Source organism: Prinia subflava, chromosome 14 (assembly GCF_021018805.1).
Source record: "Prinia subflava isolate CZ2003 ecotype Zambia chromosome 14, Cam_Psub_1.2, whole genome shotgun sequence".
Lineage (NCBI taxonomy): Eukaryota > Metazoa > Chordata > Aves > Passeriformes > Cisticolidae > Prinia > Prinia subflava.
In genome coordinates, this window is record NC_086260.1 from 14,576,311 (window position 1) to 15,153,026 (window position 576,716).

Sequence of the window (576,716 nt, forward strand, 5' to 3'; positions counted from 1 at the left end):
GAAAAACCCCACACCTGGTGGCCTTATGGGAGATACCTGTATCTAGGACAAAAGAGATATCTTCCAATATTCCTTGTGGAATAATCTGATCTGATCCCATCTTTGAAGGTGGAAAACATGGAAATCAAGAGCTGCAGCCTTAAAAAAGATTTTGGAAATTAGGATTCATCAGGGAAACACAAAAGTTTGTGAGTTTGAAAATTAGGATTCATCAGGGAAACACAAAAGTTTGTGGGAGGGCACATTCACTATGAGAAGTGAATTATTGCTTACTCTTGGTACACATGACTGCAGAAATATGCAATCTCAGTGAATTAATTAAGCTTTGTTACTTCTCCATAATTAAGAAATGTGTGTGGAAACTTGTATTACCTCACTGAATCCAAAGACTGTGTGTGCAAAACACACACAAAATTATTCAGTGTTCTAAAAAAAATATTAACATTGTTCATAACTTTCAGAATTTTTTGTTCCCAGTCTGGTCAACAGTTTGTTTTACAGACATGAGACACATGAAGTAATCTACATTACAGGTACTCATTTAATTAAAAACTAATTGATTCAATGAGTTCAAAAATACCTGTTAGAAACAGAAATGCTTTGAATGAAATGGCCTGAGGTTAAAAAAAAAATTCATTGTCAAGAAGTCAGAGCTATGCTCATCTTTATATTTTTTCTTTCCCATAACATTCTCCTTTCTCAAAAGGAGAAACGGAGTAGCTTCACAGTGATCCAGTGCATCTTGAGTTAGGTCTTGCAAAAGGACTGCTACCTGCTGGAGTTATTTTTAGGATCTGACTACACCACCAAAGTCTGTTGTGCATTCCCAGAGCCAGCCCAGGTGTCACACGGAGCCTGGATGCGCTCCTGACGCCCGTGGGCAGGGATCCAACGGTGACGCTGCAGATCAGCACTGACACGGAGCAGTGCACGCTGAGAAACTGCTCCAGGCAGCCAGAAATACACGCTGGAGAAAGGAAAATGTTGGAATGGCTTCTCTGTGTTCATCCCTGCGCTTCTTACGGAGAATGGGAACACACTGCTAGGAGTTTAATCTCTGGGATAAAATAGAAGCTTAATGGGGTGATTAGAGGAACAGAAGCTCACCACACTTTGTCCTCTGAGCAGGAAGAGTACTGCTCATCCAGAGGGCAGCCAGCATCACTGAAAGGCATTGAAATAATAATAAAAAAAAAATAAATTAACTTGTGAGGCCTTGTACCATGTTACAGTTCAGACATTTGAAGTGGTGCCCAAAGAACAAGTGTCGACCCCTGAGAATAAAATCAAGTACAACAGAAACACCTTTGAGTGCTGGCACCATGACACCAGCTGTGCCACAGAGGGTCCTGAGTGGGAAGGGACACACAAGAATCATCCAGTGCAACCCCTGGCCCTGCACAGACACCCCAACAATCCCACCCAAGCGTTGTCCAAATGTTCTGGGAGCCTCAGGGCAGTGCCCAGCACCCTCTGGGGTACAACCTTTCCCTGATACCCAACCTAACCCTCCCCTGACACAACTTCAGCTCATTCCAAATCCCTGGTTGATGCCTTGGGAAGGCTGACCTGGAACAGAGACTGGGCAGAGCCAGAGAATAAAGCAGGGATTTATTGAAAGGCCTTTAGGGAACACCTTGGGCAGAGCAGGAGCTTGACTAGGGCTACACCCAAGGTGGACCCAAGGTGGACCCAAAAGGGTCATGAAATGGCTGAAAAGTCATGAGGTCTCACACTTTGATCAGTTTTGGTCCACATTGGGGTTTAATTGTCCAATTCCAGCTCCAGGCTGGGAGGTTCCATCCTTCTTGTTCCTCCCTCCAGCCACCCCTGTTTGTGCTTTGGGGCTGAAAGTTGTCCTTGGTGTGCAGCAGGAGAAGGATTTGTTTTGTGTCCCTGCTGTGTGCAGAGCTGAGTGAGCCTGAGTGTGAGCTCAGAGCTGCACCCTGGGCAGCACAGGGGCTGAAACACAGGGAAGAGAAAACTTAAAGCATCATGGTCACCACAGAATGATCAGTGTCTGCTCCTCCTCTTCCCCTCATGAGGAAGCTGCAGTTCCCTGAGGCCTCCCCTCGGTCTCCTCCAGGTGAACTGGGCCTCTCCTCACACGGCGTCCCCTCACGGCCCTCCAGCATCGTTGTGTCCCTCCTTCAGACACTCTCTAATAGTTTAATATTCTTTTTCGTATTTTGGCAGCCAAAACTTCACACAGTGCTTCAAGGTGAGGCTGCCCCAGCCCCGAGCAGAGCAGGACAATCCCCTCCCTGGCCTGGCGCCCTCAGGACATTGATGTCCCACCAGCTTCCAGGACACACTGCCAGAACCTCAAGAGAAACACTTGTACCTCAAAACCCATCGAATGCACTGATTTCTACTCCTAATTCTCCTCTGGGACCTTTGCTAAGTTAACTTTCTCTCTCATCCTTGATTTTTGGTTCAGATGTCAGTCCTGTTACAAGCAAGGCCTTTTCCTTCCATTGGAAGATCCTAGGGTGAAAGTTTTGCTCCACACCACACTGGGTTTTGGGGAGGAATCTTCTCTCTCCCAGCACAAGGTCAGCCTGTCCTAGAGGGTGGAAGACCCTATGAGCATCCATCCAGTGCCACTCTCTTCAAAAGGTAAACTGGCAACATATCAAAGCCACATCATTTGCGGCAAGACAAAAGGAAGTCTAACTTAGTAGAAAATGTTGATATTTGACAAGAGTTGATCTCAGCACTAACAAATGTGAAGATAAATTGGTTGATTGTCTGTTCTGTCCACAATACTGGCAGTGCTAGACAAGATGCTCTGGAATTGCCTCTTTATGGAAATGATCCTGGTAGGACTGGTGGTGTGAATTTGTGAAGAAATGATTCATACCGAACATTACATTAATTCTGTAACCATACTCAAATGATTAGTAAAGGGGTAGAGGCACAGTACCATTCCAGACCACTCCCAACCATTCTTGAGCCTTGAAATGCAAGATACTCAGTACAAATATGTGAATGAAGAACAAGAGTATAGGTTACATCTGTATCCTCCACTCCACAAAACCACAGTGACAATTTTTGGCCATATGATCACAATAAATAAGAATTAAAGTTTTGTTAATATAGTGAATTTCACTGTGGATGATATATGCTAAATTCTTCAGTCAACTGGTACTAAAAACTGCATTTCCTATTAATGAACTGCACAATAGAGACTTCCAAACTCAAAAAGGCTGTAGCTCTATTATGTTCCAGCATTTGCTCTTCCATTTGTTTTCAAGGAATTTATAAAACATACTAGTTTAGCTTTTATACCTCAGAGTTTGTTTGAATGCAATAAATTGTTTTAAAACCACTGGGGCAGTGATTGACTCCTGCCAATCACACGAGCACAGGCGGTGCTGCAGGATGAGAGAGGAGCAAGTCTCCAGAGGGCATGAGCCAAGATTGTGAGAATTATCAGACTGAAGGGTTTTCTGTCGTTTCCCCGATTTTAGCACTGCAATCCCCATGAAACAGATGAAATATTTGCCGAGAAAGCAAAGTGGAGTAATTAATGAGGTGTTAACGAGGTAGGAAGAGCAGGAAGGTAAACTGCAGACTCATTTAAGAAGCCAAGCTACACAGAAGGGCAATGCTATCCCACTCGAGAGCTACCAAAGAGTAACAGGCAAAATGTTAAACAAAAATTCCTTTTCTGACTGCCCTCCCAATTAAGAGTTGTCCACTCTGTGTGCTACAGAAATACTTCATCTGCTCACCTCTGGCTCTGAGTCATTTACTTACCCAGAACAGTGTTAAAAACAAACCAAACTTAAAGTGAGCAATCAAACCACTACATTTCCAAATCCCTGTGGTTTTTGTTAAGTGGCTATGATATTTAAATCTCAATTAAGGACATATTGATTATGAATCCTTGCTGGACAGGGTTATCTCCCAATTTACAGCTAAGAAACAAAGGCCAGACCACTCTGCATAACTGAGTGATTCAGTGATCTCAGATTCTAAAAATGTTGTGGAGAACAAAAGATCTCTGCTCTCAAAAGACAGGCAGCCCTTGGCAGTTCTCACCATCATTTATGGCAGCAGTAGAATCCCAGCAACCATGCTTAGAAAACCACGTGCTGAATTCAGTGAGAAGTTCCAGCATTATCGAAAACTACTACGAAAATAGGAGGATTCATCAGCCTTATATGCAGTGAAACCTCAGTGGGTCTTCCTGGAAAATGCTGATTTTACCTGAACTTCAGAAACATTAAACACCCAAGATAACGCCCATCCTTCCTTTGATATTTGTCATGGGGTACCAGCCTAGGAGATTCTGCATTTTCAGTTCTGGGGCTGGAGATGGAGGCCCATTGTTTATCTAGGCAGACCAGGATCCCTGTTTGGTTTGGATGAATTACATAATGACTATAATCAGAACTTGGGGATGGTTCATAGATAAGAAAACACAGGCAAAAGCTTTTGTGCAGCAGTAAGTGCTGGCAATTAAGTATCACCCATTCTTCCCTTTGTTTGATGAAGACACACACAGAATATCAATTAAAATTCCCCAAGCTACCACCATGGAATTCAGCTCTCCCACTTCAACCAAGGTGACCTAATTTGACTCATCTCAGTTTTACTTTAATCTCCACAGTGTAACCAAACCTATCCACAAATGGGGCAGGACATCTGCTCACACAGGGACACGTATCAAATCCAAACTCATGCCAGGCATTCACATTTGTCTTTTCGTAGCAGGATTAGGGAGGAGTTTCCTTATATAACCCATAAAAGTTGTTTGCTGGTGAATATAAAGGTGCCTGAAGAGCTGCTTGAAAAATGTGAGCTGAGAGGGGGTTTTGGAAAACATTGTTCAGGTATTTGGTGCAAAAAGCAGAAAGGGAAAGTTGGATTACGCTGAAAGTTTGCCAGGAAAATCCTCACCTCAGGTCTCTGGGAGTGGCAGGAGACTCCTCCTATTGATGCAATGCTTCCCCAGTCCCAAATCCCTGCCCCATTTCCTGGCAGTGGGTTGGGAAGCAGAAGTTTTCCTTGCCCCTCTTGGGCAGGTACAGGTATTTATTTGTGGTAAAGGTTTCTCTTGCTTCAGTCCTCACCTCGGAGGGGCCTTGGCAACATTTCCCGGACACAGCTGGGTGGGAGCTGCTCCCTCGGGCTGTGTGAGCCTGAAAAGAGAGAGACACAACCCCAGGCTCGGCTTTTATCTCCTCCTCACCTCGGTTTTTAAGCACAAATGTTGAGGATTAAGGGTAACAAGGAGCTGTCCCTGTGCTCCCATCCCATGGTCCCCTCTGGTGCTCCATTATCAGATGTCTGATTGCAATTACACCAATTAACCTCGGGAAAAGATGAAGGCTTGATGGGGCTGGGGGATCATTTTTCTGAAGCCACAATGTAAAGGTGTGACTTTGATAGTGTCTTACATTTGATGTTTCCTTTTAAGTCCTTAGGATTTATCAGCTTTGCAGCAAAGGAGTTTTGAGCTCTAGGACAGGAGAACGACGGATCACAGATGGAACAAGACCTTCAAAAGCCTTCTCAGTGCAACCTTTCTTTGCTGTAGTCTTTATTAAATATAACCTGTGTATTAAAACTATAAATGTATTAATGTATTAATCTATAAATGTATTAAATCTATAAATGTAACCTATGTCCTGGCTGTATCGAGGCATTCCAGCAACACTCTCCTTTTTATCCAAAAAGATGCCTTGAAAAACGCGTGGAGGGGAGGATTCCCAAATCCCTTCTGGCACGGGCTGTTGTTCCTAGCTGGTTTTCCATGCCCCTTCCAAGCTGCTGGTGAAGGAGCAGACCAGGAACAGCCCTGTGCAGGAAAGCAGAAAGTCCAGAGCAACCAGGAGACCCCAGAGATGTGGAGAGGAGCAGGGGAGTGGGGCTCACTCCTGAGGGTGCCACTTGTTTTACCCACTGAGCAAGGCAAGAAGTCCAAACTGGGAACAGACAAGGCACAGATATCCAAATTTTACCACCAAAACATAAACCTGGCTGCTGCTGAAGTTGTCAGTTTGTAGCAGGGGTGTGCAGTCAGCATGGGAAGCATATTTAACAAAAATCCATTGAGCAGAGAGCTAAGCTGGCTTGGGTTTTTTGTGGGGGTTTTTGAGTTGGTTTTTTGTTTGTTTGTTTGTTTGTTGTGGGGTTTTTTAGGGGTTTTTTTTGGGGGGGGAGGTTGGGGGTGTTTGTTTGTTTGATTGATTTGGAGGGGTTTTTTTGGTTTATTTGGTGTTTTTTTGGTTCCTTTGGGTTTGAAGTTCCTAGAGGAGCTCATCTGTACCAGCACAGGTACAGGCTCCCTCTGGTGGCTCATTTCCATAAATGTCAGGTTTTTCCCAAAAAATACCATTCCGTGCAGTCCAGCCAATTGGAATTGGCCGGATGAGGTGGAACCTGTTTGGGAACACGAAGGTTTAGGAAGCTCTAAGGTTTTTTGTAAAGCTCTGAACAATTAATTCTTTTATTATGAGTAAAGACCTGGGGGTTGTACAGACTCTTTGTTGTTGCCATGCAGGCTGTGAAAGCAGAGAGAAATCTTCATTTTTCAAAAATAAAAAAAAATAAAAACCTTTTAAAACAAGTATATTAACTGTGAAACAGTGTAATTTTATTTAATAATGCTTAAAATCTCTGATTATTAATTCCACCCTCACTTCATTTGAAAAATCACCATCCTTGTGATTACTTCAGAGTTGATATTTGCTACTTTTTGGAGATACAGGAATAGAATGAGGCTTAGAATAGAAGATTGAAGGACTTTAAACAAACCAAAAGCATAAACAGTTAGGAGAGCTGATATTGGACATGTCTTTTAGCTCAAGAAGATGTCATAATAAAAAAAAAAATACAAAACCACATCCTGCCTTCAGAATAAAACCCCAAAGGCCTGTGATTGTATAATCAACATCACTGCACAGCTCTCAGCACTTGCACTTGGCTATTCAGCCCTGATCCCATGTGGTCCTACCCAAGACCTGCCAGATTTTGACTGGAGTCGTTAAAATTTCATTTGTGGCTAAATATATCCCGCCAGTCAGGCAATGCGGCATGGATGGAACCTTCCAGAGGGTCAGGAGCAGGGTGGAGCTGGGACAGGTAACCCAAGCACACCCAGAACATTTTACACCCCACTGGAGTTAACTCTGGTGATGTCTGGTGGCTCCTGGGGCTGCACTCATGGGGAGGAGGAAATTATTCTGTCCACACCATCTCAATGTTGTGTTATTGGTATAAATCTCATCAGAGCTTCTGCAAAATCCAGGAGAACTTTGATACCTCCTAATGCTGGCTGTAAATATTTTGGCTGCAGCAGAACAAACTCTGGGTCTAAATAGGCTTCAACAATTTTTTGTTGCTTCAAGTTTTCACCTTATTAAATATTACTCTAAATGATTTGTCCCTGAGTCTCCATAGGGAATGATCCCTAATTCTCAGATAGCCCTTTGTGATGCAAAAATCCTTCTCCAGTTCAATATTTCATGGAGTTACAAACTGTTGGAAGTTAGTCCAAGATTGTCCCTCTGCTTCTTGTCCCCTTTCCCTTAAAATCTGTCGGAATTGTCAGAATGGTACTAAAGAAAATTGTGCCTTTAAGAAATGTTCTTCTGTCAGTTTGTTTTATATTTTAGGCCAATCTCTCCAGAATCCTTACCTAACCTTTACAGTGCTGGAGAAAGGGGAGGGAAAAAAAAGGTTGCTAGGATACTTGCAAAAAGGCAAATTAGCTGCAGTAGAAATAAAACAAAAGGATTAAAAATCTCTAACCTTTTGAGTTAAACACCCAGTTCCAGCAACTGCCAAAATTTCATGGTCCTTCTTTTTTAAACAAAGGAATGTAGAATGTCATAGGGCCCCAATTTCACAGGCATATGGAATTTTAAAGCTTTGCCTCACAGCATTAAGTTTAAGATATGACAAACTCTATGGTAAGTTTCACCTGCTCTTTGCAGAAAATTTGATAATTATTTATAAATGTACATATTTCTATTTCTATCCATATTTGGCAGTGGAACTTTGGAGTTTTAGATATTCCATAACTCACTGAGCTCAGCCGAGCAAAGCTGAATCCCTAAACCCAGGTAGAATCTAAGGCTTCAGTGAAAGATTTGCTTCTGGACAGAGCTGTGGAGTTCTCATTTTATATCACTTTAGTTCTACTGAACTTTTCTCCATTTATAGATTTGGCAGCAAAAAATCACCAAGAAATTAAAGCTGGAGATGGAGATTCTTTCCCTTCACTAAAATATGCGCCACTGATTGAAACACTGACAAGAAATCAACCCTTGCATTTTTTGCTTCATCTTAAATGTAGTAAAATTTCTGCTTATTTCCAGGAAATCTCGTTTTACATATTCAAATCCACTGCAGCTGAGAGCTCCAATTGCCTCTCCCTGCATTAGCTCTGAGGCAGAGCCAGCACTCATGGAAAGCTGTTGGGATTATCAAAGCACTTATCATTTTCAGGGCTCTACTCCACTGAGCTGAGCAGGTTTTGATCAGATCCAGGCAAAGGATGAAGCCATCATCGCTCTGAATGTGGATGCAGTTGTGATTTTTAGGCCAGCAAGCACATGTGCACTGATGGCTCTTTTTTCTTCCCTTTTTGCCTGAAGAGCTCCTGAAGCATAAACCCCTGTGTCCGTGGGAATCTTCAGGAACACTGCACAGCAGAGGGAGGTTTGGTGTTTAGTCCACAGAAATTCTGCTCGATATTTACCCCGAGATATCGAGAGGAAAGGCAAGGCAGCATACAGCATACCTAATGAATTGTTCCCAAGGGCTTTTGCAAATCATTGAGGGTGGACCCTCAAGGCATCAGTTGCAGTTGCAAAGGCTGAATAGTTTGATTTTAAATTTTCTGCCCTAAATATTTCCAAAGAGTATCTCCTAATACCTTTTTGTTTGCTACTTTCAAACTCTTTCATTCTACTGCCTCAGAAACCAACTGTTTTACCCTTGTTGCTTCACCAAGAGTGCTAGCAGCAATCAAAATATCATCCATATAATGATAAAGTAAAACATTAGGGGCTTTCAAGCATACTGGAGCTAGCACTTGAGCAACAAAAAGCTGGAAAATGATGGCCCTGAGGTAAATATTTCCAATGGTATCTTTGTTAGGGCTTGGCAGCATTAATGGAAGGCACAGAAAATGCAAATTGGGGGCCATTTGGGGGCCAAAGGCAAGGCAGAGGAGTGTTAGGCTTTACCAGCCCAACATTTGTGATGAGAATGGAGCAGGATTTGCTCCTTGCTCCGTCCCAGGTGGGAGAACAGGCTGGACTCGGTGCAGGCTCGAGGGAGGGCAGTCCTGGCAGCTCTCTGCTCTGCAGACACTCAGCAACAAAAGGCACCTCTGCCTCTTCACCTCATCACAAGCTGTCAGAATTCCCTCTCCCTGGACAGCAGTGAGAACTTTATAAACTTTATAAAGGGAGGTAGAACGCTGCCAGTTCCATAATCGATTCCCATGGCTCTGCCATTCCCGTGTCTGATGCCAGCGAGGATTTGTCCTGCACCCCTTCTGATGCCACGTAAGTCACAGATGGAAGGGGATTCCTTACTTACAGAAGGAATTGGAGATCATTATATTGCTCTGCCTTGACTATTTCCTTTCTCCAGCTGAGGCAATACACATTTCAAACAAGAAAAATGTATCCCAGGAGCCTTCCCTTGAGGTATTTTCTCATTTATCCCTTTGGCCCTTTTAAACCAGGGATTTTTCTTCCTCTTCTTCCTCTCACCCTGATGTGAGTCACAAGAATGAATTTGCAGGTTTATCTTTTTAGTTATTTTGTTGTTTTTTTTTAAATTAAAACCAAAAAAGTATAATTTTTGCATGCATAAATGGAACTGGAGTATCGACAATCTGAGATGGCAAACTGGGAAGAATGCAAATGCAGCTGCATAAAGAGAGAAAACAGCAAATTGGAATGGAAACACATTTGGATAATTACAAACTTGCCAAATCAGGAAATGTAAATCTCCCTTTTTTAAAAAAAAAAAAAAAAAAGACAAAAAATTGTAATACTTTTGTGTCTCTGCAGTGCTTACTGAATTAAAGATGCAGAGGCTATAACAGTACAAAACTCAAGATTCACAAAGGAAAATGAGTTGTAGAAATGAAGAATTACTGAGGTCTAACAGGTCATTTTAAAGGAAGTCCAGAAGAGCAGAGCCAGGGCATTCCATGGGCTCACTGCTCCCTAAGGAAAGGGAAGCAAAACCCCAAGGAAAGAGCCCCAGCTGCCCAGAGCAGCCACGGGAGGCAAGAACAGCCCCAGAGATGGTCCCGGGCTCAGCCAGAAGCCAGGACTGAGGACAAGCCATGGAATCATCCTGGACTCAGAGGATTCCAAAATGAGCCATGGAATCATCCCAGACTCAGAGGATCCCAAAATGAGCCATGGAATCATCCCAGACTCAGAGGATCCCAGAATAAGTCATGGAATCATCCTAGACTCAGAGGATCCCAAAATGAGTCATGGAATCATCCCAGACTCAAAGGATCCCAGAATGAGCCATGGAATCATCCCAGACTCAGAGGATCCCAAAATGAGCCATGGAATCATCCCAGACTCAGAGGATCCCAGAATAAGTCATGGAATCATCCTAGACTCAGAGGATCCCAAAATGAGTCATGGAATCATCCCAGACTCAGAGGATCCCAGAATGAGCCATGGAATCATCTTAGACTCAAAGGATTCCAAAATGAGCCATGGAATCATCCCAGACTCAGAGGATCCCAGAATGAGCCATGGAATCATCCCAGACTCAGAGGATCCCAAAATGAGTCATGGAATCATCCTAGACTCAGAGGATCCCAGAATGAGCCATGGAATCATCCCAGACTCAGAGGATCCCAAAATGAGTCATGGAATCATCCTAGACTCAGAGGATCCCAGAATGAGCCATGGAATCATCCCAGACTCAGAGGATCCCAAAATGAGCCATGGAATCATCTTAGACTCAGAGGATCCCAAAATGAGCCATGGAATCATCCTGGACTTGAAGGATCCCAAAATGAGCCATGGAATCATCCTGGACTCAGAGGATCCCAAAATGAGCCATGGAATCATCCTGGACTCAAAGGGTTCCAAAATGAGCCATGGAATCATCCTGGACTCAGAGGATCCCAAAATGAGCCATGGAATCATCCTAGACTCAAAGGATCCCAGAAAAAGCCATGGAATCCTGGACTCAAAGGATCCCGGATCACTGAGGTTGGAAAAGAGCTCCAAGGCCATGGAGTCCCAGCTGTGCCTGATGCCCACCTTGTCCCCAGCCCAGAGCTCCGAGTGTCACCTCCAGGAATTCCTGGGACACCCCCAGGGATGGGCACTCCAAACCTCCCTGGGCAGTTCCAAGGCCTGAGCTCCCTTTCCATGGAGAAATTCCTGCTGCTGGCCAATCTCAGCCTCCCCTGGCCCAGCCTGAGGCCGTTCCCTCTCCTCCTGTTCCTGTTCCTGGGATTAGATCCCAAATCCCCCCCGGCTGCCCCCTCCTCTCAGGAGTTGTGCAGAGCCAGGAATTCCCCCTGGAATTAAGGAATTAACTCTCCTTCTCTCCAGGCTGAGCCCCTTCCCAGCTCCCTCAGCCCCTCACAGGACTGACTCCTGCCCCTTCCCCAGGGTCACCTTTCTCAGGACTCAACAATCTTAGGAAAAATATTAAGGCAATTCAGAAACCATTAGGTATAAAGCAAAACTTAATTCATTTTTCTATTCTAAAATCCATAAAATGCTCTTCTCTTTATGTTTTTGGGTTTTTTGTTTTCATTTTAAAGGGGTCATATATGGTGCAAGATGCTGGTTCCTGTAACCCTTTGTTTAATATTTTTGTGTGGTGAGCCTCATTTCATTGACCATGCTTTTGAGAGGACTTTAAATACAGTATATATTCTTTACAGGATAAGTAAACTTTTAATATGCCAGACTTTTTATTTAGGGGGGAGGGTGTTAATATTAATAATTCAAGCCATCATAGTGCTTGATTAAGCCACTAGGAATTTCAAATAATTTGTTAGGTAGCTGGAGTACTCCTTCAGAATATCTATTTCTGTTTAAGAATCTTAAGATTCAAATGACTGGTGTCTCTCTTGTTCTCTCCAAAAGATTGAAAGATGAACTTCAATTAATTTGCTTTTATTCCAGCACACAGGAACCTGCTGGAGAAAAGAAAAAAATGTGAAAATATAGTAGGCATGGCCATAGATAAACTTTTAGTAATAATTTGAGTTTGGTAGAAAAAATTTCAAAATTAGGGATGTCTTGGGGTTAAAGAAAAAAGCATTTCTAGTGTGAATCTCTTCTCCAGAACTGAATTCCTGATATTACAGCTTTATGATGATTACAGTGAAATGGAACAAAGAGTGGGTTTTTTGTGTATAAAAGTGAAATAAGGGTCTGGGAGGATCCAGCACTTTGGATTTCAGTGTAAATGGGAAAATTAGAAACCTAACAGGAAACATGACTTCAGAATATGCTTGCTGGTTTTTGGGGGGATTTTTTTTTTCTGTTGTAATTCCTCCAGGTTTTAATCACCCTCTAAATCTTGTCCAAGCAGGGTAATTAGTGAGGGCACTGAGCCCTGGGGGAGGCAGGCTGCAGTCACACATATCCCGAGGGATAATCCTTCCCATCGATTGTTTTCTGTGCTATCCTGGATCTCCAGGCTGCACCACTCTCCTAATTCACACTTAAGTTTAATAGGAAATGACAAAATGAACTCATTTGCACCTAAATAACTTTTTGGAATCGCTTTTTATTTCCCAAAAATGTGCAGCACAGGTATTAAGTCTCAGTTAACTTTCAGAGCATAACCCAAGAGCTGTAAACACCTTCCTGAGCAAACCCTGACAGGTGAATAATGAGAGTGCATCCTCCCACAGCAAAGGCATTTGCAGGGTGTGGAAAGTCTGGTTGTTCACACTTCAGTTTAAAAAGCAAAACTCGGGTTTCTCTGAGGAGCTGGTATTTTGTACAACCTGTGCAGAAATAATGCACGAAACCACTTCAAAATCTGGGGCAGTGATCCCACAACTCTGCACTGTAAAGAGATTTTCTGCTGTAACCAGAATGGGATGCAAAACAACTCCGTGGTGATATTTTTAAAGGTTTCAGTGGCTGAAGTTCAAGTTTTATTGGCTGAAATATTTTCTGAGATGCTATGAAAACATTTTTGCCTCTTCCAGTCATGTGCTGCACAGTCAGGAATGACAGGGGAAGGGGGAATGCCTGCTGGGATTTTAGAATTCATAGCATTATTTAAAAATATATAGAATTCTCTGACAGGGACAACTCTGGTAGTCCTACTAAGCTGATGCCTTCCCATTCCCCACAGCACAGCTACATTATTAAATATAGTTTAAATATAAAAATAAATATATTTCTATGGCATCTGTAGAAATAGGGGATGTATTAATACTAATCTGGCCTCAGTGTTCCATGTTTCCAGCAGGAATTAATTCCATTTTTGTTCTCTTTATGAGCTGGTATAAGAACTTTGCGAGTCCCGTAACACCGAAGTTTTTTCAGGGGTTTCTCCTTCTGGGATGGAAAGTTTCTTTTTTCCCTCTGTGGCCAAACAGGAGGTTTCTGTATTTTTTTTTTCTGTATTTTTTCTGAAACAGGAGGGCTGTAAATGCAAATGCCACCAAGCTGTCCCCAAGCTGTCCCCTCCGTGCCTGCTCGGTGTGGAGCACATCCTGTGCACTGCCAGCAGGGATCTGCACACTGAGGATTCTGTTCAGCCCTCCCTGTGACCCCCAGCACCTGCCAAGGGCTGGTTTCCCCTGCTCCCAACCCTCTCCTGAATTCAGGTTCAGCACAGGACAAGCTGCTCAATTGCTCCTTGCTCCAATGTCTCACCCGTGGGATGTTCTCTCCTTATAACCACACAACAGAGCCAGAATAAATGCAAATAAATGCATTAATACCACGAATGGCTCTCGTTTAGGAGATGGAGCTATGCAAGGAAAAGATAAAATGAATATTTCAGAGGGGCAGTTAAGAGGCAGAGTGAGTAAGACATGAAACTTCCGTTGAGCTCCTTCCAGAGACTTTTAAAAACACCCTTCTTCCTCTAACAACATATTTAACTTGTTCCTCCCCTCTGTGTTTGTTGGGGATTTTGCATAATGCAATGTCACTAGAAACTTTCTGTCTAGCTGAATTAAGAACCACCAAAAGTCTCTCTAGAATGGAGTTCCTGAGTGAAACTGAAAGGACTAAGTGGCTGAATAAGTTTTTTTTAATTAAAAAAAAAAAAAAAAGAGGATATGGCCAGTTGCTTTGGAAAAAAAGTCCATTCACTTGCCAGAGGACTTGGAGATCTTCAGACCACCCAGAAGGCAAAGACCCTGCCAAATCAAACCCCAAGGACATCATGCAGAAAGGGCTGCACTTGGCTCCCAGGACTATTTGGATTTTACTTTTTATACCTCAGTGTTTAGAGCCATAAAGGAGATCTTGCAGCTGCAGCTTTGTAATTTAACATTAATAAATCCCACCTATCTGAAAAAATGGGTAAGAGCCGAAGCAGAGATGAGGTGACCACTGGGAAAATCAGTTTTGCAGCTGAATGGGATTGGGAATGCCAAGAATCCAAATTTTCCTGCTCCAGGATGCCCTTGCCCTGCACAGCACCCAGGGGAAGCTGCAGCAGGAGGAAGAGGAGGCCACAGGAACAGAAACTTTTGTACCAAACGGGCACCAAATGGTGCCACTCGGTGAATTTTGGGAGCTGACACACAAAGTCACCCAGAGCTGAGGCTTCTGCTTGAGGTTTTGCACTTTTCAGCCCCGAATTTCCAGCTGTGCCATTGCTCTAATTCCCTTAAACTCAAATAAAGCAAAGAAAATGATGACTATTTGTCAGACTTTAGAGATTCGTGTTAATAAAGGGGGGAGCAGCACTGTCAGGAAAATTGCAGGGTAAATAAGAGTGGCAGTGGTTGTTCTGGAAATGTCTCAGAGCTCCCATTCCACTAAAATCAACATTAAATGGAGGAATATTAGAGTGATGTCTTGTTGGGGCTACCTAAATCAGAGGCCAGACAGAATTAAGGGAATAAAAAGCAGTTCTATTTATTGAAAGGACTTCAGGTACATTTTGGGCAGACAAAGCCCCCCAGGGCTACACCCAAAATGGCCAACAGGTCCCAGGTTTGCACCCTTTGATCAGTTGGGTCCATTTGCAGATTGGGGTTCATCTCCAATTGCAGCTTCAGGGAATGAAGTCATTCAGCCCAAGTTTGCTGCCCCAGCTCCCTTTTGTTGCCATCTCTCAGGCCTGAGGCAGTGAGGTGTCCTTGACTGCCAGGCCTGGAGAGGAATTGCTGCGTGTGCCCAAACTGGGGGAGCAGCAGCTCCCACTGTGTGTGGAGTTTGGAGTTCTGCACTCAAGAACTGCAGGAGTACAAATAAATAAATATAAAACATAAATCCTGAGGCACCGAGAGCACAGCACACACTTGCACTTTGTGATAATCAGATATAAAGCTCTATAACATTTATAATGAGCATTCCATGCCCATGAGCTCATTTCCAAAGGCACTGGCAGGGTGTGCTGGGTTTGCACGGGTGAATTTTTCACGGGTGGGTGAAATTCAGGCTGCTCTGAGCCCAGGGGGGCAGAGCCTGGCACGCCCAGCTGGGGCTGTGGAGCAGCACCTGCTCAGCACCACCAACCTGCCAAAAACCACAGAAAATTCACAGCACAATCTTCATTATTTCCATTCCTGTTGGACTGAGAGCAGCAGCTAGGGACGAGAATACCACAAAAAACAAAAAAACAAAAAAACAAAACAACAACAACAACAACAAAAAACCAAACCCAAAAAACCAAAAAGCAAAAAACAAACAAAAACAAAAACAAAAACAAAAAACCCAAAAAACCCCAAAAAAGCCAAAAAAACCCAACCAACCAAACAAAAAACAAAACAAACAAAAAAAACACCCCAAAAAAACCAAACCAAACCAAACCAAACCAAACCAAACCAAACCAAAAAAAAAACAAAAAAAAAAAAAAAAAAAAAAAACAAAAAAAAAAAAACCAAAAAACACAAACAAACAAACAAAACCAAAAAAAAATACACTAAAAAAAACCCCCAAAAAACCCAATTTGAGCAATTTGTAGGCACTGGTGGTAACTCAGATTTACCAATCCTTTTGCTGTACTTAGAAATGAAACTGCACATTGACTCGAGGCACAATAAGGTGGTGGCAGGGAAATTCAGTGCTCTGGGGGGTGACTGTGGCCTTCACCATCTGCACAGCCCCTCAGTCAGTCACGAGCAAGCCACAGAGACAAAATTCTAATTGCTCCCAAAGATATTCCTGGAAGTTTTCCAAGAGTGAAAACATTCCTCCCTCAAGTCTGTTATTTGAATGCTCTATTTTTATAGTGAAGTGTTAAAATAATTAATTTTTTTGGCCAGACTATGATAATCTCTTTTGACAACCCAAGTGGGTAGCACAGCCATGCATTTTTTTTTCCTGGTAATTATTTGAGTTCTAGGCCAGCTTTCAGAAAAAAAAATCCTATTCCAGTTAAGAAATGCAAGTGTGAGAGAGGTAAAACTTCAGGAATTTGCCACAGGTGGGATAATATGTCACTGGCACATTGTGCTTTTATTTGACTGCAGGGTTTTTGCAGCCTCAAATTTAAATTTCCATTTAAAAGTGAATTTCTTTTCTTCAGGAGCAAGTTTCAGTATAATGTCTCTGAATGCAGAGAAAACCTGACCACTCCCCAAAGACCAGGGAGGAGGGGAAGATTAAATCTCTATGTGAAGTAGATAGGAAATAACTTTAAAAATATCTTTAAAACTGTATTTTGGGGGAGGAGTAATATTTTTTCAACTACATACATAATTTATACATAATTTTTTTACAATACTTGATGACTTGTCAAGCCTATTTTTTGCTAGTCCTGGTCCTAAGCTATTAATTTTCTACTAGCTATTAATGTTCTACTGAGCATTCAGTAGAATAATCATTGAGTAAAATAGAGAAATGCTTTCCCAATTTTTTTTTAAGATATATGAGGAGCAAAAGGAAAGTTTTGTGGACCAAAGATATTCATAAATTGAGGCAGATTTGTACCATTTCAGAGAAGGTCCTACGTGTGGGTCCTGTATTCACACAGAGGTGCTCTGCAGGACTTTGGGGTGACTGAGCAGTCCAATAAATGAAAAAATTGTAAATTATTGCAAAATAATTGGTTTTCCTGAGGGGGACACACAGAGGTGTTAAAGGGTTCCAAGAGTTTCTACACCATAGAAGGACTTGTGGTTTTTGGTTGGGAAAATGCTTCCAGAAAATAAAATTTCATCCTTAAGGAAATCTGTTATCCCACTGTGCACATGATGCTTCAGCTGGATAATACAAATATTGGGGGCTATTACAGCCACAAAGTTAATTTTTGCCAGAACAACATTGATTCTGTCTCTTGTGTCTGTTTTTTCCCAGGATCACAGAATAATCAGTTTTTTTCTTATTTTTTCTAACTCTATTCCAAGATGATCTGCAAGGAAAAGCTGCTCTCTCCTCCTCAAAAAAAGGCAATAAAGCTGATTTGGGTGGTCACTGTGCACAGCTGTAAAACCCCACCAGAAATCATGAAAGGTTTTCTTCACAGCACCAGGAGGTTGGAATAATTTAGAGAAAAAATTATATTGCAAAAATGACTTGCAGAAAGCATACTTTACTTTAAAATATATTCAATTACCTTTATAAATGCAAGCCCCAATTCCAGTGTTATTCAATGCAAAATCAGGTACTTTGGACAGGACTAGGAAAAACCAAATCACTCTAATTGCTGGATATTCTCCTTGAACACTCGATTTAAAAAGCCCAGAAGACCAAACTGTTATTTGAAAACTGAAAACATTTGATTATTCAACTGGCTGAATTATCTTAGGCTGAGACAGGCCTGGAATTAACTGCAGATTTTACTGAAACTCCCCGAGAGCAGGCTGTGACCACTCCATTAACAGAATTATTGTGCTGCTTATTCTCAACAACCCATTTCATTTCCCTTTGATGCAGGGGAGATCACAGCCCTCCAACAAGTGCAATTTAAGTTTTCAGTGCTGATGACAAGTTGGAATTGAAAGTAGCTCTGTAAAATTGCGAGTGTCACCGCAGACAGAGGAGAAAAATGTAATTAACTGCAGAGCAAGTCATTAAAGAGAGAGGAGAAATGGAACTGCAAATCAGCTGCAAAGGCAGGCTCTGAACTTTTGGCATCCCAGTTTGCTAATTCATTATCAGCAATGTTGTTATCAGCCCTCTGAAAGGTTTGGCGACCTTTAAGTTTAGAAATGGAGCTCTGGGAGTCTGAGAAACTCAGAAAAAAAACCCTAAAAATTTACCTTTTCTTTTTGCCTAATTGAAACAGGGTTATATAGATCAGGTTTGCTATTTAAACACAGCAGCTGTGCCCTTCAGAGAATCAGTTTTGTGGGATCACTGCATAAATTCCCAAATTCACATGCAAACTGCATGGAGCAAGTCCATAAATATGGTGGGGAAGTGTTTTGAGCCATCTCAGTCAAAAAATTTTTAACCAGAATCTGTAATTGCTTCTAAAGTTATGGGTTTGGAATGCTAGAGCAGTGATTTTTAATTTCTGGATATGAACAGAAAACAAAACAAAACAAAATCATTTGGTTCTTCAACGGAAAAAAGAAAAAAAATGGGTTTGACCATAGTTCATGTCTATAAAATGCTGTTGAAGGATGGGAAATAAGGGCATTTAATAATAATTTATAGCATAAATAATTTATTATTAATAAATAATAATAAATAATTTATATAATTATTTAATAAGGGAATTATGGACTCATTTCTCAGTATTTACAGAATTTATCAAGGATAGATGCAAACCCCTCCATAGGGAGATGAAATCATGAAGAGGTAATTAATTCACAGAACTGCACTTTGTACAAACAGAGGATTTCAGGGCCTGGCATTTAGGACCAGAAATCAGAGAGATTTCACCTCCCAGGAGAAAATCCAGCCAGAAATGCTGCGAGGATTTCCTGCATTTTCTGTGTCCAAGACAGTGCTAAAGGTTAATTCAGAGTGATACCACTCCGAGTTTAGAGCCCTCTCCATGAGCAGAAATGTTGGGAATTCCAAACGCTTGCAAGAGGAGCATCCACATTTATGACTATTGTCCTTACTCCTCCCTCAGTCAGGAATTCTAGGATTTTGTTTTGGGGTGGATTTGTACAGCCTGCTGATTTAGCTGAAATTTATTGAAGGAATATTAGGAATAAATCTTATTTTCTTACAAGTATTCCCCTTGTCTCTATCAGTTACTGGGGACAGGAAGAAAAACACTCAATCTCCCTCAATTACTTTAATTCTGGTGTCTATTTTATCTATGAAACTCCTCCCTTTGCATCCAGCTGGAGATTTAAAATTAAATATTTTAATGCCCAAGGAAGAGCTGAACAAGAAAAATCAAGAAAATGGGGAATTATCTGTCAAGTAAAACAAAGCCTTTTCAGGAGTTCCTTCTTCATTTCTTTATTATGATCCAAGCAGATGAAATGGCAATTTTAAGAGTTAGGAAAAAGTAACAACAACAGCAACACCCCCATGAGCCAGGGGCAAAGAAAACCTGACCTCAGTCTTAAGGAGTTGTTTGTTTTTTGGGTTTTTTTAGTGGTTTTGTTGTTGTTGTTTTGGGTTTTTTTCTTTTGTTTTGTTTGGGGGTTTTGGGGTGTATTTTTGTTTTTGCTTTCTTACAGTATTTTTTTAACCTGTGCGTTGTTTACATAAAAACATACCTTTATTTTTATATTATTTATAGCCCCTCTTTGGGCTATTTTTAAAAGCCCATCTACCTCTGTTGAGCACTGAAAAACAAGTGTGGCTCAGGAGAGCTCCAACAGAGGTCTTATTCTTCAGGGGACTCAGATTGAGCGTGGACCTGAATAAATTCAGGTTGCAGCTCCGGCAGCCTGTGGGTGTCTGTGAATGGCTCATTTTGAATTCCAGACACACGGGGAGCTACAAATGCCAACCACCAGAGCTGCACCACACAGAGCAGCTCTTGCTCCATCTTAAAGCAACGATTCCCTTTCTGAAAAAACACTAAAAACCCCTCTGAGGACTGAGTGCTTTATTTGGGGAATTTTCCCCCGTTAATGTCGGGTGGTTTTTTCTGATTTCAACTCAAATATGTCTGGATGCGAGGTTGTAAACAAGGAAAAGCAGCAGCTCACGAGCAGAACTGAAATGGGAGAGAAAAATTGGAGTTTATCTGTGTTGGCAGATAAGAGCTTGCTGCTGTGAGCTCTCATTTGGGTGATTTTCCCCCTCAGAGTGGGAACTGGAATTGGTTTTGCTGAGATTCCTTTGAAGCCCTGCGTGCAGGGAGCTGTGTTTGCCCACAGGACAAAACCTCGGTTATTTCACCCCACCAGGACCTGCCACATCACCTGGGCTCACTCACATAAAAAAAGAACAAAAGGAATCAAATCCCTGATTTATTTCTGCCCTGAGCATGCTCCTGCAGCTCTGGGCATCATGTGCTTCCCTGTTTCCAAGGGAACTACCGTGAGCACATCCTCTCCTATCATCAGCTGCAGGAGGGCTTCAGGAATTCTTTTATTCCCCCCTCTCTGAGAATTTTTTGAAGACATCAATCCGAAATAATTTGCTGCACTTGACTGGCGTTGATTTCTATTTAAAAATTGGATTTCTGTTTCTATTTACAAATATGGAATTCTTCCCACGAGCAGAGGAGATTGTCTGAATCTACTGCAGGAAGGACGTGGCACGGGCAAATTAATTTAATTATATTTGGGGTGGGATTGCTGCAGTTTACCAAGGAATGAAGATGTTACACAGTTGTGATCCCTAGGTGGTGCTTTTGATTCTTTGGAGGCAAAATTGGCATTATGGCTGATTTTTCATTTAAAAAATAATAAAAAATCAGAGATTGACAGAGAGCTGCTTCCAGTCATGTCCAGACCACTGAGGAAAACAAGGGGAGAATGGAGAAAAAATGGGAATAAATCTGAAAGTGTGGCACACCTGAGGGAAATGGGGCTTCTGCCTATCCATGGATTGCTAAAATAAAGAAAAAAGGATTTACAGATTTGCAGCAGCTACAGGAAACCCTTCAGTACAATGATCAGGGATTCCTGGAGGATGCTCTTTCCCCTCTTGTCAGAGGCCTGGACTTTTACACCCAGGATTGTTTTTACGGCATCTGAACTTGGTAAATATGACTGGAGAGTTGCAGTAATTAAATTTCCAACCTGAATCCACATTCCAAGTTGTGGACTGCAAGTTTTCATTTCTTTGTTTCTTTGTGTGAGCAACACCAGTACAATAAATGACATTATTAAATCCCCCGCAGAGCATCAAATGAAATTCTAATTAAAGTGAAGAAATCCACTGGAACAGAAATAGGAAGGGCAAATAACCCTTATTAAATCTATAAATCGGAAATGATACAAATGTAGGTAATTTCTGATGTCTATTATTAGGAGCTGTTTGTAAGAGGGCTCTGAGGTATGCAGACATTAATTGTTTTAATTCAAACAAACATTCAGGAGATCACCAAAGCACCAAGAAAGGAGCCCAGCAGCCAGGAATTTTTCCATGCCAAGGAAAACAGAAACTCCAGGGATTTTCAGAGGCTGAGCTGGTTCTGTTGGGACACTTAATAAACAGAAATAATTTCCTCTGCAGTGTTAAAAATCAACACTGCAGAGTTCCCAGGCCCCTGTTAATATCTGCCAGGCCTCCAAGAGGATTTCCAGGTTCTTGGAGGTCACACTGGGCTGCAGGTTCTGCCTTATCTCCAGTGGGAAAGCCAACATTGACTGTCCCCTATCAACAGCCAGGGAAAAAGGGAATTTTAGAAAAGAATTCACTTTTGGCCTTCCTTACAATATTTTCCTCTTTGTAAACATTTTGAACTTTTTTGAAATGTGTTTTCTATACTACTTGTGCTTTTCAAAGCTCAAAAAGCCAAACCTCTGATGTTCCAGACTTAAAAATGATCACCCTTTCAAGACTTTTGTATCATCCAGATCTAAATCTGGACATGACCAGCTTCATTTTAAATGAAAGCTCTGCGAGGAAAGACCAAGAATATAAATTAATTTGTATTCCAAATGATTTCAGAAACCAAGGAGAAGGGAGTCCAATAGGAGATTTTGCTTTGGGATCACTTTTGAAGCATCACTGGAGTAATTTATTGAAGCAAAGCTGAAGAGTTGTCCTTTTTCTGAACCTATGGATGCCTTCAAACCCTAAATTTGAATTTTTGAAATTTGGAAAACTCTGCTTTAGGCAGGAAACCCCCAGGAATCATAAAGAACAGACTTAGAATGTTCTCTTGAAATGTGAAGGGTGCAGAGGCCAGAGGTTCTCTCAGGCAGAGAGGAACCTGCCCAGAGCCCTTTGCTGAGGGCAATCAGCACAAACCACCGAGGTGGCTCCTGCCCAAAATTCCAGCAACACCCGGGCAGCCAGGCTGGCTCCAGAGGGGTTATCCAGGATGGAACAGGTTCCCCTGGGAAGCTGTGGGAACAGGGTGAAAATCTAGCTCCAGAAAATCTAGAAATATCATTTCTTCTAAGTACAGCTAACATCCAATCTCTAAGTTCCCACGTGAAGCTCTTTTGAGAATAAGTTCCTTTAACACTACAGTCTATTCTGAGGGTGAAAAATAAGTGTAGCTGTAATAAAAAAAGGGATTTGTCCCATGAGAATCAGTCAAAAAAAATGTAAACAACCTGAGAATAGATAGATTTGATGGACAAGTAAAATACCTTTTACTAACCAACAAAATAATTAACAAAAAGACTATTAACCAATTAAAAGTTACCCTCAAAGTTTGCAAAAACTGTATAAAAGACAGCATGCAGCCACAATAAAAACCTTCTAAACTTTTATCGTGTCCCTCTGTGCCATGAGCACCCTAACACAGGAAGCCTGTTCATTTATTCAGGAGCAGAAAGGTTTTTCCAGCCTGTCTGCAGAGCTGGCACTGGGCTGAGTGCCTCTCATTAGCTTTGTCACGGTCTAGGGTGACACTGTGTGGCTAATCCGAGCACTGAAACACCAATTGCGAGTCAGCTCCGGGGATAATTTGGGGAGAAAGTGATCTCAGCTCCCGATTGAAATCCTGAGAGGGCAGCTCTGGAGCTGCTCAGGTTTTTGGTGGGTGTCAGAGGGAGAGGAGGGAATGTCTGAACTGAACTGCACAGAGAATTCCTGACAGAAACACCAGGAACAAGGCAGTGATCACACTGGTAGTGCCTTTGCTCTGCCTGAAAATGATTTAAAAAGGAGTTTGGCTATGGGATGGAAAGGGAAAAGTGATTTATGGAGTTTCTTTGTCAGAGTCCTCTCTCTCTAACACCAGCTGTGTTTCCCTAAGGATGGAAAGAGCAGGGAATGCTCCCAGTCCATCACCCTGAGCTCTCTCCTGTTAGCTTGGAGTTAATTTTCATTTCCTTTTGTTGCTGCCCACCCCTCACAGATCCCCCTCTTCCTTCCCCATCCCTGCTTCTGCCTCACCCACCCACGGGGAGGTGCAGATATTGTGCAAATACACCAGAGCTCCTCATTTCCATGGATTCTCCTTTATCCCCTCTGCTCCTGCCTGGCCTCACACAGGTTTGGGGGCAGTTCATTTCTGCTCATGCATTTTGAAGGAAATGCAGCTCAGAATTCCAGATTCCAACACATCTCCACCAGCTCCACCCCTTAACAATCCAAAATCATCAGCTTGGGAACTTACCCAAGGAAAAATCCCTTTACAGGAGTCAGTGGTGGAGGCAGCCACAACCTCTAATTCTGTAAAAACACCAGATCCTGTTTAAAATTTCCATGCATGCACCCAGCTGGAAAAAGCAGTCCCAGTGTGACCCTCCAGGTGAGGGGCTCAGCCCAGCACAAACCAGCACTCAGGACTGCATTACCATGCTCTGGGAGCACTGGGAATTCCACACTGGAACTGCTGGATCTGGAAAAGCCTCCTCTTCCAGCTCAGTGGAAAAAAAAATTACTGGATGAACGTTTTTTCATATTTTCTATCCTCAACCTGAATGATTTAATTAATCTTTGTGAGAAAAGTTTTAAGCATTTTTGCTTAAAGATTTAAAATTATATTGCTCGGTCATTAGACCATCATCAACCTTTCCTGCAGCCACAGTGAAGCCAAGTGGAAAAGAAGAACCCAAAAAACCAAAATCCACGTGAATTGCTATTGACCATGGTATGGGTTTTTTTAAAAAAATACTCTTGAATCAGACCATAATCTACTGATAGGATTTTTGGTTGTCCTACTTTGATAAACAGAAATCAAAATTCCACCTGCAGCAGATAAAAAAAAAATTGAAACAAAACCCACCCCAACAAAAAGAAGTAAAAGGAACAGAAAAGAGGGAAAACTGACCAGAAAGCAAAAGCAAGTTTTAGAAACATCTCTTCCTTTTGATCAGAATAACTTCACTTGGAAGAGGCTGCTCCAAAGCTCAGCAGCTGTCTGGGAATTATTGGAGTTTGAGGAGAGGGTTTCAGGTGCTACCTGCTCTTTTGGTGCTGCGGACTGCACAAAGTGGCCCTGATGAGATTCAGCTCTAATGTCACAGGTCTCTCACAGCTGCAGTTTAATCTCTGCTGAGGGCACCCAGGATGGGGGAATGAGCAGCATTTCCATTCCAGAGAAATAAAAATTCCGTTTGAAGAGGAGCTGGAGATAATTTGTGCGTTTCTTCTCCACACAGAGGTGCTGCTGTGGGGGAAGGAGCAGGAAGGGGATGTCAGGGAATGCTCAGTAACCCCTCAGAGGGACACACAGTGGTGGCACTTTGGTGACAGAGCTGTGCAGTGTGGGCTGGGGTGGTGGGGAATTAAATAATGCCTTAGGATTTCAGCTTTTATATTTTTATTTATTTGTACTCCTGCAGTCCTTTAGTGCAGAACTCCAAGCTCCACACACAGTGGGAGCTGCTGCTCCCCCAGTTTGGGCACACACAGCAATTCCTCTCCAGGCCTGGCAGTCAAGGACACCTCACTGCCTCAGGCCTGAGAGATGGCAACAAAAGGGAGCTGGGGCAGCAAACTTGGGCTGAATGACTTCATTCCCTGAAGCTGCAATTGGAGATGAACCCCAATCTGCAAATGGACCCAACTGATCAAAGGGTGCAAACCTGGGACCTCTGAGGCTCTGTCAGAGGCTGACGGGACAAGAGTAGATCCCCATCGTTTCTGAAATCTGACAATGCTGTTTATTTTTGTTCATCTTTCCACATCGAACAGCACATCTGTGTGCCCTGGCTGCAAATCAGATCTTTTTCATTCAGAAACCTGCTCCTGGCATTTCCCTGGCTCTGAATCCAACACATACAAACCTCGTGCCAACAATTTGTTGCATTTCCATGGCATCACCTCAATTCTTAATGCCACAAAAAGCACATAAAAATGACTTGCATTCTTCCTTTCTTTCAGTGTCGTAATCTGAGGAACACATTGAAAAACCTAACACACAAATTCCTCCAAGATATAATAAGAGAAGAAACTGGAATTAAACAGTATGACTGCAATAAGAAATCCACTATGAGGAGGTTCTAAAAAACCCCCCAAACTTCCCTTAAATCTAAACCAGCACATTAATGTCCTTCCTCTGCATGAACAGATTTGAAAATATTTAACACCAACCCCAAAAAACCCCTACTGCTCGCATTGTCAGTGACAGATTAAGCACAAGAATGAGCGATCAGGTTTTTTCAGTGGATTTCGAGATGTATCAGAAGAACTTTTGAAATCTGATATTGATTTCCACTTGTAGGTAATTCCTATCCGAATTCTGCCTCCCTGTTTAGACAGCAATAAAATATTAACATTAATTTTATGCCTTGCTTATATTCCAGGATTGTTTTTAATCACTGACCATGGCTTCCTATCAGTGGAGAGATCCTAAAAAGATCAGCTACAAAATTAAAGTGCAAGTCCACAGTTCCTGTGCACCCTTTCCTGCCTTGTTTTCTATTACACAACAGCCATGGACACTGATGGGAAATTAGGGATGATAAAGAGGAAAACCTGGGGGAACTCACAGCAGGGAAGAGGCAACTCCTGAAACCAAAGAGATCTGTGCTCTGTCAGCTGAAATGTGAGGCAAAGATCAGCTGAGATATCAAAAGCTCCAGAACAGTGCAGTAACTTTGGGATTTTTCATGGTTTATGGGAATGATTTCAATTCTAGGTCTCTAGTGCAATTTCAAACCAGCAGATTAGAAGCAAAAACCAACATCAATAATGGGAATAACATTCCAGAGATCTGGGATAATGTTTGAGGATCCAGGCTGCAAACACCTCTCATTGCAATCAAAGGCAATCCAAATTTTGGGTTGAGAGAAGAAAATCAGGATTTCCTCACAGGGGCTTTGCTGTACTGTTCTGCCCCATAAAAGCCAAAATTTTACCAGGGAGTTTTTCAAAGTCTCTAATGGCAAACAGCAGAGTAGAGGCAGAAAAAAATAGAAAAGGAGGAGAGGGAGAGGGAAGGGGAGAGGAGGAAAAGCAATGACGTGCCAGATTATAAATCCCAGCAGGGTGGGTGGGAGATGCAGCAGACAACCCTCATTATTCCCCCCCCAAACTCCATTAGCAGCACCCTGCAGGACACAAGACCTGGACAGGAGGGAATCACTCCCCTGAGCTCCCCAAGAAATAAAATATTCCCTCTTTTCTCCTCCCTTTGCCTTCTCAGCAGTCCAGGCTGAGCTTCCCTGCCCTGCAGCTCCAGGAGCTCTCAGCCCTCACCTGCAGCAGCCCCAGCCTGACCTTCCATCCCCTGTGCTCGATGCTCCTCAGGGCTGCAAATGAGATAAATCTGCCACAGCAGCAGACACAGTGCAGCCCCCAGGTTTGGCTTCAATTGCTCACACACATTAAAATTTCCACCTTTAAAAGATTCCCTTCTGGCACCTGCTGTTCCCTTGGTCTGCCCAGCACAAGATTTCAAACACTCGTTGTGGTTTTTGGCTTGGCCTGGAATTGAGCTTCAGCCACAGAAGCCTTGAGAACATTTTAAAATTGTATCACCTACAGTTTTCTTTCAGGAATGGGCTTTTTTCCTGTGTTGAAATTACATGATAAGTGTTTCAGTATTTGGGCTTTTCTGCCATTCTGCCACCATTTACTTGCAGTCTCAGGAGAAAAAACAGTATTTTTTAAAGGTGCTGCCATTGCAAAAGGCAGCATTCTCTTCTCCTTTCCTTTCCCTCATTGCCTGCAAAATCTCAACATCAAAAGCAGTGTTTTCTGAGCCCAGGATAGTTCAATGACCAGTGGTTATTCTCTAAGGCCAGCCGGATTTTATTTCTACTTTATCATTTATGAAATTATATTCTGTGGAACTGATTTACCAGGAGAGATCATTCAGGATGTTTAAGTGCCTGCCTGTTTTCCCTGCTAAATCTCAGATTGCTGGGGAACCTTCAGAAAGTTGTTTGGATTTGTTTTTTTTTTAATATATCCATGATGTGTAAAATGTAACCTGTGCATGAACTATTGAGGAAAGGAAACCCAAACTGTGACCACAGCTTTGTCACATTTCAGGATTCTGTGATACAACCAAACACTTCAGTGTGGTGAGGCTGCAGAGGTTCTGCACTGATAAAGAAATTAAATTAATTGACTACAGGTAAGCTTTCCTCAGATGTGAGGTGATTCAGGGCTCTCCCAGCCATTATTTTCAGTGTCTGCTGTTTGGAGGGATGGCAAATTTCCCCTGGGCTCCCCACTGGTATGAAGGATGCTCTGCCAGTGGCAGTCATAGATCAGCCTCCAAATTTCAGGAACAAACTGTCCTGGCAGGAACACTGAGGAGATAAAATGCTTTGGCATTACTGGGGACTGCTTCTGTGCTGATACATGAAAATGAAAAGAAAGGCAATTGAATCATCCCTGCAGCGCGCTCAGCCAAAGTGGGTTTTGTCTGTGTTTTCTCACCCAGGGAAAATACAATTTATACCCAGGAGTGGTGGGGTACAGAGGCTGTGGAGTTTAATACAAGCAAAGAAGTCAGAAGGAATATTTCACTACGGCCACTTTTATCACCTCAGGCTTACAGAAAATAGCACAGAAAATGCAGTAGAGAAACACTGAAACTGTCCAAATCCCTCACAAGCACAGACAGCAGGACAATAAAACCAGCTGGAAGGGACTTTATTTCTTGATAGTGGAATAAAACCTCCAAAAAGCTCCTGATGGCACCAGAGGAACAGGCAGAGCTGGGTGTGGCCAGCCTTGCTGGTTCTCCCTCCCCAGGCGGGGATGAAGGTTTGTCCAGGTGAGTCCCTGGAGGAATTCTCTCCTTTCCTGCAGGAATTCCCTCCTTTCCTGCAGGAATTCCCTCCTTTCCTGCAGGAATTCCCTCCTTTCCTGCAGGAATCCCTCCTTTCCTGCAGGAATTCCCTCCTTTCCTGCAGGAATTCCCTCCTTTCCTGCAGGAATTCCCTCCTTTCCTGCAGGAATCCCTCCTTTCCTGCAGGAATTCCCTCCTTTCCTGCAGGAATTCCCTCCTTTCCTGCAGGAATCCCTCTTTCCTGCAGGAATTCCCTCCTTTCCTGCAGGAATCCCTCCTGCCCTGCAGGAATTCCCTCCTTTCCTGCAGGAATCCCTCCTGCCCTGCAGGAATTCCCTCTTTCCTGCAGGAATTCCCTCCTGCCCTGCAGGAATTCCCTCCTTTCCTGCAGGAATCCCTCCTTTCCTGCAGGAATCCCTCCTGCCCTGCAGGAATTCCCTCCTTTCCTGCAGGAATTCCCTCCTGCCCTGCAGGAATTCCCTCCTTTCCTGCAGGAATCCCTCCCGCCCTGCAGGAATTCCCTCCTTTCCTGCAGGAATCCCTCCTTTCCTGCAGGAATTCCCTCCTTTCCTGCAGGAATCCCTCCCGCCCTGCAGGAATCCCTCCCGCCCTGCAGGAATCCCTCCTGCCCTGCAGATGCTGGGGACTCTGCAGCTTTGCCTCTGAAGCCACAATCCTCTCTGTCAGGTGGCAAGACACAAAGACAGTCAGGAGCACTGAATGCTCTTCTGGGGAGCTCTGGAGGCATCTGCTCAATTCCCTTTTTTTTTTTAGAACAGATATTTTAGCCTGAATTAATTATGGCTTCATTCCCTGCTCAGGCACCACTCCCTTCCAAACCATACGGTGAGACCAGGCCTGGAAGTGGAGAGAAAGGCACTGAAACCCCCAGAAACATCCCAGACAAACAAAAAGTGGAAAACCAGGCTGTCCCAGGCCAGGAGCTGCAGGGCCACTCCCAGCCACGATGAATTTTGGTGGAACAGCAGGGTCTGCAGAGTGCTGGGCATTCAGCAGGTTCATTTGGGACAGGAAGGTTCTGTTTGATTCCCTCCCTTCCCACAGTGCACAGTGACATCTCCTACAGCTCCTGGAATCTTTGTCTTCCAGAAAGTAATTCCAGACATGTATCAAATTAAAAGTTGTAATTAACTCTCCATATGCAAAGAAGCATGAGACAGCTTTCCCATCTGACATGCTGTGGTGAGAAAGTGTTTGTAACTCATCCCAGTGACTCATCATCCCATAATTCTTATTAAATTTTCTTTAATAATTTTAGATAATTATTTTAAACGCCTCTTCTGGAGCTCAAAGCTGGAATAATTTTAAATAACTCACTGATGAAAGCACTAGGAGGCTCTATAAATGCACGTGTCACCCTCTCTGGAGACATCCCAGGCCCTCCTGGATGTGTCCTGTGTCACCTGCCTTGGTGGGGGCTGCTCTGGGGGATCTCCAGAGGTCCCTTCCAGCCTGGCTGCTCTGGGATTCTGGGATAAATGGCCATCTTTAGCAGGAGCCATAAATGCTCTGTGAAACTTCCCAAGAAAGCTGCAGAACTCGTTTTTCTAATTTTCATAACCAGCTAAAAGCTGTTTGCTGTGCACCAACAATGCTGATTTTATACCAGCTCAACTCCTAGAGATTCATAAATGTCCAAACACAAGGGGTAGAGGGAGGGGCTTTGTAACTTGCTGGAAAATCAGGTAAATCCATCAGAGAGGGAAATGAAGTACATTCCCTTACTCGGAATTTAACACTTCACTTATTACCAGGCAAATGTGGGCTCCCAGGTAGAAAATCTGTTTGTTTGAGCTTGTGGGAGAAAATGTTGTTGTAAATATTCCCTTGGGTCTGTGTTTTCCAACAGCCTGCCCTGTTCAATAACAGAGTTGTTTGATCATACTTCTCCTCAGTTCCCACCAGGTTAGATCATGATGTGCCTGTTAAAACCTGCCTGTAAAAAGGAAAACAGGATCAGACTCTTCCCTATTTTTCCCAGTACCTCCTACAGCAGCGTGCTGGTGATCAAACCCCAGCATTCCCTACATGGATTGCATAAAATGAGAAATATGGAATTGTGGTTCATAGCCCAGGGCGATGCACACGTGGAACCTTGTCAGGATCTGAGCCACGAAAACATTAATTACTATTACTATTGCTATTGCTATTACTATTACTATTACTATTACTATTACTATTACTATTACTATTACTATTACTATTACTATTACTATCACTATCACTATCACTATCACTATCACTATTACTATCACTATTACTATCACTATTACTATCACTATTACTATTACCAGTACCAGTACCAGTACCAGCACTAGTACTAGTACTATTAGTATTTATTATTGTTACTGTGACTATTGCTATTGCTATTACTTACTGTTACTATTACTGTTACTATTACTATTACTAGTACTAGTACTAGTAATAGTAATAGTAACAGTAATTGTAACAGTAATAGTACTAGTAATAGTAATAGTACTATTTATTACTGTTACTGTTACTGTGATTATTGCTATTGCTATTGTTATTACTTACTATTACTATTACTATTACTATTACTATTACTATTACTATTACTATTACTATCACTATTACTATCACTATCACTATTACCAGTACCAGTACCAGCACTAGTACTATTAGTATTTATTATTGTTACTGTGACTATTGCTATTGCTATTACTTACTATTACTATTACTATTACTATTACTATTACTATTACTATTACTATTACTATTACTATTACTATTACCAGTACCAGCACCAGCACCAGCACCAGCACTAGTACTAGTACTAGTACTATTTATTACTGTTACTGTGACTGTGACTGTGACTGTGACTGTGACTGTGACTGTGACTGTGACTATTACTATTACTATTTATTACTATTACTATTTATTACTACTACTATTAATATGATTATTATTCTGCTCCATTCTGCCGGTGTCGCACACATCTGCAGGAACACAAACACAAATGGCAAATACCCAGTGCTTACCTTTTGTGGCTCCTCAAAAGCCCCTCTAAAAATGCTGGAGCACCAAGGGGAGGTGGGCAGAGCTGAGCCCTGGTGCTCCCCTGTGCCCACGCTCACTGCCATGGGGAGGAAGCAGCCCCACAGGAGGTGTCACCAGCCCTGCTGGTGGCAGGAGGTGGCAGCAGATGCCCAGGGACACGGGGATGCTGGAGGTCACCTCCTCCCAGCTGCTCTGGGAATCTCATGGACCTCATTGGAAAAGGCCTTTCAGACTCTTGGACTGGAACTCAGTGCCAGATCAAGCCAGTACCAAGCAGCTATGACTCCATTTCATTTCAGTAAATACCAAATTATTTGGTATTTTCTTCCTCTTTCTCCCTCATTTCCCTTTTGGCCTCTCCCCTATCTGCTATTTATGCACCATTTCCCCCTTCTTTATCAGTACAGCACCTCAGCAAACACCACCTGGTTTCCTTGCAGAGGTCACAGTGTTCCCCCTCATGGAACAGCTGAAACCTTCCAGCATCCCTGCTTTGAGTCAGGGTGTCAGCCCTGGCTGTCCCTCATGGATCAACAGCTTCAAACACGAACCTTTCTGAAGCCCCAGCTGGATGCACAAACAGGAATTTAGTGTTGGGAATTCCATTCCTGCTGCTCTTCCCAATCTGCACCTGTGACTCACATCCACCCCGTGCTCAGAAGTATTTCACAAACTCTCCTGGAAAGGTGAAGCTCCCAAAGTGCATCTCTGAGGCTCCAGCATTCCCAGAGTGCTGAAAACACACACGGAGCAATGCCAGAGCTTTTCCACACCAACACCTCCTCACAGAGAGCACTTGGACCAACGCTGCAAGTGAACTTGTGTGTGGAGGAGGAGGCAAAGGAGTGACAGAGAATGAGAGTAAAAATCTTTTCTGATTATTACCTCCACAAAATCAAAGCAGAAAACAGTTTCATTTCCAAAGCAGCTGTAAAGCTCCATTAGCCCAAGAAATCTGCTGTCTCAATAATTGTTTTCTGTAGGGTTTTGTTGAATTCCCTGTGTGGAGTACATTTTGATTTGTTGGTAATTTTCCTGACAGTGTAGCACTATTTAATTTTGGCCTCTATCAACTATAACTTCTGATGGAGAATTGGTGATTAAAAGTTTGAAATCTAGCTGAGGAGACAGGAAAATCTGTAATTTGAAGCATTTTCCCTTTACAAATGAGATTATTTGACAGCCACTCACCTCATACCTGGCCTGCTTGGCTAACTCCTAACACAACAATCCTGTGTGAGCCCAGCTGCATTGCAGTTTGTGAACAACTGCATCCATCTAAGATGGAAAAAAAGGGAAGGAATTTCTGGGCTCAGGGTCTCAACACTGGAGTGAAAATTCCCTCCTGTTCCCTAGGTCTTGAGTGGCAGGATGGGTCCTGGACTGAACTGCCCAATTTTAGGGAGGTTCAAAGTTCTGCCCGTGACAGAGGGAGAGAGAGCTGAAAAAAATCAGTGTAAGAGCAGAACTGTCATCAATGACAGGACAAGCCTTAGAGAGCTGCTGGTCCTAGGATGGTGATTAAGCTCAGTTTAATGAGGATTAAACTTGGCTGTTTCCTCAGCAAATTCACGTCATCATTTGACTTTTCTGCGCTCTCACTGCAGCGATTTCCCTGCGGCATTCCCAGGAGCATTCCCACCTCCACTCCTGGCCACCCAGGCAGGAATTGCAGCCCTGGGGGCTGCTCAGCCCCCGGGGCGAGGAAAGCAAACTCTGCCTGGTCCTCACTGCCAGTCCAGAAGATTTAAATCCACCTGCACATCAAAGTGTCCCAGAGGGAATCCAGAGCTGCAGCTAGGGACTTCAGGTGAGAATAAAGAAAGCTGTTACATTCAGACCATTATTGTTCATGCTGCTTTGTGAATTTATTTCTTTAAATTTTCCACTTGTGCTCCTGCCAAGAGAGATCTATTAGACAGAAAGCAGCAAGAGTAAAACTTTATCATTTTGTTTCAAACTATAAAATAATTTACATCACATATTTTACTTACTTTTGTCTTTTTTGTTTGTTTTTTTTTTGAAACCACAAACATTCCAGCATCACACTGTAGGAATAAGAATAACAATAGAAAGCATAACCTTTTGCATAGTATTAAATGAACAGACAGAGTAAGTTCTTTATTTACAATTATTGTCTAGATAAAAAAATTCATAAAAACAGATGAATGAACATATATTAATAACCCCTAGTGGGATGGATTGCCAATGTACCACTGTATTGTTGTCCACAAATCTCATGCTGCTAAGTACAGTACGTAGAGAGCGAGCATTTATATATTGCAGGGAATTTTAACAAACTGATCATTTTGGTTTTTGATCCATTGTTCCCATCACAGAGAGGTCAAGCAATAAAAGAAAGGAATTGTGATGCACGACTCGTAGTTGAAAGGTCATAGCTATTCTGCTTAAAAAAAAAAAAAAAAAAGTCTATCATTTATCATATACATAAAGCACAGTCTCTGCTCACAAAAGCCCAAGGTTTCTATGCATCTCAGTTTATATATGTTTTACTATATGTACACAGAATGCAGTGTTCGTTTTCTTAACAGTTTTCAAGTCTGCGAATGGTACCTTAGGGAGGGGTACTCCTACAGGAAAACATTCAAAAACAAACAAACAAAAGAAACGGAACCGAGAAAAAATATGAGGAGTGTTTGAAAACAACAACAAAAAAAAAAGGCAAACAGTCAGTGTGTTAAGATGCTGAAAAGAAACTGTTCCAGTATTAATAGCTTCTGTAGATGTTCGAGTCCAAAGCTAGAGGCTTCCCTGTAAATAGAGACCACGTTTGTCTTCTGGCCAGAGATCCCAGGCAGCCCCAGGGAGCCGATCCGTGGTGCACAGGGGGATCTCAGAGCACCATCCTGAGCAGTGCCCATCCCTGGACGGGCCCCTCCACTGGGGGCTGGGGGCTCTGCAGGGCCCCCGCTCCCGGCACCCCCAGAGCCAGCGGAGAGCCCCGCTCAGAGCTTTACCTGCCTGGGGGTCCCGACGCACCTGGAAACGTCTGGGCCCAGTCTGCAGTTTGGCCATGAGTCTGAGCTTGGTTTGGAGAGTTCTGGCTTGGTTAAGCTGCTGTGACTGCAGAGATGCGCCGGCTTGAGGACAACCAGAAAAAACACCTTAAACGACCCGGCTGGCCCAGGGGGTTGGAGGGTGTTCTGTTCCAACACGCCTGGCGGCAGCGAGCGTGTCGTTCCAAATGTCTTTTTGCGCTGTACAGTTATGGAAAAAAAATCAAATGCTGGAAAGTCTTCGAGCGAACTTTATATTAAATACAAAAATTATTTATGAAAAATCTGTGATCCACAAAGTGCTTAGCATTCAAGTGGTTGACATAGCAATTGTAGAAGCTCGTAATTGTTTCACGTTTTTAGGGCTGTTACCATCTTGAAAAGTGTTTTTCACCTTCCGTACTGCAGGTTTTCAAAGCGGCTTTCGTGGTAGAAAGCTCAAGGTAAAATAATGTATTACTGTGTTACTACAGGAACACGAGCTTGGTTAAAAAAAAAATCACACAAAGCACATCTCAATACACAATTAGTAAAGATTCGTTCAGTCCTAATAGTGCAGAAATTATGTTTTCCTTCAAAAAAAATCAAAGTAACAACCTACAGTGATTTTCATCCAAAATGCCAACAGCCCGTACTTTGCAAATAATAAGGAATTAAATGCCTAAAGTACTAATTGAAAAGGATTAACACAGTATATCACAAGATTTTAACATTTGTTTTATCTCCATATAGACAAACCAAATATAACTTATTTTAAATTAAAAACTCATTTAATGTCTCTCTAAAAATAGTCTTCGAAGCCATTGCTGTGTGTCTAAAGAATGAAATCGCCTCCATTATTGAATGTTGCACCAAAACGAGTTCAAGCAGATTATCAGAGGGAAGGAAGGAAAAAAAAAAGGAGAGAACCTGATCATTTTGATTTTTATTTGAAACAAAGGAAGCCTGGTTTACTTCCCTGTATATAGGATCACAATGCTACATCCAATGTGTTATATTTTGGCTTCTTTTGTTATTTACTAGCAGTATCTACATTATTAACCAAAAAAAAAAAAACAAAGAAAAGAAAAGAAAAGAAATCAGGCAGAAATCAGAGCACAGTTGTAATAAAATATCCAGGGTGCGAGAGTACAGACATTTTCAATGAGCTGAGCTGAGCCATTTTTATACTACTTCGGCAGGAAGTGCTTTCTTAACCCTACAAATAGTTAAGGATATTATCTACAGGTTTGTAAACAAATTACATTCTTTTTTAGGACATAAATAAGTTAAAATAGTCAGAGCAATTTGAGCAGAAACAAGGCAACATGCCAACAAAGAAACTTTATATATATATAACTATATATATATAGATAGATATATACATATATATAATTAATTATCTATATACTTATATGTATATATCTCTATATATAGTCTCATAAATGTTTAAGTTCCTCTGTCCAACTGGTGCAAATCTACTGTGCAAGTTAAGCTTTGCAACTTCAAAAAAGTTATTTAAATTAATCTATACAATTGAGTCCATGCCACACAAGCATTTCAAAAAACTCACAGACCAGTGAATTGGATAAATAGCCTCAGAAAGAAGTCCTCTGCAGTTCCTGCTTAAGGAGGAGAAAACAAAACAAAACAAAAACCCAAAAAGGAAATAAAAATCAACGAAAAGAGAGAAAGAAGGGCCAGCAGTGTACAGTACATTCATGCAGGAGGGGTTTTTTTGTTGTTTTTGTTTTTCTGAAAGGGAACGGGGTGGGGGGGGGGTATGTAAATCAGCCATTCATTCTTTCCCCAAAACCATTGTGATCAACAATTCATTCACTTGTCTCAGAGTGAATAAGAGTTCAAACAGCTTTTCAGCCAGCAATGTTTTTAATATATATATTTATATATCTCGGTTGCTGTGGGGTTTCTTATTTAATTTTACTTTAACTCTTTATATTTCTTTTTTCTTTTTTTTTTTTTTTTTGCAGTGACCTTTTCAGCTAAAGTGATGTCTCCAGGCTATGTATTGGGCTTCCTGGACTAGAAGAGGTAGCTGATTTACTGGTGTCAGTTGTAAGATTGATTCCACTGTCGATAGCACTGTTGTTCTTGTTCAGCGAGGACGGTGGACTCGAGTTTTTCTTGAGAGCGGGGTCTTCTTCTAGGTCTGTGTCATCAATGAGTGGGATGTGGGGCTGGGAATCTTCTATCCTAAATTCAGGATGAGTCATAAAGTTGTGAATAGAGGTTCTAGATTCTGGTTTTTCTAAACCTTCATAGAGAGAGCTACGGAATGCCTTCACGACGCGGATCTGGGGGGAGAAAAGGAAAGGGCTGTCAGAGGGCACCTCCCCAGGGCAGCACCCGGGCAGAGAACACTCGGTGAAAAATGTAGCACATGGTTAGGGCAGTGCAGGCAGCTGGAGTCCAAAGTCTCTGGATGTTATATGCATAAACGAGTGGCTCAGTTATGTGCATTTTGAATGTCTGTACCAACTGCAATATTAAAATAAACCGAGGTTTAAAGCCATCAAAGAACTGATGGGGAGGAGTGGTTAAAGAAAGCCAAGGTCCACTCGTGTGGTACATCCCTAGTAAAAGACAAGCCATGTTAATTGTAATGCAAATGTCAAACCATGCATGTGGATAGGTTTTTTTGCAGTGAGTAAGTAGAAAGGCTTTTTTTTTGTTTTTTTTTTTTAAATTAAAAAGTCTCTTTTGTGTCGTTGTTAAAAAAAACCATTACACATAACATATCACACTTCACAAACAGAAAAGCACGGAACACGGACACGGTTGGATGGGTACGTATGAGACACACACAGGAGCCAAGTGTAAAAACTAGAATATCAATGTTTTAAAGCAAAATCTAAATGGATGCAGCCAAGAGCACAAAAAGCCAAGCAGACAAAGTACTAAGCGTAATCATGCTACCACAGGGGGAAAAAAAAATCACAGCTACCACATGAACAGAGAGAACTTGCACACAACAACTATACTTGGAAGCCTGGATAATGTGAACATAGTATTGTTGAACCAACTTTTATTTGTCCTTCATGCAGATGTGAGGTAAACACTCGAGTATAGACCCACTGTTCTAGCCATTCAGCTTGTTAATAAATAGAAGAACAAGTAATAAAATCATGGATTGGTTGTTGGGTTGAATTGAGTCCCATTGTTAACAGCGAGCTGTTTGGATTTGGTGTCTCGGTGGTGCAGTTAAATGCTGAAAGCCACACGATTTTTATGCCGTATATGCAGTCTTTAAAGCAGGTCAGTGACCTGTGCCAGGGGCCACCTCATGCCAGAAACCACCTGGCAGTAAGAAGAGAGGTGAAAATCAACTCAAGACTCAGCCCAGCGATTCTCAGGGGTGGTGCCCACCGTTCTCCCAGTGGGAAATGGGAGGAGCAGAGTGAGGAGGGGGGACTCTACGTCCTCTGTGGGCGGGCAAAGGGAGGGATGCTCTCTGTGTCCCAGGGCCCTACCAGTTCTCAAAAGAAGTGAAGGGTTGTGCTGGGTTACTGCTGAAAAAAACAGAACTTTTTGGAAGAGGGTGGAGGGGCAGAGAGGAAAAAACAGAATGGCAAAACGTGATCTGTTGGCAAATGTTTCATGACTAAGTATGAGTTCTATCCCTCTACTTCCATGTAGTCCATGAGAGAACCTTGAGCATTTCTCAGGGGGGAGACTAAAACACAGGCAGAGGCAGAAAAGGTGCAAGCAGGTACTGTGAAAGCTTCTCCACACACGTTTGAAATGGTTTGGTGGTTGGCATGTGGATCTTTTTACATGTAAATATGCTGCACGTTGTTGGTTGGCCTGATACACCCCTGCTTTGGAAAGCTTTAATTCCTCTTTTCCTTGGCAGGCCGCACTTCAGTCATGGCACGGGGCCACGGTTCCAGCTGTGGGGTCCAGCTGAGCCCGTGCTTGGGGCTGGCCAAGTTGTACAGAATTTCAGCACGTTTCAGGAACAAGCTCACTTGATGGTTTGGGTTTTTTTCCTCTCTGAACTCGATCCTTGTTCATGCTCTCTAAATTTGGATATTCATCGTTTTTTAAAAACCTTAAGAGCTGCAGTCCTGCCAGGTTCAGATGGTTGGGGCAGCCCAAATACTCTCCCTTCCCTTCACAGATACGTTTGGTAACAGCAGGGCACAGTACAAAAAGGAGTTCATGTGACTGCTGTGCCCCAGGTAAGGGGACTGGAGAGGTGCAGAACGGCTCAGCCAGACCTCGGGGTGCCAGAACATTTCAGGTGCAAGAGGGAAGATTGCCTTGCACAATAAAACCGATCAATAAATTTCGAATCAGTTTTACCCACTTCAATCACAGTGTCCCTAAGAGAGCTCCTGGAATGAAAAACCAGGGCTTTGTGAGAGCTGAATTTGAGTTGTGTGAGGGCTCTGTAGAGCCAACAGAGGGAGGTGAGAGATTCATCTGCATTGCTAGAGACAGAAACGGTGACAAGTTCCTTCACTATCTGTGCCCTCCTAGCTCGTCTTTTAAAATGCACAGTAATTAGTCTAAATGATGAAAAAAATTGTGTGGTTGTCGAGGCAGCCTTAAAACCCATATTGCCCAATTTTAGATCAGGAAACTTTCTGTACCGTGGGTACTTTATAGTTTGGGCTGATGAGGTGACATTTCTGCAAACCTCCCCACTATTTCTGCTTCCTAAACACAAATACCAGTCACCTCTTCTGCTGCAGCTGGGTGCTACAGCTCATCAGTTAACAAGATAAATCTGTTATCTGGGAAACAGCCACTTCTTATGGCACAGGCTTAGGTTCTATCTGCCGGCTGGATTCTTTGTAGCGAAGGTAAATTTTTACGTAAATAAAAGGGTTTGATATTCTCCTGAACAGATCCAGCAGAACCCAAAGAAAGGAAAGCTTTTCTCCATCACACAAACGGTATTAAAGTCTCCAGGACTTAGCAAGGGAGGAACTGATCTCAATTTGTGAGCTCCACATCCCACAGAGGGAAAGCATCTGTATTGCTTTAATACCAACGTTTGGCATCTTGTTTGGATTAAATTCCAAGCCTCTGGTCAAGCCAGGGAAAACTCTGCAGATTCCACTGTGTTTGACTGGCAGCTCTGCAAACGTGCCTGCCTTGACCTGGGCTTAGGGCTCTGCAGAGGCTCTTGAATTAATTTATTAATGAGCAGCCCTGCAATAATGACTTCTAGCTTCATGTGTGAAGACAGAGCTGCTGCCTCTCACTTTGGGTGAAGGTGTGAGGTGAAGTTTTTGGCCTGGACTGCCTGGGTCTTGCAAGAACATTGAGATGTTTCTAGAACGGCTTCCACTTGTTCACATTGGTTTGTACTGGAAATGAGAGCTTAGAACTGCTTCAGCTCTGCTGGTACCTAAGGGGGCTCATCCTCTGAAGGCAATGGTAATGGGAGGGCCAAACTGGCAAGTCCCTAAAGGTGACAAGAAATCAAATTAATTTTCTAAAGCGTTTTCTCCACAAGGGAGATGTAGAAACCCATATCTTTACTTAAAATTTCTCTACAGAGATGTATATTAGTTTTCCATTAATTTTTCACTTTAGAGGAAACTCCCTCCTCAACTTAAAATGTTGCATGTTTAGCTTGGCATCCAGGAAAAAACTTTTTTTTAATGTTACACATCATTCAGTGACAGAATTTTTGCATTACAATAAAATTCAAAATCTCCTTCAAATCCTGTCCCCCAGTGGATCAAATTATTGCTTGCAGGGACAAAATTTAGAAGAAGCAAAGGCAGAGGGTTTGTTGCATATAAAGGTGGCATTTTAATTTCTCTACCAATACAATATTCTCTACAATATTTAATTTACTTGTTATAGCTGATGCAACTCTCATATTTAAAAATATTATTTACCCGGAGTTGCATGGCCCAACAGCAAGGAATTCTTTTAATACATGCTTAAATTCGAGATCTGAGGTAACAGCTGGTGTAAAAATGTTTCAGGGCTGTGCTGAAACAAAGCCCAGCCAGGTTTATTTTGGAAGATAAAATAAAGCAGATGAACTTGGGATGTTGTAATGGCTGTAAAAGCGTGGAAAAGCAGGGACATCCATGATGGATAGAACCTGGGAAGTGTTGGTTTGGTATGAACCGTGTAGAGTTCATGTAATGGTGTTTCTTTATGAGACTGACAATGCCAAGGGAAGACAAACAGTGAATTACAGCTCCCTTTTCTCACAGTAATGGAGACAACAGAAAAAAATGAACTGCTTTTAACAAAAGACTGCGGGGACAACACTTCAGGACATTTTTGACATTGCTATAAGTTTCCACTTCTTTCTTCTCTGGAGCTGTAACAGAAAAAAACTCTTCAGCTTCATCCCACCTTGAAAGTCAGATTTATTATACTGCATCAGGCAAGAAAAAAAAAAAAACAAAACCAAAACCAAAGAAAAACCAAAAAAAAAGAAGAAAAAAAAAAAGAAATAGAATTTTAGATGCTACAAATTTCTTTTTTTTTTTTCCCATCAGAAGAAAAAGGTGATATTCAGAATATTCAGTCCTAAGTACAACCATCTAGGCAAAATCTCCAAAGCCTGGTGAGCACCAAGAGCTGTGTTCTGGTTGTGTGTGGGCTTATACTCGAATGTTTACCTGGCTTCATCTAAGCCAAGTATCTGGAGTTTGGTTCACATTCATGTCAGGCTCAAGGTTAAAGACTCACAACCTCTTTTTATTTCACTCTCTCCTGCTGAACCCTTTTGTCCAATGTTCTCTAGCCCTCTGGGAAAACAAACACATTTAATATTCAGACAGTAGAGAGTAGGGCACTGCAACAGCAAATAAATTCAATACTGAAAGGTCAGTAAGGTGATTAGTATAAAATTGTAAACAAGAGGTCAATTTTGCAAAGAGATGCCAACTCTTAGGTGTAACTGAGACTATTCTAGGTCAAGACTAAACTGGACAAAGGTAAAGGAGTTTGGTCAAGGACTACTGCATAGAGAAAGCTTTGAAATAGTAAATATCTTCACTATGTTGGTGTTTCTGTTTGAATCCTCCCAGTTTTAGGTGAGTAAAATCAGATTATGTCTCCACAGGAGGTGCTGCATGAATTGGGGTCACCTGTAAATGCTGTGCCTGGTATGTTCTGGGGAGTAGGATGCAGAAGTTGAGCAAAAACAAATATAAAGTTAGAAAAATTGTATAAAAAATTAGAATTTCTATTTTCTGCTTTAATGAGTGCAACAGATGCATAACGTTATCTGTGCTACTCTCTTCCCACATAAAGATGCAGCAAATTCTGCAAGTGCTGCTCGAAATTCAAACCACGGGCAGCAAGGAAAGCAGAGCACCCACACAGGCCTGACCCTCATTCCACAAAAGGTTCACAGGGCTGAATTCCTCTGCATTTTAGAGCAAAAGAGCAGAGCCCTGTGCAGGGCCTCCACTTTCCACAGCAGGATCACTGCAAAATTATGGACTTTGACATTTTTGTGTCAGATTTAAATAAGTCACACAAGCCTTTAAAGGAAGCTGTTTGTGCTTTAGGATCTAACCCTTCCTGCCATGGCACATCTCCTCTTCAGGGCTTGGGTTTATATTTAGACTTTAAATCTGCTTAATTATCCTTCAGGGAGGAGATCCAGGAGCTGGTTTTGATTTTTTTGCACATCCCAGGAGGGTTTTGTCAAGCCTTGTTTAGTGGGAAGTCCTGGGCTTTAGGATGGAGCCCCAGCCCCTGCTTCAATGGTGCAACTTTTATAAACATAATTTTAGCAGTGGGTTTGGTTTAAGTTCTGCTTGTTCCATTTCCTCCTGTGATGGTTATACCTTCCTGCACAGAAAATGCCCACTGGGTTTGGTCTGTGATCTGAATGCAGATCAATATTGAGCAGCAATCTTTGCCTCAATGTTTATTAAAATAGATGATTTCTTTAAAAGCAATTTGTTCCCATTTTTCTCCATGAAGAAAGATTCCATCTGAACAAGACTTGACCTCAAGTTTTAGCTCTGTATTCTAAATTATTTCCTTTATAGAAGATTAAATATGTAAGAAATATAAAAGCACTTCATACACAACAGATTGCAAACAGTTAAATAAAATCTTTAGGATGATCTCTTGGGAAATGGGCAGGGAGAGCCCCTGGAACTGAGCCTGCTGAGTGCCTCACGTTGGTGTGACACAATTTTCCAGTCCCCAGCAGAGCCCCGGGTGACACTGAGCCTGGAAGTGACAGCTCCTGCCCTCTGCCACCCCCAAAAACGCTGAGTGCTCAGCACCGCTCCCTGCACGCTTTGGCACAGCTCAGGAGCTGCAAGGATTCTTTAATTGAAGAAATATTTAGAATTTATTTAGAAATAAAAGAATCAAAGATTCTTTAATTAAAAGGGAATGGGAAAGGTGGTCTGGGCAAACGAAGCCCCAATTCTGAGGGCTCCAACAAGAGAGGCAGAGCACAAATGCAGCCTGAAGGGTGCTGTGCTCTGCTCCTGCATGGAGACACTTCTCAAAACCCAACCAACCAATCAACCACACACAAAAACAACCAAAAAAACCCCTTCTGAGGTCTGTCTGATGGATAAATGCCTCTGAGACCATTTTGTGGTTGATTGGTGAGGTTTTAATTGCTGCTGTGAAAATTGGAGTTGTGACTCTCTATTTTCTCCTGTCTCACCATACACGAGGGTCATTTGAGGCCACTGCTGCTGGGGTTCAGGTAGTAAAAAGTTTCAAGTGATTCCATTAAATATTAACTTCTAAAATCCCCTGACAGGACAATTCTCATCAGAACCAAGAGGAAGGAACCCTGGGAGGTCTCCTTTTGCTGGGGTTTGGTTTGTTTGTTGTTTCCCCAGTGCTCCCTAAACTTAAAAATTAGAATATTCTCTGAAAGAGAGATTTTTTTAAGGGACCTGCAGTTCCTGACTGCTTCCACTTGGGAAGAGTATGAGCTCCACATGAGAATGAGAGGAAGAGCGAGTACAAAGGAATATTAAATGTGTGTCTTTCTTGGAAAATCTGAAACTGCTCTTTTGCAGGGGTTTTCTGTTGCTAACACAAACATCTGAGAACCAGGAATACAGAGAGTAGGATAAGGACTTGTTTACTTTGTGTACAGTTAGATATTCTCACCCTCTACCTAACTAAAAAAAAATCTAGTGGTAAAAGCCTTAATCACATATTCAATTTTAAGCACAAGATAATTTTTGGTGTAACTAATTCTGAGTTTTAAAAAGAAAAAAAATGCTCCACTGCTCCAAGTTTCTGGATTTTTCCCCCCACAAATAAAACATAGAAAAAAATACATATACAACATAAATCCACCAAAAGTTGTACCTGAACCCACCCTTAACTCTGAAATGGCAGAGATTTCAAATGATAGAAGTTTGTGTGTGTAAATCTGTGCCTGAGCAGATCTGAGACCACCTTGCTTAACTTCCCCCTGTTTTCATTTTCTGCAGCTTAAGGGTTTGCATATTGGACAGCTGAGTATATTTAGTGTGCATTTAAATGAATTTCCTAATTTTGCCAGAATATACAAAATGCCAGGTTTTAATTTGCAGGACTTTTTCTCTGTTTATTTACAGCTGCAACATCTTTCAAAAAGAGGTAAGAGACTCACAGACCTCACTGCTATCCATTAATGCTGACATCCAGAAATTTGTGATTTGTTATTGACAAAAACACCCCGATGGCTCACTGGGCAAACTTCAGTGTTGTATTAAATATTCCCTTGTACAAACTGCTTTTAATTAAGGGATTCCACAACTCTGAACGGGCCATATTTGTAAATAGCTGCAAATTATTTGCTAACCTCTTTCACAAACCATTGCAGGGGTGGATGCATTCCACAGGCAGATTTCTCTTTAAGCAAGCACTAGGCTTTGGATCAAACAAGAATTTGCCTCAAAAATACTAGAAAAACATTCCATTGAAAAAAAAAATCCTAACTATTACTATCAACCTGCAGGAGACATCTCACAGTTTGGCAAGGTGTCATAATGAACTTTATATTAAAAAGCAACAGGATTAGTAAAGAGCTTCATAAATGCTCTGCCAGATTAGACTGACATGTCAATAGAGCATCATGTGATTCCTAGTTTTTTAATTAAGTATTTATTGATATCAGGCCCTCTCCATTTTGGGCACCCAAAATGACACCTGAAATATCCCAATTGTTGAAACATCCTGAGCAAGTTCCAAGAACTGGACCCTGTTCTCCTTCCTATACTCTCAAGGTTTTCCTTTGATACTCTCCATAATATATTTACATATGTTTTAAACAATCCTGAAGACTGGGAAAGGCTTCAAAATCAGAAGCACAATGATCCCATTTTTCCCTTCCACCCCACAGGAAGAAGAAAACGGGGTTGGAGCCACTCTGAGCAGCTCAGAGGACAGCAGCCAGCCCTCTGTGCCTGCACACATTTTAAACACAGAGCTGAAATGCAGCCCTAGGTGAGCATTTTGCAACTGGGATTGCCTCCAAAAATGACATTTCACAAAAACATCCCCCATTTCTATGAAATTTGGATCAGGAGAGGTCTTACAGGTTCTTGAGTATGAGCACTGTAAATACCCCCTTTAAAATTAAAATTAAAAACCATGAAGCTTTTACTTGATGGGCTTTTTTTCACTGCCATTCATAAATCTGCCTCTTTGTATGAATAAATCAAAACTTTCCCTAAGTGTTATAATTTCTAAATACCAGCAGACACTCTGCTGTGGTAATAAAACACCAACAGCCCACAATAACCACTTTAAAATCCCAATCTCTAATTGCCCTCTGCCACGGAGATCTCTATCTCTGGGAAGTTCCACAAATCAATCACCTGGCTTTTATTTTACTGAGGAAACGTGGCTATAACCACGAGCAGCTCTGGACAGATGTTTTATTTCTCCAAATGAAAGGTGACAAAGGCTGGAGCAGATTCTGCTTTCTCTTATTAATTAACTTCAGCCCATAAACGAGTGAGGCCCTTGTCAAGACACAAGCACATCCAATTCTTGTTGCTTTGCTGCAGTGGAGAGTAGAGAGGGAAGATAAATTGTCTATTTAAATTTGATTAGATCTTTCCTCCCAGAGTGCTGGCTACAGCATGTTCAGGAAACATTTAGCACAGCACAAGGAGCTGCTCCCAGCTTCCTGCTCAAATGGAGAAATTCCATCCCAGGAAATCCCTCCCTGGATGAAAGGCTGCTTTGGGATTTTGGGGGTTTGTGCCCTGCTCGGTGTGGAAATGAGGGAGCCTGGGCTCAGGAACCTCCATGACTTCACTTCCCCTGATCCTGCTGCTGCCCTGGAACACTCAGAGCTGTTGGGGTGAAAGTTCTCAGGCCAAACTTCCCAAGACAAAACTAGGAAAATATAGAGAAATCTCCAAGAAGAAATTGCCAAAGTTGGAAACCAAAATAGTCTCAGCAAAAATGAAGTTTCTCCTTTAAATCCAACAAAACTTCTGCTGCTGTGTTCTGCTGTTGCATGAAAACACTTTAAAAACCAATCAGCCAATCAACCAGACATGAAAAAAGCAAAAAGCCTTCAGAGATCTGTCTGATGGACAAATACTTCTGAGACTATTTTGTGATGGTTTGACAAGATTTTAATTGCTGCTATAAAATTCCTGTCTGAATGTTTGGCGTGCAGATACTGAGGGAGTTTGCACTCAGACAGAATGGAAAGGTTGAGCTTCCTTATTTCTGCAGGAGTTCTGAATTTTATGCCCATCTCTGTTTGCCCTCCCTGTCTCTGTTGGCCACACAGATCAGAGCAGTTTCCTCTGTTTGCCCAACTTCCCACTCAAACTTGTGTGAGGAACATGTCCCATTATCTCCTGAGGTGTGTGACAAGCTTTTAAAATGAGTTCTACACATTTAAATATCCTTTTAATGCTGTAATAATAAATAGCTACTCACAGTCCTGAATACATAAAGGCCTAGAAACAGAGTCAGATCTTTCTGAGCAACTGGAATTTCGCTGTTACTGAAGCAGCTCTTCCTTATCAGCTGCCTCACAGATTTTTCATTCCCTTCAGAACTTCTTCAGTGGATATTTTGCATCTAAAACCAAGCTGTGTCAGGATTTTAGGGTTCAGAAATCTGTTTCTTCTAAGAAATCTGTTACCACGCCAATTTTGTTATTTCAACACTGTCCTTTAACTTGTCTAGGTCCCTCCTGCTTCAATGCTTACCTGCCAGTGAATCCAGAGATAATAAATCTACATCTAAATAAGACAGAGATAATAAATCTAAATAAGATAAAAAGAATAAATCTAAATCTAAATGAGACAGAGATAATAGATTTAAAACTAAATAAGACAAATAGAATAAACCTTACTAAGTCTTTCAACTTTCATGTAAAGTTTAAGCCTGGCATCCTAAACTGGATTCCCTGTTTCTTGTTCCTTTCTTTCTGTGTCTTTCCTGGACACATTACAGAGAACCTTCCTGGTGGAATGATCTGATATCTGAAAAGCTCTAGAATCATTAAAAGTCAGTATTTTATAAGCAGTAAAAAACATACCCAATGAGACTGAGGAAACCTGACTGAGAGCCCTCAAATAAAATTATAATTTCCTCACAGTGGGTAAAAAAATGACCATAAATTCCTGTCCTTGATGCCTTAATGAAGGGGTGGGACCACTGGCAGGTTAAAAATGATTTATTACTCAGATAAACCTCGGCCTCAGGGGCCGTGAGATTTTAGAGCAGCAAGAAGTCGACCATAGCTCAAAAGCAGTCACAAGTTTCTCTGTTACAAGGCAATAAATAACATTCTGATCCAATGGAAAGCTTCCGCAGGGTTTATTTTGTTTTTCTAACCTATCACCTTTGCTTAATTCTGCCCCACTGCTTCTACTTTTACCCAAGAGCCTACTACTCCTTGTAGACACATGTCCCTCTATTATAACATCTAAACTCTTAACTTTGTAAAATCCCATTACTACACTTTGAAACCCTTCACTACCTTGCCTAATACACTTTCTTACTTATTTAAAACACACTCTTATTTGTAACTACAGGAACATAAATTAATGATTTCTCTGCCCGATGTTTGTGTACCTTTTTTATTCCATTAACCCAAGGCTGCAAACCAAACCCTTCAGTGGAATTTCTACCTTTCCATTTCCCACGCCCGCTGCGAGTCAGCAAAGAGAGCGCGACTCCCGGGGAGCATCTCCCGTACACAAAGTAATCAAGTTCTGAGCTAATTAAGGTGGGGGCAGAGCCCGGGGAGGGGCAGAGCGTGAAGGGACTCTGGCTAAGTTGGCATCTCTGAGGGTCGGGTGCAGTAAGAATTCACACTCACGCCCAGCCGCAGCAGCAGAGGTGCTGGTAGGAGAGGAAAGAGCATTGGATAACGATACGTGACTAGGGCTAGAAATATTGGTTACATCCTGGGTCTGGCTTGTGACGGAGGACTGTCTCCTGAGAGCCCCCTGAAAGGAAGTGCCACTCTTGAAAGTATTGACTACTTCGATCTGTAACGGAGGAAAGAACGAGACAAGTTGCTTAAAGTATGGATACAGTTGCATAAGTGACAGGAATAATCATGAAAAACAACAAATCGACCGTGCGCGCGCTTCTGCTTCCCTTGGAACCGAGGGGTTCCTTTCAGTGCTTTTAGAGAGGATTGGGATTTTCTGTCTGGATTAAAATGAGGCAGCTCCGTGGGAGGCGGCGGAGCTGCGTCACTTTAAACGAGCGGAAGAGTTGAAATAACAGTTTTTTAAAGTTTAAACCATTTTATTTAGCGGTAAACAAAATCAGCTGGAGTACTTGGTATAACTAATCTCCACTCTTTTTTTTTCCTGCTGAGATTAAAATTGTGTTGTTGTGTCTCTCCAGGGGGAGAAAAATTTGGAAATCTGGGGGAGAGGGACTGAGATGAAACTCAACCATAACATAAAAACTTTAAAATTCAATATATGACTCCATTTTGTCTACAAACCCAGGGTTGTCAGTACACTAGTTTGATAAAATAATTCTTCCAGTGTTTTAGCTGACTGTTTCTGTAATGGAAGATTGTATAAATTTAGCAGAGTGATAAAGAATGTTGGGCTTTTATAACTGGAGATTTTAAAATATTAACATTTTATCTTTATACAGAGCACTTAAAACCACCCAGAAAATGATGTGGCACTGGATTGACTATTGCAGCAAATAACATGACAATTTTCTACTCATTTTCATGTGCCTGCTGTATTCCCCGTTTGACAGATCCATCCTGAGCACCTTTTACTCCCCACAAACAGAGGATGAGTTAGGAACAGAGCTGAGTATTTCACTTTGGCACCAGTATAAACTCATAAAAAGTAGGCTCTGGGTACAGAGGGAAAGCCAGGGATGGGCAGGAGTAAATCCCACAAATCCCTACAGCCCAAAACGTCCCCTCTGTTGCATCAGTGCAACCACAACAAAGACAAAGCAGCAGAATTTCCACAGGAGGAGTTCACCCAACTACTTGTGTGGAGCAACCCACTGTTACCAGATCATGTAATCCACATTTCTGGAGAGTCCCAGCCTAGAAAGAGGTAAACTGGTGGCATTTTTATCATTTAAACAGCACAAATCTTGGTGCAAACCCTCCTAAATTCTCCAAGTCAGAAGCACCAGAATGAATTTATGATTTTCTGCTGTGGCCACACTTAGGAATAAACCAATTTGTAGGGCTGCATTTTTAATAATATGGATGTTCCCTTAATCTTATCTTTGGCCATTATTGTTTCTTTTCCTGTGGTTTTTTATGGTAATAATCAACCCCAGCCAGCTGGAAAAGGGATCCCAGGTTACTGCTGTGCAATTATCACAGTGAATTTTCCTCCACAGAGCCCAAGCAGCTGATTTGTTCTGTCTGGGCCCTGCTGCCATTTCCCTGTGCACACCCAGGGCTGGGCAGTGCTCAGCAGCCCCCACAGCACTGGAGAGGTTTGGTTTTGGCAGCAGAATTACACGTCCAGTGCAAATCTCACAGCAATTCAGGGGCAGTGTGAGGTGAGTTTGCACATGGGACAGGGGATGAGGGGATCCTCAGCTCAGGCTCATGGAAAACAACATAGCTCAAACCTCTGGCACATTAAATACTCACCTGAAAGATGCTACAAAAGCAGAATTAAATACAGATCTTGGGTTCTTGGGGTCTAACCCAGCTGACAGAGCACTCTTCAAAAGAGACCATTCAAAAAAGGCTTTAAAGATTCTCACTGAGGGCATGAAATGTGTATTTCTGTGATAAACCCTGAGCCAAAGGGGGTTTCTAGATGGGAAAAAGTCTTCCTAACAAACTGAAAGCCTTTGGTACAAGAGTGAAAAGATGAGGGAAGATCTGTATTTAATGGTTTCTTCAGAGAAGAAGAATTACAGCCATGTAATTTGCTTTTCTCCTGGAGAAAGGAACTCCAGCTCTTCATGGATATAACTCCTGGTGGGAGGATGACAATCTCCCCAGAATCCTAAAAGCTGAACATGCAGGGCTGTGCTCTGCCTGAAGCCAAGAAAGAAGAGAAGAACTTGGCCCAAGAGTCTGTCTTCTCCAAGGAGACAATAACAAAGAAGAAAAGAGCTCATGGAAATAAATACTGCATTTTGAATTAAGATGGAACCTTTCCATGACAAAGGAATGCATTTATTTAGAACAATTCAAGCTGCTGAAGAGGAGAAAGGAAACAAAAACTCATAAGTATAAAAAATTTCCAACACGATATAGGATGCAGTCATGTTTTCGTTATAGGCCTTCAGGTAGAGGAAAAAAAACCTGTCCTACATTTGAAGCTTATCCATAAGGTTGACATTTTTCATGCCTGCCTCATTTTTCTCTAGGTTCTATACTCTAGAAGATCAAATTTTTTAGGTGTCCACAGCAAATAAAAATATCAGTGCTTAGCAATTTTAAAAAAAACCCTGATAGTAACAGAATAGTCCTGGCAGAAGAGAGATTTTTTTCCTTGTTTTTAACACAGAACAGATTTTCAGAAGCATTTCTGTTGTCATTAATGTGACGAAGACCCAGGTATCAATCCCCTAATCTCCAAGCAGGATATGAATCTAAAATTAACAAAAAAAACCCTTTAAATAAAGGCCACCTTTCTGTATGAAATAAAAAAGTTTCCATTCCACTTGCACAAGGCTACCACGATGGTTTCTACATTAAAAGCTACATGGAAACCATAAAATGAGGCGCTGGCTCTTTACCCAACTTCAGAACCTCTTGCCAGGAGTGACTTCCACTGCTGGAAGGTTTGAATTGGTTCAAAAGAAAAGTTTTTATGTTTTCTACATGAAAAATGAAGGGTGAAAAATGCAGTCCAGCCCCTCTGTGTGGCTTTTTCGCATCTGAAGAGGAACAATCTTTAAGTAACATTTACCCTGTGAACTGTAATTTTTTTCAGCTTTGCCTTCTATTCTCAAAACACTTCAGGCAGTTGTTTCCCACCTGAGGCAGTCAAAGCAAACTGAATTTCAGGATGAATGAAGCAGAGGAGGAAAGAATCGGGCTGGGGGTGTAAAATTCTGACAAACTTGAGATGTTTTTGAATCCCCTCACTTCAGGAGTTTCCATTCTCAAGTGTGAGGGAATTGGAGAACCTTTCAGTACACAATTAAAAGAGGTGAGATGTGGTTTTCTGCTTTTTGCTCAGATTATACAGTTTAGCCTCAAGGTGAACTTGGTGAACTTCCCAAAGGCTGTTAGACCTGGCAAGAGGGTGTGGTCAGTCTTGTCTTCCTTCAGAATGAAGAATTTGTGAGAATGGCAACAAAAACCTGGACAAAATTGCAGAAAACTGTTGGAAAGTCCTCCCTCTATGCAATTTCAGACCCCTTTTTGATCCTCCTCAACATTTCATATTTAAGATAAACCATTTGTGAAGCTCCATCCCTCAGGGGTCACCTGAGAGCTTCCCAGGAAGGAAACACTTCCATTCCAAGAAGGAGAACACACATCCACCCTGAGATTCCCTATCGTGTATTTATCAGACAAAAAAAATCTAAATGAACAAAAGGAGGCCAGAAAGAGCACCAGGAGTCGATAGCCAGTCTCTGCCTTAGATATGTGCATTTTTCATACACTTCTCTTTCAAGTAAATTTATGCATGTCTTCACAGAAAGAGAAAAATCCCAGTGGAAATCCTTTATCTGGTGTCTGGGGTTGAACTCTCTGTTTGAGAGAGGATGCAGATAAAAAAATCTCTTTAACACTGCAAAATTTTTCAGTTTGGGTGGGTTTAAATGGGAGCACTCCAAGGAAGATGTGTTGGATATCTGGAAACAACACCCAGCCTGTTGCTGGTTCTTTGTTTCAGCAGTGAAGGCTTTGCTGGGGGCTGGGGCCATCTGTCCAAGAGTGACTGAAGAGAAAATAAGGGCAAATAATTCAATTTACAGCACAAGCGTGGAAACTGGTGTTGTTAGGATTGAATGACCAGTCTGGTCCTGAGCACAGAGCATCATCCTGCTCTGCCATCCTCAGAGATATAAAATGAGGGGATGCTCCAGCTCCTGCTTCCACATCTCCAGGAGTGCATTAGACAGCAGAGCATTCCTGAAAATCCTCCCAGGGGTGCTAAAGACATCCCAATCTTCTTCCAGGAGCTCTTCTTTTGCAGGCCTCCTGAGAAATGTGTTATAAGGGGATGGATCCACCTGGGTGGGCCCCACACCCAGCTCAGGGGGCCTCCAGCAGGGATTAAATTTGACCCAAGTCCATCATTATCCTCTGGGCACTGCTTTGGAATCTGTTGGCCCATTTTCGTTTTGGGGTTTGTTTTTTTTTTTCATTATCATTCCACAGATGTGAAATGGATGCAAAAAAAATCAAAGACATTGAGTAAATAAAATGAGAAGAAAAATCACGGAGGTCTCTTGGCAGAGAGGAAGGAGACTTCCTACTAGAGGAGCTTCTACAACTAAGAGCAGAAAGGAAACCAAGATGGATGTTAGCAAAGAGGTATCATTAATGTTCATTTGGGTTTAAGTAGTGCAAAGGAATCATTTCTCTGTGAATTAAGTGGACAAGGAGATGCAGAACTAAAAGCTACCTCTCAGACTAGACAGAGAACTGAAGGGATGTCATTTGCTTTGTGTTGCTCGAAGCTGTTTGCACTCACCCCAACCAGAAAGACATCCTGACAGAAGTGCCAACAGGCAACACTCCTCCTACAGCCACCAGGGAGAGAAGAAGGCACATTTAGAGGTCATCTTTCCCTGAAGATCACCACTGCCTGGGCACCTGCTTGGCACAGCTGAAATTTGAATTTTCTCTGGTGATGAGTGCTCCTGACTCAATGGAGTCAAGACACGCAGGCTCCAAGCTGAAGATCCGTATTTAATCACTTACCACAGAGCCCTGGGAATCCCCCAGCTCTTAATCTCTCTACCAGTAGCTTCCACCCTCCTTATTTTATGCTCTGCACATGCAGCCAAGAGACCTCACTGCCCCAATTTGGCTTCTTTCCATCATTTTTTTCTAAATTCAAGGCTGCATCTTCCCCCTCCCACCAAAAAATGTAACAATTTGTAGGTGTGCAAAAGCAGAATGTGCCGTTTATCTGGGATGAAGACAAAACCCCCAAATCTTCTGAGACAAAAACGTTCTTTAGAAGATTCTTTCAAGAAAAAAAGACCTTTTTTCTTAATTATTCACCTCTTTTTCTTGTCAGGCTGGTGTAAAACACGCACATCTGATGTGCTGGTATCTGCTCTCTGCTGCAAGCTGGCAGAAATACTTGATCTTAGAAAGATCAAGCAGAGCACACCTGAGTGCAGTGAAACACTTCACTGCGATGGAAAAGGCAAAACACTTCACACGATTTTCTTCAGCACTCCAGGACAAATTTCACAGCTCCTTAACCTGCACTATTTTTAGCACCATGATTCAGTGCAGTGGTTTGCTATATTAAAAAATGCCGTGGATTTTTGTGTTTGGCAAAAGCTGGGGAGAGATGTTTCTCAGGAATCACTCCTGATAGCCAACTCTTACACCTCAGTATTCAATGGGTGCTTAATTCCTACTAAAATCCAGAACCACATTTTTCATTACCTAATAGGAAAGAAAATCAATCCCTTTTAATCATGATCGATGTGTGGCAGTGCCAGAACTGCACCGATTTATTTTTTTAATCAAATTGTACCTCATACTTCAGACTCAATTTCAATTATTCTGTTAGTGCAGCAATGGCAGCAACAATGTATTTTTTGTTGTTGTTGTTGAGCAAATCAAGCAATACATTTTAGAAAGCTTTCATAACATTCTGTGAGCTGACGTTGGCCAAGCAGCACAATTTTATGAGCTGTCATCACTCTGGGAGAAAAAGAACATCCAGTCACAGTATTCTTAAATCACAGGTTCCTGGTTTTGATAAAATGTTATCATTTTTTATCCTTTCAGTTTATCTCTTCTGCTGCACACAGTTTGCTCAGTTCCCCCGTTTTGTTTTTCATGTTTTTCCTTCCACAACAATTAACCAGTGCCATCCTCCACACACACAAACACTCCGTGGCTTTCCTGTTAACGTTATCGTGCCTTGATCTCACATTAATCATTTCTTTGGGTGTCTTTAGACCTTGGGGACATTTATTTTTAGCATACCTGGGTTTGGATTCTGTTGAGCCCTCGGAACCAGAGGATTTGTCCACGTCGGAGCTCTCTCTCTGCATGATCTATTTCTTCAACGTCTTCGTTGAGCTCTTCCTCAGGGACCTCCTCCTTCTCAGTGAGCCTCCCTGCCTCCTTTAAAAACTTTAGCCTACTTGTTGGGATGGTTGCAATGACCTAAAATTATAAAAAAGTACTGAAAACATAAGCCTCATTCAAGAGCAACACTATAACAATCTGCTAATCACAAAAGAGCAATTGTATTTTAGTCAGATCTATAAAGGTGAGCTAAGCCTGCTCCTAACAGCACTTTGGACAACTCCATTTCAGTCCCAAAAATATTTAAATTACTGTGTAAACAATGGGCATGACTTGCACCACTAAACCACAGCGTGGAGGGGGTCCAAGGCTGGGAAAAGTCTTATCAATAAAGCAAATAGAAGATAAAACAAGATGGAAATATTTCACTGTGATTATGTAAAGAAAACCTAATCAGACTGATAGCTCTGCAATTAGAGTTTGGGTATTTGGAATGACTTATGGCAATGGGAGGAGAAAATTCATTGTATCTCATGCTGATAAAAGTTCTCACACTCCTTTGGTGCATGGATTCAGCTTCCCTTTGTTCCTGCAGCTGGAATGCTTTCCTGGCATTGATCAAAATTGAGTTTTCTGAAAGGTGTGGATCTGGTTGTTGGATCTCTCTCAGGGCTCTCTCTCACTCCGTGTCCTTACTGCCAATAAATTCCGATTAACTTAACCCCTCTTCTTATTCTTTTTGCCCACCCAAGTGGTCCTTGGAAATAACTAATACAGGAGAATAATCTTTAAAAATTGCAGATACTGTAGCTGGATGATTATTTTAAATCCATTTCAGTGATTCCCTGTTGGGCAGTCATTTTCTCTTTGTTCTGATTCCTTGCATGAAACCAGGAGCAAATCATGGCAATTTAAACGAGACACTACCTGGAACACACTGAATGCTTAAAGTCAATCTCCTACAAAGCAAATTATTAGACCCACTTAGCAAAAAAACTGCTGCAATTTTCTTTTTTGTCTTCATTTCAGCAGCAAGCAACCCCAGCTGTGAAGCTCAGATGTACGAAAAATGAAGAGAGAACCAAGACAGCTGCAGGAAAATTGGTGAGGAGAGCTTTGGAAAATTGGAATGGATTCAGTGAAGACACATGGAAAGGTTCTGGATATTTCCAGGGTGAAAGCAAACCTTAGAGTTTGCTTAGCGTCTCCTTGAGCTTCACAATGCACAGTTTTATTACCATGTTTATAAAGACAGATTGAAAATAAAACCAAAAATAAACAAACCAAACCCAGTTTCTATACTACTATAAAACCTTTCAAAAGGAGGGGTGAAAAACAAGATGCAAACCTGAAAAATTAATGGTGTGACACAAGCAAAGACAGAGCAGGAGAGAAAAAAAGGGTAAATGCTCATCAATTAAATACTTACTGAAAGTCCTTCAGCCTCCCAGCTTTCAAACTACAATGCCAGCACTCTACAGAGAGAAACTACTGGGATCTGATGAAAGTGATGATGATAAAGGATTTTTAATATTCATAAAAATAACTGTATTGGGTCAGGACTGTGTGTGACAGTGTTCCTCCCTTGCAGCACCTCAGCCAAGCTGACGAGACTCTGCTCTAATTATTTTCTTAAGGTGTTTACATGGCCTTTTTTTATTATTCATTTATTTTCTGTATCTGCCAACACCCGCCCAGTTCAGGACACAGACTCAATAGATGTAGAATAAAGAACTAAATATTATTCCCAGAAAAATGAGCACAGTTTTAATAAGTGATCAGTAATTCTGGGAACGGGATATGAACTACTTGAGAAAGTCTTGGTTTTCAGAAGAGAGGGGAGCTGTTGGAAAACTGTCCCTCAAAGCATCTCAAATTGACTTCCTGGAACTTCTTCTAAATTCCTTTCAGAGGTGCCTGCTTTGACACTGAAACTTGGAAATCTTGATTGCTTTTCATGGTTCACAAGAACAGCGGGTTCAGGACGTGGATTAAAAAATAAAAAAAGAGCAAATTTGTTTTGTGCTGAATTAGAATGAGTCACAGCAGCAGAGAAAAGGCTGAGACAGAAAAGGGAAGCATCACTGCCAAAGGAACAGAATTCTCTCTCACTGAAGAGCTCCATGAAGAAAGGCCTTGCCACAGACTGTAAATCGTGTAAATATGGACAAAATTGATCAGTTTTAGCTTCCTTTTTTTCTTTTCTGGTCACTAAATATTGACCACAAGGGGATTTTTTCCCCCATATTTGCTTTCTTCTTAGTGATAAAACTGTGGAGGTGTTCCAGTATCAGTTTTAATTTAATGTCTAAGGTCTCACAACAAACCTGGGGCAAGTAAAGTGGAAAAAAATGCTGATATTAGTATTAGTTCTTGATGGTTGTGTAATAGCCACGGATAACAACATTTAGAAGCCAAAAAATTGATCAAAGGCTGTGGGAAATTTTCACAGCTGAACGAAGCAGTTTGGATTCTTCTCCCTCTCCCTGAGTGACTTCCCCTTTGTCCAAAAGCTGGTATATTTTCCAAACTGTTGGAAAAAAAAATCAAAACCAAAAAATCCTTCCTTTCTGAGATTATCAAACTGATTTCAGTTCTTCCTCCTGCAAGGCCTGAAGTCAAATCCCAACCTCAAGTAATTATTACAGCAGAATCGTGTAATAGTGGTGGTTTTCAGCCATAATTCAGATATGCATTAAAAGCTGTTCTGTTTCTGAGATTATTTCTAAGGAAAAATGAGGCCAAACTGTCAAAAAAAGTTAATTTTTTTTCTAGAAGAGAACAGATAATCAGATTGGAAAGCAAATATTTATTCACTACAGTTCCAGCAGAACCACAGCAGAGTTCAATTGCAATGGGCAATTTCTTGACTCTTCATGGAGGCAAACTCTGCATCTACAAATCTCTTTGCATCTGAGAGAAAAAATGTAACTTCACACTTTTCTTTACTGCACCAGCTGGCAACAATTTAAATACCCTGTTAATGCATTCAGAGGTGAATTATTATTATTTTTTTTATTATTATTATTTATTTTTTTATTTTTTTATTATTATTATTATTAACTTTGCAACCTGTGTTTGCACATAAAAGAATATTGTAGAATGTTAACAATACTGATGGTGTCTGTATATCACTTCCAGAGTTAATCCCAATTTATTTCATATCATCTCATTGACATTTCTTTCTCCATCAATATGTAATTATATATTAGCCAATGATGACAGAGGATATAGCAGAAATTGAAAAGGACATGTTAATTTAACTGCCATTTTCTACAACTATGAAAGGCAAAAAAATCTATTTTCTTTTTTTTTTTTTTGCACTCCCTCTTCCATCCTTCACACACAGAATTAGGTGGATGGAGAATCACTGCAGGAATATTTTAAAGACATTGGATTTTTTTTCCTATGACAGAAGCCAAAACGACAACTTCAGACAGAGAATGAGTTGGTTGACCTAGAACTGGAATTTAATTTCAGCTCCAAAATTTTGCCACGTCCTACAGGAGGAATCCTGTTCCAGGGAAGGTCACAGTGCATTTGCTTTTGCTGCATTTTTTGTGGCTAAAAGGCTTCAGTTGTGACTCAACATCTTTCACAAAAAAGCCTAACTGAAGATGGCCCTGGTGACAGCACACCCTGCTAGAAAGGAAAGATATGAGAACTAACAAAAATCCCCAAAGGAGCAGAGAGATAAATTATCCTCTCTAATAAATCTCTCCTTGGAGCTCTCAGAGAGCACCTTGGGTTTCAGTGAGGGCTGCACTGAGCACTGAGAGAGAGCACGGAAATGACAGGAACACCAAGAACATCACACCTCTGAATGTGCAGCTTCCTGAATGCTTACCTGACCCCACACCAGCTCTCCTAATCCAATAAATACACACCACATCCACTGGTCCAGCTGCAGGGGAGAACAGCTGAAGGGTTTTCCTCCAAACTGGACAATTACTATCTACAAAGAGAAGCACGGGGGAATAGGGGTCAATTTTTTCAGGGCGAAAAGGCAACGAAAAAAAAAATCCAAACACAACCAGACAAAAACAACAGCAACAAAAAAAACCTGCAGAATTTTGGTCCCAAAAAAATCTCATCAAACCCCACAAACCTCTGCATCCCCAATTAAAAGTGACAAAAAGCCATCCCAGTTCAGACTAAAGTTCCTCAGATTCCTATTTACCAGTGGTCAGATATGAAGGGTCAGGAAGAGAGAGAACAGGGCAGTCCCCACGTGCTCTCCCAGCTCCTGAGTATTCCACACTGGGGATTGATTGACCCTGACCCAGTTTATTTTGCAATGTCCATTGCAAGAGAGACTTTTCCCCCTGAGTAACATTTTCTTGTGCATTTACAGGTGTGCTCCAAAGAGAGACAGAGGGTACAGAAAACTCTAGATCTGCTGGAGGAAGGGGGTGGGAGAACCCCACACCTTCAGCAGGACAGCAACACACAGAGTCTGAGCAGACTGAGAAGGGTTTGCTAACTGAAAACCAGATATTATTGATATTCTTAATATTTCTGCTGCAAAATCAGGGACCTGAAATCTCACCCAGAGATTTAAATTGTCCAAGATTTAAACTCATGATTTTCAATAAGCCGTTAAAAACCATCACTGTGAAGTTCTGCTCCTATCACTGTTGCCCTTTGCCCAATATTCAGTTTATTGAGCAGTTCCCCCTTTCAAATCACTGCAGCCCAAGGTCAAACTGCTCTTTCCCCCTCCTTCCTCCTCCCAGCAGAGAGGTGCCAAAACTGAGCTGCCACTGCAGAGCAATAATGACAGGATAAAAATAGATTTCTAAATGATAATATCAAATTGTATCAAGTACAGGATGGATGCCAGCAAAAGAATGGATGCAGGAGCAGAAGGAGGAATTCTTAAAGAAGAAAACTTTGGGGAAAATGTGATTATGTTCACTTGTGATGGGACAGCAAATTCAGGAGAGGAACATGAGGAATCACAATCCAGGGGCATTATTGCTGGGAATACTGAGCAGCATTGGGCAGTGGCACTGAACAGAAGAACTGCTCAGCATCAGCTATCTGAAGGCAAATTTGTCTTTTCAAGGAGTAATAAATAATTGTAAAATGCTTTGTTGGTATGCTAATTAACAATTTCTTCTTTAAAAACCATTTACAATATCAATGATGACTGTTATCACTGCACATGCTAAGATTAATTAAAGAATTAACCCTGTTGTAAGGATCAAAATTTCTGTTTTATTAGTATGGCTACATATCATTTCCCATTATTAACACTTGCATTGATTGAGAAAATGCATGAAACCAGGCGGTTCAGCATTAAATGGGCCTCCTGCAGCACTCGGATTTAAATTTTTTTAAAAAAAGAAAACACAAAGAACAGCCCCCACCAACTGGGGGTGGATTTGTGATGAGCAGTGACTGATTCCTGCCCAGAGCATTACCTGAATGGCGAAGGTACCCAGGACAATAGTGCAAAAAATGGGATTTCTGAAGATGCCGTCGAAGACGTTCCTCTCGCCGTGGATCTTGCGGGCGTTGATCTCGTTGAAGAGCTGCATCATGACAAAGGTGTTGAAGATGATGGTGTAGTGCTCGGAGGGAGGGGAGTGAAGAGGGGCGTTCCTCCCACTGTCAATCTTAAACATTTTCTCACCTGGGTGTAAGAGAAAAAGAAAAGTGCCCTCGAGAATGAATCAAAGCAATTTCTACTCCCCTGGCTTTCTTTAGCCTTCTCTGCTCTGCTTTAACACCTTTGCAGGTAAAACTTTTCTTGCACCAATGAGAAAAGCACATCTCAACTGAACAAGAAGCTTTTCAACTCTTTACCTACACAACGTTGTCAGTTCTACTCTTACCTACCCAAGCAGGAAAAGCACTCAAATCTTTCAGGTGTAACAAAATCTTAAGGTCATTGCCAATCTATTTGAATTTTCTGCAGTGGTTAGAAGCCACCCCTGTTCATCAGGTTTTACTCATTTACTAATCCAGTAGCTTCTGCCAAGAATTGAAGGATATCGATGACAAAAACCACAGGCATTCCTGGGTTTAAATTTGATTTATAAATAGATTTGGGGTTGATCAGCAGCAGGCACTGCCATTTAAACTGATAATTCAGCCTTTACTCACAGATCTGACCAATAAAAAAGCAAGATATAACCATGATGAGTAACTGTAAAAATGTGGTGAGTTTTGAAAATATAAAGTTAAGATTTTTTTTATATACCACAGTCTGACAGGACCAGACAGTGAATTCTGGGTTTCTGATGCCTCAAAGACATTTACTGTATGTTGTAACACAATGAATTTCTAAATAAAAAATAAAATTAAATAAAATTAAAAAAAGAGAAAACTTGAGGTACTGGTCTCTGAAGAAACCTCTAACAAAAGAAAGGAAGTATTATTTGATTAAAATAGAAATAATTCTCATTAATTTGAAATTTAATTATGGAAGCACTGAGTTTTGCACATGATGTCACTGCAAAGTTGAGCCTTATGGAGTTCAGAAAGGAAAATACTATTTCCAAGGCTCATCAGAAAATTGTCTGGGGTGTGTCCTTCAAAATATGCAGGAGTTTTCCAAAGACACACAGGAGCAGGGAGGAGAAGCCTGGTTTGTTTTTCACCTGGCTCACTAGAAGTATTTCAAACCATAAAACTCATCAAAAAGCCATTCTAACTCCCCATAAAGTTAACAAAAGTTCTTGTTCCAAGATTCATATCACATGAATTACCAAGATTTTCTTCACCTGTTTTAGAGAACTTGAAATCCCAATTTCCTAAAGCAGATATTCTCAAAACTCCCTGTAAATCTAACAATGTTAGAGACCACCTCTCTTGAGAAACCTGGCAATTCTTTTGGTTTAATTCCACTGTGAACAGATCATCACCTCCTCTGTGCCTCCCAAATAACCTGCCAGATGGCCACAAAGTGGACCAGGCTTTCACAGTGGAGCTCAAAAACCTCCTAAAAATCAGAAATTTACATTTCCAGTACATCTGGAAGACTGTATGTAAGGAAAAAAAAATCTGAAAGACGAGACGTGATTTAACAGCGACTACAAAGTGACAAGAAGACAATACCCAACTGAAAAAAATCATCTGTCCTTTGAGAGGGTTCAGTTATTATTGTAGAGCAACAGAATCTATTATTAGCTCCTACTATTCCCTGCAGCAAGAAACATTTCTCCTCCTTCCCTCCCCTCTCCAAAATACAACCTATAAAAAGCATCCGTTGCCAGCAAGGCCTGAAGAAGAATCCACTAATCCAATAAATTAGACTTTTTGCCCCCTTTTAATATCCATTCCAGAAATTAAATGTCAAAGCAGAGTGTTATTTGTATCACTTAATGCTGATTGCTTACTTTCCATACCACTTAAGATCAACATTACTTCTGGACTGTGGACAACATTTTGCTCTTGGTAAAATGGATCTTAGTTTTTATTGTGGTTTGTTTCGTGGGGTTTGTAAAATTTGTTTTTACGTCCCTGCTCACCGTGGCCAGTCTCACAATGGAATTTCAGTGTGGAAGCAGCAGGGTGGATACTCCTATTAACCTGTTTGACTCCTGTTTAACCCTGTGTGTTCACAGAAATATATCACCTCTCCAATGCTATATTAGCTGTCAATTTTCATGCCTAGAGACTGATTGGTTTTACTAGAACTTTCTCGAAAAAACCATTTCATTCCCAAACTACCACACAACACAACCTTCTACGCTGTGTTTTGACACAAACTTTTGCCAAATCCCAAACCTGTATTTTGTGAGGGGTAAAAAAGCTCAATGAGGCCATTCCCAAGGTAACAACACATGGAAAGTGGCCACAATGTGCCTCCCATCCCACCAACCAGGATGACGAGGGCAGACGTAATAAATGCGTGTTAACTCTTTACGTTTAAACGATCCTGACACATCAGCCACACAACCCAGCTGCTGGTGAGCCCAGCTCCGAGCCGGGGTGAGCTCCTCACCGACAAAGAGCAGCGTGAAGATGAGGGTGAGCTGGTACACGGCGTGGCCCAGGATGTTTTTCATCATGGTGCGCGAGATGAGCGGCTTGTTCCGCCCGTAGGGTTTGCGCAGCAGCAGCGCCTCGGTCGGCGGCTCCGTGGCCAGCGCCAGCGAGGCGAACGTGTCCATGATCAGGTTCACCCACAGCATCTGCACGGCCTTCAGGGGAGAGTCCTGCAGGGGGAAAATCAGGGAGTTTGGCATTTCCAAGGAAAAACTTTTCTAGAAAACTCAAAAATCCCCGCACTGAGCTGCTGGCTCCATGGTCAGCGCCAGTGAGGTGAGCGTGTCCATGATCAGGTTCACCCACAGCATCTGCACGGCCTTCAGGGGAGAGTCCTGCAGGGGGAAAATCAGGGATTTTGGCATTTCCAAGGAAAAGCCTCACTGGAAGATCATTTTTCCCATAGGACTCAAAAATCCCCACACTGAGCTGCTGGCTCCATGGCCAGCGCCAGTGAGGTGAGCGTGTCCATGATCAGGTTCACCCACAGCATCAGCACGGCCTTCAGGGGAGAGTCCTGCAGGGGAGAAACCAGGGAGTTTGGTATTTCCAAGGAAAAACTTTTCTGGTACACTCAAAAATCCCCACACTGAGCTGCTGGCTCCATGACCAGAGCCAATGAGGTGAACGTGTCCATGATCAGGTTCACCCACAGCATCTGCACGGCCTTCAAGGGGGAGTCCTGCAGGGGGAAGATCAGGGAGTTTGGCATTTCCAAGGAAAAGCCTCACTGGAAGATCATTTTTCCCATAGGACTCAAAAATCCCCACACTGAGCTACTGGCTCCATGGTCAGCGCCAGTGAGGTGAGCGTGTCCATGATCAAGTTCACCCACAGCATCTGCACCGCCTTCAGGGGGGAGTCCTGCAGGGGGAAAATCAGGGAGTTTGGCATTTCCAAGGAAAAGCCTTGCTGGAAGACTCAAAAATCCCCGCACTGAGCTGCCGGTTCAGTGGCTGGCACCAGCAAGGAGAACGTGTCCATGATCAGGTTCACCCACAGCATCTGCACTGCCTTCAGGGGAGAGTCCTGCAGGGGGAAAATCAGGGAGTTTGGCATTTCCAAGGAAAAACTTTTCTGGAAAACTCAAAAATCCCCGCACTGAGCTGCTGGCTCCATGGCCAGACCCAGCGAGGTGAGCGTGTCCATGATCAGGACATCTGCTCTTCAGGGGACAGTCCTGAGGGGAAAAACCAGGAGGGTTTGTATTTGCCAGAAAAGCCTCATTTTCCTGTATTTCCCAGGAAAAGCCTTCATTTTTTTTCCCCATAGGACTCAGAAATTCCCACACTGAGCTACTGGGAGCCTTCTTCCATTCCTTCTGCAGGACCAGGAGCACAATGGTCTGAGCAGAGAGAAATTTTCTCCCTGCAGGCATTTAATCAGCACCATTTGCAACCACAAAACTCATGCCAAGCATGACAGTAACTCTTTATAACACTTATTGCAATGCTCTCCCTTCCTCCATGCATGTGCTTGAATTTTCAGCTGAATTTTGGTATAACTAGAGAATCCAAGTTTCTCTCCTGGAAGAAAAATTATATTGAAACAGATGAAAAAGTAACATTTCCTTTATACTAAAACCTACCTGTCTTTCTTTTTTTTTTCCTTTTTTTTCAGAAACAGCTTGAAAATATCAAAAATTTATGGAGCAATTACAGTGACATCTTGATACATTACACTTCAATAAGATCTTTAACAGCAGTGACAGAATGAAAAAAAAAGGCCTGATATTTCGATAAAAAAATAATCTGAAACTTATTAAATTGTATCAAATCTGCAAAAGCAGGACTACCTGTTATTTTACTAGTAAAATAAAAGCATATTTGGAGCTATGGAAATGGAATGAAAAACCCCAGATATTGGTGTTTGAGGTAGGCTGTGGTTTTTGAAGCAGCTCTCCAGTCACTAGAAGGAGCTCTTTCCTCACACAATCCCCTAAAGTCTGTGGTCATAACACAGAGGACTTTAGGTCATGTTTAAAAACCCCCAAATTAACTAAATAAAGCAAAGTACACAGATCTCAGGAGAATGCTGGACAGCTTTTACCAGGTTTTGATGTGTAACTCATTGGGGCAGCTGTGAGGAGAGAGATGTTTCAAGGAGCCAGGGGAGAAAAAACAAAACAAAACAAAACCCAACCTCCTCTGCCTTTAGACTCTGTATAAAACAGGCAGCATTAGCAAGGTCTGCTTCCTGTTGCAAACAGACCATTTTTATCAGGGAGAAAAGAATCACCAAAGTAATAAGGCATCAACATGACAAATTTCATTGTGAAATTGAGTTACTCTGCTGTGTGAAAGCTGGAAGAGGGAGCACTATTTTTATGTATTTCATTACCATGGTGCTGCAGCAGCAAAGCAAAAAAAAAAACAAAAAACAAACGTAGAGGACAGGATGCAAAACAAAGCCAACAAAACTCCCTGAGGATTCTGCCCCTTTCTTCAAAGGGTTAAATGTTCATTTTTAATGAAATACCATAAAAGAACAAGGGCCAACAGGCATTCAGTATCCCAAGGACTGATAGAAAACAAGGGTAAGTGCTTTGGTCTCTTGAGCATCTGGTTTAGATTCCAACTCTCCCTTGAGATAAAATATTATTTCCTCTTAAAAACATATTTTAACACATTTACACAGATTTTGATACATTTCATTTATTAAAAAAAAACCCCAAACAAACCAAACTTTTTGCTTATGCAAAGGGATGGAGAAAAGCAACCTCCTGTTTCTAAGTCTTACAGGTTGGTTCATCGTGGGAGGACAACTAGCATTAACAGATTCTTGACCTCTTGGTTATGAGTTGCATTAACTGGGCTTATCTGGAGAGCTCAGCTCACTCATTTGAAATGCAGCTGCAGAAACAGGAAATGTCTTTGTCTTTAGAGGTGGATGAAGAACTAAAAGTGATCAGCACAAATTTCATCCCAAAGCAAGATTTAATTCATTTTTATTAATGCTAATGGCTCCAACAAAGAGAGTAACTGCAGTAAAAAGTAGTTTGTGGCTGGGGCACACAGACCCTCGATGGGACACAGGTAAAAAGGAAAACATCTTTTCTTCTGCAGAATTATCCTTGTCATGTTTTTGCCTGTCTCATTAATAAGTTTGAGCAACATTCTGTGCTTTGATCTGTTACAATAACTCAATTTCCACTTCACGCGCTAAATTCCCTGTCAATAACCCTAAATTTCCCTGTTGTGTTTAACAGATAGAGCCAGAGATTCGGGTGTCTATCAGGGCCTGCCATGCTCCCAGCAGAAGGGAAAAGGCAGGTTATTTCAGTCTCTAAACCACACAACTGTCATTGGCACTCATCAGTTTTGGCAACAACACGTTGTCACCATTTCACACTGCCAATCACCTTGGGTGCCTGTGGTGCCCCTAATAATTATCTATTATTGGCAGTGCTACGCTGCTCAGTGGAGTGTGAGAGCTCATTCCAGGCTGAAGCCAAAACATTAAATACACATTAGTCTGGGCAGGCAGTGGAATGAAATTGCCACTGCAACTCTATCTGATTTCTGATTAGTTGGTGGAAATTAAGGAAAATTCATATCAGCTAAGGGGCTTAGGCTTCCACTGCAGATTTTAGTCCCTTATGCAAGTGGGATGCAAGTCAACCTTCATTTCTCTGTGTTTTAGCCACTAAATGACCAGCCAATAATTCTTAATTCCCTCTCTGAAAACTTTGGGGATGTGAACCACCCAAAATCACCACTTATTCATCAAATTCCTTTCACTCGACCTTGGAATAGGTTAGCCTTGGCCTAGAGGTAAAAGGAAAATGTCCCTTAAATCAAGTGATGTTACACTTCATCCTGGAAACACTTAGAAGTACAAATGGCCAAAGGCTGGAAACAAACTACAAATCTTTTGTGACATGCAGAGCCTCACAAATTTTAGAGCTTGTTACTTTTGATTTAGATGACAAGCTGCAAGGGAACAAAAAGGTATTTTCACCCTCACCTCCTTACTCCTGTTTGCTGCAGAACACATGCAGGGATTCACAAAAATGAGCATTTCTGGGAGTTACCTTTCTATACCTTAATACAAAAACAGTCACTGTGCTGCTAGATCACACTGTCTGCTAATTGTATGGAAGTGGCAACCTCAATTCCATTTCCACGCCTTGCCAAAACAAAGTTAAACAGTACAGACTTTGATTTTATATTACAGCTTTTCCAAGTTTGCCAGTGCTATTATTTTAGAATTTGCCAAGTACAGTTCTGCAGTAAAACATTATAACCATGTAAATTACTGCCTTATACGTGTAAGTATAGATCATCCTCATTTTTTTGAACAAGATCTGTAAAAACAATCAGTGATTCATGCAGCAGTTCATTACTACAGTGCCTTCTAATTAACATTTAATTTTCCAAACATAATGTCCTATGGAGTCACTGTTTTCAGCTCCTAATGTCTGCTAAAACATTAAGTCTCTCTCAAAGTGCAAGAATAATAATTTGAATGTAAAATGCTAAAACACAGCCTTTCTCTTCCCTTTCTTCTTTTTGAAGAGTTACAATTGCCTCAGCTCTTGGAGCCACAGACCGAATCTGGCACGGAGAGAAACCTGCTTGTTTCACGGCTCCAGCAAAAAGCGATTTCCATTTGAGTGAGCTGCATTTTAAAACCTTCATTTTGTTCATAGCCAGCTCCCTTTGAACAGCTCCAAAGGTAATGAGCCCATCTCCTCTGGGTGCTGTGGGGGACAGGGAGCGCGCGGAGCCCTCCAGAGCTCCGTGGGACACCCAGGGACGTGGAGCAGTGACTCACTGCCAGCACAGAACTCACAGGGACCGTGGGCTGAGCTCCAAAGAACCACCCTCACCAAAGCAGTCAGGGGCTCTGCAAAACTGTTATTCAGAGAATGAAGTCAGAATATAAAAGTTCGTAGCTCATGAATCCACTGGAAAAACAAACGATGGGTTTAGGCTGAGGCAGTGGCTGCAGAAGGGGAAGGACAATTCTGCACAAACTGGGCAAAACCACCACACCCTGATCACACTGAAAGTGTGCAATGGGCACCACAGGGAAGGCAGAGAGAGGGAACTGAATGAGATTAATTAAAAATGAGGTGAATGAGCCCAGCTCAGCTGCACTGAGCCATACAAACCTCTCTGGGAGAAACCAGAGGTGTGAACTCCTCCAGGGTTTGTGCACACACAGAGCTAAAACTGATGCCTCAAGTTTTATCTTCCCTGTATTCCAGCCCCTGTGCTGCCCAGGGTGCAGCTCTGAACTCACACTCAGGGTCACTGCACACAGCAGGGACACAAAACAAATCCTTCTCCTGCTGCACACCAAGGACAACTTTCAGCCCCAAAGCACAAACAGGGGTGGCTGGAGGGAGGAACAAGAAGGATGGGACCTCCCAGCCTGGAGCTGGAATTGGACAATTAAACCCCAATATGCAAATGAACCAAAACTGATCAAAGTGTGAGACCTTGTGACCATTTGTCCATTTTTGTGACCATTTTGGGTCCATTTTGGGTCCATTTTGTGTCCATTTTGGGTTCATTTTGTGACTATTTCGGGTCTACTTTGAGTGTAGCCCTGGCCAGGCTCTTGTCCTGCCCAAGGTGTGCCCTAAAGGCCTTTCAATAAATCCCTGCTTTATTCTCTGGCTCTGCCCAGTCTCTGTTCCAGGTCAGCCTGCCCAAGGCATCAAAACCACCCCTGCACCCCAGGCTGAGGGCTCCTGAGTCAGCTTCCCACCAGAGACTTCTCCAAGCTGTGTTTTCCTGGATGACCCAGATCTCAGAGCTCCTTACGTAATTACAGGCTCACGACACAGAAGTTCCTTATTAGCTGCAAATTCAGCTCTTGTGGCTTACAGGCTGAGCTGCTGTAAACTGAAACAGGGCCCCGTGTAAGTGAGATCCCTTGGAGGGGTGGCTGTGGCAGCAGCTGTGCTAAGCTTGTCAGCAGGTGACACTGGATCTGTAATTCTTATGCTGCTTAGAATATGGTTGCTGTCACCTTAACATGACTTCGTGCTGGGAGCCAGGGGAGACAAGAGAAACAACCCTTTGCATTAGTGCTGTGGATAATAAGTTCTTTGACAGCCCACTGTGAGTCCTGCATGAGCTTTCTGTGGCACTGGAGCGGCGCAGAGGGTCACAGACACTCTGTACACATCTCTATCTGCTGAAATGGCAAACCAGGACAAAGCAGAAGCTGTAACTATGGTAGAGATTCTCTACCAGCAGCATCTTCCTGAAGCAGGCATTGGGCAGATGAAAAATAAAGTGCTATTTGCTTAAAATTAACAGAATTATACTAAGCAGCAGTTCCCTGAAGTGGAACTGGCAAGGACCCTCACTTCATTAATCCATTCGAGGAAAAAAAGCAGCAGATTATTAAAATGGCCACTAATGGTCCCAGGTTCTGCCTAATGTTTTTCTTAAGCCTCTCCATGGCCTCCCAAGGTGCTCTGGACCAAACAAATCATCTCCTGCGTGGGCAATGCACTCTCTGGGTGCCCCTTGGAGGGCTGGCTTCACTCCCACCACGCTCACACAGTCATTAATTAATTCATTAATACAGAATTGCTGCGGTTTCACTTGGAGTCCTGCAGGGAGATGACCACATCCTCATATTTACATGTGCACCAGAGCAATTGCAGGATCAAGACTGAATAAAATTAAGCCCATTAAGTTGCAAAGCACAGGCCAAGTGTTAATAAAAGATTAGTCCAAGCAAAGATTTTATTATCTTTGCACTTCCTTTAAGCACAATACAAAAAGAGTAGGTGAGAGTAAAGGATGTTTCTCCCTGAAGCATCGCAGTGTGCTGGTTCCAAACTGCAGCACAGATTATTTGAGAGGTGGCATGAGGAGGAACAGAACAAATGTTATTACCTATAGAGAATATTTTCTCATTCTAGGTATGAAATGTCACCAAAAGGACAGCCTGTGTAATGCTCATTAACCTGAATATTAATGATGGACTGAAATTATATTCTGCATGTCAGAGAAAGCCAAACAGACCACCTAAATCAAAGGAAAACTCAGTCCAGTGTGGATTTTCTTTATGTTCCTTTTGAAGGTCACAGGAAGGTGTGCTGCTTTTGGAAGCTCTAGATTTAAGCTCAGTTTGTTTGCTAAGGACTAAAACATTTTAGTCAAAACCTTTCAGTCAGAGCTGTGCACAGTGCTGCAGATTTGGATGTACATGTGTGCACCTAGAATGTTGGAGGCAAGATTTTTTGGTGGAGTCCCCCACTTTGTGCTGGAGCTATTTTCATGGCAACCAGAGGGTACAGCATGTTCCCAAGTGCAATTTTTAGCAAAGCTTTCAAGCCAGACAGAATGTCCTTTGGCTGGCTGGAGTCAAAGCCCAACACAATAATGTGCATTTGTGAGGCAAAACCCTTCTTGAATGGGACAGAACCGGGAGCAGCTCGAGGTTTTTCACTCTGAGTGTAAACAGTGGCAAAGGACAGAACTGCTGCCTTTTCTACTTCCATTTCCACTTCAGCTTCTCCCACAGCTTTTCTTAGGGTTGCCTCTTTAGTGCCAAATTAGGGAATTGCACAAGAATCTGCTTGCAGAGCAACCCAGGAGTGCCAGGAGGTGTCCACCAAAACCTGTGAGCAGGGATAACAAACCCACAGATGGTTTCACACAGCTCTGGGGCAAGAGAAATGCACTGGCCTGACCCAAATCCTTCTAGAAACCAAAGGAATGATTCAAAGGGTGAAAAAAGCTCCAAAATCAAAAAGGGGAACATGCTTGCACTGATAATGCACTTCACATCCACTTAGATTCGATTCAACATAATCCTTGCACTGATCCAGCAATGTTTAACCTCTTCAGGGATAAAAAAGGATTATTTGGTTAACAATTATTTGGTTAACTAAAAGGTTTATTTGGTTAACGACTAGAATGAGTTTCCCTTCATGTTTTCACAAAACAACTGAAGACATGCTGGGCATTGACCAAGAAATTTCACCTTAAAGAAGTATTTATAGTCAGACACTGACAGTCAATAAAATCAGCTCCAGTGATGGTGCTGTCACCACCCTGCTGTCAGCACCTCGTTCTGGCTTGTTTTGTACCACTTGTAAAATCCTCCCAGAGTTTTAGTCCTTATTCCTTACCAGCAGCAACCATTTCACAGCTGGACATTTTCTTAATAAGCTGGAAAACATTTCCAAAGGGAAATCCATCCAACTTTGCTGCAACACCACGAATTTTGTCCCTCAGCACAGGCCCAGTGGTGACAGCAAGGGACCTCTGAATGTCAGCCAGGGCGCAGGAGAAGTTTGACCTCGTGGGCTTGTTCAGGTGCCTGGGTTTCTGGTTGCAAGGATCAGTTCCATGATCCCAATGTAAGTCTAGCCTGGAGCAGAGCTGATGACTTATTCATTGTTTTCTCAGGTGTGCCTGGGCTGAAATGTACCTGCTGGAACAGGTATGGGCATCTGGGTGATGCTCCACGAGGGAAGCATCAGCTTTCCCACAGTGCATCCCAGCCCAGGGAGGCATTTTGTGACAGCGCCTGCCTGCAGCATCTAAAATATACATTATTTTAGGGACTGACAGCACTAAACCCCACATTCTGTGATTTTCTCTTTAAAACAAATACCTTACACTGTACTGCATATATCCTGTTTACTCTCTAGAGGAAAAAATTATAATTTGAGAAAAAAACATGTTTGCTTTGAGATACAATTCTTGCAAATGACCTGGACATGTTGCATGTTCACCAGGACTGCACTGAGGGATTAATGGAGTGGAAGAAAGAGAGGTCTAAGTCCAACCCTGTGTCTCATTTAATTGGTTTGTCATCTGCATATGGAATTAAAATTAACTGCCTGAAAGCAACAAAATAATTTTATCGGTCAAAAAGATTGGGGTTACTTCTGTGTGTCAGCACTGCTGTCTTGAAAATATCCTCATTCCATAATGCATTTTAAAAAATGTATTTATTTATTTATTTATTAGTGAAGTATTCTGAGAGGAAAAGGCAAATTCACATAACCTGCTCCTTTCTCAATTCATGGTGTTTTCTGTTTGACCAGAAAACAGGCTCAGGGATGACAACACTAAGGGAAGCAAAAAAGCTCCTAAAAGCAAGTTCTTTTTGGAAAAAAAGATGGATTAATCCAGTCTGACGTCAGCAGCTCTTTAACCCTCAGCAGCCTGATCCTTGGAATGCTCAGGAGATTTTCCAAAGGTTTTGATGCCATGACAATTTTTTGCCTTTTCTTTTATATACCTTTTATGTATTCTCAGTGTCCTTAGCATGCATATTTGTAATTCCTTAAGTCTGATAACTTAACATAGCCCTGATATTCTGTTAAGCCAGAAAACCAAACATCCTAAAGGCCCTGCAGTTAAGAGGCACAAAGACCTGTGTGATCTTGAGAAACCAAGGTCCCCTCTGAAAGACAACCTGTAAACCAACATTAAGCCCATCCAGGAAAAAATATTCAAGATAAAAAGAACTCATGCTATTCATTCAAGCAACTCATTGGGGCATGTTTGTTGCATATGCTAATTTGTAAGGTCTATAAAATTGTATACACGACCTGTCGTGTGCACACATTTCAGCGTGCTCCACCTTGGTGAAGTGCAAAAACAAATCCTTCTTAAATACCATAAAAATCCTTATTAAATACTGTGGGAAATGGATTTGTAGGGAATTCTCAAAGCCTGACAGAAGGCTCACACAGTCTTGTGCATCTGTATGCAAACTCTGGGATAAGAAATGCTGATTTAGAAATGCCATGGAATAGGGCAGACATTGTTGAGAGAGAAATGGAACTGGAAACAAGTTTCAAAGGATGGCCTTGGAAATAAGACCGGATACTTTGGAGAAATAGAACTATGAAATGTTCTATTTGAACATTTGAAATGTGAACTGCAGTGAAATGTGCACTGCAGTAGGGCCCATGAGGGGTAATTTTAGATGATTGGCTTTAAGGCATCAACAGCATTGTGTGGCAAAAGCCGATAGGCCAAGAAATGCTTATAATGTATTGTAATTAGGAAATAGTTTGGTTTCTGATTGTGATGATGTGAATTGTAACATCTGCACTGTCTCACCCTTCACATGAGACTGAAAATGGAATAAAAGTCTTTCAAATGCCTCTCAGCTGCCCCATCTCTGGGTCAGAAAAATGCATAGTCTGACAAAAAAATACCAAGGTAAAAACCCTTCATCCCTTACCCGTGTCTAACTTTTCATTTTGAGACCCAGCAAAAGGCATCAGCTCACTTGCTGCGTGCAGAGAGGGAATAAAACGCAGGGCCCCAAATGCTGGGAGAGAGGGGATCCCTGGAGGACCCGGCAGATCCCGGCAGGATCCCGGCAGGATCCCGGCAGGATCCTGGCAGGAAGGGCTCACCTGGGTGATGCAGGCGCCCGTGAAGGCCACGATGACGGCCACGATGTTGACGGTGAGCTGGAACTGCAGGAACTTGGAGATGCTGTCGTAGACGTTGCGGCCCCACATGACGGCCTTGACGATGCTGCTGAAGTTGTCGTCGGTCAGGATGATGTCCGACGCCTCCTTGGCCACGTCCGTGCCCGCGATGCCCTGGGGAAAGGGGTTGGGAATGAGATTTCCTGCAGGACAGCAAAAAACCCTCGTAGTCAAAGCCCACAGCTTTTTATATTTCCTGGAACTTTGCTAATTCGGCCTGGTTCTGAAGTGAATTAGGCCGCAGAAAAGGGAATTGAGAGAGAGCAGAGGAATTCATGTGGTGATGGCTCTGAGTATTTTATCAGCTTAAAGACTGCTGATCATCTGAGTTATTTCTGTCATTCATGACTGATTTATTATCCGTAAATAAAAGTGAGAATTATGTGTCTTCATATATGGTCAGAGGAAGACACCTTTCCAATTAGCGGTGGATTTTACCACAGCGAAAAAGAGGTCTAGTGTTGTGAAGAAAAAGTTCATTTTTCTGCCTGGGCACAGGATTCTGCATAAAGCAAATAATTAACTAGACAAACTCCTGAAGAAGTATCAAAACAAGCAATGCCAGTGAATGCAAGTGAATTAAAGGATTCTGAGTGAATGTAACTTCTTCCCACCAATATATTTCTTCACTGACAAGTAATAACTAAGAAACTTCACATTTAATGAATTGAAGAGCCCTTACAGCAAATTCATAACAGCACAAATATCAAGATTATACCATTGCAAAGCCAACATCAGCTTTTTTAAGTGCTGGTCCATCGTTGGTTCCATCCCCAGTCACAGCTACCACCTGCCTCTGTTCCACCTGTGTGCTGTCAATAATACCTGCAAAAAATGTAAATATGGGCGTGTGTTTACAGACAGTTATGGGCAATAATTAGCAAGATAAAACATCCCTGTTAAAAGCAGTGTCTGTATAATACAGACTGGATAGCACCACACAGTTTTACAGAGATTAAAAAGGGAGATCTTTAAGGAAAATAACGATGAAAGCTGTGGCATCACCACCATCCACTACTAAACATCACCATAGGAATTTACACGGAAAGTTCTGATCCTGCATCATCAACACATCAACAAAACCTGCACAGGCCTCAAAGGGAACGAGAGCAGCTCATTATGTGCTTCTGGCAGATTCCTGCTATTTAAAGTTTTGTGTCACAGCCCAGCACTGATCAAACATCGATGGGAAGGATTTGCCAAAGACTTAAGTTCATGTTTAGGGCTCTCCTAAACTGGGACCAGCTGTAATAGCAGCTGTACTAAGAGGCCTTTGTAACCTAAAGATAACAAAAGTCATTGATGAATTTTATTTAGCTGGAAAATTTTAGCAGCCGTGTTCAATTCTGCCAAACAATGATTAAGGAGATATAAACTAATTATTTAAATTCTGGAACCGAGCATTTTAATAAATAGATATAATAAAATAATTTCTACTTTCATTTTGAGATCATTTGAGATAAAAGAAAACACTTTTCACTTGGTGAATCAAGTTTTTCACACAACAAGGCTGCAGGGAATTATTTTCCACTTATGCAAATAGGGAAAGTCAGGAAAATAATGAAGAATTTTTCAGAGGCTACAGAAGCAGCTCAGGTTTTTTACAGGGTGAAGATAATTCACTACTCATGTTTCTATTTCCATGTCAGGGTCCATTTGAATACAAGTCCAGAGCACAGGATTGTTGTGTAGGATACAAGAACATTTTTCCATATAGATAACTTTGGGGAGGAAAATGACAAAATTCCTTTTGCTAACACATTTTGCACAAAGTCGTTACTTCCAAAAACAATTATCCAAACCTACCCAGTGTGAAAAGCTTTCACTCTGCTCGGAAAAAAAAATATCTCCCATATCAGATAACCAAGGAGAAATAGGAAATTGCAGATTACAGAGCAATAGCTGCCTCTTGGCAAGGTTCAGGCTTATCAGGCACCAGAAGATTGCAGTGCCCTGTGCAAGCAGCTAGTGCCCTGTATTTTTCAGACTTATGAAAAATGAGAAAAAAAGCCCTATTCACTTTCCACTGGTAGTATGATCTCAGAAAAATGGCAATTACTCTGATAAGATCTTATAATTAGAGCTTTCAGTTTGTTGGGGTGATTTGCCTTTGGTGTTACTAAATAAACAGGAACATCATCTGTCACTACTGTTAAAAGCATTTACTTGGTCTGGTTATTAACACATCCTTTGATCTTAAATTAATAGTTTAAGGTTCTGAAAAAAAAAAAAAAAGTCATTAAAATCTCTGTCTCATTAAGGTATTAACTGCTCCAAGGAGGTCGACAGTATCTGCTCACAACCGGGTTCCAAGTGGGAGCACAACCCAAATCAAGCTGAAGAGGCTGGAACAAGTGATCTCCTAATGGAGATAAATTAATATAAATAATGACTGTTGATGACTGTGCCACCAGCTGCCCTCCATCAGCCAATCCCTGCGTGCTGCCAAGTCATTCACAAGGTTTAGCAGTCATTCACAAGGGTTAGGAGACACTTTTATCCCAAAAAACCCACAAACTTTGCAGCCAGGAGGAGCCCAGCACCGCCCAGAGCACAGACCTGAGTGCAGCCATGGAAAACCAGACATAGAAAGGTCTCAGGTTTCATCAGCACCTGAGCCCAGAGCTTCCCTGCAGTGCCCACTGGGAGTGCCACAGGAAATGTGGAATTCTGGGGATGGAAGAGAGAAGCTCTTTGCAAAACTCCCATCTGTATGCCAGACAATTCTCTAAAATGGAGCAGCAGTGATTATTTGGGATTCAGAGGATTTACCACAGCTCTGCTGACACTCCCTGACTTGTGCCTGCTCTTTTTAATCTGTTCCTCCTCCCTGCCTCCTCCTCCCTGCTGAATGTTTGCCTTCTTTCCAGCACGTGCCTCCTTCCAAACACATTAAGGTTTGTTTTTAATATTCTGTCAATGGCTGTGATAAGGTTTCACTTCAAGAACTTTCTTCAGCACTGAGAAGAAATGTGCACAGATAAAATTCAGAGTGTGAAGACACCAAAGAGAAGAAGGATGCCCAGGAAGGGCTCTCCCTCTGCAGTCCTGAGCTGTGGGGATCAATCTCTGGTGTGATCACAGAAAAATGTGACTGGGGGCATGAGCTGACAGGCTGCAAGTAAAGACAACATTCCCTGGCCTTTGCACTCAGTCCAAGGGGCTGGAAAGAAGCTCCAGTATTAATTAATCATGTCTAACAACCAGGAAATTTCTTCCAACTCTAGAGCTTTACTCCAATTGAATGCTTACATATAGAATTTTAATAAAAACAGGTTTTCACGGGGAATTCTTCTACTCTCAGCAAAGCCTCCTGCCAGAACAGCCTTTGCTCTTTCATTGGCCTCCTCCCTCATGTTGAGCTGTTTGGCCATGACTTTCTTCTGTCAGAGAGAATTTCACTCAACAGCCCCAGGAGCACACCTAGGGCAGAACACGACAGCGTTCCACGCAGGGATCCCGCTGATGTGGCAGGAATTTGGGCAGGAAATGTGGGCAGGAATTTGTCCTGCAGCTTGCATAAGACACGAGTTTCTCAGAGCAAGCAGCTTGTGTCAGACGAGGGCAAAGATCAGATTTAAAACAACCGTGCAGAGCCGTCAAGAAGGGCTCTAAATGCATAAGCCTGCTATAAAAAGTACAAAATACAAAATGCAAAACTGAAATATATCCTCCATCTCCCACCTTCCTCCCATTTAACACTAAGTAAGCATTTAATCAAATCCCCTCAGGATAATAACTTAGGGAATGTTAACCAGCAGTGTCTTCTGCACCCATGGCTCAGCTCAAACCCGTCACAGCCAGCCCCAGGTTCTCCCTTTGTCACAGGACAAATGCAGCTCCATTTAAACAATCCTTGCTTCTCACCCTTAGAGCTGCACCAGTAAGAAACTCCTGGGAGTAAAAAAATATCCTGGTTTGGAGATTTCTTTCTGTCTCAACTGCTTAAAACAGGCAGGAAAATTCAGCTCCAGCTGAGGATTTCAGAGCTGCAGCCCAGTTCAGGGTTAGAGAGGCAGGAAAAGCTGATCCTCCCACAGGCTCACCCAGATTTGTGTTTCTCTGACAAGCTAAACACAGGTACAGCCATGAATTTTCATAAACACGTCTTCTTCAGGATAGTTTTTAATGTTTCCAAACTTCTGGAAGCTCCCTGCTAATGTAACAAGAATTTGCAAAGTCTGTCTGAAGGGGAAAGCTCAAATTTATTTCATTAACATGCTTGGGTATCTTCCTGAAGAGAGGTTTAAATGTTAAAATAAAAATGTTCTGTATTACATCACAGACAGCATTGGGAATTAGGTGAAAACTCCTCTCCAAAGTTGAGGATAGCAATTAACACAATTTTCTGTAGTTTTATTATTCTACCCATTTCATGGCTTTCCACGTTAATGAGGTTATGAACATACTACAATGCCATACAATAATAGTTGAAATATTTTAGTAGTTAAGGGTAATTATTAAAAATCTTTTCTTCCTAAAGTTCCCTTTCTGTTTGATAACAAATTAGCCCTCTATGAGAATAGTTGTTTTTAATACCACCACCAAAAAAAATCCAGTCTAATTTAAATATATTGGAAGGCACTGGTTCTTTAACTGGTAAACTGAGTATTTCTTTGATCTTTTCTATACGTTCTAATGATATTTCCCATCAGTGTTAAACAGTTGTTTCCCATAGTGTTTTTAAAAGACAAACTGACAATTTTGAATTATTTCACCAATAGCACTGTAACCTCACATCAGTAGAAATGATCCGTGGTTTTACTTGTTATATTTTGAAAAAGAGTTAAAAATATGAAATTCAAAACCCATCCCAGATTGTCCTTCAGTGGGACTGAGATTTTGGGTTCTGTGAAGCAGTTTGTGGTGATAAACCCCTCTGATGGGTGTTTTTCCAATCTACCTCTGTTTCAATGCCATAAGTGTTTGACTTCAGCTGAAATGCTGAACCGTGCCTTTCTCTGGTCCCTCAGCAGTAGTGAAAACAAAAGTGAAAAATAAAAATGATCCTTTTGCTGGGTGGGATTGTGCTATGTTAAGGAGAAAAAAAGATTCCCTCCAGCAGCTGTATGTCATTAAAAATTAAATATTAAAAAAAAAGGTTTATTTTCTGATGTGCGTTTTTAGCCTAGAGCAGATAAAATACATCAAAGGGAGAAAATCCTCCCAATCCCTCAAGTGTCTGAGAAAAACATAACATTTTAACAAGAGGCCCAAAAGTAGTGAACATTTAAATAGTTTCTTGTAACTTTTAATGGCCCTTGGAGTATTACCAGCCAAAAAATTCCACCATGATTTCCACAGACCCATTCTTGAACTTTGTTAAGACACTTAATTGCTCTCTCGACCTTGTCACATCATCAAAACATTAATTGTGGTACTTGCATGTGGCATTCAGAAGGAGTAAATATCTTTTGGGCTGTCAAAGTGCGTATGCTACAAACCATCAACTATTTGCTGTTCCCTTTTTCTCCAGCTCTTTATTGATTTCAATTACCCTGGCAGGCAAAGGTTTCCTTCTCCTCTTGAGGGAAAATCCTGAATGATTCAGACAAGCGCTCCTGAGGGACTTGGTTAATCCACTTAATGAAACACAAATTGTTGTGTTTCTGAAACAAATCAGCTGCTGGGCTGAGCAAGGGCTGCTCTCAGGAGCAGGATTTGGGATGCACGGCTGAGGAGACTTCAGCTGACCTTGTGCAGGTCTAACGCTGACCCACAGAGGCAAAAATGTTCTCCAAACTTTTCCAGTCCTGAGCAAAGCTCTTCCGGAAAACTATTTTGGAGCACACCTCCCCCAGAAATACATATTATTTATTAATTACACATAGGTACTGCCAGACTGATAAATTGTCTACATTATAAGATATTCATATAAAAGGTTGGGATGGAGATGACACATTCTGTCTCCAGCTGCTCCATCCAGCACCATGCCACAGTTCCCTGGAATGATCCATATTTCCACCTGGCCTCAAGCCCAAAGGACCCAACTGATCCAACCTTCAAATTCACAATGGAACTTCTGCTCTAAAGTCATTCAGGCATTTTTCAAGATTGCATGATGCTCAAAAGCCTTTGTAATCAGTCATGTATGGAATTGTAGAAACGAAACCTAAAGGATTCCTGACCTAAATGTGGATTATTATTGGAGTAGTCAACCAGCTGAAAACAGGTAAGTGATCAGCTGGATCTTAGCCTGAACTTTAGCTGCTCCTAGAATTGCTAAAAGGGGCTCTCCAGATTTCCCAGGGTCTTAGCAAAATATTCCAGCTCTTTCTTCATCAGGAAGCCAGGAAACAGCAATCTGCTGATGGGGCTTCCACCTGAGCTTGGCCAAAAATGAGTTATTCCTGCTCAGAAACTGCCTGATTTCATCAGCCGTGAAGTGTGAGCCTCAAAGTCAACTGAATAAATCATCAAAAGAAAAGAGAAAACTGCAAACCAATCCCTCTTTATGGGGTGCATTCCATCTGCAGGCAGTGTGGGGGGAGAATGGAGTTTGTATGGTGCAGGTCCTATAGGAAAGATTCTAAAAATACAAGAATTTAGGGGAAGCCAATGCAAATTCACAATTAGATGAGCCTATAGGAAAAATGGAATTGGCTGAAAATCTCCATCTCCACTGGGCAGCTCCCAGTTCCACCATCCCAATTACTGCTGTTGTGACAGGAAAAGGGTTTTTTTTCTCTTTGAATACTCTATAAGATAATTGTGGGCAAAGAGGTGGACTGGAGTGACTGGATTCACTCCAAATGAGAAAGAATTTTGTTTCCCTCATAAAGCTGTGCAGGCAAAGACAAAATATCCATGTCCCCTCTTGTTTATATCTCATTTCCCAGCAATATTTCCTTTGTGCCCACCAAAAGCACATTTCCCTTCCCAGCTCAAGCCTCATTCCAATTAAAAGTCACAAGGCAAATATGAGATTTCCCAAATCCACTTGCCAGACATCCTATTGGTATTTCTCTTATCCCTGCCAAGCAGTTTCCAATCATTTTCCATATCAAGGCTGAGGTAGGACACAAATGCAAGAGTGCAAAAAAACTTCCTTATGCGGTATTGGGATGTGCAGGTAAAGGTGACAACTCAGGTGGATTGTAACAGTGAAATGAAAGAGGATGAAGAGCTTCAAGACATTTATCATTGATTTCCACCCCCACAAAAGCAGTTTGCACCCACCTTTCACCAAAGTGTGTTTGTCCGTGGGGGAAGAGCGAGCCAGCACCCGGAGCTTTGGCCAGATTTTGTCAATCCGCTCCTGCTCGATCTGCAGGGGGGACACAAAAAAAGAACTCTGAGAGTAAAACCTGTGATAAGCAGAATTTATGTTATTGTGTCTGGAAATTTATCTCATTGCTCAAAGTTGCAGCTTTTCTCCAAAAGCACAGACAAGTTCTAGCAGCCATCAATGCTTCAAGTGAGTGAAGACAAGGCCAGCACCAACAGGGCTAACACAGGTAAATTTTCCCACAATACATATCCAGCCTTTCTTATCATCTTTATGGATAATTCCACCCACAATCATCACTCCAGATAAAGGATGGTGCAGTTCCTCAAAGCTGATCAAACCTGAGTTGGTTGTTCTATTCCACATGAGAACCCAAATCCTTCATTTAGCACCAATAATGGCAAGATTTTCTTGTGTAGCAACAGGAGCAAAGCCAAACCTGTTGCATTTATTAACATTCCCAGTATTCCATCCATCAGTGCAGAGAGAAGATGACTCCACTCATTTTTGATGGACTCAAGAGCCACCATAGATTTTTCTTTTTCAGAACTGTGTTTGAGCTCCATTTTTGACAAGGAGTTAAAAATCTTCCAAAGAAGAGATTTTTTTTTTCAATGCAAATCATTGCTGTGAGTACATTAAAGAAAGTGGAATAAATTAAAGAAATGAGAGGAGCTGGTTTTCAGTTCAGATTGCATTTTTAGGAGCAAAATTGCTGTTGAGTTCCTTCTCCTCCTTGCCATAAACCTGCTTTAACGGGCTTATCTTTCATTTCTTGTGGCGTAGTGCAGTGGTTCTAAAAACTGCAGAATGAGGCCAGCACTGAACTGCTCCTGGAAGAGTAAAGACTGAAATTTCACCGCTGTTTTGAATTGCAAAAATTTAGTGGGAGAACAACCCAGGGATTTTTCCAAGCAGTCTTTACTCTTTATGAGGCACACGCATACACGTGCGCACAGGAGAACATTCCGGTGTTTTCCGTGGGTTTTGTTTACCTCTCCCTTCTCGTTCCGGATCCTCCTGTTGAACTCCTTCCCCTCGAGGCACAGGAAGTCCTCTCCGGGGTGGATGATGCCACATTTGATGGCGATGGCACGCGCAGTGTTGATGTTGTCCCCGGTGACCATGCGCACGGTGATCCCGGCTCGCTGGCACTTCCGGATGGCTTCTGGCACCTGCAGGTGAGGCCTCAGGGTTACAGATTTTATACTTTTCAAATCCTGTGCTGCATTAGTGCATTGCTCTAAACCCCGTATAAAGTGTTAGTTAATTGTCTTCACATTCACAGACAAAACAATCCCTCTGAGTCTGGAACTCAAGGACACCTCACTGGTTCACACCTCGAAAAGTACAAACAAAAATGAACAGGGAGGAGCAAACTGGGGGTAAATTACTTCATTACCTGAAGCTGTAATTAACCTGAAGTTGGAGCATTAACCACTGATATGTAAATGGCCCAAACTGATAATTATCTGAAAAACCCGTGACCATTGTCCATGCTGGGTGCAGCCCCTGGGAGGCTCTGACTGCCCAAGGTGTGCTACTGAAGGCCTTTAATAAATACCCATTAATACCTTTAATAAATATTAAATTCATAATTATTACTAATAAATAACAAATATCTTTAATAAATAAGAGAAAAAAAATACTTAATTCTCTGAACCTTGCCCAGGCTCTGCTCTAGGGAGCTGCCCCAAGGCATCACAGAAGCAAGGCAAGGGCAAAGAGAGCTCTTGGATTGGAGATAAAACACAAGGCAGGTGTTCCCATCCAGAAAAAATTCAGGCTAAGAAACGCCTGAAGCAGCAAGAGGAATCAGACGTGTTTTATTGTTACCTGACTGTTGTGAGTTGGGGTTACTCCACAGGCAAGGAAAATCTTGTGTTAAGAAGCACTAAAAATATCTTTTACATCAGTTCCTTAAATTTTCTCCTGGCTTGAATAAAAATGAGTGCTCTGCAGCTTTTTTGACCTTTAGCAAGCTGAACATAACTACTCAACACGTGTAAATGTGAATGGAGAATACAAAGATTTTGTACAGAAAATGATTTTACTCCTGATCCAAACCTTCCTTTCAACAAGATTTTTAAAGTTACTGTGATTAGCACTGCTTAATTCATGCTTATCAACAGGTGGAATTCCTAAATACAGGAGTTTAAAATTAGTATTTTATATATTTCAAAATCATGAAAATGAAGCCTGGCTTTACTGATGCCTTTTTCTGCATGAGATAAATTTCTGCTGCACAGGAAATGTATCAGGGAGAGAGAATTCAGGGTGTAGCAGGGGCTGTGAGATTAAAGTAGAGGCTCCATTCTGACTTGGCATCATATACATGTTATTTAAGAAAAAAAAAGAAAGATTTCAGGAATTAGAAGAAAAGATTGATTCCTAATAATTAAATAAAGCTGTTTCAAAACAGTTACTTTGGTAAATGAAGGCTAGAGAAAAGTTCCATGTCTATGGCTCAGTTTCAGATGGGGAAAAAATTCTGTTCCCTTAAACTACATCCTAATTAATGATAATTTCTAAGTAAATCTCACTAATTAATCCACTCTCGTCACATTTTTGCATTATTGGTATGAAAGCACTATTTCTTCAAGAGAAAAACAGCAATATTATTTAAATTGGGAGAATAAGCAAAGTGTTTAACATGTCCAGAACAGCCTGGATGTCGTTCTTCAGCCGAGCACCACTTCTCTAAATTTCATTTTTACCTACAAGGATTTTACCCCAGGATTCCCCATGACCTTCACAGACCTCCATGGAAGTGAACTGCCCCTCTCAGAAGACGGCAACGCACAATTATTAAAAATACTTTAAAAACCCACAACCACTTAAGAAAAGGTATCAAAATGGATATGACTGTCTGTATTCTGTGCACCCTGCTGATCACAGCCTCCAGAACAGATATAAATGTGTTGTGGAACTCAATTAATGGATTCATCTCATCCATTGGTGCAGAAAATGTTGAGACAAGGAGGCACCATCTCCAGCATTACACTGCTAATTTTATGCATTTCCAGATTTTTTTGTTTCCTCTGTAGCCACAAGTAGGGGACACCACTGAGGGCATTCATGACAAGCCTTGCTCTGAGCCAGTGTGGCAAACCTTGGGCTTTGAGGGATTTCCTGGGGCCAGCAAGGCTCTGGGTCTGCGCTGAAAACCCTAAACCCCTACACCACACCACAGATAATGGTCCTCCCAATCTGGGAATCATTTCACATCATCTTTGTGAATATTTCTTAAAGGGAGTTTGTGGAGTTCCTGTTTTCCAAAAGGCAGATAATGGTTCTCCCAGTCTGGGAATAATTCCACACCGTGTTTGTGAATATTTATTAAAGGCAGTTCGTGGATTTTTCCAAAATACCTCCCTAAAACAATGCCTTAATTTCCCAGGAAAATCCTCCACCCTCAGAGTGTGCCCACAGGACCTGCTGTTTGCAGGACTCTGCCAACACACATCACAAAATCAAGGGCAGAGTCCAGGGACAGAGCTCCATCTTCCCATTTCCTCACCTCTAACTGGGAATATTTTCCCCACAAATTGTACACCCTGGAAAAATTATTTAGCCCTGAAGCCTTTTAGTGATGTGAAATAGGTTTCTGTAGGGGAATGTATGATCAGGTTAAACCTGCTCCTTAAGGAAATGACCCCTGATCTCCCCAGTTTCCACATTAAAAATCCTGCCTAAATCCCATTTGCCAATTGGAAATGCTTTTGGTGCCCACTGCATAGGACAGGACAGATTTAGATGGAAATCTGGAAAACCATCCCAGGGGATGGACCATGAAGGAGAAAAACAAATTACAGTGCAAGCAGCAAAAAAGAGTTATTCCCATGAAGTGTCAGTCCTGTTAAACAAGGTCAGGGGAGGACAGCCCCAGTTGCAAACACATCTCTAACTGGAGAAATGATTCTGTTTTCCTCTCCTGTCATTTTCTGGACAGCTGGTGGGTGGTATCTGATTTAATAGTGTGTACAGTAATTACAGTTAAAATGTTGTCCATATTTTTTTTATTGCTGTAAGGGAGAAAGAGTGTTGGCAGACTGAGTGGGCAGAGGAAGCAGATATTTCCCATCAGTTTTGCAGAGCCTAAGTATACATTTCACAATTTTCTGGTTTATTTTCCCTCTGCAAAGCAAAACTTCCAATGCAGGCACTCATGCACAAAGTACCCAATGCAGGAATCTCTTCCCCAATCAGGTGACAAACAAATAGGAGATATTTGGAAGGGATTTACGTTCATCTCCCAGAAATAACAGACGGGAGGCGTTTTTTGGCAAATCAGTGTGAGCCAGTTCAGGCTCATTAAAATCAAGCCAGAAAGAGTGTCAGGATCAACAGAGAATCTCTGCAGGAGAAGGGCATCACTCTGTTTGTTCTCTTCCTGCGGATTTATCAAAGGAAAATAAAAAACACACCCACAAAATATAAATATCAAGCAAGGAGCTCAGTGCTTGCTAAATCCAGCAGCTGCTGATGACTAAGCTGGTGTCTGAATTAACCTGGGAATATGGAAAAGCCACGGGTGTCCGTGCTGGGCATTCCAGAGAAAACTGAGCAGTTGTTGGACATCAGTGGTAAATAACTCATTCAAACTGTGGTTTTTAGTGTATGGGGGAGATGTGAGTGCCAGAAAGCTCCCTGAGTGTCCCAAGGATATCCCTGGAAGCAGGAGGGAGGCAGGACTCCTCCAAAAGAGCTGGAATTCCTACATGGAATCACTCCATGGATGCAGAGGAGTGTGTCCCACAGGAGCTCCCTGCCCAGCATCCAGCCCAACACCACCCCAGGGAAAAGGAAAATCCTGAGCCTTACCCAGGAAACACAGGAAACATTTTATCACCTCCATCCAAATAAATCCTGACACCCAGGAATACTGAGAATATTGATAAAACAGCACTTTTACCAAGAATTCTAAATTTTGTATTCTTTTTTTTTTCCCTACAGAAAGCACTTTGAAAATGCATAAGCTCCAGTGGGGAGTCAATTTAATGAGAAGATTTCATTTTGGCAAAATCTTCCCCAAAACTGCTCAACATCTTAATATTTGCATCAGCAATGGGGATTTCACATATGCACATTATGATATTCCAGCCAAGTCAGATACTCCAAACCTAGAGAGTTTTCTGAACTTTAAGTTTTTCTCCTGGCTCAGGGTTTACTGCCTCATTTCTTTCCCCTAAGGTACTGGTTCTTATAATGTGCAGAGCAGTAATAATTTAAATATTCATTTAAATATTTTCATGCTGTTATTGCCACTTTCAAGCAGTCAAAAGGGACAAGGTGGAAAAAAACCAAAAACCCAAGTCCCAAATCCCAAATGTCCAAAGTTTGCTAAAATTCTGAAATTACAGTATTTTATCATGTGTCTTGCACTAAAGTAGAAATGTTCCTTCATGTTCTGGTGTTAGCCTACAAGAAATTGAATGCAATATTCAAATGTTTATTTAGAAATAAGATGTTTTCCTGCCTTCATCTCTTTGATTCTTTACACAGAAATCAGATTTGCCCTCTATTTTTAGCAGAATTATTCACTTTTACCTCAAGCTCCCAAGAAATTATTCCCTGCAAGATAAGAGCAGTTTCCTTACAAAACTCCTAACAATCACATGAAAGGAGAGTTTGCAGCTATTTTCCATAATAACTGCAAATCCCACTGCTCCCCAACCCCTCAGTCTGTCACACCACACAGAACCTGACTTAAAGCTGTTTTCTAACTGGATCTTGATTTCATTTAGGAGGGGGAGAGGATTGATTTACAACCCCAGTGGCCACTGACGAAATATTTCTGAAAATGTTTATGTTTTCTGCAAATATTTTCGCGAAAATATTTAAATGAATATTTAAATTACTACTGCTCTGCACATTATAAGAATCAGTACCTTAGGGGAAAGAAATGAGGCAATAAACCCTGAGCCAGGAGAAAAACTTAAAGTTCAGAAAACTCTCTAGGTTTGGAGTATCTGACTCGGCTGGAATATCATAATGTGCATATGTGAAATCCCCATTGCTGATGCAAATATTAAGATGTTGAGCAGTTTTGGGGAAGGTTTTACCAATATCCATTTTGTGAGCTGGAGCATTAAAGGAACACTGCAGACAGAACTTCTAAAGGACATTTTCCAACATTCTGAAAGCCTTGCAATGTCAGACGTGGGGACAGATGGATTAGCAGCAAGAGCCCAGCTGATGGCAGATAAAGTGGATGCTGTTTATCTGCTCTTTGTGGAGATAAGGAGTTTATCATCCAGTTGTCACCTAAGCAAGATTTACTTTATATTTTAACCTTCATATTGAGAAAAAAAAAAAATAAAAACAATAAAATCTATTCAGAGGCAAGGCACAGTTGTGCAGGTGGTACCTGGGGTTGTGTCATGTTCCAAAGTTACTCTCACCATTTCCAAACCTTAACACAAAATGAATAACCCTCCATTCATCATCAAGCACCAAATAAAGAGATCAGAATTCTCTAACTCGACCCTTTATATTTCTGTAGGAATATCATTCCCAAGTGTAGAAGCAGGGATGTGCTTCCCATGTGCACCTACTACTGATTTACTCAGGTGAGCTGAGCTGAAATTTTAAATATATTTGTACAAGCCATGTAATTGTGATATCCATGACAACAGCACTCTTTCCTTGTTCAAATACAACATTAAGTTTTTCTGAGTAGTTACCAGGTACAATCTTAAGTAAAGTGACAATTTACAATAAATGGCAAGACTCCAGTTTCTCTGGAAACTGCCATTATAATCATGGCAATTTTAATCACTTCACTTGTCTTCCCCACATTCAGAGTTGCACATCACTGCACTGATTAAAGGAAAATTCTTTAACATGTGGGAGCATTACAAAACCTCTGCTGATCATCTCAGTCCTGCAGTGCAATAAGCCGTGTATTCCTTTATTTAAATATCAGCTGACTGACAGTTGAATTTTATCACCTTAATTATTTGGCTTTTTATCAAGTAAAGTAAAATCATTTCTAAAGCTGATTTTCAGCTCCTTTGACGGAGCTAATTAAATAAAAAGAGATAAAACCTGTAAGAAACCTGCCGTTCAGGTGATGTCCTGTTTTATATTAGATAAATTTGGATGTACCTCTGGCCTCACGGGGTCCTCAATGCCAACGACGCAGATGCAGGTCAGGTCAGATAAGATGTCGTTCTCGTTGTCCCAGTCGGGCTCGGGGCTGCTGGGGAAGTCTCTGAAGGCCACACAGATGGTTCTGAGCCCATCACAGGCCATGGGCTCGATCACCTTCTTCACCATCTCGTCCCTGTCGCGGGGCCGGAAGATCCGCGGCTCCCCAGCCGCGTTGAGGATCCTGGAACACCTGAATTGGGCAAGGAGAAGAGAATAAAGACTGAGTGGTGATGCCTTAGGATTTCAGCTTTTGTATCTTTTATACATTTTAAATCCTGCAGTTCTTTAGTGCAGAACTCCAAACTCCACACACAGTGGGAGCTGCTGCTCCCCCAGTTTGGGCACACACAGCAATTCCTCTCCAGGCCTGGCAGTCAAGGACACCTCACTGCCTCAGGCCTGAGAGATGGCAACAAAAGGGAGCTGGGGCAGCAAACTTGGGCTGAATGACTTCATTCCCTGAAGCTGCAATTGGAGATGAACCCCAATCTGCAAATGGACCCAACTGATCAAAGGGTGCAAACCTGGGACCTGTTGGCCATTTTGGGTGCAGCCCTGGGGGGCTTTGTCTGCCCTAAATGTACCTGAAGTCCCTTCAATAAATAGAACTGCTTTTTATTCCCTTAATTCTGTCTGGCCTCTGTTTTTAGGTAGTCCCAAAAAAGGCATCAAGTGTGTATCTGCATGCCTGCCGAAGTATTTCCTGTATAAGTTCATTTCAGCCAATGCTTTCCTGTTCTGATGTCAGGTTTAAATTTCTGCTGTCAATTTCAAGAAGATTCACTACCAAAATATCAGAGAGAATTTGTAATTTATTGCACAGACACCAAGAGCCCTTCACGTGTTATTTTCTCAATAATCAATGAGCTGTCAACTTACAGTGAAATTGAAAAGCGTTTCTTTTCCAAATAGATTGAATGTAAAGAATCCATTTGTAAATTACCAAAAGCAGACTCAATTCTTTGGCAAGAAAAACAATCCAATTTCCCAGAAGCACTTCAAAAACTAAAAAAAAACCAATAATATGCTGCTAAAGTGTGTCACACACTTCTGGTGCAGACAGCAAATTCCAAACACCAGAATTCCCACGTAATAGTGGATGCTCTGCATTTTGGAAAAATGAGGCCACGTGTCAAATTTTTGGGGTGTCTTCGTTGAAGATCTATAGCGATGGGAAGTTGTAAAAGCAAAATCCTTTATTGCATCGTTAAATCAGCCTCATGAAGGCAGAGTTGAGTTACTCAGAGTTACTGAGCAGTACGAAGGAAGCCTCTGACACGGTCCCTAAGTCCCAGGCAGGAGTGGCAGCACCTTATCAGCAGCAGCAGAGGCAGCAGCAGCCGTGGTTTGCATCCCTGTGAGCATCTTTATCAGCAGCAGTCACAGCAGCAGCAACAACAGCACCATTTGTGATGTTTTGTGAGCCTCCTCTGCGTGCTCTAACATTCTCAGTGCATTTTAGTCTATTTTTAGCCAATCAGGCTTAAATATGAAGTTTTCTTACAATAATTTTGGACCTATCCTATGCCAAAATTGCTGTATGAAGGCAAATTCTTACACAAATTCCACATATAGGATTCTATCTGTTCCATCTAGGAATGTTTAGCAAGGTTACATTATTTTTGTTATGACTAGAATTTAACTAACCTTGCAAAAAGCAATGTTACTGAACTACAAACTAGTTATTAGGTCTTTTTCTTACTTACTGACACAGGCTCTTTTTGTTTGAAGCACTTAAAAATCCTCTACTTATTTAAAACTAAGCTTGCATTTCTACTCCACGTCTGTGCGCGTTTACGTGTTTCAGTTCCCCTGGTGGTTCTAATTCCACCCCCACATTTTTGGGTGCTCCTGGGGCTGTGTGGATTTGCCCCAGGGGTTTCCATGCCCCAGCAGGGCACTTACTCTTAGGGCACTTACTAAGCAGGGCACTTACTTCTTGAGGACGATCTCGGAGGCGCCTTTGCTGTACATGCGGAAGCTGCCGTCGGGCATTTTGATCACCGTGCTCATGGATTTCCTCACCGAGTTGAAGGTGTAGACTTTGTAGAGCTTCTCCTCGGGGATGAGGCTCCGGACGGGCTCGTAATCCTGCTTCAGATCCAGGACAAACCCCAGCAGCCCACACTCGGTCTTATTGCCCACCTGGCGAGGCAGCCCGCCCTCTTTTTCTGGTGGCTGGAGAGAGGGGGAAAAACAATAAAATTGGAGATTAATTTCTCTAATTTCTCTAATTTCTCTAACTTTCACAATTCCTAAGTTACAAGGTCCAGTTTAATATCTGAGCTGTGCATCCATGTGCATCCTTCCAGTTTTTAAAAGCTGGGTAAAAATTCCATGGAGCTCCAACAGACCCAAAGCATCTCCTCAGAATGAGGAATATTTCTCTGGACAATATTTGCCCCATTTGGTCTCTTGCATTTCTTTTTTCTTAAATTAGTCATTGGCAGAGTGTGACAGTTGGGCAATCCATTAAAAAGGAAGTAACTTTCCTTAGACTGAAAACCAAACAATTCTCATTTGTCACAGACAGAGGATTTCCTTTTCTCTCTTGTTAGAATTCCATTGGTTTGCTCATTTGCACACCTCTAGAAGTGAGTTAAAGACAGTGTTATCATTTTTTTCTTCCTACCAGGCATTTTTTAATGTAAAAATAAATCTCCATCCAACCAGGCCCACAAATCTCAGTGAGAAAAAAGCTATAAAATAATAGTTGTGCGTCTAAATGTACCCGTTTCTAGAATTACTTTAGTCTGCTGCTTCAGACAAATAAATTCCACAAATGTTAGAGAAAATGGAGGAGGCTGAACACTGTGCAACTTCTACCAATTCTCAGCCCTTCTGAAGGAGAGAGGAAGGACAAGGAACATTTTAAATTCCCTTTAAAAATGGAAATAAACACTTAATTTACAAACTTGCTTGGAAGTGTTGTACACCCCAAACAAAATATTCCTGTGCCAAGACCCCAGACTTCAAGTGGCCAATGTGTGAACAATAAACTATTGATAACTTACGTTTTCATATGCTCAAGAGAATTAGGAAAGTGTTCCTTAAGCCAGGTCTAAACTCCCCTTATGGGCATAAAACCAGGAAACCATCTCACAGCTTTAATTTGCACTCAAAACAGGTTCTGATTTGGCTCAAGCCAAGACTCTAAGTCATCATTTTCAGTGGGAGTTAAACATTTACCTCACATTTTACAGAATTAGGACTGCAGGACTGCATTCAGAATCTGTGTTTAATTTCACTTTAAAATCCAGTTTACTTCAGAAATGGGATTCCTAATGGATGGAATCCCCTACATTGTCCCTCACTGGGGTGAGAGCTCATACAGGGAATGATTAAAGTTTCAAATCAGCCATCCTACTGGATTTCAATTCTTGCAACAAGTACGGCCACAAAAAGGGAAAAGGAGACCTTTTAAATAAGCATTAATAATTAATTATCCCAGAAAACCACCGACTGCAGCTGGTTTAAAAAGTGAAGGTCAGATAGATGATAACAGACTGGTCTAGAACTGAAGTAAACAAATAAATATTAATTGTTCCAAAATAATCACCTATCAGCAGGAAGATTGATACCTGGTGACAGGTAGATTAATAACTTTTGGGGTTTTTTTTCAGAAAGAAGCAGCTATGATGAACAACACAGACTAACCAAAGATTTCTGTCTGAAAGAGATTTATCCTTCCAAAAAGGATGGTAACATCTTTCTTTTATGTGAACCATCATTTTTACTGACTAATATGGGTCACTCTGGTGTTGCTGTGACATTTTAACATCACTCCAGGGTCACTGTAAAACACTGACATTCAGCAAAAATGCCAGTGTGATACATTAATTTTATTACCTGCTATAACAACTTGTCCTGCTATAACCTCATTATACTGTGATGTAACTTCCCTCCGGATTCTCAAATTCACTTAAGAATCCCTAATTCAAAATGCAAGTGCTGATAGTGAGGTGTAGCTGGAATTCAGTGGACATGAATATCTCAAGAGTCAAAAAACACCTTTTAAAAACCAGTTTTGTTTACATAAATAAGCTTTGTTTTCCTGGCATTGCAGGCACAGGGTTCCTGAAATCTGCCAGGAATTTCAGGTTTCTCAAAGCAGCAGAGGAACCAGCTTCAGGGCCTGGGTAGTGATAGGTGCCAGGGAAGATCCATTCCTCTGGGCATATTAAATCCAACTCTTCTCATTTTAGATCTAAATACTCATTTACGCTTCTCTTTGCCACTGAACTCAGGGAAAATTGTCACTGAATTAAATGTGAATGTGATCAGGCCACTGGAACACTCCTAGAATCCAAAGAAAGTCAAAGTTTTCCAACAGAGTCAGACAATCCTAGCCAATAATTAATTTATAGATAGGATTTCATCATGCCTTGATGCCAACGGATATCAAGAAAATAAAAACCAGCCCACATCTCCCAACACAAAAAACTAAATATCAGAGTCCTTCCAAAATTCCCTTTATTTCAACAAAAAGTAGATCACACTCCCCTGTTCTTACTGCGGCCTAAAAATAGATTCCTTTCAGGGAACATCTTTTGAATGCAAATACGTAAGCAAGGGGGGAAAAAAAAAATACCCGTGAAAAGAAAAGGAACAGACACTTCGGAAAGGTTTCAAAATCTAACAAGTGGCCACCTCCCTGCAGAGCAGCTGCTGTCTCCATATTCTTTGTGCATTACATTAGGGGCAAGCATATGGTGCTGAGAGCTGGCACGGAGCACTTCCTTCCCTGCACTGTTCCAGCTCAAAATCGATATGCCAGGAGCAGCCTCCTTGCAGATTGTTCTTGACAATCCCTTGCAGAAGCTGCTGCCTCTGAAACTTCCTGCTGGGCTGCAGCTAAATTTATTTCTCACTGAATTCTGTGGTTCATGGCACCTGGAAAACAAGGACAGACCGATGGGAAAGGATTCGCTGGGAACAGCTTCAGTGACCCCCTCAGAGGGTGGAACCTTGGGATTTCAGCTTTTGTATTCTTCATTTATTTGTACTCCTGCAGTTCTTTAGTGCAGAACTCCAAACTCCACACACAGTGGGAGCTGCTGCTCCCCCAGTTTGGGCACACACAGCAATTCCTCTCCAGGCCTGGCAGTCAAGGACACCTCACTGCCTCAGGCCTGAGAGATGGCAACAAAAGGGAGCTGGGGCAGCAAACTTGGGCTGAATGACTTCATTCCCTGAAGCTGCAATTGGAGATGAACCCCAATCTGCAAATGGACCCAACTGATCAAAGGGTGCAAACCTGGGACCTGTTGGCCATTTTGGGTGTAGCCCTGGGGGGCTTTGTCTGCCCTAAATGTACCTGAAGTCCCTTCAATAAATAGAACTGCTTTTTATTCCCTTAATTCTGTCTGGCCTCTGTTTTTATGTAGCCAAAAAGGCATCAGAACCCTTGGAAGAGGGAGGAGGAAAAGGCTTTGAGCTGAGATTTACCACGGGGAGCTCCAGCAAGGGCCTTCTGCTCCCCACAAGTCTCCTGCAATCTGTTCCATCACCTGCTTGGGAGGGACTGAGCCAGGACCTTCCCCCGGCCGTGACCCTGGCAAAATTTTGCTCAAACATTCCTCCCAAGCCTTTGGATTATTTACCGACAACATTTCAATCACTCACATGTAAAAGAACCCCCAGACAGATGTTTAAAATGTTGTGGTTACACCCAGCAGATCAAAATAGGTTTCTAGGTCAAAGTACAGCTGCATTACCAAGGCTTAAAAATGCCAATCCAAAGCCAGTACTGACCTGGTATTGAGTTTGGATTACAAAGGGAATTTTCAGAATTGTTTCACTGGGAAATAATTGACCAATAAAAGCTTTGATGAAAAATTATAAAATTCTGGGCATAACTTACAGAGGTGCTCTGACTTCTAAAATTAGGTTAGGAAATAATCCCCATTTTTTGCCATTACTCTTTACTAAACTTCCCTTTTCTCACTGCCCCTCTCTGATGTGAGAGGACTCTGCCAGAGGACCCAAGCTGTCCTTCTACATTAAATTGTCAGGATTTTCCATATCCTCTGCAGTCTTAATTTCTTGTATATATCTCTCCTGTGTCCTACAGGTCAAACCACTCCTTCAGAATAACAGTGACATTAAATATTCTAATTTATTGACATGAAAAATGAGCTTAACTAGAATACTATATCACTATTGAGTGCTCTATCTCAACCCAGCATCACAGCAGGAAAACAGAGGAAAACAAAAACTTCTTAAAATAAATTGCAAAAGATTTCTACTTCATACTCTAACTACTCACACAAGAGACAAAATGGACCAGGACGTACAGGAATTTTCTCAGTATAATTAAACATGTTATATGTAAAATTTAAAATAACCAAGAAGGATGAATGCTGTTCAAACCACATGACATTTTTATTTTTTAATTCCTAATACTGCAAAAAGAGCTACTAAAGAACTGTGGTCCTATCAGAGATCTTCCTTTGCTACATAATTTGAATCAATATTTTAAGGTAAGACATCTAAAGCAAGATTAAAACATCCTAATTTATAACCAAATGTTTCAGCTTTTTGCAGATACAGCTTCCTTTGACTGACTTCAAGCTAAAAGAGCAGAGATTTAGAAATGCCTGATTATCTTAGAGAAAAGCTGCAAAATGAAAGGGGTGAGTCTTTTTTTAGCCAAGGATTAAGAACTGAAAACTTTGCTCAACTAAATAAAGTTTCCCACTGCAAAATGGGGAAGGGTTCCAGAAGCTCTGTTGGCAATGGGAGGGCAGTGGAATACCAGCCCTCAGCTGGTTTAGTTTGTGTTCAGAATTTCTCTGGGATCTGGAGCCTGAGCAATGGTTTAACCCCAGCTGGAGACCACAAATGGAGCCTCTTGCTCACCACCCCTTCCCCTGGGATGAGATGGGAAGAAAAATCAGAATTATATCAACCCCTGGACTGAGATAAGAACAGATTCCTTACAAACACCTGGCAGCTGCTGTGCACCCTTAAAATGCTGTGAAATTATTTCCACAAGGTCTCCACATAGCAATAAAAATCAACTTTTCTATCTGTGCAGGCTCTGACCTTTGCAACCTCGAGGGCAGACCTGGAATAACATCATTGATCACAATTTGTCCAATATTATTGATCACAGTCTGGAAGGGTCAGTGGTGTTTCAGGCTAGTGGTGAGCAGGTTGTTTCACACAGGAGGATTTGTGCTGCCACACAGCTGTCTGCCAGCTCAGAACCAGCACTGCGAGGTACAGGGCTGCTGAAATTCAGCTGAAATAAAGTCAAAATCAGCTTGAATTGGGGTCAGCAGAAGGGATTGGAGAAGAACAGTTATGGACTTGGGGTTGGTTGTGTAACCTCTCTGGCACCAGGAGACCCAGGACTTTCCTGCTGTCCTGAGCTCCCTCACTGCATTTAAAGCCCAACAATTCAAACTTTAAAGCTTTGATGGTTTTATCCTACTCTTGCACAGGGCTGAGTAGATTAAATCAGTGTTCCCATTCACTTCTATTTACTTGTTCATCAAAAAGAAAATTTATCTCCTTTTAACCTTCAAAAGATTAAAAATATTTCTACACTGAGCTGATACAGATCTCTCCCTTCATTTCAATTCCCAAGATCTAGAGGTCCACAACCCTTGAGGAGAGCGAGCTTCTGAATCCTTGACTTTAATCAGTTTACAACATTTTTGGGGTCCAATGATTGCACATCCATCATTTCAAAGCCCCATGGCTCATACATTTGGAGAGTAGCTCCAAACCAGACAACAAAAAATGTTTGGGCCCCCTTTGGCAGATGCTTTTCATGCCCTGGTACCTGAGATTGGATATATTTTCTTAATATGATTGGATTTGTTACATGTGGTATATCATGGTGTTACAAAGTGCTTGCACAGAAGCCAGAAAAATATTGAATAGTTCTAGAAGTAATAATACAGCTTTTCTAAAATAAAATCATTGTAGGCTAAACAAGAAGTTTGTGAAGAGCTTCTGACAGAGAAGAGGAAAAAAAAAAAGAGACAACATTCACCTCTGAGAGCATCATGTGTGTTCAGAGAGAAAGAATCAAAGAGAAGGTGATGGGAGAAGCAAAAGCAGGTTTTTTTAATTCTACCTGTATTGCCAGTTCCCTCCCTTTCCCCCTTATATATTTCCTGCATGATTTAGACATTTAAACGTCTCTGTAGGAGGCAGGAGGAACACGGAGCTGTTGTAACATCAGAAAGTTTGGGTTTCAGATTGGAGCGAGGAACAGGATCAAGAGAAAAAATTGGGTTTTACTGATTGTATCAGCACATCATCAGCATTCCCAGGCATCCAACAGGATTCATCCAAAGGAGAATGCAGAGAGGTAAATGTTAAATAATCACATAAATAAATAAATAGCTAAAATTTCACCAGAGCTCCCCTTTATTGATGCATCCCCCATTTTTCTAGTCTGAAAACACAAGAAAATGGGATATGGAAGCTGATTCCTTCTGCTTCCCATAACCCACAAAATCCCAAGACCCACAGCAGTTCCACCTCTTTGGAAAATGGCACCAAATAAATCACCTCAAGTTCTCACTGTTTAATTTAAACTCCAGCTGCCACCACCAAAAGCCTCTCAAAACCAAGGCAATGTATTCCAAATCCTGGCTGGCAGGTAAGGAATTGCCAGCTCATTCCACATCTAGACAACCTCAAATGAAAGCACAATGAAACCCTCCCAAGGGATGTAAAATCTGAAGACTGGAGTCAAAAATGTAAACAAGATTATTTCAGAATAACAAGGTTATACATTAAGAGGTTGCTATAGGGGCTGGTGAGGCTCCTGAATTACCCCACATCGAATAATCCTCGTGGTTATTAAACCTGTTTAAATACCAGATCTGCCCAAACTTCCTGGGAAAAGAGCAAGGAATTTTCATCTCGTTCCTGTATCAGTTTAAGAAGCGGTTCCTGTGTGCAGCAGCCAGCAGGACGGAGTTATCCAGGTACAACTGGCACAAACAGCTCTCCCACGGCAGCTGCAGGATATTCAAATGTTGCTCGGAACGCAATAATCAGCTACACAGAGGCAGAGGTTTTCAGTGAAAGCTGCTCCCCACCGAGAAAAAAAAGAGCCAGCCTGTTTATTTCTTTCTTTTTATAATTTTGTGGGTCTGGAAGCACATTGGCTCCTGGGGTTACTACCCCTTCACCCCACTGGCCATGCCAGCTGTCAACCAGCATTGTTTTCAGGCTGGAAATATGTAAGCAAAGGACAGTGAACAAAAACAAGAAAGGTTGTTTATGTTCCAAAGTGTGAGAAAGTGAAAAACTGACCTTTGATATTGTACAGTAACTAAAGAACTGACTCCATCTTACAAGCAAGTAGAAGGCTTTAAAAAATCTCAGAAAAACCAGGGCAACATTCAAAGCCTTCCTGCCTCAGATCAGCTGGGCTGCAGGGTAATTATTTCATAATTATTTAATGGTTTCCCCTATTACCTGAAAGCGACGCCCAAACCAAGGCAGTGCTGTGGCACCGCACCGATCTCCTGCCGGTGCTCGGGGTGGGGACAAGTTTGGTCAGCTAAAAATTGCTATAAAAATGGTGCATTTCAGCATCTTTCCTGCAACTCCAGCAAGGCAAGGCTGCCCTGAGAGGGGGCCAGCAGGAATTCTGCAATGGGTCAGGGTGAGGCTCAGTGGATGTTGGGCTCCTTTCAGCTCACAGAGCAGGGAGAGGCAAAAAAAGGATGCAGGCCCTGAATTCCCCTCTGAAAGGAGGGGAAATCAGGCATGAAGAACAGACTGAGAGGCTGCTGTGACAGTCTCCCTCTCTCTTTGAATCTCACCTATTTTTACATGCACAGAGAGGTTTTTTAATAAAAACCTCTTAATTTTAACAGCAAATAATTTAATTGTCCTTTTAATTTGAAAGATGTATCTGCCTTTGATTCACTAAAAAAAAAAAAGGCAAAAAAATGCTGCCACAAACATTAAAATTGTTGATTCTTCTCACTGGTTTAAGATGGATATGCCAGGTTTGTACACAATTTCTGCAAGATTAGAGAGTTGCTCAGGGCTGTGTCTAGTGGGATTTTAAATATCTGCAGAGAAGGAGACTCCACAGCTTCTATAAGCAACCTGTGCCAATGTTTGGCCACCCTCACCACTAATTCAAACAAAAATTAGAATTTCTTTCAGCTTCACAACCAGGTAAAAAGAGGGACAGTTCTAGCAGAAGTAGTTAACAAAACTAGATTTAACCACATTTATCTATGTAATTAATTTAATATGGGCCAGAGCAAGGTTTTCTGATTTCAAACTATAAATAACTGATAATTTTAAAAAATTAAGAATATCTATTCATAAGGTCCTGGACATGTAATTTAACAATACTTATTCTAAGGAACCAAACACTGACAGAGATGTTACAATTTACACATCACAGTTCAGCAGTGACTCCACAACCTAAAGATGTGAATTATTCCTCCCCATCTCCTAACCCTGTCTGGTTCTCTGATTTGAACCTTTTCCTTTTGTAATAAATAGTCTACGTTTCAAGGCAAAAATAATTAAAACAAAAGGGTGGAAGTCTTTTAATTTAAAAAATAAAACTCATTTTGAAAAATCTCTCCATTCCAAATGGCAATAATTCATGGTTGGATTTAAACAGAGGTACATTAATGCACCACACCATAGTGCACGGAATGAGCTCTGCCTTGTTATGACACTACTGATTAATTCTTAGTTATGATTAGGATCCTCCAGCCTTGGTGTTTCCAGATGAGATTAAACTGAATTTTACTGGAACAGATTTTTCTCCACATTTCCCTTAGAGGAGTCTTGGCATATTTATTGCAGTCTAAGATATTATTAATCCATATTTAAGGACCTTCTTATTGTTATTGATCAAACCCATTCCCCCACTCCCTTAAAACGTGCCAGTTCATTACAGTTTATCTCTAAATTTGGAATTTTCCCCATTCCCATTCCAGATATGGCCACTAAAAACCTGCACTCGTGTCCTTTTGCACAGCCCCAGGGAACAGGCAATTGTTGGATTTATTTTGGGGCCATTCCAGCTTTAAGTGCAACAAGAACTGTTCACAAGTAACCTATATAATCAAAGTAATTAGACACAGCAATTGTTATAAACTTACTTTACTCAACAACTAATTTACTTTAAATATAGTCTAAGGATTCTGTTTGAGTTTGCTACAAGGAAAGCCTCAGCATTTCCCCTCTTACCAATATCAGCAGAACCCAGACCAGAGTGACAAAGCGACAATTTCTAAACTAAACCAGCAAAAATTAAGAGCAGATTAAGAGATTTTATAAATTCCTAATGAATTCTTCAATATATCTGGCCAACACTTCCCAAATTGTCACCAGCAATCACCAAGCTGAGCATTTTTCATGAAATGCAGCAGAGAAACTGCACCTAATGCAGGGCTGTAATTGGAGCCTCTTTAACAGCACCCAAGAGCTGCTGCCTTGGGTTGGATCAGTTAAACCCAGCTTTGGCTGCCTGTTGGTCCTAGACTGGCTCTGTGAGAGCTGCAGACAGAGAAAACAGGGCAGAAACTGCCTGGGGTGGAGCCCATCAGGCAGGAAAAACCCAGTTCCAAGGCAAAGTCCCCAGCTCCAAAAGCGTTATTTCCAAATTAGACCCAACACTGGGATTTACATGAGGTTGGCCAACATTAAAAGCCTTAAAGCCTCTGCCTTAGGGTTCAAACTTCACATTTTAGGTTTAAGGAAGCAGAGATACATTTTCTTCAGTCTAAGCAGCAGCTGTACATTAGGAAAATGTCCTTGGAGCCACTCTACCACACACTTTAGTAATTTATCAACAGATCTTTCCCTCACGTCTCAATCCTTTCTCCCACCAAGCCAATAGTAATATTCAATGATTCTGACTTCACAATCCTCAAAACTCCTGAGCTTTTATTAACTCCTTAACTCTTTTAATCAAAATTAATCACATTTTTTGAAAATGCCTCCACTGGTAGCCTGAAGTGCCTCTGTGCCTGTTTTTTGCCTGGCCCTCGTGCATGAATTTCAAGCACAAAGTGTGAAACTCATCACCTATTCCATGGTATCTACATAAACCCACTCCCATTTCTATTTGTATCGCCTCCTTTATGCTTTTTTTAACTAATTACAAGCGGAAAAACCAATCAACCGAACATCCCCTTGCACAAAAATCCACCAAACCCCAGTCCCACCATCTGAAAAATACAAACTGTGATAATAATCATAATGTACAAGGATTTAATCACCCGTTAAATACCAGAAAATGGGTGACCTTTACAGATGTGCATCAAAAACCTGAATTTCCAAAAAAGAAAGAGAATTTACAGGTGCCTGATCTGTCCACTGAGTTTTCACATGCAGAAAACTTATCAATGCTCTGGGGATTGTCTGGTTTTCTATTAAATGGGGCCAGGTAGGAAAACTAAATTTCTAGAAAGACCAAACCAAAGCAAAGATCAATCTTAATCCTTGCTGCCTTTCTGGTGGCACCACAGCTACAAACGATTTGTACAGTCAAAGGAGCTAAATTTAGTGAGTGCACAGCAAATCTAGCCACATGAAAAAGGAAGTTCTTTCACTTGATTGGAGCTCCTGATTATAGCCCATCATAATTACAGATTTTCTCTGTTAATAGTACTCATTTCCAGAGTAAGGAGAAGCGTTCTTCAAGCACCCATCTCCAAAGGAGTCTAAAAACACCAAGAGCAGATATCTCACTGCTGATACAAAATGTGCTCCTCTTCACCAGCACGTATCAGCTGGGACTATTTTTAAATTGGTGTTGGTTTGTTCCATTTGGGGTTTGGGAGGCAAATGGATGAGCTCAAGTGGATATAATCTGTCAGAGCCGTGCTTAGCTAATATATTTTCTCAGAGGGATTTTTTTTTTGCATGATTGGTGGGATAATGTTTGGGATGCATTCTGAATTCAGTCCTCTGGCCAGGCCCTCTCCTTGTCAGGACACCAGGAATGATGCCTTGGCTGGGCAGAGCAGCAGACGGAGGCTGCAGCCAATTTGTGCCTGATTATTCATTCAGGAGGAAACGGGACAGCAGTGATGGAGAGCTGGAACATCCTGTCCTTCTTCAGAGAAAAAAATCCTCCCAGAAAAATCTTGTTTCTCACCTCTTCCAAATGCACAGCGCCCATCACTCCAGCACTGAGCACTGCCAGCCTTTGGAGCGAGGGGAAATGGAAGGGGAAGGAATAAATGGAAATTACAGAAAAATAATGTGTAAAAAATCTGCAGTGGAGCTGTTTAACGTGCTCAAGGCTTTCCTTTGGTGCTGTGGCCAATGAGCCGCATCTCCTGCCCAGCTCTCATCCAGAATTTCCCAAGGATAAAATGTCCCAATGTTCCCACAAGGACTCACCAGGAGTCAGCCACATTCTACTGCTCTGTGTGTTTGCACCTGCATAGGTAAGGCAGGCCCACAGATTTATCCCATTTATTCCATTTATTCCATTTATCCCATTCCATTTCTTCTGTTTATTGAGGCAGGCTCACAGATTTATCCCATTTATCCCATTGTGTTTATTCCATTTGTTAAGGCAGGCTCACAGTACTTTTTCCATTTGTCTTGAATTTTTATAATTTCTAGAAGGTTCTTTTTCCATGCAAGGTTTCTGCACAGCAGCTCTGTCATTTTTTCAGTGATCCTAAGGGACTGGGCAGCTTTGACTGAGTTAAAATAACCCAACAGCCTTTCCTTTGAAAAATTCCTGTTTCCTCTGCCAGACTCCAGCTGGGAACAGGATTTTGTGGGACACCTCTCCTGCCTGCTCCCTGTCAATCCCACGCCCCTCAGGGTCTGGATCCATCACAGCCACGTGCCTGTGGGAAGCCAGAGCCCCTCGTGGATCCCTGGTGACAAATATCCAGGATTTCACCCATCCTAGAGGTTTTACTGGGTACCACCTCTAAAAGCAGAAAGGCCCAGGAGTTCTGGACACCTTCCCACACTCCCAAATAAACTGATTGTATCCCAAAGGAGCCACGAGCTTCATGTACAAGAAGAGAAAACTGGAAGCTTGGCAGAAAAATGGGCTCTACCTGCAGGAAAAAGCAGGAACTGGAAATTGAAGTATAGATTTCACTTATCATATATTTAATACCGATTTTCTAAGTTATCTGTGACTCAAAAAGAATACAATATTTTGCTTTCATTGAAAGCAAATTAATAGATCTTGTGAAGTGCAAGGTCAGTCACAAAGAACAGCAATGAAAGTCAATTTAAAGTCTTGTTCAAGTCTGCAAATAACTCCTGCCATTTATTGCTCTGAAATCAACACATTTCTGTCACAGGCTTTATTCCTGATCCCCTGTACTTCAGATCTTGTACCATTTGCAGGTTTTTGGTGATTGTTGATTGTTTTTTCCCCCAGAGGAATAAACCACATTGGAGGTCTGAGAGTGGAAAAAAAAAACATGCTAAAACTGCATTGTATATAAAGTATGTATTTACACACTATAAATCTGAAAGGAAATCATTTCCTATTTCATTATGAGGTGATTCACGCACCACATTGATTTCTAATCAGCCTGTTTGTGTACCTTATAAAAGCACCACTATTTTCTGTGAAATTGGTATTAAATCATCACACTGGAAGGCATTATCTTCCTGTTCCTGTGACTGAGAGCACAAAGAAAACCCACATTAAAACAAAATGTGCCCGAAGTAATTGGTTTATACCAACTGATGTAAAAACAAAAGCTCCTGTCAGGAAAACACGCTCCCGGAGAATATTCCCTGGAAAGTGTCAACACCACATCCCCAGCAGAACATCAGCTCCAAGGTGTGAGGGCTCCTCCTCTGCAGGGTGTCAGGGGCAGGAAAAGGAGCCCAAGCACTCCAATCATTCATTGTGCCAGCTTAAAGAAGAAAAAAAAGTCCTGAAACGCTCAGACAACAAGAAGCAACATTTATAAACCCTGATGGAAACACTTGGACCACCTTGCAGGAAACACTGATTATTAAAGCCTGCACTTTTGGGAAGAGCTGGAGGTTATCCCCACAAGAGAATCTTCTCATGCCAGGACATTTGTGCAGAATAAGAACATGAACATAAGATAAATAACATAAAAGAGGATTCTGTGCAAGGCAACAGGAAAAACATCTGTTGCATCATAGCAAGTTCAAAATCTAATTTATTCATTTTTATACCAGCAAGAAGAAAAAAAACCCTCTAATGTATAAAATTATATTATAATAACAAAAAGCTTCCAAGTGATTTTAGACTGACTAAAACCTTGCAGTGAATTTTGATTCCAACAGGAATCAGTGGGATCTGCAATTACCAAAGTGAGGGCAGGGAAGGCCAGGATGAGGGAAGTGTTTATTGCCATGGATTCTGTCACTTGAGGAAATGGGACAAAACAATGACGAAATGCACTGAAAATGAAGAAATAGAATTTAAGCTCTTAGCTAGTCTGGGAATAACTTGTCAAGCAGGATTATTTATTTCTCCATCTCCCCTTCCTCTGTCCATTCCTTGCTAGGGCAGCACAGTCACCCCTTTCCTTGGCAGAAAATCAGGAATAAGGCAGGGAGCTGCTGGTGCCCAGCTCATCACAGTTCTGGGGAGGGGATGAGCTCTGCCCCAGCACTTTTATCCCAAATTTTCTCCCTCTAATATCTGTGTCCCTCCGCAGGGAATCCCCCCTTTCCTCTGGCAACCAGGGCACCAAATCCCACAGCCTTGGGCACATGGCAGGGGAAGAAGATGGCCCTGCTCCCAAATTCTCCTCTTCTGCTCTCAAATTCTCCTCTTCTCCTAAATTCCCCTATTCTGCCCCCAAATTCCCCTCTTCTCCCAAATTCCCCTCTTCCTTCACAGCTGACTCCATTCCACACCCCACAACTCACAAAAAAAAGAGATTTCATTAAAACCCAGCTTTTTTTTTTGGCAAGACAAACCCCTGATGCCAATGGCAGGAAGAGCAGGATGGGCTAAGGGCCTGTCCCGGGCTCTGCACACCCCAGCCTTCCCTAATTATTTCAATTATTTCAATTATTAAATCAGCTGCTAATTTAGGGAGAAAAGCTGGGTTTGTACCTCTCCTTCCACACAACTCCGATGGCAAGTCATGTGTGAAGATCATTACTTTCTGCTAATTACCACTCCTAGAAGCACAGACAATTAACTACATCATCTATTATCCCTAATAATTATTATTTACACAGTAAATAAGATGGACACTAGAGGTTGGGTTTTTTCCCTGCCTAATTTATCCTGAGAAAATGCTTACCAAGGGCTTTAGAAAAAGTTTTAAATATGTTGGGTGAGATTTTTTGGGTGATGATTGTCTTGCTTATATTTAGAAAGATTCTCTGGCCTGCATTGTCTGTTCCCATACATAATTTACTGTTCACACAGTTGTGTAACGCTGGGAACAAAATACAAAATAATCAGATTAAGGCATGAATTTACCTAAAATGGGAATCATTTTGCGTAGGAAATAAACTCCCTTACAAAATACAGATTTTTTGAGATCAGTTCAATCAATTTTCAATTGAATCAACCAAATGTTTCATTTTAAGTTGCTCAAATGCACCATTTAGCCAGAAATACAGAAGATATTTCAATGCTGTCATCTGAGCTGTTCAAAAAGAAGAGCACATGCAATTTTCACAAATTTCCAGTGCCAAACTAATGTGCTGAAAGCAGCCAGGGACTTGCAGCACTATCCAGAAGTTGTTTAATTCCTGGGATGCCTTTCCTGATCTAAATCCACCCTTCTGGTGCCACCCTAGAAACCACAGAGGGTACCATGGGCAGAAAAAGAAGCTCAACACGTTCAAATCATTCATTGCGCCAATATATTTTGGTGAAAAAAAGAAGAAAAAAAAGAAAAAAATAAGAAAAAAGAAAAGAAAAAAAGGGAGAAAAAAGAAAAAAAAGAAAAAAGAAAAAGAAAAAATTGGAAGAAGGGAAAAAAAAGGTCCTAAAAATGCTCAGAGAACAAGAAGCAATATTTATCAGTCCAGATGAAAGCACTGTGGAGCATCTCACAGGAAACAGTGATTTTTAAAGGCTGCACTTTGGGAAGAGCTGGAGGTTATCCCCATAAGTGAACCAAGCAGATTTTCCTCTGTGCTTCTCCTGGTATCCCATATTTAGTAACTTGTTGTACCCCTGAAGCTGCAGGACCCAAACTGTAAAACCTGGAGCAGAGTCATGAGCTCCCCCAAATTCCCTTGGTGTTTTTCAGACAAGGAACAAAATGAGGATCCTTGAATTTCTCTCCCAGTTCCTCCCAGGATGCTTTTCTGAGCCATTTTCTGGATGGCTTTAATTACACAGAGAGAAGATTTGAGGACTCCAAGTGCATTCCACAGTGCAGGAAGGAGATTCCAGCCTGTTGCTCCTCCCCTATCCAAAACCAAAATGAGCTGCTCCAGTGCCATTGCATGGGCTAAGGTGAAAAAATTAATATTTCTTACTGTTTACTGATTTCCTGTATGATTATATGAGGATAAAACCTTCGACAGACCTATCCTTCCACACAATGTTAAACAGCACTTCTGCTCCTCACCAGCCTTAAAACACAAATTATGAAATCGTGACAGAGTGTCTGAAGGGAGAATTTACTGTTGAGCACTGCCTGAGGAAAGAGAGCAGAGATAAACAAACATCCTGAAGGATGGTCACTGCTGAATTGTCACCAAAATTCCCCCAAGCCCTCCTGTACCAACACTAGCATTGCAAAGCTCCGTGTGGACAGAGCTTGGATTTGTGCAGCACACATGGTGCAGAAAAACAAGGAAAATCACATTGTAAATAGAGGAGCACAATGTGGGGAACTCAGGCAAACTCTTCTGCTGCCAGTTCAGAATGAGCCTTTCCTTTCCTTTCCTTTCCTTTCCTTTCCTTTCCTTTCCTTTCCTTTCCTTTCCTTTCCTTTCCTTTCCTTTCCTTTCCTTTCCTTTCCTTTCCTTTCCTTTCCTTTCCTTTCCTTTCCTTTCCTTTCCTTTCCTTTCCTTTCCTTTCCTTTCCTTTCCTTTCCTTTCCTTTCCTTTCCTTTCCTTTCCTTCCCTTCCCTTCCCTTCCCTTCCCTTCCCTTCCCTTCCCTTCCCTTCCCTTCCCTTCCCTTCCCTTCCCTTCCCTTCCCTTCCCTTCCCTTCCCTTCCCTTCCCTTCCCTTCCCTTCCCTTCCCTTCCCTTCCCTTCCCTTCCCTTCCCTTCCCTTCCCTTCCCTTCCCTTCCCTTCCCTTCCCTTCCCTTCCCTTCCCTTCCCTTCCCTTCCCTTTTCCCTTTTTCCCTTTTCCCTTTTTTCCCTTTTTCCCTTTTCCCTTTTTCCTTCTTTTCCCTTTTTCCCTTTTCCCTTTTTCCCTTTTTCCCATTTCCCTTTTTCCCTTTTTCCCTTTTCCCTTTTCCCTTTTTCCCTTTTTCCCTTTTTCCCTTTTCCCTTTTTTCCCTTTTCCCCTTTTCCCCTTTCCCTTTTTCCCTTTTTCCCTTTTCCCTTTTCCCTTTTTCCCTTTTCCCTCTCACTTTCTCCTCCCTACACCTCTGTTTTTGGGGTTCTCTCTCCTTTCCCCATCATCTCTCTGCTCCCACAGCTCTGGCACAGCCAGGTCAGCCTGAACTGGTCACTTGACCACCTGATAAATGACAGATTTTTTATTTTTTTGTCCAAAGAATTCAAATGAACAGCTGGAGCTGCCACTTGTGCTTTGATGTCAGTGGCAGAAGGAAAGACAGGATTTAAGCCATGCCACTTACTCTGTTGTCATTTAAATTATCATAAAGAAAAACTTTCCTCAATCTATCTTTTTTCTTTTTTTTCTTTTTTTTTTTTTTTTTACCATTTCTGTGCCCATTTCTGCCCTCCTTTTTTTTTTTGTCTGGAGGGTTTTTTTTAAAGTGTTTATTTTGACTCATTTTTAGCAGCAATGGGGGAAATAAGCTGGAGGAAATAAGAGATGGCTTGAACCTTCATGTGCAGCAAAAATAAATGGGAAAATCATCTGTGCTTTAACCCAAGAAACAAAAGGGAAAATCATCTCTAACACAAGAAACAAAGGGCTTGAGAATGGGCTTTAAGCAAACCATACCCGAGAGTAAAAAAAATCTTTGCAATTCCAAGTGCCAAAATAACTCAAAAAGGCAGTTTGGAGGTCAAAAGTTCTTTTCTTATGTTTCTCCTTGGAATAAAAAGGGAATTTCTAGTGGCACATAACAGCAGTTTCATTTAGCAGAGAGCCCTTGGCAGAGATCTGCTGCTGCAGCCTCAGGCCACAGAAATTCCCTGATTTTCTGTTGTAGGTGTGGCCTAATCTGATCTGTTGAGCTTTTGTAAAAATGAAATTAAAAAACCCTTTCCTAAACAGGCAGGGTCTCCTTCTTCCCTTCCATTTGCAGAGGAAAACTTGAAATAAATACAGAGACACATTAAATATATATTTTATATTATTACATATTATTTATACACTATTATTATCTTTATATTATTATAGTTATTTTCATATTTATATTTATATTGTTATTTATATTGTTATTTATATTGTTATTTATATTTATATTGTTATTTATTTATATATATTATTATATATTATTTATATTATTATATATATTTATATTATATACACACACACACATATATATAAATATATGTCTATTCTCTGTCAGATGAGAATTAGGGAGCCACAAGCAAACCCCTGTTAAAAAAGTGACATTTCAATCCTTCTTCCCATCTCTAATAACTTTACACATTAATGTCAGAAATGTATGGAAAAATCCATAAACATACCTACTACAATTCAAGTTACAAAATTATTTGGGAGGTGACTTCCAAATATTCATATTCCACAAAAAATTAAATTATTTTTTTAGAAAGGCCTTACTATATTGACATTGTTGGAATTATGAATGGTAAAAGGAAATTCCAGGATTTTTCTGTTGCCTAAATAATATTTATATGTAATTATTGAGACAATTTTTTTTAACCTGATTAAACAAATATTTAAAAGTCAAGATTAATTCAAATATTTGACAAATAAAATCCAGGCTTTGAATAAAAAATACACAAACCTCAAAGAAAGAAGCACACTTTGCACTTTGCTCACCTTCTCAAAGGCTGCTCCTGACAGGAACATTGTGTCTCCAGCACTCAGAGAGCTCTTCTTGCTTGGGATGCAAATATATTTTCCCAAATAAAAAGAAATTTCACCTGGCTCCCACATCCATGTTCCCAATAGATTTGCATCAATCCTTCCAAAGCAGCTGTTGTGCTAAAATCTTATTTTCTGTCCTTTCACTGTTTCAGTTTTGTAGAATGTCATTGTCTCTTATGGCTTCTATAGATTATGAAGATATTATTCTTCTAATAATTCTTCTGATATATTATTATCTACCTGCTCTGCCTTTCAGCTGCAACAAAATTGTCTGTAATTGTGTTTTATTTCATTTTCTCCTTTAGGTTTTATCCAATAATGGCCTTTTTGTCCCCAAAGCTTTCCTAGGTCACTTTCATAACTTGATGGATATTTGCTAACATATAGACCAACATATTTTTATTTGATTTGATTTCCTCTGGGAAAAGGGAGTGAATGTTTTGTGCTTTTCTATGACATCTCTGCCACTGGTTCAAGGTTTGCCACCAAATCCTGCCACTCTCTGTGCAAATGCACCAAATCACCACCAGAACAGCACCAAAAATTCCAGATATTCACCCAGCCCAGGCAAAAGGAGCCTTTCACCCCTCAGCACCCATCAAGCAGCAAATAAAAATCCTGTGGGACTTTTCCACTGTGCTTAAAATCCCTCAGATGAACCCTAACTGTGGTGTCCTCTTAACCAGGCACATCCCACCCAGCCAGGAAATTAAAAGAAGAAATACCTTTCTAATTAAAACTGAAATTATGAGAGCTGCACAGAGAAGTTCCAATCAGTGGTTTTGGTGTTTGGAGTCTCTGCTCCATCACTGCTCCCTGACATCCAAGATCAACGTGCTCCTGCTCCAAGTGCAACCAAAGTATCCCCAAAAATGCATTTTTTTCTCTCAGAGTGAGAGCCTCTGCAGTGCCCAGCACAGCTCACAGGCAAAACCCCACCAAGCCTGATTTTATTTCCACGTGGAAAGGAAATACTGAACAGAGAGGTTTGCTGGGGAACAGCCTCCCACAAACAGCAGGAAAGTTGCTCTGAAGCTAAAAGGATGCAAAATCAGCTCACCCAGCAACTTCATCTTGGAAAGCAGCAACAAGAGCTGTATTTAATGATGCTGTTGTTCAGTTGGAATAATTTGTGTTTAATTTCTCAGGGAAATTCAAATCTTTTATGCCAGGCACTGATATTATTCCCTTTTTATATTTTTATCAATGGTTCAATTGCCCCTTAATCAAAAGACAATGCAAGAGGGAATATTTCTCATTCAGCAGAGCATCTTGACTAATTTTATGGCCCCATATGTGATCCCTCTGAACAGAAGTTCACACAAAGAGCAATTTACAGCACACACATAGCTGGAGAGCTAAAAATAGAATATGCAAATCTCAGTCTTGGCGACAGAACCCTTCCAATGCCCTTTGGGTTTCAGCTGATATTCACAATTTGATTAAACATGCTCCAAGAACGAGCGCACGAGCGTGCACTCTGTATTAGCAGGAAGGAAAAGAATTCTGGATATTTATCCTGGAAACAACTCCCTCAGGTGTTTTTTACTGTGTTTATTTGGGATGCAAAATGGGCTAGGGAGAAATATCTTGTAAAGTTCAGCTTCAGCTTGTTATAAACTGTGAACAAAATGAAATCCCCTGAGACTGGAGCTGTGTCTTTGTGGAGTCCATGCTGCAAAGCTTTAGCTCATAACATCCAGAAATCTCCATTAATTAAACTCAAGCAGTCACTGACCTGCATCCAGAGGATTTCACCCCCTTATCAGTTTAGAATCAGTCTCTGTGCAGAACTTAATAAGCACTGAAATGGTGAAATATTGACTCTTTTTAATAGGCACATAGAAGTAATTCCATAAGGAGCAATGAAGCCAAGTCAGAGTTAAAAAAAAAATCAAAATTATGTTGAGACCATTTTAGAACTAGTGTTGACCGGAAACATTTTGGTAAACCACAAGAAAAAAAACCCCAGATTATTAAACTTAATATTGCAGATGTGGAAAGTCTGATGATTTCCCATTTACTCTGAGATTCAGAGGGGGTGAACTGGTGTGGAAGCTGAGCAGAAACACTTTGGTACTGGCTTTGATCTCAGAATGAACAGCAAAATATGAAACTCTGTATGAGCCTCTGCCTGTCACACCTGACTGAAAAACCAACCCCGTGCCTGCCCTGCTGCTCCCTGGGAATGAGGAAAGATCTGCTGACACTGGGAACGTTCTCCCAGAGCCTCCCCAAAGTCAAACTCTGTGCCTTGTCCTAATCCTGCCTGTTCAGGGTGTTTTGTTCTCTTTCTTTAGGAGGATGCACCTAAGCTGGCTGAGGCTGTAACATTTAAATAACCAAGGTGTGTTTTCCTCTTCCCAGCAATCAAAAGTTACACCAATTTGTGGGAGCAGGAATTACCCAGCACAGCAACCTGTCCTTGCTGGTTTAGAAATGCACAAATGGAATGCAAGGAGCTGCTGCCATAAAATATCCACTCTCAGTTATCACACTGTATTTGTTTTCTCTGATTGTATTTTAAAAGACCACTTTTAAAACAAACATGAAGTACATGCCTGGCTTTGTTCTGCAGCTCAGCACAGACCTATAAAAAGGACAATACTTATATTCATAAACTAAAAAGAAAAAAAATCTATTTGTTCAGCAGCGTTAACATTCAGCCTGACCTTTCACAGAACAAATCTATTGGAATTGCAAAAATTTTCAGTCTCTTAATTAGCTCTGAACAGAAGAATCCAATGCCACAAGCAAACAGGATATTTCCATTCTGTCCTTCTGTACAGAATGAATAAAACACTTCAGGATGTAACTCACTCAACACCAGAATGAATAAAGGTCATTAACCTCGCTGATTTAACCAATCCAATTTGTGCTCTTTGAGCATTAATTGAAATTTCTTAGACACACAAAAATCATTTTGCACATAGGAAGGCTCAGTGAAATCCAGATGTGTTACCACACGTTTGTGTTCCCAAAGTTCTCTGCACCAAAACTGGGCCACCCCCATCTAATGACAGCAGGAGTTTTTTAAAAATTCTAAAATAAATCCCTGTCCTTGGAAAGAACCAATAAAATGTACAGGTTTTAGAGCACCTGTTCTCATTTTGAGGACCTCAACAGTATTTAATGCTTTGTAATCAGTAAGAAGATGTTAAGGAATTAACACTTCTCAAAAACAAAACAAAACAAAACAAAACAAATTGACACCTTTTTGTCGCACTGCAACCCCCATGACCATGGTGTTTTTTAAATGTCTTGTGGTGTTGCACTCCTAAATAAATCCCTGTCCTTGAAAAAAACAATAAAATATACAGGGTTTAGAGCACCTGTTCTAATTTTGAGGACCTCAACAGTATTTAATGCTTTGTAATCAGTAAGAAGATGTTAAGGAATTAACACTTCTCAAAAAAAACCCAAAAAACAAAAACCAAACATTTACACCTTCCTGTTGCACTGCAACCCCCCATGACCAGGGAGATATTTCCTACGTAAGGAAAAGGTTTCCAGTTTCACCTCAGGACTTTTAAGATAAAAACACTAGAAGTTTCTGTGCTGTCCTGACCATAATGAGCTTGGTGCCAAGACAAAAACACCAATCAGTTTCTTTAGCTGTTTCTCAGAAATGTAGCTATTTTCTGTTGGGCTGTTTGCCAGAAAAAAACCACCTAAATCATCCAATACTTAATGAAGAGCACGAGACTGCTCAGCACATTTTCAGGGTGTTGTAGCAGGTGTGTGGCACCCATCCTTACACTTTGCATGGCTTTTGCTATTCTGTTTTGCATTATTTTCTTCTTTAATTAAAACCTTTTCTGTTTTTCACGGCACACTCAATCACGCCATCTGGCTAATTATTTTCAGCCATTTTCTGTGAGGAGCTGGACACCCTCAGAGCCTGTTGGAGCTAAAAACACCCGGCCCGGAGAGAATTCCAACACCTCCTTCTAGCTGGAATTCTCCTCCTCCTCCTTCCTTCCAGGTGTTGGAATTCTAGGCCTCACTCCATTCCCCCCCCAAAAAAAGGGACACACCTACTCACCAGAATTTTGGTGGTGTAAGCGCTGTTGATGGCGATGGCGTTGACCAGCAGCTCCATGGTTTTGGCAGGGATGGAGTCGGGGTCGGGGATCTCCTTGTAGTGCACGTCGCCCACGTAGGCCTGCACCACGGTCATGCGGTTGGTGGTCAGCGTGCCCGTCTTGTCCGAGCAGATGGCCGTGGCGTTGCCCATGGTCTCGCACGCGTCCAGGTGCCGCACCAGGTTGTTGTCCCTCATCATTTTCTGAGGGGGGAAACCCAGCAGAGCACAAATGAGAAACCCTTCGAGGTTGTTTTTTGGTGATGAAAAGCAAAGCAGCCCAGGGTTAGTCTCGTGGTGAGAACGTGGCGTTCTCCAAACCAGAGCTGTGGTTATTGGGAGCCAATAACCCCAAACCAGTTACAGACAGCCCAGCTCTGCCTATCCCTGAGGTAATTTTGCCTTTGATAAATGAAGAGTTGCATCAATCTCCTGCAGGAGGGTTGCATTTTAAGGAATAGCTCAGAGATGAGCTAAAGGAGCCAGAGATAACAGCGTTTTTTCAAATATTATCATTACGGCAAACATTTGGGGGTTCTTCTTAACACTGCTCGGAATGCCAGGATATTATCTGGCACCACGTATTTTGGGGGAAAAGCAAAAGGGAAGGAGAAAGGGGAAAGAAAAAGGGCGTCAGAGGAAGGGCATCAGGAGAATGAGAAAACATTTTCAAAGCAGCTACATTCTTTATTAGCAAAACCCCATCTTTGAGACTTGCTCCTTTTTCCTAATAATTGGGATATTTGGCTACATAGAAGCCAAGAGATTCCTCCCTAAACTTCCTAAATTAATTTGTTTACATGCTAAATGGAAATAAACTTTACACCATCTTCATCTAAGATTCCCAGAATGTTTAAATCATCTGATTAAATTGCTCAAGTAATCCCCGAGTCCAGGCTGTTAATCCTCTTTAATTTCCTAATAGAGCCATTTACATTGACTTCAAAGAACTGCAACTGCATTTAAGAAAAGTACATGAAAGCTTCAGTGAAACTCTTAATTTCTTTCAGAAACTCCAATTTCTCTGAGAAGTGTTCCTGAAGACTTCAAATCCTTGTCAAAACTTTGTGCAATTGCACAGGAAAATTTGAATACAAAATTATTCTATATCAAAAGACTGGACCATTTTCAGAGTACATTCTGCTCAATAAATTCCTGGTTCCTTGCAAATTAAGTAAGTATTTCTACTGCTTGATATTCCTGCAACGTGCCGCTTTAACGAGACGTGTTGGATGATGTATTTGCATTTTTGTTAGAAATACTTTCAGTATAAGTTTTCTTTAAAGCAGTTTCACAAACATTTTGAGCACATAATTTTCAGGCCATTTTTCATCACATCTGATAAAACCTGAGGACCAACTCAGTAGTGAACTGCAGCAAACAGCACTTTTGTCCCCAAATTTTGCTGAGTGTCTCTTACCTTTACAGAATAAGCCAGAGAAATAGTGACAGCAAGTGGGAGTCCCTCAGGAACAGCAACCACGAGCACAGTAACACCAATAATGAAGAATTTAACAAAATACTGAACGTAGACAGGAGTGCACTCAGGCAACCACTGCTTCTTGTTGACCACAAAGGTGTCAATGGCAAAATACAGTACCAAGATGATGACAGTGATGGCAGACATCACCAGACCTGGGAGGAGAAATCACCAGTTACACAAACCCAAACACCGCTGAGAACACCAGCAATCAGAAATGGGCATTTGATAGGAAATTATTTATTTCTATGTGACCTTTGTCACCGGTACCAATAACAGTGATAAGCTGTACAATGAAGAAAGGACATTGCCATAATATATTTACAGCAATCATACATTCCAGTGCACAAGAAATTCCAGGGAATTCATTTTTATGCAATTGCTGCTGCCTTTAAAACTTCCCAGGCAGTGCAGGAGTTCTGCTGTCACTTTAGCTAAGTTTATTCAATTTAGCACATTACTTTGTCTGATACAACATTTATCTATCCTTTTAACCCCCACCTTTTACAAATTACTTGTCTGTCCATATTTAAACACCTTTCTTCTAAATAAATACATCTTTAGGGGCTTGAGCAAAGGAGTTTCCCACAGTTTATGCTGCTGTGTAAAATATTGTAGAAAAGCCCTACAGATGTGCCTGGGTGAACAGAAAGAGGCAAAAATGCAGAATGATCCACAGGACAGGTTTTCACTGGGTTTCTTTAAAATGTGGCAAACACTGGTGTTTCCAAGGTGTCCCTTCTCAAGGGAACAGCTGCAGAGTGTGTCTTTTCATGAGCAGAGGTTCCAAAGAGACAGAGACACCAGTAAATATTTCACAGGATTGACAAAATATCCCAAGCATTCCATCCACTCTCCCAATGGCACAGAGTGCTGGGATAACCCTCCTGCTCCACAGTTTTGTCCCTGGGTTAGAGAATACAAATAAAATTCCCATTACAGCCCCAGCTTTGCCTTGCTCTGACCAGCCCTGTTTGGCAGATTTGTGTGAACCTGTTAAGCCTGTGTTTTGGAATAAATTAATTTCTCCCTAATGAGATCATAGAGTAGAAGGAGAGTGCTGTGAATCTCATGTCTTGACTACAGTTCTAAAAAAATTGGTAAAGCTGAAGGATGCTAAGGTTGACAGGAAACAGATGATTCAGGGAAATCACTCTGTGCCAGAGGACAAAGGAAAATCCATTAAAATATTGTACAGGCAAATACTCCTGACAAGGCAAGACATCCCCATAGATTGCTCAACGCCAAAGAAAAGCCAAATGAGGCAAAGATTAATTAGTTTAATTCCTGTTCCTTGCCACATTCTGGTCAGAAATCCCGACACAATTACTTTAGGAGTGATGTTTACGTGCCTGCCAAAATACCAAAGCGAGCAGAAGCCAAGGCAGCACAGAAAGGAATTTAATCCAAGGAATTCTCATCAGGGGAACAAAGGAGAGAGGCTGGGGCAATCTGAGTTGGGGCAAGGCATTCAATTGGATATCAGGGATGACAATCCCAGACTGAGTCACACTTCAGGCAAAGGGAGTTGGCATTACAGGGTTTTGTGATCAGCTTCTGTGATGGACTCAAAAAGGGATGGGAAGGGGAGAACCTGGGCTGGGGAAGAAGGCTGAGGGAGATAGGACAGAATTAAAGGGATCTTGTAGGGCTTCAGTCAAGGAGCTGAGATTGCCATCTCTTTAATACCACCAGAAAAACAAACCTAGGGAGCTTTAGGCCCTTGTGGATGGAAGATTTCCACTCTCTACGTGTTGGAGAAGTGCTGCTTCCAACACCAGGGGCCACATGGTGCTGGGTGCAGGAGTCAACAGAGGTGTCGTGCTTGGGGAGAATGTGGGTATTTGGGGAGGACAGAGACTTTTGGAATCCATGGGAGGGAAATATTGTGTGAGTGATATTTTGAGATGGTATTAGAGATTCTGGAAGTGTGTACTCCCAAGTTCTGAGGGGAGAGGAAATTAAATACGTAATTACTGCACCTGGGAATATTAACTCTGAGAAAAGCTGCATTTCATTTCGATTCAAATATTCATTACAATCCAAGTTGCCCAAAGCTCCCTGACAGTCAAAGCTGATTTTTAGGAGAATAAAAGATCCTCAGCACCACCTCCCCTCCTCAGAACAGCTTTGTGCTGACCCATTTCCAAACCCTGCAGTGAAAAAGGGCCTGGCCCTTTCCAGAACCATTTTCTTGCCAGCTCTGTGCCTCCCGTGACCCAGAGGGGTTGGGTGCCACCCAGCCATACCTGCTTTGCCAATCTGCACTGCCAGCTTGGTCAGCTTTCCCTGAAGGACGGATTTCTCTTTCTTGTGCATGTTGGATTTCTTCTTGTCCTTGTCGTCTCCCTCTCCCCCTTCCGCGCTCTTCAGCGGCTGCATCTCCATGGCAGCAGCCCCGTCCTGCTGCTTGGCTGATAATGCAGAACAAAACTGTTACTCCAGAGCTTCATCCCTTCCTTTCCTCCGTGCTCATCCTCTCTGAAAACAGCCAGCGTCACCGGGGCTGGCTGGGACAATCTGCCAGGGACACCCTTGGCTCCCGTGCCAGGCCCTGGAGAGCCAGGGGGGTCTGCAGGGCACGGCTGTGCCAGCACACCCCTCAGGACACGTGGGAATTTGGGCTGGAAAACCCAAACAAACTGGGTTTACCCCTCGTTTTTACCCCATCCATCACCCCTGGGCCATGCACATATATGTCACTGGATGTCTTGCACGTGGCTTGGCAGGTGACAGCAGCAGCACCGCAGGATTCCCCGGAGCAGCAGAGCTCAGGTGCTCTGACAGATCCACATTTCTCTGAATTTTGGGATGCAATGCCCCCTCAATAATCCTATTTCCAATGCAAATGTTTTGAAGGCAGCGTGGCTGCACAGAGGGCCCACATGTCACCTCCCTGGGCTGCAGGGGCACCTCGGTGACCAGGGGACCCCACTCTGGCATCCACCACTCCAGAAAATCCCTGGGCTATGAAGTTTCCTCAGCATTCCGTGATCCAGTAACTCAGCCCTTGGGTCTGGTGGTGGTGGCATCACCATTCCCCCACAAACCCCACACACGGTCTCAGGGCTGATCCCTCCTTTCCTGACTGAATGCCAGCAGAAGGAAACTTCATTTTTACGAGTTTCTGAAAGGCAATGACATTGCAGTGGATATATGTGCATGTGTCTGGTTTGTGCTGAGCACAATAAATAAAATAGGATGAGATGAAACAGCTTTGCTTTCCTGAAGAGATTGTACAAGACTGTGCTTGTTTGACCTGGAAATCTAATTTATCTACCTAGCCTGAATGCTTATTATTTAATAGCATTTTATTTGGTACTTTTGTACCATGAACCACTGAGTTTCTCTATCCAGCTTCTGAGCCATCACCTTTGTAATATTTGATATTATCTGAGAAGAGAAAATTATCATTTAATTTGGTATAACCCAAAGAACTCTTGATAGCTGCGTCTTACAATAAAAAGGGAACCATGACTTTGCTTCAGAGAAAGCAAAATATTGATTCCAATTTCTTCCTGACATTGTATATTAAATAAGAAACTCCTCAGACTCTCAATCTTCCTAATCCTAATAAAAGGCTTTTACACCGCTAGACAAAACCTTGGCTTTAAGGTTTCCTTTTCTTATTGCTTTGCCTTTTCCCTGCAAATGAAGAGATGTCCAGACAATGCCATCAGACACCAGAGATGATGAGACATAAAAAAACTGGGCTGGAAAACCACTAACAACACATAGGATACACAACTTGCACAGGAAAAATTAACTCAAATGAGCTTTGTGAGATGAAAGCAACATCTACAAACGGTTTATTTAAAACACTCCTCTCCTAAACCTCTGCAGCTTGTGAAGTTACAATCTCTTGGGTGGGTTTTTGGTTGGGGTTGGCTGTTTGGGGTTGGCTGTTTGGGGTTTTTTGGACACTCTGCACGAGCACCAAGGGCCAGTTTCACACACAGGCACAGGTCACAGGTTCTCACTGCACTTGGGGACAGGATTGAACTCCATGCTAACAACACGACCCACGACTTCCTGAAGAGGAAAGAAGATTACCTTTGTTCTGGTTGTTCTCCATATTCCCATCCTGCATCTTGCCTAAATGATGAAAAATTCCAACAGACAACAGACAGTAAACAACCTTCAGCCGAGACAGAACAGGAAAATGGGGATTTCTATCAATGGGAGACAAAAAGCCATGAGCACATCACGGGCACCATCCCCTGCCCTCACACCTGCTGGGCACATCCAGGGAAATCCAGCCCAACTCGGGGCTGGAACAAGGTAAATCCTAAATATCAGCATGAATTTTTGAGGAATCTGCATAAATTCAGAGGGGGAAACTGATAATAAAGTGGATCTGGTGGAAAGATGAACAGGAATAATATTCCTGAGCTGATGTTTCAGAGGGCTGGGACTCAAAAACTCTGGCACACAGCAGTATAGGGTATGACTTTCTTAATGTGTTCCAGAATTAAATTAATCATGTAACTGAACTGAGAAAAAAATAGAAACAATAGTGTTCATAAATCTAAATAAGTAAATAAAAATGTAAATCAGATAGGATTTTTAAATTACATTTTCCTCACTTGGTTGTACTAATTAGCAAATTTCTTCTGCGAATACAAGTGCCAGGTGACTTAAATTCAGATTTATCCTGAATATAGATTTACCAAGTGCCTCTTTAATTTCCAGCTTGACATTTTATCCACAAACAGCTTTACCACAGCAAAGTCCTTATTCATTTGTGCCCTTTTTTTAAGTGGAAATGTCATTAGAAAGTGTGTATGAGATAAAAATGACAAAATGTACAAATCACATACAAAACTTTGCTATTCAGAATAACAACTAAATATTTTCAAATGTATCCAAAATTTCTTGGTGGGATCCCTTACGAAATTTTCACAGTAATTATCTGAATTTATGGAAAAGACTACAACAAATATTATTTCAGAATGGATGACAGTGTCTTCTGGTAGTTATGTAAAATGCACAATAAAAAATGACGCTAAGGAAAATGAAGTTAAAACACAATTACAGGACTGTTGACACATTCTAATAAGAAATGTATCATCAGAATTTAGTAAAAAATGTGGAACAGCTACATCTGGTTCTTCTGACTGTTACGTGGATTAATATTTTCTCTCTGCTGGGAATAAATAATAATAAAATGGAAAATCTCAGATGCATCTCTTGCATGTTGGTCTTTGCACTAAGTGGGAGAGCAGAAGTGACTGAATCAGTCTTGTATTTGTCAAAAACAGGGCCCAGTGTCACACTGGGAAATTCCAAAAGCCCAGAAGCAGAGGCAGGGAAAATCTAAACCTAAAATCATCTCAGAGCTCAGGTGAATTACTGCAATAAACCTCGGACCATCAGCTGCTTGTCTGTATTTCCAATTCTACTCCCACCCTGGCAATGATAGGACATTTAAAGATTCAGAATCCACCTTCCACAGCTTTACACATTGCACAAGAGATAAATCCATGAACCTGAGCAAAACCAAGCTCATTTTCATGGAGAAATTCCCTCTGAAACCTTTGCCTTGGGGCACAGTTGGACTCAGTGCCTGCCTGGTGGATGTTTTTTCTTAGAAGGGCTTTTAATAAAGTTACTGGAAGACATAAAATATCTCTGGAGATTTGAATTTCTGGCTGGAGTTCTTTCCTAGGAACTGGAAGGCATTAATTTAGAGCAGGCAGTCTGCTCAATTTCCTGCTCTACACATCCTTTTGCAAAGTGCAATTCCAAACCCTGGAGTGGCAAAAAATTGAAGAATATTCAACTTCCAAAAAGATAAAAATCACCAACAAAACCCAAACGTGACTGACCCAACTGGCAAACACATCACAGAGATTATTTTCCTTTGTAAATTAAAATATGTACTTTTAGGACACATATTTGCTATTTAATAGCATACTTATCATAATAAATTGCACTAACAATTGACTGGCTACCTGAAAATAGCACACACAAAATAAACAATCATTAACAACAGTTTAAACTCAGGTATTTAAAAAATACATTTGGAATATTCTTATTCTATTGCATTCAGGTTATTGAGTGGGGGAAGTCATCACAAGTAGTTACAGCTCAGTTATTTAGACAGAATAACAAAGAAAAGTTGATTTGGGTAGTCAAGAGAAAGAAAGGGAAGATGTAAACTATTCATATCCCCCTGTGCCAAATAATTTTAAGGCTGCCCTTTGCTATAAAATATGAACAAGGCATATTAAGACAGAAATATTAATATTAAGAAATATAATATTAAGGCAGAAAGAAAGGTGATAGAATCACCACTGCTGAGAGATCCTTCCTCCTTCCAGGTAAAAACCTCCCCCATCCTTCTGTCCTCAGTGCATTGCTAAAAATCATCAAAAGGAGGAGTATTTATTAATATTTTGATAGCAAAATGTGAAATAATCCTTTAATTTCTTTACATAATTTTGAAATTTTTTTCTGTTTGAAATATTAAGTAAAATAAATGTTTATTGGCTGGAGAAATCCATCTGAGTTTTTTATCACTTTTCTAAGCAAGGATGAAAAATCAGAAAGCTTAGAACAGCATTTCTAACAACACCTGCAGCTGATCCTGAAAGTTCTGAATTTAACAATAAATATTTTTCATGCCTTTGCCTCGCTACAATTCCTGTATTTTGGAAAAGTCTTGTGGCACTTTTACTGACTAAATGCTTATTCCAAAAGTCATGGACTTCACCAAATAAAACTCCCAAGAAAAGCCTCCCCTTTAGCTGCTGCAGCCCTTGAGGAAGAGCCAAAGACACAGAATAACAAAGTCCTATCACTATTTGGGAAATTATTTCCCTCATTTGGAAATTATTTCTAAATTGGAAGAACTTCTTGGAATCAAAGAAAATAATGGAATTGTGTTCCAAGTGCTGAGAGGGAACCACTGTATTGAAAAGGACATTTTAGATAATTCTTCTATGCATTCAATAAATAACTTCATCTACAATTCAGAAATATATTAAAATATAAATTAAAAATGTATTAAAATAGAAAAATAAAACCTAAATAAAAGTTCAAACTGCAGATTGCTTTGCAGGAGCTGAAGTCGTTTAGTACCTACGCTGGGATTAACTGTAGATGTAAAATATTCCTGCAGAGATTTCTCTCACTCTGGTCAGGTATTTTTATACCTTTTCTATATTTGCTGAATACACATTTAAGTAGCAGATTCTCTGGGTTAAAAATGCCAAAAAAACCCCAACAACGCACCATGGAAATCCTGATTTAGGAAGGTGGCAGTGCTCTACTGGAAGGAAATCAAATTTGGGGTAATTACTCCACTAGAAGGAAATCAAATTTGGGGTAAACAAGCTGTAAATAGTGATTGCTGCTTCCCTGATTTTCATTTCTTTAGAATTACCTTTACTAAATATAATACTTTGGAATGTGATGAATTTTTCTGAATTATTGCCTTCCTGCAAAATTTTCTGCTCTGTTTATGGCCTTAACTTGCAACCTTTCAAAAACTGAACATATTGTCCATAGTTGTGACAATGAGATCAGCAACAATTCTCTATTTTGATCTCCTAAAACTCCACAGAATTTACAAGAGTTCCTTTGGTACAGCACATAAGACACAGGCTGGGCCACAAAGTAAATTAATTTATCACTACAGGTTCACTGGCTGAAAATAAACTCCTTTTTTTGTGTATCAATTATGTACTGACAATTAAGAATAAAGATATTTTATCTGAAATGTAATTGGTTGATTTTCAAGCAACAACATTTCCTGAGCTTGCTACTTATTCAAGTATATAATTTTTTTTTATTTTAAGATATTTTCTACACAAAGGTATTTGACTTTAGGTAAAATTCTTGTTCCCAGTCACACCTCAGGAATAATTTTCAGACTTTAAAAAAAATATTTCTTTCATCCAGACCAAAGGAATATGTAGATTAATTTGGGCTCCTTGTTCTGTAACTTATCCTTTCCTTCCCTTCCCTTCCCTCCTCCAGACCATATCTACATTTTAAGTATTTAACTCATCAGCAGTGCTAACTGAGAAAATACCAGAAATCTGGCATTGGCCATTCCTAGATAATTCCAAAGCACTCAGACCTGAGTCTGAATTTTCTGAGCAGTTGAATTGTGGAAAGCCTCTCCTGTCCACACTGATCAAGGACCAGCAGAATTATTGAACTGTCTCATCTCAGAGGAGCTAAAATTAAAAAAAAAAATCTTAACTGCACAAAAAAAAATAACTCCATACAAAGCAAAGCCCTGAGTTTGTGTCTCAGCTCCAGGATAAACAGGGACAGTAACTGCTGCTCCTGGCTGGAGAGAGGCTGATGGAAAATCGCATCCCTAATTCCGACACTGATCTAATATCCCCTGCAACTCAATTTCCTCATTAGGCTCAGCATGAAGCCCAAAGGCAGCAGGGATTTACCAGGCAGCCCCAGGTCTGAGCAGAGCCCCGGGCTGGGGCAGCACAGGGCTGGGAACCAGCAAAGAGGGACTGGGAACCAGCAAAGAGGGACTGGGAACCAGCAGAGAGGGAATGGGAACCAGCAGAGAGGGAATGGGAACCAGCAAAGAGGGACTGGGAACCAGCAGAGAGGGACTGGGAACCAGCAGAGAGGGACTGGGAACCAGCAGAGAGGGGCTGGGAACCAGCAAAGAGAGACTGGGAACCAGCAGAGAGGGGCTGGGAACCAGCAGAGAGGGGCTGGGAACCAGCAGAGAGGGACTGGGAACCAGCAGAGAGGGACTGGGAACCAGCAGAGAGGGACTGGGAACCAGCAGAGAGGGGCTGGGAACCAGCAGAGAGGGACTGGGAACCAGCAGAGAGGGGCTGGGAACCAGCAAAGAGAGACTGGGAACAGAGAGGGACTGGGAACCAGCAAAGAGGGACTGGGAACAGAGAGGGGCTGGGAACCAGCAAAGAGGGACTGGGAACCAGCAGAGAGGGGCTGGGAACCAGCAAAGAGGGACTGGGAACCAGCAAAGAGGGACTGGGAACCAGCAAAGAGGGACTGGGAACAGAGAGGGGCTGGGAACCAGCAAAGAGGGGCTGGGAACCAGCAAAGAGGGACTGGGAACCAGCAAAGAGGGACTGGGAACCAGCAGAGAGGGACTGGGAACCAGCAAAGAGGGGCTGGGAACCAGCAAAGAGGGACTGGGAACCAGCAGAGAGGGACTGGGAACCAGCAAAGAGGGACTGGGAACCAGCAGAGAGGGACTGGGAACCAGCAAAGAGGGACTGGGAACCAGCAAAGAGGGACTGGGAACCAGCAAAGAGGGGCTGGGAACCAGCAAAGAGGGGCTGGGAACCAGCAGAGAGGGACTGGGAACCAGCAGAGAGGGGCTGGGAACCAGCAGAGAGGGGCTGGGAACAGAGAGGGACTGGGAACCAGCAAAGAGGGGCTGGGGACCAGCAGAGAGGGGCTGGGAACAGAGAGGGACTGGGAACCAGCAAAGAGGGGCTGGGGACCAGCAGAGAGGGGCTGGGAACAGAGAGGGACTGGGAACCAGCAAAGAGGGGCTGGGGACCAGCAGAGAGGGGCTGGGAACAGAGAGGGACTGGGAACCAGCAAAGAGGGGCTGGGGACCAGCAGAGAGGGGCTGAGCTCTGCCCCCATCCCTCCTGAGGCTGGCAGGGATGATCAGGAGCACTGAGGATCCCCTGGGACTGGAGGGGAGGCTGAGTTACACTCACCCAAGTGGAATCATCACAGAATGAGTTGGAACAAAGCCTAAAGCCCATCCAGTGCCACCCCTGCCATGGCAGGGACACCTTCCACTGTCCCAGGCTGCTCCAGCCCCATCCAGCCTGGCCTTGGGCACTGCCAGGGATCCAGGGACAGCCACAGCTGCTCTGTGCCAGGACCTCAGCACCCTCACAATAATGGAGAATAAACCCCTCAGAATTCATTCCCTGCTTCCTGGTCTCTAAGGAATCTCAGCCAGTATGATGGAGGTCCCTGCCATGTTAGGAGATGTAGGGATTGATTGTAAATCCCAGTTTTCCAGAACGGGTTTTAGATCTGGTTGTATGTTTCTTTAAAATGACTTGAAAATAGGCTCAAAGATTTCCTGTGTCACTGTTTTAAATAAGCTCCTACAGCAGTAAATCCTGGTCCTTGTATCCAGCACTGGGTATTGCTGTCAGAAACTCTCATTTCACATGTGAAATGCAACCTGCATGGAAAACAAACTTCTTTCACCAACGTGATGAAAAGCAGGGTGACTTTCCTCGGTATTTTTGGCTCTGCACAAGACTGAAAGGTTGCTTGGCAAATAAAGGCTGATGCATCTGATTAGCAGCAAAATACAGCTGATGCCTACACTAATATTGACCCATTCAATCCAATTTAGCACTGGAATCTGGCTGCTAGGAGGGACACTGAAATATCCGTGTGCTGACAAGCGGGGTCAGGAATCTGTGCTGGGACACAAAAGTCAGAACTGGCTGCGGGAATGGTTGGGTTTGGGTTTAGTTAACACAGGGAGAGCATCACTGATATCCACAAATATCCACAAAACTTCTCAGCCTCCCCTGAAATAGAGGTTGGAAACAGCAAAAGTTGTTCCTAACACAGAGTTGGTTGAAATGGAGGCAGATCGCTGATCCCTGATCCCTCAGAACTGCGTGAGGAATTATAAAAGTGAAAAAGAGGAGAAGCAGAGAGAATCCCTTCCTCATGATGCTCCTCTCCAGATCGATGCTGAATAATGAAGCTTCATCATAACAACTTCAGGTGAATCTACCCAAAAGTTTTGAAACAGGCCTGACCTAACTGCTTCTTTAGACTGCAGTTTTAATGGCAAACAGACCAAAATCCCAGCTCTGCCTCTGCCAGGCTGAACGGCGTGGGAATGAGGCTGCAGCACCCCCGTGGCCCCTCTCCCAGGCTCCTGTGGAGCAGGATCTCTCAGAGGGCAGTCACACACACACACACACACAACATCTGTGCAGGTCAACGAGGGCAGAGGGAGTTTGACACAGTCGGGAGAGAAATCCGTCAAATCACGGAGCCGGCGGTTGTGACGTACCATTGACTAAGCTGGCATTTGCATTATCGGTGGCATTTGCACCTGCTGCACCATCTGTGGCTGGAGGAGGGTGGGAGGAGGGATGGGAAGAATCTACTGAGCAATAACGGGTGAAAAAAACAACAAAACAGAACAACAAAGAAACACAGAAACAAAACAAAAAGAAAATAATGAATAAATGATAACGACAGCGCGAACGGACACACGTGACGGAGCGAAAAGCCACGGTGGCTTTGTTTGCTCCCCAAAATCAAAGTTTGAAATTAATTAACACAAATTTCCGAAGCAATGGGGCATTGGGGAGGTGTCACAAAGAAAGCAGAAAACTCAAATAATAATAATAATAATAATAATAATAATAATGAAAACAACAACAATAATAATAATAGCTAAATAAATATGAAACACATTTAGCAAAGTTAAAGGAGTTGGTGAGAACTGACTGAACACAGTCCTGTGCACATTGCTTTAGTCCTTTTATGTCTTACTTTTTGTTCTTTAATGTAATTTATGCATTTTTAAAGTGGTTGAAATATTTCCTTTGGAGTTAATTTACACAGTGCATGGGTAGCTTTTAAATTTGCATTTAAAAATGTGTCTTATAGCTATAGCTGTACATAGTTCTACATAGTAAAATAGTACATATTTTATATTTTAAATAATTTTGCACATTATGATTTATCATCACTGATGCATCCCAGTCTAACAGGGCTCAATGTCCTGCCATCACCCAGCTAAAATGCACATTGGTCTGACTAGAAACATGGAATTTTCCTGTATTTTATGTGGAAAAGGCAAATATGGTCTTGAGGAGAATAATGGGGTATTTTAAATCCAGATAACGGGCATTGCACATTTCCTGGTTTGTGGTGACATGAAGGAAGAATCAGAAAAAAAAACCTTCTTTTCAGCAATTATCCACATATTAGAGAAAATTGGGCAAAAAATCTTTCCTAAGAGGAAGGTGAAAAGCTTGAAGAAGGTTTTATCAATTTACTATGGGTTTTTATAGTAAAGTTCAACAAAATTAAGTCTCTGCTAATAATAGATAAAATTCATTTTGCTTTGTTTCTGGTGGTTAATTGCTCACAACAGAACCAAGTCCTCCCATGAATCCTGACAGAGACTCTCAAACTGCTCCAGTCCCTGCCCCACAGGGATTATTTCAGGCTCTACTGGGTTGGTACTGCAGAAGAATGGGCTGATTTTATTTACAAATGGCAAATTGGGAGAAGAAAATAAACAGCTCCCAGGATTTAAAAACACACCCTGTGCAACTGCATTCAGGAGAATTTCAATTGCAAATTTGATTACTGTGGTGGCAACGGCTTAAACTGTTTTGGTGACTCGTGCTTGTTCTTTATTCACTTTGGATCCCCACCCCAACCAGCACAGCGTGAGCTGCTCACTGCAAATCAACTATTCCACATGAAACCCTCTGCAATTTACTTCTGGAGAACAGCTGATTATTCAAGCTGAACCTCGAGATTTGCAACACCAACACCACACCAAAAGCTTTGGCACCAGCAACCTCGTTGATTTGAGATCAATCTTTAATTTCAGCTTGGCTGATTCAAAGGTGATTATTTCAATCAGCAGTTCCCCCCTGATTCGCACCATTGGATGGGTACAATTCTTACTCTACCTGGAAGCTGCTGCTGCTCCTCCTGTTTCACACCTGCATGATGATTTTAGAGTGTTAATGAACAATAAAAGCACACACCCACAGGGACTGAAAGGAGCAGGATTTCTGAGAACTGCGGGTTTATGTACCAGAGGATTTAATTTGAGTTGGTGCCACCAGCTCTGCCCAGGCAGGAGCACAAAGCTGCCAGCAGCACCAGAAAAAGTGGAGGAATTCTCTATATTATGGATTTTCGGTATTATAGCTATTTCTACAGAGCCATGTTCAATTAAATTCTGTGTCTGCATCCAAGTTCTACCACATCTGCAGGAATCTCTGTCTCTGGTGAGTTACAGCCACGATGTGGGGAGAATTCCCTGATTTCCCTTTTCCTGCCCTTCCAGGCTCTTCCAGGTGAAACCTGAGAGAACCAGCAGAGTCCTGAGCCCAGCCTAGGGAGGCCAGCCCAGTTAAACCCAGCACAAGAGCCCTCACATCTCACAGGGGTGAAGCTGCTCCTCCTCTCCTCCCGATCCCACCGAGGCTCTGAACGACAGCAGGAGCAAACTCCAAGGTGCTGCTCAAAACTAGTCTGGCACAAAAGGGTTTTGCTTTGGGAAGTTTCATTCTCTGTCCTTTTCATTCTCCCCGTGCCTGGCAGCTACTGTGCATTTGTGTGCAGAAATGAAATGATCAACATTTCATTAGGTGAAAAGGGATTTCCTCAAAGCAGCGGGGAGTCAAAGGCAGCCTCTTGTTGAACATACTCAGAAATGGAAATTGTGGGTCCTGAAAACCATTTGAATTTGGCCTTCCTATCTGTAGCTGCAAATAAAAGGATGGGGGGGAAAAAAAGGTGGAATCATATTGTCTGACAGATAGTAAATAAAATGTTCAGTAAAGCTTTACCTGATTTTTTTATTAATAGTAGTGGAAACCACGGAAAAGAGCAGAAATGTCTGAAAAACCTGTATTAATTGGCCCTTAATTATGCCTGAAAGACAAATATTCTTAGGACAGGCTTGGAATGAAATCGTGGAAGCAGAACAACTTACAAGACTGTGTGAAGAACAACTGGAAAGGACAGACATTAAATCATGTTTCTGCTTAGTGTGCAGCCCATAAATTAGCAAATGCTTATGACATCACACTGTAATAAGGTGAAAAGCCTCAAGAGGCTTCTTGATTTCATTAACTGATACAGGACATGAAAGTAAAACTGTCTGCTAACATTTACTGCTGCATTCTTGGCTTTGACTATTCTTAGCTCGACCTTTACACCTGAAGAAATTAAAATGCCTCTCAAGTCAGCCACTGACATTAAACAAGCAGGCTAGCAAAGAGCCACAGCTTATCTTCATTTTAGTCCTCAAGCTATTTGCATGGCCAAGGGGTTTTTTTCCTGGGGGAAAAAAAGTTAAATTGATAGAAAAGCACAAAATCTTGGCCAGCTGTAGGTGAGCATGGATTCATGTAGAGAAGCCACAGCAACTGGAGCGTGCCCAGGAATTCCTTTGCGTTTCATATGGACTGGGAGCCTGCCATTTCACACTGGAAAAACACCTTGTTACCCAATGGATTTATTGGTTAACAGCTTCTGCTGTTTTTCTGTGTGGCGTGCGATGATGGAAATGTATCACAAAATAAAAAAGGCAGTTTGAAAAACCACGTGCATTTGTCAGGAGCGCAGGAGAGCTCTGGCTGCACAAAGCCCAAGAGCTTTCTCTGGAGCGTCCTGGGGTTGGGAGATTTACCTTTCTTGTCTTTCTTCTCCTCCTCTTCTCCCCCAGCTCCCAGCAGAGTGAAGATGATGCCAGTCTGGGAATTCACCCCCACGGCAGTCACCAGCATCCTCCCCGAGCCTTCCATGACATGGGTGCCTGAAAAGAGGCAAGAAAGGTCACACAGAGCCAAAATAAATGTTAAAAATGGTGCAAGGCTTTTCTGACAGCACTTTTTCTGACAGCACAAATGACAGACATTTGTAATACAAGCCTGTTTTGAGGGGGATGTTACCACACAGCCAAAATAAACCCTGTTGTGTGTTATTCTCAACCAAGAATTAATGCTCAAGCACAAACCTCAGGCTGCACATCCATCACCATCAGATTCTCTTTCTAAAAGAAGTCTTGTCACCAACCAAGTTTGTCTTTTGCAAGAAAACAATTTCAGCAAAACATCACAAATATACACATTAGGTCAGCAACCCCCCCAAAAAAAACCCCAAAAATAAATTCCATTCAAACCTAAAGGTCAGAAACAATCTTTAAAAGCCAGCAGAGCCACTTGGTTGGTTTAGTCAGAACAGAAAAGCTCTGAAACCTTCCTGAGAAATTTGTCAGAGCCTCCTTTAAGATGTGTCACTACTTCCAAACACATTTTAATTAAGAACCTGCTATTTCTATCCCTGTGGTTTGTTCTGAGGGAATCTTCTCCTGAACTGAAGGTGGATAAAAATATCCTCCAAAAAGTGGCATTTTCTCTTTTCCCAGAGCAGCTTTCCCAGGAGAACAGGCCCCAGAGTGAGCTGTGCACACCTGGGGAGGGCAGAGAGGGGCTGGGGCAGGTTTTACCTGACAGCAGCATCGGGTCCTTGTCCACGGACTTGCGGACCTGGTCGGACTCTCCAGTCAAGGAGCTCTCATCGATTTTGAGATCATTTCCCTGGATGAAGATCCCATCAGCAGGGAGGAGGTCACCTGGGGGCAGAGCGTGGCAATGGAAAACCGCCGTGAGATGGCTTTTATTATCACAGGGGGAGTTTTGTTATAAAATCACAAATAGGTGCATTAAGAGGTGAAATGAAAGCAGAAGGGAAGGAATTGCTCCTGATTCTGTCCACATGAGCAGTCCTGCAAGGAAATGCCTTTTATTGCAAACCTTTTCTGCTTGATGCTATCCCAGAATCCAAACGTGTCACATTTAACACACAATGGACATCCCCATCGTGGGGGTTTGGCAGGGAAGCACCCTTCACGTCACCTGAAGGTTTCTCCATCAGACTTCATGGGAATTAACAGCAGCTAATTAACAGCTGAGCTGCCCTTTGCCCTTCCTCACTCAGGGAGGCCACAGGTAAGTCCAGGAGGAATGTGGTGGATGGTGGAAGAGGGATATTGCTGGAATTAACAACTCACTCCAGAGAGGACAGAGTTTCTGTAGGAGTCTTTCACTCCATTGGAGCACATGGAATTGGAATTGGCAGGCACCTGATGTGGGAGATCAATCTGGATCTGATGCAACTTGTGAGGTGACCACAGAGGCCCAATTCCCTTCTACACAACACTTAAAAATATTTCCTCTTATCCCTAACTGCACAGAAGCAAAAGAAATAAATCTGAATATTGTAATCCTCCACGATAGAGAATTACCCTTGTATGAACAGTCCTTATCCTGGCCAGTGAAGGAAGTTTACACCAATTAAATTGATTTCCCAGTGCAGTTTCATAGCAGGTGTCCTGGGTCGAGAAATGTAACCAAAAATGTGTATTCTGTTTTCATCTGTTGGAGCCGTTTCGGAGATATTGATCTTTATCTCTTGTAACTCTAGGGGTGGAAAGAGGGCAGATGCCTTCTGTTAATGGACACCTGATAACACCAGATAAGGCAGGGCCTCCTTATCTCTTCCTCCACCCATCCTCCTCCGAGGGACATCCCCTGTGAATGGGCCATTGAAGGCTCTCACAGGACTGAGAACATCACCTCATCCCATTGGGAGATGCTCCACCCAGCGGGAGCAGCCAAAGCCTTTCCATGGGATAAAACAGCAATCCCAAACACCAGGGGAGCCTGTTCCCACTGGATTCCCAGAGGATGACTGGACCCTTTCTTGAGGATCATCTCTACTCCATCTGTCACTCTGGCAGGACTTACTTCAGGCTGCTTCCAACAGGGTGTCAGGTTTGCATTCTGACTCTGTCAGTGCTCCTTTGTACTACTGCATTTGTCTTATTTTATTTTTATTTTACTTTTATCTTTCTCGTTGTTTGTTCTCTCTCTATTAAATCGTATTTCTGGCTTGGAGTCTCACTGGTTTTGCTTTCAAACCAGCACAGCAGGTTCTTAGGTTCTCCTTTTGCCCCCACAGCTCAGGTGCCACCTCACCCTGGCCAACACCGACTCTCCTGTCACACAAATCCGACCTCACCCTGCCAGGGACGCGCGTCCATCCCGCTGGGAAGGGCCAGGGAGCAAACAAAGGTTCTGGAGGCCGTGCACTCACCGTATTTCACCTGTGCAATGTCCCCCACCACGATCTCAGCCACGGGGATCTGGATGACCTGTCCCCCCCGCACCACGGTGAACTTCTGCTCCTGCTCGATGCGGCTCTGCAGCCCCCGGAACTGCTTCTCCTTGCTCCAGTCGTTGAAGGCGGTGACCAGGACCACGCAGATGACAGACAGCAGGATGGCAGCACCCTCGATCCAGCCGGCTTCGGCCTCCCCCTCATCCTCAGCCCCTCCTGTGGCGGTGCCACACCCTGCAGAGAGGTTCAGGAGAGGTTTAGGGCAAGGCGGGTGCATCACAAGAAATAAAATCTGTGACAGCCTGGACGGGAGATGTGGGACTGCAGGCAGCTCGTAACAAAGCTGCTGTTTATTGCAGAGGTGGAATTGCAGCAATCTTGGGCCGTGGGGGAAAAGAGCCAGCCTAAAGTTGCCAGTCCCAGCTGAAAGCCTGAGCTTGAGAGACCCCTGAGTTCTGGGTACAATGCATTATCTCTTTTTCTGTGCTGAATGTGCTAATTTACAGCATCCAACCAGTAACAGACACAAATCCTATAGAATCTACACACAGCCTATTAGAAATCCCACATTCCCATCCTGTGTTACATTTAAACCCTAAAGCTGCTCTCTAGACCCCTTTTTTCTCACAGGGTCTCCCCTGACCTTTGGCATCCCGTTATTTTCCAAGGGTAGTGTTCAATCCAGAGGGATTCTCCTTCAGCTGGCCGAACCATTGTTTCCTGGTTGTTCATAACTAACAGCTTGGCATCCTACATCTCAAACCTCGCCTTCATTTCTACTTCACTTATGGGTTTCATATTCTGAAAATCTTTTGCCAAGCAATCCTATTTATCAGGCTTTCCTGTTTCATCTTTCCCAACAAAGATCTGCCGTGACATGGCAAGGTGAGGGAATGGAGCTGCTTTGCCAAGCACTGCCTGCTAATGAAATGTGGCAGAGTGGAGGAAAAGGACAAATTAAGAGGTCTGTGGAGAAGAGAAAGGAAATTAATCCACAGAAATCTCAGTCCTTGTAATTTTTCTGCTGAGCAGCCCATCCTTGGTGAACCCTGATGAAACAAATGGAAAGGGAAAGCATCAATTGTGTGATGTGATAGAGGACTCAGAGCCTCACCTGAGCCACCAAAACCTGCAGGATAAGAACAGGAATAATACTGAAAGTGACAAAAAGGACTAAAACAACGAATGGCATTCATCAGTGCAAAGTAAGGGCATTAAATTAACATTAACGCCCTTCCAGATTAAATTAAACTATTTTAACACAATTTTTTAAAACCATTTTTAACACAATTTCTAAATGTTCTCAACTAAACACACTTATAGGGAACCGTCATTAAAAAATACAAGAGTAAACTGAGTTTATCAGCATTTCAATTTGATATTGAATGTATGAAGGAGCACCAAGTAAAAACCATTTCCTGATATTAATTCATCAGTCTTCCCTCCAGAGAAATACAGTGGGATGCTTCTAGAACTGCAGGTACATTATTCCTGCCACAAGCAAAACAGTATTAAGAGAATCACTCTATTCTGAACTGTTAATTCTGAATTATTTTATATACATCTGCTAATTAATTATTTCAAAGTTGAAGGAAATGAAAATTTAAATAGATAATATTCACCAAAGGAAAGTGACGTAGTTCTCTTCTTACAGAAAGAGCACCTGGGAGAAATACTGGACAGCCAAGGACACATTGCAGAGTGGAGGAAAGGGACAAATAAAGAGATTTGTGGAGCTTTCTCTCACAATCCAGAGAAATCCCAGCTGATGGGAGAGGAGAACTCAACCAGATCAGCAGAACTTTCTCACCTGAGGGACCTGGGAAGAATTTTTCCTATTTTTTCCTTCATTTGCCATGAAGAATGGGACCAGGAATTTGACATCACTTCTCCACCTCACCCAGGTGCCAGAGGGTTCAGCAACTCCAGCTCCACCTCTGACTGAAGTTTAAATTGGTTTATTCCCCACCTCTCACTAGAGAGAATTAACAACCAGCTTGATTTCTATATTTAAATTACAAACAGGAGCATCATCACTCATTAACCAGCTGAGTAATTACTCTTGCATGACAACAATAACAAAACTACCAGAAGTCAAAGGAAGAAAGATGAGTCTGAACAGCCACTAGGAGAGGAAGAAAATGAAAATAAATGGAATTTTTAGCCCAGTCCTCTGTAGTTTTCACTGAGATTTCTGAGGGGCAGGGGCTGCCCTGGCAGGGATCTCCTTCCACTGAACCTCACTGAAACCACTCCAACAGCACCCCAGGAGGAAATCAAGAAACTTTTTCAAATTCAGCACCTTCAGCTGCTCATCTCCAGCCACAAACCCAACTCAGAACCCAACCCTGCAACTCCTCCTGCAGCAGAGCAGATCTGGGGAAGGACTGATGAATTTTGCTCTCTTTGACCTTGCTCATCCTGATTGGGCTGTGTTACATTTTTAGATTCCTTCTCCAAATCAGCAGATTCACTTCTGTCTTGATTGTTTTAAATGGTTTCCTAGTGCAAGTTGCTCTGTTTCAGCAGATATAACACTGGAATGCACTCTCATTAATTATGACTTGGAATTAAATATGATGAATATTCTGCTTTTTTTACAGCAAGTCTCCTCTTCTATTTCTCACAAAAGAAACCTGGCCTGGTCTAGCCACAGTCAAACACTGTGGCTAGTGTTTATTCCTATAATATTTTATTTATATGAATAATTTCCTATAAATTTCCTTTTATTTCCTTTTCAGGAAATAAATTTATTTATTTCCTGAATTTATTTCCTTTTCAGATGGTTGAAATTCAATCCAGCTTGCACAAAATTACAAAGAGCTGCCACAGAGTAATATTATCAAGACCTTTCAGTTAAAAAAATAAATAAATAAAATAAATCTTGATTAAGCAAAATCAGGTAAAAAAAATAAATATATTTCTTCATTTGAGCAGTGAGGGTAATTTTGTGTTTGTGTTGTTAGAACTGATCTCCATGCTCACATACACGGTACCACAGAGCTTGCAAATAATACAAGATATTATCATTAACATAAAAGGAATTACCTGTAGATACCTCACAGATTAAGCACAATCAAGTAAAATAATTCACTTTTCGGCTGAAAAATCTGTTTTATTCCAGCCAAAAAAATCGTTTGTAAGAATGAAGGAAAATATGAAGAAAACAGATTGAACTTAGATCAAGCTCTTGGAAAGTGTCCCTAAATCTGACAAGCTTCCACACTGAATAAAAAATCATGTTTACGACTTAAAACCCTGAGACAATCCTCCACAACCCAACGAAAACAACAAAATTTTAAATGTTTTTTTTTTTTTCTGTTCATTTCATCTGACAATGATAAGTTCAGATGGGCCAGAGGAGTTTGAAGGGAGGAAGGAACTTAGAGAGTAGAGAAAATAATTGCTAGACCTCATCAAAATGTGAAGTTTTGATGGAAGAAAATCTGAGTCGATTCTTGGATTTTTGAGTCATTAATGGTTGAGATTCTCTAAAACCCCAGGGGACCCCTGCTCCAGGTTATGGGACACGCTGAGAAGTCAATCAGACCATCACAATTTCCCAAAATTTCGCCTTTGCTTTATACCCTCCACAGAAAGGAGATGGGATAAAAGCACTACATAAATCAATGCAAAATATTCTTCTTACTGGAATAAACTCTAGCAAAAACCCTATCTGCTTCTTACTAAGCAAGATTTCAGAGCAGATTCTTTTCAAATATGAAAAGTAGGATTTTAAAATGCAACCTCTGCCCTTTACAAGGTGACCCATCTGTCAGGAGACTTTGTTGGAATTCCCAACTGTTTCAGAGGTGTTCCTTTTAATAGGAAAAAAAAAAAAAGAAAACCTACATCTCCATTGGTTTGAGTCTGAGTAAGGTTTTCTTATATACTTAAGGAAAAACAATTGGGTTTCTAATTTTTTTCTGCTGTTGTGGTTTTCTAGAAATTATAGAAAGATTTATATGGATTTACAGGAAGAAACTTTATGTGTTTATAGGGGGAAAGACACAAACTTCTTAACTTTATATTTAGATAATCTGTTCTTATTGAAGTAGGTATTGACCTCACAGATAAGGAGAAAATAAGAAATATCAATAAAAGACATAAAATGTATCATATTAATACACCTAACTAGAAAAACTGAGTTTAAAGCACCTGATATTTATTAAAAATGTTCATATAACCTTGAAAAATTCGTGGTGTAGGATTGCTGTTGTGCTTTCCCGTGGCTCCCAATGCTACCCAAAACTCTGCCCGAGCTTTTATTGAAATGCACAGAGAGAAAAGCACCACAAAAAGAGCTGTTAACACACAGATGTGATTTGTGGCAGGGTTTCACTGCAAGACAGCCAATTGTGATGTTCTCATCTTAAATTACATTTAACAGAGGCCCTGTCTGTCAGAAAATCCAAACCCAGAGAGGGAAATGAGTTTAAATGATGGAGCTCAGCTCTGAGCAGGTGTCGTGGTCAAAGGTTCACCCTCACAGGACAGAAAACTGAGCTGCTGATGGTCTGCAAGGCAAGGCTGGGGCTCCTTTGGCACAGGAAAAGCCCTAAAATGGATCAATTTATCCCAAAAGAAACACCCAGGTGAGCTGGAGCTCCCCGGGAGAGGGAGAACCTGGCAGCACAGCCTCAAAGAGCTCTCAGAAACACAAAAGGGAGCCAGGGTGCCTTTTGTGCCCATAAAATATCTGACAGGACCTTACCAGAACCTGGTGGAAGGAGAACAGAACTTTAAAAGTGCAAAACTGGGCCAGAAATAGATCAGCAAAGCTGTTGGAAAAGTTTTCTGCAGAGGGGAAGTGGAAGGAAGGAAAAATGCAAAGGAAAGGAGGGTTGAGGAAGGGAAGAACAGGAAAGTTCTGCCACCATCACCCCAGCTGAAGCTGGATTTCCATCTCTGGAGGGCTCCAAACCTGCCCAGGAACCTGCAGGGCTGAGCAAACCCCCAGGCACTCACCTGGGCTGCACTTCATGCCAAGAAAATTCAAAACTGGCCTGAGAAAACGTCCTGGGGTGGCTTTTTGATGCTTGTACCCCCAATTGTTCTGTTTATGCTGTGTATGAAATTCTACACCTTTAAGACTGGTTCTGAGAGCAAAGAGGGGGAAAGAAGAAGCAGGAAAGAAGAAAGAAACCAGGACAGAAACTGCTCTGCACAAACAGAATTTAATTATGTGGAAGGGTTTGGAAGAAGAAAAAAAAAGGGAAAAAGGCATAGGTTATTAAAGGAAAAGTTAGAAAAAGCTGGAATGTGTTTGTGGTGGAAAGGGGAAGGGGAAAAAGGAGAGGAGGAGACAAGAGAACAGCTTAAAGCACTTCAGGAACAGCGAGCAAGAAGCACCACGAGGTGATAATCTGGTGGCTGTTATTAATCATCTCAACCCAGTGAAAGCTGGAAAGCAAGAAAGGGAATAAGAAAAGTCCACAAAAAGCCAGACAGCATCACCTGACAGCTTGCCAGGCTCATGTCCTGTTGGATCTGGAATATTTTTACACCATTTCAATGTACATTTCTCGTGACATCAACCAAATCCGGGCAGATACAGGAGGAAGCACACGGGCTCAGTGCAGCTAAAAAGAATATCTGCTTAAAATTTCAGTTATCAGGAGATTCTTAAAGCTGCTTTGAATAACATGATGATCATAATTACAAACCATGCGGTCCTGAGCTGCAGCATGGTAATTTTTAAATCAGAAAAAGTACATTTTTAAAAATCTGGGAACATCTGTATTCCTAAATCCCAACCTACAGCACATACCTCTCAGCTACTCATTTCAACCTACACACTGCTATTTTTAAGCTGAGAATACCTCGTGGCATTTAAATTCCCTAGGAAAATTTCCTCACACCCCCAGAGGTAATTTTTTTTTTTTTTTAGTCAGTCAAACTGGTTTTGTCATCCGAAAGACAACAGTTCCCCTGATAAAAACTTTTTATTGAATCCCTTTCTCTAAAGACGTTTTTTCCCTCGCTGCAGCTCCAGCACTGATGTTATTAAAGCAAATTGAGCAGCTCCAAGTCACAGCTTTTCCATCAGCAGAGCTGGGCTCTGCTTCCCAGCACCACCACTGACGATTCTTACTTTACAAATGTATTTAGCTGTGTAAGGGAAGCAACAATAACCACAAAAATGCCATAAAAACGATAAATTCCCGTCCTTAACAAGGCTTTAAAGCTGTAACAGGCACTGCAGCACTCATTCCTGCAGGTTCCTCCCTGTGTGGTGCCTTTGCTCCACAGTGAAGTCCCAGGAGGGATTGGCACCAGCGCTCCTGCCCCAAATCCTGCATCAGCAGATGCTGAGTCACTTCCCACGAGGGCTGGCAGGGCTCGGTGTCACCTCAGAGTGACACGGCTCAGGAAAAGGGGCAGGAATGGCTGGGACTTCCATGATTTCTGCCTTTCCCTCACTCTCTCCAAGGGTTTGGTCAGCCCTGCCAAACATTTCCAAGTTACCTGCGGGAATAGGTGCTCTCCACACCCACACTCCTCCCTGCCCCACAGAGGGGTTTGTGAGTGTGACAAAATGACACTACAAACACTGAGATTCAGGGGTTTGTACACTCACTCAAAGTGACTTTTGGACATGTATCTGAACCCCAAAATCAGAATTCCTTGCTTTGTGATCCATCAGTTTGTTATGTAAGGGTTTGTAAGCGTGACAAAATGACACTACAAACACTGACGTACATTCCCTCAAAGTGACTTTTGGACACGTATTTGAACCCCAAAACCAGAATTCCTTGCTCTGTGATCCATCAGTTTGTTATGTAAGGGTTTGTGAGTGTGACAAAATGACACTACAAACACTGAGGCTCAGGGGTTGGTATATTCATTAAAAATGACTTTTGGACACGTATCTGAACCCCAAAATCAGAATTCCTTGCTTTGTGATCCATCCATTTGTTATGTAAGGGTTTGTGAGTGTGACAAAATGACACTACAAACACTGAGGTTCAGGGGTTTGTACACTCACTCAAAGTGACTTTTGGACACGTATCTGAACCCCAAAATCAGAATTCCTTGCTTTGTGATCCATCAGTTTGTTATGTAAGGGCTCCAGGGGGGCGGGGAGGAGGAAGCAGAGAGCTGCTCTCCCTGTGGGTTCATTATGTAACTCTCAGCTCCAGAGCTTGCTATTAAATATTTACACTTTTTTGGCATCTTATATGCAAGGAAACAAATCTGGGGGCCCTGCAAGCAGAGGGATATATATATATATATATTCACACGTTCCTCAGCCTGATCACAAACATTCACGAGCACAGGAATGGTAATTGAAATATTCCCTCCACTTCAGGAGATGGGATGTGCCCAGCAAGATTCTCCTGCCTGGCATCTCCAAGGAAATGCACTTTGGAGAGACCAGGAAAAGGGATGGGTCCTCACTAAAGGACCAAGAAACTACTTCTACAGTGTTTACATTCAATTTTGTTTCCTTTTGTTGCCACAGGAAAAAAAAAAAAAAGGCAAAAAAAAAAAGGGAATTTTAATCACAAGTCCCGTTCTTAGGGATTGCAAGAGAAAAACCTCGGCACTGGGTTGTTGTAGCTTCACTTACATTGCTCCGAGCTAGAGATGCCTGGTAAATATAACCTCATATTCCAGAGGTAAAACACGGCTCCAAATGAGGGGATCAGACCTTGAGAAGTCGTTCTGTGTTCATTAACAAGGATTCAAGAGCAGTCACTCAACCACTTCACTTGCAAGGTCACGTCCTAGGCGAGCCCTACTGGCAGAATTAATTTTTCTGGAGGATCTCTTCCTGGAAAATGTGTGAGAAGATTTTTTTTATGCCGTCCCAAAGTTTTAAATCTCATTTCCTACCGTGCCCAGCTGAGAGCTGAGTGGTGCCTGGCACCCTGGCAGTGTGTGATGAGCAATGCCCAAAGGTTTTCTCAGAGACCTGCACACCTCTCGTGAAGGGAAGGATGCTCAGACTTTGCAGCCCAACACAGATTTGAAGAAATGAAAACCAATATAAAATAAACAAAAATAAAAAACTCCACATCGCAATAAAAATAACAATTGACTCAAAAAACCCCAAGCAGTGCTGGATGAGCAGGACCTCGTTTGCTCTCTCATTCTAAAGGTTCAAAATAGGAGAAATAAAAAGTCATAAAGACAGACAGACTGACTGGATATGCAGCCAGGAAAGCAGGAAATTAAGAATCAAGGGTTCTACAATGGGAGCCTTCAAAAAAGACAATTTCTACTAATAAATTTTCATGCAATCTCAATCTAGAGCAGGTCTTGGTAAGCATTTTAGAATACGGTAAAAATCAAGATGGGCATTATGGTAAAAAACGAGACTGGCATATTCTAAAATGACCAGTGGAATGTATCTTCATCAAAACACCTAGAAAAGAGCAATTTCATTCTCTTAAATTTCTGCAGCTCAGCAGGAATTGGCAGAACAAGTGTTTTTACACAAGAATGCTTACCCCCGTAATAATAAACAACCATAAACAGCTTCACAGGGATTACTAAACAAAAAATTATATAAAAAAACCCAAAATAATTAAATTAAATGATCATTCCTCCTTAAAATTCTGTAAGTAATAATTATTTGAGGGATTAATTGAGAGCCAAAATTACAGGACCATATATTCCATAGTGCAAGGAAGGCTGTGCTGGAATAATTGTAACAATGACCTTGTCTCTAAAAGAAAGAGCTCTAAGTATGACCTACAACTATTCCATGAAGAAATATATTTAATATTATTTAAGTGTCTCTGTAGAAACGGCGAAAAAACAATAAATCAAATATAAAAAATACATTTGTCAGTATTGAGGGATTCTGACATTGCTCTTCATTTCAGTACAAATATCAATGTCCACAAGGAAAATTCTGGTGAAGGCTGAAGCTTTGTTTGTATTCATGCCTGATATATAAAAAAACTGAGCTACAAAATTCTCCAAATTTAAGTCACCATTCCAAGAATGCAGAACAGGTGCACATGGCCTTAACCTTAAATTTTGTTTCTCAGTTTAGGCTCTTTTTCTCAGGGTTTTTCAGGGAAAAAAGCTGGATGAGCTCAGTTCCAGTGCACAATAAAAAACTGAGAAATCTGATTTAGCAGCCAGCCTTGATACCCCCAGACACTCTATGTGGAGATAACTCAGTCACTTTGACTCTACCAGCTGATTCCTAAGTTCAGACTTCATCAAAAACCAATTTACAGCAATGAAGAGCACAAATAAGGGATCCCCTTCAGATTGTATTGTTTAAATGTCATAACTATGAAAAAAAAAAATCAATGCAAAACACAAACTGAGTTTGAAAGATGTATGGACTAAACTGAATTAGCCACGGAGGGAACCGTGATCCCAGAGCTCTGGATGGAACATCAATAAATGGCACTGGTTAATCCAGGGTAAAAGAATGAGGGAAATAAATCCCTTTTTTTTTTCATGATCACAAGTTACAAGACCACATTTAGAACAGGTTATTGTGCCAATGCAAACAAATCATTAGGAATAAAACCAATTAGAAATTAGAATTTCTGTTAGCTTGGTATTAGCAGGGAAGTGGCTGTCCATATGTTGACATTTACTCACTTGGAAAAGTTTAATTAGGTTTGATTTAGAATTCTAACCTTGCTATTAGGAAAAAAAATGCAGAGGGAACACTGCAGTTCCTGGGATAAAGTTGTCTTGTTAAAATTGTATGGATGAAGGAAAAAAAAATATAATATGGGGAAAATCTGCTAAGTGTGGAGCTGCAGTTAAGCAGCCATGTCAGAGATAAAGTTGTAGCTGGGTTCTAAAAAGAGGAAAAGTGCTCCCATTTCTCATGGAGCAATCCCTGATGATTTCCGATACCTTAGGATTTTAGCTTGTATAACTTTTTATTTATTTGTACTCCTGCAGTGCTTTAGTGCAGAACTCCAAACTCCACACACAGTGGGAGCTGCTGCTCCCCCAGTTTGGGCACACACAGCAATTCCTCTCCAGGCCTGGCAGTCAAGGACACCTCACTGCCTCAGGCCTGAGAGATGGCAACAAAAGGGAGCTGGGGCAGCAAACTTGGGCTGAATGACTTCATTCCCTGAAGCTGGAATTGGAGATGAACCCCAATCTGCAAATGGACCCAACTGATCAAAGGGTGCAAACCTGGGACCTGTTGGCCATTTTGGGTGTAGCCCTGGGGGGCTTTGTCTGCCCAAAATGTACCTGAAGGCCCTTCAATAAATAGAACTGCTTTTCCTTTTATTAATTCTGTCTGACCTCTGTTTTCAGGTAGCCCCAAAAAGTCCTCCCTTCCAGCACTTCTGAAATGCAGCTGCAAGGAGAGGAGGCTCTGAGCCCTCCCTCAGCTCCACTCGGATCACTGAGAGCCCCCAGGAAACACAAAAACCCGGGCAAATAAAGAAATGTTTCCCAAAAATCAGCTCTCATGGGGCACTCAGCTTTGAATAGAGCCCCGAAAAACCTTCCACACTGACAGAGAGCAACAAATAGCTCAGAGACACACGCTCAGATGAGAGCTGTCTGTGAGGTGCTTTTCTACAGCCTCTTCCCTTTCTGTCTGAAGCACGGGGATGAAAAGAGCAAATCACCCAGGAAGGGCTTTGGGGTGGATCTGCCTCAGTGATGCCTGTGCTGTTCCATCCTCTTTGACTGTGTTCTGAGAGAAATTAAATGTGCCTGCCTCCAAAAATATTCTGCTTTTTTGTTGTTGTTGTTTTTTGATGCTTTAAAACAAGACGTCCTGACGGAGAGGATTTAACAGAAATACTACCAAAAATTCATGAAAACAGAATTGAAAAAAAGGCTGACTTTGCATGGAAATCTTGACAGGTGTTTCATAAAATTGAAATAAAGGCTGACTTCGTGTGGAAATCTTGACAGATGTTTCACTGGAGCTTCTAGAGCCACAAGCTGAGCAGGGGATGGTGGTGCCTGACCACACTCACACAAACATTTCTCTCAAAGCTTCCCAGATGATTGTAGTGACTTTGGTTGTGTTCTATGCCAGCAGAAGCCTTTTCCAAGGTCTGACACACTTCACACCCCCGGACCATTTAGAGAGGAATTGCCAACTTTTCCCACCCTGCAGGCCCTGCAGAGAGAGGTTACTGACAAAAGGGGACTGATTTAAAGGGTCCCTAAAGAGAAATTCAGAGTTTTCAGAGGTCCACGGCTGGAAAGGCGCTGATAAAGAAAATTGGCAATTGAGGACCTTCAACAACAACAAAAAACCCAGCCCTGCAATCCCAGAAAATTCAATGAGTGCCCTTGGAATAAGTCCTGGAGCACCTGATGCTGTCCCTGCCCAGCTCAAACGTGGCCAAAGGAGATAGGGAAGGTTTGTTGGTCTCAGTCACAAAACCCCCTCATAAACTGCAGAGTTTATTGCTTTCATTCCATTCCTCACCTCCATTCCTTTGTGCTGGAGAGCTTCAAGGGGTGAGGAATCAGCTCAGTGAGAGATTAAAATTCAGTCAAAATGTCTTACAGCAGAAGGCATCAAAAATTCTCCCAATATTGGCGTGGCCCTATAAAAGCAGTTTGGCAGTGCAGATCTCTGTGCCAAGGAAACGTGTCCTGGACTGTGCTTTTCAATTTATTTCACCCCAAAGGATGGGATGAAATCCCCCCTGAATGCACATCCAAAAACACCTTCAATATGAACCCCACTGGAGACAGAGAGGAGATGGGATTTCTGAGGCAAATTCTTAACCAAAATGTCCACGTGGATCTATCCAAAGCTGCAGGAAATTAGGATAATCTTCACTTAGAATGTACATTCTGTATTTTCTGCATATTAATTATCCACACTAAACCGAAACAAGAGGAGCAGCATCTCCTGGAGAGGAAAGGCAGAACTTGTGCAGAACAGAAATAAATTGAAATTACTTGTTTAAATGCTGCTTTTCTAATAGCAGAGATATATGTGGGTGTTTATATATATATACATGAAAATATGCATTTATGCAAAGTGCCTTCCTGTTCAAAAAGGTATTTCTGGGTTGTCTCTGTGCTTAAACATTTTTTTCCAGGTAATAATTTTTTATTCCAATTCAAGCCCACCAACAGTGAGGAACTGGGAGCACAGGCAGACTTTGGGATGTTGCACAGTTTGTCTCAGCTCCAACTGTAAAATAACTCTGATCCAGAAATACTTCATATTAAAAAAGTCACATCATAAAGATTCTGCAAATTTGAACGATAATTGGTACCTTAAAGCTGCCAAATTAAAAATTATTTTTAAAACACATTGAGATTAAAAAAATTTCAATATTCCTGTATTTTATATTATTTTATTTTATTTCATAAGCTATTAACTTTTGACAGTAAAGATGCTTTCAGAGCTTTTGGGTTCCCATTGATTGGAGGGAATTTTGATTTTTTTTTTAATCAGGTATTTTTAAGATAATATCTTGGCTCCCTTTGTCAGCTTCAGTGCAATATTTGCATTTTCTGTATTACTGCCACGCCGCTCAAATTTCAAACTCCCATTGAAAGGAATTCCTATTTGTGAGTAAGTCTCCAAAACAGCTATTCCCTGGTATTTATAATCAGGCTGTCTTCAAGAAGACAAAATCAGGCTGGAAATAAAAGACCACAAACGGGTCTTTACATCCTTGTCAAACACAGAACACAGAATTGTGTTCAAATCCTTACAAGAGACACCCTGGTCACACCCCAGGAATTGATGTCTCAGTGCAGGGACACTCAGATTATCCAGGGAATTCAAAGAATTTCCACCACTGGAACCTTTTAAAGGTAAATCTGATAAATGTCTGTCGTTTATCAGGGGAGGTGAAGTACTGATGGTGCTTTTGAGTGTGGGAAGGACCAAATCCCCTCCACCACCCCCTCAGGTGGGTTTGCTCATCATCTGCCTCCTCTGCTTTAGGCTGGGATTAGCCAGGCCAGGCTGGAGTGCTCTCTGGTTTATGCACCCAGCACTCCTCCTGGCATCATTCCTGATTTAGGGAATGCTGGGGAGCTCTGGCAAGCCCAGCCTGGCTGCCCTGCAGGACTGTCCTGCCCTCCTGCTGGCCCTGGGGCCAGCACCGTGCCCAGGTGAGCCCTGCACCCCCTTCCCCACCATCCCTGCCTCCCAGCTGCTGAACTCTTTCGAGGTATTTCCATACTAGGAAAGAGTTTTAGCTTTATCCCTGAACTTTTGAGGAGGAAGAACCAGGAACTCCTCTGCTCCTCTCACTGTAACTGGCCCAGTGCCAGGACAAAGGCTCCTCTTGGGTCCTTGAGCTGTTCCTCAAGGAATGTCTCTATTTTCTATTGGGCAGCTGCCAAAAACCCCTCCTGGATCGTTCAACACTTCAGAGAGAGCACAGAAATTCTCAGGGCTTTTTGGGGTGTCTTAGCAGGTGCAAGGGACCTCCCTGCACCATGCACAGCTTTTATTCTTTTTTTTCTGTACAGTTTGTTGTTTTCTCTTTAATTAAAACCTTTTTGCTTTCTCAAAGCATGACCCATCAGCCTCTCGCTGATTTTTCACAAGCCATTTCTGAGAGGCTGCTGCAGCCCTCAGAGCTGGATACGCCTTTGTGGGGCTCACAAAATGCAGGAATGTGTCACTCAGCACCCCTGAACCACCCCACAGGGGCTGGGACCTGCCAGGTCCTGAACGTCCCCTTCACCCCTCTCCCAGCACGCCCAGCTGAGAGGCACTGCCTGAGCTGGGGCTCTGCAGGAGCATCGTCCCAAGCACGGGGTGCAAAGCCCAGGAAAGGCTCTGCAGGCTCACTCTGAGCCTGACTGGTTCCATTCCCCAGCCCTACAGGGATGCCTTAAGTTTTATCTTCCCTTTATTTCAGCCCCTGCGCTGCCCAGGGTGCAGCTCTGAGCTCACACTCAGGCTCACTCAGCTCTGCACACAGCAGGGACACAAAACAAATCCTTCTCCTGCTGCACACCAAGGACAACTTTCAGCCCCAAAGCACAAACAAGGGGGGCTGGAGGGAGGAACAAGAAGGATGGGACCTCACAGCCTGGAGCTGGAATTGGACAATTAAACCCCAATGTGCAAATGGAGCAAAACTGATCAAAGTGTGAGACCTCGTGACCGTTTGGTCATTTTGTGACCATTTTGTGCCCATTTTGGGTCCATTTTGGGTCCATTTTGTGACCACTTTGGGTCCACTTTGGGTGCAGCCCTGGCCAGGCTCTTGTCCTGCCCAAGGTGTGCCTAAAGGCCTTTCAATAAATCCCTGCTTTATTCTCTGGCTCTGCCCAGGCTCTGTTCCAGCTCAGCCTGCCCAAGGCATCAACAGGATGCTCCCCATGACCCCACATCACACAGGGCTCCCATCCCTTCATCCCTGGAGGAGCCCCCAACCCAAATTTGTCCCTTCTTTTGAAGAAAAATAACACAGATGAAAAAGTGTTTCAGAAATTCAGCAGTGTCTCCAGGGAATGATGAGCCAAAGGGGCACAACCTTCTCCCCACGAGCTCAGCCTTGTACAAGTACTGGTGACAGTGAGAGTTGGGACACAGAGCACACACACCCCAACTGTCCTGCTCTCTGCTCCTGGATACCTAGACCTTGCATTAAAATAATATTTAGAGCAGAAAAAAAGCAAATTCTTACAAGAACTGGATTTCTTCAGCTGAACAGATTGGGGTAATGTTTTTAGAAGCCATATGCTGCCTCACCTCATCCACGCCTTGGGAGGAAGGAGGTTAAATGGGGGGTTCTGGCAGAACAAGCTGGTTTTTTAAGAGGGCAAATATTTCCATTTCTCCTGTTTTCCAGGCTGCCAACTGCTTTGTCCCCTTTGTTCTGACAGACTGTTCAGACTGTTTCAAAAACTCCTTGGGGAATCTCATGGTTTACTTTTTGTGATGAATGAGAAAAGAATTGAGTGTGCGCAGCAACACTCCTTAAAAGCTGAGTTTTGCTAATTCTGACAATCTACGCTTTTGAGATTAATCTATTTTTTATGAAAAAAATGCAATTTTCTAATAGCTCCGCTTCTCCTGAGAATGCTTCTCCCTGGGCAGCACAGTAAAACCCTCTGGTGCAGCGACAGCTGGATCAGTGTGATTTGTTTAGCAGCAATGATGATGGAGGATTCCTGATAGGACACATCAGCTTTTAAGGCTGTGTGGCCTTTTTACCCCCTGATATCCAAGATTTTCCATTGATTTCCTATTGCTCAGTGCCTGGAGAGCATTATGTAACACCCTCCGTGCAGACTTACAGGATGAGACAAACACATCAGAAGCTGGAAGATGCTCACCACTTGTTGTTTTCAGCATCTGCAGCTGAAAATCTGAAATACGCTGAATATCTGCAAATATTTTCAGTTCTTGTTGGGGATGGTTTGTGTGAAAAAGGCTTGTTGTGTGTGTGGCTCTATGCAGATATTTACTATATACAATAATGCTAGGTAGAAAAGTTATGCTGTATTGACATTTGAATAATATAGTAAATGTAATTTTTAGCATTAAGTTTTAGTAATAAAAGAATTGTGTGTAAGATATTTTCTTTAGCTCAAGAAGGAAAAAAAAAAAAAAGGGGGAGAGGCCCGGAGGTGTTTCTCAACAGAGATAACAGTTACAACAAGAAGAAGAGAACCCCCCCTTAGAATTTTCAGAAGAAAAGATGCGTATCTCCCTGAATCCACAGGAGCCACCTGGTCAACCCAGACTGAATCCACACGAGCCACCTGGTCAAGCCAAACTCCTGGACGCCAAGGATTAGAAGGGGGACTCTGGGCAAACGGGTCTGTCTTAAGATAAAGATTGCATAATTTTGAAATTTTGGTCTTCAAAAAGGGGACATTCCTCCCGAAGAGTGCCCTTCTCTTTCACAGCCTTTGTCTGAGAGGGAGGGGGGACGGTAGACCCGGGCTACCTTCTTTGCTCTTATTGCCTCATTATTTGTCCTGTCTCTGAAAACTTTTTAAACTTTTATTATTGTATTAATTTTTTTGTAACCAATTTTTATTCTTTATTAAATTTTCATAAATTTCAAAAAGCGAGTGATTGGTGTTTATCACAGTTTGCTTTGTCCTGACACAGGCCGTGAAATGGGGTTAAAATAAGGCTTCAAAACACTGCAACATTAAACCGAATGAATTTTGGCTCACTTTCTTTTGAAAAGGCTTCATATTTTCCCCAATACATTTTGTTTAATAGAGAGGACTTGAAGAGACGACAGATTTTCAGTGTCCCAAAAACTTTTACTGGGAGACATGGGTTGAAGTGCACACACACAAATTGTGGAGTCCGTTTTTCATCTTGATCTTGCCTTCATAGCTGGGAGGGCTGGCAAAAGATTTTTAGTTGTTTATTTCTGTGTGCTGCTATGATTTTAGGAGGGTTGCAAAACAGCATTAACATTGGCCTTACAAATTAGATTTTTGTGCTGCCTACATTTGTGCATTTTGAATGTAATCTACGTTATCACATGTAAAACGTTTAAAAAAAAAAATGAAGATGTAAAGCTGCCACAAAAGACTAGAGAATTAACTTTGTTCAGCTGACTCATTTCTGACATTTCTAAGTTTTTCACTCATTAATCAAATTGATTAACTGCATATTAATGAAACGAGGGTGACGGATTTTCAGACAGGGAGATGCATGCAAGGTTTTCCTGTGGAAAATGTCCTGGGATCTTGAATGGGCCCTGCAAGACCCTCAGGATGGGCAAGTCTGGCAAAGGATTAAAAAAATGAATGTGCTCCATTATGCATTCAACAGCCCTCCTGAACTAAAACGCTAAGGGAAATGTAGGCTGGTCTGAAAAGGTGAAGACAAGGTAAAAAACTGATAATTGCTGCATTAAAACATTGAGTTTCTACTCAGTTGTGCCTCACAAGGAAGTGAATGAACTTAATTCCTCAGAGGATGGCACCAGACCCTCACGTGGCTATTTATCTCAGGTTACTTTTAATTCAGTTTAATTAAATTTGGTTCAAGTTCCTCAGCAAACAGAGCTTTCCCTTTTCCAAACCCACTGGGCCATTTAAGCCAAAGGGGCACAGGAGAATTCCCTGTTCCAAAGAGCTCCTGAGCCGCTGCTCATTTCCGCGCCTGAAACAACACAAACACTCGGCAGCGGCAGAGCCAAACCCAATCACCCCGACGTGCCCGCGCCTGGCACGAGCCGAGCGCTCTCCCCAGAGGATTTCACAGCTCCCAGGGCCACTTCCCAGAGCAGATGAGGTGGCAGAGCTCCTGCAGGGCCACCCCTGCCATGCCAGGGTGGCCTCCCGCCCCGGTGACACCTGCGCCGCTCGCCAGCCAAGGCGCCGCGCCGCACGCGGGGTTCTATTTCCAGGCTTCCCCACCAGGCATCTGCTGTGTTTACACAATCTAAGAGCAAGATGACTTCACCATCCAGAGATGGAAGGATTCTAGAGTCCCCAGGAAAAAAAAAATAAAAAATAAAAAAAAAAAAAAGCAGCAGGCCCGTTTCATGAGACACGACGCTTCTTGGAAGGGGAATAGGAGAAGTTTTTTGATCTGGGCAAGGAGTGTGAGGAAGAAAAATGTTGCTGGGAGAGTGGGAAGAAAACTGTTGAGAATTGGATGTGGAATGAGTGAGAAATTCCAAATATCACCTGCCTGAAATTACTGAAATGAGTGCAGTTCTGCCACAATTACTGGCAAAGAAAGTGAAGGGAAGAAAATCACAGTTTAAAAACTGTAGGGGGGAAAAAAAAGAAGAATAATTTAATCCAATCTATGGTGAAGCAGTCCTGATATATATGGCCACATGGAAAGGGGTTTCTCCTGCCTGTTTCACCTTCCCTGAAACCCTGAAATTCCATTTAGCAGCCTAAAGCACAAAAACCCCAAACTGACCTAGGGAGAGGTGGAAGCTGGAACCACAAAATGACCCAGCCACAATAACAACATTTTGAAGAGTTTTGAGGGAGCAATGGCTCAATTCCATGTTATTCCAATGGGTTTTAATTTTTTTTTACGAATACCCACACTGAGTGCTGGGGGATTGGGACAGACATCACTTCTTGGAACAGGACATTGTACTTGTGCCTAGCACAGCACTGCTGCAGCTGTTCTGCTCCAGCAGAATTCCAAGCTAGGGAATTTGCATGGAGGAGAATTAGACTGTCCAAATTGATGGGTTTTGGGGGGGTTTTTAATATATACATCAGTACAAACTGCGCAGAAATTCAACTAGCTGGTGTCACATTTTCACTCCTAACTAAGAAAAAGAAGCTTGTTGCCAGTTGCTCTATATTTTTTGAAATCTAGATATTCTTTTTTATACGTATTCTTTCTAGTAACAAATTTTTTACTTTTTTTCACCTTTTTCCAGAGATACCCAAACCAACAGCTGGTCAAATCCTCCTCACTGTGACTTATTTCCAGACCTGCTCAAAGAAATGAAATGCCAAAAGACACATTTTGAGCTGTACTCCCCAGGCAGGAACCTGGGAGAAGATGAGAACAGCACAGCACAGCCAACCCCACACAAGAGATCTGGACAAGGGGAGATGGGGAAGTTGTTTGGTTGATTTCAGGGGTTTTTTCTGACTGATTTTTACAGAGTTTTTTAATCTAAACACCCCTTGGCTGCCTTGGCTGCTGCAGGGAGGACGTTTCCTGCTGCCTGGTGACTCTGGCTCTGCTGCCAGGTTGGCTCCTGCCTTTCCCGGGCTGTTTGTGCCCTGCTGTCCATCCCATCCGTGCAGGGATTTGACATTCCCACAACAGTTGTGGGGGAGGCTCAGCACAGGAACAGGGCAAGGCAGCATCCCCACAGGAGCTGTGTGTGGAGCACCTGCACCTCCTCTCCAGTTTCTGCATGTCCTTTCTGCTTTAAATCTCCAGATTGAGTCCCCACTGAGCAACGTGGCACTTCATAAAAGTGATAAGAAAACACCCGAGTGGTGAACCCCGTGAAATAAAGTCTCTTTTGGGTCATGAGAGGCCAGCAGGAGCATAAAGCCACCAACAGCTCAAGGCAAGTGTCTTGGGAGGCCCAAATTTCAGGGAGCCATGTCCTGTTCCTGTATTCTTCAACTTATTTCATGAGTAAATGGAAGGATAACCCAGCCAAAGCCCTGCTGAGCAGCACTGAGCAATGTAACTGATCATTTAACTTTGTTTTCAACCCAGACTTTTGCCTTGGGAATTTTAACAGAAGCTGCCCGAACCAAAAAGGCTTTTCCTTTTTATTCCACCTTTAAGCTGCAAAAAGCTGTACACTGGAAAAGAGAGATCCTGCCTGGGGCCTCCTGGCAAACACTGGGATGTTAAGACATCTTACCTCAGGGTGCCTTTTCCCCTCTGCAATCCACAGAAGGAAAGAGAATTCAAGGAAGAGCAGTTTAAAGGTTTGTTACACTCCTGTAAACAGCAGATGATTGTCAAGGCTTGACATCAGCAGTTTTTGCAAGGGGATAATAAGATCCACATGTGATGCAGGGGCTGAAGATAGAAACAAGGAGGAGGACTCAAGAGGGCGCAGAAATTGCTGCTGGAGGTGTTTGCAGAAGGCTCTGGGAATTTTTGACCAGGAAAAGGGGGAAATGATGCCTTAAGTTTTATCTTCCCTTTATTTCAGCCCCTGTGCTGCCCAGGGTGCAGCTCTGAGCTCACACTCAGGCTCACTCAGCTCTGCACACAGCAGGGACACAAAACAAATCCTTCTCCTGCTGCACACCAAGGACAACTTTCAGCCCCAAAGCACAAACAGGGGTGGCTGGAGGGAGGAACAAGAAGGATGGGACCTCCCAGCCTGGAGCTGGGATTGGACAATTCAACCCCAATGTGCAAATGGACCAGAACTGATAAAAGTGTGAGACCTTGTGACCGTTTGTCCATTTTGTGGCTATTTTTGGTCCATTTTGTGCCCATTTTGTGCCCATTTTGTGACCATTTTGGGTCCACCCTGGGTGTAGCCCTGGCCAGGCTCTCGTCCTGCCCAAGGTGTATCCCAAAGGCCTTTCAATAAATCCCTGCTTTATTCTCTGGCTCTGTCCAGTCTCTGTTCCAGCTCAGCCTGCCCAAGGCATCAGGTTCACGTGGATGGAGATGGGGGAGGCACCAAAGCAGCAGAATCCTGCTGGGGGCCTGGGGGAAAACAACTCCAGAAAGAGAAAGAGCTGCAAATCATTGGGGCATTTCTGCAAGAAGTGACTGCTCTGAGGGAAACGAGTGAGGAAAATACCAAAGCAAACCAGCCAAACAAACAAAAAACCTAAAAAACCCACAAAAATCCCAACAAAACAACAAAAACCCAACAAACAACCAGGTGGAGGAGGAGATTCTTGCATTTTTACAGCCACAATACGACAGATATCCGGATTTGGCCAAGAGAAGTCCTGCCATTCCCCATTCCCTTGCTGGATTTCTGAGTCCAAGCACTCTTTCCTAAAGGGAGTCCTGTCTCCTGAGGCAGTGTAATGGTTTGAGTTAATATTTGAAGGAGCTGTTTCTACTCACACTGTCTTTAAAACAGGACAGGGCACTTCTTTACAAACTGGACATAAAAATCATTTCACCGTATATTGATATACCAACACAAACATTTCAATTTTAGTCTCGGACTAGCTCTAATCCACATTACAAAAAAAAAAAAAAAACCTTAAAATGAAGCCAGGATCTCACATGTTCATCGAATGCTGTGATATATCACAGACCCCCTACTCTGCATGGCCAGGGAACTCCCTGGAATCCACAAACCCTGGCACAGAAGGGTTTTTCCTGAGGAACAAAATAATTTTACCTTGCCCCAGCCACACCCCTGTGTGATCCTCGCTTTGGTAAAGGCTTCACCTGCACCGGGAATTTTTTCTCAAGGTGCATTTGCTAAAATCCAGCCTCGGTTTTGCACTTTTTTGAAAGGGTAGAGAACTGATTCCGTGTGGTTTGGTAATGAGAGCAGTAATTGCCACGGGGCTGACGATAATTTATGCAGAAGTTCTCAATTGCTTCTAATGGCCTGTCAGATGGTGAAAGGGAATGCAGAGCAGACCGTCAAAACAGCTCCTGAGAACGACACCCTCCAAACCTCCACTCGTGCCAAGGAATATGGAGAGAAAGAACTGGAGTGGCTTCTGGAGAAGCAATAAAACTGCATTATCCAGGGATTCCTCCAGATCACATTCCCTGGTTGCACCAGAAATGGAAATAATGTTCTCCAAGGCTCCCCCAGACCTGAAATGAAGGTGAACACTCACATCCCTTCCACAAGGCTCCTGAGCAGGTCCTGTGCTCTAATACTTGTTGGAAGTGTGGATTTTATCCCTCATTTCTCCTTCAAAAGCCTCAGGAGAAATATATTTTGTACTTCAACTGCAGAAAGCATTTAAATGCTAATTCTGTTACAGCATCAAAAGTTACGGGTGGGTTTCAAGAGTCAAGAAAAGAGTTATGGTAAATTTTAAAAATAAAAATTAGTTCAATTCATTGTATTAACCAGTAATGCCATTGGTAGATAAAAGTTCAGGATATGTGAGACCAGATATAAATATATTAAATAAAGGCAGATAAATGCTTGATTAGATACTCAAGTGGCATTTCCCTGACATTGTGTCCTAAAGTCTCTTGTTTCCATTTTATCCTTTAATCCTCCAAAGCAGGACTGTCACTCCCAGGGGGGTGACAACTTTTCGTGTTACTCCAAGCCAGAAGTTGATGGGTTCAGGATATTGGCAGTGATGACTGAACAAATGAGTCTGGAAAGAACAGTCCTGTTAAGTCATTTTCAAAATGAAAATGCATTTCATTTGGAAAAACAAAAGAAAAAAATAGATTTTAAAAGAGGAGGCGAGATCAAGAATAGAGAACAGCACATGCCATCTCCTTTCTAACACCTGCCTGTACTTTTAGAAGTAAATATATTATTTTCACAGGAAAAAAAACCAACATAAAAGTTGCAAACAAGTGTATATTTCAATGCAATTTTCATTCCGGGGAGAGTCAGGAAAGGAAAATACTCAAGACAGACCCATTAAAATCAATTTCAAGTGTGATTACTCCCCACTTCAACGAGGTAAAATCAAGCTTAATATGTCAATTTTCCAGTGTTTGGGACTCTTTCAAAAGGTCATCTACCAATAAAGTAAAGGTATCCTCAGCAGCAATTTATGATAGACTAATTTTAAAATTAAAAGGAATTATTTATACAACTTCTCAAAGAAAGACTTCCAAAAAATGTAGAAGACCTTTACAATGAGTTCCAAAAATCGATTACAAGATATTCGCTAATTTGATTTTTCTTTTTGTGTAAACCAGGGTGAAACCTTTCAGGAAAACAATTCTTAAAGCAGAGAAAACAGTGACTATTGAATAAAATGCAGCTCTGTGGGAAAACACAAACACATTTTCCCAGGCTGTGCTGCTGAGCTTTCCAGACTCCCTCACAATCTCAGCTGGCTCCTATCCTCCCATGGGAAAAGAAACATTTTAAATGCAGAATCAAAATAATAAGAATAACAATTTGAAAAAGAAAGAAACAAGCCTCCACATCTCCCCTCTTCCTGAAATCTGGAGAAATGAACGCTTTCAAAAAGCCTTTTTCCCCTGAATAAAATAAAAGAGGGCACTCTGCACATTTAGTCTAAGCTAAACCCTGATTTTGTAAAGAATCTCTCATGATTTATAATGTCCCCAAGGTATCCCACCAGTTATATGAGGTAACTCCAATAAATAACATTTTCTTCAGTTAAAAAAAAAAGAGAAATTACTCCTTTATCTTTTCATGCTCAAATGGAGCACCTGCCAAATCAACAGCCACGTATTCAAAATTCAGAGAGAAAGCAATGAAAAATGAAAAATTCCCAATTATTGATAAAGGAATTAAAGAACCCCAGAGCTGTGCTACGTGCTGATTGTGCTGCTGAATGGGAAGGGAAGGAGGAAGGGGCTGCAAGGAAAGCAGCCAAAGGAAGCTGCAGCAAATGTAAAAAGCATTTCAGGGCTATATTTAGAGGAAGACATTCTTCCTGCATTTGCCAAGCTGCTCACGTCATTTCACACAGCATGTTTGATCCAGCTTTAGAAGTCTGGGAGGGAGCGGGAGAGGGGGGGAGGAAAAAATCTGGATCAGCTGCCAGAAATGGAAATCTTGCATTTATGGAGAGGAACAAATATTTTAAGCATGTGAATTCAAGAGTGCTTTCCAAAGAGGGTTTGGAGGGGGAGAAAGGGGGAAAAGGAGGGGGGCAGGCAGGGTGGTAAAACTTCCTGCAGAATAGGAGAATATTTATCAGGAACAGGACTCTGCTCCAACGCTCCCTTCGGAGCCAGGCTCACGAGCATGAGCTGCACCACTAAAAATACTGAAATGTGTGAATCTCTCTGAGTTCAAGCCTTCATCTGGTGTAAACTGGAGACCTGTCCCTGTTCCTGCAACGGGACCCAGCAGTTACATAAGCAATTACATATTTCTCATCCATAATATGTGATAAACAACCACAAGGGATGAATCAAACACGCCCCAAACGCAGGCTCAAAGGTGAGAACTGTATCACAACCACTCCAGTTTCACAAGAATGTTCTGATTTTCCTTTAACTCACTCATGAGGTTCGGGATTTGCATAAAGAAACGTCAAGATGAAAAGAAAAATATGTCAGGACCAGATGTAATGGGATCGGGAAGAAACCACGTGGAAATTTCCTGTTAGTGACCTTCTGGAGGGTGGTGATGGAATTAGTTTGATATGTAGGACATGCTTAAACTGAGATGACTTCTGTGAAAAGTTTTTACCTTCATTCCCTTCTCCAGGTGGCTGATAAAACGAAAGCCCCAAAGATATGATGGCTGCAATTTCCAAGATTATAAGAGTCACGTCCTGCAACGCTTCCCAAACTAGCTGTATGAATGTTTTTGGCTTCTTTGGAGGTATAAAATTTTTTCCAAAAATAAGCTTTCTTTTTTCTAGGTCTGCAGCAGTGCCGGCTAATCCTGTAAAGAAAATAAAATGAAATAAAATCAGGTCAAATTGCCATGAAATAGAAAAGGCATTCCAATAATTTACTTCTCCAAGAAAAATTCCAAGCTGTAGCACCTATGGCATAGTAATAAACATAAATATTACACTTAAATGGTGCTTTCACATGAGGATTTGTCCTGATATCCTGAACAGAATTCTCACGAGCTCCATTCAGTACTAATACCTGCCAAGTTTAATCATTTAAGTCTTTGAATTCAGAGGTTTATATTAATAAGACCTATGCATATACATATATACAAGCATTGACTTCTGAAAATAGATCCTAAAGCACAAAGAAATTATATTTGAGATGAAGCTGGAACAGGTGATGGAAGCTTTTGGTAATACCTGTAGCAGTTCACACAAATCTTTGTTCTGAATGCAAAGGATAAATCAATAAAGCCTCTCTTGTGCTACTTCAAAGCAACCTCTGGCTGCAAATGGACTTCAGCACATCCCTGCAATGAGCTGCATCACATTTTTGTCACGGGAAAAAGGCAAAGTGACAAGTTAAACATGCACAGGAAGGCAAAAGGAAGCAATGTGGCTCCATGTATTTCACATGACGCTTCAATTTAAGAGCATTCCAATTTAAGGACACAGGATAACCAAGGGTGGTTGTGCTAACAATCCACTGGGGTGCTTTTTGCCCTCCTTTTTAGTATTAAAGGATGCACGTCTGGTGCCTTTCCAGAAAAACTAAACAAAACCAAAAGGTCTTGCAAGCTTCATGGGAAAATAACTGAGCCCAAATATCCCTCTGAGCAGTATAAAAACCTGCCATAAGCATTCCACCTTTCTGCCAAACAATGCCTGATATCACAGAGCTGGTCAGACTGGAAAAGGCCTTTGGGATCATCAGGTCCAAATGTTCCCCCAGCACTCCCAATCCCACCACAAAACCCCATCCCCAAGAGCCACATCCACACATCTCTGAAATCCCTCCAGGGGTGGGGACTCCACCACTTCCCTGCACACCCTGTCCTAACCCTGGTCAGCCCTTCCCATGGAGAAATGTTCCCTAATATTCAATTTACACCTCCCCTGGTGCACCTGGAGGCCGTTTCCTCATCTTATTTAGGGAAGAGACCAACCCAGCTGGAACATTTGCCATTTATTTACGATTATTTATGATTATTTGTAGCTGTTTATGGCTACCCATCCTTACATGACACCAGGAAAGCACCGGAGCTGACCTTGGAGAAACAGAAAGGTGAGGGAGGAAACCATCAACCCCACACCGAGAGGATTCCTGGGCTCAGGGCAAATCCCTGCCTCCCCCAAAGCATTTGGGATACTGTGCATTTTATCTTCTTTTCTGCCAGGGTTGGGATTAAATGTGCAACACAGTGTTTTGTGTTTGGACTCAGATATTTATTAATTCTTATCTACATTACAGTCTAACAAACCTCTACAGCATTTCTGGCTAACAAGGTAAAAATGGCCCCTCTCTATCTCTCTACAAGGCCTTTTAAGCACAAACTGTGCAGTTAAGAAATGACACCTAAATTAGTTTTACTTTTAACCCAATAACAACCACCCCTGACCCGAAATGAGGACTTTTCTCCCCAATTACCAAACACCACCCAGGCCCATGGAGGAGAAGGTGAAAAAGCAGGACTGGCCTCTGCCCTGAAACCTCCACCTTGCTTTATAGAGATATTCCTGTATTCTAAACCCTGAAACTCTGAGTTTTGCACCCTGTGCTGTCACACACTTCTATCCAAACCCCACACCCACAATCCCAGAGCTGTCACTCAATTTTGGAGCCTTCTCCACGGCCTCAGGTCAATGCAGGGTTTGCCTGGGGGTCAGTGCCTGGCAGCACAGAAATTCTGGAATTCTCAGTGCCCAGGGCTCCAGCAGGATACCTCAGGAATGGGAAGCCCTGCACACATCCCCTTCCAGCAGGGAGGGAGTGCCAGCAGTCCCCACTCCGTGCCTGGGTCCCCCAGCAGCCCCTCAAGTCCCTTTCAGGATGAAGTTGATGCTTCCCTGCCCGGATCAGCCCTGCCCCTCTGCAGGCAGCTCCCGACTCACCTTTCCCTTCAGGTGTCTCCTTACAGCTGCTGGCTCTTGGTTAACTCATCAAACTTTCATTTCCCCTCCAGCTGCTGAGAAACACGAGCAGTGTTATTATTACCTCACCTCGTTTCATTTGCAGGCCTCGTGCTCGGTGACACTGGGACAGACAGGTTCCAGCCAGCAGGAAGTGTCTGCATCATCCTCCAGCATTCAAGCTCCTCTGAGAGCTCCCAGGAAGGGGAAAAATCTTTTCCCCTGTGCCACAGGAATTGCTGCCTTGTGGTGACCCTGCAGAGGTTTGGGCAGCACGGGTGAGGGGTCAGGCACTGCTCACAGGGAGCAGCCTTCAGCACAGAGCCAGCCAGGGCACCCTGAGCAGCACCAGAGAGCTGCCAAAAGGAGGGATTTACACCAAAAACGTGATCACAGGATCATTAGGGTTGGGAAAGATCTCTAAGGTCATTGAATCCAGCTTTTAACCTGATGTTGCTGAGTCCAACACATCCCTGGACACTACATCTCCATGGGTTTGGATGTTCCAGGGATGGACACTCCACAGTCCTCTGAGGAGCCTTTTCCAGTGCTTGGCAACCCTTCCATGGAGAAATGTTTCATAATATTCAATCTAAACCTCCCCTGGAACACCCCGAGGCCATTTCCTCTTGTGGACCATGTTCCCAGAGTCCCCCGGCTGTCCCCTCCTGTCAGGAGTTGTGCAGAGCCAGAAATTCCCCCTGAGCCTCCTCTGCTCCTGAGCCCCTTCCCAGCTCCTCCTGGACAAAAGGCACCCACAGTTTGCATCAGGCCCCCAGAACCCAACCTCACCCACGAAGGGGAAATTCCATGGGCACCCTTGACAGGGGTTTGGGGAGGAAATCTTTATTTTCAAGCAGCAACACAAAATTGTCGAAGGAAAAACTCCCAGAAGGAAGGGACACCTGAACAATTCCTGTCTTCCAAGGCAGACCAGTTGTGCTCCGTGCTGGGCCAGCTCCAGCAGCTCAGCACGTGCCTGGGGCTCTCCAGCACGGCAGGGACAGCACAGGGAAAAGCTGCAGGGATTTTCAATAATCCCAGTCACATTTGAATTCCCCAGTTTGAAACGATGCCCTGTGCCTGCCCTGTGTCCATGGTGTGTGCAAAGCACACCTGAGGAGCCTCCAGAGCCAAGGAGGGACTGGAACTCCAAGAGATGCTTTTGTTCTAAGATAAAATTTGTCCATTTAGAGATGCTTTTGTTCTAAGATAAAATTTGTCCATTTAGAGATGCTTTTGTTCTAAGATAAAATTTGTCCATTTAGAGATGCTTTTGTTCTAAGATAAAATTTGTCCATTTAGACAGCATAAGGCTGAGGAACAGACTGTCTGATGCAGCCTTGGTCATCTTTATTTTCCTGACTATATTTCCACATAATCCTGGAATTCAGACATCAGTCATTCGGTCTCTTCCATTTTTGTTAATGTTATTTTCCTTAAGAACCACAAACAAGGGTATGATTATGCAGATGATTTCATTCTTTTCTCTAAGTCTTGGTGAAATTACTCACCCATTCAGTCTCATCTAAAAATCAGGGTATATTCATCTTTAATAATGAAATTTATTTCCTTGCAAATCATTTAGAAATCCTGGAAAATGACATGCAGTGTTCAGTTCAGAGCAAAAGGTTTCCTTTCTCCTGTGACCCAGGCATCACTCAGAATCCTGTCCAGCAAAAATCTGGGGATGGTTTTTATTTAACTCCCTCTGAATGCCAGAAATGAACAAACTCTTCAAATGAGGGAAGAGGGAAGAGGGAAGAGGGAAGAGGGAAGAGGGAAGAGGGAAGAGGGAAGAGGGGAGAGGGGAGAGGGGAGAGGGAAGAGGGAGAGGGAGAGGAGGAGGAGGAGGAGAAGGAGAAGGAGAAGGAGAAGGAGAAGGAGAAGGAGAAGGAGAAGGAGAAGGAGAAGGAGAAGGAGAAGGAGAAGGAGAAGGAGAAGGAGAAGGAGAAGGAGAAGGAGGAGGAGAAGGAGGAGGAGAAGGAGAAGGAGAAGGAGAAGGAGAAGGAGAAGGAGAAGGAGAAGGAGAAGGAGAAGGAGAAGGAGAAGGAGAAGGAGAAGGAGAAGGAGAAGGAGAAGGAGAAGGAGAAGGAGAAGGAGAAGGAGAAGGAGAAGGAGAAGGAGAAGGAGAAGGAGAAGGAGAAGGAGAAGGAGAAGGAGAAGGAGAAGGAGAAGGAGAAGGAGAAGGAGAAGGAGAAGGAAGAAAAGAGGAAAAGAGGGGAAGAGGGGAAGAGGGGAAGAGGGGAAGAGGAAGAGGAAGAGGAAGAGGAAGAGGAAGAGGAAGAGGAAGAGGAAGAGGAAGAGGAAGAGGAAGAGGAAGAGGAGGAGGAGGAGGAGGAGGAAGAGGAAGAGGAAGAGGAAGAGGAAGAGGAAGAGGAAGAGGAAGAGGAAGAGGAAGAGGAAGAGGGAGAGGGAGAGGGAGAGGGAGAGGGAGAGGGAGAGGGAGAGGGAGAGGAAGAGGAAGAGGAAGAGGAGGAGGAAGAGGAGGAGGAGGAGGAGGAGGAGGAGGAGGAAGAGGAGAAGGAAGAGGAAGAGGAAGAGGAAGAGGAAGGAGACACTGGAGAAATATTATGAAATCGGATTTTTAGAGTTCTGTGGAGGTGAGGTCAGAAGGGGCCAGCAAAGTCCACGGAAATGACAAAGGTGTGGGGAAATGGGGCTGAGCCCCTGAGGCAAGGCAAGAGGTTTGCCCTGCAAGACTCCCAGAAATCCTCAGAACGCATCAGAAGGTACAAGAGGGGCCCTCCTTAACTTCCCCAAGCCAGCTGCCCTACTCAGAAACGTTATTTGAATTATTCCTGGGGGCTCTGAGCTGGGCTTGGCGGGGCTGGGGGTGCCTGGTGGTGCCCAGAGGGCACAGCCAGGGCAGCACAGGGCATCTGCACCTGAGCCTGGAGGTGCCTTTCCTGCTGCTCCACGTTGCCTGTTGGGTTTTTATCATGTTAAACGCCCTGACTTCATCTCCTGAATATTATTGTTTTATTCCTCCCTCGAGCCCTGTGACAACAGCGAAAGAGCACTGCAGATGAAGGCAATTTAAAACATTATTTCTGTGTGAGGATATAAAACATCCAAGGACGTGGAGAAAGAACCAATGGGGACTAAAAAACATGAATGGAAATAGAGGCTCAGGAGGACTTCAGATTTCACATATTCCCAGCACAGGCAGCAGCCTCCCATCTTCTGTTCTGTGTGGCAATAAAAGTCACAGACTGGCTGGGTTTAGGTTCATTTCTCCACACAAGCATGAATATTTTATTTAAGTGCTTTTCTAGGTCAGAGCTGTGCAGTACAACTTTGCTTGACCCGAGTGTTTGGAACAGATGTGCAGATTTGGGTTAAATTTACATACAAATATTGCACACAGGTTCAGGAAATACTGTGAAAATTATTGATGCTTCCAGCACTTGAGTAATTCCTTAAGGTTTCATTTTCCAAAAGTTTTCACCAACGTTTATGGGAGAATGAAAGTGATTGCATAGAAAACACTTTCTACTGTGTCGTGCAGTATATTAAATTCATTTATGATTAAATCTGGCATTGTTGCCTTTTTGGAGGGAGAAAAAGAATGCAAAACTGGAGAAATGCCTGTTAATGAATTTTCCCTCTTCCTTATCTACATCTGCCAGTTCCTGCACACTGAATATAAAGCCATTTTTTCAAATAATGCCTGGAAAATTGTATTTGTCTGACAGTCATCTCCACTGCGACCAAATGGAGCATGAGAAACACAGAATGATTCTGATGCTGCAAAAATAGCAAAAGCACAGCACTACTAACACAACAATGAAAAAAACCCTCCACCATAAAACTTTCAAGAGAATGTTTGAAATTGGCTCAAATTAGGAGCTGAAGAATGAAGAATTTACATTTGCATTAATTGAACAAATAAAGCAGTCATTGCCTATTAAATTCCCTTTTTTTTTTTCTGATGCAGCCAGAAAAGGAGATAAAAATTTCAAACAGCAAAACCTGTAAATGATGGTACTTTAAAAATCAAATGTGAGATTTGTTCACCACAGAAGGGAAAAGCTTCCAGGGATGCTGTGGAAATGAAGGGAGAGAGGAAAGGCAACTATTTTGGTTAGAGATCATTAAAAATTAGGTATGACACACCTGAGTTCTTCCAGTGAGAACCCAGACCTGGGTTTTATCTCTGAAGCCAAAATCCCCCTGGCCTCAAAAGCTCCTCTCCCACGATGAGCACTCCCACCATCACAGAAATATAAAAATATAACGCCCCAAAGAATCACCTGCACAGTTACTTCATTTTCTTTTCCTGGTTTCTCCAGTCCCGTGTATTTCCAGTGAGCTCCCTGCCATTCCTGCTGCTCCAGAACAGTTCAGGAGCCCCTGCCCAGGCCCCTGGCTCATGGAGCTGCTGCAGGCTCTCACATCTTCCTGATAAACAGGAATTAGAAATATCAGCCCAGCTGCTGCTGGGGCAACAGGACAATTCAAGTCCCATACCATATTTTTAGTGGGATTTTGTTGCATTTTATCTTCTTTTCCTTCCAGAGTTGGGATTAAATGCACAAGTGGATATTTTGTGTTTGGACTCAGATGTTTATTAATTCTTCCCTATATTACAGTCTAACAAACCATGAGTTCTACTGCATTTCTTGCTAACAAGGTAAAAATGGCTCTGTCTCTAACTCTCTACAAGGCTTTTTAAGCACAAACTGTCCAATTAAGAAATGACACCTAAATTAGTTTTACTTTTAACCCAATAACAACCACCCCTGACCCGAAATGAGGACTTTTCTACCCAATTACAAAACACCACCCAGAGCCGTGAAGGAGAAGGTGAAAAAGCAGGACTGGCCTCTGCCCTGAAACCTCCACCTTGCTTTATAGAGATATTCCTGTATTCTAAACCCTGAAACTCTGAGTTTTGCACCCTGTGCTGTCACACACTTCTATCCAAACCCCACACCCACAATCCCAGAGCTGTCACTCAATTTTGGAGCCTTCTCCACGGCCTCAGGTCAGTGCAGGGTTTGCCTGGGGGTCAGTGCCTGGCAGCACAGAAATTCTGGAATTCTCAGTGCCCGGGGTTCCAGCAGGATTTGACTCTCTGCCTCTGCAAACAGAGTTTTGCTCTGCTTTTCCCTCTCCAACAAACAAGAAATAGCTCTGCTGTTTTTCCTTCCATTTCCTCAGCAGCATCATCTGTGGAACAGTGACTGGAAGAGCTGGAAATGGCACATTTCCAGTTCAAACAAGAGCGTGCAACCAGCAGATTCAGTTCCTGAGGTCTGATTTAGGAAACTGCCCCTGCCTGACTGGGGAAGGCAAGGGGACCCTCCCAGTAAACTGTGAGCTCTGTTATGGTTTGGTTTTCAAAGGCTAAGGAAGGTCTGGTTTGTCCCCAAGGTTTGTTGATGTCATCACTGTGATGTAACCCAGCATCAGCCTCCCTCAGGTCAGGAATTCCTCATGACCCTCGTTTATCTAAGGAAAACAAACACCTGGAATACCACAAAAACACAGCTGGCTTTAAACTGACACGGGAGGATTGGACTGCAAGTAAAACATACCCCAAAATGGGAAACACATAATGGGAATATTCAGCCGGGGAGTGGATGTCTCTGTGATCCCCCAGTTTTACCCAGGTTTTCCATGCAGTACATTGAAATTCTGTTCAGGTCACATTAAAATAAAGTCAGTGGAGAGAATGCTGTCCATCAATAAGAGAGAGTTTAATGAGAGCATCTTCTAATTCCAGCAATGTGAATTGGAATTTCACTACTGAATGAACCTCAACAAATAATAATTTCCTCCTAATCTCAGGACTACAAAGCTGTCTCTAAGTGTAATGAATCTCATTACCCTTTTTCATTAATACCACTTGAATACTTTTTGTATATAAAGGTTAAGAAATACATCCAAAAATTAAAAGCCTTTGGCATTACAGTCATCCAAGCACGTGTCCTGTAAGCTTTGTGCTGCTGCTGGGACTTCTCCTGTGAGCAGAACCTTGCAGGGCCCAGGTCCTCCTGGACTCAAACACTTCACAGCCACGTCCAGACAGCCAACATAAAGAAAAGAGGGCACAGAATCAGGAAATTTATTGCCTCCCTCTGTGCTTCCTCATTAATCATCCTCCCTCCTCACATCTGACAGCAACAAGGGGCCCAGCCACCCTGTCCTGGCCCTGAGCCCTGCCACCCCTCAGCATCCCAAATCCAACGGCTTGACCACAAAAACCCTCCTGGAAACCTCCCCTGAGCCCTGCCACCCCTCAGCATCCCAAATCCAACGGCTTGACCACAAAAACCCTCCTGGAAACCTTCCCTCTGGCAGGGTGCAACCAAAGCTGCCACTTCAGTCACACAAAGTATGCAAAAACCTCATTAATTCCGTGACCTTTCAAAAAATAAAGGGACTGAAGAGCTCAACAATTGTTCTTAGAGACTGATTGTCTAATGCAAATGTTAGGAACAGGCAGAGAACAACTCGCACTTGTGCCGTGAATTCCCATCTCTCAATCTGCAGAAATTCTGGAAAACTTTATCTCCCTTTGATGGGGCAGGGAAGGACTGAGGGGTTCCTGCCTCCAGAGGGGCTGGGGCAGCTCAGGGGAGTGAATCCACAGCATCTGGGATTGCTGATTTACATTTACACCAGGCAGGCTTTGCTACTGCCCAGAGGCACCGAATGCTCCGTGACATCTCCATCCCCTTCCCCATCCAGCCACTCGGGGTTTTATTTCTTCCATCATCTTTTAATTCCCTTTTCAAGTAGAATTGCCCTGAAATGAAGCCATTGAGCAGGAACAAACAGTTTACATAAGACGAGCAACAGCAGCAGCACCAGAAATGGTTCTTGATAGTGGCTGAAAACAGCCCCAAAGAAGCCACTCATGTGAAAGACGTGCCATGATTTCATAATAATCTAATGACTGGGCTTATGTGCAGCACATGAACACGGGCAGGACCGGGGCAGCAGATGAGACATCAAATGTTAAAGGCAAGGCAGGCACAGCAGCAGATGACTAATGGTTTTCTGACCTCAGCAGGGAGCAAGAAGCTTTCTGCAAAGGCTGATAAAGCATTCAGTGAGAGCTCCAGGTCCAGGATGAAGAAAGAGGAATCAGGATTTTTTTTTTTTTTTTTTATATACAAATGTTCTGCTGTCCGTGGGAGTGTGGCTGCTGAGAGGGAAGGGAATTATCCCACCAGAAATTATTCCTTGAGCTCTTACTCCATCTTATAATCATGAAACCTTCCACATAGGTCTCACCTTGGTAGCCCAGGCTCCTGGAAACACTTTTTTTTTTTGCCCTATCGTGATATAATACCAAGTACAATAAAGCCATTAGATTCAGGGCAAGGATTGGAATAAATACTAATAATCTAGAATAAATACTAATAATCTAGAATAAACACCCGCCATCCCAGCCATCATCAACTGGATAAACACCAATTAAAATCCCTTTTTTGTATTAGATATGTAAATACCAGAGCAGTACCAGCACAGATCTCCACCCAGCACTAAGAGACAATAAACTAAAGGTTATGGAAGGGGTTGGCAGCCAAGCCAAACAACCCCAGGCCAGGGGGATGCCCCACAGACACAGGGTACTCCAGGTTTGCTCAGCATCACAGACCCTGAATGGTGCTGGGGCTTTCAGGAAGGGGTAGAGAGAAGATGAGGGAATGGAAGGTTTACTTTCCCCCACTCCCATTTTCCAGGTACTCAAAGCCTTGGGAATGATTCTTCAAACATATTATTTGGTTATTAAAACCAAGCCAGGATTTCCCTCCCACAGAAGGTAACATTAGGATTTAAAGTGGGCCATACAAATGCACATTTTGTATTACCCACAAAACCTTGATTTCCCACTGAAATACAGATGTGTAATGTGGGACCAGCTCAAGGATGCTGACTGAGAGTATGAAGGAAATAGTATCAAAAATGTGGGGCTACAGTGCAGAATTATAACAATACAATTGTTCCAGATAATGTGAAATCTTTTTTTTTTTTTTTTCTCTTAATATTTCAATTACATCAACATCCCTGGGTCCCTCTTAAGAGACAGTTAAGAGACATTAAGTGGTTGTTCTTAGGTCAGGGTTGGAAAGCTCTAAAACCTCAATCAGGTCATGGCAGGAGCAGCCAAGGAGCAGAGGAGAGCCAAGGTGATTGTCAAGAGAACAGTCACAGAATTAACGACATTCACCGATAATGTCAAAGTGGAAAGCCTTCCTTAATTAACATCTTCATAACCTCTTATCACCATTCTCACTGGACACTACAAAAAAAAATCTCCCCTTCCCAAAAATTACCAGTGGCAATTTCAGGAGAAAAACACCCTAAAACCCATCTGTGAGTGCCTGTTCCCACAGCACAGGTGAGCAGTGCTGCTGGCAGAGGATCCAGCACAGCCTGGGGAATGAGAGCTCCCAGTGGAATCATTTCCATCCTCCACGGTCCCAGGGAGCTCTGGGGACGTGGCACCACTGCCTGCACGGGGACACTGCCAGCTGGGAGCTCCCCGGGCCCCTCTGAGCCCTGGAGAGTTCAGGTGCCAGCACCACCAACCCACCCACAGGGCAGGGGGCAGTGGGAGCAGGGAATGGCACAGGGGCTGTGCACGGATCCCTGCAGGAGAGAGAGAGGGACAGGGATGCCTTGGGCAGGGGGATCTGGACAGAGACTGGGCAGAGGTAGAGAATAAAGCAGGGATTTATTGAAAGGCCTTTAGGGCACACCTTGGGCAGGACAAGAGCCTGGCCAGGGCTACACCCAGGGTGGGCCCAAAATGGGCACAAAATGGACCCAAAATGGGCACAAAATGGACCCAAAATGGTCACAAAATGGACCAAAAATGGGCACAAAATGGACCCAAAATGGGAACAAAATGGACAAACACTCACGAGGTCTCACACTTTGATCAGTTTTGGTCCATTTGCACATTGGGGTTTAATTGTCCAATCCCAGCTCCAGGCTGGGAGGTCCCATCCTTCTTGTTCCTCCCTCCAGCCACCCCTGTTTGTGCTTTGGGGCTGAAATTTGTCCTTGGTGTGCAGCAGGAGAAGGATTTGTTTTGTGTCCCTGCTGTGTGCAGAGCTGAGTGAGCCTGAGTGTGAGCTCAGAGCTGCACCCTGGGCAGCACAGGGGCTGGAATAAAGGGAAGATAAAACTTAAGGCATCAGTGGGATGGAGCCCTGTGTCCCCTGGGTGACCAGGACACTCAGCTTGGGGACTCCAGCTGCTGGATGACCCCACACAAACCCACAGTCACAGAGCTGCCACACTGGCAGCTCTCCACAGGTCACACAATGCTCCACCTCTGGTTTTCCTCCTTTCTTGTCACAGTTTTTGGAGCTGCTCCCTGTCACTCAGAGTTTTGCATGTACAGCATTGTGTTCAAAGGCTGAGGGTGCCACTGGAATGTCCCAGGATCTGTGGCCAGGGGATGAATTCAGCAGAGCTGAGGGGCACCGTGGAGAGCCTCAGCTGCCCTCTCACAACAGAAGGTGCTTCCAGGGGGATGTGGCCTCAATCACTAAAGAGCTCCAACGATTTTGTCTGCCCACTCAGGGTGACACTTCAGGCAGTCAGAAAAAATCCAAAGGAATAAAGGAATAAAAGCCATGAGCCTGGGAAAGCATAGCCTGAGTGAAGGAGACATTCTACAGGACATCAGACAGATTTTTAAATCCAGCATGAAGCTCTTATTCTGAAAGAATCTTTTTCAGGGAGGTGAAAGGATTCCTCCTCTTCTTTGAAGAACCTTTCCTATTATTATTTGTCACTGCAATCACCACAGTTTCTGTGGCATCAGCAGTGCCGAGGGTCTGGAGCTCGTATTTATTTGATGAAGCCTATTGAAAAGGTTAAAAGTAACAACAGATGCTCTGACAAAAACAACAGCACGGAAAAGAGGGGGCTCCTGATGATGCCAGGCACGTGTAGGTTAAGTAGTTAATTCCTCACAGGAATCTTTGACATAAAAGCACAAAACAGAAGAATAAATTTATATTCCAATGGGACTCATCTTTGTGAGGTCTGTAAGGGGGTTGAAATGAAGCACCAAAATCCACTTTGCCCAGGCTGCTTCCTTGGCACGATTCTTTCCCAATTCGCTCAGAAAAAAAACCAACAAACAAACCAAAGTGCATTTTCCGGAGGTGTTACCTCCAAATGCTGCTACTTGGCAGCTCGTAATGTCTCTGTCAGTGTCACCCTGTGAGCAGTGTCACCCTGTGAGCAGTGTCACCCTGTGTGAGCAGTGTCACCCTGCGAGCAGTGTCACCCTGTGTGAGCAGTGTCACCGTGTGAGCAGTGTCACCGTGTGAGCAGTGTCACCCTGCGAGCAGCGTCACCCTGTGTGAGCAGTGTCACCGTGTGAGCAGTGTCACCCTGTGAGCAGTGTCACCCTGTGAGCAGCGTCACCCTGCGAGCAGCGTCACCCTGTGAGCAGTGTCACCCTGTGAGCAGTGTCACCCTGTGAGCAGCGTCACCCTGTGTGAGCAGTGTCACCCTGTGAGCAGTGTCACCCTGTGAGCAGTGTCACCCTGTGAGCAGCGTCACCCTGTGTGAGCAGCGTCACCCTGTGAGCAGTGTCACCCTGTGAGCAGTGTCACCCTGTGAGCAGCGTCACCCTGTGTGAGCAGCGTCACCCTGTGAGCAGTGTCACCCTGTGAGCAGCGTCACCCTGTGTGAGCAGTGTCACCGTGTGAGCAGTGTCACCCTGCGAGCAGTGTCACCGTGTGTGAACAGTGTCACCCTGTGAGCAGAGTCACCGTGTGAGCAGTGTCACCGTGTGTGAGCAGTGTCACCCTGTGTGAGCAGTGTCACCCTGTGAGCAGTGTCACCCTGTGAGCAGTGTCACCCTGTGTGAGCAGCGTCACCGTGTGAGCAGTGTCACCGTGTGTGAGCAGTGTCACCCTGTGAGCAGTGTCACCCTGTGAGCAGTGTCACCGTGTGTGAGCAGTGTCACCCTGTGAGCAGTGTCACCCTGTGAGCAGCATCACCCTGTGAGCAGCGTCACCCTGTGAGCAGTGTCACCCTGCGAGCAGCGTCACCGTGTGAGCAGCGTCACCCTGTGTGCAGTGTCACCCTGTGTGCGCAGTGTCACCCTGTGAGCAGTGTCACCCTGTGAGCAGTGTCACCGTGTGAGCAGTGTCACCCTGTGTGAGCAGTGTCACCCTGTGAGCAGTGTCACCCTGCGAGCAGTGTCACCCTGTGAGCAGTGTCACCGTGTGAGCAGCGTCACCCTGTGTGCAGTGTCACCCTGTGTGAGCAGTGTCACCCTGTGAGCAGTGTCACCCTGTGAGCAGTGTCACCCTGTGTGAGCAGCGTCACCCTGTGAGCAGTGTCACCGTGTGAGCAGTGTCACCCTGTGAGCAGCGTCACCGTGTGAGCAGTGTCACCCTGTGTGAGCAGTGTCACCCTGTGAGCAGTGTCACCCTGTGTGAGCAGTGTCACCCTGTGAGCAGCGTCACCCTGTGAGCAGTGTCACCCTGTGTGAGCAGTGTCACCCTGTGAGCAGTGTCACCCTGTGAGCAGTGTCACCGTGTGAGCAGTGTCACCGTGTGTGAGCAGTGTCACCGTGTGTGAGCAGTGTCACCGTGTGTGAACAGTGTCACCCTGTGAGCAGCGTCACCGTGTGAGCAGTGTCACCCTGTGTGAGCAGTGTCACCCTGTGAGCAGCGTCACCGTGTGAGCAGTGTCACCCTGTGTGAGCAGTGTCACCCTGTGAGCAGTGTCACCCTGTGAGCAGTGTCACCGTGTGAGCAGTGTCACCGTGTGTGAGCAGTGTCACCGTGTGTGAGCAGTGTCACCGTGTGTGAACAGTGTCACCCTGTGAGCAGCGTCACCGTGTGAGCAGTGTCACCCTGTGTGAGCAGTGTCACCCTGTGAGCAGCGTCACCGTGTGAGCAGTGTCACCCTGTGTGAGCAGTGTCACCCTGTGAGCAGTGTCACCCTGCGAGCAGCGTCACCCTGTGAGCAGCGTCACCCTGTGTGAGCAGTGTCACCGTGTGTGAGCAGTGTCACCCTGTGAGCAGTGTCACCCTGTGAGCAGTGTCACCGTGTGTGAGCAGCGTCACCCTGTGAGCAGCGTCACCCTGTGAGCAGTGTCACCCTGTGTGAGCAGCGTCACCGTGTGAGCAGTGTCACCGTGTGTGAGCAGTGTCACCCTGTGAGCAGTGTCACCCTGTGAGCAGTGTCACCGTGTGTGAGCAGTGTCACCCTGTGAGCAGCGTCACCCTGTGAGCAGCGTCACCCTGTGAGCAGTGTCACCCTGTGTGAGCAGTGTCACCCTGTGAGCAGCGTCACCCTGTGAGCAGTGTCACCCTGTGTGAGCAGTGTCACCCTGTGAGCAGTGTCACCCTGTGTGAGCAGTGTCACCGTGTGTGAGCAGCGTCACCCTGTGTGAGCAGCGTCACCCTGTGAGCAGAGTCACCCTGTGAGCAGTGTCACCCTGTGAGCAGTGTCACCCTGTGAGCAGCGTCACCCTGTGAGCAGCGTCACCGTGTGAGCAGTGTCACCCTGTGTGAGCAGTGTCACCCTGTGAGCAGTGTCACCCTGTGTGAGCAGTGTCACCCTGTGAGCAGTGTCACCCTGTGTGAGCAGTGTCACCGTGTGAGCAGTGTCACCATGTGAGCAGTGTCACCCTGTGAGCAGCGTCACCGTGTGAGCAGTGTCACCCTGTGTGAGCAGTGTCACCCTGTGAGCAGTGTCACCCTGTGAGCAGTGTCACCCTGTGTGAGCAGTGTCACCGTGTGAGCAGTGTCACCCTGTGAGCAGTGTCACCCTGTGAGCAGTGTCACCCTGTGTGAGCAGTGTCACCGTGTGAGCAGTGTCACCCTGTGAGCAGTGTCACCGTGTCACCTCCGCAGCCTCTCGGAGGCTGAGCATTCCCTGCTGTGCACCCGGGCAGGGGCAGCCCACAAACACCGAGGAGGCTGCAGAGAACAGAGCTGTGATCACGGTGCCATCTGCGAGCAAGGCTCAGCGCTGCTCTCACCCCTGCAGTGACACTGGTGTCCCTCTGAGCGCCCTGCCCGGCCTGGCAGGAGCTCCTGGGGCATGCCAGGGATGGACCAGGAGCATCACAGCAGCGAGGTGAGAGCTCTGGCAGCCCTGAGAGCGCTCCCAGTGCTCCCCCAGTGACCTGCACCCATCCTTCCCCACTCAGCCTCTTCTCTCCTGGCATCTTGTGTGGATCAGCTCCCAGTTCCATCCTGGGGCATGAGCAGGGCCTGGCTCCAGCAGCAGCACCTTGCTCAGGTGAGAGTGGGCTCAGCAAACTCAGACTCAGGGATTCACCTGTTCCCAGCTCTGCATTTATTCTGGAATATCTATTGCTTACAACCACTGTGGATTATCTCCTTCTGTGGAGTTCTTACTCTGGATTCAGAGGCCTCTTCCCAGGGTAAAGAAAAGCAATGAATGAATGGGCTGGAAGTCAGAGGAAATGGCACAACATGAACAGAGGGAATTGCTGTGTGAGGAAAAGGTTTCAAGAATGGATTAAATCAGTTCGCATTGGAGACCTTTTCACTAAATTTCCCAATGTACAATGAAGGTTAATTAATTAATAACTAACTGTTGGGGTTGTTTGGTGGGCATTAAGACAATGCAATATTTGTTTTTTCAGTGAAGCTGTCCTGTTAAGGATATCTCTGAACAGGAATTTGGTGCTTCTACTATGATAAAATACAATATTTTGATTCCTGCTGATGTGCCAATCACAAATTCATAAATAGTTGCAATGTGAGCACACTTCTGCCAGGGCTTTGACCAGAACTGCATCCTCAAATCCTCAATGTGCACTGGCCAAAGGACACACAGAATTTTCACCTTCCCAAACCACAGAGCAGAAAATTTAAATGCAGGAAAAAGTCATTCTTAATGTAAAGAACACAAACACATGGATATTGTGACCAAGAAATGAAGAGAGTTGAACAGGGACACTTTCCCACTTTTGTCACTTCAAACGGCCTCCTCCCAGGATAAAGCAAAGCACTGAGTGAATGGGCTGGACGTCAGAGGAAATGGCACAACATGAACAGAGGGAATTGCTGTGTGAGGAAAAGGTTTCAAGACAAAAATGGATTAAATGAGTTCTCACTGGAGAACTTTTCACTAAAAACCCAAACTTCTCAACGTGCAATGAAGGTTAATTAATTAATTAATAAGTAACTGTTGTGGTTGTTTGGTGGGTATTAAGACAATGCAATATTTGTTTATTCACCTAAACTTCCCAATGTACAATGAAGGTTAATTAACAAGTGTTGGGGTTAATTGAGGGGCATTAAGACACTGCAATATTTGTTTACTCAGTGAAGCTGCCAAAGGTTGGTTGTTAATGAGAACTTGGTGCTTCTCCCACGATACCAAAGAATACTTTGTTTTCTGCTGATGTGTCTAACACAAACTTGTAAATATTTGTGCACCCTTCAGATCCTCGTCTGCCTTTCCTGCAGACTTAAATACAGACTTAGAGGAGGAAGAGAAGAGGCTGTAAAATTCCATCCCAAGATGGAATCCAACATGAGCTGTGCTGCAGTGACCAGCCCAAACCTGAGCACAGATGCACACTCAGAGCTGGGAGTCACTGGGCACTGATAATTCAGCAAAGCAAACGAGCTCCCTCTTGTCCCATTTTCCAGATTAGGTGGAGAAAAGATGCAAGCAGAGCCTCAGGACTTTCCTGTCTTGTGCTAATGAGCTCGTTCAGTCCACAAGAGGTGTCCCAGAGCAGGGGATTCACCACGAGCAGCCGTGTTTTAGCTGGGATGATGGCCCCACTGGAACCAGCAGAATGTTATTATTCCAAAGAGCTCTCAGCCTTCCTTAAAGCTAATAAAAATACCAGGAAAAGTGCAACATTTTCTCGACTCTTGCTTTTTTTTTTTGAGTGAGGAGAAAACACAAGCTGTGACCAAAGCAATCCCAAGATGTACTGAGGGATAGAACATTATTTTACTCCTGTGCCCCCATGCAGCAGAACTCCACCAGGAGCACAGCACCCACAGATATCTCCCAATTTAGCACAAAAAAACCCCAAAGGAATAGATTGTCTCTTCCATGAAGCACAAATTGTCAATCCCCTTGATTAACTCTCCACCCAATTAACAGAATCTGAGTGCACTGACCACTACTGAACTTCTCCAGGTTGTTTTCCAGGGCAAATCAAAGATTAGATTTAATTATAAAGTCAGCCAAGGGCTCCACGGATTTTCTTATGGCCACCAAACTGGGCCCACTTCAAGTCCTGCCAGTTCACAATCATCACAAAAGCAAAAGTGGGAAACATTTTGGGGTACAAAAGGTGGAATCCAAAAAGCCCCTGAGAATCATTCAGCTACAAAGGAATTCCATTCGAGGTGACAAAAGTGGGAAAGTGTCCCTGTTCAACTCTCTTCATTTTTTGGTCACAATATCCATGTGTTTGTGTTCTTTACATTAAGAATGACTTTTTCCTCCATTTAAATTTTCTGCTCTGTGGTTTGGGAAGGTGAAAATTCTGTGTGTCCCAGTGCACATTGAGGATCTGAGGATGCAGTTCTGGTCAAAGCCCTGGCAGAAGTGTGCTCACATTGCAACTATTTATGAATTTGTGATTGACACATCAGCAGGAATCAAAATATTGTATTTTATCATAGTAGAAGCACCAAATTCTTGTTCAGAGATATCCTTAACAAGACAGCTTCACTGAATAAACAAATATTGCATTGTCTTAATGCCCACCAAACAACCCCAACAGTTACTTATTAATTAACCTTCATTGTACATCAGGAAGTTTGGGTTTTTAGTGAAAACAATGAGTGAATTAAATGAGTGAGAACTCATTTAATCCATTCTTGAAACCTTTTCCTCACACAGCAATTCCCTCTGTTCATGTTGTGCCATTTCCTCTGACTTCCAGCCCATTCACTCATTGCTTTGCATCATCCTGGGAAGAGTCGTCTGAATCCAGAGTAAGAACTCAACAGAGGAGATAATCCATAACTTAAGGTTCTTAAGGTGATCAAGGAATATTCCAGAATAAAAGCAGAGCTGGGAACAGGTGAATCCCTGAGTCTGAGTTTGCTGAGCCCACTCTCACAAGGTGCTGCTGCTGGAGCCAGGCCCTGCTCATGCCCCAGGATGGCAACTGGGAGCTGATCCACACAATATTTTATGTTTTAACACAATATAATTTATTGTGTTGAGATAACACAATAATTTACTTTGTTAAATAAGAAAAAAAATCTTGCGAAAAAGAAACAAAAAGAAGCAAAAAATGATTTTTTAAAAAAATGCAACTATAACCAACATTCTTATTATACCAAAAGGGAGCAGAATTTTAAGCACTTAAGTACTTTTATCATGTAACACAGAGGCACAGATTTAGATAACGACCACTTAAGGAATTAATTACATTCTTTACACCAAAAGAGATGGAAAAACGAAGTTATCCCCGTTCTGCTCACCCCAAGGAAAGGAACACTTAAAACATTTTCCAAACTTAACATGGAATTGTTCACTTGTCTCATTAGTAACTTAATTGGAAATTCTATTTTGATTTTCAGTGGGAGAGCAGGTTTTGTTCTGCTCTGTTCCTTGACTTGTCAGGTTATTTTTTCTTATGTGGTTCCTGCCTCTCACGAAATGTTTTGGGGAAAGTCAGTCCAAATTCACAGTCCAAAATCTTATGCAAATTACTACGAGCCAACTGCTGTCCAAATATGAAACAGAAGTCTCCCTGAGTCCTTTTCAATGGCTGCTGAACACAGCAGGATCAGACACTTTCTATTTTTATTGAAGCTCAGGTTTCCAAGTTGGTAGGATAGAAGGCATTGGAATAAGGCTTTTTGAAACAGAAAAAAAAAAAAAAAATCCATGCCCAAGAAAAAAGTGCTTTGGGAAACTGGCAATCTTCCCAAAACCCAAAATGTTCCAGAAACACAGCCTATGATTCAAAGGCACTTTGTCATCTGTACAGTTTTGCTTATAGCTGCATTGCAGCATTCTCCTCAGGACTGCTCACTGCTCTTGGAGGATAAAATGACCCAAGTGCCTCCTGTGTTCCATCATTACTCATTAATGAAGAGCCTGGGCCTGCAGGATTGTCATTGCAGGAGTGGGAGCTTCATTAACACGTCCCCTCAGCACCACACACGAGGCCAGAAATTCAGCCACAATTCCAGTGGATGCCCTAGCAGAGCTCAGGGCCTGTTATCAGTTTAAACAGCTCTGGTAAAGCCCCTCTGTTATTGATTCAGAAATCCTCTGAAGAATGCAGGAAGGGCAGGGACCTCGAACCAGCAGGGCTGAGGATGAAGTCATTGCTTTCAGCCAGACATCTTGAACATGCATCTGTTTTCCCCAGGTTATGTAAATGATGAGCAGAGAGGAGCTGAATGCTGAAATAAATACTCAGGGTGCTCAAAGGCAGACTCTGTGTGTGTGTGTTGCCTAATTCTAATATCACTTTTGTTAAACAATTTTCTTTTCTGCCTCCCCATGCACCATGTCAACTGCTCTCCCCAAAGCCACCTGAAGAGATCTTCTCCTCTTCCTTTCTCATGTTCCTCAACTTCCCCTTCATTTTATCTCGAAGAAACTGATAAATACCAGACAGCTCCTCCTCCTTCCCTCTGAGCTCCCACTGCTCACCCTCTCCTTAAGCCCTGAGCTCTGAGGCCACAGCTCTGATTTAACCTCCCACCCCTCTTTGGGAAGGTTTTTTAGCTTGTTTGCCCCTTTTGATCCAGAAGCAGGAGCACAAAGTAAGCAAAGTTTAGGGAGATCAGCATGGAGCAATATCCATATCCTGCCAGGAGTGTCTTCAAAGGCAACGACGAGTACCACACACTCTGCAGGCTCATTTCTTCTTCAATGAAGAAAAGCCCTCTCAAGGAAACAAAATATTCCTCACATTGCAAGACTCTGAGAATCTTAACAAAACCCCTCTGTTCATTTAACGATTACGAAAACCAGCAGACAACAGAAAAATTCAGCAGTAATTACGTGAGCCTATTAATAGCAAGTGCCAATAAGTTTCCATTTCTGTGCCCCTCATTAGAAAAATGAACAATTTCTGGTATTGTGGAAACAGGCTTGCAGAACATAAAAAGACTCTAACACCATTAATCTTTTAGCTTCCTGAGCTTTGTTTGTACCACAGCCTTTATTTGCAATTAAGCTTAGTGCATATGGAGTTCACTGCCTGATCCAGCCCAGGGTGGGTAATTCAAGCTCCTTTTCCCTGACCTACCAAACTCTGACCTGCTGGACCTGGCTGCTAAAAGTGAGAAGGGATTACAATTTCATTCAGATCGTGATATCTGAGCAATTCATTCAACAAGGGGACCAATTATGTCTGATCCCCTCACCTTTCCCCCTGCCTCTGCACTGGACTGATTTGCCAGGAGAAGGTAATCCTGAGGCAGGGTGAATTTGATCACAGTGACCCGAGATGAAAAGTGCTGGATCTTGAAAATGATCTCGAATTTATCCAGTTTGTTCAGCTGGTGCAGACTGATGCCATGAAAACAGAGGTTCTTTGCCTGGAGATAAATACCCACCACACTCTGATTTATTTACAGCAGCTGGGATGATGCACACACGACCATCCTGTGCCCTGACAAAAACAGGGGATGTCTCACAGTGCTGCCCTGGTGCTCTTCTGTGTCAAAACATTAAACCTACAGTCATGGCATCCTCTGGCACTGGCTGAAGGCAACAGGAGATCCATTATTAACTGGTGCAAAGCCATCAGTCCAGTCCACCTAACACACTGCTCTCACCACAGAATTAATTAATAACGATGTTCTATAACCAAACACAGCCACTAATGCAGTCAGCATCCAGCCAGAACCAACACAGAGCAAATTCCTCCACAAATGATGCTTGGTAAGTTGTTGGATTCCTTGATTTTCTCCCCAGAAAGGGCTTTGCTCTGCCTGTTGCAGCATTGGGTGCTGGTTGCCTCTGACTCCACCGTGCACACAGCTCACCAAAGCCCCTCAATCCCACCATGGGAGGGAGGATGACAAAGCCACGGGACCCTGGGGTGCAGCCCCAGCCCCCCAAGCCCCAGCAGGGCCCTGCCCAGGCCCCACAGGCGGGACCCAGGGCTGGCTTCCAGCTCCACCCATGCAGCAAAGCCAGCTGCACAGCTGCTGCCAGCAGCGATTTCCAGCTGCAGGGAGGACACAGATCCCTCCAGGACTAGAATACTTTATCAACACCTCATGTAGAGCTTGATCTCACCCCGAGGGCAGCAGCAGTTTCACTGGAGGGAAAGCAGAGGGTGCAGAGCCCAGGGATGCTGCCCAGCTCTGGCTCCAGAGGTGACCCTTTCCCAGCAGAGCTGCCCTTCCTCCCCAGACCAGCCACACCTCTCAGGGCTGACACATCACAGAAACCAGATGCAACTGCCCAGTTGTAAATCCTATTGAAATCTCCTTACACATTAAAAAGAAGCAATGCCAGGCTGAGGCAGTTATTAAGCTCCCCCCTTGGAAATTCCTTATAATATCCCTTTAAAACATCTCTCTGGGCTCTGGCACTCTGCTTTGGCCTGGCCACACGCTGTCCCCTGCCCCTGGATGCAGCCTGCAGCTGCTGTGCTTTATGTAACCCTGCTTGCTGCAACGTCACAGCACCCAAACACAACATTTCCACTCGGAACCGCACCGAGAGATTCGGCTGTTGTTGATTTTGAGTGGGTAGCTCCCCTCCCGAGGCCTCAGCTCCTTCCAGCCGTATCCCTCGAGGCTGGAAAGCGCTGAACTAGTCCTGAATCCTGGCTTCATCAGGCTGCTGCCTCCAACACCCTTGGCTTGCCCTTGAGAAGGCTTTCTGCAGCCATGACTCACTGCTACGGCACAAAAGCCAGCCCAGCGCCAGGGAGTTCATCAAGGAGGGACATTTCCATGAGACAGGGACAACAGGGACCTTCCTGGGCCAGGGGGGAACACCCAGCACCCAGAGCAGGGTTCTTGCTGTTTAAAAAAAACAAAAAATTGAATTACTATTCTTTTATTTTTATTTTCCTGGCTCCAAAGGCGCGTGCTGGATTTGCAGTTTCGTTCAGCTGCAGGAAATAAAATGGTACAGCCAAGCTTTGGCCTTGCAAGCAACCACTTAAAGGGGGAAAACTGCCCAGCAGGAAGGATTTGAGTCATGTAAGTATTGGGAGAAAATAAGAAATGGAAGCGGGCAGGTAATGAAGCTGTTTGCAGCCAACTCTGATTTTCAAAGCCCACATCACTGGGTATTTGCCCTTCAGAACAAAACCCCTTTAGTACTAGATGTATTTCTGGAAACTTCGAGGTATAATTTTCCTAATGGCATAAAATAGAGCCCCAAGTGTTCTGGTGCTGCAACAGACCATGAGGATTTTAGTTAATAGTACAATTCTGTCTGGAAATTGCCTTTGGATAGATGAAACAAGCTGTCCAAAAGCTGCAATTCCAGGAAGAATAACACAGGACGCTTTCTGGAACACATTTATTTACCTGAAAACCACGTGTGATCATTAGGCTGCTTGTTTCCCAATAAATGGGAATAATCTGTGGGATCTCATCTGAGCTTCCCATCTTCTCCCCCTCTCCTATGCCCACTCAGTGCTTGCAAATTGTGATGAGACATTCCTGCACTCCCTGGCACAGTGGGGATTTGAATTCTGATTGAAGACCAGCAAAACACAAACATATGGGAAAATAAAGCCATTTACATCTCCATTTGGCATATCCCATGCTGTATACAACTAATTATGGATCTCTGAGCTCCTTAATTCTCCCTGGAATGCCCACGCAGTGGAGCCAAGTGTGGAATACCCTACGGCCAGTCCCAAGGCAGGCAGGCAAGGTTCCAGATGTGTCTCCCAGCACAGTCACACAAAGAGCTGTGCTGACACTGGGAACTGCAGAGGGTGACAGCAGCCCCAACCTGGAGCACCCACAGTGCAGAAAATCCATTTAATGCCACCAGTGCTTCCCCAAAGAGCGCAGGAGCACAGGCACCCACCTCATGAAGGAGCAGGGCTGTGGCAATTCCTGAAACCCAAAGGATTCCTGTGCAGCAGTGCAGTGGCAAGCAGAGGCTGCCATGTTAATGGTCTGTACAAAAGCCAGAGATGGTCAAAAGGTTGTGTTTATCCTCGTAGCAAGGATTGTTTATCCTCACAGCAAATGCAGCCGCACACTCCGGGCTTTTACAGCTCCGATGTTTGCATAACATAATGCTCAAGCCATTAACAGCAGAATCCTCCTTGACCCTTGCGTGCCCAGGTGTTGCCAGTGTTTGGCTTTTCCTGAATCCCAGGAAGTTTTATTCCTGGAGAAATGAGAAGCAGCTAATCCGGCATGGGCTGCACGTAGCTGGTGCAGGAAATGTCACGCCACGGATCAGAAGGGTTTGCTCTTGCTCAGCTCACACCTATCTGTCACATAATTGTGACTTTATGTAAACGGGGACCGAGAGAACGGACACAAATGACATCCACAAATGTAGGAACCATGTCAGGAATTCCACAGGGATGATGCAAGGGAAGGGGCAAGCTGGGAATGTGAACATTGACGAGGAACACGAAACACAAAGCTCCACTGCAGGCTCAAAAGGTAAAACCCACAGAAGTGCATTTAACTTCTTTTTTACCCTTATTTTCTTTTCAATTATACTTGCACCAGAAAAATACCATCTCTTTGCAACAAAGGAGCAAACTGATGCAAACCCATCTCCAGAGAATCGAGCTGCCCTGTGTGCCTCACAGTGGTTTAAATCAGCTTTTCCTGAGCCCAGAGATTCCGTGGTCAGCACAGGAATTTCACGGAGAAATCCAAAGCAGGCTGTTCTGAATTAACAGGCATGCACGAGGAGGGCACAGCAGTGGGGCTTTGAAAACCCTCATTTCTAACACACAACACAAAATTAAGGATGAGTAAAGGCACTGATTTCATGGCCACGCTGGATCCAGTTTGTCATTTCTGTTGTGGATGGGAAGGATTTCAGAAAATTAAAGTTATTCCAACTTCCAGTCACTTCTAAAATTACCCACAGTTGAAAGATCACATTAAAGGGCCTTTATTTTAGATCTCCCTATGCCATAAATCTCCAGATCTGGAAAAAACATCAGACCTCCAGGAATAAGTACAAAAGCATTATCTGCAAATACCGTCAGAAAATAAATAACCACTGACTCGTGGATCTGAAGCTGAGAAAACAACAGACACGCAGACAGGGATTTAAGCAATTGTGGGAGGATTTTAAATGTTGTAGGGGGGTTGTATTCATTTCAGTCTTGTTGTAAATCTTATTGCAGTGATAATGAAGATTGCTAATGACTCCAATGTTTTGCTGGTTGCTCCTGCCCACAGCTCACACTCACTTTTATGGCAAGAAACAAAACGTTGCAAAAGCAAGTGAAAGTATTTTCTTTTTCTTGGATAAACTACAACTAACCTGGTCTGACAACAATTTTCTTTTATTATCAGCAAACTAACAAAATGCATTAATTAATTAATTGATTAATTAATTAATTGCAGCTTGCAATATAGAAAAAAAACACCAGAAAACACCGTGGGGATGCTTAAATTTAGATTTCATACTCACACACAGAAAGGCACAATCGGATCTCAACCACAGGAAAGCAAACAGGCTCCTCTTATTGATGCTCCCCAAATGTTCATTTTTTTCACCCCCTTGGCTATTTTCAGATGTTCTGTGTCCTGCCTAAAGGGAGCCCACAGGAAAGATGGAGAGGGACTTTTTGCAACAGCCTGGAGTGACAGGACAAAGAGGAATAGATCCCATTGAGAATGGGTTAGATGGGAAATTGGGAAGGAATTCCTCCCTGGGAGGATGGGCAGGCCCTGGCACAGGGTGCCCAGAGCAGCTGTGGCTGCCCCTGGATCCCTGGCAGTGCCCAAGGCCAGGCTGGACAGGGCTTGGAGCAGCCTGGGATGGTGGGAGCTGTCCCTGCAGGGGTGGGACTGGGTGAGTTTGAGGTCCCTTCCAACCCAAACCATTCTGGGATTCCATAATTATCTTTCTTTTTAGTTAACTATTATACCCTGGTGCTTTAATTCCCAATTTCTAGCAGAGCAATTTAACTTCAAGTATGATCTTGAAGTTAACTTCAACTGAGCTTCAAGCAGGATCTGCTCTGTAGCCAGGATTTTTCAGTGCTACTTCAATTATAACCTTACAGATCCAAATAAAAACAACTTTGGAAAACACAAGTTGCACTTGCAAGTTACCAAACTGTCCTGCATGAGCAAGCTGATTTCTAAATAATGACCATTCTTTTTTTTTTTTTAATAAAAGTAATTATAGGGTTGTATAAAAATGTTTATATAGGCAAGGCAAAAAGCTGCAACAGACAAGTAAATTATTCATCTATTCTAATTCCACTACTTACAAAAATTGGCTCAAAAATTAAAATAAAAAACAATGGTTTCTAACAAAAACCCCTGAGAAGCACTCAAAAGGTAAAAGAGTTGTGGTTTAAAGTTCACTTCTAATCTTTCTTACCCCTCAGTTTCGGTTCCAATGCCTGGGAAGATTTCTGTGAGGTGTTGTAACTTCTCTTGCATGGGGTTGTAAAAGTTGTAGTGCCAGGGAAAAAAAAAATGTCATCTCCTAAGATGTTACAAGTTGAACATAACAGCGAAATCTTGTAGAGCCTAGAAAGGAGGATGCTGAGTTCTGCAGCTCTGAAACAACCAACACACAAACTCTGCAATCCTGGAGAATGGAGAACTTGCTCCTGGCACTGAAATCCACGCACAAGGGGCCTTAAGAACACAACAAATCAAAAATGACAACGAGAACCACCTAATGTTTCTCCTTAGCTCATTTGTTCCAGCCAGTGAAAAGGATGTGAAACATTTTTGTCAGAACTCCAACTGATACTGGCTTTTCTTTGCCTTCCCAGCACTAAATGTGGGAATCAAACCTAGAGGAAAGGAAGGCCAAATTCTCTAGTGCCTGAACACTGATAAAAGCCAGAGCAGTCTGGAAACCACGGGGCAGATTTCTCAGAATATGTTACACCAGGTGCCCCAAAATCTCCCAGAAATCCAGGATGTAGCAAAACAGCAAAAATGAAAGACTCCTGCACAGAATCATTTGGGTTCCCTGGAGCTGACAGGTGTGGAAAAAGAAAGGAAATACAAATGAAGGAATAAACCCATGTTATTTATCAGGGAAAAGAATACCCTCTAACAAGTTTAAGTCCACATACAGATGTTATTTGTAGATGGTGCTTCATCAGCCAATTCGAGTTCAACTTTTCCATTAAAAACACAGGATATTAAAAACACAGCTGATTTACACAGTTTGATTTCCAAGCTAAGGATGAACACCTGACCGTGGCAGGAAGAAGTGCACGTGAAGAGGAGCCAGAGGGGATGCAAAGCCAGAAATTCCCCCCAAGGGCGCTCGAGGCACACAGGGAAGAGGGGACTGTGTTGGAGCAGAGGCAGGTACCCTTCACAGCACCTAAAAAAGGGGAAGGAAACCCTGGTAGATCTCCAGGTGTTGAAGCAGCATCCCTGGAGGTGCCTGAGCTCCTTCCTCGTTTCCAGAACACCCTCCAGCACTTGCACTTGAAAGGCTTTTATCGTTATTAAGGATATTCCTGGATATTCAACCCCCAGCAGCTGATGGAAGGGTGGAAGATGATCCTTGAATACAGAAGCAGGTAAGGTACACCTGCTTCCCAGAGTGACAGGAATACTCTCCAGAGCTGCTCCAGCCCCAGCAGAGCAGGCAGGGGCTGTTATTGACACATTGTCTTGGCTCATGCAAGTTCCCTTTGATGTTTCATAATCCCAAGAGTGCTGAAAACTCTGTGAAAAACACATTCCTCCTCCTACAGATCTGTCTCATCCACCAGGCACCTCCTCTGCACAGAAAATTGATCCCCAAGAGCAGGGAATGATGGATGGCTCAAAAAGGGTGGCAGGAGGAATGGCCAGAGCCAAGGACACCAGCGTGCCCATCCTCTGGGTCACTGTGGTCACCTCTCTGGGATTGCTCAGCATTGATCTGGGTACATTCCCAACCAATCATGTCAACTGCACTGGTTCTAATTAGTGACAAATAACTCACAAATAACGAGAGAGAGCTCGTCACCAGCACTCCCTGCTCTCAGGACTGCCAGGAGAGGCAAATCACACAGCACATATGCACATCTACACAGATTTCCAAACCCAAAGCCCTCCCAAAACCAGGCAGAAGTTCTCCAGTGATGCAAATGTGACCTTTCTGCACACATCTGTTTATATTCCTACCAGCAAAAACTGGGGAGAAAACCCCAAACCTTTGGTGTGTGTCACAGACAGCGCTGACCAGGCTGTGTTAGCTCAACTGAAAATAACAGACATTTATATACGTGTATAAAATGCTTTTGTACTGAAAGCCAGACTGGATTTCCAGGTTAGAGGTGCAGCTGATGGGAAATGGGAAGAATGCCAAAACGTGGGGAAGTCTGAGAGTTTCAACCTGTTTGACTCCACACCTTGAGCTGAGATGGGGAGGCAGGGAATTGGCTCCAGCTGGGAGCCAAACACCAACCCCGTTCAAACACCCCCACATCCCTTTGGAAAGGATGCAAAAGGATAGGAATGACTTAAGGTGAAAGCAGTTCCTCAGCTGAACCTGATGCCTTGGATTTTCCACCCTCTGGAGACAGGAGCCCAGGCCTAAGCACAGCCTGTGGGAGTGAAAGCAGGTCACTGCTGGAGGGGAACATTACCAACCCCTATAACCAACACCCCGAGGATTAATCTCATGGGAACCAGCCATTTCCAAGACTTTTCCTGCAGGGAAAGTGGCCAGCAGGTGACAAACTGTAAATTCTGGTGACGGGAGGCAGCGGACAGGGGCAGTGTCTCCGTGAGCCCGCGGGGCTGGATAATTTTACCCTGCACCGCGGGGATGGTAAACGGAGACACGGCTGCAACCTGAGCTGCTGGAAATTCGTCCTGGTGCTTTGAACTGGCCAAGTTTTCTACAGAAGACAACTTTGGCACGGCCATCTCCTGGGCCACCATCTCGTAGGTGCCTGATGCATCTGTTTAAATTCCAGCAAAATTTGAGGAAACCGCGTGCGAGTATTCAAAGCCCCAGGTGGTTTTGAACTTTAAGGAATTTATGGAAGGTGTAAGGATAGAGAGGATTGCTCTGCCAGCAGCACTCCCAGAGAAGGACTCACAGTTTGCAGAGGAGATCTTGAGGAGAATTCGTGCAGTTTCAATTCCTTCCAGAGGAGGACAGTGGTTTACAACAGAAGGAATTGACTGGCCGCGTTCCGTCTGGAATTACGCTTCCCATGGTGGCAGTGCAGGGAATTCACCTTGCCCAGGTTTTACATGAGCTAAGGATGGAAAGCCCCAGCCTAGCCTCTGCCTCCATTGCTCCAAACACCAAATTTTGCTTTAAAATTCTCCTGGAGCTTCCAAAAGATCCCTGCAAGGATGAGCTGATGTCAAAACCACAACTTATCATCGCATTCCTAAACAGGGACAGCTGGAACCAGTATTCAGAATGCTGAAATATTTTAAGAACTTTTTTAGAACTATTTGTAGGATTCAGGATGTGTCAATTTAACTGTACAGTACAGTCATTTTCTGGCTGAGACTGCGCCTCTTTAAAGGCTTCATTTCCACCGGGAAAAAATCTCTTATGTAATATTTAATATTTGAAATAAAATGCTGAGAAGGCACGTATCTTAATTATTTAGCTTCTGACACATACCCTGCCTTTAAAAATTCAGCGTCTGACTGCAGATCTGAAAGACTTTCCTATAAATAAGTTATCTTCTCTGAAGCTGTAACAAATTTCAAAAAGTATTGCAATGGTTCTTAGCTGATCAGAGGAAGCACAGGACTATTAAAATGTAAAAAACCCCGTGTATCTGAATATTATTTGAAGGCAGAAAGCCACTCCAGGTTGCTGGAATTCTACAAAAAAGGCTCAGGGAGAGCAGCTTGAATGAAAGGAAATTAATTTCCCTGCTCCCAAGTACTTTCTGTCCAACAAGTCAAGCACAAGACTGGGGGAGTAGTTATAGTTTCTCTTATCTACAACAGACCCGTTTCTGCAGCAAGTATGTTCTAAATGGAAAGCATTCTATATTAATTAAACAAACCTCAAGAGACAGTAAACTAATTATTCTGGGCATACATAAGATGCTGCTCAGTTAATCTCTATGAACACAAGTGAGTTAAGTTTGTATTGACATATTGGGCCAAATTTATTGTCAGAGAAATTAACTTCAGGGGAGTTAAGCCAAGAGTGAATTTTTCCTCATTAAGAGAAATAGGTCTATTGTGTGAAGTGTGAGGATTTAGAGCCTCTTGGGAAAAATCATATTGCACTTCAGTTTTGTAAGTGATGAACTCTTGTGTGGAGTTGAGCTTCAATATGCACAGAATTCTGTTTAACCACCTCAGAGCTGGGCTGTCACATGGGACCCCTTCCATGTGAGCCCTGACCTGAGCACTGAGGATGCAAAGTGTTCTGCTAAGCTGTGGAAATAATTATTCCTGAAGCTTCCCTGCAGCATTCAAAGCGCTTGTACAAGCAGGGGACACAGCTCTCATACCTAAATTTAACACAAAGTTCGTTTCGTTACCACAAAATGTCATTGCTGTCTACACTTAACTTAAGCAAGATATTTTTGAATTAACAACTCAGAGAAATTTTCATCTACTGAAACTTTTCCTATTTAAAAAAATAACCAGTCACCTAAATTTTATAATGACTGTGCTCTACACAGGGGCTATAGAATGGCATACATTTATATTTAAATTATAAGTAGAGGAGTAGAACTCAGGGAAGTAATTGCTAACACTAATTAAGAAGTAGATATAGTAAGGACCCAAATTGGCACAAAGTTCACATCTCAAGATGAGCAGTGCAAGCCCCACCTGCTCTGGAGATGGTCCCCAAACTCCTTCAGCTCTCAGTGTTCACCCGAGGTGACCCCAGAGTCCTTCCCTGTGTTAATGGGACAAATCCCATCACAGGAGGCAGGACAGCACTCCCAGCATCCGGGGGGACTCTGCACCACCCTTAGTGCTCCTTAGCATCCCCCTTCCTCCCAGACCTCTCCTCCAATTAATGGCTTTTTTGGAGCTTTCCATCTCCGCAATTCAGGGATATGATTCAGCACTGCATACTGAAGGTACAACACGATTCTGGTTTAATTCATCCTCTTCTCTTTCCGCCAACCCCTGGTTCACACGAGCATCCCAAAGAGAAATCTATTTTCAGCATGGCCAAGAGAAACTCGAGAAGTGCCCGAGGGTGGAGCGGAGCAGGCTTTGGATCAGGCTGGAACTGTTGGGAAAGCTTTGTGAGAACTGGCACAGCTCCACGGAACCAAGGGAGCTCCCTCGGCACAAGGCAGAGGCCTCCAAGTACCCTGAATATTTTCTGAAGTGTTAATAGTTCACCTCCTCTCCTTGTGGGAGTCGTTCTGGAGACATCTGTACTAAGTGCTATTAGTGCTGTCACCTCGACTTGGTTTTCAAGAGTCCTTCCCTCAACGTGAGACAGGAAAATTAATCAGAACTCAGCCTGCCCTGGGCCACGAGGGCACACAGCAATTACCACCCCTGCATCTCTCAGAACAAGGAGAAGAGAGGAGAGCTCGGGCAGGGAGGTTAATCCCACTGCCCTTGGGATCACAGCCTGGCACCTGCACCTCCTCTGGCCCCACACTTCGTGAGCTCCACTTAACAGCAGTGCAAACATCAAGTTTCAGTCTTATTCAGACTTTCTCACTGCTATCTTGGCAAAGGCAGCCTGAGCGTGGCTTTAAATACCTCTGAAAAAACCCTCGTTAAATCACATTAGGGAAACATCCAAAATTACTGGGTTTAAAATCAAAACCCCCAGTGCAGAGTATTACGGTGATGACTGAGAAAATTGCTGTAAAAGCCAGGAGGTTGTTTTCTTAGCAATACCAAGAGGATCTTTCCCATTGTTCTGCCAAGACTCGCAGCAGTGCCAGAGATGTTCATTCTTCCTGAGGTTCATCACTGCACCACAGCTGCTGCTCCAGCCACAGAAGAGTGGCAGCCTCCTGGAGAGTCTTAATTAAATAAAAGGCAACTTTAGAGGGTGGGGGGAGCATCACTGCTATTTGGATGTCAATTGACACAAAGCTGTATTTGCTCTTTGATTATGTTTGTAAATGGCATTCAAATCAAAAGCTAAATTATCACTGAATGACTCCACTTAAATTATTTATCACCAGAGTTTAGGCTGAGGTGGTCACTAATTTAGGTTATTTTTCAGCACATTTCCTCCAGGAAAGAGTACAAACTTCAAGCATGGGATCCTTTTTTATGAGTATCTGATGTTTCCCCACTCTCTAGTGCTGCTGCCAACCAGGATGAAGCACAGTGCCCATTTTCCAGGAAAGGCACGGAGGAGAAACTGGAAGATGGTGCCCATTTTCCAAGGATACCATGGAGGAGAAACTGGAAGATGATGTCCATTTTCCAGGGATGGCACAGAGGAGGAACTGGATGATGGTGCTCATTTTCCAAGGATAACACAGAGGAGGAACTGGAAGATGATGTCCATTTTCCAGGGATGGCACAGAGGAGGAACTGGAAGATGATGTCCATTTTCCAGGAATGACATGAAGGAGGAACTGGAAGATGCTGCCCATTTTCCAAAGATACCATAGAGGAGGAACTGGAAGATGCTGCCCATTTTCCAGGAATGACATGAAGGAGAAACTGGAAGATGCTGCCCATTTTCCAAGGATACCATGGAGGAGGAACTGGAAGATGATGCCCACTTTCCAAGGATACCATGGAGGAGGAACTGGAAGATGATGCCCACTTTCCAAGGATACCATGGAGGAGGAACTGGAAGATGATGTCCATTTTCCAGGGATGACACAGAGGAGGAACTGGAAGATGGTGCCCATTTTCCAAAGATGCCATGGAGGAGGAATTGGAAGACAGTGCCCATTTTCCAAAGATACCATGGAGGAGGAACTGGAAGATGGTGCCCATTTTCCAAAGATACCATGGAGGAGGAACTGGAAGTTGGTGCCCATTTTCCAAAGATACCATGGAGGAGGAACTGAATGATGGTGCCCATTTTCCAAAGATACCATGGAGGAGGACCTGGAAGCTCCTGCTGCTCAGGAAGGAACTGAGGCCCAAGGGAAGGGCAACTCTCACCCCAAGAAGCAGCAGTGCCCCCATTAGAGCTTATTGAGGGAAATGTTCCCAATTAAAGGTGGTTGTGAGCACCAGGACCGAAACCTTTCCCCATCTCTGATCTGTCAGAGCTCCAAGTGCCAGTTGACTGTACAAAATGACAACTATCCAGGCTCATCCCTTGCAACAACTGGCATCTGCTCTGGAGCCGTCTGAGTTGGTTTGAATGGCACTAATTAGGAGTAGTTACACATAAATGACATCCCAAAGACTTGACACAATAAACGTTGCTGTCTAGTGCCATTCATTTGCTCTCCCCATTCAAGCACACACAGTATTTACGATAATTTCCATGCTGGCTGCCACCTTTATCCCACAAATAAGGTCAGGAGACAGACAAACAACAAATATGGGAAGCACCACATGGAAGTTGAATACATAATAAGTTATCAACTACTCCTTAAAGCTTGTGGAGCAGGGTTTGGATTGCTTCTGGAAGGCAGGTGAGAAGGCTGCCTCCTTGTTTGACCTTGCAGAGAAGCCCTTAGGACTCCTCAAAGCCACCAGGCAGCTTTATAAACACTACCAGAATTCTCTCTCTTCCTCTGCTCTGCAGGCAGAGAACCGTGCTAGTGAAAAATAAAGATATTTTTATTGTCTGGTGGCTACAGACTGCTAGGAAAGATGATAGAGGTCTGAGCTAGCAACAAGAAACTTCTCAATTTTCCTTTTGATGACTAAAAGTGTCTGTTTCTGCCTCAAGAAAAGGCAGCAACCACCAAGTGATTTTTCTTTGATTTCCACCATCCTATGATTTTAGCATCCCACTGCCTGCTTTAGGCTTATACAGCTTTTCTTTATCCCCATTTTATTGCACCTGTCTTCAACACCTCATACAAACTCTCTCAAAGCCGTAGTGGAGCAATGTTATTTTCAAGCACCTTTAAATAGTGCTGCTGATTAAATAACTCGTCACTAATGTGATTTCAGGAATCCAGAGCATCTCCTCAGGTGTAACCTTTACCACTAATTGCAAATATAGAACAGAAAATTAAGTCAGGCTGACAGGATTAAATCAGGAGGTTTCAATGCAACGTCAAATTTCTGACAAACTGCATATTACCAAAGAACAAACTATTTACCAAGCAATTACAAATTTAAATTTTCTTAATGATGTTTTTGGGCATCACATTTTGTGTACAGCTTTGTAGAAGATGGAAGGAGAATAATCCCAGTGGATTAAGAACAGAATGCTCATCAAAGACTACTGGGACCTGTCAAATTCTGAATCCCTTCTACCACCTTTGAAAAACTGAAATGCGCAGCTTCATTTGCATTGTTTCAGATCTCAGGCAATAAATGCAGACTTTTTTTTTCTTACCTACTCCCATTCCCAGCTTTACATGTGCACACACAGCCTGACAGGGAGGCTTTGGAGTCTTCATTTGTTGGAGTCACAGCATAAAAACCAAACTCCCTGTGCCCCGAGCAGCTCCAGCACAGAACAAGGGAGGATGAACAGAGACTTGACTTTGTGTCCCTGCTCGTGTCACAGAGCACGCGAGGCTCAAGCAAAACCTCCACAGATGAACCCTTGCTCAGGCACTAATTAATTCTTTTCCAGAACAGAGCCAGTTAACACACAAGCTTCTTTTTTCTTAACAGCCCATTTAACCCTCCCTGTGGATGATCCAACCCCAGTTGAGCTATTTGAGCACACGCAGATTTCCTGGAAGTGCTCTAAGGGACAAAAATGCTCCAAACCCTTCTGAGGGTCTCCCAAGGTGTGTCTGAGGTGAAGCACACCCAGTGAGTGTGCAAGGCACTGCAGAGGGATGGGTTCACCTGAGAGATTCCAGAGGTCTGGGGAACATTCCCAAGGACAACCTCATGGTTCTGAAAACCTGTCATGGTTCACAAATGCTGCCCCCAGCACAGAGACATGTGGGAGTGTTTGACAAAACCCAGTGTCCCCTGCCTTTCACCAGGGCACAAAATGGTGCTCTCAACTACGTTTTGCTTATGTCAACTCTTTAAAAAGGAATTTTTTAATCCATTTTCACCAAAACTGTGGAACCTCCAGAGCATCAAACTCATGAAACCTCAGGAGAAAAGATTTTCAGTGTAAAGACTGTCCTGTCATGCACTAGGAGATGGAGCCCACTTTTATGAACTCAGCACTACAAGTACCTATCAGACCACAATGACATTTCCAAACCCAGACAGGTACCTGGGCTCCTGCCTCAGCCCAGAACTTCAGCATGCTTTACAAAAGCAGAAGTCAAAGCAGGCTAAAAATTATGCAACATTCTTTTTCATTCAACTTGATGATTATATAATCAGATGCTTTTCAATATCCCAGCAGTATCTCTGTGTATGGCTCCCTGAAAAAGACATTCTGAGTCCATCCCTGCCCACAGCAGCTGCCTATTCTTTCCTTCCATTAAAAGATCAGTCTGAGAAAATGGATCTGTCTTTTCCCCTCAAGGTTCTCTGTTCTGACAAAGCAGTGCCATTCCCCAGGCACAGCTCCCCAAGACTATTAAAATCATTATTTCGTTAAAGCAGCTGCCGGGATGAGAACTAATAACTAGGTTATTTCCTTTTTTAACTTGTTACTTTAAAAGTTCTCTCATCTATCCAACCAGAAAGTTATTTATCACAAATGCACAAATTATGTCGGAGATATGTAAGAATATTCTTAGTAGCAGCATTATATTTTAGGAAATAGTGGGTCAACTCAGAGTTTTATGTCTGTATTCACCAACCTGTTCCAAACATAGAATTTTATTTAAGAAAGTCTCTTATTCACTGCATCAGTTTTCACAGCCTAACTCTTAGGAATGATATTAAGATACATTAATTTCAAAATCCTTTGCTTTCCTTTGAGATGGCCAAAGGAGCAAGTGAATCAAGAAGCAGTGGCAGTACATGACAGGATGAAAAGGTTAAGGGAATAGAGCAAAGTCAACCAACAGGGTAAAAGAGTTATTCACTTCTTTTTATCGCTAGAAAATGTGTAGAAGCTCCAGAAAAATCTTTGGAACTGTGAAATAGGAACTATCCAGAGGATTCATTTGCACAGCAACTCCCTCATACCTCCAGGTTATCCCAAAAAATCTGCTCCATACCTGCTCTGTGGTGCAATCAGCACTCCATCCCCTGACTGAAGGCTGTGAATTAGTTAAGAGCCAGAGCTTTCTGTTCCACATTGATTATTCACCCACACAAATACAACAAATGCTGAAGAATATCCAAATGCAAGTGTGAATGACCACATTTCACTCTAGCATGAGTGTTTTAATTGCACTTCAAATTGTGAAGCTGCTATTCTAAAAAGCAGAATAAAAGCCCCAGGCTTGAGGTTAAGTTGCAGACAACACCCCAAACTCTCCAGAGCAATTTCCATATGGATACACAAGGTCCAGCACTGCTTTTCAGACCAGTCCATCCTTAACACACACACTCACCTACAAAGTGGTTCTTTTCCAGCAATTGCCAGTTACTCTGATTAACACCTAACACATTGTTTTTCTTTGTGCCTGGAAGAATCAAATTCTGGGGTAAAATTAATCTGAAACTCGGAGCAAAGCACGCCTGTGATCAGCCCCAACACTTCCAGGCTCAAGCATCCTTCTTCAGCTGTTTCCAGCAGCACTTTTTTAGGTTTGGCTTTCATGGTTGGTTTTTGGGGAGGTTTCTTTTGGGTTTTTTTCAAGCAGGATCTCTGGAGTTAGACTGGTTACCACCACAACACAAGTGTTTCCCTAGAGACCTTGGAGATAACTCCTGACTCCTGCACACAGCACCTCCTTCCTATTCCTAAAAGCAGCTGGACCTTCCCTCACTGGCCAACCTTCCCACCTCTGCTCTGGAGCCCCCTGGATGTGCTCAGCTGTGAATTGGGGTTGGAACACCCTCGTCCTTCTGATGCCTCAAGTTTTCCCTTCCCTGTATTCCAGCCCCTGTGCTGCCCAGGGTGCAGCTCTGAGCTCACACTCAGGCTCACTCAGCTCTGCACACAGCAGGGACACAAAACAAATCCTTCTCCTGCTGCACACCAAGGACAACTTTCAGCCCCAAAGCACAAACAAGGGGGGCTGGAGGGAGGAACAAGAAGGATGGGACCTCCCAGCCTGGAGCTGGAATTGGACAATTAAACCCTAGAATGCAAATAAACCAAAACTGATCAAAGTGTGAGACCTCGTGACCAGTCAGCCATTCTGTGACCATTCTTAGTCCGCTCTGGGTGTAGCCCTGGCCAGGCTCTTGTCCTGCCCAAGGTGTACCATAAAGGCCTTTCAATAAATCCCTACTTTACTCTCCATCTCTGCCCAGTCTCTGTTTCAGGTCAGCCTTCCAAGGCACCACTTCTGCATCCTGCACTCGCAACAGGGAACGCAGCACTGACCTTGCCCTTGCGCTGAATAAACTAAATATAGCTTGATTTCTAAGTATTCCAATGTTCTCTCACCAGTTAACTGTTAACTCATGACAACAGGCAAGTTTTGTCCCGAGGCATGCATTTTTCCTTTGTTGTCCTCTAGTTCCAGGTTAGGATAAATCTGGGAAAGAGTTTAGATGACATTCAGGTCGTTTCTCGAGGCAGCTGCTTGATGACTTTCGGGGGGAAAAGCAAAATGCACCCAGGACAAGCAATGCACCACCAGCTCTGATTTTGTGAGTCAGGTCTTATTTATCACTCCCTGGGCCTGTGCTTTGGTTTTTTAACTCGCCACAGAGGTGGTGTTGGGCCATCTGAACTCAAATGTGGGGATGTTCCTGTGGAAAGACCTGCAGAATGGGTTGGGTCTCCTGCCCAAAAAATCCTGATGGAGAGCGACGGAGGGAGGGAGGAGCTGAGGAATTCTCCTTGGCAGAGCCCTGCAGAGAAGTGTCCAGGAGAGCTTTGCACACATTCAATCCCATATTTCAGCACTGTATTTACCTGTGTCACCATACAGGAACAGCTGCTGCTGAAAGGAGACAAACACAACATCATTCCCCCCTCCCTCAGCCTCTCAGTAGATTTAGAAGAACCTCAGCTCTGCTTTGAGAAATTTCTAATATTTCCTCCTCTGTTGGAAAGGTTCAGAGACTTTGAAGTAAAATTTTTCTCTTCTCTTCGCCCTTCAGCTGTTGCAGAACACACCTGGAATGCTGTGAACTGGAGGAGTCCAGTTTTAAATAGTGGCCAGGAGTCCAGTTTAAATAGTTAACTGCTCTTTCCCTGTGTAATGTGAACTCTGTGGGGAAAAAAAATCCATCTCCTTCACAACATTTGCAACATTTTGCAACATTTAATTGTCCTCAACAAACAGCTCTTCTTTGAGGCCCAGTTCTGGCCCATTTTTCCTCACCAGTATCCATGAAAGCCCTGTTAGGAAACACCTCCTCAAGCAATGCCCAGCAGTGCTGGAGCCTCTCCCACTGCTGTTTTCTGCCATGGGCAGGACTTTTCCATGCTCACCTGCATTTCAGCCTCCTTTGGGGAGCTCTGCTTTTGTTTTGTTTGTTCAGCACTCAAAGCTAAACTCTCTTGCTACACTTAGGTGTGGATTTAAAGCTGGTTTGGATCAAGACTTCAGTAGCAACAGATAATTCCCTGCTGGCTTCACGGTTGGAGCCCTCCCTTCCCCCTGTCAAATGCCTTGGAGCACATCAATATTTATCCAGGAGTGCTCCAGCACAGGACACCTGAGCTGCCTTCCCTGGCCTAGTTCAGGTATTTATAGCACGGCTGGGCGAGGTGAATGTCCAGACATTTCAGCTTCCTTGAGGATTCTCCCAGCCTGGGAAGGAGACGCAGGCTTGTGCTGGATCAGACACAGACCCCTCACAGTGCCCAAAAATATCCTGTCAATACTCACTGTTTGTCCTGAAATATGTCCTTTAACACCTGAGCAAAAGTGCTGAAAGGAACAAAAATTACCCTGTCCTAGAATATTAAAATTCCACACAAAAGAATCCCCTCAGGAAATGCTGTGCTGCCTGCTCAGAACTGATCTCTCTGAATTTCCAGTTCCCATGATTCAGGATTACAACTGGAATTCTCTATTATTTTAGCCCACATTTTAGTATCAGCATGGGGGCACTAAAAGTACCAGATCAGAGTTTGCTTTAAAATGAGGATTTATGGAGGGCTATAAATCAAAAGGTATAACAAGGAAATTTAATAAAGATAACAATGTTATGTCAAATGCAACATGGATTCTAATACACAAAGAGCAATTGTTTTTCCACCTAAAAGGCTCTCAGCAAGAATTTTGCACACAGTGTGAAGCTAAGAATTACTGGAATAATAGTAAGTTGTTCTTGGAAATTAATTGAACAAATAATCTTTTTTATTATGAAGCCTACAAAAGATAACTGAAACAGGGTCTTTAACTTTATTTACCTTTGTACCACATTTGTTGGTAACTATGATGATGCTGAATATGTGATAGAAAAAGATTCACTTTTCCTGTAGATACCATGGCTAATAATAATAATAATTAATCATAATACACAAGGCTTCTATTCCCTACTCGTTTCCAATACCACCAAGGAGGCTTCTTCAAAGTAATTCCGTATTTTGTAGTAAAATGTAAACCTATGGTTCTCTTTTTTACTGAGTTACAGAGATGTTTGTGTGAAAGAAGGCAACATTTATGTCTCACATCCTGACAGATAAATGGCTTCATTAGTTCAAGGGAAAATGTGGCATTTCTGCTTTCCCTCCAAAACCAGCCATGATCTGAGTTTAAGACATGAACATAAAATTTTTCACATAAATTACTGCAAATGCTGATGTCCCCAAATCAAATATTTAAGCAGGGATATAACCTGACTGAAAAACAGCAAAATGCTCAAACAAAGCAGCTGTGGACAACCTTGAGAGGCACAAAAACACTTTGCTGTTCCCACCTGAGATCCCAGGTTCCAGAGCAATCCCCGTGGTACCACACACAGGACACGACGTCTTCCCACTTTCAACAAGTAACAAACTGCAATCAGTGGATATTCTGAAAAGACTTCACAAATAAATCAAATTTTTGCCCTCCAGAAGAGTCCTGCAGCTTCCTCAGTGGATTCAGGGGGAAGTTGTCCTGGACATGCCCTGCCATCCAGCAATAACATTGATGTTCTGCATGCCAAGGACACCTCATGCACAACCCAGCCTCCTAAATTATTAAAGGCACAATTTTCTTCAGGCAACTTTTCCATCAGAAAATTCTGGGAACAGACACCTCAGCCCTCTCAGGTGTTCTTATCTATAATTCACCATCCCAGGTTCCAGCTCACAGAACATTTACAGGGAAAAGCACAACTTGGGACAGTTTTTATCTGTGCAAGACAGCTGACAGAAGCTGAGGGCACCACGTCAAGGGCAATTTTGGCTGAGCAGAGGCAGCTGGGGGAGAGAAAAGCAGGACGTTTAAACATGAAGATCTAAAACTCAGCTCACCTCTCTTCATAAAAATGTAATTCACAATTCCAGCAACTAATCAGTTACTTGGAACAGAGAAGGAAGCAAAGCTGCTTGCAGTTTTGAAACCACAGATGAAAAACATCATTTCCAATATGATCTAAACAAAACAGTCAAAATACAAGATTCTTCTTCCAGGAAGGTCTCTTGGGAGTAATTCTCAATCACCACATTGCTGATTTTGTCCCTTGTAACAACTAGCATCTATGAAAGCTGGAAAACTTTAATGTTTTCCAGCACTTTTCTTATTCCCTACAAAACCACAAAGTAAAAATGACAACATCTTGGAAAGCGATGCCATACAGATCATCTGGTCATGCACATGTGTAATTTGACCATTTTTTCTTTGAAGTCTGTTCAGATACAAAGCATCAGACCAGTCCTACACAGCTGGTGTCACTCTAAAACCCTGTTCCCAAAGGCCTGGACTTGGGGTGGATTTTTCCAGACCTCAGCACCACAACTGCCCCATCCCTGTTGATCCCATGTGAGGAAAATCTCATCTCTAAGTGGCACCAAGGTCTCCCTTCTGTCTGTGACAAGCAAAAATAGCCAGAAATGTTCCTCCCCAGCCAGACCAGAGCTGCCTGAGCTGGGCTCACACCAGTTTGAGAACTGGGACCATTCCAAAGATCCGTGGTGCTCTGCAGATGAAAGCAGCTCACTCACGTGTGGGCTGCTGTGGATTCTGTAAATGAGTCTGGCTTCCATTTACAGCTCAACAAATTGCACATGGAAACCAAAGAGGCCCAGAGAGCCAGAATTTGGTCATTCAGTGAGGCAGGGCAGCTCCCCCTCACAGGTATTCAGACACTACCTGTGCTTGATCCTCCTCAAAAGTGGAGATTTCTGAGTTATTGCCATGCACTGCACTAGCCAGGGCTTGAAATTCAGCTGGAGAAACTCATGGCTCAGAAGCCCAAAGGCCACTCAGATGTGATCTGATTCACAGCCCACACTCAGAGCTCTTCCTTACCATGGAAATCCCTGTTTTCACCTGGTGCTTGATGCAGGTTCACATATTTTAAACCCCAGATATCAGTTTAACTCTCTTACAGTTTACAGCTGGTCCAGGATTTGTTTTGTGGTCTGTTATAAAATCTCTAACTCTTGTTCTAAGTCCCTTTTTTTTTTTTTTTTTTTTTTTGAATTGCAGGAGCATCTCCAGTATTTCCATGAGAGAAAAGCTCATTCAGAATCTTGCTCAAAGAAGCTGCTGTGTGTCAGTGAAAAACACAACAGCCACAGTAAAATATGTTCCCTTCTGTGCAGAGCAGCTCGAGCTTATGAAGTACAAGCACTTAAATTAGGAGCAAGTGCTGCTTTATAAAATCAGGGCAATATTTCCAGCATTTGAAATGCACATTGCTGTCTCTGTCTTGGCAGAGACAATTTCTGCACTGTTCAAAACTAAATTCCTTATTAGAACATAATAAGATTTAAAATTAAATCCCCTTCTGCCTTTCTCTGCACACCTGAATTTTTGTAGACAATTCCTTCAAACATGGTATACCCCAAATGAGGTTAATTTTGTTAACACAGTCTTATAAATAGCCCCTTTAGAAAAGCTGTGGCTCATTATTTCTGTTGAAGAAAACAAGAAAATAGTTTGAGAATCCACCGTGTCCCATGAACTATGTCCTGCCTTCCTTCTCTGTCTCCAAGCTTTGAAAAAAAAAAATAAAAATATCCTCCAGGTTTTTAGTCAGTCGGAAATGGTAACATGGTCCACTGATTGATCACCCCATTTGTTTACATATCTTTTTAAAAAAATTCTTTTCGATTTTGGTTCCCAGAAGTTCTTAAGTACTTCAATAATTTCATTTTTCAAAAGTGTTATTGTTATTACAGATTCAGGGAGTTTTTTGCCAGAAAATGGGTGGAAAGAGATGAGTAACTGCAATCAAATACACTTCAAAATGTTCCTTTTCAGAGTTAGATACTACAAAAAACATCATATATACAACATTAGCGCACTGTAAGTGTTTACAGAAGATATTCTGAGAGAAAGATTAGATTTTCACTCCATAAAAACCTGGATTGATTTTGGGACATCAGAAGTCAGACTGGAAGCAAGAGAGAATTTTTGAGGCTGCTTGGCAGCACATTAAACTGCAGTCAGTAGAACATGCAAAATTAAGTCAAGGTGACACTGAGGAAGGCTTTTTACCCCTGCCAGACATCATTTTTGATACAATTAACCCACACCTACAAATTTTCCTCTAAGCCTGCTGCTTTACTGCTCCCATTTAGGCTTTATTCAGGCAAATAAATATTTGTTTAGCATTGTTTTATAGGAATAAGTGAAATAAAGTTGTCAGCTCTTCAAGTGATGCCAAGGTGTTCTTTATCCATTGCTGCTCCAGATTTAGGGAAAGGTCAAATCTGTGAGTTTTTCTGTAGATTTATATTATTTCAAAAGGATAGAGGAGAAACTCCAAGCACACCTCCCAAAAGGAGGAGTATGAGCAGCAGACTCCAGCTGGAAATTGCAACAGATTTCCAGCTGAAAAGTAGATTCAAGTTAATGAATTCTTTCATAACTTCAGGCAATATAAACAAAGTTGTTCATAAAGGACCAGGCCTCCTTGGTTCTTTCAATTAACAATTAACCCTCCTGGAGAAGGAAACTCTCTCATCCCAAGGGAGCCACTGGCACCTTGGGCCCAGCCCAGTTGTACAAAAGAGTTAATTTGAATAAAAACTGGACAATGCTGCTGCCAGTTTAAAGCAGGGGTGATTACTGGGTTGAAGCCTGCACATTCTTCAGGACCCTGCTGTCCTAACACTGGCCATGGTTACAAACCACAGGCAGACCTGGATGTGTAACTGGCTGTACCTGGAAACGCAATTTTGCCTTATATGTTACACAAAAAACAAACAAAAAAAATTAATAAACACAAAAACCCCCAAACCAACCCAAACCCAAATAATTTTTCCTCTATGAATTCCACCTACAGCAGAGAAGACCATGAAATGGGGGCTCTTTCTGCAGAACCTGGGGTGTTTTACCACATAAACCACAGCCAAACGGGAACCCAAAGTGGCGCCAGGTGAATTTTCCTTTCCATTTCCTGCTAAAATCTCCCAGTGCAGCACGAGCTGCAGAACAGCGCCGTGCCCTTTGCTAACGGGGCTGAATGCATTAATTAATTTTGCCTGCCAGCTCACCTTCCTCTCCCACCCTGGCTCAATATTGAGCACTGTGTCAGGTGCTCACCTCTGAAGAGACACGGCCTTGCTCGTTAATTAGCGCTGCTTGCCAGCTCCCCTTAATGAGTTGCTGGTTACTGCATAAACCAGTGCTTATAAACACTGAACAAACTGGCTCTGCAGTGAGGAAACTCTGTCCTGAGCCTTCATTGCCACGCTATTATCTGGTCCTGGCTCCTGCCAGCACCGCTACAAACGCTCACTGCTGATTTGAAATGTGCCTCAATCCTTGGATCACCCACCCATTTCACTTTCACCTCCCAACACTTCCTCTCCTGCTTCCCCAGCCTCTCTAACTCTCCCAGGGTACTACAGGCTGTGGTGTTTTTAAACACTTCTGGCTACTTTTAAATTTTTTTTTCCTTTTACTTTATTTTTGAGGATTAGGTACAATTGGTCTTTTGTGATGTGGGAAGAGCAGGAGCATTGCTGTAAACTTGGATTTGTAAAGAATCCAAGAAAAAAATTTAAAGAATTTGTAAATTCCTGGGAGAATGTCCCTGTTCTCCAGCAGAAAAGGTTTCCTTGGCTTTACACACTCAACTCGGCACAATTAATTAAGGTTCTATAAATTGCCATTCCAGAGTTCCTCCCAGTTCTCAAACCAAAATTACCTTGAGCGCTTTTCAAGAAGTCTTAAGTAAGGAACAGCTAACAGCTGACTTTAAATAAAGATAATTTAAACAGAAGAGTATCTGCTAATATTATACCTTATCACTTTCAATCTTTTCCTATGAAAACCAATTATCATGATATGAAAGTATTTTAACAACTAATTTTTTTTTTAATAATTACATCCTGATTTCTTAGACTGGATAAATTATTGCAGCTGACCAAAAAGTCAAAGCACCAAAATCCATTAATTTCAACAATATTATGAAAGTTTATCACTTTAAAAGGCTTTGTCATAAACCCTAAATGCCAAATTAATAACATTTTTTTCTAGAAACTATTGAAAACTCTTGTGATATGCCCAAAAGTAAAAAATTTAAATTATCTTGCTTAAGGAAGAAATAGAAATTATGTCTTTGATGTGAATAAAATAAAGATTAAGCCAGGGGAGAGAATGAAACAAAACCCAGTTCTTGCATGTCTGGAAACACGAACACAAGTAGCCAATCTTCCCTGTCTTTTAAGATACTGAGTTTCAGCCTGTAACTTTTACATTTAATTATCTCACCCGGTGAAAACAGGCAGAAGTTTTCAAAATTAATTTCTTATATAAATACTTCTCCTGACAGCCTTTCCAGCAAAGAGCAACCTAAATTTTTTTCAAAGATTCAGAAATAAAATCTGATCTAATTTTAAACGGTATGAGAGTCACTCTTTAATTTGGGTTTGGGGTAAGGTTTTTTCTTTCTTCTTTTTAAAGCCACAAGCCCAGTTTGAAGCCCACTGCTGGCCTTAAAATAGTTTCAACTGGAAACTGGTACATCCATTTACAGAAGATCATCCAGTTCCTCATTCAATGCACCTAGCTTGTAATTATCAACTGTATTTAATATCTCAGGCAGATTTATTTAAAGTCATCCTGAACTATTTGTCTTTAACAGTCAACACTGAATCTGCTGCCAAGAGTTAATGCAGCCATGATCACCCAGTTGTACACGGGATTTTTGACTGATCCCCTCATCCTGCAGAGCCACCTCAGCAGATAAGGGAGAGACAGCCCTGCCAAAAGAGCCAAGTTCAAACAGGAAAAATGGGGCAGAGCAGATAAAGGAGATAAATCCTGCCAAAAGGACCAAGTTCAAACAGGACAAATGCTCAGCATGACCTGATCGATGCTTCAAAGCACAGGGTCACCCCCAAGGACTTTGGGTTGTTAGAGAAAGTGGAGTTACCTGAGGCCACAGGGTGATTTCACAGCCATTTCAAAATCAGAGATATTCAAGACCATCCAGAAGCAGAAAAATGAAAAAAAAAATTACACACACACACAAAAAAATAAAACACCAAACCACAAACAGATCTAGACCAAAAAGCAAATGAGCAATAAAGGAAATATGTATCTGCAAAGAAATTGTAATCAAAGGACAATGGAAGAAAGCAAAGAAAACAAAACCAAGAATGGTTTGGTCTGAAATCATGACAGAAGAGAATTTGATATTTGTTTTTTCAGGTTGTCTACAAGCACAAATTCAGGCATGGAAGAGTCCACAAGAAGGAACATGATACTGAATGTTAAAGGTGGAAAATGCAGATATTCATAATAGGGCAGCTAGATTACTCAAATTCAGCAGGGAAACATTTCTATCACTGCTGACCACTCACACCAACACCTGCAATTGTTCAATATCACAAGAAATGTGGATAATTTGCAAGATGAATAAATACCCCCTAGGCATCACATAGCTTAACATTTTTCTGTTGTTCCTGTCAGCCACCACCAGTCCTTGCAATCCACCAAGGTTACAACATTCCCAGGCAGTCCCGGGCAGATAAGATGTGCTATCAATTTTTATTAATAGAATGAACTTTCGCAAAATATTTCAAAATTAAAACAGGCTTAAGCCTATTCCTCTCCTTCTACCTCCCAAATTTAAATGAAACTGGCAAAAAATTTCTCCTAAAGATGCCATGGCAGCCTCCTGCAACTGAATCTTTTAAGGAAGATTTAAGCAAGGGAAGCCTTCCTAAATAAAATTCAGGTCTTTCAAACAACAGTGCAAGTTAAGAGACACAAAATAAAGGTAAGAGGAGGAAAGTCTCCTTAATGAAAGCCTCTTCACTAATGAAATAGTGATAAAGTAACGAGAAATCCAGGGCACTGCAAGCTGGGCCCCAGATCTGGGCCATTAATTCCAAATCCCTCATTTAAAACAGGGTTTTGTGCCAACACGAACACGAGTGCATGGAGGGGATGCCCCAGGCTTGCAGAAGCTCCCGGTGGATTCTGCAGGGAAGGATGCCAGCAGTGCCCCCTGCACCAGGAACAGCAGCTGGAAGTGACCCCAGAGCAGGGCTGGCTGTCCCCACAGGGACATCTCCCACCCACAGACAAGGTGAGGTGTCCCTTGCAGCAGCTGCTGAGCGTGGGGACAGTGACAGGAGAGAGCAGAGGAGCAGACACAAAGCTGTCCCCATCCAGGGAATGGCGTGGATTGGCGAGTCCCAGCCGATTTTTCTCTGTAATTTTAAGCTGTGAGCTGCGGAGACGTTCGTGTCAGCATCAATACTTTGGGAAAAGTGGGGCAGCAAAAAGAACTGCCAGCATCTCATGGCAAAACATGCCACACTGATAGCCTTGTTAAACTGGATTAACATCAGGAATTAAAAATAACATCTAGGTTTCGTGAAGGAAAAAAAAATCACTACTGATTTTACCTTAAGAGTCCCCATCTATTGCAAATGCTAAAAGAGTTATTTTTAAATCTTTTTAAACTCTGCAGATCTTTTACCATTCCCACTCTTCAGGGCTGAAGGCACAAAATTTGTTTCTTCAAAGCCATTTATTTAACATCCAACCCAACCATGAATCCAGCTCACTCTCAGCTGGCACGTGGTATTTCGGAGCAGAGGAGCACACACACGTTAACGAGCTGGGTGTATTTGTCCTCTGCTGAGGGGTCACTTCAAAACAGTGAATAAGACAATTTGAGCTTAATGACTTCTGCCATCTGATATTTCCTATTGAAGCAAATGAACTCAGCTGTGCTGTGGCATTAAACACAACCAAGCCAGCAGGGCCAGCTCATTGAAGGAAACATGACTGACCCGTGGCACGTCCTCAGCTGAAAGGGTTCCATTCCTCTGCCAGCACAACAAATTGTGCTCACCCCTCAGCGTGCACCATGGGTTTGGGGGGAAAAGAGGGAGAAGAGAAAACGCCAGGGGCTCAGAAAAGAATCATCCCTTTAAATCATTCCTTTAAATCTCATTTCTGAGGGTTCAGGTTCTGGGTTTTACCTCGGGGGTTGCAGCACATGAGGTTTCATGTTTAGAAGCAAGTAAAGCAGCAGAAGGTGTAACACGACCTCTGAGACTTCCTTGGGAATAAACCCAGCAGCACATTCATAGAATTTCCTTAGCCACCTGTAAATTTTAAAAATTCCTCTGCAGAGCCCTTCAACGCCCAGAGCTTGGAATCATCAGATGGACAAGGCACCAAAAATAAGGAGATTTATCATCCTTGGGCCAACTACAGCTCCCATGTAAAAGCCTCACTTAGCACTGAATTGTAGGAAATCATACAACTCTGACTAATTTTTAATTAGTTATTTTAATTAATTGCAAGTAGTGCCCTACCCCAACTTTTAGCCAGCATTAGTTTAGCTTCTTCACAGACTCTTGTTGGAGTAACCAAAGATACAGGGGAGATTAAGGCCTGGAAAGCTGGAGAAAAAGGTGATAAAAGGACTAAAGAATGGAGACCAAATTAACATGAAGAGGAAAATACCAATAACCAATAGAGGGCAGACTATTAATTAATGAAGAGAATCCTGTCACTTAGAACCAATGAATATCAATTTCTTTGCTAAAAATGCATAAATAAATGAAAAGGTTTTGTGTCAGTGCTGGTGTGGAGGCTGGAACTTTTTGAGCCACTCACCTCTGGGCCAAGATTGAAGTAATGCCTAACACTAAACACACAGTGTTAGGGAGGGTTGTTTTTCTCCATTTTGGGAGGATTTTGGTACCACTGATAACCACCTACAATTTACCACCTTGGTCCTCTGAGATGACTGTGACTGAAGTCTGGAAAAGCAAATTGTTCTGAACACTTCAATGGGCCCCAGGGAGGCAGGGTGAGCTCTGTCACACTGTCCCTGCAGTGCCCCACACACCCAAAAACTCACTGGCTTGAGAAAACAATGGAACAAAGGAGCAGCCCAGGCACTCAGCACCCCCTCGGGAGAGCTGCACAAACCCAGCACACCTGAGTGCTCCCAGAATTTGCCACGTTTACACCATATTTCTGTAGGAAATGGCAGGGGGGTTTCAAGTATTTGGAGGTTTTTCTCTTGGTAAAAACTCGACAATTTTGAGTAGTGAAAATCACAGGTTCTGACCTGGCCAGCCTCTTCTACTCTTTGGATTCATTAGCACAAGCAAGGAGGGATTTTTCTCCAGGGTTTCTGTAGAGTAAAAGTCACCTGTAACACCGCAGTTCAAGGACAGGCAGAGATTTTGGCTGCAGATGTCAAGCAGGATGACCTCTTCTATCCATGGAAAACCATGCAACAGCCATGGCCCCACTGGCAAACAAGAATGGTGATGTAATGCAGCAATTCCTACTCCTATGGGACTTTTTAATGAAGGTAAAACAACTTCAGGGTGTAATTAAAAAGCAAGCAAAAGCAAACTAGAGAAGAGAAAACGGAAAGGCTCAGAAAAGAATGATCATTCCTTTAAAACTGAGCTCTTGGAGCAGGGAAAGGGAGGGAACCAACACATGACTCAAGTGAGGCAAATCCCAAGGAAACCCACAGTGTCCCCAAATGTCACCCAGGCTTTTAAAACTGAGGCAAACACTGGAGAGTGCCAGCAAAATGGTACAAAAATCCAAGTGGATCTGCTGTATTGTTTAAGGAAAAAATTAACTGAGGTGCCCAGACTAATGCTAAGATTACAACTGCACAGCTGCCCTGCAATTCCACAGCATTCCCATACATTTTTCTTCCACATTAATGCTGCCACAGTCCTGAACAAACAGCATTCAGTCTGCAGAATGCAAGGAGCTGTGACCTCACTTAGAGAGGCAAAGTGAACTCCTGCTGCAGCTCCTGGGCTACTTACTGGATGCTGCAAGAAAATCTTCCTCTCTTCTTCTGTACCTCCTTCAAGGGCAAGCTCACCTTTTGAAGCACACCTGTAAAGGAGGGCTATTCCCTTTTTTCCCTCATCTCCAATGCTAATCAGAGGAAAAGAACCATGACAGCTTTTGAACTACTCCATAAATTTGGTCGGTTTTCCTTCCCAATACTCATTTTTTCAGACTTTTTTGTACCTGTGGGGATTGTACCTACCTAGGCTGCCCTCACATTGAAATAGACTGTTCCTCTGTGGAAAGTGCTGGGGAGGAGAGGTTGACACAAAATGCAAAAGGAATTATCAAAAGAGCAGCACAGCCTGTGGAAGCTCAGGTTTGCAAGTCTTGGCAGAACTGACTCCACGCAGGAAAAGAATATCTGCAGTCCCTGAAGAACTTCATTTGAAAGCAGAGAGGAAACAAGGGCTAGTAAATGCTATTGTTACAGAAATAGCAGCTACATACACCCAGCTATTTCTATTATACAACTGCAATCCTCTGCATTTAATAGAATCCGTGGCTGCTCTGCCAAGTTCTGGACTGGCAATTAAGAGGGGACATTGAAATGCATTGTTTTACCAGCTCCAAGGCAAGGACAAGGAATGGGATTTGTAATGAGCATTCAGAAAGGGTTTCTTCCTTCTTTAAAAGCGAAAAAGGAAGTTACTATACCCTGCTGAAAGCTGTGCCAGAGAATGTCACCTATTATCTGTGAAAACAGGTTCTTTATGTCTGAGGTAATCATCGGCTTCTCAGGATGTTGGGGAGGCTGCTTTGTCCTTACACCTCTCAGGAGCTCAAACATTTTCCAGAACACCTACACAGATGTGAAAATAAAACTCCTGAAGATAGAGGAGAAATAATTTCCAGAGATACTTCGAAGGCAAATCAGAAACTATGAGCATACCACATTAAAGGAAGTCAGCGCTGAGGGAATGCAGATATGTTTGTCTTGGAAGCACATGAGCTGGCTGCCAAAAATACATATTTGGCTTTATTTTCCCTTCACCTTTATAAATAACAGGCTTGTCAAACACCAACCTCTGACTTCTTGGAAAACAAATGGAAACAGTAAATTTGAACAGGCTAGATTTGAAGGGTGAGTGGTAATTGCAAAAGGGACGGGAGGCAGGAAATCATTACTGCACCTAACACTGCTCTTATCCCAGGCCTGTTGATATAAGTTATCTTCAAGAGAAAAATGACCCTTTAATCATGCTAATTCCTCTTGCGGCATTGCTGAGCTTAGACTTGTATAGTGAAGCCACTGTCTCATTTTATAAAAAAAAAAAAATACCACAATCCCCTGTCATGAAAACACAGAAACGCAATGCTGAATAAAAGAAAAACAAAATTCAACATCTCATTATTGTGAGGAATGGTGTTGTCATCACCTGTCCAATCCACAGATGATCCTTACAAACACTTTAGCAGCAAAAATTTCCCAATTTCCATGGTTCTGCTGGAAGCAGCATCACTGCCAGCAGTGACACGTGGCAAAATGTCTGGGAACACCTAACAGAGATTCAAGTAATTGTTTTATCTTTACATTTTAATGTGACACTTTAAAGGGAGCACGTTTTTGCACCCCTCTAAGTGTCAGCTGAGACAATGAATTAAGAGCTGTGCATCAGGGCCAGTCCCACCAGGACAAAACCACTGCACAGCAACTTTTCACTTTCACAAGGCACCAACAAAATCAGGCAAGAACCCTTCTCTGTCTCTGATACACTGCAAAGGCAAAGCTTAATTCCATCAAGGGCACCCTGGCTCCATCGATTGGATTATTCATTTGGTGTAATGGACTTTGCTTTCTTCCTGCAGCCTTCTCAAAACAAGAACAAAATGAAGATAAATCAGCTCTCACTCAAGGCTGGCAGTCTATAGATATTTATGGATCTCTGAGCCCTGCAGTACAACAGAAGGGAGGCATTCCCCACGGATGTTTTCCTCTGCAGTCCTGTTACCCTCCCAGCAGCTCCCCAGCACAGGGACACACCAAGGAAAGGCTGCAGCCGCCCCTCCCTTCAGGTCTTTCTTTGCCACCACTGACCCAACCTCCAGCTTTGCCTTACCCAGCACAGGAGCCACTATGACTCCAGAGCGCAGAACGATCCCTGTTTGATCCTCCAACAAAGGCCCAATCCCATTTTCCGAGGGAGCACCACCCAGGTAATCCCAGTTTGCCACTGGGACAGCTGGCATAGCGTTCATGGAATACCAGGATCACTGCCCCTCTCATCACACGGTGCCCATTATGTTGCAGGCCATCTTTTTCTCACACCATGAATGAGCTGGTTGTGCCAACAAACTCAAACCACTACTCCCAGGAGTGAGATCACAGGTTTATCAACTGCCCCATATAATGGCAACACTTTCCACCACTTATTAGCTCAGCAGAAAGGGGCTGACTCACTCCATTGCATCACTGCATTCAGATCAAGGAGAAACCTGGGCCACGACACGTTATGGAGAATGTTGAACTGTGATAATCTCTTTACAAAGAGGGAAAGCATAATAGAAAGTTGCTGGGACAGGTTTTCCTCTGATTGTACAAAACACTGTCGTTGTAATTGAGTTAACTACAATGAACAAACACCAATCCTGTGCAGAATAGGTACAAAAAAATTCATTTTTTATCAGATTTAAATGAAATCCCTGTGCATTTAAAGCTGAGGTACAAGAGCAGAATGTATGTCTGGCCAGTACAGCCTGCCTACCATTATTTAATGTCTTACAGGGAAAAGGAGATTTCAGCCTGCATGAAAATAGCCTCCTTTCTAAGTGTTGCTGAGGTAAGATAATCATTGAGAGGAAGATGATGTCCTGGGTAATCACATAAATAAATCAGCACTGACCCCAGAAAATCTCTGATGCTGCCTAATAGAAAAAGCAGCAGACATTCACTCGCTTTCTGCCTTTCCTGGCCTTACTTTAAAGCACTGCCTGTAACCCAGACAGAACCTTTTTGCAGGCTATTTAGGAATCTCAAAGGAGCAGGTATCTTTTTTTATTTTTTTTTTTAAAGCTTTATGGGGAAAATGCATCATGCAATATCTCTCTAGTTCTCCACAAGTAACTGAACAAAGCCAAAGTAAATCAGTGAGTGGCACGACATGCAAGGACCCAGAAACAAAATGAGCAATGGAATTGGATTTATCACAGAGAAAAATCGGAGCCATTCATTTGAGATGCTTGTGTTTCGGTAACCTTTGGAAGAATGTTTGCTGTTCCATTATACAAACAATGGAAATATTAGATAAGGAAAAGCAGCGCCACTGCCAAGAAAGCTCCGTGCACCCCTTCCAAATCGTGAAACATGGGGATTTTATGGCAGTACAACATGCTGCCTGCAGGAGTGTCAAACACCCAGAGCCATTCCTGCCAGCCCCAGAGGGTCCCAGGAGTGCAGTCCAGGAGCCCCTGGAGCAGCACATCTGCCTGGCACTGGCCCAGGGTCACATCAGGACACAGGAGCCGAATTCCAGCTTGCCAGCCCTACACCCTGTGCAGGACTGAGGCAGCCCCGTGTGCCAAAGCAATCCTGCCACGAGTTATTCACACACAACCAGCTCGCCTCCAGCCTTCCCAGCTGTTCCCACCCCTGCAAGGCCCTGTGACAATGGGCCTCCGTGTGTTATAAATACTATAAAGTTGGCTTTTTGCAAATATTAAGATGAATGCTATATGTATAATGATAAAATAATTTGCTTTTCATTCTGCTATTAACAAAAACTTAAACTTAGTAATGGTAGTAACTAATATAATTATGTGTAAACTGTCTATTTAGTCAAAATAACCTCCAGTAAACATATAATAAGGACTCTACTATTAATAGACCAACAATCAGCATCTACTGTCTAAAGAAAGTATAGACCAAGGCCCAAACTAGAAGTAATAATAAAACATAGCCAAACATACATGCTGTAAAAAGGCAGGCCCAAAGAGTAGCCACACTAAACAGTTCTTCAAAAAATATGAATATGCATAATAATCTATAAATATGCAACAAACTAATGTAATAAAAAAGTATTTAAAGAATTTCTCCAAGGCAGTAGAGGTGCTCTTGGCTAAATGCCAAGCACCCAGCTGTTTTAACCCTTTGCTTTATTTCTGTCTCCTATTATCTTTTTATGAAACTTTTTAAATTTTACCAACAAAGCAAACCCTGTTTTTCACACATGTGACTCAGGACAGGCCCTCCCCACAGAGCAGAGCTGCAAAGAGCCCCAGATGAGGGATCCAGGGCTTTTCCTGGGCAGAGAAGGGGAAGGAGGAGTCCCTGGGTGCCTCAGTGGGAGGGTGCAGAATGGAATTCCCTGTGTTGCCCACTCTTCCCACAGACTCTCAGACCCCTCTGGCTCCCCCAGATATAAAGGCAGAGAATCATGGAATTATTTGGGTGAGAAAGGACCTTTAAACTTTGTCCAGTCCAGACAACAGGAACATCTTCAACTAGGTTGTTCAGAGCCCCATCCAACCTGGTGTTAAATAATTCAAGGGTTGGCACAGCCCCCACATCTGTGGGCAGCCTGATCCAGTGTTTCACCACCCTCCTTGTATGAAACTCCCTCCTTAGATCTAATCTATATCAACCCTCCTTCAGTTTAAATCCATTACCACTTCTTCTATCACAATAGCTCCTGCCAAAACACTTTTTGCCCTAACTTGCTTACACGCCTCCTGCAAGTACTGCAGAGAGACTGCAATGGGTTTTCTCTTCCACAGGGAGGAAAAGCCCGGCTGGGATACACGTGAGGGGTTCTGCAGCTGCAATTTCCAAAGGAAGGAGCACGCAGGACCCCCATCCTTCCTAGGCAGCCCCTCACGGAAAGAACCAGGCCCTCATGGATTGAGAGAGCCAGCCCCTCATGGAAAGAGAGAGCCAGCCCCTCATGGAAAGAGAGAGCCAGCCCCTCATGGAAAGAGAGAGCCAGGTCCTTCATGGAAAGAGAGAGCCAGCCCCTCATGGAAAGAGAGAGCCAGCCCCTCATGGAAAGAGAGAGCCAGGTCCTTCATTGATATAAAACTTATTTCTCTCAAAGGGTCTCAGCTAGCTCAGCTCTTCTCAGGCTTAGTAGGATTATATCAAGAAAGACAGGAAAAGGATTCAAAAGAGGTTCTCTTACTTTTTTAGCTGCAAGTCTTTTATTCTAAGTTAATGTCTCAGGAGAGAGAGAGAGAGAGCTCCTGGGGGACAGGGGTCCCTTTTTCTCAGGGTCTCTGAGGGAAGGGCTAGCTAACACACAGCCAATGGGGTCAGAAGGGGAAAGAAAGGTCAAACTACATGACAAGAGTTCCAGGGGTCCCTGAGGGAGAAGAAACCATTTCCCCAGGGAGATGTAACACTTCATGGAAAGAGAGAGCCAGTCCTTCATGGAAAGAGAGGGCCAGCCCCTCATGGATTGAGAGGGCCAGCCCCTCATGGAAATGGAGAGCCAGCCCCTCATGGAAAGGGAGAGCCAGCCCCTCATGGAAAGAGAGAGCCAGCCCCTCATGGAAAGAGAGAGCCAGGTCCTTCATGGAAAGAGAGAGCCAGCCCCTCATGGAAAGAGAGAGCCAGCCCCTCATGGAAAGAGAGAGCCAGTCCTTCATGGAAAGAGAGAGCCAGCCCCTCATGGAAAGAGAGAGCCAGGTCCTTCATGGAAAGAGAGAGCCAGTCCCTCATGGAAAGGGAGGGCCAGCCCCTCATGGAAAGAGAGCCAGCCCCTCATGGAAAGAGAGAGCCAGTCCCTCATGGAAAGGGAGGGCCAGTCCCTCATGGAAAGAGAGAGCCAGTCCCTCATGGAAAGGGAGGGCCAGCCCCTCATGGAAAGAGAGAGACAGTCCTTCATGGATAGAACCAGCCCCTCATGGAAAGAGAGCCAGTCCCTTTGCCAAGCACAGCTCCCTGGGAGCCTGCTGGGAACAGCCAGTGCCCACCAGTGGAACCAGAGGAAAATGCCAGCTTATCCAAGCTCTCACCAGCTTGGCCACACCTGGCACTGCATGAACAACCAGGTGAAATATGAGTTTAAAGTTCATCCATGGGGTTTTTCCCATGCGAGGTCGGAAAAAACCCTGCGAGGCCTTGGCGCTGACAATGCTGAGGAGTTTTTTCGTGGCCAGGGCTGCTTTCATTGTTCAGACTAAACCTTCCGTGTGGGGAGAACATGTACAAATAAGGGCTGGATGTGTACCGGGAGCTTGGCTGCTGGCCTGGGGGGTTGACAAATGGGCCTGAACTACAAGAGATGTTTTGACACCACAAATAAGGACGAGGAATTAGGCGGTGTGGTGATCCAGAGAGAGGATGAGCGGGTCTGCTCTTACACGGCTTTTAAGATGCTGCTTTGAAGGTTTCCAAGGTACTTCAGCTCAACATCACAAAGAAACTCTTAAAATCGACTTTCACAGAGGTGGCAATGTTCCTTTTAAGGAAATTATAAAATCAATCAAATATTATCCATTCTAAGCTTAAACGTAAAATAATAGAAGATCTTGAACTTATGGATAATATTTAATGGTTTATACATGATTAAGTATATTCTTTTAACAATGAAAATGATGCTATCCCCAGTTTCTTTACATTCATGGACATTCATTTTGACAGTGTTTTAAAAGAAAGGTCAGTCTCCAACAAGCACAGAATCAATTCTTTTGTATTTCAAACTTCTATTTGTCTGAATCAAGTATTTTTAATTCCTTTCCAAATTCTTCACGTCTCTGTAGCTGATTGAACACAGCGGTGCACCTGACTGCAATTCAGTGTGAACCAGCAAGAGCAGCTTCCAAACAGACTATTAAGTTATTAAAGTGCATTTTTTATAGAAGCAAGTGTGAGGAACCAAAACTAATGAGTATTAAAAGCAGCCAGGTAATTTTGTGGCATTCAATCTTTCTTCATCTCTTACCTCATCGTTAAAATTGTGAAAGGCTTTGGAGATCGCAATAATGAAAAATAAACATACCTCCACAGCTGGCCTAATTGATTCTCTGTATCTCCCACACAACAAACATGCATTTGAAAAGAGAGAGAACTTCTCTGGTAGCTAAACTACGAGCAGTTGTGATTATTAAAAAGTCAAATTCTACAGCAGAAATATTATCAGTTAGCTGTTAACTGAGATTGTGTCTTTCTATAAAATGTTTTAATGGTACAGCCAGGGAAAAAAACCCACAAAACAAAGCTGTTCTCCCCCAGTGAACTCCACCAGCCCATTTCTAGGACCTTAACCAGTTCTGTATCCACGAAATACCAACAGAAAAACCTCTTCTGCAGTGCTGTAACATCATCACCAACGTGTAACACCTTCTGGAGCGCCTGTTTGGGGTGTGGTTGCACAGATATCACCCTGGAAAAGTTCTTCCTTCATATAGAAATTTAAAAACTTCCCTATACTGTGGTGGGGCATGGCCCCAAGGCTGCCAGAGCTCCAGGAACCTTTGGACAACACTCCCAGGGATGCACAGGGTAGGATTGTCAGGGTGTCTGTGCTGGGCCAGGGGCTGGACTCAAGGATCCTCGTGGATCCCTTCCCACTCAGGGCATTCCACCATTCCACAGGCAGGGAATTCTTCACTTTGTACATGCACTGGAAATTACAGTGCCCAAGTATTTTAAGCAAGAAATCAGGGAAGTTAATTCACTGACATGCTCCCATAAGAAATAAACATTTTTATAAGGGAAGGTAGATGAAAAAGTTCATGTAAATTGGTGGGTACTATATAAAATTGTGGGTAAATACAGTGAAGTATGGGAGAGAGTGGATTCCAGTCTCATTTGGTATTCATCCAACTAACTCATCCCATTTTACCAGCTGTCCTTTATAAGGTATCACTGATGCTCCAGTGGGCCTCGGAGACTCCGATTGCATGGAAAATTATACAACTGTCAGCACAGCTCTGCACAAGGGGGATTCAGCATTGTTTTGCAAAGTGGCAGGACTAGACCCTGCCTATATGTGGTATTTCTGGGATAATGAAAGTGAAACTAATCCGAACATAAATATTTTTAAAGCCAATTCAAGTCGACACACATGCGTATTTTGTCGTATAAATTATTTCCATAGATTTTGGGAGATTCTTTTTAAGAGCACTTAAATGGGAGATTTTCATTATAATATAATCACTTTAAGGCAGGAAATCCCTCAGGCATAACAGAGCTGGGATCTCCACTGCATCTATAGCTAAAGGAGCAATCAAAGAAAATTTAAAGGAGAGACTAAAGTCCCATAACCCATAATAATATTATTAGTTCATTCAGCATGCAAATATTTGTCTGTTCAACATTCAGCAAATTCCCCCAGCTCCACGCTGAGTTGAGACATGAGTTCACTGGGAAAGGAACCTCACAGCAGTGTCAATGACATCTGAGCTACAAATATGACATCTTGAGAACTTCAAGGCCTTTGAAAGCAGTTTCAAAAATCACTTCTAAGTGTGATTGATCCGAACAATCCATAGGTGGGACATCAAATATCAACATGGAAAATTAATTGAGTCAGCTCTGAGCTCATGACTACTTCTTAGTTTCTAAATAAACCAGTAAATTCAGGTTAGGCCACATTTTACCAAATTATCATGTCCCTGCTGCCAGGAAACATTTTTTTTCCTCTGCTCTGGTAACTGTTTCAGCACTTATCCCACAAAATTCCAAGGACTTTATGAAGATAAATTCTGGAAGAGGTTACAAGGCAGGCAAGAACCAAGTTATACAGTCAGGACCTTTTCACTGTTTCACAGCCACTCAGGACTCCTGCTCAGCCATTTGGTTTCATCAAAGAAGTGCCCTGCAGTCATTCTTATTTCATGTTCCCCATAAAACCATGTGAGATGTGCAACACACCAAAGTAAGAAAAACAAAGGAAGTTCGGTGAATTGTCCTTCACCAAAAATGACGCCTGCTTGGAAAAGTGATTTTCAGGCACTGTAGCAAATTGTGGTTTTTCATAAAGGTATTCAATGAGGAATCCACAGTTTGCTGCAGGCACCAAAAGATAAAACTAAGTGTGTCAATAATTAATTTTCAAATCATGTCATTTGGTGTTAGAATTCCATTTCCATGTAAGGAATGAATGTTTCTTTCCTCTAAGAACAGTCATGTCTTCAAGAATATCCTCTTCACTGAGCTTGGAATCAAGAAAAACAATGGCTTGGGACTTAGAACTAAACATAAGCTTATATTTGTCATAAGCCTCTAAAGTTTCCTGCTATGGATATTTTCTCTCCTGTGAAAATTTCCAGAGTTTGACAAGACATATTTCAGAGAATTTTTCCAAGCAAAACAATTAAAAGTAAGACGCAAGCTTTGTGTGAATGGGAATTCCTATTATGTGAGCTACCTGAAAATTAAAACCCAGCGGAGCCTTCGCGATTCCAAGGCTATGCTGATTGCCATTTGAAGCTGGAAAGGTTTTTCCCTAATGCACAAGTGATGAAGTGCACGTAATGCTTGGAGGAAAGTTACCTTATCTGCAGTATCAGATATAGATTACTGCTGGAGTCAGCGTGCCACGCTGCTGCATCCATACACTCTGTTCCGATATGAGGAGTTGAGTTTCCCTGATGTCATAAATTGGACACATAATGCAATTAACATCTCCTTTGAAGTTCACATTGACCAGGTAACCACTAGAATGAGCTGGCAAAACTTGACTGAAGTCACCGCCGTGAACTCAGCTGAGGCAGAGACTTCAGCTCTGGCTTTCTGCAGACGTGGAATTCTGGAAGCTGAGACACTGATAGCTGCTCCTCTGGGACCCCTCAGCTGGGGTAATTTATGGTATCACACTACAACTGACATGTTTATGATCACACCAATAATTCCAGACTTTGAGGCATTTAAACACTGGAGGTAACTAAATGATTAATTTTAGAAAGAAGAGAATGGAACAAAGCCAAGACTTCTATCTTCTTGAAAAAGAAAAGAACTTGAAATGAACATCTTGGCTACTTTACAAGACTGCAGAAATATTATAGACTGAAAGGCTGTGTAATTTCCAAAAGTGTTAATACTCCTTGGAGATGAAAATAGAGTGACAAAAATAGAATTCTTAGAATGAAATAGAATTTTACTTGCACTTAAAGAGAAAGAAAATTGTATGAGGAGAGGGAGACATTGCACCGATGCCAATGCTTTATGGGGAGATATTTGGTTTGAGCATTGAAAACCAGACTAATAAATGATCAGATAGATGTCTCTAAAAACACTTAGGAAAATAGATACTGGAAAGTTATGATTGGTATTATTAAACATAAGAAAGCAAGGAGCTTAATTTTCCACACAACAGAAGTGCAACCAATAAAAACATCGATACAATCAGAGATTGATGATTTAAGCAAAATCACCTATGGTAATATAATAAGTGAAGATTAGTAACCTATACATAAATATATAAATATATATTGATCTACACAGTAACATCATGTGCATCTCAAAAGGTCATTTCATACTCTCAAGATGTCCAAATACCCAGAAGCTGTTTTGAAGCAATTATTCTGCACATTCTTACCCCCAGGAGCAGAGAGATTCAAGTCTCTTTGCAATGCCTAAAACATGTGCTGATTTTTGGTGTCATTTTAAGGAAGAATTAATGGATTTAGCTGTAAAAACAAGAAGCACTCGTTTCACTCTCACACCAGCTTTAGCTGTAGCTGGGCTGGTTTACCCTCTTTCTTATAAGACTCTTGTTTTATTATTGTTGGGAATAATGGCAGCACCATGAGAATTCTGTTCAGGTTGGAATCAAAGCCTCTTTTTTCACTGTCTGGAGGGCATTTACACAAAGTCCCCTAATTCAAGTGAAGTGAGAGGTGCTTACCTTCTGTTGGTGATGTCTTCAGATGTCTGCAGAGCCCCTCTGTTTCCCCATATGTCTCTTTAATTTTTACTACTGCTTCTGTCCCTCGGAGTTCCATGAGGGAGCGCAGTTCCTGCAGTGTGCACCCAAACTCTCCTGCATGGTTGGCCTCATTTCTTTGGTTCTTGGAATAAAAATCGCTATTTGTCATGTCACCCATCGTGGCTGGTTATATTGCTCCACTCGTTGTAGTTGATACAATCTTAAAACTGTTTAAAAACAGGAGGAGAGGAATCTTGAGTTCCAATCCGAGAAATTAAAAAGAATCCCGCGTGTGTCCGGCGAGCGACGTGGAGGATGCCCCTGGCGTGGAGGGTGTCCCTGACTGGCTGGAGGTCACAGAACGGCTGCTCTCAAGGCTGCAGACCAGCTCCACTCCATTCACCATTTCCCATTATGCTGCACCCAAGCTGTGGAATCTACATGGTCATTTCTTCCTCTGGACCTTTGGGAACAAGCAGAAAGGACTCGTTAGAACGCGGAGATGTCAGGCGGGTTGTGGCATCCCAGGGAAGCTGCCCAGCACCGCGGTGGGGAGTCCTGGAGGTGCTGCAGCATCCAGCCCAGGAGAGCACCAGCTCTGCCTTAGATAAAGCTCTCCATGGCTCGAGCACCAATAGCAGCGCGGCTCGAGCACCAAGAGCAGCCGCCAAATGAGATGAGTCATGAATATTAATTAGTGAGTGATTAGCCCGGCGTGCAGGATGCAGCCCCGGTACTGCTGTGCTCCATACAGCCACGCCGGGCTGTCCTCTGACCACAACAGAAGCTCCCTGATAAGGCTCCCAGGTTAAAAACGCTACCAGCTCTCATAAAGGGTTGAAGCTAAACTGTTTTTTAGCCACGAACGTGGTGAAACTACGGGAAAAACTACAGAGCCACCACCACCAATGCAGAATAGATTTAAATGCATTACATCTTGCAGCCTTGCCTCTGTGCAAGTGAGCACAGCAGGAATGCAACGGGATGCCTGGGTTGGAAGAGGCGCTCTGCGAGGAGTCCTTCCCCTGAGCCCATTCACACACAGGATGCTGCTGAGCTCTCTTTCTCTTTTTCCCTTTTTTTAATTCCTTTTTTAAGTGCAGTGTCCAACGAGTCCCATTTGGACCATCTGGGAGACAGCTGATTACTCGCTAAAGCCAGCCTTTAAAACCTGTTCCCCCTTCCCATATTCTAATGAAGTTGGTTTAAATACTGCTGAAACCAGCTATTATATTTGGCACGCAGAGTTTTAACAGAGATTAAAGGTTTCTTTTTTGCCTCAGGCGGGTTGGTGAGAGTGCACTGTCTAATCTAGAGGTCTCAGGATCGTTTTCATAATAAAAAAGATCTTCCAAAGGGCACCCCAGCAGCCTAATGACTGACCAACCTGTCACAGGCAAAGGGCACATGTTGAACTTTCTAGGCACAGCAATCCCCAGTGGAAATGATCTATAAATGCCCAGATAAAGCACATCAAGAGCAGCCCGATGTGTTTCAAGTCCCGGGTTTATATTTGTGCAGTAACTCTAATCTCTTTTAAGCTCACCCAGCTACAGTTGACATAACACGTAGGGTTTGCTATTCCCACTCTCGAAGGACATTGCTCTGCACTGACAAAGATCAGGCCTGTGGGGGCACTCATTTGGAGTTACCTTGCTCAATTAACAAAACTGAACCTCTGCCAGCCCTCTCCCTTACAGCTTCAAACCTCAACATTCCTTTGATTTCTGTGGACGAAAAAAATTTTAAAAAAGGAAGTTGAAGTTTCACTATGATATTACAAACCAAAACTAAAATACCAGCCAACTGCTACACATTTCTTCCACCCATCCTATTTACTGATGTATCTTCTACTGCTAAGAGCTTCTGCCACCCTCAATTTCACATACTGCTTTCCACATTCACGAGAAGAGAATTTCAACACAAAATGTTTTTACAGGAAACAACAAGGACAAACTAGAAATTTTAAAAGGTCTTTATTTGCCAAGCAATAGCCAAGCAGGGGATGGTGAACCACGCTCAGCTCTCCATGCCTGCACCCTGGGCACTGCTCAGCCCCAATCCATCCTCCCTGTACACAGCAGGAAGAAAAGGCCTTACTCATACACCACTGTTTTGTCTGTTTGTAAACAGGATTGATCAGTATTCCAAACAGAAATAGCATCAGCCTGCAGCATTTTTTGGGAAAAAAAAAAAAATTGCAGGCTAGAAATGTCACAGATGCCCAGTCAAACAGGCTTCATCCCAGGAGGCAGCAAATCGCCAGGGCTCCTCCTTCCTACCAGCAGGCTGTGCCTGCTGTCAGCCACAGCAAAATGCAGATTGAGAGCTGATTGTCAGAAAGGCTCTGGGGCTACAGCAGTAACAAATGGCTGAAATAACAGGCTGCTCTTTACTTCCAGTGGTTAAAAAAAAATATAAAGGCTGTTCCTAAGTGCAGCTCAGGGTTTTGAAAGCTGGGCGTCTCAAACAGTCGTGATTTTAAGAAAAAAGAACACAGAAAAAACATTGCTCTAATAAAAGAAATCTTTTTAAACATTGCTCCAAAATAATAAAATTGTTCTTAAATTGCTCCATAACATCACAGAGAGAAGACAATTTTGATATTTTCTGAAGAGAAATCTTCCAATTCACCTCCATCTACCAATTTAATTTCTGATGCAAAGAGTACTAAACACAGCATCAAAGACATTTTCTCCATGATCTTTCTGTGGGATGTGTCCACTCCTCTCAATCAAAGCATCTCTTTAGGCTCCCCGTGCTATCACTATAAATTAATGTATTTTCTTCTATTCTTAGAAATTTATTGTCATTTGTCAGCCACAGCAAGACAGTGCTGTTGCTTTTCAGCATGAGTCATTTGCCTGCTTAATTTTTAATTTCACCTCTGATTAAATATTAACCAATAAACAACAAATATGAAGTTTACACTTCCTTCAGAGCTTCAAAACCAAATCAGTGGCAGTCTGTGCTGCTGATGACTCACCTAATGCTGCACCACCAGGGAAACACCACCTCACGTTTGTGAGAGGCAGATGGAGAGACACAGCAGGCACAGAGCGTGACTGACATTATTCCCTGCTAATGCAGCTCCCTAATCCTGGGGAACAGGATGCTCAGGCTCCATTCCAGCCCAGAATCTCTCCTAGCAAAGCCCAGGCCCCTTGCCAGGCTGGCAGGGCTGACATGCCACCACTCCTAAGTGGTGAATGTTGAGTATTTCTTCACCAAAAGCTGAGGAATAGAAAAAATTGTTATAGTCCCATCATGGGGCTTTGCATCTGCAAAATACATCAATTACTACAGGAGGGGAAATGAGGAGTCCCATCCACAAGAAACCCCATTATTACACTGGGTTTGGGTGGGGATTTTTTGTTTTCTGGTTTTTTGGATGGAGGTGAGGGAAGGGACTGTTTTACAGAAACCTCACAATATCGATATTTTCAAGATGTAAATATGTTCTACGTGAACTACCAAGAAACCCCAATCAAAGGAGGTGATACTGGCACATTTTTCAACCAAAATTATCTAACATCCTAATGACCCAGTAAATAAAGTGAAGTGGATTTCATGCTCTGGGTGCTGCTTTCACTGCTCTCTCCATAGGGGGTTTCAGTGGATTTAATTCATAACCATAAAGAGGCACCCCCTGAGAGCACAGCTTTCCACATCACCCTGGAACAGGGTCACCTCCTCCTCCACCAGGCAGATTTGGTGATCCCTGAGAACAACTTATAGCAAAAACATCCCTCCCCAAACACGTTCAACAAAAGAGAAACAGAAACTCCAGTAAATTAATTCACACACAACATCAGTTGTTTTCCCACATAAAAGGAGTCATTTTTAACAAAGGTTATTTGGTTTTACTTGCTCTTCCCAATGCTTCTGAAACTAGAAAACGGAGTAAAAGAAGGCCCAAAGTGCAGTTTGAAAATAACAGACTGCTGTGGAGCAGAGATAAAATCACAGCCCACTTACATACAACCCAGTTAACAAAAGACTTCACACACAGAGCACCTGAGTAAAACAGCATCCTTATTTTCCTCGTTAAATAGTCAGAATATCAGTCTGTACCTTGGCCTGGCATCTTGTGAAAGATGGATTTTTGTCATACAAATGCAGTATAAACTCGAGCTGGCTGTTTGGTTGGGTTTTTTTTTCCTGGGTTGCTATGTCTGGGGGAAGAGGCTTCCAGTCCTGTAGAGCCCAAGTCAAATATTTTTCATCTCCTAGCTGCTTAGAGGAAATGCGTGCCAATTAAAACAGAAGCAATTTGGATGAGCTAACTGCAGGCCTGCTGGGAAAACTATTCTTTGATTTCCCTAATCAGGAAAAGTCTCATCTTGGAAGCTTGTAAATATTTTCACAGTGTGTTAGAATGTAGATATCATCCCCAAGTATTCTGACATCTGATTTCGTTTGGGCTTCTACTGGCAGGAAAGTTAACAGCAATGTCATGAAGCAGATTTCACCAGAGCAGAATCCCAGGATTCTGCATTTCAGAGTCCTTAAAGTCTGGGCAAATAATGGATTCACAAGGAGTCCAAAAATAATTAAAAGAGGATATAGTCTTAATTTGACTCTAAATTTAATTCCTAATTTTCTCTAAGCTGTCACCTGAGGTTATGGCAGCTCTGATTTCAGGGTTTGCTGGTGGAGGAGCTGTTTGAATTCCAGGTTAAAGGGTGAGCTGCTTCTCCAGGAGTCAAATTCGGGGAATTGGCACTTCCCACCACTCCATAGGGAACTTTACTGCCCCACTTGGACTTGACCTGGCTGTAGATAAAATTCCAGCTGAGCCTTGTAGGGAACCCCCAAATAAGCAGGGAAAAAGCAGTGAAATGTCACATTTTAGTGAGTACAAGGTGCATAACCAGCTTCACCTGTACTCACTGACACCATTCCTTAATCAAACAGGACTGGAAGCAGATTTAAGGGAGCTTTCCCTTGAGCCTGAGCAAAATCATCGGAGGTGTTTTGAGACCACAGCTCCTTGACCTCTGAGCTGGGAGCAGCAGGGCAGCAAGTGACTGCAGAGGATGAAACCTCACAGCAGACCTGTGCAAGGGCAAAAGATTGGGAAGGAAAACCATAACCTGCCCTGGAGAGGCCTCCAGATACATGAAATAAATCAAGTGTGGCCCAGCTGTGGCATCTTTTCATGGCAAAGCCAAGATGTCTATGAATTTGTGAACACAATCTTCATGGAGCAGGAGGAGGAAGGGATTCTCTATCTGCAACCAACAATGCCTAAACTCACACTCTCAAAAATAAAAAAAACCAAGCCCACACTGACTTTGAAGCTCAATTATCAGGAATGCACAAGATGCAGGAGGAACTAAGGAAAAACACCATCTGAATAAAAGCCTGTTGGCACCTTACAAAGTGTGAAATTTTTGTTCAACACCAGGATTTCAAGAGTAGATAAAGAAAGAGAAACTGAACTTTGTCGCTAAAGTGTTCTCTGAAAATATTCCTGACTTCATCTCTCCCTTTCTGCATTAATTTCAAGTTGCCTTAAGTTAATCTGTTCATCTATAAAGAAGCTGTGGCTGCCCCTGGATCCCTGGAAGGGCCCAAGGCCAGCTTGGATGGGGTTTGGAGCACCAGGGATAGTGGAAGATGGCCCTGCCTTGCTGGAACTGGAATAAAATGATCATTAGGGTCATTTCCAACCCAAACCAGCCTGTGATTCTGTGGTAATTCATTCATGATGAGCACACACAGATGAGACATTCATTCAGTTGTTTTCAGTCAGAAACACATCTCCCCTGATAATGAGATGACAATTAAATTAAACTATTATTTTAAAAATATTACAAAACAAAAACATTTTCAAAAATCACAGTGAACTACCTGTTATAATCCCTTAATAACTGTTTCAGTCCTTCAGCATGAACCTGAGCCTCCAGTCAGAACCAGTTTTGTTATCAGGCTGGATAAATAAAAAGGATTCCATGCCTCCTGTAGACACTGCTGAATATTTGCAGGCAACAAAGGCCTTGTCACAAAAGAAATTTTTATTAAAGAAACACAAAATATCATTAATTTCAGTGCTACAATAAATGTATTTACTTTGCACTTCTACCAAACAGAATCTTGCACAAATTGGCTGATTTTTCTTTTTTCCATGTTGTACTAGTGTAATGGGGGGAATTGAAATGACGGTTGTGAATTAAAGTCCTCACTGCAGTGCACACTTATTCAGTCTGCATTTGATCCCAAGCCTTTCCTCTGCTCCTCGTGGAAATGGCTCCAGCAAAGCCAAATGAACTCCTGACAGCAACAAAACTGCTTTAGAGGAATCAATTCAGGCCCATTAAATAATGAAATGACTCCATCAGTGACTTCTGGGGGACTGCAGCAGTTCCTGCAGACAAAACCCTTCCTCCCCTGATGCCAGAGCCTCTGCACCAGCCTCACTCTCTGCCTGCAGAGATGGGATCTGCCCTGAAAAAGAGATTTTTCCAGGAAAGTCTGTCCCAGCCACCAATTTTTGGAACTCTCTCTCACACCCTGCTGGTGCTAACATGAATTTATTTTGTTTTGCTTCTAGTGCTCAAATGAAAGGTTATTTTTCATCAGCCATTTATGCTCCAATTGCTTGAGGCTCCAATTCCCCACTGCAAAGCAGGTTTGGGGTTTCTTTTATTCCCTGCCTTCCTACACACCACACATTCCCACTCTTTGGGGATGTACTTCTGGCACGGAAAAGGCCCATTCTACACCTCTACAAGCTTTAAAAAATTCATGTTTTGATGAAGAATTGATTTTATACAGCGCAGTTGTTGCAAGGAGTGCCAACTTCCAAACAGTGTTATCAATTTAATGAAAAACAAGCTGGGGAAAAAACCTAGGGATATTCAGACTTGAGACAGCATTAAATAAAGCAGATGTGGGGAAAAAATATCTAAATTAAATGCTCTAAAAGCAGCAGGTGATCAGATAAGGAAAATATCCCAGCACAGATTCCTGCATCACTTCCAGAGTGGGGGGAAGCCTTTTCTATAGCAGAAAACTCCCAAAAGAGGCACTACAGTGATGCTACATCACAGAGGGGCATTAGAGAGCAGCTCCTCACCATCAACTCCAGGAAAAAATATTCAAAATTTCTTCCTTGGGCTGAGGTGCCTCTCTTTTTTCCCCCAAAATTATAGTTCTGTCCAATCATTACAGTTTCGACCCAGGGGACAAGGATGAAAAATCCTCTAAAAGAAAAGAGCCCAAACTCACCGGGCTGTAATTCAGATATTTTCTTTACTTTGCTTCACTAAAAGCAAATTATTGGCACATAAACACTAAAAAGATGAGGCATTCTACATCTGTCCTTCATCTGTGTGTTTTACAGAGCCCCAGGTTTCTTAAATCTAGAATTTGAGTTACCATGTGACCCTTAGCTGATTATCAGCTTGGTGCACCCAGTCTCAGGGAGTTCCAGGAAATTTTAGTGTGCCTAAAATACCTGATTAGATCTCATTTTATCAGCAAATTCTCCAGAACATCCTAAAAGAAATAGATTTTCCAGCTCCTTCCAACAAATAGGATCTGAGGCTCGACAGAGGCTGACAGTCCTGCTTCACCCCACCTAAAATATTTGGGCTTTTGTTCAGTCTCTGTTAAGAATGATCACTGAGTTTGGTTCCTAATTATTAATTTTTGTAGTCCATTAGTAATCACTTCATTATAAAAATATTAAATGGTCTCTCTAATCTTCATACCTTGAGACTAACCCAAATATTTCATGCTTTGGTAGAAATTGCCATTTCTCTGATTGGTCACATCCATCTTGACCTCTTTTCACATTCCTTTCTCAGACTTTTTTAGCAATATTTTACAGGTGCTTTCAATCCTAAAAATTGAGATTAATGAAGAAAATCTTACCTATATGTGAACCACCTATCAGGCTTTTAATCCGTAAACTGCAATTTAATTTCCTGATTCCTCTGTCACAGCCCCTTGTGCTCCCAGCTCCACCTTGAGGGCTGCATCAACCCAGAAATGGTTTGAGAATTGTGAGAGATGAAGAATTTCCAGTCCTGGGTAGGATTTTGTCAGAAGAGCAATCTCAAAGACTTGAAAGAGGCCTGGAATTTATTACTTTTTAAATAAACTGGAGATAAATCGAAGACTTTCCTGGCTTCCTAGGAGCGTGAGGATGAGGAAGTGCAGCAGAAGTGCACTCATTAATGTCAAATATCATTTTGATGGATTGCTTTTACTAAAAACTTGACAGGTATCATGTTTTCCATAAATATGGGATAACAGAGAGAATAAAAACCTGAGGAAATCCATAACTGGCCAGCTGTGGAGAAATTCATTTTGTTGTGTCATGATCTGAGCTCTGGAGGTTAAAGTACCCTTCCAATTTTAACATCCAAGCTGTTGTAGCATGATCAGTGTTGACACTCACATCCCTGAGAAAGTAGCTCAAATTTCTACATAACAACCCAAGGGAGACCATTAAAGGAGAAGAAAAAGCAAAACAAAACAAAAAAAAAACCCAAACCCTGGCCTTGTTCTGCTGTTTTCTGTGTCCTTCTGTCAGCATCTATCACATAAATCACCCAGCCATTAGCAGGGAAAAGCACTGACTGGCTATTGTTGTCTATAAAAGTCAAGAAAATCAAAGCAGATTTAAAGGAGCTTCAGCCAAACGACAGGAGACCACAGCACAGCCACACAGAAACGGAATCAGACTGCTGTGTTCAGCCAAAAATGCCAGAATTTCAGTGTTATCCAGGCAAAGTCTTCTATCTATGAGAGGCTTCAAGACTGACTGCAGAAAAATCCAATTTTCCAGGAGTTACTCTTATTTTTCAGGTGGGCGATTGCTCAGCAGGTGAAATGCTGAGCATCAAACGGATCATGGGAAACAGCAGGTCCAGGAGGGAAAAAAGGGGGGAAGGGAAAAGGGGAAGGGGGGAAAAGGGAAGGGGGAAAAGGGAAAGGGGGAAAAGGGAAGGGGGGAAAAAGGGAAAGGGGGAAAGGGGGAAAAAGGGGAAGGGGGAAAAGGGGAAGGGGGAAAAGGGAAAGGGGGAAAAGGGAAAGGGGGAAAAGGGAAAGGGGGAAAAGGGAAAGGGGGAAAAGGGAAAGGGGGAAAAGGGAAAGGGGGAAAAGGGAAAGGGGGAAAAGGGGGAAGGGGGGAAAGGGAAGGGGGAAAAGGGAAGGGGGAAAAAGGGGAAGGGGGAAAAGGGAAAGGGGGAAAAGGGAAAGGGGGAAAAGGGGAAGGGGGGAAAGGGGAAGGGGGGAAAGGGGAAGGGGGAAAGGGGGAAAAGGGAAAGGGGGAAAAGGGAAAGGGGGAAAGGGGGAAAAGGGGAAAAGGGAAAGAGGGGAAAAGGGAAAGAGGGGAAAGGGAAGGGGGAAAAAGGGGAAGGGGGAAAAGGGAAAGGGGGAAAAGGGAAAGGGGGAAAGGGTGGAAAAGGGAAGGGGGAAAAGGGGAAGGGGGAAAAGGGAAAGGGGGAAAAGGGAAAGGGGGAAAGGGTGGAAAAGGGAAGGGGGAAAAAGGGGAAGGGGAAAGGGGGAAAAGGGGAAGGGGGAAAAGGGAAAGGGGGAAAAGGGAAAGGGGGAAAAGGGAAAGGGGGAAAAGGGGGAAGGGGGAAAAGGGGGAAGGGGGAAAAAGGGGAAAGACATCCCTCTCCCCCAAACAAGCTAAACCAACTTCCACTCCAGTCTAAATTTGCAGACCTCTCTTCTGCCACCTTGGTTTTGCTGTCAGAGGCGTTGTATTATATATTAATTAAAAATATGAAGTCAATACTGAAGCTTTTAGTGCAGCACCAATGGTTGTTAATGAGATCTAGAAAATAGAGCTTCCATGCAAAATAAGCGCAAGCAGAAAAATAGAAGAACACAAAATATAAAAGTAAAGCATTTGGTTGTTAAAAAAACCCCAAACAATGTATAGTTATTAAATGGCTGAATAGAAATATATACAAGTGGAACTGGAAGAGGCACATTTTTCACTTGCACCATTCCCATAAAGGCTAAAAAAGCAAACTGCCGGCTGTAATCTGCTTTTCTGAACATATATCTACATTTTCTTTTTGTTAACAGTGAACAGAACATTTGCATCTTTTTCTTAAAAAAATAATTTTAAAAATTCCTACATCAGGCAGGGTTATTTTGGTCTTAGAATGGGATAAAGTTCTCTAAAATGGGAATAGATAGACTAAATTATCATTAAATTATAACCAAATTATAACTATATTAATGACAGGGACCATCTCAGAGAGATTTGTGTTGCCACACGGACGTTTGATGGCAGGAGATCATTTTAGATAACTGAGGGCATAAACTCAAGCCTGTCCTGCTGTGTGCCTGCACATTACAGAGCATTCCCACCCCATCCCACCTATTTATCAGGATTAAAAAGCAGCAGGTGAAAGTAAAACAAATTTAAAATCAAGCTTTAACAGGTTATAAACTGCTAAAAATAAACTACCAGTAGTTACCACCGCCAGCACACAGAGCAGAGCTCAGCTCCTACAAAACTTGTAATTTCTTCAAATCTCCTTTATGCCACTGAACTCTCAGACCATCATTATGCAAGGACCAGAGCTAAAGAAAAATAACTTTTTAGCTTTGCTTCATCTTATGGAAAATAAGTTATGTAGCAGCAGAAAAAAGCTTTTTCCCTTCAAAAGATAAAATTGCTTCAAGCACATTATGTTATTTTTTGCTACAAAAAAATCCATCTAAATATTTTTTACTGTTACAGCTTAATAAATTTTTTTATGCACCAACCATCTTCATAAACCACCCCATTTTTGCTACTAAAAGAGAGCTCCAAACCTGGCCAGCTTTGAACTGCAGCTCCACGTGCAAACATCCTCAGCCATGAGCTTGCAGGTAAGAGAAAGTGAGGACAACAAATCGCGACCGAAGCGACGATTTGGGTGGAATTTCTTTGCGGTTTTGCAGAGAGTGGAAAAGAGAGAGAGCATCCACCTCGTGTGTCCCAGCTGAAATGAAAGCCCAGAGCCCCAGCCCTCCCCAGCTGACTTCTCTCACCTGCCAGGAAAACCAAATTATTCTGATTCCCTTTCATCAGGGAAGCACTCGGATAGGATGGAACCCAAGAGCCCCCATCGCCAAGAAAATCAAATCTAGACGGATTTTCTCTCTCACGGTGATTTAGAAGATGTGCCCTGTGAGGAAGAGCAGCAGAGCTGCTGGAGAGGTGAGTCTGCACCACGAAAATCCGTGTGAAAGGAGGAGAGGGAAAAATCCATCCCCACAGGACTCGGGTGTACAATGGGAACTGGCAGCCAAGGTCACTCCTAAGAAAGAGAGCAGCCAAAAAGGAGGTTTTAAATCTCAGTGGGCACTAGCTGAAAGACACACAGCCATGTTCTGCAGAGGTTTTAAATAGGACATGCACAAAGGATTCCAAGGAGATGGCTATCAGGCAGCCCTATCAAAATACCAATTTTTTTTGTCTTTTTTTTTTGCCCAGGTTATTGTCATCCACGGAGAATCACGAAATCATTTCGGAACAGGAACGACGAGCTGCGACTTGACAGAAATCACAGGTGGGCCCTGCATAAATCCCTCACCAAAATGGCCTTGCCAACACCCTCTGAGGGGCACGAGGAGCGTTTGAGAGCCCTCAAGCAGAAGGAAGGAGGGAGAGGAGGTGCCAGGGCCGCTTGCAGAGGGCACTGGGCACTGTGGGACGCCAGCTCCTCTCCCTGGCACCAGCACACACCACCTGGCCCACGGGAAGGCACTCTGGGGACAGGCATGAGCAGGCAGGACTGGCACGTCAGTGCTGAAAACCAGCTCGTTAAACCAAGCACCTAACTGGGAGAATAAAAAAAAAAATTAAATTAAAAAAAAATTAAAAAAAATAAATAAAATCAAATTTAATTTAATTTAAAAAAAGAAAGAAAAGAAGAAGAAAGGAGTTGGGAAGAAAAATTTCCAAAGCCAAGCGTTCTCTACATTCAGCTTGAGGGAAAGCATCAATTTTAGCAGAGGGAAAATAATATAAAGAAATCCATTCTTCCCCCAAAAACGTATCTGAGTGCAGACATTACTCTCTTTCTGCTTCAGAGAAGCAACATTTGGAAAACTACTTAACCTTTCTATTTTTATCTGGGTGCATTCAAATTACCAATAATGTACAACATGCTGTAACAAAACCACTGATGTAGGGTATAATTTTCCCTCAAGCACATTATCCTAGCTGGTGGCTCAGAAAAATAAGCTGATAAAACAGCAGCAGACATCAATTGATGGATAAAAAGCAATCACAGCTATGTAGAATGTTGCTGCCCAACCTTAAAATCATACAATTAGCCCAAAAATACGAGCTGTAGGACAGGACATACCAACAGCCATGCATTAGCTACAGGGTCATCCCAAAAATCCTCCTACAAACACATTTTTAAGCAGACCAGCAGATTATTGCCTCATAATTTAGCTATTAACACACAGATTTATTTTAAAGCCATCATCATGCCTGGTACTTCTATTAAATATCTTCTTCCCTGTCAAGTTCAATCGGGATCTCATCCTAACCATGATGAGCTTTTAATTTTCTGTGCTATTAATAGCAACTTAAAAATAAAATGTTCTCTTTTGAAGCTGTAAAGCTGTAACTTTCTTTAGGAGCTGCAAGGGGGAAGAGAGATTAATCTTCCTACTCTGCATCTCTTAAGCTACATTAGTTATCTGCATATATGGGAAAAAACCCAGGAGAGCAAGGAAGAAGCAGGAATTTTCTCCAAGAATCCCTCAATGTAACTCCCTATAAGGATTTCTGCAGCACAGAAATGAAGAATTACCAATACACAAGGAAGAAATTCTTTAATTGCCAGGTAGGTTCTGAATCCTTCTCAGTGACTCTTTTTCCCCATCATCAAGAGATAACAGATTAATGAATGACACAATTAGCTGCAGGATGCACTGACTCCTGTCCAGCAAAGCCCTTCAGCAGGTACTCAAATTTCAGCACAACTGGGGTCCTCATTAATTGCCCAGCAAATGAAGAAAGATGGGAAGCTGGAGCTGAGTCCCGTGGCCCTCTGTGACCCTCTGACACACGGATCAGATGCTCCCAGCTGCTCCTCCTCAGCTGCCTCCTCCCAGCAAGGGCAGCAGGGAAGGCACAAAGTTGTTCCAAGCCCTCTCTGGGCCTGCAGGAGGAAAATTCATGCCAAGTGCTGCACCCTCCCTTGCAGCATCTGCTGCAGTGCTGCTTGCACTTGCAGGGATTGACACGAGCAAGATCAACTCCAAGGCTGCCATCAGAACCACAGAGCCCCAGCAGCTGCACAAAAACCCAGAGAAGACTCTGGGGGGACTCAGAGCCCCCTCCCGTGCCTAAAGGAGCTCCAGGAGAGCTGGAGAGGGACTGAGGACAAGGGACGGAGTGACAGGACAAGGGGAAATGGCCTTAAGCTGGAGGAGGGTAGATTTTGATTGGATTTTAGGAAGAAATTCCTCCCAGTGAGGGTGGGCAGGCCCTGGCACAGGTGCCCAGAGCAGCTGTGGCTGCCCCTGGATCCCTGGCAGTGCCCAAGGCCAGGCTGGACAGGGCTTGGAGCACCCTGGGATGGTGGAAGGTGTCCCTGCCATGGCAATTAGATGGTCTCTAATGTCCCAAATCATCCTGGATTCAATGATTCCATGACCTTGGGACACAACCAAGGCACTGGGCTGCTTTGAGATGTATTTTCTGTAACTGCCTCGATGCTTGTGACCTTTCTTTTAGGATATGGGCCTTGCCACAGCTATTGAAGCCTATCTTTATCTAAAGATTGGAACACTGAAGTGAGTTTTAATGAGGGATAAACTGAGACCATCTGGATGTCTCAGCTGCTACAGAGCATGATTGTTTGCTGATTTTAACCATGGCTCTTGCAGAGAACATAGACCTGTGTTGCACAAAGTGCACGAGCTCAGCTTGATTTCTCCTTGTAATCAAATGTGTTGATCTAAAATCTATTTCCAGCAAATTACTTGTCTGTTTTGGGAACAGCTCCCTCCCCGTCTCTTCAGCACGGTGATGGGGATAAGCAGAGACAATTGAGTTGAAAAGGTATTTTTGTGAGGGTCTGACAGTGAGAGTTCCCAGTGAAATCTTCCATTTTGGAACAGGACTGCCATCTGCTCACAAACTACATGCCACGTGCCAACTCAAATTAAAATCCAGAAATTTGATTTCTTTTTTTTTTTTTCCAAGGGTCTTATGCACTTTGTTGTTGTTGAGTTTGGTAATTTGGTTTTGGGTTGGTTTTTTTTTGTTTGTTTGTTGGGGTTTTTTGTTGTTTTTGTTGCTGCTGGGGGGGTTTTGGGGTTTTGTGGTTTTTTTTGGTGTGGGTTTTTTTGGTTTGGTTTGTGTTTTTTTTGGTGTTTTTTGTTTTGTTGTTGTTGTTTTTTAATAGAGATTTGTTACAAAAAATTGGTAATTAATGGTCCCATTTGAATGGTGGTGGCATGGAGACAATCTGCATTTCTTCATGCACGTATTTCAATGGTTAAGTGTTCTGACTACTGGATAACCATAGTGAATTAAGCTTCAACAGATCAATTGTTGACCCTGTATATATCCTGCAAGATAAATAATGAGTTTGTTTGGGAAGGTAAAGTAAGAAACTACTCAAACCCATCACAAAATTAACAGTCAGCAAAAGAAACTGTGAAAATAATTCTGCAGATTAATTATTGGAATAGTGTCTAGACAGCTGAGATTCGTGCTCAGTTCTCAAATTAAACAAAACCAACAGGAGAATGAACCCAGATTTCCCATGTTCCCACAGATTTTTTCCGTGTCAGAATTCCACAGGCACTGGAAACTCCCCAAATTCTAAAACCTTCAGCAAACTTCAGAACTGCTTTTGGAGAGACCAGGCCTGGGTTTGGAGGTGGGGTGGAGCGAGGGTGTGATGATTCCACCCAAACACCTCAGCCAACAGGCACCATTAACAATTAGAGAACAGAACATTCTGTTTAATTTCGTTTAAGTGCTGTTAATTGTGCATTCACCAGGCATGACACCTGTCATGGACCTTAAATTCCAAGCAGATCTCAAAGTTAAAAGAGTAAAAGCAACAAGTGTTCTTGTAAGAGCTGCTCCAGGGATAGTGAGACCATAAGTAATTTAGCATATTTTAGCATGGTTTTTCCACCCTTTATAAATCTAAATAAAGCTTCTGAAAAAGAAATTATCTGTTGCTTTTTACCTCTCAAAAAGTGATCCAACACAGAATGTTCTGGCTTTTGACTAGATAAGGTGATTATTTGAAAATTAAATCCTAGCCTGTGCTCTTTTCCTATCAGAGTACCAATAAATGCCTAAAAGGGAATTTCTGGAAGAGGTATCTTGAGATGCTTGGGATAAATACCCCTCAAAACACCAAGAGGAGCTGACTGCTCCCATTTATTGGGCTCCATCTGGTACCAGGGGACATTCCTTTATTGATTTGTTGAGCTCAAAACCTTTCAGGGGCAACACATAAATACCTACAAAAATTTCAGTTGGTTACAACTTTGATTCCCACTTCTAAACCCAAATACTTTTGATAATTGGAATTCTTTGTGTCAGCCGTCACCAATGGTCATCCCAGATGTGCTGGAAAGCCACGTCCCTCCCTCTGACACCAGGACCACAAATATTTCCCAATAAGGGATTCCCAAAGAAATCTATTCTGGCATTAGAGGTATGGAGGAATCCAATGGACCAATAAAATTAAATCTCTCCCTCTACAGGCAGAAGCAGTAATGAGGAATTACCAAATTCTCCAAAGATCCAGTGCTGAACATGCCTAAAATAACCAAAGTAATTAGCCATAATATCATTAACCTGTAATATTATTGGTCATATCTGTGACTTGGTGTGTCCAAGGTGCACCAAGTTTTAAAATAAGTCTTAAACACTGGGATATCCATGATTAATCTGCTTGAATCAAACTCCCTGCACTGACATAATACCCAAAGTGTGCAACAAAACAAAAGACAAATCCAGTTGTTTCCAAGGTTTTCACACCCATCAACTCCTACATATTTCCTAGAGAAGCAAACTCACACCTCCTGCAACAGCTTTAGTTTTCTTTGTTGTGTTTTGTGGACCCATCTGAAATAATTCAGACATCAGAAAAGTGAAATTACCATACTTTGAGTAACTTTAAGCCATCTCCCAATCTGTATTTTTTCAAATCAGAAATCTTACAGAGAGAGCACCCCCACAACAATGTCCAGAATAAAAGGGAATTGTCAATTCTTTGCATGTTTAACTACAACCCCCCAAAAATAAAAATACAAGCTTATCTCAGAAAATTAAGCAAACCTGATGAAAGCAGAGCCCACGTCTCTGATTTGCATGCACCTAGCCCACATGCTCTCACCAAATGCAGATCCAGCCCACTCCTGATGGCAGTGAGCAGCTCTGCCAGGTTGGGCATTAAAACACAAGATCCATCCCTTCCTTCAGCCTGTCTCAATCTGGTGCTCCCCATGTAAATCAGCGCAGGTTTTTTAGCATTTTAAATCAAGACTACTTTTGTTCACATATGTTCCTGTGATTTATTGTTTTGCCTTCTTTGCAAATGAACAGAAAACACTTCCTCAGATGTGTTCCTTAATAACCTTATGTTTCTCTTGCTTTTTGTCGCTTCTTGCAAGAACAAAACTTCCCAAGTTCTAACACGGCCATTTTAAAAAGGACTTACATTCCCACTGTCAAAATTGATTTGTGGAAACAGTGAGTGGAACAGACCCTTCCCATCCCTGAAACAGCAACTCCAGTGACCTTGAGGACAACAGACAATTGGGAAAAACACACAGCTGTCATCCAAACCTCTGTAACTCTTTCTGGAAGCTGCAGTTGCCCAGTGTCACCCTGAGACCACCAAGAGCACGCACACCTCATTTGGAGAGGCTGATGCCCTTTTGGGGCTACCTAAATCAGAGGGCAGACAGAATTAAGGGAATAAAAAGCAGTTATATTTATTGAAGGGCCTTCAGGTACATTTTGGGCAGACAAAGCCCCCCAGGGCTACACCCAAAATGGCCAACAGGTCCCAGGTTTGCACCCTTTGATCAGCTGGGTCCATTTGCAGATTGGGGTTCATCTCCAATTCCAGCTGCAGGGAATGAAGTCATTCAGCCCAAGTTTGCTGCCCCAGCTCCCTTTTGTTGCCATCTCTCAGGCCTGAGGCAGTGAGGTGTCCTTGACTGCCAGGCCTGGAGAGGAATTGCTGTGTGTGCCCAAACTGGGGGAGCAGCAGCTCCCACTGTGTGTGGAGTTTGGAGTTCTGCACTCAAGAACTGCAGGAGTACAAATAAATGAAAAACCTAAAAGCTGAAATCCTGAGGCATCATGGAACCATTCCTGTGGCAGTGTCTGTGCTCAGGCTGTGCATTTCCATCCCAGTGAGAGGCAGTGACACAGGCAGAGCTCTGTGTGTGTGTGTTTGCTCCTGCTGCTGCTCTGCTTGACCTGATCTGCCACTGGCGAGGCTCAGGGAGCACGGTTTGTTTGCTGGATCTGTTTACCCCACTGTCAGTCAAGATGTAGGACGATGCTTAAACAGGCAACAGTCAGATTAATATAATTGAGGCTGCAGCTCGCAGCAGCCAGGGAGCCGTGCTGGAATCACAAAGCGCTTATTCTCTCATGATTAAAACCTCCCCAGGGTTATATCAGTGTAAAGACACACCGAATCAGGGATGCACAGGAGCCAGGGGACCAAGAGATGGGAGCCTTTCCTTTTGGGAGCAGCTCACCAGCTCGAGAGGAGGGAACGTGAATCACGCCGGGATAAGTTGCCATTTTAATTGCATAAGGAGCACTGGTGGATTTGTCATTCCTTGTGACAGAGTTTTCTCCCCAGAGTCACATTCCGAGCACAGCTCTGTTGCTATTGTGTAAGACATTTCATGCACCAGGGTGACAGCCCAGCACACAGATCCAGAGAGCCTCACAAACAGCCTGTTTTCATTGACTCCAGGGACAGATGCCTCTGCTCTTCCACAGCAGAGCAGGAAGGCCCAGTCCAAACACAAAATAAAGGAGCAAACTGATGACTGGAAAAGGAGCTCAAGTCCTCAGCACCATCAGGCTGACTGAAAACCTCACATTTCTTTGTGCTGGCATTGCTATTTCCAGCACAGGGGAGGACAGACAGGCAGCTTGCAGGTGGCATCCTCCTGCAGGGACCAACGCTGCTGGCACAGATGGCACAGGAAAAAGGGAGTGATGGTGGTGGCAAATCCATTGCTGAAGTCTTTAGGACCCTATGCACTGAAACTCTTTAGTACCTCGGCACTACAAATCCCAAAGCTGCAAGGACGTGTCCTGACACACAGCCCAAAGCTGCAAGGACCTGTCCTGACACACATCCCAAAGCTGCAAGGACCTGTCCTGACACACAGCCCAAAGCTGCAAGGACCTGTCCTGACACACAGCCCAAAGCTGCAAGGACCTGTCCTGACACACACAGTGAGGTCCTCGTGGTGGCAGAGGGCTCCTCAAGCCTGACACCACAGCTCTGGCTGTGCCTGGGAGCAGGATGTCCCCAGGGAGAAGTGCTGTGCTCACCAGCACCCCACAGGTGGGACAGTGCCTTGGTGTCACCGTGATTTCAGTGACATTTGCCCTAGAAATGAGCCCTCCAACTCCGGCTGAAGCATACAGGGGCCACCAGTGGCACAGCACACAGGAACTATTTCTGTATCTGTGCAGAGCTGATCTTTGCCTTTTCTCTAGCCTAGATTTTGATTTCCCCTAAGTGATCAGTGCTGGCCTAATTCTACTCCCATTTACATCAGTTGAAGCTTTACCATCGACTTCAAAGAAAATGGATTTAACCCAATACAGTTCATTTTGATGAATTCTCCTTTAAGAGAGAAGGACCTCTGCCTCTCCAGCAGAGGATAAGATGATGTATTTTTACACCAGGCTTCAGAGCCAGATGACTTTGCTGTGCCCTACATTCACGTTTTGGGTCTGAGCAGCGCTGCAGCTGGGCAGCAGCTCCGCCAGCCGTGCCTGTGCTGTGCCTCAGCTCTGTTTGCAGAGCAGCTCTGGAGCCCAGGCAGGAGGTTTCTCTGGGAGAATCACAGAATTATTAGGTTGGAAGAGACCTCCATGATCATCAAACCCAACCCTAACCTCAACTAAACGTGGCACTGAGTGCCACATCCAGTCTTAAACACATCCAGATGGTGACTCCACCACCTCCCCAGGTAGACCATTCCAAGACTTTATTACCCTTTCTGTGAAAAACCTTTTCCCTAATTCATCAGATAATTTGTTACAGTGCCTTGTTCACAAGAGAAGTTTTCTCTTTATGAAGTTGCTGGTTAATGCAATGTTAAACAAATGATCTAAATGGTCTAAAGTGTCCTGGAAGTTCATTCTGGGAGAGGATTTTTAACTGAAGTCAGGTCCCTGTAAGAGGAGACAGCTCCAGGGCTATAAGCCAAAGGAGAGGGAGCAGAAGCCCTGCTGCAGGCTCACACAGCTCACACAGGTCGGGAACAATCGCAGGGCTCTGGAAAGCTTCCAGTCCTGGCAGGAGCCCTCTGAGGCCCAAGGCTCAGACTAAATCCAGTCAGACACGAGCCCTGCAGAGCCCCAGCACTGCCTGCTCCCCGCTATTGATCTGCCTCTAATGCACCAAATGCCTCGCTGATGGACATGCATTGCAAACTCCACTCCTACCTCTTATCTCTGACATCTTCTTTTATTTCCCGTGCCTTCCTAAATAATTCACTCAGCATCACTGGCCTTCACAACCTTCTGTGTCTTATCCCCAGATTCTTATATCAATTGCATAAATTTGGATTTAGCCTTTTTGGATTATAGCCTTGGAGGTATGCCTCCCCCTTACAGGGACCTGACTTCAATTGTTAAAAATTCCTTCCCAGAATGAACTTCCAGGACACTTTAGACATGGGATCATTTGTTTAACACTGCATTAACCAGCAACTTCATAGCGAGAAAACTTCCCTTGTAAACAAGGTTCTGTAACAAATTATCTGATGCATTAGGCATAAGAACTTTAGCCCAAATTAGGTACCAGCAAATCCACTATCAGAATGAAATATTGAAAAGGAACACTGCAAAAACAACCCTTCAAATAAGGCTCAAAATTCACTTGTCTAGCAGGAACAGCAGTGGTTGAGGCTTTCAGCTCTTACAGAAGGAAGGGCTGTTGCAAAAGGTACCTCTGCAAACACTACAGCAGCAGGGAAAGGAGCTGTGCTGAAGGACTTTGGAGGGAATTTCCTCACAGGAAGGGTGATTGGATACTGGAGGGGCTGCCCAGGGAGGTGGTGGAGTCACCATCCCTGGAGATGTTTAAGGAAAGGCTGGATGTGGCACTGGGTGCCGTGGCCTGGTTGATAAAGTGGTGGTCAGGGATAGCTTGGACTTGATGGTCTCAGAGGACTTTCCCAACCTAAAGAATTCTGTGATTCTGTGCCTTATTAGAAAACATTTTATCAGAGGAAGAGTGACCCCAACACAGACACTTAGCAGGGAGGGAAGACAGATACTGCTGTAAATGCAGTTCAAATATTTCAGCCTATATCCAGCTAGAATCCCCTTTAACAATTATATCCTAAAATTGCTGGAAATGCTCTGCCTGCAGGAGGATCTCGCTCTGTTTTGTACACAATGATTTATTTCCATTCTTTCCCCCCCCGACACCCCAAGATGGGGACAGAACCCTCCTGACTGTCAGATCACCAAAACCAAGGTGCACCCTGACCTGGGCTGGCTCATCTGCCTCTCTGCCTGATCTACCTCTGATCTCCCTGATCATCTTCTGATCTCCCTGATCATCTTCTCCCCTCCCTGATAATCTTCAGCTCTCCTTGATCTGTTTCTGCTCTCCCTGATCTTCTTCTGCCCTCCTTGATCTGCCTCTCTCTCCCTGATCTACCTCTGATCTTCCTGATCATCTTCTGCCCTCCCTGATCTGCCTCTGCCCTCCCTGCCCATCCTGATCCCCAAGGCCTCTCAGGGATAAAGTGACATTTCTAAGGCCAGAGAAATGGTGGTGACACTTCCCCCAGCCATTTTCCTTTTAACTAGAGAGGGGGCAGTAGTTTCCAGCCAGGTTTTATCCTTGTAACCCCAATGAGCCCACCCTACATTTCAGGAGTGACACATTATGTCAGCTCAGCACGTTTTATCACAACTCATTCTCCTCTTTACTCACACTTCCCCCTCAGACACAGGCCTTTATCAAGATGATTATCAGATGTATTATTTACTATTTCATGGTGCAGGAAGAACTCACCCAAAGCAAAGTGACACTTGCAGGAAGGGTGCTTTAATAAGAGACATTAATTAGCAACCACTGTAATAACACCACAGCAACAAGTGTCAAACCTCCCTACATGGACCCAAGCAGTCAAGATTAAGTGAACATTTTTTCCTTATTACCCTGACTTTTATATAATTTCACACAGTAAATGGAAAAGTCATCTAGAAATTTGGGGCAGGTCATTTATCACTGTTGAAAGCAACTCCACAAAAATGGCTGAAGTGGAAGAATTTCAGTACCATTCTCTGAATTCCCTACACAGGACAAGACTGTGCTGCCTTCACTCCTCCTGTTTCTGCACTTTGGTCTTACCTGTGTGAATTCTACTTGCTGGAACCAATTAAAGCAACAGAAAATCACAAATCTATCATGGAAAGATATAAAAGTCTCATAAGGAATGGCCAGCAAGAACCCAAAATAACAGCCAAGCATGAGCTGCCATTGCAAATGAGTGCTCCAGGACTGCCAGTGACTCCACAGCACAACACTCACAACAGGTCCCATCAGATTAAAAGTTGCCCATGACTCACAAAAACACAGGCTCAGTCTTCCCTGCATTTCTACTTGGAAAACTGACTTCAAATCAAACAGCTTTCTTTTGCTTTGGGGGTTGGTTTTTTTCCCAGTGTTCCTAAGAAAACCATGGGATGATTTAGGTTGGAAAGGATCTTTGAAGGTCATCTAGACCAACTCAGTGCCAGCTTCAAATGTGGAACAGCTTGCTCAGGGTCATGCCCAGCTGAGCTTTGAAAGTCCCCAAGGATGGAGATTCCCACCCCTGTCTGGGCCACTGTTCCCATGTTGGAACATCCTCCTGGTGAGGAAGCTATTTATACTTGACCAGAATTCCCCTCACTGCAATTAAAGCTTTTACCTCAAACCCCTTTGCTGTGCACCTCAGAGACGAGCCTGGATTTTCCTTCTTTTATGACCTCCACTGGTGAAGTGAAGAAAGGAATAAAACCTTAATAAAACCACTTCCACCTCTTCTCCTGAGGAGAGCTGGCACTCCCAAACCTCTCCCTGAGTGCCGTGTGCTCCCACCCCGTGGACTTCTCTGGACTCCCTGCAGGCACCAGGATCCCTCCTGTACTGGGCAGACTGGAGAAAACCCTCCAGAAGCAATTTCACAAGTTTGAAACAGAGCAAGAAGGTTCCAAAGAGTGGAAAGGACAATTATTGAAGGGTTTAATGCCCACATCTTGGCTCAGGTATCTCTGATAAAGCTGTTGAGCTGCACCTGCCATTCCAACGTGCTTTCCTTGAGCTCACAATGTTTACCCAGAGCTGCTGAGAGCAAAGGAGGAGTTGGGATGAACTTTCCCAAACTCCCTGGGAAAGGAATTTTATCATCAAGAATAAGTCTTCATAACTGGCACTGGAGGAAGAAGAAAAGTTTCCATACGATGAAGGCCATCCATTTAATCAAAACACTAATCCTAGAGTGAATTTTCTGAACACATTTGAACCTCAAGGTCAAAAGTTGCAAATACAGATTAAATACATTTCGTATATATAGGATTAGCCACACAAAAGAGATTGTTTTAAAACTTCTTTTCCTTCAGTCCACAAACTATTGGAATTAAGGGACTTGAAAAATCAGCAAAGGAGTTTGATGCATTTACAAATCTCCCTTCAATGCTATCAAGATAGCCTTGCTAAACAGAATTAATTCTGATTATCAGAGGAAAAAATTGTTTTCTTGCTTTAGCAGGTTGCATAACACCCAAAAAATACTTAGAGCAATATTAAATTCTGCTATATTGGAAGTTATACATTGTACAAGATAATGCAATACCTAAAAGTGAACACGACCATTTAGGATAAAAGTACGGCAGTGGCAGATTATTCATCACCTCCAGCTTTGTTTCATAAACACAATTTAAAAAATGAGGCTTTGGTAAAGGTATATACCGAGAAACAAAAGCAAATAGAGCAGAATTCAGATTAACAACTCAACCAGCATCCTAAAGGCCAAAATTTATCTAGAGGAGCTCTGCGGGGGGAAAGGTGCACTGAGAGGTGGGCAGGGATCGTGTACAGGGGTGGAAAAACAAAGGATTAAAACAAACATTTCAGTGGGGCCACAATGCCAATAAAGAGAGAACTCGTGCATGAAGCCTGTGGATGTGGTGTTTAACCAAAATAAAATCAGCACACATCTAGAAAAAGCAACAGGGAGTCAGGGGGGCAGCACAGGGACACAAAACAAATCCTTCTCCTGCTGCACACCAAGGACAACTTTCAGCCCAAAAGCACAAACAGGGGTGGCTGGAGGGAGGAACAAGAAGGATGGGACCTCCCAGCCTGGAGCTGGAATTGGACAATTCAACCCCAATGTGCAAATGGACCAAAACTGATCAAAGTGTGAGACCTCGTGACCGTTTGGCCATTTTGGGTCCATTTTGTGACAATTTCAGGTCAATTTTGTGCCCATTTTGGGTCCACCTTGGGTGCAGCCCTGGCCAGGCTCTTGTCCTGCCCAAGGTGTGCCCTAAAGGCCTTTCAATAAATCCCTGCTTTATTCTCTGGCTCTGCTCAGTCTCTGTTCCAGCTCAGCCTCCCAAGGCATCAGAGGCACTGCAGTCACACCACAGGCACGCAGGAAAACTGGAGAAAGGAGGAGTCAGGAAAGTGGTTAAAGAGCAAGGGATGCCTTTAAGCCCTTTCCAAATATCTGCAGCCCGAGGGAGAAGACAGGGAAGGAGAGGGATGGACACAGGCCTTGAGCCTGGAGTTCAGGTGAAAGGAAAGCTGCCAACACCTCTCTGCACCAGACATTTCTCAGATCCTCCTGGGTTAGAAACAAACACCCTCGTTTCTGCTTCCCAGGTATTTTATATTCACCAGGCTCAGCAGAACAGAGCACTCTGGCTGTGCTGTCCACATTTCCACCCTGCTGGCCAAACACAGCCTGGGTGCTCACACGGAACGAGGGCAGGGAAGCTCAGAGCAGCTCTTCTAAAGGCAAGGCCAATGAAAACTGGATTTGGGCAACCTAAAGCCACCCCAAGTTTCAGAAATAAAGGCTGAACAGCTTCCTAAAGCACTCTGAATTGCATTTTCTGTTAGATGAATGTGGATTTTGCAACACTTGCAAATCCCATTAGCAGCAAGGAGAGCTGCGGGGCTCGGTCCACACAATGCATTAGCACTGAAGTGATCCCTATTTAATTACCAAAGAAACCCCAAACACTTTTCAGTTGATTTTTACAGTGTTAAATAGCTTACAAATTGCTGCACAGATGCTTTTCCTGGCACGCATCAGGTCCAACACTTCTGCAAAGTCATTCCTTCACCTGAGCTGAAACCTGGGCCCTCAGAGAGCAGCAACTGATAAAAAGTGACATTTCCCTAGATCCCCACAAAAACTGTGGTCACTCTTTGGGGATTTCACATCTTCACTAAAGAAAACCAAGCAATCACATCTCCTTCATGTTCTGTTTTACGGCTCTGGCAATTTTCTCAACCTGGAGAAAAATTGGCACCGTTATTCTAATTATGAGAAGTGGGAGTACACGAAATCTCTCCAGCAAAAGAGAAACTGAGCTGGCAGATGCATGAAATTCTATCCTGCAAAATGACAGAAGGGGAAGTAATGGGACACTGGACCTGTCACTTACCCAGGCAGGAGTCAGCTGCTGTAAATAAAAAACTACATTCTTTGAAGCTCATTCAGATCTTGAGAAATCGACACCAAGTATGGATATTGTTACAAAATACAGCTGCGGTAACTGGAATTGTTTATTTACAAAACCTGTTGTCACTATGGCACAAAGACTGGCTCTGTGTGTGTGAGATACATTTAAAGCCCCAAACCCCAGAAAGGAACGTCTCCCATGTTTCCTGACACAGCATCATACATGAAAAATGCATGCACTTTCCTACCGAGCTCACACATTGGGTTACATGGGGGATTTAAACACCCCACTGGGCTTTTCCACCTCCAGGACAACTGCCCTGGAACCCAACAGGCACAAATCCAAGATGCCACCAAAGCTGTGGAGACATCACTGCCTGAAATTTGGAGAAAAGTGAAGGAGTTTGTGTTTTAACGATTTCCTGTCCAAGTTTATTAAGGAATCTGTGCTAAAAATATTAGAAAGCTTTCATTCCACTACAAGACACCCTTCCACAAAGTCTCCTCAAGCACAGGAACGCTCAGTGCAATCAGGAAGGGCCTCCCAGGCATTCCTATTTCAGCGGGGCAGAACTGAGCCACCAGTGACCCCTTCCACAGCAGAGACCTTTGGAGATCCGTGCAACCACAGATGTCCTGGCCCACACTTAAAATCAGACTTCAATCCCTCCTGCATCTTCCTCTGTGTTGCACTTGGTTCACCCCTTACATAATTCCAGGACTTCCTTATTTTAAGGCACATATGAAACAGTCTGGGTTCAAGCACGGAGATAACAAAGTCGTCAAACAAATCTGAACGCTTCCGAAACCTACTTTTCTCTTTTGACAACCGTCTGAGAACAGAGAGTGCAGGGAGCTGTTCCTCCTTTAAATTTAGCTTCAGCCCCTGTGAAAATTCCTCCCAATGCTCCATTCGAGTGGAAAGGGGCAATGAACCCGATTTTGCTGACCCACTCCCACGGCTGGGGGGTTACAGAAGGGGAAGAGCGAGCACACGTCAGCAGAGAAAACCCAATTTTTAATTTTTTTTTATTTCTAAGGTGGTTGTACATGTGCAGCAGTGGGGCAGCTGCTGGTGCCCCTCTGCCTGCCCCAGCTTTGTGTGCCAGGACAGGAGCTGGGGCTGGCCGTGCCCTCGGAGCCGCGTGAGCGCTGGCGCTGCTCAGATGCCTGCCTGACATGGGATTGCTCCGAAATTAGAACATTGCCCCATTTTCCACAGAGCCTCCAAGATCCCAGGGTTGTCCCTGTTAGCAAGGGGTGTCCTTGAAAACGAGGACAGCTGATAACCTTAAAGAAGGAGGGTAATTAGTCACAGCCCTGCAACCTTTTCTCCCCAAGTAACGGCGATAAAAGTAAACTCCTATTAGAATATCATTAAATGCATTATTATGCAATGCTGGTTACATAACCACGCTTTACCAACTCGGGGTATTTTCAGGCAGAATTCAGTTTCACAGAGACTTGCCCACACAGAAAGGTTTTTTAAAAGTCTGAATTGTCTCTCTCTCTCGGGGGTGAAAAAAGCTCAGGTAAATTGATGAATGGCAGATTGGCTGCCAATACTTCACATCCAACTTGAACCCTTAAAAAAAAAGTTTTTTTAAGAATCCCTTTTCAGCTAATTCCTTCCAGAGAAGTGATAAAATTCATAGAAGCATTGGCAAATCCAAATATATCACCCTATCCAGACGTTCAGTACCGTTTGAATTTCAGCTAAAAATTCACTGTGAATCCATGCAAAAATCAAGGATAAGCAAAATTAGACTACATTAAGCATGACAGCTTGAAAAATGTTGCTGCATTTTATCAAAATTAATATTGTCATCTATTTTCCTCTATCCCTGCTTCCAATAACAAGCAGGAATAGGGATATGTTCTATGTTTTACTAAAATGTTCCATCTAATTTTTCTCATTTAACAGCTTTAGCTAGCTCAGAAATGTTCTAACCTCCAAAATAAATACCTGAATATTGTTCTTACTGGTGCCTAAGCTCCAGTTAAATAAAATTCACAGCTATTATAAAGTCTAAAAGCAAGAAAAAAATGAATAGGAGCGTGTGTGAAATTCTGACAAGGCAAAAGCTGGTGCTGAATAGAATTTTAAAGCATCAGGTTTAAAAAGAAAGGATTTACATTTTCAACACAGAAATCTACATGAAATATAAGCATTATTATTATTATTTAAAGTTCATTAGTAAGCTGCTTATTTTCTTTCCAAACATTTCCTTGCAACGTCAGCCATTTAATTCTATCTATGAAATTCACCCCAAAACGCTGCATTAGTGATGGGCTACAGCAACAATTGTTAAAGAGGAAATAAATAGAATAATACAAAGAATAAATAAAGAGGAAATAAATTTCAGGTACAACCTCATCTCCAGGTAATAAATCCCACCCTCATGGTTACATTTTTCTTTCACATGCATGGCTCCATGCTCATGAATCATTTCTACTCCCATAACCTCCCGAAAGTCAAAATGCAGGGGACACTTTCAAAGCAGCCATCATTTGCCCCCGGGCTGTGCAAACCAATAATGGACATTCTCCCTCTCCCACATTTTCTGCCTCATGGCTCCGGCTCCCCGCTCAGCCTGTGCCCCCTCCCTGGAGCTCAGAGCTGGGACAGCCCAGAGCGACCCTGCAGGATGGGCAAGCACAGAGAGCTCCGTGCACAGCATCCCTCTGCCCTACCTGGAGGCTGCAGCCGCGGGATGGGAATGCTGAGGCAGCAGGGGAGAGCTGCAGGTGAGCTGAGCAGCTGAGATGAGCAGCTGAGATGAGCAGGTGAATTGAGCCGGTGAGATGTGCAGGTGAGCTGAGCCGGTGAGATGTGCAGGTGAATTGAGCCGGTGAGATGTGCAGGTGAGCTGAGCAGGTGAGCTGTGCAGGTGAGCTGTGCAGGTGAGATGTGCAGGTGAGCTGTGCAGGTGAGATGTGCAGGTGAGCTGTGCAGGTGAGCTGTGCAGGTGAGATGTGCAGGTGAGCTGTGCAGGTGAGCTGTGCAGGTGGGTTGTTCAGGTGAGCTGTGCAGGTGAGATGTGCAGGTGAGCTGAGCAGGTGATTTATGCAGGTGGGTTGTTCAGGTGAGTTATGCAGGTGAGATGTTCAGGTGAGATGTTCAGGTGAGCTGTTCAGGTGAGTTATGCAGGTGAGATGTTCAGGTGAGCTGTTCAGGTGAGCCCCGGCTCCAGCGCTGCCGTGGGGTGAGTGAGGCGCTCCCCGGCGCTCCCCCGGGCTGTGCAGCAGGGCCACACCTTTCCTTTCCTGCTCTCTCCACCCCTCAATCCCCGGATCCCCGTTCCCGGCTGGCTGCTCGGGAAGGGAAAGGGAAGGGAGGCGGCAGCAGCAGCTCTGCGCTCCGGGAGGAGGCACCGCGGGCAGGGCGATGCTTTCCCCCGCTGACAAACCCTCAGCAGCAAAGTGACATCTCTGCGGGGTGATTCCAGCTGGCCCTGCCGGAATTCACCAGTTTGCAAGAGAAGGAAGGTGGATTCCTGTGTTCCTAATTCCTCAACTCCGTGCCCACCCCAGAAAATCCCGCCCGGGCTCGGTGCGCGCCTCGGGCTGTGCCAGGGACGAGGCGGCTCCTCAAGCACAGAACAAATGGGAACAGCCCGGCTGTTTTATCCAAATTTACAGAGAAAAGGGAAAAAGAAACACTTTGATTGGAGTGTGAGTGTTTAAAAATTACAGAAACCAAAGGAGATGAGTTTGGTTCAGAGTAGGAAAAGGACAATGTGCACAGCACAGCAAAGCCTCTGGAGCCAGGAGCACTCCAAGCTGAAATTAGGATTTCTCACAACTGCTCTCAGGAAATGCTGCTGGAAAGGCAGGGAGACATCAGAGTCCCAAGCACCACATTTGACCTTTTTAGTTATTTACTGGAGTGCTGAAACACAAACCCAAAGTGGCAAAGAGAACCCTCGCACCAAACCCAGAGCACCCGGCTCGTTCTGGGGATGGGAATATTTGGGGAAATGAGAGGGAGCGGATGAAATGGGATCAGGCAGGGGATGGAACTGGATCCCAGCCTCCCTCGCTGAGCCCTGAACCACTGAACCCTCCCAAAGGAGGGAGGCAGCACAGCCAGTGCTCCAATTTTCACTTTCTCTGCCCAGCTTTGGACGCCAGGTGTAAGCCTCACCTTCTCTTTCTGTACAGCTTGCCCAAATTTTTTCTGTAACAAGTTTTTTTCTGTAATCAACACAAATATATTGAATTACTAGTCTCAGTTTTAGAGGAAATAAAGGAATAGAGGAAAGGAAAAGAGAGCTCCCACTAGCTCCAATTTTTTTAAATGTCCACCCAAAAATAAGTGGGACAAGTGGGACAATCCACGTTAAAAAACAAACCAATATTTTTTATGGCAGAGATATATACACACACAATAAGTTCCTATTATTATTATTTTTATCATTATCATTATTATTAACTTCAGGCACTTTCTCACAGGTAAACATTTTCTCCCATCAATAAAAGAATTGTCGTTAGAACAAGAAATTAATGATAAAACATCCAAAAGTAAGAAAGTTTAGTGCTGCTTTTTAAACGATTGGCTCATTTTCTCAGGAAACATGATTACATTTTAATGGTGCAAATGATGCTTATCACTGTCACAGTATGGAAATTAACTTCTGATTCCTTTAAATGACAGATCTCTGTATCTGCAAAGAGTAACATTTTCTCCTATAAAAGTATAAGCACTTTTAATAGGCTCTAGAAGAATTATACTGTGATATTTAAAGATAAACACTGTCAGACTTACCCAAGAAAAATCAAATTCTGTGAGTTAATGCATGTTTGACAGGACAGAATGTGAAAAGAGTATTTCACATGCACAGACCCTGCAGGTAAAGAAACCAATCATCCCAGATCTTTAAATTTTGGGACTTTAAAAAGACACCCCCAAAATATTTCAGATGCTTTCACCCAACTATTAAAATAAGTGGTTAAAACCTAGGTAATTAAGAAATTTAAAAATATTGCAGGGATAAAATATGGCACTAAGCTGTTAAAAAAGTGCATTTGTGGCATGCAAATGTCTCAAGATTAAACCAAATTATACCTTAGTAGGAAAGCAGTGTGTGCAACCTCCACAAAAAGTTTTTCTTAAGAAGTGAGAGGCAATTGCTGTTGGTGAAAGGACACATCTCTGAAGTGGAAGTGATGAAGATGATAAAGATCTATTGGTTATGTGTTTTTAAATAGTTTTTATTCATGTTCCAGGTCCAAACAAGAGTCTGAGAAGGCAAGCACTGAGACTGTGCTGGGTTTCAGATCACTGCAAACCCAATGCTGCAGCCACTCTGCCTTTGCTGTGGCAGAATTAAAGACCCTCAGCTCATCTTTTCCTGGTATTATTTAATTATATTATATTTTATTATATTTATTATATAAAATACCTGGTCCTGCAGGTATTTTACACCTGTCTGTCCTGAAATAAACTCCCAGTTCTGTTTGAGGGCTCCCTGCAGTGCAGCCCAGGCTCTGACACCTCCCAGGAGCACCCAGGGGAGCTTCCAGAATTAAAGACCCTCATCTTTTCCTGGTATTATTTATTATTTTATTATATTATTAAAATACCTAGTCCTGCAGATATTCTGCACCCACCTGTCCTGAAATAAACTCCCAGTTCTGTCTGAGGGCTCCCTGCAGTGCAGTTCAGGCTCTGACTCCCCCAGGAACACACAGGGGAGCTTTCAGAATTAAAGACCCTCAGCTCATCTTTTCCTGGTATTATTTATTATTTATTATTATTATTTTATTATATTATTAAAATACATGGTCCTGCAGGTATTTTACACCCGTCTGCCCTGAAATAAACCCCCAGTTCTGTCTGAGGGTTCCCTGCAGTGCAGCCCAGGCTCTGACACCCCCAGCAGCACCCAGGGGAGCTCCCAGAATTAAAGACCCTCAGCTCATCTTTTCCTGGTATTATTTATTATTTATTATTTATTATTTATTATTTATTATTTATTATTTATTATATTATTAAAATACATGGTCCTGCAGGTATTTTACACCCACCTGTCCTGAAATAAACTCCCAGTTCTGTCTGAGGGTTCCCTGCAGTGCAGCCCAGGCTCTGACACCCCCCAGGACACCCAGGGGAGGTTCCAGAATTAAAGACCCTCAGCTCATCTTTTCCTGGTATTATTTATTATTTATTATTATTATTTTATTATATTATTAAAATACCTGGTCCTGCAGGTATTTTACACCCGTCTGCTCTGAAATAAACCCCCAGTTCTGTCTGAGGGCTCCCTGCAGTGCAGCCCAGGCTCTGACACCCCTCAGGGGCACCCAGGGGAGGTTCCAGAATTAAAGACCCTCAGCTCATCTTTTCCTGGTATTATTTATTATTTATTATTATTATTTTATTATATTATTAAAATACATGGTCCTGCAGGTATTTTACACCCGTCTGCCCTGAAATAAACCCCCAGTTCTGTCTGAGGGCTCCCTGCAGTGCAGCCCAGGCTCTGACACCCCCCAGGACACCCAGGGGAGCTTCCAGAATTAAAGACCCTCAGCCCATCTTTTCCTGGTATTATTTATTATTTATTATTATAATATTATAATATTATAATATTATAATATTATAATATTATTAAAATACCTGGTCCTGCAGGTATTCTGCACCCACCTGTCCTGAAATAAACCCCCAGTTCTGTCTGAGGGCTCCCTGCCCTGCAGCCCAGGCTCTGACACCCCCAGCAGCACCCAGGGGTGCCCACCAGCACCCTGACTGGTGCAGCTCTGGTTCCTGAGGCTCTGCACACCTCGTGCAGGAGGAATTCCTGGCACGATTCCGGTGGCACCGTGACCTGTAGAGCGCCTGGCACTGCCCAAAATTCACCCTGGGCACGGCTGCATAATGAGAGCCTGCAGCTGGCAGGGAAGGGGCTGCTCCCACACCAGCAGAGGGAAAAATCCCTTTAGAGCAAAATCCCTATATCTGCTGCCCCCCCAACATCAGCACAAATAAACAACTTTTTGTGTCATTCCCATTTTCCGTAAAATTCGTGAGCAGCCTGAGCGGAGCAGGGTGAATTTAAGAATTCAAGGAATTCCTTTCCCTTACCTTGGTGATACTTTCCATTCTGAATAAGTCTGAAGTTGTTTTATCTAAATTTACAAGAAAAAAAAAATTGATTGGGGAGGGGAGTGTTCCAAAATTACAGAAACCAAACGAGAGAAGGTTGGCTGGCAGCATAGCAAATGACATTCAAGACCAGTCCAAGACATTACTTTGGGAAAGTCCCTTTTGCCACTGCTCTAAAATTTGCATGAAGCTCAGGGTAACTGAATGTTGTCTTCATATTATATTATATAATTGTCTTTTTTAGGCAGAAACATACACAGTTTCCTGTATATAATATACACATTTTCCTGTACATAAATGTAACTTTCTGGCCTGGATTACTCTGCAACCAGATAATTTTTTTGTTCTAAATTATTCCTTCTTTTATTTTTAAATTCTTAACCAGGTAGTTTTCAGGAAATCTCTGGTAAAACCAGATTTAAGTTTTTTTAAAAGTTATATGTAAGATGAGAGACGAGAAATCTGTATCACATCATTTTAGCAAGGCATAGGCACAAAGCTAAAGGAGAGAGTGGAATTTCAAGGAATGAATAAAGAGGACTGGAGATGATGGGATTTATGTGTGGAATTTATAAATTCATATACTATGAATTTATGCAGAACAAATTAAGTAACAATACTGGGAAACAATGAAGTGGAAAAGGGTGATAGGAAAACCAGGCCAATCTTCACCTGTTTTTGCATTAATTTAGTAATGTCATTTCAAATTCAAGAATACAAGGGCTCATTTAAAAGAAACTACTATTTTTAAATAAAAATTGTCTACCAAAAGTCTGAAATTAAAGAAAATAAAAGTGGGCTTGATGCAATCAATGCAATTGTATCCATTCCAGTTCCAGGGGTGACCTTTACATCAGAAATTCTGACTGCACCAGTTCTGTGTGAGCAGAGCTGGAAGAGGTGGAGGAGATACAAATTCAGACAAAAGGTGTAAAAACTACAAATTCTGACAGGTGGAGTGAGAACTCTGAATTCTGGCCAAAGCTGTGAGATATGGGGACCCCATTTGCTGCCCTCAACTCTCATCCCCCAACATCTGTTGGAGCCCAGTGCTCCTCCAGCTCCCCTAAACACGAGCTCCAAAATCTGTGTGTGCACAGAAATCCAGCCTCACTCCCAGAGAGGTAAAAACTGCCCCGAGTGCAGAGATTTCTGTGCTGGTGCAGAGATTTCTGTGCTGGTGCAGAGATTTCTGTGCTGGTGCAGAGATTTCTGTGCTGGTGCAGAGATTTTTGTGTTCTGCCCACACTGCACATTTCTCACACTCACAGGGTGATGAGCACTGATATTTCATGTGGGTGCCACGTTTCTCCCCCCAGAGGGAAGTGAGGAGTGCAGGGCAGCCCTGGTGGCTCCAGATTTTGGAGATAACTGCAGGACCTGTCCCAGAGGGCTGCCTGCCACTGTGGTACAGACTCGTGCACAAATACAGATTAAAACCCCACGTTTGAGTGCAGGTTGGATGTATTTCACCTCACCAGCCATGGATCCATGTCCCCAGGGCAGGGGTGGCACTGAGGGGCTTTAAGGTCCCCTCCAACCTAAACCATTCTGGGATGTGATGCAGGAGCTCAGGGCAAGGGGAGAAGGGTTTTGTTTTGCCAGAACCTGATGAAACAATTTTGCTCCCCTGATTTCTAAAGATGAACCAACCCAAAATTTGACCCAACACTCTCCTGTTGCATTTTATCACTCTACACACATTTCTTTTATCTGTACCTCATCCAATGTCCATAGCACAGTTTGGTTTGTGCCCCATCAAACATTTCCTCAACGTTATTAATCTAAATTCATTCAAATGCATCTGCCACAACAAACCTTTCTGCAATGTAAGAACAGAATTCTTGATTGAGAAGAAAGTTTTAAAACTAAGAGTCTTCTACTTTCTAAGGCTCTGGAAAAATTACTGGGTTTTTTTCAGAAGAACCAGTCCTTTAAAGGAATCCATCTGCTTTTTAAGGCAGGTAGAACAGAAGCCCAAGCTGCAAAACCCCTTTTAACCTCAGTAAAATTATCATTTAATCCCGTATCATTTACATCTCCTACAGCAAGAGAACAGGATTTAAAGACTGCATCTGTGCACTTTTGGGACTGTTCCCACAGTCCCAATCCCTCCCCCACCACGCTTTTTCCATAATTATGACAATGAAAATATACAAACTATAATAAGCATGTCCCAAATGTTGGACCAAAACATAAACATCCCTTTAAAAATATCCTGGTCCCATTTCAGAAGGACGACTGATCCCAGATAACAAACCTTTCCCAGATAGAATTAAATAGGAATTTCCCACCATTTTCATCCTAAAGTTGCCATGCTCTGATCCCAGCACCACCTGGACACGTTGGAAACGCTCTGAGGCAACGGGGTGGGATTTTTGGGATATCAGGGATCCCTGTGGGTCCCTTCCAGCTCAGGATATTCCATATATCCATGAGAATATACCCCATTTGGAAAAGATCCTACATCCTTTGACATCTGCTTTGCTTTGGGGATGAACGGCCAGTTCCATTATAAGACAGAAATCCTGCTCTTTTTAATAATAAAAAACCACACACACAGAGAATAAAAAAAAAACTAAGGCAAATTTTTAGTGAATCATCCAACAAAAGAGAATTTTCAGCTGGGTCTAGAGCTGGTAATCACAGCCCTCAACACGTGTCCTTTCTAGGAAAGTGCGTTTCCAGTTATCTGAGTAAATATATAAATGTGAATTATTTATATAATTATATATGAAAATACAAATATAAATTATTTTCATTTAATTGTTTAGGGAGCCTAAGGCCATTCAGCCTTTAGCAAGGCTGAGCTCTCACCACTCCCTGCATGGAAGTTTTGCCCTCAGTTTTTTACCAAATTTACCAAATCAGGTAAAACCAACACCTGAGTGTCCCTATTATGGACCTTTACGTTTTACAGATTGAGGGTGACTGCTGGTGAATAAATCATTGTGCTTCTCTGAAAGCCACTAAAATCATTAAATAAAAACCATCACAATAAAAATGTTTCTTTTTTTTTTGTCCCTCAGAGCACCAAGAGCTGCAGAGAGCTCTCTGACTTTCACAGACTGCTTCCTGAATTCCTGGAGAAGGAATAAAACCTCTTTTATTTAATAACCCCCACCAGGGCAAGGCACTTCCTAAAATGAGATGGAACCTGCAGAACCCTCCTTTCAGACCACTAAAACACAAAGATTTTTCAGAGGAGGATGCAGGAACACAAAGGAACAGACAATTTGCCCTCACCCCAGTGACCAAACCTCTCAGGTTATAAAAGCACATGTAAAATATACATATACACATAAAAGCACATATATATATATATATGTATAAAAAATACAGGCACTGCTCCACCCCTGTGCCACCAACGCTGCCATCCCAGAATATCTCTGCAGAGCCCCTTTGCAAACCATTCCTGGTACACGAGGAGTGAGCTGAGAACCAGGGGAGGGTCTGGGGGATGAAATTCTGCCCCAGTGACACATTAATGCAAAGCAGGGGGAGGAGGTGGAGTCTGCATTCCCTGTCTTGTATCCAAGCATTCAGCTGGAAGATGGGAGCCACTCAGCAGCCTGAAAATTGGGATTTTATTGGTGCAGAAGAACGGAGAGTGTAAATATAAATAGATGTAAACAGAGAATTAAAGCATTAGCTCTCGTAAGGATGGAGCAGCGCAAAGAAAAGTCACTGCCCATTTCAGACTGACTCTGCCTGAAGATGGAAAACCACTGGAAAAACCCCCAAATCCCTTCTGGCAGCAATTCCCACCCAGCTGGGGCTCAGGAACAAGCAGGGTGTGTAATAAGCTTTCAGTAGCTGCATTCTGAACAAATGAGTTCATTTTCACTTCGTCAGGTGGAATTCAGAAACCCTCAAGACAGCCATTTGTTGTTGAGATTTGAGATTAATATGAAACCAATCATTGCATATTAAAAATTCAATATGTTAATAATAATAATGCTGTTTGTTTTGCTTCTGTTTATCCCCCCAGATTAAATTTAATCCGTGTTTGTATTGGTTGCCTGAGCATCTCAGCAAAAAAAAATATCTAGAATTAGGAAATAAAATGCTGACAACTGTGATTTTAAAATAATCTTGAAAGTCCCAAAATAATCTGCTTCCAGTAGAAAGAGAAAAATGTTGATACTTAAAAAGCATTAAAACATTACAAAAATACAAGCTAGCAATCACCAAAAATTGCCTTCACTTTTCATCCAGCATTTTATACTTTTGTGAAAATGATTTTTAGAATGGCTTAAGATGAAACAAAATTGAAGTGCTGCATTTAGCTTGGACAGAGGAAAGTCACACTCAAAAGTAGAAGCTTCAACATTACCAAGAATGCTTAAACATAAAACATCTGTAAATATTTTAAACTTTATACAGTATTATGGGTGACTTTGGTAATAAAAACTCCTCCATGCATCAGTGAGCTGTATTCATGGTTTTTTTCTATTAATCTTATGCACAGAAAAGGACAAAAATAAGGAGAGGTGCTACAGAACAAGAAAATCTATTTCTAAATACATTTTTCTGTTTGAATCCCAATCTCAACATGAGAAACCCTTCAGAGCCATTCATCCAGGTCTGGATCAGAGACAAAATGACCAAAATTCTCTGAGGGTTTCCCCAAAGAACCCTCTGCACAATCCCAAGGATCAGGGTGGATTTTGCTTCATCGAAAGAACATTTTAGAACAGAGAAACAGATTTAAAATGGGCTCAGATCTCCTGTGGTTACCCCAGGACAGAAAAACTTAACTTTTCAAACTCTTGAGTTTGTGAGGGCAAAAATAATCATCACTAAAACAATAAATAAATAAATAAATAAATCTCAACACATGCCTTGCGATTTGGGTACATTGGTCATGGGACAAATTTCTGGGTTTGATCAGAGGATTCTCAGGCTTCTGGGGATGGGGATGCTGCAGTCCCTCCTCCTCCTCCTGCTCCCGGTGAGGAGCAGCTCCTGCCTGAGTCAGGATGAGCTGTCACATCTCCAGGAGCCCGCTGTCACCTGGGGCCGTGTCCCTGCCCCTGGGCTGACCCCGGGGGCTCCGAGGAGCCGGGATCAGCTATTTCAAGCTCATTACAATATCAATGGCAAGCTCAAAGGAGCTGCCAAGGCCACTTAATCCCGGAGCTCCAAACATACCTCCCAAACCCGGCGGATCTATCTCCATCCTACCTAAGCCAAGCTGGCTGGGGTTTCTCCTCCTCAGAGGAATCTCTGCAGGTATTGCTGGGTTAACTCGAAATCTGTTCACCACCACAGCCCCTCTTCATTTTCCCCTCTCCACACACCGAGAGCGGCCCCTTCACTCCCCACACCAGCAGGAATTCCCAATAAACTCTGCTGTAATCTGTTTATACGCCCTGCTGATCCAGTTTAGGCTGTACTAAGCATCCCCAGCAGCTTAGACCCGCTTTATGTAACCGGGCTGGGACCCAGAGCTGCTCCTCCACAAGCCACAGCCCTTCCCAGCTTCCCTTCAAGGACCTGATATAAAAATTCCTACATGGAGGGACTCACCTTCCAGGTGTCTGCCACTGAGAGAGTCCTTGCAGGAAGAAATATAAAACACAGATTTTATATCTATTTCTGTAACTGAAGCATGGCACTGAGCTTTGATCCTCCTTTGAAAGGGCCCTGCTAATTTGAAAATGAAGGCACAATAGCAGATCTTGTGTCTGGCTGGAAAAGCCATTCAGGCACCGTTGTTTGTTATTCCAGGGGAATTGTAGGCACAGACACTTCAAGGAATTGTAGCCACTGCTCAGAAAGGTGAATTTACTGAAAGAAGAAGTGAGTGGATTTACTACACCTCTCTCACACAGTGTTTGGGTACTTTGGAACACCCTCATGGGGCTCACTGGTGGGTGAAGAACCACACTGGCCTCTGCACTCCCCTGCACTGCAGTGTGGCTTGAATCTCCTCAATTCGAGGTGTTTGGGGTTTTTTCCTGTAAATAATCAAAGCAGCAGCTTGCTCAGAGTCCAGGAAGGCCCGGCTGGGGCCTTGCAATATAAAAACACGGTTTGAAGGAGAGGGATTTTCTACCAAGTCCTGTAGCAACAGCACAAGGGGCAATGGTTTTAAACTGAAAGTGGGAGGTTTTTATTTGATTTAAGGAAGGAATTGTTCCCTGTGAGGGTGGGGAGGCACAGGGAGCCCACAGGAGCTGCCCTGGATCCCTGGAATGTCCAAGGCCAGGCTGGACACTGGGGCTGGGAGAGCCTGGGACACTGGGAGGTGTCCCTGCCATGGCAGGGGGTAGAACAGGATGAGCTTTAAGGTCCTCCCAATCCAAATCTCTCTGTGATTCCATCTCCTGTATGAACTCTGTGATGACATCTTCATACAGAAAAAAGGAAAAAAAAGAAAAAAAAGAAAAAAAAGAAAAGGCCAAACAAACCAACCAAATAAAATTAAAATATATTTTGGAAAAATCAAAGCTGGAATCATGGCTAAAGCCAGGTTGTTACACTTAGAAGCCAAAGGAAGTAAAGCACAAATGTTAAATCACCTATTAAACCTGGCATTATACATCCACAGGTGCAGAAAAGTAAGCACAGAACAAAGTTACACCATGGCTGCTCCTCCACCAGGAAATCCTCACTCCAGCAATCTTGAGAATCATTTAAGAAGAGAACAGAAATCCCTCAGGAGAAAACAGATCTGAACACTGAAACCTGTACCAGCCCTCATAAAATACAGCAGTCTTTGCAAGAACATTCCACCACTAAGCCTGCAAAGGCAGCACAGAGAGTTTAGGAGGGAAAGGTCAGTAATTCCAAATCCAATCACGGTGATCTGGCAAACAATTTGTTGCTGAATGCTTTAAAAACATTGGTCTCTGAACAGCTGCAATCCAGCAGCTCTGCATGGGCAGACAGGTCACAGCTTTGGCTTTTTTCACTACCTCTCCTGCTGCCACTTTGACCTTTGCAATCAGAAAAGGACAGAATTTAAACCCAGCCTGGTGGCAGCCCAATAAAATCTGATCTTTTTAGCCCCTTCTCTACATAAAATCTGCATGAAGTTCATTGTGTATTTTTAATAAAAAATAGTCTCTTTAATAAAATATTGGACAACAGATCCTAAAGGTTTTTAAATGTTATTATTAATTCCATTGCCACCAGGCAATCTGGACTGAAATTTGGAACTAGCAATGTCTGACTGGAGGGAGAAGCTCAGAAAAGAAGTTGGGAAGGGAATTTAGAGAGCCAGACAGAAAAATAATACATCATCTTGTCAGGATGTAGCCAAAACCTTTCAAACACGCACCGCAGAATGGAACCGTGGAGAAAGGGGACAAATGGAAGAACATTCCCAAGGAAATCAACAGGCAGGAGCAGGACATCCATTCCCAGCCTGTGCTGACTCCAGCACAGTTTTGCACAAGGCTTCAGAAGGAGCCTGTTTGCCCCCAGCCAGGTTTCTCACACAAAGCTGGGAAGTTTTCAAGGACTCCTTCCCTGTCTTTCCCCTTCTGCTGCACAAAGACCTGACCACAAAAATCCGGGATCAATCCAGGCCAAAAGCAAACCTCAGGAGTCAGGGACAGGAGCTGACCAACAGGAATGGGTTTTGTTCTTGGGACAAGGTCCTAAGGAGAAATGTTTGGTAAGCCCTGAAGCAAAATGGGATTAATTTGATGTCTTCACCACAGGTGCTGTGAGGCAGGAACCAAGGGATGAGCCAGCAAGGAGGGGAGGGAGCAGCTGTGTCTGCAGTGCTGATCTCCACAGGAATCCCTCCGTTCCCTGTGCTGAGGGGTGGAATTCAGCTCCATCCATCTTCTGCACTCCTCACGCTGCTGTACAGCACCCATTTCTGCCCTGAATGACCTGGAGCAGTTTTCTGTCCCTGCCCAGAAGGGGCTGCAGGGGCTGGGCTGGCGGGGTTTGCCCTGTCCCTCGGGGTGTCCCTTTTCCCTGGAATTGCTGCACCTGCAGGTGGGACATGGAGCAGACAGCAAGTTCCAGGAGGGAGGGACGTGCTGGCACAAGGACGGGGCATTTTCCTGCCAGGCAGAGCTGCAGCCTCCCATTCACAGGGTCAGGGAAGATGCTAAATGCACAGAAAATCAGAGAAATTCAGCTCGAATCACGCTGCCCGTGGCTGCCCTTCCCCTGAGCCTACAGTGGGCACAGCAGCACCAGGCTGGTCCAAAGGCAGGTACCCATGGCAGCTTTTTCCACCAGCAGTGAGTTATCAGCAGTTTTGTGAGTTAATCACACAGTTACCAGCCCCTAAAGGCCTGTTTTCAGTGCTGCAGGTCCATTTATTCAGCAAAAGTATTTGGAAAGGCAAATACCCCACAGCAGAAAGGTGTGTGAAGAGCATTACTGTTCTATACCAATCCAGATGCTCCTGCAGGTCATTTACCCCTCAAAACACTCCCCCTCCAAACTACCACTGTTAACAAGATTAATTACCAACCTTATTATTCTAAAGGCTTGTCTCTCCCACTTGCAGACAGGGTATTTTTCACCATGTGACTTAAAATGGAGAGTTTATGCCTACAGGACTGGGCTTCCAGTTGGACCAATACTGAAGTTATAATTTATCAATCAAATCTGAGAAAAACATTTCAAGCCTTTAGGTCAGGCAGAGGAGAAGAGGACTACACCTCACCCACAGTTTATTGCTGGCGTATTTGCTATTTTAGACAAAGAAAAGTGAGAACATTTTTCTGTACTAATTCAGCAGTGAACTCTCCACAGGTGCACAGGAAAAGGATGAAATACTCCTGGGACTACACTGAGACAATTCAAACATTTTACGAAGGCAGCTGCACCCTGATTTCAGAGCTCAACTTCCACTGAGGGAGAGATCCCTACAGGCAAAACCTTAAAAAGGATACTGCTGGCAGAAAACATCATATAAGGATTGTATTAAATATTAAGTAAGGCTCTCTAAACACAAAATCTTCTGATTTTCCATGCTAATGTTTTACAAGCTCACTCTTCACTTCCTGTGAGCACAGGTCTGAGCAGAACTGCAATTCTTTAAGCAAGTCCATTCATTGAAGTGACTCCCAGTTAGATCTCCCCTGTGTGTCAATAAACACAGGGAGTAAATTCAGTGCAAACTAGGAGGTGCAGGCAAATGCTGCAGTCAGTTATTTCTCTGAATGCTCAAGGTTAATGAAATCAAGCAGACATTTACAGAAATCATATCGTTCAGGGGCTTTAGGAACTCATTACTCACAGTTGTAATCCATTTTCCTAATCCAGTGATTGGTATTGAGCAGTAAAACATTTCGGTCATCTGCTGCAAAAATGTTTCGTAAGTGATTATTTTATTTGCTGATACTATAACAACTGAAGTAATGCACAGCTAAATTAAATTATTTGGGGGCCTAGCATAAGGAGCATCATTTGGGATTTTTAATCATTTTTAACCAGTGAACTCTGCTATCCATGGTATGAAGATGGATCTGAAAGCACTGCACTGTCTGCATTTCACACTGCCAGGCACAGACTGTCTGTGAGAATTCCAGGGATTTTCTGCCACACAGTGCTGACATTTCACTGCAGAAGATGCTTGGGGTTTATTATGGATACACTGGCAAAATCAGAGCCTCTGCTCACAAAGCAAATTTCCTTCTCTGCCACTTGTTCTGTCCTTCCCTTGCAGTCCAACCTGCCCTCCCCAGGACAGGATTTTCTGCCTGTCCCCACTTCCCCTGACAGATCTCAAATTCATTTTCAACCTCAAATTCATTTTCAATCTCAAATTCATGGAGGGGAGGGAACTCACAAGTTTCTAGGTCTGACAGCTGTCCTGAATATTTGAACCCCTCCTGGGCCTGATGAGAAGGAGCACAAGCCATTAGCAAGATACTGATGGAAAAGTATCTCAGAGGTTCTCCCAAGCAATTTCAGGAGCTGCTTTGCTCGTAAAACTTCTTCAGCCACATGTTTATGTGGAATAACAGCTCTGTCAAACCAGCACACTGAGAATAAACCACAGATAAGAATACAAAAGGAACAGAACTACTCTTGAAGTGTTCTGAGTGCTTCTCTCATGAGTTGAAAGGCAGGGATGTGATTGGTAACAGGCACACTCTGGATGGGGCTGCAGAAAGTCAACTGAAGCCAGACAGCTCCTTCAGCTTTGGTTTTAATGGACAAGGCTCAGCTGCCATTTGGAGCACTCTGTTTGGATTTTCCAGACTGGTTTACCCATCCCTAATGAGTATTTGCCTAATTAGCCTTTAACCCTTCACTGAGAATAGCCCTGATACCAAGTAGTGAAAAATCTACAATACCAGAACCCCAACCAAAGCCTCTGCATCCCCTGCTCCTTCCCCCAGCAACCTTCATGGCATCCAGAAGCACCAACTCTTTTCAGCTCATGCTGAAAAGGAATAAATAAATTTTTAAAAAGAAAAAACCAACAAAACAGCCCAAAAATCCCCATCACTGCTCATCAAGACTAAACAAAGGAAGAAAATTTCTGAGCAGCAGCTGTCACCAAAGTGGGAACTGAGAGAAGAAACCACCAAGACCTTTTAAAGTCTCCTTCTTTAAGTAAATCCCTCTCTTCTCCCAAAGATGTTTTTTCAGCCTTTTAAACTCCAAATAACTGCACGACAATTTATCACTGTATTTTCACCTCCAAGCCCTTCCCTGGGGAGTCTGTCCAAGGTTTGCATCACAGAAATCTTTGCAAGCTGCCTTGAAAGCCCCTCCTGCCCAAGCACAGCCTCGCTGCACTCAAACGGAGACACGGAACCGCTGCAGGTGTGAACACACTTGGGCCCAAAGCTCTCCTCCCCAGCCCCAAAATAAGGTCAGGTGGCAGCACTGAAGCCAATTTGGGACAAATTCTGCTGTTTTCAACCTCATTCCTGTCTATTAAAAAAAAATGGCACAACAATAGTGGTTGGTGGAGTGACACCACTTTGCTAAAGAAGCTTTTGCTTAGTAATTCTTTCTATTTTAGCTGGTTAATGTTTAAATCAACTTCTAATAACACACTCACACCTCAAGGCTGGTCAGGTAATTCAGAAAGCATTCCTTAAAACACCCCAAAGCTTTTAGACATATTTATGAATATAAAGACACACAGAGTCAAGAAATGTTTTGGGAATGTTGAGAGTGGAAAACTCAGCGCTCAAAGTTGGCCATGCACAGTTATTCAATATTTTCTTATGAATTACCTGTGCTCAAACCATCATAAGGTATTGCCTATCCTTGTCCATGCTTCTCATTTTTAAAAATATCTGTTAACATAAATAATAGTTCTTTCAAAAAATATTAAAAGTAGCTTTGTAGAATTCCCAGTTCTGTCTCCAGCACACATTCTGGGTTTTCCCTTTTCTCTGTCATCTACTGGCCATACAAAACTTGGATTAAATTGGATTTTGACAATTGTCCCATATTTTCAAATTCAATTTCTAGTTAAATCTTCACAAGCATGAGAAAGAGACTTTTTTTGAAAGGAAAATAAAGAGAACAGTAAAACATGGGATGAAATGTGACACTGGTAGAATGTGTATTACCATTTGCTTGAGCTCCTAAAACTGTCTGAGTTAACTGAAGCAGAACATAAATACAACCAAGGTCAAAGACAAGAAAAAAGATTCATCTGCTCCCTCTGTAATAAACTGTATTCTCAAAGGCTGTAGCCTGAATTTGCATGAAATTAAATGTCTCATCTGGAGAAGGCTCCAAAAGTCCATTATTATTTGCCTGGTTGGTTTTCCACAGGTTTTTTCCATAGCTGAAATGCAGGTGGTAGTGATATTTTTTTTGTCCAGAAAATACTGTTGAAAAGAAATAACTTTGAAAAGGTATCTGATAGCCAGCTCATGTATGTTTTAACAGTAATTGGAATTTTTTTGTCTTTACTAGGAATATATTATATATATGCAAACATTCAGAAAAGGGTAAAAGCCAAGAGCAAACACATGAAAAGGCTTGGGTGGATTTCAAACTCTGTGTGGAGCTTTGGAAGATCTTCACATGCAGAGAAGTGACACCTCTACGAACACATCCAAATTATTTCTCACAAAACAAAATAATCAAGTTTCAATCAACTGCTTTAAAGGGAAAAGGAGTCCTTCATCACGTGAAAAAAGTGTTCAATAGAACAGAAATTCCTAGGAATTCCCAGTGCATCTCAGGATGGAGGCTCTGTTCATTTCCTGGGCAGCAAACACTTCATTCCCAAAGTCTTTACACTGTATAAATATAAATAAATATACAATATAATAGCAAATAGCCAGTGCCTCTGTGTTTGATCCCATCTTTGCTGGGTTCTTCACCCCACAAGATCCAGCCCCTTTCCTATTTCCTGATCTCTATTTCCAGGCAGGATTTATTTAATATACAGACTGCATGTGTCACACACACAAACTTCCCAAAGCCAGCAGGGTGTGGCTGGTGACAATATTCAAACAGGCCCAGCCCCTCAAAACCAAATTACTGCCCAAAATTTAATCATTATCATGGAAAAGCTGCAATGAAAGTCCATGGACAGCGAAAGACATGACAAGAGCTTTTTAGGAAGCACATAAATTATCTCCATCTGTGCTTGTTCTCTTTAATTTAGAGATAAACCTGAATTACAGAGTTATTTTCCCCTCTCTCCATCATCCAGTTTCTTTAACAGAGATTTTTGTTGCTGTTGTTGTTGTTATGGATAACCTGCAAATGACTCAGAATTATTTTGGCTATTTTTGTCACTGAACACATCTATGCCCAATGCCTCATCCAGTGTAGCTGCACTGCAAAGATAATTGAGGTTAAATAAAAATAATTTGGGTTAAAACTCTGGAAAACAGATATGATTGAAAAAAACACGGCATAACAAACATCTAGTAAATGATACATGAAAATAAAGGGTGAAATGCTTTAGACAGACCTAATTAAAAATTCATATAAAAATAAGCAATTCTAATAAATTCAGGTTTGGGAGATTTTTCTTTAACCTCTGATTAATTTACTGGTCATGATCCTAATTATTATGCAGGACACTGCCAAGTGCTGTCCATGATATCTCTTCCTTTGTAGCACACATTACTGCTCAAAATCTGAGATAAGGCATCTCAGAATGAATGAAGGTTTGGAGAGGCCACAGGGTTAATGGGAGAGCTCAAAAAAAATATTCTGGCTCAGCTGATCATTAGGATTTCCACTTTCCCTCAGCTCTGGGGACTTTCTCTCCAGAACGGGGTGGAACTGTTTAGGTTGGGAAAGCCCTTGGAGAGCACCAGATCCAGGAGTTATCCCCACCTCACCACGTCCCCAAGTGCCACATCCAGCTGTGCTCTGAGAATGACCAGGAATGGTGACTCCACCATTTCCCTGGGCAGCTCTCCCAGTGCTTGACTACTCTTTTAGGGATTTTTCTTTTTTAAAATTCCCCACCCTGAGCCTCCCCTGGCCCAGCCTGAGGCTGTTCCCTCTCCTCCTGTCCCTGTTCCCTGGGATTACATCCCAAATCCCCCCCCCGGCTGTCCCCTCCTGTCAGGAGCTGTGCAGAGCCAGGAATTCCCCCTGAGCCTCCTTTTCTGCAGGCTGAGCCCCTTCCCAGCTCCACTCCTGGGGCTCCCTTCCCTTCCCCAGCTCTGTTCCCATCCCTGGACACGCTCCAGCCCCTCCAGGCCCTTCCTGTGAGGGGCCCAGAGCTGCCCCAGGATTTGGGGAGGTGCCTCCCCAGTGCCAGGGAGTGCTGGACCAACTTGGACAGTATAAATAAAGAAATATAATATAATATAATATAATATAATATAATATAATATAATATAACATAATATAATATAATATAATATAATATAATATAATATAATATAATATAATATAATATAACAAAATAAAAAATAAAATAAAAATTTTAAAAAGATAGATAAGTAAATAAATAAATATTATAACTCTACCATATAACTATAACTATACCATATAACTGTAACTGTAACTATACCATATACCATATACCATATACCATATACCATATACCATATAACTATAAATTAAATATAAATATAAATATAAATATAAATATAAATATATAAAATATAAAATATAGAATATAAAATATAGAATATAGAATATAAAATATAGAATATAAAATATATAATATATAATATAAAATATAGAATATAAATATCTTTTCTTACTGCCTGCTGCTCTTGCTAGCCCAGGATCCAGATTAACTCCCTGTTTCATTTATTTTATGTGATCACGCAGGTCTGTGCACACTTCTAGCTGGGTGGCAGAACCCTGCTGCACCCAGGCAACATTTTTGGAAACAAATTTTGCATTGATGTGGACATCAATGGCCACAGGGGGCCATTCCTGTGGGATGGGGACAGTCCCTGCCCTGGTCCTGTGGCCTCTCCATTCCTGACCCAGGGGCCACTGGCCTCTTGCACACCTGGGCACACCTGGGCACACCTGGGCACACCTGGGCACACCTGGGCACACCTGGGCTGCTGTCCCAGCACCCCCAGGGCCTTTCCCACCCTTCCAGCTGCTCCTCCCCAGCCTGGAGCTGCAGGGGTTGGGGTGACTCCAGGGCAGGACATTTGTCCCTCACGCTGTCCTCAGCCCAGGACCCAGGGCTGTCCCCACCCTCTGCACAGCTCCCTGCTCTCCAGCAGATCTGCATCCCCTGGACAGCAAGCAGGGAAAATATTTAATATAAACACAGTGTCGGGGTCTATATCCAATATTTCCCTCCAGGGCAATCTGCCGATGGCATCTCTCAGTCACAGCACCGGGAGTCACAGGCACACAGCTCCCAGCACAGTCCCAGTCTGACACTCACCCTGACATCCCCTCTGCTGGGATTGACCCACAGGAGCCCAGTAAAGGCACCGGGCAACCCCACCCAGCACCACGCTCAGCAGTGGCTTTGTCAGAACTCCTCACCAAGCCCCAAAAACACCGTCAGAAATATTCCTTGCACAACTCTGGCAAACCAAACAGCATCATCATACCAGGCCACTTCCCCTTGATTAGAAACATTTGCTCAGATGAGGTTATTTTGAGTTGTGAGTACATTACCTTGTGTCAGGGAATGATTCATGCGTACAGATTTTAATACAATAATTAACATTTTGTGCATAAGTTAGTATTTCATGTTCTAGACCAAGATGTCAGTCTGAATCCCAGGCAGCACCACACTTTCCATGCCTTGATTATTCAAATATCAAATCCTTGTCATGCTGTAAAAAACAGCTGTTTGAGAAGAATCATTTTTAAATGATAAATATATTGATTATGTGTTACGGTGACTAAACCACTAAAGGTCAGATTATATTTTGTCTGTTAAAAAATATGGGGATTTATCAGCCCTTTTTTATTTGTAAGCAATGTTTAGAAGGTCTGAATATGCAAAAATCTGTTCTTGCAGCTAACAGACAGTTGATGGATAGGATCTAATAACAACAGGTATTTGATAAAGACTGGAATGCATCCAGGAGTTGGGTGGCAAGGAAATGATTACAGTCCACGGGAGCAGAGTCAAAATATTGTTTTGACAACTGACATTAAATTATGCTCTCACATGTCTTTCTCTGCAGGTAGAGACACTACCAAAAAATACCAAACTTATTATGCCAAATTTTTGCTTTGCAAGAATTATCAAAATCAAGTGCCTGCTATGTACAGAAAATACTCTTCATTAATTTATTTATTTAATGTTCTTTACACATTTCCCATTGCAGCTGACTGAGGAGCACATCCCTGTCACCAGTACATAATTTGGGGACAAGTTCTTGATTATTCATGATATTTCCAGTGTGGGAAATGGATTTGTAGAGAATTTTTAAAGTTTGATAGAAGGTTTATAGGGTATGCAAACTTTGGGATAAGAAATGTTGATTTAGACATGCTGTAGAATAGGAAGGACATTGTTGAGAAAGAAATAGAATTAGAAATAAGTTTTAAAGGATGGCTTTATAAATAAGATAGATATTTTAGAGAAATATGAATGCAGGACTGTTAGACTACTGCACTTGCAAAATGTCTTTGTGCAGCTCTTGAATCACTCCTTGCTGCATTCTCCCAATCCTCTAATCTCACCATCCCTGCAAACTGACTGCAGGAGCTGCTGAAAACGGGGAGCAGCACCAATGCAGCCGAGCTCACAGCATCCTCAGGAGCCCTCCTTCACCAGGGCTGCACACTCCATCAGGGAAGTGGCAATTCACTTGGATTTCAGCTGGGCCTGCCTGCTTTTAGAACCAACAGGAGCATTTTTTGTCGTTTGCCACGTGACAAAATTCCCAGCCAGGAGCTCTCGTTTGTGACAGGAGATGGAACAAACAGCAGCAGCCTGTGTGTCCTCACCTTCTCCCCAGCTGCTCTGCAGTCTGAAGAGCACATCCAGCCATGCCGTCTCCCATTCCTGCTCCCAGGGCCTTGGGAGCTGCCCACCAGCCCTGCCCTGCCCCTGCTCCTGCAGAGAACACCCGGGGAGCAGCAGAGCTGCCAGCCAGCCCTGCCCAGGGCCAGCCTGGTGGGTCAAGGTGCCCAAGGGTGTCCTTGCCCTGCTCTTGCTGGCACAGCTTGGCACAAGAGCCCTGAGCCACAGCAGGAACGTCCTGGCACGGCCACGGGCAGCGCCAGCAGGGGCTGTCAAACTCAGCCCTGCAGGGCCACGGCAAAGCCACCTGTCACTGAGGCCTCGAGATTTATATTTCATATTTCCAGCCCCTGTGCTGCCCAGGGTGCAGCTCTGAGCTCACACTCAGGCTCACTCAGCTCTGCACACAGCAGGGACACAAAACAAATCCTTCTCCTGCTGCACACCAAGGACAACTTTCAGCCCCAAAGCACAAACAGGGGTGGCTGGAGGGAGGAACAAGAAGGATGGGACCTCCCAGCCTGAAGCTGGGATTGGACAATTAAACCCCAATGTGCAAATGGACCAAAACTGATCAAAGTGTGAGACCTGGTGACCGTTTGTCCATTTTGTGCCCATTTTGTGCCCATTTTGGGTCCATTTTGTTCCCATTTTGGGTCCATTTTGTGCCCATTTTGGGTCCATTTTGTGCCCATTTTGGGCCCACCTTGGGTGTAGCCCTGGCCAGGCTCTTGTCCTGCCCAAGGTGTGCCCTAAAGGCCTTTCAATAAATCCCTGCTTTATTCTCCAGCTCTGCCCAGTCTCTGTTCCAGGTCAGCCTGCCCAAGGCTTCATCACCAAAAACCCCTCTGGGCATCACCTTCTTGCCCCTGCACCTTCCCCAAATACTCCTTAATCTACAATCCCAAAGCTCTGCTCAACTGTTGCTACACACAGCAAATGCTCACTTCAGCCACTGGGAAAAGCTGGTTCAACTATTCCCAGAAAAATCTAGGTGTGGTAGGAAAAGCAGAATTTTTACTCAAACCATCCATTTCAGTGATTTTAGGATGAAAATGAATCTTACCTGTAAGATTATTTTTTTTCTTGGCCGTTATATAAAAACTTCCTCAATATTAAAACCAGGAATAAAAGATGCAGATTTATTTCAGTTCTGTTTTGTCCTATCTTCAAAATATTAGACGAAAACCAAGTTCTTGGTAATTTTACATCTGATTTACTTAGAAATGAAGTACTTTTGAAAAGCATTAACATAAAAATAAAAATGTTAACCATTTTCAGCCCCTGAGGTCGACAGGTCAGTTCTGCCAACTGCACGTAGAGATTGACTGGACATGCAGGAAGAACTGCATTTAAGCCTATTTCTGGAAAATGACTTTTGATTGTGGATTTTAGGCTGAATGCAGGGTGGACTGAAATTATATTTCAGCTTTGTGAACATCATATGAAACGTTTAACAAGAATTCTCCAACCTCATTACCACTTCTTGTTTTTCTCAGAAAAGGCTCTTCTTGTCTAATAAGACGATTGATAAAGCGCATTTCCAATCACACAGTGACATGTTTGGGGGGGTTGAAATGCTCCCAGTTCTAAGAATTAATTCTGCAGTGAAACAGCCCTTCCATCTAGGAGCAGGAATTTGCTCACCATCCAGACCATCTGCTTGTAGCACCACAGCTCCTACATCAATTATCCCTGGGGAAATATATCGATTTCTAATCACCTATTGCTTCCTTCTGAACGATACATAAGGGATTTATGAAAGGATTTTTCAGGCACGCCGTCAGTCAGAGAGCTTTGGAGACAAATATGAGGTTCTGCAAAAGCATTTTTACACTACTTGGACGCTCACAAACGCAATCACTCCCTCCTGCCAGCTCTCAGATTATTACGTAATATACCCAAGCTTTTACATTTATTCAGTGTACACAACTGTGGTTCAATTTGGCACATTTTTGGTTTTTAAATATGAATAAGAATGCTTCAAAGAATAAAATGGAGTTGGGAAATATTTATACAAGAAGCTGAGTATGGATTAAAATTGCTTGGCTTCAAAAGTAAAATTAGATGATGTTTAATTTAGTTTATTTATGAAGTTTTATTTGTTCAATTTAAATACGCAATCTCCTCTGAGAGAGTTCAGCTTTGCAAAATGATAAACTGTTCCTATATTTCTATTAGTTGTGATTTATTCTGATTCATTCCTTTGTTCAAAAATGCTAATGAAAGCAGATGACGCCGAAGAAGATCCACAAGCAACAACCAATGCATCCATCAGTCTGAAAAAACAGGGAGAGACTGCTCCACACAGTCAGGCAAGAAATCCCAGACAAAAGATTTCTAGGGAAATTTCTGTGGAGAAACCCAAGCCCAGGCTGAACCAGCACAACCTTAATTCTCAAAACTCACCTCAAAAAGTCCTGTGAAGACACACAGCAGGTTCCCTCCCTCCCCTGGGTGTTCGTGGAAGAGAGATGAATGTTAAAAATCAACTTTGCTGGGCTGTGCTGGGAGGCCCCAGGGAGGAAAAGCTGCCCAAAGCCCTGGGGATTGCAAGGGGGGATGAGGGACAGACTGCCAGCAGCTCTGCCACTCTGGATGTTCTGAGAAGGCACCAAAGAGATTTTCCCATCACACATCCAGGTCTGGAGTGGTTTATTTTATCGCCCGTTGTTGATGTGTTTATTCCTCTCCTTGGGTGAGAGCCTGGTGGTGCTGGGGTGTCTGCAGGGTGGGACAGAGAGCTGGGCCATAAAACCCTTCTGCCCTCACTGGCTCCTCCAGAAACTCCCACAGGAACACCCCTGGGGCTCCCCGGGGTCAAGACCTGTTTGCACACAAAAGAATTTGCCACTGATAACGAAGATCCTCAGAAATACCTTAATTACAAGGAGATTTTTTCCATCCCCCTCCACGTGGATTAAAGAACCTCCAAACTGCTGATCCTGGTCTAGGTATTTTTTCCTTACAAGGCTATTTCTTATTTCACACATGGAATATCCCCCTTCTGCCTTTCCCATGGAAGCTTCAGTTTAAATCATATAATAATCATATAATCATCAGTTTAAGTCATATAATAATATGGTTTGAGGGGATAATAAATAATATTATTAATAATATGGTTTGAGGGGATTCCCTATTTCTGTACTCGTATTTGCTTTGCACTCCTCACAAAGAGGTCAAAAAGAATAGGATCTACTCCGTGTTCCTGAACTGAACTAAAAACAGCTTCATGGAGCCCTTATGGCCATCACCACAAATGTTTGGTGCTCTGTGATTTCATGGACATGGTTCATTCCTTGGTCTGTTCAATCTTTTGCAGGAATGAACTCCACAGCTCCCAGGAACAAATTTTTATTTCAAGTAATCACAAGCATTCCTATATTTGTTCTCTTACTGCTGTAGTGGAACTTGGGTGCTGCAAAAAAGCAGAGTCATGGGAGGGAGAAAGTCAAATCCATACAAAATTTTGAACTGAGTAAGGCCTCGAGCTTGGAGACTCTGTGTTCACTACAGAGCAAACACAAAAGCCAGACCAACATGGAAATGTGCTGCTGCTCCTGAGGGTAACTCCTGAACAGAAATATCTGGCAGCTGGGAGGAAAGTTTCTGGAGAACCAGCTGTGAGGTCAAACAAGAATTACTGAGGAAGGGAGTGGATCTGGTGTGTGGGAGGCAGTACAAAATTGGTATTGTTTTCAAGCGAACCGCTGCGAGATTAACTTTGAATGGAATTAAACTGCACAGTATACCAAAGAGCAAGAAGGATTTTAGAGCAACTAAAATCTAAATCTAACTAAAACTAAAAACTAAACAGCTCTCTGGTTGGGTGCTTTTAGGGATGCACGCGTGCACATGTGTGTACACACACGCAGATATGGATTTTCTCCTCTGTGTGCAAGGATTTATCCCTTCCCTAAGCCAGCAATGGGCAGAACCTTCCCAAGCTTCCCTGTGAACTCTGCTCTCCTTCAGGAACCTCTGCACTTCCCAGGGTCGGAGTGAGCCCCTCCAGCCCTGCCACCCCCCTGTGATCTGCTGCCACTGCCACTGCCACTGCCAGGGTCACGCCGTGCCTGCAGGCAGCAGGGTCAGCTCACTGCATGGGATAAACCCAGCACAGATTTCCAGAGGATCCAGCCCTAATCCTCCCTGATTCCCAGAGCCCAGCACTGAGCTCACCACCACTGCCTCCCACTATAAAGTGCTTTCTTTAAGAGGAATGGATGTTTCTAGTTACTTAAACTTTGTCCTTTCATGGCATTCTAATTCAGGTTTACTTGAAATATTGCAATTATTCTCCTCTTAGAGTCTGGCAATTAAAGCTCAGAAAGTACTGTTACTTACTTACCTGATTGTTACCAAAAAATTAAACATGTCCTGTATCTGCATCTGTTCCAGATAAGATAAAGGAGGGGAACAAGATTTCCTTAGGAGGAAGCTGGACCCAATTAAGAAATTGTATGTTAATTTTCTCTAACAAGTGGAAAAAAAATCCCCAAAAATACTTCCCTAACAATATTTTTCAAGATCCCCTCCTAATCCAAAAGCAGATATGTAAATGAGCCTTGTATGTAAAGACCTCATGCACTCAATTTTAAGTCTTAAAAAGGTTCAAGAAAAAGAACCACTTCAGATGTCTTCCATTTCCCCTTTCATTCCTTTCCATCCTCAGCTCTGGTACCAGAATCATGTTTTCAGATTAAAACTTTCAAGTGTATTTCTAAACTAGAAAAAGGAGGACAAGGGCAGGGAAGAGGACACTTAATTTATTATCTTTTCACATTAGAGTTACAGGGAACCTTAATGATATACCAAGCTATAAACCCTGTAGCTGGTACTGTATTAATCATCTGTCTACATGAGAACTCAGATAAATATATAATCCTATTTCTGCATTGCAGATTTGAGATGTGCCTTCCTCCGATTGCCGCTTCTTTTTTCGTTATTTTGTAAACATTGCTGGAGGGGAGGATCCATCCCAAGGCAGGGATGGCATCCCAACTGCACTTACTTCTACTGAACAGCCACATTAAGATTTATAAGAAGATAACCAAAGCAATAGGCAGCAATTCAAGATTTGCAGCACAGAGTCCCATTTTTTTTAGCAGTCTGAGCACAGTTTGTCTCTCTCAACACATTCTCCCTTCTCCAAGGTCAAGTCTGTTGCCAGCCACAGGCAGCAGCTGGCCCACCCAGGCTTCCCCCAGCTTGGGGACGAGCCAGGTCCCACCTGCACATCCAAAACACTTCATTTTAGACAGGCTCCAGTGGTCCCTATCCAAGTCACCTCTTGTTGTGTCACATATTCCTGGAAAAATACATATTCCCCTTATTGCCTTCCCACTTCACCCAAGCCAGTAAATGAACCCAACCCCTCCACATTCTGTACCTATCTCTGATACTTAGGCATCACACAGGACAGACAGAGATACCCAGTCCTATTTTAGATGAACTGAAACGAGGTTTAAAATCAAATAAACCAAAGATTCTGCCAACAGGAGTGCAAACTCACCAACACAGTGCACACAACAGCTCCCCACAAACACTCAGCATAAAACAACACCTCCAGACCTCAGTGCCCTGAAGGGGAGTTCCTGATGCTGCCATGGAAATCCCAGGGCAGTGCTCCCACGTTGTCCCAGGTCACCCCAAGACACTCAGGGCACCCCCTCAGCCTTTCCCCTCCGTGTCCTGCCCGATGCAGAGCGGGCACGAGAGAGGCACCAAGTGCTCAGTGAGAGCCACGAAAATCACCTGCAGAACCAAGAGCTCGTCCCCAAGAAAGCTGAGAGAGGTCTCGCATGGGAGTTGGGTGTTTCACTCCTCCTGCAATCCTCCCGCTCCAACAGTTTGTTTTCCTGGCATTTTCAGCCATCTTATTCAGCACTGCTGATTTAGCACTACCATTTTATCCTGCAGTTCTCTGCATAACAATCACCACGACAGCATTACAGAGACAACCAGTCCTACCATAATGCAAATGTCCTCCATGGGTACTGCAACAATTTGCATTGCATCTCAGGAACTGTCTGCAATTCTGCTTGGAATTTCCCAGGTTAGCTCAACTACTCATAAATAGGTATTGCTTCGAGCACCAGGGGAGGGAGGATGACAATCTCGTGTCATTGTGAAAAACACCACGAAATCATCATTTCATTGTAATTGCATTTTGCTGGTCCCTTAATATCAAACATTATTTGGAGGTATTTTTAGAACAAGCCACGAAACGTTCATTACAATGCAAGCAGAGGAAAGGGACACGGGGAAGCCTGCAGTGCAAATTGAGCAGCTGTCCTCAGCCAGGACAGCAGCTTCTTCTCAAACTGACTTCCAGAGGACACAGATCAATGCTGCCTCCTGACATTTGGGCTTGCACATTTCCCAAGGAGACTGGGAGGCTTTGTTAGGGACGCTGTTCCCTTCTAATTACCTGTGTGACACAAGGTGTACCACTGTGAAAGACAAGTCAGGCTGGTGGCAGAGCATTTTATTGTGCTTCATCAGCACCCAGGAGGTGCCAAGGTTAGGGAGATGCTGAGCACGACCATTGCAGCGAATCCATCCAGCCCCAAGGTAAACAGTGCCACCACTGCCCTGAGAGGTGTCACTGTCCCCCAAGGCCCACTGAGGCACAGAAAGCTGAACAGAGAGCCTGGCTGGCAGGATCTGTGCTTTGAGGGCTGAGGCAGCCAGAGGAATGGGGATGGAGATCCCCCACTGCAGTCACAGGTGACAGATGGCTCCAGTGCACAGTGCAGCAATTCCCAGGAGGTGTGTGAGGCTGTAGAGGTGTCCCAGACTGTCCCACTCCCCTGCTCCTTGCTGGTGCCAGCCTCACTGGGTTGGCTGCAGGTTTTGAGAATACCTGGACTAAAAACAGTGCAGCATGGAATTAGTGCAGAGGGATGAGACAGCACCACCAAAGGGACTGATCAGGGCAGGGGTTCTGCCCACACCACTGAGATTTGGGAAAATGAGGCCCCTTGAGCTCCAGAGGGAAGACAAGGCTGAACAAAGAAGTGATCTCTGAGAAAACAAGGGTACGCAGGGTAAAAAAAGTGGAGACTGGAGAGAAGAGCAAGGGGAGTTTGGAAAGACAAGTAAGGGAAGACCCTGGAATTCTGAGATGCATGGAGACAAAAGCCGGGGGGATGCCCAGGACAGCCTGTGTGAGATCAAGTAGGGTAAAAGCCCAAAACTTGTTGGATCTCGGGTGAACTCCATCACCCAATGCCAGCGTGGGCTGTCATTCCCTGCCTCACCTGTGACAGCTGGTGGGAATTGTCACGTGAGACTTCAGCTGGGGGATACAGGAGAAGGAATCCCAAATCCCCTTTAAAATGCTGCATCTCATCCCAAACTGCAGTTCAAAGCCTACACTTTGGATTTATACCATAGAACACAATCCAGACCAAAGCACAGAAGAGAACTTATCAGACTAAGACAGCACTTGTCTAAGTAAAAATCTCCTCAGATGGAGCGTGTACATGAGGAGTGTCATTTTCTCCAAATGCCCAACCAATTTCCAGAGGTCAGGAGCTGGGAAGGTCAGTGAACTGGACAGGCGAGGGCTACAGAAATAGCTCTTTGCCCAACATCTCACAGATAAGCATCTTCCCTATCCTGTTTCCTCATTCTGTGCGACAGATTTTTCAGCAAGATCCAAATCAGATTGGACTAAATCTCATTTTATTTTTAATTCATTTCATATGGTTTTATTTTTAACTCACTTTAATTGAAATGCAGCGAATGAAATTATCAATTGAAATTACTTCATCAGCTGTGAGTCTTCATTCTTTAATATATAAAATAAGCTCTTAGTAAATGTGAATCACTGATTTTCCTGTTTCATCCTCAAACCCTGGGATGCTGATGCAATGCATTGGGCATTCAATATAGCAAATTCCACACTCTCAACCATGAACGTATTCAGGATATTGACCAATTTTTGGCATTTTTTAATCAGCACTTCAATTCTGGGCTGAATCTTGAAACTGCAGTTCCAGCTCTGATCATCTCCTTCCAAGGGATTTCTTTCGGTGCAACAGCCAAGTGTGGTATTGATGGCAAGGATGGAGGAACAGAGCAGCCTGTGCAAGGGACAGGCTGGGCAGAGGGGAGCTGTGGCTGTGCTGCCTCTCGGAGGGAGCCAGGGCCAGGAGGAATCCCGGGATGGCAAAGGGAGAGGCAAACTCGTGCCCCTGAGGCAGGACAGGCTGGGGGCCAGCTGGCTGGGAAGCAGCTCTGCAGAACAGGCCCTGGGGTTCCTGCTGGACCCAAGGCTGGGCAGGAGCCAGCAGTGTGTCCTCACAGCACAGGGCTGCCTCCTCCCCACCAGCACTGCGGGGACACCCCAGTGCTCCCTCCCGGGACAAGGGGGGCCTGGAGTTCCTGGAGAGAGCCCTCCAAAGGCACGCAGAGGTGAGGAAGGGACTGGAGCACCTGACACGCAGGTGGGAGGTTCAGAAAACAGGGACTGCTCAGCCTGGAGAGCAGAAGGCTCAGGGGGACCTCACCAAGAAAGAGCTGATGGGAGAAAGTGAGGAAGATGGAGCCAGGCTCTTCTCGGCAGTGTCCAATGAAAGGCAAAAAGGCAAGGAGAGCAAAGAAAATTCCATTTAAAGGTCAAAAGCTGTGAGGGTGGCCAGACACTGGCACAGGTGCCCCAGAGAGCTTGTGAAGTCTCCATCCTTGGGGATGCTGAAAACCTGGCTGGACATTGCCCTGCTCTAGGTGACTCCACTTGGGGCAGGAGGGCTTGGGCTGGACCATCTCCAGGGGCACTTGCCAACCTCAACTATTCTGTGCCTCTGAAATCAGCTGCTTTCTCCAGCCATTTCACCTTCACCGTGTGGGCAAAGGAGACAAAAGGAAAAAAAATAATGCTCAAACTCTTCCACAGAAATTCCAGTTTTACTGCTGCTCCTCTTCTAGCTTTTCCCATTAACTGTTTCTGGGCTCCTCTGAGAGCCTGGTGCACAATCCTCAGATGCTTTAGCTGGGCCATGAATGTTTTAAAAACAAGGAAAAACATGTTACCAGCAGGATGAACTTGTTCATACACGGTGTGGTAGAAGGGAAGTATTTTGTAACTTGGTTACCATTTCCCAACTCTGCCAACTCTGGTACCTAGGCAGGAATTACACATCCCCTCCGTGGCTCCATGTTTCACTCATCTGCAGTGGTCGGAGGGAACACGTCCTGCCTTTTACAGAGCTGACAGCCTCTTAAATGTATTAAAATATGCCTCATTCCCAACTCTTCTCTTGCACATTGGTTCTTTTTCTTCAACTGCAAATCTCCAGGTTTAACACAAAAACCAAGGCTACTTACCAAAAATACAACAGTAAACCCATGCTTTTTAACCTAAATATGGGCAAAACCACTAAAATTTGAACCAAAAACTCTACAGTTCTCAAAATGCTTACATTTGCATGCTTACATTTCCCACAAAAGGGCACCAAACTTTCAAGCACAGACGACAATAAAATGCTGTTGATTTACAGATGAAATTAAAGCCTATATATTTACATAACCTCCACGGCGCCCTTTATTTATCTCCACTGGCACACACAGAAACCCATCCAGCACGCAGAGCATAACCTACCTAGAGAGGAGAGGCTGTTCTCTTACGCAACTGCTCCACTAAGGGTCCATCATCCCCCCGGAGCACGGCTCGGGAGCCGGGCAGGGATGGAGCCGGCGGAGCAGCATCCCTGCCGGGCACGGAGCGGGGCCAGCCCGGCCCGCAGGGATGCGGAGGCTCCGGAGCTATCCCGGCACAACCAGGGAGCTCTGTGGCTCCACCGGCTCCATCCAGAGCGGAGTCATCGCTCCCTGCCTGCCTCAGCACGACAAGGATCCCACAGAGGGGCTGGCTGAAGCTTTAGCATCGCGTTTGAATACCTAAATCGAACAAAAACACCTCTGGAATCCTTATCTGGGTTGGTTGTTTTAAGCCCTTTTTCAACTGGCATGATAAAATTAATCAGAAATGTCTGATTTTAATCATGGGGGGAGGCTGGGGGGAGGTTGACATTTGATCAGATAATGTATAATCTGACCGTAATTAATCACTTGCTAAATTCCAGGGAACTGTTCATCCTTCATTATGTCTCCTTGAAAACAGAATGAAAAAACCTGGCAAAAAGCAGCTTATCCTCTACAAGGTTTTCCAGTCAGGTTAATCAAATGAACCACTTTCTTCCCTTCAGAACACGATTTTTAGGTGCAGGCTGTAAAAGTATTTCCATTTCTTAGAGGAGGTGGGGTCCGTTTAGAGAACCCCCACTGCCGGAGTCCTACTGCAGTGCAATGGGCTCTCGGTGAGTGGGAGAGGGAGATGCAAGGTCAAGACTTCTACATTTATTCCAAAATGTAGCAAGGAATCCCTACATGCACAACTGGCATTTGACAATGTGGACTGCAGGATGAAAATGGGAAAAAAAAAAAATCAAACCCACTTTTAACATTTTCACATGTTAGCAGGATGTATGCTCGCAGTTGCTGCATTCAGACAGGAAGATATATAAATATATGTTTAGTAGGATTCAAAAAATGTTGCATCCCTAATCCAACAGCACTGGGAAAGATAAGCTGTACGTTTTAAATGCTGGGCGAAGGCAAAAGGGGAAAAGAAAATATTTCCAAGCTGTTTCCTAGATACATGGTATGAAATTTAAAAGGAAAAAAAACACTCACAAAAGTGATTTCATGGCAGCTCTCAGAAGAACAGTGTGATACCTGGTTCATCATTACCACGTCTTCTGCAACCTGGAATCCTGCTGGGAAGCATGAAACTCTTCCAAGCTGTTCCAATATACATGCATGCAACCTTTTTATATATGCAGAAAGCATGAGGAATGTCATGCAGTTTTGATTTGCAGCAGAGAAGAAAATTGACCTTTTCCGTGGAAATGAATGTATATTTAGCATTGATGCAGGCCAAAATCAATTCTCTATAGGAATGAAGACAGATACACAAAACGGATGAAAAGGGGGCACACAGAGAAAAAAGAAATAAATAAAAGGGGAAAACCTTCATGCTGCATTGCTCTACACAACTTATCTACGAGCCTTATTTTATTGCCTTATTCACAAACTTACTCATTTTACCAGCACTACAGGGAGAATATGAACCACCTCTTCACAGGTAGCAATTTGGATTAAAATGAGAGGAGCACGAACAAAGTAAAAGCTGTCTGTGATCAAAGACCTGCTGGATACCTGAGTCAAACGGTTATTCCAGAGCAAGGTACAAGAGCCAGTCATGCATATGGATGACCTCTCACAAATTAAATGCTAATCAGGAATGCATCTCAGCAGTAAAAAAAACATGTGGACTATGAAGTCGATCTGTAATCCCTTTTCTAAGCAAACCCTAACAAGAAAGCCTCGTTACCGATTTCATACCACAAATATCCAACACCAACCTCAAACCCCAGCAGCAAAAGTGCAATTTCCCCATGCTAAAGGCGCCGGCTCTCCTCCAGACATCCCAACTTGTGTAATATCCCTGCAATCCCTTCCCAGCCCCACAACAGAAAGCCATCAGGGGGGTCAGAGCACCAGAACGCCCGAGGAGCCCGCAGCCTTGGGGATGTAAAGCGAACCGGTTCATCCTGCAGGCAGAGCCGATGCTCCGACACTCACCTTGCGGGAGGAATGGGCAGCACCGGGCTAAGCATCCCCTCGTGGCAGCCCCAGAGCCCCGGGACTGCCCACAGCCATGGCCTCGGCAGCCCCGGGAGCGCCGTGCGGGGCCCGGGGAAGTGCCCCGGCTCGGAGAGGACGAGCTGGAGTCAGGCTGGGGAGGCTGGGGCAGAGCCCGGCTGCTGCCCGGAGCGCTGGAGCTGCCAGCGCCGCAGGCGCGGATCGAACGCACTGAGATCTCCCTTTACATAACCGGGAATGACTCCCGTAATCCTGGGCTTTCTCTTAAGGCGTCCGATGCCTCCTGAGCAGCCTAAATGCAGATTTAGGGCTGATTCTTCTCTTGATAAAATAAATAAATAAATGAAAATCAAAGCCTATCTGTCAGAATTCCTGATTGTTATATCATACACCTCAGGAAAGCCTTTCCCTAGCTTGCCACAGGAAACATCATGCATGGTTAAAAGGAGTTACAGAAAATTCCCGGTTTCTTCCACATTATTTTCTAGTCCATCTCGATACAAAGGCAATGTTTGGGGTTTTTAACCTGCGTGCCCTTTACTTTCAAACAAACGCACTGAAAAACTATAAACAGCTCTATAAAGGACCCCAGCCGAGGATTACAGATTTTCCTAACAAGAAATAGCTTTGCCTATCGTAAGAGAAGATTAAAGTTAGAAAAATACAACAGTCAAAGTGTGCTGCTCACATTTTAGTGAAATGTGAGCTTCTGAAAGGAAAAAAAAAGGCACATCTGAGTCTTACCAGCAATGATAAAAGCAAAATCCCATCCACGTGTTTTCCTCATCACTAAAGAACTGATTTAACCAAAATCAAGCCCATACGTTTCAAAAACAACCAGATCATGCCGAATTCTCAACCTACCGAAGCCCAGCAAACGCCTTCTGATGCAAGAGAGCCTTTTAGCTATGCAGTTCCTCTTTGACCTTACAGAACAATCTCCACGAGTCGCAGCATTACCTTTGCAGAGATTCCCAGGGCACGAACCAAAACCTAACGCAGCGCTCAGCCCCGGTGCCCACACCATCTTCCCATCAGCTCGCGCCTTCCCCGGCAGCAAAACGCCAAATAAACGAGCTCAGAACCGAAAGGGGGAAAGATGTTGGAGGGGGGGTTTTTTATTATTATCATCATCATCACCATCATCACCGCCACCATTATTGCTGTCATGCTGTGGATGTCGCTACTTACTTGGCTAAGACATCCTCCCCAGCGCAGCCTGCTCGCGGCTAGCGGGCGGAGGGCTGGGGGCTCGGCATGGGCGCGGGCAGGCGCGCAGGGGCGCGGAGCCGCTCTGCAGACCGTACCACCGCGGCTGGCGGCGCCGGGGAGGCAGCGCCCGCAGCATCCCCGCACCGCCGCCGCGGGGACAACGCCGCCGCACCGCGGGGACGCGGCCGCCACACCGCCGCAGCGGGCACGGGGGGGAGAGGAGACCGAAAAAAAAAAAAAAAATTAAAGGGAAAAAAAAAAAAAAAAAGGATTGAACCACCATGTTTGTTGTTTGCGATTTTTTTTTTTTTTTTAAACGCTTCCCCCTGGGATAATGACAAAAACGGAAGATGGCAAGCGACCAGGAATATGCCACTTACTCGGAAACGGGAGAAACCTTCAAGGACAAGGGCTGTCAAGTCCTAGCAGTGTCGCTGGAGGAGGAAAGGGGAGGGGGATGAGAGGCTGTGGAGGAAAGGGGGCGCGGGGAGCGGCGCATCCCCGGCACCCCCGAGCAGGCGCAGGATGCGGCGGGGCCGGAGCCCGCAGTGCCCGGCGATGCTCGGGCTGTGCCCGCTGCTCACAGCCCGGCACGGCGGCGTGTCCGTGCTGCAAATTACTTCATAATCACCCTCTGCAAAGATCCGGCTCGCTCGCCCTCCCCTGCTCTTTGTGTTTATGTAAGAACAATGGGGATTCTAAGGAAAATAGAAAAAAAAAAAAAAATTAAAAAAGCAGCCCTGCAGCGCTGTGGGGTTTGTGTTGTGTTTGTGTCCCTGCCATGCCTGCCAGAAATCCAAAACCGTACAGGAGGAACAGCGAAATATCCCCGTTTAATCTGATCTGGTCACATCAGTGTGTGCTGTAAAACCACACACACATGCCAGAGCAGCTCTGCGCCCTTCTCCTCCTCTTCCTCACAGCCCTGCACTTTGGGGAATCGCTGCATTTTATCTGCAGCTTCTCACCATCCATCCGGAGTTCTCATGTATCTGCTATTTTGAATTATTACCACAAAGAGTTCAGAAAGGCTTTTCCAGTGTAACACCTTGTTATGGCAGTGCAAAGCAAACCCAAATACCAGCCACAAGACAGAGACATCAGTCCTTTGAAAAGCAGAATATTTTCTGTGTAATAGTTCATTTTTTCAAAGGAAGCTGTGATCAGTACATGTACTATGTCCAAACTACAACCTCAGATTTCCTACCTCAAACCATTCAATCCTGAGAGTGACTGAACACAAGAAAATACCTCTCATTTTTTTGGTGAAGAAGGTGTAAAAGAGTACAGATAAAAGTTGGGATGTGCTCTGTAGCATCCTAGGACAGCAGCGGCTCATGGCTTGCTGTGCCTTGGCCAGGATGGGCAGGAGCACACCTCCCTGAGCAATAATAGGAGTAGCTGTGCTGATGCTCTGTCATCCTGCCTTACTCGCTGCTCAGAATATCAATTCAGCCAGTTAAACCAAAAGTCTGCACTGCACCAAAATGGAAGCTATTTAAAAAAAAAAAAAAAAAAAAAAAAAAAAAGTGCTGGGATCATTGATCAGGAGTTTTATCTATGCTGATCAATTTTTTCTTAACGAAGTAAAATGTAAATCAGGACTAGGATCAATGCAGAATTTTCTCATGTGAGACTGCCTTTATCATTAGGAAGCTACAGGCAATTACATGCATGCCAGGACACCAGATGCAGTGACTTTGGGTTATATTAAGCAGAGAGACGTGTCCCCTTTTCAGAACAAGTTTTCAGTACAAACTGCAGCTGTTGGGAGTTTGCAGTGCAGCTCAAACTGAATCCCAGCACTGAACAAAGCAGTGCTTTAAATGTTAAATGTCTTGTGCTGAGGTCCAGACCCATAAATGTTGGTGACCTCTACTGCTCTGTCAGAAAAGCAGGAAGATGCTGAGACATCTGCAATTATCTGGCACTGACATTCATTTTTTGGGGAGAATTTTTAAAGATAATTTGAAAAGCAATGGAAAGTTGATTGACACAGCACCAAAATACATTAAAGAAGACTTTTTTCTTACACTGTCTTTCCTGAAAGAAGAGAGGGACAGCTTAAAGAAATTCAACACGGCATAAAAATCTTGTTCCACACATTTGGCTGTTGCCAGTTTGACGAGTGCTGCTCTCAAAGACTTTCTGTCATACTACAGAAACTTCAGGCCAGAGACAGAATCATGAGGTCTATATCAGAAAAAACTCTAATTCTTATTTTTAATTGACAGAATAGGCAAGGGAATAAGAGGAGAAAAATAACAAAAAAAGATGTTCAAAAGGGAAAGAAAACCCAGTTTGAACATTTCATTATATACCACATCCAACCAACTTTGCACATGAATATTCCCAGTGCTCACTCACTGCAGGCCTCCCAGGCACCAGAGCACGTGGGGAGATGGGCAAGCCAGGAGGATTTTTGGAGGTTTGTCTGGAGCCTGCTCACAGGGTTGTGTTGGTTCTACCTCCACCACAACGCTGCCATCCTGCAGCCAAGGCCCAGCATTCATGCTGATCTCCATCCTTGAGGATGCAAATTCTGGAGTGGGAGCTGAACTCCCAAGCCTCAGACTCGTGCACCTCGATGGAGCCTGCCCTGGGTGTGCATCAAGGAGCTCGGAATAAAGGGGCAACCTTGTGCTTGCCCTCATTTAAACCCCCAAGTGAAAACTCCCCAGAAATGGCCCAAACCTGAGCCCCAGCACTGCTGAGACAGGGCCAGGAGCTCTCTGGTTCAAGGCTGACACCAGCTCACTGCCCCCAAAGCTGCAGGACCGCAGTCCCAGGGAATACCTGCTACCCACAGCAGGTACCCTCCAACCACAGCTAAAAATAGCAATTCCACCCTCAGAAATGGGCCAGCCAGCAAACAGCACCTCTAGGAACACTCTGAGCTCAGAATTTAAAGGGTTGGGGGCTTAGTATTATTACTTTTTGGACAAAACTGTGAAAATACTAACATTTTCCAACCCAGCTTCCAGCACGTGCAGCTCAAAATGGCTGCAACATCGATTGGTGCTTTCTTGAGATATTTCATCATCAAATTTAATAGCAAAGCCCTGCAAAGCAAGACACCATCTGAAATGAGGGTTTGTCAGCACATCTTCATGCCTATTAAAGCATCCAGCAGCACGTTATTTAGCTCTGACAGAAAAACAATTTAACACCTTAACTTGGGGGCAAGGAGCGGAAATGGAGCAGAAAAATGGAATGGAAAATAGAAAGATGCTCTTTGGAACCAAGTTTGAAAAACAAGGCAACGTTTACAGGATATAGAAGGAAGGAGACTTTAGCTGTTGAGCTTGAACTGCAACTTGAAAAAATTGTTTCCCCAGTAAAACTTCAAGTGAGAGTTTCTATTTGGAGGCAAAAGAGCCTACCTAATTTCTTTGGAGAAAATTTTAATTCCATGTGTGCTGGTGATAGACATCACAAGCACATTTCAAGGTCCTTATGAGATAATTAATGACAGGAAACACAGGAACATAATTTTAATTCCTCTTTCAGGATCTTGGGGACCAAGACCTCCTTTCCAGTGAAGTTCTCCAATCAGAGGAACAGCACTGGGAAGCAGCAGCAGGTTTCTAATATTTTCCTAATCACAACCCAGATACCTAAACTAGAGCAGCAGACTGGCAGCCTCTCATATTTTTAAGCCTCATTTGCCACATTTTTAAGAAGAATTAAATCTGTTTTCGGAGTCGGTGTCTCTCCAGTTTGGGAACACAGAGCAGTAATGTTTCTGCAAGGAAACAGCTTGCGCTCCCAAACTGCACAAACATGTTGTTATCCTGGGAAGCAACACGACCTAATAAAGGAGCAGTGGAGGAGAGGGACCTCAGAACAGGCACAGTCAAGGACTTGCCCTGCTGTTTCCTGACTGGGAGATGTTAGTAGGTCACTTGATCCCACTGTGCTTCAGTTTCCCTAACTGTAAAATCAGAGTATTCCCGAGTTTAAATTGCAGCGCTTCGGAGCTGGTGGCTTGGTTAACCCTTCCCCGCCCTTGGGGGAAGGTGTTGGGCACACCTGGCTGTGCTGGGGGAACTTCTGGAGCTGATCCAGGCACAGGGCTTGGACTGGGAGAGCCCCAGAGCTCCCATCCAAGCCCAGCCATTCGCTGAGTGATTTAAGCCTCAGAAGCTCACGGTTGCCTTGAACTCTTTCTTTTATCTGCCACATTTATTTTCCTGTACAAATTACCACTTGCTCTGCCTGATAAATTATTGCAGCTCCAATCAGCTTACTTCCTTGACCGGCATCCCAACTTTCTCAACAACTGAAAGGAAAACTACCAGCCAGCCAGAACTGCAGTTCCCCCCTCTCCTTCAATCTCCACCACCTGATATTGCCAAATATCCCAATTTTTTTTCTTTCACCATCTAAAAGCCATGCCCACAAAGAGAAGATGCCTGCAAGGCCGGGCTGCCATTGCTGTCCCCTCCTTTCCTTAGGTTTAAAGCTCAGAAAACAAAACTAGGCTCCCAGGATCAGCCAAGCAGGAGGAAAAGTCATTAGGCTCTTCCAACAACAGCAACAACAAAAAAAACAAGAGGAAGAAGCATTAATTAGCCTGAGCTTCCCAGTAAAGCTTAGGTAAACCTGGCTGGCTGCCACAGCCTAAGCAGAGCTTTGAGAGAAGCATCTTAGCAGCCTCCTCCAAAGGGATCAGCCCTGGCCAGGGTGAGGACCTGCAACATCTGACACAGCTGAACCCGAACCCACTGCTGAAATCAGCTTCTCAACAGGCCAAGACAGGCCTGAGAATACAAAACCTGTGTCATACCAGCATTCAGGCCTCTTTTTGGCTTAAAGACAGAATCTGCCATCTCACATGTAGAGGAGAGGAAATATTTGTTGGCACTCAGAACAAAGCTTGGACCAACCAATAGAGTGGCCTGACAGGAGCTTTGAAGAGCAGCCTTGTGAGGGTGCCACCATTTCTGGGAACTGTGGATAGGCAGCAAAGGAACCCCCCTTCATTCTGTGGGCATTTAAACCCCATAAACTGCCAGTTCTCAAAACAGAATTTGTGCCAACTGCCCTCCAGCATTAATTGTTTACTTAACATAATACAGTGATCTGGGGAGGGAGATTCAAGTCCTTTGGGTTTCCCCCACAGGAATTCCGTTCCCTGTGCTCTGGAAGGGAATGTTTCTCTCCCCCTGTAGTCTCATAGCACTGGTCCTGATGGAGAAATTTAATCCAAAGTCATTTAAACTCAAATTATAGGATTGTACAGTTTAAAGGGGTCACATCAGCTTCTTCTGGTATCACTGCTCTATAGATGCTACATAGTACCACAGTGTTCTAGGAGTTGTTTTTCCTTCTTATTTGCTAAACTTCTGTACAGGAAACCACTCATCTTCCATTTGAAAAGAATATCCCGAGCAGGATGCCTCTGAAGGAGCAGCCTTTGCCATGAAACTGTGTGTGACTGTGACATGGATGTGAACCTCAAGCAGCCCCTTTACACAGCCAGGTCACACCATGACCTTGGACTGCACCTTAAAAAAGAAACTCCCTGTTCTCTTTAAACTGCTCAACCGTTCCAGTCATATTTCAGATCAGACAGTAAGAAATAATAGCAGAGAATTCAATTACAAATGTGGACTGGTATTAATATTATTAAGGAAATGCATGCTCCTTTGAGAACTTAAAGCTTTCATCCTTCAATATATGGACTTTTCCTACATACCTGGATCTCCTGACTGTCCATCTCATTGGTCTGACACAGTAGCTCCCATTGCAGCCTTTTTGTCAAATGGCTCTGAATGGAAGCCTGCCTTATTTATTACTCTAATAAAGGCAAATTATTAACATAAAGGGAAACAACGGTGGGACAAGGTTCACTCACTCTCAACAATTCCAACAGGAGAACAGAATTTTAACAAACTACGAAAAAACACTTTGATATCTCAGCAAATAATCCAACTCCGATACACATTTCCTAGTAATTAATCACCTGCAGCGATTGCCTCCTGTTGAAGAGAGGGTTTTCCCAATATAATGAGATAAAAGGCTATGTTTAGCTTAGTGGGCACAGCAATCTGCCCTGTTAAGCTTTGCTAAGCCGTGGGTATCTGCGCCCTGCTGATCATCCTGCCTGAGGAACGTGCACACACGGGCGGCCCCCAGGGCGGCCTGGAGCCCATCCCGGGAATCCCAGGGCCACCCCAGAGCCACCTCCTCCAGAGGGTGTCCCCACAGCCCAGAGACCCATCCCGGGAATCTTGGGGTCACCTCAGAGCCACCTCCTCCAGAGGGTGTCCCCACAGCCCGGAGCTCCATCCCAGGAATCCCAGGGCCACCCCAGAGCCACCTCCTCCAGAGGGTGTCCCCACAGCCCTGAGCGCCATCTCGGGAATCCTGGGGTCACCCCAGAGCCACCTCCTCCAGAGGGTGTCCCCACAGCCCAGAGACCCATCCCGGGAATCTCAGGGTCATCCCACAGCCACCTCCTCCAGAGGGTGACCCCACAGCCCAGAGCTCCATCCCAGGAATCCTAGGGTCACCTCAGAGCCACCTCCTCCAGAGGGTGACCCCACAGCCCGGAGCTCCATCCCGGGAATCTTGGGGTCACCCCAGAGCCACCTCCTCCAGAGGATGTCCCCACAGCCTAGAGCCCCATCCTGGGAATCTCAGGGTCATCCCAGAGCCACCTCCTCCAGAGGGTGACCCCAAGAGCCCAGAGCCTCATCTTTGGAATTTTGGGGCCACCCTAGAGCCAACTCCTCCAGAGGGTGTCCCCAAAGCCTCATCTTTGGAATCTTGGGATCACCCTGAAGCCACCTCCTCAGGAGATTGTCCCCACAGCCCAGAGCCCCATCCTGGGAATCTTAAGATCACCCTGAAGCCACCTCCTCCAGAGGGTGTCCTCACAGCCTCATCATTGGAATTTCGGGGCTATCCTGGAGCCACTTCCTCCAGAGAGTGTCCCCAAGAGCCCAGAGCCTCATCCTTGGAATTTCGGGGCCACACTGGAGCTACCTCTTCAGAAGATTGTCCCTACAGCCCAGACCCCTATCCCACGAAACTCAGGGTCACCCCAGAGCCTCTCCTCAGGAGATTGTCCCCCAGCCCAGAGCCCCATCCTGGGATGTCAGAGCCTCTCCTGAGGAGATTGTCCCCCAGCCCAGAGCCCCATCCTGGAATGTCAGAGCCTCTCCTCAGGAGATTGTCCCCCAGCCCAGAGCCCCATCCTGGAATGTCAGAGCCTCTCCTGAGGAGATTGTCCCCACAGCCCAGAGCCCTATCCTGGGAATGTCAGAGCACTCCTCAGGAGATTGTCCCCACAGCCCAGAGCCCCATCCTGGAATGTCAGGGCCATTCCTCAGGAGATTGTCCCCACAGCCCAGAGCCCCATCCTGGAATGTCAGAGCCACTCCTGAGGAGATTGTCCCCCAGCCCAGAGCCCCATCCTGGAATGTCAGAGCCTCTCCTCAGGAGATTGTCCCCACAGCCCAGAGCCCCATCCTGGAATGTCAGAGCCACTCCTGAGGAGATTGTCCCCCAGCCCAGAGCCCCATCCTGGGATTTCAGAGCCATTCCTCAGGAGATTGTCCCCCAGCCCAGCACCAGGGCTCTCCTGGCTGCAGGCCCACCGGGCCCCGCCGCCCTGGCTGCTCCTGTGGGTGGAGGGAGGAGCTGGAGCAGGGCTGTCACACAAATCCCTGGAACCTCGGGTGTCCTTCCCTGTGCCACAGCCCCCAGCTCAACCAAACGTGTCCCTCTGTGCTGCTGGTGCCACCCGGGCTGGCAGTGCCACCCCGCTGGCTGTGGGAACCCAGACCAGCCCAGAGCCTCGGGAGGGTTCTGGCTGGAATGTTCTGGAACTGCCCAAAATGTTCCACACCGGTCCTGACCTTCCCTGAACGGCGGCACTTGACAGAATGGCTCCACCTCAGCCAAAACAAACAAGAAAAATGTGTGAGCTTCAATAAATCAGTCCTTTCAATCCCACTGGAACACCTGGGAGCAACCTTCACAAAAGCCAAGCCGAGGGTTCAAGCAGCTACAGAGTCAAACCTGATCTGAAATTATCACAATGCGGCTTTTAGATATAAATACTCTCCTATAACAACTCAGAATTTGTATTCACAATTCTATCTAGATTTGAAATAAACGTTCAAAATATTCAGCAAAGAATGAGCTTTACAATAAGCAAGCCTCAAGAATTATTGCTATAGAAAATTTACTTAGAGATGCAACATGTAATTTGCACAAAAAATACTTATTCACATTATTAAATATTAAACTGAATACAGGACCCGAATGGTATTGTAATAAATATAGTCAGTATAGGAAATAAAAATACACTCAAAATGAAAATTAGGTGGGTGTCAGGCTTGGCTTCCAGTCTGAGCCATGTCCTGAAGATCCATGAGCTGTTTCTTAGCCCCAGATGCAACACTGTGAAACAATAGTTATGAAAATTTTGCCAAAATATCAGAACTTTTTGAAGCAACTGAGCTTAGGTCTTGCCAAAACGTTATTGTAGATTTAAAGAGTCTGTCCAGTGCAGAAGAGTGAAAATGTGAACAAAAATGTTATTGGAGAAAAAACCCACCAACATCTAGTCTAGAATAACCTCACATCCAAACAAAACTGACACATTTTATGGTATTTCCCTTAGCTAAATAACCCTTCAAGCTGTCCATTATTTTAAAATTGTCCTTCACCAACAACGCTGATGTGCTGCAGATTCTTCACTAAGAGGAAAAGTTCCATTCCTTCACTAAGAGGAAGAAAGAAAAAAGAAAAAAAAAAACGAAAAAAGAAAAAAATAGAAAAAAGGAAAAACAACACACAAAAAACCCCTCCTTTTGTTTGGTCAGAAATGTGTCAAGAAAGGACTTAGGGGCAAACAATGCATGGTGGTAGCTCTCCTATCCCCCATAAAGGAGCCAGGAAACACAAGAACCAAAAGGCCAAGAAGAAGGAACCCAAAGCAGTCATTTCTTCACAGAATCACAGAATATCCTGGGAGCGACCCACAAGGAGCACTGAGCCCAACTCCTGGCCGTGGCTGGGTCACGGCCAGGTTTAACCTAGCAGAGAGCACAGCCTGGGAGGTTTGAACGATGTCCTGATTACATTTGGAGTGATTTATTGACTGCATTTTTACCTCCCTTTCTCCAGAGCCAGAATTGTTCTTTTCTGCACCAGCAACAATTTGTTTCAGGCGCTCAGAACAGGACGCGGCATTGTGCGGGGGAAATAAAAGTCTGGTTATTTATTTCACTGCGGGTCATTTGTCAGCTCACAAATCCCAAACCCGGCCAAATTCCCCTCCACAGGGTTACAGGGAAGTGCTCCAGGACCAGCAGGCAAATTCCAGAGCCCACAACTCAAGGCCTCATCCAGAACTTCTCCATCTGGACGACCAACACCATCACTCCCCCCTTTTCCAGGGCTAACTCACAGATGTGATCTCTTAGCAAGGTTTTTGCTCCAAATAAATCTTTTGGATGTCTTAATGACCAGTAATAAACCAGCAGATTACAATGATAAAATCCCAACAGCCTCCTCCTGTCTGAGGCTGGCAGAAACCAGCCCTTCTCCTTGCCTGATCAACCACATGCATCCTGATCTCCAGAAACAGAAATAGTGGGTGAAAATCATTTAAAATAACAACAACAAAAAAGTAATTTACTAGTAAATAAATACAAAAACCTCCTGGGAGGCTGAGAAAATAGATCTGCGAAGTTGGCTTAAATCACTCCAAAAAAGGGAAGATAAGAGGGAGAGTTTGAAGCGCTTGTAAACCAGTAAAAGCCAGGAGAGCATCGTTTTTTACTCCTCTTCAAAGTGTTACAAGGTGGTTTATGTATGGGCTGATAATTTAAGGCCATTAGGAATTCATCTGCCATTTCAGCTCAGTAATTTTGAAAGTGTCCAGCACCATCAGATAAGCACAAATTCTACTTTAATCCACATTTCTTCTTAGAATGCCCATATTTAGAAGGATTTCCTGATTTCTTTATACAAATACCCTTTTTTCTTTAACTCAGCCTACAAAGATCAACTTCATACCTCCGTTACATATCTTGGAGTTTTGCTCTCTAAGTCACACATTCCAGTCTCTAAAAATATACAGCTTTTATTTTCAAAAGTCCAGGGAAAAAGATGATCAGCAATGCATACGCTTGTGTACATATATAATATATACAGGGAAATTCCTAACCTTGAAGGGAATTGTGTAGTAAGACCCATATTTCTTGAACACTGATGTCAGTGCTCAAAGATGTTACTTGACCTTGAGGATAAAAATAAATTGTGCAGTCCTGCATCGTGTCCCTGGCTTAGTTCACTAAAGACATTTAAATGTTCTGTGCTTACATACCATAAAACAGTTAAACACAGATATTCCATATTAATTATATTTAATACTCCTAACTTCGATTTGTGGAGAGGAAAATTGGGTTTCCCAGGAGCTGCTGCAGCTTCCAAACATCCTCTAATTCACAAGCACCAGAGATGCTCACGGTGTTATATTTAGATAAAGTAGTGATGAGAACCCTCAGCACATTATTCGCAAAATTAAATCCCACTGAGGTTTTTTTTTCCTCTTGCCATTTCATTAATTCCAGCTCAGGAGCAACAGTGGAAGATCATAATATGTGCAACAGATAAAATAATAAAACAAATCACGAAACATCATTCGGAATTCTATGTTTTCTACTTTTAAAATCATGGAATTTTTGGTAACTCCTGTGCCTGAGGGAGAAGAATGGTCCCAAGAGAAAAAAGTGTCCCTTGGTTGTCACAAAGACCTTGTTATAGCTAAACAGGTGTCGTGTTCATGCACAAAAAAAACCCAAAACACGGATCCCACAGCACATCTGCAGCCAACCCCTCACTAAAGTCACCTGAAGTCGTGCCACTGACACAGCAGAGCCCTCCCAAGAGCACAGAAGAGTTTCATACCAACAAAAAAAAAAAAAAGGTCATTTCTCAGCAGGGGAATTTAAAAGAACCATTTCCTTTGTCCATCCTCTGAAATAATTGGGAAAGCATCTTTGGGATGCCTCTTCTTCCTCCTTACAAGATTACAAAAACAAAAATCTGACAAAACAGAACTTTATCTTACATCATTTGCTTTCTCTCAGTCTAAACTAAGTTAAATATAAGTAGGCAGAAATTAAGTTGATCACATTATTAAGAATGTAAGTTAATTTCTCTTAGAGGAGATCATTTTGATGGCTATAAAATGAGGTACTTCTAAACCAGCTGAGGAAAGAAACTCATTGAATGCCCTGGAAGGAAGGATGGCCAGGGTTTGCAAAAAACCATCTAAAATCCTTCAAAATATGGTATTTAAGGAACCCACTGGACAAGCATGAATTATAAAAATCAGAGATATAACAGCATTAAAGAGTCCACATCAGGACATTTAATTTATACAAGTTTTGGATCCTGTGTTTCCTGGAAGGCAAAAATAATAAATGCTGAAATCACTGTCTGTAAAGAACAAGATTATGTCACTTGTAAGAGAATCTGTCTCCTTTTCTCCTTGTTTATGAGAAAACCTAAACACATGGTTTATTTGGGCACCATGAATAGGGAAAGTGATTGCACTGGTGTTCCATCAGTGAAACACTCCGGGTGTGTTTGCAGAATCAGCATGAGAGCAGCAAGGCAGGGATTTCAGTCTCTAGGAAGGGAATGTTTAACCAGCACAAGGCACTGAACATTATCCTGGCACATTTTTCTATCCCTTACAGAACCAATCCGAGTAGTTCTTTTAAAACACCATTTCTGACTTGTGCATCCAGCAAGGGGAACCAAAAAAATTTGCTGTTGGACACAGCAAAACCATCATCCAGTTAAGTTAAAGTAATACAGTTTTACAAAGATTTAAAGAGCTCTGGATTTTTTTGTTGGGTTTTTTTGTTTGCTTTTGGTTTTTTGGGGTTTTTTTTTTGCTTTTCTGGTAAGGGCTTGAAACCTCAAGATTTGAGGTGAACTGAGAAATTTAATTTTCAAACCATCTTTTACGAACATGGCACCTAATGGAATCAGGCATCAGTTTTAGTTTATACTGAACAAACAGTGCGATATTGAGCACTTCTCTGGAGATAAGGGAGCAGTGGGATTCAGATCCTGAATCCCTTTCTCTCTCTCTCTAGTTCAGCTGTAAATAACTGATCCCACGTTTACAGGCTCTGATGTGAGCCCTGCCGAGATCTCGCTCCCATCTCCTACACACGCCTTACATAAAGCGCTGCCTCTCCAGCACCACACAATCAGCTCAAGCTCCACGAGGCTCCAGAGATGTATATTTAGCTGGAAAAGAATGAGAGCTAGCACAGCTTATGTTCGGTTATATCATCCTGGAAAATCCTGGAGCGAAGAGCTGAGCAATTATTCTGTGCTGAGCTGCCCCAGTTCTGTGATCAGTTCTCAAGCCAGACACTCAAAAACCAAGGCTGAGACCTCTGCAGGCTTCTCCTCACCTCTGCACTGACCCCTCTGGTGGCACTGCCTGGCACCGAGGTGGGGCCAGCACCTTCAATTCCCAGCCCAGCTCCCCTCCTCCCACTTCAGGATACTTTCTGGGAATGCCACTGCAGTAAAGTGCTTCCTCTCCATCCTACTGAACAATTAACCGAGGCTCTTCTGAGCCCTAAACTGGCAGAACTGGGAATTCTTCCAGGAGGAGGGGTTCACTCTGCCCAGCTGGGGTGGGGGCAGAGGGGCTGCTTGTTCTGCCAGGGTCCCCACTGGGGTACCACGGCCGCTTTGTGGCTGCAGCAAACTCAGCCAAAGCCACAAACAAGCCCATGATGACAGAAGAGATTTCAAATAGAGGGTGACCATGCTGCAACAGGATTAGCTCAGGGCTAGGAAGATCCAGGCTTAATTTCAACATCCATCTCAAATTCTCCCTGTAACCTTGACCAAGTGATTTAATTTCACCGTGTCCGCTTCCTAAATATATCCACGATAGATCATCTCCCAAATGTGCAGCGAGGACAAACAGGGGATTGCTAAATACTCAGATAAACTCTCAGAATGGGAGGCTTTCCATAGGCAGATACAATCTACTGGGTAAATACAAAATAAATATTAAGTAGCCAAATCGCTGGGGAATTGATTGCACTCTATTACATTGCAGCAAAAATTCAGAGGAGTAAATTCAATATTCCATGTTTTACTGAACGTAATACAGAGCTGAGGAGGACTACAGGCTTTTTCCAGTGAGTTCTTAAAAATATTGAATGCTTTCTTATATTTTCATGGATTAGAAAATCCTCAAAACTGTTCAGGGCACATTTCCCCCAGTTTTTAACCTACATAAATTCTGGTCAAATCTCAGAACATTGACTTGTCAAGCATAAAAGTCAACACAAAACTGAGGTCTGAATGAATCCCAGCCCCAGCTCCTCTGGCTGATCCCAGGAAGCAGCTCCTCTTTTTCTGGCTTACCTTCCACATCCCATATTCTTTGCTCCTTGTGTTAAAATTACCCTTATTGATTTAATTGTATTTCCAGATCTCTTCAGATATAAAACTGAATTACAAAAAATCCAACAGTCTTCAGAACACACCCCCCTTGTTGTGTAACATGGATGTAAAGCTTCTGTATGCACTGAGCAACACCTGGAGCTCCTCCAAGCCCCACAGACAGAATGACTTAGGCTGGAAAAGACCTTTATGAGCAGTGAATGCCATAAAATCCTCCAGAATTAGGGTTTTTTGTTGCTAATAGTGCCTTTTTCTGTCTTCCGTGAGCTCCTAGTAACAAGCACTCTCTGAAGAGTTTGTTTTATCCATCTGGTTAAACCTGGAAATCAGCAGCAATGCTGCCAGCCCTGCTTTCTGCAGGGAGGAACTTCCAAACTTCCTTTGCTTATCCACAAACCCTGGCAGGGAGACCTCTCCCTCTGCCCCTCCAGAACCATTCCCTGTTTGCTCCACAAATCCCAAATCAATGCCTGCATCTCTGCCCTGGTGGCCTCCCTAGCAGCAAGGTCCAGCAGGATGAAGGGGGAAAACAGGGATGCTGCTGCAGGGACAGCACCAAGAGCCTGAGCCACCAGCACAGCCTGCACACAGGCACCAACTTACACCAGCAGGGCCACAGCTGAAAACCTCAGCTCCAAAAGCATGAGATCCTCCAGAAAAAGTGAGTGGGACAAATCTATTAAACATTCTGGCATGGAAACTCCATGGGAAAGGCTGAAATGGCATTGCCCAGGCTGCTGGTGTCACTGTATTCCTCCACAGAGTCTGAACTCTCAGTCGAAGGAACACAGATTTTTGTTTATTAGGATGAATGATCCATAACATCTCACAATCCTGGCTGCAGGAGCATGCTGAAAGCAGAAATAGAAGCAGAGACTCTTCATGCCACTCATTTGCTGCAAAGGAATGCTAAAGTGTTCAAGAGACAACTGGACGAGGTACTCAGAGCCATGGTCTGGCTGACAAGGGGGTGTTCAAAGTCTGGACAACTTCAAAGTTTGGACTCCATGGTCTTGGAGGTCTTTTCCAACCTTAATGATCCTGTGACTTTAGACAGGAAGCAAAAACAGTGGAAAAGCTCTCAGAACTATTTCGGGGGAAATAGTTGGGGAAGATGGGGAAGAAATTGCTCCTCCTCCTGCTGCTCCCTGCACTTTCCCAATGTGGCAGTGTGTCCTATTTCCCAAAAGCTCATTCTGTTGTCTCTCTTTCAGCTCTGTAAAACACAGTTGAAATCAAAGAACACTGCTACTCTTCCTGTTCTACAAAAGCAGGCATTACCCTTACAGGTGTGTTTTACTTGGAATGTTTTTATTCACTTTTTTCCATTGTGATCCATCCTTTCTCGTTCTGGGTATCCTCACTGCATGCACAGGTAGTCTCCAAGGGAATATCAACTGAGTGGAATCAGTAAATGGAATTTTTTCCTTTTTTTTTTTTTTTTTTTTTTTTTTTTTTTTTCCTGCTTAATCTGCACTTGTCTGGTTTTGTCAGTCCTGCCTGGTAAAGGGCACCAAATTCCTGACCTTATAAGAGAGATGTGAGTGTTTCTTGCCAGGAGCCTGGCAAAAAAAAAAAATTATAAGGGTACAATTAGCCAAACCTGCTCACAGGTGCAGGAGTATTACAGGTGCATTACAAAGAAAAACAGAAAGAAAAAAATTGTTTAGTGGTTCAAGGTCCCCTTTGATTAGGATTTGGTTTCACTGTTACTTTGATTGCAGTTTTGCTTCCTTTCCCTACCCCACAGAGACAAAATACCTGGGGTTTCTTGCCTGCTTTTCTTCCAGCACCTAATGAAGCACTCCGGGTGTGCAGAGAGGGTTTGGAAGCCTCAAAGCCCCTCTCTGCTAAGCCCTACCCAAAGCTCAGCCCTACCCAAAGCTCAGCCCTACCCAAAGCTCAGCCCTACCGTGCCAAAGCTCCTGACGTCAGGTGAAATTAGGTCAGCACAAAAGCACTGCTGAGGAGGAATCACATCCTGGATCTCGTTTCTCTCCTTGAAGCAACAACCAAATCAGGGCATTATTTTCCATCTCCCATCCTGGATGGCTGCGGTAATTTGGATTTTCTTCTCCTTAGCTGAGCAAGCGTGAGGGAGGAGGAGGAGGAGGAGGAGGAGAAGGTACTAATCTCTTTAGAAAGCAGCACTTGACACCCAGTGTGTAGGTGATAATGAGCATTTCTAGGGAGCTGACATAATACCGAGCATTTACAGGAGGGAAACTTTGCTGTGAGAGGAGCCGAGGTCCACTGGAGAGATTAATTCATGATTTCTCTCACACCGTAAAAAAAAAAGAGCCCCAACACGATTAACTCTAAAGCCATTCTATAGTTGTTCAAACATTCACAACGAGCAATGACAGAGGTATCTCAGCCCACTCCAGTGCCTGGAAAAGAAGCTACAGTTCACCTTAATTAATTCTCCAGAAAGAATGAAACTGTCACCTACTAGATTAAAACCAGAGGGGAAGAATGCACCTTTTTTCCATGCAAAAAAACACCAAAACAACCACCAAACCAAACCAAAAAAACACCCACAATAACTCGATTAAGTGTGGCAAGTAGCAAATAAACCGGAAGCAAATTCAAAATGAATCACAAGATGAACATTCCCCAGCTCCCCACACATCTCTCCCCGAAGTAATTAAGTTAAAACTGTCCTTACAGAGGGAAAGAAAGATGCAATAGCTTTATTCACATATATAACCAATTATTCAGCCGTAAACAGAACTCACACACACAGGAGTTCATGGAGAAATCATCACCACAGCTATGGACTAGACTTAGATCTCCTCTTCAGGTGTCAGGTAGCAATTACAGACTCCCTCACCTTGGGAATTCTTAAATATTCCCCCCTTTATCTGCACTAAGCTGTGCCACTCCTATTTCAAATACACTAAAGACTGTCTCAGGTTTGGAGTTTGGGGATTTTCGCCTCTATCAAAGCATATTTGCACAAAGCGTGTCTGAGCCTCAGTACAAAACTAAAAATTAACCACGCACATGTAACTTTATAGAGCCTACCATAAACTGCCACCAAAGGCACGGAGATAGTGCCTGAACCATGGCCTCTTTGGAAATCCACAAATGTTTGCTGGAGAATGGGACACGTCTCGCCACAGCAAATCTCAGTTGAGCACTAAAAATCCCGATGCAAGGCTTGTTTTGAGGCAAAATTTCCACCGACCCCTGCAGATTTTGCTGTCCAAATACTGCTTTTTCCCCAGACACTGGCCTCCATTCCCTACTCCCAACCTGAGCACCCAAGTTCTTATTGTACAGCTGTGTTATTTGGCACATGAAGAATGAGGTTAAGAGGTAAATTATTGCCTTATCTTTGCGAGATGAATTAGGCCTAGACACAAAGGTGCCGAAGGTAATTATCACGTTAGATGAGGCCCAGCCAGAATCACGGAGTTAACCTCTGCACAACTCTGCCGTGTGGAGCTGAGGGATTGCTCCTTCTCTGGAGTCTCTGTACACACTGATTCCTCACTCAGAGGTGACAAATAAACCCCGTGATCCAAATTAATGTCTCTGTGGCAGCCACACTGCTCCCTTATCCAAGAACAACCACAGGATAGAAAAACTGTTAATTTTTGTTTCATTTCATCTTTCTGCTTTGGTACAGATTCTACAGGTTCTTTTCAGCTCTCTTAGACAATGGGAACAGAATCACAGAATCATTAGATTGGAAGAGACCTCCAGGATCATCAAGTCCAACCCAGCCCTAACCTCAACTAAACCCTGGCACCAGTGCCACATCCAGTCTTTGTTTAAACACATCCAGGGATGGTGACTCCACCACCTCCCTGGGCAGACCATTTCAATACTTTATCACTCTTTCTGTGAAAAACTTTTTCCTGATATCCAACCTGTATTTCCCTTGGCACAGCTTGAGGCTGTGTCCTCTCGTTCTGCCTGGGGAAAGAGCCCGACCCCACCTGAGCACAGCCACCCTCCAGGGAGTTGTGAGAGTGATGAGGTCACCCCTGAGTCTCCTTTTCTCCAGGATAAACACCCCCAGCTCCCTCAGCCCTTCCTCACAGGGTTTGTGCTCCCAGCCCCTCTCCAGCCTCGCTGCCCCCTCTGGACACAGCCCTCAATGTCCTTCCTAAACTGAGGGGACAAACTGGACACAGCACTCAGTGTCCTTCCCAAACTGAGGGGACACAGCTGGACACAGCACTCAATGTCCTTCCTAAACTGAGGGGACACAGCTGGACACAGCACTCAATGTCCTTCCTAAACTGAGGGGACACAGCTGGACACAGCACTCAGTGTCCTTCCTAAACTGAGGGGACAAACTGGACACAGCACAGGAGGTGTGGCCTCAGCAGTGCTGAGTACAAGGGAGGAATGACCAAACCATGGAATATTTCAGTTTGGAAGTTGAGCATCTCTTAGAGGCAGAATGGAGCACACCCAAGCAGATCCAGGAGCTGCCTCCTGCCACAGTCCTGTGCCACCTCCTCCTTCCCAGTGCAGCCTCTCCCTGCTCCCCGTTGGGACTGGAGCTTGTCTTCACCTCACAGACACTCGTTTCAGAGACCTGGATTCACAGAACTTTCATTTCTGTCTTCCTGAAGCTCAGTTTTTGCTTTGTTTCTGCCTTTTTCCTTCCCCAGCCAGCTCACTGCAGGGTGAACTGCAGCAAAGTGATGCTCAAGGAGAAGGGAATGGGATTCTTTTTCTGCTTTTGTCAACAAATGTTCCTTCATGGATCTCAATTTCAACTACTGCTCTGTTGGGCCATTATCACTGCCCAAGCAAAGCATGCTGGTTTTCCATCAGCTCCAGGAAAAAGAAAATCCCAACTGGAAGCCAACTGGTGCAACAGCTCAAATGCAAATTGAAGTTCACAAAGACACACAAGTTTTGATTTTGCTTTCGGCAATAATGATTCCTCTTAAAAAAAAAATAAAACGGGATGAGATAAATTATGAAGAGCTAAAGATTTCCTTTTAATGCAAATGTAGCTGAAAGTGCATTAACCACAGAACATTCATTGGGTATTAATCCCAATGCTAAAATTACTTGTGATCTAACAGAATGTCTGCTGTCCCTGGGAAGGATGGAGCACAACTGCTGCACTAAGGAGTTTTAACAGAATCACTCCATCCTAGTTTTTAAAGAATGAAACTCTTCTCTAAGTGCTTTTCCTTCAGCTGCAGAGCTGTAGGTGTTGCATAGGCTGTTCCCACCAGGGGCTCCTGGAAGATCCAGCAGGGCTTGGATCAGCTCAAAGCGAGTGCAGGAGCCAGAGTGGGGCAGGACTGGGCCCATGGAGCTCAAACCAAAAAAGGGCCAAACCCAAATTTTCCATCAGCTGAAGCTGGGATGCAACAACCCCGTGTCTCAACCCCACCCAGCCTCACAAAGGTCACTAATCCCTTTCCACAGGAAGGTAATTATGCCGTGGGTGATGATTCCTCACTGACCACAAAGTGTCTCTGATTTCAAGCTACTGAACTCAATCCAAGTGTCCCAGTGGAGAACATCCATACGTAGTGTGCATATTCCCTGTGCAAAATCAAACATAAATTACTTCTTCTCAGGAAACTCCACAGTGTGCACAAAAAGAGAATTTTCTGTATCCCTCAGCCTCTTTTTGCAGTTACTTCTCATGGCTTTTCGCTAATATTCCCCACAATGGCAAACAGAATATGCATGGGCATAGTCACAACTGCAAGGTTAATCTTTGATGAAGTTATGTGCTCCCAGTTATTAATATGTTCCTCTCAGCATCCTCTGTACCATGTATCCATAAGGACCATATGGATCAGTTAAAAACAAACAAACAAACCCAAACCAAAACAGGTTGGCTGGAAACTCCCAAGTGGATTTCATTAGGGCTATGAAAATGGTTGAAAATTTCCCTAAATTCCATTCTAAAAATTCCATTCTAAAAATCCCATTTTAAAATCGTTGCATCAACCAGTGACAGTGAAGCACCTTCCCAAAAGCCATTTTGATTAAAATCAAAGCAGTTAAACTGTCACAGAGATTTTGGGAAGAGTCAGGAGGACTGGAGGAGTTGGGGCTGCTTTTCTGAGAGCAGCTACTGAAGGTGCTCTCAGAGCTACCTGAGAGCCCAATTCCACTGCCCTGGAATGAGGCTCTGGACAGCTCCTCCCGACAGGTGACATCAAGAATTTGACATTTGGACCCCACTGATTTGCTCATTGTGAGATTTGTGACACATTTTGGGTGGATCTTACATCCAGGCACTGCAAGAGCTCCTTGAATGCTGCTTCGTTCTGCCACTGAACAGACTGAAGGCAAAGGATTTGCAGGTGGCAGGAGCAACTTAAGAGCAGAAAATAAAAAAAAAGGATGAGTTTTTAAAGCTTCTCCTGCATTTGAGTTTGGCTTGGTCAAAGTTAAATTGCTTTAATGCATTGAAGGATATTATATTTTGTGTACACATATTGTAAAAGAGCAGACTGAGTAACAGCCTGCACAAATTCCCAGACACTGGAACTGATCTGTCATCTTGGGAGGTCACCATCACCAGGGAGCAGCTCTGGCAAAATGATGGGCGATGGCAAGGCAGAGTGAGTAACTAAATCAATGACTCAATATTGCTCTCGAGGAAATGATATTTTGGGTTGGATGATACTCTGCTGTGAGATCTCTTCAGTAGGGAACAAGGTCAGGAATAATATTGCACTAACCAGGAGCAAACAAACACGGAGATCTGGCATTGTAGATGGAAAAAATTCACTAAAAATGTTTTTCCTACATCACTCACTAATTATTACTCATAATTAAAATTTATAAATATTTCCTCGTACCACATCCCTCTGAGTCCCCATCTTCCCCAGTATGCATCTTCCATTCTAAAAATATTTTCTGTTTTACCACTCAGCCGCCAGCTGAATCCTTCCCCTAATCCTTTCCAGGTATAAAATTAAAATCAAGAGGGAAAATGCAATTTCTACAAAGCCCCGAGAGCCCTCCTGAAATGTGCTGTGCTGACACGTGGATTTCCAAACCACATTAGGACATTTTTGACCTTTTGCCCTTTTAGATCAGATGCAGTAAAGATATTGTGCATTTTGCAAGAGGAGCTCTCCCCACAAGAGAGTTTGCACAAAGAATTTCTTCTAGGAAAAATTCCCTCTATTTCAGACTATGAGTGAAAGGACTACTTTAGAAAAAGGTAAAAATCACAAAAGTTAAATTTTAGCGATCGATTAGAAGGAGTTGTTAAATCCTGGATGGCAGAATTACTCCAGATATATAAATGATATTATGGCAAATAATGTCTTGTCTACCAAAATTCACACAACCAGACAACTCCAGCACCAAACAATTTCCAGTCTAATGTACAACACCACTTTATAAGTTCATTTACCAAACAATTAGAGGTAGAAAATTAGCAGAATAATCCCAGGGAATGTATTTAAGACATGGGAAGAATCATTAAGGTCTCATGGCAGAGTCATTTTTCTTCATTTTAAGTTGCTTTGGTTCCCTGTCCTCAATTTGAAGGGGAATTAACAAGTGTGATGTTTAATGAGGTTCTATAAATACTGTGGACTGCATTGCCTTAGAACTCCGTGGGACTGGCATTGTAAAATTACTGGCAAGAATTCCTTGGGTTTATTAAAGCTTTATCAGGAGAAAACCTTTTTTTTACGGCAGTCCAGGACTTATGTGGGAATAACTCATTTATTGGTGGTCAAGCTGAGCACAAAGTTGCTCCTCAATGAGGAGCAGTCCCTGCTTTCCACACAGCAAATCTTAATCCCTGCCCACCCAAATTCTGCAGAGCTCAAACTTCCTTTTATCCAGGTAGAAATCACCACCCAGAGCACACCAAGAATGTGTCAGGCGTTCCCACAGGGTGGAAAAACAAACTCACTCCACTCCCTCTTTGTTCACCTTTCAATATTTTGTCAGGACACAGATTTCCCCAAACACGTCCCAAATGGAAGGAGAGCTGTGAAAAGAACTGGAACACAACAAGTACAAAAGGAAATGCTTCTGACAGGATTTGTGCACAGGTTTGGAATCCCAGCTGCTCACGGAACAAGTGAATATTCATCACTGACTGGTCAAACTGGGCAAGTGTAACATGGCAGGGCTTTTGCCTGGGTTAACTTACAGCTGCAGCCTATAAACAAAGAAAAAAAAACCACTGCCAGCCTATAAACAAAAAACAAACAAACAAAAAACAAAGAAAATGGAAAAAAAAAAAAGCACACACACAAAAAAAAAAAAAAAAAAAAAGAAAAAAAAAAGAAAAAGAAAAGAAAAACACACACACATACAAAGAAAAAAAACCACTGCAGATCAACGAAGCAAACTCCTGAAACCATATTATTCACAGCTTGCAGGAAAAAGATGATTAAGATTGTATTTCTATACATGATTTCTTCCTGCATTGAGAAATATGGATTATTTCTCATTAATCAACAAGGGACCAAGCCCAGATTCAATGCTCATTCAAAGCTGCAATAAACATTTTTCAATACACTACATTTTGATTGTATATGAGCAAAAGTGCCTTTTGTTTCTGTGCTTCAGAAATACTCATATAAATATTGTCACAGTACTTCATTTGCTCATAACACTCAATTTTACACACTGCAGAACAGGCTGGCAGCAACTTCAAGCCAGTAGCCACAGCCATGAAAATAACACAACTGTTACCCAGTGCAAAAATTTTAAATATTTTATTTCTAAATCCCATTTTATAAAACATCTGACTCCCCTCTTTGGAAAGTGACTTTCTCTGTTAATCTTTCAGAGCTCTAACGACAGACCTGAGTTCTCCCTTCCTTCTCCATCCTTCCCAACCAGTGACAAACAACCCCAAACCCCTTCTGGGAGCTGCTCTCCTGCCTTGCTGCACTTTTAATTTCATTTGAGCTGGTTTGGCTGATTTTCTCTTCAGGCTCTGCAAACATCTGTGACTTAAAGCCAAGTGTGACTTTGGATGCTGCCCACAGGATTTCCTCCAATTCCCACCAGTCCTCATCCCTGGGATCCTGCCTTGTTTTTTTCCCTGCAGTATTTTTAAAGCGTGTTCTTCCCAAAGAGATCCCAGTGACAGTCTCCTGCTCAAGTGTTATGGGTTCTTGTTTAAATTGCTGGGTGGAGGAGGGATATAAACTCCCATTTTCCCATCCATTTCATGAGAAGCTGCATCCAAGATGATGTGAGTGCCCCCAAAATAGCTGCTCAAAATGAATCACTCAAACCAGTTCCCAGCTCCTCCTAACTGAGCCACCATCACAAGAACTTAAAATGTCGTATAATGAGAGAGTGTTTTGTGAGCACAACAAGGCTTTGGCAAGCAAAGTGAAAAATAAAAATCTAAATTACGTGCTTTTTAAATTTGCAGTATGGAAATTGTCTGTTTTACTCAAATTTGACCACAGAAATAACAAAAGTCTCGTCACATACAAAATGTATGGAAAAATAAATAGCACCATCACAAGGGTCAAGGTTTCTGCAGCAAAATCAAAGGATTCAAATGAGCCTCCAGATGGGAAACAACTGAAGCTTTTCACAGGTTTAAATCTTGCTGTACCTCGGGGCTGCTGCTGAACTCCAGCAGTGCATGTATGAACAGGCACACCAACCCCCCTGAGTATTCACACACACAACTGCAGAAAAATCCAGCGATTTAAAACCCTTTTTATATGTAATGATGATTTAGATGGGTTTCTGTGTCTGCCATTTCTCTTTCAGGAACAGAACGTAATGAAATTATTTTTTCAGGTTCTTCCTTTTTTAAGTTTTACTCTTTACCCATCCACACCTCACCAAAATTAATTTAAACCCCATGAAGACAAGACAGAAAACTCTCTGATCCTCAGGAATCTCGTGTTTGAACACCTGCAGTCTCCTCCTTTAGCCTTGGCAATCCCAGTTTGTTATCTTTAGTCTAAAACACTTGGGCTGGGCCTGTAACTGGATTGCCTCAGGTTTCTTTTCTTTTCTTTCTTTCTTTCTTTCTTTCTTTCTTTCTTTCTTTCTTTCTTTCTTTCTTTCTTTCTTTCTTTCTTTCTTTCTTTCTTTCTTTCTTTCTTTCTTTCTGTCTTTCTGTCTTTCTGTCTTTCTGTCTTTCTGTCTTTCTTTCTTTCTGTCTTTCTGTCTTTCTGTCTTTCTGTCTTTCTGTCTTTCTTTCTGTCTTTCTTTCTGTCTTTCTGTCTTTCTGTCTTTCCATCAGAGGACTCTGCCATGGGCTGTTGAGCTGGAGCACTCCCCCTTTGCTCTGACAACACCTCACTGGCTGCCCATTCCAGATTTCCCAAAAATCACGACCTGCTCTGCTCTGTTCACACAAAACAATCCCCACTTCCCTCCAAAATCCCCCAACCAACCTCTCTCCACAACTCCCTGAATCATCCCTACACAGGACTCACTCCTGGTGGCTCCAAGCTCTGCTTCAGATGTCACTTCTGATCCAGAAAATTGGATATGGAAAAACAAGTTTCCTGGTTAAACTCTCACCGTAAAGAAAGAACCTGCTGCTGGTTCTCCTCAGAAACTGTGCACTATTAATTTTTGAGAATGCTGCTTGATGGGATTTAGGAAAAATTAAAAGGAGTTTATGAGAAAATGAGGATTCAGCTGCTCCACGGCCATGTCATTCCCCCGGGAATCACACTGAGGGGAGAAATGCCTGCACACCAAAAAGAAAACAGCTTAGCTGGGATGGGCACTGGTTTCATTTCCATTTGGGTGCTGTTTCTCCAGCACCACTGACAGGAACATTCACAGGGGAGAACCACCTGCCCCAGCAGGACTGGGCACTCTGGGGACCTGTGGGGAAAGGAGGGATCCCTCAGCAGTGGGGTTTGGGAAAAAAAAAACCCAAACCAACCAAGAACAACAGAAACCTGCCTGAAACAAAACCCCAAAGGAAACAACCAAACAAAACAAAGCCAGAGCAGCCCAGGAGTGACAGAAGTACCTGGAAAAGTGGTACAGGGACCCCCACTGGGGTCATCTTTACAGCTTTTCCAGCAGTGCCAGGGATCACTTCACGACCAGGATTTTAGGGTTCTCCTGTCTAACCGAAATTCCTAAAAACAAACGTGGACTCATCTCCCTCCAAGCTGGAATTTGTATCCAGGGGTTTGGCAAGGTTAGAAAGGGTAAAGACATAAATGCCAATAAAGACTGTAGGAAATTATTCTTCTCTTTTTTGCCAGCAGAATCAGCTGCATCCCTGCATCCCAGACAGGGGCAGCAGCTTCACCTACAGCACTCCAGCTCTGCAGAGCTCTCCCCAGCTGCTCCAGCAGAGCTCAGCACAAAGAAACAAAACCCTTCCTTCCCTCTCCTCCTACAGCGTTTAAACCACACATCTGCAGTTGCCAAGTCCTCTTTTTGATGCTGGAAATTTACATTTGCCTTCATATACACACATGCTCCTTTCATCACACTCTGCTAAAGTCAGTTTTTATCCTCATCCCAGATGATGCTGGTGGAGAGAAGAAACTACCTGCTACAGAGGAGAAGCTGGGCAGCTGTTCCTGCAATAAAAAGTGTGGGTTTTTCAAACTGAGTCCATAAAAACACATTTAATGGACAGAAATAAGATCCATGTTTGTATTGATAAAGCCAGGAGCTCGTGTAATTTATGCTCCCTTCTTTTTGGGTCTGGGCAGAAGCACATCATTCCCAGATTTTATAGGGAGTGGCAAAACTCTGCTAAACATTGTCATTTATAAAGAGATATTTAAAATTTAAGTATTTACCGATTCTAAAGCAGAGGTGCAAAGTTGGTGCAAATAAGATCAAGAAAATGTTCACCAAATTCAGACTACAAAGTTATGATCTCTGCTATGTTCCAGCCAGTTCAGGGAAGCCACTGATCCCAGCCTTGGCATTTCCAGTGCTCTTGCACTTGAAGGAAAAGGGGGGAAATAAACATGACCACAAATCCCAAATAAACCCCATAAAACCCAGCCTTCCACCACATTCTCTCACACTGGATTTAGCATCAGCTCAGGTCAGTGCTGGTACCAGAACTGGAACCAAATGATCTGGGCCAACTGAAGCTGGGAGCAGAATTTTCATATCTATCAGATAATCAAGTTTTGCAGGACAAGCAATGATGATGTGTAAAAATTCCATAGCAGCTAATCAAAGACAAAACTTGAGGAAGCAGCAAAAAGCTCATAATGAAGAAATATATTCCACCACAGGTGGCAGGAAATTGTAGCTACTGATAACAAGTGTTATGGGGCTCTGGCAAAGAAAGAAAATCAGCATAAGCATGAAGGCAAAGTAGTGATAGCACCAATTAAAAAAAAGCCTCAGAGCACTCTCCAGAAATCTATCGTGAGAATCAAGTGAGAAGTAATAAATTTGCATTTTCTGTAAGACCTTGCATTTAAACATATTCTTAACTACTGTGTGAGTTCCAGGAGCTGGCTGCAGACCGTGTGTTGCTTGAGTGCATAAAAAGCAAAGCATCACTTCACTGAGCACTGAAGCACCAACATCTGCAGGGAGATGATGGGGAAATCTAAAACGAGATTCAGGGACAAGTTGCTCAATCCATCTGAACGATGGAGAAGCCAAAGAATTCAAAACCTGTGCCTTGGAATAAAGCAGGAGCCTGAAGTCAGGGCCAAGCCTGAAGCTGGCCAAGGGGGTGGTGGAGGTCCCACCCTGCAGCAGTAGGACATGATTGAAAGATGTTATTTTTTAAATCACATTTCAATACTCTATCATAAGCACTGTTGTCATTATTTTTTCTTTCTTTCCAGTCACAAACTCCTCTCCAGCTGCACCTGAAGGAATTTCCAGCTCAGGGAAAGCCACGCAGGAAGGGCAGGGAGTGGCAGAACCCTGCAAAAGCTGGGCAGGATCAAACACCCATCCAGGAGAGGTGTTAACATCCCTGGCTTAGATGGATCCTCCAGGGGAAAAAATGGATTTCAGGGGAAAATGATGGGCTCAGGAATCTGCAAGCGAACAGAGAATTCACCCACTGTGCTGCTGTAAGTGCACAATTCCTGAAGCCAAGGGAATTCCATGAGCAGACAAAGCACAGACCTCATTGGCTGCCCATTCCAGATTTCCCAAAAATAGACACCTACTAGAACATTTTGGTATCAGCTGGGTTAGTTTTAGCTAAAAGAGGCATTTCCATGGAGGTGAGAACTACAGGTACGCTCATCACCTGAGTGGAAATCCATCTGGAAATCACCAGTGGAAAACAAGACACAAAACAAAACTCAAAGCAAACCTTTGAGTAATTTCTCTCCACATTTACCCCCACAGCTGCTGAACAGGTCTGCGAGCTCAGGGTAGATTCTAATAAAGAGTGAAAAGGGAACCTGTGTTTTGTGAAAAAGGAGCTCGGGCTGAGCTCAGCAAGGAGCTGCACTTGCAGGGTAAACTGGAAAAGAGAGGAAAGAACACCAAAGTCAAGGAGAGACATCCAGGAAAGCAATAAAATCAACTGGAGAGGGAAAAAAATCCCCTATCCAGACTCTGCAGTTCAGTTTCTTCCTTAAAAAGGGAAATTTAACACGGAAATGCTGGAGAAAGTGGAAGAATAGGCAAAGCAGGCTCAGGTGGGGTCACTTAAGGAAAAATTCACTTTTCCATGGGATCAAAAGACTTAAACAAGGCAAAAAGGAAATGCTGCTCTCTGCCTTTGAGGGGTGAATTTGTGCAGTGTAGAATGCTCTGAGTGTCAAGCAAGGCTTGGCACACATCCTTTGAAATAGAGTGTGAATAAAGACAAATGTTAACACACTCCTTTGTGAGATTTGGTTTCTATGTATTAGCATTTGAATTGTACTCAGCGCTCTGCGTGTCACATTAAGAAAATTCCCATTTCTATGCTCTGCATTAGGAGAAACCAGCAGAAATCTGCTCCAAAAAGAGCCAGAAGCCAGAAAAAATCCAGGAACACACCTACAAACCCTGTACCATCACAGAGCCTGCCAAGGAAAACCCTCAAGCAGCAGCACACAAATCTCCCCTCTTCATTGATCACACGCAATTTATTGATGTTCCCAAGGACTGCTCCAAAGTCAGGAAGGATTTCTCACTTGCAGCTGCCCCCTGGAGCACTTTGTCTTTCACAGAGAGGGAAATGTGTCCAACAGCACCTGCAGGAGATCCCGTGGTGCCTGCAGAGGTGGCCGGTGCAGGAATTGTAAAAAATATCCTTTTTTCAAAAAATTACCCAGTAACACCCCAGAGAAACGCTCAGAATACAAATTAACCACTTCCTGCCAATCCCCAAAGCAGCTCCTCTTGTGACAGTGAAGCAAATCCAATAAATAAGCAAGAAAAAAAATATCCCCAACATGCAAAACTAAAATATACCTTTAAAAAAACTATAATAAAATGAATGCTATAAAAATACTTTCATTATTACTATGAGCTCTTATCTTTTGAGTTATATTCAATATTTCCAAAGATTTTTAAATCAGAAAAGTAGTAAGAAAGAAAGAAAGAAAGAATTACAACAGTGATTAGTAATAGAGTATTAAAATGGGATTTTAAAAATAACATCTTTCAATCATGTCCTAATGTGCAAGAAAATTCCATAGAAACTTTACTTCATGGACATGGCAGGAATTATCCTGCCTGGCTCCCACAGCCACACAGAAGTCAAACCAGGGCCAGGCTGTCATTGATATTCATTTATAAACTGATATAAATCACATGTATTTCCTCCTGTCCCTCAAGCAGGCACTGAGGTCTCACCTGACTGTTCCTCCCCAGCATCGCTCAATTCCTTGGAATCCTGGGGAGCACAAACACTCTGCTCTCTCTGCCAGGGAGGAAAAGGAAAAGGAAAAGGAAAAAGGAAAAAGGAAAAAGGAAAAAGGAAAAAGGAAAAGAAAAGGAAAAAGGAAAGGGGAAAAGGGGAAAAGGGGAAAAGGGGAAAAGGGGAAAAGGGGAAAAGGGGAAAAGGAAAAGGAAAAGGAAAAGGAAAAGGAAAAGGAAAAGGAAAAGGAAAAGGAAAAGGAAAAGGAAAAGGAAAAGGAAAAGGAAAAGGAAAAGGAAAAGGAAAAGGAAAAGGAAAAGGAAAAGGAAAAGGAAAAGGAAAAGGAAAAGGAGCTCCTGACACTGAGGGGCTTTGCCATTTTTAACAGCCAGGTCACACCAAGACAGGTGAGAATTGCTTAAATCCCAGGGTAACACTCATTAATTAGGAAATTAACTGACATTATGCATTAACTTCACGTTAATCCATCCAAGAGATGATTTGAACCAAATACACAAGACAGAATTCAGCAGGAATACGTTCAATATTTTGGGGTGGTTTTTTAAATCCTAATTTTATTCCATTAAGAGTCCATTAAATTTTCTTGCTCTAGTGTTTCGACATTGTATTTTAATCTATTGTTGAGGAGTCTGATGGGATTAGGCGACAGAACAGATGGAGAGGTTTGCACAGCCATGCTGGACGTCCTCACAGGGCCACAGTTCCCATCACCTTTAAAACGGGGATAAAAATCCATATTTTTCTAAGGCACTTCAGGATCTACTGATGAGAACCCTGTGCAAGAACTCCTGTCAGCAGTCACCCTCTCACTGAGTATGGTTATGTTGGGATATTACCCTTCCTGACCTCTGAAAATAACATAAAATTGAAATGAAGCAGTAATTGCACGATTAGAAAATGTCACTAATATCAGACAGTGGGAAAAGACTATTTAATTAAAGGAAGTTTGCTCTTCAAAGGAGGAAGAGTTCAGATTCATTCACAGATATTTATATATTTAATTCAGTTGTGCAAAGAGAAGATGAATGTACAGATCTGCTCTGGGGAAGGGTTCAGATTCATTCACAGATATTTATATATTTAATTCACTTGTGCAAAGAGAAGAAGAATGCACAGGTTTTTGTAGGTACAGATCTGTTCTGGGGAAAGGTTCAGATTCATTCACAGATATTTATATATTTAATTCAGTTGTGCAAAGAGAAGAAGAATGTACAGATCTGCTCTGGGGAAGGATTCAGATTCATTCACAGATATTTATATATTTAATTCACTTGTGCAAAGAGAAGAAGAATGCACAGGGTTTTTGTAGGTACAGATCTGCTCTGCTGCTGCACAATCCCTCTGAAGGAACATGGAAACAGTCTCCTCATCCCCTTCAAATGCAGGGGACAAAAGTAGCACAGAAATGGCTGGGTGGGTTTGTCTCTGACATTGATGCCTTGAGTTTTATCTTCCCTTTATTCAGCCCCTGTGCTGCCCAGGGTGCAGCTCTGAGCTCACACTCAGGCTCACTGCACACAGCAGGGACACAAAACAAATCCTTCTCCTGCTGCACACCAAGGACAACTTTCAGCCCCAAAGCACAAACAGGGGTGGCTGGAGGGAGGAACAAGAAGGATGGGACCTCCCAGCCTGGAGCTGGAATTGGACAATTAAACCCCAATGTGCAAATGGACCAAAACTGATCAAAGTGTGAGACCTCGTGACCATTTGGCCATTTTGTGACCATTTTGGGTCCATTTTGTGCCCATTTTGGGTCCATTTTGTTCCCATTTTGGGTCCATTTTGTGCCCATTTTGGGTCCACCCTGGGTGTAGCCCTGGCCAGGCTCTTGTCCTGCCCAAGGTGTGCCCTAAAGGCCTTTCAATAAATCCCTGCTTTATTCTCTTGCTCTGCCCAGTCTCTGTTCCAGGTCAGCCTGCCCAAGGCATCAACAGCACACCTGCAAACTGGATTTTCTGACACCTCTCATTGTTTGGGATGAGCTGGATGTTTGGGATTTGATGGATAATTTGTGCCAGGAATTGCACTGAAGTGAGACGTGGAGCCCCCTGCTCTGCTGTTTGCCTCCAGTGGAGGAGGCAGAAGTGACAAAAGCTCTTTGCCAGAGGTTCTCTCACTGCTGGAAAAGCCCAGAGTCCCAGTGGCTTCCCAGTGCTCTGCATTTACAGGCCGGGAGGGGAAAGCAGGTGCAGCTACACGAGATAAACCCATTTCTGCAGCTTTCCATCCCCAGTTCCAGCTGGCATCTCAGTGCTGAGCAGCACAGAAATAACAGCACAGCCCAAAGTAGCTCCTTAATAACTCCAATAAATCACAGGGATGACAAAACAAAACCAAGGAGGACTTCACACGGAAACAACTTTAGGAAAGGACAACACCTGCAGCTGCCTTTGAGAAAAAACAATCCTTGTGGGCTCCTGGGCTCAGCAGACACATCCCCAGAGCATTCCCAGAGAATTCCCAGAGCAGTCCCAGGGCAGTGGGACCTCCTGGGTCTCGTCTAAAGCTCCTGCCAAGGTCTGACCACAGCAGGTGCTTCGTGTTCATCAGTGCAAACAGCAGCACCTTCCACGTGTGCAGCCCCAGCCCTGCTTGGGAGGGAAGAGAAGCAGAGGGATGCAGGGATTCAGCCCAGCTTATCCTGGCTTGGATGGGAGAGGCTGAAGGCTACAGGAAGGTTTGTTTTGGGGGTTACGATTTTTTATCTCTACAAGCTCGCTGAATTGTGTGGTTGTGCCTGGCAGCTCGCCTTCCACTACAGGAGTTGAAACTATTATACTGAGAAATAGAGAAAATTACAGTATTTCAAACTCTGCTTATTTCTCTGCAAAAAGGAAAAAAAAAGGACAAAAACCTCAGGAGGCTTTTCTTTTTTTAATAGCTGAATGACTAACAAAGTTCCCTCTCTAGTAAGTCTGTCTTGCCTTTCAGTCTCTTACAGACATTTCAATGTCTGACAAATAGATTATAGACTACTTGTTTTAAGAGTCTGGGGGAAAAATGAAGCTCAGATGTGCAGCACTTTGAAAGACAAGCACAATATTTGGTCTGCATAGCTTGTGGCACCTATTAAAACCTTCATTAAAGCACCGGGGACAAACTGCTGCTGTCAGGGAGGAGGGATGCTGAGCACTCTGAAACACTTGATGGTACAATTGCCCACACACTCATTATGACCATGTTTTCATTCTGCTCTATACTGAAGAAAAAATAGACACCTACTAGAACATTTTGGTATAAGCTGGGTTAGTTTTAGCTAAAAGAGACATTTCCATGGAGGTGAGAACTACAGGTACACTCATACCTGAGTGGAAATCCATCTGGAAATTACCAGTGGAAAACACGACACAAAACAAAACTCGAAGCAAACCTTTGAGTAATTTCTCTCCACATTTACGTTGCATAATATTTTGAATGCATTAAAGCTGTGCAAGTGCCACTTTGTACAACATCATTATTTTTATAAACCTCCTAACACAACAGTTGTTGTTTCGGGTTTTTCAATATACAATACAGAAAAATTCAATCTAAAACAAGTCTGTGCAGAGTTCTGCACAGCAGCTACACAGAACTTAGAGCTCCAATCTATGGAGAGCTCCCTTCACTACCCACAAAAAACCTTTGAATCTGAGTTATTCATTTCTTTGTGCTTCTCCTGTTGAGCTTTAAGTCATTCCACACACACCACAGGAGAGGGAGAGTTCTGTGAGCAGACACCCAAAGCAACAGGTGCTCTTGTCATGTTTCTGTTTCTCACATTTACTTGTTGAAAAAAGAGTGTGGTTCTCTCTCTTCCCCAGTAACTTGCTAACTAATCTCAATATTTTTGGAATATATTTATTGTTGTTATAAAGCAATTTTGCTCAGACATCTCCTTGCCATCATAAAAATCAATACTAAGCTTATACTTCACTCTACAAAACTATTTCACAGTTAATACTTACTAATTTTTATTTGTTGGTTCTACTATTTCATAAGCCCAAAACTTACTTGGTAGTGAGTGCTATTTTCCCATTTTTCTCTAATAGTTTGAATATTATACCTCATTTTCCCTCTTTGGTTAATGAACCTTCAGCAAACAAGAGAGGTAACAAATGAAAATAGAGATTGTACATGCATTGTGTCACCACTTGCAAGTCACTAGAATCACTTGCTATTCAAGAGAAAATTCAGAATAAATACCAGTCTGTTCCCTCCACTTACAAAATAATGGAATTTTTATACAATCAGTGGCAGCTGGGCAATGCCATTTTAACAAGGTTATGAAGTTCAGCCAGCCCAGCCTGCCTGGCTGTCAGTGCAGTTATAACTAAAGAAAAGCTGGAGATGATGTGGGGCTGCCCCATTCCTAATAGCACTGGCTGAATTCCTGCTCATCTAAATGGAACACCCAGTAAATGTATGGCTTCCAAAATTTCATAATTAAACCCCCCACTACCTGGTTGCAGAAATTAAAGCCTCATCACTGCTAAGGCAGAGCATTTTCACACAAATGAAAAAGGATAAGTAAGATTCACACCACATCAAACACGATGACAAACGTATCAGCACTCCACCTGGATCTAATAATTTTATTAAGCTGAGCTGGTAAAACATAGCTCATGGTATAGATCAAAAAAAATAATTAAGCCATGCATTATTACTGCTGGAACTTTCATTTCTGCATCCCCACACTTGCATTCCAGACATAACTGATACTTTACCCGAGAAATTCTAGTTGGTGAGTAAAACTGGGGGTTTGCCTTATGAAGAACAAATTTGTAATTGTGGAAAAAACCAAAACTGTCTCAATCAAGTACAGAGGAAGCGTTATTTAATCCCAAATCCCAGGGTCTGGGGGCTGTGGGGGAATGCAGAATTCTGCCAGAGGTACCAGTTTGAGGAGGTGCCAACTCCTCCTGCACCACATCCGTGCTGGGATCCAGCATCTCTCACACAACCCCCAGCAGCGACTCCAAAACGGGTTTGTCACGTTCCCTGACCCCACTTTTCACATAACACAACGTAAAGAGAAACAGACTGATCTTCCTAACAGAGGGAAACTCTCTTTGAACCATGTAAAACCATCACTATGTGGAAAATACCTCTGGCAACAGAGTGAACAGAGCACTTCTGTGTCCTTGGCTGGCATCACCAAGCCAAAATTCCAGATTGTCTTTACCAATACAAGTGAATTCCTCAAGAATTTTCCAGAATTTTTATGAAGTTACAACAGTAGATTTTTTTTTTTTAATTTGAGGGAGGAAGAGAAAAAGAAACAACTTACAGTTGTCTCGTAAAAAGGAGCGAGTGCTTCATAAACAGGGTTCTGAGTCACATAACCAGCTGGGTCTTCTTGTGTTGGCTAATCAATCTTGATTTCAAAACTGGAAGGAAGAAAGGAGATAATTAGACTTGACAAACCCCAGAGAATTAAGCAAATTAATAGAACAAACAAGGATTGATCTAAAGGATACCCCACAGGAGAAACAGATCCAAGAGCAAACATCCAGTGTCATAAATAGTTAGGGACATTTTGCAGTAAAATAAAGTGATTAAAAAGTTCCAGCTCTGTGGCCAAAGATGTGAATTAAAAGCTTGAAAACGCAGGCCTCAGTCCAAATGATATCTCTTCTCACCCATTTATCAGAGCTGCAGCCCTCTGGCCTCTCCTATTTGTAAATAAATGTGATTTTTAATCTAATTTTTGGAGACTGAAAACTCCGTGTGTGTGAGTTGTGTCTGAGAGGGAAAGGCCAGCAGAGAGGGCACGAGCAGAGGGGGAACATTCCCCTGGTTTTCCTTGCATGACATAAGAACTTGGAAGGGGATAATTGAGAGGTCTTAGGGTCAGCAGAGAGATGTCATGGTGAATCCTGGCTGGTGACACAGGAGTGGCATTCAGGTGACATTGTGGCTGGTTCCATGAGGGATGCTCAGGAGGGTGCAGGGGATGACAGGCAGCAAGGAGAGACATCCTTGGACACGGTGCAAGTGCTCCATGTGGGAACACATCCCCCCTACACCACAAGGACAGGCAGAAAGAAATCCATTTCTCATGTTTTCACACCAAAAGGAGCTGTGGTTCTCCACGATGCCATTTTTGACCCAAGGCACAGAACTGTGTTGGGTTCCTCTCGTGTCAAACCCCAGCACGAGGCAGAGCCGGAGGGGACAGTCCTGGCAGAGCAAACAGCCACTTCTGACTCGTGAGTTCAGCTAATGATCAATTCATCACACCCCTCAGTAAATCATGTTTGGAGTCAGCTTGCTAAAACTGGATTGTTTAAGGCCCTTTGAGCACCATGTGAAAACATCTTTCATTATAAATGAGGATTTCCCTGCAGACACCAGCAAGACCACATCTGCTTCAGCTTGGATTAGCACACAGGAATGAGCTCCCCCTGCTCCTCCACTGAGCGTCAGCTCTGCCAGGTTTTGCACATCATGGGCTTTACTCCCTCTCCACCTTGTGCCCAAATGGACATTTAAACTGTCCAAACACATTTAAGTTCCATATTGCTGGCATTTGTAGGACTTGTTTCAGGTATAGCAATACCCCTTAAATATTCTTGGTATAACTGAGGTCAGTTCAGTTTTATAATTCACCTGGGACTTCCAGGACATGGACGCCACTGCTTTGTAAATTACATTTCAAATATTCTGTGAATGTTAATGCACAACACGGAGTTCCAGGACCACACAGTGTCTGCAGGCTTTCTCTTCCCTGTGGGTTTTCATCCTGGTGGGGATGAAAAGATGGAGCAGCCCGGGGGAGAAGGACTTGGAGGTGCTGGTGGGTGAGAGGCTGGAGATGCCCCAGCCACGTGCTGGGACCCCAAATCCCCATCCCTGCATGGGCAGCAGGAAAGGGATTGGGATTCTGCCCCTCTGCCCTCAGGTGAGAGCCCACCTGCAGAGCTGCCCCAGCCCTGGGAGGAGCTGGAGCTGCTGGGAGAGCCCAGAGGAGGCTCCAGGACGATCCCAGGGATGGAGCAGGAAAGGCTGGGATTGTTCACCTGGACAGGAGAAGCTTTGGGGTGACCTCGGTGTGGCCTTGCAGGGCCTGGAGGGGCTGCAGGAAAGATGGAGAGAGAATTTCATGTGATGGGACAAGGGGGAACAGCTTCAAACTGATAGAGAGAGGGTTCAGATTGGGAATTAGGAAGGAATCTTCCCTGGGAGGGTGGGCAGGCCCTGGCACAGGGTGCTCAGAGCAGCTGTGGCTGCCCCTGGATCCCTGGCAGTGCCCAAGGCCAGGCTGGACAGGGCTTGGAGCAGCCTGGGATGGTTGAAGGTGTCCCTGCCATGGCAGGGGTGGCACTGGGTGATCTTTAAGGTCCCTTCCAGCCCAAGCCACCTCTGATGGGACACTCTGATGACGTTTAATGCCAAGGGATGCACGGCCTTGCACTGCCCCAACACAGGGCACTGACAGGGCAGGGAGAACACCCTGAACCTGCCTGCTAAGCACAGGAACCTGTGTAGGGCCCAGTCTGAAATTCCGCCTCAAGGCTTCGTCTACCAAAGAAAACACCACTTTTGGAACAGGTTTCTAACCGAATATTTATTATCAGGCTGTACCACCAGGTGGCAAGATTGCAAAATAAAGGGATTTTTAAAACTGCTCCTATAACCCATTCAGTCAGGGCTGATTCAAGGAGCCCTTGCTGGGCCACGGGGATTGTTTTGGGAGGAGTTGGGTGAGTATTTAACATGTACCCACACGGGCCTGTAAAATAAAGTATTTTAACTTTTCTCCCTCACTCTTCATGTAGTCAATAGCCAAACGCAACACGAGATTTCCTGTGAAATCATGAAAAAGGAAATTGTGGCCACCAGCTGCACTTCTTTGAAGAACTTGGTTTTCCCACTGTTCTCATCCTGCTCCCTCTTTCCCTGATAACCAGTTTAACCTTTTCAAAAGAGCCTAAAACCTGACATGACTGCAGGGAATCGCCTAATAAATGGGAATACAGCTCCAAAAGTTTAATGAAATTACTTTTGCAAAGAGAGAGTAAAGACTTTACACAGAGTGTACTTACAGTCATTTGGGTAATTTTTTTCCCGTATATTTTCATTTCTCAGGTTATATCCCAATTATCTATAAACCAAGACACAGGGCAGCTGTAAGTTCTACACTAAAGGTGTGCATGGACACAGGAGCTCAGTTTAAAGGGCTGAATTTTATAATATGTTCTTTTACAGCCCATTTAATTCAAATTTTAGGGAAAATATAAATCTGCAACAACTTGGAAAACTCTCTCTCTAATGCCTCGCCCCTGGATCACAAAGGACACCGTGTGAGCACCCAGTCCACATAATGTGATTTATTTACACCTGTACACACAGAGATAGATATATGACTAAATAACAGGATAAAAATATTAGTAAAGCTGATACTGGTAACCAGTCCAAGCTGGTGAGAAACTTTAGCTGACCCTGAGATACACAACACAAAAAAAACAAAGATTCCAGAAATAGTTTAGGGACTTTTTCCTGCCATTTGTAGCATTGCACCTGCTCCATAACACACAGCTACACTTCACAGATGCTTAAAATATTGTCATTATCCCTGGAGCTAGAAGAAATTAGGTAGGTGTAAAATAATCAGAATGTCAAGCACATTAAATGTCAAGCATAAATAAGAACCAAAATTGGAATCTCTCAAAGATGCTGGTACTCCCACAGTTGGGCAAAAAGTGTTAACTTCAATAACTGCCACCATTTGGGACTTGTATTATTATACAAACCACAAAATTCTCTGCCTTAATGGCACCAGCTTGAAAGATGATTTGGCATTAGCAAGTTGAAGTAAATGTTATCCAAAACATCAAGAAAACTTCCTGCCCCAAAATAGATTTTTATTTGAGACTCTTCAATTCAAACACTCCAGGGTATTGAAATTTAAAAGGAAATAAAAAAATCCAAAAGACTTTGCAGGAGAAGAGAGGGATGAGTAATACACAAGCCTGTGTTACATGAGATGGCACCAAAAATATAAACTGCAGAGTTATGTTCCTTCAACCAATAAAACAAAATAACTTGTTCAATCGACTTTAATTCCATAATCCAATCATCATAAAAATTAAAATCAACTACTCTTTCCCCAGTGAATATATACTAACTAGATATTCTAAAGTGAAGATACCTAAAAACTAAATTAGATTGGAAACCCTTTCAAGAGAGATTTGCTTTTATCTAAGTTCATACCATCCCAGCATAAAGTCCAGAAATCTAAACTGCAGTTAACTAAAATTTAAGCTTGAAAAAAATATATTAAAACTCACAAAGCACATTATGCTATGCTTAGGGAGTAACACCTATTCTGAAATGTCCAATGAAATCCACACAAGCGTTTTGGGGTTCTTTGGTCTGGAATTGACATCTCCTTTTTTTTCCATATTACCTATTGAAATTTCTATTTGAACTGCACAACCAAAGCAGCTTTACTGGAGATCCAGGGCCTGGGAATGGCTTTGCTTGGAGGGCTTCAGCTGAGCAATTCCCTGGAAAAAGTCTGTGGCCCTGAAGAAACCGTGACCCCACCCCAGAGATGTTTGCACGGCCAGAACACACCACAAAATATAATTTTTTTATATGTGAGTATAAAAAAAATTGAGTATTTACTTCATGTGGAAGAGATTCACACTCCTGGACAGAGGCAGGATGGAAATTTTATCTCTGCTCATCCTTTCAACCGTGGGGCAAGAGCTCTTCTCTCTCTGGGAAGAGCTGGGACAGAATCACTGGACTGGGGAGAGGGTCAGGAGATAAAGGGGACAATCAGTGACACTGATCTGATGTGGAGGTTAAATGGAACCTTCCTCCATGGATCCATGTTCCTGAGGAGGAAAAACATTCCAGGGAGCTGAATTTTAAAGTTCCAATCTTCCTTTACAGCTCCAGCAGACCCCACACAGGCCACGCCTCTCCCAGCGTGTCCTGTGCTGTGTTTCAGATTTTTAGAGCAGAAAACAGTCAAACTCACAAACTTATCCAATTTTACAATGAATTGATAGAATTAGGGCAAGACAGATTTACTCCCCTGCTTTAAGGAGTGAAGGCTCTCTGGACTATTTAGGACTTGCTAACATGTAGGATTACCATGCCAGCTTAAGCCTGTGCTTCAAATCCAAAACTAACAAGAAAATACAAAGAATAAAGGTATTAATAACTGGAGTTTAAATTACATTAAAGGCTTTGTTGGCTTTCTTCTTCGCCTTATGAAATAGAAAGAAAATAGAAAAAAATCAAAATTTGTATATGTAAAATGGGGCAATGCCATATATAAGTGAGTATATTTCCTTAAGGTCTTCATGAAAATAACATTTTCTCTTCCTAGAGAGTGCTGTGATCCAGCCACAGACTCATCCAACTAAAGCACATGTTCACATTAAAAAAAAAACAATAAAATCAAATCCTCTTCATGTTCAAGAACACTCTCTAAAGCACTTACTCTATAAAAAGAAATCTGAGCAAATACATACACCTGTTATTTCAGGAACCAAACAAAAATAACAAGAGTGCCACCTATCCTTCATTAGGAATAACAGAACTTCCCGTGGACTGACCTTGCAGCTGAAAACCCTGCACTAAAAAACCTGACAGCTAAGAGCACATAAAACTCTCCATGTGGGCAGAAACTTGGGGGGAAAATGCAAAGGGAAAACAGGATTAAAAAGAAATACAGGAGGAGGGGGAGGACTTGGGAAAAACAAATCTGTTAGGTATCCAAAGTATAAAATCCGAAAGATTAAACCCAGGGAAACTAAAGACTAAAGCTTTAAAGCTTGAGGCCACATTTTGGGTTTCAGAAATGATTTTAGGAAAATAAGTTTGTGTGTGACGTGCAAAGAGCAAACTTGGTCTAGAAGAAGCTGCACAGAGGGAGCAGCTGCCACTGAACAGGAGACAGGGAATATTTATCCAGTGGGGATGACAGGAGCAGCAGAGAGAGGTGGGAGGGTCATTATTTGCTCTTTTTTTAAGTTTATAGCAGATACAGGAGTAATACAGATGAGCAGTCCTGGCACCGATACCAGGAAAATAAAGAGAAATTACTGTACCTAGCAATAAGCACATAGATAAATATATTTTATTAATAAAAAAGGAGGAGAGTTTTCCTTTTTGGTAAAGGGAAGTCATAGCTCACGACCTGCTACGTGCACATGGATGAGGGAAAATCCATATATTTGCATCTATTAAAATCCAATGGGTGTTTGCAGGCTTTCCAAACTGCCTCCCACCAAGGGAGTCACATGGAAACGAAGCCACTGTGAGATAACACAGAAGGCCTTTGCTTTTCAGAAAAATCTGGTGAAAATGTGGGAGCCAGAGCTCAGACAGCCCAGAGCTCTCCAGGGAATGTGAAATGGAAAAAGGAACAGCAGCAGGGCCAGGGGAAGGGGCAATGTTCCTGTAAAGGGAGGAGGGGCAGCCATGGAGAAGAGTGGAAAGATCTTTGCAGCTGCAGCTGGATGTTAAGGCAGGAGATGAATTTCAACACAAGCCCCCACAATATAATAAACACCTGAAAAAAAAACAAACCCAAAAGTTACTGCTCAAATAGGGGAGCTCTGAGTTGATCCCTCCTCAGGGAAGTGAGGCTGGGATGGAACAGTGACATAAAACATGGGACAACATCCCTTCCACTTTCACAGAACCACACAGAGCAAAAAAAATCAAATATTTGTCACCTCTCCTATGGAGGCAGCCTGGAGAAGGCTTCAGGGTGACTTCAGAGCCCCTTCCAGTGCCTAAAGGGGCTCCAGGAGAGCTGGAGAGGGACTGGGGACGAGGGGGAATGGCATCAAACCAACAGAGGGCAAAGTTAAATTGGATATTGGGAAGGAATTCCTCCCTGAGGGTGGGCAGGGGCTGGCACAGGTGCCCAGAGCAGCTGTGGCTGCCCCTGCATCCATGGCAGTGCCCAAGGCTGGGTTGGACAGGGCCTGGAACACCCTGGGGCAGTGGGAGGTGTCCCTGCCCACGGCAGAGTGGAGTGAGATGATCTTTGTGGTCCCTCCTGACCCAAACCATTCCTAATCCACAATCCACTGCCCGTAGACTGGACAGAAACCTCGTGGTGATGATGAAGCAATATTTTTTAAATCAAGTGGACAGCCAGTGCTGACAGCTCAACAATCACCTGCACTGAATTTCCCAGGAAATTGAGGTGTGAGACACCAAGCTCCGGGGAGCTTTGCTTGCCAAGCAGATCTTTGTTGCAGACACGACTTACAGGATAAACAGAATTCACTGTTGTGCTGGAAGGTAATGGAGGTTACCTCAAACCTGTCAAAATTCACAGCTTCAGCACCCCCAAAATACTGCAACAGGAAAAAGGTGGGAAAGAGTCCAAATGAGTACTGCAACCTCTCCAGAGAACAAATGGGAACTCGAATAAAGATCATTTTATCAAGTTCCCCAGCAGAAGCTCCGCAGTGAGAAGTCCTTATGGATTGATTTACACATAAAACAGTGAATGATGGTTCATCAATTGAGGGAGCTTTGATCCAGTGGTTTATATCATACAGTCCCTCAGTATAATTATAGCTACGTAATCAATCAGGGAATACATGTGTATTTTACTCTCGTACAGCTCTGTTTGGAATCACATCCAAGACATTTAAAATTGTACTCCAGTTACAGCTTTAAAAAATCTGCTGTATGGTCTCATCAGAGAAGTTTCAGATGGATGCTATTTATAAGCATTGAGACAAATACAAAGAATGGCAAAAAAGAAGAAGTGTGAAAAATATTTCCCATAACATGTGCATATGGTTTCACTCAAAACAAAATTTCTTGCAAAAAAACATGTTTATATAACAATATTAAGTTGTTACATTACCAAACTGGTTGCAAGTTTATAATGGGACCGTTTTGATTTAGGGACCGTAAAATTTCAGCTGGAAGGCAAAAATTTCAAATATATATGGAAATAATGGAAGTAAAGTCCTGGAGGGAAAACTATTTGAGAGAAAAATGATAAAGACAAAAGAAACAAAGCGTTGTTTCTGAGCTCCTAATGGATGCCAAAAGCCCAAGGAAAGAGGAGGGAGGTTGGGATTCACCCTCTACCTCACACAAAGATGTGAGAGATGATCCAGTTAATTGCTGCCAGTGCATTAATCTTAAATTCTTCATGCAAACTTGCAATTTTAAGAGATTTTAAGAAGCCCATCAAGCAGCAGGGGTCACCTGTCCCAGGCATTGTCTGAGCACCCGAGTCCTTGTCAACATAACCAAAGCATTATTTGAGAATCCAGCTGCAACAGGATTTTTAAGCAATCTTTAATCCAGCTCCATGCTTGGATGAAACAAACAATCCGGGTAGGAGATTCTGTTGTAAATGCCAATGTTTTTTTCCTGGCATTTACTTGCTTTTGGGATCTGGATTAGCCTCCACGCTCGGCAGGGCCGAAACAGAACTGGTACGTGATAATGCTGAAAATGTAAAAATGCAGGAATTTCTACATGTGAGCATTGATAGGTGAGGCTTACCCAAGAAATCACCCAAATTCTGTGAGTTTAACACTTCTCACTGCACCACAGGGGAGGGGAGGGGAGGGGAGGGGAGGGGAGGGGAGGGGAGGGGAGGGGAGGGGAGGGGAGGGGAGGGGAGGGGAGGGGAGGGGAGGGAGGGGAGGGGAGGGGAGGGGGAGGGGAGGGGAGGGGAGGGGAGGGGAGGGGAGGGGAGGGGAGGGGAGGGGAGGGGAGGGGAGGGGAGGGAAGGGGAGGGGAGGGAAGGGAAGGGAAGGGAAGGGAAGGGAAGGGAAGGGAAGGGAAGGGAAGGAAGGGAAGGGAAGGGAAGGAAGGGAAGGGAAGGGAAGGGAAGGGAAGGGAAGGAAGGGAAGGGAAGGGAAGGGAAGGGAAGGGAAGGGAAGGGAAGGGAAGGGAAGGGAGGGAAGGGAAGGGAAGGGAAGGGAAGGGAAGGGAAGGGAAGGGAAGGAAGGGAAGGGAAGGGAAGGGAAGGGAAGGGAAGGGAAGGGAAGGGAAGGGAAGGGAAGGGAAGGGAAGGGAAGGGAAGGGAAGGGAAGGGAAGGGAAGGGAAGGGAAGGGAAGGGAAGGGAAGGGAAGGGAAGGGAAGGGAAGGGAAGGGAAGGGAAGGGAAGGGAAGGAAGGGAAGGGAAGGGAAGGGAAGGGAAGGGAAGGGAAGGGAAGGGAAGGGAAGGGAAGGGAAGGGAAGGGAAGGGAAGGGAAGGGAAGGGAAGGGAAGGGAAGGGAAGGAAGGAAAGGAAAGGAAAGGAAAGGAAAGGAAAGGAAAGGAAAGGAAAGGAAAGGAAAGGAAAGGAAGGAAAGGAAAGGAAAGGAAAGGAAAGGAAAGGAAAGGAAAGGAAAGGAAAGGAAAGGAAAGGAAAGGAAAGGAAAGGAAAGGAAAGGAAAGGAAAGGAAAGGAAAAGGAAAGGAAAGGAAAGGAAAGGAAACTTTTCAGGAGGAAAAACTGATGCATGAACCCTCCCAGCAGGTGTTCAGTGGTGGGAGAAAGACGGGACTCTCAGCATTGTCTTCCACCACAGGTAAAATAGATGGCAAGAGTATTTTTCATTATTTTCAGAGATCGAGAGGATAAAGATGAAAACAGTGTAACAGCCTGTTACTCTGGGAAACAAAAGAGGTACATTTGTCAGCAGCTATACGTGTACATTATCATTTCAGAAGTGACACATTAAATATGGATTATTGTGCTGGGAAGGAGCAGCACCACCCTGCAGCACCATCCATACTGAAACCTTCCAGGGGGCAGTCTGAGTAACTGCAGTCAAAAAATCACAAGGAAAAATCCAAACCCATTATATTCAGTATTTATACTTGTTTATGACATTAAATATTTACTCTTTGCTCTCTGATTTGGAACTATCAGATGCGACGCTTTTTGCTTCTTATCTAGCAAATAAACACAGATAAGATAAATCCCTCAACAGCACCCAGAGCAGCTAAAGAAAGAGGACAGACTCTTCATATAGATATATATATATATAAAAGAACTAGCAGGCACCAAGTCCAGAACTCATCTCCCACCAACTCCAGCCAAGTGGACTGAAAAAGCCGCTTGGAGGAGGGAGTCCCACACCAGATTCACTCTGTGGATTGCAGGAAGTGTTTGACACCATTTCCCTGGAAAAGCAGGGACTGTCCCAGCCCTGAGCAGCAGCATCCCCCCAAGGAGCAGCCAGGAGCTGCTCATCCTCCCAAAGTTAGCCCAGAGCCCCCAGGGTTGTTGTGCTTTCCCCGATTTTGTCACCCTGAGTGTCTAAATCAGCACATCCTGGGCACTGCAGCACCAGCGGTGTGAGAATAAAATGTGACAGATGAGGAGTTTAAAAGGTTCTCTGCAAAGCTTCCTGGTGACCAAGGCAGTTTTCATTGTCTCCTCCCTCTTTACAGCCATTTCTGTGTGCTCTCCACTCTTCTTTCCCTCACAGGATTGCCCAAAGTCGCCAATAGAGCACCAACTGCTCAGTGAGCTGCTGCAGATTGCTGAATGATGGCCTTGCACAAGGCTCATCAGCCTGGCCTCGATACTGAAATCACCAGCAATAATTCAGATATTTCATGCAAAATGCCGTTTTGTTCCCCTCTCAGAATTACCAGCCTTCAAAGTTGCCTTCCTAAGCACATCTGAATCAGTCAGAAACAATGGGTCTGTTTCTTTGCAATTAATCCAACCTGGCTTAGGAAAAAAATAGAGGCAAATTTTCTTTGCCTCTGAAACAGTGGCAGTTTCAGTTTTCTAGTACTTGAAGGAGTCTCTGTACAAGTAATAATACCAAATGTCCATTCCTTTAAAATTAGCACCTAAAATTATATATTAAAAAAAAAAAAATCTTCTATATCCTGCAGGATTTCCTCATCTGCTTAACTCCTCAAGGGTTTCCTATTAATGAGGTGAAAAAAAATCTAATAATGGGGCATATGAAAAAATAATCCTCCTGACCGTGTTCCAGGAGAAAAAAATTTGGATGGTACAAAAGGAAAGAAAAGATGGTACAAATTGTGACTCCCTGCCTTTCCAAGGTGTCCATCCCTGTCTCACCGCGAGGGAATGTTGAGTCTCTCACAGGCAATTCCAAAAGCAGTTCAAGGACTCACTCCTAATTCTTGAAGCAACCCCGGTTATTTTTTACAGAGGAAATTTTGATTGGGAGTTGTCAGGCCTACATTTCTCTGCAAAGGATTTGTAGGTGGGAAGAAAAGACAGGAAGGTCATGAAGAAATTCTTCTCTGGTGAAGGTACCCAGACACCAAGCAGCCATTTGGGGAGCAGAGAAAACTGAAATTAAATTGGAATTGTTCCCTGGGAGGGTGGGCAGGCCCTGGCACAGGGTGGCTGTGGCTGTCCCTGCATCCCTGGCAGTGCCCAAGGCCAGGCTGGAGCAGCCTGGGTCAGTGGGAGGTGTCCCTGCCCCATTCCGGCATTCTGTGATTCTATAAACTCCCCTCCTGAGCAGGAGCAGCTCAATGCCAAGATTTACCCTAGGAAGGAAAATTCTGTTCATTAGTAACCTTCTCTCATCACCATTTCTTGTCCCTAACTCCACTCTGCTCTCAAAGTCTGGGCCCAGAGAAGATGGATTTCACACAAGAGTGGAAGCTGGAATGGAAACAGCCCTTTGTAAATGATGGGTCTGCATTACACCCTGAAAATTCTCCTTGGAGGATGGCAGACAGCTACAGCTACAGTCTGAGGCACTGGATGGATTGTGTGAATGCTGCCAAAGCACAGAGAGCTCCAAAGGTCACGACAAAGACCTAAAAGGAAGATGAGGAGGCTGCCACATCACCCCTCAATTTTCAACAAAATGAGAATTTCCAACGTACAAATGATGCATTATTAATTTCTAACTTAAAGACTATGCAAATGCTCAGGAAAACAAGTCTGGTAATAAAAGCCACTTTGCTCTGCAGACCATTAAAGTAACCAAACACTGGAGTCCTCCTTCAGTGCTGCCCAGAGGAGCCTTGGGCTCAGCTTTGCTTAAACTCTCACTGCTTAAACCCTGCTCAGCCAAACGCAGCCCAGCAGTGCTGGCAGCTCTGACATCCAGAACCACGAGTCAGGCTCTGTCCTAACCCTAACACTCACCTGGAGAGACCTAAAACATTTATCATTTTATTCAGAAGATGGTCTTAAAATCACTGTTAAACTAACTTAATGCAAGGAATATTTTTTAATGTGCTCCTAATTTTCCCTTATCAAGGTCCTGGAGAACGATTTTAAACAATTGCACAAATATAAGCATAGCTTATTAAAACCAGAACAAAATCTAATTGCAAGTGGCAGGAATAACCATAATGGAAGGAAAGCAAGGCTTGGTTTGCCTATTAGGAAATAAAGCAACTCACCAAACATCTGAAAACACAAAAATGTGCTGGGAATGATACGAAAAAAAAAATCATCTTAATTGAAAAATAATGGCTTGTCTGAATTTTATTTTCTTTGTATCTTTTAAAAGAAAACTCAGACAGCTCTGCACTCACATTGAATCTCAATATAATTGCAGCACATCATGATGGTTCTCACAGCAGAGATGACAAATCCAGACCCTGATGTGGATTAGGATAATGGGCAAGACAGAGGGGAGAGAGCAGAGCCCTCCCCTGCACATCCCCACAATCAAACAGCACAGTCACCTTGCTGAATAATGAACAGCAAAGTGAAAAGAAAATTAAGGAGCAGCAAGCAAAGGAGAGGAGATTGGAGCTGACATTTGCAGCGAGAGGAAGTCACTGAGGTTCCCAGTGGCTGCTCCAGATGGCTGCAGCTATTTTGGCCAGACTGCCTGGCCAGGACAGAGCTGCAGTGAGGTAAGCAGGAGGGGACAGGAAGGAGGAAAGGAACAAAGGGAAAAAAAACAAGCTCTGAAAATGGGATTTGGAGCCTGCAGGGCTCCTAATTCGGAACCTTGTGAATAAGAGAAAGTTGCAAAATAAAATAGTAACTCACAGTGGCCATTTAGGAAAAAGAAACCAATTAGCACTGGGGATTAGACACAGAAATTTCTTTTGGCCACTGTATGGATTCATTATCTCTCCCGTGCCCGGCTTTCTATAAACATAATTAAATTGACGATTTCTTATGAGTAAATCTTACATGTGCTTTAGGCCACATAAAGCATCTTGCCATCTAATTGTATTTTTCAGCTGTACTTTCCCCCATCAACCTCCCTTACAGTGCAGAGAAGAAAGGAAAAGCCCTTCTGTATAGATTTATCTTCTTTTTTGCTTGTTTGCCTTAAAGGTCCAATGCATATTCTAGCTGTCAAAAGTGATTTCCCTGCTCATTGAGCAAATATTCTCAACAAGGAGTTTCTTTTTTATTTCCTACTATTAAACAGTGATTTTACAGACACAGGTGATAGAAATGCAGGCAGGTCGGAGCACATCAAAGATTTATCTCTGGGCAGGAAGTCAAGTTTCATTAAATATAAAAATGAAGTTTATGTAAGTGGAACACAGGGTTGCTGCGAGTTGGCTTTGGGACACAGGTGACAAAGTTGCAGCAAAATGATGAAAAACATAACAAAGGGCAGTAAGAACCTCACATGACCCCAAGCCTGTGTGGTAGGTGAATATTCCACTTCCAGAAGACATTTTAAACAATAAATCAAAATACATTTAAAGACCTGAAACTGGTCTTAAGTCCTGATGCCTGACAAAACCACATCCTTTGTGCTCTCTAGCACTGGGCATAAGATGAGAAATAAACCACAAGGTCACAAAATGTAAAGCAAGAGTAGAAGTGGTGTAAATCAGGTTTGTAGCAAGGTGTGAGCTGTGCCAGGGCAGACAGGAGCCCAGGGCAGAGCTGCCAGACCCAGGGTTTCTCTCCAGCCTCAGCACAACCCAAGGCTGTTCCCCAGGGCTGTGTTCATTTCCTGAGTGGAAATGATCCCGGGGTCTCCCAAACCTGCTGCACCCCATCACAGACAGCTTTAAAATAAAGGGTGAGGCCTTGGGCAGCTCCTGCCACAGCAGCTGATGTCCTGCTAAGAGGTCCCCTGGTGAGCAGGCTGATGGTGGAACTGCGTTTAAGGAGCTGAAAAACCCAGCACATCAGAGTTTTAAATTATCTGAGCAGATAACAAGGACCAGAGGATTGCTGCAGAGGTGAGCCTGAGCTGGAGGATATTCCTATAAATGCAGCCAGGAGAAGCTGAGTCACGTTTTCATTCAGGAATTCAAACCCCCGTGGCCTTCAGTAGTCCTTAGGATCCCAGCAGTGGATACTGGAGGTATTTAAGTCCAAATAAGCACTGATTACCCCTTCAACAAATCCTGTATTTCTTATTCTAAACACCAGGTACCAGCATCTGATGTAGCTGAACTCCATTACTTGTCACAGTGCAGAGTCCCCAGTGCAAAATCCCCTAAACCTGATGTATTTCACAAATGCTAAATGTACATGGAAGTTAATCAAGAGAGAGGTCTTTACAAAATGTCTAAAGCCTCTCTAAAATCATCGCAGTGTCTTAACTGTTGTTGTGAGTGAACTGCTAAATAGAATTAAAACTCAAGCAATATCAGCTACCAGAAAAGATTATATTCCCTAAAAAGGTCGAAGAGAAAACTCAGAAATGTTTCAGGCAACCATTTGCATGTCCATTAAATACCATGACAAAACAATAAATCAGAATATGGAAAGCAAAGCGTTAGGAGAGTTTAGGAAATTGGGGATGGAGCAGCATAAAGACAAACAACTTGTCAAGCAAGAGACATTTCCCTCACGTGGACAAACCTACAAACTCCATGAGATGATGCAATTTGGAAAATGTCTGGATGTCAAAAGATACCAATAAATAGGAAATTGGGAGTTTGTTTAAGGGATAGCAGAGAAATGCAGACAATTCCATCCCACCACTAGGAAAATGATGGTGTAAATACAAACACACACCAAACATGGATAATTCATGGCTGCTGCCAGTGTGTCAGAAATGGGAGTATAAAAACTTGGCTTTCTGTTTCTTTAACTAATTAAAAATAATTAATCCATAAATAAAAGCCTGAGGCTTTTTGTTGTGGCTTTTTTTTTTTTTTTTTAATTAAGCCATGTATTGGGTTAAAACAATTTTAAATACAAAACAAAATCAAATCAGATTCGTGGAAAGAATTATAAGATATCTGTGTTAAATAATGAAAAATAACAAGGCTTCATTCTTTTCATTATTATCAAAAAAGATTAAGTGGAAAGTACAGAGGAAGAAAAAGCTGCTCCCTGATAGATAAAAGAATTATTAGGATTATTAAAAGAACCTAAATTTGAACAGAAAACAAGTTTTTGCAATTAAAGGCCAGTGTGTACTCTAGAGACCATGGATAAAATAACAGAAGATCTGGAATAAGAAAAGATATAGCAGAATACAAGACAAGGTCCAAGCTTTCAGTGCAAAAACAAGAGAAATTCTGATTTCCAGTACTGTCGAGATTTCCTGATTATTGGGAAAGCTGCAGCCCTTGCACGGGTCCTGCTCCTGAGGACACCCAGCTCTGCCCTCTGCTGCAGCAGCAGCAGGAGTTCAAATGGATTAAACCAAGCCAAGTTCAAGTTCAGCCAGACGAGGATGGCAGAAATGAGGAGAGGAGACCACGAATGGGGAATGGTTACACCACAGAGAGGAGGAAATCAAGAAACCCCCTCTGTGCCCGGCTGAGCTAATGAGGCCTCCCTTGCTCCTCTGCTCTCTAATTGTGTGCAAGATTAAAATGGAGCTTTCTTCCCAAATTAGTGACGTCTCAGGAGATCTTATTCCCCAGCAGCTTTTTGGTGTTCAGCAGGGATCAGCAGCCTTTCCTTGGGGCTTTCTGCCCCCTCAGCCTGGTCCTCTGCTCTCCCTCCTGATTTCTGTCCCTACCTGCCTGCCAAACACTCACACTGGCCCAAGGATTCCAGAATTATTGAAGTGGGGGGTGAAAAAAAAAGGGATGAATGCAGAGACACACCAAGAGATTTGATCTGAATCTTTCCAAGGGGAGCTGCTGCCAAATCTGTGCAGCTCCTCCTCCCTTCAGCTCCCGGCTCTGCGCTTTCCCCTCTCCTGCCCCCGCTCAGAAGCACCAAGAGAAGGAATCTGGGTTTGGGGGATGATTCACCTTCTCAACACTTCTCTTCATGAGACTCTTTCCTCTTTGGAAGCTCAGCAAGAAATCATACATATGCAACAGAAAACCCAACCAAGTCGGTTTATTTTAAGCCCAGAAAAAGGGAATTAAAAGACAAATACTTTGCACAAGTTCAAACCGAGCCATTTGCTGATTATTAGCAAGGAGGACAAAGAAGGCAAATGGTCACAATGAACTTGTCCAGCCACCCCAGCACCTCCTCTGAAGGAAGCTACCCTACTTTCCAGAGCAGTTTTCCTCAGACTCATCACTTTTGATAACAGATGGGAAGCTGAAGATAGAAAGAGGCATCGTTTATGCCTAGCACCAAGGGGAGGGAAAAAAACCATCTCAGCAGGAGATTCTTTAAAAAAATACAAAAAAAAAAAAAAATCAGCAACTGTCCTTCTCCTCAGAAAGTAGGGGAGGGGGAAGTGTTGAAGACAAAGGATGACAGGCTTTTCCTGGTGCTGCCCATGTTCTGAATGCCAAGCTGAGCTCCTCCAGCCTCTTGTGCCCTCCTTGCTCCTTTTCCCAATCATCCATCAGTGCTGACACAGGAGCAGTGGGAGAAGGAAGCTCCTCCACAAGTCTAACATAGCGAGTTCAGTGATCAAAAAACTTCCTCGTACTCTAAAAATTGGAAATATGGAGTTTTTTCTGTAAAGCCCAGAACATTTCAGCTAATCCTTAATCCTGAATTCCTATCTGGATTAGTTTCTTCACCAAGCAGTCAGGATTTCCCTAACTCAGAGATGGCAAAACACTCTGTAATGATCCAGCAGCAGGGCAAATCCTGGGATGCCCACTGGAAGAGTGTGCAGGGAAATGCTGGATGTACATTAAAATAGACTTGGGATTGGAGTTTATAATTTGCCATTGAGACCTACAGATTTCCTGAAATTGTGATGATACAGTAAAAATGTCACTAGTCTTAACTCACTTAATGTTTTCTTCCTTTCCACCACAAAGGACACGAGAGAATATTTATCAGTAGTGGTATTTAAAAGGAAAAAAAAAAACCTCAGGCAAAATCCCCACAATAAATTAAGCTGAATTAAACATCTTTAAATTCTGACTCTTTAATACTCAAGGGGGGAAAGACCCTCTACTAATTCAGCTGAAAAATACAAAGTGCTAGCAATTTTTAGCATCATTTGTCATCATTTTCTAGATGCCAGCACACACTCCATCCCATTTGCATACACGTGTGCCCATAAAAATGCACACACATTTTGGGGACAGTGTCACCAGAAGCATTAATACCACAGTATCCACACACAACCTTAAATTCAGATTGGAACCTAAACTGAGGAATTTGGGAGTGATTCCTTAGATTTCCTGTCAGTGATTTACTGACTAAATTAATTAGGAAAGGGCTGGCTTGCTCCAGTGCTGATGTTCATTGAGTAACACGAGTCTGGCCCAAACCCTCAGCACCTCAGGGTAGAAGGAACAGCATTTGCACAATACTGATTTTAGATTTTTTTAGATTTCTCCCCTTTGAGGGTGGGCAGAGCCTGGCACAGGGTGCCCAGAGAAGCTGTGGCTGCCCCTGGATCTCTGGAATGAGATGATCTTTAAGGTCCTTCCAACCCAAACCGTTCTGTGATTTCTCTTTAGTTCCAACTTCTAGAGCCAGCTGAGAGAATGCAGAGATTTAAATAATTATTGTGTGTGTAGTTCCTCAAGGGAAAACTTGCATTTCTGCCTTCCCTAAATAAAAAAAAAAAGAAAAAAAAAAAAAGAGGTCACCAGAATGAGGGTGAGAACATTTCCAAGGAGATTTGCCTTTGACAGGGCAGGCATGGAATTGCAGGGGTGATTCTTACACAGGAGTGTGAAGGTAAAAATCAAGCTCTGAGAAGGCTGAAATTCACAGGAGGTCTATACACAGGTATAAACCCTGAAATAATGAAAGACAAAGGTTTGAACAGATAGCAGGGGCTTAACAGAAAATCAGAAATACAGAGTCACACATCCCCAGTTACACACAAACCAGCAGTGGACCAGAGTGGTTTGTTTATTAGAGACATCAGAATGTCATCAACTAATTGAGTGCATCTTCTCCCTTTGGGAAGATAACTGCAGCCTCTGCAGGCTTGAGAAAAAAATATGGAAAATGGAACTTGAGCTTCCTCTTTAAATGCTGAGTGGCTGTAGGAGGGTACTTCTTTCTCTGGGTTTGTGGGGTTTTGTTTTTTGGGTTTTGGTTTGTTTGTTTGTTTTTTGTTTTGGGGGGTTGTTTGTTTGTTTGTTTGTTTTTGGTCCATAGGGACCATAGGAGATACCACATCACAGGTAGTTCCTGCCATGGGCTCAAGCTCCATTTTATCTTGGAATTTCATCAGGCCATCAATTGAGACAAGCACTAAACACATCAAAGAGAGGTATTTATCGACAAGAAGTGCAACAGATTAAGTTGCCAATAATTGCAGATATAAAATATATATATAGTCTACAATGTGGTTTTGTGAGCTTCTGTTTTGTTGGGAGTTGAGTTTTGTACCATTCTTACAGACTGTTCTGCAGTGCCATCATAAAGAAAATTTAAACCAGTCTCTCTCATTTCCCTACATCTTTCTGACTAGCCTGATATGTGCCTTGATTTATAAAGGCTGTGGTTATTTACAGATTTGCCCTCCAACATTCTGAAATGAATTTTCCTTGAACATTCATTTCCTGGCTGAAATCTAAGAGAAGGTAACACGGAGAGAACTTTCAAGGATAACCTTGGCTATGAAATGGGCCAGGGAATCTTCAGTTCAGAGGATCCTTGTTCAGAAACCACTGCACGAGTGCTGAAAACAGTGAAAGAATTCCAGACAGGTCATCAAGAAATGCTAAAAGATGAGGCTCAGGATGAGCACCCTCATAGTGAGGACAGACCTCTCATCCCAGATTTCCTCTGATTCCTCTGAAAGTCTCTGATTTCTACTTGCCACCATCACACCCAGTGATTTTGTGAGTGGTTGGAATTTCCCCAGCAATGTTTCCAGACACGGCTGAGCTCCCTTGGCACACAATGAGCTGTTGACAAAAGTGATTATGAACAGGGAAAGGATCTGCTCAGAGATCAGAGAAACTGCTGCACACACCAGAACGGCCTCACCCCTGTGTGTGCCCCCAGGGCTGGCACAGGGGCAGGTGCCAGGATGGTGAAACCCTGGGCACTGAGAATTCCAGAATTTCTGTGCTGCCAGGCACTGACCCCCAGGCAAACCCTGCATTGACCTGAGGCCGTGGAGAAGGCTCCAAAATTGAGTGACAGCTCTGGGATTGTGGCTGTGGGGTTTGGATAGAAGTGTGTGACAGCACAGGGTGCAAAACTCAGAGTTTCAGGGTTTAGAATACAGGAATATCTCTATAAAGCAAGGTGGAGGTTTCAGGGCAGAGGCCAGTCCTTTTTCACCTTCTTTTTTACAGGTCTGGGTGGTGTTTTGCAGTTGGATAGAAGAAGATAAAACCCAACACCAGGAGTTTGGTGTTGGGTAGAAGAAGAAGAAGATAAAACCCAACACACCAGAGCTGTCACCTCCGGCTCTGCTCCCTGAGGGCTCCACAGCTCCAACCCTCCTTGTGAAAGCTGACCCAAAACCTTCCCTTTTTACCCCGTTTAAAGTTCACTCACTGCTGGGCATTCAAAACAAGCCTGAAAACTGAAGGTGCTCCATTCTCACTCGTTTAACAGAGGAATGGGCACTGCACAGATTTTTTCCTCTTTCAAACAAACCCTCAGCTCACGACAGCACTTTCTGTTTGGCAGGGCTGTGACAGACACTGATGGTCAAGCCCCAGCAAAATCGTGGGTAGGTTCACAAAATTGTTTTTTACTTAAAAAAAAAAAAAAAGCCTGAAGTGGTTCCATTTGACCAAAACAGTGTGCTCGATATGGAGATTTTGTTTCATCTCTGATTAAATGAAAATTGAACACTATTTTAAGGTGGGAGATGGAAGATGAAGTTAACCTGAATTACCAGCACCACCAACCTAAGATGATTTCACATAAAGCTTGAGGAAATTTTATCAAAACTATGAAAAGAAGATTTAAATATTGAAAACAAAACAAAAATACAAACCCTCTTATTAGCTAGTCTGCCATACCTTATGTTACAGCTTAGCTTATATGTTATCCAAATAGAGGTAATTAGCTTGGCATTAAAATCCAGTACATAAAAGCTGCTGAAATTTTCATTTGCAGAGATGTTTAACCATCATTTTCTTCACACTTTGCAAGTGAAAATAGACAGTCTGTTTAATGTCCTCTGATGTAACATGCACCAAATGCAACAGAAAGTAATATGGAATAAAACATATCTAAGCATTTTCAAATTCACTTGTATTTCATACAAACACATTTAACCTGACAAGGAGAAAGGTAATGGAAGTCATCAATTTGAAATAGGATTTCTTGGTTCTAATCCTTAAGCTATGAAAGAAAGTCTAAGTTTCCATGGAAAATGTTCTATTACTAAAAAACAGAAAAATAATTTTCAAATAATAAATCCTGAGAAATAGACTTTTTAGCTGCTAGTAGGTGAAAAAATACTGCTGTCAAGTGACTGAAATAAGCATTTAATTCTCCAACAGTCTGAAATATAACAGATTTCACTACAATATCAAAGTGCACTCAGGTACATGAAATACACGACACAAAGGACATCCACAATCACATCAGGAAGATTTTTATATTTACATTCCCAATAATAAACCTCCTTTTTCTTGTATTTGGTAGAGAGGGCAGATGTATGGAACTGCTGCTCTTGTGCAGCTTGGCACAAGCCATTCCCAAGAGGGAGAAAACACAGGAAATTGGGAAATGCAGTTTGGAGTTTTGGTGAGAAGCCTTTCTGTCCTTAATGTAGTGATCCTGCATCACCAGAGGCAGATGCAAAATCCTAACACCTCTATTTCCTTAAATAAATGAGAATATTCAATACAATAAAAAGGTTTTTTCCACTACAGAACTTTTATGTTCAGTTATGGGGACTGTAGCACAAACTATAAAAATATCCTGCAGATTTGGCTGCTTTTCCTGGGAAATTTGCCTTTCTGTCAGGAGGGTGGGTGCCCATTTCTGGCCAGGGCAGAATAAAGAGGAACCACAGCAAACCCACACTGGTATTACTGTAACAACATCATCCCCACATGGATCTTCTTAAATCAAACCTTGCCATGGAAAAATGGGTGTTCTTTAGGACATGATGCATAAACAGCCATTTTTAACCCATTTCCACACTGGAGAAATACCTGCATTGTCCATAGCACTTTAATATATGTCTGCTTGCAGCTTAAAGATACTTTAATAGATTTACTACCAGCTGTCATACCTGGATTTTACTTGTTTTAATTACCATCCTCAAAACCAAACAATAATAAAATAGCTGCTGGACCTGTCACAGCCTCAACACAGCAAGAACTAAATGTCATGTTTTCAGCTAGTCAGAAAATTCTTTTTTTAATAGAGGGATGATGATCATAGCAGAAGACATCATCAGCTTTCAAAATTCAAAATTCCTTTCTGTTGGTTGCAGCCATATTACACATGGCAAAACAAGTGGGGACAAGTACAAAAATACATTTATGAGTTGGGCCTGGAATAGAGCAGCCAAGGAAAATTCAGGAAGACATAGAAGCAAAAGAATGCCCAGGTGTGTGTTTATTTATTATCATTTTACACACTCTCCTTCTGGGTTCTCCTGTGGCACCCAGGGGACGTGACAGCTGACAATAAACTGCCACTAATTCTAAAAATATCACTTGGATCACCTCCAAGAAAAGTACCATGACCCACTAGAAGAATGCAAAAAGAGACATGAAAAAAAAAAAGTAAATTCTCTCAAAATGTATCTCAAAGGTCCTTTGTGTACAATAAAAAAAAATTTAAAAGGTGCTAACTTGTCTCTCCTTAATTCTTTTTCCTTGCTACTTTTGTTTCACTTTTTCCTTCTTGGCTTTGGATATTCAAGAATCACAAAGAAGAAAAGAAAAATATTAAACCAAAAAAAAACCCAACATAATGATTTTGAAAATATAATTTTAAAGCCAACGTAATGGTATTTACAATCACACCTGCAATATTCATTTTCCATGCTGGATCTCCCAGCACTTGGATCTTACCACCACTACTGGTCTGTGTAGAGAATATTTTGAAAAGAATATATATTTGATTTTGTCTGTTGCCAAAGGATGGAGAAGGCAGCATGACAGTGATAATTCCATTAGAAAAAAACCAAACTTCTTCACGTGAAAACCTAATTTTTGTCTCTAAATTCTGGCAAACTTACCCAAAAAAAGCTGAAGCGTGCATTAAACGCTGTTGCTCATCTCAAGGCCTGCTGTGCACAAGCTCCTTTGCCAATCCCCGCTCAGGGAGAGGGAAATGCAATTCAGGACGTGCCAAAATAACATTTCCTTGCGCTCCTGAGAGTGGTGGGACACACCTGGGCCAGCTCCCTCCCTGTGTGGCTGGCAAGGGCCTGGGGGAGCTGCAGTCACTCCTGGTAGCAGGAGTTGCCTCCTCTCTGCAGCCTTTGGAGAACCCATTCATTTCTTCCCCATCCTTCGGCCATAAAAGTGAATTCCAAGTGTCCCACCCACTATTTCATGTTCACTGCTCACATGCAGGAGAGGCTGCCCCAGAACAAAATCCTGACCGAGCTCAGGACCTGTGGCTGAGTCACAAGGCACAGGAAGAGGCTTTGGGGGCGCTGCTTTGTCCCTGGGCTGTTCCTACAAGTATTTATGGCAAAAGCAGGCTGCAGAAATGGTAATGGAAAAGGATTTAATGTGGGACATAACCCAGGCAGAGCTATAACCATGCTGTAAAAATTTCAGCAGGAAATTTTCTGTGCAGACAAGCCAAGGAGCTTTTTTTTTTCTTTTTTTTTTGGTTCGGATCTTTGCTCCAGCTGAAATATCAGACGCATAAAACATCGAGACAATGCCACCACCAAAAGCAGAATTAGAGATTTGGAAGAAGAGCTCTGTCAGTTGTCCATTTAATTCTCTCTCCTGGCTCCAAGAGTGGCAGCACCAAATGCTTGGAGCAGAAATCTCCAAAGAGGAGGAATCAGAGCAGTCTGCAAACCCTTCCGAATGGAAAGGTTCCCTGAGCTCCTCTCCAGCTCTTCTGATGGAATATAAACAAGTCAAACTTTAATTACTGCAAGCTTTCACATACTAATGGAATATAAGGAGTTTTAAAGAAATTTGGAAAGCAGCAATTTACTTTGGAGTAATGCAATTTTACTTAATTGCTCCTAATTAAAATTATTCTACAAATGTAAAACAAAAATGTCTATTAATTCTCTGCATAAACTAAATTTAGGTATCAACTGAGTAGCTTATTCACAGTATTTACTATAATTACTGCAAGACTTTTGTAACTTTGATGATTTAAAAGTTTGGAGGCTTGATACCAAATAATGGTTTCTGCTGCATAAAGCAAAATAATCTTTCAAACTCCCAATGCCTTTGTACTTTGACTGTGACTCACTAAATTTACATTTTGTGAAAGTACATGTAGGAGTAAAAGCACTTATGTATTATCAAGAAATATGACATTATAATCCCATGAAGTTACTACTTATAGAAAAAAATAAAACTGTTCCCATTCTCTTCCACACCTAAGTGTAAAGTGAATACCTTCCATTAACTTTACCTTGGATTAACTTTAGAAAGAAAAAGGACACTTAATATTTTTGCATATATTTTAAACTTCACTTTTAACACAAACTTTTAAAATCAGCCGTGAAACATAAAAATTGGAAATATCTATCCATAAAAGTTAACTCATCTGAAAATAATTATTGTATTTGAAACTAGCCTGTGATTTGTGCCAAATCTGACAAAACGTTGCGTCCGAAGTTGGGGTGGAAAATTAAACAAAAAAAATTGTGAGACCTTCTGCAAGCTTTTATATTTTAGAAACAGAACAAGTTAAGTCAAAGACAGGGGTGGGGGTTTTTTTAAATTTCTTCTCTTCTTTTATTTTCCTTATTCTCTCTCCACGTTTTTGCTACCTAGTTTTTCATTTGGCTCTTCAAACAGCCCAACAAAGCAAATGCAGCAGGTTCAATGTGCCATTTCGAGGTGAAATTTGCTAACTTGAGTAAAACCTTTACTACATGCGGGTTTTTCCTGCAGATCAGCCGTTTTCTTCTCCAAATTCTTTAATGCTCCAAAGTCAGTGCATCACAAGGGAGCTGTGCCTGATTTATTCCATGGGTTCAGCCACCCCATGGAGCCCACCCCACTAACACCTGAGCATGGATTAATTAACAATTAACAGAGGATCAGGAGGAAATAACCATGCTCAGAGCTCCTCTTGCTGTTGGGAATCATGGAATGGGTTGGGTTGGAAGGGATTTTTTAGCCATCCAGTGCCACCCCTGCCATGGCAGGGACACCTTCCACTGTCCCAGGTTGCTCCAAGCCCTGTCCAGCCTGGCCTTGGGCACTGCCAGGGACAGCCACAGCTGCTCTGGGCACCCTGTGCCAGGGCCTCACAGGGAAGAATTTCATCCTAATAACCTGAATTTTCCCTCTTTCACAATTTGTACCCATGACTCCCTGTCCTGTCACTCCGGTTCTTGACCAAGAGCCCCTCTCTGGTTCCCTGGAGCCCCTTCAGGCACTGGAAAGGGCTGTGAGGTGTCCACAAAACCTTCTCTTCTCCAGCCCTCCTGTCAACATCGTGCCTTCCCCTGGACTCGCTCCAGCACTTTTTATGTTGGAGGCACCACTTGAAGACCCTTTCAGAACCTGGCAAACCCTGGAGAGTGGAAATCCAGACCTTGGTTTTGTTTTTAAACTTGGGGACTGGGGGGAAAGAAAACATATTTCTGTTAGCCAACGGTTCTGGCACTGTATCACCATTGTTTTCCTCCCAAAAAAAAATTCCAGGGGTCTCCCAAGGAAGTCCCAGCCTGCCACCTTTGGGCTCAGCTGTGTCACAGGAACATCAGGGCAGGGCAGGGTCAGCTTTTCCCCATTTCCATCAGGGCAAGGGCATTTCCCTCTGTATAATGAAGTTCAAGCCAAATTACCAATAAAGCCCAGAATGAGATCATAGATGTCATGGCAAAGCAACAAGAAAATAAAATGAAACTGTGGGGACAGCAGCACCCAGGAAACAATTTCCCACAGTAATTCACTTCTCATGTGGCTGTGTGGCACTGACTAAATCCCTTCACTGCACGGGTGCCATGGGAAGCGGATGGTTGCACATTTTTAACCCCAAGCTCACCAAGTCTAAAAACAGAATCTTAATTAAGAAAAAAAAAAAAAAAAACAGGGAAAATAGGCTTTAATAAACAAATGGGTTACATGAATACAAAATGCAGAGGGCATGTTTAAAAATTGGCGAAGATCAAAAGCGGGAATAATGAGTTAAATTACAAAAACAGTTATTAAAATGTTGTTTTGAATATCTGAAAACAAAAACCTTGAAAATGCACTGTTCCAAGGAAAATTCTGCACTGGCAGGAAGAGATTCCCAGTGCAACTTGAAGTTTTTTTTCTTAAATTCAGCAATTCCCTAACAAATCATCATTAAAGCCTTGATCCCCAGGGCATCCTAAAAGCACTTCTGCAGCATTAGTAATAGGCCATTTAATTCCCCCACTTTATTTCTAATTTCTAATTAGGTTTTAATTCATGATATATCTTATCCTCTCATTGTGATAGCCTGTATTCTTAAGGAAATGGGAATTTATCTTTCTAAGCTAAAAGTTTTTACAGTCAGGATTGCTGGATCACAGTGTTCCTTCTGCTTTTTTTGCCATCTCCCTCAAACTGTCCTAAAATAAATCTAAGTGTTTATTATTGAAATATCCTGGTTTTCCCTTATCTACTTACACTGCTCAGCTGGCATTTTGGAAATGCAAGGATTGGTGGCATTCCATGTATGGCCACCTCAAACCACATTAAAAAGTCCTCTGGACCACGAGCTTTGTTCTAAAATAATCCTGAAGACTTCCCCATGGAACACTGAATAAACACGTGGTCCCAGTGATGTCACCCACACAAGGGACGGTGCCAGGGGCTCCTGGTCCTGCTTGGGCTTCTCTTCCCTATGGATTGCTGCACTACTTGATTCTCTAAAAGTTTCCACAGGGCAGCTGCTTCTATTGTCAAGCTAAAAAGAAAAAATAAGAGTAAACAAAAAAGATAAACCAAAAAAAATTAAAAATAATCTCCAAATCAGCTGCTTTTCCTTGTGATTCTCACTCCATTTTCTCCTGCCCCAGGAAGAACGCCATCAGCATGGTACATCTAACTCCAGGATTTCTTTGTGATCTTAAACAAACCAGAAGAGCTGGAGTTAGGGTAGGGCAAGAAGCGGAGCAGGACAGAGCAAGGAAAAATTGGGGTGAGCTGGAGTGAGAGCAGAGCAAAACTGAATTCCTGCACTGCAATGCAGCACATCCCAGCTCTCCCTGGGTGACTCTGGCAGCAGGGATCTGCTGAGGAGTGATCCCTCAGGGATCCTGCACCCACAATTTCTGTGGCTGGAGAAACATCTCAGGACCCTCCCAGTGCCTGTGCTGGGGACAGGGGTGAGGGAAATGCTGCTCCTCTGGTTCTCTGTCAGCTGGAAGCCTGAGTTTATACCTGATGCCCAGCAGAATTTCCTGTCGTGGTTCAATTAATTTGTTTGGTTCTAAATATCAGCAAAAGATAGAGACAAAAGAAAAATTAAATAAATCAGGAGGATTTGTGTCCCTGAGGTCCAGCAGAGCCTGGGTGGGGCTGCCAGGTGATCCCACACCCAGGTACTCCTCCGAGGCTGAAAAGCGCTGCTGCACTGCAGGGTTTGCATTTCCAGCCCTCCCAAACCCTCACAGCAACACAAGCCCCCAAAACCAATCCAGCTCCCTCAGTTTATATTTTCTGGACGAGCAGCATGCACAGATCATGCTAGGAGAGAGGCTGCTTTCCTCTAACGTGCTGATCTCATTATAAGCAAATACGAGGGCAATCTAATTTTATCGGCCACAAAACAAAGAGCGTGTTTAAATTTTAACATCCAGCCAAAACCTCTTCTGCTTATAATTTGAGTTTTAACTTATACAGTGTGTTCATTACCGTAAACAATCTGCAAAATGGCCAGAAAACAAACTCCCCCCTTGTAATATGCCATCAGAAAAGCCCAAAGAAATAAACATTGGCATCTCAGCCTTGCTTTCACTTTGCTCTCCAGGCTTTGGAAAGACCAGCTGAGAAGTTTTCCTTCCAAATAAACTGAAGGTTTTAAACAAGCCAAAGAATGCTTCCAGATGTTTTTCTTTCAAGCATACCTCAATAAATGACCCTGAATAAAGAAAACTTCAATGTAGATAAATAGTGTCTTGGAGGATAAAGAACTAAGGAAGGGCTCCAAGTATTACAAAATTATACTCATGTTTCATCTCAATTGATTTTGTCCACCTAATCAGTAAAATCAACAACAGCAACTTGACTTCCTTCTTTGCAAAAGGGAACAAAATACTATTTTAAAATATGAGATCATTTCAATTGAATAAATACTACATGTGCAGATAATGGGATTTCCATGAAAAATTGAAAAAGCATTGCTCTTTGTCATTAAATTCAAGTTAATCAGCATATTCTGCTGCAGATTCAATTAAAAACCAATATTCTAAATTTATTGCTCAGTCGTAAATATCAGTTCAGTTTCCAAGCAAAACAATATGAATCTGCAGTAAACAGCTCAATCATTCTGGAAGTTGTCTAAACACCAACCCCAACAGCAACAGAGAAAATAAACAAGAGAAAAACCACAACAGCGGCTTCTCCAAAATCCAGGAGTTGTGATACAACATATTGCACCTCCACAGACCAAGAGAACTGGCAAAAAGTGGTGATAACCAACAGGAACAAGGACTGCTATTTGTTTGTCAAATGTTATAAATTACTTTTTTTAAAAGATGCTCATTTTGAGTGCCACGTGGGAGATGGGAAGGGTCTGTCAGAGAACAGTCCTGGTGGAAATCTCCGAATCAAACCTGACAGAAACCCAAATCTGCAGATTAACAGCCAGGAGCTGCAGATGCCTCGTTTCCTCTGCCAGACCAGCCTGAAAGGAAGGGCTCTCTAACAACCACCACAACATCCAGCAGTGGTGACAGCACCCGCAAACCTCAGCACAAGAACATTTGATGGGAAAACAGGGAATCCAGAGAGCACAACCCGGGGATGGATTCAAGAGGAGGATCTGCCTCTCCTCCCTCTGGGACTCCCTCAGTTCTGCACAGGGGGTCCTGCCTGCTCCCCCAACAGCTCCTGGAGGAGTTACAGCTCCCTGGGATAAAGGGATAAGGGAGGAAGGCACAAGGACGGGGACAGCGAGGGCACAGAACGAAGGCAGGCTGGTCAAACCTGATCAGCTTAGTCCCGGCTTTCCAAACCCAAAACTACAAAACTACAGCCACAGGGACAGCCAGGTTTGGCCAGGCTGGAGAAAGCAGGAGCTGAGGGAACTCTAGAGAAAGCAGGAGCTGAGGGACCCCTGGAGAAAGCAGGAGCTGAGGGAAGGGTGGAGAAAGCAGGAGCTGAGGGAAGGCTGGAGAAAGCAGGAGCTGAGGGAACCCTGGAGAAAGCAGGAGCTGAGGGAAGGGTGGAGAAAGCAGGAGTTGAGGGAAGGCTGGAGAAAGCAGGAGCTGAGGGAACCCTGGAGAAAGCAGGAGCTGAGGGAAGGGTGGAGAAAGCAGGAGCTGAGGGACGGCTGGAGAAAGCAGGAGCTGAGGGAACCCTGGAGAAAGCAGGAGCTGAGGGAACCCTGGAGAAAGCAGGAGCTGAGGGAACCCTGGAGAAAGCAGGAGCTGAGGGAACCCTGGAGAAAGCAGGAGCTGAGGGAAGGCTGGAGAAAGCAGGAGCTGAGGGAAGGCTGGAGAAAGCAGGAGCTGAGGGAACCCTGGAGAAAGCAGGAGCTGAGGGAAGGCTGGAGAAAGCAGGAGCTGAGGGAACCCTGGAGAAAGCAGGAGCTGAGGGACGGCTGGAGAAAGCAGGAGCTGAGGGAACCCTGGAGAAAGCAGGAGCTGAGGGAACCCTGGAGAAAGCAGGAGCTGAGGGAACCCTGGAGAAAGCAGGAGCTGAGGGAAGGCTGGAGAAAGCAGGAGCTGAGGGAACCCTGGAGAAAGCAGGAGCTGAGGGACGGCTGGAGAAAGCAGGAGCTGAGGGAACCCTGGAGAAAGCAGGAGCTGAGGGAACCCTGGAGAAAGCAGGAGCTGAGGGAACTCTGGAGAAAGCAGGAGCTGAGGGAACCCTGGAGAAAGCAGGAGCTGAGGGAACCCTGGAGAAAGCAGGAGCTGAGGGAACCCTGGAGAAAGCAGGAGCTGAGGGAACATTGGAGAAAGCAGGAGCTGAGGGAACCCTGGAGAAAGCAGGAGCTGAGGGAACCCTGGAGAAAGCAGGAGCTGAGGGAACCCTGGAGAAAGCAGGAGCTGAGGGAACCCTGGAGAAAGCAGGAGCTGAGGGAAGGATGGAGAAAGCAGGAGCTGAGGGAACCCTGGAGAAAGCAGGAGCTGAGGGAAGCCCAAGCTCCACAGCCTGAGGAGACCCTCAGGACCATCAGGAACGTCGCTTCCAGCTCCGAGGGGTGCCCTAAGTGGTGACAGACTCCACCTTAATGCTCCCCTCTCCTCTCCCATAAGTTCCTGTTCATTATTTTCATATTTTCTGTTTGGCATACAGGAACAGGATTGTTCCTGTATGCCAAATACAAATATACCAAGTTTGAACTAAAATTCTCCATAACTATAAAAATATATTTGATTAAACAGATGTCAGCAAAATTTTATGGAGTGAAAATTGAGTAACAGATGGTGAGGTCTGTGGAGTTCAAAGAGGCTGGGTTTTATTAAATAGGAAATTTGAGGAAAAGAATTATTTTGCTGGAAATATTGATGCAGTGTTTAGGCAAATGTAAAAGCATTCTTACTGGATAGAAAACAGTAAGTTTAAAAAAAAATTAAATTAGATGTATTCATACCATGAACCTCTGACTATTAAAAAGGGGGATTTTATTCTAACTTCTTTTTACTGACTACAGCACATCAAGGTTCTCAAAGAAAAATAATGGGGAACAAAAAAACCTAGCTACCAAACCAAAAATAACAATGACCTTGATTAAGCATCCTGAGCAAAACACATCCTTTGTGTGATATATAAACTATTGTGAAAACAAGTACAAGACCATGGGATAATAAAAATTATATCAAACTTATATTATAAGCATTAAACAAAATTGCAAACAATGGCTTATGTGCTTTGGGAAATGAGACAGAAGGATTATAACTCCTGCCTGCCATTAACGTATCACCCCTATTCCAACTTTACTGCTTGGAATGGCAGAAGAACATTGCCACCAGTGGAACACAGACAGAGAGTCAATGAAATGAAAAGAACATCATAAATGTAATTATTATTGCACAATATGATTTCTCTCCCTGCTCCTATGGCTCTTGAGTCTTTTCTTCAAGCTGATATTTTAAACATTTTATTATATCATTGGGGAAAAAAAAGAATCAAAGGGCAGGGGTGGTTTCTGATCCATGGCCAGGCTCCTTCTGGCATCAAACAGAAAGCCACAGCACCCTGTGGAACAGCAGCCAGGGAGCTGCCCCAGATGTCCAGGGGGAGAACTGGAGAAACCCAAAGGATCCAGAGCACCTCACCCTGCTGAGAGCTGCCTGTGGTCCCTAAAAGCCTTGTGGTGGCTCACAGGCAGGAGAGCCTTCAAATTCCCCCACACCAGAGGTTTCTGAGCTGACAGAGCCTCTCAAGGCACCAGCCCCTGTGGCCAGACCTGCTCCAACACAGCCCAGCTCCATCAGAGCTCTGCTCATCCCTCAAAAACCTGCTGGGAGCCCTGCTCATCCCCCAAAAACCTGCTGGGAGCCCTGCTCTGCCCCTCAGCAGCACAGCTGAGGGCTGGGCACTCCCTTGGATCAGAGCTGGGAGTGCTGATGTCACCGGCACTGAAACCATCGCAGAACAGACATTTCTGAGCTTGTCTCTCCATCTCACAGTGACATTTCCCATCAGGTGTTTAACTGTGCTGTCAGGGCTCCTGAGGATGCAGCCCCAGGGCTCTGGAAGCTGCTCCACCCTCACACTGAGAGATGCTGCTCATTTTTCACAGAGTGGTGCAATGAACTGAATCCCCCCAAAACTGGGAATGCACAAACAGAGTTTACACTCACCAGTATTTATGGTTTGTTAACTAAGACCACGTCTTATTAGTGGGTTTAAAACCAACACAAGAAACATTTTCCTACAAAGACTGTATTTTAGAAGAGAAAAAGTCAGATAACGTTTGACAGAGTGATAAAAGAACCAACTAACTCAAGCAAAATACCCTCCTCGAGTTTGCACTTCAGCGTTTTGTGCAAGCACAGGCTCTCCAGGAGCAATGTTTGGCTTTACAACTCATCCATCATTCCTTCCTCTCTATTGATTGATTTATCAGTCACATCCAGGAACCCTGGACTGGTTCAGAGGCTCCAAATAAACACCTGAAATGGTTCCTGGGCTTATATCACCACCAGAGTAATTTAGATCACGTTCAGCACAGCTCTCCAGCCTTCCCAAGGAAGAAATGATTGGATTGAAGCACGTTGAAAGCACAGAGATGTTGTCTGAATATTTTCACATGCTTTTAGACCTAGAAATCCTGTATTTAAACAAGCAGAAAAAGGAAACTTTGGAGGTGGGTGTTAATTACTCCTATTTGCAGGCTTTATAGCAGTTTCCCATATTGGTTAAAACAGAAGCTGTATCCTATTTTCAGTGATTCAAAAATCAAGGCAAGAGACAGAAATTCATCAGAAAAACCAGAGACTACTTTTCCAGAGATATAAAAGAAAATGCAGCTTACACATCTCAGGCATCAGCTTTTAGATCTATCCTTTATCTTCCTAAGGCAAACATGATGATCAATCTATAAAAAATCCTGAAAAAAATCACCCAAAACCTCCTCTTAATCTTCAGCTGTTCAAGGATTCTACAGTTTTCAAAAGAACTCTTAAGCACAGGACATTTTGGGAGTTGAATACTCAGTGTTAAGAGCATGAAAAATATCACACAAAATGTTTAAAAGGGATTTCAAAGCTTGACCCAAGCTGATAACCCCGGTTAAGATTTTCATTTCTGGATATTTAAGATAAAATGGCTGAGGACTTACAGCGAGGAGAAACCAGTTTTACAGCAGCATTTTAAGTTGTGATAAGATTCCTAAATATAAATGCCCAAAGCTAATGTGCCAGAATGTTCATTTGGGTCTTTCTTAAAGGAAGGCACAAGGAATGATCTGAAACTTATATTTAACCTTTACACAAGAGGCAGTTCAGTATTTAGAGAGATCTGAAGGAAGGCCTTGTTCTCACCAGATCATCTTTCTCCAGCTTTGGAGGAAGAAATGCTAATTCCCATTTTTCCCCATTTTCTGACGGGCTTTAGGATTCGTCGTGGATGTGGGAAAAGAAATTATTTGACCTCTTGGAGAGAAGGAAAAGGGAAGTGAGAGGGTCATGTCTGGAGAGAGGTCTCTGCACCTTATTCCATGTCAACGTTATTGGCCTCAGGCCAATTTCTCAGGGCCACACCAGAGAGGTTTACTGTGAAAGGAAACAAGGAAAAGTATTCTTGGGATAATCTTATGGAACCCTTTTATTCCTGCAGCGAAAGGCAGGAAAAGTCCATGTAAAAATACCAGATCATTTACAAATGGAGTCAGAAAAACAAAAGATTTGTGTCCATATGTGTAACACTCCCCAGACTGGATGAACTCGATTGGAAAACTTGTTAAAATCATCATTCCAAGGTGCTTTTAAATACCTGTAAGATAACAGTTATCATCCTCCAACCAGAACTCCCTGAGGAGCTGCCTATTGATCCCTTTCACTGACAAGTTACAGTTTAGATAAAATCTCATGCCTACTCTTGGTATCTTTTCTTTTTTTGGTATTTTCACAGAGAATTCTCAACATTTTTCAAAAATCTCTTTTGTTCCCAGGAGCCTGCTCTGTGCCTTGGGAATGCCAATGGATCTCTGAGTGGTGCCACGTCACTGCCACTCCCTGAGGCACAGAGGTGACAAGGACACAACCAGGGAAGTGTCTCCCCAAGCACAGCCTTGCACTCAATGCCTTCTTTAATGCAAGCTGAAAGCAAACTGCTCCAGCTGATAATTAAAAAATAGAAACCAAACCGCTAAGGCCTGTCTGATTAATTGCTCTACTTAGCTAATTTGATAAGCCCTCCATCAGTTTTCCATGCCTCCTTCATTGGCTTGATCTACTTTGTAAATTAATCTAATTATGAACACCTGCAATCCAAAGCCCCATCTCTGCAGAAGTTTGGAAACTCTTATTTATACACAGCATTTCTCAAAGAGCAGTTCTGAGCCCTATCCTGCCACAAGAAGCTTTTCTGGGGCCCAGGGAAGGGACACAGCAAGGGGACACAGCAGTAGAGGAACCACTCCCTGCCTCAGCACTGCTTTATTCCCTCTGTATTCTGCAACATAAACTGCATTCTGCAAGAAAAATCTAATAAAAATTTACAGCAGACAAAAGATGACAAACGAGTCAAAGCCACCACAGTCCCCACATCACATTAATCAGATCAGCCAGGAGGGGAATGATAACTCCAGCTCCCACTCAGGGTGCTGTGGGATCTCCAGAGAAACCAGGGACTGCACAGAGAAAATGCTGTGGGCTCAAACCACACTGCAAGCTGTGACCTGACAGAAGGGTTTTTGAAAAGCTCAGCATCACCTGGAGTGAATATATGTTAGATAATGAAAGATTAACTGGGTGTTTATGATGTGGATGTGTGGAATGCCCTCGATCCCCTGAAAAGCCATTTCTGTTTGCACCACTTCTTCACACAGGACAGAACTCTGCCAATGGAACCCAATCACAAAACTTGTATTTTCAAAAGTATGGGCTGGTAACTGATTTCAGACCAATTGCACTGATGGTTTTAAGTGATCTCTCTGATTGCTACTTCATCCTCATTAATTATTGTGAATATAAATCAGAAACAAAAGAAAGCCCCAAGCAGTTTTATCTGGCTATAAAGATTTCTTGCCACTGGATTTGCAATTCCTGTTCACAAATGATTTTGTGGACAGCATTTTTAATATGCTGTTTTAATCATAATTTTCTCCCTCTCAACATCATTACAGAAAGACTGAGCATAATAAAATGGGAGTTTTTTTCCATCAAAATCAGAAAATGTTATAGTTCAATTCATCTGGGGGTTTGTGCTAGCCCTGATAAAATGTATTTTTAAAAGACAATAACACTGTCAGACTTGCCTGACTCAAAAGCAATTTTCATTAGTAAAATTTAACTGTAAGCCCTTGAGGGAACAACAATTTATTGTATTTGTTGTAAAAAATATTTTAGCTGAGCAATGCCAGGCTTGGGGCCTTCTGCAATAACTGTGGCAAGAAAAATGAGGAAGCTGCAGGGGGATGGATCTCTGCTAGGTGGACCCCAAAATGAAGGACACCCCTATCCTACCTCAAAACACTGCTCTGATATTTCAGACCTGAGAATATGAGGAAGTGAAGTTATTAATGGAGCCATTAACTGTCTCTCTGGGGCTCCTGGATTAATTAAATTCGGAATCAGTGCTGAGATCCTCACAGCCTTTCCAGACCTTCAGCAAGCACCTGCAGAACTGCTCCAAATATCCCCGTGTTGTACAGCACACCGTGGAACAAAAGTCAGGCATTACATGGAAAAGCTGCTAGAATGTCAGAAAAGTACAGCAAACAGCGCCAAAAAAAAAAGGAAATAAAGAAATATTGGCATTAAAAGACCTGACAGCTGTTAAGCTTTTGTTCTTGCATCATCTCCCATTGCAGGCGGTGAGTAATTAAATGTGATGTGCAGATGAGGGAGGGCTTGTCCCTGTCAGGACCTCAGAGCTGCCCAGGACCCTTCAGAGGGGCTGCTGCAGACCCTGCAGGGCACAGAATTCCCCTGGGAGCTGGGGATGATTATGGAAATGCCATGGATACCCCAGGATTGAGCACTGCCCTCGGGAAGCTGCAGTTTATGGCTCTCAGAAATGCCAGAATCTCCTATTGATCACCCAAACAGCCTCACCAGGCACAGTTCCAAAGGCTGACTCCTCCGAGGTGAGCTAGGGAAGGAGATTAAAAATCCGTGTCCCTTAAAGCCTCGGCCACTCCTGTGACATCCCTAATCCCAGCAGTGAGGGAAAGCTCTTTATCAACTCCTGCTCTCAGAGGTGGAGGTCATTGAGCAGCTCAAATATCTTGAGGTGAGGGAGAACTTAGGAGGGAAAAAACAAAGTAAAATGGAGAAAAAAAGGGGAAAAAAAGAACACTAGAACCACACAAGGATTACCTACTTCCAGTTAAAAGCATGAGGGGAAATAATCAATTTAAAAATATGTATCGGTAAACCCAGAAATACTGAAGGTATTTGCTACTTAACTCCTAAAAATAAATGATAGATAGATAGATAGATAGATAGATAGATAGATAGATAGATAGATAGATAGATAGATAGATAGATAAAAATTAAATATTAAATAAATAGGCAGAAAATGGTAGGAAACCATTTGATAACTGTGAGACCTAATCCCAAAAGCTGATTTATTTTCGCATCATAATAACAGGGGTAATTTCCTAATATTTGGAGGAGAAGGGAAAGAGAAGGAATGTGTGCTGCTGAGGAGCAGCACGGGGGCTTCTTTTTGCCCAGACAAAATGAGTTTATGAAATATATTTAACTGAGTTATTTTAGGAAGTGCCAAAAAGTTGGCAGCCACAGAGAATTCCTAAGCACAGCTAAAGAGCCTGAGGATTTGGAACCGGGACAAAATGGGATTCACTGGAACCAGGCTGGGCATTTTGTGTTGTTTGTAGATCTCCTCATGTGGGGACCTGTCAGGAACTCTGATGCCACTGATTACTTCAAACTACAAAATCAGCCCCATCCTGCCTTATCTGCAATTTTTACCATGACCACTGAAATTTTATCAGATCCTTCACAGCTTCTTAAAAGTCATTTTGCACCAGATGTTGTAGAAAACTGGAGATTTGTCACTAATTCAGGTAAAACAAAGACTAAACTCACTTCCATGTGTTTATGAACATTTCAATGGTTTGATTGTTAAAATAACATGATATCCCCTTGATATAACAATCCCTGGAATGACAATGTGGACACAGGAGGAAATCAGGCTCACCATGAACATAGCGCACCCGGCGATGAGATCTTTGTGTCACAGCATGCAAGACCTGACAAAAACAAAGAAAAAACAGTTTATATGCTGTAAATTTAAATAATCGTGGGTATAATTAATGAAAAATCAAAGAGGTCATTGAAAAGCAGCTGGTTTCATTTAAATCCCAATGAGTTTACTGCACAATTAATAAAATTAAGCTCATCTCTTCTGAGTTATTCCGTTACAGAAAATTGAAAAGTGACCCTTAAAAAAAATGAAGTCTAATGCACCTTCAAAAAACAAAATATTACACACCTTCAAATAGAAATGAAGCATTAAATGTTGCCTAATTCAGAAAAATCAAACTAACAATGCACACAAAAGCTATCATACTTGTTGCCACTTCTAATTATTTTGTACTCAAATTCAGGTCTACAAGTATTTGACAGAACTGATAACCTCAGTTTTTCACAGAGTCAAATATCTTGAAGGGAAAATGTTTACTAAATAAACACTTGCATGAATCAGGGCACTTAGAAGTTTTCCTCCCTCCCTTTTGGAGATGAAAACAAACATCTCTTCCAAGAATTACAACAGGCCAAACACACAAGTGACACAAATCGAATGCCAGGATGAAATTTTCAATGAAGAATCTATTTCAACCCCTTCTGGGGGTGATTTGAAGTCAGCAGAGACAGAATCCTGTGCGCAGCACATTTGTCAAGACACAACTTGCCAGCAATCAGTGAAACACAGCCCCTCACGCTCCTGGGGAATGTCTCCTGAACCAGATTTATGCAGGAGCACAGCAGTGCCACTCCTCCAGGAGCTGCAGGACACAGAGATTCCACAGCAATTTCTCTCCTAGCTCCTCAAAGCACTTCAAAACACCACAGAGGGATGCACAAACACAATGGACCTTGTGCCATGGAGAGCTTAAAAGTAATTCCTGGAGTCTCCGGGTTCCGTGGTGCAAAATGAAAAGGACAACACAACTCCTTTGAGAGCCAAAAGCTGAGTTAGGGAGGTGACACATCATGAATTAAATTGAAATCTGACCAAAAAAAAAAAAAAAAAGAAGCCTAACCCACTTGATTGAAGTGCCATGTAAGCACTACAAGTGATAAAAATATCTCTCTCCCATCCTAAGCTGACAGAAGTACTTGCAGGAGTTCCAAGCCAAACATCTTGTTCCACCACCTGGGCTACCAACATCTCTTTAGCACATTTATTGCAGAGATTCCCCATTGTGGGAATACATGGGAACACTCCGAGTTGCACACACAGTGCTGGAGCTGAGCAAAAAGCAAGGCTGGCTTCTCCAGGAGCTGACAATGCAATCCCTGTGTTGGATACCAGTCCCAAAAATCAGCAGGCAACGCCAGGAATCAAAGAGCAAAGAAGGAGACACAGCAAGGGGAAATACCCAAAGGAGCTTGAGTACAGCAGGTCAGAACATCTCTGCCAGAGGGGATGGAAACGGTGCAAAGTCAATGAAGTGAGTGGGAAGGGGACTCCCAGCAGGACTGGGTGCAGTCAGGGATGGGAAAACTCAGCTCTGCCCTGACTAAATCCCAGTTCCAGCACCTACTCCTGGAGGCCCGAGTTGTAAAACCTGTTTGTGCCAGGTGTGTCCTTAAACGCCTCCCTTTGCCTCAGCAGTAAAGTTGTGCCACTCCTGTGAGACTGATTTTGAGCGTAAATTCAGAGGATAGCATAAAAGGGCTCAAACACTGGGGTGATAAATTAAAATAAATGTCTCATCAGTATTCTCATTTTTCTGACTCTAAAAAGACTCAACATTTTCAGCCTGGGAAGGATAACAAAACCAGAGTTCAGGAATAATCGATGCTACTTTTAAAATGCATTTTTACTTTAATCAGGCATTAAACCTCAGCCAGATCAATATTTATTTATTCTTTTATCTGGCTTTCCCAGAGTTTTAGAAAATTATAGTTGTCATAGGTACTGCATATTGCTGTAAAATTCCCTGTGAAGAAGTTTGATGCAAGAAAGCCAGTCACTCATGACAAAAATTAAAGTCATACAAAATTTATAGTTAAATAAAAACCTTTGTGCTTCATTAATTTCCCCAAATAGCTTAAACCCTTGCTCGAGCAGAAATTCAGTGTGCCTGCAAATCAGTCATTTGCCTAAAAATATAAATGACCATAAAGAAATGGATAATCAAAGAATTTGCTAGAAAGAAAAGAATCCTATTGATTTTTAAGACTGCCTTTGATCAGGGGAAGATTTCACCTTCCCAAAGTGAAGATGGAATTCTAACAGAACAGGTGAGTTCCTATTTATCCAATATCCAAAATCTGGAAGGGTCACAGAGGTGGCAAAGGCAGGCTCTTCATCAACAAACTCATTTCCTAAGAAAAGGAAAGCAGATCCTCTCTGGGGTACAAGGGCACGGGGGAAACTTGATTGAGCATTACAAGAAACTTCTGAAAGGGGAGGGAAACCAAAGGATCATTTTTCTGTCACACAGCTCTGGAATGCTCAGCTGCTGCCAAACACCCCAAGAGCTTTTTTATTTACCTTAAAAACAAATTCACAGACATTTCTCTTTATTTTTGGTGCTGCTGAAGTGGTGCACAAGGTCAGGCAGAGCTGCAGCCCTGCCAGGAGTTCCCACACCAGCAGAACCCATCACTGCCTCTTACAAGTGAGACAAGAACAGAACCACAACAGCTCAGGTTGAAGCTGGTGGTGATTGTTTGCTCTATTTTTTAAACGCTGATGACCAAGGTCTGGCAAATATTCTATCATCTCTTAAAAACCCACGTGTAATGCTGCAGTGAAACGTTTCAAGTGGATTTTGTGCTGCTGAAATGGCATCATTTCCCCAGGATTCCGTGGCAATTAGGAGCAGCACTCAGTTGGGTTATTTTTAGCAAGTGCACCTCATTCACACATTTCACAGTGCTGCTCAGGGATCACTGATCTGTATGCATGACTGCAGTGATAAAATCTGGCAACACTCTTTAATAACTGTTTAAACTGTTCTAGGCGTGTTTCGAGCAACATACAATTATTCCAACACTTAAAAAGAGCTTTTCCACTTGCAGGATTTTCCACTACTCAGTATGTGCACCCTTGCAGTTGGATAGTTAAGATTTTCCATTATTTCCTTTATTGGATTTACACCTTTTCAGGCAATGGACAAAGAAGGTGTCCCTGCCCATGGAACTGGATGGTGTTAAAGGTCCCTTCCAACCCAAACGATTCTGCCCACAAAAGAGACCCAAAATGGGATTTGCAAAGGCTGGAATGAGAGATTCTTATCCTGATGCACAAATTCATGAGGTTACAGCTGAAAAATATGTAATTCATCAACACATATTTATATAAATATTGAGAATGATCACTCTACAACCTTTATGATTTTGTTAAATTTTAGTGAGCATCAGTATTTGGCATGACAGTGAACAAAGCCCAAATTAAAACTGTAGCTTTGTCAGGTTTGTGGTTTTCAGTTTACAACAAATTCCAGTAACATTTTCACTGCTGAATCACCTCTGAATTTCTTTCTATTTTCTAAATGTCCTGCAATGCTGCTGCTGCACATTGCCATTTCTTAAGGTAAACAAAACAAATTGAATTTATTGAAATTAGCATGGATGGAGACTTTGGATCAAGCACAGCACTTCTGTTAATATAAAAGGTGGCAGAGCTTTGGGTGAAGCAGGGATAAATAAAAGTCAGCTGTGCTGGGACACCTCCAGGAGGAAAAGTGTCCTGCTGGCCATGCTTCCATCCTGGGCAGTGGAGAGACCTCAGAACCCTGCTCCACTTGGCTCTGGCATCCCAGGACAAAGTTTACTGATGTTTGAAGATGGTTTACTGAAGTTTGAAGAGGGTAGCATTAGCAAAAAGCCCATAATGAATTGTCCAGCTGCCATTCAAGCTGGAGGAAAAATGAAATCACAATGCTTGAAAGCCAGAGACAGGACAAGAGGAGAGAAACCACAGTGATACTTAGAAAATGCATCACAAACGATGCATGGAAGGAGGAGAAACCACTGCTTTTTAATTAAATTATCATTTTGAGGGCTTTGTCTCCCCCCCAAACCCCCCTGCAACAGTGGCACAGACCTCTACTGCACCTTCAACTGCTCCCATCTTTCTTAACACGGTCTCAAGCTGCACCAAGGGAAATACAGGCTGGATATTAGGAAAAAGATTTTTACAGAAAGGCTACTAAAGAATTGGAATGGTCTGCCTGGGGAGATGGTGGATTCTCCATCTCTGGATGTGTTTAAGGAAAGACCAGAGGTGGCACCAAGTGCCATGGTTGAGGTTAGGGTTGGGCTGGACTTGATCCTGGAGGTCTCTTCCAACCTAATGATTCTGTGAATAAATGCAGCATTATTCCAAGTTCAGCTCCCCGTGTGAAATGCATCTCATTCTCCCTGTAATTGCCCAGGATCTCATTATCTGTAATTACAGCACCACAAAACAAACCTGACAGCCACTGTGGCAGCTCTTTTTGTCACACAGGCAGGGAGCAAAGCCTCTCAGTGGCTGTGCCACGTCCACTGTCTGCTCTCATGGGGCACCAAGCTGAAAATCAGCAAGTGATGGCTGCCCTTGTTCCATCAAATGAGCCAAGGATGTTCTTCCAAAGAGGCTCTTCTGATCCCCAGCTCAGTCCTCACTGGAAATGGGAGCTGAGGACGCTGCCCCACAGCACTCAGACTTTGAAACATGGAGATCTGGTGTTTCTTTTATCAAACTTACTGGCATTAAAGTAAAAGTGACATCCCAGGCACCCTGAGTGACTGTTGGAGCTAGAAAAGGGTTGTAGGCACCAAACAGACAACATGGTTTTTCTGCTTAGTCATGAAAGTTCTGGATTTGTGGGATTATGCCCTTTTCTGACCCAGACTTGGGGCAGCTGAGAGGCATTTTAAAACTTTTATTCCATTTTCAGTCTCATGTGAAGGGTGAGACAATGCAGATGTTACAATTCACACCATCACAATCAGAAGACAAATTATTTCCTAATTACAATAGATTTTAAGCAATTTTTGGCCTATCAGCCTTTGCCACACAATGCTGTTGATGCCTTAAAGCCAATGATCTAAAATTACCCCTCATGGGTCCTACTGCAGTTCACCTTTCACAGTTCTATTTCTCCAAAGTATCCAGTCTTATTTTTAAGACCATCCTTTAAAAATTGTTTCCAGTTCCATTTCTCTCTCAACAATGTCTGTCCTATTCCATGGCATTTCTAAGTCAGCATTTCTTATCTCAAAGTTTGCATACAGATGCACATGTGAGCCTTCTGTCAGGCTTTGAGAATTCCCTACAGATCCATTTCCCACACTGATGGTTATTTAAAGTCATCCCATGTGTTCTGTTTGCAGACCTGAGGTGACTGATGCCCTCCCTCCACCAAGGACCTGAGCTGGTGGGAAGGACAGAACAGCAGAGCTGGAGATAAAAATGTTCCTGTGCCCTGTCCCAGCACATCTGGCAGTGCCCCTGTCCCACAGGAGCCCTGACTGACCCCTCACAGTGTGCTGGGGACTTTCTCTGGGGAGCTTTGGTCAATGGAAGAGTTGCTCTGATGGAGGAAAGGGGAAAAAAAATTTTGAGATTGGGTTTTGGTTTGGGGTTTTGCCCTCTTTCTCTATTTCTTTACCTTGTCTTTATTTGAGAGGTGCAGAGTTTGAATGATAAAAAAAGGCATTCACCATGTAAGAAACGTCACTGAGCTCAATCCTCAAGTATTTCATAGAATGACTATTCTTTAACATAAAATACATGAATGAGCAACTCTACCAAAATCATGCAACAGATCCAGATAAATTTGGCTCAAATTTCTTTAGGTGCAGTGTGATTTAGATGTTGATCTGAACTGTCTTTGCTGTGGTTAGTGGCTTAAGACATGTTGGTTTATCTATTTTATCCTAAGGCCATCTATTATAGATTTAAAATATGGGGGAAAAAAACCATGTAAGGGCCTTTCAGAAAAAAAAACAGCTTGTTCCCTAGAGGTATTCAGCTTCAAAATAAATAATGAAACAGAGATTTAAGATTTTAGGTGCTGGAATCAAAGCTATGTATTTCAAAAGACTCTGAGTGATGTCCAGCCTTCATTTGCCTGCACACTGCTCATACCCCAGGAGATGGAACTTCTGTTCTTCTGAAATTGTTTTGCTTATAAGAAAATTCAGTAGCTCAAAAGGCACAGTAGTAGCTTTCCCTCAGTCATATCAGACATCTATTTTCTAAATATTCCCTTTTATTTCTAACAAATGGGGCTGGATTTGTAGCAGAACTTGAATATCAAAAAATATGAGACAATTATGACCCAGCTTATCTGCAAACTCCTTCACGGTTTGTATTTACCAGCACTTCATAAACTACAGTTATTACCAATTCATTTCATAATTTGGCTTTCTGGTTCTGGGAGATTATCTGGGCCAGAAGCATCCTCAGATAATAACTCTGGGACGTTGCAGAGCTTCACAGCTGTATTCAATACAGATATTTGAATGTTTTCTCCCAGAGATCGGTTCAGGGATCCAATAACACTTTTGGACAGTTTAAGGCTGTGCAATAAACACCCCATAAAAACTGATTCAAAACCAAATAATCCTATAAAATCTGAGAAAAGATAAATCATGTTTGAAAAACAGGAGGGTCATTAGGAAAAAACCACCTATTTTCCTGTATCTGCAAGCACAAGCCAAGAACTAACAAAATGCTGCTTTTCCAGCATTCCCAGGTAGGGATCCCTCATTGCTGTCCCTGCAGGGTCCCAGGAAATGGGATTTCTGTGCCCATTTAGCAATGGCAGTGCCCCCAAGCCTCCAGAGCTGTGGAATCCTTTGTGCCCTTACACAGAACCACAGCAGAGGCTCCTCCAGGGGGATGAGCAAAGAACTTGATTTAGCCAAAAATCACAATTTGCTCACTTGCCCCAGGGAATGAGAGGTTTTGTGAGCAGAGCCACCAACAGGGCTTTACTTTTGGGCAGCATTTTGAAATGCAACTGGCTCTGGGAAGGAGGAGTCCATCATTCTCCCTCAGTGGTCTTAAACTCAGCAGCCAGGAACGGTTCCATTATCCCAACCCTGTGGAGAAGCTGCTTCATCTCATTTATAACCCTTCAACACCTTCCCACAAGGCAGAAGGACCATGCCAGAGTCCAAATACTCTTTCCTCTGTAGCCATTATGAAACAGCAAAGATTTCTCCCAACTTCCTTCCTGTACCACTTGCCACTGGTACTGCAGAGCTTTAATTCTTCAATTTTCTCATGAACATGGCCCCATTCTCTCCTCAATTCATGCATTTGTACTACAAGAATTTTCAAAGCACCGAACAAAACTTGATATCAATTTCTAATTAGAAATCTCTGCAGCAGCTCTGGAAATCTCAGCCTCCTCTCTGTGATTTTGTTTTAAAAAAAAATCCACATAAGTGGTCATAGAAATGTGTATTGTATGAACGTATGTTTTTAATTTATTCATGAGGAAATATTTTTAAAGGCTGCTGGGTGACAGAGGATTTAACACGGTGTTATGCAATAACTGGTTCAGCAGCTTCCCCCACCATGTACTTTTCTCTGCATGTAAATTTTTTGAAGTTATTTCTAAGGCAATAACTCGATATCAGAAGTTTAATTTCAGAGTGTGACAGATGACAAATATCTTCTCCCTATTTAAGTGCTCCCCCCACAGTGCTATTCTAGTCTGTGCAGAATATAAATGACCGACTGAAGGCAAAAGAAAAAAAAAAGACAAAAGCATTTTTCAAGGTTTTTCATTAAAATCCACGTTTAAGAGAGAATTAATGAGGGGGAACGAAGTTACCCTCCCTGAATGATGCTGATCAAAGTACATTTCTTCAGAAGCCTCAAAGATTTGCTGAGCAATACATCACTCAGGTCCCCTCCCAAGTAAAAAACCAAATTATATATTGAAAATTTGGGCTGGCTGTAGTTTACTGTAAATACATTTACGACCCTGCAACAAAGGAATGCTGCCGTGTACTCAGGAGGGAAAATTCCTGCAGCATTCTTCTGGTGAAAAGCAGTTTAACACCACAGCTCAGCGTGTGCTTAGGTGCTGAACTTGGAATCTCAAAAGCTTGCAGAGCTGCAAGGCTTCGTGTGAGGAAGATGAATCAGCCCTGAATTAACCCCAAAGTGTGAGGTGGGGCTGTTCACCTTTCCAGAAATGCAGAGGGAGAGGTTCAGCTCCTGCTCTGCTCCAGCTCCAGCTCACAGGGCCAGCTGTGACTCCCTCTGCGTGGGCCCTGCCATCAGGGCTGTGCTGGTGCTCCTTCAGGTGTGGAAAAACAACTGGAATTTCCTTTTTTTGTGCTTCCTCCTGCTCCTTCATCACCAGGAACGTTCTCGGGTGATGCGCACAGGAAAATGAGTTCATCCAAGAGAAAATCCCCCTGGAGCACCAGAGAAAGGCGTGTGCTGGCTTTGAGTCCAGCCCAAAAAGGAAAAGGGCCCTGGATGTGTCCCCATCCCGTTTTGCTGGTGGCAGAGCATCACCCTGCACTGGAAAGGTCAATCCACGGGCCAGGGCTGACCTGCAGCTCAGCTGAACACCCCCTCACAGGAAAAAAGCTACAAAAACACAGATTACAGCAGTTTGCCAGGCGGGCAGATCCCAGCCACAACCCTGAGCATCTCGCTGGGAATTCAGAGATTGAGCAGCATCCCCAGCACTTCCCAAAAGCTTTAACGCTTCTGCTTTTTATTTTATCCTCATCCCTTCCTTCAGGGGTGGGTCCAAGTGCACCCAGACATCCCGGATCTGAGAGAGGGCCACACAGATGTGGTTAAACTGCTTTTCTGACAAAGTTTTCCCTGCAAATTCATGCATTTTCTCTGTTAAAAGTCTTCCAAAGCACCAGCAAAGTATGGTGACAGCACTGCCAGGCAAGGGGAATTACGCAAAGATGCTTTCGAACATTTTCCCAAACTAAGTTCAATGTAGTTGAACTAGTGCTAGCTGTTTTCCCCATCACTTAGAATAAGCACACATATTAATTATTCATTACAAATTGTTATCAATTACACGTTACAACTTGAACTATTGCAAGGTGTTTTGCCAGTATAGTCCAGCTAGCTACACAAGTTTAAAAAAAAGGTTGATTTACATTTTCTCTGATTAAATAACATACTGAAATTATTTCAGTATGGCACATCCAGAAGTGGTTCAAGGTAAATTCTTTTGATTCAAAGCAACCTGGACATGCTTTTCAATCCTAATATGATGAGATGCCAGTGCAAAAACTTCCTGGTTGTTGACAGCTGACTCCATTCCTGAACTATTCCTGATACCTTCAGTGGATGGAGCTACAAAAAAATGCTTACAGGAGCTGCTTGGAAAAACACTGGTTTTTAACTGGGATTTTAAGTTGTGTCAAACTATTCCCTGCAAGATTGTCTGGAGCACACCACCAGTCCCTCTCCTCACAAACCAGGCGGTGAGAACCTCTCCAAAGGCCAGGCAGGGCTCTTCCAGCACAGTGAGAGGCAGAATATTCCAACCCCTCTCCCAGCTCCCGAGCCTTCCCCCACACCATTGTCACAAAAAGACAACGCTGACAGCTCCAGCAGGAAGCCACCCACACACACACCCAGAAAAGCTCTGCCTGCACAAGCTGGGCTCTCCTGGCCGGGCCCTGCCGTGACGTCCCCGCTGTGCCCACGGAGGTGGCACTGCCAGGATCTCCCTCTGGGCTCACTGACAGCTCCTGGCACGCCTGGAGCTGCTCCAGCCCCCCGAAATGCAGGAGCAGGGGGGCTGCAGCACCTTCCAGCCCGCCCCAGCTCCTCCCTGGCTGCCCTCAAAACACATCCTGCTCGCTCTGGAGGTGTCCCTGCAGACAAAAGTAGGACAGAAGGGCTGCTTCCCCTCTGACGGGGTGATACAATATGCAATATTATTATTATATTATCATTATTCTTATATCTTATTATCATAATTTATTATTATTATGGCCAGCGTGTAATAAGCCCCTTGAAGATGTATCAGATCTGGGGGTTGACCTGCTGCTTCCTAACAGCAAGACAACTTCTCTGGACATGCTTTGCCAAAGAAAAGGTTTTAATAATGGCAAAAGTAGCAAACATTATCAAACAAAAGAAATGTAAGTCAAATACAGTGTAGAGAACACTCTCACACTGCTAAGGCAGTCCAAAAAAGCACCTGAGCCCCTCTGTGCAGTTTTTTAAGTACTGAATGGCCCAGGTGGGCTTTTTGGCACCTTGCCCAATGAATCTGGCAGCAGGTTTGGAAAAACATTTCCAAAGCTCAGTCAGTGCCCCTGGGCTGGCACTGGGCCAGCTGAGATGAGGGAAGAGCAGAAAGTTCTGGGGCTTCTTTTAAAAAGTCAGGAGTGAAACTCCCTTTTCCTTATTTGGAAACACCTGCTCAGGTGTGGGGTGCATTTCTACAATGGGGTGTTTGCTATGCTGCAAAAGGAGAGGAACAAGGGAAAAAACCAAATTGATTCCTCAGGGTAGTAGCTCAAAAGATGATTATGCCACCTTCATTTCCCAAAAATCACCTTATCTCAAGATACCAATCAGTCATCACTATTTTCACAACCATTAGGACATATTTCAACTTAAATTTCCTCTGACAATGGGATTTTACCTCTGTAGAACAACTCAGTTTAAAAGAAAAGTTCCCTTATTATGGAGTAGGAAAAAAAATACACACAAGAGAAAAAACAAAACCACAAACAGAAAAGCACAAAACCACTCAAATTGTTTAAGAGAAAACCGTAAGTACAAATTGCCATGGCAAAAAGCCACAAAGTTCGTAATATTTGCAATCTTAGCAAAGATGACTTTCATAATCAGTCACCACTATTTTCACAGCCATTAGAAGACATTTCAGCTTAAATTTCCTCTGACAAGTTTTTTTTTTTTGCCTCTGTAAAATGTCTTGGTTTAAAAAAAAAAAGTTCCCTTATTATGGGTTAGAGATTCTTGGGTTTACTGACTGTCTTTCTGTGCAGAGAAAACTTTAGCTTAGCAGCATAAACCATTCTTGAAGATAATTTCCAACCACATGAACAAGTACTTGAGGAAATAGAAGCATAAAATGATCCTGTTTAAAGTTTTCCAACTCTGTAATAGATTTGTCTTCTTGTTCTGATAAAGTATGCATGTTGACAAGAGAAAAATGGAAGAGACATCCAAGGGAATAAAACCCCTGCCATCAACTACAGAAAATGTAACATGATTTCTGTTGTACCACAGATTAGAGATGTGAAATGCAAATACATGCAAAAATGCTGTTCATAAAGTGATTTGGAGGCCTTGAATAACCTTTTTTGGTAAAATGTGCCATTCACAGAATAAATGCAGATATATCAGATTGTGAGATGTGATATAATGAATTGTAAGTGACACATTACATTTTTGAGGGATTTTTGGCCCTCATTTGAGACCATCAACATCCAGATCCTCAGAGGCTTCAGCATTCACAGAATCTCAGAACGGCTTTCACAGGGTGCTCAGAGAAATTTATCAGTGATGATTAAATGATGAAAATGCTTTAAGATTACTGCAAATTCCACTTGATGGCAAATATTTAACTTTACACAACAAGCACCCACGTGCCAATTTAAAGAAGCGGAAAACCAACATAAAACTTCATTATTAGTCTTCACAACGTGGAGGAATGAGACAACAAACACAAACTGGCAAACCATCACAGCTATTTTACAAGAACTGCAGGCAAAGGTAGAAATGCATCAGGTTTGTACCAAGGAAAATAAACTGGAACCAAGAGTCGTGACCAAAACTCAGCCCAGAACCCCTGCAGACGCTGTTTATGTTGGTATGACTGGGCATTATCTATTATTTATAAGTAATGGCATCATTGTTATCCCAGGTTTCCCCACATGGATCCCTCCAGACAACAATTCAAGGCCTTTCCCCACTGCTGTCACCGTTCCTGCAGTTAATGAGCCATAAGGACAGCCCCGCTCATCCTCTAATCCCTGTAATGTGCAACACAAGCAAGGTTTGGTTTGGTTTGGTTTGGTTTGGTTTGGTTTGGTTTGGTTTGGTTTGGTTTGGTTTGGTTTGGTTTGGTTTGGTTTGGTTTGGTTTGGTTTTGCAGCCTGGCTTGATTTACTGCTTGAACTGAAGGTGACTCCTCAGACAGCCCCAGCATTCCCAGAAAAGCCATTTCTGCAGGCTCTGATGGGGCTCTGCTTTTCCAGGGACACTGCTGCAATGCACAGCCTTTCCTCACTGCCACCAAAAGTCATTTACTCCTCTCTAACTCCCTCATCGTTTCCATCTGGAGTTGGGGAATATCTCTGTGCACCATTCTTAGCTGGGATCAGTCTCACAAACCAAAAGCTGCCCAAGATCAGGATGGTGCTGGTGGGTTCTGCTCCCACAGCCAGGCCAAGCAACAGCAGCGCTCAACAGCCCTGAGCTGTGCTCAGACAACAAGGTCAGACAGCAGGTTTGGCTTGGAAAGGACCTTAAAAATCACCAAGTTCCAACAAGTCCCACCCCCTGCCATGGGCAGGGACACCTTCAGCCATCCCAGGCTGCTCCAAGCCCTGTCCAGCCTGGCCTTGGGCACTGCCAGGGATCCAGGGGCAGCCACAGCTGCTCTGGGCACCCTGTGCCAGGGCATTGCCACATTGCCAGGAACAATTCCTGCCCAAATCCCATCCAGCCCTGCCCTCTGGCAGTGGGAGCCATTCCCTGTGTCCTGTCCCTCCAGCCCTTGTAAAAAGTCTCTCTCCATCTTTCTTGTGGGCTCCTTCAGGTACTGGAAGAGCCCAATTAGGGCTCTGTTTGGTTTGGGGGTACAAAGTAAGAAAAAATAAAAATTAAAAAACCACACCACAAACAGAAAAGCACAAAACTGCTCAAGTTGTTTAAGGTAAAACCATAAGTACAACTTGTCATGGCAAAAAGTAATAAAATTTTTAATATTTTCAATCTTAGCAGACTTTCATAATTACTTGTTCCCTTAGCAGTAAATCTCGCTCCCAAACAATGCCTCCTATATTTTGTCAAGTGCCAAGGGCTCCAAAGAACACATCCCCCCAAATATTTCTCATATAAATAGTACATTATATTTACTATTTGATACATTTACAGAGGCACACTCTGAAAAGGCTGGATTTATTTCCAGCATCTAAAAGGCCATAAAATTTTCCATCCATAGGGGACCAAGCTAATCATGATCCGTTCAACCACTGGACTCAAAACATTTGACAGGACAGTTTGATTATTTCCCACAGAGAACACATGGCCCTCACCTCCACATAAATCTCCAACATGAGTTTAAGGAGTAAAAGGGTTAACAAAGACCCAGGTATTCTGACACAAAGGCATATTTCTTCACCAGTCCTATTTCCACAGGCCAAAAGAATATATCAAATTTCCCACCAGAGTCACAGATAGCAGAATGCCCCACATGTCAAAGCAAGGATGCATTAACTTCACTTTAAATTTCTCTACTCACATTTCAGGTACTTACATGTTTATTCTAACAGTGGGCATTTTGTCTTGACTCGCTCCACTCTCACTTCTTGAGTTTGAGCTTCACTCATAAATGGACAAAATGGCCAATTTTTGGATGAGCAGAGGAGAAGGTGATTGTTTGGGGGTTTTAAGTAAGTCCATTTTCAACTGTCTCAAAATGACCATTCCAGATCAGTAACAAGCTTTACAGCAGGCTCGGTCTTCATCTTTTCATTTACTTGCTTTTATTCCCCTTAAACTAGGAAAATAAAAAGCTTTCAGGGATTTCCAAAGTCACCCATGCTCATCGCTGCCAAATGGAAAATGTGTATTTTATTGTAATATCCTAGGACCAGGATCCTGTTGGAGAATGGAGCAGACATTTTCCCTTAGAAGTGAAAAAAGGATTCCTCCTGTTTTTCTTTTTTATTAAATGAAAACTTCTTCATTACAGGCCACGTATTAATTTGTGTTATGTCATAATTAATGTTGCCTCCTCAGAGAGGTTTTCTGGGGCATCTGAAGGTGCTTTTGATCCTTCATTGCAACACATTATGGTTTTAGAACAGGTGTAAATATAATATAACCAGACCCAACCCCCAGGTTTTCAGCCCTGGTGGAACACAGGAGCTGTGACAGGGACCAGGATACAAAAGTGGCTCTCGCTCAAGTGGCAGCACAGCTGCCTCAACACCTGATATTTGTGACAGGAACTGCTCACTGAGAGAGTGCAGAAATAACTAGTCTGACTTCTCTAGACATGGAGATTCAGGATAAGAAACCAACAGGATCCACAGAATTGTTGGGAAAGACTTCCAAGGTGATGGAATCCACCTGTTAAGGTGGCACTGCCACGTTCACCACTGGCCCCTGTCCCCAGTGCCACATCCACACGGCTTCTGAACTCCCAGGAGGATCCAAGCACAGCCTGTTCCAGTGCCTGACCACCCTCTCAGAGCAGAAATCTTTCCTAATAGCCAAGAGAAACCTCCCCTGGTGCAACCTGAGGCCCCATTTCCTCTCATTCTATTGCTCATTATTTGGGAGAGGAGAGCCACCCTCCCCTGGCTGCAGCCTCCCGGCAGGGAGCTGTAGAAGGAAGCTGTCCTTTATCACGGTAAGATAAATTACACGAATTTAACACCGTACACGAAGACAAAGCAGGGATTCTCAGAGCAGCAAACTCTTCTCCGAGCCGGTAATTTCTAATTCTGTGGGACACAGATCAATACTCTTCAGCTTTACGAGGCGATTCGCTCGAGTTATTGCTCCTGCTGCACCTTTAGTGCCGAGCAGAGAGGTTTAAATCAAACCCAGGGAACAAAGGAGGGCTGATGCACCCGTGGGGAGGCCGGGATGAGCTGCAGGCTCTGCTGGGTGCCTGCAGCCCCCTGCCCAGGAGTGCTCAGCACCACAATGCAGCAATCAGCCTTTGCCACAAAATCAGCAGGTCCCTCACCCTGCCAGGCGTGCAAGGGCTGCACAAGGGAATTTATTAGCTAGGGAGGAAGGCAAAGGGAAGAGGAGAGCACCTGAAATCTCACAATTCCTTTTGGAATGCCAACATTTGCCTGCATCGCTGCCCTCAAACACACAAAGCCTGGGTGGTTTGCACACAGCCCAAAGACAAAGCAGTAGCACAAGCTCCTGGGAAAAGCTGCTGAACAGGGAAAGGGAAATGGCAAAATTAAACATTGTCTTAGATAATCTGGGCTGAATATTGTTAAAATCTTCTTTCAGCTTTTACAACCACTTGCCTTTTTTAATTTTTTTCTGGTTTTCATTTCAATGGCAGCTTGCAAATCTCACTGAAGTGTAATAAAAATCATAGTGCTTCATGATCATAAACTACTAAAAAAGCTACCATTTATTACTTCAGTGGAACAAGAAATGGAAACTCTAATGTATCCCATCTGTCTAAATGGTAATGAGCCCATGCAAAACTCATTGCAGGGTCAGAATCCAATATTTCCCTCTGGATCATTCAGTGCAAACAAAGTTCATGTCAGCTCTGGTTCCAACAGCAGAAAGGGGCAAAATGAGCTGCAGCTCCCAAGATTTTATTATGCTGATCAGATATTTCTCAGGGTTTGAAGCCTCTTCAGTGTGCAGTTTGATTTCACACAATCAGAATTTGGACTGGGATGTGTTTGCAGCTCTTGTTTCTCAGAATGCTGCTCCACCTGCCTGGAGAGCTTCTCCCAGGGCACATGGGCTTGACTCACCCTGCAGTGGGAATATTGTGGCAGTCAAGACTTGTATTGACTTCAAAATTAGAAGTACATAGCTTTTGCAGAGCATTTCATGTCTTTATAGAGCTTTTTAAAACCTAAATGTACATGTAAACATGTAGTTTACTAACACTGGTTGGAAGTTTTTTTGAAATAAAATTAGTAAGTTTTGAGTTCTGAAGATTTGGCTGCCAAAGCTGAATGATCAGGGCACAGTAACTACCTGTATGCTTATCTTAACACAACTGACAGAGATCCAAGCAGCTCCATTTCAGCAAAACAAATAAAAGGAAGAAAGAAAACCAAGCAGAGAGTGTAAAACACCTTCCTGTAAAAAAAAAATAACAAACAACAACAAAAGGAAAAAAAAAACCCCCTTCATTTATTTTTCTACACTACTTGACTCTAAACTGATTTTGAACTTCAGCTACAACAGGCAGGTTTGCAGAGCCTGGAAGAAAACTGAGCATTATTTGTTTTCCTTCACAGCGCTGCAGGACCAGCATCCAGAGCAGAGCTGAGCTCTGGCTCAGGTTTCTTTGATCCTGGAAAACCAAGTTGTGCCAAAAGTGTTGGAGCAGCCCTGCAGGCCTGAGGGCAGCGAGCGAGTGAGGCTCATTCATATTCAGCAGAGCTGAGGAGTTCTGGTGCTGGGAGCCCAGAGCAAACCTGCACAGATGCTGCTTTCATGGCCCACACCTCTTGTGATGCAGCCACCCACGCCGGGCTTGCATGATGAGCACCAGCATACCAATGTGTGATCAATTAATTTATGAGTATTTAATATGCAGTGGAAAGGTCAGCTAATCCCCTCACTGGGACTGAGAGACTTTATCACCAGTGGCAGCTACAGGTACATCTGTGGTCCTGCAGCTGAAACGTTTTAAGCCCATAGGCACAGACTTCTACTAAAGCTGCTCACAGGAGAATGATTTATCTTTTCACACTCACTTCCCACTAATTCTGTTACTGACATACCAGTAATTGCTGTTTCTAAATGCCTTCCCTACCTTCTTCAATTTTAATTATACTGTGTCAGCACCTAAAAATGTACAAACCATGCAGAAGACAAAGGAGATGCTTTTCCTACAGGGGCTCCAGAGCTTTCAAAAGAAGGAATACAAGAGCAAAGCCTCAGGAGGCAGAAGTCAGCATGGGGAGTCCCAGGTAGGGATAAAAACAAACTGGAAGTTTTGAAGGGCTGAAATAGAGAGCAAAAAGAGAACTGCACAGGATATTTCCTGACTCTCACTTGCCATTCTTCTGAGATTCGTTCTTCCTAAGAAATGGCCAAAAGGTTTGCTTGTCACACCAAAAAATTCCAAAACCAAGGCTCCCAGTCAGCTTTCCAAAGCTTTGTCTGTCCTGTCCCCTCCAGCTCTTCTACCACATCTGTGTTATTTCCCAGGGCCCATTCCAATAACAGTACCTCAGTATTCACAGAGGAAGCAACTTTTCCTTGCAGACAACTTTCCTGAGGAGAAACACATCAGTTAAGGATTTATCCCACATCCAGCTCCACCTCCAACCACCTTCCCCACTGCTGAAGGAGCAGGAGAGATGAGCAGGTCCACGTGGTGTGCAGTGGTTTATAAATGAGTGCAGGACAATCTTCCTGTGAGGAGCTGCTCATGAGGGGGGACATGGAGTAATGTCTGACAGGGATTCTGGTGGGTCAGCAATGGTTTGTCTTCAAAAGCAGCTGAGGTGACAGAGTCAGAGTCATGAGGAGAATGGAATGCCATGATTCAACTTGCTCAGTGATTAAGTTCATAAAAAGCTTCTCAATCAGATTCTCACCTGCTTCCCACCTCCAGAAAACAGCGTGACAAGCCAGGCACTCTGACAGGGCCTTTTTGGGAGCCTGTTTTCCCTCTGCTTGTTAAATGAGGTTGCCTTCCAGTTCTCAGCTATTAAGAATTCATTCCTCTCCTCGTGTGAGAGGGAATTACCTAATTCATCACAGCTCAGCCTTACTCTCATAATAGCACCTACATTTGGGGCATGTGTGTGTAATATCTCCTCAGCAAGTTAACCCTTCTCCTGCTAACCCTCACAATCTCCAGGGAAAAGAAAGCTGTGAAAAGAAAGAGCTGGATCTAAAAGGGAACTAAAATCCCACTGGGCAAGGCACAAAACCTGAGCCAGGTTTTACCTCCTTTCCAGGTCTCTGCTCCCAACACCAGCCCAAGTCCTGTTTTAAGGACACAGACTCCCCATGGACATGACTCAGGATACTTCAAGACACAAGATCCACCAGGAAAACACACAAGTGTCTGTACCTGGAGCCCCTTCTCAGATCTTAGGAGCTTCCTAGGAAGAGGCAAATCTTTTGTGAAACCTTCCACACCCGGGGGAACGTTCCTCAGACCAATTTATCACATAAAAGGAGCAAGGCCCCAAGTGCTGCCTTCAGCCCCTGCCACTGCAGCTCTCACAGCTTTGTTCAGTGCTCTGTTATCTTCCATTTATCTGGAAGATAAATGACATTGTTCTTACTGAAGCAAGGCTGATACATGAAAGACAGTGCAGAGAACTGCAATGATGTTTTTCATGCCATTCACCTGACAGAGGGTATAACCCAATGGACCTGTATTTTACAAATAAAAACCAAAACTGGTTCTTCTGCTTCCCTCTACTTTACATTCTTCCATGTCTCACCAAGGAGCTTTTTCACCAAAGAGATCTCTGATGGACATCTGCACATCACAAAGTAACATTTATAGGTAATGTGAAATTTCCTGCTTTGCCCACCAGTGACATTCAGTACTTACACTGTTCATTATTTATTTTACAAAAGATTCCTGAGGAAAGAGGGTAAATATTTTGGTCTAAAGCCATTTAACATCATTTTCAAATTCTGCTGGTATGGTAACTTGGCTGTGTTACTTACACACTAATTGAGGACACATCAGTTACTTAAGAGATTATACAAAAATATATTGGTGGGAGACTTTCTGTGATCTAATGAAGAAAAAAAAACACCCTTTTTTTTTTTGTTTGTTTGTTTTAAAGAATCACAATCACCTTTTAAAATATAAAACCAATCCCTGTCTCATAATGAGTGTACAATTAGGAGTGTACAATGACAATTTAAAAGCCAACTGCCAGTTTCCCATTCTAAGTCTTACAACAAGGAAAATTTAAGTATTTCTCAAAGCCCGGAGATAATTCAGAAAATGTTTTAGACCAGCATCATTTTTGGAAGGGTTTTAGCAGCTAAGACTTTAATAAAGTATCGATTAAATTTTTCCCTATCATAGTTAAAAATATGCAGAACCCAGCTCCTGGTCTGACTTCACAAACATCCCAACAGTAGAGGCTCTACAAATAAAACTATTGCTGGAATAAAAAAAGTGCATTTATCCTGCAAGGCTTCAACAGTGACACACAGGAAGTCAAAGGTTTTTGCTGGAGGGTTTTGCTCCACAATAAATCAAAGCAAGCAGGTCCCAGTTCTCATCTCCCTCAGCATCCTGCAAACGCAGCTCCATTAACATTCAACACACTTGAGCTCAGAAAAGGAGAGTTTTGTATAGGTATTAATTATGCAAATTAATAAGCATATGCTTTTAAATATATCTAATGTATGGAAATGACCCACAGTTATAACTTCACTGGAATTATTGTCTAATAATAGAGAGCTGCTGTTGCTGCAGGTACAGCCTGTGGGGTGACATCTTCATTGTGGCCAACATTTCCAAGGAAGGGAAAGGAGAAAGAAAGGGGAGAGCAGCAAGAACATTTTTCTTTGCTAGTTTGGCATCAAAGCTGAGCTAAAACGAGCTGAAATCTGTGCATTATTGACCAACACCTGCACAAGTAGCTGTGATAAATGCAGATATAAATATTCTCTAGGCATCATCCTGCAGCACATTCCTGGGGTTAGGTGTCTGATCCAGACACTTGAACTGCAACTTCAACCCCACCAAGACCAATCTGCTGCAGCTCTGATGGTGCTCTGGCAAAATCCTGCTAAGGAGAAAGGAGAAGAAAGGGGTGGTGGAATGGAGAAAGGAAAGGACTGAATAGTTGAGAGCTTTTTATGAGACAAGTTGGAGATTCAGATCATAAACCTCTTATTCTGTTGAAAATTCAGCTAAAGAAAGTGGCTTTATTATCCAATGACTCCCATTTTCCAGTCTCTAGCCAGACCTGGGCAGAACAAAATCTGTGATGAGAGAACACAACTGAACTCGAGAAATATAGGATTGAGGAAATAATTCACATCTTTGTCTTAAACCCTTTAATGCCCCTGAAATAAGTTTAAAATTAAAACCAAAACAAATTACTTTTAGTGACACAAACTAGAAACTCTTTCTAGAACACATCAATTGATTAACCCATCATACTGCCATTAAAAAAAACACCAAAAAAAATCTGGTTTAAAAGCTTGGCTTTAAATTACTAATGGGATAGCTACTTTTATTTACCTCTAACTTTCAGGAATGAATTATAGAACAAAAATGCAATGCATATATAGAGAAACATCTGCTTGGGATGATTTCACTAGCACCAGCCTGTGCTGGCAGTGCAAGGCTGTGCCCCAAGTGTCACGTTTTTGGCATTTCTTGCCATGCCAAGCACACTGTTCAGCAGGATTGCATAAACATCTCCTCGCTGTGCTGACAAACTCTCTGCTACCAGGATGCCACTCTTGGTGGGTGGAAAGCAAATTTTTTTTCCTTCACACTCTTCTGGTGATAAAGGCCAAAATGAAATTTTTGAAAATTCCCCTTCTGTTTCTCCAGCACCATCATTGCTGAACTTCATGGTTCTATTATCCTGCCAGATTCAAACTTCTCCTCCAAGTTTGACAGCAGCTTCCTCTCCATGAGCAACATCCCTCTCACTGCAGCAACTCTCACACAGCTCCAAGGCCCAGGGAAGTTTGATCAGCCAAAATAATTTGACAGCAGCAAGAGATAGCTCATTTGTTGGATGAAGATGTGCTGTGCTGAATATCAAAAGGCCTTAGATAATCTTCTTCATCAAAAAGCACAGTCTGGGGGAGAAGAGTTTCTCATCCATGAATAAGAAGATAACTCATTGCTGTAACCTGGTTCATATTTTTCAAACAGTGGTTTCTGCTGAAAAATTGAGTGCTATTTCTCAAATGTTAATCTTTCCTCTCACCCAAAAATCAGGGAAAATGTAGTGAAGAAAAAAAACACCTTACTTTACTCTGGGGGAGAAAAAAGAGCCCAGTGCCCTAAAGCAGATCTGGATTCATGATGATTATAAATGTCACAATACCTTGGCTGTTACACAACTGCTGGGAAAATGAAATGGCAATGCTGTGGGATTACTCAGATGGAACAACCAATCCCCTGCTCTCTGAGGGAAAATATTAAACTTGGTTGTAAGGGAAATAAAAACGTGTTTTGAGGAAATAGTGTGTTGATACAATAGCTGGAGTGAAGAGGCACTGCTGGAGATGAGTATTTGTGTGGAATTCACTCCGGTTCAGATTTGCTTTTACATCAGCTAGGCTTCCAAACTGGTCCATGAAATATCAGACCTTTGTCATTCACATCAGGACAACACCTGGGAGAGGGAATGCCAGACAGTAAATTGTTGGAGTCCAGGATATCCCTCTGGCCACCCTGGAGGGTTTGGAGACTGGACAGGGGGGTCTGGGATCTGTACAGGGGGGTCAGTTAGACCCACACAGATCCCAGGAGGACACTGACTCTGATCCCTGTCCATGGGAGTGAACACTCACATGCAGGAAGAATCACAAATCCTAGGAATTTAAAATAAGTAGTGGATGGTTTATTATAGAATATAAATATAGAAATTAAGATTCTTAGCATATGGGGCTGAAGAGACAAGATGGAGGAATTGGGGAGTGGCCCCTGTGCTCCTTGTTCTTGCTCTCGTCCCCCATCTTGTGCTGAGTTGGGTTTTAGAGATTGGTTTAGAGTAGAAATGACATGTTAGTAAAGGTAGTAGGTATTGGTAAAATTTTGTAAATAAAAAGTTCATTGTGGACAGTGGTTGGGTCAGGGGTACTGTACATAAGGTGTGGGGCTCTCTGATCTGCCCCAGTCCCCCGCGTGTCCTGCTCTGCTGGGGACGCTTTGCAAAGCTGGACAAGAACTGAGAGATAATTAAGAATAAACAGCCTTGATAACACGAACTGCTGGACTCAACTTGTTGTCTCTGGCTTGGGTGTGAAACACCCAGGGCAAAGAGAAGACTGAAAACCTGATTACCTCTGGGAACAGCAACCCAGGGGAAACTCCCAGGGAACAGCAACCTTGGGGGAACCCTGAGCACCTTGGGGAACAGCAACCCCAAGGAGAATCTCAGGGAAACAGCAGCCCTGAGAGTAAATGGCTTTGGCAAAGAACCCTCCCGAGCAGGACAGTCCCAGCAAAGGGACAGGGGACTTGCAGCCTTTCAGAATTCTTCCCAGTGCCTGGGACAAGCCTTTGCTTTGTTTCTGACATGGATTGCTGAACGATTGCATTCCCACACAGAATAGAACTGGTGCTCCCTGTCTTCTCCAAGCCCGGGGTCTGTTCAAGGTTCACCTGAGCTCGGTTATTGCAGGCAGTGCTGGTTCCAGCTGTGTGACAGGTTGGATAATGGACTCCCAGAGCAGAATGCAGCAGCACAGTAACCCAAGCCAAACATCTCAGTAGCCAAAAAATCAGCTACTAAACTGCTGTCAACATACAGCAATGACCACCCCAGCTGTGCACAGACACCAGGCTGCTGGGGTGGCCAAGAATTTTCCAGTTTGAGTTTTGCCATGACGACAACCCCTGTATGGAACAACAAATGACAGACAGGCCCTTCTGACCCCACTCTTTTTGGTTTTTTTAGTTTCCACAAGGCAAGTCAAAAAGTTGGGCAGTGCCTTTCACACAGGGACAAGCAATCCACCCTTCTTCCAAAGGAGCTGCCAGTGTCTGCCAAGACTGGTGCTGCAAAGGAAGAGGTGGAAGAGGAGCCAGACCTGGAACAACCTGGAGAACCACCCAGGGGTTGCCTTCAATTTCTGCACACGGCTGTCAATGTTTGGTGATGCCACAGAAAAACTGGAACAGGATAGCACAAAACTACAGTGGAAACAAAACTGGGATTTTTCTGCTGTCACCTGTGGGTTTCTTATCTTCTTTTCCTCCGTGTTAGAGCTGGGATTAATGCACAGGAGTCACAGTTTTTCCATGTTTGGACTCAGTGTTTGTTAATTTTTATCTATAATACAGTCTCATGAGTTGTGAGCTCTAGCTAACAAGGTAGAAAATGGAGGTGTCTCTAACTCCCTCCAAGGTTATTTAAGTGTTAATTGTACAATAACAAGATGACACCTATATTATTTATAATTTCAACCCAATAATTGACCACCCAAAACCATGAAGAAGGTAAAGGAGGACTTAGACAACACCTTAAATCCTCCAGATTGCCCCATGTATATTACTATATCCTAAAGTCTTAAATTCCCAGTTTCCAGGGTTTCAACCTTCACCCTTAAGTGTTTGACAGAAGGAAGAGCAGAGCTGCATCCACCCTCCTCAGCACCACCAACAAATTCCAGTCTCAACTTCTTCTGAAGGTGGTTTTTCCAGAGAAAGCAACGGGCTTGCCTTGTTGGGTTTGGGGTTTAAGTCAATATGGGCTCCAGCAAAGAAATTAAACGGTTCTAAAGGCAAAGGAAAGCTCTGTTACACACAGCAAAGAAATTAAATAGTTCTAAAGGAAAAGGAAAGCTCTGTTACAAACACCAAAGAAATTAAATAGTTCTAAAGGCAAAGGAAAGCTCTGCCACACTGTTTTAAAAAGCTGATAGCATTCAACACTCTCACCCCAAAGTTCCTTGAGTTGTCTGTGAAATAACAGGGCACAGGGGCTGAGGCTGACAGATCAGATCCACCTTGAAGTGTTATTAAACTCCAAAGAGCTGCCTCGACGAAGACATTCCCTAAATGAGTACAACATTCCACGGATGTAGGGTATCAGATCATGTGGAAAGCGTTACACACTTCAAAGGAAAGAGCCTTTCATGTTTCCTCTTATTATAATAATAATAATTATTGCTTTTCTTATACGACTTCTGGAAGCTACAGATATCTGTGAAGCTTCAGACCTGCCTGCTAATAGAGAGGTGCTCTACACCAGAGAGGTAAAAGCGGTTCTAAGAGAGAGGGCCTGGAGAAACCACCTGTTTTATGAGAGCTCTTCAAAGATTTATCATCTCTGCTGGTTTTTTTCCCTGGGTTAAAACCTCAGCGTTACATCTGTAGTACAGATGCACAACACATTTCAGTTTTAAAGGTGGCAATGAAAAATGATGTGGAATTGCTTTTAAAACTGTTCTCAGACTGAAGTCACTGTGGTTTTTAACAAGAGCAACAAAAAAAAAAAAAAAAAAAGAGGAACCCAAAGAAAAGCCACAAAAAAGCTGATTCACTAGGAAAGGTATTTCCAAATCAAGCACCACTGAAGTATGATCAGGACACTCACATTAATTTTTCCTCCATCAGACTCCACTCTTTTACAAAATGCATAATCAAGTCTAATATTCAAGTACTTCTATGATCACTGTGAAGAAGCTGGTAAAGTCTAATTTGCCAAAATAAAATTGAAAAAGAAATACGGTAAAACATTGAAAGAAACAGTCACAAGCAGAATTATAACTGCTGGAGCAGTTAATAATGAAGGGAAGTAACAGGCTGGAAACAGAACAGAATTTAGAAAGAGCAATTAAACCTGAAATATTAAACTCTCTTTACCTTTACATACCTTGGGATGTTTTGTAATTTCTGTTTAACAATATTTAACAATTTATTAACAATATTATAAATTTTATTTAACAATAACTGCACTCAAGATAAAGGTTCATTATCTGAGTTCTACAGTCAGGCACATGTATTTGGTACCTGCATTGTGACGTGTTCCTGTGTCTGTTTCCACATGCAAAAAGCTGAAAGAAACAAGACTGTACAATATTTTCACATAAACCAACCTCTACACCTGCAAAAATATTAATTCAAGTGCTAAAAAAGCCTTGGAACTCCTAATGCCTAAAGCACTGAAAAGTTTAGAAACTTAATAATGTTCATATAACAATAAAAGTTTTCCTAAAACCGCTCAGCTTCTTGCTTTACTCAAAGCAGGTCACATTCAACCTTTTATTTTAAAAAAATAAAAGGCCAAACAAAATCCATTAGAGGAGCACCTTCCATCTGGGACTTTTCCAGTGACAACCTCAAATATTCAGAGCAGTGACGCTCATTTTGTTTCATTGATGGTGCAAAATGAAGTTAAAGTAGCAGAAGGTGCTGGACACCCTGAGCAGGTGAGCATTTGGAAAACTTATCCAAAAATTTCCAGAAACACATCACTCCAGGAGAAAAGTGTACAATGCACAAATACCAGTGGGTTTGGGTTCTCTGAATGAAATTTCATTGGCAAGGGGACATAACTCTGGTCCATATGATTCTGGCTTTAGAACCTTCTCATGGAGCTAAGCCCCCTGCAAAATAATGAATTCTGAATAACTGAGATTACTGCTACTTTTATGCACTTCAGTCACACACTCTGCAAGTAGTAAGGTGAAATTTTTGTGACTCAGGGCCAAGAATGGAGCTGTCACCTGCCCACTGCCTTGTGTCACTGTGAGTGGCCTCACAGGTCACTCCTGCTCCAGCCACCCAAAGCAAAGCTGTGCATGTGACTGAATAATACGTGTAGAAACAAAAAATTAAAATAAGGGCTAAGTCAGCCCTGAAAGCACAACTGTTGTCACTTCCCTCCCTCATTTATTGACAAGATTTGCAAAAGAAGGAACAAAAAAAAATTTACAAGAAATTCTGAAAAAACAGAAGACTGATACCGCAAAACTTCCCACAGGAGAGGAAATCAAAATAGTTTTTGAAATATATGACAAGCAAGGCTTGGTTTCTAAGAGCCCCAGTGGCCACGGAGGCTCTGTGTGCCAGGGCCACGCCAGGCTGAGGCAGCAGCAAACAAGCTCTTCCCCAAGCTCTGCTTTCCCAGTCCTCCAGCAGGACACAGCACCACACACACTTGGGACTACAATGAGTTTGAATTTTTCAGCCAAAATCTGTTTTGTCACGAGTCGCCACCGTTCCTGCCACCAAATTAAAAACCATTAAAAGAATGGATGTGTTGTGCAATTCTGGCCAGCTGGATTCCTCCTCTGCAACTATTGCAGGATTCTTCTGTGACCTGGAGCCAGCAGAGTTTTTCACTGATGCTCACGGATCACGCACTGTGCATTTTGTGTGCCCAGCCTGAAGCTGCCACAGGAACCTCCCAGCTACAACTGCAAGGTGGGTGCTGGAGTCCAGGCCAGAAAAAGTTCCTAAAAACTTCTCTAAGGGCTGACAGCACTGCAAGTTAATGCTCTTGACAAGGCAACACTGTTCTGCATTCTGAGTAATAAAAACCTTCGATTCTCTTTCTTGGCTGCCTCATGATTAAAAGATTAAGAGAAGTGTACTGTCACTGACCTACTGACGTCTCAGCATAGAAGCCCTGCTTCCCTGGCTTTGATGTTGCACAACACCCACACAACAGAGCCACGTCAAAATACGTTCTTTCTAAAATAAAAATCACCAACTCAGGTTCTTTAGCAGGGTCTGGGGAGGGGAAGTGTTGCTGCAAACTCCAATCATTATCTCTTGCTGCTGGGAGAAACGAAGCCATTTCAGAAACAAATGAATTACTTTCACTAACACCATTGATTAGGCTCTGGCAGGAGGAATCAATGCAGGTATGGCTGGACCTGCTGCAGCCATGGAAATGCTCAGCTGCTCGCTCACTCCCCAAACACTGATTATTTGCCAAGCCCAGGGTGGCAGAGTGTTTCCACACTGTGCAGTTCACACAAACCAAGCCTCACAGAAGCTCCTCCAAGCAGAGACTGAACGTGGTCTCAGTGCTCCTCCCATGCACCACCCAGCCAGGAGCACAGGGAAACACACGGAGTGATTACTGGGGAAAAACTTAACCCACCCATCCCAGACTATCTACTTCAGTCTCTTTTCCATTAGGGAAAGGATGCCAGGTGGAATATAAACCATCATGACACATAACAGTGCGGTGGAACAAGGACTTGAAAAGATAAGTTTGGATTCTGGCAAGCGCGAAGTCCTGGAATAATTAGTTATTATCGGGGTAATTGGTGTCAGTGAGACCCCACCTGGAGCACCGTGTCCAGCTCTGGGCTCCAAACAAAAGCAGGGCATGGAGCTCTTGGGGTGGGTCCATGGAAGGCCCACAGAGATGCTCGAGGAGCTAGAGCCCGTCTGGAGCTCACCTGGAGAGGAGAAGGTTCCAGGGAGAGCTCAGAGCCCCTGCCAGGGCCCAGAGGGGCTCCAGGAGAGCTGGAGAGGGACTGGGGACAAGGGCTGGAGGGACAGAACACAGGGAATGGCTCCCACTGTCAGAGGGCAGGGCTGGATGGGATTTTGGGCAGGAATTGTTCCCTGTGAGGGAGGTGAAGCCCTGGCACAGGGTGCCAGAGCAGCTGTGGCTGCCCCTGGATCCCTGGAATGTTCCAGGCTAGGCTGGACAGGGCTTGGAGCAGCCTGGGATGGTGGAAGGTGTCCCTGCCATGGCAGGGGATGGAATCAGATAAACTTTATGTTCCCTTTCAATCCAAACTATTCTAGGATTGCTAACCTCAGCTGGAAGCCATTGTTGATGCACAAAACTGCAACACATTTCTAAACAAAGATCCTTTCTGTCTTTGCAGGGATTAAATGGATCTCCCATGTGAAGCAAATATGATTTATTAAAGTATTTAATATTTGGAGTAGCATTTATGCTTTCACCTTATACATAATATTGACATTCCAATAAGACAACTGAAAGCAACAATAAAACAGAAATACAACTGCATTTACTCATCTGTACTATAGAAGAAGAAAACTAATGTTGCCATCCCTGACACTCCATAATGTAAATTTTCTAGTGTATTCCTTTGGTTTTAAATTAATAATAATGCTTCCTTTCAGGAAAATCTCCCCATATAGAAAACAGGATTTTACAGAGATTTTCAGATACTGAGTCTATTTTCACTCTGATTTACTTACACTTACAATAATAGACAAACTTGCCTATAACAGTAATAATCAAAAATGCATCAGTGTGATGTGAGACCTCTAGGTCCTAAATCCAACTGGGAACACTGAACAGAATATTTTACTCCTCCCCTGGAACAAGACAGTGCATTTTGATGTCACTGCAGTTCTTTGGAAGTGGCCAAGACTAAAAGACCACAGCAAGTGGCTGAGGATTGTGCTGAAGAGCTCAATCCCCTGCTCCAATACCTGCTCAAGATCCTGGAGCTCCTCCCTGATGCTCCACCACACAACCTTTGCAACAAAGGGGTTCCTTATCCTTAAAAGACCTCTCAACTTTTCCTTCTTCCCAAATTAAGGTGGTCTGAAATACCAAGGAAAACAGTTTTAAAAAAAAAATGGAAATTTTCTCTCAGAAAAATGGATTTACTGAAACTTTAAGAAATCAATTTTTCATGAGCAGAAAGCCACATTTTCTGTAACAAAACATCCTTTGGAGAATGTTTGAAGCAGGGAAGATGTGAGGGTTTCATTCTGGACTGCATTTCTGGGGGGGAACACTGGGTAGCATCAGGAACTGGATTTTACACAGATTCTGTTGTGAGTGGTCATTCCCCAGCAATTTGGGCCCCCTGCTTTCCCAAAGCCAGCATTGCCATAAGGAAGAAATGAAGGAGAGGTTGGAACTCAATCAGGAGGTCCTTCCATTAAAGAGTAACAATAGAGCTATTTTTTTTTACTTTTATTCATTTAATAAAATGTTGGTAATTAAGAGAAATAAATAATCAAAACCAACCACCTTCAAGAATATTTTAGATGAGTTAGGAACAGCCACTCTCCCTCTGCTCACTTCATCCCAATGGTAAAATTACAGATTCTACCTCAGGAAGAGAACAGTGTTTGGAATATTTCCTTTCACACATTCAGACTTTTAAATAATACAATAATAATTTTGTGGATTTTTTTTTAATTTGATGAGAAAGAAAACAGGATTATGGACTAAAATACAGCAGAAATAGGACCGTGAATGCAGCTGGCCTATGCTGTGCTGCTCATGTTGCTGTGTCCCCCCTCAGTGCTGCAGCACCCCTGGCACAGGGAATGACCAAGATCCACAGGATATCCCAATTTTTCAGTGATTGAGTGACTCATTTTGTCTTTGTTGACAGGAGTGATTCCCTATTTCTCAGAGCTATTGAGACAAGATGTCACAATTTTATGGGAGTCCCATAAATACTGGTGCAAACACCACAAAATTCAGCAGAGTGCTAACACACTTCCACTCTAGGATCTCCCAAAGGATCCAGCTCTGTGTTGGGAGATTCCCAAAGGAATCAGTTTCAGTTTTCTGCAGAACTCCACTGCAGGAAAATTTCTCTAAATTATTGAAGTACATGGTCCAGCTTCCTGAAAGGAATGGATTGAAGATAAATTCACATCCATTGTGGACCAGGCCCAACCTCAATGAAATCCAGGCCTTCTTCTAAGTCAGAACTCAGAGACAATTGTCTTGTTTTAAAAGCAATAATTAGACCCTCAACAAACACAATCTACTCATTTTCACACTGACAGAAGTCAGAAGGGTTTGAGTGCCTCCTGCCAGCAGGTCTGCCTGAAGGCAAATTGTATTTTGTGTGGGTTTTAAACTGTAAGCGTCCTCTTCATCTCCCCAGACCTACTGAACAACCATTCTTTTGTAAGCTTGTGAATTTGTCCAGAAGCTTCCCTTTATGAGGAAAGGGTGGTTATGAAGAGGTCTTTTACCTAAATTAGACAGTCACTGGACCAAGCTTATCTGCACACCCATTTTATGTTTGTGGACTGTTGGCATGAACTGCCCCAAACACTTCTGGGATCCAGAAGTGAAAAAAATTGTGCCCCTTTGTACATTTTTCACATTTCAGGTTGATTCTTAAGCTAATTCCAAAACTCCAGTTTCATATTTTGTAACAGCCTATTTTTGAGACTTTTGACGCTTATGTCTACAATAAAGAAAAAAAGCTCATTTTTCAGATCATCTTTTGAATGCTTTTAGTTTCTCACACTTTAAAATGCTCAAAGTACAGCGTGGAAGAAAGCTTAGAGAATGTGCAGCCCTGCCACGGCCAGGAATGTACAGGATTAAGACAAGCAGTGCTAAATCATGCCTGCCAATATGTTTCCAGGGGAAACAGCTCTGAACAAACTTGACTCAACCTTCAGCAGTTCTGTTGTAAAATGAGGTCCTCCACAGACAAAGGACGAGCTCTAAAAGCAGCTGAGAGAGTCACCTCTAAAAACAGCGACTCAGCGCTCATAACTGACCTTCTTAGAATTGTCTTATAAATCCTTTTGTCTCTGGATGCCAAAAATCTTTGGATTCAACGCCTAAGGGTACCTGCTGTCAAGGAAGAAATACCAGCAGCTTTATGAAGTGCAGTGTTAAAAGGGAATTCTCTGAATATCTTCTAAAGGTTCAGAGCAGCGAGTAAACAACCCTATTTTGCTGCTTGAAAATCCAAGGTACAATCCCTGAATTTGAATATGTTATAGTCACTGACTCCATAAGAAGATTATAAACAGAATCCTTAAAATCTATTTCAACTAACTCATATTTGTTTAGCTTGAGACAGAAAGGCAGCAGCACACCACATGCAAAGCATGATCAGCAGGGAGAAGTATCTTTTGTCAGAAGAAATTATATACTTTGGAATATAGGGTACAAGTATTTTTTTTTTTGCTTTCAGCTACTGATGAGACATGCAATTATAATATCAGTGGGGATTTTTTTTCCCCTCAAAGGGGAAAGCAATCAATGGTTTTCCAACCAGATCAAAGCAAGGTTCATGATACATCCAATGTTAGAGTTCAACTTCCCCAATGAGAGACAGGGAGGAAAATTTAATTCATGAAAATAGAACTGAAGAGGACAATTTGACACCATATTTCTGTGAACTGCACTCAGAGCACTCCCAGCTCAGCACACCCCCTAAAAAGGGTTAATAACCCTAAAAAGGGTTAATAGCAGCTCTAAAGTGCTAGCAGATAAATTTTAAGCCATCCAGTGCTGGTTTTATCCAGCAGTATTAATAACAAATACAAATAACAAAATATATATTACCCACAATGAACAGCAGTTTTGAATGTTCCTGCATTTCAAAAGAACAGGGAAGAAATTGTTTTGGATAATAAGCTAAGCCTTCACAGTTAAATCTGAGATTTGTGGGAGAAGCATTAGCTACTGTACAAAACTGGAGAAGGCTAAAAACAAAAACCAGCATATGCCAATTAATCTTGCAGCATGACGACATCGTGCTAAAATCAGACTACTAAGATACAAGTGTAGGCAGAGAAATAATTTGTCTTCTGTTCAGAGGCTTTTTTTTTTTCCTTGGGGGAGGGAAAAAGGAGAAGGAGATGCAAGAGCCCAAATAGAAATAAAGAAAAAAATCTTCCCATGCCCTTTTTCATCCAAGGTTGGAAGTATCCCACAATCTTCAGAATAAGTAGAATCTGTTAGTATGAGCTAAATTTAGTGGCATATGTTTTTCACAACATATGCAAGTGCCACGTCCCCCCTTCCTCCTGGGGGCACACACTTCGCTGAGATATCCTGCACTCATTAATCCACGCTGCCTGCAAAACTTCTGAGGAATATTCCACCACAGGAATGGAGAATCCATCGTGATTAAGCCTTGAAACAACATCCACAAATCAAGAAAGCAAAACCCTTCTCCTCATTGTCCCCTCGCCATAACTCCCCCACGCTGGTGGAATCAGGAGCAGAAGAAACGTGCCCATTATCACAGATCTGAGACAAGGCACACCCCAAACCCTGTCTCTCTTGGCAGGATGATTTCTGCTGCAGCTCCTCTGTTCACCTGGCATGAACTATTTTCTTATTCCATCACTGAACAGAGAGAATTAGTATTTACTACTGATATTTGCTTTCTGCCCCTTCCAAGGATAACAACAATGTAATGATTCATTCTCCCCTCTTTTCCAGGATGTTGTTCACCATCTTTTTATTTTAAATATGAAACTTGAATTCTATCTCTAAAATATTTCAGCTGCATTAATGAACATAACTAGAATAACAACAGCACTGACTTCTCTCCCTTTGACTTCTACATCTCCTTACCTCTCTGATTTCCTGCTCTTGTCCCCTGTGTTAATGAAACAAAGCAAAGTTTCACCTTCTGGAACCCCTTCCGTGCCTGTGTCTCAGTGAAGCTCCAGCTGTCTCAGGGTTTCAGTGCAGCATCACCTTCCCCTGGAAATGCTGACACAGCCAAGGCAGGCAGGCACAGTCCCTTCCAAAAAACCCCTTCAATGGACAGCGGGGGCTGAACTTGGTAACACCATCGTGAGGGAGAAATCAATTTAAACCAAAAGTGACTTTCAGAACTGCTCAAGAAAGCTGGAATTTCACATCACAGTCCCACTGCCATTGCTGGAAATAAACAGCTTCATCATCTTTACACAACCATATTTTTGCAAGATGAAAATGAAAAAACAAGCAAACCAGAAGTAGCAGCAGCTATCCTTACCATTGTCAACTCCTACTGGTTAAATTTGGGGGACTCTACAGTAAATACAGAATAGAAAGGATATTTAATTATGAAAAATTTGAAGCAATGCTCAACATAATACTCATCAGTGGCATCATACATGAAAATATGCATATGTACATGAAAAAAGCTAGAGGAGTGCATTTATTTTGTTTGTACATTATGCAAATAGTAAAATCATTCTGCTGTGCCTCATCCAAAGGTACAGTACTCATATCACAGCAATTTCACACAAATCTCTGCATGTCCCTTTTAGGTCAGTATGTCGTGTTTTCCCTTGGATTCTTGATCTCAGCTCACAGAAAAAGTAAAATAAAGTCTGAGATTACATTCAAGTTTCCAGACTTGCTCACATTTTATCCACAAACCTTTCCCCTTCCCATTATCTTTCACACATTCACTGGAAGTGAAAAAATATGTTGTTAATGATTTCTGAACGTTCCTAGTCAGACCAGGTTTCTCTGACTTCACAAAGTGCCCTGTAGATTTACAGGATTATTTAGGTTGGGACATCTCCCTGAAGAGAGACAAGGAATGAGATTAATGTGCAAAATGTACCTGGGAACACAGGGAAAACAGGTAATGCAGAAAAAATGACATTTCCTGGTGCCTCTGTGGCTCATACAACACATTAACCAGAAGAAAATTACCCATGCCTAAATCTCAATTTTTAATGGAACTCTGCAAATTCAGTAGAGTTCAATTCTCCAAATGCAGAGAATTTTCCAGTTTGGGGAACACCACCACAATCTAATCCTGCCTTGAAGTGTCTCAGACTCAAACCCTCCTTAGTGACCCACAAGTGAAAAACAGCTCCATTCCTGCCAGTATATCCTACTAAAAATTGCAGACCTGAGCCAACAGGATCCTCCAAGCATAATTGCAATTAAAAGTACATTTTCACCCCAAATCCAACAAATAAGATTGCTAAAATTTGTGTCCTTTATGCTCTCATAAGGAAAAAACTGCCCAAGTAGGAAATTACAAGGAATCAATAAAAAGATTGTGCAAGTCTTGAGGAAATATCAGCCATAATTACAGCCTAAGCTGGTTTGGTTTGTTGTTGTTTTGTTTGTTTGTTGGTTGTTTTTTTTTTAATTCAGACAACTGCAAAATTTTTGTTCTAAATGTAGCATGGAAGAGAGTCTGGTTTAAACACAACGTGCAGAACCTGAAAGTTGAGATGAATTTTTACTTAACCAACAAATACATTGCAAAATCTCTGAAAAAGGAATTATTGAAATAGCCCTGTTGGGAAATATTCTTTCAACTTCACTTTTTATTTGTAGGCAAAATTTTATCTGCAGATAAGAAGGCACTTTTAAATTTTTATGGGTTTTGATGTTTATAGGTCTCAGTCACCAGAACAGAGCAAGTATCAGGAAGTTTTTGAGGCCAATATTGACTTCTTTGCAAAAGAGATTTGGGAAATTGTGGGAAAAGAGGAGCCTGTCCAAAAAAGAGAGTTTAAGAAGAGCCATAAATATTTTGCTATGAGTAAAAGAAAAATAATCTATGTGTATATACACATAAAAAATATTTAGACCATATGTACACAAGCACCCACAAACAATAATCAAAGCTTCAGGAAAGAAAGTAAAAGCTTTGTCTCAGAAAGGATGAGTTGAAAAAGAAAAGTGCAACAGCCATTCACCTGCATAGTTTATGAAACCATTCCCAAAAATCCTTTTTTTTAGTTTTCTATTCTATCTAGGAAAGTCACATCAAAGTTAGTCTTGGGCTGAATGAAAGAAAAATCTAAACATTAAGATAATCATTGCCATTACTCTCAGAGAACTACAAGGGAGAACAGTCAAATCTTTCAATATTCCCAAAAAGATCAGAAAATTTTGAAAAGGAATACCCAGAACAGCTGCTTCCACTATTTTTAGTTTTAATCAAAACAGAGAGTTTTGAAGGTTATGTGATTTGTAGACCAATTAGGACAAGTTCAAATGGGAGATGTTTTGGGCCAGCAAATGCTAGAGAACATTAATTTTAGATAATGCTGACCACACACAGGCAGCCCTAGGTTTTTTCAGTGCTCAATTTTTTTCAATAATAAATATTATAGTTAAGAAATAGTAACATTGTTAACTAAGAGTAAATACAACCCACACACACAAATCAGAAAGCTTTTGACAGAACAGATAATTTTTACCCTTCTTACAGTGAGATCCCAGTGAGGTGAAAACCAAAGGAATGATAAAATTTCAATCCCCTTTAGATGAGCAGCAGATTGCTGATCTTTTCTCACAGAGAAAATAAAGGTTGTGTAAAGCAAGGAGACACTGCCTAAATCTGCCTTTCTCCAGCAGCACCTTGGAAAAACTTCCCTCTTCCCTCAGAGAATGTGGATGATAAAGAGCAATGGACATTATTTACATAAAATTACAGATAAACACTTAAAAACAGCCATAAATTTGCTTACTGAGTGACCTAGCACTGTTTATCAAAATTTTTTATTTCCCTCTTCCATCAGCACTCTGGGCAATTTATTTCTGACAGGGTCTTTAGGAGGAATGTGATGCTAACAGGAACAGGTGATACTTATCTGGTGAACCTATCCCAAAATGGAATTTACCCTGAAATATCCCACACACACCTTTATTGTTACTGGGGGAAATGCAGAATTACTCCCAGAATGTATGGACAACATGACAACATTTCTGCCTCACCAAGGTACATCAAATATACGGAATAGATTTATTCCTTTCTGATGCATGCTGACATTATGTACATTTAAATGGCAATTCTTATTTGTGTCCACAGCAAACCCAGAACACTGATTTTATTTTTAATTTTTCTTCATTTGGTTCATTGGTTGTTTTTTTTTCCAAACTGTTACCCTCCACCCTTGCCAGACACTAAATGCTGAATGTTTCCCTGAGCTCCCTCCTTTGGAAAGCACTGAAAATTCCAAATGGAAAAAAAACCCCTATAAATATAAAACAGTTCAAGATTGCTGCCTCAGAAAATTCCAAAGGACAAAGGCAATCCGCTCACAGAAATGCATTTTTCATATATATTTTTAACTAGAGCAAAAGGAAAGCAGCACATTTTATTTATGCAGGTTGAACTCTCAAGTCTCAGCATTGAACCATGTAAAAAAAAAAACATAAATAGAGCTGAAATTGAGTCCTCCACGTTTCAAGCATTGGTCTTCTCACTGCTTAATATTCTCCATGGGTGAAGGTCAAGCGAGGCACTGGAGAAACCATTGTCTGCAGGATTTGTACAAGGATCTGCTGGGAGCTGCTTCGGGTTTTTCCAAAAGCCTCAGGAGCCAAAGGAGCTCTCACCGTGCTGCTCCTTCTCAGGAACGCACAGGTATTGAGAGAACCACAATCAACCTGTCCCACTCTCACCACCACAGAGCTGCTCTGTTCTCCTCACATTTCTAAGTTTGTCTTTAAGATCATTTGCTCAGCACAAAATAGGAATTTTCCATTTGTTACCATTTTGCCAATCATCACCTTTGTCAAACTGAAATCCCCAAGAAGAGCTCCAAATACTGGGGATTTGTTTGCCCTCTCCTTTTTCCTGAGCCTCCCTGTCTCCCCAAGTCCCTTTGCTTTGGATGCAGCACGCGAGCAGGATTACGCTTAATTTAACAAGATCTCTGAAAACAGATTTTTCACTTTGTCCTAAAGCACAACATGCAAAGGCAAAAGGCCAAGTCACAGTCACATGAGAGATTTGAAATGAGAAAGTAGTAAACATAAGGGTAACTTGAAATAAATAGTTTACTTTAGGTCATTAAGCTGTCTAATTAATTTTTGTTTGACATTATTAGTATATAGCAGCAAGCAGCCAGTTAAGCAGCTGCTTAAACACAGATCATACAAATATATGAGTGTAGGCTAATGGAAAGAATGGCATATTTATTTAGATTAAACATTCCTGAATGATTTAAATTTCAAAAAATGCTCAGATCACAGGAGCTGTGTGGCTTTCTGAGACATGCTGCAGAAAAACCTGGCTTTGCTGCTTTGCATGAGGGAGAGCAGCAAATGGAACGTGGCGAGTCCAGCCAAGATTGTGAACTTGTTAGAAGCTGTGAACAGACCTCATTTGAAAAAAAAAAGACTTACATTAAAAATAATTCCTCAGCTTGCTCCTTTTTTTTAAAGTACATAACCTTTTCTCATTACTCAGACTAATTTTCATCACCAAAAGGCTCTGCAGTTGGCTTTGATGCTGTGTAATGCTGCTTTTCTTTCTTTAAGTGCTGCATAATTATATTCCTGCCCTTCCCCCAGCAGAGATCATAAACTCATCATCTCCTGACAGCTTCCAACAATTCAGCCTCCAAACCTGCAGGTGAGGCAGATGGGGTACAAGTCATGTGAAGCTGTTCAGATGGCAGGAGGGGTCTGAGGGTTGTTTGGTGCTTAACTCTGAGTTCTGAAGAACTGAGGAAAGCTCAGAGCCACCTCTGGTTATTCCAGTATCTGGGACAACCCCCTTTAATCGAAGGCACTCTCAGCTCTCCATCCTCCACCTTCCAAGGCAGCAGCAGAGCCTCAGCAGTGAGAACAGACCCGGAGGAACTTCCCATGGATCTGCTGTCTCATCACGTTGGCTCACTCCGAGTTTTGGAGGTAAAATATTGCAACTGTTGGGTACAACAGCACTCCTGAAAGCTGCAAAGAGCATTCTGGATCTGGGTAAAATCCAGAGCACCCTGAGGGTTTCCCATTGTGCCCATGCAGAGACTTTCCAAGAAGGTGCCCAAATCTTTGGGACTGCTCTTTGTACAGCGGGGAGCAGACGGCTCTCCCCTTCCTCAGGGAACATTCCCTTTCTTTTACCTCAGAGCTCTCCTCCAAAATTTTGGGAGCTGAAGGGGCCAGGCAGGAAGAGCGAGGTGAGGTTTGCTCACCTGGAAAAGGCCACGGGCTGGGAGGAGCCCGAGTCCTTCCCCAGAGCCCAAATCCTGCCCAGCCCCAGACTCCAACTCAACTCTGACCTCTCCTCCCGCCACCACCCCACTGAAATCTTCCTGACAAACTGCACTTTTTGGGAGGGTAGGGCTTTTCCTGCTCTGCTTCTTGGAGCACAGGGAACAGCTATCACAATCCTCTTTCAGAATCCCTGATTTGAAGAATCATGTTCCCAGCTGATGGTTTTCCAGTTCTCTCAGGGTTTTCCTCTTCACGGACCACTTCCTCAAAATATTTTATTTTTCTCTTATCCACTCTACTCACCACAATTTCTCCTTTGCTTTAACTTCCCTTTGATTTTTTTTTAAGTGCTTACATTAGGAGCTAAGCTGGCCTCCCTAAGCTCTGAGGGTGAGCTCAGAGCTGGTGCATATCACAAAGGTAACCCCAAACATCCCAGATTAAAGAATCCGTAAAACACAATTTATGTGTCATGTTCAATGTCTGCTATAACCCTACACCCTACTCTAACCCAAATTCCTTCCCACCTCCTAAATTATCTCTTATTTTAGGACTTCACTTGTAATAGTAAATAATACATTTCCCTTTTTATTTGTTCTTCAATGGTTCTGATCAATTCCACACCTCTTTTTAAATATCAGCTTTAATTCCAGTACTGCTGTGCAAAATGCTTCTGAAATGCTTTTATCCTGAAAACACTAAACTTTGCATGTGTTTTTCTATTCTAGTGCCAGCCTGTTAATAAAAAAATTACACTTAAGAATCAGGGTCTGAAGATATTCTTGAGTGACCCATTCCCAACAAGGGAATAAATAACTGAGAACTCTAAATATCCTTCTAAACCGGCTGTTTCCCTGAAAACCCTTAATTGGTTTGCAGTCCTTTCACCTAAATCAGATTTTTCTTCTGAAAATGTCCCAACAGACCATGTCAAATGCCCTCCTGAAGTGACATTTGTGTCACATTTCCCCTCTTTTGGTATCCTTTCAGAGCCATTCAGGAGGTGAGTTCTCAGTAAAACCTGATCCCTCTTTATTGAAATCTGTCCTCTCTGTCCTGTCAAACCAATTTTTTAAGTATCTCTTCTGAATTTTTCCAAATGCCCAGTCAGGCCCTCTTTACCATCCTACACAAAGCAAATATTGCTTCCCACCCACCCACAGCATCCAGCTCCCTGGGAATTCTTCCTCCTAACAAATTCTCTGTGTCCAGTGGCAGTAAATCACACATTACTGTAAAGAATTCCTTAAATAGCAAAGAATGCATCCTCACTGAGCCTGACCAACCTGAATTCATCTAAATCACCTAAATATCTCCTACCATGTTCTTTTACCTTCAGGCATGCAGTACTATTTTGAAATTGCATAAAGCATCTGATTCTAGGTAATCTTTTCTGGATTGGTTAAGAAAAAAGAAAAAAGCTTCAGCTCTGTCCAAATCATCATCTCTGTTCTTACAAGAAGAGAGAGACACCTCCCTCTCCATGGGCCTAAAGAAAGCAAATCACTCTGGTTTGACCAGACAGTGCCCGTGGAAAAAATCCCAATTATCATCTCCAGCCTTTTTAATTGGAGCACAGTTTCCTCAAGTTAATTAACAGCTTGTAGGGAACCGAAACTGTTGAACCTAATTTTGAAGCAAATCACTATAACTCAGAACAACACACTGTCAGTTAAGAGCCTCTAATATGTTAATTTTGCCTTTTGGCAAACATTGTCTCCAGCTATTTACACTACATTGACTGTATGAGATCTCAGTTTCTGCTTTTGACAAGCTGATACACACAGAGTTTCTAGAAATATCTGATTTATTTTCTTGAGGATTTTACAGTAATCTCCCCTCAGGTCCTAAGGCAAATGGGTTCCAGCAACCAGTGTGAAAAAAACCACCCTTACTCAGGTATTTCTAAAAGTATCTTGAATTTATAAAGCCCAGACAGAAATTTCATGACTAACATAAGTTATTAATGGCCAAAAGCAACAAAGAATTTATGTTTTCTGAAATTCTTACAAGCTGAAAATTCAAGGACCTAAGTATTGAAATTAATGAAGTTGATACTGTCAGAGTTCAGGAAGGTTTGTAATTATTTAGAGTGATGGGTCAGAACAATTAATAATCTGTTTTCACCTGCTCATATCACTACTCTGTTAAAAAAAAAAAATTAAAAAAAAAACATACAAAAACCTTAAAATAGTGCAGATGGTATTTACAGACCTTTTTATAGCACAGAACTTATTGTTTGCTTAGACAAACTGCCCAACAGTCAGGAATTTCACCACTGCAGCACAGTAAATTCATTTACAATATCATCTCTAAGTGGAGCTGTCAGGGAGCTCCAGATCCACACTCTCAACTTTCCCAGCACTGGGATGGAGCTGGAGCTGTTTAAGCAACGTTGGCACTTCAAACAATTCCTTATCAGAGACAAAAATCAGAGATGTCGTTTCCTGCCTGCCTTCTGCACCCATGCAAACTTCGGAATTTACAACCTGGAACCCTCCAGCACTTGGACTTCAGCTATAAATCATCTCCTAAATACTGCAGAATATTTTTAAATCCTGACAACTTCATCTGAAGCCTCTCAGATCCTCCCCACTGCGAGGAAGGTTGGAGTCTCATTCCCAGCAGAACTGTGGCTGTGCATGAAGCTGGAAATGCATCAGTTTTCACAAAAAACAGACAATTCAGACCATTATTTTTAAATTATCAGTTAATCTAAGGCAAACTGCTCTATCAGTGGCAGTGCAGTGTCATCTCCTCAATTCACTCTGCTCACAAAGGAACTCTCAGACCTCATCCTCCACTACAACATTAATTTAGTTCCAAAGGTTTGGAGCTCAGTTTCAGTGTCCAAGTGCCTCCTCCATGCTGTTTAATATTTAAAATACCAGGGTCCACCCAGTTTCGGAAATTTTATTAAAAGTAATAAAATATTTATTGTTTTTTTATTTTTAAAATTTATTTTATTGAATTTTTATTAATTTTTAAATTAATTTTATTTAATAATAAAGTAATTATTATTTATGTCTTTAGGTAGTTTGATTATCCACTCCGCTATTTTTTGCTGGCTTCTTTGCTAAGGAATTAAACTGAGCTACAGTAACAACCTTCAGTTCATCTGCACTAAATATAACACATCACTATAAAAAGTGTCTTTTAAAATGTGCAATTAAAAAATAATAATTTAAAAATCCAACCTTGCCAGCATTTATTTTTTCATTTGTTCCAGAATTCATTTCAACTTCTGTGCACTAATAATGCATTGCCTGCACAGAAAAAAGTGATGTCCAACCTCAGCAGACTTTTTAAGAGGACAACTTCAAATTTGGAATCAGACTTAACACTTAGAATTTAGTCAGACAAGAAAATCTCTTTTCAAAAGCATTGTAAATCTTTCAGAGCATTTTAGTCTGTGCAGCTGGATTTCTATGGAGAAAGTGAGTCATTATTTATTATCAAGTTAGATTATAATATATATAATTTGAATTACATTAAATTCCTCCCAATGTAAAATGGTTTTAAAAGAGAGTATTTATCTAGAGGACATAAAGGGATAATCCATGGATTAATTCATGTTTTATGTGCCTTTTCTGGTCCCTCCTGGGTGGATACAGGAGCTGGTTTTAACCAATATCTGGCAGGAGTCTCACAGAGAAAAATCAATTTGCCTAAGCTTCATATTCTGGAATATGGAGTTTAAAAATGCCGTGTGCTGGTCAGGATGCTGCCATGGAACCACTCAGGAGTTCTGGGTTTCCACCTCATGGAGATTTCTGCACATCCAGAGCAGCCAGGGATGTGCAGCTGGTGCTGGGCTCAGGAGTCCCCATGTCCCCTCTGCACAGGGGACATTGTGAAGCAATGGATCCTGTGCAGGGTCAGGGGAGGGAATCCCATGGGAAAAGGAACAGCTCCACACTGTGACACCACAAATGCTGAAATAGAAACCCAAACCATCCTCACCACACGCAAATCCCGGGGAGGGATCAGCTCAGCCAGCCTAAGGCCATGGGGCAGGCACAGTGAAATCGGGGCTCTCACAACTCTGCTCCTTTCCATCACCCATGATTTGCAGCTGCATGAAATGCCCAGAAGCACAGAAAATATTTTAGGACTCTCTCTTCCAGACTGTCAGAAACAAGAAGAGAAAAGAGAAATGCCTCTAAACAGATTTTCAGGAGAAAAACCATCTGATACATGATTGACTACAAACCACAATGCTTTATGATCTTCCCCTGCAGCGTCCCAGCAGGAGCTGTGATAATGCTGCTCCTTTTGAACACCACTGGGCTGGAACCTCACAGAGAAGGCACTGCAAGGGTTGGAAATACAAAATACAAATCCAGACCGTGCCATGCTTCCACCCCTACCCCAAGGGATTGCTTTGCTCAGGAACCACACCTTGGTGGGGACAGAAATTCCTCCTGGCCCTGAGGCTGAGCAGCCACGACACCCCCAGGCTGTGTGCAAGGTTCTGTGTGTGTGGTTATCATGCACGAGCACAGGTTTGGTGTGGAGTTTAGAACTCACAGGATGAGATCCCTGAATCCTGAGACAAACTGCACAAAAGGAAAACGCAGAGCAGACAGAAAATGGATCTTAGGGTTTCGATGGGAGCCTCAACAAGTGGACATTCCCTTTGAACAGGAATCCACTGGAAATGAGGAACCACAGGAGAGAAGTGGTTCAACACAAGCACAGGACAAAATCAATGAAAAAGATCAAAATCAATGAAGAAAATCATTGAGAAGACAGAGTCTGACAGCAAAGCCTCACTGTGGCCTTTGGTGAAGATCTGGAGGACTGCAATTCTACTGATTATTTTAATATCTTGCAATGAACAGAAAAACACTGAAAACACTGCTCTTACTAAATCCAAGCTGGAGCCTAAAATAAAAGAGACAGGAGAGAGGTGGGGAGGGATTGCTATGAGCAGTTTGTACACAGCCCTGCCAGGTGGGCTCAGGACCTGCAAACACCCCTGGCTTGTGGAACGTCACTTGAGTTTAACCCTGACATGCTCAAAACACTTCTAAAATTTCAGCATTGTACTGAGATAAGCACAGACACAGAAAACAGTCAGAAGGCACCCTCAGCTCCCCCAAAAATTACTGATAAACCTTCTGGTGATGATAGCAAGTTATTCTCAATGGACAACAAAAAGTAATAAACTTGCAGGTAAAGAATGTCTCCAAAGAGAGCCAGTGCTGTGCCAAACCATGAATCATTATATTTGTTTAGACTTGGGTCAGAAGTCCTTTAACACCTCCATTGATGTTCTATTGCTGTTCAAATATAAATACACAGTCATTGCAAAGCATAATTTGCTCCATTTTTTGGAAATAAAGAGATCAGTGAAATCTGATATGGAAAACTTGAGGAAAAATGCTCTGCCCTTTTAGGGCCTGCACACAGGATTCTGTGCCCAGGACAGCCATCCCAATATTTACACCCTCAGTCACTTATTAGCTGAGCATCAGGGAGAGATTTGAAGCTACAGAGTGAAAAAAAAAAAGGGGGAGGGAACACTCAAAATCTAATTTTGCCATATATAAGCATTTGAAAATCAAACCCTGCTCCCAAAAATGCAGCCAGAGATGTCCAGGAGAAACCAAGCTCAGCAGCCCAAGTTGTCGAAATGAATCAAATATAATGATTCATTTAATATCTCAGATGTTTAAACTTCATCCTGTGGTCAATGCAAGGTGCAAACCGACCACACAAAGCACATTCCACTCCACCATAACATGGCAAAACCCAAAGACAAAATTGGATATCGTCAGCAAAAAGAATCTTAAAACCTGATGAGGGAAAAGCTAAAAATTCTTCTGCTCTTACAAAGTAAAGGTTTTGTTGTTGTTTGTTCGTTTTTCTTCTGAAGAGGCCAAGTTGAGGCTGGATTTTCTGCAGGGGCAGCACACAGAGAGCACAGACAGCCCCCAGCATTTGGGCTGAATTCCCAATTGCAGCTGCCAGGGGAGGTGACAGCAGATGATGAGCACTGAAAGGGTGAGGCAGGAGCAGGGGAAGCCAGGGATCACATCACAACATCCTGACAGCACCAAAGCATCAGGTGCAAACCTACACAAACACAAATTACACACACAGCCTGCCACTACAAACACCAGGCAAGTAAATATTTGACAATTTGAAGTGACAGGCTGTGAAACACACAAGTATCTGAACCAAAAGCAGCAAAGCCCCTCTAATTTCATTGATAATGAAGGAAGAAAAGCACTATTTAAATTAACGTGGGCAGAAATGGTTGCCATAATTTAAATCCTGTAACCCTAATCCTTGCCAGAAGGCTGGCAAAAAATTCTACATTCGTGATTTTCCAGATAAAACATTTCTGGCCTTTTACCCTGAAATATTTCAGTGCAACATCACCTAATCCCAAACATTTTCAAAGCCCACAGTCTGTTGGTCCCAGCATGCAGGGACTTCAGCTTGTGATGGGACATGGGTTCTGGCAAAAGCAAGAGGGGGAAGGAGCACGTGGTGCCTTTACATGAATTCAGTAATATTAAAATTGAAAATAACTGAGCCAAGAGAACTCAGAGTACAGAAGTTTCAGAAGTTTCCTCTTACCTGTTGATTGTGGGGGTAGGACCAGCTATAACACCCATAGACAATACCAGTGCTTGAGTTGAGGTTCTAAAATCCCACATGGGGTTCTAAAATCCCACATTTGGGAAGGGTAAGGAAGATTAGAGGCAGTTTTCTCACAATTTGTTAATGCACAAAAGGTAAGGCAGTACTATGGAAATCTTATCAAAATACAGTGCCAAGCATTAAAGTTCATTAAATGATAGATTTTTCACCAGCCCAGGAAAAACACCTCCCAAAAGAGCTGATTTCAACAAACCACACAGAATTCCACATTCTCTCCAGCACCATCCACGTTTTGATCCCACTAAAATGACGGGAAACTGCCCCATCACAAGCTGAATTTTACAGAATTATTGAACTAACACACATTAAAGAAATGGATCCCTACAGCACATTCTGGGTGAAAAGGCTCTTTTTTCCTTCAGTGTCATTGGAAATACAAAGATTGTATTTCCACACCCAGTTGTGCTGATCAGCACCTCTCCAGTCAGAGGCACCGTTCCCTGCTGTTCACAGAAGGAAAATCCCCAGCAGCCCTGTAACCCTGTCACTGCCCCTTCTGCCAAATCCCAGGGAATGTTCCCCCAGCATTCCACAAACACCAGGCTCCTTCCGAGAATTATGGACTAAAGGCAAGTCACTGATGTTCTGTGGAATGAAAAACAATTTCCAAAAGACAGTGGGGGGAAAAAAGTGACAGGAAACAGCTCCAGGAGCCTTCACATCATCCCCTCCTTCCTATTTGGTATTCAGCACACCACGGTACCTAAATGCCCATCAGAAATATGTACATCAAATTAGAACCTCCAATTAACACTTCATACCTTAAAGCCAGCACACAAAATGCATTTTCACCTGTAAAAGGAGGAAAGCTTCCTTTCATACTGATGAAGAGGAGGTTGCAGCATCCTCCACATCCAAAGAAACTCATCTGGATCGTAACACAGAATTAAAACATTCTGTGCAAAGAATTTTTCAACCTCCTTTATTGAGTTTTAAATAAAATACCTGGGAAATACGCCAGGTCTTTAAAAGATCTCCCAGTGTAAGAATGTGGGGCAAAACCAGACAGAAAAAGAAATCATTTTTAAAAATAGTATTTTTTACAATACTTTAAGAAAAGATTGATGAAATTAAGTTTATCTGATGGAGCAAGTTTTGCAGCTATTTGGTTTAGATGCCCTTAATTAATAAAAAAAAAATTTATGCAACTAGTTTTTAAGCAGTCAAGAAAGACAAACAGAAGAATTCTCAGTAAGGCAAATCCTGCAGTCTGGAGGTGGTCAGTCAGATTCCAGGTGCAAGGCACAAACCCAGAGGAAAATCCAAATGTTCACAAGAGTCACATTCCTCTGTACTGTTCTAACATTATTTCAGTCTCGTTGAATCTGAAGCACTCCAAGAGAGCAGTAACAGATTAAAAAAAAAAAAAAAAAAGAGTCAAAACAGAGCAGCCCAGAACTCTGAAAATCCCTAAAAGACAAAAAAAAAGTTCTACCTGATTAAATCACAGAGTATCAGAGGGATTTGGAAGAATATACTGCACCTGACTGCTTTAAAATTAAAGCATTTAATTGAAATTAAAATTATAATTTTCCAAATATAGTTTAGAAAATATCTTCAGATTGGAAATATTTCAGCAATATTCTCCACGTGCATCCACCCCAGTGAACACTAAAACCAAACACTGCCCACTGCACCACAGGCACTGTGTAAAACCACAGGATCCCTTCCAGCTCCCCAGAATTCCAATATCATAGGAAATCAGGGAAGAGCACTCAATAACAATTAAGACAATTAAAACCCCTCAGTGTCTTCATGCACTTACTCTGTGTTTTGGCCACTGAGAAATCAGGAGTGGTGGCACAGGGCTGGATTTAATGCCCAACAGGGGAATGTGTTCCCATGTCTGTGCAGTCCCCAGAGCAACAAGAACTGCTTTTCATCAAAAATTTCACTTCTGCCCCCTCACTCATCAAACTTGGAAAGGAAATGAAGAATTTTTTAGAAGAAAATAAATGCAAAATTTTATCACAACTTTTATAGCTAGTAAGAAAATAAAAGGTATCTGGTTTGGGGGTTCGGGCTTTTAAATAGCTTGTCTGAGAGGAAAAAAGGATTCCTTCTGGTATTTTTCTACCAGGTTGGTTTCTAAGTGACTGAGGTCACAACTTCTTACTCATTCTGGAATCAGCTTTTCAATTTTTCTTTGCCTTCAGTAAGTCCCCAAGAGCTCCACTTGGTTTCCATGCCCTCTATCTCTTCCTTTAAAATGGAAATCAGCTTGGAATTTTAGCCTTCCTTCTGACAAAGGCAGGACCACCTCCACATGCAAACAGAATCATTCTTAAATACAAGATCCTGGCTGCTCACACAGGGATGCATCTTCAGCTCTCATTTTCCAAGCTTCATGAGCTATTCAATATTTTACCAGAGAAAGGAAATCATGGCTTGAATCTGAGTGTCCTTCTCCTTTTAGCAACCACCAGTGACAAATCTCTTCTACACTTCCACGTGTCCCTGAGCACATCCATTGTAATTCAGAGGCTTCCCAGCCTGGAGCTGGAAACATTTGTGACCTCTGCCCCTTCACTAGAAAGTGTCCAGCTCACCTGGCTCACTGAATTACCTCTGTGACTCTTAACAAAGTTTTCCTGGTTATCCTAACTCAGAGTGGCAGGAGAGGAATGCCTTGAGGAATTGTCTGCAACACCCCAGTTAAACTGGAGTTCCTCCTCTGACCTGTGCAGAGCTGGCTTTGCACTTCAGCCCTTCTCTCCCACCTCTGAGGAGACCTTCCATGGGATCTGTCAGTAAAACTTCTCCATGGGTGGCACACTGGAAACAGGAGCTGAGGAAGCATTCAAAAAGGATGTTCTCCAAGTCTCTAAAGAGCACATCCTGAAGAGCTAACAGGAGATTACTTTGCTAAAATTCTATCAGAAGTTCAGGCTCAGAATTAAAATGGGTACAATAAATGGCTGCCTCCATGCCAGAGAGCTCCTTACAACCACAATACATCTGCCATTACTTTCATTTTCAGCTCCACTTTGATGGAGAAGAAGCTGAGCCCTGTCACACCCAGCTCCGTGCCTGAGCTCAGACAGGTGGCAATGGTTCATCAGTCCCCACTCCAGCAAAGACAGCAACCCAAAGGTTTAACTGGAGGCTGAGATCCCCTCACACTCCAGGAGGTCAGGTTAAAGCCAGTCATTTATATACATCATGCAGCAAGCTGTGTGTTAATTAAAGGAGTGTCTGTGTGGGCAGGGGGAGCAGAGCCCCTCGCACTCCTGAGCACAGCAGGCAGCACAGAGTGTCCCCTGCACTGCCACCAAGGGACACAGCACCAGCACAGCCCTCGAGGGAGGCAGGAAAAACAGTGTCCAGTCACACTCAGCCTTCAGAAAACACCAAAATCCAGGCAGGCTGTGTGACCTCTGGTGGCACTGCCAGCCAGCCTCTGCTGGGATCACAAACAGAACGTGGGCATGACACGCTCCTCCCTTGGCATCACCTCCACCAAACGTTCCCAGACCAGCAGGGAGCTCTAACACTGCCTAATGCCACCTCCAACATGAACACTGTGGGGTTGAATTAACAGTAATTCCAGTACACTTTTCTCTGCAATGGGAAAAAGTGCAGCCTTGAGTAATTCCTGGCTGTAGTTTGCATGGCAAGGTGTGAAAATCACCATATAGCTGGAAACTATATTGTTCTATATATTTTATCTATAAATACATATTTTCATATATTTATATTAATATATTTATATATTAAATATATCTTTTTTTTTAAGTATGCAGAATTAACACAAATTTTTCTAACTGTGGTTATATGCAACCTGTGGTTAGGAGATAAACCCCCAGCACACCTTGGCACCTGCTGCAGGGTTGACACCATCCTCTTTCTCAGGTATTTTAGCAACAGCTTCCTCTCCCTAAAACTCCAGGATGAAAAGCCAGTGAGAAATTCTGCAGGACACCAACCAGGGCCAAGGTAACCTCTTACAGGTTCTCAAGCCACACCTCCTTGGTGGCTTTGCCGCCAGCTCTGGGGCTGGGTCAGATCACTCCCAGGTGAGATGGAAAGTGGCAGTGCCATCACTGGTCACTGTCCTTACTTCTGGGAGCTCCACTTTGCCATTTGGGGTTTTATATTCCTATTTTGTATTTTGTGGAGGGCTACCAGCTGCTGGCTCTTTGGAGTACCTGTCCAGGAGAAGGGGCAGAAATGGGTGGTGTCTTAGGAGGGAGAGCCCAGCAACTCTCAACATTTACAACAGAAATCCCACAGAAACAGAATCTCACTGGGCAATTTTTGTTGGCCAAACTGATTTTATCATAGAGTCACGGAATGGTTTGGGCTGGAAGAGAACTTAAAAATCCACATCCTGCCACAGGCAGGGACACCTCCCATTGTCCCAGTGTGCTCCAAGATCATCCAGCCTGGCCTTGGGCACTGCCAGGGATCCAGGGGCAGCCACAGCTGCTCTGGGCACCCTCCCCACCCTCACCAGGAGGGATTTCTTCCCAATATCCAATCTAAACCTATTCCCTGCCAGTTCCATTCCTCCCTGTGCTGTCATTCCAGGCCTATATAAAGTCTCTCTCCATCTTTCTTGTTGGCCCCTTTGGGCACTGGAAGGTCAAAATTTGATCACCCCAAAACTTCTCTTCCTCAGGCTGAACAAACCAAATTCTTGTCTTATTTTGAACTAAGCATTAAAAGCGCCAATAAATTAAGTAACTAAAACAAGGAGAAATACAAGGGATTGATTCTCCTCCTAACTTCTTGCAGTGCACAGGCACTGCTTGCACACAGCCATCTGTCAAGCCTCAGAGCACAATCTTTGGGATTAACATGGCCCACCCAAAGATAAGCTTAATTATGACAGAATATATCAAGCATATCTGTTAAAGGAGGAAAAATATATCAGAAAAAGTTATTTTTTCCTACTGAAAAAATAGCTCTGGATAGATTTATCAGCTGCACAGCTCTGCAACCTCCTCCACCTCGACTGCAGTGTTGGCAGCAGGCTAAAGGTTCTCAGCTAAAGCAGCAGATTCTGTCACTGCAAAGCTTGCTTTGATTTTGATCATGAGAAGAAGCTCGATACAACGGTCAGTGAAAGGGCAGCATTACCATATTACAACAGCTACAGCCACATTTCTCCCTCCCGACAGGAATAAACACAAATCTGGCTTCACATCTCAGATTCAGCTATGGCAGGTTATCATGTTCTGCATTCTTGCATCCTCCAAGGGCTCAGCCGTATCAGGAAGACTCAAGATGTCAAAATGCAGGAGTAAAGGAACAGGTTTTTCCAACAAAGTATCATAAGGCATCTAACAGCCTTAAAGAAAAATGGAGTATTTGATTATTTCTTCCATATTTAAAGGAATAAAACAAAGCAACCAACCATATTCCTTCCTCTCTACATAACGCTTGATCTTGATGAATAATTCCCATTTCAGAAATAAATAGGACAAAAAGTTAAAAGATTGCCTGATCACCTAATAATTGTCTCTGTAAATTGCTACCAGTGTGGCGGCATGATCCCAGCAATGTTCATTAATGTCAAACACAGGTCTGGGAGTACAAGTGCAGAGTAACAAAGAATTAAATCCATTTAGTAGTGCTGTACATATTTTGATGAATGTTTTTAAAGAGGCTAAACAGCACAGAGGTCAGTCAGAAATAAACGGAACATTAAGTAAATAACCTCCTAAAATAAAAAGACAGATGAATTTATTTAAAATAAATTTTAAAATAGATGGCTTTTCTGACTGCTGCACTTGCTTTCCCTGGCAAAGGAAACGGGAATAATGAATGGATTTGGCTGCTTCTCTCCAGGGCCAGAGATAATAGATCTGAGGGGGAAGGCCTTTATCTAGCACAGAGATAGTGCTGCAGCAGCAGAAGGAAGAGGGGGAGAGGTGCTGGAGATCTTTTCCTGGCACACCTTCAGAGCTGCTTATCAGCTCTTACTGCTCAAACCAACTCAGCTCCGGGTATCTGAAACGCTGAAGCATTTCCAACAAAAATATTCTGTCTTTTGTGGACCAGAATGAAAAGGGGTGTCCCTGTTGTTATTACAATAAGCAAAACCTCAGAATTAACCCAGAAGCAATAAACAGACTCCTTGTTCCTTCCTGGCAAAGGCAGCTCTTGAAACCAAGGCATCTTTTCTTTTGTTCATTTATCAGTGGAAGGTGTTCCTGCCCATGGCAGGGGGTTGGAACCAGATGATCTTTTCTGGTCCTTTCCAAACCAAACCATTCCACGATTCTGTGCAAGAGCTCAATCATTGCCTGACAACACAAACTGCAGGTTTATCAGAATTAAATGGGTTTGGGTTTCAGTTATTTATTTTACAATAGCTCAGTTCATTATCCACTCCACAGCTGAGTAGTTCTTGAAACACAAACCTCTTTTTCAGTGCACAAGAGATGCAAGGTAATTCATCCTCACAGGCAATGAGCAGTGTGACTGAAACCTCCAACCTCCCCACCTCTTCTAGAGCCCAAAGTCTGCACAAACACCTCCAGGAGTGATCATTTAACAAACCTAATCCTCAACGGTTCTGCCAATAGTTCCCACCTAAGATTAAGGCTGTCTTCATTTTCTGGAACAAACTAACAGTGACTATTTATATTTTTTTCTGCAAAAAGCTTCATGAGTTAGGATTAAATAATATAATTGTATCAGCCTCAAATGAGCTCAAAACTCACCCTTTGTGGTTGCGATTAACTGGCAGAAAAAGAGGAACATAAAAGAAGGTGGTGGGGTTTTTAATACATTCTTAGATAATCACATGGCATTGCTCAAAATAGCACGAGCTAAAAACCTCTGAGAACACACAGGAACTCACAGCTTTCTCAAAGTCATTTTGAGAAAAATTTAAATACCTTGAAAGGAATCAGATTCTCCAGGAATACAGAGACCTCCTTCCTTGGAGGAGGACAGAACTCAGCTTATTAAAATCACTGTACAAGTGGCCTGGAACCCAGCCAGAAGAGCTACAAGTGGCTGAACAAATACTAAAATAAGGAGCCTAGATTGTCACAGGAAGTTAAACACTGCTGATCCCCTTTCCAAATTACCATCTAGTTTTCCTTTGCGAGGTAAGGGGGAGTGGAGTGTGACAGCATTTCATCCATCACCAGAAATATTCTGTATTCCCACTGTCAATCACATGGTGCTGATGAACTCATTATTTCGAATCAGCACAAACAACGAAGAGCTCTTAAAAAAATCTAGTCCTACTGGTTTGTCAGAAATATGGTGGCTTAGGGACTAATGTGGAAAAGAAAACAGACACATGATCTGACTGATGTAAACAAGTGTTTACTCAGGAAAGGTCAAGTCCTCACCTCGTACAACGATGAGAACCAGCAATGGCTGAAAGCGCCATAAAATTTGGAAAGAAAACAAAATGAGAAGAGGGGTTGTTCTCTGGTGCTTGGCCTATATCACAGGGTAAATTCTGCAGGAGAACAAGCAGAAAGCCAACAGGAGTGCTCAGCAATTCGTTCTTAATCAATCCAAACATACAAAAATTATCCTTGTGATCTCCCTTATCTCTGACCTCCATTCAATACTAAACATTTTGCTTCTCAGCCGTATTTCAGAAGCATGTGAGAAAATCTCTTTATTTTCTTAAGGTACAGTTGATCATTTCATTAAACCTATTGTCTCCAGCTCTTTCAGGAGCAGATAAATTATTTAGCACCAGGCAGCTAAAAATCAAAGTTTAGTTTAACATTTATTCTTGTAGTACATCATAACTACGTGCTCAAATCTCCCTGTCCTTCCAGTGAGTGTTTCACCAATTAAATTCCAAATACACCTACTTTTCTCATTTTTAGAAGTAATTAGAACAAGAGGGAAATATCCTAAGCAAAATAAAATTTTAAGTCTAGATCTTGACATGAATAAATTGGTTCATTTGGGGCTAGAGAGAAAATTAATTTCTGACCTACATAAGGATGGGTTCTGGACAGGAACATCAAACCATCCTCATAAAACTCCTCCTGTCTGCAGTGTGATTTTAGCAGCCTGCAATAGTGAATATGATTTTTATTCCCCAGGCACACGTGGGTTTCTGTCCCATCTCTGGGCCTTCTTCCCCTTTCCCACAAGGAAGAAGCACTGCAGCAGAGCTGCACCCCAATTCCCACAGGGGCAGGGTTAGAATAGATTGGCTGGGCTGGTGCAGGGATTGAGCACAGCGGGCACTCCAGGCTGTCACAGGGGTCACACATCTGCACCCCAAGGCCAGAGGAGTCACCAAGTGTCCACCAGTGCCACTGCTGCTCCAGAACACCAGCCAGACTCTGCTCACTGAATGAAAATTGCACAAAATCTGAAAAAGGGACATACTACAGGTTACACCCTCACACCACTCTGACTTCTGGGCTGAAAGCAGCCTGAATAAAGTCACAGGAGAACATTCCCTTCCAAGGACTGCAGTCATCTGGGTTCAGTGGCCAGCTCAGTCATCATTAAGTGCTTTATGAAACCTGGAAGCGCAGGGACAAAGTTCAGCTCAAACAAACCATTCATCTCCTCAAAAGCTGGGTAAATATCCCATGGAGGCAGCTCTGCTGAAATCCCACTGGCTGGATCCACTGAGCACTAGCTCCAAATTCCAGACACCATTCCCATTTTCCACATCCACCACAAGGTCCCAGGAAATGAACACACACACAAAAAAACAAGGACGGGAGAGGCCACGCGGCCACCACGGGAGGGGACACGCGGCCACCACGGGAGGGGACACGCGGCCACCACGGGAGGGGACACGCGGCCACCACGGGAGGGGACACGCGGCCACGCCGGGAGGGGACACGCGGCCACCACGGGAGAGGACACGCGGCCACCACGGGAGAGGACACGCGGCCACCACGGGAGAGGACACGCGGCCACCACGGGAGAGGACACGCGGCCACCACGGGAGAGGACACGCGGCCACCACGGGAGAGGACACGCGGCCACCACGGGAGAGGACACAAAGCCACTGGAGATCGGTGCCTGCAGCAGATCCCTGGGCAGGGTGACTGGAGAAGGCAGCAGGCACATCCCAGCATGTCCTCTGGGCTGCTGGGGGAGGATTTAACACACACACCATGGCAAAGGAAACTCTCTCAGCACACTGAACAACTGATGTGAAGCTCTCCCCTGGCAAAGATTCTACATCAAACTAAAAATTGTTTTATATGTTTCAATTGCAACAAAAGCACAAAAAAAATCAAGTATTTTATATCGTAGTTCGAGCACTGAAGAGCTGAAGTCAGGCAAATTAGTGGCAAAATGCAAAGTCATTTTCAGAGTAACAAAGTCATGACCACTCCCCCCTTTACTTTTTATTTTTTTCCCTGTCTTCCTGCCATCTCGGGCTTTTGAACAGACATTTCAAACAATATACTTGGGCTGACATTTAGTTTTGTGAAAACTGAAATAATTAATTGTTGGCTGTTGAAAATAAACTATGTTGGAATTTATTACCACATTTGGAAATAACTGTGTATGCCCTTTGGGTGATGTCCAGCAGATATTCCAGTACCATCAACCCCCCCTTTAAGTCTCCAATGTTTTTCTGCTGCCTCACGTCTCATCTTGATACTACAGAAAGTTTGACAAATAAAGCAAATAAAGAAATCCTTCCCTATCCCTAAGCTCCAGTTTAATTTCACTAAAACACTGCTGTAGCTTGGATTGAAGAAACTACATTGAGAAGTCTTAAAATACTGTCTTTTTTCCCCCTTACACTTCCAGTACTCTGAGTCTGTTAAGTCAAATTATTTTGTAGCCTTCAGCAATACACATGTGAACATCAACCTCATCCAATGGGAAGAGCCAAATTCATCATTTATGGATGCTTCACCTTTCCAGGAGAACTGGAGATTAGACATTAATGGAACAGGTGTCAGCAGCACAAATATTAACTGGCATTTACTAAGACATCACAAATTATTTTTCCAGCTTGCCAGAGAGCTCCTGCACTCTACCACAAACCCCCCCAAAGACTTGAGCATTAGAAGATCGGGAGCAAAAAAAGAGAAAAAATACAAATGAGCACAAAATACTCATATATTTGTGCCATGTCAAAGGTCAGTTCTACACCGTGGCAAACAGTTTGGCTCCAATCCAACAAAGCCTTTAATTACATGAGAAAATCTATTGCTAAGCATGACTTCAGCTCCTGGGTGGAACATTTGGAATCATGCAGGGCACTTCCATAAATACATATTTTTAGTGCTTACTTTTTCATTTCCAGGAATAATTAAGCAATTGACTTTTAAAAAAAAAGAAAAAGAGGAAATGTGATATTATTAACATCGTTATTTCTTTCAAACCCAGATTCAGGAAGTGAAAAGCTTTGTGATCCACAGGCAGGTTTTCAGTGGGTATTGAGTGGTTTGATTTAGGGGTTTTTGTGGTTATTTTTCCTCTCCACAAAATAATTCCCAATTCCACACAGCCACTAAGACACATCTTTCAACTCAACTTAAAAAAAGCCAAATCTATTTCAGTACAATTTTATTCAAAGTGTCAGTGGCTACAGGTACTTATTTGGAAAGCTCTGCTCCTGCATTACATTTCCTGGGAAAATTACCATCTTAAGGCTGAGAAAAGCTCAGCAGAGCAGCCCACCTCTCTCTATATATACACACCTCTCATAGCCCAGCAGAAATCAAGACAACTTCCAAGTCAGGATGCAGAAGCCTGTGCTGGGTGCTGGTCCTCCTTGCTGCCTCCTGCATGCAAATTCTCTGGCTAGTCTCTATTAATATTTCCAATTACCATATGACCTATTATTCTGACAGCTAAGCAAAAGGCTGAAGGACCAACAACAACAAAAAAACCAAACAAACCCACAAAACAAAGCAAAAAAACCCCAAACAGTGACACTGTTAGGAAAGGCTCTCTCTTGGTACTTCACTTTCTCTTCTGCTCTACATATAAACAATTCAAGGCTCTGCTCTGCTGAAGCTCTCACCAATCATTATTATAGCACTGTTTAAATAACAATTCTGCCTCTACAACAAAGCAGAAGTAACATTGTCTTATATCAAAGCCATATCATCAGAAAGATAAAAATCCCTATGGTTTTCTATTAAGTGTTGCTCCAAATAAAACAAGTTTTTGTGTATTTATTTATGCCCACATATCTGAAGGCACATTCCCATGCCAAGGTTTCAGAATGTTTCCTTGCAAAGCCACACCTGGAGGAGCCTGGCACACACCAGGCCACAAACACACAGAACACACAGCCAGGAACATTCCAGCAAGCCAATACCCATTCCCGTGGTGGTTTAGCCCCAGATTTATTCTGATTTGGGGGTTTTTTTTAACCTCTTTCACAGACAGTGTTCCAGACATCATCTTGCTTCATAACGAAGCCCCAAACTGCAGACAAAGCAACAGCAGCAGAGCAGAACAAACAGCTTTGATTATCTTCTTCAAATATTGTTATGTTGGCGTGAAGGTGTTTGGCTCTCACAATGCCTTTTTTTATTGTTTGAAACATGAATGGGTTCAGAGGAGCAGCAGCACAATGAGGAGGATTCGGTGCCTTTTTCAGAGACACAAATGCATTGTCAGAGCAAACGTCATTTTCTGCATTCACCAGTGCAGAGGTCAAGAGGAGCCCTCACTGCAGACACCTCCCCAGCCCACAGCAGCAACCACAATTATTCTTCCAACAAAAAAAATCAGCTGAAAAAGAAAAAAATAAAACCAAACCTAGCCTATATATATATACACACACAAAATTATGTTGTCTCCTGAATATTTATTCTGTCAGCACACACAGTTTAAAACAACAATCCCATAAAAACAGCAGGCATTTGGTTTTCTGGCTGAGATGGATCCAACAAAAGCAGGAAAAAAATCTTCTCCATTTAAAAAATACTACACAATTGGTACCATTAAATTTGTTTATTAGAAGTCTTTGAGGGATTAACAGGAAAGGAAGTATCAGGCCAAAATTCCCAAGAACATTATAAACATGTCAGTTGTATTTTGCATTCTGCTGCCACTCAGTTATTCAAGAATGGAAGAGGAAAAATATAGTATTTGACTAGAGCATTACATCTAAATAATTTTTTAAAAAATCAGTTTTAAAGGTATCTCCTCTCTTGATTGGCCAGCTTTCCTTTTTATGGTGTGTGCCAATTTAATCCTTCCAGTTTGCCTCATCAACTTTCTAAAATAATTTTCCTCCTTACTCAAGAAGAGCTCTCTGAGCATCACACATTCCCCGCAGTGCCCTTGAAATAGAGCCTTGCTCTTCCTTCTGAGGAGAAAACCCAGAATATCAAAGACCCAACCTCCCCAGACCTAAACTGCAAGGGCAAGAAAAACTTGGGTTAGCATCACTGATCCAAGGGAAAAGGGAGAGCTTTGAACAGCTTCAGAGGGATCCAGAGCATCTCTTGCCACTCAGAATCTTTGCGCAAGTGAAGTGAGAGCATTTTAAAAATATTTGGTGTGTTAATGTTCATTTAATAAATGGGTAGGTGACAAGTATGTGACACCTGAGCTCTGTGTGCAGTGAGAGGTGGAGGCAGAGCCAAGGGAGCACGGGGAGGTGGAAATGCAGCCAGAGCTCTGCCAACCATTCACCTGCAGGGCTTCTCTCCTGCCCTACCACCAGAACGCTGCTTCCCAAAATAAAAACATCCCCCAGCACAACAAACCTTCCTCACGTTCATCTGCCACTCACACTTCAGGCCAGGGAGAAGTTCAAATGCAATGTTCAGTAAAACACAGGATCCAGCTACACCTGCACTGATCCAAGTGTCCTTTAAGGATTTATCTACGCTCACTGAGGAAAAAGGAAGCATCCATGCAGCACAATTATCTTAAATATCAGTTACCATCCCCAAAATGTACTACTACTGAAACTTGACATTTCCAGGAAGGAAACTGCTTAACTAAAATTGTTCAGCTGAAATATATACACTGCCAATACAACAAGTTCCCTGCTCTGGGGAGATGCCAAATCAATTAAATCACACACTGCTCCACTGCTGCAAGAGATTTTTTCTATTTTCCATGGGGAACAGGAAATAAATAAGCTGAAAGCTCATCTTCAAAATGTTGGAATTCCTGTATCTAGTTCCATGGCTGTGAGCTCTGTCCCATCTCACTAGTCCTGACTCCACTCCACTGTTGGAAATATCATTTATTAGACTTTTGACAGAGCATTATTCACCCACATTCATTTTTTAACTTCCACTGTGCTTTATAAAAAGAGTAAGTAGATTTTGACAAGGGATGAGATGGCACATCTATTGATCCAACACACACGTCCACTCCTCTTCAGTCTTTTCCATTCATAAGAAATCTTTTCTATTCTCAATATTTTTACAAGTGAGCTTTACAAAAAGATTTTAAACCATTGCCTTGTCATACTTCATGCACACTTTTAGAGATTTTCTATACACAACACTCCTTTCTACAAGGAGTTTTGAAGAAATGAGGTTTTTTCCTACATGGAATAGTAAAAGCAGGTGACTCAGTCAAACTTTAAGACATGAGGTCAGAAAATAAAACACTTTGAGCTTTGTGTTCTAATAGTGATTACTGGGAGCTGGTCAAAACAAAATGCTGATGTTCCAGCCAGAAAGAGCAAAACTCTGAACAAGAAAGGTGATCCAACTTCTCCAGTGACACAACAGCCCAAGTGAGAACCAGCTGGAAATTCACTGCCTGGATTTGGGATGCCAGGAGCTCCCACCACAGCCAACTTTGGAATTTTCATCCCATTGACAACACCATGGCTGAACAGCCACCAAACACCCAAGGATAGGCAAAGAGATTGGCCCTCCCAAAAGCTGTGTCAAAACAGCTTTTTCACAAGACACACAAAAGATTTAAAACTTTGCAGTGGAACATAAGGAAAAAGAGAACATTTCTATTTAAATGTCCAAAACCCCAAGAATATTCATTATTCTGTGACAGAAAGAAGCAATAAAGAAGTGGAAATTAGTTAAACACAATTACCTCTCCAAAACGAGTTAGCAGCATCTATTATATTTTATGTTAATATGCATTTTCTTCCAGCAGTTCCTAATTCCACTCATTGTCAAAGCTTTTTTCCCCAGTATCTCAACCAAACACCACAAGAAAAATGTGCACATGACTACAAGTATTTCTTTGCTCATTCTCAAAAGGACATGGCCAGGTGCAGTCTGTGAAACAATTCAACATGCTGAGCCCTTCCCTGAAATTCTCATCTCCCACTGCCTCCCTCAGCACCACAGAAAATAATCCCAGAGTTGCTAGCGGCCTTTCATAGCAGGTATTACCACCTTAAAAAAATCTTGTAGGGGAAAAAAAGGCAAAATAACAACAAATAAAAATAGAATAAAATATTTACAAAGGTATCTTTTCCCTCCTGTGAATTTTTAATCACTGAATAATAATGAAAGTCTTAAAAAGCATTGCCTGATAAATGATCGCTGCCCACTACAGAGCCTCTCAAGTGTCACATCTGTTAAAATTTCATGCAGGCAGAAGCTTTAACCATGTCTGAAAAAATATCTATTTTTAAACACACAGATTAAATGGAAACAGAGGAAAAAAAATAACACAAAACAATTTGGGAAAAAGGCACGTTCAGAAAAGGGCGGCTAAAATCCAAAGCCTCAATAAGTGAGAATTACAAAAGAACTGATGGAAACGTCCACTGGTGACTTAAAACTCCAACCCCACCAATGCCACCCTGCAGCACAGCAGCTGCAGAACTGCTGCATGCAGAGACTGCTGGCGCCAGGCCCTGCTGCAGGGCCAGCAGGAGCACTGCCTGTCCACGGGGACAGCCTTCCCCCAGAGACATCTGCTTGTCTCAGCCACTCCTGGCACTGAGCACCAAATCAGGGACTTGGGGATTGATGTTGAGAGGCTGGGAGAGCCTGGGGTGTCCAGCCTGGAGAGAAGGCTCCAGGGAGAGCTCAGAGCCCCTGCCAGGGCCTAAGGGGCTCCAGGAGAGCTGGAGAGGGACTGGGGACAAGGGATAAAAGTGACAGGACACAGGGAATGGCTCCCACTGCCAGAGGGCAGGGCTGGATGGGATTTTGGGAGGAAATTGTTCCCTGGGAGGGTGGGCAGGCCCTGGCACAGGGTGCCCAGAGCAGCTGTGGCTGCCCCTGGATCCTTGGCAGTGCCCAAGGCTGGGCAGGGCTGGGAGCAGCCTGGGGCAGTGGAAAAGTCTCTGCCCAGGGCAGGGGTGGACTGGGAGGAGCTCTAAGGTCCCTTCCAAGCCAGGCCAGTCTGTGACACTGAGGCCAGGCAGAACAGGGGCTGTGACCCAGAACCTGAGCAGCAGCAGCAGCCTCGCTCTGCACATCCTGCCTGGGGACACCCTGCCTCTCACACAGACACATCCCTGACATCTCACAGCCCTGTGACCACCTCTCACCATCACCAAATAATCCCACACCACCACAGCTCCCTCCATCCCCTTCACCAAGCATGGCTTGGGGTGGTTTTTTCCATTAGAGGCAGGGACTGGTCTCACACTGCCAGTGTTTAATACCATTTTATGGCTACAATACAGTACAAGACTTTACAAGGAAGGCCCTCCCACGTACAGCACAGTTTTTTATTTTCCTCTCCAAATTAACTCTCTTTCATTGCTTCATAACCTCCTCTGATAGAAAAACAGCCCAAGCAAACGACTCCTCACCCCAACACAACAAAATTAATTCTCTAGCTCAAGGCAAAGGAAAACAAAATAATGATAGAAATCAAATTGCTAAAAAAAGCAACTTAACTGCCAAAATCAGCTTCTGTTATAAGGTTTTAATAACTACTATCTTCTCCGAGTGAACATATTTGTAAAACATGAGAATCAACTTGAAAATCAGAAAAAAAAAGTGAGAAAAGACAGTAAATTTTTATTAATGGAAAAACCCCTTCAGAAAAAACAATAAATCGAAAAATTGCTACACAACACTGCTTACAGAGTTGGTATAAATCCTATATACCTTAGCATTTAACTTGATGTATATTTTTATGGGGAAATTGTAGGTTTCGAATTAAACTTGGAACAATTTTCTTTTGGAGAAAAGGCAACAATGAAAGGAAAAAGAAAACAAAACCATCAACATGAGAGAAGAGAGATGACAAACACATAACACTATTTCCATAATTAGTTGTTACCTTTGTTGCAAATGGGTGTCACAGAAAATACTATTAAAAAATAACCAGGTACATCAAAAGCAAGTGAGATATTTATCAAGTACCTGTGACCTGATAAGGAATTAAAAAAACAACAAGACAGCCATCAAACAAACTCAACCCAATCTCAGAATAACAGAGCCAAATAATGGTTGCTAAAATAAATCTTGAAATGCTCTTAAAAATTACAAGACATTAACAATATGCTCCATCACTTCAGCAAAACAGTAAAACGCTCCTTGGGAAATGTTCTGCATTCTAAATTAAGTCTGCAGATCCCAGGGATTATTTTATTCTGTGTTTGCCTCTGAGGTCACGTACAGTTTTGCTGCGAGTTATTTTCCTCTAGAACCTATAAGGCTGAAGCACCTCAAACTTTCTGACCTTGAAATACAAACATCTGCAGTCAAATACAGAAAACCTTATTAAAGTTGGCAGCAGAAACCATGGAGTCAAATTCTAGAAATTTATCTAAATCATAGAAACGACATTAAATAGAAATTCCCAAACTCTTTCCTTTTGTGCTTTACCTGCACATAGGAATCATAACGTGTCTATGCCAGCAAATTGAACTTTTAGTTTTGCCCTGGTTTATATCCACTTACTGCTCCCAAGTTTGCTCTTTTCTGCTTGATTCCCTTTTTACAGCCCTTACTGCCTTTTTAAAGAGAAAAACTTTTCATCTCTGGCGATTCCTCCTGCATTATTGTGTTGGGACTCCCCGGGTCAGGAGCACTGCCAGGCACCACCACTGAACCTTCCCTTCTCAGCAGGGTCAGCCCTGACCCCAGACAGGGCTGCAGAGTTGGGTTCCACATTTTCACACCCACTGGGCATGAGAGCCACCTCTTCCAACACCTGTGGGACAAGGGAGGATGTCCCTTCCCTTCCTCTGGCTTTGTATACAAGCTCAAGGGGCTCAGGAAAACAGCAGAGAGGAAAGTGTTTTGTTTGCCACACAGTTTTCATTAGCAGAGCAGTTCTAGCTTAAGTCCAAGTACAGGATTGTTACTGGAAAATATAAGAAGGAAAAAAAAAGTTTTTAAAATACTATTGGACTCATTCTGGGTGGGCAAAACACATTTAATGAAGAAAATAGTTATGATTATTCCTTAAAACGTGGAGTTGAAAATATATCTGGCGACCACCTAGCAACACAAAATCCATGGAGAGAAACACATTTGGAAAGAATTTCCTCCCTCCAGCTTCAACAGGTGGAGCTCAGAAGAAATGGCAAAGCCCAGGAGAGGGATGTCCCTTCCCCACCTGTTCTTACCCTGCCAGAGAACCACTGACAAAATCTGCAAGCTGAAAACAGCCAGTGCCATCAAACACAGCCAGTGCCATCAAGCACAGCCAGTGCCATCAAGCACAGCCAGTGCCATCAAGCACAGCCAGTGCCATCAAGCACAGCCAGTGCCATCAAGCACAGCCAGTGCCATCAAGCACAGCCAGTGCCATCAAGCACAGCCAGTGCCATCAAGCACAGCCAGTGCCATCAAACACAGCCAGTGCCATCAAACACAGCCAGAACAGGCAACAGAAAGGGGAAACAGCCAGAAAAATGATTTCCAGAAAAACCCCAAACAGCTCCTCTGATGCCTTGGGCAGGCTGAGCTGGAACAGAGCCTGGGCAGAGCCAGAGGATAAAGCAGGGATTTATTGAAAGGCCTTTAGGGCACACCTTGGGCAGGACAAGAGCCTGGCCAGGGCTGGGCCCAAGGTGGGCCCAAAACGGTCACAAGGTCTCACATTTTGATCAGTTTTGGTCCATTTGCACATTGGGGGTTTAATTGTCCAATCCCAGCTCCAGGCTGGGAGGTCCCATCCTTCTTGTTCCTCCCTCCAGCCACCCCTGTTTGTGCTTTGGGGCTGAAAGTTGTCCTTGGTGTGCAGCAGGAGAAGGATTTGTTTTGTGTCCCTGCTGTGTGCAGTGACCCTGAGTGTGAGCTCAGAGCTGCACCCTGGGCAGCACAGGGGCTGGAATAAAGGGAAGATAAAACTTAAAGCATCACCTCAGTGCAGGACAAGGGTGTCATTCATGATCCATGCTCTGCAGACAGCCTGTGCCTCTGCCCTGGAGCTCTCCTTCCCCGGTTCTGAGGTAAGCAGGGTCTGCAGGCTGTGCCCTGCTGCTCCGCTCCCTCCTGCAGGCCCTGCAGCCCAGCCAAGCTCTCCTGCCCTGCTGTAAGGACACCACAGGCAGCTGAGGGAGGGGAAGGAACCCTTCATCCCCTCCCTTCACTCGGGATCCAACACGATCTGGGGGAGCAAGGAAGCTGCTTTGCTTTTCCTGGTGTTCGTGCAGGCGAAACAAGCCCTGTCCCGGTTTGCTCTCAGCTGACAGGCCGCCCCTCTCCAGGGTTCACTGCTGGAAATAAACAGATCCCAGCCACAAAGCTGCTTCCTCATCCTCCCAAAGATGATGATCCCAACATCTTCTTGGGGCTGCTGCCAGGAAGGAGGCTCTGCTCACACTCACTGCAGTCCTCCCTCCCCCCAGCCTGCTTGCACAGGGCACTGCCACAGCTCCACAGGGAGCTGCTCCGGCTGAGCACACCCTGCAAACCCAGGACAGCTGGGATTTACTGGCCTGGCTAGAGCCAAACACTGCCCCTCAGGCTGCACCTCCGGGGCCAAGCAAAAGGAGGAGCTGCCAGCCCTTGAGGAAGCCAACTTGCTCCCTGCCAGGGACAGCTGAGAACCAGGAGCCCGGGCATTGACCACCACCCACACCCAGCACGCCACAGCCCAGCCTGGAGCCTGGGAGTGTTTTTTGTTCAGGTGTACTGGCACCAATTCCCAGGCTTGGTAGCAAGGGGAGTGCAGGGGCTCAGTGGGAGAGGGTCAGGGCTGCCCAGTGCTGGCCACTGCAGGCCCTCCACGGGCCAAAGCTGAGCCAAAAGCTCAAAGCTTTGTCTGTGCCACCCCTGGAACAGCCAGAGGAGCCTGAGCTGCTCCCATGAGAGAACATTTAAGCAGTGGCAGTAATGGAGAAGAGAGCAGTGACACCACAGAGCTGGTGACACACCTGGAGGGGCTGCAGGCAGCCAGCACAGCCCAGGGAATGATTGAGGAGTGGGGCAGAGAGAGGAACAAGGAGCAGCAGAAATTGATCCAAATAACAGCAAGGGAATGGCAGGAGTGTCTGTGCTGAACTCGAGCCTGCCAAAGGGGAGGAAAGGTGTTTTCCCTAAGTGTTTCAATGCTTGCCATGTTTCCCAGTCAGTAATCAAACATTTTAAATCAAGTTTGATGATGCCCTGAGTTCAGCCCGTTCTGCCCAGCAGTAACTGGTGAGTGATCTCCCTGTCTTTATTGTGGCCCATGAGATTTTTAACTCCAGTTCTTCCTGTTTTCTGCCCCATCCCTCTGTGGGAAGGTGTGAGCAAGAAGCTGTGCCAGTGCTTTGCTCTCAGCTGGGGCCAACCCATCACACCAGGGCAGAGTGTCCAGGACTCCACGGTCACTTCATCTGCCCTAATCCACAGCAGCACCACCTCCATCATTAACAGAGTAGGATTTTAATTACATGTCCTAGCCTGGGAGGCACCAAGGACATGAGTAAAGCCCAGCTGTGATTTGCTTTGCTTACAAAAATAACTGGATGGCACAAACCCCATTCTCAAACTGCAACAGACAACTCTGGACTGGTCTGGAACTCTTTTCCCAAGGGCAGGTGCCACTCATGTTCTCTTCCAACAGCATCCAGGTCTTGTCTACCTTAACCCATAACCATGAATCTTCCTTGGAGGATTTAAAACTTTTGCCTTTAATGTCTTCAGCTCAAAGCTTTCAGAGAACCACAGAGCAGTCAGGGCTGGAAGGGACCTCTGGAGAACATCTAGTCCAACCCTCCTGCCAAGGCAGGGTCACCTAGAGCAGCTTCCAAGCAAGGCCACCAGCTTTAGCAAACTGTCAAATCTTCCCACTCGGTTGCCTTATTTACCTTTGAACAGCAATAAAAAATAGAGCCAAGTCCTTTGCTCAAGGGGATCGCAGCATCAGTAATACTGCTGCAGTTAGCATTCTCCAATTTTAAATTTTCATTAAAGAATTTGTATTACTCATGAGTCTATGCAATATTCTAATCATCCTGTATTACCTTTTTCCATTAAGGAGTCAGTAAATTCAGAGCACAAGATCTTTTTTCCTTCTCCCGACAGCCAGCAGGGACAGAAATACATCTCCTGCAGAGATCTGTCTTGTAGGGTTTTATCTACACACCAACACCATAAGTATAAATCATTTCTGAACCAGTCCAGGAAGCTCTTTTTCCAGTATCTTGCTGGAAATCAGAATCTAACCTTTTCCCTGAAAATTCATCAAGGATAGATGACATAAAGCCTATGTCATCAAGACTACATTTTACCTGCCTTTAACCTTGTCCAAATTTAACTGTGGCCAGCTTAGCAGCGTGTCTAGCCATGAACACATGGGCTACAGTTCAGCTTTTTTGCTGATAAATGGGAATTGCAAACTTTAATATATATAAAGCATGCAGCCAACCTTAGATCTTGAAAGCAAAATGGTTGCATACTTCTTTGTTTCTGACTTTGCAAGTCTTAACCTTCCTCATATTTACCAGCAACTTTTCCAAAAGAGCAAACAACCAAAAGCAAACCACTCTGCTGTATCAGCACAGCCTCAAATGGAAGGTCAAGATTCAATTCACAGAAAGACAATGGATGGATGATAACAGAAAAAAAAATGGTTGAAATAATTTTTTGTTGCTTGTTTGTCTTAAAGTTAAGAAAGTATCCATGAAAACTACTCAGAGAAAGAATCAGCCTCCAGAAATAATAATCACGTTTTATTTATAGTCAGGGTCGTGGGAAATCTGTCCTGAAACATAAAAAAATACAGCTTCCCAGATTAGTTTTGGTATGGGAATCCAAAGAATGAACAGCTATGGGAAAGTTTAAATTCTCATAAAATACACCTGAGTGTCCCTGTTCAAAATGGTTTGTACTTTCTGTCATTCATTAAGCAGAGAGCACAAAGGCAAATGCAATGGCTGGAGCACCCAGCACTAATTATTGTGATAGCCCAGTGTTTACTAAAAGCACAAACATCTGTAGTGTTTACAGACTAGAGTCTGTGATCATGGCTAATTACTGCATGATTAAGATATTATTTGAATGATTATATTTGACAAGGAAAAAAATCTATAAATTACTTTATTAGATTAATTAATCAAAGCAGTCACTAAACTTTTGTTAAACACCCCATATATAGAAGTCTGCTGTTCATGCTGGTGAATTAATCATATCTAGCAGCACTTCTCATCCCTGAAAAACAAAACACTGATGGGAAAGGGGTGTCTGTACTTACTGCTCTGTTAGGGGCCTGCATGACAAAATTCATCCTCTGTCACTTGGGCTTCACCATTTAAAAAGCTGTTTGTTCTGAGCACGGCATCAACAAAGCACAGCATGACAAACAAACCCCCCCAGGACCCAGCCTGGACCCCAGGGCAGCCTGTGACCTTGAGGAAACCATCCTGTCTCAGCTCAGTTTGTGTTCTTTGTTCCCAGGCACTCGCCCTGCTGCTCTGCTCTGTGCCCCATGGTACATAACTGGAGGGAGAAGTGCTGTGTTCTCAACTGCAGCTGCACAGCCACAGCTGCTGACTCCAGACAGAGCTCACAGAAATGCCACCAGACCTGAGCCATCTACATCTCAGAACTTTGGATTGCCCTCGAAGAAACAGCGCCTTACTGAAGAACCATGCTCATTCCTAAATTTCCCTTTGACGAGTGTGTGCTTTTGGGGTTGGTCCTCTCAGGGAAATCAATCAGGATCTGAATCTCAGCAGTAAATCCACAGAGTATTCCCCAAGGCAGCCAAGCCACAGGCTCCCCACTCCTGGAGGCAGCTCTGTGCCAGCCCTTGCACAGTCGAGCAGACTGCGACGAGAGCCCCGAACATAAAATATTCATTTACAATAACAGAGGTGACATCAGCACATGCTCTGCTGGCCCCTCACATCCCACACCACACGTAAGGGGAATAAGGAAACCTTTGCGTTTCTGTCAAGCAGAATCGTTCTGTTGTCTGCAGCACCTTCAATCATCCACTCTATTCCTGCCACAGCAGCTCCTGGGTGACAGTGCCAAGCTCTGTCACACGCCTCTGTCACAGGTGCCCACCTGCACTGAGAGCCTCAGGAAGGAATCCCCCTGGAGCTGGCTGCCCATAGGACTGGATTTTTTTCCTCTCCAGAAATGCTGCAATTATGTTTGTCCACACTGCAGGCAGGTGAAGCGTTGGTGCCAGGTGCCTGCCAGCTGGAATGCAGCCTGGAATGCAGCACCTCTGCTCCCAGCTGCTCTGCACCTCTTCCATCACAGTCCCAGAGACACAGGCCTGGCCCCCCAAAAGTCAATAACTCTTCTAGAAAAGTACATTCATTAACCAGTGTGACAACCTGCAGCAGCACTCAAGGACCCCTGGGCTCAGATTCTCACAGACACACACAAACACCTGCCTGCATCTCTTATTTCCTTCGTTATTGGGGTTTCTATCTACCCTGTCTATCCCATTGCCTTACCCTTTCAAAAATAATAATGCTTTGATTTGACTGCATATCACTACTCTGTTTATACATATGCTGTTTACCTGAAGATTCTCAAATACAGATGTATTACATGCATATTCAATTCAACAATGCTTAAGTGGCCCTCTAGGAAGTGCTACCATGATGATAAAATTTCCATTTCTATTTGCCACCAGCTAAAATCACCATGATTTCATTGTGCCTGGAGTTAGCCAGATTCAGAGGGCATGGGGGCTTTTCACTGGATTGGTTGTTTGGGGTTTTCTTTGTTGTTGTTGTTTTGGGGGTTTTTGTTTGGTTGGTTGGTCTTTGTTTGTTTGTTTGATTTAGGAGGTTTTTTGGGGGGATGTGGTTGTTATTTGAGGCTGACATTGTTTTGACTTGTTACTTGTTTGGTTTTTAATGATGGATTCCCTTAAAAGAAAACGTGATTATTTAAAGCACACAGATAAACTCCATTTCCCTGAAGAAAACCAAAACCCCACCAGGGCCAAACTCCTCTGTGGACAGAGCAGTTCCAGAGCTCCTTTCTCCCTCATCACCAGATTTCCCAGTGCACTTTTCTGCTCCCCTCCCTGCACACAGAGCTTCAGCAAAGCCCAATACCCAGCCTTTGACATCAGCATCCTTCTCAGATAGGGAGGGAGTGCAATTTATAAAGGCAGCCCAGACTCCAGAGCATATTTCAAAGCAAACCTCACACTCTTGAACAGTAACTGCATTTGTTTCCTTGCCACCTCAGCAGCTGCAAGAAGCATTGCTTCACTTAGTAAAAGCACACACTCGACCCCAAGCCTCTTCTCTTTAAGGTACATTATATCAAACCCAAAACCATACAAAACTGAATATAAAAGTATTCAGAAACTATTTCATTACTCCAGCTAGAAGTTTCACAGCTGGGTTTTTTTAGAAGACTATAATAAAAAAAATATTTACAAATTTATTAATTTCCTATATTAAAAGGAAATAAGAGTTCTGCATCTCAGCAGAGATATGAAAGAACAGTGGAGCTGGTACAATACATGCTCACCTGGCATTCTGGCCAGGACCAGAACACTCCAGACTTTGTCTCTAAAGCTCTCCAGGTGAACAGCAGAACCCAAACCCACCTGACAAAAGTTCTGATCACTTCACTTGGGGAGAAGTGTCCACACTAATTGATTAAACATTTTTCTGAGCACACAGAGCTGAAGGGCTCATACACTTTGTTACTTCAATATTCAGGCAGATACCAGAGATCATCCCAGCTCCTGATACTTTATCAGTTTCACAGGAGACTGACACCAAACTCAACATTCTTTTTAATCATTTGCTCTCATTTACAGCCTAAGAAATTCCCACAAACTGCTCCTCCTTGACAATACCTATTTGGTCTTATCAACAAGGGAGGCAGAGCAGCAAATGCTGTGATGTGAGTACTAATTAATTTCCTCTTTGTCACTCCTACCGATCCAGAATTCCCGATTTCTATCCCCACTTCTTCCATACACCTTCCTCATCTCTGTCCTTCACACTACTGGAATGCTACACAGGGCAAAGGATTTCTCTGCTTCTTGCAGTTGGTTCAGGACAGCTCACTGAGCTCTTATCACCTCCTGCTCTCTGCTGCTCACACCACAGGGGACTGCACAGAGCCCGTGGATTTTCTGTCATCAGCAAAGTCAAGCCTCGTGCTGCTGACACACAGAAAGCTTCCTCAGCTTCTGGAATGGGCTGGGAATTACCTCCAGAAGCACCTGTGCTGCAAAACAAGGCAAGGAGAAACGCAACTGTGATGAATGCAAAGCCCCTCTCAGTCTAGCCAAGCCTTCAGGACCAAAATCCAGGAGAAACAGCCCCATTTCTCCCTGAATGAAAAGCCTGGGGAGGAGATCCAGTGGTGCACTGCAGCAAAGCACCAGCCCCGTTAGCTCCCACAGGCTGGCTGGATTTTGGGCATTAAACCTAGCCTTTAAAACATAACATTTTGTGAAGGGTGCATCACGTAGGAACTCCAGATTTAGATTTCCTAAGGAGATGATCTGGGATAACACTTGCCTCACATTAACACAGCCATGTCCAGTCTGATCTGCCTTTCTAAGGAGTTGTTCTATGTAAGCACAGAAAGCCTTTCAAAGAGCACTCTTCTTTTTGCTTAAAGTATTCTAAAAATATTACTTCCTAATGAGGATCTCATTTGCATGACAAATTCTCTGTGCAGTGTCAGAAACATCTTGAAATTAAGATGTCATGCTTACAGGAATTATTCTGCACGCAGATGAGTTCTCACCAAACTTTGCTTCTGACAAGTTAATTTCATTTTCCTCATCATGTGCTTTGACAGCAAGATAAGGGAATCAAAGCCTTTCCCCGGTGAGAATCCTTTGCTCCTACATTAATTGGAACCAAGGAATATCATCCACTTGAATTCATGCCTGCTTTTCTGGCCAAATATTTAAAATCAATCATTTACAACAGTATGTATGGCACCCGTGCTTTCCACTGTAATTCTTTGCAGGAGGAAATGCAACCATTAAGAAGAAACATTAATAAAAGCACTAAAGGTTTTTCCTACCTCTACACTATAGATTTAAATTAAGAGACCATAAAACCAACAAGTCTTTAAAGTTGGAGACGAATAAGATGAACTTCCCATTTAAAACCAAAATTGAAAAACAAAATTTAAAAATCCTGAAGCCAATGTGTCCCAATGTGACAAAAGCTTGATGGAGCAAATAAAAGACATTTCTTCCTCTACCTGGAGTCTGAGAATATATGAGAGCCGTGCACCAGAAAGCTCTGTACACTTCTTTTCTCTCCTCAGCCTGGAAACTTTGGGAATTAATGGTGAAGTCATGAAGGAAACCTTAAATAGACTCTGTTTTCCACCATCACCAGGCTCACTTTCTCAGATTTTATCTGCTTTGGTTTCCCACTCAAATCTTATCTTAGATTTTTTTTCCTCTTTTTTCTCCACCTCCAAGCTTTTCCATTTTCTTACATAATACTGAATAAATATTTTATAGCCAAAGAGGATTTCTACCTGTTATGTAACTCACATCTTTGGAGGCAGCTTCCCATCTCATTTTTACTGATAGAGCCTTCAGTGAAACCAGGAGCAGAGTGTGCCAAAACTTAAACAAACAGCTCTGTTTACACCACATTAAAAATGCTAAAAGGGGTGAAATTTCACTTCATCAATATGCATATGAGCTGACAATATTGAGGAAAATATTAACATATGTATATAAACATCAACAAAACTATTAATTGTCATGTAACAGGCAGCTAAGGCGGTGCATCACAGCTAAACTGGAAAGAAGAGTCACATTTTAATTCTGAGCCAGGCTGGGATCCGTGTCTGGGCTTTGCAGCCCATGCTTCCCAGAGCCAGAGAAATTTTTGAACAGTCTCCTCTACAAAGTGCTCTAAGAAGAGCTCTCAAAAACCTCAGACAAACTTCCCAGATTTTGGACAATAATATCTGCCCAAAAGCTACAAACTCTTTCTTTAGCTCTGGCTACCACTTTAAAAAAAAAAAAAAAAAAAAAAAAAAAGTAATTCCACCTTTTTCTGGCCACCCACCTGTTTGTCTATACCATAATGCTGGATAAAGCAGGAAGGTGCCTCAATTAGAGAAAAAAGTCTGTGCTCATCAATCTCCAAGCAGAGAGCCTGATGTTTCCAGCAGCAGTGGATACAGAAACAGAGCAAGGTGAGAGCAAATACAATCTCTTCTCCCTCACCATAAGAAACACACTCACTGTTTTATCCCAATAGAATGCTGCATTTCAACAATACACTTCCCTGATGAATAGTAGTTACTTTAGGCTTTAAAAAATTAAAATTAGTTGTGGTTGTTTTCACCCATTTCAGTTAGGAATTAATCATGTAGTAGTGTATTGATTGACAATATTTGGGGGGAAAAAACACATTTAGAAGTTTGGCTTTAAGTTTGATAACAATATCACAAGGAACACAGGTGTTACACTGCCATCATCTCCTCTCAAGACGTGCCCTGAATGTGGAAACTTTTTAAGAAATGCAAAGAAGACTCCATATAAAGCTATTAAGTTGTAATTGGATTTAATTTGATCAGCTGCTTTCACTTGTAGTTTTATGCTAGAAAACAGATTATAGAAAAGAAATGTTCTGTGGTTACTCAGTCACTTGAGTCACATCAAGGAGACCACGTAACCATCAGAAAGGCCCCATTTTTTCCTTCCATGTGGCATTAAATAAATGGCAGCACTGGGCAGCCCAAATTTGGGGTTTCAACACAACATTGGGGCAGAATTCTGGGTCTTAAATTAAAAAAAAAAAAAAAAAAAGAAAGAAAGAAGAAAGAGTGAGAAGCTCTTTGCTCAGCACCAAGGACTTTATTACACATCAGGAAAACCAGGTGTCCAGGAATCTGGGAGCTTACCAACACAAAACACCATTAAATACAGCCAGGAAGGTTTATAAACGGGGCAGGAGGGACTTCGGAACATCTCCTTTGATTCTGGAGAACCTGGGAAAGCTTCCCTTCCTCCAGCCACCCAAACCCCGGCCTTGGGGTCGCAGCCTGTGCTGCGGGGGGACCCTGACCCGCACAGGAGCAGACACCAGAAACAGAGGGAAACTGAGGGGGATGGAGCGGGGAACCGGAGAGAGGATGGAGCGGGGAATGGGAAACAGAGAGAACGGGAATGGAGAGAGGATGAAGCGGGGAGGAAACGGGGGGAACGGAGAGGGAACAGGAAACGGAGAGAGAACGGGGAGAGAACAGGGAACGGGAAACGGAGAGAGGACATGGAAAACGGAGAGGGAACGGGAAACGGAGAAGAAATCAGGAGCGGAGGGGGAACGGCTATGAGCGGGTGACAGCGCCGGCACTCGAACGACCCCGCAGCACCGGCAGGACGGAGAGGCGCCCGCCAGCCCGCGGTACCCGGAGAAGCGGCGGGACGGGGCAGCCCCGAACGGCACCGGGGGTCGGCACCGGGGGTCGGCACCGGGGGTCGGCGGCACCGGGGGTCGGCGGCTCCTCTGCCCGCCCCGCGCCCCCTGGCGGCCGCGGCCGGTGCGGCCCCCCGGGGTGGCGGCCCCGAGCGCTCCCCCCGGAGCATCCCCCGGAGGCGATGGGGACGCCCCGGGCCAGGAGCAGCTCCCCCATCCAGGCACGGGCGGCTGCTGGCACCGAGCCCAGCGGGGCTCCCCCGGCCGGCCCCGCTCCCCGCGGCGCCGGGATCTGCCCGCTGTCGGTCGCTCGGGCACCGCCGGCTCCAACAAGAGAGCGATGGGGGCACAACTGCTGCAGCCCTCGGAGGAGCCGCATCCAACACACGCTGCGAGCCCCAGCAGCACTTAAAGAAGAAAACATCTACAGCGAACAGCACTGAGGCTGCTGACAGGGTCTGGACATCTTATCTTCATTTATCCTGAGCAGATCGCATTATCAGCTGCTGAATGAATTCTCCGCGAGAGAGGGAGGTTTAACATCCAGTCTTTTGTCGTGGATCTTAAAACCCCCTTTTTAACAACAATAGCTGAAAAGACATATTTCTTCTGTCTTTAATAGGTGTCAACTCAATAGTTGAAGTTTGAATACAGTCTTGAATAAAGGATAATTCAGAAGTGAAGATAAGGCAAAGGATGAGGGACGTGTTCAGTGCCCTATCCCAGCCCAAGGACTTTCTTGAGAAAAATGCCATTAAATGCAGAAGGGGAGTGAGACACATTAGCACTCACATACAGATAGACATAAGGAGGATCCTTGGTTCAAGAAACAGCTTTTAACAGCTCAGAAAACCTGGCAATCTAGCTCGGGACAAACCTGTTTCTGTCCCCAGGTTAAAGGAATGGCAAACACGCATTAACAACCAGGAGCGCTCACGTACTCATTTGGCCACTGGCAAGAGATGGTGAGCACAGAAACGCCTGGAGTATCACTGGCACGGATTTGGAGCCTCTGTTTGGATAGGACACTCAAAAAAAAAAAAAACAAAAAAAAAAACACAACACCCCAAATTTCTGTATCAGTTTCCCACTGCAGAAAGAGGATGTCTTTAGTATCTCAGCAAACACGACCATGGAACCAAACCAGACATTGCTGATGGACTGAGCCAAGGTAAGCACTGGGTGGGGTGGCACCAATCGTTCACTCACAGTGGGGTTTTTTCCCTGTAAAGGGAGAATTTTTCAAATAACACTTTGAGCATCTCTAAATAACAATTTGCAATCAAAGGAGCGTCGAGGCTGCCTGTGCTGCAACACAAATCAGAGCTCAGCACAGCTCTGATAATCTCAGCTTGCTGCTGGTGCCACAGTCTTTGCATCTTGCGTCAGCACGAGCAGGGCGAGCTTACGTTTGTCTAGACACGCATCAAGGGATTTTTGGGGGCTGGCTCGGGCAGGACAGGCTAAAGCCACGGAGCAGAGCCAGCCCAGCACGGCAGCCAGCAGTGCCAGCTCCAAGGGTGGCACCTGGACACGGTCCCTGCCTAGAAGATCCATGTCCTGTCTCAAATATGAGAACAAGTCTGGTGGCATAGCTGTGCCCGTAAGTGTAAAAGATTTTTTTGGTGTATGCCATGATATCAGCTGGTTCTGCTTTCTCTGGGCACTGCTACCACAGGTGAGTAACAACTGCACAGAAATCAAACTCCCACCTCAGCAAAGATTGGGTTTACAGCTGGTTTGATGACTTACAAACAGTCACTGCTGCTGAAGGGTTGGAGAGCAAGACAAATTTTACCTCGTTTTTTGCCCACAGATAGCCAGGCAGCAATGGTTGATAAAAGCACCAATGTGTAAATACAACAATAAAATCCCATCTACTCTTCACAGAAAGAGCTAAATATCATTTGTGTCCAAGGGAGTGCTTGGTGTAAACTCGCCTGTCCCCTTTCTCCTGCTCACCCTGTACCTTTTGTGGACATCATAAAAACACTGGAAAAGCAGCAAATTCAGTGCTTTGATATGTGGCAGCACAAGCATTAGAATTTCCTGCATTAGAAAGAACACTGGGGGGGGAAGTCTCAATTTACACCAAGTCAGTACATTATCACTACTGAGCAAAATGCAACCAAAATTCTGACTAGTCACGTGTTTAAGGCTGATACCAAAGAACTGGAAGCTCATACAAACGATATTTGACCCTTTTTAACTGCCACTTTTTGGGATTTTATTCTAAGAGAAGCAAAACTACACTACAAGTAAAAATTTTTGGTCCAAAATGGAAACTTTAAAAAGAGAGATTATATCCAAAAGTCAAAAAGAAGCATTTAAAGATCTTCCAAAGCTACAGAAATTTTAATTTTTGAATTTTTTATTTCATTTTAATGAGTTTTTTAATCTTCTTTCTTGTTCTAGTCTGCTTCTATGAGAAAAAAAAATATTTTAAGCAAGAAGTTTTTCAGACTAAACTCTCAAGAGTTAAATTTTGCTCTGGTTTTTTGTTGGTTTTTGGATTTTTTTAAGGCCAACTGTATGCTCTATTTAGTTTTGCCTTCCCACTCACATACAACACTTCAAAATTTACAAGTTACAGTGATACCAACTGCTTTCATAAACTTTAATCCTTCTCCCGACAGATCTTGCTGCTCTTGAACCTCCAGCCATTGCAGTTACCATAAAGCCACTTTTCTCAAATTTCTTACGTGCCTGGGAGCCCAGCACAGGGCACAGAAAAGGTCATTTCGAGTGTTTCAGGAGCAAAACAAAACCAGGAGGTGATGCAACCCCTGCAGGGGAGGCTTTGCCTGGTGGCTGCTCCACCAGCAGATTTCAGGGCTCACAGAGGCATTTCAGAACCATTGCAGAAATCCCAGCGTGGCCCAGAAAAGGCTGCTGGAACTGGCACAGAGATGTTTGGGCAGAAAATTCACCCTGCTCCTGACAAAGTTTTAGGGTATTCTGCAGGAAGCTGAGGCGTTGGAGCAATGCCTTGGTGAGGATCCTGCTCAGGGTGAAAGCAGCTCAATCCCACCTTTCCCAATCCAATGTTCCCCAAAGCCAGAGCAGCTTTGCTGGAGGTTGTAGGGCAGCTCACACCCAGCACAGACACCCTGAAACCCCACACATGGGGAAAAGGGACAGAGGAGAGGAGTCAATACAGAAAGAGGCTTTACTTTGCATTTCTGTGTTCCAGGGAAGACTCCTGAAGTATTCATTCTGCCTTCCAGAAATTCCACCAACAGGCAACTTGGGAGTTATCCCCATGAAATGTGGGCTAGCTTTAGGACAGAGGACACGCTATAAAGTCAAAGGAAATTATGCCCATTTACACCAAAAGTGAAATAAAATGTGCTATTTTAGGGTTTTTCAAGCAAATATTTGGTTGAACTGATTTACAATGATGCACTAAAAGACAGCATAAAATAACAACCCATAACTTTTGTCACCTCCAGTATCCATTTAAATTATTTCACATAAATAAAAGTGCCAGAAAATACCTGCAGCAGTCCTAGCTTAGAAGAGTTTGAGGCATCCATAACCATGCACAGTAAAAAATATTTACTTTTTTCAGACAAGGCTCCTGCATTATGTATGCCCAGTAGAAATACCTTTGCCTGAAATCAATTGAAACCATCCATCTGGAGCAAACAAGAAAATTAAGCACTTGAGAAAGAAAAAAAAAACTTTACAGCTTACCACCCTCGACCCAGGGAGCCTAAACCTTATTTTACACAATAATTCTCAAGTATTAATGTTGTCCAGTAGCATTCTATAAGAGCAACTAATCTCCTTAACTGAAATCCACTGACTGGAAACATATTGAATATACTGTGGGAACAGCCTGAAATTACAACGTAAGCTGCCAGAGGAAAACAATGGGAGCTCCATAAAACATTCTGGGAGCAGAGAGGGGAGGAGAGAGCTGGACAGGAACAGCAGGGGCTGGACCAAAAATGAGAACACAAAAAGGTGAGTCTCAGGAATTTAAACATTTCCATTGGGCCTACCTCCTCCCTGGTGCTCTTCCCATCCCTTGGGAAATGGAACGTGGCACCTCCTGCACATCCTCCTTTCATCTTCTCCACAGCTCACACTCCAACAGCTCCAAGTTTTGCCAATTCTTCTGAAATTCCACTGGCTGTAAATGACTCTGAGCCCAGCACAGAGGCTGCTGCTGCCCAGGCTCTGTCCCTGCTGGGGACAAGGTCCTTTCTCTACCTGAGCCCCACTGGGAACAGGAGAAAGGGAACCAGGGGGAGAGGGAAAAGCAGCCTGGGTGGAATTCTGAGCCAATTCAACTCAGCTGGGATTGATTGAGCCAATTCACCTCATCTGGGACTGGTTTGAATCACTAATGAGTGAAAGCAGCAAGCCCAGTTTCCTGTTCTAGATCACTCCATGAAATAAAATCTCCCTTTACCATCTAGATTTGAGGAATTTGGGACTGGTTTGATTTTTCATGACAGTTCCTTGCCTCAGAACCCATATATGATCAACTGGTAGCAATTGCTTGCTCATATATCAGTGAAATGAGCTCTCACCATGAAACACATGGCCTGCCAAATGCTGTCTCAATGGGTTTGCCCTGTTCTTCCAAAAGTTATTTTTTCCCTGCTCTGAGCAATTACTCCTCTGATAGACCCCAGCAGCTCACCAGGCTGGTTTCTCCTCGCTGTGATAACTAAAATTCCTGTTTTAGGGAATGAAAGGCAAATCCTCACCAGGCACAGATACTCTCTGCTTTGTGTCCTCGCTGACATATGTGTGGGGCTGAAAATGTTTGCTGCTCTCTAACCATGCCCTGTTTGCTCTCTGAAAGCATTTCTGCTTCCAGGCAGCATTTTCAGAGGAGTACAAGCAACTGCATTGCTGCTCTACCTGCAGCTCTCTTCCCATACTGCTGGCCAGGCTCCACTTTTAATCTGCTGCACAGAAAACCTGTTAATTTACATCTTAATTACTGTTCCTTTTCGTTAAGCATTCCCAGTTTTCAAATAATAGGGTCAGTTGAGAGCACAGCATGGTCCTGCTGTTGGCCTGAGAGACAAATTAAACCTAATTTGACTTTTGCCTTCCCTCCAGAGCAGTGAGGACACTCAGGTTTAAACTCTCAAACGCCCTCAACGTGTGTCTGTCTCAAGTTCAGCATCAATTCTTCACTACAAAATAAAAAGCATTTCAACTGCAACTTCTGGCTGTCACCCTTATAAAAAGTACTGCTGTCCCGTTTGTTCCTTGTAGGAAGAGTGGGGAAAGCTTCAATATTTGTAAGATTTGAAAAAGTGTTTGTAATGTTTGTAAGGTTTGAAAAAGTTTCCCATCGATCATGTGAAATCCATCTGATGTGATTAAACTCACAGCTGATGGCACTTAGCCTGAGGTCAGCACTGTGGGATCAATGCAAATAAACCTTTCCTGCCTCTACAAATGAGTCATATCTACCCAAAGAGAAAAATGTTCAAGGCACAGCCACCAAGAGATTTATAGCTGGTGGCATGACTTCATTTAAATAAAACATTCATTTAGCATCACAACAGAGATTCTTTTATGCTGAACTTACTTTTCTGTAAGAATTATTAACCAGAGAAAACATTTTTCCCCTTTCAACCATACTGCTTCAATCCACTTTTTTATTTATATTTCATTTCTGGTAGGAAGAAAAAAAAAAGAAAGAAAATATTTCTCCTATAGACTCAAAAAAAAAAAGTATCAGCAAAATACCAGCTATCAGGTAATGATAGGAGAAGAACTCAAGAGGAACATTAACTTTAGTAGGTTTCAGAAGACATTACATTCCATCTGCTAGGGTGTTACTTTGGCACCAGAGAAAAGGCAAGACAACAGATTATCAGATTATTCTGAATAACTAGAAAAGTGCAAGAAGCTGTGCATAGGAGTTGCATGGAGTTTAGGAGAGCGTGGTACAATACACTAGGAAAAAAAATCACATTCCTATGAAAATAGTATTTCTTTCACATTAATGAGCATGGATAAAAAGTTTCCAAGTTGAATCCTTGGTAGTACAGGGAAAATTGAATTTAGGGGCAGGAAAAGGCACACGGGGAGTGTTTTTTGTAATGTGGACTTTTGTCACATTGGAAGAGGCCCAAAAGGCCAAGTACAAGCTGTAAGCAAAGGAAAGGAAGGGTTATGGCTTGTGTCCCTGCTTGCCAGAGGATGCCAGGCTCTGAGGGAAGAGTACCTGGGAGAATTCAGTGCTGGGGTCAGCATTTCTCATCCAGGCATTAAAACAGAATTTTCCTTATGGCACTGTGAGTGCTGCATTTTCTCCTGTTTGTTCTGAACCCAGTCTGGGACCAGTTTGACCAGGATGCTCTTTAGTTAGTCAGGATCATAAACACAGCAAAAAAGCACATCAAAAAACACAGCTCAGCAGCTCTCTCAGTCACAGAGACAAGAGACTGAGGCTGGGGTGAGCGTGCACTGCAGAACCTGCACAGCCAAAGCCCCCAGGTGCTGCCATCGATCCATTTCATCCCAAAAAGGTTCTGAGATGGGAAGGAGTCACCACACAAACTCTACACAGGCAGCACAGGTTACACTGGAGAAAACTCAAGTGCAGGGAAGGGAATAAAATGCCTGCTCTGGCACCTGTAACCCTGACCCCGTGTCTCACCCCAGCTCTGACCCCGAGCCTTCAACAAGTGCCACAGCAGACAGGCACTGCAGGCAGCACCAGGAGAATTTCCTTTCTGAAAAAAACCTTTCCATGAGAAATTTGCCACCTGAACTCCCTCAGGCTTCTGCTACACCAGCCTGCATAAACCAGACCAGTTCCTATAGGACTGACAATCCATACTGAGCAATCTGGATTACAGAAACACCAAGAAAAACTAACGAGCAACCTGTCAGCACAAACCACTGCTGCAGTCCACAGGCACACAGCACTCCTTGGGAGAATGGAGCAGCTGAGGGGAGCCCCAGGAAATGCTCTGCATCCCTCATTCCTTCCTGTGCACAGCACAGCAAACACAGAGCACTCTGCAGGAGCTGATGGCCACGGAGATCCAGCCTTGCACACACTCTGGATGGGGACAATCATTCAAAGAGGTCTGCAAGGGAATGACGGGAGGGGCTGTGCAGTTCCCACACACAAACAAATAAATCTCATTCTCTCCAGCCAATCTCCCCAGGATCAGGGTTTTTAAACTCATCTTCACCATGGCAGCTCCTAATTTTCCCTTATGAAGCTCCAGCAGTGACACATGCTGCACCTGGTGTTACAGCCCACAAATCAACACTCATCCCCCTAAAAAAAGAAAATAGCAACTCACTGTTTAAAGAAAACACACGTGCTGCCAAATTAGGAGAGTATTTTCCATATTCCCACTCCGGCCCTCTTGCAATAATTGTATTTCAGGTACTGCAAAAACCTAAGGAAATTGAGCTCCTTATCTATCAAAACTACTGTACTTCTTTTCTCCAAGATTTGTCTCCAACAACAACCAAACGTCACATGAGTGAAAGTCTGAATGATATTGCACTCATGTGATTCTGTTTCTATGCAGGCTAAACCTCTCTTTTCTGTTTTGCATGACTCCACAAGCTTTTTTGAGATTTAACAACTAATCCTATTTCACCAAAACATTTTTGTTTGCCTCAGATCCAGTTCCCCCCTCTCTCCTTTACTGGCTGTGAAATCTTGGATTCTTTTCAGTTCTCAGGCAGAGGAATATGGGGGAATACATTAACATTTTTCAAGAACTTTTGGAGAATAAGTAAAGGACATTTGTTAAAGCTCTTCTGAGAATTTTAGGTCTTTAAATCTGTCTCGTAGGTGTTGTGTTTTGGAGATGAGGTACTTCCAGCAGTGTGGCACATTAGGGGAGGATTATTTCCAATACTTATGCAAAAGAAGTGCACCAGCATTTACTAGAGCGAGCACTCACTGCCCACCACACACTTGTGCCAGGGATTTTTTCTGACAGCTTCCACTTCCAGTGTTTGACTGTGGGGTTTGGGGAGATTACACAACTCCTCTACACTTCCCTTACAATCCTGTTGCTCCACTCTTTGTAATTGCCTTCCAACACTGAGCCAATGACAGCAGGGGTTTGCCATAGCATTTTCTGGGTTATCTGACAGAGCTGGTAGTCATTCCTCCTCTCTGTTAGGCCTAGAGGTGTCTGGCAAATATTTCCTGAAGAAAATTCTAATTCAACCTTCTAGGTAAGTCATTTATCCTTTGCTGTTCTTCTCGTGATAGTTCAAATTTGAAAAGAATAAAAATCCTTTTTCTTTTGGATCTTGGTGTAAAACACACCTGCAGAGTCTGGAGGTACCAGCAAAAGTCTGGTCTCGTTTCTCCCATGTATCACTGGGAGGCAAAGTTAATTGGATGGCTGGGTAAAAAAACCCTGATAGACATTATTGATCATCTGCAGGAGTGAGTCTGTGGGCTTCAAGGAGTGTGGAGAATTCTTGGCAGAGTTTTCTCTATATAATTCAAACTATTTCTCCTTTCTTTCATATTTGGAGACCTTGAGCAGATCCAAGGATGAATCATTCTTAGAGTTGCAGCTACATTACAAGACCGTGGCAATCAGTGATGCCATTTCAGTGATTTACACAGGCAGTTCTTCTCCAGAAGGATTGGGGAGAGGAAAAGTGCTGTGATGAGCTCATTGCACAGCAGAAGATTTTAATGAAAGGAAAAGAACAAGAAGCCCAGGCAGAGCCAGGAATATGCCCAGATGAATATGCAAATGAGAAACTTGTGGGCAGACATTTTCTCCTGATTTTTTGACAAATAATATCTGGCCTGTGAAAAACCTGCCTAAGAGCAATGTTAGGCAGGGCTGTGGGAGAGCCTGGAGATCAAAGCAGGAAGATTTTGCATTTAAACCCAGGAATGATGATTAACATTGAGAGTTGAGCATTAACATGCACAGAAGTGTCCAGAGCAAGTGACAGAAGTGCCACTGAGCACCGTGGCCACTGCTGAACAAGAGGAGACTGCAGCTCTGTATTGCACCTCTTCTCATCCTCTACAGCCTGAAATTTAATTTCAGCAACTCTTCAGCAAGTATTTCTTTCAAAGCTAAGCAATTTTAATCCAAGTCTGCAACGGCAGAATTTCTAACTACAGTAAAACAAACAAGCAAACAAACAAACAAAAAACACCAACAACAACGACAACAAAAAAACCTTCCAGACTACTTATCAGATAAAAGCACACATGTTGCTTTTCCTATACACTTCAGAAATAGCACGTACAGCCACTGCAATAAGCAGCTGGCGGGAAATGCCCTGGATGAAGAAATAGCTGCACTTATTTCAGATGAAAGCCCCTGCCATAGAGCACCATCTGAATTATGGATGTGTGCTTTTCTTGATGAACCTAAAAATAATACATGCTTTAGACTCCTAATCCATTTAGAGAATTAGAATATGAGCGAACAAATAGAGACATCTTAGATTTACCTCCTTTCACTGCTTAGGGCAGGGGTTATCCATATCACTTATCAAGCAGCGTGCTGGAGGCAAATGGGCTGAGTTTTCTGGAGAAGTCCAGCTGCAATCGACTGAAAACCTCAGTAAAGAGAATGTCACTCCTCCAAATGACATTCACTTAGCACAGGGACATTTTGCAGAAGTCAGTGGGATCAGTGATGATACAGCCAGCAGGAAAAATTAGGGATGTCTTGGGGAGAGCTGGGCAGTGCAGGAGCAGAAGAGGTCATGACTAAAACCAATTCCTGTTAAAGTCGTATTTGACCAAGGGGCCAAGCTGGAAAAAATGTGAGAGCAAAAGTTTGAGAATGTAAAAGCTCTCATTTTGAAATCCAAGTGAAATGCTTCTTTTTCAACAATTTAATATTTCGTGTTAAAATCTTTTATACTATTAAGTTTTCATTTCAAAATTCACCTAAATTCAAGGAAATCTGGAAAACATTTAGTTTTAACTGAGCTGGCAAATATTTTAGGCTGAAAAGCAAAGCCTTATGCAGCGTTTTGCCAACAATACTGTAATTGTTGTTTCAGTTCAAGTCCAGTTTTGTTTCTTTCAAAATTTTTGTTTCAGTCACTACGAACATGAAAGCAGAAAGAATTTACCAACTTTATCTGAGGGGGTAATTCACAGGGATTTTAGTCCAGTGTGGAATGCAAGTCTGCTCCTCATAGCTGGGTAAAATCATCCCCTGAGATCCTGCAAGGACCCATAGAAATAAAGCAGGAACACGGCCAGGAGCTGGTATCTGTGCTGGCAGGCAGAGCTGACAGGAATATTGACAGATATATTAACAGGAATATTAACAGGAGTACTAACAGCTAGACAGGTAAAAATAGATTCTGTATATTCCAGGACTCACCTTCTCAAACCCAAAACTTCAGCAGGGATAACTAAGGCAAAGGACTTTCGTTATTAAGAACTAATAAATTAGTTCCTAAATATTTATAGTAATGAAAGGGGAAAATAGAAAGGCTTCTGCTTCTAAGCTCTTACTGAGGAATCCAGAGAAAGGATGAGCCAAGGAAACAGCTAAAGAAGGGACAAGAAAATAACCAACATTGCTGTAGGTTTGCTTGGTACAGCGAGTTCTGAGCTCTTCTCTTGCAGACTCCTCCTTCCTCAACAATTAGCATTTGTACTTTGATTCCTTTGTGCATAGTTTGGAATGCTGAAGAGAATTAATATTTTAGCAAGGCTAAAAGGCTGTACAGCCTGCAGGCTCTTCCTTACCTAGAGCAGGGGCAGTCCCCAGAGGGCAGGAGCTGCACCAAGAGCCCTCCAGCCCAGGAGGGGAAGGGCCACTTCCAAGGAGGAGAAAGCAGCTCACTCATTATTCATTTTTAGTGCAGTGGTACTCATGCACCACATAAATATTGTTTCTGTCTCAGAAGTCTCTTGCTCGATCTACAGGATGCCAATTAGTGATCACTTTCTAATCTTATTTTTAGTTCTCTGCTTCAAATATCTATTTACTGGTAAACTGGCCAAGGTCTCTTTACCCACTGAATGGGCCAAACATTACACTTCGTAAGAGCTTTATGATATTTGTTATTTCTGTTAATAGCTTTGAAACAAAAATGTGAAAACCCAAAACAGATACGAAAAACAGAAATCTAGATACACATATACAAAAGCCTATGTCCCCATGCGAATAATAAATATGCACAATATTTCTATAGTATCCAGGCAAGATAACATTTTTAATCATGGTGCTGTATAAATAAATGCCAAACATTTAGCAGGATGCAAGGGAGACACACAAAACAATCTCATACAAAACATAATATTTAAATGCCAAGAAAGTGTAATGTATTTCTGCTTTTCACAGTCACTTCTACTATGTTTTTGTGCTCAGACTTGAAATGACATCCAGAAAAACACTTAGCCTATTGCCCCTAAAATGAACCAAAAGGAGAAAACATTCCTTTTGTGCCCCAGGACACAGAAGACAGGAAGATCATTTGCTCTGGGTGGCAATTAGATGATACTGAGGACAGCACGTGTGTCTTTATGTGCATGAACACATTCACCATTTACCCTGCGTGGTAATTAAACCATTTCATGTCTGTGTGCACACACACCTATCTCATCCCAATCAAAGAGCCATGAAAACCAGATCAAACAGAACAGGAAAACCAGCTAAGAGTAAGACCAAGTCGTTATTCCTCTCATTCACATAATTTGATTGAAAATTTGGCATTTCTCAATTTGCCCACTGTAACAGAGGTGGGTGGAGGGCAGCTGATCCAATCCTGCGTGGTGCCAGCGTGTCATGAGCCCCACCAGGTGTATCCAGCTCTGAGGGCTGAACAGAAACCTCCCAGAAATGGCTTCATAATAATTAGCGATATGGCTTGATTGGAGGTGTTTTGAAAAAGCAAAAGGTTTTAATTAAAGAGAAAATTACAAACTCTCCAAAACAAAAAGCAAAAGCCGTGCACAGTGCAGGGATGTCACACTTGCTAAGACACCCCAAAAAGCGCTGAGAGACTTTTTGCTCGTTCTTGAGTACACAACCATCAAGGAGAGTTTTTTGGCAAGCTGCCCAATAGGAACAGTCACAGGTTCTGAGGTGCATTTCAAAGATCCAACGGGTGCCTTTGTGCTGGCACTGGCCCAATTACAATGAGAGAAGCACAGAAGGTTCTGGTTCTTCTCCCCTAAAAATCCTAGGGTGAAACTGAAACTCTTTTCCTGATATGGAAACATTTACTGAGTTATGGGGGTGCACCAAAACGGGTAGGGAGACAGAAATCATGACTTGTGTCCTTGTTTTATTGGTGGGAAGTCCTCCCTACAGGAAGTTCAAAACTCCGGCTCCAGACCCCGCTGGTCCGAGTGCCAGCCCCAGCTCCCTGACCAGGGACGTGTCCACTCTCCAGCCTCACCAACCAGCCAAGGTCTCTGCAGGAGCCCCCATCCACCCAGGGACTCCCAGAACAAGCCAGGCCTGTGGGTTTCTTATCTTCTTTTCTTTTTCTGCTAGAGCTGGGATTAAACGCTCGGGAGACGCAGTTTTCGTGTTTGGACTCAGATGTTTATGAATCCTTATCTCTAGTACAGTCTCACAAGTTGTGAGTTCTAGCTAACAAGATAGAAAATGGCTGTGTCTAACTCTTTCCAAGGTCTTTTTAAGCATAAATTATCCAATAACGAGATGACACATATATTATTTTTACTTTTCACCCAATAACCAAATACCCAGGGTCCGCAAAGCGGAGTTTTTCACCCAGTTAGAAGACATCACCCAAACCCAAGAAGAGGAAGGTGAAAGAAGAACTTAACCTATGCCCTAAATCCTCCATATTGCTATAAATACATTACTGTAATCTAAAGCTTTAAACTCTAGGTTTTTGACCCTATCACACACTTCTATCCAAACCCCACAGCCACAATCCCAGAGCTGTCACTCAATTTTGGAGCCTTCTCCACGGCCTCAGGTCAATGTAGGGTTTGCCTGGGGGTCAGTGCCTGGCAGCACAGAAAGAATGAAATTCTCAGTGCCCAGGGTTCCAACACAGCTCAGCCCAACTGGATCCACCACGACCAGACTCACCAGGTCCAGCTGTAAATTGCTGTGCCTGCGATGCCATGAAACATTTTGAGTCACTGGCATGGGTTTAACAACAGAACTAAACCAAACTAAGGTTACAGTCTTTGCTAAAAGGCACTGACAGATTTACAGCAACCCCTAAAGCTGTGCTGTGCCAGGACTGGTTGCACTTCTGAGCCAGTTGCTCTTACCCAGAAAATGAATTTGAGAGTCAACGCGCACCATCAAGTGACTCCATGGAGAATTCTTGTGTCTGGCTTCAAACCCATTTATTTATACAGCAATTAAACGTCTCTATAATTACGTTTTATAAATGTTTATAGCTCATCTTGCAAAACAGCTACATAAAGAGGAACTGTACTGAGAATGAAAGGTACTTAATGCACACTAAAGAGCAGAAATTGAAAGGAAAGTTTATTTTTGGCAAGAACTGTTAAGGAAGGAGAAACAGGCTGTCCATCTGCACAGACTCAGAGATCAGGTCACCATTAGAAATAAGATGTATGGAAAATTCTGTTTACATATTCAATAGCCTGGAATTGCATTCAGCCCTAATTGCCATGTTCCCACCCTGCTGTTGTTGAATAACTGTTTTCTCCTCTGCTTCTTTATGGGAATCACAAAAGATCACATCATCAGGAGGGTGGGCAAAAGAAGAACAACAAACTGAAGTTTCCTAAAAAACATTTGTAATTAAAATGTGATTTTGACGCACACTACTAGTGTCTTGGCCTAACAATATCATTGTTCTTGGTAACAGGGCTTATTTTCCAGTATTTTTTCTATTGTATACTTTATATACTAATTATCAAAGATATAATTTATTCACATTACTTTTAATTTCTCTAATGCAATAACACAGCAGTAGATGGTTAATTTATGCTGCATGTTGACCTTCTGTTGGTCCACTGATGGCCATGGGAGAGTATAAACTCTTTTATAAACTACCAGATTAGAAAAACACTTCTGCTGAAGAAAAGCACTGCTTTATCAGAAACACCAAAGCACATGAACAGGGAGGAGATATCGAGGATGCCCACCCAATTCAAAGGCACTTAGGAATGTGCCTTTATCTGCATTTTGCCTGCAGTCCCAGAACACTGAAGAAATGGAAAAACCATCCCTAGAGTAAGTCTGGACACGCAGACAGGAGGGCAGCTGCAACACACACGTTCAGCTCTGTCATTTTTCCCCACAATGGTCTCTTAAGCAGTTCCCCATCTTCAGTTAAACAGGATAAAGAAACCCCAGCACAAAAATAGCTGCAGATAAAGCTCTGCCACTCCCCTCTGCTTCTGTGAGGGTTTTTGTGGAGTTTTAGGCACGGTGGCCAGGGAAGGTTTTGCCTCATCAGCTGCCTCTTCCTCTTATTCACCTCAGAATTCACTCATGCCAACAATTCAGTAAAGACATTTTCAAAAGAGTCTCAACATCTATGACCTTCTTTTCCTTTTTATCCAGTTCTTGGAATAATTGGGCTATCTCATATCTGAGCTGAGATTTAAAAAAGAAAAACAACAGCTAAGAAAATCTTCCACCCTCTTACACCACCAGCTTTCCATCGGTCAGGTCCCCTTCACTTGCCCTGGTTGCCTCAGGTGAATACTCAGCTCCTGTGAGCTTCAATCCCAGCTTTCTAATACTTTTCTAAATACTGATTTTTTTCCAGTTTCCAGTGCTGCAGCTCAGGGGCAGTGCAGCTGGATGCTGGGGGAGGCAGGCACTGCACACACTCCTCCTCACCTGGGAGTACCTGCAGGCTCAGCCAAGGATTTCCCCGCGTGCTCCCCTGGAAGAGCCCCGGGAATACAATTCAGTTTTTATATACAGTTCAGTTTTTATATACAATTCAGTTTTTATATACAATTCAGTTTTTATGCCTTCATCCACCTCACACAGCTACCAGAGCTGAAACTCCTCCCAGTGCAAACACACCCGGGGCACTGGACTCTGCTGTCTGCAGAGACCCTTGGCATGTTTGTAGCCCCAGAACACACAGGATCCATCCAGGCTGTGCTGAACAACAAGCTCAGGTGGGATCCCTGCCACTCTCCAGGCTGTCCAGAAAATAGACACCATAGGATAGCCTAACCTAACCTAAAATATCTCATTTTATACCCTTATTGTTCCCTAAAAAGTATTTTGCGTACAGAAAATGTTATTTTTAAAAGGTGAATCCTCTGAAAGTTTAAGCCTGCAATTAGAGTCACTGTTTGCAGGATTTATTCCAGCACCAGTTTCTGCTTGCCATAATCACACTGAAATTCCCTGTAACATAGCTGATAAGAATGTTTTAATTGTGGGGCTTCAATACTAAGTTTGAGATTATCTACCAGAACTTGGGATTTAATTTCTATAGAAAAGAGCTCTCTTTTTTCCTTTTTAAATACAGGAAAACGCTGAATGCCTCTGCTTGATTTCTGTAATCTGTTCTAATACAACTGCACCACAGAGCACACCAAGGATTCAACTCAATATGCAGTTCCTTCTTTTTCAGAAGCTACTTTTCTCAAGTTCACTAAATGATTCTGTGTCTGTAAACCTGTGCTGCACTTCCTGCCCCAGTGAGTTTGAATGCTGTTTTACACTCTCAATTGAACATTGAAAGGGCAGGGATACACACTGGGAATTTCATGCAGCTGTATGAATGCTGACTACTATAGCAGAGAGCTGGCTTCCCAAGCAGCCCCAAAATTATCTTGTAAAGACATTATTACCAAGAAATTGAAAAAAAAATCCTAATCTGGTCATTACTTATAGAAATGAGGAAGAAGGAGGAAAAATTGACGCTTTGTTTCCTTTTAAGTCAACGTCTGAGGCATTTCAAAATATTTTTCTACACAATTATAAAGGATTTTTTTTTTAAAGGAAAGTCAAAGAAAAAAAAGAAAAATGTGTTTTTGCAGTATTATCTGATTCCAGGAACTACAGCTTAACAGAAAACATTACATATGATGGAGATGATGCAAAGAAAGTCTTGTGCCAGAAACAGAAAATGAATCAATTTAGTAATTTGTGTGTGTCACCAGGGCCAAATGCTCATCTAAAAAAAGCACCTCTTTGGTGCCTCATTGGCTCCAGAGCTCCAGCACCATCCTCACTGAATCTGGTGTCTTCTAAGATCACATCTCCAGCCTGCTGCCTGCCTTGCTATTTATAGCTGGACAGGGTTTCACAAATATTTATAGAGAGGAAGTGCTTCACAGAAGTTCCTTGTAACTCCTACTTCAGCATACACAAAAAAAAGCTAAGAGTAAGACATTATTATGCATATTAATAAGCATCTTGGGAAGTATATATTTAATGTATGAAGTATTTAAATATGTTGTGACCTTATAATGATCTCACACAACTATTCATGTAAATAACAAATGTTATTTATATGAATAGCTATTTAACAACAGTGTTGTGTTATTTCTATGAATCCAGCAAAGATTACCACAGCTGGACTAATCTGTGAAGAACTTCAATTCCTACCAACCCTGGTGGTGCTAAAAAAGCATCCTGGAGTAACAAAATGGAAAAAAAAAATATTAAAGAGAGAGAGAAAAGCCCAACTTGGAAATATGTTGAGTTTCTCAGACCGAGGCTATTTTGAGCGCTGTCACTGCACCTTCAACATCCACGATGCTGCTGGGTGAGGATGAGAAAAGTGAATCCAAAAGCTGCCACCAATCCCACCCTCCTAAAGCACACAGGAGCTGGAAGGTGAATGTGGCCGAAGAAAATCAGGAAGGATTGGAAATGAGCAGATAAATTGCTCTGAGCTGACAGATACATTTTCCTCCCTCAGAACTCTCTTTCCCTCCTATCCCTATGCACAGCCCTGTGTGTGCATTTCCATATTCCCTTCTAGGGAATTCTTCTTCTGGGCCAGAAAGGGAGGATGTGGGGAAAAGCCACGGCCCTGGATTTGGGGGAGGGGGAGGACTCCCAGCCAAGCTTCCAGGTCATCACTGCCTTGCAAGTTGGTTACTCAATTCACCACTAATCTGCTGCACAATGCAATTTGATTTCAATTTCCCAAGGAGCTCGAGGAAGGGAGAGGGGAGAACGTATCCAGCTGATGAAGCCCTGCTTAGGTTAAAGTCTGCTGAAAGCTCTCTGCAGAAAAAGTGCATAGAAGGCACTGCAAAGGAGTTAATGGCTGGTCATGTTTCCCCCATGCTTTTTCCTTTATTAAACATTTTTGTTAACTAAATAAGCATCACCATTTTGTTCAACTTTGTTCTCAATACCCCCTAACACATACAAAATTCTGTCTTACAAAAATGGGAGGTTTTTTCCCATAAGGAGCAGAAGGCAATTCCATTTCTTGGATAATTTTTCTTGATAAAAATTATAAATTATTTTTGTATTGAAAATTAGTAATGGTACTTTATATATAGCTTAAAATATTTTCCCTTCTCCCGGAGGCAAGACTTAAAGGCCTCTGGCACCACCACTGACCAAATAATGAAAGAATTTATTTGCCATGCAGCTTTAACAAAACAGCTCTGGAACATTTAATTAAAAACGCTGCAGTTCTTTTCAGCAAAGAGGAAGCCTGACAGAGAGTTATGCCTTGCAGGACTCCTTTGCTTCATTGCATGCACATTTCTACATCAGACCATCCAAGACTTCATCAGTTTATTTCCATTCTAATCCCTCATTTCCCTGGCAATATCCTATTGGAAGTCACTCTCTGTGCATATTTCACGAAGACCAGCTCATTAGTTTCTTGTCCACCAACCTGCTTAATTACATCCCGTAGTGAAACTCCATTAATTTTAACAGAAGTTATGTGTCATTCTACAGCCTGATGTTGGTGTTTTGATCCCGTTTCTAGCAGACTTTTTGATCCTTGGTGCAGAAGGTGCCACTCACGAGGCTCACGAGGATGAAGCCCATTTTGTGTAACTCAAAAAGTGCAGCCCGTGGAGTCAGAGCCCATCCTGAGCCTGGCCAGGGTCTGACTGCTGACCTTTCAATCAGCTCAGCACGGCCCTTCCTCAAAGCTCTGTCTGCTCTAATCACACAGAACCTAAAGCAACAAGGGACTCTCACTCAAATATTTACAGAGGGGTGTTTCTAATTATACAATTGAAAAATTTCAACTATTACACTGGGGAGATTTACATGAGCTTATTATGACTTTATAGACTTAATCTGGTTTAAATTATGAAAGCCTTTTATAACTTCCTACATAAGGATCCAGATTAGAATTTCTTTAATCAGCTCAAATGTATAACATTTGAATTAACCATTCTTAAAGTGTGCTTTTCCTGGTAGAGAATTAAAGCACCCCCACAAAACAGGTACACAGATTTGCTCAACAGAGGAACAGTGAAGGGAACAAAGCCCCAGCACTGTGACTGACAGACAATGAGCACCAGGTATGACTTGGGCTCTACAGACTTCTTTTTAAACAGCCACAATTCTGCAAAGAATATTTTTGAAAGTGGTCTTCTATATCCCCTTGACACATATATGTGTGTTTGTAGATAAATATATATATATCTCCACTAAATCATCATGGTAACTCTGCTTCAGAATAATTTTTGGTCCAACCTTTGCTTTATCAAAAGTCCAACCACTCATTAGTTCAAGCAGGTTTCCATTGGAAAGAAAATCTTTAAGAATTATCCCAGCTGTGAAGGTGGCTGATAACCAATATTCTGAAATGCATTTGGGGAATCTCGGCCTGATTAACTGTGAATGATCTGAGATGTGAGAGCTGTGCTGTCAGTCAGAGCAGGGACTCAGGGCACGTTTCTCCAAAGCCAATCTGTGCCTCAGAATCCCTGTTGAGGGACTGACACACTGAAGTTTCTATCTCAGTGGAAAGATAAGTTTTACAACCTTCATATTCCTACAAATGAAAAAAAATATTCTGTTTGGCTGTATATGCCCTTGCTGTAAAAAAGCAGAATATATTGTATTTTCGTTATTTTCGCCTGATTGAGACACAGATTTTAATTCCCACTTTCTGATGGATCCAGCCAGCCACAGCAACCACTACGGAATTTATGTGGAGCCTTTCCAGAGATAAGATGACTAAAACCAGCTCTCAATAGTCAGGATCCCTGTAGAATAGTTGTATAGTAGTGGGCAATACTTGAAAAAACTGAAATGGTAAACTAGGTTTCATTAAAGGGAAATAGATGGTATTTTCTGAGAAATTAGGCCTTTGTAAGAGATCTTATGTAGATAACTCTAAAAGTGAGAGCCAAATGGCTTTTAGATGTACTTGAGGGTGTTAACTGAGACACCAGGATGGAGAAGCCCATGCTCTGAATTCCTGGGTGTAGATGCCTCACTGGTATCAGGAGGAAAACCCTCACTGTGCTAGAGTTACAGAGAAAATGGAAATTCACAGGTCCTAGTATCACAAAATCAGCAATTATCGTTAAACCTGATCAATTAACAAACAGCAAGAACACAATTGCTGGAATATCAGCACACAATCACTCTGCAATACTTTCATGTCCAGCAGTTCTCCAAGTTAATTGGTCAGTGCACGGTGTCAGAAATTTCCTGTAAAAGAAAATGCCCCACAAAGGCTCCCAGCACACGGGGGGGCTGTGGAGGACACCACCCCTCTCTGGGGTCTGTCAGAAATTTCCTGTAAAAGAAAATTCCCCACAAAGGCTCCCAGCACACCGTGGGGGCTGTGGAGGACACAGCCCCTCTCTGGGGTCTGTCAGAAATTTCCTGTAAAAGAAAATGCCCCACCAAGGCTCCCAGCACACCTCTCTGGGGTCTGTCCTGTCCACACAGCCTCTAATTCCACCCAGCACTCAGGCCTGGTGTTTAATGCCTTGTTCCAGCAGAATTCAAGTGCACATGTAAGTGCTTTGTTGAACAAGGAGGGATTTAGGCATATGCTTAAGTACTTGACTGAGCTGGGACCAGGTTCCTATTTATAGCAACCTTTTTGTTCCGGTTTTATTGTTCAACACTTAAAGTCATGCTATGGCTTTTCCTTCTGTGTACCCTCCCCGCACACAGCAAACCTTTCAGTGCTGCAACCTTCTTCCAGGAGCCACAGGTTTAAAAGCAGAATGGATATTACAAGCTCCTCCAATTACATAAAATTTTTTTACTCATATTGACACAGAAATATGAAAAAAAAATAGGCTGAATGGTAGGAAAGTCATGAAGCCAAAAGTTGTACGTAATAACAGGATGAAAAATCCCTCCCCACCCCCAGCACTGAAGCACCCACAGAGGAACCAAACACTAATGTGTGCACCCAGAAGTGCTCATTCCAACTTCCCCAAGTGTCCCCTGCTGTGCAACCCTCCGTTCCACGGAGAAATTCAGGCAGAGGCACGTCTGAGGCACGATTTTATTGAACTCGAAAAGCCCTCAGTGCTGAACACCCCTCGCTGCTGCAGAGGCAGGCTGCAAACAGGCGCTGAGTGGTGTTGTGAGCAGACAAAAACACTTCCAAATGACTTCCAGTTCAACACCAGCACCTCTGTGCTTGCACAGAGAAAAATATATCTCTCTACTGCAGAGGCATCTGGACCTATCAGCTCATCTTTCAGAGTTCATGAATATGTTTTCACCGAGCCTTGTTTTGATTAATTAATGTCTTCTCAGAGATACTGGTATAATAACAAAAAATCCACATCTCCCCAGAAATCTCACAATATCCCATCTGCCTTTTAAAAAATCCTGTTGTTGTTGTTTTACAGGTCTTATGTTCCCCATAAACACGCGCACGGCTCTCCTGTTTTCTGCGTTTGTGCACAGATTACCCAAGGACAGCGCAGCGCCTCGGGATGCTCGGAACCCCGGCTGGAGAGAGCCGGCGGCTCCGGCTGCCATCCCTCGGTGAGAGCAGCCGGGAACGCTCCCGTCCGGAGCGGCAGCAGATGTGCAGGAACGGGAAGGGTTCACAGGGAAAGGATCCGTGCTGGTGTCCGTTCAGAACGGAGGGAGAGAGGAGGCGCACGGGGAGGGACGGAGAGGGAGCGGTGCGAGGCAGCGGCGGGGCCGGGGGCGGCAGGGAGGGGATCCAGGGAGAGAAGGGGGATCCGGGGAGAGAAGGGGGATCCAGGGAGGGGAAGGGGATCCGGAGAGAGCAGGGATGCAGGGAGAGGAGGGGATCCGGAGAGAGGAGGGAGATCCGGGAAGGGCAGGGGGATGCAGGGAGGGCAGGGGGATCCGGGGAGGGGAGGGGGATCCAGGGAGAGAAGGGGGATCCAGGGAGAGAAGGGGGATCCAGGGAGAGAAGGGGGATCCAGGGAGGGCAGGGGGATCCGGGGAGGGCAGGGGGATGCAGGGGGCTGCAGAGAGGGCAGGGGGCTGCAGGGATTGCAGGGATTGCAGAGGAGGGGGCTGCAGGGATTGCAGGGAGAGGAGGGGGCTGCAGGGATTGCAGGGATTGCAGGGAGAGGAGGGGGCTGCAGGGATTGCAGGGAGAGGAGGGGGCTGCAGGGATTGCAGGGATTGCAGGGAGAGGAGGGGGCTGCAGGGATTGCAGGGATTGCAGGGAGAGGAGGGGGCTGCAGGGATTGCAGGGAGAGGAGGGGGCTGCAGGGATTGCAGGGAGAGGAGGGGGCTGCAGGGCCAGCGGTGCAGAGCCCGTGCTGCACAGCAGGAACAGCCGCTTCCCGCTTCCCAAGGAAATCCAGCATGGAGCTCTGCCTGTGGAAACCTTCCAGAGAGAAACTCGCTTTGCCTGATTCCTGCTGTGCTCAGGGGGACAGGATCTTGTACACCCCTGTAAATACTCGCACGTGAACAGCAACAGAGACAGATCCAGCATCCACATCTCCTGTAATTCGTGACTCTCAGCTCTGACTGCTAAGAAGCACTGAAAGGGGCAAAATCATCCCTCAAAAGCACATTATTCCATCAGAGTGCCCAATAACCCAAAGCCACTAAAATCAGAGAGAAGCCTTTCACCATTTTCAGGAGGTCGTGAGTCGGGCTGCAATAACCTTCAGCTGAATTATTAATGGTAACTTGTGAGCCATTATTGTGGAAAGATCTCTATTAGTCACCAATTTACAACATTATTTTCAAAAACATCCAACTTAGGGATGCACAAATCCCACTGACGAGCCAACAGGACTTGAAATTCCATTTGGCTTCCATTCCTCTCCTTTTTAAAACTCCTGCCCTTAATACATTAAACCTTCCTACTGCATTATCTACAATTTATTTGACAATCAGGCCAGAAATGTTGCTTGACAAGAGCACAAGCCTTGGTGCTAAGTCTACAGGTTCTCTCCCTAGGGCCAGATGAAATTTTAACTATGGGGCATTCAATTCTAGGCAGGTCCTTCTACCTGACATGCAAAGGTTCTCAGAAAGGTGTCCACAAGAAGAACAGCAAAACACCTGATATTTTCATGTGCAGAAGAGACACGGCTGGTTGTGTATGTGTAGAACACACCACACTTCACTTCTACATAAGGAAATGGCTTTATTGCTCTTCTTGAATAACATTACAAATATCTTGCACACACATACAGAGCTTTGTGCTTCCAGCAGCGTTTTCTATCCAAAATTCCCAGCAGCTCTACAAGCAGTGATTAATTAACCCTTGAAACAGGCAGGCTACGTGCACACTGTAACAGCTGAATTATAAATCCGAAGCAGAGCCCACAAGGACGAGCCAATGTGTGTGAAGGCACAAAATGTCCCCTAACAAAGCAGGTGACAACACAATTTGTTCCCCCATCCCACGGCACTGCCCTCACATACCTGCATTTTTTCAGTCTTTCCTTGAGGAGGACACAGGGGATATCACCAAGCTGGAGCTGTGCTAACAGGATCAAGGTATGAGCATTACTGAAGCTGTAACTGTATTTTATTCTGATTAATGGAAAGCTTTGGCTGGGATCTTAAGGGCAGCAATACATTTCAAGTAAGCATCAGCACAAGTCAAGGGAACTCACCAGGAACACGCTGAAAGGAAGGTGTGAAGGAAGCACAAAAAAGAAGTGGAATTCAGGGCAGCAACTTCGGCAAACTCAGTCAAATTATTTGTAATATCTCTTAAAGAGAGAACCAAGGAACTCAGAAAAACTGACAATCACCAATGAAGAGTGTCTAAAATGGTACAAGAGATTATCTCAGTGCAGGGGGAATGTAGGAAACACTGGAAGAGACTGTTACACCCAGAATCTTCAAAGGCTTTGACTATCAGAAGAGATTGTACAAAAGGTGAAACAAGAACATTTAACAAAGAACAAGAATTAGAATGGCACAAATGGCTCCGTTCTGATCCAGATGAGCCAACACACAAAAGGATCAACACCTAATGAGGGACATAAAAAGGCAATAGGAAAAGGATCTATAAATACAACAGAAGTAAGTGGGAGAAAAAGATAAGCAGACGTTCTAGTATTTAATGGGAAAGGAGAGAAAATAACAGATGGCAAAGAGAAAGCTGAAGCATTCAGGACTTTCTTCACATTCTTTTATGTCTCCATCTAAAGGGTAATGAAAAGCAAAAATGTTTCTAAAGTGATTTTCACGGGGAAGACGGGACTAGAGGCCTGAAGAAAAGAAAGAAAAGGCTAAAAATATCAAAAGAAGCCAGACACACTCAGCCTGCTGGAGAATGCTGAAGTTCACCGCAGAGTGCTTAAGGAATTACCTAAAGCCATCCCCAAACATTAGCTATTATATTCAATAATGCACAAAGGGGAGGGTAGAGTTCCCAAAGGACAGCGGAGAGGCACAGCCAGCGTGCAGCTTCAAAAGGAGAAGTAAGGCTGAACTGAGGAAAGTGCAAACCCAACCAAGCTCCCTTTTATACCACAGAGGACACTGAAACAAGTTAAATCACCCCGTAAGTACCTCAAGGATTAAGTGCCTGAAAATAATCAGAATGTCAAAGCAGTGAAATTTCCTTTTTGATATGGTAACTGGGCACTACAGAAGGAAACCCCAGTAACAGGCAGTGTAGACTGGCTACATAAGGCTTTCTGTAATTGGCCAACGTGATATTTTCATGGGTGGAAGGCCTGATATGAAATTGCCATTTAGGAGGTATGGTTTATTTTAAAAAAAATCAAAACCCAACCAATCACCCAAATTAAAAGTGATTACCAAAACTCACTGTCAAAGGAATGCATCTCACAAGTCGCTGTACACATTAGAAAATGCCAGGAGAGCAAAATGTTTGTGAATAAACAGGTAGGGTTCATATCACCACAAGCAAACAAGATCAAAATTCAAAATAACATAAAGCATTGAAGAACATGTGGAAAAGTGAAGTGCAGGCAGAACAAATCTAGACATCAAGAAAAACACTACACAGAGATCAGCTGAGTTCCCTTGGAAGGGATCTAAAAGGCACCGCTGACTGTAAGTAAAAAACAGTATAATGGTGTTTTTTAAAAGGCATCTTTCAGGCCAGGATGTCTAACAGGACTGCCACTCAGACAGTAACCTTTCCATTTTTCTCCACTGCCCAGAAACTTGCAGAGCATGAGCGGAAAAATAAAAAAATCACAAGAAATTTCACAGTAAATGCAACTCTGTCTTGTCATCCTATTTAGCTGGGGAGCAATAAATGTCAGCAGTGCCAAGGGGAAATATGAGGGGAGCACTGCTGGGTCACACAAAAAGCAGTGTAATCGTGTATCTGTGGAGGGAACACACCCATTAACACCAACCTTCACAGGCCATAATGGCATTTTCCTGTTCCTACTGCTCCCGAATTCTTCAGCACTTGACACAGAACCACCAGGGCTACTGTATATAACACATTAATTTTTCAGAGTATTTAACCTTTCAGGAAGAATCATTCTACATCTTCCAGATTGGTTCTTGTGGCATTTTCAAGCTTAACTAAAAAATGGGCCTAGTTTCTGTCAGGGCTTTTGGACACTTTCTGTAATTAAGAAAAACCCAGTGATGTGGAACAGATCTCTTCCAGGTAAAAATTTGACATTTTGTCTTCATGTAATTACTTTCTACTGTTTATAGGCCAAAACTCATGCAGGCCTTCTATTTTTACTTTGCATAAACTGATTTAAAGCTTGTAAAATACTTCACACATTGGAAAAATGCTGGTGAACATGCAGACTTTGTAGATTAAAGCAATGCATTAACACTGCATTTGAACCTAAGACCACAAGTTCAATGCAGCAAAGCACTTGTAAATACACCCAATAATGCCACCAACTAGTTTTAAATAATGAAATTTCATCTCAAAAGTTCCATTTTTCTTTTCCTGTGACTGTAGGCCAGCACCCAAAAATGCACATATCCATTTCCTCAGATGGCAAAAAATGTAAATCTTCATTCTTCTAGAGTAATTACCTTAAGCTTCAGCAATTGCAAAGAAATCTGATGATGGCAAAGAATATTTTTCTGCTTGATTATCATAATTCTCCTCATTCATGCTTCAGCTCTAAAATATTCTGAAATGTCTATTGGAATACTTTCTAGGAACCCACCAACCTATTGGAATTTTTCAGTATGGGTTACAGAGAACATTCCCTGGAAACAAAATTCCTATTATTTCAATCCTCTTAAACAGTATTAACCTCTTTAAATAATAACAACACTACAAAAAGCTTTAAAATACTGAGAAATTACCTGAGTCACAAAAAATATGGAATGCTGGATCATCTAAAATATGGCCCTATTTTGCCTGCAGTGCTGAATGCAGTCACACCTTCCAGGATGGAAGATTTCCCATCAGTGGGAATAACTTCCCCTAATGAATTCAGTAAGCAGGACAGAATATATAGGATCAGCAAATACTTTCAAGGTGACTTTTTCTGCACAGGAAAGCTATCCAGAGGCTTGGAATCTCCTGCTCATAATGAGATAAGAAAAGGAATGTGCTGGGCATTTGGCTTAGTGATAAACATCAAGAGAAATCCTGTTCACCAGAAAACTCCTGAATCCTAAAGGGTTTCATGAAGAGATGCATCTGGAGTGGACAGCAGCTGCAATATCTTTGAGCAATCTTCATCCCTGATGGATGACTTCAGAGCAGGCACAATTCTCATAAGTTCAATACACGTTATTTGAGCCTTGTTAATAAATAAATCAGGCTAAAGACAATTCCCCAAACACTGTGGAATTAATGATTTATCTATCTCAGAAATAGAAACGCTCAACAGAGACAGCTGCTTTATTCTGGCTTCATAATGCACAAAAGGTTTTCAAAACTTGAAATGTGCATCCAAGGTCACTCTGCTGTGGAGTGTGAGAGGGAAATGTGATTCAGTCCTGCAGCTCCAGATCCCATCCCTTCAACAATTCACATCAATCCTTGACGAATGTGCAAGCCCCTGTGACAGTTTCTGTGTTTACATACAATATTGTGTTTACACAATCCCACTGCTACACGCAGGCACCTCTGGCTGTGAAAAACCCCACTGCTGTGATTTTTAAAGGCATTCCACCACGCAGGGGATAAACCCACTGTGCCAACAGAGGCTCCTGCATGGTGGCAACTGGACAACCCCACACACAGCCCTGCTGCTGCTGCTCTCCCATGGAGGTTCAGCTCTTGCACCTTCCCAAGCCTTTGGCACTCCAAACGTGGCAACCTCGGGAAGCTGAGCAGTTCCTGGGATGTGAATAGGAACAGGAGTGATGGAGGGACTGTAAAACCTGCCAGCACTGCGAGCCTTTGGATCAGAGAGAGAGAGGCTGGGAGCAGAGAAAAGCATCCACATGAGAATTGCTCTTGAGGCTCTGAGGGCAGACCTGAGCAGGCTCTTCAGAAAAGCCTTTTCTGCACAATTAAAGGTGTGCAATGAACACGTTTCCTATTGCACTAATTAAAGATGTAGCAACCTCTGCCTCCTAGAAATATTTAAAGCTTTTTTGGTTTACATTGCAGCGTGCGGAGGGCGTCCCTGCAGCACACCAGTTATTTTATTTAGATGTTACAAAACGTTCAGGAATTCTGAGTACAACTTTCAAAATAGGTGAAAACATGGCCTTTTACATAGTGACCCTCAGACACAAGCCCATGGAGATGGATGTGGGGTCATCAGCAATATGGCAGTTACATATCCCTCAGGAAATGCTGTCTTAGACCACAGAGATGTGAAAAATTGGTCACACCCAGAAAATGCAAGTCTGAAATATTTCACTACCAAATGACTCCATTTATGAAGGTGAAACTTTTTTCAAAGTAGGCTTGGCAATAAAGAAGCTGTTCTGATTTAACTGATAATTCTGTAGCATGAAGATACTGGGACCAACCTGGATCTCAGCCACTGTGACACTCATTGCTGTCACCTCTGTCATCCTGTTACACGCAAATATTTCTTGTTCATTCTTGCTTTTCCTTTCTCAAATATTTTATATTTTTCTTTTCAGATCATTAAAACTATTTATCCTTTTGCATTTGCCACTTCTATTCATAAAATAATCTGCATTTCTATTTATCTTACTTTTTACAAATTTTTTCTTTCGAAGGACCACTAAAGTTCCACTCTGAACTTTGCAAAGTGCAGCCATGTACTGCACAGTGTACATTAAATGTAAAGCTGTTTGGAAACAGAGTTCTTATGTCTGACACACACATTCCAAGGATAAGCTTCACCAGAAGTTTGAACTTTGTTCAGATGTTTGTTTTAAAAGATTTCAGCAGCCACACAATTTTGTTTAAATGTAAACATTCACTCTGTTCCCAATTATCTCCTCTGCTCTCATCTCCCATCAGACTGCCACTAAAACAATCACTTATCTCTTGTACAATTATTCTGCTTTTTCCTCACAGCCAATGCAGATGACGTTTTCCCAACTGCAGCCCTGAACCTATTCTTAAGCTACAGTGCATGTTTTAGGGTGTTTTGAGTATCAGAATTTTCTTTTTAACCTCATTTGCTGTACTTCAAGCTGCCTACAATAATTAGAATATGCAGGTTTTGTTGATGCAGATAAGCTCCAAGCACTTAGAGGATTATCAATATTCAGACAAACAGTCCAACCTTCAGTCACATCACTGAAGCTTCTATCACTGAAGTGATGAATGACCTGAGGTGTTTTATTCTCGGATAACCAAGGATAAGGAGCCAGACAAATGCACTCAGCCAGCTCCAAAAAGGCAGCAAACACTGTCAGAGATTCCCTGTGGTGCCTGGCACATGACATGGGACGCAGTGGAGACTCACAGCCCTCTGAAAGGACAGGAGAGGAACCCTGAGGCATCTCCAATAACACCAAAAACCCTTTCGGGGAAACCAAACCAAACCCCTGTGTAGGAAAAGGGAATACAGGTGACCTCATCCGTGTTAATTACCCAATACAGCCCTGATGAGTAACAGCCATATCCAACAAGGATGAGTGAGATAAAAGAGGAGTTAGCTGGTGAGGAGAGGATCACCATGGAGGAGGAACCTCGAGGAGCACGAAGGAGAGGAGCTTGAAGCAGGAGGCCGGGGAGAGAGAATCACTGCAGTGAGGTCAGGCTGGGTCTGCAGTCAGAGCCTGCTGTTGGAAGCTGCAGTCACAGCCAGGCTGGGTAAAAGCTGCACTCACAGCCTGCACACCGATCCCTGCAGTCACAGTCTGGCTGGGTAGAAGCTGCAGTCAGAACTTGCACACTGATCCCTGCAGTCACAGCCAGGCTGGGTAAAAGCTGCAGCCACAGCCTGCACATCAATCCCTGCAGTCACAGTCTGGCTGGGTAAAAGCTGCAGTCAGAACTTGCACACTGATCCCTGCAGTCACAGCCTGCACACCAATCCCTGCACTCACAGTCTGACTGGGTAAAAGCTGCACTCACAGCCTGCACACCAATCCCTGCAGTCAGACCCTGCACACTGATCCCTGCAGTCAGAGTTCAGCAGGGAATACCCAGCAGTCAGAAGCTGCAAGGAAAACCCACAGCAGGAGTTTGCTGCAGCCAGAGTCAGTGAATGGCTGGAGTTAAGATGACTAAGCCCTGAAGAGGAATAAACCAGGACCCTTTTCATGCTGTGTTTAACAAGAAGTCTGTGCCTCAACTCATTTTTACCCTCTAATAAGAGTGTTGCTGCAACACCCACTGGCTCTCATAGTGCTCCATTCAGTCTCCACCCTGCACTCCTCCAAACCAAATCCATTGAGGTGACAGCATCACAGGACACCATATATATATATATATAAACATCCCTGTTATCTCCCCATGGAGCTTGTCAAAACCAATAAAAATGTGCTCAGCATAATCAGGAAATAGACAATTGAATGGTTAAAAGATATGGTTGGGATGGAGAGATGTGCCAGACATTTGGATCAATATCACATTCAATAGCCTGGATAATCAAGAGGTTGTGGTCCTGGATTTACAGCATGTGAGCAAAGGACAGTGCTGGTAATGGTATCAAATAGGAATTCAAGGTAACAGAATACTCTGCATTCATCCCATTAAGTGTTAAAGTGACTGTGTTAATATTGACACTAAACTGAACATTTTTAATTTAATCCATATTCGTTTCCTTTAGGAAGAGCTTGCAGCAATGTTCACTTTGAAAATGGAGCTTAGCCTCGGATGATGAAGTCATTGCAGAGAATCCTGAGCTGGTTTCTTAGCAAGACATCACAGACAAACCACTTCACAGAAAAATGGTGAAAACGCTGAATCCTGTTTGAGTCAGCACATGAGAATTAGTCACGTGTAGGTGAGGGGACAGGATCAGGAACAAAGTGAGAACATGTCAGTGTGCATGCAGACCCACTCAAAGGACTGCTTACGTAACCCGGGCTCGCAGTATCTACCAGCCACACACAGTATTCCTTAAAAGATTCCCTTTTACTGTTTGGGAGTTGAGTTACAACACTATCAACTTTCACACTGTTTAAAAACTTACATTTTAGCTTATTTTGGGACCAGTTAAGGTCCTACTCCACACCATTGCTTTCAGCTTGCCTGTCTTCCCAGCACCTTATCTTGGTACCCATGCTTCTCAAATAGCACTTTACTACAAAATACACTTTAATTAAAAAGAAAGTATTAGCGTAGAATCAGGTTGGTGTAACGTGATAAAACTGCACAGTAAGATGGGAAAAAAAAAAAAAAAAAAAAAGACCACGGGCAAAAAGAAACAGCAAGAAATACACAGAAAGAAGTAAACTTTGGGACAGTTTAATTCAGCAAACGAGAGGTTTTCTCCACCTACAATACAGGAGGCCTTTCAAAGATACAGAACGGAAGACAGTGCCCTTCCTTTCACGTTTCCAGTACAGTCTCCAAATGAAGATTTTAGGAGAAGAGCCCGTTATGTTCAGTGAGGGTAGGAAAGCACATCTTGACGACATCCATGCCAAGGCGGTGGCGGCCGGGACTACAGCGGCCACCTCAGCCGGCATCCAGGGCACCTGGGCGGGCTGGTGCACTGCGCGACCCGGGCAAAGTTACCTCCCGCCGCATTCTCCTCGAGCTCTGAGGCGCTCGGAACGCTCCGCTGGAGTACTGCGAGGCTTTGGAAACTACTGCTTGTAGAACATTTCAATCCCCCCGCGGAAAAGAAGGGGAAAAACGAGCCCCAACCCGGCCGCAGCGGAGCTCAGCGGCACCGCAGGAGCGCCGGGGACGCGGCGGGGACGGCGCTCCCGGGAGGGCTTTTCCTCCCATCCATCGCCCCGCCGAGGGCGCAGGGCTGCGGGCAACAACCTCCTAATGACTCTCCCGAATTAATATTTGCAGGAGGAGCGGCACCTCCCGGAACCCGGCGCGGCCCCGGGGCCGCCGGGGCTCCCGCAGCGGGGACCGCGGAGCCTCGGGCGGGCAGCGCGGGGCCACCGCCGCCTCCCGCCCCGCTCCAGTCTCTGAGAGCCCCCCGGGCCGGAGCCGGGCTGCGATCAGAGGCTTCCGCAGCAGCGCAGCCGCCGCTCCCGCCCGCCCCGCGGAGCCGCCTCCATCCCCGGCCCGAGCGCATCCCCCGCCCGCATCCCGCTGGCCCCGGCACCGCGCCGGGATGGGCTCGGCCCCGGCGGCGCCCCCGCCCCCGCCGCCCCCCTCAAGGTCACCGCGGCGCGGGGCAGCCCCGGGGGTCGCCGCCGCTCCTACCTGAGCCGGAGAGCGGAGCGGAGCCGCCGGGGCGCGGAGCCGCCGCTGTCCCCTCACGGCGGCAGCGCCCGGGGACTCGGGCCGCGCACGGCGCCTCCTCCTGCGCCGGGGCCGCTGCGCTGCGCTGGGAGGCGGCGGCTCCGGCAGACTTAGCGGGGAAGCCCTGAGGGGGGGCGGGCAGCGCCTCTCCCCACCCCGCGAGGTGCCGGAGCCGAGCCGAGCCTCCCCGGGCGGGGCTGGGGCTCCCCTCAGCGGGGAGAGGCTGCGCCGCGCCCCGCTCTGCTCCGCGGGCCCCTCGGGGCTCCTCGGGGCTCCTCAGGGCTCCTCAGGTGCGCGGCCGTGCCCGAAGCGCGCAGGTGAGGGCGGCTCTGGGGCGCCTCGGCCGCGTCTGTTCAGCACCGAGCGCTGAACATCACCGCCTTCCCTTTGCCCAGTTCTGTGCCAGAACCCTGCAAAAATCTCAAGGGGAACGCCTGACGCGTGTTCTGAGAGATGGAGGGTCCCGCCCTGGGACACAGCACCTGGGGAAGTAAAAAAAAGGGAATTGTGCTATACAGGTGATGTGGGTTACACAGACCGAGCAACTGCACTCCAGATTCAGAAAATCAGTCATAAAACCCCACCTCGTGACTTAGATTTGAAGACACTAATTTTGTTCTCCAAGAGGATGGCATCTTTGAAATGCTGCCAGAGTAGTTAATGTCGAGTATTTAACCAACACGTATAGTTTTACACACAGCCTTAAGTTAGATTTTATAACAGTTCTCTTGTGCCACACAATCTTTTCACCCCGAGTTAAAACCTATTACCAAATGTCTCCAAAGCTGAACGGAGAGAGAGGGGATTTTGAAGAGCAGAGAAGTATATTTGGTAGGTGAGAGAAGTATATTTGGTAGGTGGGAGAAGTATATTTGGTAGGTGGGGTGGGGGTTTGTGTGGTGTAAAGGAGGCACACACATCACACAACACCTGCAGACTGCTACAGCAAACAACACCAGCCTTTTACTCAGAAAACTGGAAATATTCCACCTCTTTTTATTGGTGAATAGCAGCACTGCCCAGCCCCGGTTGTTTGACAGATGATACACTGTTAATTATATGCTGATTGCTATCTTGGCTTCTTCCTTAACACCATTTAAATTCCAGTTTTAACCTTATCTCAGCAAGGACTAAAGGAAAAAGTAGGACAGCCAACATGAAAGTACAAATCCCTCCACATCTTTTACAACCATTTCTAACTTATTGAAACCCAGGAGAAGATGCTACAGTATATTTGTAGAGCTTTCAGACAAGCTTGTTAACAAAATCCAGACTTGCAGGTCTCACCAAGTTCAGTTACCAGCTTTGGAAGAAAATCAGAAACCTGTAAGTATTCTGCAACTATCTAGATTGGTTTTCTCCTTCAATCTTAAACCACATGCTTACTGTCAAGTGAGAGTGAACAAGGGTGCTCTCCCCTGCTACATTTCCCTGGGTCATGGGGAAGATCAAACCAACTGAGAACAACTAATCAAGAAGAGCAGCATTTTTTGTTTTGACAATGCTTAGAAAGATGGCAGAGAAAGCCTGAATGAAATGTTTACAAAAATAATCATGCAAACATTAGGTAAATGCGGTGCTATTTTCAGCTTGTGCTTATTAATCATTTAAAGCAGATGATTGGAGTGCCATTTGAAAAGCATTAGATGTGCATCCTCACTAGCTGCCTGCAAATTCATTTCACTGGCAATTCAGTGCTGCACAAAGAAATGTTGCATCCTCCAGACTGTTTTCACAGAAATGCTGAATTCCACACACCTGTTAAACACCAAGGCTCGGGGTTTAAATCTCACACAGAAGGAGGGTCTCAGTCATGGGATTCCTCACATCAGAACATCCTCAGTGGAATTAATAACCCCAGAGCAGCACAAACAAATCATTGCTTTCCTTGCTTCCCCTCCATCTTCAGATGTTTAGCCCCTACAAGTGATTTTGTCAATCACAGTGAAATAGCAGAAGTGTCTGGCTGTTTATCACTTGGGATAAGCAATGAATGACAGAGCAGATTCCTTCATTTTAAGATCCTCTGCCCAGGCAAATCTCTCCCCATGCAGGCAGTGAAGAAGGATTTTGTACATTTCTGCCAACTTTAGGAGCTGTCCCCATATTTTTGTAGAGTACACGACAGGGGTCTCAGCACATCTTTTCTGTTACTACAGCATTTCTAGGAACTCAACCTCTTGCACACAGGTTTTAAAAATACTTAAAGTGTGATGTTAACAGTAACAACATCAACTAATGACTAAATTTCACACTTTCTATTATATTTTAGAGATTAGGACCATTTGTGTTGCGTTTTTCCCTAAATTCATTGCACCTGCTCTCACCTAAGGTGATATTTAGAGATTCCTTTAAATTCTTCCTCATTTCTGGTTAAGGGGGGAATATGTACATAGTGGGGGGGCACCAACTTTACCAAAAGGATGTGAAGGAGCAGAGATGATGTAATCACTAAATTCTAAAGGCATTATGCTTGCCTCAAGTTTGAATAACCTAATAGTGACTTATCCTTCTCACACAGTTCTTCTCAGCTTTTAGCTCCACATAATTTTCACAACCTGGAGCTTAATTCCACACTAACAAAACAGAGGATTTTCAAGGAAACTTCAGGTAAAAAAAAAGTGATAATGGATGCCAGTTCAGCAACTCGGATTTTGGCTGTATCACGTTAGAATGGAGCAGCTATTTGTATTTCAGCCTCCTTCAGGAAATTTCTAAAAATAGCTGTGTGTGTGTGAAAGGACACAACTACGGTGTCTTGATATCACATATAAACGTAATATCACATATAAACATAACATCTTCCATCCCCTGAGCCCTGGTGCACTTACAGAGTTTATCTTTGAACCGCCGCTGGTGCCAAGCAGACACACCGAGAATGGAAGTGAAGAATGATTAATCTGCCAAAAACGCAGCAGTTTGGGGATCAAGAGAGCAAAGGGCAATGCTAAAAGCTGTCCTCATCCTCCAGGCACAGAGGTGGAACCAGGAGTGGTTACCCAACACCACGGGCCTGTGTGAAACACCAGCAGCAGGGAGGACATTTGGGGTGCCCATACTGGACTCCCAGCCACCAAGTCTGACTCTTTTCTAACAAATTGGGACATTTCATTACCAGAATGTTCAGACCCAGCCGTAGCTTCTGTTGAGGAAAAACTCCCATGGTATCAAATGCCACCACACCGTGGCACAAATCCAGCATCTGATAAGAACAGAAAACGTATCCCTGCGAATCGCCAGGGAGATCTCTGCAGTAATTTCACACCTCACACCAGCCTGCCAGTGAAAAGCCAACCAGCCTGAAATATCTGCTGCTTTTAAGAGCAAGAGTAATGCCAGACAAAGGCTGTGCCAGTAAAACGCTCTGTGATACTGCCACGATGTTTTATGGCAACCAGCACGAGGAAATGGAATTTTGCGTTTAATGTTTCAACACCATATGCACTCCAGGAGAAAATAACAATACCCTGCCCTCTGCTTTGTTTTGAAAAAATACAGGTTGGCCAGAGGATTATTAGGGATATTCTGGAACCATCATTTTGCTGCTCTAATTCAGCATCAAAGCAAAATTAGTCAAGTGCAAAGGGCACGTTTTGTTCCCACTTACATGAAACAACCTTGCTGTGGCCCAGCTTCAGCCACACAAAAACAGAGGGACTTCCACTTCCACCTGGAGCTGAGCAATTCCACAGCCCAGACACAAAGTTCCCATGGTACTGCTGACCCTGGCTAGAAATAAGATTGACTAGAAGTTACCAATGGATTTCTCCATCAATCCTAACAAATATCAAAACAAATCTGGTGTTCCCCCAGCAGAAACAATTCTCAAGCTGTAATTTGTTAAACATGGCAAAGTTGATGATCTTGCAACCAAAAGCACTTTGTCAGGAAATGCATAAAAGGCCATTTTCTCCCACATTTAGAGCTCAGTGGATGGAGGTGTCCACAACACCTTTATTCTAAAAAAAAAATAATTTAATTAAATTAAAACCCCCTAGCAGTCAACTCAAAGCCACCGCAACAAAAAAGTCAAAAGAATATGGTGAATAGACACAACAAAATATTACAATTATGTATTTTCTGAAAGGGCCACAAGTTAGTTTTGCCAGATGCATAATCTGACTTGGTTTGTCCTAATCTGATAATTATATGTCTATAAAAGGGGGCAGAATAACTTTTTTGACCCCTGAACTCCTTAGCAGTCACACAGCTCTTTTATATACACAGAGTAAATTCTGCAAAAGAGCTTTTTGCATATCCAAACCTTTTTGGATACCAAAACACCAAGACAATCCTCTTAAGTTATGCAGCAAGACTGCTCTAAAAAAAATCCCAAATTTTGTATACCACCCATCGCACAGATTATGGTGAGAAATCAGTTGGCAAAAGTAAAAGCTTTAGTAAGGATGACATTGCTTTGAGAACAACTTAGATGTTTTGTTGTATTTATTTATTGACAAGGAAGCACACGAGGGGAAAATGCTCAAGTGGACCCAGTGTTGGATTAAAAACTCTGAAAACACTCAGAGAACCAAAAAATGGTGAATTACCAAACACTGAGTGACTGTTATTTTACACTTAAGAAAAGACAACTTCGAGTTGTATCATAATCACAAGTAATCTCAAACACGGTCCTCTGCTTTTGATTATTCAACTATTTTTTCTACTTTGTTCTCCAAGAAAAATCCTGATAGATTGAAATAGGCAGCAGTTTGCAAAATCAGTGCAAGTATCAAAGATCCTGAATGTGGCAGAGCATTAAATCCTTGGACATGGGATGTAGGGCATTTCAGAAACAAGAGTAAAATCAAATTTAAGGGGAAAAAAAGCAGTGAAAACAAAGCAGCAACTAAAGGTCAGTACTGGAAAACCAGCTGAGTGTTGGCAAATTTGTCTCAACATTCCCATAAATTTAAAAGTCAGTCCTTGCTTTCTACAGCAGCTTCCCAAGGGGAAGCAGAATAATTGATTTAAATACTAGTTGTCATCAGTGTTTGCAGCAGAAATTCCCAGAAAAAGTACTCCACAAAAATACCTAAAAGAAAATATTTATCAATAACATATAAATCATGTTGCAAATAAAGTCAATTTAGCAATGTAAACTGAACCTAGACGTGGTCCCAATTGTCATTTTATAAATCCCAGATTTAACTTGCTGCTGTTTGGGTAAGAATAATTCACTTGCTTTGAGAATAACATTTTACAGTATCTTCTTTGCACTGAAGGCTGTAAATTACAATCCTGCTATTTTTTTAGAAAGCCCACTTACCTTTCATATTCAAGCCTTAATTAACACCAGGGCAAGGAAATCAGCCAACATGCATTTTAAGTGATTGCTTTAAGTCATAGCTGCCAGAAAAAACAATGAGGAAGCCCTTGGATGCACTCAGGAGACCCATGGCACTGCAAAAGGAAGTTAACAATGCTGTTAGGCTGCTCTGCAATTTATCAACACTGAAATCTGCTTTTTCACTTCTCCAGCTTCTGGCCAGAACTGCTGTGGATGGAGCCAGTGCTTATTCCTCACTGCACTCTAGAAATAATCACCTTGGATCTCCTCACACGCACTGCAAGCGAGCCCTGAGGTGAGATGAACACTCACTCCTGCCAGGAAAACACTCCCAAATTAATCCCACAATTAGCCAGCACTCCCAAATTAATCCCACAATTAGCCAGCACTCCCAAATTAATCCCACAATTAGCCAGCACTCCCAAATTAATCCCACAGTTACCCGAGCCCTGATGGGCTGAGCTGTCCCAGGGTTGTTTAACTTGTGTAAGGCCCTGCTCAGCAGGTGCAGACCTGGCATTTGTGTGACCTCACCTGCAGCCTCCAGCTCTGAAAAGAGTGGGGTTTATATTTATAGTTATAGTTATTTATATTTATACATATTCTCAGACATAAAACAATGAAAAGAGAAATAAACACACCCAGATGGCAATTCCAGGTCTCCTCAGACCCTTCAGTATCCCCACTTCCACCTCTCCATTATCTGCAGAGAGAATTTAAGCTGCCTACACACCTAAATTATGCACTTTAGGCTTAATTGAGAATTAACCTCTGATATTGTTTTAAAATTAAATCCATATATCTGTCTAATTATCCTGGGCATATATTACAGTGATGAGTGCAAACAGCAGAAAGGAAAAAATTACATTGCAGATAGATGAATTACAAACCTTTTCTTATTTTTCATTCAACCTTCTGTATTCTTACAGCATTTCAGCAACACATTGATTTATATTGATCTGGAACTTTTAGACAAAAAACTACTCCAAGTTAAAAACTCCTTGCTTTTTTTTTTCTCAGCCAATAAATTCTGATTCTTTCTTACCTCTATAAATATTAAAATTGTAATTTAAAGCTTTAAACCTAAACTTTGTCAACATCAATATGCTGACAAAGTGGATCCAAACCACAGTTTTTCTCTCAGAAAAACTGTCTACACAACTTTTAATTAACCATGGATAAACACTGCGATGAATTTTATTTTAAAATGTTTTTCTGGAGTGGTCTGAGTTTCTGCACTTACTGATCTTGAAAATACTCACTTACTTTTAGTATTTAGTACTAATGCTTTTAGTATTAGGAAATACTAAATACTTTTAAATTAGTAATAAATAAAATAGTAAATACTTTTAGTATTTTAGTATTTCCCAGTGATAATTGATTCAAAATTTCCTAGGGAATAGTGTGTGACACAGAATGCCAATGCATTGTACAAAAAGATTCCCCCAGCCCCCAAAGTTTTAAGATTTAATTACCTATTAGAGAGATGGTTTAAACTTTTTGTTATATGTAAGAGAAATGCCAAGACAAACGAGTTCCTGGGAGAAATGTTATTTTCCTACACTGGGATTTGAATGGTTTAGACCTCTCTGCAAATGGTCGTGTCCTGCTGGGCTGCTCCTGCTCCCAGACTGATGCACACCCTGTCCTCACTCACAAACACTTCTTCACCAGTCAAATATCACTTTTATAGATCAGGTTACAATTTAAGACTCTCACCAAAATAAACAATTTTTGATTGAACAAAAGAATTAAAATAAATAAAAAATCCCAAGTCATATCTTTCCTGAATGGGGGAACCACAAATGTTCCTGCCCACGGGCAGCTGTCCTAGTTCTGCCCAGCAAGCCTGGATCTCAGCAGCAGGAGTGAACTGGGATATGCTGGGAAACAAAAGCTGGAACAACACTTGAAAAGCTCCTGCTGGGTGGGCTGCCAGTCCTTCCCTGACCACTTGCCAGAACAGTTCTGGGATGACTGCTCCGACTAAAAAGTCCCCGGGGCTTTCAGAAATCCTCCCCTTTGCTGTTCCATAATTTGTTTTTGCCTGGAATGAACAGGTTGGGATAAGCACCATCACTTTCTCCCTGGTAGCCCTGGTTACTCTGGATTTTTTCCTTTCTTTTTGTGAGGAAGAAAGGAGCGAGTTCTTTGCACAGAGTGAGGTCCCAAAGATGGACTGTGCTGTTCTCAGTGGAAGGAGGCAGCCAGGCCTTGGTCCTGCATGGAAATTGAGTTATCTCTGTTTCCTCTTTCAGTTCTCTCCTGTCTCTGGTTTCTTTCTTGGTTAAACCAATGCTCATTAGTTGTGTCTGCATTTAGTCTCTAACAATCGGCAAAATTGAAAATACACATTTGAGTCAGCGTGAGGGGAGCTTCAGTAAAGGAAAGTCCAGGGATTTCTGCACTAAGGCAAATGTTCAAGGTTTAAATGCAGCAGCATTTAACCCACAGAGTGCAGAGCAGCACCTGCCCAGAGGCTACAACCATCCTGTAACCTGCCTGTAAACACACAGGACAGCCTTAAGGGTATATTCAGTTATTTAAGATCAAAGAAAGCAAATGCAGGTATAAATATACAATACTTTTTTTAAAGTTTGTTTGATTATACAAGAATAATCCCACACCAAAACAAACAAACAAACAAACAAACAAACAAACAAACAAACAAACACCTTCCATAGCCCAGAAAAAGGAAAAAAACAAAGCAGGAAATCCTAATCTTCTCCTAAAAACTTCTCACAGACTACACACACACGTTACTTACTTTTTATGGGCTGCACTGACATATTAATCAGAGAGTCTCCACTAAAGCAGTAATTATTCCAGTTCTAAGGGGGTGTTGGGGTAGATGTATTTAGTACAGATTATTAATAATTAGTTAATTAATTAATATTCCTTTAATTATGTAACTCACTGGGATCTGAGTTGCCAGGGCTAGTTGTTTCTCAGTGCAAGGCATACATGACAAAGCTTCACCAGTCTCTCATCCTTTCCCCCACTCTTCTCTTCATTTATCATATGGTTACATAAAAACAGCAGGGAAATGAATTATGCATATTTTTTAGCACACTGAAAAGTTAATGAAAAGTTAAATACAACTTACGTGTGTGATTGCACAAAGAACTTATTTGACCTTGCTAAGCTCGAACAGGCACTCTAAGATTAGCCTGGCAAGTATTTCAAGTGTATGAAAAATCCAAAATTGGTTCTTAAAACACTAGTACAGACTGTTTCATGCCTAAATCCTCGTTATGTGCAGTGTATTTATAGGAAATGACTCAACTTTAAAGTGTGCAAAGACAAGTAAACTCTCCTTTCCTCATGGCCAAGCAGTGCTCGTGTGTTCAGATGCTCCTCGCCAAGCTGCAGCCTTAACAAATCCTGTGCTGCACTGGGAGGAGGAACAAAGGCTCTGCAGAGGCTTCCAGGTTCCCATTTTTGTCATCATGACTGTGAAATATTGCAGCATTTTACAGCAAATGGGAGGGAAGGGAGGGGAAGGAAAACCCCAATCCTTCGACCCTTCTCAGGCTGAGGGTTTGCACACAAACCTGAGGGTTCTCCAGCTCACTTTGCCTTTCCATCATTTCTTAAACCTCATTTTAATGTTAGGCCTTATCAGCCACAGGGCAAAGCAAAAAGAATAGAGATACCAAGGGTAGAACAAACTCCCTTCCTTCCAGCACCACAAAAAGAGAATCTTTTATTCCATGTTTTACTCCCTGTAGCAACGGAGAACACGACAGGGCAAGACCTGACAGCTCATGGACCAACCCTCCACACCCCCAAAGAACACCATAGCAAGAGCTGCTTCTGTTTATCCATTTGTGAAAGAGGTAAGAGTTTAGGGAGTTGAAAAAAATCACATTCTTCTTCAGCAGCACCTGAAAAAATTCTGTACTGGTGATATTCAACAGTTACCTTCAGTAATTGAACTCTGCTGAGAACTCCTGGACAGTGTTTCACCCTCAGCTGACAGAAGTAGATCAGGTTTAAGTTTTCCTTACAAATTTATGCAGACAATGAGAGGATGAAGGATGTTAGATGGTCGTCTCCCTAAATGGTAAACACAGGTAAGCTGTGGGAAGTGATTTTTCACACCATTCTTATATTAGGGAAAACAGACTACGGAGCAAAAATCATACCTGACACTCAGACAGTGACCACAGCTCTCAAGTCCTTCACCCTTAATCCCTGATTTTAAAATATTTTTAATTTGTGCAACTATTCAGTTTCCTTGACTTCATGTCTCCTCACCTGTACAGTCTTTTTATTTGTACACATTACTGTGCTGTGTTGCATTATTAAAGAGCTCCTGATTTCCAAAGGATAAACTCCTGGTTAAATTATGTCGGTCTGACCCACGGTTATAAAAACTTATTCCCCCAAATGCATCTCTTTGTATTGTACTCTCTATTTTTTGCCATGTCTGAATTAATGTAACACATTGCAGCTTTTCCATGGTTTTACTGCTGGGGAATAACACATTTTTTCAAAGTGATTATTCCATGCAAGAAAAGGCTTTAAACTGGCAATACTTTAGGCATGTTATTACAAAGGTGTATAAAACCTGCTTGATACTTTTGTCCCATGGAAATTACTTTGGCCTCTTTCAACTCTTAATACCTCAAAAAGCAGCAGTTTAAGGAGACAACCTTGCAATAAAGAGACTCCATGTGCTGTGTTTGGTGCCCTCATCTTCCCTTTCTCTTTATTATACACTTGCATGAAAATCTTTCACTTTGCCACCACTTCACTCCTTTTCCCTTCCCTCTCCTACTGTGATGGAAATTATTTAAGAATTAACCTGCTGCCCCTGGCTCCTGGGTCGGTTTTTCTGTTGCTGTTTTGACATCATCTAACAAAGATTAATTTGGATACAGGCTCTGAATGGCAGCTCTGGGAGGATCCAGCAGCCAGAGCCTGCACTCTGCTACTGAGCTAAGGAAAAACAGGACAAGTCTCACAGGCTTCAAGCTCCTCTGTTCACTTCTAAAAATGCAAACCTACAAAATAATCAGCCTATTTCTTTGCCTTAAAAGAGATCCTGGGTTTGGATTTTTCCCCCCCAATGACTTCAGTGTTTATGCCTGATGTAATTAATGAGTTTATCAACTTTTTGTCTGCACATCACAAAAGAAATCTGAAAGTGGAAATTGCCTTGGGACAGACCAAGACCTTGGTCTTAAAAATATAAATACACATTATTGAACTGTTAGCTGCAGAATGCCTTTCTGGCAAATAACAAAGTAAAATAAGTAGCAGCCTTAAGAAGTTCCAGGTGTGTCACTGATGGTGGGGAGAAAAAAAAGGTGTTAAGGCTGCAGCCTCCAGCAGCAGTGATAATTGTGGTAATTTGTGCCTCTGTGTCAGCACAGACAAGTCCTGCTTGGCAAATGAGTGAGAGTCCCTGGAGTCCACACACGAGAATTTGGAATGGAAAGGCTGGAATGAAAATCCACTGTGCCAGAACCAGCTCAAAGAACAACATTCCACAGCAGCCACCAGCCCAGGGAACACAGGGCAGGGAAGCCACGCTCTGGAATCCTCAGGGCTGTGCTGTGCAGCCTCGAGCCAGCACAGCTACCAAATCCACCCCATGCAGGCCTGTGCATCCACCACGAGAGCAGCTGAAAGCAGAGTTTCACACAATAATCCCAGTCAAAGTAAATATTTGACAATTTTGTGCAGCTCCGTTTGGCTGAGACTGCTCCTGCTCTTCCCAGTGAGGCGTTTGTGCCTTGTACTTGATGGTACCGACAGCAAAATGGGATTTGGACACAGACCATTAAGTCTCTATTTGCAGGATCTTTTCAGAGGTTTTTCCATTTTTAAAATGATGGATGTTAGTGGCTCTTTGCTGTTTCCTCAGGGGGAGGAAGGCATCTCTTTGGAATATGTATATTCCTGAAATAACTGAAATAAGTCAGTGTTTTTGGCTAATATACAGAAGTGCTAAAAGATGATGCCTTAGGATTTTTGCTTTTATATTTTTCATATATTTGTAATCCTGCAATTCTTTAGTCTATAAACTCCATAGTGTTAGCTATTGTCTTCACATTTTGGGCACACACAGCAATTCCTCTCCAGGCCTGGCAGTCAAGGACACCTCACTGCCTCAGGCCTGAGAGATGGCAACAAAAGGGAGCTGGGGCAGCAAACTTGGGCTGAATGACTTCATTCCCTGAAGCTGCAATTGGAGATGAACCCCAATCTGCAAATGGACCCAACTGATCAAAGGGTGCAAACCTGGGACCTGTTGGCCATTTTGGGTGTAGCCCTGGGGGGCTTTGTCTGCCCAAAATGTACCTGAAGGCCCTTCCATAAATAGAACTGCTTTTTATTCCCTTAATTCTGCCTGGCCTCTGTTTTTAGGTAGCCCCAAAAAGGCATCAAAGCAAAAGCACAGTTTGCAGGGCAGTGGCTCAGCCATGGAGGGGAAGAGGCTCAAAGCCATCTGTAAAAGTGAGATTCAGAGCTCTGTATTATAAAATTCAGGCAGAGCAGCAAACAGAGGTTAGAAAAGAATCCCAGAGCTGCCCATCAATACAGCTGGAAGAAGTCAATACAGATGTGCTGGTACCATGGCACCAGTGCTTACACCCCACACCACTGCTTGTGGCACACACACTCACACGGCTGCTTTGGGACTTTTTCCCTCCAAGAGATACTCAATTCCTCCTTAATTTAATTTTAGGTGGAGGAAATAGAAACACCTGTGGCTGTTTACCAGCTCCTCTCCTCTGTTAGTATTGAACTGTGAGTTTATGTCCCTGAGAGGAGGGCAAAGCAGCTGAGAAAGACATTTTTTACAAGGACCGTTTAAAAAGGGGAACCTGAGACACTTTTTCTAATTGATTTGCAGAATTAAGATTGGGAGTAAGCTCCTGCCAAGTCCACAAACTAATAGTATCATCCAGGGATCTGCAGTATAAGGTAAATGCTCCAAGTCTGGGTTTGTCCCCTCCATTAGGGCAAGTAGTCATCACAAAGAAAAATAAATATAACCTTTGTTGTTCTGGGGTTTTAACCCCGTGTCTTTATTTCTGTCACTTTGATTCCTCTTACAGAGCTGGCCTTAGTTAGAGGGTGTTTAACACCAAGTGAATGACAGAATCTTGAATGTACCTAAATATTGCCAGCAAAATCCTGTTTCTGACTTGTACATCCAGTATCTGATAAGGGTGCCACAGAGGTGTTCAGACATCAAGGTGATCAACACATTATTGCAGATATCCAAACAAAAGCACATTTCAGAACTAACAACCAGTTTCTCTCCTTGTATCCAGTAATTTTTATGGGTGAGCTAATGACAGGCTGAAATTTGTCAAGAATTTTTTGTGCAAATCCATCGTTTCCTAAAGTGACAAAATAAATTTTAAAAGCGACTCAGAAAAATCCTGTCACTTGCCACCCATCCTAGGGACAGATTAATTCTTAGGCAGCTTCCCCTCATGTGTGTCCTAAATTCCCATCCCGTTGCACTGCAAGCCTCTTGAAAACTTGCTCATTACTATTCTCTTTGCAATTAATATTTATTCATTGGAAGCCTCATCACATCTCACCCTAAGTTTTCCCTGCTGTAGACTAAACATGCCAGTTCTTCCAATCTTTCCCCACAAAACATCCTTGCCAGACCTTATTCCTGATTCTCCTCACGGGCCTCCCTCCAAATTGCCAACCTCTTTCTCATCGCAGGGTTCCCGAAATTGGACACAGGGCTGCAGGAGGAGCCTTATCAGTAATTGAGTGGAAAGATTGCTTCATCATCTTCCAGACAATCCTGTTTATACAGCACAGCACTTGCTTTTTTTGGTGCTCGTGTTCTTTGGCAAGAATATGGAATTATTAGTCCTTGTTTAATTACTAATCCGTGGCAACTCCCTTTGCTGTAAAGCTCTTGGTTTCCAAGAGCCTGAGCCTGGGTTTTGGCTCGTTCAGCTGACAGTGAGCAAGTTTTCCTTTTCATCTTACAAACACTGTCTTCAGGAATATTCAGGAGCCTTCATCCTTGTTTAGACTGTATCATCAGCAAGATCTGCAGCCTAGGATGTCAATTTTTCCACGTTGCCTCATCTCCTCCCACTTGCACTGCCTGGCACACGACGTCCACAAGCAATGAGGTCCCAAAGATCCCATGATTTTGGGGGCTGCCAGCACATTAATCACAGAACACACATCCTAGGTCCACATCTTGATAATCTTCAGCTTTGCAGAACTGCTGACTTGAAAAGCAAAGGGTATTTGTCCTTCAGGCAGACCACAAATGATATTCCATGGCAGCACCCTCTGCACAGCTGTCCAGCTGTCATACGAGATCAAACACAGCAAATATCAAGTGCCAGGGTACATTTTGCTTGTCTGCAAGATTTCAGCTGTTTTCACTGTTTTGAACACACCGAAGACAACTAGAACAAATTGCAGAATTAGGATAGTGTTTACAGAACTCTCAAGAAAGTCTTAAAAATCAAATATCTTTAGGAAAAATTTTAATTCCGTACACAAGGAACTTCAGAAGTCTTCTGAGGAGATTTGTGACCTCCTAATTAGAACTTTGTACAGAGAGAGACTGGAAATTAACTGAAATACCCAGACATACTGAAATAGGAACCTTCCCCCTCCCCCAATTACATAAAAGCTATAATTATATTTGTTACATAAACATTTTAACCAGGGAAAACATTAGATAATTGAAGACAGCCCCTCCCTCCAACCCATTCCCCACCACTCACAGCACAGCAAGAGTAAAATTAACTCAGCAAAGTTGTGTTCCCAGTGAAAAAGCTGCTCCTGTGCGTGGATGGTGCTGTGCTGCTCATGCTGGGGAAGAAAGATGTGAAAGGAAACTATCTGAGGCTATTTTGCAGGTCACCTTTTGTAATGCAGCTGCAGACTGCAGTGTATTTTCAATCTGCTTAATCAGTGTCATTTCTGTAAGAAATCAGATAAAGAACAAGAAATTATTTAACAGACTGAATAATTGCTTTGTGCTTTACCAGTGATGGCGATGCTGAACTCCACCGCTGCTGGCAGAAATCAGGAAGATTCTGAGCTGCAAAAGGGCTGAAAGGTTGATCAGCTGCCACTCAGCTCATTGCAGGATGAGGAGAAACCTGTTTATTTTTTCTCTCCTTAAAACCTTAATAGTTTTACAGACTTGTAAGTACTTTTTACAAACTTGCAGAAGGTCATCTACAGTTCTGCTTTTCCCTGCATCCAGGCAAGACAGAAATGCAGCTCTGACTGTTGTACCCCAGCCCGGGGGAGGCAGTGAGGTGACCCAGCCTGGCCCAGAGTGAGGGGACACGAGCAGTGACAGGGACTGGAGTGACAGGACCAACCCTGCTGCTGTGCTGTCACAGAACTTCGCTGGTTTAGCTCAGCCAAGCCCGAGGATTTCCTCCTGTGCTCAGCCTTGCTCAGTGCCAGGCCCTCTCCTTGCCAAGGGTGCCAGCTAGGACCAGTTCCAGAATCCCAGCCTGGTGGAACTGGGACAGAGCAGATCCCTGGGAGCTCAACCCAGCTCCCAGAGATTCAGTGGGCAGGGACACAACTCTGCACACGTGCTGGGGGTGTCTCCACTCTGCTGAGCTCCAGCACTGTCATTTTTGGACACAACAATGGATCTGGTTTGTGGCAGTACCTGCTGCTCCCCAGCAGCACAAAGCTGGCTCAGCACAGCCCTGGATGCTGCACACACTCCAGGCAGGGGGAGAGCTGCATGTGAGAGGCAATGTCGTGGTTGGGGGGGGAGGTGAATTTTTCTAGGGGGATGTGGGCAGTCTAATCAGTAATCAGCTTTTCTGCTAGCACCTAGATTGGTCACTCAGAAGTTTAGACACGCCTCTGAAGACACAAAGAGTTAAAAGCAAGAGTCTGGGGGGGTTCAGCCTCTTTTTCGGATCTTGGTTTTTAGTAGAGAGACGTGTGAGGCCTTCCCCTGCCCGGCCACGAGGCTGAGTGGGGGAGGGGAAACACGTGGTCGGCTCAGGTAAGCCGGAGCCCCCCCGGGGGGGGGAGAAGAGAAGAGACAGGACTGGAACTGAGCTGCCCCGTCCAGGATGGAGGGGTGGAAAACTGTAGAAGTGCCTTCTGTGTGTGCTCACCCCCCTCCTCCCCCCAAACTCCGGGAGAAGGTGCTCAGCCATGTGGGGGGTTGCCGAGCCTGGGAATGCCTCTGCCTGCAGCACCCTGCCGAGAAGAAACTGTTAACCCTTGCTTGGCAGAAAGAAACTTTTCTTAGACATTGATTCTCATAACTAGTGGTTTTCAGAGAGAGAGAAGCGGCCTAAGACTGAGATAATAAAGCATGATTGGAAAGAATTCGATAGAAGAATGAGAAGAGTAGCCTTGAAGCTGGACTTTTCTTGCATAATGTCAGCCATAGACTGAACTTGAGTCTCTTTTGAACATAAACTGCATTTTTAGGTAGATGCAGCTGCCCCTTGCTTTTGCTACAGTGACTGGCACTTGAAGTGAGTAGCGAGCAGAGAAGAGAGGGGGAGGGTGAGGTGGTGCCCTCTGCCCTCAGGGCAGACCTGCTCCTGGAACCCCGGCCCCTGGGTGAAAAGGGGAGAGCTCGGCATGCAGCATCCTTAAAAAGCCCTGTATGTAGTTGTGGCCTATGAGACAGCGGTGAGAGCGCTGGACATAGGAAAAAGAGAGTGTCACCTTAGCAGACTTCTCCGGGCGGTGCTATGGGTGACATAGAAACACATAAAGAGTAGACCCGTGTTTTCTGAAGAACAGTCTGTGGTGCGAGAGAGACTCCTCTCTCCCTTGCTAAATTGAAGATTAGTTTGTTTTTGAGTAGTAATTGTTTGATCTAAAACCCAGGGGTTAGTCTGTGAAGAGTGATGAGTAGAGAAGTAGAAACTAAGAGAAGAAAATGTTCTAAGAAGTTTTTATTTCTGTCTCTGTGTGTGTTTAAGAGTTTTTTTGTCGCTGTTCTTATGTAATGTAATAAAGTTTTAGTGAGTTTTTTTTTGTTTTCAAGATTTAAGCCTGCTCTGCTCTGTTCCTGATCACATCCCACAGGAGTTGTTAGAGAAAAAAACATATATTCATGAGTGCACTAACATCTGGCCAGTGTTAACCCATGACAGGCAACAACACCAGGATTGAAGGATGTCACCTCCTCCAGACACAGCAAATGCTGTGGCACAGCCCTGGGAGTGCCCTGGTCGTGGTTTCTCTGTGCAGCAGTGGTCTGGGACCTCATTTGTGTAACAAGCTATTTAAGAGAGGAGCTAATTGAAGTACATAAATCCTGAAGAATATCACATCAAACCAAGAGACTATTATTAGTCCAACCTAGATAATGTTATAGAAGTGCATTAAGAAACCTCAATAAAAAAATTACTAAGAGACATTCCCCACTTCAAGATCCCAAGAGATAAATTCTCTCATGCAATGATCAGATATTATCCAGAATAAAAAAGGAATACTAAAAATGGATGTGGAGAAGGAAGGCAGAGACAGCACAAGTTCACCCAAATGGGTCACAGCCTGTTCCTGACATTCACTGCTTTGCAGGTAAGAGATCAGAGCCATCCAACAGTGGCACCTGAAAGGAAAATTAAACTATAATTCTGCCACAAAATTATGTTTTTTAAGTACATGTTGCTTATGTAAATGTTGATGTAAAGTTAATGGACCCAGAAGCATTTCCAGCAGTGTCCTCTGATCAACTCTGGTCTTGTTCCTCCATCACCTCTTAAGTATCTTAAGTACATGGAATTTTCCCCTCTGCCAATTTCTACTGATCCTACCAGACAGAAAAGAGCATCTTTGGGCATTTCCATGCTTGTGATGTGAGCAAGCTGGAGCACACCTGGGTTTCTGTTCCAGTTATCACAACCCATGAGCACTGTGCTGATGTGGAGAGAAAGCTGAGACACTAAAAGCAACCAGGTTAAAAAAACAAAACCAACCACACATAAATAAAACAAAAATAAAACAAAAAAGGAGAAAGAGTGAAATGCATGTAGGGAAGAAGGCAGAGTGACATGAAACAGGACAAAATGCTAAATCCCAAATAACTCTTTAAAAATGCAAGTAATGTTGTGACCTTAGACTGAGTTATTAAGAATGAGGTTAGGTTGCAATAATTTACCATCTCCCTTTATTCTCCATCAATAATAAAGCCAAGTTACTTTAGGAACAGCAATCTTGCTATCACAGAAGAGGAAACCTGGACGTTTTTAATGTGGCAAAGAAACCCCACAAACCAATACAAATTGGATTTCCGTGTCACTATGTCAATAAAAACCAGCTGACTTCCAGGTAAAAGTGGAGGGCAATGTCCAGTACTCATTAACCTGAGCAGGGCACTGATTCAAGAGGCACAGCCATTTTTAATACTGATAAAAATAATTCTCTGTGAGCTGAGTGCCGGGAAGTTGGCTCACTTCAAAGGAGCCCTTACAATTTTGGTCCAGTCCACCACTGCACAGGAGTTACACAGAACAACTATGTATAGTTATTCCAACTAATACAGAGTTATCATGAACAAACTTTGGGTTTTGTTCACAGGGCAAAGATGAAAAACACAGAGCAATGGAAAAACATGCTCAGAACTCTGTTCTGCTGGGCTGTAACTCCACTGATCCCTGTTTGCAGTGGGTGTCCCACTGTTCCCAGCAGAGCAGGCAGCAGCCCCTGCCCAGCACGGGGTGAGGACAGCAAGGCTCGCACTGACAGGGAGGTGCAGAGCACCCAGGTGAGCTCAAATCTGCAGCTGAACCAGGCAAAAACAGCCCCAGCACTGCCAAAGCTGGGCTCTTGCTTCCCCTGCTGGCAGGCACACGAGTGAACACTGAAACACTGACAAGTTGTGTTGGGTATTACAAAAACTAAAACCCCAGCTATCTTCAGTGTGGCACTAAAACCTCGACTATTTTGAGTCTGGAACTGCTTACATATCAGAACAACTTTCCCCCAAGCCCTGAACAAACCAACCCTCAAACCTGTCAGCACCACACTCCAAACAGCCACTGGTGCTCTGCACTGTCACATCTCAGCTGTCTCTGGATCCACACGGAGCTCTAAGATGTGACTTCTTCAGAAATCCTAAAGAAGCAAAAGACTCTGAACTCAGGGAAGCAAGAGTCTGGAGACGAAGCAAATTTATTGTTCCAAGTGCTGAAATTAGGGAGTATTTGAAATCAACAGCCACACACTTGATGAAAACCCAGCGAGTACGAATGACCCAATCCAGATAACCCTTAAATAAGTTACAAAGCTGTTGTGGGATGGCAGATACATATCAGAGAGCCTTGCAGGTCACCCACAGTTTAGAAAAGATGTCCCCTGCACAAAGGACAGGCAGAGAACAGCATCATTGAGGTACGAGTCCCATTCCTCTCAGGCAAATTACTGCATAGATATCTAAGGTTTCTGAACAGCTTTTACAGCATATGAAGGTAACATAATGAAAATACATTGTATTTGAAACCAAAGAGCAGCATATTAGACATGCACCGGTAGAAAACATCCTGTGTGCCACTAGAGATGTTAGAAGGACCATACACAGCTTGGATGTTCATCTAAAAGCATCACATTTTCCTTTGATTTCTGTTTTTGTGGAAAAAAGTCCACATGGTCGTAAATCTGGAATTCTCAACATTCAGCTGTGGTGGGTATGACATGGACATAGAGGGTCTTCATGTTCAGGTTCTTCATAGAAACGTCCTTTGTGATCTCTGGGTGAAGGAAAGAAGAGAAACAACAGAGTTAGTGCTCTTGCTTACCAGGAGCACTATGAACTTATTTTTATTTCATTTGCTTTATTCAAACATTTTTGCTGGTTCCACCACTGTGGGACTGGGACAGAAACTGCTCAGCTCGAAATTCCCTTCTGTTAAAGCATGAAAGGAAGCATCACCACATGTCAGGAGTGTCCCTGCAAGAGCAGGAGAGCCTGGTTTATGTTCCAAAGCAGAATTTTTTCAAAGTCTGCATCAGCCCACAGCTCTCAGCTTCACATCCTGACAGAGCAGCACCTAGTTCAGAAAACTCTAACACTGTGATATAAAGTCAATATGAATGGTACAACACAGTGCACTGCAAGTCACAGTCCCTCCTAAACAGTTTATATGTAAAGTAAGGATTGTACCAGTACCTGGTGAAAAACTACTGCTGCAATCTTGTTGAGCATGCCTGCAGAATTTCTTACCATACAGGATAATTCCCTAAGCCTTCCCATAGCTACATGCACAGAGTTTGGAACAGCAACAGGATAAAGTCCCAAAAAGCCTCTGAAGGACAGAGGCACTTCCAGCAGGCTGACTCAACAGTTGTAATTACTCAAGAACCACAAACACAGAGTAATTCCAGTTGTGTCTAGGGAAAGTCACCTGCAAAGCTTGCAGGAGCTGAAATCTTTCACTATTACATTGTGAAATGTGAGATTTTCCCCAAGAAGCCTGGTGCTTGCTGACTTTGCTTGCAGCACACCTCATCTGCAGCAAACTGCCCCACTGGGAGCAGGAATACTGTGAGGTACAGCCTTGGAACAGAAGTCACCCCAGGAACAAACACCCCTGGGGCCTCCTCACTGAGAAAGTTCAGAGTGATAAGAAAGTTGGCAGGTGTCACCACAGGAACAGTGGTGAAACCCAGATTAACAAGGATTGGGGTCATGGAGTCACTGCACCCCGGAACCCCTGCAGAAACCCAAGCAAACACCAGATAATACAAAGATCTGGCAGCAGTGTTAGCACAAAGGACACATTAATAACACCCAGACTGCTGGGGGTGTTCAGGAGGAACCCTTTTGCAGTGTCTTGCCCCATCTTGCTTTGAAAACTGTTTCATTATTAGACTAAACACACAGAATCTGCAGTGATTTTTAAAGCCATCTGTTAATCAGAGAACTGAGAAGTCCTCATGGATCACGGTGTTTTCCAGGAGTTCTCTTCCATTGTAATACTCCTCGTTAAGCAGCTGAACATCCATCCACAGAGCTGGAAGAGTGGAGCTATAATCCAATTCAGTAATTAGGGCTTTATTCCCTCACTAACCTTCCTTCCCAGGAACATGTTCCATCAGGATGTAAAACAGCCTGGTCTGCAGAAGTAGCCAAACAGTGAACTTGGATCTCCAAGTCTCTAAATATTTATTTTTAAGATCCTGAAAAATGAGGAACTTACACGAACTATTTCCAACAGTATTTATAACAACAATTAGCTGTAAAAACTGGAAATTTGATTTATGAACAGACTGTAGGGACACCCTCCCTTCTGTGCCAGCTGCTCCATGGAAGGGCTTTGCAGTGAGCATGTGATGTGTCCCCACCACCCCCAGTGTGATCAATCAGGACCTGGAACCTGGGGCTCTCCAGCTCAGGAATAAGCAACTTGGACATTTATTTTTGGAATGTTTTCCAACATTATGAAGGGGGAACAAACCCATGTTTGTTTCTGAAAGGCTGGTGAGTCTCTGTGCAATAGACAGCAGATGCCCAGCTGCCTGGATGGACAGCATTTATAAAAATAACCTTTTCAAAACCAGTAACTCATTTTCCACCAAGTGATTGTTTTTCCTTTTTACAGAACAGGCACCAACCTTCCAATTCATGGGCTATTTTCATCAAACATTTCAACAGTTAACAGCAAATACATTGTTTAGAATAAACCACAAAAAACCTACTCAAGAGACTGAACTTGGTTGTTCTCAAGGTAAGACCTTGAACAGATTGATCAGAAGATGAACAGGGGATTACAAAGCTGCAACAATTTAGATAAACATTAATTGGCCTCATGTTTTCTAGAGGCATCAAAGTGTTTTACATGCAGCACTTATTTATCCTACAAAAAAGAGATGTGAAGATAAAATGCAGCGATGCCAGTGTTTAAACTTAAAAAATGTTATTCCAGGAAGTGAATGCTGAGAATTAAATCTGAGATAGCAGAAGTGTGGCTACAAAGCATTAGCTGCACAAATAAACCTCTGGGACCGATCTCTGTGTTCTGAGTTCAAAAGGCCTTGGAGGAGTTATCAAATCTGATCTTTCACACCACTGTGAGCTGTCACTTCATACACTTTATTAAAGTTTAAACAGTTCTAGAGAATCCATACTACGAATGTTACAGTGATTTAATCCATTTCTCTTTCAGGTGAAGATATTTTAAACATCCTCAATTCAACAGAGCCTTAAAGGCTGTTTTGCCTGTACATTTTCCTGTCCTGTCAGCTCCTTGCCTCTTTCAAAGCTCTGCAGTTTCCTACAGTGGTTATTTCAGTGTCTGAACAGAATCATCTGGTGCTGTAGCAGTGACAGGAACCAAAGAGGAACTGTGCCTGACATCCCTTGTTCCTGAATCCCCAGGAGGGCAAGGCTGCACACAAAAATACCTTTGAGTTTATGCAAACCAAGTGTGGTTTATTTTCTTGGTTTTTACCCCTTGTGCTGAAACACTCCAGGCTCCAGTTTTCTGCTAACACCACTCACCACATTGTTTTTGGCTTTCACTCAAACCATCATCAGAAAGTTTCATCAGCATCTGAGATCCATTTGAGTTACAAAAATGGCTTGTGAATAAACGCACTTCAGGACATACTAAGTAAAACTTTAAAAAAACCCAATCCACAATAAAACCCTCTCCTTGCTCAGATTCCAATGTATCCACCTAAATCCTCTGGAGAGCTGAGTGACCCCAGTTGCTGCCCCCTCCTGCCAGCACCTCCTGAGGCAGCTCAGCCCACCCTGAGATGGGCAGTGTGAGCAGGATGTCCAAATTCTGGACAGGTAATGAGTGATAAGCCAAGAAATGTCATGGATCCCTCCCAAACAGCTCACAAACCACACCACTGTCACACTCTGCAGACAGAACCCTTGGCATCATCTCCTTCAGAGAGCTGGGTTCTCCTGAAGGCAGGAATCCCTGTTTGGAGTTGTTTAGGTTTTTACCATGTAGTTTCCAAGCCATTCTCTCAGTCAAATGAAGTCACAAATTGCTCTGGTCCAATTTTTCAGCACCACAGGTGGCTGCAGCTTCAGTCACACATCCCTCCTGAATCAGAGATTATTGTTTCCCATCTCTCAGTGGTTTTGGGGGGTTCTTGAGCATTCCAGACCTCTGAGCATGTGCTGAAGCTCCCTGCTTCCCAGGTACCCCAAATGGCTGTGCCCCACCCAGTCTGACCCACCCACGCTGCTCCAACAGGGATCCAACACTCTTTTCCACCCACTCCAACTCTCCAAGACAATGCAGCAATATGAATGGTAAGTGTTTAAACAGATTCTTAAAATATTCCTGCTGTAGACTCACTTCCAGGAGGGGATTCACTGCTCAGCCACTCAGCAGGGCCATTCCCACTGCTGACTGACCTTTACTGCAGAAGGAAAAAGCTTTCACACAACTTGCCTTGGCCATTTCATGAAGGGAATGCATTACAGCTTAGAACTTCTAAATCCGTGTTTGCTGAAAGGATTTTATTATGCTAATATTGAATTACTGGGCAAAATTAAACCTGTGTGTGAACAGTGTGGATTTAGTAATTAAACTTGATCTCAGGTTACATGAGCTGCTCCTCAACAACTTCAAGGATCCTCAGATGAGCAAACCAAAGGTTTGTGCTTACCATGAGTTAGTGCTTCATCCAGGAACAACTTTAGCCTCCTGCTTCTGAGCCCAAAAACTTTTGCTGTCTCATGCAGAAGACCTTTGTAGGTTAATCCATTCTGACCAACAGGGTTTTCCATCAGGAGAGTTCCCACTGTTCCTTTCTGGCATTCTGGACAAGATAAAATAGCTGAGTCATTACTAGGAAGAAATGAAATCGTTTATCTGAATAAATTGAAATTTAGGATTTCTTCTTCCATTTCATCTCTATTTCTTCATGGTACTGAGAGAAAAATTAGCAACACTAAGCTACAGATATTCACTAAGTTCATGAATTATAGAGCCAGAAATATAAGTGATGACTGACAGCTTGACCAAGAGAAGAAAACTTCTTTACATGGGTTAACAGGTGAACACAGAGCCTGGGAAACAAAATATTTCAACAGGACACAGAAACCACTTAATGCAGAAACTCACCAAGCACCTTCTGATGATCAAATCCCCAGTAAAAACCACATTTTTGGCTCCTGCAAGCTCTCAGTAGTGTCAGAAAGGGTTTGTACCAGGGCACAGGGTAAGAGCAAGTTACTGAAACAACTCAGCTGCTCCCACATGAGCTTTCAGAGTGCCAGATTAGCAGCTGGGAAACAGAATTACACACACACCCCTCTATACCCCACAGCAGGTGAATAATACAATTGATTTGGCTCTTAAATGCACTTAGAAATGTTTCACAGGCTGTTTCCAATGTCCTGGCAAAGAGCTGACTCTTCATTCAAACTGGTCTGGTTTAGACTCAGCTTTTCACAATAAGCTGCACGGGTGAGCTGATGGTCAGAAACAGGGACACAATGCCCAGGGGCTCACTTTTTAACCACTGCCCCTTATCTCAAACTGGCTCTCCTTTTTCTCTTGGGAGAAGAGGGAGAAAAGCTAAGTATAAACATTGTTTTTAGCAGAAAATGCACACTAGGAAAAAATATTTAAAAATCACCATATACCAATGAAAACCTCCACCAGTGCAGCAGCAAGTGAGAAGGGCCAAAGGCTGCACGAGAGCAGGCCCAGCAGTGCAGCAGCAGCCCAGCAGCCCCCGTACCTTGTGGCTGTGCATTGGTGAGCTGCAGGTTGATGTACTGGCAGAGCAGGGCGCTGGGGCAGCCGTGCAGGGCAGGGGCTGAGCCTGCAGTCACGTGCAGCGTCTGCCCGCTGAGGCGCAGCAGGTCTGAGTGCCTGAGCAGCTCTGCAACACAAAGGGACAGAGATCTGAGATCAGGAGCTGCCACGGGGCTGTCCCACTCCTCTTCCACAATCCCATCCCCAAGAAAGAGCTTCTCTGCTGCAAAAATGGAATTAGTGCAGAAAGATTTTCAGAATAACACAAAGGGGGTGCTTTGTTTGCTGTGGAAATTAGCTCCTATATAACATTTCTTATGCACATAGTGACTTATGCAATAAAAATAGTTAGCTAACTTCAAATAAGCAAGAAATTATTCACCCAAGCCAACCATTCCTATCTCATTACATCAAGAGCTGTGATCTTTGCTTGCACCCAGACTCCCCTGGCCAAAGCAATACTGGGAATGTGTTACTATGCAACATCAGGATATTTATTAATATTAAATATAATAAACTCCAGAAAAAACAAACCAAAAAAAATTCAAGTTAGGGCTCATGAATAAAGCACCCAACACAAATGTGTGTGTAATGCCACCACAGCTCATGATCCAGCACAACTCCAGGAGAGAATGAGGGAAGACCAGAGCCAAAGCAGGAGCTCCAAGAACAGCAGCAATCCCTGGAAGTGCTGGGAGGAGAAGCTGATGAGGTTTCTGTGATAAAAATGAATTCTGCAGCATTGCCTGAGCCTTGAGGTCAAACAGAGCCACTGATGGGCACAGTATTAAAGATAAGAAATAACATCACTCTCTGCTGCAAAGAGCTCCAGAGATCAAATGCAGGGAGCATTTATGTGTTTAATTTCTTGCCAGAAATGTGTATTCCTGTCCATATGGAACAGGCACGCCTGGCAGCTCCAGCCAACAGGTTTCCATTCCACAGCAGCCCTGTTCACATGTCACAGAGCCTAAGATGTACAAAGCCCATTTGCTATCAGTTCACCTTAAAGAATCTCATGGAGACTAATTTATAAATTTATACATTTTGTAGGTTCATAAACTTATTAAAAAAAAAAAAAACTTAATTGACCACCCAGCTCCCAAAAAAGCCCCAAACCCTCAAAAAACCTAACCCTGCAAAAAGGTGAACAGCAATCAGCAGCTACAAGCTCTCAAAATTCTGTCAAGTGCCACAGAACAGAGTGGGATGCACTGGGGAGCATTTACAACATTGCTCAAAGTACAAAGACAGATTCTAAAGATTCTAAAATGTGCATTTTGAATATCAACTTATATATATTTGTTTATAAATTTGTAACAGTTTAAGAAAAAAGAAAGCAAAAGCCAAACACTGCTCTGGCCTGTCTGAGGTACCAGGCACGTGCTAAAGCACGGGAAGGGGATTTGCTTTGGGTTTTATTTTCAGGAAAGCAAGAAAACAACTGAATGAACAAGTGGAGAGGAATTACCAAGATTTCATCCAATGCAAGGGAGGCAGGGGCAGGTTTTTCCTGAAGCAGCAGAATTTCAGGCCACAGGAAGAGAGAGCACAGGGGAGCAGTAACTCCCCAGTAACTCCCAGTTTGCCACTCCCCAGCTGGCAGCATCCCTGTGGATCCATGCGGGGCAAGGAGGCACCAGCTGCAGTAATGGGGGTTTGCCCAATTAACAAATTGGCATTTGGCATTGCAGGAGCACTGACATTTTCTCAGGGAAGAGCTCAGGCACAGGGCTGTCAGAAAAGTCTGTTCACAGGATTCTCTCATAAGAGCAAGAAAAAATGGATCATTTTTTCATAGGTATCAACAGGCAAGCAGGTATTACAAGTGCTCATCAAAATCACTTTAAAAGTCAGTTCTCCCTGCAGCTGGGGTTTAAGTGGTAATGCTCTCCTCTAAGGTACCCTACAGCCTCACTGCCTTTTAAAAATTGAAGATTAAAAAAATCAGCCATCTGAAAATCATCAAGATGAAATAAGACATGGATCAAAAAGTTTGTAGGGGGATTTTTGCCCCACCTTCCTTGCCTCTCCCATTTTTTTAAGCCCTACATGATCTACAGATGCATTTCTTTCCATAAACATATTGAAAATGTTTTAAATAAGTCTTTTTCAAAATGGGTTACTTCCATGAAAGCTGAGTGCAAGTCTGCAAGCATCCCAAACAAGGAATTTAGAGAGTTTTCAGCAATCTAGAGGAAAAAAAGCCACACAAGTTATTTACCATCTGGCTTGACCCCAGCTTCTTCCCTTTGAATTTTTTTTTTTTAATGTAGAAAGAGACAAATTCTATTTTCAGTGTCTGAAGGTCAGTACAAGTCCCAGAGCCTTGTTTGGGGATTGTGCAGCTCCTCAAAATACCTTAACACGCTGCTGGGGAGGAAATGTTTATCCCATTATTCCAATGCTGCACTGAAAAGCAGGGACAGGACCTCTGGGAGCCTCCCTTAATACAAGAACTGCCTGATCCTGTGCCACCACACAACGCTAAGGAAACCCTCATTACAATTAGAGAACAAGATAATAAATTACTGCAAGTAAAGTAGAAACCACAGGAAGGGAATGAGGAGCCAGCAATATGGTTTTACTGGGGCCCAATTTCATTAACACACGTGGGAACTATTCAGAAATTCCTTGTCTGGAGGGAACAAACTCTCTCTGCAATTCCTCTTGGACAGAGCAGCTGATTCCAACCCCTGCTCACCTCCAGAGGCCCTGGAACCACCATGAGCCTCACCTGAGGCTGCCCACACCAAAGCTGGGCAGATAAAACAGATGGATTGTATCCCAACAAACACTGGGATTCTGGTTCTGTTCTCTGACACCTTTTCAGGACTGTTTTCCTGGCCTTGAACTGTGACTCCCCAGAGAGCCACATCTGCTGACCAATACTTGTTTGAGATGTGACAAAGTGCAACAAAAGGCAATCTGATAATCTGATCTTTCCAAGGGAATTTCCAAATGGTTAATAAGTGGGCAGGGAAAATACCCTGCTCTGCCCAGATCACTGACACATTCTGAGAGGGATGCCAAGATGGAAAGTCCCAAAATTATTCCTGAGGAGCAAAAGTGACATGGAAAGGAAAGGAATAAAGCCTTTATTGCTATAGCAGAGAAAGAGAGAAGGTTTCAACTTTCTCCACCACTTCCTTTAGGATTTCAGCATTAATGGATTTGTGCTGCATCTTTTTATCCTATAAATTACAGAAAAGCCCCAAATATGGAGTGAAACTACTTATAAACTTAATGAGGTGGGAGTTTCCCAAATCTCCTGGGCCTTTTCCTGGTCATCTCTTCCTACCTGTGGTGACAATGAATAATACAAGTACAGACCCTCCTCTGCAGGCACAAACCATGCTGAAATCCCTCCTACTTGGAAAACAATTCCAAGGAAAACCATTCCCTCCTTCAAAACACAACTGGAACTTGAGGAAGACACTGAAGGATTTCCTCTAAATCCCCTCTGATGAAAGCAGAGATGAATCCTTTTGTATGACAGGACTGTTCAGCTGAGCTGAGCACAACCTGAAAGATTTATCACAGTGAGCTAATGGATGACCCCAGATGGGGAACCCCCAAAATCCTCCTAGAAATATTCCCAGGACAGGACAAGTAAGGGAAATAAGGACTGCGATGGCAACAGTGACACACAGACTATTTCTTTATGGATGTCACTGTTGGACATGAACTGGTGATCCTCAGCAGCCCAAAAGAGCCAAAATTCAAGTACCTCCCCCTCAGATGTGCTGCAGCAGTATTTCCATGAAATAAAACACTAATAAAAGGTTTTGTGGCCATCCCATTACCATTTTTATAGTGTTTGGGCTTGTTTGGTTTTTTTTTTTACATTCTTGTGCCCTCACAAAGTTCAAGCTGCAAAAATATTCCATAGGTTTTTCTAAAAACAGAAGAAATGCAGAACTCCTCAAGGTTCTCCAGGGTGGAAAGGCAAGATTTTCCTTCTACAGATCACAGTTTGCATTCAGCTGAAGTTCTCACCCTGCCTACTGAGGCATTAGGGAAAAGACAGCATGGAAAGGATGATGGCAGCTCGCCATCAAGATCCAGCAGAGCCTGGGCCCAGTGGAAACTCTGAAATAAATCACATTTTGTCCTGATGAGAACTGCAATGGAAGCAAGATAACAGATGAGCACCATTTAGCAGCAGCTTTTGGAAACATGTTGATGTGACTATAAACACAGTCTCATAAGCTAAGTACTACAAAATGGAATATTTCCATACCCATTTTCTTGTCAATTTGATATAGCTAGATAGATAGATATAAATTACACAGTAAATAATTATACAGTAAATGACTCCTAGCTGCTGCTAGAAAGACTTTCAATTTTCCCTGTCATACTCCATTTACCTGTGTTTCCATTAAAAACTGTCAGTTTGGAGTTTTTGAGACCAAAAATGCAGGAGACAGCATCTATAAGTCCAGTGAAATTCAAGGTATTATCTCCTTTTGGGTTTTCCAGCAGCAACACACCATCTAAAACCAAAATTAAGAAATTAAAATGCAGTTTGGAAGCAATATCCAAGTTCTAATGATTTTCTAATGACGCTAATTACTTCCAGTGAGTTTCTAAGCCAATTAAAGCTGGCAACACTGCATCTTCCCAAATTTTTTTACTGGGAAAGAAAACAAAGAAATGGACTGATGTGTACTTCAGATTTATCTTGTAGAAGTTATATTTGCTTTTATTAACAAGGCAGCCCCATTTATGTGTTACTGAAGTACAACCCAGTATTATACTGGTTAAAAGCTGACAGACAATGCCCTCTGAGTTGGTCACCAGCTTTCCCAGCTGGATTCATTCTCACTCAGGGAGACCCTCTGGGACCATGGGCACACTTATTTCCATATATAAACTGTCAGTACATGCAAGAAAAAAACTCCCCAAGTGCATTTAGTTTTCTCTCTTTTTAATATATAACCCACCCTTGTAAGAACATCACTGCACCCATGTCCACTGCCCAAGACACAGTCAGGCTGTTCTCTAGTTTTAAGTATTTTTTTTATCTCTTTACTTCATCTCCGAGTATATATATATATATATATATATATATATATATATATACACAGATATATATTTGTATATATATATTATATTATATATATAAAATATATAAAAATATATACATATAAAAAACACATATATGTATTTTATATATTAAATACATATATATGTATTTAATATATATATTATTTATATATATATATAAAATACATATTTTCAACCCATCTCCTCCACATCCAGCCCTCGCCTCCTGCACAGTGCCACAGCCAGAATTACAAACTGAGTGCACCCCTCACAGAGGTGCTCACACACAGACTCTCCCTGGGGCAGGAGTAACAACTCCTGTGCCCATGGGAGAGTTTCTTTCAGCAGGAATCATGGACAGGTGTGGTTTTGCTTGAAATAAACTTATTTCCAAGAATTATTTAAAGCTCCTGCTGGAGGGGAGGCTGTACCATCTTTGAAATGGATTCAGGCTCCAGCATTCAAAGCTTTTCCAGACTGCCCCTTGCAGCAGCCCTGACACATCCAGCTGGGGATGTTCATTCCTACCCTGCTCTGTCCCGTTGACACAAACTTTGAGGTTGACGTAGGCACAGGCTGGGCCAGCAGGCTGAGACCCCCCTCCTCTGACCAGGGTGATCTCCAGCTCTGATCCCTTCAGCTGGGGAAAGAGAGAGATCAGTATTAGTTCAATGTTGCTTTATTAAACAGACACAGCAAAAGATTTTCCTTCAATAAACAACACTAAGATTTTTGCCTTGTTATACTAAACATGATTTATCATAAAATTGGGATTTTCCCCACATCCTCCTCCAGTGACAGTGCTTCAGACATGAACCTTCCTGTGCCAGATGTCAGGAAAGCAGGGAATAAACAGCCTGATTTTCACAAGAGATGAGCAGTGATGATACCTCCCAAAATACAATCCCAAAGCAAATCTGCCTGAGAGGAACACCCTTCCAGAGAAATTCAGAGTACTGCCCAGGGCCCTGCTCTCAGTCACTGCCTGGGGAAGCCTCCACTGTCCCTGGGGACCACTGAGAACCCCCTGGGTCACAACCACCAGCCTTTGAGTATCTCCATAGAAGGCACCAGTGTCAGACCAGGAAATCCAACATGGATCTTCCAAAAAAGATCCAGAAATCATCCTTATGAACAACTGGTACTAAAAGACCCTTTAAGCCTCTTTTTTTGTAAATTTAGAGATGGTCTTTGGCAAGAGGTACAGCCCAAAGGGTGATAGACAAATTTGGAAGTGCCATTCTTCACTGAAGTCTTACTACGAAGTAGAGAAAAACACTTATGCAGCAACAAATGCCATTCTGTGTTTATCCATTCTACCAACAATTCAAAACTCATTTTTCAAGTGCCTGCTTTTCTGCCCCAGTAGTTTCTGAGAAAATGCTTTTTTTTGTTGTTGCTGTTGTGGCTTGGAGCAAGTCTTTGGGAAAGGAGCTCAGAATTAAAGCCTTGTATAAAAAATTGATCCAGGATATTTTCCCAGAAGTAATGATTTGAATGTAATCACAGTAAATGTAAAAAGGACAGAAAGTGCATTTTGTTTTTGTTCCAGTCCTCACATAAATTCAACATCAAGCAGACTCCTGGTACTCCCAGAAATTTGGTGCAGTGCCACAGCTGACTGAACTTACACCCCCACAGGAAAGGATTTCTCAGGAAGGGCTTTCTCCTGTCACTGCTCTCGATGTGACAAAGGAGCTGCAGCAGAATATGGAGTCAAGCACCTGCCCTAAGCAATCCATCTCTGCAGGCCAACAAGAGAGACTTCCAAGGAGCACTTGACAGTGGCACTGAACTCTCAGTCATCTGTTTCTCTCTGCAGCATCTATTTAAAAGTCTGAGTGTGTGACAAACAGCTCAGAGGCACCCCAAGCCCATGAGCACAGAAAGGGCTGCAGCAGGCACAGAGCACCTCCACAAGGAAGTTCTCTGGGGTGGCTGTCCCTGCCCATGGTAGGGGTTAGAACAAAATGATCTTCAAGGTCCCCTCCCAAACCCAACCCATTCTATGATTCTATAACTGAGACTCCTTACAATAAAATATTAATGAACAAGTGCATGACTTCTGTTCTTCTGTGCCTCCATTTCCCACACACAGACTGCACCCCCTCAGCACTTGCAGCACCTCATGGAATCCTGGAGTGGTTTGGTTGGAAGGTGCTTTACCTTAGTGACATCTCATTTCTGCCATGGCAGGGACACCTCCCACTGCCCCAGGCTGCTCCAAGCCTGGCCTTGGGCACTGCCAGGGATCCAGGGGCAGCCACAGCTGCTCTGGGCACCCTGTGCCAGGGCTTCACCTCCCTCTCAAGGAACAATTCCCTCCCAAAATCCCATCCAGCCCTGCCCTCTGGCACTGGAAGCCATTCCCTGTGTGCTGTCACTTCATGCCTTGCCTCAAGTCCCTCTCCAGCTCTCCTGGAGCCCCTTTAGGCACCAGAAGGGGCTCTGAGCTCTCCCTGGAGGCTTCTCCTCTCCAGAGAGAAGGAGCAGCCCAATTCCCTGCTCATGGTTTTGTTTGAAACACCCTCCCTGCCAAGATTTCAGGTGGCAGGAGGCCCTCTCAGCTGGACGCCCACAATGAGACAACTGCATTTCTCTGAACTGAGCCACCAACAGCCCCACAGAACTGGCTGTCAGAACAGAATCATTTAGTGAAGATTTCTGTGGATTTTCTCTGCCTGAAATTCAACATTTGTGCATGGCCTGACCTACAAACCTCTCCTGGGGTCACACAGCAGCTCATCATCTCCACAAGTGAGAGGATTGCCTGGTTTTTGCTGACACCCAGATGACAGCCATCACTTCCATCCATAAAAACCAGGTCAGGTGCCTGCTGGCAGGGTAGGATCCCATCTCTACACTCACAGCATTATTTACTAGACCAATACTCTTCTTTCCACAATGGTTTTCTTCACTGAAATACACTAAATTAGATTTAGGTAAGAGTAAAATAAGCATGGGGGAGCCATACTTGCACAGGCATGGAAGTTTTCATGGAAAGCAGCAGTGATCAGCACTAAAGCTCAGGTACAGGTGATTTCCAGCACTGTATTTCCAGCTGCTTTTACATTCCAGTTCAGATTTGTTGTTGACTTTGCATCAAATTGCCCAACAAAAGTATCAAATAAGTACTTAGAAAAACGTGAAGGTTTTCAGTCATGTCTCAACCACAGTATTTAATGTTTTCCCCCTCACTGCCACTACATGAAACTGAGTTTTGAAAAAGGCCAAACAGGGTTTTGTTTCAAATCTGTACAACTTCAGAAGTGCCATTAATAACTATAAAACATTTCCTTTACACATTAAGATGGATGAAATGTGTCCTTTCCTTTCAGCTATTCCCTGCCTTCCCAGCCATTCTGTACATCAAATTTAAAGTCTGATAGATCCTACACTCTTGTGTAAATTAATCTTTGTGGTCCAGCAGGACATTTACATTGAAGAATAGTTCATTCACAGTTCTGCTAGGAATGTCTTTTGAATAGAGTGAGTTTCAGGAAAAACATGGCAAAACAATCATCAAATATGTCAGAAGAAGCAATCAAAGAAAACAACAGAAATTGCTGTTGATTTGAACTGTGGAACCACACTTTTACAACAGACAACTTCAGCAACGCAGGGCAGAGGAAAAAACATCCTTAAATATTAAACAAGTTGGTCTTAAGCCAAATTTAGGCTTGAAGGAGAAGTTCTAATACAAAAGTCTATTAATCTAAAAAAATCAGAGCAACAACATTTGGGCTGTTCAAACAACACACTAATCCAAGTACAAATAACTGTGTATGAAGTTCAGACAAACAACTGCCTCGGTTATTTACTTTGGTACCAAGCAGCTTGATTTTCAAAAACACCACGCACACAGAATCCAACTCCTTGCTTTTTAAAACCAAAAAAGACTAACACAGAAAGTTATAAATAGAAAACAATATCTGCTCTATCCCACAAATAAATATTGACACCATGATTCTTTAATTGAAGCAGCTTGCTGGGTTAAAAGAAAATAAGATGATCTATGCAAGCAGTGTTTTTAATTCTTACTTGGGTTGCTTCCTGGATGAGAATTTCCTTGGAGGTAGGCACGGGGTAAGGCTTCAGGTCTGCCTTTATTGTGGCAAAGATGAACTCTGCGTGCTGCTGGATGACGGTGTCCAGGTACTCCCCCTCTGGCAGGGCCCTGTAGTACACGGTGATCTCATCTGTGGGGACCAGGTTCCTCTGCAGGACACACGGACACACCGTTACTGACAGCAAACCACAAACCAGGACAGCAACACTCGTCAGGGTAAGAAAAAAAAATGGTATTTATCAAGCAGTTGTTAAAAGCTTCCACAAAAGACAAAAAAAAACCCCAACCCCTCTGCAAAAAACACTGAGAATCTTAAAACATGGGAGTATAGGCAATGAAGAATATTGATCCTCACTATAGTGAAAATAAATTATGGCTTTATTTAAATAAATATAAATAAATCATCCAGTAACACATGGGAAAGTTGTCATGGTCACATTCCTTCCTGGTTATATTTTATACAGAAATAAATCCTCTTAAGTTTTATAAATGTAGAAAACATTAAAATATATAAATCTACATAGGTGTGGATATATGTATAACAAAAAAAAACCACTAAATGTGTATATGTATATATTTTATAAATATATGTATCTATAAAAAAATCCATGCAGATTTTTTAAAATATATACATATATATATAATGTAAGAAATATCTATTTTGGTAAAAATCTGTAGTTCTTCAGTCTTATGCTGAAGAAAGGTCCTTTCCAACCCAGACTTTTCTATGAATCTTTGATTTATGCAGCCTTAACTGCACAGATATCTTTTCCAAAATAACACATCTCACAAAAATTTTCTCTGCACATCCTTCAGAGCTCTTGCAAGGGAATCCAATCAGAAAGCCACACATGAGGAGTGAATGATACAGGGCCTCAGGTTTAATTAAAAATGCAGTCTCTGGTGGATATTGCCCAGATTGCTGAAAGGGAAATGCAAATGTCCTGTCCCACCCCAGTGGTCGCTCACCTTCTTGCGAAGCTTCTGGATGCGATTGATCACCTCCCGGGCAACCCCTTCATCCACCATGGACTGGTCTGGGGTCACATCCAGCAGCACCAAAACCTGGGCAAAGGCACAGAACACAGATGAACAGGTGACAAACTGGAAATGAGGTGGAAGCAACACTCTCAGGAGCTCAGGATGCTTTTAGAGAGCTCCTCACGTACAAAATGTGATGGTGGAGAGAGCATGGAACAGCTCCAGGACTCACACACTCCTGGAACACACTGAACTACCTGAACTAACAAACCCAAGCAGCTTTCACCTCACCATTTTCCAATTGCTTCCTGAGGAACTCTTCCCTTAATCAAAAAAGAAAGAGGAAATAACCAATCAAATACCTGAGCATCGGAGTGTGCCTCGAACTGAGAAGATCCCTCTGTCATCTGATACATGAGGCGCAGATCCTCCCCATGGAGCTCGTGTCCTTCCACAACAATGCTGCCTGCAGGGTTGGCACATGGAGAGCATCTCTTACCACCCAAGTAAAAACCCCAATTTTAAATTCAGAAAGCTTTAACCCAGTATCAGGCCTCAAACACGTGCAATACATACACTGGGAATGCACTCTAACAGCAGTTAACACTAGTAAGCAGCACTGAATTATCCCACATTGCCATTTTTCACACCAGCACTTCCCCAGGCAGCAGAGCTCACTAAAACACAGGCACTTCAGCAACTGTTTGTGTGGAACCATCTGAATGGAATAAAACTTAAAAATAGCCTGTACACTCCACCAACTCCAAATTTCCATTTAAGCAGTTTGCTAAACAGATATAGCTGCAAAATTCACACCCACTTGTAACTCTGGAATCGAAGGAATGCTTTTAGAATAAAAGCTACTGCACAAATATTCAGTTCCCATCTGATTCAGTCTCACAGAAAGTTTATTCTCTGCTTCATCTTGGCTCTCCAGCAGCAGGTAAAATCAGAGAACATCCTGAATGGGCAGGGAGCCACAGGGATCACTGGGTCCAGCTCCTGGGCAGACACCCCAAAAATACCCCCCTGTGCATCCCTGGGAGTGTTGTCCAAACACTCCTGAAGTTCTTGGGGCTGTGCCCATTCCCTGGGATGCTCGACACCCTCTGGGGGAAGAACCTTTTCCTATTATCCATCCTAAACCTCCTCTGCCAGGAAGGAACAGTTTAACAGCAGAATAGTTTAAGATCAGTGTTTGTGGCCATTTCTAATTTACTGTCAGAAAAATACTGGAAATAAAAAAAACCCCAATTTTCTTCTCGTAACAGCTGACTAGGGATAATAAGAGGGAAGATAATAAGGCCTGAAGCTCCCGTAAGCTCACAAAAGGATGCCATCCTTAAGTGTTGAATCTAATTTTTCCAAATAACGGGATGGGACTGCTGGGAGAGATTCCTCAAGCTTTACTGTGGCATCAGCCTCATTACAGGCTGAGACAACTGAAAGACAACAACTCACATCTTGCCAACAGCAGCCAAAGTTCTCTTTGTTACAAGGCCTTTTAAAAGTTTTCTAACTAACAGCAAATTGTTGAGAGCTTGCAGACATCTGCATAAACCAATCATCAAAACTACACATATGCCTTATATCTAACAATGGGTGCTTGTTTCATATTTTTTGCTATTCAGGAACTTCTTATACTCTTCTATGAACAAAGCAGAAAGCCTCATTGTTAAACCTTTCTATTATCTTGCTTCACATATTTTTCTCCTTGCTAAGGCCTATCTCTGCACAGCACAGAAACAGTTTTATTATTACACATCCTCGTTCCTGTATCATTCTGTCTCTAGGCCTGCATCTGCACAGATGAGCTGAGCTGAGCTCTGAGATCTTTCTGCTTTTCCCATTTCCCACCCCTGAGGTCTGTCCCACCACAGACCTGTCTCAGGAACTTTTTATACTCTTCTATGAACAAAGCCTCATTCTTAAACTTCTCTATTATCTTGCTTCACATATTTTTCTGCTTGCTAAGGCCTACCTCTACACAGCAGAGAAACAGTTTTATTATTACACATCCTCGTTCCTGTATCTTTCTGTCTCTAGGCCTGTATCCGCACAGATGAGCCGTGCTGAGCTCTGAGATCTTTCTGCTTTTCCTGTTTCCACACCCCAGCGTCTGTCCCCTACCACAGACTGTTGCCCTGGTTTCTCTGAGATTTTTTAAAGCCTTCTACTTACTTACAAGATGGTGTCAGTTCTTTAGATACTGTACAATAATAAGGGTCAGTTTTTCACTTTCTCACACTTTGGAACATAAACAACCTTTCTTGTTTTTGTTCACTGTCCTTTGCTTACATATTTCTAGCCTGAAAATAATGTTGGTTGACAGCTGGTCTGGCCAGTGGGGTGAAGGGGTAGTAACCCCAGAAGCCAATCCACTACCAGACCCACCAAATTATAAAATGAAAAGAAATAAACAGGCTGGGTCCCTTTTTCTGGGGAGCAGCTTTTCACTGCAGACCTCTGCCTCCGTGTTGTTGTTTTTGTGTTCCGGTCAACAACAGACCCGTCTCAGGAACTTTTTATACTCTTCTATGAAGAAAGCAGAAAGCCTCACTCTTAAACTTCTCTACTATCTTGCTTCACATGAGCTACACTAAGGCCTACCTCTACATAGCAGAGAAACAGTTTTATTATTACACATCCTCGTTCCTGTATCATTCTGTCTCTAGGCCTGCATCTGCACAGATGAGCCGAGCTGAGCTCTGAGATCTTTCTGCTTTTCCCATTTCCCACCCCTGAGGTCTGTCCCACCAGAGACCCGTCTCAGGAACTTTTTATACTTTTCTATGAACAACGCCTCACTATTAAACCTTTCTATTACCTTGCTTCATGTATTTTTCTCCTTGCTAAGGCCTACTTCTACACAGCACAGAAACAGTTTTATTATTGCCCATCCTCGTTCCTGTATCTTCCTGTCTCTAGGGCTGCACAGATGAGGTGAGCTGAGCTCTGAGATCTTTCTGCTTTTCCCGTTTCCCCCCTCCTGGGGTCTGTCCCACCACAGACCTGTCTCAGGAACTTTTTATACTCTTCTATGAACAAAGCAGAAAGCCTCACTATTAAACTTTTCTATTATCTTTCTTCACATGAGCTACGCTAAGGCCTACCTCTACACAGCACAGAAACAGTTTTATTATTGCCCATCCTCTTTCCTGTATCTTTCTGTCTCTAGGGCTGCACAGATGAGGTGAGCTGAGCTCTGAGATCTTTCTGCTTTTCCCGTTTTCCCACCCCTGAGGTCTGTCCCACCATAGACCTGTCTCAGGAACTTTTTATACTCTTCTATGAGCAAAGCAGAAAGCGTCACTATTAAACCTTTCTACTATCTTGCTTCACGTATTTTTCTGCTTGCTAAGGCCTACCTCTACACAGCACAGAAACAGTTTTATTATTACACATCCTTATTCCTGTATCTTCCTATCTCTAGGAAGAGATCCCTAGATCTAGGCCTGTATCTGCACAGATGAGCCGAGCTGAGCTCTGAGATCTTTCTGCCTTTCCCATTTCCCCCCTGGGGTCTGTCCCACCCATACCCGTCTCCTGGAAGCGCTCCAGCTGCTCGCTGCTGAGCTCCTTGATGGCGGCCGTGACGGCCTTGAAGGCGCCCTTGAGGCGGCGGCCCAGCACGGTGTGCTCGGGCTCGGCGCGCAGCCGCACGCCGTAGCGGCCCTTGTCCGCGCTCAGCGTCAGCGCCCGCACGTTCAGCTCCTGCAGGGACAGTATTATTAAGTATTATTAAGTGTATTATTAAGTGTATATGTACGTATCCTGTGAAAAATGCGTATTATATGGCTCTACGCAGATATTTGCTATATGTATTATGCTAGGTTGAAAAGTTATGCTGTGTTTAACTTTTGAATAATATAGTGAATGTAGTTTTGTAATTAACATTAAGCTGTAGTAATCAAAAATAAAAACTATGTGTGTGAGATAGTCTTTTTTAGTTCAAGAGAAAGAGAAGATAACCAGGAAATTCTTCGCACAGAGATAACAATTACAGAAACCCCTAAATTTTCCAGAGAGAGAGAGATTTATGCCTTCCTGATCAACAGAAACCACCTCTTCAAGTCGGACCTAGACTCAATTGGGATTGCCTCAAAAGGCACCTGGGGAGATTAGCAGAGGGTTTTTGACAAGTACCAGATAACTTGTCTTATTTTAAATAAAATATGCATCATCATGAAGTGACTCCTCTTAAGAGGAAAATTCTACTCTAATGGGGTCCTTCTCCTGCTGACTTTCATCTAGGGAGGGGGGCCCAGCCCGGGCTGTAATCTTTGCTATTATTGTCTCAGTAACTGTCCTAACTCTAAATTGTTAAACCTTTATTATTATATTTGTATTACTATTTTTTTATATAACTATTTTTATTTTTATTAAATTTTCATAAATTTCAAAAGCGAGTGATTGGCGTTTATTACATAACCTATATGTTTCATTCCAATATGTAACTAAGTATGTTTTCAAGAAGTTCTTGTGGCCGTGTGCTGTTAGGAATTGTTACTGTTATAATGGTGTGAAAGTGTTTGTTTAATGGACAGACAGCTCTGAGGGGTGGCCCATGTGTCAGTGTTTGCTCTGGCTTGCTGTGGGAGGCTGGGACTGGCTCAGCCTCCAGCTCCTGGAGCCTTTCCATCAATAAATGATTAGCTAGTTCCTTTTAACACCTTTAGATTTTCGGCCTTGTTTTTGATACATTTCTAACAGCACCTCAGCACCAGACCCACAGAAGTGCCAAGGTTTTGTGGGGTTGTACCTGTGGATGAGTCCTTGGCCAGCACTGGGAGAGCAAACAAAGCCAACCCTGAGGGCCCCCTCAGAGCCCATCCTCAGCCTCAGCCTCCAGCAGCAGTTGTTTGTTATTTTCAGGCAGCTCTCACCTCAAATTAGCCCTTTTGAGGACTCAACAGCCCTTTTCATTGCCCCCTCACAACTGCCTGAAGAGCTGAACCCATCCCCTCTGTGTGCAGTGGTGCCAATGGCCTGGCAGAGCTCAGGAGGGAAAATGTTGGGGATCAATCCTTTCCTCAAGCCAGGAAACCATAACCAGCCATTTTATGGCCGAGGTTGTACAAAATGGCATCATTCTGTCTCCTCCTTACCTGTTCGTTCCAGCCCCTCACTGCACATAAAACCAGCCTGCTCAGAAAAGCTTCTGGCTGTGCCCTGCAGCCAAAACAGCTTTATAAAACCTGCATGGACTTCAGGGGGCCTCCAGACACTGCAGGAATGCGTGTGTCCATTTTTCTGAGTTACAGGTGCAGATTTTGTCCCCATATCTGAACAGAACACAGCGGTGCTGTGGGAAGTTTTACACAACAACTGATTGAGAAGACAACGTAGTTTTCATGTGAGGAAGGACCAAGGCTGGAACTCTTTGGAGAGAAGAAAGCTGAAGGGGGATACGACTGGGGTTGGCAAACATGAGACACAGACCTGCACGAACAACATTTCACTGCAATCCAGCAGGTTGTGCCTGCCAGGCTGCCCAGCACGTGAAGCATTTGGTGTTTAATGCCCACTGGATGGTGGTCAGAGCTCCCATCACCAGGTGCACTTGGCAAACAAGCTGCTCCGAGGCATTTAAGAAGCAGAAGTAAATGGCAGCTTCAGCACGACAGGACTAGCAAGTAGCCAAACATTTGGATTGAGAAATAATGCTAAAATACAACCTCTGAGCTGCAGCCTAATTCCCTAGGAAGTCCTCTTGACATCAGGAGCCAAGAACACAACTGAATCTAATTTTATTTAATACATCTTTTAGGAAATCTAATGAAAATTATGCACTTCAGAAATTCAGTTTCAATGGGGTGATGCTGGAAATGAGCCCACGAGTTGTAAATGACAACCTCGTGGGGGAAAGGAAATAATAATCCAAAAAATAGCACAAATTGAAAGATGACTTTGGGCCTGATTAGATAAATCACAGAGAAACCAACTCCATCAGGACAAGTTTTCTCTACTAATTAGATTAGGAAATGATTCTTTTGTACACATTACCCATTTAAAAACCCAGAATGAGTCTTAGGAAAACAAAAAACCTCTGCATCTTAGGTATGTTTACATGAGTCTCAGTGCTTTGACTTTAAATAAGTCTTCATTTTATCTTCCTAATTACTAAAAATAAGCTCCTTAACACATCCTTCAAGTCTCATGTGGACACACTGAGGCAACCAACCCTTCCCATGGCCAGCTGGAAGAGCTGTACATGGAATGCCTGAAGATACAAGAGCCTTTAGCTGTGCCCTGTGCCCCAGCTATGCCCAGTGCTCAGAACAGAGACAGAGATGTCAGAAATGCTGTGCTTCAGCTGGCCTGGGCTCTCTAAGCAGGCAGCCTGAAAAGGAAAATACTCATTATGTAATAGTGTAAGAAATGAAAAACTGCTGGGCCCCCAGCCACAGCTCCTGTGTCAGATAATTCAGCCCCATCACAGGCTGGGTCCCTGGGTTTGATGCAGAAGTCAATTTTCTGTTTCACAGCAGCCCTGCACAGGGCTGGGGGTTGGAGGGGATACAAAGGTTGGATGGAAACAAGATCCTGACTGTGCACAGAGTCAAATTTACTCAGAGAAAAGCTTTCCCTGGAAGCAGCTGGGAAGAGAAGTCCTGACCCAGGCTTGTAAAAGGCTTCAAATAGAAATGAATAAAATGCAACTGTGTCCAGTTGCTAAAAGCCCCCTGGGTTTACTTCATTTTGTGAGCTTGGCTATTTTTGCATGACAACTCTATAATCTGGCAAGTTCTAATATTAAAATCCATTTATTTAAATGGCTTGCTGTGTTCTGAAGATGAGAGAGCTGCACTGCAGATCAAAGACTACAGCTCCTTCTGCAAAAGCCATGAATGAAATTTCTGAAGAACTGACAAGTATATTTTTCCAATTCTTTTGTCAGCAACTACACGAAATTAAATGGTGTAATTCTCCTTACCCATTACCTCTGGCATCTGCAAATTTACTCGTGGCAATCACTGAAGGTTCTGAAGCTCTGAATAGGCAGGAGGTTGATGAACAAAGCTGCAAATGCAGCCCGAGCAAAGCTGCCCAGCCTGCCTGTAATCACTGACCTCTTTAGCTCTGCACCATCCAGTAAACAACAGGATTGATTGCCATGCAGTACAATAAAACACACACTAAGCTCCAGCAGCAGCCTGTTGAATTTTAAGACACATAATAAAACCAGGACAATAGACAGTACTTCGTGTTTGTGCTTCCACAAAGGCATCTGAGTTTGTTTTAATTCATGTCTCCAGAAAAGACACTTTTGTCTGCAGTAGCAAAGGAATACAAATCAAAACACACTAATGTACAATCCAATTACATAACAATTTAAAAGATTTTAGCTTCTTTCATTAGATGTAGAAGCTGACAACAAATTTCAGCAACTAGTCTTTTGGAAGTAATTTGAGAAAGCAAACCTCATCTCCCTTAAAACTGGATTCTCTACAATCTAAAAATTCATTTTTCAGATCCAAAAAATGGGACAGACATTAACCTAAATGTCACAGAATTCTGCTGTTGAAGAGATTCAGATATTGAAAGTATTATAATTAATAATAACAGCAATTCTGAAGAGAGGGATCATAACTGTCAAGTCTAAGAGCAATAATCAATAAGTTAACATGACAGAAAAGCTTTACAGTGCCACTTGCAAATCAATTATTATTTTTAAAATTAAAATTCCTCCAGTGAACAACTCTTAAGCATTTAACTCCCACAGTAACTAAAAGCAAGCAGCAGACAGCACTGATGTAGAGGTCCTGTGCGCTGAGCTGTGGCTTCCTGAGCCAGTTCTCATTCCCCCAGCAGAATTTTTAGATGTGTGTTCAGGCTCAGGGAAACTCGTGTTGCTGGAATTATACACAACACAAGTTCCAGAGATCCTCCTGTGCTTCCTCTCCTGAATTCCCTGACTGACATGGCTGCCCTGACAAACACAAGTGAGGTGAGCTGATCCTCCTTGGCAAGATGCACATTTCTGTTCTCTTTGTCAAGGTAAAGCAACTGACCTTGACAATGGCAACTCCAACCACAACATGAGGGCGTATTTTAAGCATGTGGGCAGATCTGCTGTTACAGGTACCTCACTGAAGGAAAGAAAGAACCCTTGAGCTTCCAAGAACAGGCACAGGACAAGGGCCACACCATTTCTGCACAAGAGAAAACCCCCTCAGACCCTGTACTGCCAGTGCTTAGTGGGAACAGAAGAAGAATTTTGCATCACTGATCCTTGAAGATGGATTTCATGGCTTTACAGAATGCAAACTGGTCAGATTCTAGCAGCCTCTCAGTCAGTTTGTAGGATTAAGTATTTCTCAACACTAAACTGCCTTTGGCACATCACCCATGATGTCCCCTTTCATTACAGCTCTCCTGGAAATTCATCTCACCTGTGAGTTGTTAATATGGTCAACAGGGAAGGTTGTTGGTTTAACCAACAGACACAATCCCCTTAAACACCATGTTCTTACCTCAAGTACGTACTTCTCTAAAGACCTGATGTTTTCCAGAGCCTCTGGATCCTGGTGGATAACTACGACTTCTTTCAAAGGATACTGGGGGGAAAAAAACACCCAAAACACAAAGTTAACTATTCCATTTCCACAGGTTTATCCCAAAGTTACAAGGCTGTTACACATTGCCAGGGTATGACAGGAGATGTGAGCAGTTCTAACCTTGACTGGGATGGTTTTTCTGTCTCTGATAACTCGTCCCAGCTCAATCACAGACTGCAAACAAGAAACGGCACTCTCAATTTTTTTGTCGATGAGATCCTCCCTAGATTAGAAAGGAAACATTGTAACTGCTTCATTTTCATCACATCTCTTTGAGCAGACTGAAAACATTTTACCCCCTTCTCTGACATTTCCAGCAACAGACTCAATTATGCCCTGGTTGGGGCAATTTGAAAAATGAACAAAGAGGCTTTTCCTCTCTCTTTGTGGAGAAGATGAGGAGGAAATAACTGGCTGAAAACAAATACCAGAGCTATTTTTACATCTTTTGTTAGCACCTCTCACAAGGTGCAGAGGATTGAGTCATACAACCTGTTCTAGTAATAGCCAATAAAAAGTACAATTTACATTAATAATATGATTAAAAGATGCAGAAAAATATTATAAATAGGGTACTTAGAGCAACAATGAATCCCTGTAACAACAATTCTCTGGATCTCAATTTAGGACCTTTTTCAGAAACTGTAGATATTTGAGCTCTATGTTTTAGAATTTTAACATCTTTCCTGGCTCAATAATTTTATCACCCGTCCATTCTGAGGCAAGGCAGAGTTGGGGATTTTTCTGTCTTTTGGCATTTTTGGGGGTGCGGAGCAGAGAGGATTAGTGTTGAATTTTTGGCCTTTTTTTTTATTTTGAGGCAGTTGACATTTACATCTTGTTTCAAATGTACAAGCAGTGAAATAATTTGATAATATGGTTTTCCTGATTTGTTGAGTAGATGCACTAATTGGGCAGCTCCTTTAAAACCACTCAGGTATCAAAGCAAGAGCAGAGGTATTGGTTAAAAAACCAGATATGAATAAAATGAAATGAACACAGATACTTGCTGTAATCTAAGGAACAGAAGGACTGGGATGAAAACCACAGGTCCAGTAAAGACTGGCCAGAAAAACAGAGCTGGTGAAGCAAAACTTGCAGCTGAAATATGCCCAGTGCAGTATTAAGGCTTTGAGTTGGTTCTACCCATTTTGAAGCTTTTATTCTTCCAAAAATCAGTCCCTGAGGATGATTCTCCAACACCTTGGAAACGTGGAAATTACAAGATGGAATATTTTGCTCCCAGACAGCTTCATACAGGATTATGTGACAGCATTTCAATACCACTGAACAACACTGCAGAGCCACAACATGAGGGTATTTTCAAAGATGGAATGCAAATCCACAAAATTTAATGCAACCCATCTGTTCAGACACTGAGCACCCCAGCACAGCCTCGGTGGGGTTTTACCACAGGTGTTGAGTTAAGCTCAGCTGTGAAAGTGGCCAAGTCCTTCAGCTTTATCTGCGCTCACCATACTGGGGAAGTGGTGTTTTCTGTAACTGCATCCAAAAATCTCTCTTCCTAATAATTAAAAATATTGTCCTTATGCTGCATCAGAAAACTTTCAAAGTAAATGCAGTGATGTGCTTTGCAATTCCAGGTGAAACTCCAGCAAAACTCTGGATTTGAACAGGTTTTTTTTCTATGGGAGAAGGGAACAACTGATACGCAGGGGATCCAATAAATTCCCCAAACCAGTAACAGACAAAAACCCAAACAAAATGCAACACAGAGAGAAGTGGTGCAAGCCTCAAATGCATCCCACATTTGCATGATGCAGCAGCAAGTCAGCACTAACTGCAGTGAAGAGTGACTAAGGCACTTTTAAAGGCTTGTGCTGAGCCTGAGTGCCTGCAAACACCTCCCCATCCTTCCCTGACTCCTACAGAAGCCCAGACCTGTTCCTGGCAGCTCCCTGATGAGGGTGGCATTCCTTGATTACATATTCTTCACAGCACTTGCCCAGGGAACAGAAAATCAGCCCCATCATCATGTCAATCCCCAGCTCCCTGGTGCAATAACTCTCATTATTAAAGCTCTCACAAGGACCATACACCCTCCTCAAAGCATGCAGCAGCCAGAAAAAGAGACACCATTAGAGAAGGTTTAAATTTTTAAACTGTGAAGTATCAAGGTCAGGTCCCCTGTCCTTGAGGGTTTTCACACTGAGCTGCAATGCTGAAGGGAAGTTTTTTCTCTTATTTTCAGAGAGCAGACAGTGCTGCAGGAACTAAATGCAGGAACTTAATCCACTGCAATGCCAGTGATGTCTCTGATCCTTTAGGGCCTTTCACAGTTTGGCACTACAGCTCTGAGCCAACACACAGTTTGAGGAGTAAAAAAAGGATATTCCTGCCCACCACAAGAAAATATTATGAATTGGGAACATGCATTCGTCCTAACTGCTTTCCTTCCTATCTCCAGTCCTTTAAGCTAACACATATCTACTGCCTAAATATGGAGGGAAACATTCCCAGCTAAAATTGAGGGTGGAGTGTGAAGTGTATTGCAAGGAAAATGTTCTACAGCAGAGACTAAAATCCATCAGATCTTAATCAAAATATAAACATTCTGTGCTCAGAGAAAAGAACATGTTCACGGGCATCCTAATGTGTTTTCAGAGACAAAGGAGTATTTACATTATTAAAGCAATTATTGAAATGCAGTTTTAAACACAAGTGAGGGAGCACTGTTCTGTGAAATATAAAAAAAAAACCAAACCCAACAAACAAAAAAAACAAAAAACCCCCAAAAATGAACAAAAATCCCCCAACAAACAACTAAACCTCAATTTTGCCATCCAAGAGCTGCCTCTTACCTGACTTGGGGGAGCATGAGGTAGTGGATGCTCTCAGTGTTCTTCTCCTGGACCGAGGCTGGATCAATGAGTGTTTTCAGATTCTGGTACATCAGCTCAGTGATAAATGGAGTATATGGTGCCTGCAATGTTGCATTCAATCACCAGCTTTCCTTTATAGCTTGTACATTAGGAATCAGTAATACCATGAATTACAGAAGGACAGTTCAGCAAAAACAATGCTTACACAGTGTCTGCAACGGGGATGTTATTCAAAAGGCAGACTGAAATAAATAATGGAATTCACAGTACTTATTTACCTCCTGATATTTAAATGTTCTTTTTGGGCATCAGGGAAGAAATTATAATGTGTCCTTATCAATCAGGTGATACAGGCCTTCTTTTTACTATCATGGGGCAGATAAACAAATAAAAGGGAAAGATGGAAAATGAACTGTGCTACACAAAGATGCTTTTACATCAACTGCTTTGAAGTGTTATTGAGAGTGAGGTGTAATTAATTCCCTTACCATGAGTCTGCACATGGAGAACAAGACACTAAACAAAGTTTCCAAGGCCATAATGCAGTCCTCAGTCCCATTCTCACCCTGAATGAAGAATTCACCAAGAAAAAAAAAAAATTTAGGATCAGGAAATGCACTTAAATAGGCTTCAAAAGTTCCCTATGTGAATACAATACACTTGTTTTCCAGACTGTATTATTTGGTTGCTTGCACTGACCAAGTGCAACAGCATTATTGGGCATTTTGGTTGGTTTTCCCCACAAAGCAGTGAGAAAATAGTTCATTTCTGCACCAAGTGAGTGCATTTACAGCCCAGATCTCGTGTGGAGCTGCCACAAATCCCCTTTGCAGGGTGTGCCAGGGCTCTGCTGGCAGTGCAGGACGTCAGCTGATCCCTACCTTGAGCCTCCTGCGGTTCATTCTGACGTACCAGTTGGTCAGAACGTCCACAAACTTCACCAGCCGAGGCACCACCGTGTACAGCCTGTAAGCTGCAAGGAAAATGGGGCCTGCAGGTCAAATCTTTGAAACCACGTCAGCATTTACAGTGCTGGTGTCAAACCACAGCAGAAAGCTCTGAAAAGTGACTAAATACTGATCATTTTACAACTGTATTTTGAATATGCACAGCGTCACTCTCATGCTCAAGACAAACACGTTTCCCTTTCCCAAATTGCTTCCCTAATCCCACGCAAACAGACGTTCCAGGAGCCTTATGCTTTTATCTGACTGGTAAAGAGGATAGTGGATAAGAGACTATTAATGGCAGGGGATTGGGCAAATCCTCCATTTGCACATGCTGCAAGCACAGCCAAGGCACTGCAAGTTGAACAGGAATTACTGCCGAACCAGAAAATAAAATTTGTTTAATTACTGCCAACGCTTCCTCCTTTAGCTCAGCAGATTCCAAATGAGACACCTACTTCAACCAAGCCTCTCCAAATTAATTACGGTTTTTCACTATTTTTCGAAGTAACAGGGTAAGGTAAAATGTGAAGTAACAGCCAGGCTGATGAGGTAAGAGAGAAACAGAGCTGTATTTTCTAGTTCTGAAATCATGGAAAGCTGCCAGCACCAAGGTCACCACTGACATCACCACACAACAGGGAAACAAATTTCAGCTGTTCCTGAGAAGATTGGGGGGGATAAGGGGGATGGATCTTACACAGGACTCAATTTGCTAAGGAAAGACTTCTATTTAACTTCTCTAAAAGCCAAGAGCTTCTTGAGCTCCATTCTGAAGCAGTTTCATTAATCAAGCAGCTACTGAGTAAATGGATCGTGGCTTTAAAAGCTCCACCACACTCTTCACTGTGTTTTGTAAAGCAGAAGTGTTTTTAAAGGCAGAGAACTGGGGTTTAAACCTAAAAACAAAACACCCAGAAGATTCACATCATGGTGGGGAAGACATGATTTACTGAGGAATTTGTATTCTTAAAAAAATCCTAACCTTTCCTCTAGCTATGCATTAGTTAGTTAGGAGACCTGTTACAAACAAAAATTAAAATAATCAAAAATCCCACCCTTCAGGGACAGTGGGTCTCCTCAGCACTGCCAGTTTCAAACCTGTTTGTTCTTACACCCCATGACCTCCAGCTACAGGAATTTGTATTTTTATTATCTCCTTTAGCGAGCATTTGACAGTATCAGTCACCACTATAATCCTCCCTTGTCTCTTCCTGACATTTTTCCTACTTGAAGTGATATGAAGTAGAAAATCTTTTCACAAAAAAAAAAAAACAAACCCCAAAATAGGTTTGTAAAAGAGATTAGAGTGTCATGTCACAGTACACAAACTCACTGCATCTCATTAAGATCTGCCTGACTGAATCCAGAGTTTAGGCAGAAAAATAAATTGAAAAAATCTGTTTATTAATCCCCTCCAAATCAGACTGCTGCTCGTTTGATAAGCACATGATGTTATCTTCATCCAACACAAGACAACAGCATTTCATACCAACACTACTGCCTTGGAAGCCCTGACACTCATTTTCCATCCTTCTTCTGCTTGTATGATCTTCTAACTTTGTAAAGATGGTCCCTGACACATCCCTTTTTGTCAGCTCCATCTTCCCCTCAGAAATCCAGACAGATAATTCAAGTTTCTAGCTCCATATTCACCTTCCTACAACTATTTCTGTTTAAACCACGCACTGATGCAAGACCCCAGGTTCACAAACTCACAAATGAATTTTCTGCTGTCCCTCAGAGTATTTTCCTCTTTACATGCAGCACATAAACTTGCATGAGCTCTGCTTATTTCTGCTTGGCAACACATGAAACTCAACACAAACCACCAGCAAATTTCAAGGATAAAAACTTGGAGGAAAAAAACACATTTCCATCAATGAGAGCCAGCTTTTATCACACTGCTAGGTTGGGTAGATTGAGGATTCTTTCCTCCTTTAATGAAATGTTCTTAGATGAGCTCATGTGGATTCTGCTCGTATCAAATGACCTGTTTGCCTGTCACAGCAAGATAAACTCACTGCACTGCTCCTGGTGAGAGGGACATCCCAGCCAGAGGGGGAAAGCAGGGGATGACTGCAGTGCAGGATTGTCCTGTGTCCTCAAGGACCCACATCTGGCATTCAGCTATTTCCTTATTACCTGGTATCACACTTAACACCTTCCTTCCCAACCCAAGGCTTCTGAAACATCTTCTGAGGGCAACTTAACATCACAGGCATTGAGGGGGGTTATTTGTTTATTCATTAAAAGGAGTCAAAATGGCCAAAGCCACCTTCTTTCATCTATCTGTGCTTCCAATGTCCTAAAATGCCCCAAAGCCTCTTCAAACCCCACAGTGACTCTATCAGCAAATTCACAGCTACTTCAGGGGGTTCTTGCAGCCTCTCCTCTTTGCAGTTAAGTGTCCCAATGAAATGTGAGCATCAGGAGGTATGGGATGATGAAACAGATAACATGCAGGAAAAAAACCCTGGACAGTATCTTCTTACAGCTGTCCTAACACCATCCATTCTGCTGTACACACTCCCACAGCATCACTCCACAGAAATCCTCTCTGTGCAACACTACCAGGGAAAAATTTATTGCCAGTGCTCATGTACCTCTCAAAATCATTTTATTCATCTGACTTGAGCACTGCCCATTTTATCCCTTTTTTGAGAGCTTCTCCAAATTCTATTTGGCTTCCTTTTCCCTGCTGTCTTTCAGTGACTATTATAATATTATTAATTGCTCCAAGCACTGCAGCAGACGTTGTTACAGCAACAAGCTCCAGCACTGAGCTCACAGGATCAGCTGGGACAAAAAAAGCCTCATCACTTTTTGAAATCTCATGAACAAGCATAGCAAAATCTGACTTAACACCCATGAAAGAAGCATTCCATGGATTATGGCAGCTGGTTAAAGATTTCCTTCCTTTTATCAAAGTCTTTCATGGAATATGGGAATCTCTGTTGAGTTCTGCAATCCAACATGAAACACCCCCAGACCTCCTGAGGAAAAATGCATACCTGCCATTTCAGCTTTGAAGAACTGGATGAGGGACTGGGTGAAAGAAAGAATCCATTTATCCATGATGTTATTGCTCTCCTTAACTGTGTTCTCATTGTAGAGGAATTCTCTTCCCTCATCCTGTCATCAAGACACAAAGCACATTTCCAAGTCATTAGGATATATAATCAAACCTCTATATCCAATTATCCCTCAGCCACCACTGTTTTGGCATTTTCCCTGAGTTACACTGGTTTCCTACCAGCAAACATTAAATTCCAGACACAGGTATGTAAGAGAAGGAGCTGTGGAAAACCTGATTGCCACTTCTGCCTCCCCACAACCTTTAACTGCACAGGAGGCTGCTGATTTGGGCCTGTTCCAGCAGGTAAAAAGCAGCACCAATCCCTTCTCTGTGTGCAGCCTCAGACACACAATCCTCCTTGGATTTACACAGCTCCTTCATCCACGAGGAACTGAGGCATTTCTAAGGAATTCACTATTGGTGGATTCTATCCCATGAGCAGGCCTAGAGCCTCTGATTTTTTAAAGAATGTGTGACAATTTCAACACATTAAAACACAGATGAATGTAGCAGCCTGAAAAGCAGGTGGAATTTCTGGCATCCATCATGCACACAATGCATTTTTGCTGCTCTCTGCAGCACTGATGTTTGCAGCCATCTGAGAAATGAATGCATCACTCTGCTGGTTCTGCAGGGCCTTGCAAGCACCACCACGTCTGTGCCTGCTCTGACTCTTTCCCATATCCTTGCAACAGGTTGGAAAATTATTTTGGTTTTTTTTCTTTTTTAATTTACAAACAGTATTTCACAGCTGGTTTTAAAAGCCTTTAGAGTTTCTCTTCCCTCAGAGTCCACATGAAAATATCTGTTTGGATTATTCAACCCAGAAACTACAGATCCACTTTCCCAGCACAAAGGAGAAGATTCATAGGAAAGAAATGCAGAAGAGCAATCCCAGTGTGAGGTCAGCAGTCATTAACTAACTACAATTAAAGGGAGAATTACAATAAGCATTAAGTAACTATTATACCTGACCCAGGACACTGGGATTTTACTTTCTGTCTTGCAAGAAGAACACAATGAAGAAGTTGCTTAAACCTGTGCATGAAATCTAATTTAAGCATTTTCACCTCCAACAGCACATTCTCTTACCTAATATGGTGCATAGTAAGGATTTCACTACTTAGAAAGAAAAAATCCACCTGCTGAATTACCAAACCTATGTCCTTAAGCACCTGGATCTTCCAGTGGGGTCTGCCATCCCCAGTTGAGCTAACATTGCAAGATTTAACAGGATCACAGCAAAAAGCTACAAAGGCTACTTTAGACAACTCAAAGGTCACACAGGATAAACAAGTGGATTTTGGGGTAACATTTAGGTTTGTCTGAAGAATGCTCTCTCAGGATCCTAAAACAAAGACTTGTTAAATATTAGGATCTGGAGTTAGCAAACTTTGTTCCCCAAAGAGGTTGCTAAAACTGATAAACCCAATTGTTTAGGGCAGCTGTTTACTGTACTGATTTCTGAATTCAGCTCCTTTATTGATTCACCTGACAGCTCTCCACAGTGACCAGGCTGCCACTGTACATGTAGAACAAGGTTTGGACTTCTCATTTAGCTCCCACTCTCCCATAAAAGTCTGCACTAAACCTGCTGTCATTAATTTCAGCTGAAAGATTAAAATTGGTTTCAATAGAAACTATACAATATACACATCAACTCTTCAATTTTAATGAAAAATTACTATAAGAAAGAAATTTGAATCTTGCTTTCACACTGAAAGGGTAGAAACTCCTGTCACTCATCCAGCATTTTTAGTAGACTTCAAATATAACCTACAAGTCTAAAGCATTATTGCTTTTGTGATTTGCCTTTCTTTCCATTCCATTTCTGAATCTTTTTTCTAAGTTGCATTTAAATAGAACTTAAAAAAAAAATACTGACATGTTAGAGAAGATCATCTCCTTGCTGTGGCTAATGTATTCAGGACTGAGTTTTCCCAAGTTAAGCATTTTAATGCAGATTCATGATTAAAGTCCCTGTAAATGAGTTAGCTCAAGAAGCTGTCACAGCCTGAAAATAGCTTTCCTGCCTGATTTGCAGCTCTGCTCTTGTTCAATGAGTGTGGGGTGCTGAGCACTGATCCAACCTGCAGCCCAAGGGACAGAGCCTGCAGGACAGATCCCCCTGGGACAGAGACCCCCGGGACAGAGCCCCCCTGCACTGGGACAGAGCCCCCTGCACTGGGACAGATTCCCCCTGCACTGGGACAGAGCCCCCTGCACTGGGACAGAGCCCCCTGCACTGGGACAGATTCCCCCTGCACTGGGACAGAGCCCCCTGCACTGGGACAGAGCCCCCTGCACTGGGACACAGCCCCCCTGCACTGGGACAGATTCCCCCTGCACTGGGACAGAGCCCCCTGCACTGGGACAGAGCCAACCTGCAGCCCAAGGGACAAAGCCCCCTGCACTGGGACACAGCCCCCATGCACCGGGACAGAGACCCCCTGCACTGGGACACAGCCCCCCTGCACTGGGACACAGCCCCCATGCACCGGGACAGAGACCCCCTGCACTGGGACACAGCCCCCCTGCACTGGGACACAGCCCCCCTGCACTGGGACACAGCCCCCCTGCACTGGGACAGATTCCCCCTGCACTGGGACAGATTCCCCCTGCACTGGGACACAGCCCCCCTGCACTGGGACAGAGCCCCCCTGCACCGGGACAGAGCCCCCTGCACTGGGACAGAGCCCCCCTGCACTGGGACACAGCCCCCTGCACTGGGACAGATTCCCCCTGCACTGGGACAGAGCCCCCCTGCACTGGGACAGAGCCCCCCTGCACTGGGACAGAGCCCCCTGCACTGGGACAGATTCCCCCTGCACTGGGACAGATTCCCCCTGCACTGGGACACAGCCCCCCTGCACTGGGACACAGCCCCCTGCACTGGGACACAGCCCCCCTGCACTGGGACAGATTCCCCCTGCACTGGGACACAGCCCCCCTGCACTGGGACACAGCCCCCTGCACTGGGACACAGCCCCCCTGCACTGGGACAGATTCCCCCTGCACTGGGACACAGCCCCCCTGCACTGGGACACAGCCCCCCTGCACTGGGACACAGCCCCCCTGCACTGGGACAGAGCCCCCCTGCACTGGGACAGAGCCCCCCTGCACTGGGACACAGCCCCCCTGCACTGGGACACAGCCCCCCTGCACTGGGACACAGCCCCCCTGCACTGGGACACAGCCCCCTGCACTGGGACACAGCCCCCCTGCACTGGGACAGAGCCCCCCTGCACTGGGACACAGCCCCCCTGCACTGGGACACAGCCCCCCTGCACTGGGACAGAGCCCCCTGCACTGGAGCTGGGCTGGCCTCACCTCACAGAGGAACAGCAAAGAAAAAGCAGCAGCACTGAGGCAGCACCAGTGGGAAGTGCTGCTGCCAGCTGCTCTGGAAACCCCACCAGGAAAACCCACCCAGGTTCAGCAGGGACATGTCAGAAGGATCTTGTCCAGCACACGAGGTTATAACTGGTGCTCCCAGGGGAGCAGCAGGACAGCTCAGTGTGTCCTGACCCCACAGACACCAGGTCTGGCCCTCCAGTTTCACAGTGTGAGTGCAGCAGCCTCTAATCTGAGAAATGAGAGCTGTCAAGTCTTGGCAGTCCCCTACCTCCCTCTCCTCCTTTCCATTTAATAAATTTGGTCAAGAAAAGAAAGATGCAGGTGACTCCAACTTTAAAAAGCATGGTACACACAGCAAATAACAAATTAAGTGCAAGTATAATCTACAACCTGATCTAACTTAGACCAAGGAGGTGAAGATCAGATGACCTCCAGAGCCCAGACCCCCCTTCCAATGTGAATTTCCCTCCAATGCTGATTCCCTGGAACCCTGAAGCAGCAGAAATCCCCTGCCCTCAGCCCCCAGATGAACCTTGTGCTGCAGGATCTGAACGTTCTGCACCAGGAAGCGGTAGGCGTTGTACCAGGGCAGGAACACATCCTTCAGGATATCCCTCACCCCCTCCTCCTTAAACCTCAGGTTCTCTGCTCTCACCACGGGAGAATTGATCAGGTACAACCTGCAAAATAAGAGCACAAGACTTCAGGGCTTAAAACTGCACATACTGATAGGGTTTCACATGAAAAACTCCCAAGATGTATTGTAGGCATGTAACAAACTGAACATAAACCCATTTACTAGTAACTCCTGCAGGAGTTTTTCTGAGATGCTGCATACAGAATTTGAATTGAAATTTCCTTTTTTACTCTAGAAGTTAACTGAAGTGCTCAGATGCCATCCCAGTATAAAACAAGCAGAGGTTGCATGATTCATCTTTAGGATGGCACCTATTGTTTTGGTAATATTTTGAATTCCTTAACCACTGCCCAGTATCTTTCTACTCAATCTTGTTCATCTCCTCAATTACGAAAAGCTTTGACAGAACAAAGGGGCAAAACAAAACAGGCAAATCCAGGGGAAAGAGGAGAAATCAACATTTTCAAGAAAGACAGCCCAAAAATGGATGCACTTCCTACAATACAAATGTGCCTCAGCTCCAGAGGCAGATCTGGAACCAAAGCAGAGGATCCAGGTGACCCCAACTGCCCATACAAGGGACAGAAATGTCCCTCAGCTTCTCTACTGTCTCAGTATTAAACAAAAATCAACTTTATACTTTATCCCACTTTCTTTTCCAAATAAACATTCTGTCTTCAGAAATAAACTGGAGTCTATCAATTTAACTCAAAGAGAAACCAGGCTTTACTCAGGTATCAGAAAAAAACTTGAATACAAATTTGATTTAGATACACTTCATTTCATTTTCCAAATATGAAAACCAAACATTTTTTCGTTTTAGGGATTGTGGCATTTTTCAATTCAAATTTATTAACCTATTTTCTCACATCTTCAAACTTCTAAAATCATGATTCTAAACTAATATAACTTTACAGGCACTTCCTTTAGGAGGCTTTAAAATCTTAATGGGGTTTGACACAGCACATTCAAGAATACCACACCATAAATTCTTCAGGAGAGAGGGCTTCTTGCATTAAAACTAATAGATAAAAATAGAGCTGGCAGAATAAACAGACAGCAATGGAGTACAGGAATGGGGTTTTCCAGTACTGGAGTTCAAAGAAAAAAACCAAAACCAAACCATTTTTAAACACAGATTCATAGAATGGCTTGGGTGGGAATGGACCCCAAAGATCATCCAAGTGAATTCGTACCTGAATTCAAATTATAAATTTACAGAAATACAGAACAATTAATGGCAATGAACAGTAAGTCCTTAAATGAAACTAGAATTTAAGCCACAAGTTCCTCCTATCACAATTATTTATGTGCCACAGTTTGGTGATGTTATAGTATTGTTTTTTGGGGTTTTTTTTTGGTTTGTTTTAATAAAGCAGTCCAATCCTCCCTTACAATATGTACATGTTAAAAGAAGACAAATTTCCTCAATTACTCCAATTCAAAGACACATTTATTCTATGAAAGGAGAAATAAGGCACACAAGAAAACAGGAGTTCCACCAGTTTAGTTGCACCCATTCAGTTACCCACTGGGCAGAAAATAAAACTTTCCTCAGATCAAGCAGGTGTTATTGAGTTTGCTGACAATGCAGGAGAAACAAATAAGTGATCTCCTCTTCCCCCTCTGAACCAGCAGCTTGTTGCATTATTTCTTCTGCATTTTAAGGGTGAGAGGAGGATGTAACTCCTCACTGCTAACAGCAATCCTCACCCCAGGACAGGGGAGAGCAAAGGCTGGAACACCATGACCAGAAATTCCTTCTGACATGGCTCAGCTTGGACAGGTCTCCAGTCTGAGTCTCAGCAATTGAAATGTAACTGGTTTGGCTTTTCTTACAGATTTCACTCAGGATTCAAATTTCATGAAGCTTTAAGTTGGGTTGTTCAATTTACCATGCTGCTATTTCTGCTGTTTGCTCTTTCTCCTCAATTCCATATTCATTTCACCAACTGATATCTATATTTTCCACTGATCTATTTATCAAGCTGCTGCTGAGAATACTTCAAAGCTGGAGTTAGAATATACATATATATTTGTGTACTGCAAAAGCTGAAGTAACTCTGCAGGGAAACAGTGCCAAGGAAAAAACCTCAGTTGTAGCTTTTGCTATAAACAGAGAACATCAAGAGCCTCAGAAAAGGCAGAGAACTGAATTGCAGAGCTCCTTCCAGAAATGAGCCCAGGCTGCAGTGCTTTTTACTCTCTGTGTGGGTGTAGGTATAAATAAATGTGACATTAAAGAATGAGTACACCGGCAGAAAAATGAATTAGCTTCTTAGAAATTAAAAAAAAACCAACACCACAAAACCATGAATAATGGAAGTGTAACTTCTGGTGTTTGAAAAATTTTTGGTTTGTTTATTAAAAAGGCAGTTGGGCTTTTTTTTTTTTCAACAGACACATCACCTGTGATTTAAAAATCTTCACCATGAGTAACTCCAACCCTTTTCATTCTTATTATTGCAGCTACCAACTCAGTGCTACTCTGCTAACACACCTTATTTATTTGTAAAGAGCAATTTCGATTAAATTAGGACCTCCACACAACTCTCCACTGTAAACACCTACTAGGTCTTTTAAGTGATAAAGCTTGAAACAATTAGAACTTCACATTGATTCTTTTAAATTATCTAGAAGCAACAACCATCTTTCCCCAAATAAACACTCAGCTCCCATTCAGCCCATCAGTTCTGTGTGTAACTAACACAAAATGTGTGAGAGTTGAAGGGTTTCTTCTAGGCACAAGAATTACAGGGCTCTAGAGAAATGCCCAAGTGGTGCAGTTACTAAAATGTCTTTTATGTACCTTTACCTCGAGGTACCACTTGATGCATGCAGCCAGTGCACTAAGCCAAAGCACCAAGTGACTCTGTAATTACTTTATGTGTTCCTGTAATTTTAATGAACCACTTGAACTGTGTTTAATCTCTGTTTGACCAGGACAATTTATCTACATACAACAGGCTGCTCCACTGCTGCTCTTCTCGTGCCACTACTATTAGGTGTAAATTATGTACTGGCATCCACAAAAACAAAGCAGTTGCCCTCTAGAAAATGCACAGTGTAAACAGAAAACGAATTATTTTGTGCATTATGCATAGACCCTTCTCTAAGCCAGTGATTCAACAGTGACCCTGCAGTGCTGTTATCAAATATTTTATTCACATTTTCACTGGCTCAGCTCAACCCATCAGTGCTGGAAGAAGCAGCTCCCTCCCTTGGGCTTTAGGGAGGGGAATGCACTGCACCCACTGCCAGCTCTTTGGAGCCATCCACTCCTGCACCTACTGCTGTCACAGTGGTCTGGAAGCTTCTAAAATTCACTTTCTTCCTGCTGCTAATTGTCCACCCCCCTCCAAGCAGCCTCTTGGTGTGGATGTGAGCAGGGAGCCAGCACATCCCACTGAACAGCACCACAGAAACCCCACCTGAGAGCATCAGCTCCGTAGCTGTTCACAATGTGCATCGGATCAGGGTAGTTCTTCTTCCTTTTGCTCATTTTCTGGCCATCACTAGAAAATATCAGAATGTAGGCATCAATTCCCAGAACTCTTGTAGTACATGGATAAAGAAAAAAGGCCCTTCAAATCCAGCTCAATTTCTCTGTCCTAGTACATTCCTAGTGGCACAGAAATAATTATACATATCTACATATTAGCACATCATTTCTCTAGGACTGTTGAACCTACAAAAACAATTGGAAAAAACCAACACCCAACCCAAGAGGCTCCCAAGTTACAAATCTAAGCAGGAATTCCGTTCTTCCTACCTAAGCTAAGGAAAGATTGAATCAATCTTGTTTTGAACTGTTTTGAATCAATCCCTCCAGCCCAGTGGCAATATTTCATTTGAAAATAAAGGGGAACAAATATAATTAACTTTAAATTACATCTAAAACTACATTTTCCATCCCCTTTATATTATAACAGGTATAATTTCTGTCCTATTCTTGTTATTCATTTTCTCTCTCAAGGCAGGACTAATCCTGCTGGAAAGAACCCAGTGCAGCAGCTGCTGGGATGTGTGAGCCTCTCACTCTCAGATGCCTCTTATCTCCTGCAGCACTGATATCACCCTGGCAGGTCTTAACAGCTCCAAAGGCCATTCCACATTCCCTTTACAATTTGCAGGTCTTATCTGAAACATTCTTCGACTAAAAACCTGCTCAGGAAGGAGCTGATTGACACCAACCTGGCAAGGACAAGGCCATTCACAATGACATTCTTGAAAGGAGGCCTCCCAAAAAGAGCCGTGGACAGCACCAGCAAAGTGTAGAACCTGAAACAAGAGACACATAAATGGGACTTCATAAACACACCAAGCTAAAGCCTGAATATCTTCATTACAAAATAAATGTTTCATTATGCTGCTTCCCTCCAGCAAAGATAAATTTTAAGTCTAGGAAACATTTATGTGGTGCAGAGTCAGGAGCTTATTGAAAGTAGATCTTTCTATTTGAAGCATATCATGTTGTTTGCTCAGCTGGGATCTGCTAGTCCAGGAAAGCAGAAAAATTCTAATAGGAGGCATTAGGAAGATCATGAGGAAGAAAACTGCAGCATTTTCCCTCTTTAGAACAAAAAAGGGAATTCTGCCCCTGAACAAGTTTCCTATTTGCTTACTGCAAACCTGTGAGCACGGGATGAGTCAGGATCAAACAGAGCACCCAGGACCAGCACACTTTTGTGTGTTTGTGTTTTAATTGTGTATTCTCAGCCTGACAGACAATGGAACATAGCATAAAAGTAGAAAAGCAAATTATCAAAAACGGGAGAAGCCTCCTTCCAATCCTGCCAAGGGTTTGATTGGAAGGAGGTTGTGGTTGCCAGCTTAAATCAGCCATCACCAGGAAATAAGAGAATGTTCCCACAACAAAGGGCAGCAGTGGTTCCTCCCTGTTCCATTTGATGTGTTTATTATCACTCCATAAACTGGTACACTTTGGAAATCAACGCTGGAGCAAGCACAGGCACCTTTTGTTCACAGGCTGATATATGATTATATCAGGGAAATTAAGTGGAAGTGCAGGATGATGTGATAATTTCACACTCAGGAGCCAGAGCCTTCACCAAAGGAGGGATGTGTGAGCTGCTGGAACTGCACTGTTGGTAATTACTTTTAAGAAAGTAACTGGAGGGTGGGCACAGCTTTCCTGGTTCAAAACAGGCATCACACTGACAACTGCTTAGCAACCTTCCAAGAGAAGGTGATTATAAAAAAGCTATAATAAGGCACAGGAGGTTATGTCTCAGAACTATGTATTTGCATGAAGATTTAGTGGAGTAGTTGTTCAGTAGGGGGAAAAAAAAATCCATCTGTATGTTCCAAAGTTGTTTCTATCAAAAAGCAGCCTGTAATTGCAAAAGCATTATTCTGACACTTGAGGGTCCTCTGCAGAGGGTGCTGTGTGCATTTATTGACTTCCATGACAACTCTGATGCTTTTCTCAGCCCCTAACTCCCAAAATCGCCTCAACTCACACTGCAGGATACAAAGTCTCTTTATTACACTGCAGATTAACATCATGAATTTTAACCATTACCCCTCCACCTGCACACAAACATTTGCATTCAAAATTCCTGTCTTGATTTTTAACTTTCTTAAGAAAACCACTAAACACAAATATCTGATTATTTACTCAAGTGATTGACACCTCAAGCCTACAGGGCTGAAAGTTCATTACAAACACAGCAGTTTCTCCTCTCTACTTACTAAAAAGTTCCTCATTGACAAACTCCCAGCACTTTCTGCAAAGTGGTCACAAATTCTCCTTTTAGGGCACCCAAAATAAAATTTGTGCAGGTAAAAAGCACAAAGCAGAACCAGCCAGGAGAGATTTCAATATTGCTTTGGAATTCCTAATTCCTTGTATTAGGAAAATTGTACAGGCAGACTGTGGGCTCTGAAAAAATGTAACCAAGGCTACATCTCAAATTTTATGTTCGAATTTTAAACCCAAAGAGCCTCAGCATGAGGTGCCTTAGCTGATGACAGCTACAAGACTGTCACTGAAAACCTGTGATCCACATATTCTGATAGAACTCTTCTGATTCTTCCTCAGGTTGTGCTTTTAAAATTCACCTCATTCACTGGATACTTTAAAGCAGTGTCTTTCTGCACCTTCTTTTGGAAATATCTTGTCCACAGACACGTTTGTTTCCTGAAAACTTCCTCAATTCCTCTGCTGCTTCCCCTTCCATTCACCAAATCTCAGACTGTTTCTAGGTATGTCCTTGCAGATAAACAGCTGTCAGTCAAACAACAGTAAAAAAGCCATAACAGGGACAGAATTTCACTCCTTTGCTCTACTTTCCACCTAGGAGAAAAACAGGGAGGGAATCTTTTCTCCTTCTCCTCTTGAACAACTGTGGGTAAATTCATGATGCTGTGGTCATGCCAAACCCTCCAGCTGTGGATTTTGTGTGACCATGACCATAAATCTTGCTACATTTCCCTGCACAAAGGCAGAGCCTTTCCTACCACTGCCTGGATTGCCAGTCTTGCAACCCAGCTACTCTAACATTTCATCCTGTGGCTTTAACAAACATAATTCAGCTGTTTCTCTATCCATGCAGAAAGTCATCAAAAACATCACTTTCCTTGACAATCACCTTTGTCACATTAATTTTCCCCTTGTCTCCCTTGATTTTTTCTCCTCTTCTGTGGAGTGAACCAGAAGCCACCAGAGCTGCACCTCGTGAGCCTTTCCCCCCTCCCAGCCCTCACTCCACAGCAGCTGCAGTCTCTGACCTGCCACAAAACCAATCCCCATTCTCAATCTCACACTTGCTACAGGATGTGCCAAACACAAATCACATCCTGTGCTCCCAGCGCTTCAGAACTCACCTGCTTGTCTCAGACCTCACATTTTAATTCCTTCTGTCTCTCACACATCAGAAGTGCTCCAGTACAATCACCCAGCGCTTGCTGGCAGCAAAGCCCCGGCTCATTAACACCTGGCAAGGTGGGAGCAGCAGCAATGGAGGCAGGTTTGGATTTCTCACAAAAACAGGGGAGACACACCTGGCTCTGGGCAAGACTGCCAGAACTCTCTGCTGAGGTTAAGAACAAAAAGCAATCTGCCCCAGGCTGAGGAGGGAAAGCCTCCTCTGACTACAGCACACAAATCTGAGGGCTCACACCAAATGTCCTCATCCTGACTTCTTCCATTCAAAAAGAAAAAAAGCACTGTTTCCTGATTTTTTCCACAGAAAAAGAATAAAGAGGGAAAACTGAGATTTTAAATCTCTTTTTCCTACCCAACAGTATTTGATTGTATACTGAGGTATTTGATAGATTTTTGCATCACAATTAAGGGGTTGAAAAGCAAAGACATTTCACTCCAATAATGAAATTCAGTTGTATTTGGCATCCTGCCTACTTTGGTTGCTTGGTTTGTTGGGGGAGCAGAGGAGTGAGCAAAGGAAGTGCCAACTGTATTCCAGAGGAATTTATTTAGCTCTAATACCTCAAAAGTTACTGGGTGGAAAAGTTCTGCTTGGACACTGTCAAACTCACTAATCCAGAAAACACAAAAATTCACCTTAATCTGTCAATTTTCACAGTCACCCTCAAACTTCAGACATGAACTACACCCTTTGCAATGGTAAAACTAAAACTGTATGTAGGCATACAAGTATGTATCAGAACATTAACCACAGAAAATCAGAGAAAATTTTTCACCAATTATTAAAAAGGATTTCTCCAGAGTAAAAGAAGCAGATGTAGTTTACAGCTAAAAACTTCGGAGGTTTTTGTAAACTATACAATCTTAACAACATACGGTTTAATCTTTTTTCTGCACTCAGATAAACCCAAAATTCAAATTGAATTTTGGGGTAAAAATTACCAGGCTATACATTGGCCTGAAATCCTCAACACATCGATTTCCACTTCAACTGACTCAACTGCAGCTCTGTCTCTAGCAGATAACTCAAATTCTTTCATCATTCAGCTGCTGAGACTTTTCCCTACCAGGCCAAAGATGTGCCCTATTACCTAATGACGCCTTCCATAAAAGCTGGGGAGTTTTCTTGCTAATACTGGATTTCTACAACAACATTTTTGTCACCAAGCTTTAGACTACCTCATGTTTTAGCTTAAGAAACTACTTATACACTTATCTGTACAGAAACAGTCAAATTATCTGTACAGCATTAAAGATATGGAAGTACTGAAGTAAATGCATTAGAAAACTGTTGGGGGTTAGATTTGTTTCTTTTTCATTTATAGAATTTTTCCATTTGCTAGGAAACAAACTACTGGGTACTTATAGGTACCAAAAAGAACAAAAGCAGAACAAAGGGGCCAAAGGAGAGGAGTTGTAGCACCTGGCTACAATGCTGTTAAATGAATATATTAATTATTCAGTCAAATTATCTGTACAGCATTAAAGATATGAAAGTACTGAAGTAAATGCATTAGAAAATTGTTGGGGGTTAGATTTGTTTCTTTTTCATTTATAGAGTTTCTCCCATTTGCTAGGAAACAAACTACTGGGTACTTATAGGTACCAAACAGAACAAAAGCAGAACAAAGGGGCCAAAGGAGAGGAGTTGTAGCACCTGGCTACAGTGCTGTTAAATGAATATATTAATTATTCAGTCAAATTATCTGTACAGCATTAAAGATATGAAAGTACTGAAGTAAATGCATTAGAAAATTGTTGGGGGTTAGATTTGTTTCTTTTTCATTTATAGAATTTTTCCATTTGCTAGGAAACAAACTACTGGGTACTTATAGGTACCAAAAAGAACAAAAGCAGAACAAAGGGGCCAAAGGAGAGGAGTTGTAGCACCTGGCTACAATGCTGTTAAATGAATATATTAATTATTCAGTCAAATTATCTGTACAGCATTAAAGATACAAAAGTACTGAAGTAAATGCATTATAAAATCGTTGGGGGTTAGATTTGTTTCTTTTTTATTTATAGAATTTTTCCCGTTTGCTAGGAAACAAACTACTGGGCATTTATAGGTACTTAAGGAGAATAAAGGGGCCAAAGGAGAGGAGTTGTGTGGAGCATGGCTGGAAAAGCAGGGACGTGCACAATCCTGCTCTTAGCTTAAGGGATGAGTAGAAGATGAAACGTCCTTGAACCATTCCTTAGATGGGATAAGGAGGAAGTAAAGCTTGGAACAATAGCTGTAACAGGATGCTAGACAGGATGCACTGACCATAAGTTAGGGAAGATCTGCAGCATTTAGCCTCGTGGACAGAGCTTCTGAACCAATTATGTCTACTGCAAGGATGCATGAACACGATGGTTTAACCAATGATGTTCAGAGTTAGGTGCATGATATGCTTAGCACAGTATAAATGTAAGCCAAACAGCTGAATAAACAAGCTGATTTTTAGATTTTTAACTCATATTGAGTGCTGTCTTGACTCTGGCTGATTCCCCGGCCAACAGAGTTGTAGCACCTGGCTCCAATGCTGTTAAATGAATACATTAATTATTCAAGCAGACAGTGAAGCATTGAAGTGTTAGACACAGGGCGATAACCCGAGATAATAAACAGCAGAAAATTGCACGTTACCATCCCCGTGTCTGGTCGATGCCCTCGGCGATGAAGTCAGCGGGGAAGGCGTCCTCCAGCTCCCTCCTGTTGTGGAAGGGGTAGTGCACCTGTGCGTAGGGCATGCTGCCGCTCTCGAACCAGCAGTCGAACACCTCGGGCACGCGGCGCAGCGCGCCCCGCCCGCGCCGCGACGGGATCTGCACGGGGTCGATGCTGGGGACAGCCAGGGCACAGACAGGACAGGGCAGGGGGTGAATGTCGTGCTGCTGGATTGGCATCACAGCAGTCTGGGCTTCCACAGATTCACACAATGACCCGGCTGGAAGAGACCTCCAGGATCATCAAATCCAACCCGGCCCTAACCTCAACTAAACCCTGGCACCAGGGCCACATCCAGGCTTTGTTTAAACACACCCAGGGATGGTGACTCCACCACCTCCCCGGGCAGACCATTCCAGCACTTTATGAGTCTTTCTGTGAAAAACTTTTTCCTGATATCCAACCTGTATTTCCCTTGGCACAGCTTGAGGCTGTGTCCTCTTGTTCTGTCTGGAGAAAGAGCCCGACCCCACCTGAGCACAGCCACCCTTCAGGGAGTTGTGAGAGTGATGAGGTCACCCCTGAGTCTCCTTTTCTCCAGGATAAACACCCCCAGCTCCCTCAGCCCTTCCTCACAGGGTTTGTGTTCCCAGCCCCTCACCAGCCTCGTTTCCTCCTCTGGATGAGCTCAATGTCCTTCCCAAACTGAGGGGACACAGCTGGACACAGCACTCAGTGTCCTTCCCAAACTGAGGGGACAAACTGGACACAGCACTCAATGTCCTTCCCAAACTGAGGGGACACAGCTGGACACAGCACTCAATGTCCTTCCCAAACTGAGGGGACAACCTGGACACAGCTCTCAATGTCCTTCCTAAACTGAGGGGACACAGCTGGACACAGCACAGGAGGTGTGGCCTCACCAGTGCTGAGTACATTTTAAAGAAACTTCCAAAAGGTCCTCCAAAGCATTTCTTTTCACAATCTCTGTAGTTTTTATATTTAACAATGTTCAACAAGTGTTCTTCAACAGAAGAAAAGAAAATTTGTATGTGTTAATCACAAGTCCTGTTACGACTTTTCTATTCCCTAAATCTGTTTCCCAGAATTTGGGCAAAAAAAACCCCTAGATTAGGGAAAAAATCCACCAAGATTTTTTTATGTCTGCTTCTCTATTTCTAATACCCAGTGAAGAGTATCTGTGACCCACCTTTCTCGATGGAGATCCGTGACTTTCACTCCAGACAGCTCCTCCAGTTCTGCTATTGAGCCAACACAAACCACCTGTAGGAGAAATACAAGAAGTTATTTGCACACAGCAGCTCTTATTTTTTAACAGCAGACAGGAGACTTGCAGTATCTCTTGTAGCAGTTGACAGAGCTGAAAAAACAATAAGAATTTTGTACAAGGTCTCCTTTCTCAAATGATGTTAGAGAACAGTGCCTTGATTTAATACAATTCATGTTACAAGAACTGGGGATTTGGAAGCAGCAGCATCTTGGCAGGTGATCAAAAAAATGTGAGGTTTGGGAGGGATGGGGGCTTCCCCAAAGCAGACAAAACCAAAAACCTCTGAAGATTCAAGGACTGGCTTTTACACAAATAAGAGTTTCAGATCCCAGGCTCCTCCCCTAAAATAAACTGCTCATTATCCATAAGTGCTCCATCTCAGGTAGGCTAAACTGTACATGTTAAAGGCTTTTTATTTCAAATGAAGAAAGTGTCACAGCTACCAAAGAGGTTGCTAAAAAATACTCCTTGGTTTTGCTGCTATTAAGAAAAATGCAGATTTCCACACCAGACTTGCACTGACACCATGAAACAATGATTCTGAAAAACTGTATGAGAAAGGAGAAAAGCAAAGCTTTCTTTGCTTTAGGTTTTACTCAAGCTGAGCCCTCCCAGAGCCCTGTGGCCTCTCTCATCTGGCAGCACTCACCAGCCACAAGCTGCAGCACAGGCCTGGATTTTGGAGATGCTGTCCCACATGCCATCCTTCCCATTTAGAACTGCCCTGGAAAAACCCCAGGGGCTGACAGATCTGACAGAGAAGGAGTTAAATGCAGCACCATAAAGATGCTGTGAACAGGCCAGATGTTTTTCACATTAAATAACTTTGTACCTTGCTCTTAAGATACAAAAAATCAGAGCACTGCTCAATTCCTATAGCTACTCTTAAACCTATGTATATGTATACGCATGAAAATTGTGACTGAAATGTTTTGGTGTATTGAATTCCAAAAAACTCTCATGAATTACACAGAAGACAGAAATTCAGTCTGATTTTAAGACATGATTTTCCCAGTCTGATTCAAGTGCTGATCTGCATTACTGATCACCATCTTCTATTGTTAAAGTGCTTTGGAAATGCAATGTTTTCATTGCTAATCTTTTTTTTTTTTTTCCTGTAGGAAGTGATGCAGGACAATGATTCCACCAGCCAGGTACAACAGCCAGCAGAATGCACACAGACTACTCCAGGGGATTGATCCCAGGTAAAAATACATCCTCATCAACAAACTATTTTTAACCCAGATCTGTTCTTCACTCCTGTGGCCCCATAAGTAAAAACACAGGCTAAAGGGAGCAGCAGCAGGTGCTTAGTTCAGCACTGCTGGAGGAAGAAAAGGTATTAATAGAGAAATGGGTAAAAAATGCCCTTGGACACACCAATTATCTCACCTTCAGTAACCTTTGTATTTGAATATACTTTCACACTAAGCTCTGGGAGAAAAGGCTGCTCGTTATTTGGTGCTTTTTGAACAAGTACTTCAATGCTGAAGCAAAATTCTGAATATTGATGCAGAACTGCACCCAGCAATCACTCATGGAAGAAATAAACTCAGGTTCACATGAAAAATCCACCAACCCCCAGAGTAACAGAGATCTCCCCCACGGAATAATCCTGCTCCTGTCCAAGGCAGGAGGAAGGAGCTCCTCTGTCCCAAGGGGAGCTCATTAGATACTGAAAGGCAAGAGGAGAACACAGCAAACAGATGCTAATCAAATTCCATCCCTCATTAGGCTGCACCCACTCGTTCCTGCAAGGAGCACACACAGGCTGATGCTCTCCAATTAAAGCTCCTGCTCTGGATCATCCCTTCAGGAGCCATGGCATTTGCTCCTCCTCCATTTCATGGTCCACACCAGCTCCAAAACCAACATTTACCAGCAGCAGGGACTGCAACAGATGGGCTGTGCCAGCACCTCCAAGACCTAACGTGAAAGCAGAGGTCAAGGTTAACCCCTGCTAACAAATGAACATTAAATGCAGGATTATCCATGTCACAGGATATCCATGTCAGTCCAGCAGCATTCACGGATCTCAGTGCTCCTGTGGCACATCCTGCAGTCCCTGCTAAATGAAAACGTTTGGTTTTGTGGGTTTGCCATTTCAGCTCTGCTCAGTACCACGAGAGAGGAGTGGCCACAGCAAGGAAGGAGCTCACACCATGTGTCAGCGAGATGGGCTGGGATCTCCAGAAAATCTCCTGAATATTAAACAGGAGAGGAAATGACTGCTGCAGTCAGCCAGAAATGACCTTAATGCAGCCTCAGAGCAGCCCAGAAATGCACCTGGAGAGGTTCCTGACCCTCAGCAGAGCCAGAGCCATCTCCTTCTGCTGGGCAACACTGAAGGCACCCAGCCCAGGGCAGGGCTACCATGAGAGACAAAGCAAGAAATAACCAGGGAACTTCCACAACACCACTGAATATGAACGCTATAATTTGTATTCAAGCCCTATAAAATGAGCCCATATCTGTTTTACCAACTTGGGTGTTATATTGCAAAATTTTATTATCTAATCCAAATGAGATGTGTTCCTCCACTGAGGAAATCGTTGGAATTTGAAAGCTTAAAATGATAAACTGTCTGCAAAAATGTGGCAATAAACACCAGCTTCAAAATTTAACTCCCATTATGTGTTTCTACCTGACAATTATGCTAAAAGAAAACTAAAATAAAACTGTGCAAAGCCAGTTATTGATCTGTAATAAAATTCACTTTAATACCAATTAATTCACCTTACTGTATATTAAATAAGGAATTGTTATTACTTCTCCAGGATTTAATATGCAAGGCATAATTGCGTGCAACAAAGTGTTCTTTTGAGAGCAAGACGTGAAGAGGCTGCAGGAGCTGGAGTCAGGGAATTCTGAGGGAATATCAGTGCTGGGAGAGCAGATGTCACCCAGGCTTGAAGTTCCACATCAGTCCCAGCACTGTTTGTTTTTCAAGTCATATCTCACACACACACTGAAAGAGTGAATATTTTTTAAAAAATATTAACTTGAAATATAGCTGGGTTCAGAAGCTGTAGTCAGCTATTAAAGCACAATATTCAGACTCTGGAGCAAACAGAAATGTGTAACATCTATGGATAGAAATAATAGAGGTGTTGGTATTTCCATCATTATTCAGAACACCGAGCCCTGAGGAATATTTGCAGCTCGTTTCAAAGGAAAGGTCAATCTTCCAAGTTAGACATCATTTTGTTATTAAAAACTAACAAATCAAACCTAGAAAAGCAAAAAAATCAGTACACACAGGAATACAAATATGGGGAGACTGGATAGAAAATGAAATACTATTAGAGGCAAGGAGTGGAAGTAATGAAACCTTTACACAATCTTTTTCAGTTGCAGAATGAAATACCCAGGCACAACACTGAAAGCCTTTTTATTACCTAAAAAAATTGTTCTATCAAACAAGGGACTTAGAAATGTTGGATGAAGGTGAAAAAAGTGGGTATGAATTGTCAGTCTTCAAACTAAACTTTAAGTGCTATATGAGAGGCAGAAGCACTTGGTTTGTCAGTAATTTACAAACACACAGCACAAACAGAACCCAAATGCCAAGGTTTTCTTAGATATTAAATCCTAATTGCAGGAGTAGCTCCCTCCCTCTCCCAATATCTCCCTGCCTACCCAGATTTCCAGTGAAGAGGAAATAAAAAATGCTTTATGGTGCACATCTAAGCAATGGCAAGTTTAAGATCATAAAATACCTCTCTAGCAGATGTTTTCCTACTCGAGGTCTTTCAGGTCTAAAATGAAGAGTAAAACTTTTTCAAATCAAGAGAGATAAAAATAAAGACCTGGGATGCTGCCATCAGTATTTACCTTCCCTGGACATCCTGATACTGAGCAGCATTTCCTACTTCCAGCATGAGGAAGGTTTATCATCAGTGTCTAATGGAATTAACCCACAGCAAAAACAAACAAACAAACAAACAAACAAACAAACAAACAAACAAAAAAAAAAAAAAAAAAAAAAAAAAAAGGAAAACACCACATAAAAAACTCCAAACCCATTTTCCCTTCAGAAAGAGTTTTAAAACCATCAAAATTCTGTGAAGTGTTCACTCGTGCCCTCTGCATTAGGCTACCAGTGCAGGGCACCTCACAATTTGACAAAGCTCATTTCCAGCACTACCACTATTCATTTTCATCATGCCACTAGATTCCTATTTTTACAGTCTGCTACATTCACATTTGTGGCACTACAAATACGAATCTTCACTGCTCTGCTGTGGTGGACTTGTTTTTATGCCTTCTGCAACTCATTTGGCTTGGAGTAACCAACCACCAGAATTTCCAAAGCAGACTTAAAGGAGTCTTTTTACAACAACAACAAAAAATCTCCTCCTTGCCATTTTCTCACTGCATTTATTATTTCCTTTAGATTTGCCATCACTGCAAATTCTTCTGGGGAAGACAAGATTAATTTAAATGTAAAAACCAAGAAAGATTGCTTGCAGTTCTCAAGCAAAAGCAAAGAAAACCTGTGCAGGCACACAAATTTACCCATAAATACTCACAGATCTATCACCTATTATACACACATAGATGGGTTATAGGGATATGCTGTTCAAACATGGAAATAGGCCTTCAGGCTGCCAAAGATACACCAAAATAAGCACACAACATGTACAGACAGGGGTTCTGCCAGCTGGAACTTTCATTTTCCTCACCCACCTCTTCCAAATCCTCGCTGACCCACAGAGGGATGGGGGTGCCCCAGTAGCGGTTCCGGGAGATGGCCCAGTCCCGAGCATCCTTCAGCCAGTTCCCAAAGCGCTTCTCCCTCACGAAATCTGGGACCCTGGGCCAAAAACAACCAAAAGCATTCATGCATCACTACATTCCACTTAAAAGAAAGCTGGTAAGAGTTGGTTACATTTGATTTTATCCACCAATTTTATTTATTTCGGCACTGATTGACTTGGAGCACACTGGTGTTACCGCACTGGCGGCTGTAAGGCCTTGTGGAAGGGCTGCCAAAAAACACAACACTGCCTTCCTCTGATTTCCAGGTAAGCTGCAGAAGTGGAAAACACATTTATTTTACTGTAAAGCAACTCAGAAAAACGTGTGCAACATAAAAAAGACTCATTAGGGATGAAACAATGGCCCAAGTCCTCAGGATGGTCCAACAGTGGAGGGTTACGGCTAAGGGTGATCACAACACCACTGCTTAACTTACCTACAGAAAAAGGAATCCCACTGATTTTGGGGCTGAATGAAATTCCCATGATTGAAAAGCATGGAGCAATAGCATTAAAAGGCACCTTGGATTACATGTGGGCATCCAGGTACATGCACATTTCTCAGGCTGACAGATCATACAAAAAACCCTTTCCAAGCTATTTACCATCTCACTTTGATTTACCCAATTAAGAAACTAAACACAGCCCCCAACCACAGAACCCTTGCTACAACCTCATTTTGAGCACTAATGGGCACTGAGGGATGTTACAGACAAATTTTTATTGTATGAAAGTGTCCTGGAGCTCAAAGGTTAACACCAGAACCCTGTGCCCTGTGAGGTTCCTGGTTGTGCTAAGGGGCCTGGTGGTTTGATTAGAACCATCAGAACCATTTTCTCCCAGGATGTCAGCAAACAATTAACTATTTATCCAATGATTATGTGCAGGTGAAGGAAAGCAATGGCTTTCACAGTCAACAATATGCTCCCTTCAAGGCTAAAGGTGCATTTAAAAACACCAAATTCTAATGAAACTCACAGAAAGAGCAACCTTAAGAGAGTGTCAGACACACAGAAGCTGTGAATGAGCAGCTCATAAGAATAAAGTAGAATAAACCTCTGGAACTGAGCTTTGAGCAACTCTTGGCAGGTTTTGCTGGGTTTGTTTTTCCAGTCTAACCAGAAAAGCCCTTCCCAAAGTCCGAGCTGGATTAGGAGAGCCACAGTTTCCAAAGGGGGAGCAGCAAACTACAAAGCACACACAGGGTCTCCTCCACCTTTCCTTTCTGAAGCTCTTGGCCCTCTTGTCAAGTATTTCTTTTAGAAGATGATTTTTAATCACAGATCAGTCCCAAGAGTAACAAAGATGAAAGGTTCCTTCAGAGGGAAAATTTTAAAAATGGATTCACATGACACACTGAGGTAGGATTTGGCCCAGCAGCAGGAGATTTATGAAATAAGTCTGAACAAAAAGAAAAAGGCCAACTATTGATGAAAATGAAAGCCACTCTCTTTTAAAAGTTTTACCCATGATGAAGCCATGTGGAGATCTAAAGGCTTCTTGATGCCAATGTTGTCTCAAGTGGATAAAAACGATCCTTAAAAGCCTCACCAAATACCAGCCTGAAGTTCCACAGCTTCCCTCTCTATTTCTGGAGTTCCTTTCAGCTGCAAAGTTGTCTTCTGTAACACTTCTGAACAAAAATCTAATATTCAAAGATTTTAACCCAACTCGGTGACTCATGTTCCACATGACATGTGTAGCCCTGCTTTGAAATGTAGAAATGTGTACAGGCTTTCCCAGTTTGGTTCAGCGTGGGACTCATTATTATTAACTCTGTGCTGACCTTAGGAGACCCTCTCTCCAAACACAAGTGGAAACTGGACAAAGTTCATTAGCATTTGCCCAGCGTTCCACTAATGTGGAAAACTTCTCTTTACATCACTCCTAAACTAGTTTCCATTTTTCAGAAGTTGTTAAGACACTGATTAGCTGAAATTATTAGTCCCATTTAACATAGCTAGAGGCTGAGACAATCCCCCAATGACATTAAAATGCTAAGAGTTTCAACTGCGCTTCCTCAAAACACGCATGAAAAATTAATTTTATCCCCAAAGTGGACATTAACCACAAAAATGTATGTGGTGTGATCTCTCTCTCTGAGCTATGAAAGCATATAATTTACCTCTTCTGGTAAAATTGTCTGACCCTGCTGCCAGTTTTCAGCGGAACATAAAACACAGACCACTTCATCTCCTCCTAACCACATTTGCAGCAATGATCTATGGCTCTTTAGAGGATCAGTGCAGGAATAACACTGGCACAGCCATCAAACCCAATAAAGAGCCTGGATCTGCCACATTCTGAGCCCATCACTGCAATGAAGCCTTACTCAAAGCAGTTGGGTTTGCCACTGCAGAGATGCTGACCGAGGGTGGGATCAGGCTGGAAGAGGGATCTGCAGCAGGCACAGCCCTTCAGGCCTGGAGCCCATTCCTTTTACTTATTCTCACCAGATTTGGCTCCAGATATCTCAGTTCAACACTTACCTACATACCACAAGGGAAAAAATAAAATCAGAGGCACTTTCTACTTAAAGATTTGATTAGGCTGGGAAAAAAAAATTAGTATCTTGATATTGTAACTAACACCTGGTGTTTATTCACACCAGTTCCAGGTTAGTGTCCTTACTGAGTTTTGCAGTTTCATTTACTCCTACTCTTGGATATTTTCTCGGTATATTTCTCCTGGTAAATTTTCATAAAGACACCATCTTGCCAAAGGCATGTATTAGTTGAGGCAGCACTTTTTACTCTTCCATCTACACAAAGCAGCTGGAAGACCAGTGAAAAGCCCTCTCCCATATGGCAATGCACGTGTTTTTCATGTTTAACCCCACATCCATCACAAACCCCTTTAGGCTGAAAACACCAATCTCAGGTTCCTGCTGGTGACCCCTGAGTTTCCAGCTCTGTGTGACCAAGATGTGCCCAGCTCTGCCTGCTGGCACTGGACACCTTCACACCTCTGAGAAAATCAAGCCCCAGCACCCAACAGCTCCATGAAGCTGCAAGTGAAAAATCAAAGCAGCCACTTCTCTCCCAAAGCCATCGAGCTGCAGCTCCTCAAACTGAGCTGTGAGAAACTGGGGTTTTTATTTCCCAACTGGCCTACAATTTGTTTGACCTTCAAATTTCTCTGCAAAATGACACAGATAGGATTTCATACTTCTTTCTCTGACATTTAGCAAGGTTAAGGAGACTGCTGCCTCAGCAGGTCAGGGAGCTCTTGATTCATGGGTGTGGGACAATTGCAGTTTCTCCTCTTGGCACTCAGGACAGGGCACTAAATAAACTTCAAGATGCAGACACTGCAGTAGCTGGAAAGTTCAGGGAACTGAACTTCACAACACAAAGGAATAAATGTTGTTTTGTCAAATCATAATTAGGAAGATTTTGAATCGAAGTACATCAGTTCCAACCTGTTTGAATGCTCATGTCTGTTTTACTTTCCCAACATCAACACTTCATCATACAAGTTAGAGATAATGTAAATTATTCATTTCCTGCAAATTTCCACATCCATTTTTGACTCTTTGTTCCTATTTTTGAAGCAGATGTGGGGTTTTGCTGCATTCATGCATTGCTAAGTCCTCTGCACAGTCAACTCCCACATCCTTTCTTGGTAGCTGCTCATTTTTTGTGTCTAAAATAAAAAATTCCATTTGAGAAGCTAAAAGACCCCATGAAGAGCAAAGCAAACCCCAGTTTTTAACAACATTTATTAACTTATCACAACAGGAACCATCTCCTTTGCCTTCTCAGTCCATGCACCACTCAGCACACAAGTCACACAAGGAATGTGGGCATGGATTTGAAAACAGGAACTACTGAGCACCTTCAATCCCAGAGCAGGACTGAGTCTGGGAGCTCCCACAGGCTGAGCCAGGGGGTTCTCACCACCAATAAATATTCAAGGAACAGCATCAATTAAAATGAATCCATTTGCTCTCTGACTCTCGTCTCCAGAGGAAAAATGTACAGGATGCAAATAAAAAAAATTCTAAATTATTACATAATCCAGAAGGTAACTTATTAAAAGGATGAAGGTATCTGTTCCTTTTCTGTAGGTATATTTTGAAGCCTATTCTTGTGCTCATAACACAACTGCAAATCCTGAACTCAGCTCCTCAGAGGTGCTCATGGTGCCCCTGTCATGGGATGCAGGAACTGTCTCAAAGCAGCCCCATCCCTCCTTCCTGTGATCACAAACTGCCAAAATAAAACACTGCCCCTGCACAAGCCTCGTGTTTTATCATCAGCTCAACATTAAAAGCTGTTTCAGATATTACATAAAGATAGGCTAATCCTTTCTTTCTCACCAGCTAATTTTATTCATTATATCCTCTGCAAAACCACAGCACCTTTCTGTATTGGGTAAGATTTACTTCATAACTGCTAATTAAAGGAGTTAAGACTATAAAGTTGATAAACAAAATACTACCTTAAGCAGTGGGAATTAGGGGCCCTAATAGCAGATTAAGAACTCTAATACAGCTTTGGTTCTGAGAGGATGGTCCCAGATCTGTCCTGTCCTTTGGCAAGTTGGTAGCTTTAAGTGCCACCTGAAATTAGGAATCAGTTTTTAGTCTGGAAAAGTTACTCTTCCAGAAAATAGCTGAGCTGTATCAGCAACCCCAAAGGTGATCAAGTAGTTATTCTATGTCATTTAACTAAATATGTACAGATTTATTTAAATTCCTAGCATACCAACTGGGGGGCTTATTTTAGGTGTAGAATTTGGCTTTCTTTTTAAACATTAACCAACCCTTGGAAGACAAAGGCTTAAATTCCATTATGTTAATTTACTCTAATAACAAGCCTCCTTCAACATGCCCTCAAATTGATTTTTAATGGTTTTTAATTCAAAGAGATAAAATAAGCAACTATTCATGCCCTTTTGACACTTTAATTAGCGCCAATCTATATCATGGACCTAATTAAACATGGGACGGAGGAGAGGGGAAGGGAGGAAAGGTCGGTGTGTGCCAGGCAGGACTGGCACTGCAGCAGCCTCTGCTGCCCAGCCTGGCAGTGCTGCTGCAGCCCCACACACCCCACACCAGCCTGGGCTGTCTGTCCACACCTCCTGCTCGTGGTGCAGCTCCCAGGGGCGAGCTGAACGCTGCTTTCCATCATTCTCATCTCCCAATGCTTCTGTTCCCTCTCCTCTCCTGGTTCCCATGGCAACCAGCCCGCTGTGGTGTGACTGCAATGCTGCTGCAGACGCAGCGCTGCATCCCCGGCATCCCCTCCAGCCCTGCATCCCCGGCATCCCCTGCAGCGCTGCATCCCCTGCAGCCCTGCAGCCCCGGCATCCCCTGCAGCCCTGCAGCCCCGGCATCCCCTGCAGCCCTGGCATCCCCTGCAGTGCTGCATCCCCCCCCGGCATCCCCTGCAGCGCTGCATCCCCGGCATCCCCTGCATCCCCTGCAGCCCCTGCAGCCCCGGCATCCCCTGCAGCCCCTGCAGCGCTGCATCCCCGGCATCCCCGGCATCCCCTGCAGCTCCGGCATCCCCTGCAGCGCTGCATCCCCGGCATCCCCGGCATCCCTGTATCCCCTGCAGCCCCGGCATCCCCTGCAGCCCCGGCATCCCCTGCAGCCCCGGCATCCCCTGCAGCCCCGGCATCCCCTGCAGCCCCGGCATCCCCTGCAGCCCCGGCATCCCCGGCGTCCCCTGCAGCCCCGGCAACCCCTGCAGCCCCGGCAACCCCTGCAGCCCCGGCATCCCCTGCAGCCCTGCATCCCCGGCAGCCCTGCATCCCCTGCATCCCCGGCAACCCCTGCAGCCCCGGCATCCCCTGCAGCCCTGCATCCCCGGCAGCCCTGCATCCCCTGCAGCGCTGCAGCCCCGGCATCCCCTGCAGCCCTGCATCCCCTGCAGTGCTGCAGCCCCGGCATCCCCTGCAGCCCTGCAGCCCTGACTCCAGCCCTGCACCATCCCACCAAACCCTGCTGCAGCTCCAGCCTGTCACCCAGGCTCGCTGCTAATTGCTGCTGAAATTCCTCATCTGAGCAACAACCCCTGCAACTGAGGCAGGGAGAAGGGAAGCTCCCACTTTTCCTCTCTCTGCACATTTCCTTGGGAATATTCTAACATTTCCTGGCACAAAGCATTTTGTAGGGCATCAGCACTCAGGACCCATTTCAATCCACACACATCTCTACACATCTGCATTCCTGTGACAGTGGCAGACATTCAGCACACTGCTTATGTCACAAATTCATCTGCTACCCGAGAAAATCCTGCTGGGGTTGCTCAGCCAACTGGCATTTGGGGGCTTTATTTCTGAATTTTTTCCTTGAAGCAGAAGAGAAGCTTGTGGTGACCCTCCAGTGGGACTAAGGAAGGCACCTCTGAATTCCTGGCATCGTCAGCAATCTCTGCACAAGAGCCTCAGAGAGGAAACAGCAAAATTAAGGCACAGCAGAACACAAGCCATCAAAATCCAGTGAACAAGCCTCCAAAATTCACTTCTAATCCCCAACCATGTCTGATAACAGACAGTAATAAAACCTTCTCTAAATTAGACAAACACAAGGCTAACCCTGCAGCAATTTTTTCCACCTCCTGCTGTAGGCAACGCCACTAATTTGGATTTTTCCTCGGGAAATGTTGCCATCTAGTGACTCCATACGTTGCTGTAACACATCACAATTGCTACTAGAGGGAGGATCTCATTTGTATTCATGATTCCTCAGTATGAAAAGTGTGACTGGTGACTCAATAAGAAGAGTTACAACTGCATGGTGATACTAAAGAAAAGAAAAAAAGGAAAAAAATCTACACACACCATGCATTTAAAACTGTTCAGATGAAATGTATTAATATTAAACTAAGAAAGAAAATGTCCTATTCAACTTCCTAAAAATAAATAAATGGCAGAAGAAGGAGAAAAGGAATCACTGATTTTCTTCTACCGCTCTGCAGTTCTGTTATGATTTAAAATTCTGTTGTCCTGCTACAGACATCTGAGCAAAAATGACAAGTATAGTAAAATGAACATTTGCTTTCTATTCTATTTCTAACTTTCTATTCTATTTCTAACTTTCTATTCTATTTCCAACCCTGCACAGCCTCAGGTTTCTGACACAAACAGGCATCACTCCTGACCACAGCTGGGAGACATTTTTGTGGTCAGAGATGAAAGTGAGCAGGATCCAAAGCTGCTCCAGAGCTGAGCTGGCACAGGATTCACCTGGGCTCTGCAGGACTCACACCTCAACTTCCCTCCCAGGAAAGTGCTGTGGGTGGATTTCCAGCAGGAACTAACAGTGGTGGAAGGCAGGAAAATAACACCTCCAACCACACACCAAGCTCTTTACTACAACACCCGAATTCCTCAGTGGTGAGAAGATGCCAGAACAAAAGGTTTGGCTCCTTTGAAGTCTCTGTCTCCCCTCACTGCTTTCCCTCCACTGATGCTCATTTTTCCACTGCTCCAACCTTATGCAAACAATGTCAGAACTGCACAATGCCTTCAACACCAGAAACTTGGCAACAGTTACAGGTGAGTGTTTCAGCAGTTACTGAAGGAGAACTTGAAGTGAGGAAGGTTTAAAAGAAAGAAAGAAAAAAAGAGTTCAAAGCCAATATTTAAATACAAACTACAGAGTCTTCTCTATCAGTCTGCAAGAACAGAAATATAACACCCACTGCCAGAAGGATGAGCTACAGTAGTTTGGAATTCTCATTATAAATTGTACAGATTTATTGCTTACAGTAAATTTAAATTTTCAGTTTACACCAACTTTGAACAGTGATGTCAGGAATTAGTCCTAGATTGTAATTATAACCTGAGGTGGCCTGGTTTGGTCTGTGGGTACATAAAAAATGCTCTTTCAATAAACCATTTGAGAAAATGCTGGTGACAACAATTAAGGCTGAAATCCAGACAGCAACTTGGGGCTGCATCCAACTCTCCTTATCAAGGGAACAGAAAGCCAAGGCCTGACAAGCCTGGATTTTATGGCAGCCAAATCTGCCCCTCTTCATCTCAACCACAGCAGCACTGGGTGCCTGAATGCCAAACAGAAGATAAACCTTTTTAATTTAAATTTGCTTTTAAATAATCTCAGTTACACAGTAAAGAACATTCAGTGAGGAACTTCAATTAAAGGCTGAAGCACAGCCCCCTAAATAATGTTCCAATTGTGCATTTTCATCAACATCCAACACAAGTTAATTCCCAGTCTGAAATGAGGATGTGACAGAGCAGAGGGTTTTTTGGCTTTTGGTTTTACAAAAATGCTGGCACATCACTCATGTAACCATTATTGGAAGTGATAGTTAAATTCATTTTGAAAAATGAAAATAGAGTTGCTGGTTTTAATAAATTTTGAATGACTGTGGCCTTATAAGCTGGGTAATTCACTAAAAAACTAATTAGAAATGCAATCAGGTTGCAAAGTTTGTCCAAGTATGTTTAATCTATTTCATCAGAAAGGATTTCTATCAAGAGGGCAGCTATTCTTAAGGGACAACATACCTATCAGTCATTTATAGGAATAAAAAAAGCAACGCAGTCAAACCCATTTTGTAAAGGTTAATATAGTCTGAAAAGCATTTATCCCCAATTTTCTCATTTTCAGGACATGTTGAAGCCCCAGAGAGTCCAAAAATAAATTTTTAAAAAGCTACATATTATTCCTGTGACACTTTCAGAGATCAGGTCTCTTCAAAAGCAGAAAAAGTAGGTTTGAGGAAGGATGGAGTTCCCAAAATTTAAATAAATGAAAACTGCAGAAGGCCAGCAGTCTCAATGCCAACTTCAGAATGGACATCCCAAATACAACTGGCATCAATGGAGAACACAGGAAGAAAACCTCAAAAACACTCCCTTGTTCTTCATAAAATCTGGATTTTAAAAGCCAACTTCAAGATTACCCAGTATTAAACTTACTATGAAATCACATTCTGAAAATACGTATTATTTATTAATAATTCTGTGATCATACATCTCTCCTTGTAGCTATATTCACAACAAAAAGCTTCCCACAATCTGTAAGAACAAATGGTTTTAAGAGGAGTCCTGAGGCATCAGTTTTATTTTCAGTTATGGAATTGTGTTTAGAATCAGGAATTGCCGAAAGGACAAATGGTTCCTGTAATTCCAAGCGTTTGAAAATTGCCAAAATGATGTCACTGCCTGCTCCTCTCACCCAACCTTTGCAACAGCAGCTCCAAAATTTGCTTCCACTTGTAGCACTTAGCAAAAGCACCCCTGAAACCCCAAATATGGGCATGAGGGTTCAAAGTGATCAGTGATTCTTACTAATTAGTGCCTCCTGGATGAATGGAGGTAACTCAGCAGCTTTTCCTGGAGCTCTGATTCTGGAAAAGCAAAACCCATCCATTCAAGCACTTCCTTATCAGCATCATTACGTTTTTCTCCTCCTGTTCATGTGAAAATTAAGTATGCAGGTCTACTGTCATCCCAACAGTGAAAGCATCTTGAGGAAGCTAATTAAAGCTAAGAACAAACACTTTCACCCCCTCTTACAGCTTATTTTTGCCCCAAAGGAGGATCACAGTATGTTCTGCCATGGAAAACAGAAAACAACACTTCCTAATCTCCAAACTCTCCTGACACAGCCAGACTGGGCATGTGCTGCAGTTCTGGCAGGCTCCAGTCTGGATCCCTGACTGTCCCCACAGACCCCAGGATTTCCAGTGCCTGCTTTCCCACGAAAGCACTCATGAAAAGCTGCTCACAGAGGATTTCATTGCCAGCTACTGTCCAGCAAAACAAGGCAGCACAAGCTGGAATTGCTCACTGGAGGCTGAGTCACCTTCTTTCCAAGAGTGGTGGGAGAGGGGTGGAATCCCAGCCCTCCCTGCACTCCTCATATGGAATGAGTGGAGGAGGATGTGATCTCCAAGTTTTCCTCACTCGCTGGGAGGTCTCAGCCTCCCAGGTACAAGTGATTGATGAGAGGAAGGGAAATGAAAATGCAGCTTATGAAAGTGCAGGAGATAAAGTCCAACACACCACAAACCCAGGACTGACTCCCTCAAAGGCCACCAGCACCAACAATTCCCCTGTACTGCCCTTAATAAGGCATTAAGTTGTTATCTAAAGCTCATCTGCTGCTTTCTACACAAATTTCACCCAAGTATTTTTCACACTCCCTATACACATGTCAAGATTTCATTTATGCCACTAACAGAATTTATTTTTTTAAACCTGTGTAACTGAGTTTACCCACAGCAATTAGGGCAGCTGAGCTGAGCTTTTTTGTGGGTGTTTGGGGGGAGAGTGGCTGTGGATTTTTTCTTTAAATGCACCTATGATGAAGTAATCAACCTTATCTGTAATAACTAGATGAAAAAACCCACAACTTGTCTAAAATTAGTTGAATTTGGAACAATAAACACACAGCACTAAGGTGCCTCTATTACTGTCTCAGGTGGAGCCTTTTGGAAAGCACATCCTTCTGCAGGATGATTCTCCTCTGCAGTTTCTCTCATACTGAATTGTTTAGGTTTGCACAACATGACTGGAGGGCACTTTTAATGATCCTGTCGTGTATTTCCCTGTAAATTACAGGGAAATTTTCAACCTTTCTACAAGGAAATATTCAACCTTGATAAAACTGAGATAAAACACTGTTTAGACTGGGTTCAGTAGCACTGGCTGAAAAAGAGTTGAAATATGAAGCAGAGTGAGCATATGAAGAGTGGAATAGCTTTGGAGATTTCCAGCACACAGCCCCTACACCCCCAGCTCCAGGGAAAGGAATAAAGCAGATTTCTGCAGGGGACATTACCAGTAGCACTGGGCATTATTCTCCAGCAGCTTGTCCACCATGTGCTCCACCCTGACAAACCAGCTGGGCACAGCTTTGTAGATCAGTGGAGTGTCTGACCTGTGCAGGGAAGGGAATAAAACAAACAAAAACATTCATAAATATACATTATTTATCAAGTGTTCTTTAATATTTATTTTTGCACATGACAGGCCCCTTTCCACAGACTGAGTTCACTGCTGCTGAAATATTATCACAGTTAAAGGCTGGGGTCTGTTTGGTTTGTTAAATTACATAGACTGTTACATTTGTGTGAGCTACTATTTTGAAATCCAGTCCTGGAAAAAAAAAGTTACAGCCTTCAAACCCAGTAATTCAAGGAATTTGTATAGCAAGAGCAATCATGAGAATGTTCAAACAATACTTGAATCTGAAATTTGTGCTCCTACATAGTACAACACTATGAACCTCAGTAACTGTTAAAATGAGTCACATTTCAGTCTTCCACATGAGCTCATTCTGCATCACTTTTTATGTGTATATGAGCCTGAAAAGCCAGGGAACGTTATGCTGTGGTTTTACTACTTGCATTTAAAATAATAATCACAGGTCATAAAGAAGTAACAGCACCCAGGGTTAACCAGAAGAAAGTTCCATTCCAGGAGGAGAGGGAAAGCAAGAAATCCAGATAAGCATATAAAAGAAGTTTTAAATGTATCTTAACATATTCCTTACTTCAATAAGCAATAAAATAAAATCCATATGGGAGGAGAGCAGTTTCACAAGTTGGGATTGCTTAGAAATGGAAACACAATCGGCCAGAGCACAGATTGAGCAATTTCCTAAATTACTTGGTAAAATCAGTATCTCCAAGCATCTGACTGCAGTGCCCCAAACCAAACTCTGATTTGTCAGTTCCATAAAAAGTGCTCGAGGTCCTGAATAACTGTGCAGGCAGCACATCCCTCTGAAGGATCCCGGGATCCAGCAGTGGGCACAGGTCACTGAAGGAGCTCAGACATTTCCAATCCTTCACATCCCTCCCATTGTTCCATTAGGAGCAGGGAGAAGAGCCCTAGGAGATAGGATCTGTCTGTGGCTACAGAGGAGCAAAAACACTGAGACAAGAAGCTCATTCTCCTTTAGCATCAATCCACCTCACAAAATGTTTATTAAAAATACTGCTTTTGTTTAAGTCACTTTGGTTCAGAACTTGGCAATGCACAAAAATCCACCAGCAAAGACCCTGAGAAACTGCTGTTATCTCCCATGTGCAGTCAGCACTACAGACAGCCAGAGTTTAATTCATTTTACTTACATCCACAGCAAGAACACATTTGAAATCCACCAACTACTGCAGATTATAATGTAAATTAAAATTGCTACTGTGCCAGCACTTGCTAAAGGTGCACCTGCCTGACCCACAGAATAAAGAAAATCCACAGCAAAGGTTGTTCAGACCTTAAAAGCTGAAGTCACAGTGCACAAAGCCCAATAATAAAACCCACATTGTTTCTTTTAACATTATATTTCAAAAGACATTTCATTTTAACTATAACCTGTACATTTCAATGTGCTTAAGTGTTCAAGTACCTATAACCTTAAAGGAAATGGTAACAGCTCAAAGTAATAATAATGTCCTTGTGCCCTGGCTATTAAATGCAAACCTACTGATGGTCTGCAACGCAAATTTAAGTCCTAACAACTAAAAAAAGGGAACATTCAGTTCACTCCTCACACAGCAGCAAGACCCCAGTAAAAAGGAAAGCATTCCCCAGCTACAAGGGGTTCTGATTTCACTGAGTTTCCTGTTTCAGATGTGCTGACGAATGAGGAATTGCCATCACAAGATCCTGAGTAACTGAAAACAAGGGGAATAAAAACTGGGTATTAAAAATTTCTCACATGGTTTTAACATGTTGGAAAAGGAAGGTTGGGACAATGGTGGCACCTCAGCTGTGTGAGGAGAGAGCAGCAGCTGGGGATGACTGCAGGAGGCCCAGGGGCTTCAGGCAGGAGGGATCCATGGCCAAGGCCAAGCAGAGGAACCATTCCCCAGGCTTTCCACCCAGCCCTGAGGTTCTAAGCCCTGATCACCACCCCAGGCACCCACAGGGCTCTGTTCCTCCTACATGAAGGCAACAAGAAAGGGGAGAGGGCAAAGTTCCCCTGAAGATTTTTCTTCTGGTGATACTACCAGCCAGTGCCTCAGCAGGAGGCTGCAGAGAACAAACACTAAAATCTGCCCAGGCAGTGACACCTCCCACATTTCTGCCCCTCATGGCTGGTGAGAAGGTTGAGGATTCCAAATTCAAGTGGATTTTACTGCAGAATCCAATGAGAAATACCTATTGCTGGGTTGTGTTTTTCATCAACACAAAGGGAAAGCCCAAAGAGACCTTAAATCTAAGTCTGATGCCTACAAAGTTCCTGCCTAACCATTCCTCTGTGTCCCAACTGAACAAAGTTTTGTTCCCCTTGCAGACAGATCCTTTAGAAACACATCAGAAGGATCAAATCACATTTTCTGTGATCTCACTCTGTTTTCTTGGAATTTAGGAACCATATGATCAATAACTGAGCCCGTGCTGTAACGCTGCTTCTTGGTTTTGCCTTCAGTGGCTTGGCAAAGTCAAAGCCCCACATTTTCCAGTGGAAGAACTTCCCAACAGCATTCCCAAAGGAATGGCAGGAGCTGGGAGGGTCACTCCAGCTGTCCCATCCAAGAGCTGCTGACCTGCTGCCCAAACAGACCCCCAACATCTCACACGTGCACAGAGCAGTTCTGACCAACATCCTCCATTTCCAGCAGTTCCAGGAAGGAAAAATTCTAACTGAAAATCATCGACTGTGTCCTTGCCAAGCTATTGTGTTTTTCGTATTTTAAAGTTTGGCTGACAGAAAATTACTGCACACAGAAGGACCCTGATTGCATGATATGTAAAAAAAAAGAAGGCAAATTTCTCAACATCCCAAGGATTCAACAACTGCTTGGTTTCAAGGAAAAGCAGCAGTACATTAAGAAGAGTCTGATTTCAAAGTTTTCTTACATTAATCAAAATAACTTATAACTATGCTCAAAGTTAAGAACTACTCTTCTACTTTTAGCATATTCCAATTACGGTTTGATTTGTGATGGCAGTGCAATGAGCTTTTCAAGAAGAATCCATTGTTCAGCTCTTCCCACCGGATAATTTGCTGCTAGGTGCTGCCTGCAACTTATCATCAATCAACAAAAATGTCAACAGAGTGGCAGGACTAAGGATCTTCCACAGAATCAGCACTTCTACATCCCTGCTTTGGCTCAGAAGGCCAAAGTGAGTGGATATTTGAGTTGCAACACAAGAAAAACACAAGAAAAACACAAGAAAAACACAAGAAAAACACAAGAAAAACACAAGAAAAACACAAGAAAAACACAAGAAAAACACAAGAAAAACACAAGAAAAACACAAGAAAAACACAAGAAAAACACAAGAAAAACACAAGAAAAACACAAGAAAAACACAAGAAAAACACAAGAAAAACACAAGAAAAACACAAGAAAAACACAAGAAAAACACAAGAAAAACACAAGAAAAACACAAGAAAAACACAAGAAAAACACAAGAAAAACACAAGAAAAACACAAGAAAAACACAAGAAAAACACAAGAAAAACACAAGAAAAACACAAGAAAAACACAAGAAAAACACAAGAAAAACACAAGAAAAACACAAGAAAAACACAAGAAAAACACAAGAAAAACACAAGAAAAACACAAGAAAAACACAAGAAAAACACAAGAAAAACACAAGAAAAACACAAGAAAAACACAAGAAAAACACAAGAAAAACACAAGAAAAACACAAGAAAAACACAAGAAAAACACAAGAAAAACACAAGGGTTGCTCAATTTTGGGGCTGCCATTCCTCAAAAACTGCCCCAAATCATCAAGGATGTAACATTTGAAGAGCAATTCCCCTTCCTCCTCCAGGCAGCTGCAGGAACAAACCAACCCTGCTGTTCAGGAGCAAGCAAAGGTTATTTTTGCTAGAAATTAAAGATAAATGCATCCTGCTAGAACACTTCAGCTGGCAGAGTCACAGCCAGACAGAGAGATGAGCTTTTATCACAGTTATTTCAGTGCAGGTGCTGCACACATCAGATAGGACTTAAAATCTTCAAGCCATTTCAGATAATTAAATTAGATATTTTATTTTAAGTGTGTCTTTGCTCATAAGAAGAATTTAATACTCTACTGAAAGATTAGTGGAGATTCTTTTTTTTTTTAATTTGATATTGTTTGGTGATGTTTTACAACAGCAATTGGGGAAATTTCAAACCAAGGAGGACACTCATAAAAACAAGCTTCATTTCTAGATTAAATCTGTCTAGCCTGTATTTCTCAGAACCACAACCTGTTTGTTCACTGATACTGAAGGCTTGTGGAGAATTTCTCATGGAGACTTTCCCCAGAGACATCCACCTAGAGATGTTTCCACATTTTAAGCAACTGGGCAACTTTTAAAGAAATAAGTCATCTTACAAGGTTAAAATGAACTATATTTTAGCCATTTTATTCAAACCTACAAAGCTTTAACACAATCATCTAAAGACCTTCTGTGATATACTTATCTGGATACAATTTGAAGGGTATTAAAAAATCCTTTTCCATCACTCAGCTGCTTAAAAAATAACCTTTTTTTACAAGAGGTGGTTAGTTAGGAGCTCTCCACCAAAAAAATCAGCAACACAAACTACAAGAGCATGCACCTAAAATCATAAACAGAAACTAAATTTCAGCACTACATCTAAATTCATTTATTTTATGGCAAGAAAAAAGAAAAATTCCTTGACAACTAAATCAAAACTGGAGCTCTCCTAAATGAATAACCTCAGTTTGTGTTACTTTTAGCTCTGTTGGTGAAATTAAGTAAGGGAGGGGGGGAAATATGGGAGAATTTCCGTGTTGGGAAGTGCAGGGGTGGTGTGTGCTTACCTCCAGCAGAAGGGGTAGCTGTGCTGGAAGGTGGTGCTGTGGATGAGCCGGCCCCTCTCCTTCAGCCACCTGATGATGTGTTTATCTGCATCCTAAAAAAACACAGATCCTCCTTGGAACACACAGCTCACTCACTGAGCTGCTGCAGGGTTTGTCTCATTCGTTTTCTTAAATTAATCTTTGATTAATTTTAAAAAAGCTATGCATAACCCAGCGTTTACACATACACACATGAAAGGTTTCTATCTAGTTTATACATTTCCTGCAGGGGCACTGTAAAACACGAAGTTATCAAAGTTATTTGCACTCCAAACCCTGTTTGTTTACAGTGTCTTCAATGTGTCTCTGCTATCTGGATAAATTAAGATTTATAAATTAAAGCATCAGTCCTTTTTTACCCTTAACTCTTTTTCCACACAACTGTGTGGAAAATTCCAATTTTCTGAAGCACCAATACAAGCCAGAAACCACATTATTTAATATCCTAATGATTGAATCTTCTAATTTTGTGCAGGAAGCTACAGAGTGCTTTTTACCTAATATTCAAACTTCCTAATACCACATCCGTCTAAAGTGACTAAATTTCAGAATTTGAAGCATATTTCACAATAACTCACTCACTAACTGGGATTGACACACTAAGCTGGAAGTGAAAGCTGTATATTGATAATTTAGGACTGAAGATACAAGTGTCAATACAACATTAAGGAAAAAAATACACCAATATCTATGAGTGAAAAATTCAGTGTCATAAAAAAATTTTCTAAGAATTTTAAATTCAGATTCCTACCAGCAAGAAGCTAAACATGGAGTTTATAGTGTCTTTTTGTTTGCCTTAATGCATAAAGCAGGAAGGAAAGATAGCTGAATGTATCCTCAATTGAAAAAGAGTTTAAAATCTTGTATTGCATTTGTTTACAAACAAATTATGGGACATGCTTTGCTGTAGCAGCAGGGCTAAAAGCCATTTGTTTTCTCAGGACATGGAATTTAAGAGGCACTCCCTGCCAGGGATTTGTTTCTGGAGCAGTGTGGAGTTCCTGGGGCTCCTTTTCCAGGGATTCTCCTGCATCTGCTGGAGAGAAAATCAGCACTGCAAGGCAGCCCAGAGGGGAGGGGAAGGACTGGGCTTCTCCCTCCTGGGGGCAACTCAAGGGTGGCACCTGGGAATTCAAAAATTAATTAAAAAATCATTCCAACCTTGCTGCAAACATTAAACACCTTTTAATTTATCCAGATAGTCACATACTGAAAACAAACCCACACAGGGAAAGAAAAGAAAGCTTCTATTATATATAAAATGTATCTTTACTGTCTCCAGGCCCACTGACCTTCACGTACTGCCCAGCAAAGTCAGTCACTTCTGCTGTGAAGCAGCCTGATGCATCAACAGGGCACACGGGCACAGAGTCCTTCTGAATGATATTAAAATCCATGCAGACTCTGTAATCATCCTGCAAAAGAGACAAGCAAGCTGTAAGAATACAAAATACTAGGTAAAATATCCATCCTTTGAAAGAGAAATTAAATATTGAACAGAAAATGTGGTGACTGGACAAGAATGGCAAAATAGTCCTCCTTCACTAATCCCAAATACTTGTAAGGAAGTCCTGTTTTGTAGGATTATATTTTTATTCATGCAGAACATTATTATTTCTTCAGACTCTCACCTGGTACAGGGGACATGTGCATGTTTTTTTATGCACATCAATGCATATACACACATTTTATGTGTGTATTTTATGTGTCTGAGTACACACAAACACTCATGGAGTGAACAGCTTCAGGCCAAAGCTGCATGGCCAAAGAATTACCAACCTCTCCATCCTGCTCCAGTCCCAGCCAGAGCCTGGATGTGCCCAGCTCTCCAGCCAACACTGCATTTTTCACAAAGCAGGTTGTTTAAATCAATCTAATTCTGGCATTTCATATAAGCAGTCCCATTTTCTGAATGTCTTAACGATCCAAAGCTTTTAAATCTGTATTTCTCAATCTTTTTTGGCCTATAGGCAATGCTACTGACCAAGAACCACAGATGGACAACATCATGGGTTTTTTTCCTGGCCAGTCTCCACTTAAATTTTTAATTTCCTGTAGTAAGAAGAAAAAAAAAAAAAAAAAAAGGAGTTGCTTCTGACTTTCCTGAACATGACTGAACAATCATGACATCAGAGAAAAGATTAAAACAAAATTAAGAGGGGGGACAGAAAGTTGAGATTTTACCTTCAAGTCTGACGTGAGAGTAAATCTGTATCTAATCAGTCACAGCAATGGCTCACAGGACACACAGCAGCCGTTGGACAGGAGCTGCACCCAAAGCACCCTCAGCCTGCCCAAGGAGCCCACAGCACAGCCAGTGTGTAAATACACATTTCTATACAGACCAGTGCTCCACAGCGCCCTGAGCTCTCCTTCCCTGGCCCCAACCAACACAGGTGAGGCAGCTCTGCAGCACCAGGGCAGGGCTTCCATGTCCTCTGAGGCCTCATCCTGTCCCCTGAGCTGTCCCCGCTCTCCCTGTGGCTTCCATGTCCTCTGTGGCCTCATCCTGTCCCCTCAGCTCTCCCCACTCTCCCTGTGGCTCCCATGTCCTCTGTGGCCTCATCCTGTCCCCTCAGCTCTCCCCACTCTCCCTGTGGCTCCCATGTCCTCTGTGGCCTCATCCTGTCCCTTCAGCTCTCCCTGTGGCTCCCAAGCCAGACCTGTTGCATTTTACAAGGATCAATCTCACACACAGACAGGGGAGTTGGCTGCCTCATGGACCAGAGCTTTACACACAGAACCTAAAAACGCCTCCAGCTGCAGCACTCGCAGAGAGCACAGCCTCCTCCCCTGTGCAGCAGCTGCAGAAAGCATCACCCCATTCCTGACCCTGCTCCTGCAGGCAGACAAGCCCCTTCTCTGCTGCCCTTTCCTCACTGCTGTTTGAGGGCCTGGCAGCTGTGGGGTTTAAAGCACAGGCAGATGACAGAGCTGATGCCAGCCCTGATTTGAGCTGTTGGAGGCTTTGAGGCAGCAGCCAGCACAGAGTGCAGAGTGTGGCACGCTCAGAGCCCTGCTGAGGCAGCACAGCAAACCCTTCCCTGGGCAGCACCTCGCTCCAGGGGAGCACACAGGGCTTTGCTGCCCTGCTGCAGCCAGCTCCCTGCTTTTCAACAGTTTCATCAGGAATGGGAGCTCTCCACACTGAGCTGCCACTTGATTTAATGAAGATTTCCATGAGAATATATTCAGGCACACAGAAGGAATCCACAAGTGCAAAGCTCAAACAAAAGCTAAGAGCAACATCAGTTTTTTCCAGGATAGGAGTTACAGTGGTTACTCTCGTACCTCAAAATCCCTCAAAAGATTATGCACAGATGTTGTAATACACAAAATTATTAAGTAGAAACTATTAAACAGCTCATTTGTGAGAAATCAAAAGCGTTTTTATGTGAAATTTTAATAAAACAACAGAAATGTGAAGTCAAATGTTCACCTTCAGCACCTCTTAGCAAAAACCAGCATCACTTTTGCTGAAAGTGTAAGGTACTGAAAAAAAAAAGGGCATCAGTTACAGATCTATGAAACTTGTGTGTCACAGTCTGAGCAGGCACTAGAAATATTGCAAATTAAAAATTTGTATGCAAATTCAAGTGTTACTAAAGCTTTTTATGTTGACTGCAGGTACATCTGCATATGCTGAAATGCCTGAGCAGCTGAATTTTAGTGTCATGTTAATCTGGAAGTACAATGAGTTTACAGTGGTTTTAACACAGGTTTGCCTTGTTCTGTGAGCTTTAATTTTGATGTCTTTTGAACTGAAATAACAGAGTGCTCTGATATGGTGTGGCAGCTTGTGTTTGGCAAAGGCATGACAAAGACAATAAAACTACATCTGGAACTAAATGAAGGTGAATTTTTACTTCCAATTTTTTGGGAGAAGGATACATTGCTGAGCTATCAGCAATACAGAACATATATCACTAACTAGGATTTTAAATAAATAAAACTCTGATTTTCCAGCTTTATTTATCAAAGGGGCTCACTTATATTGATGGGAAGGAACAGAGGTAAGGCTTGTGGAAGAGGACTGTGCCCAATTTCTTCTCCTCTGACTGTCCTGGTCCAGTTATCCCTTTTCTATTCACCTTTAACTCAACAGGAGGGTGCAGAGGAGCCAATAATTCAGGAAGAATCCTGTCTGCAGGATGAACCATCTCCCTTCTTTCATCTAGGCCTGTGTAAATGCCAACACACAATACCATACAGAGCCTGCTGTATGATAATGAAGTCCTGAACTTACACCAGGAGCTCTGTCAGCTTTCCTGAACAGAAATAATCTGGAAAAACTGAATTACATGCACCCCAAAAAGCAGGCAGCAGCAGCAAGTGCAATGTACACTGTGCATTTCCTTCTGAAGGCAGCACAGCCCACTGACTCAGGCCCCTGCACCAAAAGTTTCCTACTCAAACCTCAAGGTTTTGTTTGTGATGTCTGTGCACCTTTTTCCTCACACAATGTTTTATGTATCCTTTTTCTTTGTGAGCGTTTAACTGTTACTCTCAGGTTCTTTCTTAAAAAAAAGTTTTACAAGTGATTGCTGATTTCCCTGGAGACAGAGAGAAAAACTCTTTTTCCTCTGTGTTTACAAAACTCAGTGGGCTTATTAAAAAAATTAGATAAAAGAGGGCAGATAATCCTTGCTCTAGGAGGCCAAAAAGCAATTTCCAAGTTTAACTGGACTGTGCAAATACACAAGGCACTCCTAGAGCAGCCCAGGGAAAGCTTCTTCAGAGCTCCTTCCCTGCTGGCAGCCTCTTCCTCTCCCTCCCTCCATCTCACAGCTCCTGACTCTAAACAGCTCTCACCCCTCTGGAACATCCAGGATTCAGCCCCAGGGGAGTCTGAGGAGCAGAAGTGTGAGGATTTCTCCTCCTGAGGACTCTTGACCAGCCACCACTGTTCTCTTTATTAACTGCTAACACAGCCCACTCTAATTTTCTTTATTCAGAGCTATATTAAGCTGGAACATCTTTTCATGTCAGTGATCATCCTGACAAGGGAAACACCACCACAATGGATGTACCCTTCAGAAAAATGCAGGGAAAAAGGACAGAAGAGGATGGGCTATTTCACAGGAATACAAAGAGGCCTGTTGCTAATGCCAAGTTTCTCTGGAAATTATGACAGAGCTCGTGGTCCAGGGATTGCTAATTGCTAGGCACTGCAAGATTTTTGAGGGCATCTTTGGATAATGACTGAAGACAGGACACTCTACAAAAAGGACAATGAGCCTAAACTTAGTGCATTTATTTCAAGTGTCTAAAAACTGAAATGTTAAATCCGTGACAAATTATTCCTCTTAGCCTTAAAAAAGAACAGACTGAGGGAAGGGACAATAAAGACAAAAAAAAAAAGATGGAGTGCAACAAAATCCTTTCACACCAAGGGATAAAGTCGCAGGACAAAAGCAGGGAAAGCATTTTCTCATTCTCTAAAAGCCCAGTGAGTATTGAAATGCTGCAGAGGGGCAGTGTGCTGAGCAGAACTGCTGCTCCCAACCAAAATTATCACTTAGCAAAGCCCTGTTTCCCTGCCAGTGCCACAGTTCATCCCTCCTCAAAGCTCTGACTTGAGACTCTGAGAAAAGCTGACACTCCAAAGATACTCTGAGTTCAGCTCACACACCACAACACAAACCACAGCCAGGGACACAACAATCTCCAGCCCAGCACAGGCACCAAGGGCAAGAGCTCATGGGAATCCAAATATATTCTGATATTCTGACATTTTCAAGCAGCAAAGGGAGATTGTTTAACATCAATCACCCAGAGACCCCAGGAGCTGAAAAGCCAAGCAATGTGTGCTGGCCAAAATGAACATTACAGATGTGCAGTTGATACTTACAGCACCAAAATAGGGAGCCTGATGGACAACCCCTGTGCCTTCCTCCTCCTTCACATACCCATCCACCACCACGGTAAAGGCACCTTTTTCTTTGCACTGTAACACAAAAATATGGTTTTATAGATATCTATTTCCATCCATACAGCAAAACAGAGCTGTTCAGAACCTGGCAGAGCCAAGAGACACATGGAAGAGGAAAGAACTGCACCAAAACTCAGTGACACAGTCAAATGTGACATCCCTAACTCGAGTTAATGACTTCCCACAGCCCAGACACCTGGGTACTTCATTTAAAGAGTGTCAAGCATGATTAAATCTCACACCTCTCCACAAGGCCTCCAAGTCAATTACTCTGCAAGCCACAGATCTTCACACAGTTCTGTGCTTAACAATTGCAAATCAATACACTCCTGAACATGAGGACACAACCAGAAAAGGTACAGAGGTTTCCCTGCATTTTTGTATGTCCCCTATACCTCTGAATTAAAAAAAGTTTGCTTTTATAGTCACACATTTTCCTTGTTTCCTCCAGAGAACAAGAGCATGGTAAATACCAACTAAATACTACTAATACCAACTAAAAACAGAGAGAAAAATCCAGAAAAAATTGCCAAGAAAAGATGACAATTTTCAGTGTGTTCAGTATACAGATAATGAAAAATAAAGGGTTGTTTACTATTCCTTAAAACAAAAAATAGTAAAAAGAAATTACTGCAGCCACAGCTGAACCAAGTATGTTACAAAATATTAGGTCTGGCCTGTTCTGCAGGGAGATATTTTGAGATAAGATCTCCATTCTAAATAAAAAATTGTAGATACCCCATCTACTCCTTACAAATACAGCAGCACTCACAAAATTCATCCATTCCAAACCTCAGCTGCACAGTCCAATTTTCCAGATTCAGCTGTGTTTGACTTTCCTCTAGAAATATCAGACCTTGCTCCCTGCAGAGGTTTGCCCACCTTTGCTGACTCCTGCACATCTTTCAGAACAGAAAATGTCCCAGATGATCAAACCCCTGACAGGAGTTCACAGCTGCCTGGGCAGCAGGGAACCTCTCCTCTGAAAAATGTCATCAGTTTTTAATCAGATTTTTCTTAAAAAAAATAGAAAAATTCTCTCTGCACTCTCCTGTTGTTACATATTCTTTTATCATGGATGATGCCAGACCTAATGCAGGGTTTAAAAGCTGCATCCAGGTAAATCTGGTACTTCAGTAGGATTTTAGGAAAGAATTTGAACTCTGCAGTGGGAAACATGGATTGTTATCCAAAGTCAGTCATTCCCTTGTGATGACAAAGCTTCTGCACTTGGCAGGTAGGCAACACTCACCAGATGAGAAAATGAGAGAATATTTGTTAATATGTATTTGTTAATATGTACTCAAGTTTCTCTGCAATCTGAATTCAAACTTCTATTTATCAGCCAGTGTTTACTCTGAGTATATTTAAAACTCAAAGGAGAAAAGATTAGAGAAAAAAAAGTCAACATTGTTTTTCAAACTTTCACTAGGATTTTAAGGTACTTTAATACAACCTGGAGTTTGTTATTAGAACCTAAGATCTTTTTATAATATAAACAAGGAATACTCAGAATGGGGTTTATTTTTGTCTTTATATCCTGTATCAAACACCAAGCTGGTTCATCTTACCTGAATAAAATATTCAAAGAGTGGTTTGTATTTCTTGCCTTTAAGAACAATACCAGGAAACCTGAGGAGAAAGATTTACAAAACATAAATTAACAACTTGAAAACTGCTTTTTTTTTTTCCTATTGGCTTCTTCACCTCCCTGACAGAATTTGATTTCAGAAGATGAAAATCATTTTCTTAAGTTTATTTCCCACTGTGCTAACTTGGACTTGGAGAAAAAAACAAAGTATTTTCATGCAGCTCTGCTACCAGTCAACAACTTGTACCTGAGGGACTTCAATCAAACAATTAATGAAAATTAATAAAGGAAATAAGCATTAATGACAAGCTCCTTATGGTAAAGCTGGGCAAGAATCTTCTGGATAAAACACAATATTCATAACAACAAAGATCTAAAGCTCAGCACGTCCAAGAGAACTAAATAATGATCCAAAACATCTGAAGTTTTATGTGCAGAAAATTGGGACACAGGGTATTGCACAAATGCCTCATTCCTTACTCTAAACTGGGCATCCAAACTCTGCACAGGCATCCCAGGGAATGATCCAGCACAGGCAGGGCTGCCAGAGGAACCAGACAGGGAATGGAAGCAGAGATGGAGCCTGAGCTCTGGCTCCCCTCACTGCTGACACAGGCAGGGATTAGGCTGGGATTTGCAGCTCAGAGCCCTCCTCAAAGTGCTTGAATAGTCCAATTTTAGGGGAAAATCCAGCTAAAATATAACTTAATCTAATAAATGGGCTGGCTCTCTGACTGTGCCCCAGTTGTGGCCTCTCCCCACTCTGATCTACAACTCCCAACAATGGTCAAACTCTCCCAGAACATTTGACTCCTCCAAAGTGGGGACTCTGCAAAGCTGCCCCACGGCACAGGAAGGGCCTGGAGCAGAATTTACTGCCAGGTTCAAGAGCAGGACTCCTGAGCTCAGCACACACAGTATCCTCTAGCAATTGAGCAGGTTTCTATTTTAAGCCTCAGCTTTGCAGATGGTTTATATATTTTTATATTACAAACAGCCTTTGGAATGTTGGAGGTGCTTAATCAAGATCAGATGAGAGAAAAGCATCCCAGTGCTCAGCCACACAGATGTGGGAATGCTCAGATACACAATGGGAAGCACCAGAATTGGCTTTTAAAAAGAAAAAGTAGTTATATTCTTATTTTAACACAAGTCAGAGAAAGGTAAAGGTTGTGGATCACATTCCTGATTTTCATTTTGGGATCTGAAATACTTTGCTTGTCAAAGTCCTGAACTTCAGGTTGAGAATTTATACAATGGTGCCTTCTTGTGACCTAAGTTATAGTAGAAAAACTCATTTAAAATCACTTCAGCAATCCTTCACTCCCAGGAGATCAGAAATCTCTGGTTTGGATTCTTTAGAATCCAAAAAGAGACAACAAAGAAAAACAGTGTGAAGAAATTAAATGCATGAACTTACTCATAGATCTAAATCTTTCACAGATCCATTCAACTACCAGATACCTTTTAACTGTCTCACATTTCACATTTGAGAAACTGAATTATTACATAACAGAAAAACTGGAGCATGACCAAAAAACAGAAAATAAATCAGCATGAAAAGAGACCACAGCACTAATACAAAAAGAATTAAAATATACTGCTCTGCAAAGAGATTTGCTAGCAGCCTTAAAGACAAGCAGAGGTTAAAAAAAAGAGGAAAAATTAAAAAGTTATCAGAGATTGAAGGGTTGAGTGGTGGCCTTGGAAATACCATTAGTCAGAGACATAAATACAACACCTGAAATGTGTGTGACTGCCTTAAAGAACAGGCTCTTCCCATTTCTGATGAAGACACCCCAAAAAAAGGCCAGAATGTTCTCTGTGTTCCTGGATATGGAATGACTGCAGTCACACTGAACTTCAATTTGTAGTATTGCATTAAAGCAAGAATTTGGAAGCAAAAAGACAACAGATCAAGGAATTTAATATATAGGCTAGCTTGCTTCCTTTTTAAGCCTAAAGCAAATATATTAAAAATACTTAAGAAAATAAAATGGTTTTGATGGAAGGATTAGTTTTTAGACACTCTGAAGAGGTTTCAAAAGACCAAAAAGGAACAGAGTATCTGTATTTCCCAAGAGAACTGAAGCACTGATGGACCTCAAACCCACTGAGCAAGGTCTAACAACCTGATTCAACTCCAAGTGATTGAGAATTTTTAGTAAGTGAAGTGCTGAAGAACATACAATGTGAATTTGTCAAGAACAAGCCACACAAAGCCAATTTTTTTGGGCAGACTCAGCAGCTTAGACAGCAAGCAAGGAGATCAAATTTAGGTATTAGTGTGAGTGAGAGTTTTGACACAGTCATTCCAACATGAACAAATCCTTGAAGTGGAGGATACACCACCACTCCAAGAAAAAGTCGTTGTTAATTCAGTATCAGACCAAAACAAAACTCCCAGTGGTGTCCTGGCACTGAGGTTTCACTGATGACTCAGAGGGGAGAAAAAAACTCAGCAGTTCAGCCAAGCCTGAAGAATGAGAGCACTGAACATCATCCTTAGAGACTGAACACCAGCTTGAATTGGTACAGACCAAGTGACAGATTAGGAGCATCCTCAGAGAGGGGGGAAGGAGGGGAATCAATGCAGAAATATAAAATTATTCAACTGTCACAGTATGAGCCCTCAGAACAGGAAACATCTTAAACATTCCAGCTTTGCTTTTCCCTAATTTAATGATTACGTGCAACTGCTTAGCTGAAATAACCTCAGTTTTTTTCAATTTAAAGCTTGATAAAAAGACAAAAGTAGAAAAAACTGATGCCAGTGAAGAAGGGGTGTTATTCTCAAAAACGTTTCTAGTCTTTATTTTTATTATTGTGGTTATTTGGGCTTTTATAGGGTTTTTTGGGGTTTTTTTTTAATAAAACGAGCAAACAAATATTTGTTATATTTGACCTCTTTAACAGGCTGCTAGTTTATACAAAAAGTTTAAGAGAAGCCAAGACACTCATTTTGTCTGAAAGAGCTACAGAATTTAATATCTGCACCCCCTGCCCAGTCTGACTCCTTAAATAATTCCAATTTTTCCACCTAATCAAGATGAATAAGCACCCAGCAGAAAGCAATGACTGCCCCTAATTACAGAAGTAATATTTATTTGCTAAAACAATGGGATTGTTTTGCCCAATTCCCTTTAAATCTTTACCTGATGTGTAGAAGGCAGCATTTGGACCACACCTCCAGCATTTTCTCAAAGTTTTACCTTAATTTAAACACACAGCAAAGGGGTGGACTATGGAACCTTTTTTCCCCCACCACAATATGAGGACCCAATTAAGCTTTTTTCTATTTGTAGCTTCACATACAAGACCAATTTGTTCCAGCAAATTTCAATTCCTTTTACAGATTTTTGCAACATAAACAAAGATGCAGGGAAATCCATCTTCTTAAAAACACTCAACTTCTGACCTCGAAAAACACCAAAAGCTAGGAAGTATAATAATTTATGTACTTGCCTGTCAAGTATCTGATATTCACTGTCAGATTTGTACAGTGCCACCAGCCTGGACTCCATCAAAATGTAAACGTTCCCTGTGGCTTTATCTAGAATATAAAATAAAACAGGAGTTTCCTAAATCTCAGTTTAATGCCCTCATTTGCCCCATTATGAAACCTTTCAATATATGCAATATATTGTAACAATAAAACTGGCAAGAATAATCCTTTACTACTTTCCTGCTACTTTTTCCCCACACAGTCAGTTAAGGAAAACTTTCCAAAGGCTAAGTTTAAACAGAAACCACAGGATAAAACCCAGGCCACTGATTTTCAGTGTTTTGTTGTTGCAGAGGCAGAAATACCTTGTCTATTATTGCTGAGTCAAATAAAAAAAGCATTTGAGAAGTTTCAGTAAATTATAACTGACACAGAGGGAAGCAGTTGGAAGATGGACAATGGTTACATACAATCCATATTATTAAGTTCAAAGGTAATGATTGCATTTTATGCAGCCTCCTTGAGATTCACTTTTTCAGTTAAATGCTTGCATTTCTTTATAAAAGAAGTTTATACCAATGAAGGAAGTTAACATAAAAAAGAGTAAAATGTTAAGAAAACTCATTTTCTACCCCAAACCATGCTGATTTCCTGACTTCAGTGACAAATTTTATTCAGGTTGCTACCCTGCCAACTCAGAGCACTGTCCCACAGAGACATCCAACTCAGCACCTCAGGCAAGCAAGGTTATTTCTGAAAATACCCAGTATTCCTTTTTAAAATGACCAAATTGATGTTAAAACTTTTGAAAAGTGAAACACAGTTCTCCTCAAAGAACAAAAACCCAAACACGTGGCATTCACTGCAAAGGCCTGCACAGCTCCATGTTTAACACACAACAGATCCATGAGGTTATGTTGAAACTGGACATTCCTACTAATTTATTTTTTTAAAAAAGGGAGGGAGGTGTTTGTAGATGAAGGTGTAATTAAAGACTACAAACACACACCCCTTTTTTATTGTTCTTTATTTCATCTATCAGCATTTTTAAGGACTAGTCCTCTCAATTCATGTTAAATAACAAGAGCAGAGCAGCTGGAAATCATCAGCCACATCCAAAGTGGATCTCATCCTTCAAACTACCAATGGTTCAACCCCAGAAAAGTTCTGTAAACTCAACACAAACCAGTCTAAAATACAAAACCTAACATTCACAGGCACTGAAGGAAGCTGTTCCACACTTGCCTCTCAGTTTTACATACTGCAGTTCTGGGTTCACACACAGGGCCAGGTTGCTGGGCAAGGTCCAGGGAGTCGTGGTCCAGGCAACAAGAGAAACACTTGGATCTTCTTCCAGTGGGAAGCTCACGGTCACTGAAGGATCCTGAACATCCTGAAAAACAATTTAACATGCCTTGTTCATCTGTAATGGAGAAGGTGGAGTGGCAATAAAGTCAGAATAGAGCACCAGTCACTGAGCTCCTCACTGCACCAGTGCAGGCTGTCAGCCCAGCAAGGCCTCAGGGTTAAAATCTCCTTTAGAAGGGAGATTTGGGGGATTTGCTGCCAAAACACCAAAGAAAGACAAGTGCAGCTCCTTTAGGGACCTCTTATAACCCCATTTTCAAAATTCAGAACCAATCTCAAGGGTCAGGAAAATCAGCAGTTTCTCAGATACTGCTAAACAAAACCTTTTCACATTTTCTTCTGCAGCCAGGGATTAGGAAGAACAGCCACCACATAAAATGATTTATCTCTAATTAAGCTGTTGTTAACAAGGGGGGAAATGTTTGGGGTACTTAAAAACAATATGTCAATATTTAAGACTAAAAAAAAACCTCAGGGAAGGAGACCTCTGTCAGCTGCTCTACAAAACTTCAAACGAGTCCAAAAAATCTCCTGAAAACAAGATTTTCTTTCAGTGAAGTACAACCCTATTCAGTCACTTCCCATTTCACATATGATGAAAAGCTGCTTGTAAAAGCAAGTCTAACCCTGCAAAGGTGAAATTTTCACTCCAAAATTTAAATGCCAGCTCAGAGGGTACCGTGCACACCCACCCCAAGCCCAGGAATGAATGAATTTTGTGGTCTCATGTGAGGAACTCTGGTTTCCACCCAGCACCATGGAACAGTTAATGGCATCCTGGGACAGGCAGCTATTTGTGTCTGAGCTGAGGGCTGCTCCAGAGGGAGTTTGCTGTGAACATCTGGTGCAGTCAACAGTAAAATATAAATATTACATAACCCATGGCCTGTGCTCAGCACCAGGCACAAACTGAGCTCTCTGTTCTGTCTCAACACCGATGCAAGGCAGCACTGCAGGCTACTCACTTTGCTTTCTGAAGCACTCAGCTCATCATGTAGATAAAAAAAAACCTTGCAAAGAATAAAAAATACCATGCAGGCTGACAGGTAATGGCATTGTGTAGTGTTTTAGCTGTTAAATTCACCTGAAGACAGCCTTCCTCAGTTTAATGCACCACCAGCTGCTGGCACTGTTAATTCAGGTGTGCACTGACACCCAGCTCTGGTTCTGGAGGTGCTTCTTGTGTCCCACTGCTCCTGATCCATGTCCCAATTCCCAGAGGATCAATGAGCAGCAGCCAAAGGCTGCTTTCCACTGAGAGAAAGGCAACAGCTGCCTCACACCCAGAAATGCTCACCCAGAATAAATCCTGTCAGCTCACAGGCCCACAACTTCCAGATGCCATTTCCAGCAGATGAGAAAAAGAATTTTTGCATGGAGTGCCAGGGCAGGATCCCACCCAAACACACCTCTGGTTCTAGAGTAAGGAACAGCTTCCAAATATTTCATTAAAACTCAAGAAAAGAGCTTCAGCCTTATGGAAAAAGACAACATAAATGCACATACACACAAACCCTCCAAAATAGTCCCTGTTCTAAAGAAAGAGATTTATCATTTATCATTTATCTGAGCCTGTGTGACATGTCAGTCAATAAAGACAAGAAAAGTAATTATTTCAGTTGTCAGACAGCCACAAAGATCAAGATATCTTTGCAAATCTCTCTTTCATAAATCACAAACCATTTTTTCTTCAGTATAAATACCCCTCATACTGAAAGCTCTGGTATCTCTCTGGTATCTGTGGGCTGCATTGTAATCCAAATCTATTTAAACATTTGTTTTAAAAACACTGGGTTTTGGCCAGCAAATTGGCTTTTTTAGGCGAGTTGTAGAGAGCAGATGTACAATCTGTGCTCACTCTCTGCTCTAACAATGCAAGTGGAAGATTTACACTATGAGGATATGGAGGCCTGGGTCAGGACTGGAAGGGATACAAAACCTCCATCCACAAACTGAGGTGGAATTTGGAAAATCAGGATACAAGTTCTGCCTTCACATACATCAACATGAGCTGGTTGCAAGTGAGAAGCTGCACTTGCTTTATCTTGTCACTCATTTTTAAAGGAACATTTTATAAACCCCAGTGAACCCTTCATTCTATCACATAAAACATTTTCTGGTGTTTCCCAAGCTAAATTAATGATTCTTAGAAGAACCATTATCCTACAGCTACAGAGTCTTTGACATTCCTTATGAATTCCCTCACAGAAGATTCAAACCCTGACAAAGACCCTCTTCTTTTCAGATGTGCACAGACAACTGCAGCTCTCCTCTGGAAATTCAACCTAAAATCCACCCCTGCAGCTCTGCTCTGGAAATTCAACCTAAAATCCACCGCTGCAGCTCTCCTCTGGAAATTCAACTTAAAATCCACCACTGAAACTCTCCTCTGGAAATTCAACTTAAAATCCACCACTGCAGCTCTCCTCTGGAAATTCAACCTAAAATCCACCACTGAAACTCTCCTCTGGAAATTCAACTTAAAATCCACCACTGCAGCTCTCCTCTGGAAATTCAACCTAAAATCCACCGCTGCAGCTCTGCTCTGGAAATTCAACCTAAAATCCACCACTGCAGCTCTGCTCTGGAAATTCAACTTAAAATCCACCACTGCAGCTCTGCTCTGGAAATTCAACTTAAAATCCACCACTGCAGCTCTCCTCTGGAAATTCAACTTAAAATCCACCACTGCAGCTCTCCTCTGGAAATTCAACTTAAAATCTATCACTGCAGCTCTGCTCTGGAAATTCAACCTAAAATCCACCACTGCAGCTCTCCTCTGGAAATTCAACTTAAAATCCACTGCTGCAATAAAACCTTGAGGGCTCAGAGAGGGAGGAATTTATCACAATAAAACAAAGTATTACTTTAAACATGTGTAAGTAGTAACCAAGGAAGAAGTCTAAGATCAAGTGATCCAAACAAATACAGCAAAATATCATCAAAATGAACCCATTTACCTGGATTTTTACTATCAATTTGGAGTGTAATTACATGTTTAGGTACCACCAAACAAAAAGTACTAAAGCTTTTCAAATTCAAACTGAAGAAAATACAGAAATTTGATTGCAACTTACCTTGTAGTTCTGATGGGACTCGAAGTTGGACAGGGGGGTGTTGCATGCAGTTGAAAAAGGCATGACCTTAACCCCTCTATACACCAGTCCTTTGTCATAGAGCTGCTTGAAAACCCACCTGGAAGTACACAAGGGACAAGGAATAACTTGGTGTTTCACATTTAGTAAATAAACTGCAAAATAGGGTTTCTGCTCTAGCTGGAGTTTCTTTCTGAGTGATACTTTTTAAAAAAATATCCACCATAAGCTAAAGACAATATTTGCAAGTCAAAAGGCAAAGAGATTAACTGATTGCAACTGCATTTCTAGCAGATTTTTAGCTTTAGCTGGTTCTAGCAGCTTGGTATTCCATGCACTGGCTGCATAGCACAGAGATTAATCAGCAATATGGATTTGTGTTCCACATAAAGACCTTGTCAGATTTCCTGAATACAAAGAGCACCTGAAATCTGAACAATTAACAAGGCTGAAATCAGCCATAAATTAGAGGAGAGCTGTAGTGACATGGGCTGTTCCCCTCTCACATGATTTAAGTTTCTGCTGCAGCAACCAGTGCTAGAGAGAGACACAGATACAGCCAGAGCCACCTGCAACTCACCCCAGGTAAATCCTGATAATCTGAGAGCATTTCCACAGGAGGGCACAGTTATCACGAAAAATAATGAACTCAGTTTTATGGTGCTGCAGTTTAATGTTCTCCATTGAACTCAGATCCTCTCCAAGATCAGTCTCACACCAAGGTCTAACTCTGCTCAGGAAATCCTCAGTACAGCCTACAGCATTGCTGCATCTTCATGTTTTCTTGAAATAATTGAGACAGCACTTCATATTACAAGTGACAAATTGAGTCAATGCTCAAGGTGAATGGAGCTGGAAGAGAAACACTTCACACACCAACTCAAGGTGTCCATGCCATGGACAAACCCTGAATATTCCAGGGTTTCCTCAAGGATCATCAACACTTATCAGCTTCCTGTGTCTCGCTTCAGGCTGTAAGGCAGCACAGGGCAAGCCTTAAATAATCCTGCCAGCTTCAACTCCCAAATCAGAGCTGCTGCAGAGCCTCGTCATTCCCAATCTCACAGAAAAACTGGTAAACTCTGCTGACTTAAAAAGCTCCTTTATTCAAACGATGTTTTCAAACCATCCTGAGCCCTTTTCTGGGTCCCTTTGCAGATAAGGAGCTCATTGCTAAGCAACCAACCCAATCCTGGCAAGCAGCACTTTTTTCTGCAGGCTGTCATTCTGTGCTTGAGAATCTGGACCTGTATTTCAGTCAGTGTCTTGTCTTCTATGCTTGAAATTATCATCTTCAATAAAAAACACAAGTAGATTATTGCACTGATTTTATCTGGGGCCCAAAATAAGAATATCAAAAGACATGCCCTGGCTTGCTGACATGGAAGTCCTGTGGTGCCTTAATCAGAATAATTACACTGTAGATGAGGCAGCTGGAGAAAATACAGAATGCTACAGGGAAAAGATGTGAATTCCACTCAGATTCATCCTGGGCCTCTGGTAAAAGTTCAAAACCCTCCTATGAGGGGTCATTAATATCAGAAAAATTACATAATCCAAAGTCTGGGATGGAAAAAGCCTCTGAGACCCTCAGCAGCATCAAGTTCTGCCACAGAGGAGCCAAACCCAGGAGCCTCTCAGAGCTGTGCACTCCTACAAAGGTGCCTCACCTCACACACAACTCAAAAAAAACCTTATTCAACCAAGAAATGTCACAGGCAAGATGAGGCTGCCTGACCCCCAACCCAAACCTGAAACACAGCAGTGCGAAGCTATTTTACAGTGGAGATTTGAAGTTTATCATCTTAGACTTGCATAAACCCAGATCAATTTTTTTATAAAAATGATCCCTGTATATAGTTCCACCAGCTTTCAGCATATAAATTTGAGCTGGCTAACTGCACAAGTTTTTGTGGGAGTTAAAATAACTTTAAATGTATGCTTACCCCCTCAGAGCACAATTAATGCAGCCTGTGACAAGTGACAGCATTCCTACTGAAGGTGTTCTATTTGCCTTTCAAAAACAGCAGCTAAAACACCTATAGAAAAAGGCTCCACTTTACCTTCTATAGAACACTGCCTACTAACAGCACACAAAATCCACTCAGAGAAACACTGAATATTTCATGCAGCTGTAAATATCACTGGAAACTCGGGGAGCTGCTGGGGAAAGGTGAGCACTGCGTGGAGCTGCCAAGCTGCCAGTGCAGGCCAGCATCTCCCTCCTGTGGCAATCCCACCCCACTGCACAGCCCAGCTCCAGCTGTGCCTGCACTGCAGGGATGGGATTCACACCACATCCCTCCCCTCAGCTCCCCACTCATCTGGGCTTTGTCACCACCTGTCCCCTCTCACAGCCATTCCAGCGGAATAAACGGAATTATGAGTGAGTCAAGACTGCTGTTTGATGCCATTACCACTACAGAAGCTCTTCTGTTATCTTAAAAAGCACCTAAAATGGTGACTTTCACCAAAAAGCTGCTGGTGTGTGCCCACCAGAGCTGCAGGGATGATTCCCTGCAGCAGAGCCCACCTGAAGCTCAGCACCTGCCAAAGAGGAGGTGGTTCTAACAGTAAGAGTCACCTACAAGTGGAGATCGTGTTTTGATTAAAAAGTCATCACAATATTTTAGACAATAACCTCACAAAACATGGTTTAATCCTTATGTTGGAAAATGTTGACACTTGGCAAGAAAAGGGCCCCAGGTTTGTAAACCAAAATGGAAAATGCAGTGCTCTCAGAAAAAAAAATAATCTAAGGAAACCTCAGAGCTCCTTTCTAGTGACAAAACATTTATTCACAGAAGTGAGAAATTCCTCTAATTCTGCCACATTTCTCCTCAAATATAAATAAATTTAGTTGAGTCCTCTTGGCTGTAGGAGCAGCACTCAGACCTTTACTGAAGAAAAATGTACTTTGGGAAATGGGAAAATTCAAGATGTATATTTTTCAGATTCTTGTTAAGAGAGAAAATCTGATCCCTAAAGGTGCAAGGAATGTTTAACTTCCAAAAGGGTAAGAGTTTATTGTTCCTGAAGTGTCATGAAGTTCAAGCCCAGTCAATAACAAAACCTTGCTCTCCCCAAAACTCCCAAACAACCAGAACCTTCCTGCACCATTTGTTCATCCAAGCCACAAACACAGCACACAAACACCACATGGATAGAATCAAACTCCTGCAAAGGGAGCTTTGGCTTCCAAAGGACACTGAACCAGTCAGTGCAGCACTCCAAACCCCCCTGGCATCCCACACAGAATCCAGGATCTTTCACTTCTCAGACACATCCATCCAGCTCACATCACAGAGAAGGATTTTTTTGGGATTCTTAATGCCATTCCTTTGAGACATCAAGGGGCTCTCTTTGCAGTGATCAGTATCTAGGAGTTTCTGAGGGTTTGAGAACTCCAACCTTCCCAGAGAACTAACTCATAACTAAGACCAAAAATTATTTTCAAAGACATCTAAAGTGCTTTTCCACCTTGTTTTCTCTTGAAAGAAAAACAGCAGGAACTGTGAACAGTTCTGTGGCATTAGGACAACAGGATCTAGAGGTCTGTGATTTCAACATATCCACGGTACTGCAGGTAAATGGACAAAATTATTGCTGTGTGACCTCACATCAGTTCATATCAAGATAAAAGGACAATTTTGTAGCCTCTGCAGACCAAACAAATCCAGGCACAAACACCATTTTTCTATGAGCTACCTGTATTTTTTCCCCTCATTCTTGTATTTCTTTTGTGCATTAAGTTGAAGCCCTGTCATTGAGAAGTTCAGCAAACACTGCCTCCTACCAGCACCACGGGAAGCAGAGCTTCTGAGGAAAAAGCTTTCCTACAACTCATGGACAACACTTGATAAACAAGAGGAAATCAAAAGGAAAGCAACAATCAAAAACAGATGCTTAGGGACAAAAAAAAAAACCAAAAACAACTACTCAAAAAACACTGGATGTGAATCCAAAAAGCATAAACCTAAGTGGAACGTGAATTCCAGTAACAAACACAATCTATCTTTAGAATAGAACCTTGGAAAAACAGCTCCTTAAGGAAGGCAGAAGTATTTCTTTGTTCCAGGGCCTAGGAATTGTTGAGTACAGAAGTTGTCAAATTCTATGTTCAACTACCACCAAAAGCTTTAAAATCCTGGCACACAGAGATCATCCTGCTCCAGGTCTACCCTCCAAGCTGGAATCTTTGGAACAGTGTGTTTGTTGAGAATGCTGGATCAAGCCAGAAATGCAAAATACCTGTACACCAGAAAATTTGACTGGAATGGTGAGAAGGTAACAACAAGGGCACTAGAGAGCTTAATGCACAAAAGAAATACAAGAATTAGGGGAAAAAAATACAGGTAGCTCATAGAAAAATGGACAAACCATATTTCTTATCACCAGCATCTCTCTGGAGATCATTGGTCATGGAATACACAGAATGCAAGAGTGATTTCTATTAGGAGAAATCTATTTCTATAAATCTATTAGGAGCATTTCTATTCAGAGCTCTGTTGTGAGATGGTTCTGGTTTAGTGCTAGTGCTGGGCCTGTCTGGGGGCAGGCTGGGTGTGAGCCCAGCCCTCCCTGGCACCTCCTCCCGAGCTCAGGGTTGTCTGCAGCAGGCTCAGCCCGCAGTTGCTGATCTGGGCACTAGATGGTGACAGGAACCTGCTCACGCCACCCTTCCGAGGAGCAGCAGGAGAGGCCAGGCCCTGGCATCCCCTGGCATCCCCCCGGAGCAGCAGAGCATCCCCTCACCCACCCTGAGCCCAGGGAGAGCTGCCCCAGGGGCAACTCACACCCAGCCCACACCTACACAACAAGCCAGCAGTGATTTATAGCTATTCCAACTCCCAAAGGTTTATTCCAGGCCTCCTCAGAAATTTAAACTCCCATCAAACTCCTCTCCGTTTCACTGGGTGTGTCTTGTGATTGTACAAAAAAAGGCAAGAATATATTTCATGTTTGTGCCACGCCAGCTCAAAACCATCACTCTGCACTGTCCCAGTGAAGGGCACTCCGTAATTGAGATCCAAGCTGGCTGCAGGACAAATTGTACAGAATTAGAACTTTTAAGTTCTATTTATTTAATATGTGCAGAGTTGACTGGATCTTAATGTGCAAAACCAGTGCAGTGACACCTCTTACTGACTCCAACTTTGTCACCCCCTGAGAAATTCTGCCAGGATACCACAATTCTACCAATGAATGTTTTGTTGTGAGTCAAAATTTAGCAGGCTGAAAATTCAGTTTTAGTCAGTCATCATATGATACAGCATCAAAATGTCAACAAAGTAGTCATTTCCACCAGAACAATTATAAATACGAAAAAGAAATGTTCTCTAGCATGCTGAGCTTATTAATAATGTTTTGTAGAGATACTGTACAACAGATGTATTTGGTGTCTGAGTCCTAAGTACTTCCAATCTAAATAATTTGGATCAAATCAGCCACCACTGAAAACATTTATCACAAGTATTAGATTATCTCACTGAACTCGACAGAAACAAGGAAGAAAACACCACATGTCACAAAGAAATTCCAGTTGAGGCCACTCCAGAGCTGCAGGAAGAGCTACAGACCAGAAAAAAATAACCTAAACAGACTGGTTTAGCTGATTAAATGACTAAAGACAAACTCCTTACCATATTTTAACCACAAAACCGTACAGCTGCCAAAACTACTATTTTCATGACCAAGTGGGGGTTTTTTGGGCTCAAAAATCAGAATTATACTCCCACAAACAGAACAACAACAAGGTAAAACCACTGGACAGGCCAATATGGTCTCCAGGGCAGTCAATGCAGAAATTAAGCTGCAGTTTCTTTTGTACATAGCTGGACATTAAATTTTAATTTTTTTTTTAATAATTTCAAAAAGAGCTCAGAAAAATATGGAAAAAATTGTGAGAGAAGCATGCTAGAACCTACAGCTCAAATTACCACTCCTGATAGATATGAAAAGTAATTTCAGTAACACCTTGTGGGGCTGATGATTGCCTGGGTAACCATCCAATTGATTTAATTTTTAGGGAATTGTGCATTACTCTGCCAAAAGCACCACTCTAACTGCAGTGACAGGGCTCTCTTTAAGCATTATCTCCTTCAGTCTTAAGAGACTTCCCAAAAAAACCACCGATTTTTAAAAACAGCAAACGCATTTCATCATGATTTAACAGAAACTTAACAGAATCAGGAAGCAAAAAAAGTACAAAATTAAGAGGCTGTCTGCCTACATACTTCCTGAAATCTCACTGGGTTTTTAAATCACTGTAATTGAGTTTGTATCAAAGCAAGGGTTATTGGAAGTGACCTCTGTAACACAAGTGAAAGACCAAAAACTGCCTTTGAAAGAGGTAGTGGGAGAACCAAACCACCCAAAAAAGGCTTGGGCTGCTGAGAGAGACCCTGCAGGCAGCTCAAAATTTGGTTTTTCAGCTGCCAGTTAAACAGGATTTGAGGCGCCACTAAGTATTTTTGTAATTTACAAAATTAAGGTTTCTTGTCAGTTCTGGCTTTATCATTATGCAGGGTTTCTTCAGCTGAGTGAGTGAAACATCTGCTGCCTTCCCACCATCCTTCCAAAGCTCCTGAAATCTCACTGGCACTTCAGCCCTCTGCAGTGGCTTCAGGGACATCTAAAGGCTCTGGCTATCCATTGTCATAACTGTATGAAGCTAATTAGACAATTAAAACTAAATTAAAAATTAAAAATATTAGTAAAGCTAATATTAATGAATATTCAATAATACTTTATTAGGCACATAATTTGCTTTTTATCTGCTTTTTGTCAGCATATACTCTGCTAACCTCTTCCTGCAATTCACCCTGTCATTCTATCACCCACAAAATTCACAGTTGCCATTTCCTCACTGTGTTAAACCAAAGTGATTATCCTTAACCTGTGAGGTTGTTTTGCCTTTTGAAATCCCAACAGGCACCCTGAATACATTGCCAAAACACCCAAAGTTTATTAAGCTTCAAAGCAGGATTCCAAGACAGTTGTCAAACTGTGCTGCCAAGAAAAAGATAACAGCAGATTCACAGCCTCTAAACTCAGGCTGGAAGAAGGGGTTTGGAGCTAAACTGGGCTTGGACAGTTTGCCCATTTACAGCTGACAGTGTGAAAAACATCAAGAATGCAGAGATGGGATGTGATTTCATAAACCAACCAAGGAATGTATTAATAGATCTTCACAACTGCCTTTAAGTTGACAAGGAGCAGTAAGATTTCAGGGCTCACTAAAGGCAGTGGTGGTGCACTTTATTTTGCAAACCTATCCTGCAGAAGTAAAAAAATGGGACCATTAATTCTGTCACTTGGACATCAAGAGATTTTACACCACTTTAATTACTCTGCCTGATGTTCTATCTGCATTTGGCATTTTCAGAGCAGTTCTAGTGATACATGGACCACCACATGTTTGCAAAGAGTGAAGCCTTTTTCACATTTCAAATCCATAAAGCAATGCACGTTCACTCACCACACAGACTCCATGAACTCGGGGTAAAGAGTTTTGTAGTCATTTTCAAAGTCAATCCAGCGTCCCAATCTGGTGACAGTGAACTGTTAAAACAAACACAGAGATTGAAAGGCATCTCAACAATCACGATACATTACCAATATTTATTCTGTAAAATAAAAATCAGCCGGGTTTTTAAGTGCAGGGTTTGTCCCATCTTAATTAAATAAATCTATAAAATATTTTAGCCTGATAATAGTTCCAAACTGCGTGTTCAAATAGGTAAGGAAGGAATGAAACCACAAGCATGGTTATTTAGAATCAAGGTCACACAACAGGCAAATGTGTTCCACACAGCAAAAATGGCAGATCACTTGGATCATTGATCAAATGGAAATGGTGGATCACTCAAGGTTCAGCCAAGGTTCAAATGCCTGAAAATTGCTTTTCATTACAGTGGTCTCACTTCTATTTTTAAGACTACTTGTTGCAGAGACAGTGAAAACCCAGAAGACTTAGTCTATCAGCTTTCAGTTACATGAAAACATTATGTAACTTGAAGACAAAGAAATGCTGAAAGAAACTGATACGTGACAAGTTCTCAAACTATTCCAGGGCCAGCTGCTTTCCCTGACTTCCCAGAGCCATGAGAGGGCTGCCACAGCCACAGGAGGGACAGGTGGCAGCCCCTGTCTCAGGACAGCTCATGGCCACATCCAGGCATTGAGGAATGAGCCAGCTGTGGGATTTCACAGCCATCCAAGCTCTTTTTGTTCCCCTTTCAGGATCACAGGCTGAAACACAGGAGCTTAAAGATGGGAGATTTATAACACAATCAGACAAGAGGATGAAGCTCACCCCACCTGAAACACTTGTGCACAAACACATTTAGAAATGGCCAGCAGAGGATGGCCTGGGCCTCACTCACCTCCCACTCCTTGGCGTATCTCATCACAATCCCTCGGCACTCCTTGTTGTAAGCTTCAATCCCCATCTTTGCCACATCCTCTGGCCCTTTAATGCCTAAAGTCTTGTCAATCTCGTATTCCTGGGAGTGTGGAAAACAACCAAAACGTCCTGTTAGCAAAAGCTTTCAGGATTTCCCTGCGTGGTTTATGTGTCCTATGCATTTTAATGGGGCTCAGGGGCCTCCTTTAATCTTTAATCTTTTGAGGTTTCCTGAGAGCTGCACCTGAACCAGGCAGGGATTTCACAGCCTCATCCTGGTGTGACTGCTTCTTTAGTATCTTTTTAAAAATGAACAAAATACAGTTTCTGAAAAATGCACCAAATAAATACAGGTTCACAGCAATGAAGAGAGTGCTGGTGACCGGTAGGAAGCTCCTGAACTCACCACACACAAAATCCAGAGAAACACACTGGACAAGGAAATTCCATTTTCCTTTTAGCAACAATGCCAGGTATAAGAGCACCAGAAACGTGAGTGAAAAGCAGGGAAAGAAGAGCCAACGGGAGCATCTGCAGGTAAATTCATGACACATACCACAGGTAGGCCATGGCAATCCCAGCCAAACCTTCTGTCCACATGGAAACCACTCTGATGGGCAAATCTGGTCACGATGTCTTTGATGGTTCCTGCAAGAATGTGGCCATAGTGGGGGAGCCCCGTGGCAAATGGGGGGCCGTCGTAGAAGTTAAACCTACAACACAAAACATTCCTCAATAGAGCAAAAACTGAGGGAGCAGCAGGCCTTCAGGCAGGGGGGCTCTGTGCTTGTACCACTTGTGTTTCCCTAGGAAAAGATCCATTCCTCCCTCTGCCAGGGGACATTCCAGCTGGTTCAGCTCCACCAGGATTCCCATGGAACACCCAGCATGGTGCTCCACATTGGAGGAGTCCTTTGCTTACCCCCCCATTTCTCTTACAAACCCACCAGGCAGGAAATTAGAGCTTTATTACAACTGTTTGAACACTGCTGACCTCACCAGGTGAAATACAAAGGGACAGCAGCACGAGCCAGGCCTGCTGTTGGAAAAGGGAGCAGCTGCTGTTTACAGAACCAAGGAAAAGCAAAGAGTAATTACAGCCAAGCCAACCCTGCACTGCCACACACAGCTTTTAACATATTCTTACCTAGGTCTGTTCTTTGATTGCTTCAGGCATTCTTTGAAGCAATTCAGATTTTTCCAGAGCGTCAATATCTTCTCCTCCTCATTTGGAAAATTTATGTTTTCTGGAACTTGTTGAACCATTCTTTCCCAACAAGGATCAAGAAGAGAAAAATACATATTGAACTGAAGTGAGAAAAAATAACTCCACAAATGCACCTTGTATCTTCAAAATCCCTATCACCAATCCAAAGCTCAGTTTCCCAAAGAGCCTGATTCATTACAGGACTCCATTCTAAAAAAGCCAAATTTTTCCTGACTGGCACCAAAGTTTTGGAACAGGAAAAGGATTCTACATTCATTCAACTACAATTGTTCCCTTTTTTATCATGTTTTTATTTCTGTTTCCTAGAGAAAACAGTCAAAGGGGAAATTATTTTTCGGTTACAGGTTTAGGGGTTTTTTTCTTCAGGAAAAGCTTTCAAATTCAAACTGACCCTCCAGCACCAGTTTGTATCAAAGAGTTTCACTTTAAATTACTGAAGAAGGGGCTCCTTTTCACTGTACTTTTATTCACACTGTTTAGATGTTTAAAAGAGCATTTTCCATCAGGATGTGCCAGCAATCTCAGATGCCCCTAAAAGAGCCAGACTGCAGAGAGCACAGCTGAAAAACACTGCAAAGGTGAACAGGAGTTTTAAAAGCACAGTAAAATTCTGCCCCAACGAGCCACGTCCATGCTGTACAAGCCACACAGGGAAGAGGAATTCTCACCATAATTAGGAACACACAACAGTTGCCTGGTTCCAGACCTGCTATGAGCTAGAAATGGGTCAGATTTCAATAAAATGCTGTGGCAAGAAGTAAACAAAGCTCAGGGGAATGAGGGTGTTTTAAGACAGCAGCTCCCTAATAGGAGAAAATTGGTTATGAGGGTTGTAAGAGGATGGTACAGAATAAAAGGTTCTTCCATCTCTCACTGCAGTGCTGCTGCTCCTGAGCACACTTACACCAGAAATAGCTACTCCAGCCTTGAGTTCAATCAGCATTAGAGAATTACAAGTAATGGCAACAAGGCCTGAGTCTTGCGACTTACTCAGGTTTGTAAGTACTGACCATAAAGCAGCAACAAAGGTAAAGGCATGAAGACAATTCTTCCAGGTACAGCTAAAGTTCCAAAATGGAACCCAGAACACCACAAAAACTGCCAGCTCAAGGCTTGAACCCCTATGGAAAAATGTGCTACAGACCAATTCCACCACTTCTGTATTCAGGACAAATCATTCTCTCCACTAATAAACCCAAATCCTCCTTTATCATATTATTATAATTGAGAATCCCACAACCTGCTGCACATGTAACACAGCATCTGGAGGGGAAATCAGGGGCTGACAACGAACACACGGGCACGGCCTGGATGTATTTTAGAAAGGTAATAAATAACCAACCTCTCCACACAACCTGCAGAGAGTTTTCACCTCTCTGCCTCAAAGCTGTGTGGTTTCTCAGTGATTTGATCAGAGACAATGGAAATGATAAAAGAATTCAGCCTCAAAGCTTTCACCTCTCTCCCACAAGCCAGCTGAGCTGCGGTTGAAGGATCTGCGCGTTCCACCCAAAGCAGTGAGAAGTGCAGAGGGTTTGGGGGGCAGCCAGGGCTCCAGGAGGAGCAGCAGGAGGGGCAGGCTGGGGTTGGGGTGTCCCTGTGACCGGGCTGTGGGGGCTGCTCAGGGGTCACAGCCCCCCTGCGTCACTCACAGCGTCACTGTGGGCCCATCTCCCACCGGAGCGCCGCACGGGCACAGCGGCGTCCGGCAACCACAGGGCTCAGATCCAGCAAACACAGCAACAGCACGAGTTCAGTGCATCAGAAGCAGGGGGAAAAATACCTTTGGGAATTAATATGCAACTGTCACTGCTGGTTATTTTCTCCAAGTTACAAATTGGAATTTTAAGCTGAGTTAAAAGGCAAAAGCACAGTGAAAATCTCACCATGGCGCAACCTCGGCTGAGAGAAAAGCCAACATCTAACAATCATTTTATGGACAGAGCTATAAATACCTCTACAGCACAGAAAAAAAAGCTCATTACAAGCAGTCTAGGTATTTTAAATCACAAAATAATCAAGAACAGCTTCATTACTCTGAACACAGACTGAGCAAAAACATCACAAACCATATTACAAAAATTATACAAACACATCTAATAAAACCACACTTTCAGACAACACTTCACATTTACAGAAATCAGTAAACACAAGGAGGGTTCTCTATTCATTTTCTGCTGACAAGAAGTGTTACAGTTTAAGACAATGCACCATTAAGCAAGTTTTTTTAAGTACACTCACTTTTCTAGAGGATAACAACATTCAACAGCAAAGATTCAAAGTTTGGAGACTGTACTGAGTCTGAGACTTAAGCTGGGCTCCTTATCTACAAGGAAAAAAAAGCATTAAAACCATAAAAGCAAGTTCACACGTGCTTTTTTAAATACTGATTTTTTGAATCAATAAAAATTCAATTAAAACACCACTATGAATGAAGTGAACCCATATTTCAGAAATATTGTTGTATTTTCCATACATCAGATATATGATGAAAACAAAGTCGATTTCAAGATGTTTTGTTGACTGAGAAAATTTAAGTATAAAGACACAGGAAGAACTAAAGGTGTACAAAAGGTTTCTGATTTCCAGGGGTTTATGATCAGTCTCTTACTCTCGTTCCAGTCATCTTCTCCCACAAATTATTCTGTAAAACAGACCAAAGCTCCCTCCAAAGACAAGGACCCTCCTTTCTCCACCTGCAGCTGCCTTCTCTAAAGTTAAACAATGCTCTGTTTTCCATACACACCTGGCACCTCATTTCTCCCTTTTTAGGTTCTGTTCTGGGGTAACATCAGCCTAAACTGTTCACCTGGTAATCAAAATTCTCCATTTCTAGAAGGGATGGGAACAGCCAAGATGAAAACAAAAGGAAGGATGGATGGGAGCTGAATGCTGAGCTACAGAACAAGCATTGCTCTGAAAATCCTGTGTCTCTTACACAGGGAATTAAACTGCAACCCCAGCCCAGCTGTCCCGCTGCAAGGTTTCTCTTTAACACTGAAAAACCAATTAAAACATTGCTAAAGCAACAAGCACACTCATTAATTAATGTTGTCTTTAGGTACAAAATCTTCATGCTATGCGAGAGCCCAGTTTTACAATGTATCTTGTGAAAGCAGAAATTTTTATGAAAGGCTTAAAAATTAATTTTGAAGCTTAAGAAATTTTTGTTGTCATCGTACTACCTTGATTAAAACTGTAACATTTCATTGTAAAAAAAAGAAAAAAAAGAAATCTAGGTTATCTTGAAATAACTTTAAACTATGCCTTTTTAATAAAAACTCAGAAACCAGTGTCAGTTGAGTTACTGAACGCTGCTTTTATGTGACAACTGAATTCTATTACCTGCCAGCTGCTTTCCAAAGGGAATAAAAACGCTTTCTGCAGCTCCCGCAAAGCTCCCGGGCTGTGGAAGCCCGCGTTTGCCGGAGATGTCAGAGATACCGCAGCTACAGCGGTAAAAAAGTGCATTCACCAACCCCACCCCATTAAAAGACTGCTGAAGGGAATGCTTAAGACACTGCTCGTTGTAAGAGACCTTAAGTTCTTTGTACAAATAATTAAGGAAATCAAGCCTTGCTAGGTATTAAGCCCTGCACCTGGCTAACCTTTACTAAGCACCTGCTATAGTAACCCCTGAAATGCCGAAAGAGCAAAGAATACAGCCCTCAGGGAGTAAAACACACATGAACGTGACGTTGCAGCCACAAAACACGAGTTTATAACGCCAAACGCCGCAGGGAAGCTGCCAGCCCGGCCGGGCATCGCTACCGCGATGACAGCCCCGGCACTGGCGGGCCACGAGCCGCCGCTGCCCTGGGACACCCGAAAGGTCTGCCCCGCCAAGCGCCCCGACACGCCGCTGGAGCGGCCCCGCCCTCGCGTCCCGGAGCCGTCCGCATGAGCCAACCCGGCCGGCGGGGCCGTGAGGGGCCGGCCCGGGCCGAGCCCCCCGCGCTCACCTCCGTCCCGCCATGATGCAATCGCGCCCGGCGCAGCATGGCCGGAAACACCGCCGGCGCCACGGCCAATCAGCGCGCGGTTCTCTGCGGCAGCAGAGGAGAACTTTGTAAGGCGGTCACCCATTGGGCAAGAGCTCACGTGGGGCGGGGCGTCACGGCGGCGCGAGGCAGCTCGGGAAGCTTCCCGCGTGCCCGCCCCGCGGCCTCTGATTGGGCAGAGCGGGCAGGGGGCGGGGCTTGGGGAGGGCCCATGAGGGGCGGGGGCGGGGCCGGGAGTTCCCCTCACGGCCGCGGGGAAAACTCCTGAGGGCAGGAGGGTGAAACGAGCCCGATCCACGGGCCGGGACAGAATTCAACCGCGGGCCCTGAGCCCAAACCCGCGCAGGAGCTGTGCTGGGTGTCCTGGATAACCCCCTCCCGCTCTAACCCAGCGAGACCAAGACACTGGGCTTCTCCCAGGAACGGGATACCAAGGGCCTCTACCAAACCCTTCTAGGGAGCTCGACTTTACCTCCATTAAAGGGATACTCTTAAATCTCTCAAGATACCAATTCTTAAGGCTGTAGCTACAACAGAAGTCCCTCCTCTGCTGCTAAAGAGAAAAAAAAAACCAAAAACCAATAATTTGTAGGTGAGTTCCCCCATGTCAAAGGAGGAAACTTAAGGGTTTGAAAAAATATTATTGCTGGGTGGCAACCACTAAGAAATTACAAACATTTCATTATATATTCCAAAACATTTCCTCCAATTTTCCAGTGCTGAAAACAGCTGTGAAAAGGCTCTTGACAGGGAAAAACAGAAGTGAGGCAGGAAGGTGAGTGAGGGATCCCAGCCTGCACACCCCTCACCAGGACAGAGCGTGGGGAATGAAGGCCACGTCAACAGTGGCACAAACAGTTCAGCTGCCTCCAGGTAATGATTTCAAATTGCTCTAAAAACCTATTTACTAACAGAGATGTAGGTACCAGCAAAGGTTTCAATAAAAGTTTGAGATTTTGATTTGCAGGGCTGGGTACAGGATGAATTCCCGGGTCTGTGCAGGGCAGTGTCAGTGTGTGGATCAGAGATAATCCAGATGTGAAGGGAGGCACATTAACTGCAATTCTCACCTGCACAAGACTCCTTTCTACACCAAATTTCCTACATCCTTCTAGAACAGCTAAAAGAAATGCAGACTCAATCTGCACCAAACTCAAGAGAAACAGAAGAGAAAACAGGAACTGAGGCCAGACCAAACTGGGCTGACCAGCCAGACAGGAGAGACTGGGTGCACGCGGTTGCCAGGGCAGTGTCCCCCGTACAAACACAGAGTTCTGGGTTGTTCTGTATCCAGGAGGGAAATTGGGAATGGCAGAAGTTTATTCAAGCCACACTGCTGCCTCATACATCCGTGAAAAAGCCTGTGACAACTCTGGATGTGGATTCCACCACATGATGTGGCATTTCTTTATAAACATCCCCATGAACTCTGAACTCCCCCTGCTCTCACATTCCGGCAGATCTCAAAGGCTGCAGATTTTACACAGCTGCTGCTTGCTCCAGTGCCAACCCCTTCCATTGTGGCCGTTCGTTTGTAAAACACACAGGTGATAACAGCAGCTGAGTTTAAATGGAATACCGTATAATTCCTGAATGGGATTTGAAACAAAAACTGCTTAGAAATAGGCACTCTAAAGCAGTGAAACAGACAAATGGCAATTGGTTTTGGCAGACTCCTACTTAGCCCAAATCCAGATTCTTACCTTGTCCCCCCTGTATATTTTGTACTTCTTTGCCCTTCACTGTTAAATTGTAATAAAATGTTACCTGCATGGGTGTTGCTGCCCTTGTTCATGCACAGCCTTTACTTGGGAGCATTTGGGCTACATTGAGCTTATTTTTTATGAACAGATTGATCATAGGCAAGGGGTGATCAGACTAGTTCCACACAGGGCAAAAAAAACCCCACCCAAAACTGAAAAATCAAGGGAAATTTGTAGTAAAGGGACCAAGGCCTAACACAAGTAACTGGGGCATTCCCCAAACTACAAGAATGAATGTGTGTGCTCTCATTTTTCACTCAGTACTGATGGAAAAGCACCGATTCAGCTGGAGAGGTTAAAGGGAAGAAAAAAAAAATACCGTGAAGCCTGAGGAGGGGCCTTCCCTGGCGTGAAGCGGCTGAGGGGAAGGCGCGGGCACCATTTTGTGGGACCCGCGGGAAGGTCACCGCTCCCCGGCGGCGGCGCCGGCCGCAGCCCGGAGCTACGGAGGAACGGCGGCCGCGGGCACTGGCACCGAGCGCCGCGGCTTCTCCAGCTCCCGGTGCCGGCCTCAGGCCGCCCCTTCTCCCTGCCCGCTGCCCCCGCGGCCATTTCGCCGCCCTCCCCCCAGCGCCCCTCACGGGCGCCGTACACGGTTTGCGCGGCGCCGCTGCAAGGGACGGGCGGGAAACGCTGCTTGCGCCGGGAGCTGAGCGTAAACGCCTTCGTGAATAGGGGATGAACAAACTGCGCCCGCAGCTCTGAGCCGAGCTAAAGCGCGCCCAAGGGGGGAGAGAGCCCGGGATAACTCGGGATAACACGGCAGACGCGAGCGCGCGGGCTGCGGTGACGCGCAGCGCCCGCGCTCCCCGGGCGCGGAGGGCCAGGTTTGGCGGGGACGGGCCGGCTGAGGAGCGGCCGTGCTGCCCCGGCACCCCCCCGCGGCGCGGCGGCAGTTGGACTGCGCCGGAGGTGATAAGTACAGGTTGCTCAGGAGCGCGCCGGCAGTGGGCGCGGGGCGGCGGGCGGTGCGCACGTTCGCTGTGCGGTCCCTGAGCCTCGGCGCCATCCCCTCCCCTCGCTCGCTTCGCTCCCGGGCCCTGCCCCGGCGCGCCGTGCCCGGCGCAGCGCTGACAGCCAGGCAGCGCCCAGCCGGGGAGTAGGCGAGACCATCTCCGAAGCGGCGGTTTGGAACCCGTCAAGCTGCCCCGCAGCCCGCAGCCGTTCAGCCAGGCTATGCGCTGCCAACGGGCTCCGCTCAAGAAAAAAACAGAGCGGATCGTGAAAAGGTAGAGGCGCCCGCACAGGCCCCCGCAGGGCTCTTGGGAAGCGGCCGCTCAGCCCGGAGAGAAGCGGAGGACGCGCCGGAGAGGCGACGGCGCAGGAGCAGCGCGGCGGGGGCGTCCCGGCGGCTCGGAGCATGTGAGAGGCCGAGGGGCCGCGATGCTGCGACGCGCGGAGTTCATCGTGTGCCCGCCCTGGGAGCCTGCCCGCGGCGAGGGGGTGCCGGGGGGCGCCTCCTCGACGCCGCTGAAGGGCGGCGAGCCCCGGCGGGGCGGCAGCCGCTCCCGCTGGCCGCCCGGGCGGCGGGAGAGGGTCCCCGGCGGGGCGCGGAAGCTGCTGGGCAGCCGCACGCACAGCCACTTCCAGCACTACCAGCACCAGCAGCTGCAGCAGCAGCACTGCTGCGCCTTCCGCCGCTGCCACCGCCCGGCGCGGCCGCGGGTGCTGCTGTCCCTGCGGCCCGTCAATGTGCTGGGCCGGCGGGCGCCGGGCATGCGGGCGCCCCGCAACACCAACCAGTTCCTGATGCGGGAGAAGTACCAGCTCATGCACCTGCGCTCGGACTCGGTGGGCACCGAGAGCGGCGGGTCGGACTGCGAGATGGACCCGCTGGACATGGACTCGTACCTGGGGGTGCTGGAGAACGCCCGCGGGGCGCTGATGGAGTTCGCGGCGGAGCCCGGCCCCGCCGCCCGCTCCCCGCCCGCCCGGGCCGGGGCCGGTGCGGCCGCGGGCTCCCCGCAGGAGGAGAGCCAGCAGTACTTCCCCTCGGAGGACGATGTGATCGAGAGCGAGCTCTTCATGGAGAGGGACTTCGACGAGTTCTGCAGCAGGATCGCCTGAGCCCCGGGCCGGGGGGAGCAGAACCCCGCCGGCTTGGAGCCTTTCCGCCTCGGAGGGTGGGAGAGGTTTATTTATTTCTCAGCCATTCCTTTGCGTTTTTGTCAGAGGGGTTGGCTAATTTTACAAATCCGTGTGTGTAAACAGGGGGGAACCCCCGGCGCCCCCCTTGTAAATAAAGCGAACTTTTCTGAAGGCGAGATCAAAACGGATCGCGCGTTTTGGGTATCTTTTGGGGAGGGGGAGAGGGGGCGGGGGCCGCAGGCACAGCCAGAGCCGCCGTCGGGGGAGGGAGGGAGGGGACGGGGAGTGACCGGGCAGGGGGGCGGTGGCGGCCAAAGTCACGGCGGAAAAGTTTCACGCCTCTCTGGCACTCGCCCCGATTCCGGTTTACGACGGCAAAGTCGTTTAATTACCGCGGAGGGCGGCCAAGGAAGCGGCCCTTGGCTCACGGACACGGAGGGAGCGGCAGGAGCCACAACAGCTCTGAACTCAGCGGGTGCGGGCTGGGAGCCCTGCCCGAGCCACGGATCGGCCCCGCAGGGCTTCACTGACCCTCCCTCGCTGGGGATGGCTGAGGGCACCTGGCCGCAGCTCCTGCCCACCCCCCGGGAACAGCCTCCGCGGCTGCCCCGTGCTCCTGCCAGCGGGTTTATTCCTAATTCACCAACTACAGCAGAGGGAGAAATGTCTGGAAAGATATTTAAAGGGCCGCCAGCTGAAACAACTTCGCTAGAGCCAGTTAGGACTAAGTTTAAATACCATGCAGGGGGAGCACACATGATCAACATGAAACTCATCAATTCTAGCCACAAATGGTTAAAAATTACAGCAGGTAACACATTCCTGGAACTCGCTGCCAGGGGAGAAGAGAGGGACATTGTTTTAACAGGTCTGAAAGAGGAGATGCAGGGCCATTCCCGGGATCATTTCTCTGGTGCCTCCTGTTCCCTGGGCTCCCTGTCACGGGCCTTGTGCTGTCCCCCACGCACGGACACGGTGGAATCGTGGACACCGATTTCAGAAGGACAAATGGCAGGTGTGCTGTTGATTTGCAGATAAATGTGTCCCTGCCCGTGTCAGGGCCTTGGAACTGGATGATCTTTAAGGACCCTTCAAACCCAAACCAATCTGGGGTTCTGTGGGATGTTTCTTGCAATTACAGACACGGAGACAGGAGTTGACTGTCATCCTTACAAAGGAAAAGGTATTTTGAGACAAAATATTCAAAATCTGTAGTACCTCAGTTGCAATCCTATAGAAGGAAATGTCCAAAGACACAATTTCCTTCACCCTTCTTAAGAAACAAAGCTGCTGAACACATTAAGACCAACATCATGTCTATTTTCTTTGGAAATAGCCAGGTGATCTATACATACAAGCTTCAGTTTGTTTGATGCAGGGCTGCATTAGAGCCTTGCTTATTCTGGGGATTTTACTCCATGGGAAGTTCCAGGAGAGGCACAGGGAGAACTAAACCTCTCACACAGGTAAATGAAACCTAAGTTTGCACCGGTTTGGTCATCAGCAAGTTTGGATTTTATTAATGAATCCAGATCTGTACTAACATGTTAAATTGATGGTTTGAATGTTTTTGTTTTTCCCCTGACTTGTGATTTGAACAGGTATGACAAAAACTCCCTTAGGAACACTTACTTGGAACTCAGCCTTCATGCTGCTGGTGGATTTGCATCATCACATGGATGTGTTTGGACACAAGCAAAGCAAAGCAGGAGAGTAAATTAATAAAAGAGCACAGGGGCATAATTACAGGTCACACAGTGCCTGACAGAACTACAGAGATTTTCCATTGGGGAAGGGAGCCCTGTGTTCTCTCCAGCAGACAAACACTGGCCATGAACGATCCATTCGTGTTGAAGCCCTGCAAATACATCCAGGCACCAGCCTGCTCCCCTCCAGAGGGAATTCTCTTACAAACCTTTCCTTGGTGTGTTGTTTGTGGCACTTAGATCTGCCTTAATTGTATTTTTTTTCCTGTTTTCTTCCTTTCTCACTTGAATCGTTGAGTGTTTGGAAAGTATCTGCCCTGTAATGGCTGCAGCCACAAATAACACCTTACTATTGAGTTTGAAAATATTTAATAAAGTTGAAATTCAAAATATAACCAAGTTCCTAAAAGAAACCAAAAGCTATTGCTCCAGAAGATCACTGATCAACCCAGTGGCCAACAAACTTGCTCAACTCAAACTTTACCAAAACAAGTTTGGTACATTCCTAGGATTTTTCCTGTATGGACACACTTCTCATATATGTCGGCTTTACAAATTAAAGCAAATTTAGTGACCACAACCTTCTATATCAAGTCTTTACATCAGTGAATTTTTGTTAGGGGTACAGCTGGAAGTCACTTATAAATAAATACAAACAACTGGGAAGTCCGAGGCAAACAGGAAGAAAAATTAAGGCCTTTATTACAACACAAAGGGTTCTCTTGTAACCTGTGTAAGGTATTTTTGTGGCCACTCTGGGCACAGGATGAATTAGGATTTTGTAAACTTTCCCGGAGAAGGGTTTGGTGATGTTATGAAGGAGGCAGAAGCATTTATTACTGGTTATTGCCCTTTCAGCACAGGGCTGAGCAGGTGCATTAGCACTTTGTGGGGCTGTTTGAAGTCTCCAGCACGGCACAAATTCCGCTTTTTGCTGAGGAACAGGGATGCTGCACAGTTCCTGAAGGGGCTTCAGCCAATCCCAGAAGAAAAATAACCAGGAGTGGAAGAAAATGCTCAGCCTGTCACCCCTCATTTCCAACCGTGCATTTGTCATGGCTCTGAGGATGTTCAATTCAACATGGGGTGATAAAAATACATTTTTAACTGTCTGCTGTAATAGGAGTGACTGTTTTGCTGTCACATGTTCCAGTTGCATTCAAATGTCTCTGGTTAGTTTTTCTTAGCTCTTGTATTCTCTTACAGGCAAAAACTGGTGGCTAGTAAAATTCACATTAGGTGTAATTTATTTTTGTTGGGAGAGGATATCCTTTTTCACCATGCAGGAAAAAAAACCCAAAAAACTTCAGTCACAGTGGGTTCAGCTCCCCACCACTCCTGGCTGCCACATCACACCCAGCCACAACAGGCCAGATTTAGCTGTGAGACAAGAAAAGTAAAGTATCTTATGAAGAGAAGCTTCCATCTCCTGTTCAACAAACACTTCTGCATTTCATATTATCTTTCATGTTAATGATCCTTCTGTCCTGAAATTTTATAGTGAAAAAAGATCAAATGATTTAAGCAATTCAGAACAAGGCAATTAGTTCTGAATAAAATTTTGATTTATGTGCCCCTCCTCCCCGTGTGTCTTCAGGAAAAGAAACCCAAAGTCCAACAGCAGCAGGTTGAAACTGAAATAAATAAACACACTGTCTAGCAATTATTCCCAGCCAGTTAAAGGTCTTTCCCAGATGATGAATCATTTACTTAATACCAACAATTTAATCAAAAGTTGATTCAAAATAATTAAAATTCCAAGCTCCAGAATAGTTCTTTTAAATATAAACCAGCAACTTCTGCCAAGAAAAAAAAAAAAGAGCTTCCTTCTGGCATGCCTGAGCACTTCAGGGTGAGGAGACTCAGCCAGGGAAGTGCTACGGAAGCTCTGTCCTACCAGTATCCCTCGAGAGCCCGGTCCAGCTGGAAACTGAGTCAATGATCTTTGCTTCAGTGTCACAGGCCCCACAACATCAGGAAATTTTGCTGTTTCCAGGGTTCTTGCAAGAGTTAAGTCAGGGGTGAAAAATGTACCAGTCATGGATCCTCAGGAGTGAGTCAGGGCAGCGCTGCTGCTGCTGCTGCTGTAGGAACAGGGCAAAGCTGAGAGCTCCCTCCTGGCTGCCACCACAGACACTTGTCCGGGCCAGCACCTCCCAGTTATCTCCCTCCAGCCCTTTTCCCTCCACACATGAACTCTGTCATGCAGTTCCTGTCCCTTATCAGCCCCAAAGCAGGAATCCTGCAGGCAAAGTGATGTTTTACATTTTATCTTCCCTGTGTTTCAGCCCCTGTGCTGCCCAGGGTGCAGCTCTGAGCTCACACTCAGGCTCACTCAGCTCTGCACACAGCAGGGACACAAAACAAATCCTTCTCCTGCTGCACACCAAGGACAACTTTCAGCCCCAAAGCACAAACAAGGGTGGCTGGAGGGAGGAACAAGAAGGATGGGACCTCACAGCCTGGAGCTGGGATTGGACAATTCAACCCCAATGTGCAAATGGACCAAAACTGATCAAAGTGTGAGACCTCGTGACCGTTTGTCCATTTTGTGCCCATTTTGGGTCCATTTTGTGACCACCTCGGGTCCACCCTGGGTGTAGCCCTGGCCAGGCTCTTGTCCTGCCCAAGGTGTGCCCTAAAGGCCTTTCAATAAATCCCTCTTTATTCTCTAGCTCTGTCCAGGCTCTGTTTCAGGTCAGCCTTCCTCAGCCATGGGAGTGTGCTGCCTCCAAGCCCAGTCCTGCTCCCTGAGCACCCCTTGTGCCTGCTCCCCACCTCGGGAATGGCAGAGAACATTCCCTGCCTCCTGTGTTTACACAGCTCATTGCCACAGGAGCCCCAGCGAGGCTCTGACTGGAGCAGGGCTGTCAGCTGAGCCCATGTCCCAGATCAGTGAAGGATTCTGCTGTTCCCTGCCAGGCACAGGGGAATCATCCTTGTCACCTCGGCCTGTCCACGGTGCCCACCCTGCTCATGGAATGTGTCAGTGGAACGGGAAGATGGATGATCACACCTCAGCTATGTGGCACCTACTTGAAGTCTCCCTGTGTTTACTGCGGTTCAAATGCCCAGCGGTCTTTCTGCACAGCAAAACCAACAAAGCCATGCTCAAAAGCAGCTGTGTCCTCAGCACATTTCCATTCCCTGTAACGCTTCACTCCCTCAGAGCAAGGAGACTTTGATACCTTTGGGGATGAGCTCCCCAAATTCACCCTGGGTCTCCCCAGGTCCACGTGCTGACTCCAGCAGCTTGTGCAAGGCCTCCAGAGCTCTTGTGTTGGAGGAGCTGCTGAACAGCCAGTCTTTATCTCACTGATGGTTTTACAACCCGTCCTGCATTCCAGGATGTCTCTTCTCTGAACTGAAGGCTTCTGGCATAATCATCTCCTCCTCACACTGATCAGCCCTGGGATCCACAATTGTCACAAGGGTTGCATCTCCTCCTGCAAACTTTCCTATCAGTTCCTCTCTGAGTCACCGATGCTATCTAAAACTGCATTATCTACAAATGCAACCTTTGTGTTTTGTCTTGTGAAATCACAGGTGACCTGTACCTGAAAATGTCTTGCTCCTAGGAAGGTCACCTTTTATAACTGAGATCACGTTCATTACAACCAAAAGTTACTTGGCTGGTAAATTAGTTTTACCATAAATCAATGGCAATGAATAAATGTTTGCCTTTTTTAATGTAAGAGCTGCCAACAAGAATTCTCTCAAGGAAATGCAACTAAATGAAATTCTAAATAGAGAGAATTTTGGTTCAGGATTGGGAAGGAAGGGGTATTTCAAATGTTGCTTGCTTTCCAGGTGAAAAAGTTCTTGTGGTTAACTGAATGTAGGGGCCCAGCTGGATTTACCATCTTCTGTGTAACAGCATAAAACTGGATCCAGCAGTTTGTAAACAAACAAAAGTACTTGCTTCTGACTGGGAAAAAAACCAGGAAGGAAAAAGAGATCACAGTTCTCAGGCACTCCTTATCAATACCCAATATAGAGAGGAAACTCATTGATAGTGATTTGAGAAGCCAGAGGAGGAATGGGGAAGGGAGGGCAACACTTCCCTGCCACACTGCAGTCCTGGAGTCACATCACCCCAGCTCTGCTGCTGGAAGAAACGCAGAGTTCCAGCTGAAACTCACCCTGCAAACAGCAGCCACTGAAGGCTGCTTCCCAACAGGGCAGAGCTTGGCTGTTGACTGAATTATTTTCAATGTTTTTATCACAATTCTGCATCACGAGTTCATCCCTCTCTGATGACTGTCTGAAAGCTGACAGGGAAGAGAAAATAAAGCTGAGAGGTAAATCTGGGGCTTTCTTCTGTGGGTTCTTTGATGCACAGGTTGAGCTCATATTGCTCCTATTCTTTAATGCAGCATCAGTTTGTGACTTTCCCTGTACAGAACATAAATGACTGGTGTGTCCTACCTCTGAGATCTCTACACTTGGCTCCACACAGGGACAGATGAAAGGACGCATGGAGCAGTTGATCCCTAAGGGACAAAGCTAGAAAAGAAAAATACTAATCCAGATTTCAAAACATCTGCTCAGATGTTATTATCCTGTAGCTTGTGTTAAAGTATTCCCAGTGTTCAGCTTTACGAGCACACACAGGAAGGTGCCATCCCCACTGAAACCTGCTTTTGCCATGGATTATTTCATTATTTAGTCCTGACACATCTACACCAGCACTCAGCACCAGAGCAGCTGCATGTGCACAGGGGCACCACATACAGGAGCAAAGAAACATCCTGAGTGGGTCTCATAAGGAAATGCTGGATTAAAAGAGATTCTGTCCTGCTGTTAACATCAATTTTCCTGCATCCCTATTTCATTGACCCATGTTATGAGAAAAGGCAAATCATTTTCCAAGAGCTGCTTCAATGCATTTGGCAGATAAGAAAAGCCCAGTTGCACGTTTCAGACCTTCATGAAATTCTCTCTGTGCACAAGAGAACACATTTTTTCCCCTCCTGTAACCAATCACTACAAAATTCAGCAAGTATCAGATATCTACCCAAGGATATCTACATGAGAGCAGTGTAAAGCTGGGAGCCTTCCAGAACATCACACAGCCTCACACGGAGGTTTGATGTTTCCCATTTTTGTTCAGAGAGGAGAAATGAGTCAGGCACACTTGACTCTGGTTTGCCTTTGGATCTCAGACATGTACTATTTAATTATCATTAAAATCACACAAGCATGAAAGAAGCAATAAGCATGCATGGATTATTTCTTTGCTAACACTTACATGAGGAAAGTTGGTCCTGAAGAGCTTGGAAAAGTAAAGCCATAGATTTCCTCTATTTTTCACTCAGCCAATGCAAGTGTTGCTGTGTTCTGATCCCTTTCTAGGCCAGGATTCAGCATGTCAATCAAAATTCTATTAATTACAAAAAAAAAAAAATAGAGCTGGGCACTCATAAAATCAGGAGATTTCCTTTTGGTTTGATTTTATACTCATTGATCATTTGGGATTCACTTGAAGAGGAAGCTTAGAACTAAAATTCTTCCAATTTCAGGGCTCTTTTGAGGGACAACTGCCCAAATGTTTGCCTTGTAGGGGTACAAATCCAGCCTTAAAAAGCTGAAGCAAGCCTTCTCACTAGTGATCAAAAGGGATTCCTCATATCTCTGTTCTCTGGAAATAATTTCTTGTGTTCACATTTCTCCATTTCCTTTAGCATCCTCCTGCTCCAGCCTTCTCCTTTCCCTTCTGTTCCCAAAATCTCATTTCTCCCCTTTCCTCCACCTCTCTCATTGTCTTGTTCTTACAGTTCCTACACACTCAACCCTTCTCTCAGTGGGACTGTAAGAGAGAGCAGAAACAGCTTCGCCTTCCCACTGTTTGGATGTGAGGGTCAAAAATAATCACAAGCCAGCCAAGTTTAAGCACAGGAAATACAGAAATAGGAAATAGAAGTATGTTACTGGTCTCTGACTCCAGGAGGAAAGCTCATATCTGCCTCCTACCATTTGTCCCCTCATATCCCCCAACATGCAAATTGTTGTGCTAAATGTTCCCAGTCGTTTATGGTCTGTCACCACAAAGGTGGCTCATCCCTGCTGAGGCCAGCTGATGAAATGTCCCCACCTCTGTTCAACCTGTCCCCACCTCTGTTCAACCTGTCCCCACCTCTGTTCAATCTGTCCCCACCTTTGTTCAATCTGTCCCCACCTCTGTTCAACCTGTCCCCACTTCTGTTCAGTCTGTCCCCACCTCTGTTCAACCTGTCCCCACCTCTGTTCCTGGGGCAGGGAGCAGGGTCTGTGTGGACACTGCTTTCTCTGAACCAGTCTAAATTTAAGCCCCTGCTTTAAGTTTTGTGATTTAACACACCTGATATTTCATACAGGAAACACTAGAAACATTTAACCATTATCAAAAATATGGAACTATTCTAAAGCTGCTCAGCTATCACCCATTTTCCCTCAGCTGCTTAGGCCAGAAGAGCTTTAGCAGTGTCTTGCAGCACACCCTTGTGCAAGGCAGGTCTGCACTGGTGCTAGGGCAGCCTCACTCCAACACTTTGGACCTCGTTCAGCTCTGCCAGAGCGAGGCAAAGGCAGCAGGAGCTGTGTCTGCACTTGCCAGGACAGAGCCTGGCCCTGTGTTCCTGCAGCTCTCCAGCCTCTGCACTGAGGCTCCCAAATTCTCTGGGGTTTGGGCTGGTTTTGTCCAGGAGGTGAGACCTTGTCCCTCTGTGAACAGTCCCAGGCTGTGAAACAAACACCAGGGCAGAGCTCTCCTTTGTCAAAGAATATACAACTAACTTCTGCCAGACCCTTTTTTTCTCTTTTTAGAAATAAATCCATATTTACACTACATTCCCAGCCACTCAGGTTCGACTTCGACATATTTTGTATTGCTCCCACATTCAAGAAATATAAAAATTAACAAAAGTAAGAGCTTAATTGTGCAGTAGTATAGCAGGAAAGGGAAAAAGTTAGAGGTCTACAATTAAGCACTTTCAGCTTCTCTGAAAAACTACTTTAAACCAAAATCCTTACACAAACAAGTTTCTTCCTGGATGATAAATGAGTGTATTCTTAACAGCTGATGATGGCCTATCTAGTAATATTAGAATTACAGAAGAGATCTAGGCAAATCCATTTCTGGAGCAATCTTCAATTCTGTTTATCTCTAAACTACTGCTCTGCTTTCCCTTCATAAATAAAGTGGCCAAACCCAAGCTGAATGTTTCAGCCATGAAAAGAGCAGCTCTGCAGCGTGTACCCGGAGCGCAGAGCAGTTTGCATGGCCCGGGAAGGAGAAGGGCAGAGGGGGGCAGGAGCTGTCCCCGGCACTGTCCCCGTTTCAGGTGTGCCCCGTGCTGGGGCAGTGAAGCTCAGGACACAGAGCCACTCCTGTCCCCTCGCAGCAGGGACCGCTGTGTCACCGCTCAGCCTCGGGTCACTCTTACTTATGGAAACGACCCGTCTGTAACACAAACAAAAGAACGCAACCTCTGGTTTTGGAAGGCGGCTTGCACGGGATCTGTGCGTGTTCCTGAGGGGGGAGCTGCTTTCTGTGTTCTGGACCCGCTGGGTGTTGTTTTGCAGTTTTAAGAGGCACTAAAGTGAGATGGCAGCGATGGCAGGGAGGCGCTGGGACCCGGCAGCGCTGAGGATGGGAAGGGGAGATTTGTCCCCCCTCCATTGCTGACCCACATCCGCCAACTCTGCTGGGAAAAAGGGGGGAAATATCCACAGTGCTTTAACTTATGCTAAAATACAGCTTTAAAATCTAGTGAAGCACGAGCAAGAAACGGTTAAGTCCACATAGGAAAAAAAAAATTGGCTTCTGAGGAGGAGGAGGAGTTTGGCTTTCAGTGATTTTGAAAGAGAAGTAAATGCAGGCTCTGGGGAAGCTCCTGCCCTTGCCCGGCCGCCTCCCAGCACCTTTATTTCCATGGCCGGGGGTCACAGCGCCAGCAGTGCCCCAGAGATCCTCACTGCTGCAGGCACAGGCACATCTTCAACTCATTACGGCCTCGATCACTAATTTATTTGACTTGTGCAAATTGTGAAGGGCTTGTCCGTGCTGTTAAAGGGGCCGGAGGAGCCTGCACAGTGTCCCCGAGTTTGCCGAGCCGTGCCCCCGGGATGGCATTTTGTGAGATTACATAAAGACCACACGTTTTGGAAGAGTCCAACAGGTCCCCAAGGGCCTCTGCACTGCAGATTGGTAGGGTCACTGAGGTTAGAAAAGATCTCCGGGGTCAAGCCCGGCCTTTTAAACCCTGCAGACATGACCCTAGTGAAGTTCAGTCACAGGAGCCCTGCACTGGGCAGAGCAGCGCCAGGGGCTGCTCTGTGCTCCCGTGGAATTAAAATCCTGCCACGGGGATTCCTGCCAGCACTCCCTGCCTCACACACAGAATGTGAGAAATGCGTGTTATATGGCTCTGCGCAGATATTTACTATATGTATTATGCTAGGTTGAAAAGTTATGCTGTGTTAACTTTTGAATAGTATAGTGAATGTAGTTTTGTAATTAACATTAAGCTCTAGTAGTTAAAATAGAAGCTATATGTGTGAGATATTCTTTTTATTAGCTCGGGAGAAGGAGAAGATAATCAGGGGGTTCTTTGCACAGAGATAACAATTACTGAAACCCCTAAATTTCTAGAGGAGAAGGATTTATGGCGTTCCTTATCTACAGAAACGAACCTCTTCAAGCCTGACTTAGAGGCGCCTGGGGATTAACAGAAAATTTTTGACAAGTACCAGACGGATTTCTTGTTTTAAATAAAATATATGCATAATCATTAAGTGTTTTGTATATGCAATAGATTACTTCTCTTAAGGAGTGAATTTTCTCTTAACGGGGTCCTTTTCCTGGCTCACTTTTGTCCAGGAAGAGGTACCCAGCCCGGGCTGTATCTCTTTGCTATTATTGTCTCATAAATTGTCCTTCTCTAAATTGTTTAACTTTTATTATTGTATTTGCATTACTATTTTTTTATAACCATTTTTATTTTTATTAAATTTCCAAAAATCCCAGAAGTGATTGGCGTTTATTACACAGAACGCACCAGAGCTCAGGGCTCCTCACCATTTCCCCTCCTGCCTCCTGCCTCTGCCCTCGCACCAGATCTGTTAATGTTTGGAGGGTGTTTTTTCCAGAATAACTCCTGTTACCCCTGAGCAGTGTTGCCCTTTGAACACCTGCCTTCACCCTCTCCTTCCTAAGTAACTCTGTGGTTTTCACTTTCACATCTTCATTCCCTTTTTTCCCTTTCTGATTTTTCAGTCATTAGCCTCTGCACTGGGTAGTTCCTTTGGGTTTGGTTTATTTTTCTTTTTTATGTTTTTTCCCTTCTGTGGTTTTGGAGGACATAAAAGCCAAAGCATGAGAAGTTTACAATAGAAATGTCCTAAAAACCTGAGCCTGATCTTTTGCCTCTGATTTAGTGGTGAAAAAGGCAAGGCAGGACATACGCTCAGAGGATGCTCATCAGCTGAGACACAACAGAGGAAAATTACACTTTGTGAGACCTGAGCTGTTTAACTCTCCCGAGGTATTGAGAAGTGTCTTCAGCACTTTCTGTTGCCTGTTTATTTCTGAATCAGACTCACATTGTGGCCATGATTTTGACTGTTCCATTATTCAATAATCTGCAGTTCCTCTCCTTGCATTAGCATGGATTCTACTTTGAAAAAATGCTTTTGGATATCAGAAAAAAATGGCACGGAAAAAAGGGTTAAAATTTAGGCAGAGCAAATGCTTCAGAGAAAGCATACAAAAAACCCCAAGTTTTCTGCTTGTTTCTCTGGCTTAAGGTTTATTTTCTACTTCTCCCAGTTTTCCAGGATTCCAATAGCCCTGGAGAGTTCAGCAGTGCAGCTCTCTTAGGTGCACTTTTGCATTTTGGCCTTCCAGTACCTGCAAGGATCCCAAAAGAAAGATGGAAAGAAACTTTTTGCAGGATCCTGAAGAGACAGAACAAGGAGGGAATGGTTTCAGAGTGACAGAAGGTGGGTTTATATTAGATTTTGGGAAGAAATCCTTTCTGTGAGGGTGCAGAGGCCCTGGCACAGGGTGCCCAGAGAAGCTGTGGCTGCCCCTGGATCCCTGGAAGTTACAAAGCCAAGCTGGACAGGGCTTGGAACAAGCTGGGATAGTTGAAGGTGTCCCAGCCCAAGGCAGGAGAGTGGGAATGAGATGGGCTTTAGGGTCCCTTCCAACCCAGGCCATTCTAGGGTGTTCCAGTTCTGTGCTGGCTGTGCAGAGATCCTTCATGCCAGGGAGTTTCTTCAGTTCTGGAAGCCCTGGCCTCAGCCAGGCTCCCACAGCACAACCCCCAGAATGGTTCTATTCAATAAAACCACAGAGAGAAGCAGCCCTCCTTTAGCTGCAGTGTTTGCACAGCTCCTGGTATTTTTACAGCACCGGAGCTGCTGCACATCTGTCACCCCTGCAGTGTCCCTGACGCAGGCGCTGGGTGTTCCTGAGGGAAGGGCTGCACGTGTGGCACTCCTGCTCCAGGATGGGAGCACAGCCAGCTCCTCCCAGAGGCACCAGCCTGCTGCTCCTGCCCCACACAGCTCCTCTGGTCCCCCTCCTGGAAATCGGGGGCTGCAGGACAAAAGGGTTGTGTTGAGAAAGCAGCAGAAGACAGATTTTGTCATTAACGCTATAAGTGATTAGGTAACAAGTGGAATCAAATTCAGTGTGTTGTCAGCAATCAGAATCCCGTATTTCCAGGTGTTCTGGACAGTAAAATCTGGAGCACTGCCTCTCCTCCAGGCCACCTTCAGAGACTGACAGGCAATTGTTTCCACCTCTGCACCCTGTTTTCAAACACTGGGTCTTGGTAAAAGTCATAAAATCCTCACTTGAGTGTCTCTCTTCACTAAGGAGCGAAGTGTGTCTGAACATGGCCCCAGGAATCTGGAATTAATGAATATTTTATAGCCACATTTTAAGGACATGCACATAAATAAGAGGCCAGCCTAACAGATATTTATTCAGAGCTGCTGCCATAATAGGAAAGCGAGTTAATGAAAAACATCAGCAACTGCAGCTAATAGGGGAAGGGGAACAGATAGATGCAAAATGCACACAACTGTTACTGGAAACTTGCACTGTGACAAAGACAAGCTCTACTTTTCCAGCCTACACTGGCAGTCCAGAATACTTTGATATGGATTAATTTACCCAT

General features: G+C 43.2%; 2 protein-coding genes, 3 long non-coding RNA genes and 1 other non-coding gene across 20 annotated transcripts; 2 read left to right on the forward strand and 4 right to left on the reverse strand.

Annotated features, from left to right (window-relative positions):
- Positions 1-33,484: 33,484 nt before the first annotated feature.
- Positions 33,485-446,128, reverse strand: ATP2B2 (ATPase plasma membrane Ca2+ transporting 2). 15 transcript variants are annotated; one of them, XM_063411252.1, is made up of 26 exons: positions 446,002-446,126; positions 343,495-343,546; positions 307,442-307,541; positions 212,707-213,190; positions 153,039-153,236; positions 129,334-129,591; positions 127,685-127,810; positions 126,866-126,991; positions 125,133-125,165; positions 123,488-123,580; positions 116,518-116,559; positions 114,714-114,878; positions 112,405-112,619; positions 110,946-111,188; positions 88,738-88,979; positions 86,757-86,991; positions 80,642-80,821; positions 79,598-79,685; positions 73,137-73,243; positions 72,341-72,532; positions 61,940-62,153; positions 59,412-59,623; positions 57,833-57,940; positions 53,941-54,123; positions 47,665-47,836; positions 36,539-36,700 (listed from the first exon to the last, which is right to left on the reverse strand). In XM_063411252.1, exons 4-26 carry the CDS (start codon positions 212,903-212,905, stop codon positions 36,675-36,677), a joined length of 3,657 nt encoding a protein of 1,218 aa, XP_063267322.1. In that variant the 5' UTR covers positions 212,906-213,190; positions 307,442-307,541; positions 343,495-343,546; positions 446,002-446,126; the 3' UTR covers positions 36,539-36,674. The 15 variants fall into 15 exon arrangements, with proteins under 15 accessions (XP_063267310.1, XP_063267319.1, XP_063267320.1 ...); XM_063411254.1 differs by lacking the exon at positions 47,665-47,836 and adding an exon at positions 52,460-52,508 and having other exon boundaries at positions 446,002-446,125; XM_063411248.1 differs by lacking the exon at positions 36,539-36,700 and adding an exon at positions 40,268-40,701 and having other exon boundaries at positions 446,002-446,128.
- Positions 161,009-164,091, reverse strand: LOC134558226 (uncharacterized). Its single transcript, XR_010082319.1, has 2 exons — positions 161,618-164,091; positions 161,009-161,547 (listed from the first exon to the last, which is right to left on the reverse strand). It is a non-coding gene; the product is annotated as an uncharacterized LOC134558226 (long non-coding RNA).
- LOC134557928 (uncharacterized) lies at positions 220,736-228,968 on the forward strand. The gene is made up of 4 exons (XR_010082222.1): positions 220,736-221,547; positions 223,445-223,575; positions 223,778-223,906; positions 224,183-228,968. It is a non-coding gene; the product is annotated as an uncharacterized LOC134557928 (long non-coding RNA).
- Positions 240,564-248,083, forward strand: LOC134557929 (uncharacterized). Its single transcript, XR_010082223.1, has 3 exons — positions 240,564-241,137; positions 242,878-243,005; positions 247,786-248,083. It is a non-coding gene; the product is annotated as an uncharacterized LOC134557929 (long non-coding RNA).
- An 18,315-nt stretch (positions 446,129-464,443) lies between the features above and the next one.
- Positions 464,444-560,022, reverse strand: IARS1 (isoleucyl-tRNA synthetase 1). Its single transcript, XM_063411434.1, has 35 exons — positions 559,953-560,022; positions 558,232-558,316; positions 555,910-556,029; positions 555,319-555,475; positions 554,743-554,862; positions 553,836-553,918; positions 546,338-546,455; positions 543,138-543,285; positions 541,913-542,000; positions 538,428-538,488; positions 536,776-536,871; positions 532,217-532,339; positions 530,886-530,977; positions 525,925-526,023; positions 515,083-515,209; positions 510,313-510,386; positions 509,082-509,276; positions 503,734-503,820; positions 502,971-503,054; positions 499,435-499,582; positions 495,481-495,601; positions 492,401-492,492; positions 492,008-492,085; positions 491,499-491,620; positions 488,797-488,899; positions 488,593-488,676; positions 483,655-483,829; positions 480,478-480,581; positions 480,104-480,199; positions 479,107-479,283; positions 475,594-475,705; positions 474,387-474,512; positions 470,000-470,143; positions 468,920-469,072; positions 464,444-465,036 (listed from the first exon to the last, which is right to left on the reverse strand). Exons 3-35 carry the CDS (start codon positions 556,026-556,028, stop codon positions 464,954-464,956), a joined length of 3,789 nt encoding a protein of 1,262 aa, XP_063267504.1. The 5' UTR covers position 556,029; positions 558,232-558,316; positions 559,953-560,022; the 3' UTR covers positions 464,444-464,953.
- Positions 557,580-557,711, reverse strand: LOC134558337 (small nucleolar RNA SNORA84). The gene has a single exon (XR_010082336.1). It is a non-coding gene; the product is annotated as a small nucleolar RNA SNORA84 (small nucleolar RNA).
- Positions 560,023-576,716: the final 16,694 nt, after the last annotated feature.

What these genes read in the sequence shown, in the direction of transcription:
- ATP2B2 (XM_063411256.1), bottom strand. Translation starts at nt 212,905, where the DNA reads ATGGGTGACATGACAAATAGCGATTTTTATTCCAAGAACCAAAGAAAT. An exon ending in CATTGCACAGGTGAAATACG is followed by an intron (nt 127,811 to 129,333) that starts GTGAGTGCACGG and finishes CTCTGCCCCCAG; the next exon opens with GTGACCTCCTCCCTGCTGAT. An exon ending in TCAACAGAATCCAAACCCAG is followed by an intron (nt 47,837 to 53,940) that starts GTATGCTAAAAA and finishes CCTCCGTTACAG; the next exon opens with ATCGAAGTAGTCAATACTTT.
- IARS1 (XM_063411434.1), bottom strand. Translation starts at nt 556,028, where the DNA reads ATGGTTCAACAAGTTCCAGAAAACATAAATTTTCCAAATGAGGAGGAG. An exon ending in TTGCTGGGCAGTACGTGAAG is followed by an intron (nt 530,978 to 532,216) that starts GTCAGTGGGCCT and finishes GTGTTTTTTTAG; the next exon opens with GATGCAGATAAACACATCAT. An exon ending in TGAACCGCAGGAGGCTCAAG is followed by an intron (nt 492,086 to 492,400) that starts GTAGGGATCAGC and finishes TTCTTCATTCAG; the next exon opens with GGTGAGAATGGGACTGAGGA.